Source organism: Thalassophryne amazonica, chromosome 19 (assembly GCF_902500255.1).
Source record: "Thalassophryne amazonica chromosome 19, fThaAma1.1, whole genome shotgun sequence".
Classification (NCBI taxonomy): Eukaryota; Metazoa; Chordata; class Actinopteri; order Batrachoidiformes; family Batrachoididae; genus Thalassophryne; species Thalassophryne amazonica.
In genome coordinates this window covers 57,729,100-58,279,394 of record NC_047121.1, presented here as the reverse complement: position 1 = coordinate 58,279,394, position 550,295 = coordinate 57,729,100, and the positions used below count along the sequence as shown (strand labels likewise).

The 550,295-nt window shown below is 42.3% G+C and overlaps 18 protein-coding genes and 3 long non-coding RNA genes across 35 annotated transcripts; 9 read left to right on the top strand and 12 right to left on the bottom strand.

Annotated features, from left to right (window-relative positions):
* Nucleotides 1–5,066: 5,066 nt before the first annotated feature.
* On the bottom strand, nt 5,067–12,364 carry gemin2 (gem (nuclear organelle) associated protein 2). The gene is made up of 10 exons (XM_034195053.1): nt 12,139–12,364; nt 11,066–11,150; nt 10,788–10,877; nt 10,561–10,620; nt 9,436–9,546; nt 8,594–8,638; nt 8,448–8,516; nt 8,261–8,371; nt 8,117–8,175; nt 5,067–5,249 (listed from the first exon to the last, which is right to left on the bottom strand). Exons 1-10 carry the CDS (start codon nt 12,258–12,260, stop codon nt 5,186–5,188), a joined length of 816 nt encoding a protein of 271 aa, XP_034050944.1. The 5' UTR covers nt 12,261–12,364; the 3' UTR covers nt 5,067–5,185.
* ctage5 (CTAGE family, member 5) lies at nt 12,335–49,806 on the top strand. The gene is made up of 29 exons (XM_034195052.1): nt 12,335–12,372; nt 13,450–13,616; nt 14,867–15,000; nt 17,594–17,680; nt 19,482–19,719; nt 23,523–23,663; nt 24,422–24,486; nt 27,243–27,374; nt 27,723–27,744; nt 28,749–28,837; nt 29,081–29,152; nt 29,363–29,473; nt 29,581–29,652; nt 31,358–31,462; nt 31,651–31,773; nt 32,284–32,442; nt 33,352–33,442; nt 34,184–34,251; nt 34,331–34,401; nt 34,479–34,580; nt 35,116–35,212; nt 35,295–35,362; nt 35,659–35,744; nt 35,826–35,936; nt 44,735–44,929; nt 46,145–46,297; nt 47,179–47,240; nt 47,380–47,557; nt 48,953–49,806. The coding sequence occupies exons 2-29, from the start codon at nt 13,508–13,510 to the stop codon at nt 49,123–49,125; spliced, it is 3,114 nt and encodes a 1,037-aa protein (XP_034050943.1). The 5' UTR covers nt 12,335–12,372; nt 13,450–13,507; the 3' UTR covers nt 49,126–49,806.
* A 258-nt stretch (nt 49,807–50,064) lies between these two features.
* brms1la (BRMS1 like transcriptional repressor a) lies at nt 50,065–58,848 on the bottom strand. Of its 3 annotated transcripts, none has more exons than XM_034195056.1 (9): nt 58,691–58,848; nt 57,084–57,224; nt 55,934–56,024; nt 55,662–55,789; nt 54,547–54,626; nt 54,371–54,467; nt 53,445–53,534; nt 53,084–53,148; nt 50,065–51,791 (listed from the first exon to the last, which is right to left on the bottom strand). In XM_034195056.1, exons 2-9 carry the CDS (start codon nt 57,211–57,213, stop codon nt 51,693–51,695), a joined length of 780 nt encoding a protein of 259 aa, XP_034050947.1. In that variant the 5' UTR covers nt 57,214–57,224; nt 58,691–58,848; the 3' UTR covers nt 50,065–51,692. The 3 variants fall into 3 exon arrangements, with proteins under 3 accessions (XP_034050947.1, XP_034050946.1, XP_034050945.1); XM_034195055.1 differs by having other exon boundaries at nt 57,084–57,231; nt 58,692–58,848; XM_034195054.1 differs by having other exon boundaries at nt 57,084–57,237; nt 58,689–58,847.
* Nucleotides 58,849–63,804: 4,956 nt separating this feature from the next.
* Nucleotides 63,805–183,293, top strand: ralgapa1 (Ral GTPase activating protein catalytic subunit alpha 1). The gene is given in 46 exon segments (XM_034195050.1): nt 63,805–64,226; nt 72,618–72,728; nt 72,818–72,867; nt 73,381–73,438; nt 73,807–73,850; nt 74,044–74,221; nt 74,669–74,784; nt 75,672–75,810; nt 77,371–77,579; nt 78,435–78,758; nt 79,250–79,402; nt 79,481–79,552; nt 83,485–83,633; nt 83,841–83,964; nt 84,221–84,367; nt 84,454–84,544; nt 85,138–85,302; nt 92,838–94,646; nt 99,569–99,693; nt 100,363–100,591; nt 103,004–103,201; nt 103,277–103,441; nt 105,017–105,210; nt 105,285–105,383; nt 105,672–105,827; nt 106,240–106,368; nt 106,698–106,823; nt 107,475–107,533; nt 108,061–108,169; nt 110,020–110,107; nt 110,110–110,129; nt 110,250–110,318; nt 110,446–110,583; nt 119,653–119,836; nt 126,376–126,494; nt 127,560–127,679; nt 130,626–131,193; nt 132,171–132,286; nt 133,942–134,066; nt 138,225–138,296; nt 138,979–139,102; nt 139,560–139,715; nt 143,454–143,612; nt 145,836–145,963; nt 176,505–176,629; nt 183,079–183,293. Coding segments are annotated over 46 exon segments (8,091 nt in total). The 5' UTR covers nt 63,805–64,120; the 3' UTR covers nt 183,225–183,293.
* A 9,869-nt stretch (nt 183,294–193,162) lies between these two features.
* Nucleotides 193,163–194,893, bottom strand: LOC117531932 (insulinoma-associated protein 2). The gene is made up of 2 exons (XM_034195122.1): nt 193,907–194,893; nt 193,163–193,867 (listed from the first exon to the last, which is right to left on the bottom strand). The coding sequence occupies exons 1-2, from the start codon at nt 194,813–194,815 to the stop codon at nt 193,220–193,222; spliced, it is 1,557 nt and encodes a 518-aa protein (XP_034051013.1). The 5' UTR covers nt 194,816–194,893; the 3' UTR covers nt 193,163–193,219.
* Nucleotides 194,894–200,695: 5,802 nt separating this feature from the next.
* nfkbiab (nuclear factor of kappa light polypeptide gene enhancer in B-cells inhibitor, alpha b) lies at nt 200,696–210,894 on the top strand. Its single transcript, XM_034195328.1, has 6 exons — nt 200,696–201,108; nt 204,231–204,336; nt 204,711–204,921; nt 208,068–208,156; nt 208,301–208,561; nt 210,651–210,894. The coding sequence occupies exons 1-6, from the start codon at nt 200,885–200,887 to the stop codon at nt 210,684–210,686; spliced, it is 927 nt and encodes a 308-aa protein (XP_034051219.1). The 5' UTR covers nt 200,696–200,884; the 3' UTR covers nt 210,687–210,894.
* prorp (protein only RNase P catalytic subunit) lies at nt 208,830–226,806 on the bottom strand. Of its 3 annotated transcripts, XR_004566781.1 has the most exons (13): nt 226,754–226,806; nt 225,892–226,305; nt 222,928–223,066; nt 222,553–222,787; nt 221,846–222,138; nt 221,062–221,109; nt 218,702–218,834; nt 218,037–218,153; nt 217,223–217,371; nt 211,389–211,584; nt 211,053–211,184; nt 210,898–210,975; nt 208,830–209,020 (listed from the first exon to the last, which is right to left on the bottom strand). XR_004566781.1 is itself a non-coding variant. In XM_034195326.1 (12 exons), the coding sequence occupies exons 2-11, from the start codon at nt 226,214–226,216 to the stop codon at nt 211,059–211,061; spliced, it is 1,761 nt and encodes a 586-aa protein (XP_034051217.1). In that variant the 5' UTR covers nt 226,217–226,305; nt 226,754–226,806; the 3' UTR covers nt 208,830–209,025; nt 211,053–211,058. The 3 variants fall into 3 exon arrangements, 2 of the variants coding, with proteins under 2 accessions (XP_034051217.1, XP_034051216.1); XM_034195326.1 differs by lacking the exon at nt 210,898–210,975 and having other exon boundaries at nt 208,830–209,025; XM_034195325.1 differs by lacking the exon at nt 210,898–210,975.
* Nucleotides 226,807–227,353: 547 nt separating this feature from the next.
* ppp2r3c (protein phosphatase 2, regulatory subunit B'', gamma) lies at nt 227,354–243,991 on the top strand. Of its 2 annotated transcripts, none has more exons than XM_034194854.1 (13): nt 227,354–227,527; nt 227,931–228,055; nt 228,177–228,281; nt 230,290–230,402; nt 230,664–230,761; nt 232,504–232,574; nt 232,647–232,779; nt 234,230–234,285; nt 234,395–234,470; nt 234,871–235,007; nt 236,359–236,496; nt 242,491–242,550; nt 243,080–243,991. In XM_034194854.1, exons 1-13 carry the CDS (start codon nt 227,458–227,460, stop codon nt 243,272–243,274), a joined length of 1,377 nt encoding a protein of 458 aa, XP_034050745.1. In that variant the 5' UTR covers nt 227,354–227,457; the 3' UTR covers nt 243,275–243,991. The 2 variants fall into 2 exon arrangements, with proteins under 2 accessions (XP_034050745.1, XP_034050746.1); XM_034194855.1 differs by having other exon boundaries at nt 227,462–227,555; nt 227,925–228,055.
* Nucleotides 243,501–249,973, bottom strand: fam177a1 (family with sequence similarity 177 member A1). Of its 2 annotated transcripts, none has more exons than XM_034194857.1 (5): nt 249,886–249,973; nt 248,727–248,912; nt 248,129–248,195; nt 245,504–245,601; nt 243,501–244,567 (listed from the first exon to the last, which is right to left on the bottom strand). In XM_034194857.1, exons 1-5 carry the CDS (start codon nt 249,886–249,888, stop codon nt 244,340–244,342), a joined length of 582 nt encoding a protein of 193 aa, XP_034050748.1. In that variant the 5' UTR covers nt 249,889–249,973; the 3' UTR covers nt 243,501–244,339. The 2 variants fall into 2 exon arrangements, with proteins under 2 accessions (XP_034050748.1, XP_034050747.1); XM_034194856.1 differs by having other exon boundaries at nt 249,809–249,954.
* Nucleotides 249,974–250,114: 141 nt separating this feature from the next.
* ttc7b (tetratricopeptide repeat domain 7B) lies at nt 250,115–278,009 on the top strand. Its single transcript, XM_034194853.1, has 22 exons — nt 250,115–250,209; nt 253,494–253,629; nt 254,992–255,146; nt 255,273–255,348; nt 255,435–255,527; nt 255,921–256,084; nt 258,414–258,535; nt 259,711–259,789; nt 260,244–260,419; nt 260,506–260,569; nt 260,959–261,096; nt 261,833–262,021; nt 263,026–263,143; nt 263,574–263,631; nt 264,945–265,017; nt 265,650–265,810; nt 266,208–266,324; nt 267,140–267,237; nt 272,802–272,942; nt 275,252–275,454; nt 276,196–276,269; nt 276,348–278,009. The coding sequence occupies exons 2-22, from the start codon at nt 253,509–253,511 to the stop codon at nt 276,493–276,495; spliced, it is 2,568 nt and encodes an 855-aa protein (XP_034050744.1). The 5' UTR covers nt 250,115–250,209; nt 253,494–253,508; the 3' UTR covers nt 276,496–278,009.
* Nucleotides 278,010–278,479: 470 nt separating this feature from the next.
* Nucleotides 278,480–293,106, bottom strand: LOC117500591 (calmodulin-alpha-like). The gene is made up of 6 exons (XM_034159320.1): nt 293,040–293,106; nt 285,260–285,290; nt 283,418–283,561; nt 283,221–283,327; nt 281,707–281,842; nt 278,480–279,335 (listed from the first exon to the last, which is right to left on the bottom strand). The coding sequence occupies exons 1-6, from the start codon at nt 293,040–293,042 to the stop codon at nt 279,307–279,309; spliced, it is 450 nt and encodes a 149-aa protein (XP_034015211.1). The 5' UTR covers nt 293,043–293,106; the 3' UTR covers nt 278,480–279,306.
* Nucleotides 293,107–299,863: 6,757 nt separating this feature from the next.
* Nucleotides 299,864–322,577, bottom strand: LOC117532149. The gene is made up of 3 exons (XR_004566797.1): nt 322,567–322,577; nt 322,443–322,447; nt 299,864–301,515 (listed from the first exon to the last, which is right to left on the bottom strand). It is a non-coding gene; the product is annotated as an uncharacterized LOC117532149 (long non-coding RNA).
* nrde2 (NRDE-2, necessary for RNA interference, domain containing) lies at nt 301,542–320,236 on the bottom strand. Its single transcript, XM_034195440.1, has 19 exons — nt 320,125–320,236; nt 318,566–318,668; nt 318,244–318,411; nt 316,429–316,569; nt 315,850–316,112; nt 314,650–314,855; nt 312,273–312,497; nt 311,681–311,870; nt 311,158–311,291; nt 309,695–309,815; nt 308,960–309,138; nt 308,331–308,502; nt 306,868–307,088; nt 306,132–306,594; nt 304,464–304,849; nt 304,018–304,157; nt 302,775–302,916; nt 302,358–302,429; nt 301,542–301,838 (listed from the first exon to the last, which is right to left on the bottom strand). The coding sequence occupies exons 1-19, from the start codon at nt 320,219–320,221 to the stop codon at nt 301,713–301,715; spliced, it is 3,549 nt and encodes a 1,182-aa protein (XP_034051331.1). The 5' UTR covers nt 320,222–320,236; the 3' UTR covers nt 301,542–301,712.
* A 6,319-nt stretch (nt 322,578–328,896) lies between the features above and the next one.
* On the bottom strand, nt 328,897–329,488 carry LOC117500969. The gene is made up of 2 exons (XR_004557901.1): nt 329,317–329,488; nt 328,897–329,286 (listed from the first exon to the last, which is right to left on the bottom strand). It is a non-coding gene; the product is annotated as an uncharacterized LOC117500969 (long non-coding RNA).
* A 3,136-nt stretch (nt 329,489–332,624) lies between these two features.
* On the bottom strand, nt 332,625–412,078 carry mgaa (MAX dimerization protein MGA a). Its single transcript, XM_034159572.1, has 28 exons — nt 411,939–412,078; nt 393,355–394,517; nt 377,192–379,076; nt 375,476–375,587; nt 375,004–375,114; nt 373,596–373,724; nt 372,840–372,962; nt 370,509–371,407; nt 368,034–368,307; nt 367,722–367,849; nt 366,831–366,914; nt 366,003–366,077; nt 362,058–362,133; nt 358,760–359,700; nt 357,748–358,083; nt 355,530–355,842; nt 351,759–351,971; nt 349,723–349,902; nt 343,286–344,139; nt 341,790–341,939; nt 340,254–340,371; nt 340,003–340,160; nt 338,713–338,801; nt 338,465–338,535; nt 337,786–338,181; nt 336,992–337,117; nt 336,819–336,899; nt 332,625–335,496 (listed from the first exon to the last, which is right to left on the bottom strand). Exons 2-28 carry the CDS (start codon nt 394,440–394,442, stop codon nt 334,694–334,696), a joined length of 9,813 nt encoding a protein of 3,270 aa, XP_034015463.1. The 5' UTR covers nt 394,443–394,517; nt 411,939–412,078; the 3' UTR covers nt 332,625–334,693.
* Nucleotides 412,079–412,136: 58 nt separating this feature from the next.
* On the top strand, nt 412,137–424,481 carry LOC117500789 (calcium-responsive transcription factor-like). Of its 7 annotated transcripts, XM_034159566.1 has the most exons (3): nt 414,870–414,941; nt 417,837–417,840; nt 423,095–424,481. In XM_034159566.1, the coding sequence occupies exons 1-3, from the start codon at nt 414,929–414,931 to the stop codon at nt 424,173–424,175; spliced, it is 1,098 nt and encodes a 365-aa protein (XP_034015457.1). In that variant the 5' UTR covers nt 414,870–414,928; the 3' UTR covers nt 424,176–424,481. The 7 variants fall into 7 exon arrangements, with proteins under 7 accessions (XP_034015462.1, XP_034015461.1, XP_034015459.1 ...); XM_034159571.1 differs by lacking the exons at nt 414,870–414,941; nt 417,837–417,840 and adding an exon at nt 412,137–412,263; XM_034159570.1 differs by lacking the exons at nt 414,870–414,941; nt 417,837–417,840 and adding an exon at nt 412,146–412,302.
* Nucleotides 424,482–431,947: 7,466 nt separating this feature from the next.
* Nucleotides 431,948–440,446, top strand: LOC117500610. Its single transcript, XR_004557804.1, has 3 exons — nt 431,948–432,967; nt 433,033–433,202; nt 440,433–440,446. It is a non-coding gene; the product is annotated as an uncharacterized LOC117500610 (long non-coding RNA).
* On the bottom strand, nt 434,635–456,803 carry tyro3 (TYRO3 protein tyrosine kinase). Its single transcript, XM_034159343.1, has 20 exons — nt 456,508–456,803; nt 455,019–455,202; nt 453,783–453,883; nt 451,925–452,095; nt 444,812–444,898; nt 444,464–444,579; nt 444,207–444,387; nt 443,375–443,517; nt 442,137–442,275; nt 441,387–441,510; nt 441,225–441,319; nt 440,844–440,939; nt 439,506–439,586; nt 438,778–438,870; nt 437,279–437,400; nt 436,278–436,387; nt 436,037–436,196; nt 435,455–435,591; nt 435,074–435,252; nt 434,635–435,037 (listed from the first exon to the last, which is right to left on the bottom strand). Exons 1-20 carry the CDS (start codon nt 456,569–456,571, stop codon nt 434,796–434,798), a joined length of 2,625 nt encoding a protein of 874 aa, XP_034015234.1. The 5' UTR covers nt 456,572–456,803; the 3' UTR covers nt 434,635–434,795.
* A 967-nt stretch (nt 456,804–457,770) lies between these two features.
* lrrc57 (leucine rich repeat containing 57) lies at nt 457,771–465,578 on the bottom strand. Of its 2 annotated transcripts, none has more exons than XM_034159647.1 (6): nt 465,433–465,578; nt 462,484–462,610; nt 461,188–461,323; nt 460,576–460,844; nt 460,009–460,194; nt 457,771–459,879 (listed from the first exon to the last, which is right to left on the bottom strand). In XM_034159647.1, the coding sequence occupies exons 2-6, from the start codon at nt 462,565–462,567 to the stop codon at nt 459,838–459,840; spliced, it is 717 nt and encodes a 238-aa protein (XP_034015538.1). In that variant the 5' UTR covers nt 462,568–462,610; nt 465,433–465,578; the 3' UTR covers nt 457,771–459,837. The 2 variants fall into 2 exon arrangements, with proteins under 2 accessions (XP_034015538.1, XP_034015537.1); XM_034159646.1 differs by having other exon boundaries at nt 459,380–459,879; nt 462,484–462,632.
* Nucleotides 465,579–470,347: 4,769 nt separating this feature from the next.
* haus2 (HAUS augmin like complex subunit 2) lies at nt 470,348–475,224 on the top strand. 2 transcript variants are annotated; one of them, XM_034195535.1, is made up of 7 exons: nt 470,348–470,377; nt 471,335–471,441; nt 473,125–473,223; nt 473,411–473,480; nt 473,624–473,756; nt 474,213–474,321; nt 474,397–475,224. In XM_034195535.1, the coding sequence occupies exons 2-7, from the start codon at nt 471,355–471,357 to the stop codon at nt 474,508–474,510; spliced, it is 612 nt and encodes a 203-aa protein (XP_034051426.1). In that variant the 5' UTR covers nt 470,348–470,377; nt 471,335–471,354; the 3' UTR covers nt 474,511–475,224. The 2 variants fall into 2 exon arrangements, with proteins under 2 accessions (XP_034051426.1, XP_034051427.1); XM_034195536.1 differs by lacking the exon at nt 470,348–470,377 and adding an exon at nt 470,387–470,408.
* A 172-nt stretch (nt 475,225–475,396) lies between these two features.
* On the top strand, nt 475,397–548,700 carry scfd1 (sec1 family domain containing 1). Its single transcript, XM_034159796.1, is given in 26 exon segments — nt 475,397–475,495; nt 479,591–479,661; nt 479,854–479,942; nt 481,420–481,510; nt 482,635–482,757; nt 483,544–483,631; nt 484,180–484,269; nt 485,012–485,067; nt 487,565–487,650; nt 487,804–487,903; nt 493,530–493,669; nt 493,818–493,908; nt 495,551–495,624; nt 496,767–496,848; nt 499,247–499,343; nt 500,279–500,349; nt 509,183–509,262; nt 509,983–510,045; nt 528,318–528,393; nt 534,476–534,529; nt 540,768–540,821; nt 542,767–542,817; nt 544,989–545,042; nt 545,044–545,055; nt 545,577–545,645; nt 548,555–548,700. Coding segments are annotated over 26 exon segments (1,917 nt in total). The 5' UTR covers nt 475,397–475,464; the 3' UTR covers nt 548,579–548,700.
* Nucleotides 548,701–550,295: the final 1,595 nt, after the last annotated feature.

Sequence of the window (550,295 nt, the reverse complement as noted above, 5' to 3'; positions counted from 1 at the left end):
GATAGTGAGTGCCAGTCTGCACCTCACTTTCCAATACGAGAGAGAGACTGGGACACATTTGATAAAGATAAAATGTAAAATATACAACCACAATTCCAATGAAGTTTGCACCTTGTGTAAAATGTAAATAAAAACAATACAATGAACTGAAAATCCTCTTCAACCTATATTCAATTGAATACACCACAAAGACAAGATATTTAATGTTCAAACTGTTACTTTGTTTTTGTGCAAATATTTGCTCATTTTGAAATGGATACCTGCAACACGTCAAATAAGTTGGGACAGGGCAACAAAAGACTGGGAAAGTTGAATGCTCAAAGAACACCTGTTTGGAAACAGGTGAGTGTCATGATTGGGTATAAAAGGAGCATCACCAAAAGGTTCAGCCATTCGCAAGCAAAGATGAGCCAAGGATCAACACTTTGTGAACAACTGCGTGAAAAAAATAATCCAACAGTTTAAGAACAATGTTTCTCAATGTTCAATTGCAAGGAATTTATGGATTCCATCATCTACAGTCCATAATATAATCAGAAGATTTAGAGAATCTGGAGAACTTTCTACACGTAAGCGGCAAGCCCAGAAACCAACATTGAATGCCCGTGCCCTTCCATCCCTCAGGCGGCACTGCATTAAAAACCGACATTGTGTAAAGGATCTTACTGTGTGGGCTCAGGAACACTTCAGAAAACCATTGTCAGTTAACACATTTCGTTAACTGACTCGTTAAAACTCTACGATGCAAAGTGAAAGCCATACATCAACAACATCCAGAAACACCCGAGCTCATTTGAAATGGACAGACGCAAAGTGGAAAAGTGTGCTGTGGTCTGATGAGTCCACATTTCAAATTGTTTTTGGAAATCATGGATGTCGTGTCCTCCGGACAAAAGAGGAAAAAGTCCATCTAGATTGTTACCAGTGCAAAGTTCAAAAGCCAGCATCTGTGATGGTATGGGGGTGTGTAAGTTGCCCATGGCATGGGCAACTTACTGATGGCACCATCAGTGCTGAAAGGTACATCCAGGTTTTGGAGCAACACATGCTGCCATCCAAGCAACGTCTTTTTCAGGGACGTCCCTGCTTATTTCACCAAGACAATCCCAAGCCACATTTTGCACGTGTTACAACAGCGTGGCTTCGTAGTAAAAGAGTGCGGGTACTAGACTGGCCTGCTTGTAGTCCAGACCTGTCGCCCATTGAAAATGTGTGGCGCATTATGAAGCACAAAATGCGACAACAGAGACTCCAGACTGTTGAACAACTGAAGTCGTACGTCAAGCGAGAATGGGAAAGAATTCCACCGACAAAGCTTCAACAGTTAGTGTCCTCAGTTCCCAAACACTTATTGAGTGTTGTTAGAAGGAAAGGTGATGTAACACAGTGGTAAACATACCACTGTACCAGCTTTTTTGAAATGTGTTGCAGGCATACATTTCAAAATGAGCAAATATTTAAACCAATAAAATTTAACAGTTTGAACATTAAATATTTTGTCTTTGTGGTATATTCAATTGAATATAGGTTGAAGAGGATTTGCAAATCATTGTATTCTGTTTTTATTTACATTTTACACAACATGCCAACTTCATTGGAATTGTACATTAAATGGGGTTTTCAATGTTAAATGGCCACAAAACTCTAATCTGGATCAGAGCCGGATCAAACCTTCAGTCGATAAAGGATACCATCCTACATAACACTCTCAAATATGAAAGAAATTTGAGCTTTTTTGACAGCAATGAATTTTTGAAAATTTCTTCAATGTTAAAGATAAGGATTTTTTTTTCTCTGACCTTGAAAATTGAAGATATGAATCTTCAGTAAAAAAAAAATAAATAAAATAAAATTCAAAACGATATATGAAAACTTGTGGGCTCTAGGCTGTTCACAGTCAAACAGGCAAAAACATAATCACCGCCAACTTGTTGGTGGACTTAAAAATGAAGGCAGTCTGTCTGCATGGAAGTGATACAATTTGAAATTGTAATTTCACCAAACTGCCAGAAGGTGGTTTAGGAGGAGGGATTGTCTGTTGGATTGAAATACGGTGGGGATCTTTTGCCCTGTGACTGCTATAACCATGAAGGCCCAACGGGAACCCTGAACACGAGACGGGCTAACAGGGCTTTGGTGAAAGAAGTCCTCAACAGTGGATCAGGCAGAGGAAGTGATGGGTTCTTGAGGACCGTGGGTTTGTCGGCATGCAATGACATTCGTACGTTAAACCCACGTACAGGTATCTCTGGATCAAGCCTAGATGTAGATATTCTCTGTGCCCACCATCCTGTCCAGAAATCGTTCAAGAGACAATCATCCTCGCCACAGAAGGATTGCCATGACAACCAGCTGTACTGTTTCGAAGCAAGACATTCTTGAAAGTGTCCAACATGGGAGACTCTAGTTCCCCACACATCCTGGAAAACAGTCAATGATCCAGTCAGACAAAGAAACCAGGAAACATTTGCTCCTGTTTCAGCTGTTTTTTTTATTTTAAATTGCTTCAGACATTTAACCAAACTGGAAAAATAAAGTATTTGTTGCTAAATGACTACAACCCCTGACAAAAATTATGGAATCACCGGCCTCGGAGGATGTTCATTCAGTTGTTTAATTTTGTAGAAAAAAAAAACAGATCACAGACATGACACAAAACTAAAGTCATTTCAAATGGCAACTTTCTGGCTTTAAGAAACACTATAAGAAATCAAGAAAAAAGATTGTGGCAGTCAGTAACGGTTACTTTTTTAGACCAAGCAGAGGAAAAAAAATATGGAATCACTCAATTCTGAGGAAAAAATTATGGAATCATCCTGTAAATTTTCATCCCCAAAACTAACACCTGCATCATATCAGATCTGATCGTTAGTCTGCATCTAAAAAGGAGTGAACACACCTTGGAGAGCTGTTGCACCAAGTGGACTGACATGAATCATGGCTCCAACACGAGAGATGTCAATTGAAACAAAGGAGAGGATTATCAAACTCTTAAAAGAGAGTAAATCATCACGCAATGTTGCAAAAGATGTTGGTTGTTCACAGTCAGCTGTGTCTAAACTCTGGACCAAATACAAACAACATGGGAAGGTTGTTAAAGGCAAACATATTGGTAGACCAAGGAAGACATCAAAGCGTCAAGACAGAAAACTTAAAGCAATATGTCTCAAAAATCGAAAATGTAAAACAAAACAAATGAGGAACGAATGGGAGGAAACTGGAGTCAACGTCTGTGACCGAACTGTAAGAAACCGCCTAAAGGAAATGGGATTTACATACAGAAAAGCTAAACGAAAGGCATCATTAACACCTAAACAGAAAAAAACAAGGTTACAATGGGCTAAGGAAAAGCAATTGTGGACTGTGGATGACTGGATGAAAGTCATATTCAGTGATGAATCTCGAATCTGCATTGGGCAAGGTGATGATGCTGGAACTTTTGTTTGGTGCCTTTCCAATGAGATTTATAAAGATGACTGCCTGAAGAGAACATGTAAATTTCCACAGTCATTGATGATATGGGGCTGCATGTCAGGTAAAGGCACTGGGGAGATGGCTGTCATTACATCATCAATAAATGCACAAGTTTATGTTGATATTTTGGACAATTGAAAGGATGTTTGGGGATGATGAAATCATTTTTCAAGATGATAATGCATCTTGCCATAGAGCAAAAACTGCAAAAACATTCCTTGCAAAAAGACACATAGGGTCAATGTCATGGCATAGGGTCAATGTCAATGAGCAGATCTGATTTGATGCAGGTGTTAATTTGGGGGATGAAAATTTACAGGGTGAGTCCATAATTTTTTCCTCAGAATTGAGTGATTCCATATTTTTTTTCCTCTGCTTGGTCTAAAAAAGTAACCGTTACAGACTGCCACAATCTTTTTTCTTGATTTCTTACAGTGTTTCTTAAAGCCAGAAAGTTGCCATTTGAAATGACTTTAGTTTTGTGTCATGTCTGTGATCTGCTTTTTTTCTACAAAATTAAACAACTGAATGAACATCCTCTGAGGCCAGTGATTCCATAATTTTTGCCAGGGGTTGTACATCTGGGGAAGGATGCTGATAACTGGGTCCAGTTGAATTAACTCCACCCACAGCTAACAACTGCTGGTCCAGTTGATCAGTTAAATAGAATCATTTCAGAAGCCAAAGCCATTTCAATAACTTGTCCTTGTGTCCAAAAACCAGCCGATTCGGACAGATGGTTCATGGCGACTGACCACACGTATCGTCAACATGTTGTTAGTGGGCGGGGCTTTCAGCTGTAGAGTTCATTAAAATAACCATTTTACAGTCTTAGACAAAATATGATCAAAGGAATAAACAACTCTACAAACAGTTCATTAATATCCTGATAGGTTTCATTGGGTTTATACTAACAAGCTCCGCCCCTCACTGAAATCACCTGAGATGATAAACACATGATCGTGTTTGGTATCACACTGACCTCAAAGTGGTGATCAGAAGAATAATTTTAAACAGAAATTACAAGTAGCCTTCCAGCTCTCTGAGCCGGTGTTGCCAACCGAACGGTCCCCCCTAAAAATCGGTCCACCCTGCTGTCATTGCTCATGCGTCATTAGCCGCAATTCACGGATTATCACCTAGTTTCTGCTTAAAACTGCACTCCAGCCATCATCTATCTCAGAGACAGATATCTGAAGCTTTTGTACAACAATCATTTCCACATAAATTCAGCATTATTTCATCACAAAAGACAGATGAAGCGATCAGAGTGCCGCGGCTACACGAGCTGCTAGCTGATGCATTCACTGCGCGTCGGTCATTTCAAAGCGTCACAGAGTTTTGCCTCGTTTCTGCTTAAAACTGATTTTAGAATGATTAAGAGGTTTTACCTTGTTTTGATGGTTAATAATCACATTATTCCCTTTGATCGCTTTGGGTGAAGAGAGTCTGAAATGACACGTGCAGTGAAGGCAAGCGGACTGATTTTTATTTTTTTGGGGGGGCGGGGGAGGGGGGGTGCTACCGTTCAGTCTGCAACACCGGCGTTGAACAAACATTTCTTCCGGACAAAGCAACAGGATTGCTGAAAGTGCTCCCCCTGCTGACTGGTTCCAATCTGTATGTCCTTCAGGTAAATGAATTTCAAAATTTGAAGGTTGTGTTCTTGATCCAGTTCCTTGCTCCTGAACAGAACCACAATGGCCTGGTTCTACACGGGGAGCCGGTTTGGTGTTGGCTCTTGCTGGTCGGCCAAATCATTCTGCTCAAAGTACCTGAAGACAAACAAACGAGTTCATGAGGCTTCAGACTGCAGCAGCACTCATTAGAACACAGAATTTAATCAATCAATCAATCAATTTTTTTATATAGCGCCAAATCACAACAAACAGTTGCCCCAAGGCGCTTTATATTGTAAGGCAAGGCCATACAATAATTATGTAAAACCCCAACGGTCAAAACGACCCCCTGTGAGCAAGCACTTGGCTACAGTGGGAAGGAAAAACTCCCTTTTAACAGGAAGAAACCTCCAGCAGAACCAGGCTCAGGGAGGGGCAGTCTTCTGCTGGGACTGGTTGGGGCTGAGGGAGAGAACCAGGAAAAAGACATGCTGTGGAGGGGAGCAGAGATCGATCACTAATGATTAAATGCAGAGTGGTGCATACAGAGCAAAAAGAGAAAGAAACAGTGCATCATGGGAACCCCCCCAGCAGTCTACGTCTATAGCAGCATAACTAAGAGATGGTTCAAGGTCACCTGATCCAGCCCTAACTATAAGCTTTAGCAAAAAGGAAAGTTTTAAGCCTAATCTTAAAAGTAGAGAGGGTGTCTGTCTCCCTGATCTGAACTGGGAGCTGGTTCCACAGGAGAGGAGCCTGAAAGCTGAAGGCTCTGCCTCCCATTCTACTCTTACAAACCCTAGGAACTACAAGTAAGCCTGCAGTCTGAGAGCGAAGCGCTCTATTGGGGTGATATGGTACTACGAGGTCCCTAAGATAAGATGGGACCTGATTATTCAAAACCTTATAAGTAAGAAGAAGAATTTTAAATTCTATTCTAGAATTAACAGGAAGCCAATGAAGAGAGGCCAATATGGGTGAGATATGCTCTCTCCTTCTAGTCCCCGTCAGTACTCTAGCTGCAGCATTTTGAATTAACTGAAGGCTTTTTAGGGAACTTTTAGGACAACCTGATAATAATGAATTACAATAGTCCAGCCTAGAGGAAATAAATGCATTAATTAGTTTTTCAGCATCACTCTGAGACAAGACCTTTCTGATTTTAGAGATATTGCGTAAATGCAAAAAAGCAGTCCTACATATTTGTTTAATATGCGCTTTGAATGACATATCCTGATCAAAAATGACTCCAAGATTTCTCACAGTATTACTAGAGGTCAGGGTAATGCCATCCAGAGTAAGGATCTGGTTAGACACCATGTTTCTAAGATTTGTGGGGCCAAGTACAATAACTTCAGTTTTATCTGAGTTTAAAAGCAGGAAATTAGAGGTCATCCATGTCTTTATGTCTGTAAGACAATCCTGCAGTTTAGCTAATTGGTGTGTGTCCTCTGGCTTCATGGATAGATAAAGCTGGGTATCATCTGCGTAACAATGAAAATTTAAGCAATACCGTCTAATAATACTGCCTAAGGGAAGCATGTATAAAGTGAATAAAATTGGTCCTAGCACAGAACCTTGTGGAACTCCATAATTAACTTTAGTCTGTGAAGAAGATTCCCCATTTACATGAACAAATTGTAATCTATTAGACAAATATGATTCAAACCACCGCAGCGCAGTGCCTTTAATACCTATGGCATGCTCTAATCTCTGTAATAAAATTTTATGGTCAACAGTATCAAAAGCAGCACTGAGGTCTAACAGAACAAGCACAGAGATGAGTCCACTGTCCGAGGCCATAAGAAGATCATTTGTAACCTTCACTAATGCTGTTTCTGTACTATGATGAATTCTAAAACCTGACTGAAACTCTTCAAATAGACCATTCCTCTGCAGATGATCAGTTAGCTGTTTTACAACTACCCTTTCAAGAATTTTTGAGAGAAAAGGAAGGTTGGAGATTGGCCTATAATTAGCTAAGATAGCTGGGTCAAGTGATGGCTTTTTAAGTAATGGTTTAATTACTGCCACCTTAAAAGCCTGTGGTACATAGCCAACTAACAAAGATAGATTGATCATATTTAAGATCGAAGCATTAAATAATGGTAGGGCTTCCTTGAGCAGCCTGGTAGGAATGGGGTCTAATAAACATGTTGATGGTTTGGATGAAGTAACTATGAAAATAACTCAGACAGAACAATCAGAGAGAAAGAGTCTAACCAAATACCGGCATCACTGAAAGCAGCCAAAGATAACGATATGTCTTTGGGATGGTTATGAGTAATTTTTTCTCTAATAGTTAAAATTTTGTTAAAACTGTAATCTGGTTCTGCTTAAGTTCTTTGACCCATTCAGTGTTTCAAGAAAAACATCCATTAAACTTGTTCCAGCATTCTGAACTCAAAACCATCTCCGATAATGTGGATTAACAGACAAGTAATTTTAAATGACTGAAAACACTTTCAAATTGGTTTTAAAGCAACAATGAAAATGTCAATTTCAGATAATCTTATCATAACACAGTAAAGGATCAAGTGGTCTGAAGTATATAAATAACTTTTAACAAGGTTTAACCACTTTAACCACTGTCTAAATTATTTCAATCTGAATGAAAACATTTTAAAACTCATCCAAACCACTTTAAACCATTTTTAAATCACTACATAAAGGGGTATTAACCACTTTAAATTGTTCTTTAACTGCTTTAAATGGGTCTAAACCACATTAAACAGGTTTAAAACCCATTTAAATGGGTTTGTTTAAACCACACTGCTGATTTTAAAACCAAAACCTACATCTGATTAACTGCTTTTGTTTAATAGAGTCAGCATGAGAAAAGGCGGTAGGTGTGTCTTTGGAGTTTTCTAAGTTAAAACATGGAATTAATCCTGATTAGTTTTGGTCTTTTTAATGAGCTGATCAAGGTCTGGGGATTTATGTGAATAAATGTCCATCAACTAAACTACTAATGATCAAAATAAAGTTGACTGAAGATTCGGATGACTGTGGTCAGTGGTTACCTGGCAACCAGACAAATGAGGAGGTTGAGGGCAGGCAGCCTGGCGTCGTCCTCACGATCCTGTGAGCCCCACCACGGGAAGAACATCACACGTTACAGCTGAAGGCAATAATATCATTGGTCATGTGGACAGACTGACTCTTACCAGCGTGCTGCGGAGCAAGGCACACCTTCTGGCCAGCTGTCTGATGAGTGAATGAGCTTCAGGCAGCAGCGGCTTCTCCAAACACGCCAACAAGGCAAAAAGCCAGCGGCCCTTCACCACAAGGACACACACGCACTCCGCTGTGTCCAAATACTTAAAAATGAGGAAGAAGAAAACCCAAACTCACCAGCTGTGGGAGAAAGTCTCTGTCCTCAAACCAGTTGATGAGGGTTTCCATCACAGACAGAACTGTGGACTGAATACAGCAGATAATCCAGATCAAAGACATGAAGCGGATAAGATTTAGAGCGTCCAGAGGAGGATCTGGTTTACCTGGTTCAGTCTGCTGACGATGCTCAGGAGGGGAGGGAAGCCCATCTGGACACACCATCAAAACCAGAACCAAACATCAGAAACTGCACACTGACAACCACCGATCAACTCTAAAGAGAACTAATCAATATTATTGAACAAATGTGATTTATGTTTAAGTGTCAGTCTAAGATCAAAGTAAACTGGGAACTCCTAAAATAAACAACATCATGATGGTTTTAGAGATACGTTATAAATGTCCGATCTGTCAGTGTTAACCGGTTTGGTTAACGCCCATACACTTCAGGTGCAGGTGCTGATGCCAGCACCACGCTCAAATTGAGCAAGATGACATTAGCGCCACATGCCGCCAAGACAAGCTGACGCCAGCGCCACATGCCGATGGGAGAAACTGATGTGAGCTTCATGTGCCAACGGGATGAGCTGATGCTCACGCCAAGTGCCGATGGGACAGAGCTAACGTTAGCGCCATGTGCCAACAGGCCAAGCTGACATTAGCGCCACGTGCCGACACAAGTGCCACGTGCCGGAGGGACCAGCTGATGCTAGCTACACGTGTTGCCGAGAAGAGCTGACTAGCGGTGCATGCCGAAGGACAAGCTGATGCTAGCACAACATGGCGACAGGAAGAGCTGACTCTGCCGCCACATGCTGATAGGATAACAGCAACCACTGCTGATCATTTTGCAGGATGTGGTTTGCAGCGTCTTCATGTTCGAGTCCCAACTTTGTTGACATTTGCTGTACATCTCTACATCGTTCTTTTCCCATTTCCCAAAAACATGGTACTTTTTCTCAAACAATCTTTGTGTGAGCAGGAAAACCTCCAGCAGTCACCTCACCTTGTTGTAGTCCACTGCTGGATCTGGTTCTGTTCTAAGGGATACAGAGTCCAGACACACGTTCTCTCCCAAACAAAACCTCTTCCAGCCGCCCTCATCCATCGTCTTTGGCTGTCAATCAAACATCAAAGAAGCAATAAATGATTTAATTTCTCTCTTACAAAGGTTTTTTCAGCTTGTAGGGGCTACAACCCAAAATGTGCTGGGACAACCAGAACTCACCAGTACAAATACCTTCAAACGGACTCAAACATCAACAATCATCCAAATCAAAGCTACACCTCCTATGCAGACACACCGTGATCCTAAAGAAGGAGGTGACAGGGGTTTTGGTCCTTTTGACCCACAATTACTGACCCAACACACACGGTCCTGGTCACACTGCCTCAACCATCAGGTCTGCTGCTGCATCCATCAAGCCACCAAGGACCTTTCAGGACCATCACCACAGAACCACCCTGAGCCCAGACCAGGTTCATACTGCAGAAGTTTCTGAATGAATAACTGGAATAATTCAGGGTTAACTGGAAACAGTAATTTATTGTTCAAGAGCAGGAAAAATAATAAAAAAATAAATACATAAAAATAATGACACCATGGCTGCTAGAGCAAAATTTTTAATCTCCACAAATCTGGTTTCTCCTTAGAAACCATCTTAAAAAGGTTCATGGCACCACAAGAACTGCTACAACCCATGACAGAAACATCTTAGAAGCTTTGGAACCAAACAGACTTCAAGTCACTGAGAAAGGATGTCCAAATTAACAACCATGAATTAATGAAGATTTCTTCAAAAGGTCCAACAGAACTTCAGGGAACTGATGGACGAGTAGGAGGCATCAGATAAAAATGTGACATCATCCACCTTTAAGAGAGGGCCCTATCACCGCAACCTCAAAGACTCCCGACCAATCAGGAGACACTGATCCAAAACTGACAAATGCAAAAGACGCTGACCGAAAACCGACTAATCAGGAGACACTGGTCCAAAACTGACCAATCAGGAGACACTGAACCATACCAGATACACTGTGACTGCAGCACTATGGAGCTGCTTTTGGGAGCATGAATCTTTGGAGATGGTTCCTGAGGAGAACTTGTGTTGTGCTACAGATGTGTTCTCACCATCAGGACATTTGAGTCCAGAGTCTGTTGGCTCCAGTGCTTTCTCTTCCTGTTGATACTCTGAAAACAAAATACAGAATAAACATGAGACCCTCAGGTCTGCTCAGGTGAACCATCTGATCTGGATCACATCACACTTTTGTGGCATTTTATTGGATTTTATTTCAGCATTATCGGACTGTCAAACATTATTTTGAAAAGTCGTGGCAGAAAACACTTCCTGTTACCTGTCTGATATGTGAGAAGTTGCACACTTGCTGCTGTTGCCATCTGAGACTCGGGGAGAAACCCGGTGGAGCTGCACAGCAACCAGCAACCTGGAACCATTTTCACAAAGTGAGCATCCATCAGGTCCACGTGTGGCAGATTTACAAAAAACAAAAAGACACATCAAAATTTATTCTAGTGAGGAACTCACATTTTTACAGGATCTTCCCATTTGTTCCTAGAAGCTTCTCAAAATTCAAGGGAAAAAAAAATACATAAACAAAGGGAGTTTACTCACTGATGCGTTGACAGTCTGCTTCTTTTTCAGTTTCTTGGGGTCGATGTGAGCCACCACCACCTCCGGACACGACGCCGCCTCTAACCTGCCACAAAACACCACGATGTTTGGGAGGACAAACTGGCCCACATCAAGTCAGGTCTGGGAGCATGCACTGCTGTCACCACATCCACCACAGAACTACCCCGGCCCTGGATGGCAACCATCCAGGCAGACAACCGGTCCATCCCCACCTCTTCAAAGTAACCATCTATCTGCTGCAGTCAGGTGACACGTGGGTGTGTCCATGGGCAGGTGAAAATTTGGTTGTGTTCCTGACCTTCTCCAACACTGAGACACCTGCGTGCTGGATCATGTCCAGAGAAGCACACCACATGGACAAAATGTGGTAGCTGATGTTCCCTCACAATGTCAGTGATCCTCCTCATCTGAGTCTCACTAAGTAACTGTTCATTTGAGATCTTCCCAGGTGTCTCTGGGTCTCAAAGTCTGAGGACCCAGACACACGAACATCACTGCTGAGATCAGTGAATGTCTCTCCAAGTTCACCACAGGCAGACACAAGTCTGAAGGATGAGTCCAGGAAGTCACTGAAAGCCTGGATCTTACTGGGTCCAGGACCATCACAAACCCACACTCATCAACTCCTGGAATCAGAGAATCCACTGATTCCACAAAAATCACAACACACAACCAGGTTCCAGTCTTACTGAACTTATTTCAAGTACTCTGTAAGGGTTTTTATTAGTCAGAACCCGGTTTTGGTCTTACTGGGCTCATCTCTGGAACCCTGCAAGGGATTTTATTTGTCAGAACCAGGTTCTGGTCTTACTGTACTCATCCTTGGAATCCTGTATGGGTTTATATTAGTCAGAACCCAGTTCCAGTCTTAGCACTCATCTCTGGTACCCTGTAAGGGTTTTTATTAGTCAGACCCGGTTCTGGTCTTACTGGACTCATCTCTGGAACCCTGCAAAGGCTTGTATTCGTCAGAACCAGGTTCCGGTCTTAGCGGACTCGTCTCTGGTACTCTGTAAGGATTTTTATTAGTCGGACACAGGTTCCGGTCTTACTGGACTCGTCTCAGGTACTCCTGCGGTGTTCTGGGAGCTCCGTTCGGCAGCAGTTCGTCCGGACACACTGGGTCACCGACCGGAAGCAGCCTCGGCATGAGTTCGTCCACTTCGCACTTCATTCTGAGTTCTGGTTGAGGACGGTACCGGAAAATAATCAAAATTACAAAACCCGACTGAAAACCCGTAGTGGACGCGGAATGATGATGTCATACACGCGCGCCGGTTTCCGTGGTGATTTTCTGTTTTGTTCTTTTTTAAAAATGTCACTTTTTGTACGGAAGCCTGTGGCTGACTAAAAATGATATCAATTGGTAAAAGTTCAATGTGTTGTTTTTTTTTATGAATTATTATTTTGAGACACGTGATTGTGAGCAGAGTGACGTCATTCCCCAGAACAGGAACCGACCGGAGCAAAAAGCATGAATTATACAAGAAAAATAAAAAAAATTCCTTATGGAGAAAGTGTCAGCATTTTGTTCGTTTGTTTGTTATTGTATTTGTTGAAATAAAGTTTTGGATGGAAAAAAAAGCATTAATTAAAATAACGATGCTGAAATTAAAAAAAAAAATTATAAAGCTGGGCTCTTATTCGGTCGTCGCCGCGGGAGAATCGTGTCCTCTGTGTCATCGAGGAAATGCTGCATCTTTCGGAATTTTGTGGATTGTCCAGTCAGTGTGTATCGGATTTTTTTAGGATATAAATTGTTAAAATCTCTTTTATCCAGCGAGTGTGAGAAGGCTACAAAATTACCAAAACTCTGAGATCTGCTGATGGTCTTGGGATGGGTCTCTGAGGGACGCCCAACAAAACAAGCATAGAATGACCATAAGTCCCAACTGTAGAGATGTCACAAGGCCAGAACATGTGGACCTCATTATCATGCGTCTGATGACGCACTTCACAGGATGGATCAATATCAGTATACATTTAAAAAGTCTGACATTGGTCGTCTCTCCCCCCGCCCCCCCAGAGGCCTTCACATTTGCCTTCACTTCTTCAAAGTCAGTGAGTTAAAGTTTGACTAAACCCACTCAATCAGCTGAGGGTGAATTTAAGTAAAACGGAGTTTGACTCCGGCACCTGCTGGGACCAGGTCCAAGCTCACTTTAAGTCTATCATTGAGTGAACTTTGGGGCCCCAGCAGCTGGATTGGGCCCTGGGACTGACAGGTTGCCATACTCAGAACAAAGTCCACCAAAGTCCACTTTTATATATCGCTGTAATGCAGATGTGAGTTGAGTTGACTCCTTTTAGTCAGCAGCTTGTTAATGATTATTCGGATATCTTATCTTCACTCTGTCATTCAGCAGCCAGACGCCATCCCACGCTGCAGCCGCCGCAGTTCTTCTCATCAGAGTGTTGGAAATGTGGCTTCATTTGCTGTCTGCTGCAGCCACACTCTTTGTGTCTCTGGCCAACGTCGATCTCAGCCTTTTGTCAAACTATAAGATTTGTGGCCATGCTGGATGTGAGAGTAAGTTTTTCTATTGCTTTTTAACTTCATCTGTGCATCGGGTTTCAGCAGGAGAACTTCACACTGATTTTCATACAACTTCAATGATCAGCAAAAGGTTCCTTTAAATGTAAGGCCACCTAAAGGGGTGGAGCCAGGACATTTTTAATTTTTATTTTACAGGAATAGGTCATGGTGAGAAACAGTGTCATATGTTTCTCATTACAGTCAAAGTGGAGTGTGTGTGAGTAAAATATGATTCATAATGAGATACTCATTTGATTGACACAATATTATGAGAAGAGTCATCAGGCAGTGACCTCCAGTGTGCAGTGCACTGAGCAGGTTTGAGGCAGAGTGTGAAGTGAATGGGATGATGATCAGCATCGCCACATCAGAGTTCATGGTCCTCTGTTGGAAAATGGTGGATTGTTCCCTCTTGGTCAGAGGAGAGTTACTGCCCCAAGTGGAGGAGTTTAAGTATATCAGGGTCACAAGTGGTGGTAAGTTGGAGCATGAGATCGATAGATGGACTGCGGCAGTGTCTGATGTTTTATAGATGCTGTACCAGACCATCGTGAAGAAAGAGTTGAGCCTGAATGTGAGTCTTTCAACTTACAAGTAAATTTACGCTCCTATCCTCATCTATGGTCATGAACTTTGGGTAAGGCCCAAAAGAATAAGGTCATGAATACAAGCGGCGGAAATCCATCAGGTATCTGGGCCTACACTCCTTGACAGGGTGAGAAACTGGACTATCCGGGAGGGACTCTGAGTAGAGCTCCTGTTTCGTCACATCGAAAGGAGCCAGCTGAGGTGGTTTGGACATCGGGTGAGGATGTTGCCTGGTTGTCTCCTTGAGAAGGTTTTTCAGGCATGTCCAGGTGAGAGGAGACCCCAGGTAAGACCCAAGACACATTGGAGGGATTATATTTCCTAGCTGCCTTGGGAACTCTTCAGGATCCCCTGGTAGAGGACTTGGCTGTGGATAGGGAAGTCTGGGATGAGCTGGTTAGTCTGCTCCCATTGTGACCTGGACAAGTGTCAGAAAATGATGATGATAAAATCTGGAACTTGCTTTTATGAACCTTGGTCTGAATGTAGGTTAGGGCATTTATATCAGAGTGAAAGGAGGAGCCTTAGAAAGGAGACAATCTGATGGGAGCCATATGGGAGATGTTGATGAAGATGAATGATGAAGATCAAGTGCTCACTGTGGTGTTTACTTCCTGGTTCTTACATCCCAACCCTGTGTTGGGTCTTGTGTGCAGGTCCGATGAGCAGGGTCCAGGCCATCAGGGACCACCGTGGGCTCGACTGCCACTTCCTGACCTTCAGACGTGGAGAGAATATCTTTGTTTACCACAAACTGACCGGGCAGAGGTCTGACCTCTGGGCAGGAAGCGTACGTACAAACATACAGGAATCTCTGAAACCTTCAGGTGCTCAGGAATCAGCCGAGAAGATTTATTCAAACTAAATGAGACTTAAAGCACAAAAAAACCCAGATGCTTCTGACAAAACTCACACAGATTGAATCTGCACTTTTCGTTTTTTATGTTTTTTATGAATGCTTTGAAATTTTAAATGTGTGTGTGTGAGAGCCAAAACAGGGGCTTAATAATTACACATTTTAAAAAGTAATACGATAATAATCGTATATTAAACCTTTTGTTCACGTATCACCAACTTAATGGAATTTGTACCTTTTCAACTCACTTTTAAAAGTTTTAAACCAAATTTTAGACACAACCCCAGCTTTAAGTATTTGTTTGTCAGTTCTTGAAACAGTAAAAGTTTTTTTTTAAACCACAGACAATGAACTGTGAAAACAATATTAATTGACAATTCAAATTTTGAGCACTTGCATTCTTCTTCTTTCAGCTGCTTCCATTAGGGGGCCCCAGCCGCCCCACACCAGATCAGTCATAGGTATTAAAGGCACTGCGCTGCGGTGGTTTGAATCATATTTGTCTAATAGATTACAATTTGTTCATGTAAATGGGGAATCTTCTTCACAGACTAAAGTTAATTATGGAGTTCCACAAGGTTCTGTGCTAGGACCAATTTTATTCACTTTATACATGCTTCCCTTAGGCAGTATTATTAGACGGTATTGCTTAAATTTTCATTGTTACGCAGATGATACCCAGCTTTATCTATCCATGAAGCCAGAGGACACACACCAATTAGCTAAACTGCAGGATTGTCTTACAGACATAAAGACATGGATGACCTCTAATTTCCTGCTTTTAAACTCAGATAAAACTGAAGTTATTGTACTTGGCCCCACAAATCTTAGAAACATGGTGTCTAACCAGATCCTTACTCTGGATGGCATTACCCTGACCTCTAGTAATACTGTGAGAAATCTTGGAGTCATTTTTGATCAGGATATGTCATTCAAAGCGCATATTAAACAAATATGTAGGACTGCTTTTTTGCATTTACGCAATATCTCTAAAATCAGAAAGGTCTTGTCTCAGAGTGATGCTGAAAAACTAATTCATGCATTTATTTCCTCTAGGCTGGACTATTGTAATTCATTATTATCAGGTTGTCCTAAAAGTTCCCTAAAAAGCCTTCAGTTAATTCAAAATGCTGCAGCTAGAGTACTGACGGGGACTAGAAGGAGAGAGCATATCTCACCCATATTGGCCTCTCTTCATTGGCTTCCTGTTAATTCTAGAATAGAATTTAAAATTCTTCTTCTTACTTATAAGGTTTTGAATAATCAGGTCCCATCTTATCTTAGGGACCTCGTAGTACCATATCACCCCAATAGAGCGCTTCGCTCTCAGACTGCAGGCTTACTTGTAGTTCCTAGGGTTTGTAAGAGTAGAATGGGAGGCAGAGCCTTCAGCTTTCAGGCTCCTCTCCTGTGGAACCAGCTCCCAGTTCAGATCAGGGAGACAGACACCCTCTCTACTTTTAAGATTAGGCTTAAAACTTTCCTTTTTGCTAAAGCTTATAGTTAGGGCTGGATCAGGTGACCTTGAACCATCTCTTAGTTATGCTGCTATAGACGTAGACTGCTGGGGGGGTTCCCATGATGCACTGTTTCTTTCTCTTTTTGCTCTGTATGCACCACTCTGCATTTAATCATTAGTGATCGATCTCTGCTCCCCTCCACAGCATGTCTTTTTCCTGGTTCTCTCCCTCAGCCCCAACCAGTCCCAGCAGAAGACTGCCCCTCCCTGAGCCTGGTTCTGCTGGAGGTTTCTTCCTGTTAAAAGGGAGTTTTTCCTTCCCACTGTAGCCAAGTGCTTGCTCACAGGGGGTCGTTTTGACCGTTGGGGTTTTACATAATTATTGTATGGCCTTGCCTTACAATATAAAGCGCCTTGGGGCAACTGTTTGTTGTGATTTGGCGTTATATAAAATTGATTGATTGATTGATTGATTGATTGATTGATTGATTGATTGATTGATTGATTGATTGATTCATGTCCTCCCTGTCCTCTGCATCTTCCTCTAACTCACCAGCCACCTGTATGTCCTCCCTCAGCACATCTAGAAACCTCCTCTTTGGCCTCCCTCTTCTCCTCCTGCCTGGTGGCTCCATCCTCAGCATCCTTCTCCCTATATACTCTGGGTCCCTCCTCTGCAGATGTCCAAACCATCTCATTCTCACTTCTCTGACTTTGTCTCCAAACTATCCTACCTGAGCTGTCTGTCTAATATGTTCATTCCTAATCCTGCCCATTCTTGTCTCTCCCAAAGAAAATCTCAGCACCTTCAGCTCCGCCTCCACGCACGCACGCACGAACGCATGCACTCACACACACACACACACACACACACACCATTAAAGTATCCAGAAGGTTGTTGATATATTCCAAATATCCAAAACTAAAAGATACAAATTAAATACCTACAATGTAAAAGTGAGAAGCTCCAACCAATGAAAGTCTATTGGGTTTGAATCAATGACTTGATCAACTGTCAATCAGCAGATAATTCCAGCTCTGGCGTGGTTCCTGTCTTCTTTATTTCAGATTGACAAACAGTTTGGATATTTCCCAAAGGATTCAGTGAAAGTCGAGGAGGTCTATGCAGTGATGGAGAAAACTGTGCAAACGCAGGTAAACTCTTCTGACATCACATATCTGTAAAGTCTTCACGCACCTGCTCAAGGTGCACACACAGTGCAGCCGTGTGTTCAGCCTCAGAGGAATACAACAGGTTTTGCTTGTAACTGATTTATTGGCTAAACGAGCTCACATGTGCATGTCACAGCAGTGTTACACCACGTTAGTTTGGAGTGGTGAGCTAACATTGAGAGAATTGGCCCCGTGGCTGGAAGGCCGTGGACCTTCTGAACAGACGTGATCAGTGGTTCCTACTGGGCAGTGGGGAGGAAACGTTGACTGATCATGACTTCACAGATGATGCTGTGATCTTTGTGGATCAGCCCTGATTACAGCAGAGTGAGGAATCTGATAGTCTGGGATTATCCTGGTCCTGGATTAAGGTGCCCTTTGTGCGCTGCAGTAACATTACATCAGTGCACGTGTGATTGAGTATTGTTGTAAAGCGTGTTAAAGATCTGCTCCGACTGTGTGTAAACGTGATATCAGAAGGACAGGCACTGTGCATTACCATTACAAATCTGTCCTGAGTCTGGATTGGTAGGCCAGTGGTCCCTGTGTGCTCAAAGTGCAACCATCACACATGCACTCTAATGTCATGCACGTGAGCAGGACAGAGTTCTGTTTAAGGAAAAAGAAACTCCTGAACAACAACTTACAGGAAAAGACAACATGTGAACCAGGCCGGAGATGCATGTTTAAGTGGGTCAAAGGTCAAAGCTGAATTATTCTTATTTATTTATTTATTTATTTATTTATTTAACCTCTATTGAAACAGGTTAGTGCTATTGGGATCGAGATTTCTTTTACAAGGGAGGTCTGGACAAATTTAAAGTTTCCAATTCATCTAACCCTAACCCCATTCACCCCCATTCAAAACAGTACGAAAGATTCCTGAAGAATCCAGAAGAGTGTGGTTCTGTAGCGAATTTCCATGTAATGACCAGGAGTATTTTAAAGGATGAAGGACTTTCCTGATGTGCACCATGGTCACTGCAGCTGTCTGATGGAGGGATAGAACCTGTGATCTTTCTGTCACACTGCTACTGAATGACTAACTCAGGGTTAATAGGGGAACCTTTGGTTGTTTTAAGGGTCTCCCTATAGAACCCATGCCGGCAGGGGGGAATCTAAAGAATTAAGACTTCCAGAGTGGAGTTTTGGATTTGCACAGGTCTGTTTCCTCCTGGAACAGTCTTGAAAAGGCTCCTGGTACCACAAGCAGCTGTGGAGCCACAACTAATGAACTGATGGAGGAGCTGCAGGCATCACATGGAAATGTGACATCATCCACCTGTAAAACACCATCACATGACCTAAAAGACTGTCCTCATTAATCCAAAGTAAGCCCCCCCCCCCACCCTTTTTTTTTAAAGACGTTGATCTTTGTCACATTAATGAAACTCGTAGATGAACTCAGTAACATGTTTATTGATATGTTCGACAGCGGGTGCACAGATTATGTGTTCGTAGCAAAGGCACAGCTAACAACAACCAAACATGCTGCTTTATGATGTCATTCCAGTGACTACAGTGCTAACACACACACACACTCACGCGTCTCTCCACAGTCCTGACGATCTGCTGTAAACTTTTGTCGAGCTTCATTTTCAGACGAGTTGCTGCACTCCATAAGCAGGAAGCTGGTAAATTAGTGGTGCATATATTCTACAGATTGAACGATGATGTCACACCAACATGAAATTACTATATAGTTCTTGCACGTTCACACCGATGTGTTCACCGTGTTCTCCTAAACCGTGTTTGTTTGTTTTTTTTTCCTCTTGTTATTCAGAAATCGGATTTCTTTTGTACAGATGAGGCAGGCTATCCCACTGACTCCCCTCATTTGGACACTGATGATGTTCAGGAAATCCAGGAGTCACAAACCACCAGAACCAGCTCAGTCTCTGATGACAAAAACGCTGGAAGACGTTCAGCTCCTGCACAATCTCCAGTTTCACGACAGGAAGCCGATGGTCCTGCTGTCAGGCCTCCTGATGAAGAACAACCTGCAGCTGTCAAAGAACAAGGTGGGTCGCCCTCCTCATCCTGGTTCAGTTCTTCTGTGACAGGACTGTTCGGAGAAACAAAAAGCGAGGAAGTTGGAACACAGACGGAAGCCTCTTTGATGTCCTCAGTGACAGGATGGCTGGGTTTGGGAGGAAAAACCAAACCAGACCAGTCCACAGAAAGTGAACCAAGTGACAACAAGAGAACAGAAGAAGAAAACGAAGCTGCTGGAATAGCCATGAGTCGATGGTTCAGTTTTGGAGAAGAAAAAATAAGCCCCACAGATAAAGAAGAATATGGAGAAAAGGATGAAGAAAATGAAGATGGAGAAAGATTCAGGAGCAGAAGGATTGCTGCAGACTCTGACAGTTTCCTAGATGAGAAGAAAGAGACGGGGACTTTGGATTGGCTGGGAAATGGATTGTCACACAGGCTGGGGTTCAGCTTGACCCAGCAGGAATCCAGGGACAAGGTGTTGGGAACACCTCAGGAAGAGGAACACCAAACGTCCAGTTCCTGGTTTGATCTGGGGCTTGGGAGGATGTTGGGCTTCGGGAAAGACACAAGTGGAGACGAAAATGAATTTACTGATGAATTCAAAGAGACAGAGGAGTACAAATCTGAAGAACAAACCATAGAATTAGAGAATGTTGTCCAGAGTTCACCTGGAGGTGCAGACAGCAAAGAGATAATGAAGGCAGAAGAGGCTGCAGGTCCAACAGAGAGAGAAGTCAAAGTGTTCGAGAACAGCATGAGCTCCAGTCCTGACAAAGACACAAACACACCAGATGTGGGACAAAGTCAACAAGATCAAAACCTCAATCTTGAATCTACAGGACCGGTATCTCAAGCCTCAGATGGAGACCAAGAGAATACACCCAAGGTTAAAGAAAACACTGATTCTCCTCATATGAACCTTGACAAAATGTCCCGGGCTGCAGTGGGAAGACTACACATGGGGGACAACGTTTTCCAAATTGGTATCACTCAAACAAAAATACATACCCAAATGGACAGTGAAGTCCAGACGTCCATGCCCAATGTGGGAAATGAAGTTGATTATATCACAGAAGGATTTAGAACCATTGATCAGAATTTAGCAGGATTTGGCAGCATGGGTGGGTCTGGTCTCAGGTCTGTGGACTCTGTGTCAGATATCACAGGACATTCAGCAGGAGGCATGAAGGATGATAATGATTTGTTCCAAAGTGAGAAAACAGAGTGTGTAGAAGAACAAAGCTTAGAAGTGATGAGTCAGACTGATGACATACACAGATCCACCAATCAGCATGAAGCAAGTAACGCCATCATTGATGCATCTCACAAGAAAACCCAAGTACCGAGTACCACAGGTGACGGTGCATTTTCCACATCTCAATGTGAAGAGTCAGGACATGAGGTCAACAGTGGCAAAGAAATAGAAAGAAGCCATGAAATCAGTTTGACTTTATCCGGCACATACGAGAAAAGGAGACAACCAAATCACAGCAAGGCCGAAAGTGTCAAAGACTCTGACCGGGACACAGAAACAGAGGAGGCATCTAGTTTAAGACCAAAGACAGGGAGTAACCTTCCTGAACCTGACACAGATGGAACTAATCCTGAAATCCCATGTGAAAGTGCATCCAGTCCAGATACCAACACAAAGCAAAGAGACCAGGCCTCTGAGAAACAGCAAACAGACCTGGAATCTGAAACCGGAAACAGAAACCACAGCAAACCAGCTGAAAGTTCAGAGACAGACATTTGGACTGAAAGTGGCCTAAAGTCAGAGGAATCAGAAACTGAGACCAGTCAACAAAGATGGGTGGTTCCTTATGTGGAGACGGAGAACCCTGTGATCGACACTGAGGGGCAAAAATCAGATAGCAAGAAGGAACTGATGACTGTGGAGGAATCAGCTTTCACAGAGAAAGCTGCAAAGACTGAAAGACTCTCAGAGGAGGTGAGTGAGGAGTCAGAGTCACATCACACAAAAGAGAGAGAAGAAGTGAAGGAGGAAAAACAGAAAGTGAAGGATCAGAAGCATGAGAGGAGGGGTGAGGACCGGGAGGGGGTGGGTGATGATTGGACCTTTTCCAGCAGTCACAGTAAAAGCCAGGCTGGACCTGGGACAGGGACAGGGACTGAGACTGATACAGGGACTGAGACTGGGACATGGACTGATACAGGGACAGGGACTGAGACTGATACATGGACTGAAACTGGGACATGGACTGATACAGGGACTGAGACTGAGACTGGGACAGGGACTGAGACTGTAACAGGGACAGGGACAGGGACTGAGAATGATACACGGACTGAGACTGAGACTGAGACTGGGACATGGACTGATACAGGGACTGAGACTGAGACGGAGACTGGGGCGGGAACTGGAACTGGAACTGGGACAGACACTGTGGCTGGGACAGGGATTGGGACTGAAGCAGGGACTGAGACTGAGACAGGGACTGGGATTGGGACTGAGACAGGGACAGGGATTGGGACTGAGGCAGGGACTGAGTTTGGGACAGGGACTAGAACAGGTACTGAGACAGGGTCTGAGACTGGGACAGGAACTGAGATAAGGTCAGGGACTGGGACTTGGGGAGGGATTGGGACTAGGACAGGGACTGGGGCCAATCTGGTGGAAGAGGAAACAATGGAGGAGGAAGAGAAAAAGCAGACAGCAAATGATGTTGAGCAGGAGAGGAGAGGTGAGGAAGAGGAGTACAACGGTGATCAAGACTTTCCTGATAAAAGCAAAAGAAGAACTGAAGAAAAGAAAAATGAGCAGGTGGAAGACAGAGAGGAAGCTGAGAAGCTGGAGGAACTAGAAGAGACAATAAAGCAGAAAGAGAAGAAAGAGGAAGGGCATGATGAGGAGGTGAAGCGTCGTTCAAAAATAACTTCACATTTTGACAGGAAGCAAGAGAAGACAAACAAACAAGGTGACAAAGGCACGTCTACAGATAGGACTCTAAGGAATGATGGTGGTCAATCCAGCACCACGGAGGAACGAGAACATTCAGCCCCACATGGGGGCACTGTGCTGTCCGAACAAATGGGTCTGAATACATCTGGAGAACCTTCTGGTTCTTTGGCTCCCTCTGATGATCAGAGCAGTGAAAGTGAAGGAGCATTCAGTGATTTGAAAAACACTATCAGCTTTCTGGTCACACCATTTGCCCCCAGTGAGGACTCCAGTCCAGGTGAGACATCACCGTGTACCTCTCTAGACTCACCTTCCAGTGCTTCCAAACATCAGCATTTTAGCCAAACTGACATGTCATCGCCACCTCCCACCCCATCTGTACTGACAAACCCAGAACCCAACGTCAAAGCAAAACCAACATTTACCAGACATTACAGGAACCTCCTGAACCATATGAGTGTGGACGAGACCATCATCCTGATAGAGCTCTTTGGCGCACACAAACTGCAGTTTCTGGATTACACTTTGGACAGTCCACAGACTGAGCACTCTCACACTGACCAGTCAATAGTGATGGACATAGAACACCTTCTGCATCACCACAGGGAGGCATTGTTCGCTCCCCGTGTGAGGCTGACCAATGGCCTGCAGGAGGACCTAGAGAAGACCAGGATGGTCATCGCTCTGCAAAAACTAGATATGCTCTTAGCAAGAGTCAGAGAGATGTTCAGCACATGGCAGTCCACATGTCAAGGTATTCAAACATCAGGCTTACAATGACCTTGTACATGGATATGAGTTTTGTTGAAATGTGGTGAAATAATGGATTGGAATTTGGTGGCCTGCTACTGTTCTTCATTTCGGCTTCACTTTTTTTTTTAAATCTGTATTTCTTCCTCTTGAATACAGAACTTGGAGACAATCAGAGGAAGACCTCTGAAGAACCTTCTGAAGGTCTGGATATTGAAGGGATGAACAACGACAAGGACGGTCAATGGGATGGAGACACAAGGACTGAAAGTGAGAAAGGAGGAGCTGGATCCAGACAAGGTAGGAATGACTCCAAAACTAGGATCCACCAAAGATATTCACTCACAACTAAAGCAGATATCCATTTCATTCCATGGCACTAAAATATGCAATCCATTTTATTTATACAGCACCAACACACAAAACAAGTCATCCCAAAGTGTTTGATCCTTCCCCAGCCCATGAGCAAGCACATCAGCAATAACACAGACAAAGTTGTTTTTCCACTAATGTGAGTTATGCTTAGCTTTCATCACCTTCTAGTCCTTCTTTTCTTCCACTTTGACCTTCCTGTTGAGTATTTGATCCCATATTCACTCACAGACTTGACACCGTGTTCCTCCATCGGTTACCTGTGGGAGGCATGGTGTCCCACATTTGGCAGACACCACAATGAGATGTGATGTTTGATTAATGTGGTGCCTCAAAGTTAACTCACCTCCAATGACTTCATCCTCATTATCTGTCCTTTTGATGCTGTGACTTGCAGGATAGTAATTCACAGCAGATCCGAGGTAGATCTGCATGTTGATTTGGCACAAGTTTTACACCAGATGCCCTTCCTGATGCAACTCCACATTACGTGGAGAAATGTGGCAGGGGTGGGGTTTCAACCACTTGGCCACCACCTCTTCATTAATGCTGCAACTTATAGGATGATGGCCTTTAATGTTTTTGAGTTATTGCTCGATTTTTGCTGTACGCTGATACCATCTAAAATAATGTTTGGAAAACCGTAGGAGAGACTTTAAAGTCCACCTCATTTTGATTTGAAACAGATATGATGAAGCAGGCTGGCGGTGAGGTCGGTAAACATTCAGCTGCAGTGATGGAACTCCTCCAGGTAAGATCTCAGTAACTTCACTCTGGTCTCATCGCCCATGAACCACAAACCAGTCTGAAACAAGTACAGCATCAGTCCAAACCCTATTATTATTACCAAAACTCTTCAATACATCATGAAAAAACCAAACATTAAATGACCATTTTGGCACACTTTGATGTATTTACAGTAAATTACTTTTACAGGCAGTTCACTGGATGAATACGTCATTGACTATCTTTAATTTCATTTCCATCAGTCATTAATAAATACAAACAGTATGGCAGAGGTAAGTCCTGTCCAGGCACCGGTGCTTACACCAGGGTACCGCAGTGTGAACTGGATGACAGTCTGTGTTGCGCTTCCTTCAGAGGTTGTTGCTCTTTGTGCCTCTGTAGTCGTAACACCGCAAGAAGGAAAAACACACTAAAAACACAGAACACATTCCAAGTCTGAACGGGTTCTCCAGAAAAGAGGTGATTGATACTCCGAGCCACATGGTGGCGGGCGCGTGCAAAGACCATTGTTTGTTAGCCTTCATCCGTAGATTAGTGGACGTGGTGCTATGACGTCACAGACGTCAAGCCCAGGTTAGGTTCCAGCTACAGCTGTTAATGTCGGTAAAGTCTTCAGCGAACCAACATTTAAATACCGTTTAAATGAAGTAAAGCCGGCGGACATGACGGAGCCTTCAGTGATGGAGGACGCGGTGAATCGAGCGGCTAATTTTCAGTCGACGGCAGAAACTTATTACAGCGTTGCTGTGGAGAAAGTGAAGGATGTACGTATAGCTCCTTTAGCTTAGCATCAAGTAGCCTCAGAAATATGAACTCTGTTTCAAATGTATTATATACAGATTAATTTTTGTCTGTGTAGACATGTGACACATTTCAAAGCGTTTTATTGTTGGAAATCAGTTTTTAACAGTTTAAATTCTTTCAACTAACTGGACACTGAAGCTGAACACCTGAAAGGTTCGTTGAGTTTTCGAGTGATGTGGATCAGGTTGTTCCAGGGTGATAGAAAACCCTTTGATCTGGACTGTGTACAGACTGTGGATCCTGTCTCTGGTCTTGTTCCTGGTTTGTTGGCAGACTTCTGTATAATTTATCTTTTTTGACTGTCTAAAGCAACATACTTGTTAACAAGTGATCCTTACTGTCAGCAGAACTGGACTTTAAAGTGGAGAATCATTTGTTGGTGATATTACGTCTCAGTGCATCATCAGGCCATTGAGAGATGCTGTTTGGGAAACATTTGAACTGTCCATGGTGGATGTGTGAGGTACCTCAGGGTTCTGTTGTAGGTCTGCTGTTGTGTATATGTCACACTGTATCTCTTCTATGGATTATTAGTTGTGAATTTAACTTTGACTGTTGTGCTAAAGATACATAGTTTGACGTGCCTCTTTGTGTTACCCACCTGGCTGGAGAAGATAACATCACATGACCACCAACAGTAAGCAGAAGGTCCCACTGGATTTGTGTAAACATGGCTATCAGTGTCCTGTTCAGCAGTTAGCTGATGGCTAAAAAAAAACCCTTCTGCCTCTGGATAAGCACTTACTGCAGTTTAAGTTTATTTCAGGAGGTACTGGAGTAGCTTACTAGGTGCTAATGTGAGAAGTGCTGCATGCCTGTATCAAATAGTTCATTTAGCGTGAATGGCTGAATTTTCAATTTAAAAACCTGAAGCTGATTTTGAACCTGTAAGCCTGGTTTCATTTGTGTTCTCGCACTCTCTCACTGGTACAGGTTCAAAATGTATTTTTGTAACATTCATCTGATGATATCTTATGATACACCAGTAAACAATTAAAGAACACTCAAAGTGTAAGAAACATTTAACCTCAGGAAGGCCATTTATGTATGTAGCTGACACTTGTTAGCCATCGCTTTGATGTGCCGGATCAGACTCTGGCAGCGTGTTTACATGTCAGCGGGAGCTGTAAGTGAACTTTGGTGGTCATTTGACTGAAATGAGTCTTTCTGGCAGGTGATGTCTCTTATGTTAGATATTTGTGTGCTGCAGGAAATCTTTATCTTGTTTTTGGAGGTCTGAGGCCAAGATGAGACATCACTTATGTCTGAGGGACTGTGATTCATCCCAGTGAAAAGGTGAAAACCTTTTAAAATGTCATCTTTGGCCCTGTGTATTAAAGAATTAGCTTTTTTCAGAATTGAAATATTATTGCAGTAACTTGACCTGTCATTGTGGATCCCGAGAAACTGACTTCATACTTCTTTGTCTTCCAAAACCGATGAGTTGTTGTCCATTCGGTTGCTTCTGTTTTTGCTCGGGGTTGCCACAGCGGATACAGCCAGAACTGCATTGCTATTTGGCACAAGATTTACACCACATGCCTTTCCTGACGCAACTTCAGTATAACCTGGAGAAACACACACAGCCGATGGTGTTCCAAAGAGGTCTCCCATCCAAGTACTAACCAGGTCCCGCACTGCTTAGCTTCTGAGATCTGATGGGATTAGGCTGACACAGAGCACATTGGCTGCTCCAGAACCGATGAGTGTCATGTTTTATTTTGTCTGCCAGAGTTTTAAGCAGAAACTGGGAATATGACTACTCATATCATTTCAAGGTTTTTGTTGTTAGTAAGTTGTTGTTTTTCAGTCAGGTGAACTCGCTGGTTTTGTGAGTCAGCAACAACAACTCTGAGGACTTTTTGTGTGGCACTTCGGACAGACAGATGTTGATCTTGATTTGTTCAGACTTTGACAGAGGATGTCTGTTTCCTCTGTCTCTGTGTTGTCCTGTAGGTTGTGTCGTCCCTGCCTGAAGACATTAGACCTGGACCTGACCTGTACGGGTTGCCATGGGAACCAGTTATCTTCTCCAGTGTGGTGGGACTGGTAACCGTGCTCCTGTTCAGCTGTAGATGTTACCGCTCTGTGAGTGTTCACACACAGTACATCTGATGCATTAACAGGAATGTTTTTTATAAGGTCTTACAGCAGAGGCATCCAACTTCTGATCCAAGAGACTGCCCACCCTTCATCTATTCATGTCTTCATGCTCTCCTCACAGCTGAATATTTAACTCTGGTGTTTCCCAGCTTTTGATTGGATGAGCACACCTAACTGTGTTAATTAGCTGTGGGTGGAGCTTGGGGAGTTGGAACATGCAGGGCAGGTGATGACCAGGAGCACGATTAGACACAACCTGTCTTACAGTGACAGTTTGTTGGCTGTTTGTCACTATGATGACTAATTTTTCTTTGTTCTCTTGTTTGTCCACAGGTCAAAAGCAGGCTTTACCGACGTAAGTCACATGTTATCATTCCTTAAGATCCCCTTTAATTTAAAGTAACAGTCACAAAATCCTGAGGTTTCTCTCCTTTGAAGGAGAAATGATTGTTCTCTGAGCTCATCACTATCCTCTCTGTGCTGCGTTCTTGATGTTGCTGCAGCTCAGGTTAAGGTCCTTCATCTTCTTCTCCATGGTTCTTTACCTGGTCACTCTAGGTTGACCACGCCCTCTCATGCCTTCAGGGTTCCACTGGACTTCTGTTTTGAGGGTACATCAGATAGTTTGGGGATTGTCTACAAACTAAGTCCCAGTTGTTAGTTTGTTAATGAGCTGTTCTGAGGATAATATTCCAGTCTTGTTTGAGTGAGTCTCTGATTCTTCTCAGCTGTTTGTTCTGGAATATCCCCAGACTGTGTGCAGGTGTTGTTTTCCAGCATTCAGACCCTGATGATGTTGCAAGCTTGATTCTAACATATCAGTTAAGTCTTTACATCTTGAAGGTCTTTGTCGTTGATGGCAGTGGTCCTGTCTGCTTTTGCTGTTCATCCTCCATCTTTTGCTTTTGCTGATGTTAAGCTGATCTCCTTCAAGGTGTTTGCCAGTTTTGGAGATTTCACTTTTACCAATTGGTGTTTTCTGGAAAATAATGAAGGTCATTAGTCCTGGTTGGTATTCTGTACTGACTTTGTAATATTTTAAAGTAATTCTCTGTATATGCTGACAAAAGTGTACTCATTGTCTACACTACTCCTCCATTTCACACCTGTCTCAGAATGAAGATCCCTTAGCTTGTAGACCAGGTCTGACCTTTTCACCACAATACACCAACAATCGATTTATGGAGGTTTTACCCATTAACAATATCTGAGGTGCTATTCAGGTTTGTTGTACTCTATGATCGTTACATAAGAAAATCAGGTTGAAGTAGGACAGCTGTCAGCAACGGTTCAGTGCTGTAGGAGCTAGATTTGGGTTCAGGATGCCGTTGTTTAATTTTTGTGTTTCCTGATGTTCAGGTAAAGAGCATCAGATGGCTGAACAGGTTTCTCAGCTGCTAGAAGAGAAATGTGAAGTCCTGCAAACTCTGAGCCAAATTCAACAAGAGGTTAGTACTGACTGAATGGGAAGAATGTTTTCATTCATTGAGAGTTGCAATGTACCTTTCAACAATGCTTGTTGAAGGGTAGGTTCCACCTTTCAGTGAATGAAAATACTTTTACCATTGCATGAATGGGGAAAAAATGTTCATTATTTGTTTTATATGACACCTAAACAGATCTGCATCATTTGACATTTTGCTTAAAATTAGGTAGACAGACACTGATGTGTTTATTTCTGTCACCTGCAGTTTGAAGACCTGGAGTGCTCGCTGAAAAATAAAGGCATCTTGGCCCAGATGGAGAAGACTGAACATCTGGAAGTAAGTGATGGAGAGAAAGAACACTGTCTGGTTTGTGTTTGTGATGTGGAGTCTGCACAGCCAGGTGCCCCCTTTAACATAAACTAAAATGATGGAAGTTTTTTAAAAAAGCCAAGTGTGGAAAAAAGACGTTAAAGAACACATGGCAGTTTGACATGCTTTTTAATGCAGAGATCATACACTAGTGCTGCTGATGTCTGACTCCTGCAGGCCAAAGCCAGACAGATAGAATGTTCCAATAGAGAGCTGGAGCGGGATAGTGACAGTCTGAAGGACCAGCTAGACCAGCACAGAGAGCACCAGACAGAACAAGAAAAACGGGTAAGGTACACCCACGATAACGGCTAACAAACATCAACTGTACTGTCTTAAAAATAACTCCTCATTCCAGCATCAGCCAAAGGAGACTTTTTTTTTAATCCCTGCAGACAGCAGATCTTGAGGAAATGATAAAAACATTAGAAGAAGAAACCAATGACTTCCAGTCACAGTATGAGCAGGTGCAGTATCACTGTTAATACGTTTGCTTGTCTTAGAGGTGTGGAAAGTACTCAACTCTAGGATGCATCGCAAAGCAGAAGCTAAGGTGCCTTGTCACGTGCAGACATTTGACCCCTGCACTGCAGCGCAATTCGCTGTGCCAGTGCTACCCACCGTGTCCCACTGGATGCTGCACTTTGTGTCGCTGGATGGTGCGTTATCTACAATAATTATTTCGTAGCGGATTAATCATTTGTTGTCAGAGTTTGGCTGCTGAAAACACCTCTAACCGCTTCCAGAATCACAGAGGAATTTTCTACAGCTGCAGCTTTTTTCTCTTTCTCTCATGCGCTTCATGAGGTGGAGAATGCATTTGGAATGATCTAAAAGGTATTTATTTATATTGTAATCTTCTTGGTAAAACAGTTGCATTTTCATTCCTTCTTATGAGTATCTGTAAAATTATGTTTATGATAGATTTAATATCTTATCATAATCCTTCAGATGTGGTGCAGTGCACTGACGCAATGACTCGCATGACAGTGTTTAATTGTTTGCACAGTGTTCATGTGAAGTTCACATAATTAATTTAATGCATGCCAAAGATTTTGAACATTTCAAAATTTTCAGAGTGCACTTGCATGAAGCCATGCACAGTTTACAGTCTTTAACAATGAGTTTGCGAGTTTAATCTCTGGCACAGCAGATTGCATACCAATGTGTGGATCAAATTCGTGCAAGTGTTAAGGCACCTTAACACTTCTGCTTCCATGCAGCGTCAGACATTCTATAACATACCATATTAGCTTGAATGTAAGACCTGATTGCCCTGATTATAAGACAAACATTTTTACACATATTTAGAAAAATATTCAATCTCGTTTGTTGTGGCAACCACAAAGGGGAAAAAAGAAGGCAGAAGAGCTTGCATTTTACTAAGTCTTGTTTTTGAAAAAGAAAATGTTTATTTTGAAATTGATGCTAATAACAGCACTCTGAGAGAGGAAAAAACACTGGCTAGTGCAGTAAAGAGTGCAAAGTGGCCAACATTAGCTCCCTGGATCAATATGTCTCTCAGTTCTATGGACTGCATTTCTATGTAGCAAGCACTTCACAGTGACACCTCACGTCTACTTCACCAGACAAGGCCAGTAGCCATTGTTACAGCTGGGTTTACTGAGACAATGCAGATTAAGTGTCCTGTCCAAGGACACAGACGTAACATGAGTGGGATTTGAACCCAGATCTAAGTTACCTGCTCTGAAGCTCTCTAGAAGTAACACATTCTCCTCCATTGGTGGGTGCTTGGACCCCATTGAGTGCATGGGTTGCTGGGAGATGTGTAAATGATGATTTGTTCAGGGATTGTGGCAAATGCACTGAAGCAGCCTCCAGCACCGTGAGCATAACGTCAACCTCACAGCCTGACCTTTGCCTGTTTTCAGCAGCTGTGACCATTAATAAAAGTGGTGTGAGAGGAAGACATTCTTTAGGGGTTTTGGCCGCTACCCACTCCTCTGTATACATGATTATAAGAACCACCAGAATTTTTTTGATTTATCTTCGGGTTGGGGGGTTGTCTTATATTGGAGTCAGTATGTAATTAGGCTGGAGGGAAAAATCAACCTGATGTGAACATACGGTGTAGTTATTGATCGGTTATTAGTGTGTTTGTGTGTGTGTGCGCTTGCACACATCTCTTAGTCTCACACTTTGTGTGTTCAGGCTCAAACCAGTTTGAAGGTGTACAGTATGAACAGCGAGAGACTGCAGAACAACCTGGAAATGGCTGTAGAGGAAAACAATGTTCTGCAGCAGAGCAACACACAGGTATGATGACGCACAAAGGAACTGCAGCTTTCCCAGGTGATCATGTGACCTTCCCCATACAACACAGGTTTAATCCCACCTTTGCCATAATGCTGTTGCCAAGCTAATGGGTTCCTTTGGTAACCCTTTGACCTCGGTGTCATTGGCTTGTTTGTGCAGCCTTGTTTCATCTCTTCTTCTCTGTGCAGTTGCATCAGCAGGTGGAGGGCTGGGCAGAGCGAGTGAGCGAGTTGGAGGAGGAGATGAGGAGGTGTGAAGTCAACCATAGTAGGATGCTGCAGGATGCGGCTAACAAGGACGAGCATATCGTGGTACGGACAGTTCTGAGCCTAAAATGCATTGTATGTGTCTCTGGTGCTGCGTGGCATCATTTTGATGGCAATATTAACAGATTGCAGCATGTGTGTATTTAAATATTTCTGTGTTTAAGTCACAAAAGAGTCAGACAGTGACAGAAAGCCATTATCAAAGACAAATGATGTGCAACGACTGAGCGGTAACACAAACGCACCCTGGTACACATGCATACACACACACACACATGCATGGAACCCGTGCGGTGTGCTTCAGGACTTTGGCTTTACTGTGTCATCTGGATCCTGATTACGAAATCTAACACCGTTAAACTACGTTGAGTGAGTGCTCATACTTCAGCCTTCAGGCCACTCATAGTCTAATGCTGTGTGAACGCACTTTGATTTCTGCATCTAAAATGTTGGTGACTTTATAAACACAACAGGATCAGCAGTTCAAAGTTGTGTCCTTTTGGGATAAGTTGATATGGTAATCACTGTGACACATGTCGTCGTTTCTGCTTCCAGTCTTTGACAGACCGACTGCTGAGGATGAAAGCCTGGGTGTCAGACATTGAAGATAAGGAGTTTGAGGAAGGAGCAGCGGAGGAGGCTCCCAGTGGGAGGGGAAGAGCAGGAACGGGGACTCACCAGCCAAGAGTCCAGAAACTGATCTATGCTGCTAAAGTACGTCACCATGATAACCGTGTGTGCGTGCAGCTTCATATGAATGTGTTCTGCTCCCCAAAGAGTTTGTGAAATATTTAAATTCACTGACACCGACTCGGGGTATTTACGTTGAAACATGAGATCGGATTGGGGTGGCGTTTGAAGTTTTATGGACACTCTACTGGACTGTCATGGATGTGTTCAAGTCCAGAGGCTCCAGCAGAAGCTGAACCAGAATATTTACACTAATGTTCTCGCCTATGGTCATGAAGTCTGCCTAATTTCTGAGAGAATAAGGCTGTGGATACAAGCGGCAGAAATGAGATTTCTGTTTTGGGTGTCTGGGCTTAGAACCTGGACAGGGTGAGAAGCTCAACTATCCAGGAGGGACTGCCCCATCATATTGAGAGGAGCCAGCTGAGGGGGTTGGGGCATCTGGTGAGAGAGGTCTTCCAGGTGCGTCCAAGTGGTAGGAGGTCCAGACAAAGACCCAGGACATGCTGTAGGGATTATATTCCCCAGATGGTTTAGGAATGCCTCAGGATCCCCCAGGAAAATTTAGAGGACATGGCTGAGGATAGGGAAGTGTGGGTTGAGCTGTGTCATCTGCTGCCACAGCAACCTGGACCCAGATAAACAGAAAATAAATGAAAGATTTAGGGTTTTTAATTCCTGATTATTATATAATAAAATACAAATATAAAAATGACTTTTCCTCATGTGGGAGAAAATGTGAATCAATGTGGTTAAAGTTTGAAAACAGTAGATTTTACACAAAATTGTCATTTTACCTGACAAAAACAAATCTGTTCCTCTTTGTGACCTCAACATACCAAAAAGGTTGGGTGGTGTCTGTGTAACTTTGGAATTTGCCGTTATTGGGATCTGACCATTATCGGGTTCAAGATGTTCTGTGTTTGTGTGTAGCTGAATGCAGATCTGAAGTCAGTGGACGAGGACAAAGACAGAGTGTTTGCCCGACTGAACGATGAAGTCAGAGCTGCCGAAGATCTACAAGGTAAGTCAGGTTCAGGCTGCATCTGTAGCTTCTCCAGGTTCGAATCGCACCCTAACCAATGTCTCTAATACAGGCTAAAAAATGCCCCCAAATAATATATACTTTAAAAAAAAACTGGCATTTACTGACACATTTTAGTGTTTTTAATTATATTTTTAATAATTGTTGAATCTGAGACCACCTGCTTTGATGCTTCTGATTTAAAAGGTTTTCTGTCAGGCGTTTTTATCCTTTGTGCTGGTCTGAACGCTGTCGTTTGGACTTTGTGCCACAAAGTCAGGTGGTTTTAGCTCCTGCGTTCTGTGTCCACGTATTCAAAAGATCCTGTTCACCATTACAGAGTTAGCTGTAGAAGTCTTACCTCACTTTACAATTAAATGAAGTCTGTCAAATTCAAGCTCCGCCCCTTAAACTCAATCTCCACCAAAATTGAATCCGTTCTTCTGGCCCAGGCACAGCGTTCACATCAGATGTCTTTTTGAGGTACCTGCTGACAAATGGCGGTGAAACTGTCACCTCGTGGACAGAGATACTTATCAAGACAATAAACTGGTTTAGTGCTCGTCTGGATTTTCTTAATCTGCAGAAGAACACCTCAAATAAATTACACTTTAAAGTGGTCATTGCACATTTTACAAACATATTTTAAAAAATTCCTCTTTAGCATCTTTTCATGAACATGCATGTATATGTAACTTAATTGGGTGTTTTTTCTCTTTTTTTTTTTTTTTTTTTCTGCAGAGAGCACCGAGCAGCTGAGGAATGAGCAGATCATTCTTCAGACGGACACCGAACGTTACTCTGATCAGGTGTCAGTCCTCAGTTTTGTTGAACGTTTGCTCAGTGTCACTTTATGTCTTTACTCATGGTACATGTGGATGTGTTCAGGTCCAGAGGCTCCAGCAGAAGCTGCAGATAATGACGGAGATGTACCAGGAGAACGAGCTGAAGCTTCACAGGTATGAAAATAAATGAGTTCCTCCAGAAGCTGCAGTTTGTTGTTAAGATGATAATGCATGAATAATAATGTGTCTAGGCTGCTGACTGTGGAGGAGAAAGAACGCCTGCAGAAGGAGGAGAAGTTGAGCAAAGCGGACAGAAATATTACGCTGGCCATGGAGGAACTCAACAATTACAGGTATGACAAGCACACACTAGGAGGCAGTGTCCTTTTAAACAGGTCTGCAGGGGGAATGCTTTAAATTTCTGCACTTCTGTGTCATTTGTGTCTGAGGCAAAGAAAAGAATTGTGGGTAATGAAATGACGGGGAGATTTTTTGACACCAGATACCAACATGCTGTCTGTGATGGGCTTAAAACGCAAAAAAAAGAATGGAGGAAACTCATGACTCAAATGTTTCTACTAAACATCAAGAAACACAAATTAATTTTAGGGAACAGGAAACCCAGAATGCACATTTGGTTTAGTTCATGACGTCTCCCAGGAGATGCGGTTCTGGTCTTTGCTAACAGCGGTTATGTGGAACTACACTACATACATGCAACGCTAATTTGATTTGAATTGCGTTTCACTTGCGTTTATGGCATTTGTTGATCTATAAATAAGCAACATAATGTTCCATATATTTGCTTGATAAATGATAGTTTTTGTATTACTTTGGAACGCTTGTTTTGAGTGTGTTCTGATGGAGTGGCTGATTGTGTTCTTTCAGGCAGCGTGCGGAGGAAATGGAGGAGGAACTGGAGAAAACCAAACAGTCGTATCAAACACAGATCTCTGCTCACGAGAGGAAGGCTCACAATAACTGGGTCTGTAAATGACTCCGTGTCCACATGTTCTCATCACGTTTGTGGTTCTGATGTGTGTGTGTTGTTTTCCCTGTTTCTGCAGCTGGCAGCTCGAGCTGCAGACAGAGAGCTCACAGACATCAGGAGGGAGCACGCCCTTCTCAGGCAGAAGTGAGTATTTCAGCCCCAAACATAAACTGCATGGATTCTTAAATGTTCATGTTTTTATCTATGTGATATTGCGGACAGACTGTTTCTGAAGTTTAAATGGCAGAAATGTTTCTTTTTAGTCATGAATGCAGCAGGTTACTCATAAATATATATTTCAAAAGTGTGTGTGTATTTTTTTTTTAACTTAAATACAAAGAATACATTTTCTGAAAATGTTAAGTTTGATGTGACGTGTGTATATTTGGAGGTTTTTGTGGTCCAGGGTTTGTGTTAATGTGGTGTGTGTTTGTGCGTAGGCTGACGGACACACAGTTTAAACTGGACGCCCTCGACAAAGATCCGTACGCCCTGAACAGCCTCGCCCGACCGCTGCCTTTCCGAGGTTCACACTCACAGGTTTTAAGATGAGGTACTCAAGTATAAACGTCCACAACTTGTAGCTCAGACTTTCTTTCCCTGGTAGGTGAAAGGTCGCCATTTGGCCCCTCTCCTCTGGGCCGACCCTCCTCTGAAACCAGACAGTTTCCGTCTCCTCCCACTCTGATGGACGGACCACCTTCTCAACTCCCAAGAGGTATTTATATGTCCAGCTGCACTGATCCACATCCACGGAACCGTGGCTCACATTTACAACAGTCCTCGATAAATATGGAGCTTTTCACATGCATCTAGGCAGGATACTGCAAATACTGTTTATTTGTACAGCCCCACATCAGGAGCTGCCTTAGAGTGCCCGACGCGGGTCAGGTCAGACCTCACCGGCACATAAGGAATTGCATCCTGGATGGCAACCACCCAGATAGACATGTAAACAGCTACCTGCTGTAGCCAGGTGAAATGTGGGCATGTCCTTGATCTTCTCTAGCCATTGAGGATGACAAGTAGTTGGTGTTTGTCACTTGATGGGTGTGGCCAGCTTGTGGTTACTTGGCGTTAACCCTTTACCTACTGAGGCTATAAATGGACGATTGGTTATAATTTTTATTATAGCAATAAAATTAAGAAATAATGTTCTATGTTTGTGTGCTTTGGTACCCTTTTCCAAGAGTACCTGAATTTCAATTATATTACACCTGATTAACTATTTATACACATTATTTGTAAGTTTTAGCATTTAAAATGAGAAAAAACACAAAAACGAACTTGATTTTTTTTCAGTTTTTTAGTGAAAAATGATTATGTAAAGGAAGTTTGGATTTCACATTTTTAACAGGAAGCTGTAAGTGTTTACAATCAAAATAATTAATTTTGTGTGTCTAGAACTCAGAAACATTGCAGAAACAGTGCAAAAGTAAACATTTTACAAGGCGAAAATATGCAAAAATTAACCAATTTTAAAGTGCAGAACCAAACAATATGAATAACAACAAACAAAGTGCAAAACTATATATAAATATATCAATTATTATCTGTATTATTAAAATGTGCAATAAATATTAATAAAATGTGCACGCATTTGATCACTCATTTTGTGCAAAATTATACAATATGAATAAAACAATAAAGTGTCAAACTATATACAAATATATAACCAAGAATCAAAATTAGATCTAAACTACATCAGTCAGTGCGGTACTGTTTGTAACAGTTTCTGTCTGGCTGAAGACAGAGGCCAATTTTTACAAAGTTTGCACATCCAGCAGGTTGACCTCTTGCAAACCTTGCAAGAACGCCGCCCCTTTGTGGATCGCTGGCAAGTTGGGTTTCCACTGCTTGTTGGCACCGGGCAGTGGCTTGTGGCTGATGGAGCCATCACACGCACACACACCTTCACAGATGACACTAACACCCTGCCTTTTCCTCAGAAATTACTACATTTATGTTTGCTGTCTGTCTCTGTACTTTTCTGTCACTTTTGCGCTCTTTTTCATACTTTCCCTCGTTTCAAAAGTCACCGAACATACTTTACCGTAATATATGCAACATACAACCCCTGGCAAAAATTATGGAATCACCGGCCTCAGAGGATGTTCATTCAGTTGTTTAATTTTGTAGAAAAAAAGCAGATCACAGACATGACACAAAAATAAAGTCATTTCAAATGGCAACTTTCTGGCTTTAAGAAACACTATAAGAAATCAAGAAAAAAGATTGTGGCAGTCAGTAACGGTTACTTTTAGACCAAGCAGAGGAAAAAAATATGGAATCACTCAATTCTGAGGAAAAAATTATGGAATCACCCTGTAAATTTTCATCCCCCAAATTAACACCTGCATCAAATCAGATCTGCTCATTGACATTGACCCTATGCCATGACATTGACCCTATGTGTCTTTTTGCAAGGAATGTTTTTGCAGTTTTTGCTCTATGGCAAGATGCATTATCATCTTGAAAAATGATTTCATCATCCCTAAACATCCTTTCAATTGTCCAAAATATCAACATAAACTTGTGCATTTATTGATGATGTAATGACAGCCATCTCCCCAGTGCCTTTACCTGACATGCAGCCCCATATCATCAATGACTGTGGAAATTTACATGTTCTCTTCAGGCAGTCATCTTTATAAATCTCATTAGAAAGGCACCAAACAAAAGTTCCAGCATCATCACCTTGCCCAATGCAGATTCGAGATTCATCACTGAATATGACTTTCATCCAGTCATCCACAGTCCACAATTGCTTTTCCTTAGCCCATTGTAACCTTGTTTTTTTCTGTTTAGGTGTTAATGATGCCTTTCGTTTAGCTTTTCTGTATGTAAATCCCATTTCCTTTAGGCGGTTTCTTACAGTTCGGTCACAGACGTTGACTCCAGTTTCCTCCCATTCGTTCCTCATTTGTTTTGTTGTACATTTTTCGATTTTTGAGACATATTGCTTTAAGTTTTCTGTCTTGACGCTTTGATGTCTTCCTTGGTCTACCAGTATGTTTGCCTTTAACAACCTTCCCATGTTGTTTGTATTTAGTCCAGAGTTTAGACACAACCAACATCTTTTGCAACATTGCGTGATGATTTACTCTCTTTTAAGAGTTTGATAATCCTCTCCTTTGTTTCAATTGACATCTCTCGTGTTGGAGCCATGATTCATGTCAGTCCACTTGGTACAACAGCTCTCCAAGGTGTGTTCACTCCTTTTTAGATGCAGACTAACGAGCAGATCTGATATGATGCAGGTGTTAGTTTTGGGGATGAAAATTTACAGGGTGATTCCATAATTTTTTTCCTCAGAATTGAGTGATTCCATATTTTTTTCTCTGCTTGGTCTAAAAAAGTAACCGTTACTGACTGCCACAATCTTTTTTTCTTGATTTCTTATAGTGTTTCTTAAAGCCAGAAAGTTGCCATTTGAAATGACTTTAGTTTTGTGTCATGTCTGTGATCTGCTTTTTTTCTACAAAATTAAACAACTGAATGAACATCCTCAGAGGCTGGTGATTCCATAATTTTTGCCAGGGCTTGTATAGCATACTGTTGGAAAGCACGGGTTCTTGGCTTGCTGTCAGTGTTGAAATTTTTTAGATTGAGGGCTTACTTGAGAAAAGGTAATGAGAATCAGCGGCGCACTAGTGTGAAACGTCCGTGTTTTTCCTCTGCGTTTTGACGTCACAGGCTTACATTTACCGTAATACACCATATATCATTGGAAAGCCCTTGGTGTTAGCTTAACAATGCACTTTGAATCATTCGGATTGGACAAACTATGGCGGAGTTACGGTAAAAAAAAAACGCATATGGAAAATATGGCGTGGGCGCCATCGCCGTAGATAAATCAATTCAAATCAAATCAATTTTATTTATATAGCGCCAAATCACAACAAACAGTTGCCCCAAGGCGCTTTATATTGTAAGGCAAAGCCATACAATAATTACGGAAAAACCCCAACGGTCAAAACGACCCCCTGTGAGCAAGCACTTGGCAACAGTGGGAAGGAAAAACTCCCTTTTAACAGGAAGAAACCTCCAGCAGAACCAGGCTCAGGGAGGGGCAGTCTTCTGCTGGGACTGGTTGGGGCTGAGGGTGAGAAGCGGGAAAAAGACATGCTGTGGAGGGGAGCAGAGATCAATCACTAATGATTAAATGCAGAGTGGTGCATACAGAGCAAAAAGAGAAAGAAACAGTGCATCATGGGAACCCCCCAGCAGTCTAAGTCTATAGCAGCATAACTAAGGGATGGTTCAGGGTCACCCGATCCAGCCCTAACTATAAGCTTTAGCAAAAAGGAAAGTTTTAAGCCTAATCTTAAAAGTAGAGAGGGTGTCTGTCTCCCTGATCCGAATTGGGAGCTGGTTCCACAGGACAGGAGCCTGAAAGCTGAAGGCTCTGCCTCCCATTCTACGCTTACAAACCCTAGGAACTACAAGTAAGCCTGCAGTCTGAGAGCGAAGCGCTCTATTGGGGTGATATGGTACTATGAGGTCCCTAAGATAAGACCTGACTATTCAAAACCTTATAAGTAAGAAGAAGAATTTTAAATTCTATTCTAGAATTAACAGGAAGCCAATGAAGAGAGGCCAATATGGATGAGATATGCTCTCTCCTTCTAGTCCCTGTCAGTACTCTAGCTGCAACATTTTGAATTAACTGAAGGCTTTTCAGGGAACTTTTAGGACAACCTGATAATAATGAATTACAATAATCCAGCCTAGAGGAAATAAATGCATGAATTAGTTTTTCAGCATCACTCTGAGACAAGACCTTTCTAATTTTAGAGATATTGCGTAAATGCAAAAAAGCAGTCTTACATATTTGTTTAATATGCGCTTTGAATGACATATCCTGATCAAAAATTACTCCAAGATTTCTCACAGTATTACTAGAGGTCAGGGTAATGCCATCCAGAGTAAGGATCTGGTTAGACACCATGTTTCTAAGATTTGTGGGGCCAAGTACAATAACTTCAGTTTTATCTGAGTTTAAAAGCAGGAAATTAGAGGTCATCCATGTCCTTATGTCTGTAAGACAATCCTTCAGTTTAGCTAATTGGTGTGTGTCCTCTGGCTTCATGGATAGATAAAGCTGGGTATCATCTGCGTAACAATGAAAATTTAAGCAATGCTGTCTAATAATACTGCCTAAGGGAAGCATGTATAAAGTGAATAAAATTGGTCCTAGCACAGAACCTTGTGGAACTCCATAATTAACCTTAGTCTGTGAAGACGATTCCCCATTTACATGAACAAATTGTAATCTATTAGACAAATATGATTCAAACCACCGCAGCGCAGTGCCTTTAATACCTATGGCATGCTCTAATCTCTGTAATAAAATTTTATGGTCAACAGTATCAAAAGCAGCACTGAGGTCTAACAGAACAAGCACAGAGATGAGTCCACTGTCTGAGGCCATAAGAAGATCATTTGTAACCTTCACTAATGCTGTTTCTGTACTATGATGAATTCTAAAACCTGACTGAAACTCTTCAAATAGACCATTCCTCTGCAGATGATCAGTTAGCTGTTTAACAACTACCCTTTCAAGAATTTTTGAGAGAAAAGGAAGGTTGGAGATTGGCCTATAATTAGCTAAGATAGCTGGGTCAAGTGATGGCTTTTTAAGTAATGGTTTAATTACTGCCACCTTAAAAGCCTGTGGTACATAGCCAACTAATAAAGATAGATTGATCATATTTAAGATTGAAGCATTAAATAATGGTAGGGCTTCCTTGAGCAGCCTGGTAGGAATGGGGTCTAATAGACATGTTGATGGTTTGAATGAAGTAACTAATGAAAATAACTCAGACAGAACAATCTGAGAGAAAGAGTCTAACCAAATACTGGCATCACTGAAAGCAGTCAAAGATAACGATACGTCTTTGGGATGGTTATGAGTAATTTTTTCTCTAATAGTTAAAATTTTATTAGCAAAGAAAGTCATGAAGTCATTACTAGTTAAAGTTAAAGGAATACTCGGCTCAATAGAGCTCTGACTCTTTGTCAGCCTGGCTACAGTGCTGAAAAGAAACCTGGGGTTGTTCTTATTTTCTTCAATTAGTGATGAGTAGTAAGATGTCCTAGCTTTACGGAGGGCTTTTTTACAGAGCAACAGACTCTTTTTCCAGGCTAAGTGAAGATCTTCTAAATTAGTGAGACGCCATTTCCTCTCCAACTTACGGGTTATCTGCTTTAAGCTGCGAGTTTCTGAGTTATACCACGGAGTCAAGCACTTCTGATTTAAAGCTCTCTTTTTCAGAGGAGCTACAGCATCCAAAGTTGTCTTCAATGAGGATGTAAAACTATTGACGAGATACTCTATCTCCCTTACAGAGTTTAGGTAGCTACTCTGCACTGTGTTGGTATATGGCATTAGGGAACATAATCATATCCTTAAACCTAGTTACAGTGCTTTCTGAAAGACTTCTAGTGTAATGAAACTTATTCCCCACTGCTGGGTAGTCCATCAGAGTAAATGTAAATGTTATTAAGAAATGATCAGACAGAAGGGAGTTTTCAGGGAATACTGTTAAGTCTTCAATTTCCATACCATAAGTCAGAACAAGATCTAAGATATGATTAAAGTGGTGGGTGGACTCATTTACATTTTGAGCAAAGCCAATTGAGTCTAATAATAGATTAAATGCAGTGTTGAGGCTGTCATTCTCAGCATCTGTGTGGATGTTAAAATCGCCCACTATAATTATCTTATCTGAGCTAAGCACGAAGTCCGACAAAAGTTCTGAAAATTCACAGAGAAACTCACAGTAACGACCAGGAGGACGATAGATAACAAATAAAACTGGTTTTTGGGACTTCCAATTTGGATGGACAAGACTAAGAGTCAAGCTTTCAAATGAATTAAAGCTCTGTCTGGGTTTTTGATTAATTAATAAGCTGGAATGGAAGATTGCTGCTAATCCTCCGCCTCGGCCCGTGCTACGAGCATACTGGCAGTTAGTGTGACTCGGGGGTGTTGACTCATTTAAACTAACATAATCATCCTGCTGTAACCAGGTTTCTGTAAGACAGAATAAATCAATATGTTGATCAATTATTATATCATTTACTAACAGGGACTTAGAAGAGAGAGACATAATGTTTAATAGACCACATTTAACTGTTTTAGTCTGTGGTGCAGTTGAAGGTGCTATATTATTTTTTCTTTTTGAATTTTTATGCTTAAATAGATTTTTGCTGGTTATTGGTAGTCTGGGAGCAGGCACCGTCTCTACGGGGATAGGGTAATGAGGGGATGGCAGGGGGAGAGAAGCTGCAGAGAGGTGTGTAAGACTACAACTCTGCTTCCTGGTCCCAACCCTGGATAGTCACGGTTTGGAGGATTTAAGAAAATTGGCCAGATTTCTAGAAATGAGAGCTGCTCCATCCAAAGTGGGATGGATGCCGTCTCTCCTAACAAGACCAGGTTTTCCCCAGAAGCTTTGCCAATTATCTATGAAGCCCACCTCATTTTTGGACACCACTCAGACAGCCAGCAATTCAAGGAGAACATGCGGCTAAACATGTCACTCCCGGTCCGATTGGGGAGGGGCCCAGAGAAAACTACAGAGTCCGACATTGTTTTTGCAAAGTTACACACCGATTCAATGTTAATTTTAGTGACCTCCGATTGGCGTAACCGGGTGTCATTACTGCCGATGTGAATTACAATCTTACCAAATTTACGCTTAGCCTTAGCCAGCAGTTTCAAATTTCCTTCAATGTCGCCTGCTCTGGCCCCCGGAAGACAATTGACTATGGTTGCTGGTGTCGCTAACTTCACATTTCTCAAAACAGTCGCCAATAACCAGAGTTTGATCCTCGGCGGGTGTGTCACCGAGTGGGGGAAAACGGTTAGAAATGTGAACGGGTTGGTGGTGTACACGGGGCTTCTGTTTAGGGCTACGCTTCCTCCTCACAGTCACCCAGTCGGCCTGCTTTCCCGGCTGCTCGGGATCTGCCAGAGGGAAACTAACGGCGGCTAAGCTACCTTGGTCCGCACCGACTACAGGGGCCTGGCTAGCTGTAGAATTTTCCACGGTGCGGAGCCGAGTCTCCAATTTGCCCAGCCTGGCCTCCAAAGCTACGAATAAGCTACACTTATTACAAGTACCATTACTGCTAAAGGAGGCCGAGGAATAACTAAACATTTCACACCCAGAGCAGAAAAGTGCGGGAGAGACAGGAGAAGCCGCCATGCTAAACCGGCTAAGAGCTAGTAGCTGCGCTAAGCTAGCGGATTCCTAAAAACACGCAAAGTTAATAACGTGTAAATAATTTAGAGGTGATTCAGCAGAGGGAGTGCTTTAGTTAAGGCACGTGAAGATAACACTGTGAAACAAATCGTTATCTAGGTAACTAGATCAATCTAACTGCGCAGATTAAACAGCTAACAGATACAGAAAAACACTGCTGTGCTCCGGAACAGGAAGTGATACAATACCGCAGTGAGAGTCAACCACCAGTAGAGGCAAGCAAGAGCCAAGAAGGGTTAATGTGCACATTGTTTAAGAACAGACTATAAAGGATGGAAACTGGTCACCCTGAGTTTTTCCTCTGGGCTTGACCATTTAACATAACCACATTTAGCTTGATTTGTTTCCGACTTTCACAGTGACGTTCCTGTATCAATAATTAGCATGCTAGCATCTCCATAAGATGTATTGTAAATCACTTCAGAGGTTTTGTCTGGTTACCTGGAGTTTTTAGATTTAAGTATTTGTTTCTCGCTAATTTTTACAAAATATATGAGGGGGAAAATGTCAAACAGATTCCAACAGAAATAAACTGTTTGGGAGCATTTTCCGAGGAGCCGGCTGACGTCACGCTGCCTTTGAACTCTGATGGGCAGTCTCCGTGTTGCATCACTCAGCATTTGCATGAAATAGATTTCTCATCTGTTTTGGCACCGCCTAGCTGGTGACGTAGCGACTGTTGTCTCTCATTGCAGCAAAACGCCCGCTCTGACTGACAATCAACAGCAGCTCGTCACTTTGCTTCTGCCGCTTGTTGCTAATGTGACCATCTGGTGCCGGATCATGTCCACAGAAACACACCACATGGACAAAATGTGGTAGTTGATGTTCCCCTCACAGTGTCAGTGATCCTCCTCATCTGAGTCTCACCAAGTAACTGTTCATTTGACACAAAGTCATTGCAGTGGGACTCAAAGATCCTCCACAGGGACCTGGTACCAAAGACATCCAGACATCACCTCATGCCTGTGGCTTTGAGTATTTGTGTGTGCTGGTTTGTGCCTCGCTGACTGATTGGAGCAGGATCTGAAAAGATCTCCATCCTGCCAGCTCCCAGTTTGGCATCAGAGGCTTTTTTATTTTATTTTATTTTATTTTTTTACTGTGTAATTGATATGAAGATGACTTGTTTGGAACAACAACAAAACAAAAATGGCAGCGCATTTTAAAGATAAGCTGTGAGTTTATTACTTTATGGCCCTTCTGTGGACTCATCCACTCAACCTCTGCCTCCTCTCCTCAGTGCTGCGTGGTGGTCCAGTGGAGCCCCGTGAAGGCCAAGGTGAGATGGAGCGTAGTGGCGGTGCTCACTCAGACAGTGGCTCCAACTCTCCTACGTGGGACAGAGATCGAAGGGGTCCCCCACCGGGATCCTTTGGACCCCCACCGGGATCCTTTGGACCCCCTCCGGGACCTGTAGGACCTCCTGGGCCTCCAGGTGTGTGTTTGTGTGTTGGAGATAAAGGGGGAGGAGTGAAATCCCTCCCCCTTTATCCAGCAGGCATGGTTTCAACACACGTCTGCTGAAAAGCCTGTTTTTGAACCTCTTCAGATCGGTGTGTTGAAGACACTGAACATGGGTCAGTTTACTCCATGAGTACATCATAAAGTTAGAATACTGTGGGAAAAGTTTTATATATTTTGGCCAGATAAAAGGTTTCAACCATTTTTTTATTGTATTTATTTATTTAGGAGCTGCAGGCCATAAGTATAAGAAATGGAACATTTTAGTTTATATGTAATGAGTCTAGAATGCCGTATATAAAATTTCCACTTTCTGAAATAGCTGACAAAAACACTGAACCTTTTTCCCATGATTTTCAAATTTTTTGAGTTGTGCTTTTAGATCACTGCAAAACTCACATTTCATGTGTCCAGCACCTCAAGACTTACGTCCAGAAACCAGTTATAACACACAGAGTGCGCGTGAGAGGGGGGGCTGGTGGAATAGTGTAGTTACATGGACCAGAGGTGGTTCAGGTCAACTATCCAAAGTAATGGAGAGTGTGGTAGAGAGGTGAAGAAGAGAGTGCAGCAGGGTGGAGAAAGGTGGCAGGAGTGATTTGTAATGGAAGCATATCTGCAAGAGTGAAGGGGGAAAGTCTACAAGACAGTAGAGAGATCAGCTATGTTGTATGGCTTAGAGATGGTGAGGCTGACAAAAAGACGGGAGGCAGAGCTGAAGATTCTGTGATTGTCTTTAGGAGTGACAAGGATGGACAGGATTAGGAATGAACATATCGGAGGGACAGCGCGAGTGGAACAGTTTGGAGACCAGAATGTGACAGATGGTGTGGACATTGTGTAGAGGAAGGACCCAGGGTATATAGGGAGAAGGATGCTGAGGATGGAGCCACCAGGAAGGAGGAGAAGGAGGCCAAAGAGGAGGTTTATGGACATACAGGTGGTTGGTATCCAATGGTTTATTAATATTGCGGTTAGCAACAGGGTCTGTGGTTTGGTTCCAGCACCACCCACTTTCTTTCTGTGTGGCATTAATTTGTTCTCTGCAGGTCCTCCTGGGATTTCCTCCCACCATCAAAAAAAAAAAAAAAAAAAACTGTGTCCACATCGTGCAAATGCATGGGCATGAGTCAGTTGTCTCCAGACTGACACCATCATAACTTAATAAATTTTTCTGTCTCTACTTCAGGCTACATGTTTCCAGAAGCAGGAGGTCCCATTTACAGACGACCAGCTCCTCCTCCAGGACCAATGGGTCCTCTGCCTCCCCTCGTCCCACTCCATACCTTTGTTCTCCCACCAGTCAGGGCCATGGGACCTCTGCACCCTGCAGACTTAGCAGGCAAGTCCTTTTTATTTGTCCCAAGTATAATCATCTTCAAAAGTCAAACATTTTCAAAGCTACTCAGACTTTCATCATCACAGTGTAGTTAGCATGTGCTAGCAGGAACCTGCACACTTCTACTGCAACACTGTCTGGACCCGCTGTAACTGCATTCTGACCGTCTGAGTCAGATATGTTTCAGTCAGTCGGTGGGTTTGTAAGATTTCTATCAGTAACTATAATTCTAAACATTCAGCTCTGAAACCTTGGGTTCTGGTGGATGTGGGTTCGGACCAGTCAACCTCTTGTTTTGGGCCATGTTTCCATTTTTAACCTGCAAAATAAAGACTAGGTGATTAATTTGTGACCAATGGAGGACAGTGTTGCCTCTAAAAAAAAAAAAAAATTGCATCAACTGCTTATGAACAAATGTGTGATCAAAACCTTATCAAACAGTCTCCTGATTGGATGCCTGTAAAGATGTCTTAATTTTGTGTCTTTTATGACAAATGAAACAAAACAGATTTTGTGAAGAAAAGTTCTTAAAGGTAAAGTAAATGACTTGTGCCACCAGATGTCACACTGGTTCCAGCATCTCAGACTAAAACACCAGCTGGCCTTCAGCCATTCTTCTCTTTTATAGATCTCTGGATATCTAAATGTCTGTCTGGATGGTTGCCACCCAGACCCCAAGGCGGTTCCGTGCTGTCATGGATGTTCCCAGAGTGGACGTGATATCTGCTACATGGTTGCGTTTCGTGAATAGGAACGCTAAAATGTTGCAGTGGAAGTGGTTTCTGAGCCGTTGGAGGATCAGAAGGATGCAAACAGACAAAGCACAGATCACTTTGACTGTCCGTCTTCATGTTTAATGTGTTTAATTCAAACTTTGGTATTAGTCTCTGCAGATGGTCCCTTCCGAGAGAACAGCCTCAGACCTGCTGATCTGGATCACAGAGAGGTGAGACATGTCCAGACTGTCTTGCTGATTTTCCAAATGGTGGTTTCTCCTCGAAACTGCTTCTGATTCCACTAGTAAAAACCACAGCACCATCTTATGGTTAGTTAGATTAAACTTATTTATTTATTTTTTTCTTCAGCCTAGTCTGACTGATCGGCAGACCCCTCCTGAACCCGATCAACGGCCCTTGGCAAGACCTCCGTTTGGATCCATGATGGGCCCTGTAGAAGGTCCCTTCCCTCGTAGAGCCCCATATGAACCTCTGCCTCCTGATTTTTACCCTTCAAGAGGACCTGGGGGACCTCCCATGATGCCTGGTAAGTAATCTGCTTTTTCTGTTTGAAGGTCCGAGTCTTTAGGGTCGTAGTTAGGGGTGTCACGGTACACAGAAGTCACCGTTCAGTACTAGTTTGGTTTTTACATGCAGTATCTTCAATCTGTGAGCAGCAGAGAGGTGCCCTCAGATGTTTTGGTGCTGTGAGACAAAGTGTAAATGTAAACTATTTTCATTAAACATTTATTAATTGATTGCATCTCTCGCCATTCGCGTTGGGATGAATTTCCTGTGGAGCGTGTTGTTTTGCCTTTACGTTGCGCGATGAGTGGAGACGCGCTGCCTTCAAGATTTTGTCATTTTAACCTTTTTTCTTTTGCACAAATTACTACATATCCTAAAACGTCACTCATACAGATTTGCAATCATTGTATGCAGTGTCGCTGTTCAGCATACATCTCATCCATGAAATTTTACAGGACTTCATACAAAATGTTAACTTTCATCAAACGTTGGTGGTGTTTTTTGTTTGACCGCATATTGGTTCTTACTGTCTGGTTGTCACACTTTGATTCTAACCAGTGATTTAAGGTGACAACTGGATGTGTTTGGTACCAGGTCTCTGTGGAGGATCTTTGGGTTCCGCCGGATGAATAGTTTCATCTTAGTGATCCTCAGGTGAGGAGGATCACTGACACATTGAAGGAACAGCAGCTGCCACATTTTGTCCATGTAGTGTGTTTCTCTGGACATGATCCAGCACACAGGTGTCTGTGTTGACGACCCCAGAGACAGGAGGTCAAGGACACGCCCACGTTCCACCTGGCTGCAGATGAATGGTTGGAGAGGTTTTGATGGAGTTGTTGTATGCCTGCACGGTTGCCATCCAGTACCCAAGTCGGGTCCAGGGTGTGGTCGATGTGGTCAAGTGTGGCACCAGCACCTGATCCTAGGCTCGTTTTTCTTATAACGTGCACCGTGTTCATAAAAATGGCTCCTTTAATCATCGATTTCATGTTAATCTTTTTCCCATCAGAAAGAGTCTAACCTTGTTACATGAGCAGGTCTGTGGGTGGGGTGGACTCTCTGACTCTGGTGAGCGTTGCTCATCTGATTGGTCGATTGCCACATCAGCCCTGATTCTGTGAATGGTCAGTTATACGTACACTTTGACACCTGACATTATTATGCTGTCACACATAGAAAACGCATGTGCACACGAGGCTGGTAGAACGTGGGCGTGTTGAGTCTTCAGTCAGCAGCACTCCTGACAGCAGTTTTGTCTTTGCTATAGATTTCTGCTCAGTTTTTTTTTTATTATTATTATTATTTGGAACAGTGAAAGAAAACCATCTGGTTCTAAACAAGAAGTTCAAATATTCCCATGAGCAGTTGCTTTCTACTCTTTGTAAAAATGGTCACTTTTGTCCTCCTCCAGGGTTGATGTTTCCTCGTTATCCTGCCTTTGGGCCGCCTCCTCCCTCCTACGGGCCCCCGATACAACTCGACGGCTTCTTGCCCCCTCCTGGGGCTCCTCTCTCTCTTGTAACACCCCCCAACTCCCTAAACGAGGACAAGCCATCGCCCCAGGATGCACCTCGGTGCTTGTAGTCGACTTGAGAGAGCGGGTAACTTTAATGAGGCTGCAGGTGCATTATGGGAAAGCTGCTGCGTTCCTCAGTATTTTCTGCCACTTGTATTTATTACAAGGAGAAAATGTCCATGTGACATTCTTCTGTTCATTCTCTACATCACCCCTTAAAGGTCACAGTAGGAACTATCTTTCAGAGATTTTTGTTTAAGATTACTGCAAAATAAATGGTCATTTTTAGCAAACTTATTGGTTTACAGACAGAAAAGGTTGAAGCCAAGACTTCTTTACTCTAGCACGTTGGAATATTTTGGAGCCGCTCCACTTTTCAGTTTATCAGCAGAGTTTGATAATCAACAAAACATCAATCATTTAGTATCTCCTTTAACCATTCCTTAAGGCCCCATGTTCATATCCCCCCCATACTTTTTTTTATTTTATTTTGAGACATTTTGCAGATTAATCTAAATGAATCCTCTGTAGTTTCAGCTTTAAAGCTGAAAATCTTTTGGACTTAAACACAAGCTGTAAAAACGTAATTCACTTTTTTGTTTATCTTTTTTAGCTCTTTGATAATCAATCGATGGAAGTGATTAATATGTGGAATTATTTTCTTTCAGCGATGTACAAACCGTGTTGAACTCTTCATGGCTGCTGTGAATTCTTGTAAATTCAGTGATTAATAAAGTTGTTGTTCGGTCCTCTGGCTTGTTGATCACATGTAAAAAAATGTCATCAAATGTTCACACACATGATGGAAATATCACACCATCTTAACATCATGTCATCTTTATAAAAAAAAAGAGGCTGATTTATTGAACAGAAAGTTAACTTTTTTTCTTTTTAGGCCTGCCAGGGGGAAAAAAAATAATCCTGAAAATGCAAAACAAAAATATTAAACTCCAAAATGTAAACAAACATGAAAGTTTTATCCCAAAAATGGGACACAATGGGAAAGCTGTGGGGTCAGAGGTCACACTTGATTGAAAACACCTTTTTGAGGATCAATGGCATCTTATTCCTAAAATGTAGGATCGTGAATTAAAAAAAAACTAAACTGTCAGAACGGTCAAGTTTGTGTCTGCAGGGTCAACTGACACTGCTGATGGGATTTAAACCCATAACCCTAGGGTGGTCCCGAAAAACAAACCATCTTTTTCAAGGTGCTTCTTCATTTTTTTTTTTTTTTTTTGGTTCCTTTACAGGTTAAAAAAGAAAAAAAAGGGTGAAATTTCATGAGATTTTAAAAATATTAACCACTGCACCCAGCCTGTGTCTTTTTTTTTTTTTTTTTGTGACATGCGAATGACATTTTGAGTTCTGGACTGGATACATTAGTTTATAGTTAGATTTTGTTACACCTGCCTCACATCTCATTTTTGAGGCATTCAAGGTCAACATGGACTTCCTCATCAAGGACCCTCAGAGTGGGAGGTAGACCCGTCAATCCATTTGTCACAGCAGGTGCTGGATAACATCCCTGCTGTCAATGATTTTGCTGATTGAGGAGTTGCACTTATCCAGGATTACAATCGCATCCGAACGAAGGATGAACAGCAGCACCAACACCTGCTTCAAGTTGTTGAGTGGCACCGATGTCAGTTCCCGGAGGCGAAGAAAATCAGAGCCATACGTCACTCCCCATGACTGTTTGTTTTCACCAAATAGGTTAACAGTGATGTGTAATACTTTCTTTAATCTCTCCTTTATGGACAGTTAAAGGAGAAAGGATTGTTTCAATTTGTATTTCATTTATGAACACGTACATTACTATTGCTGGTTTGTGCTAATATGCTCAACCATTGCAATTTCCACCGCGCGAGGCAGTGGCTAGAATAGTCGTATTGAAATCAAATTTTGCACAAAAAATTTTCTCATCAAGATGACCAATTTTATAATCAGGAAGCACCTTAAAAAAAAGTCACTTGTTTTTGGCATACTGTAGAGGACCACCCTACCATAACCCACTGTCACTACTGGAGCACGAGTACATTGGAGTGTGGAAAGAGCTGTGAAATGATTATGTTCAGGAGCAGTGGAATGGACGGCCATTGCAAGGAGATGCCATCTACAACTGAAATCAAAAATGCCAAGTCAGTCTTTGAGGAACGATTTGCTGCTTTACATGGAAAAGATGAGGTGTCTCACTGAGTTAGCACTATTACAGATGCCACACAAAAAAGCCTTTACAGGCACAGATGCTGTTGGTGGCCACTCCACAGAGAATTCTGGAACTGGATCCAATGTCTCTATAGCAGTGAGCTACCCGCTGCAGTAATCAACTTGCAGCCTGTTGTCGTGCTTTTCAATGTCCAAATGTGTGGCTGACGTTTAAATGGTCACATGCAGTTAATGTATTCACGCTGCACAAACGCGCTCAGCAGGAAGACAAAAGAACATTTATACAAATCTCATCAACCCATGTTCATTTTCCTAGATTAGTGCCCCCTTGTGGCTACGAGGACTACCTGTCACAGAGGAGGCGGAATTCAACTATAGCTCACGTTCCTGCAGACACCTGCTGGTTTCACATGAAATTATTCTGTTATTGTTTGTGGGGTTTTGGGTCCATGCATCCTGGTGTGGCTCAGCAGTTGAGGACGGGTCTGGCTCTGTCCAGTCTGAATGGAAACGCGGCGCTGTCGGAGCTGGACTTCAGTTTGTGAGGACCAAGTGTCGCCCTGGCCTGAAATGCCACAAACACGTGGGTTAGGATATTTCTCACTGTAAACTCATCAAGAATAACGACAATAATGATAGAAGCCAAAAGAAAACTTTTAATATTAGTGCTGTGCTCTTCGTGGACCAGTAGGTGTCAGTATGACAATGAGCTGCTGTGGCACACAAAACGAAGTAGACATAACGATCTTTCCATATAATTAAGCTATTAACACCATTTAATCTCATTATATCCAACGACACTGCAGCATTTTCACTTGCTCAGCTTTTACCAACAATTACACCATGTCACCTAGCAGCAAGATGCCCCAAATCAGCACCAACGAAGTGATACTCCCTGACAGTCGGACATGGAGTTGACTGCTGCATGCTTCAAACACACGGCTATACAGATTTTGGACTTGTAGCCCGTTTTTGCAGCAGTAGCAATTTTTTTGGCTTTACTTTCTCTCTACACATACTTAAAACGACAGATGCAGAAAAACTAGTCACATCTACTTGATACCAAAGTTTCAGTTCTTGTAACGGCCGATGCTTCACTTCTAACTGTTGGTTCTAATAATTTAAACTTGGACTTCCCTGAATCTGTTCTGTCCAGCAGCTGGTCTTTGCTGGTTTGGGACGCCAGTTGTGTGTCCCTGTACGTAAACACTACTGATCCCGTACGTTCGATCCTGCTCACCTGTCTCTTCCCTCCTTTAGTTTTCACAGAGCACACACCACTTCATCCTGCATCCTTCATTTTCTTTGGCTCAGTTCTTTTCTGTTCGGTTGTTCCTTTTCACGCACAAAATGACTGAATCGCTGTGTGACAGTGTGCCAACTACTGCCTCATCTGCTGCATTTATTAGTGGTTGGGAGCAGTGTCGCCACCAACTACTGGGGCTGATGTGCATGAGTCATGAGAGGCATCAAAAATTGGTTCAACAGGTGAAACACGGGACCAAATGATACCCCCTCGTCAAATGTTAGAGACTCTGATAGGCCTCAGTCACCGTTCATGGTCCTGCGCTTCCCTCTTCACCAGGGATGAAGATTTAAACAGTCGCCTTTTGAGGTAAGATAGTGGTATAATGAAGAGATGTATTCTGGTAGTTAATGGTGGCTGCAGTACCGGTCCTACCACCAACCCCCCAAAAGGAACAGTCTGCGGTCCCTGAGGCCATTTAATGCTGCGCTCAGAGAATATAAACCTCTTGCCCCTTTCTGGAATGTCTTTGAACACCACTGATATAAATGATCCTAAAATTAGTTATCTAACAGGAAGACAGAAGCAACATGTGGACACCAGAAACACACCTTCCTGATGGTTGTCCAGTCCTCCAGGATGTCCAAGTCTGGAAGCATGTAGACTATATATGGGCGTGGGTGGGGTTAAGGATTGTGAAGTTCCTGTCAAATGTTTGCTCATAAACACCAGTTCTCTAAGGTGTGGTACCAGTAATTGTGGTAATTTGAGTACTAGAAATACTATTAATCAAAATTAAACAAAGCATGTTTTTTTTTTCTTCCTAATAATTATGTGCCCATGTCAAACATCACACAAAGCACTGCAGGCTACGTTTATTGCAGAACAGCGTGACATGTGTTGCTCTCTGGCGCCCCCTCTTGATCATGCTCAGACCACAGGTGCATGATAACTGGTTGTATTGAAGGATATCGGACACCAGCGAGGGTCGTCTCTTCTTCCTGTCGGGGCTGAGGGCAACTGTGATGTTCTTCTTGGCCGACAGCTCGTCGTTCCACAGATCTGAGATGCAGAACACAAACATCAGACAGTTGCTGGATCAAAGATCTGAAAATGTTCCACAAATAAGCTTAATGCTGTATGCTGGAAAAAATTAATTCTCATCATTAAAAAAAAAAACAAAAAACTTTCAGACTAACTCAAGAGTTACAGAAAAACACGTGCTTCCTAAAAAAACAAAACAGACTTTGTTTAGAAGGGTAAAAGGCGCAGTAAACAATTTGGTGCCACTAGATGTTGCACTAGTTCCACCATCTTAAACCAGCAACTCTTCAGCCATTCCCCCTCTTTCATGGATATGAGGACATCTGATTGTCTGAGTGGTTGCCATCCGGGAACCAAGGTGGTACCATGGATGTGGAGAATCATATCGCAAGCTCACACTCTGAGACTCAACCGGCCTTTAACCAAATGAAGCAAAAATGAGCTGATTTAGGAGAAAAAAGTAATCCCTGTAAACCTTAAAGGTTTAAAAACAAACGCTGTAGAATAGTTTTATTTAAAATGGTATGAAGTTTATAATGTTACAGGAAACTAAAACATAAGTTTAAAAAAAATCTAATGGTAGATGCTTGTTCAATAATGAAAGTTTCATATGAATAAAGGTTTTTTTTTAATGGTCTAGTCATTGTTTTTAATTTCCTGTTCCTCAATCTAAACACTTCCTGTCTTATCTTTTCTTTGTTTCTTGCACCAAAGTCACCCTGTTTTTTTTGTTTGTTTTTTTTCTTGACCCAATGACACAAATTTACATTTTTATACAAAGTGGCACACGTTAGGGAAAACAGAATTCTATCTTTGTGAAGAGCATTGTGCACATGAGAGTTGCACTGCGTCACCTGAGGTGAAGTCGGTGCTGTGTCGGTCCTCCTCCAGCCGCCGGATTTTCTCCTCCAGTTCACTCTGAACGGCATCAAACAGTAGCTGCTTCTCGCTCTGTTCAGCAACACAAACGGTCACAGTTCAGACACAAAGATGACATCATCAGAGCATGGCGATGAAAGCGCGATCTGACCTCCCAGTGCTGTCGCGCGGCCTGGACCTCACACTCGTACTTGTTGTGGACAGACACCAGACACAGATCTCTGTAGATTCCTAAGGACACAAAGACATTTACAGACAGAACTTTCCAAATCCAAGATTCTCACCAAATGTTTTATTAAAGGCAGAGCTGATGAAGAGGTGGAGCCAGAACACTTAAAAGTGTTTAACAAAAGACAAGCAGTTTCAATAATTAACATGCCGACTCAAAATGTGACTCTTTCACCAACTGGAAACACTCAGAATCACAATATCAGGACTTCCAAATATCAGCTGCAGTACACAGTTCTGACATTAGGCTGTATTCAATCTACAAAACACTTTTCATTGAGTGAAACAGTTTAAAATTAGGGGTCGACCGATTATCTGCACTTAGCTCATTTTCACACAAAAGGTTAAAAGGGTTCATTGGAACCGCTTACACAAACAATCACAAGATCATTTGCGTAAACAGTGGACTTTAGCGATAAATGCTCATTAAAGCAGTGTAGCAATGTAATGAGCATCTTTAGCTCATAGCCTCACTTAAGACCCTTTCAGCCAGGGTTGCTTCGAGTTGCGTCATGCGTTGTCAAGACGACGCCACGTGGAAACAACTCAGTGCAGAGACGATGCAGCTCAATGCCACAACAGCGTGAGGGACGCAAAGGACGAAGCAAATCGAAGGACAAAGCAAATCAAAGGCCAAAAATTAAACATGTTTAATTTTTTCAACGCAGAAATTAAGTGGTTTCGGCGCAAGTCAGAGCAACGTGACGGTACTCAACGTGACTAGAAGCCACACACTCACAAAACAATGTTACCCGATGCCTCTAAACATGACACCTGGCATTCACACCAAAAAGTTCAATATGTGTCTCATCAGACCAGAGAATTTTGTTTCTCATGGTCTGAGAGTCCTTCAGGTGCCTTTTGGCAAACTCCAGGTGGGCTGCCATGTGCCTTTTACTAAGGAGTGGCTTCCATCTGGGCACTCTACCATACAGGTCTGATTGGTGAATTGCTGCAGAGATGGTTGTCCTGGAGATCAGGTGTAGTAGTTGACACTTGGATCACTTCCTCTTGGTGTCTTTTGTCAGTGTGTCCTACCTGCCACCTTGGTGCAGACCTGCATGTTCTCCAGCAAGACTGCCAGAGGGTCCAGGTACTCTGGAGCCCGGCCGGACTCCACTTCTGCCAGTTTACTGTTCACCTGAGTGAGACGCTCCCGATATAACCTGCACTCGTGCGTGCGCGCGCACGCACACACACACACACACACACACACACACACACACACACACACACACACACACACACAGTTACATTTTATTTTTAGTTGTATTTTCTGTTTCTGACTTCTGCTAATCTGTCGGTCTTACTGGTCTTTGAGGTCGGTGAACTGTTTCTCCAGGTTGGACATTTCATGAAGACACTCCGTCCTCCTCCGTTCACAGTCCTCCTCATTCATTTCTGGCAAACAGACAGCAGCAGAAAAACCACCAAAACATTCTGAGGATCTGAGGAGGTCTGGAATCACTGCTGAAAACCCATCTGAGTTTGAACAGGGAAACCTTAGACACACAGGTACTGAAACTATGGGGGAGGTCATGGTCAAGTGGTTAAAGAGGTGGGCTTCTGACCAGAGGGTCCTTGGTTCAAATCCCGGTCATTATGGGCCTCTGGGCAAAGTTCTTAATCCCCACATACCCTGATATCAATGTGTGTGTTGGTGTGAGTGAGTGAGTGAATGAATGGCTGTGCAGGCTGGATACGGTCTGACTCTCCAGTGAACTGTGGGGCTCTGTGGTCAAGTCCTTCTGACCCTTTCTTCATTGTTTGCATAGACTGCATGCACCATAAAGGACATAGAATCCAGGCTGCATTTACCATTGAGGATAAGATGATTAAGCTTCAGAGATGATCCTGAAATGTCCTGGTTGCGCCATTCCAGAAGTTCAGGGAAACATTAAGCCCTTCAGTGACTTCTTGCACTCAGGCATCAGTGGTGAATCATGAACCTCAAAAAGACTTCAGAGTTTCCTCTCATACAATGCTGTAAAATATAAGCAGTGACCACGCCTGGAGGTCTTATGTTGTCTCCAGAGGATCTGTGGCTACTGCTGGATTGACTTTCTGTGAAATGAGTGGACAAATATGCTTCCAGATATGACATAACCCACTGGTTTCTATGTAATTCAGAGTGTGAGAGAACAGTTTTGCCAACTTCATCCTCAAAGTGTGAAGAAAGGGAACTGGCACCACCCCGTCTGCTGCTGGAGCATTAAAAACATGGAACCAGTCACAGATGAATTGATTCCTCCCTGGTGGCTCCTGGTCTAGTCATTTCAAATGGCTCTAAAATGGGCAGAAATGAGTCTACACTGGCCCCGTTATGGTTAGGTTAGTGTGACACTAATTAGAAAACATTTAAAGGTGGTCCAAAGCTGGTTTTAAAAGCTTGAGAGTACAGGGTTAGTGTTTGGGACAAGAATTCACTCTCATGAGTGCTGCCCTGATTAACTCTCTTACCAGAGCTGTCTCCTTCCTCAGAGACAGAAGAGATGTCTGAGTCCGAGTCCTCTGTGCTGAACGCCTCCTGCTCCTCCACCTCCATGTCTTCCGCCATGCTGTCCTTCTCCCGGTCACGGTGCACCGGCATCACACCACCAAAGTGAAACTGTTATACCCACATCAAAGACACAAAACAACAACAAAAAAAATTAAGTCTGACAAACCAGTGTAAACACATAAAACACACAGACGTTAGACCCTTTATTTTAATGACTGAGATAACGAAAGACAAAGACAGCTAATGACCAAGATAACTAATGACCAGCATACCTGAAAACAGACACTTGCCTAGTCAGTAAGTGGGCAAGCTAATTAAAAATCTTGGCGGCTCAGCGTTTTCATATGTTTATATTTAAGAAAATGAGAAGGTGATTTATTGGGAACCGTGACAGCTAATCCTTACAACACTTCCTGTGAAGAAGTCGGTGTGTTTCTGGATGGTGTTAGGACAGTTCCAGCATAACACACTGACTGCATGTTTCAGATCAACCATAAATTCAGGTTGCTTTCATGACGACATGAATGATGTTCAGTCATGTTTCCATTCCAACATTAGCAGGACAATATGAAGTGAGTCAACTTTTAATCACTTTGAGTTTGCAAATACAAAATGTGTAGGTGTCACCGCTCATTCAGGAATCTTATTACGGCATCAGTACAATCATAATCTAGTGCTCAGGCCTTGCATGCCTTGCTCCACCCTGGGTTCGCGCAGGTTGCTGGACTTGCAGACTAAGGATAAACCACATGGACGAATATCAGTGTGGTACTAAAATATCTAGACTGAAACAGTTCCATTCAACAACTGCTGGTTTACAAATATGTCATTTTCTTTCAACAAGTTATTTATGTTGTGGCTAATAAAAAAAAAAAATAATAATAATTTATATATATATATATATATATATATATATATATATATATATATACATACATATATACATATATACATACACACACACACACACAACACACACTATTTTAGTGTGAAAGTGGAGATATTATTGTAATACATGTTTAAAATTGAATTAGGAATTTTTTTTATATTGCCAACAATATTTATATTTCTTGATAATTTTTATATTTCTGGACAATTTTTAAATTTCTATTTACGCATGATGTGTGCTTTTTATGTACTATTGTACACTTTTTAAAATCACACTAATGAATTATCTGATAACCCTAAAGTTCTCTGCTCTTTCGCTTATTTTAACTTTTCTATGATCTTGGGAAATATGTTTCAACTGTGTCAATAAAACACACATTACGGGTTAAAATTTCTCTGTAAATCGTTTAACCCAGGTCAATGATTATGATAATTTGCTGATTAATCTGTTTTAAAGTTGTTTAAATGTCATATTTGAAAAGCACAACTATAAAAAGAGAAAACTAACTTTTCATATTTTAAAAACCACAATGTGAATATTTTAAAATGAAAAACGTCTTCAATATGAACATTTTCTTAAAATCCATAAAACATTTACAAAGCTAGCGAGTTAGCCATCCAGCTTCCGCTGTCTGCTAAAGAAAGTTAGTAAATAAAAGTCCACATGTCTAACAACTCACAAAGCTGGAACGTGCCGGCTGTTTATTTTCACATGTAAAATAAAAACTTTCAGATTTATTCAACTTATTCTCTTTGGTTCCACTCGTCTGCTCAAGAAAAGCTAAAAACAAATCTCAGACGGACGACTTTATTATTTGTTCTTCGGGAAATGTAGTTTTTGTGCATCTTATATACTCTAGTAAAGGCAAATGGGAACTACGTTACCCAGAATTCAATACTAGCCTACGCTCATGAAGCGCAGACGTCGATTGAAAACACCCGCTGTCAGCTGTGATTAAATTGTGTCAATTTCGCGCGATTGCCTGTGCACGCGCGTACGCGAGAGAATCAAAATCCAACCCCTGTCCACATCGCAACACATGGGTATAACGGTAGAACTGGGCGATACCTTGAATTTTGGTATTGATCCGATAAATACAGGCCTAGTATCGCCAATATCGATACCGATACTTTTTCATATTTAAGCTTGATAGATCCAAAGGATCAAAAAGACTGAGGATAGAATTTTGCCAAACATTGTATGTGACAACAAAATACTTTATTATCACAATCAACATTTTTGTTTAAAAAAAATCACTCAACACAACTTAAAACAAAATCTCCTGAGGTAGAGGGCTGACAAAAAAACAAGGGTGCGCTGCTCCGTGTTGTGTGACACAGCGCAGCGCTGCTCTTACAGACAGAGAATAGACTTTAACGACTTCTGCATGCGCAGCAGTCAGTGCATGCGGGAGAGAAAAAAGCTTGAGTATCTTTTTACACAAGGATCGTTCAATATCAATACCAGCGTTGGTACTGATAGTATCGATATTAGGATTGATCCGCCCACCTCTAGGTAACAGATCAAGTCGGCGATTACCTGTTAAGGTGAAATAAGTTGGGGACCTTTTGTACCCCATGGCTGCTACGGTGGCCTAACAGGAACATTCACCACAAGAGGAATAACAAGGCACTGGTGAAACAAGAAGTTCTTAATGGTGATCGAGTGGAGGAGGTGATGGTTTGTATGTAACCCAGCACCTTTGGACACAAGATGAAAGCTTCAGTATGTCCTCAGACCCTGATCGTCTGGGATTTCCCAGGCATCAGAAGGATCTGTCAAGGGCCATGTGTATGTCGGCGTGCAACGACATTCCTGTGTAAAACAATCCCATCACAGCTGTATCTGTAGATTGACCCTGGATGTAGATTTTCTACACTGTGCTGCACACCCATGTCTTTTTGTGATGGGAAAAAAGAGACAGGATCAGGATTGTGAATCTTGAAGCCCTTAGCTCGGACCTGGCACAGAAGAGGCAGATGGGTGATTCAGTTGTCTAAGAAGCAGGAGGGTCATTCAGTAGCTCCATCTGCACCTGAACAGCCCTATTTAGGATTCACTCTGCTCACCCTGAACAGGGAGGGGGATGGAATAGGGATGGAATAGGTGCTTCACCCAAACCTGTCTGGATTATCACGTTCAGTGGGTCACCAGCTCTGCAGCAGAAATATAAAAACAAGTAATGAAATTTGGTACATTTAACATACAAACCCAAATGGACAACAAAATTTCTGGCCAACCAGAAAGGTGAACAGCTCTCCTCTCATGTGAACTCCATCTTTGCCTTGAGTGAAATAAGGAGAGCAGGAGAAGGACAGCTACGAGAGGATCAAGGGGGCTACACTTTCTTCTGGAAAACACTTCCTGGGGAGAAACAGTGAATCCACAGCATCTGTTTTGCCATAAAAAAAACCTCTCTCTTTCCTAAGTCCTAGTGGGTGCCATTGAACAGTTGATGACACTCCATCTCCTCTTATGAATAAACACCATACCATCATGGAAATCTTCTGTGATAAGCTGGACATCATCCTATCTGCTATCCCAGCATCTGACAAGGTCATCCTCCTCTGTAACTTCAATGCCTGTATTGGAAAGGACTACTGGCTCTGGAACAGAACCAATGGGAAGAAACAGAGTGGACAGGTGCAGTGTCAATGGCACCCTGTTTCTCACGAAGTGCACTGAATATGATCTCGTCATCATCAACACCATTTTCAGGCAAAAGCAAAAGTTCAGCCTCCTGGAAACATTCTCGCCTGAACCATTGATACCTGCTCAACTACACCATTGTACAGAGGCATGACCAGAGATATGTCTTGTCTACCAAGGCAATGACTGGTGCAGATGACTGTTGAACAGATCATCGTCTGATCTGCTCCAGGATCTAGCTAAACATCCACCCCAAGAGGAGGCCTGGACACTACAAAACTGTCAACAAGTTCAGTATCTCCAAGCTCGAAGACTCTGAAACAAATGCAGTTTCAACAGCGCCTGATGAAAGAACTCCCAACAAAGTACTCTGTCCTGGCTCTTAAACATTGGGACAAGCTCAAGACAGTCATAACAACAACCTGCCACTTGGACACCAGAAGAGGAAGCACCAGGAATGGTTTGATAAGAATGACCAGGTCCTCCGAAGCTTTCACCAACATGACATCAGTGCTCGATGGAAAGAACACTTTGAAGACCTCTTGAACACCAACTCAATCACTGAGAAGAAGGAGGAAGTGCTCAGCCATTTACCAACGCAAAACATTGTTGAAGAACTCAGCCGAACCCCAATTCTCAAAGAGACTCTTGTTGCCCTTAAAGGCAAGAAAAACAATGAAGCACCCAAGGAAGACAACATTCTCATTGAAGTCTTTAAAGACAGAGGTCCCTTTCTGTAACACCAACTGTACCAACTAATGATCAAAAGCTGAACTCAAGAAAAAAGCAGACCTGAAAGACTCAATGATTGTCACCATCTACAAGCAGAAAGAAGATAAGTCTGACTATGGAAACCATTGCTGAATCTCCTTACTGTCTATTGCAGAAAACATTCTTGCACAGATTGCCAACAACCCTCTTAGACTGCAAGCAGAAAACATCTTTCCTGAAACCCAGAATGACTTCCAACCATCAATACGGACAACACCATAATCCTCACTGGCCATCAATTTCAAGAAAAGTGTCAACAGCAACACCAACCATTGTACGTTGCCTTCACTGACTTGACAAAGGCATTCAACAGTGTGTCACAAATATTCTGTGAAAGATCCTGAGCAAAATGGGCTGTCCGGAGAAATTCATCAAGATCCAGAGGCTTCTCCATGATGACATGTCCGCCACAGTTTTGGTAAATGGCCCCAAAACTGAAACCTTCAATATTCAATCAGGAGTAAAGCAGGGCTATCATCACTCCTCCGGTCTTCATTATCTTCATGGCAGTAATACTCCACCTGATCAAGGACAAGGTGCCACCATTGATTGACATGTACAGAATGGATGGAAAGCTCTTCAGCCTGAGCCGAGAGCCAAGAACAAAATCACTGCCACTTCACTCCTGGACTTACAGTATGCCAACTACAGCAGCATGTCATCCTTTATGGAAGAAGGTCTTCATAAAATCCTTGAAACCTTCAACAAAGCCTACACCAAGCTTGGTCTTCACATCAACCTGAAGAAGACACAGGTCCTTTATCAGCCTCCACCCAACATGGTCAATGCAAAACTTCCTGCTGTGCAACTGCACAGACAGGTTCTGGGAAAACATAATACACTTTCCATATCTGGGCAGCCATGTGTCATCAAACACCACTATCAATGATGAGATCCAACACCGACTCAAGCTTCACACCCATGTTTTCAACAAGAGAGACCTTCGACACGATCTGAAAATCCTTGTTTACAAACCTATTGTCATACAAATCCTGTGTGCGAATCTGAGACCTGGACTACCTATCGCCACTACCTGAGGACCCTTGAGCGATTCCACCAATGCTGCCTGAGGAGTATTTTCCACATCTGTTGGGAAGATTTTGGTATCAACATTAGTATCCTGGCTGAAGCCAAACTCCAGAGTAAAGAGTGTGTCATCATCAAGAACCAGCTACGGTGGGTGGGTCATGTCATTAGGATGGAGGACAACCGACTTCCAAAACAGATCTTCTACTCCCAGCTGAGAGAAGGAAAACAGTCTTGAGGAGAGCAGAAGAAACATTACAAGGACCTCATGAAGTACAACCTGAAGACCTGCCCCACTGACTAGAAGACCTGGGAAGAACATGTAACGGGACGAAACAGCTGGTGACCCATCATCCACACGGGAGTGGAAGTCTTCAAAAAAATGAACAACATAGAGGAGAAAGAGGATGGAAAGAAACCAAGATCCTGGCTGTGGAGGAAAAATGGATATTTTCCTCATTTTTTTGAGACAGAAAATACTGGGCCAGGGTCATCCCCTGCTTGCATTCGGCCGTGTTGATATAACACATTGTGTTTCCCCAGTTTCATGACTAAACGTGATCATGGCCAGGACTAGCTAAAGGCCATGTTTGTATTATGATTTTGTTTTCATTATGGCAGAGGTCCTTAACATGGCTCTCTGTGAGTGGAAATCAGAAGGCTCAGTGGGTATGTTGTATGCGGTACTTTTGAACTTCTCCAGGTGCATCTGTTTTCTGCTTCAACCAAAAATAAATCTCTCTATGTCTGATTCCTGAATGCTCCTTTGCCGCCTGTCTCATTTTATGCTGACATCATCACAGAAATTCCACAACACTAACTGACAGAAGCTTCCCACAGCAACCACATGCAGGATCTGTCAGTCACAGTGCATGTCAAGCTGACCTGTTCAGTCATCTCCAAGTCCACCATCCCATTCGGGAATCGATCAAGAAACAACTTCCTCATCATTGACGGGTTTGAAACAATGTGTGCATTTTTATGTTATGAGACTATTGCGAAAATAATTTGTGTTGCATTTTATTTGTGTGAAAATTGCTGTACACATAAATTTTGATTGATTGTCTATTTTTTTTTTTTTTTTGGACACGTGAAGAGTTTTATTTTAGGATTTTGGTGGAGGGGGAGTGATTACATTTGTAGATGTGGATTTGGACCAGGCTTCCAGAAGTGTGCAAACACTTTTAGGGCCAAAGCTGCTTTTCTTGTAAAGTCTTCCAATACAGACTGAAGAAACGTTTGAAGGAGGAAGAAAAATTTATTAAAATTGTCATCGGACGCTGATCCGGAGTCTCTGGGGGGGGGGGGGGGGGGGGAACGCTCTGGTTGGCTCGCCCCACATCTGCCCCTCTAGCCTCGCCTTTGGCTGTGGCGCTAACGCTAGCTTAGCATTCAGCTAGGTGTTAGCCTTCAGGTTGCTGTGATTGATTGATACTCTCTAACCAGTTCCTTTTTACCAGGTCTAAATTTAACATGCGTGCTCTGCGGAACATTGTTTTCTTTGCAAACACACAGTTGTAGCCGTCGTGGGCTGTGCGTGCTGATGATATGCAGAAAACAGCGTTTTTCCGTCAACACTTGAAGATTAGCGTTAGCTGATGCTACATTCTTAGCTAGCTGCTGTCGCTGTTTTTTTTTTTCTTTTTGTCTCCTGCTTCAGGAATGTTCTCCAAAAAGCCTCATGGCGACGTTAAAAAGTCAACACAAAAAATACTGGACCCCAAGAAAGACGTATTAACGAGGCTAAAGCATCTCAGGATAGTCATCGGTAAGTTAAAGAGTTAAACAGCTAACACGTTAGCTTCTGCCTTCTGTTGTGTGCACGCCAGACTCCGTTTAAAGATATGACAGTTTAAAGCTGTCACACGTTAATCAAGATACTCGGTTTTGTTAAAAGGCTACAGTGCTTTTTTTGTTTTATTTTTATTGTCATCCATTGTAGAATGAGATTTTCTCTCATTACATTTTATGGTATTTATCTACATTTAATAAATCTTTAAATTTAACCTTTTCCAGACTAGGTTCAGTAATCTTTAAATTCAAAGTTGTCAAATATATAGTGAGTTGAAGCTGATTTTTAAGAGCATATGTCATTTTAACGCCCCTCATTACAGACGGAGTGACGTCACAGACATGTAAACAAACATTTCAGCTTCAAACAAAAGCCAGTTTGCATTTTTCAGACGCCACTCCTCATCACAGATGTTGTTTTTGCTTCTTTTTTAAAATTACTGGTTTTGATTAAAAATGTATTTTACAGGATTGTGAAAGACCGGGGTGGTGGTCAAGTGGTTAGTGCATTTGGTTTCAGTGCAGAAGGTTCCCGGTTCAAACCCCACCTCTACCACTTGCACATGCAGATCCGCCACGGATTTGCTGTGGCGACCCTGAGTGCAAACAAGGGAGCAGACAAAGGGACATACTTACTTACGGGACCGTGAAAAACCATTTCAGGTTCTGTAATAATCCAAGAGCCAAATCTTAGACTGTTTTATTCTCAAGTACCGTAACTGAGTGTCAGTCTGTGTGGACATTTTCTCCTGTCCACTGCCCATAGAACAGCGCACCAGACCTTTTATATTCTCCTTGCAAGTGGTGCGATTACACAGAGGTGACATCATGTTGTGTTTTCGTGTTGAGCTCCACGGTTGTAGACCCAGCCACTTGGTGCTGTAGTCCTAGCTCCTGGAGGAAGCACGCCTGTGGATCCCCAGGAAGAGTTAGAGGACTTGACTAAGGATAGGGAAGTTTGGGATGAGCTGCTTGGTCTGCTGCCACTGTGACCTGGACTTGCGTAAGTGGCAGAAAATGAATGAATGTACAGTTTCAGTAACAAACTGAAGTTTGCAAACTAATGTTCAGAGATGTAAGCTCTTTTGCCTATGGAACTGAAGCATGTCTCAGGCCAGTTCCACTCTGTTGTGCTGCACCACATTGCATTACTGGTAATGACAAAATTGAAAATGACTCAAAATGCATTGTAACAACTGTATTTTACAATCTATTAGCTTGTATTCAGGCCAGTCACAGCCTTATCACAAAGTAGTGATGTGAAAAATTTCAGAAAGGAGGCATTTTGCAAAGTTAAAAAGATTGATGAAGAATTAACTGAATCTACCATTTTCCACAGAAAGCTCCTCATTGCTCAGTTGAAACTGTTGGGTCAGCGGCTTGATTACCAGCTGCTCCTCTCTGTGTCCTTACAAGTATTTAGTCATTGTCTTGGCTTTTACCCTCAAGCCAGCACAGTTATACTCATTTAAGATGCTGTGTGGAAGACATGTGACCTCCTCTACATTAAGCAAGCAGATGAAACAAACTGACTTGGGAACACAAACACTGTCTGGAACCCAGGAATCATCAACACTGTCTTAATCAAGGGTAGCAGAAAGAGCATGAAACTCACGATGGAGTGAGGAAAACCATGCAAAACCTCTCACACTACGTACACACACCCTTTACCTGTGTTTTACCAATTCTGTGCAGTGCCGTTTTGGATCCAAAAGAGGATTTGAGCACAAATGAGCCAGTATTTAAAACTAGTATTTTTAAAGTGGTTTACAGATTACAATGGTTTTCTTTAATTTAGAAAACTATGTTTTCATTTTGCTCTTCAGTTTTCTTTCCTGATGATGCAGTGGCTGGCATGCACGTTGTACTGCAGTGCAGATATATTCTCTCTGTTTTCTATTGTGTGTGTGTGTGTGTGTGTGTGTGTGTGTGTGTGTGTGTGTGTGTGTGTTGAACCTGATTCATGTTTAGTGACCTCAGAGGGAAATAAATGGTTGCAAATGCTTCTCCTCTCTGTCCACAACATAAGCTCAAATTCCTATTTGTGTTCTGGTGTGTGTGTGTGTGTGTGTGTGTGTGTGTGTGTGTGTGTGTGTGTGTGTGTGTGTGTGTGTGTGTGTGTGTGTGTGTGTGTGTGTGTGTGTGTGTGTGTGTGTGTGAGAGAGAGAGAAGTGGGGTGTGTCCCTCTGTTATCTTTGAGGAATAACAGTCTTGGAGGCAGTGATTTAATGTTAGTCTCTGCTGACTGTTTGCATTCTGACTTGAAACTCAACCTTTTCCAGTTGGTTGGATGTTATTGCTGCAGTACAGATATATTCTCTCTGTTTCTATAAAGTGTGTGTGTGTGTGTGTGTTTTCGTTCCCCAGGCTGAAGAGAACCTGATTACTGTTTACAGTGACCTCAAAGGGAAATGATTTCAAATGCTTCCGTTCTCTGTCCACGACAGAAACTTAAATTCCTGTTTGTGTTCTGGCTGTTGCTGCTGCTGGTTTGTGTGTCAGAAAAATGGACTGTACCCCTTTGTTGTCTATGGGGAATGTACGCTAACAGTCTTGGAGGCAGTGATTTTATGTTCTTATTTGCTGATGGGATTTTTGTTTGTTTGTTTTCCTGAAAAGTCCTGAAACATTATTTTCAGTCTGCCTGTTGGGTTTGTGATCATTGTTTGTCTGTCAACAGAATTATTCAAGAAGCTTTCAGACAATTGCCACAAAATGTTTTAAGATGAGAAAACCTTTGGTTTGGATGTAGTTTCTGGGTTATTTTATAATGTGTTTTTATACCTTGAGCTTGAGGTGTTGCAGTTATCAGTTTTTCAAAGTGTTCTGCTTATGCTGAAGAAGTCTGGTTCCTGTCTGTGAATTGTCAAACACCAGATGTTGCTGATGCCCCCAGACGCTGCTAATAAAGTCCCTGATTTTATTATTGGGTTCCCAGAACTACGATACTTTCATGCTCACCCCAAGCTTAGCTCAGAGGCCCCTCCGTTGTCTAAGACATGATCTTTGAGTCCCTAACTGTGTCTGTTTAGCTCCCCCCCTTCTGATCCAAAAACATGATCTGATCTGTGAGTTTTGGGATCTGTTGCACCCCTAGTGCAAACACCTCTGATCTTTTTAAACCATTGCAGTCTGCATGTAGGGTCTGGCAGTGTCCAGTCTGTTCTTCCAAAATGTATCTTTCAGCCCCCCCACCCCCAACCCACCCCCCAATATTTCATCTTTATTCTCAAATGGGCTTTTTCACAATCAGGTGAAGAAGCAATGATAATCCCATCTTTAACATTTTCTATTGATAGTTACATTTGTTCATTATATAAATGACACTTGTTTTAATCTGAATCGTGATAGGGGTGGTGGCCAAGTGGTTAATGCACTTGGTTTCAGTGCGGAAGGTTCCCGGTTCGAATCCCACCCCTACCAGATTTCTCCATGTAATGTGGAGTTTCGTCAGGAAGGGCATCCGGTATAAAATTTGTGCCAATTCAACATGCAGATCCACCTTGGATTTGCTGTGGCAACCCCGAGTACAAACCAAGGGGGCAGCCGAAGGGACTTACTTTACTTACTTACTTGTTTTAATCTGAATACATTTCTAACCATAGTAGCACCAACAGAAATGTCCATTGTTCAGTGTTCAGTGTTCATTATTGGCTTTGCTCAAAAAGTAAATGAGTCCACCCACCACTTTAATCATATCTTAGATCTTGTTCTGACTTATGGTATGGAAATAGAAGACTTAACAGTATTCCCTGAAAACTCCCTTCTGTCTGATCATTTCTTAATAACATTTACATTTACTCTGATGGACTACCCAGCAGTGGGGAATAAGTTTCATTACACTAGAAGTCTTTCAGAAAGCACTGTAACTAGGTTTAAGGATATGATTCCTTCTTTATGTTCTCTAATGCCATATACCAACACAGTGCAGAGTAGCTACCTAACTCTGTAAGTGAGATAGAGTATCTCGTCAATAGTTTTACATCCTCATTGAAGACAACTTTGGATGCTGTAGCTCCTCTAAAAAAGAGAGCTTTAAATCAGAAGTGCCTGACTCCGTGGTATAACTCACAAACTCGTAGCTTAAAGCAGATAACCCGTAAGTTGGAGAGGAAATGGCGTCTCACTAATTTAGAAGATCTTCACTTAGCCTGGAAAAAGAGTCTGTTGCTCTATAAAAAAAAAAAGCCCTCCGTAAAGCTAGGACATCTTTCTACTCATCACTAATTGAAAAAAATAAGAACAACCCCAGGTTTCTTTTCAGCACTGTAGCCAGGCTGACAAAGAGTCAGAGCTCTATTGAGCTGAGTATTCCATTAACTTTAACTAGTAATGACTTCATGACTTTCTTTGCTAACAAAATTTTAACTATTAGAGAATAAATTACTCATAACCATCCCAAAGACGTATCGTTATCTTTGGCTGCTTTCAGTGATGCCGGTATTTGGTTAGACTCTTTCTCTCCGATTGTTCTGTCTGAGTTATTTTCATTAGTTACTTCATCCAAACCATCAACATGTTTATTAGACCCCATTCCTACCAGGCTACTCAAGGAAGCCCTACCATTATTTAATGCTTCGATCTTAAATATGATCTATCTTTGTTAGTTGGCTATGTACCACAGGCTTTTAAGGTGGCAGTAATTAAACCATTACTTAAAAAGCCATCACTTGACCCAGCTATCTTAGCTAATTATAGGCCAATCTCCAACCTTCCTTTTCTCTCAAAAATTCTTGAAAGGGTAGTTGTAAAACAGCTAACTGATCATCTGCAGAGGAATGGTCTATTTGAAGAGTTTCAGTCAGGTTTTAGAATTCATCATAGTACAGAAACAGCATTAGTGAAGGTTACAAATGATCTTCTTATGGCCTCGGACAGTGGACTCATCTCTGTGCTTGTTCTGTTAGACCTCAGTGCTGCTTTTGATACTGTTGACCATAAAATTTTATTACAGAGATTAGAGCATGCCATAGGTATTAAAGGCACTGCGCTGCGGTGGTTTGAATCATATTTGTCTAATAGATTACAATTTGTTCATGTAAATGGGGAATCTTCTTCACAGACTAAAGTTAATTATGGAGTTCCACAAGGTTCTGTGCTAGGACCAATTTTATTCACTTTATACATGCTTCCCTTAGGCAGTATTATTAGACGGTATTGTTTAAATTTTCATTGTTACGCAGATGATACCCAGCTTTATCTATCCATGAAGCCAGAGGACACACACCAATTAGCTAAACTGCAGGATTGTCTTACAGACATAAAGACATGGATGACCTCTAATTTCCTGCTTTTAAACTCAGATAAAACTGAAGTTATTGTACTTGGCCCCACAAATCTTAGAAACATGGTGTCTAACCAGATCCTTACTCTGGATGGCATTACCCTGACCTCTAGTAATACTGTGAGAAATCTTGGAGTCATTTTTGATCAGGATATGTCATTCAAAGCGCATATTAAACAAATATGTAGGACTGCTTTTTTGCATTTACACGATATCTCTAAAATCAGAAAGGTCTTGTCTCAGAGTGATGCTGAAAAACTAATTCATGCATTTATTTCCTCTAGGCTGGACTATTGTAATTCATTATTATCAGGTTGTCCTAAAAGTTCCCTAAAAAGCCTTCAGTTAATTCAAAATGCTGCAGCTAGAGTACTGACGGGGACTAGAAGGAGAGAGCATATCTCACCCATATTGGCCTCTCTTCATTGGCTTCCTGTTAATTCTAGAATAGAATTTAAAATTCTTCTTCTTACTTATAAGGTTTTGAATAATCAGGTCCCATCTTATCTTAGGGACCTCGTAGTACCATATCACCCCAATAGAGCGCTTCGCTCTCAGACTGCAGGCTTACTTGTAGTTCCTAGGGTTTGTAAGAGTAGAATGGGAGGCAGAGCCTTCAGCTTTCAGGCTCCTCTCCTGTGGAACCAGCTCCCAATTCAGATCAGGGAGACAGACACCCTCTCTACTTTTAAGATTAGGCTTAAAACTATCCTTTTTGCTAAAGCTTATAGTTAGGGCTGGATCAGGTGACCCTGAACCATCCCTTAGTTATGCTGCTATAGACGTAGACTGCTGGGGGGTTCCCATGATGCACTGTTTCTTTCTCTTTTTGCTCTGTATGCACCACTCTGCATTTAATCATTAGTGATCGATCTCTGCTCCCCTCCACAGCATGTCTTTTTCCTGGTTCTCTCCCTCAGCCCCAACCAGTCCCAGCAGAAGACTGCCCCTCCCTGAGCCTGGTTCTGCTGGAGGTTTCTTCCTGTTAAAAGGGAGTTTTTCCTTCCCACTGTAGCCAAGTGCTTGCTCACAGGGGATCGTTTTGACCGTTGGGGTTTTACATAATTATTGTATGGCCTTGCCTTACAATATAAAGCGCCTTGGGGCAACTGTTTGTTGTGATTTGGCGCTATATAAAAAAATTGATTGATTGATTGATTGTTGTTAGTTATTATCCGTAGTTTCTCCAAAAATATTAGTCCTATCAACGGTCCGTTTTGCCAATGTTCATCCTTGACTCAAATTACATAAGCATACCAAACGGCAAATGTCAGCTCTTCACAGTTTGTCCGTGATTGAAGTTATATGCACACACAGTTTTGTCTTTTCTGTATTCTGCTGCAAGCAGGTGCTTTTAATTTTACACACCCACAAACAGAGGTGGAAGACATCAAACACAATACAGTTTTCAGTCCTGGAAACGGCAGCGTGACACAACTAAACTGACTAAACCAATTAACTAAAAAAACAAAAAAAACAAACAAAAAATAAATAACACTCACAACACTGTAAAACTAACATGAACCACAGTAACAACATTTAAAACCCCCAAAACCCCGGACTCCCATGTTGCATGGCACCACAATGTCCATTGTTCACTATTGTTAGTTAATATCTAATTTCTCTAAAAATATTAGTCCTATCATCTTTCTGTTTTCGCAGTGGTCATCCTTGACCCAAAATACATAAGCATACCAAACAGCAAATGTCAGCTCTTCCCAGTTTGTCTGTGATCAAAGCCATACATGCCTACACTCACACAGAGGCCACTTGGCTATTATAACATAGAATATTTGCTAAATCCGCAGTACGGATCAGATCTGGATCAAACTTAGTCTATTCATTGAGAGTGCCAGTTTGGACCTCATTGTCACAAATGAGACTGGTTGAGGTGCTTTTGATTGAGATATAATGCAAAATGTACACCAAATGGGCTTTTCAATATTAAATTCAAATGTCCACAAAATCCACAATCCGGATCAAACTTGGTCAGGTGATGGGAGTGCTATTCTGCACCTCACTTTCACATATGAGAGTGATTGGGGCATGTTTGATGAAGATATACTGTAAAATACAAATTAAATGGAATTTTCAGTGTTAAATTTAAATGGCCTCAAAATCTGTAATCTGGATCAGATCCGGATCAAACTTTGTCAGTCAATAGAATAGAATAGAAATTTTATTCTCATTGCACTTATATACATACAATGAAACTTGTCCTCTGCATTTAACCCATCCTAATTACAGTTGGACACAGTCTAACCACTAGGAGCAGTGGGCAGCCACAGTCCAGTGCCTGGGGATCAACTCCAGATGTAGAGACGCTGCCTTGGTCAGGGGCAGAGAAAGGATCAGACCCTAAATAGGCATGTTTTTGATTGTGGGAAGAAACCGGAGTGCCCGGAGAAAACCCACGCAGACATGAGGAGAACATGCAAACTCCACACAGAAAGGCTGGGAATCGATCCCACAACCTTCTTGCTGCGAGGCACCGGTGCTAACCACTAACCCACCGTGCTGCCCTACCATAACACTACACTACATAACACTGGTATCAGTGTTATGACAGTGTTACGTAGGATGGTATACATAAGATATCGTCTTTCATAATGCTGTCAAATATGAAAGACATTTGATCTCTTTTGAAAGTCATGAATATTTGAAAATTTGTTCTGTGTTAAAGATGGGGATTTTTCCTGACTTTGCCCTTTGACCTATGACCTTGAAAATTGAATCAGTTCTTGCCTATCAGGATATTAATGTTCAGTAAAAATTTCAGAACAGCATAAAATTGTGGGCTCCAGGCTGTTCACAAACAGACAGACAAACAAACGGGCAATAACATTACCTCCGCCAACGAGGAGGTAACTTCAAAATTTTCAAAATGCTGCGGGATGTTGGGGTACTTTGGGGAGGAGTACCAAGTCCTCCCAAAAGTACCCCAACATCCAGCAGCAAATTTCAGATGTTCTCCTGTAGACGGCAAACATCAGACAGATGTTTATGATGAGATAAATACACCTTTTAACACCTCACCATAGAATCAGTTGTGTTCAGTCTCTCTCGTGTTTGTGTTTGTTGCAGAAAATGCAGAATCCTCAGAACTGAAGCAGTTTTTTGATGCAAACTGCTCCCATATCTACTATGTATTCTTTGAAAACTTTGTCAGCATTGAGGTCAGCCTCAAGCAAAAAGGTGAGTTTGCATGAGTCCAGTGTCCAAGGTCAAACTGCCGAGATGAGCAGTGATTGGTCAGATTTCTCAGGGCCATTTATGTGTTTCAGGTCACAAGTCTCAGAGGGAGGAGCTGGACTCCATCCTCTTCATTTTTGAGGTAAAGTTGAAGCTCCGCTTCTATCTGCACGTCTCAGTGGTGCAGTGTATTCTCATTACGTGTATAATTGTAATATTTTCTTTTTTTGACACTGCTTTCACACACACACACAGCCTTTATTTTAATACTGTCAACAACACAACAGAGTTCCCCCAGAGTGGACTGAAGTGCACAGTAGTTCAGTGAGCACAAATATACTTCTGTGGTTCACTGTATTAATATATAAGATGCGTAGTTTGGACATTTTTGTGGCATCAGAGAAAGCTGATGTCGGCCTATGTTTAATCCTTGTACTCGTCACTTGAAGTCTGCCCCTCAGTGTACAAAGATGAACTTATTTGCGAACACGGTCTCATGTGTGTTACTGTGTGGTTAAAAACCAGATTTCTCACATTAAATGCTGCAGATCCAGACGTAAGATGTTCTGGCCTCAAATATCTTGACAGGTCTAGGTCTTGTTGTGTTAAAAATTCAAATGAAATCTAAGGTTTGACTTTTTTTTTTTTTCTTCAGAAAATCCTTCAGCTGCTTCCAGAAAGGATCCAGAGTCGATGGCAGTTCCACAGCATCGGTAATGTGCACAAAAACACTGAAAGTCCACCAGGGTCAGTTTATCAGCCTGAATCACAGGTGGTGCTGTCACACAGCATTGTATCTATTGGTGTTCTGTTTGACCTTTTAACATTTAGGGGTGGCAAGCAATTAAAAAAGCCATCTAATGACAGGCAGGGTGATTAATTCATCTCATATTGTATTTTCGGGAATACAAGTCGTGGTTTTATTTATTTTATTTTTTTTTGTGAGCTCCTGTGACTTATACTCCAAAGCAACTTAAATACAGAAAAAGTACATTTTCATTATTATTATTCCTATTATTAATAATAATAATAGTCACCAGTATTTATACAAGGTTTTTTTTTAATGTTTATTCTCTTTCAGGGCTGATTCTGAAGAAGCTGTTGCACACTGGGAATTCTCTGAAGGTACTCTCTGATTCAATGAGAACTCTTGTCACTCACAGCCTCCAGTCTTAGTAATCAGTCAGTTTACTCACATTGATTTCACTTGACTTCGTCTTGATCAATTTAAAACAAATCGTCTGACGTCATCTGATTTGTGGTGTGCTATTAAAAAAAAAAAAAAAAAAAAAAAGTCAAACCTTGGTATGTATCACAGATCCGGCGTGAAGGCATGCGGCTCTTCCTGCTGTGGATGCAGGCATTGCAGAGTAACGTGCAGCACGAGCAGCTCTGCATGTTCGCCTGTCTGATTCCTGGTTTTCCAGCTCCACTCCTCCATGGCACGCCACGGACCCTGGACACGCTGATCAACCCTCCGCTGAGCCTTACAGACAGTTAGTACAACCATGCCGCCATCACACACATCTGACACGACAGATACTGGAATCGACTGGTCTGTCCAACAGCCAGCGTTTTTATCCCCTGCTGGCCGAAGGCCCGAAGGGGGATTATGTTGTGGTGGTTTCCCTCTGTCTGTCTCTGTCCCTCCCTCCCTCCCAAAAAGGGTATAAGCATCTTGAAATCAACTCCTTACATTTTTAAGAGGAATTTCGTGAAACTTGGTACAAGTCCTTGTTATAGGTCGGTAATACACATATATTTGTGGTCTGAACCCAGCCCTGTGGGGTGGTTTCTGAAAGCTTCTCTGTTCCCATATTTACTAATATTATTATAATGTTTTGTCTTATCAAGAATTTAGGTTGCTTTTAGTTTTGTTTCCTGGAAACTCATTGACTGAACTCACAGCAGTTTTATTAATGTTTTAATGTCGTGGCCTACAGCTCAGGTGACCCCGGAAGAGATCACCCCGTTTGTTCCTCCACAATCAGGTGACAAGAACCAGGAAGACCTCACGGCCTATTTCTTAGAAGCTCTACTGAAATACATGGTAAACCAGGTATTATCTCTTGTCCCTTACTAACATCAATGTTCTGACATGTAACTAATCTCACTGCTGATAACACAAAATAAAATCTTTCATGTCTGCAGCACCAAATAATGATTTTCAATTAGAACTTCACTTTATAATTAATTGTTTTTTCACTTTACATATTTTGATTTTGTGTTCTTTGATATATTTTAAATAGTCAGTTTGTCTTTTGGAACACATTTACATTATCTTCAGATCTTTTTTTTTTTTTTATTAAAATCATATGCCAGCAGAAAAATTTTTGCTGTTAGAGCCATTTAATGAAAAATGTTAATTCATTTAAGCCCAGAATTAGATCAACCGTGTCAGAAAGATCTCAAGCTTGAGACCCCAATGGATATTTTTTCGATTTTACCATACCTTAAGAAATTCCCTTATTAATGTACTTTCTTTTTATATAATGCCCATGTGTTGCATACTGTAATGTTCAGAACAGTCTCACCTTTCTGAATATGAGATACATATTTGTCTCTAACATTGTGTAAAGATATGATTAATAGATACATGATGAAAAGCTGACCAGGACGCAGGAGAGCGTCATTGGGGCTCTGACGGTTAATCTCATCTCTCTTTGAAGTAAACACTTAAAATTAACAGGAAAAAAATTCACATTTGAAAAACTGCAGTGTTTAATAAGTGACTTTTTATTTTTATTTTATTTTTTCCCCCTGTCAGTCAGTTAACTCTTCAGATTGAATTCTGTTTATTGCTGAGTTTCTAATATAGAAAAACTTTTCATCCCTCCTTTTTCCACAATGTGTAACTTTACTTGCACATTTAGTGATATAGCTTCATGTGTTCATCCACACACAGTCACACATTTTTTTAAAGTAAACTTTGTCTGTTGCTACTAGGCCAAGTCTCTTGAGTGGCGCTGCAAAGAGAACCATGAACGTGGCTTCAACTTCCTCTTTGCTCACTTCAGGAAGTTTTACCTTCCTCATATCTTTCCTAACTTTTCCATGGAAACCAGCCTCTACAACCCCATTCTGGGTCAGTACATTCATGTCTTCACCACCAACACCAGAGAGCTTCTGTTTTTCACACATCTGTTTTTTTTTTTTTTTTTTTTAAGACTGATGGTTTTTTTTTTTTTTTTTTTTACATTTTTTTAATGGGCATATTGCTGTGTGCCCCCCCCCCCCCCCCCCAAAAAAAATCATCCGTGATCAGGGCTAATCTTTGATAACATGTCTCATTCTAGACTGCTGTATTTTAGATTTAATCTAATGGTGGTGGGGTTAGTTTCAGATCTGATTCATTTTGCTTTGAAGATCTGTCATTCAGTCTTAATCTCACGACACACATTTAACGTAGTTTTAAATCAATCTGTTGATTTATTGATAATTGTCTGATGTGATGGTTGTGCAGAGCAGATGAACACGATGTGAACATACAACTTTAGAAACTAAATCCAAAGCGTGTGACAAAAACTCAAATCTTTGTCGTTACTGGGTAGATGATTTTTATGATGATGTTTAGGAAAGTTAATTAACACCACAAGAAAACTCTTCCTTTTATCAAGGCCCAAAATATCCCATTTCAAAACACAATAGTTTTAACTTTTATCTGAATCCACCTCAATTTCAATTTATTTAATTTTATATAGCTCCAAATGCCAACAAAGCTGCCTGAAGGAGCTTCACACAAGCAAGGGCTAACCTTACCAACCCCTAGAGCAAGCACACAGGTGACAATGGTAAGGAAAAACTCCCTCAGATAATATTGAGGAAGAAACCTCAGATCAGACTCAGATGGGTGACCCCCTGCTTAGGCCATTCTAACATAAGGTTTTTACAAAGCTTTACAAAGGTGAAGAAACAGAAAACAGCAAATCAAAACAACATGACATAGTAACAAAATAATATGTATTTGAGTCCACGCTGGTGGTTATGCCACAGGCAAGGGTTATCCAGCATTCCTCATGCCATCAGTGGGCCTGTTCCCATGGCAGTATCCATTCCAAACACAGACTGCAGTGTGCCGCATCAGCTTCAGGTGTGGCATCTCACTGTCAGTCCAGCACCCTGTGTTCAGTAGCCGTTTTGCTATTTGTACCTCAGACAGAGAGCAAAAGAGCAGAATTCGTCAGCTAAGGTATAATTCATCAGTGGTAAATCGACAGGAAAATAGAGAAAATACTAAGGTGATCGCCGGCCACTAGCCCTAAGCTTCACTAACACACCTGGAATTTAGATAAAGTTGAGGCTGAGACATGTTCCATTACTAATGAAATGAATTCAACAGGATAGAAAGAATAGTTCCATACCATGCCAGTATGCTAGCCATACAAAAGCGAGAATAAATGTGTCTTAAGTCTGGACTTTAAAGCAAACTCAAAGTGTCTATATTTATTTTTCACCCCAGTCTAAACTGGGATAATTGAGAAAATCAGTCTGATTAATATTTGGATGATATTAGCCCCCCCCCTCCCCCCCCCCCCCCCCAAAAAAAAACCAAAACAAAAAAAAACCAAACAGAACTTTGTGTGTGAGGTAAAAGGCCTTATCAAAGCTCTGCATTACATAATTATTTTTTTCTTTTGACATGTAGAGGTTCCTCCAATGCGACCAAAACCGTATTACAGCATGCTGAAGAGGGAGCAGGACTGTGGTGAAGCACAGTATTGCACCAAGGAGAGCTTCCTTCAGGCTCGAGTCATCTTTATCCGTTGGCTTGTTTCCTTTTGGCTGGAGCCACGACAGAATGCACCCACACATATTCCAGGAACCGAGGGAGAGAACATCCCTAAAAACATCCAGGTAACTGACCCGTGTGTGTCCCGGGAACGGAGGGTGAGAACATCCCCAAAAATATCCAGGTAACTGACCCGTGTGTGTCCCGGGAACGGAGGGTGAGAACATCCCCAAAAATATCCAGGTAACTGACCCGTGTTTGTCCCGGGAACCAAGGTCGAGAACATCCCCAAAAATATCCAAGTAACTGAGCTGCGTGTGTCTCGGAAATCAAGAGCGAGAACGCCCCCCAAAAATATCCAGGAAACTGACCCGTTTGTGTCCCGGGAAACGAGGGAGAGAACACCCCCCAAAAATATCCAGGTAACTGACCCGTGTGTGTCCCTTGGAGCCGAGGGTGAGAACTTCCCCAAAAATATACAAGTAACAGCCGCGTGTGTCCCGGGAACAGAGGGCAAGAACACCCCCAAACATATCCAGGTAACTGACCCGCGTGTGTCCTGGGAACCAAGGGCAAGAACCTCCCCAAAAATATCCAAGCAACTGACCCATGTGTGTCCCGTGGGCCGAGGGCAAGAACACCCCCAAACATATCCAGGTAACTGACTTGCGTGTGTCCCGGGAACCCAGGGTGAGACTTTCCCCAAAAATATCCAAGTAACTGACCTGCGTGTGTCCCGGGAACCGTGGGCGAGAACGCCCCCAAAAATATCCTGCTAACTGACCCGCGTGTGTCCTGGGAACTGGGAGTGAGAGCGCCCCCAAAAATATCCAGGTAATTGACCGCATGTATCTTGGGAGCCCTGGGGGTTCAGAACATTCCTAACATAAAATTGTTTAATGTCTTTAACGACATGGATGTTTGATTTATTCTCCTGGTAAATGTAGTTTAGTTATTTTTTTGTATCTGCTCACCTCCAGCGTGCAGCGGCCGGACTTGCTGCTCGCTCTGCAGGCAGCTCAGATGACAGCACTGGAGGTGGGATTCGGTCTGACAACCACACAGAGGTTTGTGGTAGTTCTACGGGACCAGGCGGGTCCAGTGCAGGTTTACCTGGAGGTCCAGGGAATGTGGGCGAGCCTGAGCAGAGCCATTCAAACACATCCACACTGACAGAGAGGGAGCCAAGCTCGTCCTCACTCTGTTCGATTGACGAGGAGCAGCTGACGGACATGGAGGTGGTGAGGAGAGTCCTGACCAACGGCAGAGCTAACGTCAACTTCATCATTGAGATCTTCAGACAGGTGAAGCAGAAATACCGTTTTATTGTTCACTATCAAACAGAAATTCAGGTTGGGGGAATAATACAGGAATCACCCTGTCCTTCTCTCCATGGATCTCGCTCTGCCCTTCTGTCTGTGCATCTTGTCTTCCCAGCGGCCTGCATTCATTAATATGTGCACAGAAATGTTTCCACTCTTGTCATAAAATAAATGCATGCACAGAATTGCCACCGGACTCATGACATGTGTGTACCAGTCAATTTTGTTCACTGAAGTGCAGGTTGGGGATGCTGTTCTACAAAATCACAAACAACATGGGAAACAATGTGAGATGTTTTAAACAAATAATCCTGTCATTGAATTTGCCTGGAAATCTGATTAAACCGTCTGTGATCACTCGTGTATCTGTGTGTTTTTGCAATAAACACCTTGCGTGCTGATGCACAGACATAGTTTTTAATCAGGAAGTGAGATGAAATAATCAGGTCTAATTAACGTGGTTCCTGTCGCAGGCTTTTCTTCTCCCGATATGCGAGTCGGCTGCAATGCGCAAAGTGGTTCGGGTTTACCAGGAGTGGATCTCCATGGAAGACAAACCCGTGTTCATGAAGGAGCCAGAAGAGGTTCCGGATCCACACACTCAGCTCGGAGACAAGGACGCCGAGGTGAAGACTTGTGGGGGGTCACATGATGTGATTGATTGAATTAAGAAGTGATGTCAGACTAACTGTGGATATCATCAGGGCGTGACTAGGGTCAGTGACGATGATCTGCTGGAGTATCGTGTTCATGCTGGAGTCCAGACCACGCTGCAGGTATGTGACCTGGTCATTCTCCACAACTTCATCTGCCACAAACCTGCAAAGTTCTAACACCTTTGACCTTTGATTCGTGGTATAAATGTGACAGCACGGTCACTTTGTGTCCATCTGCTTGCTTTGTTGATTATGGAGGTCATGTTGAACGTTGGACCCATATAACTGAAAGCTGTGGTGATAGTGCAACTGGCAGACTAATTGAAGGCTTTCTTTGTGTATCCACGCCTCCCTGTGCCCAGTCCACTGCATGTGTTGTTTCCTCTAGCTTGTCTAGTTTTGCCCTCTCAAAGTTTGTAAAAGGTGATTTAACATAGTCTCTAATCTGAAGATATCTGGAAAACTGGTTCTTGGGCAAACTTGTTGTAGTTCTGCAACACTTGTTGAAAAGAAGCAAATTCCCTTCAATGTGCAGGTTGTCAATATTACGGACCCCGTTTGTCTCCAGATATTGAAGGTCCCATCCATAGTGGAGGGAGTGAAAGTGGGGTTTGCTGCTATAGGTAGTAAACGACACTGTATTGAGCTTGAAATGTTTTTTTCAGTTATCTCTGTATCCTTATTGTGTCGTAGATGACAGGGTTGTGTTCTGTTGACTGGCACAGGTGATAAAACAGCTGCACTAACAGAGTACGATAGGCAATCCTCACGTTCCAGTTCAGCCCATCATAGGGTGCAGTAGAATGTATTCCAGTAGCCCAGTAATATAGCCTAAAGTCAGGCAGTGCTAGTCCCCCATTGGTTTTATGCTTGCAAAGATGATCCTTTTTTATTCTGTGGTCTTCATAATTCCATACATTGGGAAGAATGATAGTCTAGTTTTTTAAAGATTTGGTAAGGTATAGTGGTAAGTTTTGGAACAGGTAAAGTATTGGGGTGGGGGTATCTTAATAGCACTGACTCTACCCAGCAAAGAAATTTGGAGTGACTTTCAAAATTGGATATTGTGTTCATGTTTGCTTAGTAGATTAGGAAAGTTAGCTTTATGAACAGCACTGTACGTCTTAGTGTTGTCTAATGTTATGCAGAGGGGAAGCTGTTTGAGCCATTCCTGATCTTCAACTCGTAGCAGTAGTAACATACTTTTACTCCAATTATTCTTGTACCTGGCCAATGATTGAAACAACTCCAGTATTTATGAGACATTTATCTGAGGTTGAGTGACATGTAACAAAATGTCATCCACATACAAACAAATCTTATTCCTAGTATACTCTTGTGTTGTAGCCGTAAATCTTGGGATGTGATTAAATAGTTTTTACAAGCGGCTCTATGGCTAGAGCAAGCAATAGTGGCTTAAGTGGTCATCCCTGCCTTGTACACCTGCCAAGCTGAAATAGAATAGAAAGACTCTGATTAGTAAGTATTGTAGCACAGGAGTTATTGTATAATAACTTGGTCCAGGACACAAACCCATTACCACAGTCTTTTAATTTGAAAATCTCAGAGGATGTCAGAGTGAGTGACGTTAGACATAACTGTAGCACATTTGCAGGTAACCAACACATGGAGCATCTTCACAAAGGCAAGAACTTTGTTTTTGGACTCAGATGCTACATTCTGCTGAGTGAGGGTTAGTACATCAGTGCAAATGAGACAGCGAACGCGGCGCAGAGAGGGAGGATTTTAGCCTGATAATGGAGTAACATGTTAAGAAAAAACAAAACTGTGGAGCCACCTTATTTCTCACTCCACTTTCAGTACTGTTCAGTACCATCAGATTAAAAGAGCTTTTCAATGTTAATATCAAATATCTGCTAAATCTGCAATATGGATCAGCTGCAGATCAAACTTAGTCTATTCATTGAAAGTGCCAGTCTGCACCTCACTTTCAAATATCAGAGTGATTGGGGCACATTAAATGGGATTTTCAATGTTAAATTTAAATGGCCACAAAATCTATTATCTGAATCAGATTGGGATCAAACTTTGTCAGTCAATAACCTTTAACCTTTTTTGACAGTTATGAATTCCTGAAAACATGTTCAGTGTTAAAGATAGGGATTTTTCCTGATTTTGACCTGTGACCTTGAAAATTGAATCACTTATTGCCTATCGGGATATTAATCTTCAGAAAAAAATTCATAACAATATATGAAAAATCATGGGCTCCAGGCTGTTCACAGACAGACAGACAAACAATCAAACGGGCGAAAACATAAGGTAAAAAAGAAAGAAGAGGGAGATAATTGTTTAAAAGGAGATATTTTAGCATAGAGATAAACAAAAAGGGGGGATAATGTTAAATATCAATATATCAACTATTCACATTGTTACCATTTATGTCAAACTGAAATTGTTCCTTTAAGTGTGTTTAAGATATAGGTTTCACTCTGTGTTCACATCCATGTTATTGAACATAGTTGACAGTTCACAATGTTTCCCATCTGAGTGTTGTTCAATGCTCTCGTTTGAGAGCACTGAGAGAGTGAGTCTTGAAGTGTGTCTCAGTTGTTTCCTCTAACCAAAAAGGTGTTCTGCATACAGACGGTCCTCTTCTGTATCTGTGAATGTGATCTCGTTCCCGTTGTGTGTCACTCTCAGCTTGGCCAGATATAATAGTCTGAATTTAACTCTGGGTTTGTCTCATAAGTTCCTGGCTGGAATAAAATCAGCTTGGTGTTTAACTACAGCCGGTGGAAAGGCCTTGGTATATGAGGTTTTTGGTCTTTATAACCCTCTGCAGGATCTCCTCCAGGGCATGGCAGTAGTGCAGCCTGAGAAACCGATGTGGTGGTGGTTTGTTATCTTTGGGTCATTCTCACAGGGCCTTGTGTACTTGGTCAGTCACGCTCATCAAGCTTTAGCACTTCTGTTACCAGCTGCACCTTGAATTCCCTGGGTTTCTGTCGATTTTCCTCCCCCTCTTAAACTCCAGCAATTCTCAAATTCTGCCATTTACGCTGCCCTTCCAGGTCCAAACGCTTTTCTCAAAGTTGTTCAACACGGCTGTACAGTAGTTTCACTTTAGCTTTGAAATCCACAACAGTATCTGAGGTAGCACTAGTCAACTCTCCGTTTCAATGTATCATTCTGGGAATTACAACAGTAAATACATTGTCGCTTTCTGTTTCTTTCTGTTTTCAGAGCAGCTATTCCTCCTCTCAAAGTTGTACTCATGTCTGCAAATCTTTCATCAGTTTTGTTGCAGATGTCTGACAGTTCACCTTGTAGCGATGCTGTGGCGGCTAACACAGAGTGGTTGTTTGTATTCAGAACACTCATGTCCAGGTTCTGTTTTCCAATCTGGCTTGTTGTTATGGTTGGGCCCCCATCGTCATTCGACTTGGTCTTGGAGCTCACCTTTGTTTTCACCATATGTGCTAAACTACAGGTACTAGGAGAATCATGAATACACAGTCCCCTAAACGAATGGGTCAAAGTTGCATAGGATTAGTTTTAAATGTAATTTTAAAGTTTAAATTTACAGGAGCTACAGCCAGGCGCCTCTTATCTCCTCATTGCTCAGCAGCCCCCTACCCCCCAAGGTTGTTATAAATTTTAACAGTATTCATAATGTTCCCATGTACATAATTCAGATGTCCTTGCGTAGCTGTCCTGGTATGTAGGGGTTGGGTTTTGATAGCTGTGATTGGTCCACTCACAGTGGTCACTAACATTCATACACAGAAACTTTCATATTATTTTCCCAATGAAAAGCCCTTATACAAACACTGCGCAACAGCAAGTAAAATAAAAATAGCAGGGTTTGTCATTTTCATGTATAGATACATTGTACAGGTACAAAATTATATACAAAGTGTGGCCTCTGTGTGTTTCCTCATACTGCAGAGGCAAAGCTCTTGTTGTTCACAGTTCATGTCAGTAAGATGAGAGCTGAGCTGTTGAATGAATCTGGAGGCGTCTTCTCGTGGATGACTGAGACTGATTTTGGACCTGTTTGGCAATCCTGCTCTTTGTCTCCTCTGTAGGTTTTCATAACTCACTCCTCCAATGTTTTCCTCCTGGAACCAGCCAATGACATCAGGATTCTTCTGGAGGAGCACGTCGACATGTGCAAGCGAGTCCTCAACATCTACCGAAGCCTCGTCATGCACGAGACCATGGACCAGAAAACATGGTAACACAAAAATACTTTGCAGCCTATATGCTGAGTATGTCCCCACCCAGCGGGACTTTTGAAACTGGTTTTAGACGTCTCTTCTCTGAAGGAGAATTTTAAAACCATTGATGAAGCAGTGCAGACTGATGAATGTATGACAGCGACTGGGTTCTGGTCACATCTTAATCAATTGTGGATTATTGGTGGGTGGGTGTGTGTGTGCAGGGAGCAGATCTTACTGGTTCTGCTGAGGGTGACTGAATCTGTAATGAAGCGACCTCCCTCCATCATGCCTCAGGGCAAGAAGAACAGCACATTGTCAGGGAGACTGGCTGGACCCATCTTTCAGGTACCGTCCCCAACTGCTAAATTCAAGGAACACTGAACAATTTGTTCTCTTTGAGTCCGTGCCAGTTTCCTCAGAATATGCACCAGCTGATTTTACTGCTGTAGTGTCTGTAGACCTGCAGCTGTTCCTCAGGAGCCAGCTGATTGTTAGCTTGCATCTGTTTATCATGATAACTGATGTAAGTAACAGGGTGTCGCTCCCAGTGAACGCTCAGAAAGTGGATTTATTTTTCACCAAGATGTGTCTTTCTGCACAGACGCTGATTGTAGCCTGGATTAAGGGGAACCTGAACGTCTACATCAGCAGAGAGCTGTGGGATGATCTCCTATCCGTGCTCACCTCCCTGACCTGCTGGGAGGAGCTGGTTACAGAGTGGTCGCTAACAATGGAGACCCTCACCAAGGTGCCACTCATTCTGTTTCTAATGTGGATGACTGAAGCTGTCTGCTGATTTTGGGTCTATGATGTGTCGTTCTGGTTGTGCGTCAGGTGTTGGCCAGGAACCTGTACAGTGTTGATCTGAATGAGCTGCCTCTGGACAAACTCAGTGAGCAGAAACAGAAGAAGCACAAAGGAAAAGGTTGGTTCTTTGAAACTATAAACATTGATCTGAATCCCAGAACCAGGATGGACTCTTAATATTAAAGTTTGTTTGTGATCCTTGTCAGAGCTGGTGCAGTTTGAGCTAACACATGCATCCTGATAAAAGGATAACCACCATTTGTGTTCTTAAAGGACTGAGTGTTAGTGCTCATGTATGTAGATGGATGGTGCTATCTTGTGGCCACATTTTGATATATTTTTGTCGTATAAGTTGCAGGACCTGTCAAACAACTACAAAAAAAAAATAAAAAAATAAAAATCCATGACTTATAGTGTGGAAAATCCAGGCTGGTTATAAGCAGTTTTTTTAAGTGTTTTAGACTGGTTCAAACCAGTCTTGTTTTATTAAAAGCATTAAAACCACAAACTGTCATGACAGATGTGATCATAGTCTTTTGTGAATTTGCATTTGGATTATTGATGTAATATTGTGATATTTCCAAAGAGTCTTACTGTGTTTTAATAAATAATCCTGATAACAGGTGTACATGAACAGAAACCTCATCTTTAATGAATGTACATCAAACTTTACCCCCCCCCCCAAAAAAAACAAAAAAACATCCACCCCAGGTATTGGTTCTGAGGGTCAGCGGCAGGTTGTGGATCGGTCCTTCTCTAAAGGGTGGAGCCGAGACCAGCCAGGCCAGGCGGCTGCCATGAGGCAGCGTAGCGCCACCACAGCCGGGTCACCGGGTATTGAAAAGGCCCGGAGCATCGTCCGACAGAAGACTGTGGGTCAGTACCTTTAACTCTCCCCTCCTCCTCAGTTCAGTCACATCATTAATAGCTAATAATAATTCATGTTTTCTCTCTCTCACACACACACTTATCCTTAATTACTGCTAGGTTTTAATTTTTGTTAAATGTGAATGAGTGTGTATTTTCACTGAACCGCAGTCACATTTAATTTAATTTTTATTCTGCTGTTTTTGCTACGGGTTGCTGCAGCGCATCTGATCAGGATCCTTATGTGGATTTGGCACAAGTTTTACACCAGATGGCCTCCTTCCAGATGTAGGAGGAGGTCAGGCCAAAGGTGGCGTGTTGAGAGACCGGTGTGCTTGACACTATATGGCCTAATCAGCCAAAAAGAATAATCACTTTCATCTACATTTAAAAGAAAAAAAAAAAAGCTTAGATCCGGACTTCAGGTGAGAGTTCCTGTCACAGGTGAGATCATTGTGTTCGGACTAAAATAGGTCAAAACTATATTAATCTGTGTAAGATGTCTGTAGTCCCGCCCACATCTTAATTAATCTGTCACTTTACTTATTAATGCTTGCCATCCTCCAGGCGTTTATTAAGTAATCATCTATATTATAATAGCCAAGTGGCCTCTGAGTGCATGTGTGTGCGTGCATGTGTGTGTATGGCTTCGATCACACAAAAACCAGGGAGAGCTGACATTTGCCGTTTTGAATCAAGAATGAACACTGCAAAAATGGAAAGTTGATAGGACAAATATTTTGGGAGAAATTAGCAATTTTAGCTAACCAGTAAACAATGGATATTGTGCTGCAGTGCACCATGGGAGTTTGGGGATTTTAGGTTTTAAATGTTATTGTGGTTCATGTTAGTTTTACAGATTTTTTAGTGATACTGATTTATTGTTTTTGTAGTTCAGTTGGTTTAGTCAGTTTAGTTAAGTGTTATGTTGCTCTTACCATGAGTGAGTTAAGTCTTATGTTGGTACCATGAGTGAAAGTATAGTGGTTTCTTCAGCCACCGTCTTTTTTTGTCAAATTAAAAACACCTGTTTAGAGCAGCTGTGCGTGCAACTTCGACCACAGAGAAACTGTGGACAGTTGACATTTGCCATTTGGTGCTTATTTTGAGTCAAGGATGAACACGGCAAAAACGGAATGTTGATAAGACTAATATTTATGGAGAAACTGCAGATATTAGCTAACAACACTGAACAATAGATGTTTCTAACTACTTCCTGGAGTCACACACCATTCCAACAGAGGGCAATAAGTCATCTTTATATTAAAAGTGTGAGTGCGGTGAGTGATATTTTTTATTTTTTAATTTAGCAAGTTCAGTGTAAGTACGTAATGTAATTGTAAATACGTTAAAATACACGGATGACTTACTTCCATTGTGGTCCATTTAAAAATCAAATGACAAAATAGAAGTTAAAATAATAATAATAATAGTGTGCATATGCTAACAAGAACCTAAACAATTTATAAATCCATTAAGACAGTAAATGAACATAAAAATGACATAATTAACAGGAAATAAAAGGGTTGAGTTCCTCTTCTAAAAATGGTTGAGGTCTAAGGTTATAAAAACATTCTGGACCTACATGCCATTCCAACTCATTATACAAGCTTTGCTTAATTTATTACCACCCTTGAAAAATGTCAGCTACCTATTTTATAAACACTACCCAATCTAGAGCCCGTGGATCCCCACGGGAAACACACTAGTTGATATTTATTTGTACAGGTGAGCCCTGTTAACTCGCGATTCGCCTTTACACACGGTCAAGTTGTGGACCCTGAAAATTTAGGCTACAGTATAAAAGTCAGTTTTGGTCTGACTTTTTAAGAGGGATTGTCAGTGCAGAGTATTCTGGACGATGATTTCTTCTTCCTCCTCCAGCTGCTGCAGATCAGCAGTGAGGGCTGAGGATTCTGTGTGGACAAAAGTTTTTTGATGTGACTGTTTAGATCCTTGCAAAAAAAAATCAGGCTCATTCAGATTGGGCTGGAATTTATACACGCTGCACAGAGTCCTCCGCCCTCATCGCTGACCTGCAGCAGCCGGACAACAAAGCACAACAAAGAAACGTCAAACATGCCCAGACAGAAGATGTCTTTGGTTCCAGCTGGTTTCCAGAGCTGATAGATTTTTGTTTCTTTTCTGTCTAAATGAGCGTTTTGGTGTCATTGAGGTCTGAGCCAGACCCTGGTGGGCTGGACCTGTACCCCAGGTTGCCACACGCACCCTGTGAGGGTCACAGTCTTCCGTCTGCTGAATGTGGTGACGTGCACGCACAGCACACGTGTACACACGGAAACAAAATGTCAATAACACGTCCTTCACCTCTTGCTCCCTCCTCTTCCTCTTTGCTTGCTCTTTCTCTTCAGCTCTACGTAGCTGTTCCACAGGCGACTCTCTGCTGTCCTCAGCCTTTATCCGCAGTGCCAAGAGCGCTCCTGCTCTGGCTCCGCCTCTTCCTGTCCTCCACCACCACCACCCTTTACTACCCCCCCTCGCTGATCAGCTGGCAGGTACTCACCATTTCCACTGCCTGCTGCCTGGAAACCTTTCCTCACCTCCTCACTTTGCTTCTGTCCCACCTCCTGCATGTACTCCCATGGGAACTGTAGAGACCCTCCTCCTTTTGACCCGTGACTGGTCCGCTGCTGACTTGAAATTTTAAAGGGGGCAGGGTTTAGCCGTCTATGACGACACCTCAGAAACTAAAACATGCTGTTATATGATCCATAAAGGCCTGTTGGAATCTTGAGTTTCAGAAAGTGTAAAGTTTACAGATTTATTTCTGTCCTAATTGACCTCGGCTGCTGAACTCAAACTTACCACGTGTGGCAGCCTGATGATGTCACAGATGGTCTGCCGCGTGTGCTGGCTGTTCTTGGTTCGTTCCGCAGTGACACAAACATGTATTGATCAGCAGGGGCGTGCTGGGAACTTTTTTCAGCCCGGGAGTTTCATATCCAACCGGCCCACAAACCGCCAGCGCACAGAGATAATAAGAGTTCTGCTGTGGCATTTAAACAGAGGTGTCAAGTAACGAAGTACAAATACTTCGTTACTGTACTTAAGTACACTTTTAAGGTATCTATACTTTACTCCTTTACTTATTTTTCTGCCTACTTCAGACTTCTACTCATTACATTTTCACACAAGTATCTGTACTTTCTATACCTTACATTTTTAAAACAAACAGCCTCGTTACTCTTGGCTTCAGTTTAATGTTTATATATATATATATATATATATATATATATATATATATATATATATATATATATATATATAATTTCACGTCATGTGCGCCTGTAATCAACTTTTCTGCAGCGCGGCTTTGCTTTGAACCGTGAACCAATCCAAGCAGTGGTTCGCAGATTGAAGCAATGCTTCGACCTATTGCTTCGTTTATTCTTTCTTTCGCTTAATTTTCCCCTGCTAAAACCTTAAAGAGCATACTTCTGTGAGTATTATTTACCTTTTCTATGTTAAACCGATCTGTTATGGTCTTCTGAAACAGTTGATAGATGTATTTTATAACTTAAAAACGGGAGCGACGCTAACGCGTTAGCATGTCTATGGCGTTTTCAATGTTAAAAGTTAGCATTAAGCAGCTCTCGTCACGTTCGGGTGCATTTGTTTTCAGATTGTAATATTTCTTAAATTTATTTTTGTTTATATATTAATAATCTAATGATTATTATATACAATTTTAGAGAAAGAGGCAAAAAGAACCTGAATAGAAACACAACAGAAAATATAAAAGCAACTAACAATGAACATACATATATAAATACATACATAAATAAATAAATGTTTCCTGTGAACACCTAGTGACTCTTACACCTCCACTTCATCCCTGTCTTATTTAATGACAGTTTGTTTCGGTCAAACCATATTTTCAGTTTGTTAATTTCTTCAGTGATTTCCTCCAGAACTATCTGACAAACTAGAAAACTGCTGCATCCTAGTAAGAACAGAATACTACTGGAATGAATTTGAATAAGGAAAGCTGTTTTGTTTTTTTTTCTCACTAAATGGATGCTGCATTCACTGCAGTTTATTGTCTGGAATAGTCCCAGATTGCATTTCAGAGCTTCTAGAATTGAAACATTTTCGTGCAGGTGGTGTTGGGGGGTAATTTTGGGTTTTGGGTCTTGGGCCACATGTAGAACGAATCAGTTTTTAAATTAAGCTTTCAATTCATATAGTGGCATCTACTTTTTTTTTTTTTTTTTTTTTTTTAAAGGTTACTTTATACTTTTATACTTTAAGTAGGTTTTGGAGCACATACTTTTTCACTTTTACTTGAGTAAAGAGGTCAAGTTGATACTTCAACTTTTACCAGTGTTTTTAAACTGCAGTATCTATACTTCTACTTAAGTAACAAATGTGTGTACTTTTGACACCACTGCATTTAAATCCAGCATTTATGTGCTGACTGACTGTGAAAATTGTGTGGCTTATAATAGAAAGAAAAAGTTAGTTAGTTAAAACAAGAACGGTATTGTTAACTCACCAGTGCACCACCTGGGCTTACACTGTGCGATTTTTGGCCCTTTTTCAGACGATTTTTCACTTGTGCGAGAATTTTCGTCCTGCGTCGTGCAGTCTACATGGAGTAATGAGCTGCGTTTAACATCTCACAACCACCTCCCGATGGGGAAATCATATGGTCGGATGAAAATCAAACCTGTTCGTTATTTTGGTCGGCCGTCGTGACTCGTGAGGGTTCCGCGCTGTTGAAGCAGCGCTACAAGCGTCTATTCGCTGATTACGTCGCGCACTGTGCATGTACAAACACCAGAGAGAGGAAACAGTGATCTCATGTAAAGTCTTGTTTTTTTGGGGGTTTTTTTTGCGTTCCCTCGCAATAACCTAATGCAATATTAAAGTTCATGCCTATCAGCGTGCACAGTGAGTGGAATCAGGTGGGGGGAGACTGAACGTATATGCGCGCGCGCACACACACACACACACACACACACACAATACACACAACAGGATTTACGACAGATGAGGGAATAAGTTGCTACACCTTGCGCAGCTGTAAGACTCCGTATGAAATATAGTTTATTTATACAACAGTGTAAGTACCAACACCTGTTATGAATGTTTGTTTTCTTTTTTTACCGTCCTCTCATGAATCATGTTGCTGTCTGCTGTGTGTGCGGGCGCGCATATACGTTCAGTCTCCCCCCCGATTTCACTCACTGTGCGCGCTGATAGGCATGAAATAAATTGTTTTTAAAAAAGAAACGCGTCCCCGACGTGTGGTTTGTGAACGTACAATGTGAACAGTCAGATCGCATCAGAGCATCGGGCTGTACAGTGTGAGACCATGAATCGTGCGCTCTGAACTTTTAAACCCTGCGGTTTTGTTGCACAGTTTGAGCTGGAGCCAAGTACAACGATTGAAAATATCGTACAGTGTATGCCCAGCCAAGTCCGTGAAGTCTGTAAGTAGCTGGAAGAGGTGGCACTGTACTACAAATGTTGATACGGCTGGCATCAACAGGCATGTAGCCTGTTATGCCCAGCCCTATTTACCATTTCCCTCTTCGCTCTGTCTTCTTGAAAAAATATCTGTGAGCTTTGCACACTTGGCAGCATCTTCCTCCAAAGCTTTTCTTTTTCTTAATCTAGCTTTTTCAGCTCCACCTGGCTTTTTTCTGTCCATCTTTCCACTCACGGGCCACTCCTCCTATATTTGCTACAACGGCCCCAGGTTGGACCAGCCCACCGGGAAAACTCCCGACTCTCCCGATTACCCAGCACGCGGTAGTTGATCAGTGACTGGTCAAATGAGGAGGAAGTAGGTGTGGAAAATCAAATCCTAGCACTGGTATTTCTGGGTAAGTTTGGATGCACATTACCTTGCAACAGGAAGTTGAAGCACAGGCTTCCTGTTGAGGAAGAATTCTAGATTTAAATGCACCTTTGTGATGTGACCAGCATGCTGCAGCCTGACCCTGACCTTTGACCCTCTGGTGCATTCCTCTGTGCTGTTGCGGTGTTGATGTTTGGGTGATAATTCATTACTGCTGTGATGATATTTTTATAAAAACACACGAGTCATAAATGGTTTGAAGTACCTGGTTGAAGATTGTATCACCTCTCAATAACTACATTATAACTAAGTTAACTTGTACAGTCTCAGTGTCGTCTTTGTCAGCTGTTTTGCACATAACAGATCTATCGAGGTGATGCAGTTTCCAGTCATTTGACACGAGTCATGTTGCACATCGACATTCTCACTTCAACACTGTAACTGTTGCTTTAAACAAAAAGCAGCGTCTGCTTGACACACCCCCTTCTGTAAAATCTGCATTAACGGTGCGTTCCATTTTTACTTGGAGGTCAGGATTTCCCAGTTATGCCCAACAGGACATCCCCTGACGTCGTATTTCCAACTTGCCAACTCGTACGAACCCTACATACTTGGACTACACAGTTTAATAGTGCTGCTCCCAGCTGCAGCAGTAATGACAGCTGTAGGGTTTTTTTAGCACTTCTTTAGTCTTTTTTGTGTTCAGTTTAATAAACCGTGCACACAGTACTGCTGTATTACTGTTTGTGGACATGGTGCTGTGGTTAAACCCTTAGTTGTTGCTAACAGTGACTGTCCACGGTGTGACAAACCGGCAGTAAATTAAAACATTGACGTAAGTTTTGCTCCATCTGTTTCCTTCCTTAAGGCCTCTCAAATGGAACAGTTTTTTTTTAAGTTCTCTATTCTCCAAAATCTTGAAGGCCTCTGGCTTATTTTATGACTTGAGCGCCTGTGTGGAAAATAGAATGAACGCATTTAAGTTTGTGTGACGTCATTCACAGTTCTGACTTCTGAGATAAATGGAACGCAGCGCAAGTCATCGTGTGTGTGTATATATATATATATATATATATATATATATATACACATACATACAATGACATTTGTCCTCTGCAATCAACCCATCCTAGTTATAGTTAGACACAATCCAACCACTCAGAGTAGTGTGCAGCCACTGTCCGGTACCTGGGGTCAAGATGTGAGGTTCCCTCATTTGATTGACACTTCAGCAGGTGAAAAGTCAAGAGGTGATTTCTCTTGTTCAGTTGGATCAGTTAGACTCAGTTTCAGCAGAACATCTTCAAAGATTGATTGCACATGGGACAGAAATGAGTGGAGCCACCAAGAAACTTCTGACTGCTCTGAAGCAGTTATGAGCCTCAGTGTTTGTGACTGAAGGGACTTCTGTCTGTTACTTCTCCAGTCACAGCCTCATGTTGGAGTGAAGAACTTTAACAAATAGAAAACAGGCTAAATGTTTGTCAGATAGCACGTGGGAGGCTCCAGTATCAACATCATATCTGGTTTGTGTGGTAACTGTCAAAATAACAGAATGTTTGTTTGATATTTACAGAACAAATTAATTAAGCTGTTTGACAGATTTTCTATCTTCTGTTCAGAAAACTTCTGCTGGACAATCACACCTGAGAATGTCATACATGTGTGTGCGTTAATTGGTGTGCACTTAACTAACCACACCCCCTTTCCCTTACAGACCTGGATGACCCACCAATCGTACTGATGTCCCGCCCATCTCGACTGCGTCACTCCTCTCAGAGTGATGAGACTCCTCCCACCTCCTCTTCTGAGGTGTTCCAGGGTGGGACTTGTGACCTAGATGTTCCACCCCCTTTGTCCCTAGCAAGGAGCAGCAGTGCCTCTGACATCATGGAGCCTTTCATCACTGAGCGGGTCAAAGGTGAAGACCCCTGGAGGGATACCCATTCAGTCCAAAACCCCCCTCACCACCACTCCACCACTGTTTCCTCACTTGCGGCCGCTAGCGCTCCGCCACTCACCCCCCTCCCCTTCTCTCCCTCCCCCACCCCTCTCACTTTTCCTGGTGGTGCTGCTTCCTCATCCACAAAGGGACAGGACAATGGTAGTGTAGATGATCCACCAGAACACCAGACTGGCTCTCGGGGCAAAGGGTATAGTTCCGATTGGGTAAACAGCTGGGACTCTGCCTTCAGTTTTTCCTCTGAAAAGGACAGTGAGATCGAGGAGGGTGAGTTGGGGGCGGGGCTAGAAGATGATCTGTTTTCATCTATTCGGGACTACCTGACTCAAAGAGACAGTGATAGGAAGGGGAAGGCAGGAGAGAGCGATGGTGCTGGTCCTTCGTTAGAAAGCCTGATGGGTGCTGTGCAGACAGGCGTGGCCAGAACACAACTAGACCATCCTGCACAGGTAGGACAAGTGAGACAGGTGATGAGAGACAGACAGGTAAGTAATGCAGTCAGACACAGCAGTGTAGATTTAGCAGAGGAACATGAGGGGGAACAGCCCAACATCTACGAGTGCCTCGAGCTGCAGTGTCGCTGGCCCATAGCCAACACTAGGAGGAGCTGTAGTTCAGAGAGGCAGAGTGAACAGAAGGAGGAAAGAGAACTATCAACAGAAAAATGTGATGAATGGAGGGAAAAGGGGGAGGAATGGAAGGGAGTCACAGCAACAGATGAAGAATTCAAGTTGATCAAAGACTCGTACACACTAGAAGTAAACACAGAACCCAGTCAAGTCCCCCAAAACATAGAGCCATTAAAGGCAAAGCTCTCCCGAGGGTGCCCCAAGAGACACCATTCTGGGGGGGTGCATGTCAGCTTTCAGCCCTCCACCGAGTCCGTCCAGTTCCACAACCCTCTGGAGAGTAAAGAGGCGCACTGGAAAGCCAGGCTGCGGCGCCTTAGTCACTTCCACACACACAGCCACTCAGCCGGGGACAGGCCTGGATCTGGGGCGGGGTCGGGAGGGAGGCCGGGAGCAGTGGGTGCAGGTAAGTTTGGTCCCGGTGTCGGGGTCAGTCATAAGGTAGGAGCACATGACAAGTCAGGGACATCTACGTCTGCTGATAACGTATCAGGGGGCTTGGCAGGTGGTAGAGGATTAGAACACAGGCCCAGGGGGGGTACCGAGGACAAGGAGCAGCAAATCTTCTCCAGTGTTGGATGCAGTGTTTGTCTGGAGGCTCATGCAGAGACACAGGCGAGCAGTTCAGGTTCCTGTGGTGTGTCATCGGGGGTACGTGGCCGTTTGGGACGTTCTGCTTTGAGATCTAGAGCGTCCCGCTCACGTTCTCAGGAGCCAGGCAGCACTGCCTCTCGGCACCACCAGGTGGCGCTGCTCGGTGGTGTCTACAAGACTGTGGTTCATGCTCTCTCCTCCAAGCCCCGGCCTCGAGGTCAGGGGTCATCCCAAGGCTCGTCGCCGCAGCGACAGGGCCGAGCTGCCATGGGCGACGCCTCACTCAGAGAACTCTACTCCCACGTCCTGGGCTACTTTGGACGAAAGGCGCCCACGCCAGGTGAGGATTGCACCGAATGGAGCGCTCACTATGGACACAACACCAGATACAACAACAAGCTGAAGAAAAGTTACAAAAACACAAGCACCTCCTTTCTTTTTTGGCTGTTTTTAACCAGTTTGTCATGATGGAATGATAGCTTTTTTTTTTTTTTTTTTGGGCTGAAACTCATCATCCTGCTACTGGACTGAAACTCAAACTCCTGTTTGTTTTTGTTTTTCCTGAACGTAGTCCCTCTTCCAGCCTGACCATCACATACTTTCCTTCCGTCCTCCTGTCCTCTTCCTTCTCAGGGCTTTGGGAATTTTAACTCTCTCCCTTCTCCTCCTGGATGCTGCATGCGGCCTCCTCGTGTCTCCTTTGCCTCGTCCCAGGACCCCGGCCCTTCTCAGCCACACAGAGGGAAGCCACAAACACACAACACGTAGAAATCGAAAGTCTCACCGCAGCTTTCCAGGCCAAAAATCAAGCCTCAATACTTTTAAATATTTGACTGTGTCGCTGTTATTTTTGTTTGTTGGCAGGTGAGTTAGTTTATGTTTGAATTAAATCACTGATGTGAGTTCATTTATAAAATCCAGCACCAGCCACAGTCAGCTGTCCTTGATTCCTAAACCAGCAGGCATATAGGTAGTATAGGTCCTGAGCATTCATCATGAAAATCTGCACGTTGTTGATTATTGATTATTTCACACTTTATATTCCAGCCTGACTCCTGCGCTCCAACCTGTGGCTGCAACTGATGATTTTCATTATTATTAATTTGGTCAATAAAATACAGAACAAATGAAAACTGCAGATCAGTTTCTCATTTACACAGTAAAAAAAAAAAGTTTTATCTGATTTAATCTACTTGATTTCAAATCTGTTTTAACAAAACAGTCTCTCCTTTAATGAGAACAATCCAAAATGTCTGTGCTTCTAAAACAGCAGGCACCAGTCCGCCATCATAGTTTGAATCTGAGTGGATATGCAGTCTGAACATGGAGTGTCATATGTTCCTCCTGTGCTCATATCTGCGACAAATCCCTTTGGGCATCTGTGTGTGTTAATGTTCAAATCTTCAGAATTAGTGTGTTATTTGAAAATTAATTTCAGTTTAATTAGATTATAATGCACCAAATTGCAACAAAAGCCATCTCAAGGCATGTCACACGGAACAATTCAACATACAATTTAAATTAAAAATTAAAAATGAATAAAAAATTGCAGATACATAATTAAAAACAGAAGCAAAAGAATAAATCAGATAAAAAAAACTATTCATAAGAAAGAGAATAAAAATGGGTTTTCAGTCTTGACTTAGTCTTCCTGCCTCACGGTTGCAGGAAGACTGTTCCACAGGGTGGGTGCACGATGAGAAAAGGCTCTTTGACCTGCTGACTTCTTCTTCACCCTGGGAACACAGAGAAGTCCCGCATCCTGCAACCGCAAAGCCCGGGCCGGCACGTAAAGTTCCACCAGATCAGCAAATTAACAGATGTGTGGTATATTTTCACTTTGTATATTTTAAGAGTTAACATTAATGTAGTTATTCTGTCTGGATTAATTTGATTTATAAATCAAAACCATAAGTCAAACCTGCTTTCCTTTTCAAGACATCTGCCTCACGGCTGGGCCGCTGTATGCTGTCAAGTGTAATGATTTTTGTCTTTTTTTTTTTTTTTTTTTCTCTGGCAGCCTGGGGGCCAGGTCCCTTCTGCTGGGGTAGAATTGAGCTCAGCTCCTCTCAGCTGCCTCACTGCTGCAAAATGCATAGCAGACAGGAGCCAACAGGGTTTATAAATGTTTTTCAACATTAGCGGTCTACAAGTTATCGGAACCAAATTTATCGGAAGCTAATAGGTCAGTTAGCTGAAAAGCTAATCCGCTAACAAAAAAGTTAGCTTTGATAATTAGCAGATTAGCAGAACTGTGCCAACCACTGTTTAAAAAAAATAAAATAAAATAAAAAAATCACGTGTACATAAGTATTCACACCCTTTGCTCAGTACTTTGTTGATACACTTTTGACAGCAATTACAGCCTCAAGTCTTCTTGAATATAATGCCACAAGCTTGATGCACCTATCTTTGGGAAGTTTTGCCCATTCCTCTTTGCAGCACCTCTCAAGCTCCAACAGGTCGGATGGGGAGTGTCGGTCCACAGCCATTTTCAGATCTCTCCAGAGATGTTCAGTCGGATTCAGGTCTGGGCTCTGGCTGGTCCACTCAGGGACATTCACAGAGTTGTCCTGAAGCCACTCCTTTGATATCTTGGCTGTGTGCTTAGGGTCATTATCCTGCTGAAAGATGAACCGTGCCCCTGTCTTAGGTCAAGAGTGCTCTGCAGCAGGTTTTTATCCAGGATGTCTCTGTACATTGTTGCATTCATCTTTCCCACAATCCTCACTAGTCGCCCAGTTCCTGCTGCTGAAAAACATTCTAACAGCATGATGCTACCACCACCATGTGGGGATGGTGGCTGGTTTCCTCCAAACATGATGCCTGGCGTTCACGCTAAAGAGCTCAATCTTTCTCATCAGACCAGAGAATTTTGTTTCTCATGGTTTGAGAGTCCATCAGGTGTCTTTAGGCAAACCCCAGGCTGGCTGCCATGTGCCTTTTACTAAGGAATGGCTTCTGTCTGGCAACTCTACCATACAGACCTGATTGGTGGATTGCTGCAAAGATGGTTGTCCTTCTTGATGGTTTTCCTCTCTCCACAGAGGAATGCTGGAGCTCTGACAGAGTGACCATTGGGTCCTTGGTCACCTCCCTGACTAAGGCCCTTCTCCCCCATCACTCAGTTTAGATGGGCGGCCAGCTCCAGGAAGACTCCTGGTGGATCTAAGCATCTTCCATTTATGAATGATGGAGGCCACTGTACTCATTGGGACCTTCAAAACAGCAGAAATGTTTCTATACTCTTCCCGAGATTTGTGCCTCTAGACGATCCTGTCTCGGACTTTGACTTCATGCTTGGTTTGTGCTCTGACATGCACTGTCAGCTGTGGAATCTTACATGTAGACAGGTGTGTGCCTTTCCAAATCATGTCCATCAACTGAATTTATCCAAGGTGGACTCCAGTTAAGCTATAGAAGCATCTCAAGGATGATAAGTGGAAACACGTCACTATATGCTGCTTGCAGCTGCTCCATCTGATGTTAAATTGCTTTATTGTGAAGTCAGTCCAGGAAGCTATGAGTTAACAGCAGTAATTTTATCACTTGATGCAGAAAACAAAACCTTCCACTTATTTTTATGGTCGTGGGCGTAAAGATCGAAGTCTCAGGGTAGAGGTTTTGTTCATGAGATGTTTACTGTAACCTGAAGGGGTCAGTAGCAGTCTGGGACAAAATCACAACGTGCCAGTCGCAGCACAGGACAAATTTGCAACAGGCCAGGACAGGCCCGGGGTTCTGGTTGAGTCTTGGTTGATTTTATTTATTTATTTATTTTTAATAAACGATAAGGAAACAGGGCTGTTGGAGTTTTAGGTGTTGCATCAGTTCAGTGAACATGTTATCTGAGTAGATGTCCTCAGGTATCCTCAGTCAGGGACAAGCTGCTGGGTTCAGTTTTCTGTTATGAATGTGGGGGACAGAATCAGGATTCTGGACTGACTGACTGGCTAGTGGCTGCCATCATTGCTGCTAACAGAGTTGTGGACTAACGTTGGCGATGCTTCCTGTTTCTGTCTGCATGGTGCGAGTTCTGCTTTGCTTCTCTGGTGGGTTTGTATGTATCTGCCACATTTTGTTGTTGTTTTTGTTTTGTTTTTTTGTTTTTTTCTTATGAGTGTGCAGCACATCAACACAAAGACTCCAGTCTGTGTTCAGATCCCCTTCTTCATGTGTTTGGATTCCATGTCTTTTTGACAAAAATGGTTTTGATGACACGTCTGTTACTGTGACCAGAAATTGATCTGTTCTCTTTGGAACCCCGATGGTCAAGACCACCAGAGAGTTTTAATCTATCCAACACAGTGTCTGAAAAACAACAGAAGTCATGAAACCAAAAGCACGAGCTGGATCCAAAATTAGCAGAGCCGGTTTAGGATCAGGTTCAGTTCAGCCGGTGAATCCTGAAACTGAGTGTGAAAGTGCTGTTGAGCAGGAAATGAAACCCCTGAACCCTGGCACCACAGTGACCCACAAAAACATTCAGCAGGAGGAGCTGTTTGTTAAAAAACAAACCCGCTGCACAGTTCAGCAAAAATGGAAGGAAACGGATGAAAAATACAAATGTTCAGATACTATGACATCATCAAGACTCATTTCATCAGCATACAAAAAAGATGAGAAAGAAAAGAGGAAGTGTTATGTGCTGTCAAAGACTGTTAGTTTGATCTGGTTTAAAATCACATTTGAGACGTGATGTCATACAGTCCTGTCATTTCCATAGTAACACTCTGTCCTTTAGCTCACATAGATAAGATTTAGGAAATTTGACCTTCATTTCTTTCACAGTCATCTTAATAAATATTTGAACTGTGCAACAACAACAGTAGTAATAATAATAAGAATAATAACTAGCGCGTTGCCTGTGGGGATCCCTGGGCTCTAGAATGGTAGTGTTTAAAAAGGGTAAGGGCTGCTGACATTTTCCAAGGTTGGTAATAAATTGTGCAAAGTTTCTAGTGAGCATTGACCAAACTGATAAATGATGTGGTTCAAACGAAGCTTTGGGTTCACATGAGCAGAAAACCTCATTTCTTTGGGTTTGTTTATGTTGACTTGAGTCAGATCTGTTTCTGGTCCCTGTAAATGCTGCACGTCTGTTTGCTGTGATGTAAGAAACAAAATGACAGTGAATCCTGAAGAGTTTTCCAGAAGCTCAGAGTTGGTGTGATGTTGCTTTGAGATGGTGTATGTGTGTGTGAGACAGTCTGTGTGTTTGGTTTTTGATAATTGCTGCCTCGTCTTCCTGTGTTTTTGTAGCCACTAAAGAGGAGCTGGTTCCAAAGGCGCGGCCGGCGTCCAGTGACGTCGGCAGCAGCAACCCAAACTTCTCAGACCTCATGGATGAGTTCATTCAGGAAAGACTGCGAGCCCGAGGAACAGAGGTCAGCACGGCACACGTCCACACACGTGCTCTCCTATGTGTGATCAGTAGATGCAGGTCTGATCGATTGGAGTGATTGATGATAGTCGTAATACTGTATCTGACCTAAAGGTCACCAAAGATCTTTATGCTCTGAGTGTGTGACTTCGAGAAACTCATGGATCTTTAATTACGTCCACCAAGGACGTAATGAAATCATCTGCGTTTATTTGTCTGTTAGCAGGATTATGTCTGAACTACTGCATGGATTTTGATGAAATTTTCACCACAGATACATATTAGGCCATGGAAGACTCCATTAAATTTTGAATGTGATCCGGATCCCAATTCTGGATCACATTCAAAATTATGACAAAACTACTTCACAGATTCTCACCAAATTTTCTCCAAAGGTATATGTTAGGCCATGGAAGACTCCGTTAAATTTTGGAGGCGATCTGGATCTGGATTTTGGATCAAAATTTCACTTTATATAGGCCTTGAAGGATTATTTCAAAACTACTTCACAGATTCTCACTATTGAAGACTCTGAATTTTAGAGGTGATCTGTATTCGGATTGGCGGACGTCAGAAATCTCTGATTGCTCTTCTTTGTCATATTTTGCTTCAGAAACAACTCATAATATTTGCTTCCTGATCAAATCTTTTGTTCCAACCTCTTTTTAACCAGGGTCGCCGTGGCAGCAGCCCAGGAAGTCTGGAAGTTCCCAGGGACCTACCGGAACTCCTGGAGAGTAGTTCTGGTTCACGACGTTCAGATGACTTCCGACCTGTCGATGATCCCGGTGTTCCTTCTGAGTGGACGTCACCGGCGAGTGCGAGTGGCTCTGACGTGGTCAGCTCAGACAGCCAGTCTGACTCCTTCAATGCCTTTCAGTACTCCGATTGCAAGTTTGACAGTAAGAACAAACACACAGCTGACACCGGACTGTGGGCGCTGTGTGGCCAGCAGGAAAGCAGATAATCACAAAAATCAGCTCTCAAATCACCCCAGTTAACAAAAATCAAAGTAAAACACAATGTGCTGCTTGATGTGAACACTGTAACAGAATCATCTATAATTAATGTTGTCAGAAAGTCATGAATAATTCAAAGTTTTAACAAAACGATCAGCTGAAGACTAATGATGACATCCAGAAATATATTTGTCAGGAGGTCCCACAGAGCAGCTCCATCAAAACAAACAAACAATTAAAAGCTTTACGCTGGAGTTCAATGTAGCAGGTACATGGAACCAAATCCTGCAGAAACTGATCCTGGAAAGAACTTTTCCTGGCACAGAGAGGGTCCAGATTCTACACCATGTTTAACAGTCAGAGGAAAACCTGGTCCATCCCTCGTCCAACCGTATCAAGATCCTCTGTAAGTCCATGAGAAGGAACCCTGTTGGTAAGCTGTAGAAGATGAAGTCCATCTTCTCACAGAGGGAGTGATTCCAGCTCAAAGATGGCTGAACTGCAGAGTCATGGCCGTGGCTGAGTCAGGATTTAAAGGGGAACAGAAACGCCCACGGATTATTGTTTAGTCGTGGTCTGAGAGGCTTTAACATCGACCAGCTGCTGCCTTTTATGCAGGTCGGACAGGTGACATCACTGGTTGGGGGGAAGATGAGCCTTGTTCTGAGATTCCCTGCCAGAGGCACCAGCAAAGAGGTTATATATGACTACTAGAGTCCGCACTCCCAATGCTGCCCACTAAACGCGAACGTCCCTTCATGGACAGCGATATGACGTCTCCGAACCGGGCAAAATATTGACGAAGTTCCCAGATGTTAATGCATTTCCAATGGGGATTTGCGACTGAACACACTCAGAAAAACACTCGCAAAATATGTGTTAAAATGCCATTCTTGTCTGGATATCGAGCCAGTAAAATTAATTAACATTAAATCATGTCAGGAAAGTATTAAACTTACTCTGACACCCACACATTCCGAAATATTAGTGTTGAAAGTTAGACGGATCTGCCCTGTTAAGCTGGGCTGAACCGAGCTGCTGCTGCTGTTTTCAGCACAGCGTGGCTCCTAAAACTGAAATATTTATATATGTATTATATTTTTACACAGTTACCTTTATTGACCCAGTTTCATTCATGAAGTCAGTGGTGTGTATACACATCTCTGTGTGTGAGTGGTGTGTGTAAGTGTCCTTGGATGACACAGGCATGGGCAGAAAACATACACCTGTTTATCAAACAAATGTCATGGACAAAGTAACAAGAATAACCCAAACCACTTACTTATGGAAGGAAATATTTTCTCCCTTGTTCCTCCGTTTGTGGCTTTGCCAACATGCGCAGCTTTCTGGCATATTCCACCTGTTTCTTGACAAGAGTAATAGAACTTCAATGAGCGAGCTCAGTAAACTGCACTCGTCCCCAGCAGAGGATACCCCAACCAGTGACGTCAACCGGAAGTGCCCTCCACTAACTTCAGCCAGTGGCCATTTACATGCCAAGTTAGCAGCAAATTTGATTCAAATAATTTTATCTACACTGCGCTCAAACATTCTGCAAGTGTATGAATAACAATTTTTACCAAGGAATGCACAAATAAATTCTCAAAAAGCATTTCTGTTCCCCTTTAAGCTCTGAGTAACGACCTGAGGTTTAGAACTATGTTCACCTGCAGGCTTCCTCTCTGGGATTCAGAACTTCCTGTTAAATTCCTGCTGGTTGTCTTTATTCCTTAGCTCCTCTTCATGCACATCTGAGAGCGTGAAGCGCAACGCTCAGTCAGTGCCCCAGTGTCATTTAGTCTGTTAAGTCCCACATGCAGCAGAGTCCAGAGTTGGTGCACACGGACCTTCTCAGCACCGAAATCACAACAACCACGTCCAAGAAAAAAGTATTTAACAACAAGACTAAAGGTTACAGGTTAATTTTAATGGTGTCAAGGAGCTGAAGATCAGACACATTCCAGGATTCATAAAAATCATAAACCAACACCAGGCCCAGTCCTCTTTAAACAGCTGAGTAGTTTGACAGCGTAACTTCTGGTCCGGTAAAATCACTAACAGTCACATTTGAACATGAACCAGATGAGGAGCCCTGATGAATCTGACCACGAACAGTCTTCGCTTTCCCCATCTTCTAAAACGTTTCTCACGCGTGAGGTCGACGTTAAAACATGAAGGGAAGTGTGGAGTCTGAGCTCAGGTCACGCATGGGCAAAAACTCCACAGAAGCTCTGATGTCATAAAGAGCTCAAACGCAACAAAGTCAGGTGGCACTGCTTCAGCTGCCACCTGACACAACTGCTGAGAGTCCTGCTGCCGGATGGAACTACAAGGGTTTTCTGCATTCCTTTTCAGATTTCACCTTCAGCTCAGAGGCATCAGAGGCATGTGGGGGAGGAGCTGGATCTGCCGGTGCAGAGGCTCGAGTCGGCTCACTGGACCAGGACAGCCTGGGAGGGGGTGTGTCCTACGAGGAGCACGAAGTTGCCAGTTTGACCACGCTCCATCTCGACTCTGAGAGCAGCAGCCTGAGTCACACTGTCACTGTGACTGGTACGTTTGGACCAGATGAAGGTTTCTGTCTTGGGAGCAGCTGTGACGTCTCTCCTTCTGTCTTCTGTCCTCCAGGTTCAGAGAGCGCCTCGCCCATGCATTCACTTGGGGGCTCCCGCTCACAGACGCCGTCGCCTGCCACGCTGACAGCCGAGCACTCTGACCACATGCATTCACACACACACCTGCAGCTGGACCAGAAGCTCCACAACTCTGTGCTGCAGACTCCCGATGACCTGGGTACAAGCAGATGATAGCGGCACACAAATAAATGAAAAAAGAATATTTACTAAAAGTTATTTCATATAGCGAAATAAAAAAAAAACTGACAGAAAATGTCTGTGAGGTTGGTGATCAGTCTGTAAATGACAAACTGTCATCACTTTTACAGCCATTTTTCTTTAAAGAAGTAAGGAGGATTTTCTTCAAAAGAGAAAACACATTTTCTTTCAGATTTCTTCTTTTTATTTCACTAAAGGTGGAGCAGGTGGACTGGGGATTACCTGTCTGTGTCCTCAAACAAAAACCTTCAATCTCTCTGATTCCAGTCCACCCAGCTGAATTGTTATGGACTTGTGTTGCCACCAGAGGGAGTAATAGACCTCACATGGTTTGCAGGGTCAAATGCACCAGCCACAATGTTCAGCAACTTTAAGCATTTCATAAAATATTGAAGTTGACCAGCATTTATTCAGATATTTATAAACGTGTTTTCAAAAATCTGGTTTTATAGTAACGTTGAACAGGACTGTATCACAGTGAATCCAATCAGATGCATGTTTTGTTTTGTTTTTTTTTTTACTAAAATTGATCTTAATAGCAGATTTCTCTGTAATTAGTCACATTCAACACTTTAAAGCTTGTAATTATGAAAGTATTTACAGGCTGAATCATCAAATTGTTCAAGTTACATATTGAAATTCAAATTTTGTGGCTGGCTGTGTGTATAAAGATACTTAAGGCCTGGTTCACACAGCAGGATCTTAAAATTATCTTTAGGTTTCCAAAACCTGAGAGACCACACACGTGAAGATAAAAAAATCATAGCTCTAACAGGTTTAGTACAGTGTGTGGTGTTCAGCCACACGGTAAGGACAACACCACCCACGAACAGATTTTACACACGAACATTCCCAGCTTAGATAGGAAATCTTGTAAAACCTCTCGAGATTAAATGTGACTTCAGAGTAAACAAACGGAGGTACTTTGTGGACTATTTAAAACAGGAGAAAAAACGATACAAAAAGAAAAGGTGTTCTTTAAAGGAGTGGAGACAACGCGACCACCGGACTTTCTGGTAAGTCAGAACAGCTGTTATTTTCCGCTTTGTACGTCCGTCACCTCGCTTTCTGATTGGCTACATGTCACAATCAGCAGGCTGCGTGCTTGTTTGTGTGATATCGGGCCAAAACCAACATGTTGAATATCCCAGATTTGCGATCGGAGCGCTCCTGACGTCCTTCCGAGCAGATCAGAGCGCTTTTACACACCACACACGGCAGGAATATTTGATAAGATTATCTTTAGCGTCATCACGATTGTCAGGGCGTCCTTAAGATTGTCGGAAGGGGAAGATCGGGTCCGATATCGGCCTAATTATCCTGCCGTGTGAACCAGGCCTTAGTTGCAGATGCACTGATGGTGGGGAAACTTCTTGTCAGTTTTTGGCTGAAGTGCTGAAGGCGGGGAAACTAGCCCGTTGTTCTATCCTGTCTGATTTTGGCCAAAGTAGAGATGGTGGGGAAATGGGCCCATCGTTACTTCCTGTCTGATTTTGGGTGTAATTGAATGTTAAACTTTGCTCTTTAATTTCAGAAACCAATGAGTTTCCCAGCGAGGACTGCAGCGTGATGGCGGGCGGCTCCTTAACGGGGTGGCATGCTGATGTTGCCACGGTCATGTGGAGGAGGATGCTGGGTATCCTGGGAGATGTTAATGGGATTAAAGACCCAGAGATTCACGCCCAGGTCTTTGACTACCTGTGTGAACTCTGGCAGAACCTGGCTAAGGTTTGCACCGGCTCAGACTCACAGGTCACAAACTGTGACTCAGAACTGTGTGTAAATGTCACGTTTCTGTTCAGATCCGAGATAATTTGGGCATCTCTCTGGACAACCAGTCGTCTCCCCCGCCCCCTGTGCTGATCCCGCCCCTGAGAATCCTGACGCCGTGGCTGTTCAAGGTGAGTGTGACAGCAAAGTGAATCCGTGTACAACCTGCTGGTCAGGCGGTGTGTCTGCATCAACTGCTGCTAATTTTGAACATTAGTGTTCGTATTTTAATGTCAGAATGCCGCCGTCATACTTTGGTTATTTTTGATCTTTGAAAATACAAACAGGAAACATTCTTATGTTTTACTTAGAGCTTGTCTGCTGGTGTCCTTCTTTGGTCTCCAGAAACATATTTCTAACTTTTTTTGTCAGTGTGATGGACAGAGTGAGCTAATAGTACGTCTCTTTTTCCCCTTCAGGCCACCATACTAACCGAACGTTACAAGCAGGGGAAACTTCACGCTTACAAACTGATCTGCAGAATCATGCAGCGACGGCAGGATGTTTCTCCCAACGCAGACTTTCTTACACATTTCTACAACATCATGCACCAAGGACTGCTGCATCAGGACCAGGTAGTCCCTCATCTTCAGAGGTCAGACCGCCTTTCACACATTAGACCCTCACAGGGAAACCTTCTTGGTGTTGCCGATGACTGGATATGGACCTCCTGTTTGTTTATTAGTGCTGGGATCAAAACGAGGAGGTTTTCACTTCTCCTGATAGGCTGTAGTGCTCCCTAATGGTTTTTAAATTGATGGCTTTTAGTTTTGGAGTCAATTCTTTTATATGACAGCAGCTTTTCCTAACTTTTGCAGCTGAAACCTTTAAGCAGTTTGAATTGAGATGAAATATTTCCAGATCAATGAAGAATAATATGTCATTTAAATTCCATGGCTTTATTACCTCTGATTATGCATAAATAAGCTTTGTGTTGGCTGATTTAGGTTTGTATTTCATTTCTTTAAAAAAAAAAAAAAATGACAGGATATCGTGAACACAATCATCAAGCACTGCAGTCCCCGGTTCTTCAGTGTCGGTCTGCCTGGAGCCACCATGCTGATTGTGGACTTCATCCTCGCAGCTTCCCGTGTGACGGCCTGCTCCTCACTCAACGTACGACAACACACACACGTGCAGCTGTGCAGTTGCCGCTACCTTCTGACTCCTCAGAGCCATGCAATATTTAATAAAATGGATGAATGGAAGCCTTTTAAAGAAGCTGTTTTAACTCTTTAATTTATATATTTTTAAGTATTTCTGGTAGTTTTAGAAAGAAGAAAAACAAAAATGAGTCTTTCTTCAGTTTCATTTTTTAGTGTGAATACTTGTTCAGTATTCACACTGTTCTTCAGTTGTAACTTTGAAGAATTTTTGTTTTCTTAGTCAGATTGTTGGTTACGCTATTATAATGAATGAGGTTTGTTATCCTTTCTGCTTTTTAGACTCCCAGGGTGGAGGCCCAGATCCTGCTGGGATCTCTGGTGTGTTTTCCAAACCTGTATGGGGAGCTTCCAGCCCTCCATCCCACCACAGCAGACACAGTCCTCACCAAATTCACTGACATCAAGGTACACCACGCCCAATCCACTCAGGCTCCATGACAACATCAGTATTTAAATTTGAACACATTTTTCTCCAAACAAATCATTTTTACCAGTTTGAAGTTTTGAAGCTGCGCTGGCTGAAACATGGTGTGTTCGGTCAAACCTGACCGGAGTTCACAGTCAAAGTGAAACTGTGTTAGCAGTGATGTTCCAGATGTTGTGTCTTATTTCAAATTGAAACTAAAATCTTTTTAGTGCGTGAGATCAGAGAAACAAAATCAAATGAGAGCAGGAAGTTGTAACGAGCAGAGAACTAAAGGAGTTGTAATCAAACTGTGCGTCACTTTTCAGAAAGTAATGGTGAGCAAACTGCAAGTCAGCAGAGTATAAATGAGCAGAAAATGTTTCCAATCAATACTTCATTTTTGCACATCTTTAAAATAATTTATCAATTGCAATATCCAACTCAACTCTGGGGGGCAGCAGTGCAGAAGGGATCCGTTGCTGAAATTGAAAAGCTTTTTATGATGAACTCATGATGAACACCTTGCAGACATATATTATGAATAAAGAAATGTATTACTCACTGTTAAATTGAAACATTGCCACATGAATGTCTTAACACCCTGAATGAGTTTATGAATTTATTTAAAAACTGTTTCTTCCTGTTTTAAGGAGCACATTATCAAAAGCATCCTGACCTCTGCCAAGGATGAGCCGTCTGCTCCTGCCAGGTAAACTCACACCAGAACACCAGAAGATCACATCCACAGTGTTTTCCGTCTGAAGATTAAAGCTTAAAGTTTGCACCGTGATACACAGTTCTGTGTGATTCAGTTTATTTATAGAGTGCCAAATCACAACATAAGTCAAAGCAAGGGTGAGGTCGAACCTCACCAACCCCTCATAAGCAAGAACGCAGACAACAGTGGTCAGGAAAAACTCCCTCAAGACAACAGAGATCAAACAAAAACAGTACTACTCTGATCAAAGAAGACAAACATATAACACAGTGCTACTCTGATCAAAGAAAATGAGCATTACTTACAACAGTACTACTCTGATCAAAGAAGACATATAACACAGTGCTACTGTGATCATCGAAGATGAGCATGACTTATAACAGTACTACTCTGATCAAAGAAGATAAACATGACTTTTAACAGTACTACTCTGATCAAAGGGGATAAACATTACTTATAAGACAGTTGTACTGTATTCTGATACAAATACTCTGTGCTGAGTGTGTATTTGTGTGTAGGTGTGTTGCGCTGTGCAGTCTGGGTATTTGGCTGTGTGAAGAGCTCGCTCATGGGACAAACCATCCACAGATTAAAGACGCTCTTAACGTCCTCTGTGTCACGCTGAAGGTCAGTCACACCTCCACTACTGCATCTTTCAGTTGCTCAAAGAGCTGGTAAACAGTCGCCCCTTGAAACGGGAATCAGAAACTTCGTAACATCTCCAAAGGATCGCATTCTCCGAGACGCATTTTTAGCCAGCTTCTAATTGGGATTTTTGGACTTATTTCTGGAAAATTGCAGCTGTTTGACATCTGTAAAATAATCCAGTTGCTGTGCTGTGGGTGCTACTGTCTCTTTACAAATGTGAAAGGAGCTAAGGTTTGACAGGGCAGGACTCGCATGCTTTAAACATGCACGTGTGGCCGCACCAGGACAGAAAAGCTGAGTGCGCAGAGGGAGTCCCGCTTCACTCTCTGCACAGGATGACATTAAAACAATAAATCTTTACTGAGAAAATAACATTTAAATGGCTTTTAAAGCTTCTTGAAAGCACTTTATCAAAATTTCTTTCTTTCTTTGTTTTTTCAAAGTTGTCTTTGCGATGGCAGGCAGCACTGTGGCGCAGCGGCTTCCAAACAGAAGGCTTTTTGTTTAAGACCGCTCGTACCACATCTGGAGTTCCATCAGAAAAAGCAGCCATGTAAAACTTGGGCCAGATTGCCGCACTGTTACATATTGGAAGTGCTGTGGCGAAAAGGGACAAGCCAGAAGAAATGACTTTAACTTTGCCAATGAGTGGCTGCTTTACCTCTCACGCCATTAACGAGCCGCAGCGTGATGGAAACTGTGCTGGAGGTGATGTTTGCTGAAATGTCCTCACTTGGTTTCCAGCACGCTATGGGGATCTGAAAAACCTGGTCCAACATTCAGCGAGTCATCTGCAGCCAGCTCACACACACACGCACCCACTCGCTCACACACATTAATACATGCCACACACGAACAGACACATGCACACAGGCAGCCACGTATATATATACACACACACACACACACACAGTCATGGATGCATTCACAGATATGCACATGTACACATTCATGCATGCACCCACATTCACGCATTGATACACACACAGGTGCCGTACTGCTTCTACCTTTGATTCTGAGTGTGTGTATCGGCAGCCAATAAATAGCCAGCTCGTGTTGCAGACACATGCTGGGAGTCCAGGAATCAAATCCTGGGCCATCAATATGTTTGGTTCTGGTTCGGACAGAAGACTGAACCAGAGGGAATTCTGCGTCTTGCTGCAGACTAAGAACTGGTTTCATGTCCCGCCACTGTTAACACATGGGACGTGGCTGCAGCCGGCAGTCTGTCGCCTCTTGACTTTAGTCCTGATTGGAATTTGTCCTCTGACTGATTTGAATTGAGTTTATAAGTGTTTATGAATTTGAGGTCATGTTGAGATTAAATCTGGACACAACAGTTTTAGCACTTTCCATCTTATTAGTTGGCTAAATATTCCATAAATATCAGGTCTCGGCTCTCTGTCCTGCAGTGTCTGTCTTTGATCCGGATCTGGGTCCAGAAATGTTCATTGTGTTTTCTCTCTGACTCCTTATTGGTCACAAGTGTTGTGTTTCTGTTGCTAAGGTTTTTGTCGTGTCTGCGTCAGGCTGTCAGTAAGCTGGACTGGTTCAGTCCTGGTGAAGAGCTGAAACGTTTTAAGCAGTCTGTAGTACAGTGGAATGGGGGGTGAGGGGAGTGGCTCAGTGGACGAGGTTCACAGAGTGATCAGTGGTTCAGATGTGCACTCACTGGTTCCTGCCTAAACCTTCTTGTAACAGGTAGTTTGTATCTGATCAGACATGAACTGTGTTTAACAGTGAAGCAGTCTGAGGGCAGTATGATGTTTGAGCAGTCTTTGTTGTTCTGTTTGGTCTGTTAATACTTTGACATGTGTTTGATGACTCAGTACCCCAATAAGAGTGTGGCACTGGTCGCGTCGGACATCCTTCACCTCCTGATCAGTTATGTGGATCATCTGCAGAAGTTCCCTCCTGAAACCCCAAGAAGATTGTTGAGGTGAGACTCGAAGGAACTGGATCTTTTTCCTCCTCACACTGAAATTGTAAAAAGCCAAATGATTGTTGTCATGGAGATGGCTGAAATCATTTTGTTTAACCACGTCACTGTGTCTGTTAGATTCTCATCGCCACCATCACGTATCTACTGCCGTCCACAGAGATGTCTCCTCATGAGCCAGATAAGAGGGTAACGCGGATGCAGCCTTAGTCTGGTGGTGTATGTGTTGTGGGTTTCTTCTAAGTGTGTGTGTGTGTGTGTGTGTGTGTGTGTGTGTGTGTGTGTGTGTGTGTGTGTGTTTGTTTGTTTGTTGCAGCTGGTGGTGTCCCTCCTCCTGTGTCTTCTGGACTGGGCCATGGCTCTACCTCCAAAAACTCTGCTTCAGTCTGTTCACACACAAAGTCCACCAGACAGAGACCAGCCCCCCAAGACCTTGCTCAGCTGCATCTATAAGGTACACATCTTCAGACTGTCTTTTCGTGTCACACTTTAAGTAGAAAAATCAACATCAAAACACAACAAAAGAAAATTCTGCACCCCTAAAAACAGTTAAAATGATCATATTTTCCAGTTGCAAGTTGCAGGGTTTTCTTTCTTTTTTTTTTTAAGTAGTTTGGCTGGTCCTGCAACTTATGTTCCACAGCGAGTTATATATGAAAAACTGCATTAGCAACAATGGTGACAAGATGACATTGTCTACATGTGACAAGGTGGTCCTGTACACTGATCTGAGGGATGTCCTATGAGTCTCACTGTAGACCAGAAGGTGGCAGTAATGCACCATTAAGCTGGTTGTCAACCTCTGTAAAACAAGATCTGTGTTGTGTGGGCCGCTGAAGAGGAGGTACTGCTGGCCCACCACCACCAGAGGGCGCCCTGCCTGGAGTGCGGGCTCCAGGCACCAGAGGGCGCCGCCGCCCCACAGGAGCAGCCTTGGTAACAGCTGTCACCCATCACCTGAGACAGCTGACGGCAATTATCACTGGGGTATATCAGCAGGACGGCATCTCCACCTCATCGCCGAGATATCGTTTCTACCGGAGAGGTAACATATCGAAGCATACAGAGTACATATTTTTTGACTGAGCTAGTTTATTGGATTACTGTTCCAACGAGAGGTGGAGGTACCTTTCCTGCCGTTCGGAGTTCTGGGTGCAAACGCGCCCCCATCTAACTGTTCTTTTTCCCTCGCCAGCAGTACCAGGTCCGACACGCGGAGGCAGTGGCCACCTGGGAGTTCGGGACTTGGCGGCTCCAGTATTCCCGGGGTCCTGTGGCGGAGGAAGCCGTGTGGTTCCGGTCTTACCTTGGAGAGGCGTCTCCTATCTTCGAGCCTGCCCACACGACACTTTTGTGTATTGACTGTTGTCCATTTCTGTAATTGGTTGTATTCGTTGTGCACATTCACAACAGTAAAGCGTTGTTATTTTGACTTACTCCATTGTCCGTTCATTTGCGCCCCCTGTTGTGGGTCCGTGCTCCTACACTTTCCCAACAATCTGAATAAGAAGGATGTGCTGGGTCTTATATGAAATTAATAAATCATGTTCTCAAACTGAAAGGTAATGATCTTGAGAAAACAGGGACATAACCATCACAATACTTAGAACTCCGCTTGTTTGTACTGTGGGACAACAAGAATAACAGTAAGCGGGACAGCTAGGCTAATGTAAAGCTACTATGTTTTTAAAATGTACTGTTTAAAAATATTACATTTAGCAAGGGAAAAGCAAGGGTGGTTTGTTCATAAGGGCGATTTGGGCGGCGCACTGCCAAATGGAAAAAGGAGGGTTTTTTCCCGTCTGAGTCTACCGCTGGTACAGTGGTTATCAGTGTTCAGACAGTTTGAGCTGCCTCTGAATGTAATTGTCTAGCAAGTCCCGCCCATTCTGGCGCAATTTCAGTCAGGTTAAAAATTGCTCCACACATCTCTTCCAGGCTCTCATGTAAAATCAATATTTTTCACAAAACGAGAGTTACGAATGTAACTGCGGTTCTATGAATTCCAGATGACCGCCAGAGGTCAGTGCTTTAGCACCTGGATAACTACATGTGCGCAGCACAGAGGTCGAGAATATATACCAACAAAGTCACGCCATTGAATGTGACCTGGATGACGTCACTGGTTGTCTTTATATACCAGACGCACCTAGCGCTCGCTTCTTTTTGGAATGAATTTGCAAGACTCTGAGTGACAAGCAACTCTGGCGGTCATCCGGAATTTATAGAACCGTAGTTACATTCGTAACTCTCGTTCTGTTTCATTCCTCCTGACCGCCAGAGGGCGGTGCTTTAGCACCTGGATGACTTAATGCCAACAAGGTCACGAAGAGTCACACTCACCTCGCATCAGCAGTGGGGAGTGGAGGCAGACAACACTGCCGAAGTCACCACAGGAGGAGCAGCCACATTCAGTCTGTAATAGCGGGCGAAGGTACAGGACGAAGCCCACGTAGCAGCAGCACAAATATCACTCAAAGGGACACCTCTCAGTGCAGCCCAGGAGGTGGACACCCCTCTGGTGGAATGGCACGTAACCTTAGGAGGCTGAAGACCTCTGGACCTGTATACTTGTAAAATGGCATCCACGACCCAATGCGAGAGTCGCTGCTTTGAGACAGCACAGCCTCTTTTGTGATCACCGTAACACACAAACGGCATCCGTTTTCTGGATCCCGGCAGTCGCACTAATGTACTGCTTCAACATTCGGACAGGACACAGGGAACCTGAAACAGATCATTCTGGATCAGAATGCGGGACATACACAGCCAAGGAAACTGGCTGGTTAACATGAAAAGTTGAAATTCTCTTGGGTAAAAAAATGACACACTAAGAGGTGTGAACCCACTGACCGGCCATCAACGTAGACATGCCGGGCAGAGATTGCAGCAACATAAACCTTCAAGGTAGCGACAGAAAGTCCTTTCTCCAGCAGTTGTAAATATTTGAGGAGAATAGGCACAGGGCAACGCTCCGGGTCTAACTTTTGTTTCTCACACCACCGCGCAAACAGCTTCCATCTGTTGTCATACAAAGCCCTAGTAGAAGCAGCACGTGAATTAAGGATAGTCTGAACAACGGCCTGGTCACAAGAACTTAACAAGGAGTCTGGCCCCTCAACGGCCACACATACAGTTGAAGGCGTTCTGGGTGAGGGTGCCAAATCCTCCCCTGTAGCTGTGACAACAAATCCTTCCTCTGGGAGAGCCCAAGGTTCCCCCTCGAGGAGTTTGTAAATCATGGGAAACCAAATCCTCCCAGGCCAGAATGGAGCAACCAACAGCACCCTGTGGCTGCTCTGATCTATCCTGTGCAGTCAACATCAGCAGCGGGAGAGGAGGGAAGGCATAAAGGAGGAATCCGGCCACGGGTGAGCCAGTGCATCCTGCCCCAGCGGGCTGTCTGCTTCCAAGAGGGAGTACCACCGTGGGCAATGTGTCGAGGTGCTTGAAGCGAAAAGGTCCACTTCCGCTGCACCATATTTCTGCCAGATCATTTGGACCACAATCGGGTTCAGTCTCCACTCTCCCGGTGGTGGTTTCTGTCTGGAGAGTAAATCCGCTGCGCTGTTCTGTACGCCAGGCAGATGAACTGCTCTGACACTTTGAAGGCGAGGCAACGCCCATAAGAGAAGCTTCCGAGTTTCTGCCAATGAGTGATTGGACCTGGTGCCTCCCTGATGGTTTATGTGATAGACTGTTGACGTGTTGTCCGACCGGACAAGAACATGTCTTCCTCTCAGGGCCGGGAGGAAATGCTTGAGAGCCAGTCGCACAGCGCGAAGCTCCAGCACGTTTATGTGTTGGAGTCTCTCCTGAGGACTCCAGACTCCCTCACCATCCTGTGATTCCACACGGCCCCCCAACCTTTGAGTGATGCATCTGTAATAACCACCTCTCGGTGAGAAGGAACGGAGCCTAGAGGGACACCCTTGCAGATGAAGTCCACGTTCCCCCAGGGTTTGAGGTGCAGAAGGCACTGGTTGGAGAGTTGTACAAGCCTGTGCTGATGCAACTTTGAGTTGAGGCCTAGGTTGTTGATCCAAATCTGTAGGGGACGTAAGAACAGAAGTCCCAAAGGTACCACTAGTGACATTGCAGTCAATTTCCCCATCAACTGGAGCAGCAAACCAAAAGGCAGCGTCACAGCCCGTTGAATGTGTGAGACGAGACGAATTACATCGTCCACTCTCTGCGGGGATGGCGATGCAGTCATAGTCAGGGAGTTGATGGCAATGCCGATGAAGGTCGTTTGTTGACTGGGAACGAGAACTCTTTGCAAAGTTCACTGTGAGTCCTAAATGAGAGACATGGTTCAGTAGAAGAGCTGTGTCGTTGTGCACCTGCTCCTGAGTTGGAACGCAGACAAACCAATTGTCTAAGTAGGGTAGGATTCTTAATCCAAGAGCTTGCAGTGGGGCTAGTGCTGCAGCCATACATCTGGTAAATGTACGAGGGGCGAGAGAGAGGCCGAAAGGAAGCACCCTGAACTGGTATGCCAGACCTTCGAAAGCAAAGCGGAGAAACTGCCTGTGATGAGGCGCCACTGGCACATGGAAATAGGCGTCTTATAAGTCGACACTTGTGAACCAGTCTCCTGGTGTGATAGTTTGAAGGACGTCTACTGTGCGGAGCATGTGAAACTGCAGCACTTTGATATAACGATTCAGACGTCGGAGATCGAGGATAGGACGAAAGCCGCCATCCTTCTTTGGAACAAGGAAGTAAATTGAATAGAACCCCCTGAGCTGGTCTGAACTGTGAACTGGCTCTATGGTCCCCTTCTCCACGAGTTCCAAAATCTCCCGTTGTAGGGCGGCAGACTGCACCGAGTCAGAAACAGTCATCCTCACCCCATTGAACTTTGGAGGATGACATCTGAACTGAATTCTGTAACCTTCGAACAAGGTTGAAATGACCCATGGGTCTTGAACTTGATTTGAAGTTGATTTCGTGAAAAACGGCTGGGGGCCAAACATTGGCAGTCAGACCTGACCACCTCTGCCTCGCATCCCTGAGGACCTCTGGGCGTGATTACTGGAAGCTCTGTGAAACTGTTCAGTTCTCAGGCGTCTGCCCGTAGGCTCCCGAAAGGCAGGCCGCTGGGGGAACTGGCCCTCAACTGCAAAAGCACGTGCAGCTCTGGGAGTCGGCGGAAGCCTGGATGTAGAGTGAAAAGCTGTAGCACATCTGACTGGCTGAGGTCTGGAAGACCGGTGTAGGTCAACAAACTGTTGCCGAGATTTACTAGCCTCAACAGCACGCTCCAAAGTTTGTTGGACCGCAGGTCCAAATACTTGGCCTGGAAGAACCGGCAGCAAACGGAGTGTGCCTCTGCAGGATTCGGACAGGGGGGACTGCGCAAGCCACACCTGACGTCTAGTGATGGTAAGGGTTGACATCAGTCTGTCAAGCTCTCTGGACATATAAGCAAAGGTTTGGAGTAAGGCATCACTAAGACTTTGCGTAGCATCGTCAACCTCTGCCTCCCTCAAAGACTTTGAGAGGACAAGGGCTAAATGGGACACGGAGTTGCCTAGGCGACCGATGCGAGCAGCTATGTCATAGCTTTTGGTGAGGAGGTCATCAGTGACCCTACACTGAGGACGTGGGCAGCGGGCATCCGGCCGAGCAGCATCAGCTGGAGCCACAACCAGGTTTGTAATAATGCTGTCAACGGCGGGCATACAGTTCAGACCATACTGCACCGAATCACACATAGAGCTAAGGGCTCTGCAGTCCTGTGATAGATGGGTCAGTGATTTGGGGTCCACCCAACATCGGTGGAGCTCCTCGATATATGGTTGTGAAACTGGAACGTTGAACTCAGGCTTCTGAGTGACTTTGAAAAAGGCACTTGAAGCGGTGGTTTCCGCAGGGGGATTGTCGACCCCAAGCCTGGATAAAGCCAACTGAACAGCTTGCTTGACAAAGGATAGTCCAGGTCCGGTTTGCGGCAGGAACTCTGCCTCAGAGGTGTGAGAGCCCACTAATGAATGGCTTGGAGAAAGACCCCTCTCATCCTCATCCTCCACACAGTTTATATCACTTGTCATGTACAAGGAATCAGTCGCAGCAATAGACACGACATCTTCCTCCTGCTGAGTAACTGGTCTGATCAGCCTCATTAGGGACAACAGGAACTGTCACTGCATCCCTAGGCTGTAGATTCAGAAGCAAGGACTTAATCTGAGCAAACTCAGAAGTCAACGTTTCGACCTTTTCAGCCAAAGCATGGTCATGAGTAACCTTCTTAGCAGAAGGGGCTCCTGCAAGGGCATTTACGCCACTTTGGTTCCTTCCTGGGGCTGGAGGGCAAAGTCGCACTAGATATTCCACTTTCCAATGCCGCAAGTCTAGCAGATCTCTCTGCCAGTGGCATACTGGCACAATTAAGGCAGGCATCTCCAGTCAGGGCTTCCCTCAGGTGTCCGATCCCAAGACACAAGGGGCAAAACATATGTCCATCATCTGGGCTCAAGGGAGCCAAACAGGTACTACAGCCATACAACAAAGGCCCTGTCAACATTGTGGACTGCGTGCAGATGGCTAACGCAAGCCCTGTTGGTTACAAATGGAAAGACAAAGCCTGAATCACACGCAGTGTAAATAGTAACACGAGGCACGGAGCGTGAAGCACTCACAGCCGTCGACTTGACACGAGGCACGGAGCGTGAAGCACTCACAGCCGTCGACTTGACACGAAGGACGGAGCGTGAAGCACTCACAGCCCAAGTGCTAAGTCACTTAGAGCAACGACGACAACACTAACTGCTAGCGGAGCTGTTAAACTTAGCAAATGGCGGCAGTGCAGACGAAGTACTTCAAGGAGTGGAAAACACTCACGGCAAGCCCAACACAGTACACTATACTGGTTCTGATACACACACTACCACGTAGTTAACGGGGTTAGTGACACAACTAAACAAATAGCCAGCTTTCATCGAAACAACACAGCTAATGTGCACAGAGGAAAATATCCAGCAGGGCAGCGGCAAAGGCGCGCACCTGGCGTTTAGGAAGGTGTACTCACGACAGGCGGCAGTCACGAATACAAATAAACGGTGAAGCCGTGTCTCGCAGCCTCTGGAGGTCGTGTGCAGTGCACGTAGCTCCAACCGAAGGTGGGTTGCGAGGCTACAAGCGAGAGCGGCAATCGCAGCTAAATGCGTTCTCAACCTCTTAAGAATGCGAGAATGTAGAAAAAGAAGCGAGCGCTGGGTGCGTCTGGTATATAAAGACAACCAGTGACGTCACCCAGGTCACATTCAGTGGCGTGACTGTTGGTATATATTCTCGACCTCTGTGCTGCGCACATGTAGTTATCCAGGTGCTAAAGCACCGCCCTCTGGCGGTCAGGAGGAATGAAATAGAACAGAGCTTTCAATGCAATCTCTCTGGGTTCCGGGCGTGCGCAGCACATTACGTGTTTACATCAAATGCAGCTGTGAAAAGCACAGGCTGTGGCGTTCATCAATGCTGCATTCAAAACCCCTGAGAAGCTTGGACTCCGAGCTTAGTAAGTGGATTTACCGAAGTGACGGACGGGGTTTTTTTTGTCACTTTGCTGGACGTTTCTGTTTAAATTTTCTAAAATGATCTTCCTTAAACTCAAACTGAAATCATATCTCTACAACATGATATAAATTAATTAAAAATATAAAAGCCAAGATGATGGGTTGCATAAGTAATGGAACACTTTGGTATAATACCTGTAAATAATCAGTTTTATTGCCAGTTTTCTTCAGACAAGGCAGGGGCTGGATACGTGAACATTTCCAAAGTCACTGAATATGTCTTGGACTTTATTTACATCAATTATGAGGAAATACAAACAGTTTGGCACCCTATGGTATATCTGTAGATACCTGTATGGAGTAGATAAGATAGTGTGCCTCGCAGTATCCACAACACCACTGCAACCACCCATGCAGACAACCGGTCCATCCCTACATCTCTAAAGTAATCATCTATCTGCCACAGCCAGGTAAAACGTGGGCATGTCCTTGACCTTCTCCAGCTAATGGAGTCCTCAGCACTCAGGTACCTACATGTACAGAGAAACACACCACATGAACAAAATGTTGAAGCTGACGCTCCATCATAATGCACGTGATCCTTCTCACTGAGTCTCTCTAAGGAACCACTCGTTTGATACAAATTCATTCCAGCGGGACCCAGATAATCCTCCACAGAGACCTGGTACCAAAGACATCCATTCGTCACCTTTGGTCACTGGTTAGAGTCAAAATCTGATAACCAGACAGGAAGCACCAGGACCCTAAACACTTGGACCTTCATTCTCCTGCAGATATATCAATGTCATTAACCAGGATACTTCATGAAGTTGCGAACTGGTTAACAGTCTAATTCTACCCACAAAAAACGTATTACCAGAATAAATTATTTGTGTCCAAATGAACGTATTGTGTTCTCATTCAGACCTGGCATGGTGATCAATCAGGCAGCCTGGTGTTTACAGTTATAAATTTCAGGAAATTCTCAATATTTTGAAATTCAGCTTATGAGTTTTTTTCCAGATATTAAAAATATGGCTGTCAAAATAACATTTTAATTTAGATTAATTAATTGTAACCCTTCAATTTAACAAAAAAGACCCCAAGTTTTTTTTTTTTTTTTTTTTAAATAGCGGCAAGCAAAAATAACACTATCAGCATGTCTATGGTGCACAGATCCGTTTTATGTTGTTTTCTGATGTGAAAGTAGCCTTGTTAATGTTTCCTACTGCTCAGTGACACATGTATGTGAAATACTTTTCATACCAAACTAACTTGCTTTAATAACTGTCATTGTTTTATTTCAAATCTGGAGTTTTGTGCATTTACAGACGTTCATGCTGAAAATGCTGATTAGGGTTTAATCATCTTTAATTAATAGCCACACGGAGCTCTTACATGGTGAAAACAGTCTAACAATGTTTAATTCATGATCTTTTTCATCCAGATTTTAATGTTCATTGGGCATAGACTTGGATCCAATGGGATAATTATGAAAGGGGTTATACTGTATAAAATCATCTTTTACATTTTAATGTGTTTGATATTTAATGTTCATGAAGCAATGGAGACACGCACATCCAAAACACGTACAAAGGCTCGCAGGACCAAAAAAATATACCAAAGATAGACACCAGATGATCTGCACAGCCACAGTGCTCCAATACAAAAAGGACTTTAACAAGACATGAAAGTGTAATGTTTCAGGCGACCAGCCCTTCGTCAGACAGGGTGATATTTAATGTTCAACATCTCCAACATCCCAAAATTCCACAAGTGTTTTTACAGATGTTCTCCTGATTTAAGCAGAATTCATGCCTGACACAGCTTGTTTAACACCTCTGACATATGTAACAGAAATAAGCCCACCCCCTCAGATCCTCTAATTTTACCCCAGATTATTATTATTATTATTTTTTTTTTCTGTGACATTACTTCGTTTCTCAGCTATTCATCCTTGAACATTTGCCCGACAGCTGAGTTTGTCTCTTTGCTGGTGTGTTTAGGTGTTGCATGGCTGTGTCTATGGAGCCCAGTGTTTCAACAGTCCCAAGTATTACCCACTGCAGCTGTCCGACCTCTTGAGTCCGGACTATGATCCATTCCTGCCATTAGAGAGTCTCAGAGAACCAGAGCCACTGCACAGCCCAGACTCTGAGCGCTCCAGCAAACTCCAGCCTGTGACTGAAGGTACGTAATCAGATGGCTACAGTTCCGGTCACACTGTCCTACAGCCTTAAAAAAATCTTCTCCTCATGCCTCGTGCACAACAGAGAGGATGAGGAAATTAAGCAAGTTTACCCATCAAAATGGTTGGTGAGATTTCTCCAAATTATAAGATCTTTATCATTTTTGCATTACATACATCAATTAGTGCCAGAAATCCAGGAATGTCTGATCTGCTGCACATGTAATCCACATGAGACCAGGGTGACTGTTCCCAGGGTCTGAGTGATTTTATAAAAAGGATTTTGTTTACACTGGAAAAGAAGATTGATTGTTTCTGCATTCAGTGGGATTAGCTCTGCTGCTCCCTTCCACTGGAGAGCGATATGCCTGCTGACGAGCCTGCCAAAGAGCGCCAACGGTCTTTTGCCTTTAGAGGGTTGGGACTGGTGTGGTGCCCACTGCCCAGGTCCAAACCTGAGGCTGTTCAGGCGGGTCAGCACCTGGAACATCGTTCATTCCCTGAGTTAGGATGACAGTGTACTGCTGTCGAGAGTTTGGACTGCTCTGTCGGAGGATTGCAGACCAGGAAGTGGTCAGGTCTCTACAGGTAGCCTATGTTTGGTGTAGTGAATCCAGTAGTCGGTGTTGAGGGTGTGACAGATTACCTCCTTGGAGTGATGCCACAGTGAGTGTTGTGAAGCTCATACTTGAACATTCTTTGGGCGTCTCCTCTGTGGTGTGGGAGAGGAATACATTTTACTTGGTGGTAATGGAGCAGGTGGAACCTACCTTGGATGCTCTTGGTTATACTTCCACTCATAAGTTTTTCTCTCTCATGTCTTCTTTCCTGTCCTTGTTTCTTCTTCTCTTCTTCTTAGTCGTGGCTGTTTGTTGGTTGTGGCTGTTTGGCCATCGTGGCTGTTTGTTGGTCAATAATTTTTTGCAGATTCGTGTCTTCTGTGCACATTGGTTTGGAACTTTAGGCTGTGCTGGCGGCTCGTTGCATATCTGCAGTCTGCACGCTGGCCTGTCGATAACAAGCTGTTGTAGTGGTGTATTGACACTGATTAGTCCTGATGTGCTGCAGCTCGCTGTGTGATGGCATTGGCTTCTTCACAGCATGAAACAAGCTATGTAGAAACTCTGAGTGAAGCGCAACAGAACTTTATTTCTACGCCTCTGAAGGAAACATGCCGCACTGTGCAAAAGGTTTAGCGTCATTCACATCTTCATCACTTAATCTAAAAGTTCAACAGCTGCAAATAATGTTTTCATGAATTCAGTTATTTTGATGAGCACGCTGACAAACGCTTGATTTAAATAAACACAATTCAGTGTCAGGAAAGAGAACACAGCCTCAGGTTTAGGACAGAGCTGTTTTACCACAGTGAAGGCAGGGGGTGTCACTGTGGGGAGGGGGTTCGTCCATCAGTGTGTCAGTCACTCACTCATTCATGCAGCATTTCACTTCTGAGTGAGATTTCTTCAGTTGTGCTGGTCCAATTCTCACCAAACTTATACAAGTCTATTCAGTCAATCAATCAGTCAACACTTATTTGTTTCACCCTTTACAGCATCCAGACGGTGTCCAAAGTGCTTTCCAGTAAACTCAACGATCAAGCATTCACAAAAATAAAAACCAAACATACGATAGAGTTAAAAAAGGCAGATGAACACAAAACATGTCACAGCATCACTAGGTATTAAAAACCAGTTTAAATAAATAAGTCTTGAATTTTGCTAGGTCAGAAATAATGCATAAATTAGGAGGTAACTTGCTCCATAGTCTGGGGTCAGCTATCGCAAAAGCACAATCACCCCAGATTTTTTAATTTGATCTCAGAACATCTAAGTAAAGCTCACCAGACGCCCGTAATGTCCTGCTGTCAGTGGAGAGAGTTAAAATTTCAGACAAGTAGGAAGGTGCAAGGCCTTTAATAGATAAGATAAGATGCCTTTTATTGTCATTGAATAAAATTCAACAAAATTTAAATTGCAGCTTCACCTTGTTTAACATAAAACCTCATACAACAATTTAAGACAAAGGACAAAAATACACATTCAACTATATACACAGAGAATACAGTAGGCAAATGCAGCAGGGAATATCAAAAAGTGCTGTATGCATAGCAGCTCTATAGATACAAGTGCTGTGTGCATGACAGTTCTATAAACAAAGTGCAATGTGCCAGGAGTTGCAGACCCTGTAAATAAATAAATAAATAAAACAGGCCAGAAATACTGAATGCATGATTACAGTCCCTAAAAAGGTGTGTGTGTGTGTTTGTGTCGATAACTACAGAATGATGGAGTGTATATGAAAAAACTACAAGGGAGGGGGGCAAGGGCTAATAGCTCTGACAGCCCTATGAAAAAAACTGTCTCTCAGTCTATTTGTAGTAAGCCTTATATTTCTGTACCACTTGCTTGATGGAAGCGGTACAAACAGTCTCTGGCCCGGGTGACTGGGGTCTGCAGCGATAGATTTGGCCCTTTTCTTGACACGACCCTCATAAATGGAGTCCAAGTCTGGGAGGGGGCAGCCAACAATGCCCTGTGCTGTCCTCACCACCCGCGCCAGACTCTTCTTCTCCTGGGCCGTGCAGCTGCCGTACCACACAGTCACACTAAGGCAGAGGATGTTCTCTTTTGTGACCCTGTAAAAGTTTGCCAGCAGTCGGGAGGATAGTCCAGTGCGTTTCAGTTTCCTGAGGAAGAAGAGCCTTTGTTGCGCCTTCTTCACCAGATGGGAGGTGTTCATAGACCAAGACAGATCAGATGTAATATGGAGGCCCAGAAATTTGATGTTATCCACACGCTCCACCACTTCTCCGCCTATGAGGAGGGGGACGTGGTCCATTTTCTTGGCCCTCCTAAAATCCACAATGACCTCCTTGGTCTTCCCTGTGTTCAGTGTCAGGTGGTTAACTGACCACCACTCAATAAGCCGCTGGACCTCCTCTCTGTAGTGGGTCTCATTATTATCTGAAATAAGACCCACTGCTGTGGTGTCATCTGCAAACTTCACAACTGTGTTTGTGGGGTGGATGGCAATACAATTGTGTGTGTGAAGAGGGCTGGGCTAAGCACACAGCCTTGCGGAGTGCCTGTGTCAGGTCTCATCTTATCTTAGGGACCTCATACTACCATATCACCCCAATAGAGCGCTTCGCTCTCAGACTGCAGGCTTACTTGTAGTTCCTAGGGTTTGTAAGAGTAGAATGGGAGGCAGAGCCTTCAGCTTTCAGGCTCCTCTCCTGTGGAACCAGCTCCCAATTCAGATCAGGGAGACAGACACCCTCTCTACTTTTAAGATTAGGCTTAAAACTTTCCTTTTTGCTAAAGCTTATAGTTAGCGCTGGATCAGGTGACCCTGAACCATCCCTTAGTTATGCTGCTATAGACTTAGACTGCTGGGGGGTTCCCACGATGCACTGTTTCTTTCTGTTTTTGCTCTGTATGCACCACTCTGCATTTAATCATTAGTGATTGATCTCTGCTTCCCTCCACAGCATGTCTTTTTCCTGGTTCTCTCCCTCAGCCCCAACCAGTCCCAGCAGAAGACTGCCCCTCCCTGAGCCTGGTTCTGCTGGAGGTTTCTTCCTGTTAAAAGGAGTTTTTCCTTCCCACTGTCGCCAAGTGCTTGCTCACAGGGGGTCGTTTTGACCGTTGGGGTTTTTACGTAATTATTGTATGGCCTTGCCTTACAATATAAAGCGCCTTGGGGCAACTGTTTGTTGTGATTTGGCGCTATATAAATAAAACTGGTTGATTGATTGACTGTGTTAAGGACCAGAGAAGACGATGTAAGGTCACCTATTCTCACCACCTGAGACCTATTGGTAAGAAAGTCTCTGATCCAAGAGCACAGCAGCACAAGCAAACCCAACTGGTGTAGCTTCAGTGTCAGCTTGTCTGGGATGACTGTGTTAAAAGCTGAGATGAAGTCTACAAATAGCATCCTAACATATGTGTTAGGGTGCTGCAGATGAGTCAGGGCTGTGTGCAGAGTGATGGAAACAGCATCCTCTGTTGAACGGTTCCCTCTATAAGTGAACTGAAGGCTGTCCAGGTCCGCAGGAATGAAGTCTCTGATATACCTTAGAAGAATCCGCTTAAAGCATTTCATGATTACCAGGGTCAGAGCAACAGGCCGGTAATCATTCAGGCAGGTGATGGATGTCTTCTTTGGTATCGGTATTATGATGGAGGACTTGAGGCACCCAGGAACCTTGGCCAGACGCAAAGACAGATTGAAAATATCTGAAAACACTCCTGCTAGTTGATTAGCACATGTTCTCAGAGTCCGACCCGACACCCCATCCGGTCCTGCAGCCTTCCGGACGCTAATCCTCTGCAATGTAGACATCACCTGATGGTGCTGCAGGACAAGGGGCTGATGCTGCTCCCCATGTTGGGGTAAATGTAAATGTACAGCCTCCCTGCTGTTTGAAGTGTCAAAACAGGCAAAGAAGTTGTTCAAGGTGTCAGGCAGGGTGGGGTCATGGCTGGCCAGTTGGTTCTTGCGCTTATAATCTGTCATGGTCCTGATGCCTCACCACATATTCTGCGGGTCCTTATTATTGAAATGCTGCTCTATGCGCTGTTTATACCGGGATTTTGCCTGCTTAATTCCACTCCTCAGTTCAGATCGAGCCCTGCAGTAAGCCTGCCTGTCTCCAGCCCAGTACACAGCATCTCGGGCCTTCAGCAGGGACCGTACTGTGCTATCCAACCATGGTTTCTGATTGGGAAACTCCTTAATGACCTTTACAGGGAGGATAGCATCAGTACAGAACTGGATGTAACCCAGGACAGATGGTGTATATTCTTCCAGGTCTGCCCCATCCCTAAACCCACTCCAGTCCATATCCTCAAAGCAGTCCTGTAGTGCGGAGGAGGCCTCATCAGACCATACTTAAACTGTCCTGATGGTTGGCTTTGATCTACATGCCAGAGGCTTATAAGCAGGAATCAGCTCCACTGAACTGTGGTCGGACATGCCCAGATGTGGTGCTGCTACAGCCTTGTAAGCACCAGGAATATTACAATATACCTGATCCAAAATATTATTGTCTCTGGTAGGGAAGTTTATGTACTTATGAAATTTAGGAAACACTGCCTTTAATTCAACATGATTAAAATCTCCAGCCACAATCATAGCCGCCTCTGGTTTGGCATTTATCTGCTCATTAATCAGGCCGTACAGCGCCTCTAACACTACTTTAGCATTCGCCCGTGGTGGTATGTAGACAGTTCCGATCACAATAGACGAGAGCTCTCTCACCAGCTTAAAAGGTCTGCATTTCACCGTCAAGTATTCCAAATCATCCATCCATCCATCCATTTTCTTCCGCTTTATCCAGAGTCGGGTCGCGGGGGCAGCAGCTCAAGCAAAGCCGCCCAGACCTCCCGATCCACACACATCTCCCCCAGCTCCTCCGGGGGAACCCCAAGGCGTTCCCAAGCCAGCCGAGTCCTTCCAGCATGTCCTGGGTCTTCCCCGGAGCCTCCTCCCAATGGGACGTGCCCGGAACACCTCTCCAGCGAGGCGTCCAGCGAGGCATCCAGGGGGCATCCGGAAAAGATGCCCGAGCCACCTCAACTAACTCCTTTCGATGTGGAGGAGCAGTGGCTCCAAATCAGGAGAGCAAAATGTTGCAACAATATATGTGGCTGTGCACCAAAGATTGTTTACATACAGCGCCAGGCCCCCACCTCTGCTCTTACCCGAAGCACAGTCCTGTCCGCCCGGAAGAGAGAGCGTCCCTGTCCGTAAGTGGACAGTGGCACTTTTTGTAATATTGTCACTTTGCACCACCGCAGTGGAGGTGAAATGAAACAATCCAGATGTTACCTTTAGTTCAAAAATATGAGATTAACCTTTTAGGAATGGCAAACAATTTTTATACACAGTTCCTCCATTTTCAGAGGTTATAAGTAATTTTTAATGCAAATTATCACTTTTGCAGCCACGTTCAGTAGATGAATACATGAAAACTTTCTGGACTTCATTTCCATCAGTTAGGAAGAAATACAGACAGTACAGGACTGTAGGGTAACTCTCTGGAGGAAACAGTTCTCAAAACCTGAGTTACCATGTAAGAAGGAAACTAATGAGGGAAGCCACCAAGACACCCAGACAACCCTGAAGGAGGTTATAGGCCTCTGTGGCTATGAAGAAAGAACCATTTCTGTTGCATCACCAGTTATACAGCTTTGTGGTGGAACACAAGCTTTCCAAAAGTAAAATAAAATGAATGAATAATAATAAAATGAAATTACAGCTATAGTTTGCCAGGAGGTACATGGGAGACTGGAGCTTAGACTTGATTCTTTTTCCCATATGAAAATTCTTCTGTGTCGTTACAATCAGTAACGACACAGAACAGCAGCAATGGTGTCGTTACAATGAAAAGAATCACTTATCGTTCAGACATGCACATGTCTCCAAACCAGACATTGTCAGGTATGTGGAGAGACAGCTGGTGGTGTTAAATGGTCTGTGTCAGTCTCAACATGTCTGGAACACATTAGTGAATTTGCATTTGTGTCTGCAGTTCGGACCCGGATTCAAAAAGGTCTGGTTTCAATCGCGGCCAGAACAGTGATCACTCACCTGGTCAACCATCTTGGACATTACCCCATGTCTGGAGGACCTGCGACTCTGTCCACTCAGGTAATAAAATGAGGAAAAACTCCACCCTGGATGTCTCACAGTTACCAGAACCCTGGAACCAAAATGCTCCCAGTCTTATAGTCACGATAACTGGACAAATTAACGGTTTAGGGTGAGTTGGTTTAAAAAAAAAAAAAAGAAATAACAGTGTTTTGTCATTGATCGCATTCAATTACACTTAAAAATGTCATAAAATTTAAAACAGGTGAATAAAATAGCCTGTGATCTAAAGATGAAGTTGCACCTTATTCACAACAACAAAAAAAGTCTAAATATTGTTTTTAAAAGACTAGATCAGGGGTGGGCAACTTGTTCCAGAAAGAGCCAAGACGGTGGAGTGACTGATTAACTGATTTCATCTGCTCAAAGTGATATTAATCAGTGAAATCACCTGCTGGAGTCAATGGCTGCAAAGAAAACCTGCACCTTCTTGGCCCTTTCTGGAACAAGTTGCCCACCCCTGGTCTAGATTAACAGACAATAGAAGAAAAAGAAGAGATTGGGTCTGTGTCACATGCAATCTGCTGGTGGTCATATGAGTGAGGCAGTCATGCAAAAAACTGTACTGCCCTTGGAGCGAGACTCCACGAAGCAAACACACAAGTAGAAGGTCAAGGACCACCATGACTGTGGAGGGTGAACTAACAGGTCTGACAAACCTCAGAAATATCATCTAGCTTGTCTTGACTCTGCAGTAACCTGAAGATGGATCGAAGGGCTCTTCACTCCATCTTGAGCTTTCAAAGAAAACACACGGCAGGATTTCCTCTGCCATTGTATGAGCCTGGCAGGTCACCATGCCAAAGCTGGACCCAATGGGCTCCACATGCTCTGCACACTATTCAGTAATCTGAATGAGAGCAGTTCTAAAGTAACTGAATTACTCTTATTGTCGAATTACTCATGAGTGAGTGAATCCACAATAACTCCCAAATTAACATCTCCATCATCTTTTTTACTGTGTCACGAGTTTCTTATGCCAGGCGTGATGTGATTAAATTTTGATCAATATATGGTAGGTATTGGGTAACATGCAAATATTGATTTTACATTTGTGTGTTTCAGGTGTGTGAGAACCAGGACAACCCCTACTGTGAGAGCACAGACCTGGGACCAGAACTTTTCCATTCACCAAACCTGCAGTTCCTGGTTCTGAACGGATCCACTCTGCTCTCAGTGCTGCAGGTGAAACTGAGACTGCACGAGTCCCAACACTGTCCGCTGACTTACACAATGATTTCATGGATGAAAGCTTGTTCAGATATTTTCATTCACTTCATTTTGACAAATAATTACACCGTTATTTCTTGCAGAAACTTTGTTTCTTCCAGTCATGTGATGATATTCAGCAGAGCTCGGTCCATTACAGGAACAAAATGATGACAGAATCAGAGCATGGATGATGGCTCCTGATTGGTTAAAAAAATTCAAACAGCAAATTTTGAGTGATTCACGTGAGAAGGAATGAAAGAGCTCCAGGATTTCAAAACTGTGGTTACTAAGATTGAGTTCAACTAACAAACATCACACAAGACTGTGCAAATATTTTAGGCACATGCATCTGTTTGTCAACATCAAAACTCAGGCTGTTAAACTCCACACCAAGACAAATAAATACAAATCAGAACATGTGTGAATAACCACAGATAGCACAATAAACACCAGTTAACTCACGCAGTCACCCTGTCTGTTTAAATGATGCTTCAACATACAGTTTAAAGACTCAGGTTGTATTTAATCATTTTTTTACAGGTCAGGTCTGATCTAAGGTCATACACTGCAGCCACCACACTACAAAACCAACCTTGGGTCCTGGATGGTGACTATGCAGACAGATTGCCAGTCCATTTCCCTGCGTATTGTCAGGAAAATGGACTGCGTATTTCCATCATATGGTTAGTGATGCTTTCTCACAATGCACGTGATACAACTTATCTGGGTCTCCTTAACTAAGCATTCATTTGCCACAAATCCTTCCAGCTGGACCCAAGGAGCCTCCACAGAGACTTAGTAACAAAGACATCCAGTCTTCACCTTAGGTCACTGGTTGGAGTCCAAGTCTGACAACCAGACAGTAATACAGGAAGCACCAGGACCCTAAAGACTTGGACCTTTATTCTTCTGTAACAATATCAGCATCACCAAACAAACTGCTGAGATCAGTGAATGTCTCTACAAGTTCAGCACTTTCATCACATACTGATACACTTCTGATTGATGAGTCCAGGAAGTCACTGAAAGCCTCTCGACATGATCCAGCACACAGGTGGCTGAGTGTTAGGAGCACAGCTACTGACGAAGGCTGAGGACACGCCCAAGCTTCACCTAGCTGCAGCAGATAGATGGCTACTTTGGACAGCTGAGGAAGGACCGGTTTATTTATTTATTTATTTATTTATTTGAAGAGGGACAATGCACATTAATGAACATCAGTATAAAAACAAATGTAAATATGCCGGATTATAGCTACAAAACTAGTTTTCATCTGTAGTCCCTAGGCAGGCAAATACATAAGAAAGAAAATATAATATACAAAATAAGCAACATAAGGGAATGTTAAAAGTCTAGTGGTCACATGACTGGTTTGTTTTCAGCCATAGTTTGAGTTGAGCTCTAAACCTGATCAATGTAGGGCTCTCCCGTATGTGCAGAGGAAGACTGTTCCAGATGTTAGTGGCCCTCACAGAGAAAGTGTTCTGTCCAAAAGTTGTTCTCCTGTGGGGGACCTCACAGTCTCCTCTGGAGGAGGCCCTGGTTCTCAGGCCACTTGAAATCTTAGGTTTAAACAAGGTAGACACTGGAGGTGGGGCTAGTCCATGTAACGCTTTATAAATGTAGCATACATACTTAAAATTTATAAAAATTTTCAAAATTGAAAAGATTGTACTTGTTTAAAATATTACATACATGAAAAGAATTAGGTTTTCGGTCAAAAACTTTAAGAGATTTTTTTGTACAGTGATTCAATTAATTTCAAATTGGTAACTGTGGTGAGAGACCAACTTGTGATGCAATATTCAATATGAGATAAAATCATTGAATGGAGAAAAGACCTGATTTAAAATTTTTAAGGTTAAATTTGACAGTATTGGCAAGTTTTTAATATGATTTTTGAAGGACAAAGTGGAATCAAGTATCACGCTGAGGTACTTGAATTCTGTGACAAGTTGTAATTCTTCTCCTCTCAAGAATACTCCGGAACTTTTTATTTCTTTTGATTGCTTTGAGAACATCAAACAGACCGTTTTTTTGGAATTGAGAAGCAAACATGATTTAAAAAGCCAGTCATTTACTTGCTCCATGGCTGAGGTCAGAATAGAAGCTGCCTCTTTAACGCTCCTTGCATGAGTATAAATTACAGCATCATCTGCATACATTTTGGAAATTCACATTATTACATATTTTTTTGTGAAAAAAATTTTTGTGTGGTTGTCTACCTGCACTGCAAAAACTGTCCCTCTCAAAATAAATCTCATAATCTGAAATCGAGCCAAATTGTCTTGTATTAAGCAAAAAAAATCTACCAGTGGGGTAAGAAAAATTTACTTGGTTAGAATTCTCAAAACTAACAAAATGTCTAGGCACTGAATAATCAAAATGTGCCATAAAACTAGACAGAATTCTTATTTTAAGATTAGCCTCTCTCAAAATAAGGAAAACAATGTTGTTCCTTTGCTTGAAGGATTTGGAATCCGTTGCCTTTCCTTCTTACTGGTTAAATACAGCTTGATATTAGCTGGAAAAACTTAAGAAAAAGTGAGATACATTTTCCGAAAATAAGACTTTTTTTCTTATGTAAAAAAATGCTTGAAAAGATTATTTTTCTATTTAGACAAAAATTAAGTCAAATTTTCTTTAAACAAGTCTTTTTTTTTTTTTAGTTTCTTAGATATCAGTTTTTGCAGTGTGGGTGGTTGTTCTGTTCAGTTCTGTAGTATGGTAGATGTGGCAATGCACATCACCAGTGCGCACTCTCAGATGTCATCATCACAAACAGACTTTGTGTTGTTATGCATGGGGAAACACGATGTTGAACTAAATGGTAAAAGATGAGGTTTGGTCTTAGTTTTTACAATCCCCCCCCCCCCCCCCCCAATCCTTTTTTTATTTTTTATTTTTATTTTTATGCAGATCCAGTCTGAGTCTGGTGTACCAGGAGGAGGAATGACAGCCGGTTTGTCTTCTGCTTCCACCTGTGTTCGTGTCATCATCCGAGACGTGGCTGGGAAACACTCGTGGGACTCTGCTGTCCTGTACGGACCCCCACTGAGCTCGCCACGCAGCCCATCACACATCCAATCAGCTCAATGTGCCAGCCTTCATTTACGCACCCCACCGGGAGGTCCACCAAAAAAAACAGGAGTGGAGACAGAGGAAAACGGGATGCAGGAGAAGAACGAGGCAGGAGAGGGAGGGGGGATGGAGATTAAAGGCCAAGAGCTGGAGGAGGAAGGGGAGGAGAGGAAAGTGTGTGAGGAGCTAGGATTGAACAAAGGAGATGACCTCGAAGAGGAGGAGAGTGTGAATGCAGAGGGGGGGCAAGAAATGGAAGAGGAGCCAATCACGGCTCCGCCATTGGCTAAACGTGTGTGTCGGGAGGCGCTGCCAGTGTGGGATTCACTGAAGGACGGTGATGATGCGCTGGATGAAACGTTGCAGTATCTCGGATACTCGAGTCCAGAGTGTCTGCAGAGACCTGGTACGCTCACACAGACACTGTGCACGTTTTAGGCTTATCAGGGGCACAGACCCATACACCGACCGGCCAAACCTGAGACAGGATTAAGCCAGGATTGATCAGTTATCCTGTCTTAGTTTACCTATGACTTGCTTTCATCAAAGCAGTGTCACATACGTTACCATGGAAACACATTCTGTGGTCTGGAACACAGCTGGACTTGATGAATCCTGGGTTGTTGCTCTTTGGTCATCAGTCACTCAGTAACCAATTCCCACTGAAGAGAAATCAGATAAGATGATTTTTTTTGTTTCTAAAATACGCTCACGTTGTACATTTAAAAAATGACACATAAACAGGAAAAGGTTCAGAACACAAAAACAAAAAAAATGAGCAACATGAGTAACATCCGCAGTGCGGAATGTGAATTTTTGCATGTGTGTGTGAATGACAGCGTGAATGTGTAAATGACGGCGTACATAAAACTTTCCTCCAAAAGTGAAGGAGACATTTAGTCAGCATAGTTTCCATTCCAGATTTGCAGAAAAGTGTCAGGATATGTTAAGAATATCAACAAAAAGACAGCGAGTAAGTGGAACTGCTGGCTTTTGCCTTCTCAAGTTAACTGTCATTCCAGCAAACCTCTGAACTGTAATTCCAAAAGTCATGGCAGCGGATTGGTTAGTCCTTGTGAATAGTGGTCATGGTGAACCTGAGCAGGATCCTTTATCCCAAACTGGTCCATAGTGTAGTAGATGCAAAATCTTTGATTGTTTGCACTCAGAGTAAGTGTTTAGAATACAAACTGCCACCAAGACATGTTAAAAATAAATAAAACAAATCTGACCCCCCCCCAGACCCAAGAGGATTCATGAAAATCATTCATTAGTTTTTGACTTTGACGTGTGAATACGAAAAAATAAGAGATTGCTTTAAATTTATTGAAGTTTTCTGATGAATGCATTAATAACGCAGTGACATTTGATTGGTCCCTGCAGGCATACCACTCAACATCCCAGCCCCACCTCCATCATGTGTTTCAGAGAAGCAGGAGAATGACGTCATCAATGCCATCCTGAAGCAGAGCGCCGCTGAGTGGGAGTTTGTCCTTCACGTGCGTGCAGTCCATGTTCATGTCGATGAGCCCTTTCTGTTCTTCCTGGAGAAATAGTGACTTTAATGTTTACGTGTGTCCTGGTGAAGTGGTGACTTTAATGTTTCCTTGTGTTGCCATAAAATGGTAACTTTATTGTTTACGTTCGTCACGGTGAAATAGTGACTTTGATGTTTACGTGCATCCCTGTGAAATGGTGACTTTAATGTTTACGTGCGTTCTGGTGAAATGGTGGCTTTGATGTTTACGTACATCCCGGTTAAATGGTGGCTGTGATGTTTGCGCGCGTCCCCGTGAAATAGTGACTTTGTTTACGCGCGTCCCGGTGAAATACGAGGTCTGTTAGAAAAGTATCGGACCTTTTTATTTTTTGCAAAAACCTGATGGATTTGAATCATGTGTGCTTGCATGAGCAAACCTTGAACCTTTGTGCGCATGCGTGAACTTTTTCACGCCTGTCGATTGCATCATTTTCTGGTAAGCAGCCTTTGTGTGAGGACATGTGTTGTGTGCTCGGCGGATTTTCATTGCAAGGAAAATGGCGGAACAACTGGAGCAGCGCTACTCATCAGATTTTGCCAGAAACTGGGCGACAGCCCGGTGGAAACCATTCGGAAGATTCAGACTGCTTTTGGTGACGATCCTATGGGCATCACACAGATTAAGGAGCGGTACAACCGGTTTGAAGACATCCGCACAACGGTGGAGAGCGAGCCACGCTCCGGTCGGCCATCAACATGCTGAAATGACCAGATCATTTCAAAGTAAACGCTGTGGTGATGCGGGACCGTCATGTGACTATCCAAGAAATTGCGGAAGAGGTGGACATCAACACTTTTTCGGCACATTCTACTGTGACAGAAGATTTGGCCATGAAAAGAGTGGCTGTGAAATTCATGCGGCTGCTGACGGTGAAGCAAAAGCGCCTCCGTGTTGAAGTCTCACAGGACATTCTGTGACATGCCCACCTCTTCCACAATTTCTCGGATAGTCACATAACTGAAAAGTCACCGAAAGCCGTCTGAATCATCCGAATGGTTTCCACCTGGCTGTCGCCATTTTCTGGCAAAATTTGATGCGGCGCTGCTCCAGTCGTTCCGTCTTTTTCCTTGCAATGAAAATCCGCCGAGCGCACAACACGTCCTCACACAAAGGCTGCTTACCAGAAAATGATGCAATTGACAGGCGTGAAAAAGTTCACGCATGCACACAAAGGTTAGCTCATGCAAGCACACGTGATTCAAATCCATCAGGTTTTTGCAAAAAATATAAAGGTCCGATACTTTTCTAACAGACCTTGTAGTGACTTTGATGTTTACGTGCGTCCCAGTGAAATGGTGGCTTTGACGTTTACGTGCGTCCCCGTGAAATGGTGGCTTTAATGCAGTGGTGTCCAAACTATCCCAGAAAGGGCTGAGACGGTGCAGGTTTTCTTTGCAGCCACTGAGTCCAGCAGGTGATTTCACTGATGAACTCATCCCACCTGCTCAAAGGCATGTTAATTAGTGAAAGTGGCTGCAAGGAAAACCTGCACCCTCTTGGCCCTTTCTGGAATAGTTTGGACACCACTGCTTTAATATTTACATGCATCCCTGTGAAATGGTTGCTTTGATGTTTATGTGCGTCCCAGTGAAGTGGTGGCTTTGATGTTGCAGAGAGGTGAGGAGTTGAACATGAGGGCCATGCAGCAGTCTGAACCGGAGACTGAGACCTCACAGTCGGCCTTCTACTACTGCAGACTGCTCATCAACATACTTGGACTCAACTCCTGGGAGAAAAGGTGGGTCAGCTGACACATTCAGGTTCAGGCTGCCCCTGGGCCTCACGGCCATATTTATTCTCTGTGGCTTATCTCAGATCCACATGTGAATGTTCTGGACTTACTCAGAAAAGGTAAAAATCATCTCCTGGTCCGTGTGTGTTCTGTGATGTGACAATGTTCACTTGAAGTCACAAATAGACTGATTTTCGACAATCATCAAACAAACCTAAAAGTGACTCCATCTGCTAAAGTCCTTTAAGAAAACATCAACAAATTAAGACATTCGCGTCCCACTATCCCACGGTGCACGGCAACTGTCAAATCAGACCAGCTGGAACTGCAGATTCTGTTTAATGTTTTGTTTCAGTTTTTAAAATGCTTGTTTCTTTATCATAAGTAAGCTGACTTACAGTTTCAGTGTCAGTCAGATCTGAATGAGAACCTCACTGCCAGCTCCCATCAGACAAGACTTAGGTTTGATGACTGAATCATACATGATGTGTGGTCGGACTGACTTCCTTGTGACTTGGTATTTCTGAGTACTGGATTTTATAAATGTGGTGTTTATATTTGTTTTTGGACAGTGGTGCAGAGGTTGGACACCTTCTGATTGTGCATCAGTGCAGGAAACTCCAAATGAAATTATGCATGCTTTACTCATGAATAATTTTTATTTAATCAGATTAGCCCAAATTTAAAGATCTCAGTGAATTGACTCCACCCACACATTTTTACTCTCTGCATTCTTACTCCTTCATATGTGGTACATGAACAAGATATAATCCTTCTCAGTCGTACTGTAGATGTACAAAAAATTAAATGCTTTGAACTGAATCAGTTTATTGGAAGCTGAATTTGGCGTCGCTGCAGCACTGCACTTCATTACAGTCTACATGTGTGCCTATTTTTCTGGTCACTGAGAGTGATGAAAACTTTATTTTTTCCCCCTCTTTGGTAGAACACACCAGAATCCTTTTGAATGTAAATTATACAAAATTTTCACATTGATGGAAATATCATTAATTACAATTTTTCTTTTCACATGATGGCACCAAGATTGAGTCTTTGAGGGAGTGTGAAATGACATAATGTGAAGGTATTGCTTTAAATGTGCACGTGTAGCTAATGGACACTCATCAGTCTTTATGCTTCATCCAGAGAATTACAGCGTCTGCATTCAGCGCACACAATAGGCTCCTTAACACAGTGCCAGCGAGCACCATAATGAGCGCACAGCTCTATTGATCAAACCCGGCCCATTTGGAGATGGAATAAAAGGCAGACGATGGGAGATGTGTGGAATCAGAAGACAGGATGAATAAAGGTGTGAAAAATGGATGGTACACTTTTAAGGCCACTGATGGTTTAAAAAAAATGAAAAGAAAGGGGACTTTTCTTTCAAAATATCTGTTTGTGTATTTATGGCTGACCGTAGCTGAGTCTGTGGAGCAGGTGTCCATTACCTGAAGATGAAAGGTTCAAATCTCAAGTGCTACTGAGTACCGCAGTGTCCTTGAACAAGATACTGATTCCCCAACCTGGTGAACCTTGGTAATAAATCAGCCCCCAGCAGTGTCCTGAAAGTTAGAGGACAAACCATCGTTGTTAATTCAACAACATTTAAATCCAAATTTACACACACACACCCACAATTTTGTCATTACTCTAAAATAATGAATTAAAATAAATCTTTTCCTATCAGTCCTAACCACCAGGGTGCTGTTCTCTGTGGACCCAGGTCTAAAGGGGCAGAGCCTGCAGCTGTGATTGGTTCACAGCCATGTTAGTGGGTGTGGTGTCACCATTCACTTTATTGTTGCAAATGCTGGTCAACTGTGATCCACTCAGGACTTATGTTTCTGGGATCAGTGAAACCTCAACTGCAGCTGGCTTCACATCTTGTGTGTTCTTACTGAAACATGTTTTATTTGAGAACATTCTGCTTTACTCGCACTAGGCCCGTTTGCCACAGAATAACTGTCACCCCTCCCTCACTCCCCTGCTGGCCCCTCACAGTTCACGCCACGTTCAAGCCCAAGCATGCCCACGTCAACACAGTGTCACTTTTTTATACTAGTTTGACAGTCCCTGTGACTTACAGTCCGGTGTAACTTATACAGAAAAAAATCACAATTCACAACCACCAATTTTCTTTACATTTGAAATGTCAAAACACCATTAAACTGCCTTTTTATTTTTCAAAAGGAGAGAGGTGGAAGCTTCCCAATGATTAGTTTCAGCATGTCTTTAAAACCATGTTGGGTCACACTTAAAGTGTTCTTTATGTGAGCGTTCGTCATGGTGTTACTATTTTGAGCTTTCCCTCATGTCGGCTCCAGTTATAATACAACTGGCAGTCATGCTCACTTCAAGCAAATATATATTATATGAATAAATGTCTTTATCAAACAGCAAAGTGTGTCTAATAATGCAAAGAACTGCGCTGTAAAAACGCATATGAACAGACGTTTATGTCTGTGTGCATGTGTGCGCACGTGTTGTTGACGGTGCAAATTAAAAGATGTTAATTTCCACAGCAACATGAACAGTAAATGGATAAATGCTGCTGTGAGCTGATTTAAAACTGAATTTACCCTGAGTTCACGTTGGACCACTCTGTCACTTTGGCAAATGTTCCATGTAGAACGTAATCCACAAGAGGTCAGTTCTGTGCTCAAAAAATCCATTTGATGATCCACAGTTAAGCGAGGAAGAGGAAAAGTCCCAAACAGCTGACTGAGCGCTGGAACGAGACTCAAACAAAGCAATCTGTCTTATGATCGCGAAACATAGTCCTGGCGGGTCAGTAGCTCAGATGATTCATGAAAGGAGCCCATCCAGAGGGAGAAGCCACTCGTGAGATGGGCCCGCTGGTCCGTGCTTTCTTCCGGTTGGGGAGGAGGATGTGACGGGGTGACTGCTTTGCTCCACTTCTCACCCAAAGTTACGGTGTGGTGTAAATCTGTCTCAAGATACCTTGATTCTGGAAGGTGACCTCCGAACCACCAGAATAAGATCACAAAAGAAAGAAAGAAAACTTAAAATACTGTTCTTTGTTTTGAAGAAATACCGTAACACGTTTTTTACTGGAAGCCTAAAATACTGATTGTCTTTGTACTATTCCACAATATGAATGCAGTCTTTGAGAGCCCAGAATGACACGATTACAAACTGACTTTAATAAAGCACAAATTGCTCCGCTTCATCTGCACTTTTTCTTTCTCCAACCTTGAGCAGAATCATGTTATTATCAGTGGTTGCTTCAATTCTGTGCCGAGACTGCAGACACTGGTGAAAGGTTGCACCTGCTGCAGTCAGTAGACCTGTGGATAAAGTGCTTCAACTCAATGAGTCCACTTATAGCATACCAATCATCAAAACACTTTGAATGTTACACTGCCCCTTTATGCACACCTGACCCCAAATATCTGGAGGAAAAACTGTTTGTCCTAAGACAGTTTGTCCTAAGCCATTAAAAACTCTTCATTCCAGATGAGACATGTTTTTACAAAGTTTTGTAAAAACAGCTTTGATTTAATACACCTTATGCCTCTTTTTTTTTTTCTTTTTTTTTTTACTTGTTTATCCATTCTTGCAATCCCTAAAACAAACAAAATATTTCATACTTTTCCTGCTTCCACCACAAAGTTTAACAGTATTTGCTTCAGGGCAACTTCAGTCAAACATGTTCTGCCACAATATTAAATACTTCCAGAACAAGTTCATTTTGTCCACTTTACATGAAATCCTTTTTCTTGTCCTGAGAGTTAACCACCAAACATTCCTCAAAATAACCAAAGTTAGAGTTTAAATGAAAAATTCAACCTGAAACATAAGTCAAACACCAAAATACAGTCAACCCAAACAGAACCAACAAAAAATGGACCTTTGTGACACACTGCAGTTTCAAACACAAAGCTAACATGTTGTGCAGAAGAACTCTAATTACAATTTTTTTTTTTACAGAGTTCAGAAACATTTTCTTCTTGCACTATTAAACGCACAGTGTTTCTTTCCATTAAACAGATTCTGCTTCATGAGAAAGTTTCATTAAAGTCAATTAATTGGTTTGTGAGTTGTTCTGCTAATAAACCAGCAAATCCCTGAGGATGATCATGGAGCAGGCAGCGAAGAAGGTTGTGATTAAAATTCATAATTTGTACCTGTGTGTTTCAGGAGTAATTTCCATCTGCTGAGGAAGAATGAGAAGTTACTGAGAGAGCTGAAGAACCTGGACTCCCGACAGTGGTGAGAAGCCATGACAGACTTCCAGTCATCTGCCTCCTTTGTGCCTGCATCAAAAAATAGTGTGGGAGTCTGACTGTGAAAACGTTCATGATATTGCCCTGTAAACATCACTGGCCTTCTTTTACCTCTAATGATGGATGTCATTTTGAAGCTCCATGATTGATTTTGATGACTTGAAAGAAACATGACTCTCGGCAGCCTGACGTTGGTGGCTTCCAGTCGTGCCCTCTTGTCAGCCTTTTTATGGTTCTACTACTCCATAACTCCTTGGCCACACAATCATTTTGATGGAGTCCTGAACATTTTGAAGTTCTCTGTTAGGGTTGGTGGGTGTGCCAAAGCAGTTCACTGCCAGAACAGTAGGGGTGCAACGTTTTGTGAAATCTGGTCTACTGTCCCATGAAAGTCATTGATTGTGAAACTGGAAAAATGTGATTCTGGAAATGATGTAGTTAGTAGGCCAATCACAGCCTGTGGTCTCCATGCGACCTCTGTTATCTTGACTTGTATTTAGAATTTTTGGGAGGTGCTCGGAGGGCATTTTCAAGGACACAGAAAGCTCTGCATGGCCATGGAGTAACAGTCGCCCTCTCTTTGGCCTTCAGTTGATGGCCTCCAGTCACTCCCTCTTTGGCCTCAGTTGGCCCATTGATTGTCACTGTCCTCCTTCATTCTCTTGCAGCCGCGAGACTCACAAGATTGCCGTGTTTTATGTGGCTGAAGGACAAGAGGACAAACACTCCATATTGACCAATACGGCAGGAAGCCAGGCCTATGAAGACTTTGTCTGTGGCCTTGGCTGGGAGGTAAGGAACTGTTTGGGTTCCAGATGTTCTCAATGCTGGAACTGTTGACATACTTACATAATTTTGGACCTAAAAAGAGAGGGTTATTTAATTTCTGATCTCTTTGTGTTTGAGTTGGAGTAAATCTTTCTGCAGCCATAATGCATGATGTGTCCTCCTGTAAATGTTCTGCCATATCTCAGGAGCTGCTCAGCATACTTTTATTATTATTATTATTGTTGTTGTTGTTGTTTGAAAGATAAAAGTTTGTGTAGATTCTAATTCAATTGTTGCTTTAATAACAGCCCAGTACAGTTTAATTCACCAGCTGCTCAGATCTCTGTAACCTTGCTTGGTCATTGGTGTGTGTTTGACCCATGTACATCTTGTCATCTAGTTAGCCTTTATAAATCACATTAGATGTGTTTAAATTATGTGCACATGGTGTATGCGTGTGTGTGTTTGTGGGTCTTTATAGGTGGATCTGACCACTCACTGTGGCTTCATGGGGGGCCTCCAGAGGAATCGCAGTACGGGTCAGACCACGCCTTACTACGCTACCTCCACCACCGAGGTCATCTTCCACGTGTCCACCCGCATGCCCCATGACCAAGACGTCAACCTCACCAAGAAGGTAACTGGAGCGCAGCCACTGCACAGCCTAAAGTTTTTAAACCACGTCCAGCAGCAGCTGGTTTGTGCTTCACTGTTTCAGAGGAGGGGAAAAAAGGGGAATCCAGTTTCAATCAGACTTGGAACGTTTAACACATTTCTCCAAATTTCTGAGTATTAGTTTTTGATTTCTCAAGATTTTTTGGTTCAGTCACAGCAGGAGTGGGACTGGATCCATCTGACTGTCAATCCATTGCAAAATCTCTTTAATGCAGCTCCTCCCATGTGGTCACATGGTTCCAACCAACCGCTAACATTTCAGTAAAATTAGTTTAATTAATGCTGCAGATATCACAGTAATAGTCACGTGCGTGTGTGTGTGTGAGTGAGCGTCTGTGTGTGTCTCTGTGAGTGTGTGTCTGTGCATGTGTGCACACCTGTCTTCCCTCAGGCACTCAGCGCTCTGCACACAGTCATAATGTCCCTTTAATCAGATCACACTTCCTGCTTCTTGGCCTATCACATTGCTGCAGGCTTCTGATTGGATTATCAGCACCTGGTCTGACACCATCAGTCTCACTGATCAGCTGATGGCCCATCAAACACAGAGACGCTGTAACCCGCTAACACAAACAAACGCTGAGAGCTGGGCTGGCTGCCCACTAAATCTGTTGAAACAGACACACGTCTGTTCACACTGACACACGCTGGACCTGCTCTCACGTCTCTACCAGCATCAGCTTCTCTCATGTCCTCTATGAGACCTGTTCACATGAACGCACAGCTGGACCCGCTCTCACATCTCTACCAGGATCAGCTTGAACTGCATCCTGTCTGAGACTTGTTTGTCTCAGATGGAACAGCCCTGCTAACACGCATATCTTCTCACATTGACATCAATGTGATGTCACCTGAATAGACACGCCCCTCATACTCCTACCTCCAGCTCTGTGCAGGTGTGGACATGTGGTCAGAAAGGAAACCAGGATTGAAGAGCTACTTTTTATTCAGTCTCAGGCCCTCGCATATGTCCCGCCTACTTTAGCCTCAGAAAGGTCTGGATTTTTAACCTGCTTTCAAAACTCAAAGAAGCACTTTGTGTGGAAATTTTTGTTAACATTCTGTCTCTTCATTGTGGTTTCTCATGTTTAAAAAAATTAAATAAAATACACCAGACTTTGCTCACAAAGTTGCCTTTTTCCTTTTTTAAAGCAAACTAAGCATCACACAGCTGAAGCAGCTCAGATGAAGTTGGATGTTACTCTGCTTCTTTTCCAATGATTTTTGTTTCCATTAATAAATCAGATGAACAGGTACTTACTGATCCTCAGATGAGGAGGATCATTGACACTGTGAGGGAACATCAGTTACCACATTTTGTTCATGTGATGTGTTTCTCTGGACATGATTCAGTGTTGAGGACCCCAGAGATTGGAGAAGGTCATGGACATGCCCATATTTCACTTGGTCAGAAACATGCCTACATCACATGGCTGCAGGAGATGGATATTAAGGTGCCTTGACACTTGCATGAATTAGATCCCCACATCAGCACGCAATCTAGTCTGCCAATGAGTAAACCTGTCGAAAACCTGTGTGCGGCGAAATGTTCTTTGAAATGTTGAAAACTTCTGGCACACATTAATTTCGTGAACTATTCGTGAACATTGTGCAATCTGTTTAAAAACACTGTGTCAATGTGTGTCATTGCGCGCAGGCTATCTGAATAATTATGATGAGATGTTACATCTATAATAAACATAATTTTACAGATACATTATCTAACGTATAAGGAGGAATGAAAATGCAGCTGTTTTACCAATCCATTACAATATATATTCTAAATAATTACCTTTTGAGAGAAGATTCCAAATGTGTTCTCACCACACGATGAGCACGAGAAGACTGTAGCTGTAGATAATTTCTCTCTGATCCAGGGAGTGATGAGAGATGGTTTCATCAGCCAAGTTCTTAGAGCAAATGCATCATCGGCTATGACTTTATTATTTTATATAGCAAGGCGTCCAGCAGGACATAGCAGGTCGCATTGGCACAATGAATTGTGCGGCAGTGCGGGGATCAAATTTGTTCAAGTGTCAAGGTGCCTTTACTCTGGAGAGGTGAAGTTGGACCAGTTGTCTGCCTTGGTGGTGCCTTGGTTGCCAGGCAGCCCCATGGAGCGGTTGATGTAGTGCTTCTAGAGTTGACTAAATCTGAAGTTGTTTCCTCGTTAGAGAAGAAACATGAAGCATAATGTAGTTCATCAGACACTGAAGACCACGTGTTTGTTTCAGGGCCATCTGACACTGTGTGACATCACAGACAGACGATGAGATCAACAACACATCTGTTGCTGTATTGCACACACACACACACACACGCGCACACTCTGTTAGACATCCATGTCATCCGTCTTCCAGACTGTACTGTCTGAGCAGAGCTTCACTCCATCTTCTTGTCTTCACACATGTACTCCATCACAGCCACCATAACACACACACACACACACACACACACATGCTCAGAGCAGTATGATGGATACAACCCATCAAATGCCACATGAGGTCACACTTTTGCCCGCTGTTAACGGGGTTGCTCAGAAACAAATCCATCATTTTCTCAGAACCTGTGAGGAGACTATGGACTGAAATAGAAAGAATGATGTGTTTGTGTACATCTGGATGAAGAAGCAGATATTTTGAAGTTGTGACTCTGACAGAGCCCATGTCATATGGATCATAGCGAGTCCCTTAAATCAGCTTTTGGTCTGGATGTGGAACTTCTGAACTTTTCAGTCATTCAGAAAGTTGAGTTTCTTTCAGAATGCAAACTACTGCTCAGTGTAATCAAAAGTTTAGAATTAACACCTGCTGTGTTGTAACACCCTCTATCAGAGATCACAATGCAGTCTTTGGACTTTACGAAAACCAGGAGGGCCTCAGGTGGGGTTAAAACACAGAACCTCCTTAGTGTGACGTGACAAACGGCTGATCTCATTTATTTATTTCTCACACATGCTTACAAGAGTCCAACTTCACACCAGTGAAATCCAGTTAAACTGAACACCAGAACCTCGACATCTCCGGCTGAAGTGTCTTAACATCGGAAACAGATAAATCTGCTGTTTATTTTGTTGATTTTGTTCCAAGTAAAATAAATAATCCATTTTTCTCTGACCTGAACAAATGTGTCAGCTGACTATAAAAAAAAAAAACTAAAAAACTAGAGAACTAATCTTTACAAAAGGTGAACAGATTCAGTGTGTTTGAAAAGTCTTACTTTAAAAATGGTTGTGACTACAGTGACGGTGATGTTTTGGGTTTACTGGAACCCTGCTGGAACGCTGCCATCATCTTCAAAGCTGGTTGTAAGTTTCTGTTTTTGAACCAGGATATACATAAATTTAAAACAAATCATATTATGGTGATTTGGGAGTGTTAATCAAACAAATTGTCGGTGGCTCAGGAGCAACAGCGGTTTGGTCAGCCGGCCTGCAGTGTTGGTATGTAGCAGCACTGCTACTAGTTAGTTATTTGACTCTCCTCGGTCAGTAGAGTTCACCAGCAGCCAGAGTTATAACTCTGGTTCCATCATGTCTGTTTTGTGGAAACACCGAACCCAAACATAGCACAAAACCAACCAACACAGTTGTCCGGCTTTATGATGTCATAAAGAATGTTGGTATGTCCTTTGATCTCATCTCTGTCTTATAATGGAAGGTTGAAGTTTGGCTAAACTAAATCGAGTCTTCCATCTGTAGCTCAGACACCTGGGTAACGATGAGGTCCACATCATTTGGTCGGAACATTACAGAGACTACCGTCGAGGGATCATCCCCACAGAGTTTGGTGACGTCCTCATCATTATCTACCCCATGAAGAACCACATGTACTCCATCCAGATCCTCAAGAAGCCTGAGGTAAGACTGTCAGCGCTTCTGCTCCTCAAGAAAAGTCAAAACGTTTGTCCCATTTTCATTTAGCTTCTGAGGTTGTAGTGACTCCCTCAGCTGTCAGTGTGTTCGTGTCTGACTCGGTGGTTTATGTTTCTGACAACTTCTTCAGCTTTCATCAGGTGAAGGTGACATTAGTGAACCTGGAATTTGGTTCAAGTGTATGTGGATCCACTATCCTCTTAAAGTCATCTTTTTATGATATTTCTCATTGATTTTTATTCTGTGGGTATTTTGGTGAAATAGCGCCCCCACCTGCATTTCAGCTGGCTGAAGAACAAATGAACAGAGCACTGGTGAAGGTACGCGTCCTGAGTACGTGCTCCTTAATCTTCGTCTGTGCTTTGCTCACAGCTGATCGTATCTGTGGCTGTTTTTCCCAAAAGGAAACAAATTTAACTGCAAAAATATGGATGTTCTTTACATTAAAATGCCAAATGTAGTGTGTTTCTATTGCAGTTTTCAGCTGAGGCAAACCTTCAAAGAGCTTTGCAATGATGACGCACACACAGCAGGAGCGACTTGACGATTCCTGTCTGTGGTGTGACATTGGGATTTCTTCAGGACGGCTGCGAGTTAAAACGCTCGGCCAAACTGAATTCTACCTTCCATGGTTTCTGTGCAGTGGCACCTCGCTGAGTTCGAGTATGGGCTTTGCATGTTTATTTCCAGTCACGTGACAGTGACGCACCTGATACAAGTATGGTGACTGTGTTGCTGCTCACACTTGTCGTTGTCTTGTACAGTCATGTTGTTGCTGTGCCCAATCACATGACTGTAACCCAGGTATGTGGTTTGTTTAATACAGCCAGGGGGTTTCAAACTTACAGAGGGCGGGGTTTCTTATGGTAGTAATGTATCGAAGCTGTACACTTGGACTTCCTTCAGGTATGAACAGCTTCAGGCTTAAACACTGGATCCTGGTCCTTCCTGTTAGGGTGCGAGCTTAATCAGCTCATGACCATCTCATGATGTTAATAAAGGTCATGATGTCATAGACCACATGATCAGATTCTGCAAGCTGCTGGACTTCAGATGCTTCTCTTCCACCATCTGGATGTACGAGTATGCATTAAACAGGACAGAATGAGAAAAAAGTTCTGAGGTGGTCTGCTGTAAACAATAATCTATAATGTCCCTGCTGCTGGAGGGCAGCATGGTGGCCAAGTGGTTAGTTCCCGATTCAAGAAACACTCGTACCCATCCTCCATTTAATGTGGAGTTACATCAGGAAGGCCATCCGGAGTGAAACTTGTGCCAAGTCAACATACAGATCCATATCTGATCTGTTGTGGCGACCTCAAGTTTAAAGGGAGAAACTGAAGGAACCTGATTCAGAACCTTCAACATTTAGAGAACAAAAACAGTCCAGGTTTTTGTTTGTCTCACACACACACAATGGCGTCACATGACTTTTACATGTGTAGAAAGTCCAAGTTTGCTAGAATAAAGTAGCAGCTGATAGAGACGTGGTTCTGGTTCATGTTTGGATCTAAAACACTGACGTTAATGCCTGTGCACTGAGAGCAGAAGTCCATTTCAAACCAAAGCTAACACAATCAGATTGTCTGTGTCCGAGATACCACAGCACTAATAACATAACCTTATTGTCCTCAGTCATTCTCCAAGCAAGCAGATTGAATTATCACAAACCCAAAAACCGCTTAGAAAAAAGATTTTCGGCCAAATGTAGCCTGGATCACAGACCTGGTCTCTAAATAATGGAATCACAAATCCAACATTATCCTCTTTGGTGGATTCCACAAGCAGCGTATTGAATTAAGTCACAAAGTCATAAACTCAGTCAAACCTTAGGCAGCATTTTTATATTTTTTTAATAAAGTACATCTGTGATTAGATGCTGATTCAAGACAACCAAGTTTGTTGTTCTTCATGGAAGATGTTCCATCTGATTGGTCTGTCAAAGTGAGTAAGTTGTTGGGAATCATTAAAATAAATTGATCAGATAACAGCTGAAAATTTGCTGCGCAAAAAACACTGTCCAAGTTCCACTTGGTAGAAAGACACGCTGCTGGTGGTTGTTGAGATTTGATGTCCTGCTTCTGGCTGAGTTCTTTGCACATGTTCCAGAGTCCAGACTTCACAGTGATGGGGACAGAACATGTCCAAACGCTGGCAGGTTCTGTCACTGTGTTTGAATAAATGTGATGATGGTTTGTTTGTGTTTAGGTGCCGTTTTTTGGGCCACTGTTTGATGGTGCCATCGTGGACATGAAGGTTTTATCCACCATGGTCAGAGCCACGGCCATCAACGCCAGTCGAGCTCTCAAATCCCTCATTCCTCTCTACCAGAGTTTGTATCCTTAAAAACCTCAGTGTCCAAAGGTAGGTCACAAGGACCAGGTCTCTCTGTCTCACTGTAATTCTGTCTCTGCTCCTGCGGTATTGAAACTGAAGTGGTTTTTGCTTGTTGGTGTGACTGCGGCGCCGCTGTTGGTGTCTGAGGTGACACGTGTGTGTTGGTCTGTCAGGCTGATACAAATTGATTGCCGTTTGGTTGGAATGAGTGATCAATACTTATTGATTCTGCTTTCTGGTGGCGCTCTGGTTGTGATCAACACCTGAATGATGACACACAAATGTAACGACTGCGTGTCACCATTCAGCTTCACAAAGATTTAACCTGTTAGGCCTATTGGTCTCAGTGAGTCCTCAAACTGCGGTGAGTCCTCCGACCTTGGCGAATCCTCCAGTCTCAGCAAGTCCTCTGTCTGCAGCGAGTCCTCCGATCACTATTTCTGCTCCAGTCTTTTTATCTATCTGAACCTGTTTGTGCCCTGTGATGGAGTGAGACCTGAACCATGTTTGATCAGATTTTTGCTCCGCCCACTTTGGTCTTTCCTGAACTGTGTGTATTTGTACCTCCTTCAGCTTTTCGTTCCTGTCTCACTCTCTCGCTGTCTATTCTTCCCTCTCGTCTTTTCATGGAGATAATGTGAGTGGGGGATGAAGAAGTCATTTTGCTGGACGGCGTCCAGCTTTGACAAAGGGACATGTTGTTTGGCTCAGTGTGGCGCCTGTGTGTTGGTGTGTGTGCGTGTCCTGGTGCATATTGATTGGTGCAGCAGCAGGTCGATGTCTCTGACGGGCTGAATTACAGTAATCAGTCATTATTGACTCCCGTCTCTCTGCTCCACACCGCTGTCTCTCTGTCTCGTCTTTTTTAACCCGAGACAAGCCCTGAGCAGATTCTCTGTCCATCGCCATCAAAACAAAAATCAGCTCGTTTTTCAGCATCTTTGGAGAAAGATGCAGCAGCTGGACTTTAAGACCTTTGATCAGTTTTTGTCCAGTGAACCAAGACATGAAGAAATGGACAAGTGGACAAATGTCAGTGTATAAACACTGTGCTGTAAACATGTAAATATCAAAGTTCTTCCAAGGTCAAAGGTCACACAGAATGGTGTGATTCTAATTGAGTCTGGACCTGGAACAGATGAACCAAAGTGGGGCTTTGCAGACAAAGTGCAGGATGGCACCGTGTTTTTATTACAAATAGGACAAATGTCGTGTCAATGTTGCTGATGTGTTTTAAGTTATGTGATGGACCCTTGAGGGAGGGAGGGAGGGAGGGAGGGGGAGAGCGAGCGAGCGAGCGCTCCAGTGACTGTTGGCAGGGCAAAGAACATCAACTGGCATTTGTGTGTCTTTGTGTTGTGGCCCTCAGGGTTGTCCATCTGCCTTCTCTCTGATCTTTGATTCACCATGACTGTGGAACAGCACCACAGTGCCAGGCTGCTGTGTGCGAGCGCCACTGCAGCGCGCGTATCAGCCTGCTGCAGCCACAACACCCAATCTTTATACACACACACTAAAACAAACATCGAACACACACAAGCACATTACACTCAAACGCTACACACACATCACAACCAACATCCAATGCAGGCATTATATATATATACACACACACACACACACACACACACACACACACACACACACATACTGCACGATACAACACACACGTCGCAACAACATCCAACACAGGCATTATACACACACACATACTGCACGATACAACACACACGTCGCAACAACATCCAACACAGGCATTATACACACACACACATACTGCACGATACAACACACACGTCGCAACAACATCCAACACAGGCATTATACACACACACACATACTGCACGATACAACACACACGTCGCAACAACATCCAACACAGGCATTATACACACACACATACTGCACGATACAACACGCACGTCACAACCAACATCCAACACAGGCATTATACACACACACACATACTGCACGATACAACACGCACGTCACAACCAACATCCAACGCAGGCATTAAATACACACACACATACTGCACGATACAACACGCACGTCACAACCAACATCCAACGCAGGCATTAAATACACACACACATACTGCACGATACAACACGCACGTCACAACCAACATCCAACGCAGGCATTAAATACACACACACACACACTGCACGATACAACACGCACGTCACAACCAACAACCAACGCAGGCATTAAATACACACACACACACACTGCACGATACAACACGCACGTCACAACCAACATCCAACGCAGGCATTAAATACACATACCACACACACTGCACGATACAACACGCACGTCACAACCAACATCCAACGCAGGCATTAAATACACATACCACACACACTGCACGATACAACACGCACGTCACAACCAACATCCAACGCAGGCATTAAATACACACACACATACCACACACACTGCACGATACAACACGCACGTCACAACCAACATCCAACGCAGGCATTAAATACACACACACACACACATACTGCACGATACAACACGCACGTCACAACCAACATCCAACGCAGGCATTAAATACACACACACACATACTGCACGATACAACACGCACGTCACAACCAACATCCAACGCAGGCATTAAATACACACACACACACACATACTGCACGATACAACACGCACGTCACAACCAACATCCAACGCAGGCATTAAATACACACACCACACACATACTGCACGATACAACACGCACGTCACAACCAACATCCAACGCAGGCATTAAATACACACACACACACATACTGCACGATACAACACGCACGTCACAACCAACATCCAACGCAGGCATTAAATACACACACACATACTGCACGATACAACACGCACGTCACAACAACATCCAACACAGGCATTATACACACACACATACTGCACGATACAACACACACGTCGCAACAACATCCAACACAGGCATTATACACACACACATACTGCACGATACAACACACACGTCGCAACAACATCCAACACAGGCATTATACACACACACACATACTGCACGATACAACACGCACGTCACAACCAACATCCAACGCAGGCATTAAATACACACACACACACACACATACTGCACGATACAACACGCACGTCACAACCAACATCCAACGCAGGCATTAAATACACACACACACACATACTGCACGATACAACACGCACGTCCCAACCAACATCCAACGCAGGCATTAAATACACACACCACACACGCTGCACGATACAACACGCACGTCACAACCAACATCCAACGCAGGCATTAAATACACACACACATACGCTGCACGATACAACACGCACGTCACAACCAACAACCAACGCAGGCATTAAATACACACACACACACAGCTGCACGATACAACACGCACGTCACAACCAACATCCAACGCAGGCATTAAATACACATACCACACACGCTGCACGATACAACACGCACGTCACAACCAACATCCAACGCAGGCATTAAATACACACACCACACACACGCTGCACGATACAACACGCACGTCACAACCAACATCCAACGCAGGCATTAAATACACACACACACACACACATACTGCACGATACAACACGCACGTCACAACCAACATCCAACGCAGGCATTAAATACACACACACACATACTGCACGATACAACACGCACGTCCCAACCAACATCCAACGCAGGCATTAAATACACACACACGCTGCACGATACAACACGCACGTCACAACCAACCATCCAACGCAGGCATTAATACACACACCACCACACTACTGCACGATACAACACGCACGTCCCAACCAACATCCAACGCAGGCATTAAATACACACACCACACACATACTGCACGATACAACACGCACGTCCCAACCAACATCCAACGCAGGCATTAAATACACACACCACACACGCTGCACGATACAACACGCACGTCCCAACCAACATCCAACGCAGGCATTAAATACACACACCACACACAGCTGCACGATACAACACGCACGTCCCAACCAACATCCAACGCAGGCATTAAATACACACACCACACACGCTGCACGATACAACACGCACGTCCCAACCAACATCCAACGCAGGCATTAAATACACACACCACACACGCTGCACGATACAACACGCACGTCCCAACCAACATCCAACGCAGGCATTAATACACACACCACACACGCTGCACGATACAACACGCACGTCCCAACCAACATCCAACGCAGGCATTAAATACACACACCACACACGCTGCACGATACAACACGCACGTCCCAACCAACATCCAACGCAGGCATTAAATACACACACCACACACGCTGCACGATACAACACGCACGTCCCAACCAACATCCAACGCAGGCATTAAATACACACACCACACACGCTGCACGATACAACACGCACGTCCCAACCAACATCCAACGCAGGCATTAAATACACACACCACACACGCTGCACGATACAACACGCACGTCACAACCAACATCCAACGCAGGCATTAAATACACACACCACACACGCTGCACGATACAACACGCACGTCCCAACCAACATCCAACGCAGGCATTAAATACACACACCACACACGCTGCACGATACAACACGCACGTCCCAACCAACATCCAACGCAGGCATTAAATACACACACCACACACGCTGCACGATACAACACGCACGTCCCAACCAACATCCAACGCAGGCATTAAATACACACACCACACACGCTGCACGATACAACACGCACGTCCCAACCAACATCCAACGCAGGCATTAAATACACACACCACACACGCTGCACGATACAACACGCACGTCCCAACCAACATCCAACGCAGGCATTAAATACACACACCACACACGCTGCACGATACAACACGCACGTCCCAACCAACATCCAACGCAGGCATTAAATACACACACCACACACGCTGCACGATACAACACGCACGTCCCAACCAACATCCAACGCAGGCATTAAATACACACACCACACACGCTGCACGATACAACACGCACGTCCCAACCAACATCCAACGCAGGCATTAAATACACACACCACACACGCTGCACGATACAACACGCACGTCCCAACCAACATCCAACGCAGGCATTAAATACACACACCACACACGCTGCACGATACAACACGCACGTCCCAACCAACATCCAACGCAGGCATTAAATACACACACCACACACGCTGCACGATACAACACGCACGTCCCAACCAACATCCAACGCAGGCATTAAATACACACACCACACACGCTGCACGATACAACACGCACGTCCCAACCAACATCCAACGCAGGCATTAAATACACACACCACACACGCTGCACGATACAACACGCACGTCCCAACCAACATCCAACGCAGGCATTAAATACACACACCACACACGCTGCACGATACAACACGCACGTCCCAACCAACATCCAACGCAGGCATTAAATACACACACCACACACGCTGCACGATACAACACGCACGTCCCAACCAACATCCAACGCAGGCATTAAATACACACACCACACACGCTGCACGATACAACACGCACGTCCCAACCAACATCCAACGCAGGCATTAAATACACACACCACACACGCTGCACGATACAACACGCACGTCCCAACCAACATCCAACGCAGGCATTAAATACACACACCACACACGCTGCACGATACAACACGCACGTCCCAACCAACATCCAACGCAGGCATTAAATACACACACCACACACGCTGCACGATACAACACGCACGTCCCAACCAACATCCAACGCAGGCATTAAATACACACACCACACACGCTGCACGATACAACACGCACGTCCCAACCAACATCCAACGCAGGCATTAAATACACACACCACACACGCTGCACGATACAACACGCACGTCCCAACCAACATCCAACGCAGGCATTAAATACACACACCACACACGCTGCACGATACAACACGCACGTCCCAACCAACATCCAACGCAGGCATTAAATACACACACCACACACGCTGCACGATACAACACGCACGTCCCAACCAACATCCAACGCAGGCATTAAATACACACACCACACACGCTGCACGATACAACACGCACGTCCCAACCAACATCCAACGCAGGCATTAAATACACACACCACACACGCTGCACGATACAACACGCACGTCCCAACCAACATCCAACGCAGGCATTAAATACACACACCACACACGCTGCACGATACAACACGCACGTCCCAACCAACATCCAACGCAGGCAATTAAATACACACACCACACCGCTGCACGATACAACACGCACGTCCCAACCAACATCCAACGCAGGCATTAAATACACACACCACACACGCTGCACGATACAACACGCACGTCCCAACCAACATCCAACGCAGGCATTAAATACACACACCACACACGCTGCACGATACAAACACGCACGTCCAACCAACATCCAACGCAGGCATTAAATACACACACACACGCTGCACGATACAACACGCACGTCCCAACCAACATCCACTCAGGCATAAATACACACACACCACACACCTGCACGATACAACACGCACGTCCCAACCAACATCCAACGCAGGCATTAAATACACACCACACACGCTGCACGATACAACACGCACGTCCCAACCAACATCCAACGCAGGCATTAAATACACACACACGCTGCACGATACAACACGCACGTCCCAACCACATCCAACGCAGGCATTAAATACCACACACCACACACGCTGCACGATACAACACGCACGTCCCAACCAACATCCAACGCAGGCATTAAATACACACACACCACACGCTGCACGATACACAACCAGCACGTCCCAACCAACACTCCAACGCAGGCATTAATCACACACCCACACACGCTGCACGATACAACACGCACGTCCCAACCAACATCCAACGCAGGCATTAAATACACACACACACACCCGCTGCACGATACAACACGCACGTCCCAACCAACATCCAACGCAGGCATTAAATACCACACACCACACACGCTGCACGATTACAACACGCACGTCCCAACCAACATCCAACGCAGGCATTAATACACACACCACACACGCTGCACGATACAACACGCACTCCAACCAACATCCAACCAGCACTAAATACACACACACCACACACTGCACGATACAACACGCACGTCCCAACCAACATCCAACGCAGGCATTAAATACACCACACCACAACACGCTGCACGATACAACCCGCACGTCCCAACCAACATCCAACGCAGGCATTAAATACACACACCACACACGCTGCACGATACAACACGCACGTCCCAACCAACATCCAACGCAGGCATTAATACACACACACCACACACGCTGCACGATACAACACGCACGTCCCAACCAACATCCAACGCAGGCATTAAATACACACCACCACACACGCTGCACGATACAACACGCACGTCCCAACCAACATCCAACGCAGGCATTAAATACACACACCACACACGCTGCACGATACAACACGCACGTCCCAACCAACATCCAACGCAGGCATTAAATACACACACACACACACGCTGCACGATACAACACGCACGTCCCAACCAACATCCAACGCAGGCATTAAATACACACACACGCTGCACGATACAACACGCACGTCCCAACCAACATCCAACGCAGGCATTAAATACACACACCACACACGCTGCACGATACAACACGCACGTCCCAACCAACATCCAACGCAGGCATTAAATACACACACACCACACACGCTGCACGATACAACACGCACGTCCCAACCAACATCCAACGCAGGCATTAAATACACACACCACACACGCTGCACGATACAACACGCACGTCCCAACCAACATCCAACGCAGGCATTAAATACACACACCACACACGCTGCACGATACAACACGCACGTCCCAACCAACATCCAACGCAGGCATTAAATACACACACCACACACGCTGCACGATACAACACGCACGTCCCAACCAACATCCAACGCAGGCATTAAATACACACACCACACACGCTGCACGATACAACACGCACGTCCCAACCAACATCCAACGCAGGCATTAAATACACACACCACACACGCTGCACGATACAACACGCACGTCCCAACCAACATCCAACGCAGGCATTAAATACACACACACCACACACGCTGCACGATACAACACGCACGTCCCAACCAACATCCAACGCAGGCATTAAATACACACACCACACACGCTGCACGATACAACACGCACGTCCCAACCAACATCCAACGCAGGCATTAAATACACACACACACACACGCTGCACGATACAACACGCACGTCCCAACCAACATCCAACGCAGGCATTAAATACACACACACCACACACGCTGCACGATACAACACGCACGTCCCAACCAACATCCAACGCAGGCATTAAATACACACACACCACACACACTGCACGATACAACACGCACGTCCCAACCAACATCCAACGCAGGCATTAAATACACACACACCACACACGCTGCACGATACAACACGCACGTCCCAACCAACATCCAACGCAGGCATTAAATACACACACACCACACACGCTGCACGATACAACACGCACGTCCCAACCAACATCCAACGCAGGCATTAAATACACACACACCACACACGCTGCACGATACAACACGCACGTCCCAACCAACATCCAACGCAGGCATTAAATACACACCACACACACACGCTGCACGATACAACACGCACGTCCCAACCAACATCCAACGCAGGCATTAAATACACACACACCACACACGCTGCACGATACAACACGCACGTCCCAACCAACATCCAACGCAGGCATTAAATACACACACACGCTGCACGATACAACACGCACGTCCCAACCAACATCCAACGCAGGCATTAAATACACACACACCACACACGCTGCACGATACAACACGCACGTCCCAACCAACATCCAACGCAGGCATTAAATACACACACCACACACGCTGCACGATACAACACGCACGTCCCAACCAACATCCAACGCAGGCATTAAATACACACACACCACACACGCTGCACGATACAACACGCACGTCCCAACCAACATCCAACGCAGGCATTAAATACACACACACCACACACGCTGCACGATACAACACGCACGTCACACAGTCTGTTTCTCAGTTTATTTCTATCGCCTCAGTTCCCTGGAAGGACTACCCACATGTAAGATCTAGACCAGGGGTGGCCAAGTTCGGTCCTCGAGAGCCACATTGCTGACACTCTTAGTTGTCTCCCTGTTCCAACACACCTGAATCCAATGAAAGGCTCATTAAAAGTTTGCTAACGAGTCTTTCATTGGATTCAGGTGTGTTGGAGCAGGGAGACAACTAAGAGTGTCAGGAATGTACAAGGAATGCTTGTACACCAGTAATCTGAGTCAGTGAGTGAATCCACATTCTGTCAGACACAATAACTCCAAAACTAAGAACACAGCATCTTGTTATTCACCATGTCAGATGTTGGTAGGAAAGATGTGACATGATCAACTTTTGATTAATGTAGGTATTCGGTAACATGTTCAAATATTGACTGACTGATACACTCAACAAAAATATAAACGCAACACTTTTGGTTTTGCTCCCATTTTGTATGAGATGAACTCAAAGATCTAAAACTTTTTCCACATACACAATATCACCATTTCCCTCAAATATTGTTCACAAACCAGTCTAAATCTGTGATAGTGAGCATTCTCCTTTGCCGAGATAATCCATCCCACCTCACAGGTGTGCCATATCAAGATGCTGATTAGACACCATGATTAGTGCACAGGTGTGCCTTAGATTGTCCACAATAAAAGGCCACTCTGAAAGGTGCAGTTTTATCACACAGCACAATGCCACAGATGTCGCAAGATTTGAGGGAGCGTGCAGTTGGCATGCTGACAGCAGGAATGTCAACCAGAGCTGTTGCTCATGTATTGAATGTTCATTTCTCTACCATAAGCCGTCTCCAAAGGCGTTTCAGAGAATTTGACAGTACATCCAACCAGCCTCACAACCGCAGACCACGTGTAACCACACCAGCCCAGGACCTCCACATCCAGCATGTTCACCTCCAAGATCGTCTGAGACCAGCCACTCGGTCAGCTGCTGAAACAATCGGTTTGCATAACCAAAGAATTTCTGCACAAACTGTCAGAAACCGTCTCAGGGAAGCTCATCTACATGCTCATCATCCTCATCGGGGTCTCGACCTGACTCCAGTTCATCGTCGTAACTGACTTGAGTGGGAAAATGCTCACATTCGCTGGCGTTTGGCACGTTGGAGAGGTGTTCTCTTCACGGATGAATCCCGGGTCACACTGTCCAGGGCAGATGGCAGACAGCGTGTGTGGCGTCGTGTGGGTGAGCGGTTTTCTGATGTCAATGTTGTGGATCGAGTGGCCCATGGTGGCGGTGGGGTTATGGTATGGGCAGGCGTCTGTTATGGACGAAGAACACAGGTGCATTTTATTGATGGCATTTTGAATGCACAGAGATGATGATACCGTGATGAGATCCTGAGGCCCATTGTTGTGCCATACATCCAAGAACATCACCTCATGTTGCAGCAGGATAATGCACGGCCCCATGTTGCAAGGATCTGTACACAATTCTTGGAAGCTGAAAATGTCCCAGTTCTTGCATGGCCGGCATACTCACCGGACATGTCACCCATTGAGCATGTTTGGGATGCTCTGGACCGGCGTATACGACAGCGTGTACCAGTTCCTGCCAATATCCAGCAACTTCGCACAGCCACTGAAGAGGAGTGGACCAACATTCCACAGGCCACAATTGACAACCTGATCAACTCTATGCGAAGGAGATGTGTTGCACTGCCTGAGGCAAATGGTGGTCACACCAGATACTGACTGGTATCCCCCCCCCAATAAAACAAAACTGCACCTTTCAGAGTGGCCTTTTATTGTGGGCAGTCTAAGGCACACCTGTGCACTAATCATGGTGTCTAATCAGCATCTTGATATGGCACACCTGTGAGGTGCGATGGATTATCTCAGCAAAGGAGAAGTGCTCACTATCACAGATTTAGACTGGTTTGTGAACAATATTTGAGGGAAATGGTGATATTGTGTATGTGGAAAAAGTTTTAGATCTTTGAGTTCATCTCATACAAAATGGGAGCAAAACCAAAAGTGTTGCGTTTATATTTTTGTTGAGTGTATTAACAGCACCTGTTATAAATGTTGCTGGTTATGGTACACAAAGGGGTACAAGCGAACAGATAAATAATTCAAACATATAAGGCTTTGGCAGCACCAAGTGCTTTAACTTCACATCATCTGTTGGTGTTGTTTAAACTCCTCAATAAATCATGTGCACACCAGACAACTGCGCTGCTAAATCAAAAGTATCCTATTTAAAAAAAAAGTTGAAAACTTTGCGATTTGTAGTATGATTTGCAGCACTTTGTTGAGTCTATCCAGCGGCAGAGACAAAAATTTACACGGGGTTACCCCACTGTAAATGGCGGCTCCAGATATTTGTTTTTTTCTGCGGGTGCTATGAGGGAGCTTGGCATTTTTATGAGGGTGCAATGAAATAAGGGCCGTGTGTCATGACAGCTCTCTGCGACACCTGTGCCACGTTAACGGGCGTACGCACACATTGCCATTCTCATCTGTGACATTCACTGATGACATACAGAATGAATAAAATCACACACAAACTTGGACTGCTGTTCAATACAAATATCCACAGAGCTACACGTGTAGCCTATAGCCTAAAGGAAAAAATGACTGCGGCAGGCAGAGGAAAAAAATCTTTCACTTACCGTTAATGTCTTCACAACAGCACAATGCATCTGTTGTGGTTAAGAGCAAAAACATCAATGATTTGGTCGCTGATTTGGGCAGCAAAAACTGATGCATTTCAGCAACTTGAAACGGACTACACTCACTACACTACAACACCGTCATAGTGACATCGTTGAACGTGATGTTGAATGTCACTTTCAAGTGTGTGGAAAAAGTATGTCAACATGTCAAATATGATTACACTCATTTTGTGTAAAACAATCAGTTCTGTTTAGGAATGTTTATTTTCTTTTATGATTGAAGTATATTTATCTAATCGCATAAATCTGAAAATGCCAGATTTGCATCTTACTGCGGAGAACTATTCTGAAAGGATGATGTCATAGCCCTGGTGGGACAAAGTGCTGGCGTCCTCCAGCTCAGGCTAAGAAATGCACCCAGAGCAGACAAACACTGAGGGACTTCTTTAAAAACCCTTAATTTATTCACAAGTAATAATAATAATAGTGACTTTATTCCAGACTTAAAAGTACATGGATACATGATTTGTACATCGCTCCATATGTGGCAGTTACAGACTTATACAGTGAAGTTTGTATGTCACATCCGTAACCAGTGGGTCCTGATCCTGGACCTATATTTTAAGCTGGTGTCAAGAATACCACATATAATGGGATTCACAGACTTGTCTAGACACTGAATGAACCAATATACCAAAATCCTGATCACAGCCATACAGCACTGTATGTCAAAGACTGTGCAGAGTGTGCTTGTACCTTCATATGTGGAAAATCAAATCAGTAATTTCAAAATGTTATGAGAGGATGTTTGTAGGATTTCTTGTAGTTCCACCAAAGTTGAGCTGTGTACATATGTGAGCAGTATGAACGAAACAAGGCTTAATTTAGCATCAAGATTACGCATATGAAATCTGCGTAGGATCATATGCCCTTGAACATATAGTTGCCTGCATTGTCTGGTTATATCAAGGTCATCACTTAGGTCATTACTGATTATGTGTCCGAGGTATCTACAAGAGTCAGCTTCTTTTAGTATTTCAAAGTTTAGCTTAAACACTGGCAAATCTTCTACCCTTTTCAAATATCTGGCCCTAAAGGACATTACAGCACTCTTCTTGGGGTTGTACAGTACACAGTGGTTATCAACAAACAGCTCACTAACAGTTTGTAATTTCCATGATAAGAAATTAACGCATATCCAGATGCCATCTTCCAAAAATGCATTAACGCATATCCAGATGTCATCTTCAAAAACAAGAGTGTCATGTGGATAACAGGTTTGAGAAGCTAAAACTGGAGCAGTATTTTTTAAATAAATGATCAATTAAATCTCAGATGGTTTCTGTGACTGTTAGAAACAGAATAGTTTTTTCCAACATGTATTTGAAGGCTCTGGTAATCATCTCAGAATTACTTTATCTTTATTTTTTTATTTTTTTTTCAGTTCTCTGAATGGTAGCAGGGATGTGATACAAACACTTTATTTTCTAAATGTAGAAGAAGCAGAGACGGGAGGTTAGGTTCGAGTCTGGTAAAATGCAGGGTTTGGATGTGGCCGCGGACAGGAGGCTTTAATACCTTCCGTGGGGCTGGAGTCAAAAACTGGTTATCTTTGTGGGATATGCCATCAGGGTTCCTGGCACAGGTCTGAGTGCCCATCGAGTGCTGGTGTGTGTGTGTGTGTGTGGGGGGGGGGGGGGGGGGGGGGGGGGTGTTTGGCGGCACGGAGGCTGGGGTTAGCATATGGCTGGATGTGATAGCAGTGTTGTTTGTGTGTTGCCGTGTCTCCTTTACACTGTGTTCTCAGTGAAATGATGGCAGCTGTGCTCAGCGGCGTTATCCCCTATATTCACCTGTTGGCGGGGTGGCCTGCCCGCCGCCACTGTGCCAGATCCCACAGTAGATCCTATTGTCGCGGTGAGACCACAGCCCGCTGCTCCTCACAGAAAGGTGACCATCTGAAGATGTTTGACACTCTGACAGGGGGTCATGTTGCCCATAAGACCTCTGGATGCCAAAAACTGTTGAGTTTGGTTTCGAACACCAAAACAAGATGGAAAACGGCGCCGATTGTTCTGAATTTAACTGCTCCTCTGAGGCTTCCTTCTTCAGCTCTGTCTCTCCTACAAACAAACATGTATTTTGTAATGACTCTGATCTCCTGCTTTGGACCAGGAACAGTTTTGGCTTTGGGCTGACAGACAGAAGTCGTCAATGGTCGAACCCCTGACTCGTCACTCATAAAATAATCCACCAAGTCCTTATTAGCACATGACAGCATTTTACTTATAAAGGCTTTGTGTGTGTGTGTGTATGTGTGTCATGTTACTTTACTCTGAAGTCTTTGTTTTCTTCTATATCTCAAGATCTATTGATCCACCTCAGAACCATTGAGAACTTCGGGTCTGATCCTGACCACAAATCATTACATTGTTAGTGGAGCTACAAAAGAAGGTGGAGCCACAGACTCCTGTCCAAAGGTCTGATGTTAAAATTGTTAGATTGGGAAAGTTAATAAAACCGATTCTGTTACTTTTTTGAACTTTGGCTGAAATAATGGCAGACACAAGAAAAATTTGTTATACTTTTATCAGTATTGAAAAATGACTTGGTCATCTTCATTCACACATTAGTGGGTTTGATTACTGCCTCAGTGTCCTTGAGCAAGATACTAAGGCACATCAAGCTCACACAGAAGTAAAGAAAAATTGCAGAGAAAGAACATACATGAGCTGATCAATCTTAAATATGGTCACAGACAAAAAAAATGTTTTGTCTTTCGGCTGCCCCCAGAGCCATTACAGAACTACAGTGGGATTTGGCACAAGTTTTACACCAGATGCCTTTCCTGACGCAACTCCAGTCTTACCTGGAGAAACGTGCACAGACCCTGGTCTCCGTAAAAGGTCTCACATTTCAAGAACTAACCAGGACCCACCCTGCTTAAGGCCCAGTCACACGCATACGGCGATAGCTGAATCAATCAATCAATTCAATCAATCAATTTTTTTATATAGCGCCAAATCACAACAAACAGTTGCCCCAAGGCGCTTTATATTGTAAGGCAAGGCCATACAATAATTATGTAAAACCCCAACGGTCAAAACGACCCCCTGTGAGCAAGCACTTGGCTACAGTGGGAAGGAAAAACTCCCTTTTAACAGGAAGAAACCTCCAGCAGAACCAGGCTCAGGGAGGGGCAGTCTTCTGCTGGGACTGGTTGGGGCTGAGGGAGAGAACCAGGAAAAAGACATGCTGTGGAGGGGAGCAGAGATCGATCACTAATGATTAAATGCAGAGTGGTGCATACAGAGCAAAAAGAGAAAGAAACAATGCATCATGGGAACCCCCCAGCAGTCTACGTCTATAGCAGCATAACTAAGGGATGGTTTAGGGTCACCTGATCCAGCCCTAACTATAAGCTTTAGCAAAAAGGAAAGTTTTAAGCCTAATCTTAAAAGTAGAGAGGGTGTCTGTCTCCCTGATCTGAATTGGGAGCTGGTTCCGCAGGAGAGGAGCCTGAAAGCTGAAGGCTCTGCCTCCCATTCTACTCTTACAAACCCTAGGAACTACAAGTAAGCCTACATTCTTGCCAGTATTGTTTCTGTATGACAACATTGCTTTTCATGCCACACATGGATGAGTCACATCCAGCTTGTCGGATCTTTAGTTATTGATCCGTTCAGACATCATCAATGTTCGTGCAAGATGTCGGACTTGGGAGGTTGAACGAAGTTGGATGACAATCAAATGGATGCTGACGGTACAGGAACTACGCAAACGATGAGGAATCGTCAAGACAGAAAGCAAAACAGTTTACGGACGAATTGAAGTTGTCGGGATTCGTTCACATTTTTCAACAGTTTGAAAATTCTGACGAAGCAGCAGCTACAAGAACAAAGCTGGACGACGGTTAAACGATGTCTCCGAAAGTCAGCGCAAGTCCAGATTTCTTGTTTCGTTTTGCCTTCGGTGTCCTTTGTTAGTGCCGTGTGACCGGGGCTTTAGCTTCTGAGATCTGACAGGATCAGGTGCACACAGAGCAGCTGCAGTCGCAGACAGACTTAATAATTAAAAATAAATACATTTGGACACAACACTTGAGTTAAAGTTAAGCATTGACCAGTATGTGGTATAATCATTTATAGCTTTGTCCTCATGCTTTGTATTGTAATTGGTTCTGGATCGATGAGGTTTTGGACTGGTTCCTGTCTGAGGGTTTGTTTTTAGTCTGTTGAGGTTTGAGAAATCTCACTGAAGGATAACTGAGGCATCAAAACCCACAATGACACAAAAGTCTCTTTGCTAATTCTAGCTCCACTGAAAGCAGAGAGCCTGTTTTTTAAAGTTGCACTGTTTATGGTCCTCAGCGGGTCGTCTGACTCGGCGGTGTGCAGGCGGTGATGCCGCCAGCACTTCTGAGCCCGACCTGATCATTGCCTCATTTAGAAAAATGACAAAAGCACAAATTGCTGCCTGGTGAAGGATTAGTTTTGATATGACTCATGTCCCTTCATGTTCTGGAGCAATTTGAAGAGCATACGGTCCATATAATGGATGCATGTTTGTGTGCGTGCACAAATGTAGCTCTGCGGTCAGGTCTGTGCAGACACATGAGCCAGCTCCATCAGCGCACTGATGACAGCAGACCCCCCTCTGGCTGGTAAACCGTTTAATGTGTGAATGTGGCAAGCTGTTTAAGATTCAGACGGACACACATATATCTGTCTCAGGAGCTGCACAGACGCGACCCCATGTGGCGTCACCTGACATGCACATAAGAAAACGTTACTTTAACAGTTACTTTTATGAGCTGCTTTAACACCTGAGTAACGTACAACTCTTTGATGTTCTAATACTTGTAATTGTGAAAATAATCTTTTAGGTTGGCTCTGAGATCAGACTATTAGCAGGAGTAAAGAGGTTGTGGAGGAACTGTAGCTCAGAAGGTGGAGTGAGTTGTTGTTTTGAGTCCTGGTTACTACATCGTATTGAAGCGAATATGAGGCGTTTCTGTGCAACACTTCCAAACTGGATTATAGAATGGCAGAGTCCACTTCCACAGTGTGTTCAGGCAGCAGTATGCATGATGTTACAAGTTCTGTTTTCTTTGTGTGCATCCTTCAAAATTGTGACATGGCCAGTTCCAGCAGGGGGCAGTACAACAGAGAGCAGTGAAAGGAAGTATAATGAAGAAGCAAAACCAAAATAATTGAAAGTTCTGATGGGGAAAATGTGAATGTTTTGGATTAGATCAGAAAGCCGGTACTGGGGCTTGCTCTCTTGCTCTCTTTCCATCCTCTTTCTCCTCTTCTCCTTGGTGTTTATTTTTTCGAAGACTTCATTTCCGTTTGGATCATGGCTTGCCAGCTGGCTCAGTCCCTCATATTTTTCCCAGTCTTATGATCAATGGGGCAGCTCTTAAGGTTGTGCTTCAGGAGGTCCTTGTCGTGTTTCTTCCGCTCTCCTCTTGACTGTTTCCTTCCCTCAGCTGGGAGCAGAAGATCTGTTTGCGAAGTCAGATGTCATCCATCCTAACAACATGACACACATGGTGAAGCTGGTTCTTGTTGATGACATGCTCAGTGTTCTGGAGCTTGGCTTCAGCCTGGACACTGATGCTGGTATGGTAGTCTTGAATGAATGAATGAATGAATTTATTTGGTACACATGGATTTTTCAATTCAATTTATTTTCCTTTATATAGCGCCAAATCACAACAGAGTTGCCTCAAGGCGCTTCACACAGGTAAAACAAAGAGTGTGTAACTATCAGGATTGCGATCCAAAAAAAAAAAATCAACAAAACATACAAAGAAAAAAATAAAATAATCCCAACAGTGCACCCATGCGGTCTTCCCACTGGATGCAGAGGATACTCAAGCCCCTTTCACATCAGGCCAACGTAGAGTTGCGTAATGCAGCGTACCGACTACGCTAAGCTTATGCTTAAGCTTTTTTGTTTTTTTTTACCGGTACATACCGGCATTGCTCAATTTTATTCATCCCGCTGGACTCTGCTGAACTTTGCTGGCAATGAAGCTTCAAAATGACAGAAGAAGAAGAGGTGGGCCAAAATCACAGAAGAACAACAGGCGGGCCAAAGCTTCCCTCCGCGCGCAACATACGCAACCATTCCTGCGTAATAGATACACAGCACAATGCAACTCTACGCAGGCCTGGTGTGAAAGGGGCTTCAGGCTTCATTGACGGAATGGCTCAAGGGTCTTTAGATGGGTCTTAGATCCATACAGCAGGATTGGTTTGATGACAACTTTGTACACAAAGATTTTTGCCTCATGTCAAAGGTCTCTGTTGTTGGAAGCATGAGGGTGAAGCCGACCAAAGGCAGTTTCTGCATACTTGAGTCAATATTGGATCTTGTTGTCTGGTGACATGTTCTGCAGAACCTGTCAATGTAGTTTCACAGCTGGACACTTTGGATTGACCGTGTTGAGTAGAGGCTGGTACAGGACTCGTGTCTTCAGGTTGATGTGAAGACGAAGCTTGGTGTCAGTTTCATCGAAGGTTTCAAGGATTTTCTGAAGACCTTCTTCCATATAGGATGACACGCTGTCGTCGTCAGCATACTGGAAGTCCAGGAATGAGGTGGTGATTGTCTTCTTGGCTCTCATTCAGCTCAGGTTGAAGAGCTTTCCATTTGTTCTCTACCCAGTGTCATTTAATGATGGCACCTTGTGCTTTATCAGGTAGAGGATTGTTGCCACAAAGATGATGAACATTGAAGGCTTTAGTTTTTGTGCCATTTACCAGAACTGTGGCGAACATGTCATCATGGAGAAGCCTCTTGATCTTGATTAATTTTTCTGGACAGTCTGTTTTGGTCAGGCTCTTCCACAGAAGTGGGCATAACACACTGTTGAACACCTTTGTCAAGTCAGTGAAGGCAAGGTCCAGTGGTTGGTGTTGCTTTTGACACTTTTCTTGCAATTGGTTGACAGTGAATGTCATGTCTTATTGTCCTTCTTGATGGTTCGAAGCCATTCTGGGTTTGAGGAACGATGTTTTCCACTAGTGGTCTCAGACAGTTGTTGACAATCAGTGCAAGAACCGTTCCTGCAGTAGATAGCAAGGTGATTTTGTGATGGTTTCCGCAGCCTGCTTGTAGATGGTGACAACCAGCAAGACTTTCTGGTCTGTGGGCATTTTTTCGTAAGTCGATTTTGATGATGCGTTGGTGCAGTTGGTGTTGGAGAGACAGATCTCCTTCTTTAAAAACCTCAATGGGAATGTTTTCTTCCCTGGGTGCTTTCTTGTTTTTCATGCCTTTAAGGGAAATGAGAGTCTCTTCAAGAGTTAGGTTTTGGCTGAATTCTTCAATGTCTTGTGTTGGTAAATAGCTGAGCACTTCCTCCTCCTTAGCAATTGGGTTGGTGTTCAAGAGGTCTTCAAAGTGTTCTTTCCATCGAGCACTGATGTTATCTTTGGTCTTTAGCAGGTTCAGGCCATCCTTGCCTTGAAGAGGTGCTTGTCTTTTGGTGGAGGAGCCATAGATTACTTTGGTGGCATTAAAAAAAGTCATTTCTGCCAGCAATGACTTGGATTTCAGCACACCTGTTGATCCACCATTAATTTTTCATTTTGTAGAGCTTCTTTACTTTTTTGGAGACGAGACATTTTCTCTCGTGAGGTTGAGGAAAACTTAACTTTGTTGGTGGACCTGGTCATTCTTATCAAACCAGTGCTGGTGCTTCCTTTTCTGGTGTCTGCATGTTTCTTGGCAGGCTGTTGTTATGGCTGTCTTGAGCTTCTCCCAATGTTTAGGAGCCTGGACTGAGTACTTTGTGGGGTATTCTCTCATCATTTCCACAATTATTTTATATAGGTCTTTTTATGTCTTTACGAGAATCCTTTAAACATGCAAACAGCAAATTGGAAAATGCAATAAATTTATTTGCTTGTGACCCGACAATGTGTCGGTGAGTGTTGAACAGTTAAACTGTGATTAAGTTTGAATTTGGACTCGGAGGCAGCAGGAGTGGCTGTTCGTCTGTCACCTCGGATATTGTGAGGATTCATATCTGTGCTCGCAGGGCGAGTATCTGCTTTTACAGCCTGCAGATAAGAACCAAATCCATCTCGCTTTAATCGCACAATTATGATTATGTGCACCAACACCCACACAGTGCACGCTGCTCCTCACTCTGTGTAATTGCACTGGCAGCTTTAGGGCCCCCCGGTAGTGATGGGTGTGTGTGTGTGTGTGTGTGTGTGTGTGTGTGTGTGTGTGTGTGTGTGTGTGTGTGTGTGTGTGTGTGTGTGTGTGTGTGTGTGTGTGTGTGTGTGTGTGTGTGTGTGTGAGAGAGAGAGGGGCCAATTAGTGTATCTCATCTGTTTTTTATCCTTCTTTGTGCTCCAGGTTAAAGAGCAGATGAATCGACCTGAACGTGATTGTGAGCATGTGCGCTTTCTGTGCACTGCCCCCCCCCCCCCCCCCCCCCAACAATAAGCCGTGCATTAGATCTGCCGGTCTGAGTCCTCGTCTTTGGCGTATGTGGACACACATAATGAAATCACACAGCCTCCATATCAGCGCCATCACACGGAGATATAAGGCCATTAGCGTGTTCCTTTGGGCCTGAACACACGCAGGTTTATCATTACACACTATAAAGCTTTTCCAATCCTATTATCCCTCTGATGTCCTCCTCTCTGTTGTGTCTGCCAGAGCCCGAGGTGGAGACGCCCGGGAGCTCGCCTGTCAGAGACACAAAACCCGCTGCTATCCGCTGACCTCAAACAGCCCGCTATATGCTTTTGTTTGTTTCTTACTTTTGGTTTTAGTGCAGAACTTTAGGACAGATCCACCGCACAGACGAGGATTTTATAAACGTGGTAAAAATGTCCAAGCCATCACGGAACACATGAAGTGTGATACTATGAAGGTAAATAAATGAATAAAACGGTTTTCCCGCTGTTGGATGCTGTGTGTCATGCGTGTGAACGTGTCTGCGAGGTTTCTGTGAATGTTAAAAGGTGAAAGGTTACAGCTCTGTTTCTCTCCTGCTGCACACAAACCATTCGCTGTTGTACATCACCGTAAAGTCACTGTCACATGGTGCGATGATGTCAGATGTGATTCGCGACATTTCCATCGAAACATAACTTTAACCCTCTGTGGTCCGAGGGCATTTTTTAGACAATTCACTCACCTGGCATAAATGTTTTATTATTGTTGTTAACAGCTCTCCCACAATCAAGTTTTATGTCTCTTTTTTTCAGGACAACCTGTGCTTTCAAAATATATATGTTTTTGTTGTGTTTTATAAGTGAAATAAAGGTTTAGAATCAAAAATAGGCAAGGAAAAAATAAAGCGAAAAATAATTTTCCACACACATTTATTCAAAACACACAGCAGACTATAATAAACAACTGTTTTGACACTTTATAACGGTAATTTGAGGTCTTGTGTGAAAGACTGTACAACAAAAAGGTTCAAACAGTAAACACAAATGCACATTTTGAACAATATATACAAAATGGTCTATGCGTTTTGTTGTCCATTGATATGGTAAACAGTGCTTATGCAGAGAAAGCACCAGAGCTATCCAGTAACATTCACATGCAAACTAGTGGAGCAATCCTGATAGTTACACACTCTTTGTTTGAGCATGTGAAATTGTCATCAGAGGCTCTCTGTGTGCTCCTGCTTTCACTGATTGCTGTGTGTAATGGCACAGGGCACACTGAGTATGTACTAATAGTATGTACTCATTGAAGCACCCAGGGGGGTATTCAAACGGGCCAACTAGTAACATATCACTCCTGAAAACGATCTTTGGCTTTTCACGTGAGGTAAATTTGCCCTACGATTGGATTTTGGAAAACCATGTGACGGTGAACCAATTCCGATTGGACACTCACATTGCGCACGTAATCACACAGTTTCTATGAGGAGTACAGATATGGCCGATGGCTGGCTTGAAAGTCAGCAAAAAAAAAAGTAAGTTTCTATCTCGTATCATTAAAAAGTTATTTATAATTTAGTAAGGCTTGGTCTTAGCTGTCGTATACAACGGCATCGGCCCCAGAGGGTATCTGGTTCAGTACTTTAGCGTGACGCCTCACATTCACACATGGATGTTAGCGTGCTGTCCCACACGCCACTCAGCTGCACACTGGGGATTACTTGCTCGATAGCACATGAGTGATTTTCCTGTCTGATTGGGAATTGAACCTATGACATAATGGTCACAAGCATGCTTCTCTCAGCTTTAGGCCTCATTGATCACAGCAGGACCAGAACCTGATGGGATTTAGACCCTCACACGTATATTTAGACTGGGTTCACACGATGTGTCCACACACATGCGGCAGTGGCGGATAGCTCCGCCTCCTGAGGTGCTAACAAGCCTTTCTCCTCCTCCGCCTGTCAGCCTGAAGTGATCGCAGGAGTCTGTTTGCACAAAGAGGCACTGCAGGACAGAAGAGAGGAGAAAAGGAGAGGGAGTGTAGTGAGTGAGAGAGAGGAGCCGGCACAAACACTTCACTCTTTTCAGCTACACCAAGAAAATGAGTTTCTGACTCTACACAAAAGAGGCTTTTTATTCTCCGTCCTCTTTCTTTCTCCCGTCTGCTTTCTGCTTTTTCTCCCTCTTTCAGCCCTGTAATTTTCCCTTTTTCTTTCTCTCAGAAAGGACGTATTTTTCTGCTAATGACTTAATAAGAGCAGCCGGTTTCAATAGATGTTAGTGATGACTGCCATTTGGACGCAGGATGAGACCTCTAAATGCATGTTGACTCAAAAAGTTAGGAAACGGTCCCGTGTCTCTGTGGGAAGGGCCACTGTCACGTCTCAGAAATTAAAAAAGATGATTTTTTTTTTTTTAAAGCTGTCATTTCTCAGTCCTTGCCAGTGTCAGCGGGATCAGAGTCCAGACTTAGATTCTAGACATTTTTCCAACATTCTGTGATAGAATCATTTTCTACATTATAATCTCCCTTCAAGTGTCTGTCTCACTCTATCTCTGTCTCTTTTTGTCTCTCCCTCCATCTATCCCTATTTTTGTCTTTCTTTCTCTTTTTGTCTCTATCTGTCCGTCTCCTGAATCATCTCTCTCCCACTGTCCTTGTCTTGCAGTCTCTTTTTGTCTCCATTTGTCCCCGTCTCTGTCTCTTTCTCTCCCTCCCTTGGTCCCTGTCTCTTTGTCTCTCCCTCCATCCCTCTGTACTCCTTTCTGCCTCTGTTTCACTCTCTGTGTCTATGAAGGATGGTGCAGTCTGTTTGGATCCCGGTGCATAGACGAGTGTATGACCCTCAAAGATCTTCCAGCTGACTCAATCAATCAATCAATCAATTTTTTTATATAGCGCCAAATCACAACAAACAGTTGCCCCAAGGCGCTTTATATTGTAAGGCAAGGCCATACAATAATTATGTAAAACCCCAACGGTCAAAACGACCCCCTGTGAGCAAGCACTTGGCTACAGTGGGAAGGAAAAACTCCCTTTTAACAGGAAGAAACCTCCAGCAGAACCAGGCTCAGGGAGGGGCAGTCTTCTGCTGGGACTGGTTGGGGCTGAGGGAGAGAACCAGGAAAAAGACATGCTGTGGAGGGGAGCAGAGATCGATCACTAATGATTAAATGCAGAGTGGTGCATACAGAGCAAAAAGAGAAAGAAACAGTGCATCATGGGAACCCCCCAGCAGTCTACGTCTATAGCAGCATAACTAAGGGATGGTTTAGGGTCACCTGATCCAGCCCTAACTATAAGCTTTAGCAAAAAGGAAAGTTTTAAGCCTAATCTTAAAAGTAGAGAGGGTGTCTGTCTCCCTGATCTGAATTGGGAGCTGGTTCCGCAGGAGAGGAGCCTGAAAGCTGAAGGCTCTGCCTCCCATTCTACTCTTACAAACCCTAGGAACTACAAGTAAGCCTGCAGTCTGAGAGCGAAGCGCTCTATTGGGGTGATATGGTACTACGAGGTCCCTAAGATAAGATGGGACCTGATTATTCAAAACCTTATAAGTAAGAAGAAGAATTTTAAATTCTATTCTAGAATTAACAGGAAGCCAATGAAGAGAGGCCAATATGGGTGAGATATGCTCTCTCCTTCTAGTCCCCGTCAGTACTCTAGCTGCAGCATTTTGAATTAACTGAAGGCTTTTTAGGGAACTTTTAGGACAACCTGATAATAATGAATTACAATAGTCCAGCCTAGAGGAAATAAATGCATGAATTAGTTTTTCAGCATCACTCTGAGACAAGACCTTTCTGATTTTAGAGATATTGCGTAAATGCAAAAAAGCAGTCCTACATATTTGTTTAATATGCGCTTTGAATGACATATCCTGATCAAAAATGACTCCAAGATTTCTCACAGTATTACTAGAGGTCAGGGTAATGCCATCCAGAGTAAGGATCTGGTTAGACACCATGTTTCTAAGATTTGTGGGGCCAAGTACAATAACTTCAGATTTATCTGAGTTTAAAAGCAGGAAATTAGAGGTCATCCATGTCTTTATGTCTGTAAGACAATCCTGCAGTTAGCTAATTGGTGTGTGTCCTCTGGCTTCATGGATAGATAAAGCTGGGTATCATCTGCGTAACAATGAAAAGTTAAGCAATACCGTCTAATAATACTGCCTAAGGGAAGCATGTATAAAGTGAATAAAATTGGTCCTAGCACAGAACCTTGTGGAACTCCATAATTAACTTTAGTCTGTGAAGAGGATTCCCCATTTACATGAACAAATTGTAATCTATTAGACAAATATGATTCAAACCACCGCAGCGCAGTGCCTTTAATACCTATGGCATGCTCTAATCTCTGTAATAAAATTTTATGGTCAACAGTATCAAAAGCAGCACTGAGGTCTAACAGAACAAGCACAGAGATGAGTCCACTGTCCGAGGCCATAAGAAGATCATTTGTAACCTTCACTAATGCTGTTTCTGTACTATGATGAATTCTAAAACCTGACTGAAACTCTTCAAATAGACCATTCCTCTGCAGATGATCAGTTAGCTGTTTTACAACTACCCTTTCAAGAATTTTTGAGAGAAAAGGAAGGTTGGAGATTGGCCTATAATTAGCTAAGATAGCTGGGTCAAGTGATGGCTTTTTAAGTAATGGTTTAATTACTGCCACCTTAAAAGCCTGTGGTACATAGCCAACTAACAAAGATAGATTGATCATATTTAAGATCGAAGCATTAAATAATGGTAGGGCTTCCTTGAGCAGCCTGGTAGGAATGGGGTCTAATAAACATGTTGATGGTTTGGATGAAGTAACTAATGAAAATAACTCAGACAGAACAATCGGAGAACCTGCAATGTCTCGGCCCTTTATGGCCGAGACATTGCAGGTTTTCCTTGCTACCAATCACCTTCACAGGTGATTTCATTAATGTTCAGGTTTCTCAGCAGGTGATTTCATTGATGACCAGGTGTTTATGTGCAGGAGAGAAGCTCATCAGCAACCCACCTGGTGAGGGGATTGGTTGCAAGGAAAACCTGCAGTGTCTCGATCCTCGTTGCCCACCCCTGGTCTAGGGTCTTGATAAGCAACCACCCAGTCAGACAGACAGTCCATCCCCACTTCTCCAAAGTAATCTATCTGCTGCAGTCAGGTGAAATATGGGTGTGTCCTTGGCCAGGTCGAGATGTGGGCATGTCCTTGGCCCGGTGGAAACATGGGAGTGTCTGTGACTTTCTCCAGCTGCTCGGGTCCTCAGCACTGAGACACCTGCGTGCTGGGTCATGTCCAGAGAAACACACCACATTGACAGAATGTGGTAGCTGATGTTCCCTAACATTGTCAGTGATTCTCCTCATCTGAGTCATCTGAGTAAGTAACCGTTCATTTGACACTAAGTCATTCCAGCAAGAATTGGGGCCTCATGTACAAAGACTTGTGTGGATTTCCTACAGAAACATGGCATATGCTAAAACCCAAAAACTGGCGTAAGCACAAAAATATCCAGATGTATCAAAGGGTGCATAGGCATGGATCCAAACATGTTCTGTTTGTACAGCCCACTGAATTTGGAATTGAGCACTCATGCACACGCACCAAACTCTGCCCTGGTCACGCCCCATTTAAATATGCAAATTCATATAAATAGGCCCTAGAGCTGGGATTCGCCACACCGTCACATCAGACAACATGAATACAGAAAAGAATGTATACCGAGTGTGTGCACTAGATGACTGGAAATTATATGGAGACACGCAGGAATAGTTTATTTGGTACCCTGTTAAATGGAATAATCATGAAACTACAAAAATGTTCGCATGTGTAAGGCCATAACGCTGTCTGCTCAGAACAGCTCACACACACTGAACTTAAAAAACGCGAGGTGTGCCGCCACTGACCGTGTGTGACATTCACAACTTTACACATGCATTTATTGACAAATACTGAACACAGGAAGGCAATCAATTAAGCTCTGCAGTTCTAGTCTCACCATCAAGAAAAAGAAAACGCATTGATAATAACAAACAACATATCTGAATGCAGACATGCTCAAATGTGCCCATGCTGGTTTTCGTTCGGAACAATTACATAAATACACTATTTACACAGAAAGAAGCACCGTGCCAGCCTTCAAAAACATGCTTATTTAGGGTCTGCCCCTTTCTCTGCCCCTGACCAAGGCAGCATCTGTACATCTGGAGTTGGTCCCTGGGTGCCGGGCTGTGGCTGCACACTGCTCCTAGTGTTTGGATTGTGTCTAATTGTAATTAGGATGGGTTAAATGCAGAGGACAATTTCATTGTATGTATGTGTATGTACAATGACAATAAAGACTATTCTTTTCAGTCTGCATTTGCAAATCACATATGATGTGAACATTGATGGAATGAAATTGTTTCCTATTTAAAAAAAAAAAAACAAATTCATCAAGTGATGGCACCTTTATATGTTCAGTTAATAGCTCCAAATTGCGCTTTAATGTTGGAATGTGATGTACCTGGATGACATTCAGATGATTGCGTTCCTCACAGCTGGCATGGCCCAGCTCAAGGTTGACTGGCACACTCCTGACTGATCAGCCAGCTCACGCTGGAATGCTCCTGTAGTCAGAAGGCCCATTGTGGTCAACACATTTGTGGGCACAGACAACCCCTGGCTCCTCACCGTATTGCGCTCTGGGCCGAGCGCAGTTGTGTGCGCAACTCTAGTAATGCTGGCCTTGGTAAACGAAATTAGTTTATGAGCCAATTATTGTCATTTGCAATTAAATCCTCGCATTTCCTGAATACACGCTGACCTCAGATTGCACCATTTGCAAGGTCCTCTAACAATGCTAATGCAGCATATAATTGCAAACACATGGGTGTGTTAATTGTTCATAAGTGTGTTCTTGATGTGCACATCACTCTGATGACTTCATGTTTTCACACTATTAACAGTGTCCCAGCATCACCTCCATGTGTCAGCAGTGGAAACGTGCATACGCCAGCCTGATGTTTTGCGTGATGCACCGCACGTTTCCATGGTCATTTCACTTTTGACATATCTGAACGTTAGCATGAAGATGTACGCCACATTTTTGTGCATACTCAACCTTTGTACATGAGGCCCCTGGAACCAAAAACATCCAGTCCTCACCTTAGCCTCGCTTCATGCTTTCGCAGCCATAAGATTTGAACCTTCATTGTGCTGCAAAGACATCAATTTATAAACCAATTGGTCAGTTAATAAGGAAGTGAAACATCAAAATATGGGAACAAAGGAGGGAAGAAAAATGGTAGAGTGGCAGCTGGAAAGAAGTGACTGAGAGAGATGTGTGTTTTCTTCAGCTTTTATTCACCCCAGAATCTCCACTACTTCCCGCACTGCAACTCCTCTCAGATGGAGCACCTCCTCCTGTGGATGACTTCTTATGTTCCATGGGGGTCATTCATTGTATCTGTGCCTGGAAGGCCACCTGCAAATTCCTGCTAAGCCATCTGATCGTGAAAACGAGCCGGATGTAAGCAGATGGCAGTCTGCTGAACGGTACAGGAAACGGCAACACGTCTGTGGTCAGAGTTTGGCAGACGTCTCCAAAAGGTGCCCGTCCACACGAGCCACCTCGGGGTTGGACCTGGATGCTGCTGTGCAGTGTACAATCCCTCAGTCCCCCCACCGGTTACCATGCTCCAAACACAAGGCCCTTGGTGCTCTGCTGTGGTTTTCTTTTTCCCAAGGTGAGAATCCAGATTGCTTTCCCACATCGCTGTCATGGAGCACCAAGATCTGAAGGTTTAATCACATGACTCCAGCAGCGGGTTTCACAGTGAATACCAGGTTTTCACATTCTGTCGGTCAACAGCAGAAAACTGTGAAACGGGAAAAGACAAACGCTGAGATCACGTCAACGCTCTGCACGGGTTGCTCACACACATCACAGCATTGTGCTGTTCATTCAGTTTCCTCCTCTCTCACTTCCTGTCACTCGCTGCAGGATCCTCACTGGTTCCTACATCGTTTCAAAAGTCTCACCTTCTATTCCTCCCTCAGCATTTCACATTAATTACACCTCCCCTCCCTTCTCATGTAAGTTAATCTGGCACATTGTTCCCAAAATAATCACGAGTTCAAATCTATAAATTGTGGAACATGATGAAAACTCATGTGGGTGAAAATTTTAAACGTTTTCTGTCTGTTGTGACAAAATTAATGAACTTTTAATTACATGTTCAGGAGTATTAAAACATTACCTTTGGATTTGTCATTTAATTGGACCCTTTTCAAAAATACCCAGAAATCATAAAGCTTAAAGTGTGGGGCTGCGTCCAGGTTTTGAGTCTATGTGGTTCTGGTGCTATGCTCCAGTCATTCACCTGGAGCACAGCACCAGATCTGTTTTCTTCTGAGCTTTCACTCTGCATATAAATTCATGTAACTCACACGAAACACATAATATAAATGTGTTCACTGACACCAGCATCATCACCTCCGTGCTCTGTCTTTATCCTGTGTGTGTGTGTGTGTGTTTGTCCTGTCTGTCTGTCTGTCTTTGTTTGTCCTGTCTGTCTGTCCCCTCTGTGCATCTGCTTGCCTGTCTCTGCTCGTCCTGTCTGTTTGTCTGTATGTCCTCTGTATTTTTGTCCTGTGAGTCTCTGTCCTGTCTGTATGTCCTCTGTATTTTTGTCCTGTGAGTCTCTGTCCTGTCTGTATTTTTGTCCTGTGAGTCTCTGTTTGTCCTGTCTGTATGTCCTCTGTATTTTTGTCCTGTGAGTCTCTGTCCTGTCTGTATGTTCTCTGTATTTTTGTCCTGTGAGTCTCTGTTTGTCCTGTCTGTATGTCCTCTGTATTTTTGTCCTGTGAGTCTGTCCTGTGTATTTTTGTCTGTCTGTCTGTCGATTTGTCCTGTTGGTTTCAGTTCTGGCTGTATTTGTCCTGTCTTTCTGTCTGTGTCCTGTCCGTCTGTGTGTCTGTGTTTGTCCTGTTTATAAGTCCTATATGGGTCCAGAAACACACAGACACATTGATGTGGACTCCTGGATTTCATAGTGGTTTTGTATGTCAGTGTTTTAATTTATGGGAAAATAAACTAGCGTAGCAAATCTCTGCTGCATATTAAGATTTGTAAATATTCTTGATGGTCTGAGTCTGTGACTTGTACTACAGTGACACTCATAGACTGAGACTCTAATGAAGCTCCTACACCATGTGTTAGACCACGTCATTGGCTGAGGCGTGACCTCTATCAGTGAACGTTTGTATGTACCTCTGCATGTGGTGGCTTTGGTCTGTGGCCCCGAAACAAACATGGAAGCAGTTTGCGATGTTTCTGGGTTCCTCAGGTGACTCCGATCAAACTGTAGTTCAGTTTGGGGTTTATGAATTGCAGTTCCTGTCTGTGGTTCCAGTGGAACTGGTGCGGTGCCTGACTGCTGTACTCACAGTTCCCACTTAAGGTTGTATGAGCAAAGGTTTTGTTTTTTTCTGGAAGCATTCTGAAGAGGGAAGGAGCAGCTTGGTCTGGTTCTGCAGTTTGTCATTGTGTCTTTGGTGCGTCCTGTTGTCCTCGGTGCCGCCGCGGTCTGTCGCGCCGCGTTAAAGCAGCCATATTGTTGTTGTTATGGTCGTCTCTAACCGGATCAGCGGCCATTAGACCTGAATCTGCTGCTCCGGAGGCCCATAGAGCACCTCCCTAACCCAATAGAAGACCCACGGGCGCTGTTCCAGCCGGCCCCGCCACTCGTAGGGAGCGCAGAGATTCATTGGTCTAATCCCATCACGTGCACGTGGGAGACGTGCGCTCTGCCTGTTGAAGGCTGCGTTTGGCTTTGATTATATTTTCAGGATTAAAGAGGGAGAAATGTCGCATCAACAAGGTTAGCTTGAATAAATGGACATTTGACGTCCTGGTCTCCATTTCAGCGTCTCTCAAAGGCCTTTCTTTGCTTTTTTCTTCATCTGAACATGTTATCTTCTGTGCATGTTGTTTTCATGATTGATTGTTCTGATGCATTAATTGGTTTTAATATCTTTCTCATTCACTCAGAATGTGGCTGTTATTAGGTTTTGGAATTTGTTCCCTCAGTCTGCTTTTTTAAATGATCCTTTTCATGTAACAGAACTAAAACTTTCCAGAACCTGATGATCTGGACCTTGAACACAAACACAGCAAAGCTTCTGCAAAAAATGCTTTGTTTTGTTATGTTTTGTTTTTTGGTGTTTGACCTTGATCTTTGACCTCAGCTACGAAGAACGGGCCCGGTATTTGGAAACCATCGTGCAGCATCACCAGGAGCCAACGACATTTGAGGATTATGCAGCTCGAGTGTATAGCCCCGCCCCCTGCACACACCTGCTCGCTGACACAGGTAAGAGCGTGCTCCTCTGTCTGAAACGTCCAGTAACCACACCCACAGCGATAGCTGTCAATCCCAGCTCCAGTCTGAGAAGATGTAAAGTTAAAACTGATGCTTCTGAACCCAGTTCTCAGGAACCACGTGGCCTGCACATAGTCAGTCTCTCTTTGTTCCACCCACACCTGACTGACTAGGTCTTGATTGGCAGAACACACCTGACTGGAATAGCTGGAGCTCTGGGTGGAACAAAGAACCAGGATTAAGGAACTGTGGTTTAAAGGTCCATTAGTACAGAGTCACTGATAAGTAACTAGTTTGGCAGAGCGAGTCGTCTCTCGTTAATAATCGGATGTTGTTTTTCCTCGCAGATGCTGAACTGATGAGGTTTCAGTCTGATTCTCATCATGATACAGGATCTGTTGTTTTTTTTGTTTTGTTTTTTTTTTTGTCCAGACAGCTCTGAGGACTTTGCTGACCCCTGATCAGCGTTGCAGTCTAATATATGATCCTCATACATGTTAATTACATTCAGCCAAACGATCTCTGTGATGTTCCACCTTTCCTGCTGTTGTAAACGAGCTTTTACTCACACTTAACGAGGTTACTTATAAATCACTCTAACATTTATAGCCACTCAGCCCTGTTTCCTCCATCAGAAGGTTACACTGTCCTCTGTTCCTGCTCCGGTAGGCAAAGGTTAGAGCAGACCTTTAACATGGCTTAGGGTTATACCAGACCTTTAACACATCTTAGAGTTGGGCTAAAGCTTTAGCACAGCTTAGGGTTAGACCACACCTTTAACACGGCTTAGGGTTAGGCCACACCTTTACCACGGCTTAGGGTTAGGCCACACCTTTACCACGGCTTAGGGTTAGGTCACACCTTTACCACGGCTTAGGGTTAGGTCACACCTTTACCACATCTTAGGGTTAGGTCACACCTTTAACACGGCTTAGGGTTAGGTCACACCTTTAACACGGCTTAGGGTTAGGCCACACCTTTACCACGTCTTAGGGTTAGGCCACACCTTTACCACGTCTTAGGGTTAGGCCACACCTTTACCACGGCTTAGGGTTAGGCCACACCTTTAACACGGCTTAGGGTTAGGCCACACCTTAACACGCTTAGGGTTAGGCCAAATCATGTTTCAGTGGGGTTTTTTTTTCTCATTCATTTATTGTGTGATAAAATGTTACAAACCTTTAATGATTCGACTCTTCCCTTGAGACAACTAAGCGACTCAGAGTCCCAGTAAATTATCCGGTTAGTCCACTGGAATATATTAAGCTAATCGTTTTGGTATTTGTCTCCTGTGATTTCATGGGAATACATCCTTTGATAAATGTTTATTCACAGGAAGATAACGTCCGAGTGTTGCTCATTTCAGCCGTGATCATACGACATTATGAGGAAGTGACATAAAGGTTCTTCATGAGTCTTTTTTAATAAAGTTAAAGATCATGTTTGGGAACGTGTTCTTTCCTTTTATACCTTTGTTTTTGTCAACTCGCTGCCTCATGATTTTAGCACCAGTTAATGTTTCTTTATTTTTAAAAAGAACATCAACAACAAATCCATTGTTATTTCCAGTTGTGAAAAAAAACATGGACATGTTCAGTGAATAAGTCCGAATATCTACTGCTGTTCACATGAAGGAATAAAACATGTTGTTGGTATTTATTAGTTAATTGATCATAAAACTTTATTTTATTCGGAATGTGCCATTTTCTGTTTGTGTCTTCTGCAGGTGGCGCTCTTCTGCTTTCTCTCATTAATATCGAATGATCTTTGTGTGGTGACAAACTAATGGTATTGCAAATCTTTTAAATTATGAATTGATTTCTCATGAAATAATCAGATGAATGGAAGATATAAAGAGTTTTTATTGTTCTTTTGTTCGTGTGACTGTTTTTCTGCCTAAAATTGTTCCTCATTAAAGCAGTAAATCTAATCAACACATTGTCCCGAGATGATTAGGACGCTGGGGACAGACTGCTTTTACTGGTTTTCATCCCACAAAAAGTTGTTCCAGAACACAGAACCAGAACCTGTTGCATTCTGTTTGTAGCAACGGTTCCATAAATTCTCCACGAAAACCTGACAACACAAAACCAAGCAAAAAAAAAAAAAAAAGTTGTCAAATACTCTAAAAGTCATATTACTGGAGTTTTTATGTGAAATATGTTTTGCTGTGATCTTGTGTTCTGGAATAAACATTGCTCCGCCCCCCTCCTCACATTAACTCACAGGTTCCTTTAACAAACAGCACAGTCAACAATCATTCTTCCTGTTTTTTACTTTAATATTACAGGTTCTGTTCATTTGACTTTTTTCCCCATCTTTTTTTCCGGCTGTTTTCTCCTTTGCCCCACCCCCTTTCTTTAGATCGTAATGTGTCACTTGCCTATTGCTAAAAGGTAAGCCTGGTCACATGATTGCTACGACCTCTTCTGGCTGGTTTCCTCTAACGGTGTTCTAACCTCACGGGTTCCTCATCCTCAGTGTGTTTTTCGTCTTTCCACCCTCTGTTTAACACATTAATCAGCAGGTCTGCATGCCTTCTTTTCTTCACACAAACAGACATCACTTTCAACGCGTCTGCGAGTGCAGTTTGGTCGTAGGCCTTCGTTTCAGCACCACTTAAAGTTCTACTTGAATCTGGCTGCCCTGAACACAGGTACTCTGAGCGTGGTGCGAATGGAGATGGAGTCTCTGATGTCTTTTGGCTCCTACACTGTCCTTGGATGGACTGGATGTTGGTTCTGGTTGTGGAAACCAAAGACTTTGGTGTCTTTGTTGGTGAGGAAAGGTTTACTGAGCTTGACGTTGTGGACGATGCTGTGAGCTTTGTGAAATCAATAGAGACTCTGACTGCAGCTCTTCAGAAGCTGAGTGAGGAATGAGAGTCTCTGGTCTCACAGTGACATTCATTTCTCTGGGTCCTCAGCTTTTGAGATCCAGAGACACCAGGGAACATTTTATGGAGTCAAGATATCAAAGGTCAGAGATGTTTGGTGATGCTGATATCTTTGCAACAGTAGAAAGGTCCAAGTCTTTAGGGTCCTGGTGCTTCCTGTCTGTATGGTTGTCAGACTTGGACTCTAACCAGTGATCTAAGGCAGTGACTGGATGTCTTTGGTCTCAGGTCTCTGGATGATCCTTGGGTTCCGCTGGAATAATTTGTGTCAAATGAGTGGTTACTTATGGTTATGATAAACAGCTGAGTTTTATATGGTTGGTTAGCTACAACAGTTCTGTTGTTGCACATTCCCTTTTTTTTTTCTTAGTTTGACCAAAGCTGATGGTCACCTCATTGAATCTGTTCTGCTTGAGGTTTCTTCATGGAAAACCAAAACAATGCCATAGGAAGGTTTTCCTTCCAACTGTTGTCAGTGTGCTGGCACACGGTCTGGGTAAGCATCACATTTTGAGGGGACTTATGATTTGGCAATCTATAATGAATTCAATCAGGTAGACTTTGATTGAGGAGTACCACTTGGATCATAAGGAGACATCAGCTACCACATTTTATCCATGTGGTGTGTTTCTCTGTGCATTATCCAGCACAGAGGTGTCTGTGTTGAAGACCCCCAGCAGCTGGACAAGGTTGAGCACATGCCCCACATATTCACCTGACTACAGCATTTAAATAGTGACATCCTAAAAGGAGACAGGGTTGGATTGGTGGTCTGTCTTGGTGATTGCCATTGGACCCAGGGTGGTTCCATGGGGCCAGGGGTGTTGGCTCCAAGACCTGACCTGCCACGAAATCTCAGTTCTTGGTCGTCTTCAGGCCATTAACATTAAATGAAGTTAATGTTAGTGGCCGTTGGATATTGGTCTCTGCGGGTCGGCACCAGGACGCCTGTGATTGTCAACTCCAGTTCTCCAACAGTTCATGTAGATTTGACCAAGTATATCACCACCTGGGCCATCCAGATGATGCAGTGCTTTCCTTAAAAAATAATTCAAACTCACATTCAAGTCTTCACAATAATAGTAATTCTTGATATTGTCACTTAGTCAACTTCCCTTGAACTTGTGCTCCAGTAAAAACAGTTATTGAAGGTTTTCTTGTCAGATTTTAAGGGGCAGAGCACATGGTTGCAGGTAGGGTTGAGGTGTTGCCCAGTTTCCAGCCTGCAGGTCCCTGTGTTCCACTTCAGTCTGGGACGAATCCTGCTGCTTGTCACTTCCTGTTTAATAAAAGGCTTTTGAAGCAGCGCACCTTCATACTGAATAAATCTCTTTACCCACGATGAGAAAGCTGAACTTTATTTTAATGAGGGCTGTGTTCATCTGAACGGCACTCGGCAGCGCAATGAAGGTGAGCTTTTGTTTTCTCCTGTCTCCCCTTAACCTGCAATGTGGGGCTGACCTGGTGACACTTTGATCTTTTGTTTGTTCCTCTCCCGTGCCGCGCACACACAATGACACATTTCAAAACATTTGGACTAACACACTTTGTTTTCAGACTCACTGATAAATTCTTCTCGCAGCCTTGTTTTTGTTGTTTGTCTGTATGTGTTGTTGTTTACTTTGTCATCTGTTTGCCATCTTCTGTTTTTTATTCAGTTTCTTTGCTTTTTTCTGATCTTTGTCATCTCTCCTGACTCCTTCACATCCTTTTACTTCTTCTTGTCATTATTTCCTTTTCCTGTGACCTTGAACCTTCCTTCCTCACCTCCTTTGTTTCTGCTCTATTGTTCCTCCTCCTGGTTCCCTCACTGGCCTCCTTTGCTTATTATTATTTATTTTATTTTTTTTTTTTTTTTTTTTTACTTTTTGGTTTTCTCTTCTTCCTGCTCTGTCCTTGTTTCCTTGTTTGGTCTTGTGCTTTCTTCGGTTCGCAGAGAACAGCGGGGTTTTGTGTTTGGTGGTTCCTGGTAAACCAGTGGACACTTTGAACAGTTCCGGGTGAAGGGAAGGCTCTGAAGCAGAAGGTTCTTCACGCTAGCTGTGAATGGTACATTTGGTACAAAGTCGTGACTTTAGTCTCGTCATTTTTCTTTCAAGTTTTCTTCAGTTCATCTGACAGTTGGGCACTTGAACCGTGGCTGAGGTCACTTTCATCACTTCGGAGAGAATCTTTAATGGTCAGAAAAACAAGTCCATGTGTGAAATACTGACTTGCAGTGCACAGAACAATGCTGACTCTTCTGATGTCTGTTAGCAAAGGAACATCACTGCGGGATGCCCAGTGTCCCCCCAAAGACGGGTTCCAGTTTTACTTTTATTTGTTTTTGACCTTTTGAGCGTGCTGACTGGTGATATGTTTGGAGGTTGGTGGTACCATCGCGCTCTACGTAGAATGGTTCAACTCTCAGTGGAATTGGTGCTTTGTACAAAGTGGATGGATTCATTGAGAACCATCACTGACCCTAAGCGCACCTCAAAGCTGGGGCGGCCTGAAGTCCTGACCTCGGCCTCTCAAAAATATCTGAACTGTGCTTAAAAGTCAAGCTGGTTCCAGGAAACCAACAGATCGATAGAATTGAACTCCATTCTGCCAAGAAGCTTGTTAATGGCGTCTACATTTGTGTGGTCAGTGTTAGCTGTGCTGTATTACATTTTGATCCTGTGCCGATTTCAGGAAAGTCAAAATAAATTAAAAGTTGTTCACCAGGTTATTTTTTATTTTTCTCTTGGAGATGGATTTTTTTTTTTTTTTTTTTTTTTTTTTTCTTTTCATGTCATTTTGACTGAAACATTCAAGTAAATCAGTGAAAGGTCAATGTTGCTGATATTCATGTTCACGGTGAGCGTAGGTGAACTTCTGGTCACACCTGTACTAGATCTTAGCAGTCCATGAACTACCGAGGCCCAGCTCTGACCACTGATTTTTGTTAAATACAGAAAGGGACGCTCGTATTCTGCAGCAGCATCATTATTTTTTAGGAGCATCTCTGCCAGTAGTTTATACAGATCGGTATCCTTCCCACCTGACTGGACCGTGCTCTGGATCGGGTCCTTCCCACCTGACTGGACTATACTCTGGATCGGAGTCTTTCCTGCCTGATTTCACCGTACTTGGGATTGGGGTCCTTCCTGTCTGATTGGACCGTACTCTGTATTGGGGTCCTTCCCACCTTATCGGACCGTACTCTGTATTGGGGTCCTTCCCACCTTATCGGACCGTACTCTGTAGCGGGGTCCTTCCCACCTTATCGGACCGTACTCTGTAGCGGGGTCCTTCCCACCTGATCGGACATTACTTTGGTTGGGGTCCTTCCCGCCTGATTGGATGGTACAGGATGTAGTTTTTGTGGTGGAAATGTGCCTGTGTCATATGTCTTTGCGATCCTGTACGATCTGGGTCGGGATGACAGCACGGGGCTCGGTGGTAACTTCCTTGTTCTCTTTTCATTCTTTTGTCCTCTCACTCACTTCCTCCCCTCCTCTCCTACATCCCTTCCTCCCCTCCTCTCCTCCCATCAACCTCGTATCTTCCTCCTCCTCAGGCTCCTGCCTCGAGATGCTTCGGGGAGGAAGTCCGGCTCTTGGGGAGGCCGGGAGCGACTCGGCGTCCCCCATGTCTCCTCGGACTAGCAAGAGCCGCATGTCCATGAAGCTGCGTCGTTCCTCTGGATCAGCCAATAAGACCTGAGCATTCCCCATGACCTGGACCACACGAGACTGTGGCTTTATATCACATCACAGAGCAAAATCAACCCCCTCCAGCCAGGTCCTGACTTCCTGATTGACATGAAACAGATGAGATCTGCTTCTAGTCCAGTCAGGAGCAGAGCTCTGAAAGTCGAACCTAAGCGAGTGACGCAGAGTTACTTTTAAAGCCGTTGAAGTTTCCCGGTGGGTTTGTGTATTTATGGGGATATTTTAATTTATGCTTGTTAAAAAGAAAATTCAAATGAGCTATTTAATCATTATGTAAACAGGGGCTTGGGCCAAGGTGGATCCACATCTAATGGAGAAACCACAACTCTTTTAAACCATCGACATTTTAGGGCCATTTTTTTTCTTCAGTTTCCCAATATGTAACATTTGGACCGTAATTTAGAAGAAATGCTTCAGGGAGTTGGTGATGTGGCAGTTAGGTGGAGCCATGCACTCACCTGAGTCCCTCTGTGCTTAATGATTTGTTGTTTGTTTTTTGTATGTTTGTTTGGGCCTGGGCTTATCAACCATCATTAGACACAGTTCTGTGTTTTGTCATCACTTTGTTTAAGATCATTATTTTTCATTTCTCTGTTTTAATGTGAAAATTGAAGAAAAAAAAAAAAAAAGAAAAAAGACTATCCACAGACCCAGGTAAAGGTTCAGGGAGGGGGGGGAGCTTATCATTTGGAATGCAGGCGTGGAGTTTTATTGTACGTCTGTTTGTTAATTTAACCATCAGGGCTTTAACTTTTGGACATCCAATGGGATTAGACTTTGCTCCTTCTGCATGCTGCATTCTGATTGGACCTTTTTTTTTTGTAAAAATCCTGTATTATATCATGTGCTTTCACATTATTGTTTTGTCTGTAAAAGCACTTTTTGTGACTTTTGCGTCACTGGATGTTTGTAAAATAGTGTATGTGTGTATTTTGTTGTCAGCACAGCACCAACACAACTATAAAATCTTTTTTCTTCACACTTCACAGGAAATGTAAATAATGTGCCGCTTGATCAAGAAAAAAGCAAGAAAAATCATCATATTTGAGGAAAAAGTTTGTTTAGGATAGAAACAGTAGTTGCTGTGTTACAAAAATAACGTTGTAATGTAACAACAAAAAAATCCCTTATTACGTGAATTCAATAAAGCTGTATTTTTATGAAAAGGCTGTTATGAATATCTTACAAAAGTTTCACAATTATATTTCAAAGATATACTTGTTCTAATTTAATTTCCTGTATGTTTGTATTGTCCACTGTCTGTAGCATGGCCCAAGCAGAGGGTCACCCCTTTGAGTCTGGTCTGCTTGAGGTTTCTTCCTCATTCATCAGAGGGAGTTTTTCCTTACCACTCTGGCCTGTGTGCTAGCATGAAAACAATGATTTCCTGTCAGTGGTCAAATACATCAGATGGGTTGTTAAGGTTAGACCTTACTTGTGTGAAATGCCTTGAGTCACCTTTGTTGTGATTTGGAGCTATATAAATGAAATAAATAAAATCAGTTAAATTGACTGTGATTTTTTTTTTTTTTTTTTTATTAGTTTCTAAAATGTAACTTTAAAAAAGTATTAAAGCTTTAACAATTTTCCAGAGACCTAGAAATTACTTTCAGACCATCCATCCTTCATAAAGTTGATCAGAATCAATGATCAGGGCCAAAGCCTGGCAGTTAGTGCCAAATATAGACATTCAAGATCAATGATCAATGATTAGAGCCATAGAGCAGCGATCAGGATCAAAGGTCATTGTTCAGGATCGGGGCCAAAGGCTGGCATTTAGTGCAAAAAAAATAGGCCATTAGGATCAAAGATCAGAGCCACACAGCTGCAATAAGGCTCAAAGATCAATTATCAGGGTGAAAGATCGGGATCAGGGCCAAAGACTGGCAATTAGTGCCAAATTTCGATGATCAGGCTCAGTGATTATAGGCAAAGAGCAGCAATCAGGATCAGGGCCAAAGACTGAATCGAATCGAATTTATCAATCAAATTTAATGTCAAGTTCTCACATATAAGGAATTTGATCTGGTGTGATTGGTGCATAAACAACAATAATAAAAAAGACTAGTGATTAATGCCAAATGTAGATGATCAGTGATGAGCACCAAAGAGCAGGAATCAGGTTGAAAGAGCAGGGTCAAAGACTAGAGATTAGTGCCAAATATAGAAGATCATGTTCAATGATCAGGATCAAAGATCGGGATCAGAGCCAAAGACTAGTGATTAGTGCCAAATATAGATGATCAGGAGCTGTGACCGGGATCGGAGTTTAGTGCTCAAAATCAATGACAAGTGATCAGGGTCATAGATTGAGGGTCAAAGATCAGCGATGTTCTGTAATGTTCTTCTTTGTTCCTGTCCCGGAGAAATGATGAGGTCACAGACAGGCTGACATCCTTAAACAGGTGGCTGGTAAAGTTTTGTAGTAAGCAGGGATTTAATTTTGTGGCTGACTGGCCCTCTTTCTGCGGCTGCAGTAGCTTCATGATGCTGGATGGTCTCGTCCCTACTGGGGAAGGCCCCACTGCCATACTATCTGTGACCATAGGTTCTTAAAAGAGAGGGTAACATTAGGAAACCGCAGTAGACCACAGGACATTAGATGACATTAGCAACCTGCAGGTTAGTGTAGTCATGAAATGTTTTAGAGGTTCTCGTTAGAAAAACGTTCCCAGTAACACTGTGGATAGTAACCTACAGTAGTGTTCAGAATAATAGTAGTGCTATGTGACTAAAAAGATTAATCCAGGTTTTGAGTATATTTCTTATTGTTACATGGGAAACAAGGTACCAGTAGATTCAGTAGATTCTCACAAATCCAACAAGACCAAGCATTCATGATATGCACACTCTTAAGGCTATGAAATTAGGCTACTAGTAAAAAAAAAAAGTAGAAAAGGGGGTGTTCACAATAATAGTAGCATCTGCTGTTGATGCTACAAACTCGAAACGTATGTTCAAACTGCTTTTTTAGCAATCCTGTGAATCACTAAACTAGTATTTAGTTGTATAACCACAGTTTTTCATGATTTCTACACATCTGCGAGGCATTAATTTTGTTGGTTTGGAACCAAGATTTTGCTCATTTACTAGTGTGCTTGGGGTCATTGTCTTGTTGAAACACCCATTTCAAGGGCATGTCCTCTTCAGCATAAGGCAATATGACCTCTTCAAGTATTTTGACATATCCAAACTGATCCATGATACCTGGTATGCGATATATAGACCCAACACTATAGTAGGAGAAACATGCCCATATCATGATGCTTGCACCACCATGCTTCACTGTCTTCACTGTGAACTGTGGCTTGAATTCAGAGTTTGGGGTTTGTCTCACAAACTGTCTGCGGCCCTTGGACCCAAAAAGAACAATTTTACTCTCATCAGTCCACAAAATATTCCTCCATTTCTCTTTAGGCCAGTTGATGTGTTCTTTGGCACATTGTAACCTCTTCTGCACGTCTTTTATTTAACAGAGGGACTTTGCGGGGGATTCTTGCAAATAAATTGGCTTCACACAGGCGTCTTCTAACTGTCACAGCACTTACAGGTAACTCCAGACTGTCTTTGATCATCCTGGAGCTGATCAATGGGTGAGCCTTTGCCATTCTGGTTATTCTTCTATCCATTCTATCCATTTTCTCTTCCATGCATCTCTGGTTTGTTTTGTCCATTTTAAAGCATTGGAGATCATTCTAGATGAACAGCCTATAACTTTTTGCACCTGCGTATAAGTTTTCCCCTCTCCAATCAACTTTTTAATCAAACTACACTGTTCTTCTGAACAATGTCTTGCACATCCCATTTTCCTCTGGCTTTCAAAGAGAAAAGCATGTTTAACAGGTGCTGGCTTAATCCTTAAATAGGGGACACCTGATTCACACCTGTTTGTTCCACAAAATTGACAAACTCACTGACTGAATGCCACACTACTATTATTGTGAACACCCCCTTTTCTACTTTTCTTTACTAATAGTCCAATTTCATAGCCTTAAGAGTGTGCATATCATGAATGCTTGGTCTTGTTGGATTTGTGAGAATCTACTGAATCTACTGGTACCTTGTTTCTCATGTAACAATAAGAAATATACTCAAAACCTGGATTAATCTTTTTAGTCACATAGCACTACTATTATTCTGAACACTACTGTAAGTGCTCAACTTGCACTTAGCTTACGATCCACATAAACCACAGTACCTCTAAGTACATCCGGATTGGTTCTTAGACTTCTGTAAACCTAAAATGAGACACCTGATTCACATTAAGATAAAATCAATTCCCTGTACAAATGTGACAGCTACCAAATCCACTAAATGTCTTTTTCTAGTTTTCATAAATATAAGGTCACTGTCCTCTAAATTGCTGCTGATTGATATAATTTTGGGCCATCTTTTAGATATAATCAGCTTCTTTGAAACATGGTTGAAACCAAATGTACACCTACCTTTAAAGCAGTATCAGCGGTTCTCAATTACAGTCCTCAGGGACCACCTAATCTATACATCGCCATCTCACCCTGCTCTGCCAAAGCATGATTAGCTCATTCAGGTGTCTTAGACTTTGTTTCGGCTGAGCACACCTGAATGAGTTATTCAGCAGGTAGAGACGGAAAATGTGCTCTTTCTGAACACAGTCACTCAGTGGACACCCTCACAGTCTGAACACAGCACTCACTAATCTATTGGACTCTACTGCTCCACTTCCTGTCAAATTTTGTCACCACGTGTTGCAAGCACTTTGGTTTAAGGAACATCTACGATGTCTCAAGAGTAAGTGTGGGAGTTAGTGCAGTAGATAACAGAATATTAACAGAGGAATCCTTCAAATGGTGATACAAGCACCAAACCTGGCATAAATACTCCTTAAACATTAGTCTTTTGAAAAAAACTGAGTATCCACTAGAATTTTCAATAGGCTGCCAGGTTTGGTCAATTGAAGAATTACACAGGGGTCAAAATCTAAAAATGTTCCAATCAAATTGAAAGCTATACCACATTATTTGTCTGAACATAAATATTCCAAAAAGGTATAGTTTGGGCTATTTATGACTGAATGTTATGGAGTTATGGGGTAAAAACAGCAAGAATGGTAACAAAGGTCAGCTTTAGTTTGTGCAGAGGTCAGAAGATAAAGTTGCTCCAAATATTGTAAAACATGATGCAAATTGTGGGTTGAGTTAATACGGTTTTAAAAAGGAATAATTTGCACCATGTGTCATGCTTAGTTATCACGTTACAAGGTAGCGTATGCCAATAATTTGTACCACTTTTTTACCAAAGTTGGAGCAAATTTAACTTCTGATCCCTGTACAAACTGAAATTGACCTTTATCACCACTTGTAATGTTTTTACCCCATAACTATAACATTCAATAATAGATAGTCCAAACTATACCCTTCTGGAAACTTTGTGATCAGACACACAATGTGCTGTAGCTTTCAATATGATTGGAACATTTTTAAATTTTGACCCCTGTGCAATTCTTCAATTGACCCCTACTTGGCCGCTTATTGAAAATTTAAGTGGATACTCAGTATTTTCAAAAGACTAATGTCTAAGCATTATGTGTGCCAATTTTGGTGCTTGTTTCCAGAAATGAACAATTGTTACAGTTATCCGCTCCACTAAGTCTGGAACATAAATGCAGCAGCTCTAAATTAGATGTTTTTCATCTTGTCCAGCATGACAGTTTATTGAAGTAAAAATGTGTTGCTGCCTGCAAAAAGGGCTCATTATTCTGATTTAATTAGCAAAAACAAGCAAAATCCACCATTCCTGTTTGACAATGTGAACAAACTTATTCAAGGGCAATTGCCATTTACAGCTCGAAGATTTCTCAGACTACTTTTGGAGGGATAATAGAGGATATTAGGATAAACATATTCCAGAAAACTTTAGTGGGACTGGGAGATCCTATAACTAATGTGAACAGATTTTGACATGCTCTTGCTTTGTATCTGTATGATGTCATAAATTGTGGATAATGCTAACAATCCCTCTTGCCTCTTTGTTCTGTTACCAGCTAACCCGTTTGAGGACTTGTGCAGTCTCTACTTGGACCCACTATGCTGAAAATTGTTAACCTGTTGCAAAGTCAGTTCTGTTCCTGCAGTGATTTAGGTGCAATCCCAAAACTCTCTAAACCCTATCCCTTCATTTTGCACATTTACATGTATATTGGTATTAGTCAACATATTTATCGTGTTTAATGTGTGATGATTATGTGAGGGTGCGCTAACATGTTAAAGGTGTTTTTATCTCCAGGAAATGATTTGAAAACTATGAGACCCGTCACAACATTTATGTTTTAAACATTAACTATTGTTTTAGTTCATCCTCTAATGTGAACATATTTTCACATTTAGGTAAATATGTCAAAAATTTGTCATTTTTATCTTGTCACTGATCAGGCAGTTAATTGAAAGGAAAATTAAACAAGTCTTTTAAATTAATCATCAGTCTAATTTTGGGGGGGAATTCATTTTTTTAATGAAGATTATCTTTTTGCTGTGAGCTTTGATAAAACAGCAGCAAATCTGTCAGCATTTCTAATTATTGATGACTTGTTTGATTCTTTTGCTATTAACTTTGAACAAACAAAAAAATAATAACAGGATAAATTCCCACTAATTTGAAACAACCAGAGAACATTTGAAATTTTTATTTCATAAGAAACAAACAAACAAAAAAAACTGGTTCTTAAATTAGTTGTTTTTGAAGTTAATTGTAAATGGACTGCATTTATATAGCGCTTTTCCATCTGTATCAGACGCTCAAAGCGCTTTACAATAATGCCTCGCATTCACCCCAATGTCAGGGTGGTGCCATACAAGGCGCTCACTAAACACCGGGAGCAATAGGGGATTAAAGGCCTTGCCCAAGAGCCCTTAGTGATTTTCCAGTCAGGCGGGGATTTGAACCTATGATCTTCTGGACTCAAGCCCAACACCTTAACCACTAGACTATCACCCCCCCAATTGTATCACAGCTTAATTGATTCTTAATTCAAAAGTTAAACATTTTAAGAAATGTACATCATACTTTAAAGACGTCATTGTGATGCTTTTGTCCAACTAACTGTCTATAACCTAAAATGATTCTGTTCACAGGCAAATGAAACACAAGAAAATGACTGATACATTAAAAATTGAATTTAATTAAATGATTAATTAATCTGCAATGTGTTTGTTTTTTCTGTCAGTCAACCAGTAAATAATTTCAGCTTTATAAATCACATGAATATCTCACCAATTTAGATTGTCCATTCCATTTATTGATGAGTTTAAATAGATTTGACATTCAGATGTAATCAATATCAAAATAGATCTGCTTCATTGAAACACAATAACAGTTTGAATACCATAAAGACATTTTAACAATTTAATAATAAAGACAAAAGACTGAATTGAACCAGCAGTATTCACATTAAATTATCCATTTCTCTGAAAATATTAAAAAAGAAAACATTTTCCTGGGCAACATGAAATTTAAATCAAGCCATCGATTGTCTTCAGTACTCAGCTTTAGAAGTTTTCTTTCTAAATGAAGTTGCAGGTTAGAATCCGGATCACAGAATCCAGGGTCTGTCACAGCCTCCAGTAAGGTCCAAACATTTTTTCATGTTTAAATTCTTTAAGGTCTTTTTTTCTGCCTTGTGAATCCACATCAAAATTCCAGGTTCACACTTTATACCAAGATTTGTGAAAATGTAGAATTCCTCCCTTGTTGGTCAGAACATGCAGTCAGGCTGCAGACACTCAGCCCTCAGCAGCTCCACACTAAAACATCAGCTCATCTCTGTGGAACAAATCCAGGTCCGGCATCAGATCTGGATCATTTCAGCTACTGAGTAAATATTACTGTGAGGATTTCTCCTCATTTTTAACATTAAATACATGATATTTAAATTCAGTCATACTATGAATATGTCCTAAAATAGAGGCCAAAGTCTAGACTGCAGATCTGAACCTAGATCCAGCTGGTCTTTGTGACAACTTAGAAAAGAGTTGTGTGAGTGAATGATGATGCATGTTCAGGTCTCTGAACAGTTTCTGTCCATAAGATAAAGATCAGGGTTTTTGAGGGGGTTTTCGGTTAATTTTCACAGTACTGACATAAATGATGCAACAGTTTCTCTGCGCATATACAAATAAATATATCAACAAGCAAGACAGTCTGTCACACAAATTCAGCTCAGAGACAAAATATAGTTAGATGTCCATTCAAGAAATTCAAGACAAAATTATTTATGAATCAACAGCTTCATATTAACATTTACTGTAATAACATGTTTATTAAATTCAATGTGCAACACTTTAATATGTCACTGAATAGGAAAAAAATCCCTTTCCAAAAGCAAAGATGTTTTGGGGTTTTTTGGACTACTGGAGGTATTACAGTCAGCAGCACTCCTGGAACATGTGCATACTTCTCTCAGCATGTCACAAGCAAATCAAATTATCAGTTCATCAAATTATCCACGATTTCACAGAATTCAGTTTTTTCATCAAATGTTTTATTTTGCCTAAAACCTGAAAGTACTCAGTTGACAGTGAAATAAAAGTGCGCTAAGTAGATATTTGGCATTTCTTAAATATAAACAAATCATCCATTAATTTCCTATGATCGAATATCAGCTAAATGAGTACCTTCATTGTTTCACTTGTTTTATCTACAGAAATCAAATCTGCATTTATTTTCACAAATGTTCGACCATATTGATGATCATTTATGATGGAAATGCAAATATTGGCTGCAGAACCAGCTGAATTTCTCATTTTAGGTTCACATTAAATTTAATATTTTGAAGGTTTTAAGAAAATTTTGATGGATTTCCTGACATTTTGCAACAATAAAAATTTGTCATAAAATAATAATTGATCAGTTCATTGATGCTGGCAATCATTTCAGGTTTTTGTATTGTGACTCCAGATGAGATCGCTGCTCACATCTCTGTTCTAATTCACATTTGCATCTGACCAGCTGCACTTGCAGAAAATCAGCAAGATTTAGAACTAGTTATCTCTTAATACTCCAGCTGGACATAATACTAATAATGTGTACTACAACAGTAATACATAGTATTGCAATAGTAATACATAATATAAAAGTAATATATAGTATAGTAATGTAATAATAGGTTAAGGGTAGAGCTGAGAGGATTTCAGCACCACGGACAGTTCCTCACACGATCATTGTTTTGGTCGCTTCATTTTAACTGAATCTCTTTAAAACTGATGAGAAGATTAGTATGAAATGTTCAATTCTGGTGTTGATGTGACAGAGGGATGAAATTATCACATTCTGATTCTGATCGTTTCTTTTTTTCTATTAAAACACACATTTGTTTAAACATTGACAGACGCAGATCCTATGTTTCAAGTCTGCATTTCGTCATTTTCAAAAGCTGATATTAAAACATTGACAACATTTCATTCTTGTTATATAAACTAAAAGCAGACTGAATCTTCAGCGGATGAATCATCGGGTTTTAATGAGTCCTGCTCGAGTTGGTTGATCAGGATTCTTAAAAAAAAAAAAAAAAGAATTTTTTTTATATATAAAATTGTCATTAGATGAAGAAATCTTTTAAATATTTGTGATTCTGCTGAGAAACGTGTTGGATAGAGTGAAACTTCAGAATTCAAAACAGAACCACAGAGTCCAAAAGAAACCAGTACAAGTCGGACCTGTTCCTCACGGGACCTGGTTTGTGGGTTAGAATACGCTTCGGGTTCAGGTCGCGTTTGGGTTTGAGATACTTTTTATGACTGTGACTGTAAAATGTGTCTTTTTGATGATCACTGATAAAGATCTTCTGAATGACTTCAAACATCAAACCCAATCACCTCGCGTCATGCTTTTAGGTTTGGAATATTTCATGTTAAATTATTAAACCTTCTCGAGACCTCACGTGGACATCAGTTGACCTCGCTTGGGGTCGTGACTTCTAACTTTCGGGAACCGTCACAGAGCGTGTGTGCGTGTCTAGGGTCGCGCGGGCACGTGCAGCAGCATCACCTGTCGGTTCTGGGCGGGATGAGACTTGCTGATGTGTCTCGAGAGGCCCGGCGAGCTGAAGAACGTGGACGGACAGTGTTTGCACGTGAAGTTCTGCTGCTCGCGTTCCGCGGTACCTGACAGCAATTCCGGTCTGAACCCGCCTCCCAGAGTTCCCGCCAGCAACTCGTCCCTCATCGCGTGCCACAGACGGTGTTTGTCCCTGATCTCAACCGACGGGAAGCGCGCGCCGCACAGGTGGCACAGGAACACGTGCGCGCCGCTAGTGTCGCGCGCCTGACCGTAGGACGCAGGTGGAGGAGAGGCTCGTGCGCCGAGCTCGTGCACAGCCAGGTGTTTCCTCAGGTACGCCTGTCGGCGGAACTTCTTGCCACAGAGGCGGCATTCGTGCACGTCCTCGTCTGCAGAAGGTTGCTGCTCGTGCTCGTTGAGCAGCAGCAGGCTCGCGGGCGGGCTGTCGGCTGCGCGCGCGTGCTGCTGCAGGTCCGCGGGGCTCCGGTAGCGAGGCGGCGCGAGGACTTCCGGACTGTGGAGCCGGACGCCGGAATTGTCCGGGACTCCGTGGTGCTGGTTGGCGTGCACGCGCAGCAGCTCGTTCTCTTTGCCCTCCTCGTGCTGGATGAGCACGCGCGCCTCTTTGAGCGGCTGGCTCACGGCGCTCACCGCGCGCGGTTTGTGCCACCGGCGGTGCGACGCCAGGTTGGCCGGGCAGCTGAACACCTTGTCGCACTCGGGACAGCGGTACTCCACGCGCACGATCCGCGAGCACCTATGCTGCGCGAGCGAGAACGGGTCCGGGTACTCCTCCTTACACAGCTGGCAGATGAACTCTCCCAGCGGCTGGTTCCCGCTGGGAACGGACGGGTTGTCCCGGTGCCGCCGCCTCAGCTCGGGACTCTCTTTCTTGATCCGCAGACCTAAAACTGGCGAGGTCGTGACGTCATCTTCGAAGTGAAGTTTGCGGTTGGCTTTTAGTTTCTTTCCCACCGCCGGTTTGCTGCTCAGGCGTTGATCCGGATCAAAGAAGGAGCGTTTTATGTCCACGTGTTCCGAGCTCATCAGCGTCAGCGGCGGGATCCCGTGCACGTCGTACTTGTCACTGTGGCCGGGAGCCGGCGCGTGCTGGTGGCTGCTGGTCGCAAGGATCCTGTCCATGGACGCGTGACATGAAGTTCTCAGGAACGACTGCTCCGGTACCTCCGGCACCGTGGATGACGTCAGCCACTGTTTGTCCGCTTCCTCGTGCAGCTCCAGAAGTCTGGTACCAACCGGTGTGACGGGACTGCAGGACTCCGCTAAATGAGGAGGGCAGAAGCAGGAGGAGAACTCATCATCCGGAGTCCAAACGTCCACCTGCTCCTCCGTGTCCGGTAACTGTGCGCGCCGCTCCGCCTCCGCCTCCAGCGCGGACTCCACGTGGGAGCTCCACGGGTCTGTCACACAGGAAGACTCTGGTACGGCACCCGGGTCAGACGGGATCACCGTCACGTCGCTCGTCTGAGTCCGTGAACGATACGATACCGAACAGCGGCGGGTTCTCTTCACAAGAAATCCACGAGGCATGACGGTCCACGCGTGACACCACCGAGCAACAACGGACCCGGTCTGAACATAACCGACAAGTACCGGTCTTTAGAGGGGGGTGGGAGGCGGGAGGAGGTGGGGGGTACTGATCCTGCGTCAGATCCAAAAACCTTCCTCCATATCAGACACCTACAGATAAAAGTCTGATTGATTGATTGTTCATTCATTGACGTCCAACTTTAAATAAATACATTAAATACATATCTGTTCCTTTTTGGAACCTAATCTTCAGACGGAGGAACTGTCCGTGGTGCTGAAACCTGCTGTTAAAGTTCAACCCTTTGGTTATCATATGATTTTGTTTCAGTTATTTTTAATTAAAAATAGCATTTTTTCCTGATGATGAATCCAACAATTATGACAGAGAACGTAAACATTATATACAAAAACAGTGATATGAATACTGACTGACAGACGTTTTGCTCTCAGCTGTTTTATATCACGTCTATCTGACATAATTTGAGGTGCAAATATTTATGAACGTTTCTCATCTAAAAGCAATTCGAGTCTGCCAAAATAAAGAATAAGTTCCTATTAATGTTACTGTTATAACAGTCGAACTTATTTACTGTCTCAAATAAATCATTCATTCTCTAAAGCGATCCCACGACCTTGTGGCAGCAGTGAAACCATTGAACCACCGTGCCGCCCTCAAATAAACCAGTAGCTTATTAACTGATTAATCTGTATAACGTCGGAAAATAGTGAATTGTTTCTATTTATTAAACCAAATACATATAAATCTAAATTTCTATCAATAAATGTAAATATAATCGTCACACTGCTGAACAGCTGAAATCTTGAACTGCAATAAAACATTATTTGGTTGTCGTTGAACATTGTTTCAGCTTTAATGTAGGTTTTTTTTTAGAAACCTTGACATGATCTTCACACCAATAGGACAGCGAGAATTGCCGAGTAGCGCGCGCGCGCGCGCACACACACACACACACACACTGCATTTTCGATAATAGTAAAAATAAAATTCTAATATGAAGAGCATCAATGTGATTATGAAATATTGCACATGATGTCCCTTTGAGGTCACTGCACATTAAAGATGCACAGGTGGAGGTCTGGTCCTGACAAGTTGATGGTGAAGATGCTGCGGGAGGTCTGATGTTTCACTGAACTCTTCCTCTGATGAAGGTCCGACTTCCAGGACGCTGTTGTCTCTGCAGACGCAGCGTCTTCAAGTCTTCTGGAGTTTTTCTTCTTTCTGCTCCGTGCACTTTGCACGCACGCTGCGAAATCACACGTGGTTTCTCTCAAAATGTAATTTTTTTTTTCTCTGATCAGATTTATCTGTGCAGTGTTTCATTTGGATCAGGATCGGGACGCAGATCATCTTTAGTGCTCGGCGGTCCGTTCGTGTGAACGTACGCGGACGTCAACACAGCGGGCGGGCATTGCGTGTGCGCCGTGCACATGCGGAGCCCACATCCTCCAGATTTCACTGGAAACCAATCAAGATGTGCAATCTTCATCTTGAGGGCCATGTTGTGAGACAGAACCAGAACCGAACCACAAGTCCAAACTGTAAGCATGAGTCTACCGTCAGGTGCTGGGGCAGGGTACAACTTTTTGAGATATTTGAAAGAAACCAAAGGTACTTAGACTGCATTTTTATGGCGCTTTTCCATCTGCAACAGAAGCTCAAAGCGCTTTACAATTATGCCTCACATTCACCATTCACACATACACACACACGCTGATATCAGGGTGCTGCCATGCAAGGCGCTCACTACACACCAGGAGCAACTAAGCAATTAAGGACCTTGCCCAAGGGGCCTTTGTGATTTTCCGGTCTGGCTGGGTTTTGAACCGAGGATCCTCTGGTCTGAAGCCCAACACTTAACCACTAGATCATCACCTCCCCAAACACAAAGCAAAACCAACAGAAAACAGGAGTAACTCCATAACTCCCTGAAGTGAAGCATTTGAGTGCCTTTTTTTCCCCACACCTCTTCCGCCGACCCCCTGATGCCTTCCATAATCCCACCAGGTGCAGATATGCCCCCACCTCCACCCCTTCCCATCCTCACCACACCTGAACACTGTGGCCAGTCCTGTCGGCCAACCCAGGGAGGCTGACCCGCTAACAGTTTGATATTTCCATCTACAGTCAGTCATTCGCCCTCCATTTGACTAAATGATGACCTGTTATTTTAATAGTACTCGTATGTGAAGATGTACATCTGGTGACACAAGTGGATGACCAAACTGGTGGAAATACACAGCATAAAAGTATTATGAGGGAGGATGTTACAATTCGTCACTGCTCCTTGATGGTATTCTTCCAGTGGCACACATTAACAGAGCCACAGGACTACACTTGTGATTGGATACTGTACTCCCGCAGTGCCCTTGCAGGCAGACAAAACTACCCACTACTTTTTTACATAACCTCTCTTCACACAAATAGACTGGAAGGATCATACCCTCTTCTCTGTCAGTCATTATTACCTCCCATCAGTCAGAGGAGGCAATACATTAAAAAAGTAAAATAAAACAAAGTAAAATAGTAAAATTAGTAAAAACTTGTGTTCATTAGAGTGCAGACCTCTGCCAGACTCAAGAGTTCCTTCAGTGTCTGTACCGTTTGGATTATTTTATAACGACTGATTTAAAAAAGTTGTTAAAATTGTGGTAATTGTGCTGGAGACCCTCCTGTCCTGTGCACCAACAGCTTTTCCTGTATATTTGTTTTGTGAATTGTTCTGTAATTTGTGTCTGTAGCATGGCCCAAGCAGAGGGTCACCCCTTTGAGTCTGGTCTGCTTGAGGTTTCTTCCTCAGAGGGAGGTTTCCTTACCACTGTTGCTCTGGGGGTTAGTAAGGTTAGATCTTACTTGTGTGAAGCGCCTTGAGGCAGCTCTGTTGTGATTTGGCGCTATATAAATGAAAATAAATTGAAATTGAATTTAAATTAATATTCTTCAAAAAATATTAGAACTGGAGGAGACACAGAGAACGCATTTCAGTTCTTCTGGTCCGGATATACATCTGTGGGCAGGAGCCTAATAAAGTCCAGTCTTTTTACAGCGCCCCTACCTGGATGGATGTGGCCTAGCAGTTGTGTGCGTGGTTTGCGCGAAGGTTTCAGTGGGTTTGAACCCTACAGAAACACTTGTGGCATCTTCTTGGCTCCATTGAGATGTTACTGCTCAGTTGTTTTGAATTCTGCTCAGAATTAACACGATACAGTATTGAGGAACCACGATTGGTGAGCTGGCGCCATCTAGTGGTTGAAAGTAACGTCTAAATGAAATTAATCTTACGGCCGATTAGAACAGAGGCGCCCAATTTATGTCCTTTGAAGGGCCACAAACAAGGTTGGGTATTATTACTTTGAAAGAATACATGTGGATTACATGTATGCATGTACATACATTTGGATTACTTGTAACCTGATTACTTTTGGATTACATTTCAAAGTAATCCTACCCAACCTTGGCCACAAATTCATCTGAATTGAGGCCCGCACTGGAATGACTTTGTGTTACGGTTACTTGCTTAGTGAGACTCAGGTTATTGGTTTTGTTTTGTTTTTTTTGCACCTTCTATTTTATATTAATATTTAAAAAAGACGTTCCTATGTAAAACAAGGGATTTGCAATGCAATAAAAAGTACAAGGTGAAAAATCTATGCATTAACATGTGTCTGATTACTATGGAAACCATTCTAAATTGATTTGGCATCTCTAGGTCCCATTATATGAACCCTATTCAGGAAAAAAGACTTTTCTTTAAAAAATAATAGAAAATAGAAGTAATTTGAGGTGTGTCTGATTGGGCCCACATAGCAGAACCATTCTGCATTGAGTTGGGGTCTCTGTGTCATCTGACATACAAGCTGTTGAAAAATATGGTTTAATTCAGACTAATTTGTTGACGGCCCCTAGATGAAACTGAAGTATACTTGGGAATAAAACCTGATTTAGGGGCTGTGAGCTATTTGATTGCTGTCTGCAGGCAACACTGAGTGCAAGTGATGAATATCTGCCAAATATCCAACCAGCTCACGTCACTGCAGTGGTCAAATATATATTAAATGCTTTTCATACCAAAGTAACTTATTATAATGACTGTCACAGTTTTATCTGAATACGTTTCACCCACAACAGCCAGCTAAACAGCCAAATGGAGCTCAGACAGATTTAAAACAGTCTAAAAATCTTTGATTCACTATGTTTTTCATCTAGATTTTAATGTTCAATGGACATATTTGAAAATGAAATGGTCTTGGATCCAATACTATCATTATTAAAGGGCTCATATTTTGCCACTTTTTTAGTTTGATATTTAATGTTCAACATCTCCAAAAGTCTCACAATATCTGTTTTCACGCATATTCTCCTGATTTAATGTTGCATCTTGTGCAGCAGGAGAGATGTGTGGCAACTCAAGGGTGAGATAGGTCGGACAAATGACCATCAATAAACCACCAAAAACAAAAGCTCAACAGTGCAACCTAGAGAATTTCACCCTAGGAATTATTGGGGTTTCTGTATCCTCAGAAAAGGCACTCAAGTCTGTTTTACAACCAGAGACTAGAACGTGGTTCCAGGTAAACAAAGAAATATGTTTTTATTCATACATCTTTTAAAAACTAAATCATAAAAATGACATACTGTTAAAATAGAACAATAAAAGGTTACAGTGCTAAGGCTTACTATAGAAGGTACGAGGATCCCAACAGAAAACAACAGAGCAATTAACCAGTTCATTTCCCCTCCAGTCCAGATGTTTGGAGACAGGTTGGCTTCTTATTGGGATCATTCTACTGCATGGTGGAGAAACTGTTTACTGCCAGGATCAACTCAGCTTATATGTGTTTTCATGATTTCCTGTCTTGCAGCTTGTGGAATGAACACAATTGCAGCATCACTGAGACTTTCTGTCTCAGAGACTGTAATAATAATCACAATTGTTCCAGTAATCTTACTCAGAACAGGAAATCCACTCCCTGAAGCAGGACCTGGGAGGATCAATGAGGTCCACAGGTTCAGTTCAGACAATCAAGAGGAGCTGTGACCATGTGCAGATTCCAGGCTGCAGGACCTGCTTCTGGGTTGGAGGAGTTTGATGTGGAACCACCTTGACGTCAGGAGCCACAGGCTGGAGGCCCTGATCCCTGAAAAGATCAGACATCTGAAAGAAGATTTCAAATCACATGATGGTAAAAAAAAATAATGTAAATGGACTGCATTTATAGCGCTTTTCCATCTGCATCAGACACTCAAAGCATTTTACAATAATGCCTCACATTCACCCCGATGTCAGGGTGGTGCCACACAAGGTGCTCACTACACACCGGGAGCAACTAGGGGATTAAGGACCTTGCCCAAGGGCCCTTAGTGATTTTTCGTTCAGGCTGGGATTTGAACCAAGGATCCTCTGTTATCAAGCCCAACAGCTTAACCACTAGACCATCACCTCCCCTAGTATGTCAAAATAATGCAGTGAAACAGGGTACCCTGTGAAACAGCGCCCCCAGTGGACAGTCAGGCAGTTACAGTTCTGGCTGGAGGTGAGATAAAACCGATAAAACAACCTTTCTGATTTGTGTCACCTGAATGAAGGCAGAGATTTTTCTGCTCTGCTTAAAATTGATTTCTAACATCTATGTTTTCCTGAACAATATGATGCGGATGGAAGGATTTTTTTTTACTTTAAAGTATAAAACTGTTCATGTGATCATACTGAGGACGAGAAACCACTGTGATCGTTCCCCTCCTCTGTTTTTGTCATTTATTTGTGAATTTCTTGGCTACTGTTTGTGGATTTGAACACATTCAAATTGCAAATTAAGAAGATACAAGCGTTTTGTTATTACTTTTCATTTGTACACATTTCTAACATTATTTTCTGTATCCTGGAGGTAGAGAAAAGTAACGTTTGTGTGGAATGTAATCGGATACATTGAGTAATCGGATTACTGAGTAGAAGTCTTGGGAAATTCCCCGCCCCCGTTGGTTAGCTCCGCCCCGCTGAAGACGACATTTGCAGCTCCGTTCCACCAAGCGCACCTTCGGGAAAGTCCACCATGGACCTGCAGCGGGGTGTCGTGTTCGACGACGGGGACCTTAAGGCCGATGAGTCGGTCCCGGTTCCGGAGGAGCGGCTGGACAGCGGCCTAGACTCACTGAAGGAGGAGGAGTACCGGGAGGTGGCGGCGGAGCTCCGGGAGCTCCAGCTGGGAGAAGAAAATCCGCAACGACCTGGAGAACCGCCCGATTGGCAGAACCAGGTCACCGAGGACGGAGACACGTGAGTCCTGAAGACAAAGAGCTATATTTGTGCGTTTTAGAGGAAAGTCGGATTGTTTAAGGCGAAGGCCGAGATCTGGTCGTGGAGGTAATCCGACCAGGATCAGGCCTAGTCTGGATCGTGGGATCAGGTGCTGACTGTGATGAGAACTTGGGTCCGATCAGATACTGTACAAAAGGGGATTATTCTGGTTTTGGAAAAAAAAAAAGAAAACGCTTTTATTCTGCTGTGGCCGCGGTGCATGCTGGGAAAGTCCCGCGCGCGCTGCCGCAGAGTCCTAACGGTGCGCGTGCCCGTGAAAACAAACAAAAAGTTTGTCAATAAAAATGCTCATTTAGCCAATTTAGCAACAGTTTTTTTTTTCTTTAGTCTTTACAAACAAACCAAAAACCAACAAGTGCTAAAGTTTTTGGGCCAGAAAGTGTTTGTGTTGAATCTCGGACACTAAAGGGTTTTTTTTTCCCCAGTGGCCCAAATGTAAACAGGTCAAAAGAATGTCGAAAAGAACAAAAGTCAAGTCAACAAGAAAGAAAACGTTAATTCAATTAATTTTTAAACATATTACATGTGCAGTACTGTGTTGTGTATGTAATATGTGTGTTTATGGGTTTGATTCCCCGTCAGTAGACCCTTTCTTGTTCCGGACCGGGCTGTACCCGATTATAACATTAACACCTACCTTGCAGTAAATTATAACCTTGAAATAATACATTTTTCTTTTAAACTGAATTTAAATTATAGTATATAAAAAAATTCCCCTCTGTTCTGAATTTGAAGATAATTGATGATATACTTTTTTGACACAGTGTGTTAATCTGAACTGTCTGAGGACGTTGAGCCGTCAAACATCCGTTGGGTCCAGTGATTTATGTAGAGTCTGTAACAGTGTCATAGTGAGGACATAATCCGGGTTCATTTCAGTATTACAAATAACATGTTCTTGTATTCTGAGTGTGTTTCTGCAGAGAATAAGATTCATATCGACACCTTAAGTTAATAAAATAATGAAAAAATAACAGTAAACAGTCATCATAATCAGCTTGTAGAGTCAGTAACTGATCATATGAATGTCCAGATATTCTCTCAGGTCATGGTACCGTGCTATGTCATAGGTTATCTTAAATTATAATAATGTAAACCTGTTTTCTTAAAAATTTGAATGGTCAGTTGTTTCTGATCTGTAAAGTCCATAAGAACGAAAAATGCAAACATGGTTATTTTAATAATAACTAACTTTTTTCCCCCACTGGCTGAAGGCCTGAAGGAGGATTATACCGTGGCAATTTCCGTCCATCTGTCTCTGTCCCTCCCTCCCAAAAAGGGTATAAGCATTCTGAAATCAACTCCTCACATTTTTTACGTGAAATTTTGTGAAACTTGGTACAAGTCCTTGTTATAGGTTGGTAATATACATATTATATTGTTCGAGTTGGGCCCATTTTACCAGAGTTAGAGCCCTTGATTAACAAATCTAGACTCCTTCAGTTTCACGGGTGGGTGCCTGCATTCTGAAATCCACTTCTCTCGTTTTTAGGAGGAATTTTGTGAAACTTGGTACAAGTCCTTGTTATAGGTTGGTAATACACATAGTGTAATGTAATACAAGATTAATACATTTTGGCAGAGTTATGGCCCTTCATTAATAAACCTAGATACTGCCAGTTTCATAAGTTGGAGTCTGCATTCTGAAATCAACTATCACATATCTTGAAATGTTATTTATCATGTTATTTACTGGTACCAAAACCATTTCCCAGTGGAGGATATTGTGCTCTCAGAGCACTCTTGTTAATTAAATTAGCAAAGAGAAATGTCACTGTAAGTGGATTTTGGTGGTTCAGTATAAAGGGAGGAGATCTGACCTTACAAATCTGCTGCTGCAGGGACGGATCCAGTGACTGGCTCGATGCCCCCCCCCCCCCAGATGGTGGACTGGGCACCTGCATGGACTCTCATCAATTGTTGTTGTGTTATGTTCTGTATTGTAAACCTTTTTGGTAGAATGGCCTAAGCAGTGGGTCACCCCTTTGAGTCTGGTCTGCTTGAGGTTTCTTCCTCAATCTCATCAGAGGGAGGTTTTGCTTACCACTGTCACCTGTGTGCTTGCTCTTGGGGTTGGTAAGGTTAGAGCTTACTTATGTGAAGCACCTTAAGGTAGCTTTGTTGTGATTTGGCGTCATATAAACTAAATAAATTGAAATCTTATTTGACCTCAGTCACTCACTGCATCATCTGGTCCAAACATGATCATACGTTGAGTTCGTAACGCTTATACCCTTTTTGGGACAACATCCATCCCAAAAAGGATATAAGTGTTGTGAAATCAATTCCTCTCACACTTTTAGTAGCAATTTCATGTAACTTGGTACAAATCCTTGTTATAGGTTGGTAATATGCATATTTTCATATTGTTCCAGTTGGGCTTATTTTACCAGAGTTATGAGCCTTGATTAACAAATCTAGACTCTGACAATTTCATGAGTTGGTGCATTTATTCTGAAATAAACTCTCACATTTTCAGTTGGACTTTCATGTACCTTAGTACAAATCTTTGTTATATGTTGATAATATGCATACTGTAATATTGTACAAGATTGACACATTTTGGCATAGTTATGGCCCTTGATTAACAAACCAGATGCTGCCAAGCACTTGTACCAAAGCAGCATTTGCCAGCGGGGTTTATTGTACACTCAGAGCACTCTTGTTATCTGGCGACACTTCATGACATTTTGAACCCATGTCCCTTATTTTACATTAGACATAAGTTGATCAATATGTGATGAACCTGAAAAATTGCCATCTTTGCAAAATTTGTGACCATTTGATCATGGCTAACCCGTAATTTTTATTTATTTATTTATTTTTGCTTCTAGTCTCAGTCATGTCATAAAGCCCATTACACGGATACAGCCATTTTCTGACAGGCTCATTTGGTTGCGGCCATATGAGAGTGAGAGCTGTCAACAAGCTGTATCTCAAGTGACTTTTTTTTTGTACTGTAAATATCATGTCTCAAGAGACGGTAAGCCATCCTGTTGGTTTGTTGTTGTCTGGAGTGTTGGATCTGTTGTTGTCAGTTTGATTGTGTTTGGGGATTAATTGGTTTTCTGTTTCTTCAGTTGGCTCCATCTGGCCATCATCCATGAGGCCAAAGACTGCATCAGAACCACCATAACCCAGTCCAGGAACACACAGTTCCTCAACAGACAGAACCACCAGAGACAGGTATGCTGTCTGTCCACATTAGTGTCTCACATTAAAAACAAAACAACAACAACAAAAAACAATTTGACACAGAACCTTCAAACTTCAGAACCCTGCTGGTTCCCATTATTTAAAGCCAAACTTGAAAACTGACATGGTTACTGGTTTGTTGATTAGCTGTTAGTAACTTTGCATTTCAGAATTATTTATTCTTTGTAGTTTTTCCATTTATAGTTCTACCTGATTTCTGTTTTTTTTTTTTTTTTTTTGTGGGCCTGTGTTTAACCTTTTTTCGCCATGTTGCTATGTGGCACGAAAGCCGTTGATGCAAGTCAAACTTGATTTCATGAAGTCTTTTGACTAAAACGTTCTCTCTGCTTGTGTGTCTGTCCCAGAGTCCTTTGCACCTGGCTGTGGTGACGAACCAGCCTGACGTGTGCCAGCAGCTACTGGCGGCAGGATGTGACCCCACACTGGTGGACTACAACGGAGACACTCCCCTTCACATTGCCTGTTACTATGGTAACCTGTTGTGTTTCTGCGTCCTCACACAAAACAGTCAGTCGGCCGATCTTAAAGCGGCGATGGCGGCCTACAACTACCGCGGTAAGACTGAGCTGTATTTTCACTGTCACCAAAGTCTTTACTTCGTGCTTCACTTTGTCCAGGTGCTGTTGTCTGCAGAAAAAGAATTCAGGCCTTAAAACCAATTAAGTCTTAATTTTAGCATTAACTCATCAGTTAGCCTGACTCAGCATCAGCCTTTCACATTAAAACTGTTTCCTGTGAGCTGATGTTAAAATACGTTCAGAACATTAGCGTAGCTGCAGAGCCATCCTGAAAAAACAGTGAAACAGAAACTAAGCATGTGCGAGTGTCTTCTTTACACTCGTCTGTTACTCGTTTGCTTCAGTATTTCTGTTGAAATTTAGTATTATTGAAATGTTGCACCATGTTAGCACTAATTAGCAGGTAGCCTGGTTTCATTAGCGCTACTGTTGGTGCAACATAATGCCAGTCACACATTTTAATACTCGCATCAACTACCACACAAAATGCAAAAATATTATTCAAACACCTGAACCTAAAGTTAGCCTGTTAGCTTTAGCATTGCTTGTTCAGTCGCTGTGTGATGGGGGTGTGTTTGAGTTTAATTCACCACTCTCTCTTGTCCAAAGAACACCCCACCTGTTTGGCCATTTATGGGTTAGTTAGGGTTTTGCACTGCCAAGATGGCAGCATTAGGATCTGCCTTATTTTGTCCAGTATGCAGCCAGTCCCCCCCCGCCCCGGTCTGGATTTGACGCAAGCTGCGATTGCTCCTTTTGTGAGTTTAAGCTCACTCATGGTACACTGAGCCCCAAACAGGAAATGCCAAATTTTGAGTCCACAGTGAAACAGGAAATGTCAAATGTCAAAACACTTCCTGGATTGACAGACAAGATCTCATGGAATCTTACGGGTATACAGTGGCAAGTTCACACTGAAGCAGGAAGTGCCACATTTTGAGTCCACAGTGGAAATGTCAAATGTTGAACACTTGCTGGCATGGGTGTAGCTGGGTTGCGGTGGACTTCCCTGAAATCTGATTGGACACCCCAGGTGCCACCCGGATGATTGACATGTCACAGCACCACACATCTGGTTGAAAAGAGCCATTTTGAAATCGGTGACACATATTGACTGCCAGGTCCATCCTGTACAGTAGTTGGTGCTGTGTTCCACAAAAAGCTTCTAATCCACCTTAGTAGAAGAAATATGTTTGAGCCAGTTTTGGATTTGAACACCGTCTGAACCACAGACCCCTAGTATTGGTGAGTAAAGAGCCATTTTCTAATGTCTAAAATGATCTTCCTTAAACTCAAACTGATAGCATATCTCTACAACGGTATAAATTTAATAAAAAAAAATAAAAATAAAATGTAGCATCCTGCTGGAGTGGTGTAGAGGAAGCTTTTCTTACAAAGAAGACCTGAAAGTTCAGCTAATTTGGCCATACTGAGCAGCCTTACTATGAAGTAGCTGAAAAGTTAGAATCTGAATTTTCATCAGCATATAAAAAATGCTTAATGTGGCAGGGGGTTGGGGTGTAGTTGAGGGGGGGTGTTAAGGTTAGAGTTTTAGCCATGCATATGCTTCCCAGAAGGATTTACTGAAAAAAAAATTTGAAGGACCTAAAATACATAGTGAGGACTCTTCTAGACATGTAAGATGCAAATAAAGGAAATGCTTAAAATGGCAGCAATTAAGAGGGCAGTAGTTGGGGGCTCTGGGAAGCAGAACATCTTTGCCATGATTATGCTCCCAGCATATTTACTGAAAATAAAGTGTGACGGACCTAAATGAGATGGTAAGGACTCTTTTTCCAGGCATGTGAGAATGCAAATAAAGAAAATGCTTAAAGTGGCAGGGGGTTAAGAGGACTGTAGTTGGGGTGTCTGGGGGGGCTTGGGCTCCCCAAAAGGTGAAGATCTTTAGCCATGCTAATGCTCTCCAGAAGCATTAAAAAAAAAAAGTCTGCAGGACCTGAATGACATGGTGAGATGCTGAAGAGCTGCGCTTGTTCATGTCCGCAACCAGTGTTGCCACAGTTACTTTGAAAAAGTAATCCAATTACTGATTACTCCTTGAAAAAGTAACTAAGTTAGATTACTAGTTACTTTTTTAGTTACTTTCCCCAGCTGCCGACAACAACCCATGTCAACATGACAATGATACCTGTTTTGCCAAAACTCACTTTATAGTCACCCTTTCTTGACTTCAATGAAAACAAATACTTGTTTTATAAAAAGTAAAATAAAGACCTCTTTCTTGACCTCATATTTAACTGTTGACAGCACTGTAACAGTAAAACTTGCAATTTCAAACCTACATTGTTTATAAATGTAACTATTAAATTCTAACATTTTTCTAACATTTAAATTCTCTAAACATTTTACTTGTCGAAATTATTATTTTAAACAGTATTAGTAGTTGTAGTACAAAACGGCTTCAAAACTGGACCTTTAATCTAGGGGTGTTGTGGGGGCACATCCTTCCCCCACGCCCCCATTCCATCTAGATTCGCCCCTGCTTTGGCGTTTGAGCACAAAGAATGGATAACATTTATTTATGCAGAAAACAGGACCAGATTTACAGGTAAGAAAGTTTTATTGAGTTTTCACATCATGTGGTCCTCAGAAAGAGAGTTTAGGTGCATTTGAGTGGAAAACAGTGTTAGTTGTTGACGCGTCGCGGAGGATCAGCTGTTTTTAACGAGACGATACGGAGCAGCTCAGCTCTAAATAAAGGAGGAAAAAAAGTATAAAAATGTCTTTGTAAAGCTCAGTGCAGGTATGCTGATCACCGCGCTTTAAGAGGTGAGGACGAGTCGAGCAGCTGCAAAAAAACGCGGATGAAAAGCTCACAGCCCGCTTAAAGTGGGACGTTCAGTCGAACCCCGACCTCCTGCCCATAGACCAAGTTTAATGCTACTGTCGACCCACAATGAAAAATAATAGTAACGCACAGTGACATGGAGAAGTAACTTTAATCTGATTACTGATTTGGAAAGATTAACGCGTTAGATTACTCGTTACTAAAAAAAGTGGTCAGATTAGAGTAACGTGTTACTAAGTAACGCGTTACCGGCATCACTGTCCGCAACACATATGTATTAGCAAATAACGTTACAAACAGTTGCACGCACACAGACCTCTTTACATCCAGTTTGTCACTTTTACTGAAACGTTGTTCCTGTTACTTGGCTGCAGGTCTGAACTGTCTCCATCTGGCCTCTGTCCACGGCTTCCTTTCACTGGTGGAGAATTTGGTGGTTCTCGGAGCCGACGTCAACGCACAGGTACACGCCGCACACCGTTCAGGAAGGTAGTGTGTTTTTTTTGTGGATTCAGGTGTGTTGGTCAGAGACCAATAGAGGGTGAGTTGGAAATCAAACTTGCAACCCTCTGATGCTGTGGTCATGTGTTGTCCTCCCGTCCTGTAGGAGCAGTGTAACGGTCGCAGTGCGTTGCACCTGGCTGTGGACCAGCAGAATCTCTCATTGGTTCAGCTCCTGCTGAAAAATGGAGCTGACCCAAACCATGTGACCTACGGAGGTCACTCTGCTTTCCATTTGACTTACGGCCGCCAGAATGTTGAAATCCAGAAAGAACTGTACCCGCTCACCAGGGCGGAGCTGAGGGAGCTGCCTGATAGCGAATCAGATGACACAGAGGAAGAAGAGGAGGCGGAGTCTGAAGAGGAGGTAACATTTAACGTAGAGCGGCGTTCAATCTCAAAATGTGTCACTGAAGTTTGAGGTTTGTTTTCTGGTTTGGTGGGCATGTCAGAGGCGATACCCAATCAGCACGCAAGTGTATGTAAACCCCGCCCCAATAAAAGATGGTCTGCAAACCCTGCAATCATTAAAAAGACCCAGTTTAAACAAACAAACAAAAAGGTGCATAAAGCTCATTTTTCTTTTGACGTAAACCGTTTCTACAGATGTCGCTGATTTAATCGTTGAGGTCAAATTTTACACATAAGATTTGAAAATACTTTCCTGAAAATGAAGCTTTTTTTTTTTTCCCCCTCTTTTTCTTTTTGGTTGTCTGTCAACAGCAGAGCAGGTCGTTCAGAGACTCAGGAGCCGGCCTGCAGACTTGGGTCCTGGCCTTGGCTGGGGGTGTAGATGTGAGGCATCAGTGTAGAACGCTTTGAGCATCTGCTCTGTGGAAAAACACAACAGAAACAACAAAGCTGAAGTTGTATTTCCTGTACGGCGGCTCTGCTGCAGCGTGAACTTGTCCAAAAACAGAAAAACCTAAAACTGCACCACTAATATCAAGCTAACCAGCTAATTGCCATGTATTAATAACACAGCTAATTAACGTGTAGCTAGCATGAAAACAATGATTTCCTATCAGTGTTCAAAGACATCAGAGGGGTTATGCCGCGTTCACACCGCATGACATGTGACACCACAAATTCACATCTCTTGCCTGGTGATGGACGCGCCACCATCGCCGGTGTGTTGCTCTGCTTTCGCTGCGAAAATTTGCCGCAATGCGCCATCAAATAGGAGGAGCTTCCATTCTGCCTGCCATCAAGTCAACATGCTGGACCTTGATCACACGGAGCGAGTTGCTGTGCTGTGTCAGTTGTTGTGGAAAGCTGACAAACGTCACCAGCGGCACCGTCCCTGGGTTCACAACATCTTCATGAGACGTTCCCAATTTGGGGAGTTAAATTATTTGCTGCAGGAGCTGCGTCTGGATGACGGCCACTTTCAGCGGTACTTCCACCTCTCCAGGACCCAGTTTGAGGACCTCCTGTCCCGTTCGCGCGCACATGTGAACAATTAAAAAATAAATAAATAAAAAATACTGCTGCTCGCTGTCTCCTCAAACTTTGTCATAATTGTGTTACATACCAGTCACCATTTGTTTTATTATACATGTGTGTAGTTAATAAAATTATCTTCACGGACGATTTGTTTGCGCTCACACGTGGGGGGTAAAAAAAAAAAAAAACTGGCTGCTGCCGCTGCTCCCTCTCCCCTCAAACTCTGTCATAATTGTGAAATAAAGGACAAAAGGGACATAAGTCCTGCTCACAGGCAGGCTGTCAGAGACAGGACATGTCCACATTAAGTATAAACTCCAGACATCTCCATGTCACTACATATCCAGACCTTGATTGGTCATCACGACGTGACAAGACGAAAAAGTTCAGATTTTTCAACTTGGGAAGGAGGGCAACGCGACGCGATATTACGCCACAAATGCGCCAATCACTCAAAATCGCTTAATTCGCGTCCATCACGTCGCATTGCATGGCTTGGACTTTTGTGGCGCCACAACACGTCCTTCCATAGGGATTACATGGCAACCTGTTGCCGCCGTCGCTTGCGTGTTGTCCGGTGTGAACGCGGCATTAGACTTTACTTGTGTGAAGCACCTTGCAGCAACTTTGTTGCAATTTGGCGCTATATAAATGAAGATAAATTGAAATCAGAGCTGATTTTGTGAGTGTGTAAATATATAAAACACCACTGCCACGTGTTTAGTGTGTAAACACAGTGATCAGAGGCATCAGAACACATTCACAAAGAGAGAATCCAAAATAAATGGTCCAGTTATTCCAACAAAAACCAACAGGTTGTTTCTGTTTATCTTAGAAGAAATCAAGACACAAACCAGAAAAAATATCTTTGCATATGTACGTTAACATGCACAAATTAAATGAGCTGATTTTGTTAAACTGAAATAAGGTGTCTTCAGTCACATTAAAATCCAGATTTGTGTTTATTAACGTGGTGACAGCAGGCTGACTGAAACTGTGTGTGTGTGTAGGTGTGTTATGATGACATCCAGTGGAACCGTCACTAGCCCACAAGGACGTCAGAGGCTGTGAGCTGATGGCGGCGTGGACGATGTGGCAGAGATTGAACAAGCCCCTGAGCCCCCTGCAGGTGGTGCCAGACGTGCTGTGGACTGTGTCCTGGCGTGTTGTATGATATGTAAATGCTGTGTATACTGAGATGTATTTTTTAATGGAAGCTGAATAGGCCAATTAAATTAAAGTGTGTCAAACGCTCACAGCATTCAGTTCATCTCCACAAAATCAACAACACGATGACGTATGATCCATTTGTCGAGCAGCTCGTCTTCCTGAAACCTGCCAAACACCAGCGTGGAATAATGAGGCGTGGAATAATGAGACGGCGAATCAGGAATAACAATCAGTAATCTGACCTGAGGTCAGTGTTTGGTGAGGCAGAGCCACTTCTCAGGCACTTCGTAGGTGCTCCGCCCATTCATGTTGTCATAGGGAATGTGCCACGAGCACCCAGATGTCTGCACAACGGTGTCATAGCTCGGGATCATCTGAAATACACAGCGTTCATCAGGTCCTTTTAGAGAATTCATTCAACATGCATTTCTACATTATTTCTAATTTTTCAAAAGACGTCTGGGGGACTTGAGCCTAGAGTCCATGTGCTTCTGTGCTCCACAGAAGCTGTTTACGTTCAACTGAACAGATAAAATCAAAACACAGTATGTGGGTCCCGGTCTGTCTGAGTTCAGTACCTGGAAGCGGATCATATCCTTGGACCTGTATTCGTCAAGGACCAGCTGGTGACCTCTCTGCCATTTGAAGAAGAGCTGCCTGCTGGTGGAGTCCGGAAGGCAGGCCTTGTGGTCCCTCATCAGGTCCCGACTCACAAACAGGCAGTGGTTCCCAGAATGCAGTGTGGCATAGAGCAGGAACGGGTCATCCTTTGAACTGACAGTTTAAGAAAAGGTGTGTTGGATTATTGTTTGTCCTGGCCCCACCCCTTTTATGTGTAGCTCGCCCAAACTGTGAGCAGGTTTGGTTAAAATGGTTCCACCCAGTCTCCATCAAAAGATCCAGATTTGAGGCCATGCCCAAAATTTTCAGCTCTGAATGTTCCACTCAGGACACACCCACATGATACCTGGTGAAGGACACACCCCCACTTAGAACAGCAGCCCAGAGCAATTTGGTCAAACGAACGAGGTACCAATATCCAAGGTCAGGATCTTGTACTATGTATTATACGACATGCAGAAATGAATGTCTGCTGGGGACCCCCTGCTGCGACTGACCCATATGACCCCAAATATGGGGTCAAAAAACTGAGCTGGATCAAACGAAGGAGGTACCACAAAATACCTGTAGTCTGAACCAGCATAGTACACAGTTATTGAAACGGCCCTTGCCAGACATTTTGTCCTCTGCAAGGGGGGTGCCAGACACCCATAAAGGGGGTCCCAAAATTTGGGCTCAGTTAAATATTCAAGGTACCCCATGAAACCACGTTTGTATGAATCTTCATTATGTACTAAATGTATAATGAGCAACACCAGACAAAATTTCTGCTGCATTGGCCCTGCCAGACACCCCCAAAAATGAACCCTTTTTCTGGTAATGGTAAAACTGGGCTAGATTAAACTTCAAAAGTACCACAAAAAAGCTGCACCAAACGAATATGTGTACCATAGAGTATTTACATTTACCTTTGCCAGACATTTTGTCCTCTGCATTGGGGGTGCCAGACCCCCCTAAAAGAGTCCCAAAATAAAGGCTTGGTTAAACATTGAAGGTATCGCATGAAACCAACTTCTGTTGCAAGGTTCTGTGTTGCATTGGCCACTCCAGACACCCCCAAAATTGAACCATTTTTTTTTCTGGTAATTGCTACCAACAGATGATACCACAACCCTTTGATACCTAATGGATGAAGTCCTTAGAATAGGTAATAGGTGGCAGCCTTTTTCTATAAAAAAGGTCACCATCTTGTTTCAAAACAATTAAACACCATCTTGTTTCAAAACAATGAACAAGTGATTGAAATTTCATTCCATTTCCCTTGTTATTCTCTTATGGCTTGAGGTAAGTAAAGCACATATGTATGTATGTAACTATAAATGATGATGATGAATACTTTATTGAGCAAGTTAAAAACATTTATACATTGCGCACATTCATCTTTGAAAATCCGTACATTACTCAAAGGGAGTAGAATGAAGTAAAACATATTTTCTACCCCCTTTCACGTTTTATTTTCGACTACGCAGACAAGAACAAAAAATAAAAAAAAATTTTGAGATCATATATACCTATATAAACACACACCTTGCATTATACATAACATGTATTTACATAAATACACTACCTCTATACACAAATACCCTTGCATACATCAATACACACACTAGATTCAATGAGATTTGACAATATAACACTTTTAACCCACATACATGTACCCATGGGCACCCAAGCCCATGCATGCATGCACGCACGCACATTTACCTATATTCGATTAAACTTGATGATATAATAATTCCCCCCCCCCCCCCCACACACACATGTATCATGGGTAACTCGTGTGCATTCATATTTCCCATACATTCGTCATGACCAAATAATATAACAGTTTAGATCCACAAACATGCACACCTGTATGTATATTAAGAATTATGTTATTCAGTTTCATATTTTTTAATATTTTGAATTGATGTACTGTAGTACATACTTTGATGTCCTCAGTTAGGTTATTCCATAAATCCACCCCATGTCTCGTTCGGCACATTTGTTTCATTGTTGTACGAGCACACTGTTTTTTTTTAAATTATATTTCCTTCTTAGATTGTAATCTCCCTCTCTTTCACTAAACAATTTTTGGAGGTTATCTGATAGTAAGTTTTGTTTCACTTTAAAAATAATTTGTAAAGTTTTAAATTCTGCAAGATCTCTAAATTTTAGTATTTTGGATTGTAAAAACAGTGTACTCGTATGATCTCTGAAGCCTACATTATGGATGATTCTTATTGCCCTTTTCTGTAACTTAAAAAGTGTGTCTACATTACTTTTATATGTATTACCCCATACCTCAATGCCATAGCTAATATATGTTAATATTAATGTACAATAAATAATATATAAGGCCTCCTGATCTAAGAAATGTTTGGCTTTCCCCATTATGGAAATACTTCTGGCCATTTTGGATTGTATGCAAGCAATGTGGGGTTTCCAGCACATCCTGTGATCGATTATTATTCCTAAAAATCTATGTTGGTTAACCCTTTCAATAGGAACCATGTCAATTTTAAGATTTACTTTTGTTTTCATTTCTCGGTTTCCAAAGAGCATTAATTTTGTCTTTGAAATATTAAGTGACAATTTATTACTATCAAACCAATTTTTTAATTTAATAATTTCTATTTGCATTTCGATCACAAGTTGTTCCAGGTTTTCCCCAGAACATACTATCGTTGTGTCATCAGCAAAGAGGATAAATTTCAGTTTTTCAGAGATGAATTGCAAGTCATTAATATAAATTAATGATGATCTCCACAAGGAACTCCATTAAAGAGTGATAAAATCCTGTACTGAAATGAAAGGAAATGTAGGTCAGTTAGCACTGTTTAATCCAATGGTGTAAGCATGTGGACAGGTAGGCTATCAGCACACATTTGCTTCGAGTCCAGTTCCAGGAGGAATGCACTGAAGACCAGGACAGGTTCATGAAGCCATTCAAAAGAAGGAAGGTCTTGAACTTTGCTCAGGAGAATGCAACTAAGAGGTGCCCGTCATCCAAAGTAAAACCAGCAGCTGACAGTCTTCGCGATGCCCTCACTGGATCAGACTTCACTACCTCATTCTACAGGAAAGGGAAGATCAAACCTCTACAAGTGGTGGAAAAGGACACAGGAGGTCACCTTATCCAGTTTTTCATTAGTCTGTCTCGTAGAGATGCCTCAGACCAAAGCCAAGCTGAGAAGTTTGTCTGTTCCTTGTACGGTATGAAGGATGCAGTGAAGAACGTCAATGAAGCTAGATATGTGAAGCTGTGCCAGATGACTGGGAAAGTAGACAAGGTAACCTTAATGGCTTATGACCATAGATATTTTTTTGGTATGCTAAAAGTACATATAAAAGATACTTTCAATATTTTTGCCACACATTCTTAATACCAGTATGTATTAATGAAAAAAACAGAGACGTTCTATTAGATATATCCACCATCCAACATAAGAATATGTTAAAACCTGAGTTCATCTTGAAGTGAATATTTTTCCATGGGGGAAAAAATTAAGTGTCTTTTACATTCCGTTTCAGGAAAATCCAAAGTCCAAGGTGAACAGAGTCAACTGTGCACTTCTACCTCCATGTGCAAAGACTGTCTACAAGAAACTACAACGAGCACACTATATAAGTATTCTCAGGGGAAATGTGGACACTGCAAATCCCGGTGATAGTTTGGACCCTCTGAAGTATGGCTGGAAAGAAGAACAAGGATGCTACACCCCTGATTGGTACACCAGCCCTACTATGCCAGATGATCTTTTAAAGGTGATTGAACAAGAAGATGACGATGTGTGTGAGGTTGAAATTGAGCTGGAAGTTGCTTGGCCAGAGGAGGAGTGAGATGATTCCAATACAGAAAATGGTTGGAGCGATGATTCTGGCAATGAGACTGATATGTAACTTTCTGCGTACTTTTTCTGCAGACAAAGCAGTGGACTGTTCATAATTTCATAATACCATTCCAAGTATTTTGTTTGAAGATGACATTTCATTTGATACAATATATGTACTTGCTTACTTTTTTTGGCTAAGGGCTCAATTTAACAATTAATAGCAAGGAGAAAGAGTCTAATTGTTTTGGTGTCTCAATGAGGGCTTGTGCAATGAAAAAAATTGTCATTTGCTTTGCATATTTTATAAATTGTGACTGTTGTTTCAAACTAGGCTCCAGGTCGTGTGTTTTAAGTCTGGCATAGCTCTTATTTCAGAACCCTTTTCAGGGGTTTAGTAATGGTTAATGTCACAGGAGCCAATCAGTGTGACGTATGTGTGTAGGATGTATAACCATTTGATAACCTTCAATGATTAATCTAACCATCAAATAGAAGCTGTGGGCTTATTTTAGTAGTGTCTGACAGGTCCAATGCAGAATTGTGTAGGGTATCCTATGTCTTAAAAAAATTCTGGCAAAGGTAAAATCTAAATATTGTATGATACAAATATTCATTTGGTGCAGCTTCTTTGTGGTACTTTTAAAGTTTAACCTAGCACAATTTTACAATTGCCAGCAGAAATTTTGTCTGGCATTGCTCATTATTCATACAAACTTGGTTTCATGTGGTACCTTGAATGTTTAACCGAGCCCAAATTTTGGGACCCTTTAAGGGATGTCTGGCACCCCCCTTGCAGAGGACAAAATGTCTGGCAAAGGTAAATTTAAATACTCTATGAGACACGTATTCATTTGGTGCAGCTTTTTGTGGTACTTGTGAAGTTTAATCTAGCCCTATTTTACCATTACCAGAAAAAGGGTTCATTTTGGGGGTGTCTGGCAGGGCCAATGCAGCAGAAATTTTGTCTGGCATTACTCATTATACATTTAGTACATAATGAAAATTCATGCAAACTTCATGTGGTACCTTGAATGTTTAACCGAGCCCAAATTTTGGGACCCTTTTAGGGGTGTCTGGCACCCCCCTTGCAGAGGACAAAATGTCTGGCAAGGGCTGTTTCAATAACTGTGTACTATGCTGGTTGAGAGTACATTGATATTTTGTGGTACCTCCTTCGTTTGATCCAGCGCATTTTTTGACCCTCTATTTGGGGTCCTAGGGGTCAGACGCAGCGGGGGGTCCCCGGCAGACATTCATTTCTGCATGTCATATAACACAAAGTACAAGATCCTGACCTCAGATATTGGTACCTTGTTCGTTTGACCAAAATGCTCTGGGCTGCCGGTCTAACTTCACCTGACTGCAGCAGGTAGATGAGCAGTTCTGTATTGTCTGCGAGAAGTTCCTCTCTACTTTTAAGATTAGGCTTAAAACTTTCCTTTTCGCTAAGGCTTATAGTTAGGGCTGGATCGGGTGACCCTGGACCATCCCTTGGTTATGTTGCTTTAGACGTAGACTGTGTTTCATAATTATTGTATGGCCTTGCCTTGCAATGTGGAGCGCCTTGGGGCAACTGTTTGTTGTGATTTGGCGCTATACAAGAAAAAAGTTGATTGATTGATTGTGGATGTGCTGACACGTGGTCCCGGCGTGGCTTCCTGGCCTGACATGTGCAAGTGTTCTGGTTCTACCACATCTTTCACCCTCATATGTAAATCTGTCCTACATTTGATTGTGTTACCATATTTATGGTGTCTGTTGTTCAAAAGGTTCTTGATTAGTTTTCGAGTTCTCTTCCTAATGATTCAACAGCCAGGCAACAGATGAAAATTACTTTCCGAGCACGTACCCAAGGCAACAGATCTGATGTGGACTGTCTGCTATCACTGAGTGTGATTGCAGTTTGCCACCAGCAGGGCAGCTTTCCCACAGCGTAAGTGCAGCATTAAAGACAGAGACCCGTAATGTGGACTCACATGTTGTCAGTGAAGAAGCAGTGGGCTTTTTGCTGGATCAGGTTCATGTTGCGCTTCTTCCAGTTTGAGGACGAACTCAACATGTGCTTCCGGCCGAGTACCAGGACATTCAAACCTTGGCTCTCCAGCTTCGACACCACCGCCAGCAACTGGACCAAAAACATGTGGTAGAATTATGACATCATCACAGCATCACCCAATCACAATAGATCTCAAAGTGCTGCTGTGCCTGTTAGTGTTTGTCAATGAGTGACATTCCTTTACACACAGCTTACAGAACCATCGGCCTGCTGCAACCAGGTGACGTGGGCATGTCCTTGGCTGGGTGACATGGGCGTGTCCTTGACCTTCAGCTGCTACAATCCTCAACACTGAGGCACCTGTGTGCTGGATCATGGCCAGAGAAACACACCACATGGACAAAATGTGGTGGCTGATGTTCCCTCACAGTGTCAGTGATCCTCCTCATCTGAGTCTCACTAAGTAACCATTCATTTGACACACTCATTCGCGCAGGACCCAAAGAGCCTCCACAGATACCTGGCACCAAAGACATCCAGTCCTCACCTTAGGTCAATTGGTAGAGTCTGATAATCAGACTCTGATCTTATGGCTCTTAAGTTTTTGACTTTCACCACATACAGACACTTCTGATATGTGAGTCCAGGAAGTCACTGAAAGCCTGGATCTTATTCTGGATCTAGGACTGACAAACCCAGACACTGATTCCTCACTCAGAATCTCTAGCATTTCAGATTCCACAAAACTCACAGCAACGTCCACGAAGTGAAGCTCCATGAACATGGATTCTTACCACGTCTGAAAAGGCGCGTTGGCTTACGACGCCGGCGGTGTTTCCAACGTTCAGTCCATCTATGACCACGTCAAACGTGGGCTTTGACTTCATAAACGCAGTGAAGTGGTTTAACTCCTGAAGAGACAGAAAGTGATTAAAGGATCATTAATCTTACAAACACTGCTGGACAAACTGGGGGTACTCTGATTTATTCTGAGCTGTCTTCATGAGACGACAGAGACAACTTCATCAGAAGAGCACACGGACCCCAAACAGGCTGTAAAATGACACACAGCTCTGATATGGACTTCCTCTGAACCCGTGTTTAGACCAGGACTGTGGATTTATTTATTTTTTCTGGATTTTGTTTGTTGTTTAATAGAAGAATGCTGGAAAAGACAAAGACCAGTTGCTGTCCGAAAATCAAATTAACATTTAATAAACAGAGGTCAACTTGGAACAGTCCCGAGTCAGTTCTGACTCAGAACCATTCCATGGATATGAAGAGGATCAGGCGGATCCTGTGTGAGCACGTATTCCAGTGGACACGCTAGCGCCTCTGAGCACATGCGGAGGATGAAAGTGACAAAATGTGAGCAGACAGAGACAGATGACAGAGGGATGAGGACAGACCTCCGCAGTTCTGACTGGATCCGTGACGTTGGACCCGTCGTGACCTTTACCTGTGGCGTGGTCTTGGTGAACACATCCTGCCCCTTGATGATGTCAGTCATGACTCGGTCTTTGAGCTTTTCATACTCGTCTGGTGTCAGCTGGATGGAGTCCAACGATGAGCCGCAGCACGTGCACAGTCCACTAAGCACGCAGACACACACACGCGCGCACATGAAAGCACATTGGGACACTAAGGTAAAAAAAAAAAAAATCACACGTGCACTGCGACATGCTGAAAGAGGAATTGGATGAATCGCGGGATTCAGCTGAGGGCTGTGGGCAGGAAAAATGCTTCAGAACTCAGAATCAGAGCTGCAGTGGATCACCATCAGCTGATGTTGGCAACACGTGCACAACAAAAGTGAACACGAACACACAGTAACATCTCATCAGAGTTCTGCCTAAAAAGTAAAGCTCAGCAATTCATTTTTTTATTTACATTTTTTAATTTAAAAAGCTCTAATCTTCCTTCATTTGCACCTGATTTTCTGGAGTTAAAGTTGCACCTTTTTCTGTTTTATCAGTTCTTTCATTTGAGATTTTGGTGCATTGTTGGGGTGGATTTTTATTATTTGAATTTATTTTGTTTAGTGCTTTAATTCCTGGGAAAGTCTGACATATAAATACAACCCCAATTCCAATGAAGTTGGGACATTGTGTAAATTGTAAATAAAAACAGAAAACAATGATTTGAAAATCTTCTTCAACCTATATTCAATTGAATACACCACAAAGACAAGATATTTAATGTTCAAACTGATAAACTTTGTTTTTGTGCAAATATTTGCTCATTTTGAAATTAATGCCTGCAACACATTTCAAAAAAGTTGGGACGGGGCAACAAAAAACTGCTGATGGATGCTCAAAGAACACCTAATTGGAAACAGGCGAGTGTCATGATTGGGTATAAAAGGAGCATCCCCAGAAGGCTCAGCTGTTCACAAGCAAAGATGGGGCGAGGATCACCACTTTGTGAACAACTGCATGAAAAAATAGTCCAACAGTTTAAGAACAATGTTTCTCAATGTTTAATTGCAAGGAATTTAGGGATTCCATCATCTACAGTCCACAATATAATCAGAAGATTCAGAGAATCTGGAGAACTTTCTACACATAAGCAGCAAGGCCGAAAACCAACATTGAATGCCTGTGGCCTTTGATCCATCAGGCGGCACTGCATTAAAAACCAACATCTTTGTGTAAAGAATCTTACCGCGTGGGCTCAGGAACACTTCAGAAAATCATTGTCAGTTAACACAGTTTGTCGCTACATATACAAGTGCAAGTTAAAACTCTACCATGCAAAGCAAAAGCCATACATCAACAACATCCAGAAACGCCGCCGCCTTCTCTGGGCCCGAGCTCATTTGAAATGGACAGACGCAAAGCAGAAAAGTGTGCTGTGGTCTGATGAGTCCACATTTCAAATTGTTTTTGGAAATCATGGACGTCGTGTCCTCTGGACAAAAGAGGAAAAAGACCATCCAGATTGTTACCAGCGCAAAGTTCAAAAGCCAGCATCTGTGATGGTATGGGGGTGTGTTAGTGCCCATGGCATGGACAACTTACACATCTGTGATGGCACCATCAATGCTGAAAGGTACATCCAGGTTTTGGAGCAACACATCGTGCCATCCAAGCAACGTCTTTTTCAGGGACGTCCCTGCTTATTTCAGCAAGACAATGCCAAGCCACATTCTGCACATGTTACAGCAGCGTGGCTTTGTAGTAAAAGAGTGCGGGTACTAGAATGGCCTGCCTGTAGTCCAGACCAGTCGCCCATTGAAAATGTGTGGCGCATTATGAAGTGCAAAATACGACAACGGAGACCCCGGACTGCTGAACAACTGAAGTCGTACATCAAGCAACAATGGGAAAGAATTCCACCTACAAAGCTTCAACAATTAGTGTCCTCAGTTCCCAAATGCTTATTGAGTGTTGTCAGAAGGAAAGGTGATCTAACACAGTGGCAAACATACCACTGTCCCAGCTTTTTTGAAATGTGTTGTAGGTATCCATTTCAAAATTAGCAAATATTTACACAAAAATAATAAAGTTTATCAGTTTGAACATTAAATATCTTGTCTTTGTAGTTATTACAATAATTATTGTTGTTATTAATTCATTTTTCAGTATACAAGTTGCAGAACCTCCCAAACTAGTTAAAATAAATACAACCCCAGTTCCCATGAAGTTGGGACGTTGTGTGAAATGATTTTCCAGCATGTTTATAGGAGGATAAGAACAGTAAAAATACTCACTTTATCTGGACAAAAACAAAATCATCAATAAAATAGAATAACCAATAAGATTAAGACTGCAAAGGGGATTTTTTTTTTTTAGGCAATAAAAGAAGTAGTGTGATTACTTTGGGGTGGCGGTGGTCCAACGTCCGGTCCATTTCTGCCCCGAGAGACTAAAACAGGGAAACGAAAAAGAGACAGAGAAAACAAGTTCAACTTTGAAACGGCTTTTCTGAAAGGAAAAATAACAGGAAACTCTCAAAGTACTTTAACGTACATATGTGTGTGTATGTGTGTGTGTGAGTGTGTGTGTGTGTTTGTACTGCTATCTTTGTGAGGATCATGGCGAGTGGAGGACCTGTTTAGTGGGGACCATTTTGGAAAGTGAGGACATTTAGACGGGTCCTCACAAGATTTTTTAACAAAAACACTTTCAGAGGCTGTAAAAATGCTCCTCTCAATGTGATTCTTGAAAATCTGAGGTGACAACTTGACTTAGAGAGACATCTACAGTTTAAATGCAGTATCAGTTTATTTCTAAGTATAGCAGAGGGTGGTCCTCACTTCCAATGGGCATTTTCCTGTACCTCACTTTGGTGCAGGAAGGGGTGTGTGTGTGTGTGTGTGTGTGTGTGTGGTGTTGCACAGAACGAGTTAATAATCCAAACTTCAAATGTGGTCAAACAAACTCTTTTTTACTTGACTAAAAATCTAACTTTGAACTGACACAGAAACCTGAAGCTCTCAGTGGATCTCAGATGGTTCAGCTGACATCTGGGTTTGTTCTGAAACCTGAAGGTGGACAGGTTTGGATCTCTAATGAGTCCCTCAGAGGTAAGAGGATCACAGGAGAATGTGTACGACCCGCTGGACATGACACCTCACATCTGATGTGGATTTGGCAAATACCTCTCAAACCAGGTCTTGATGGCCCAGGCCAGGCTGTGCTCAGGGTAGATGTAGTTCTCTCTCATGTAGAACAGAACCTTCAAGAGCCGGTCCTGTTGCTCCTCGTCACTCATGGCCTCCTCCCCTTGCGGAGTCTTCCCCGTGCCAGTAAAAAGGCTCTTCCATGTGTCCTGGACCGGGATCAGGTCCTTTTTCAGGAGTTCCTCATACAGAGTCCAGGCTGTGGTCACAGCACCGTGCAGCATCGCTGCTCTGATGATGTCATCATAGCTGTACGCTGATGAACAGAGCACCTGATGGATAACAGGAAGTCAGCTGATGAGATGTAAAGATAAACACAGGCTTCAGTCAAACATTACAAACGAGGGTCTCTGTGTTCTGATAACGTCTCAGTTTCTTCACATCAAGTACATGATTTTTTTTTTTTTTTTTAGGTGATCTTCAACTTATTTTATAAAGAAATATGTGACAAGGTTTCACAGTAATTTTCTTTGTGTTGCTTGGCAACAAAGCTGAAGGATTTTCTGAGGATCAAACGAGTCCTCAGGATGTCCCAAAGAGCAGCGGGTCCGGGTCCTGGACCAGGTTTGACTGACAATAAAGGGTCTCATTTTTAGAATTTTTAACACAGAGAAACTTGAGTTCTTTTAAAAATGTGTGTGTGTCTACTTCCTATCTAAGCAGCGACACACAGGATGTTTACACACTTTGTTTGTCTCATGGAGGATGCTGATGGCCTCCCGCCACCTCGCCGTGTAGCTGAATGACTTGATGAAGAATCTGGCGGCGGTTGTGTCCAGAGATGCGAAATTTGACCGCATGATGTCGTAGAGCTCCAACACCTCATTGTGGTGGCCACCGTTGGCGCACACTATCAGGTAACGTAGCAACAGCTCATAGGACAGCATGCCCGCTTCCATGGCAGCAAAACTAAGCAGGGACCTAAAAACAAACAAACAAACCCCACTCACCCTTCTGTAGAAAACGTTTTAGTTCTCACCGCATCCAGACTACGGATTTAAAGTGTGTGTATGTGTGTGTGGCATCTGATAAATTCAAACATGCGCTCGGCGTTCCCTCACTTGGCGATATCGAGATGTGCTCCTGAGATCATGAGAGTGATCATCATCTGGACTTCAAATCGCTCTGGATTGCTCAGTGATGCCTTCAGCTCACTCCACTCGGCGGTGGACAGCGCCCGCTCGGGAGGCTGCATCTTCTCTGTCAATCATCCACACAACAACCAATTAACACCTCGTTAACTACCCTGGCTTTCTATATCATGTCTTTTTTTCTTTTTATACACGTTTTGAAATTGAGCATCGATATTCAACATAAAAACATTGAACACATTAAAATATAAAAGCTAAGATGTTAAAACACAATTTTACACACTATAGTAAGTCCCTTCTGCTTCTCCCTTTTTTTTTCTTTTTTTCTTACTCAGGGTCACCGCAGCAGATCCGAGGTGGATCTGTATATTGATTTGGCACAAATTGTACACCGGATGCCCTTCCTGACGCAACTCTACGTTACATGTAGAATGGGCAGGAGTGGGTTTGAACAGGAAACGAACTTGTCGGTGCCCCATGATCCATTAATGTTTGTCAAATTTTATTCTGACAATTTTCATGGTCAAGGTCATGATGACAGTGGTCTTATGACATCTAGTGGTATCTAGTCTACGTAATAGCCTGCAAAAGCACACCGGGTCAAAGGTCACCTTTACACAAGCAATCTGTGTTCTTGCTCCAGACTGCATCTTTATTGTCAGTTGGAGCCACTGAACTTTGTGACGATAACAATGGATTCAATCTACACCAACAATCTAACAACTCCAAGCTGACCACACGAAGAAACATTTTACCTGCGACGGGTGAAAACATGTTTTGCATTAAACCACCTTCACCATTATGAAATTTGTCTTTAAATCAGCTTTTTGAGGGGCGGGATCATAGACCTTCAAGTCACATGTACATTTGGACTGTATAGAAAACACAAACTAAATAAAAACCCTGCAGTGATTCTAACATTTCCTTTGACTTCTGTTGTATTGCAGACAGCATGAACCCAAAAAGATATTTCATATTTTTTCCTGGTCAACTTCATTTCATTTTCATCCTGCAACACATTCCACAAATGTTTAGACACACTAAGGCATTTGTTGTTCCTTCTCACAACTTAAAAAGACATTTAGATATTAATGGCACCAAGTGATGAAGTGTGTCAGGTGTTATTTTGTCCCATTCTTCTTACAAACACATCTTAAGGTGTCCAACAGTATGGGGTCATCATTGTTGCATTTGTCATTTCAAAATTCTCCACACATTCTCTGTTGGGCACAGGTCAGGACTGCAGACAGGTCAGTCCAGTACCCGCCCCCTCTTCTTCTGCAGTCATGACTTTGTAATGTGTGCAGTATGTGGTTTTGCTTTGTCTTGCTGAAAAATACACGAACACCCCTGGAAAAGAAAATCAGTGTACTTTTCTGCATTAATGCTGCCATCACAGAAATGACCTTTGCCAAGGACACCGACACAAACCCAGACCATGACAGACCCTGGCTTTTGGACTTGTTGCTAATAATAGTCTGGATGGTCCTTTTCACCTATGGTCCAGAGCACATGGCATCCAATTCTTCCAAAAAACATCTGGAATACTGATTTTTCTGACCACAGTACATGGTTCCACTGTGTGATGGTCCAAACCAGATGCCTCTGAGTCGAGAGCAGGCAACGCTGCTTCTGGACAAGGTTAACATGAGATTTCTTTTTTGCAAAGTAAAATTTTAAGTGGACTTTGTAATTCTGTATTGTAGTGTTTGACAAAGGTTTCCTAAAGTAATCCCTTGCCCATGTGGTCAACTACTGATGAATGATGGTACTTGATGCAGTGCCGTCTGAAGGACCACAGATCATGGGTGTTCAGCTTCGGCTTGTAAACGTTTCCACACTGAAACTCCTGCAGATTCCTTGAATCACAATGATATTCTTCCAGTCTTTCTTTGAGGAACATTGTTTCTAAATATTTCAACCATTTTCTTACATTTGTTGACAAACTGGAGATCCTCTGCCCATCTTTGCTCCTCAAAGTCTCAGCCTTCTGTGGGTCCTGCTTTTCTACTCAATCATGATTATAATCAACTGTTTGAAATAACATTATTTAATTTTACTTGTTACTGATCCTAATTTTCCTCATCCCAACTTTTTTGGAATGTATTTAAGGCCTGAAATATCTTTTTGTGTTCATACTGTCTGCAGTGAAACAGAAGTAAAAGAATATAAATCGATGCTAAAATACCTTTGGCTGTATGAGAATAAAAATAGGAAACAGAATGTGAAGTTCTGATGTCTTAAAATAGGTCAAGATTAGCCATCTTTGAACCTGTCCAAGGTTTGTGTCACAAGAATGTTCCCTTTGAATTTGAAGACCTTGGTAGACTGGACGTATGCTGAGCACAGACAGATGGACATAAGGCCTTCACAATACCCAATGGCCATATTTTGGCCGCAGATAAAAATATAAGAATCACTGCAGATTTTTTTTTTAATTTGTATTTTCCATACAATCAAACTTTTTCTGATTCTGGGCTGGAGAGTGGATGAGTAAATTTCCATGATCCCTCCAGGATTCACTAAATCCTGAACAGGCCTTGAGGTCCATCAGGCTGCTGTTCAGCCTCAGATTCCACTACAGATGAGTCTACAACACCCCCGGACGGGACTCTAGTGCATCACAGGTGTCTGGTTCCCTGAGTAGAGTGAGCCGATGCAGATCAAGGGTCTTGTTGGTAGTCCAACTCCTGTCCCTCAGAGCCACCTGGTCTACCTGCAAGACTAATAAGGACAATTTCTCAGCTGGGATCAGTAACCTAACACTCCTATAACTGGAACTCTCCTTCGGTTTTCTAAAAATGGAATCAGTAAAGCTGATGCCGGTCCAGAGACCACATTCCTGATCTCTATGTGGGTCAGGGTGGATCTCTCACCCACTTCACAAAGCAGAGACATAAAAACATGTGTCTTTGAGGAAGATGGATGTCCCACCTGCTGTTCTGAGGCTAGATTTTGGGACTTGCTGGTCCTCGTCCTCCAGAGAGAGTCTCTTCACCTTGGCTGCCTTCCTCTTGGCTGTCCCAGCACTGAACACTGATCTGGTGGTAAATGCTTGCTGGAGACTTGACACGACACTTCTGTACTGGGTACCGTCTTGCGCTTCCTTGGCTTCGTGTGTGACGGGGCCGTGTTTGGTGCCACTGTGTCGTAGCATGTGAGACCGCGGCCATGAAGTCCACTGGGACCTGCTGAGGAACCCTGAGGGCCTCAGAGTCCTCAGACACACCCCGACTTTAAAAATCACTGTGCAGGACATGGTTTGCGCCGCAGGCTCCAGACGACATCACACTGACATCATCAGTCGGCGACACAAACTGACAACCTGCTGGAACCACCGGCTTTGACCTGAGGACCAAATAAAGACGAAAATACAGTCACAGGAAGTGCAAATAAAATTCATAAAATAAAAATCATAACACTCATCACTACGCATGGCTTTATGACATCACAAGTGTTTATAAACACACTTTGTTATAAAAGACACAAGACTTATACTTAGACTAAATTTATATTAATAAATGACCATTTAAATTTTTATAAAACTTAACATCTTAAAAACGACTGTGTGTCCGATTTAGTCCAAAACCAAACATTAAGTTGTCAAAGTTTTGTTCTTTTTGTTTAATTTAAATCAATTAATCGATTATTGACTATCATCAGCTGATCAAAGAATTAAAGCTGGAGATCAGCAGTGTTTATTTCTGTCATTGCAGCTCGATAACAGTCTTACATCTTAGTTAATTAAAACAATAACAACATTAATAATTATCACCACCTTTAATCATAAACTTACTACAGACACGAGAATAGAGTCGCAGAGCGTGAGGTCATCAAAGGGAGACAAACGCTTCTGTTTTTGTTCATGCACATTACCGCCACCTGTTGGAGGGTAGACTACAATTTCCTGTTCCCTGAAAAACTCCGATTTGAAAAAGTACTACTTAAAATCTAAAGAGTACCTTTTTTAATGTTGTCTGGGCCTGTTTTAAATTTTGGCAGGTCTCCAGTTAACATCTAAATTAATGATTTGTCTTTTTAAGAGTGTCCTGTTTATTTATACTTATTGATTTTATTTATTTTTACATAAACCGGTTTAACAGTTGGTTAAGAACGGCCAAAATGTAAATTTGCAAACAGCTGATGAAAAATGACATATAACCACATGAAAAGTAAGTAATTAAATAAATAATAATAAAAATATTTCAATCAACAAGATGTTTATCAAAGTCAGACGTGGTCACAGTTTTGTTATTGTCGTGGACATTCTAACTATTGCACTTTATTAAACAAATGCTCTTAAAAGGGACATTTCTGTATTGTTTTACTTTTCTGAATCAGTAGGTTTTCCCCCTACCCAACCAGTCGTTTTTATTTTGAAAAATGGGTCCAGATCGGCTACTTCCGCTAACTTGACAGTCATTTTCGAGACGCTGCGAGTTTATATGGTTTCGTACTTTTAGTTTAAATGTTAATAGCTTTTCTGAAATACTGCTGGAGATGCAGAGAGAAGAATATCAGCTTCGTTGGTTAGAAGTTTTGAAAAGGAGGTTACAAAATTCCAAGAAAGGTGATAATAGTTGTAAAATTACACTTCCGTTAGCTAGCTGCTTTTAGCTTCTGAGATTTAAATTCTGAACGTTTAGAGAGAGAAAAAAACCCATTTACTCTTTTAAAATTAAAGTGTGAATATTTAGAGAAAAACAGCTACTCATATGTCACTTTGTTAAAGTCTCAAACTGTTTCAGAATCTGAATCCAAATAAATACTTCTCTAAAATAATTATAAAATTAGACTTTAGTTTTAGTAATAAGAAATTAATACTTGTAACATGATTTTTAAATATTGTGAATTTATTCTTTGAGCTGAGAATATTTTAACACTTACTTTCCTTTGAATAAAAGTAAACTTGAACCTTTCTGATGATTATTGTAACTTTTCTCTAAATTCTGTTTGTTTTTGTTTGTGTTTAGATGAGAGATGCAAAGAGGGAAAAAAAGCTGAGGAAGCTGAAATGTTCAGCAAATATTTCACAGAATGGACAAGAAGCTGCAACAAAGACGAGTCATTCAAGAAAATTCCTCGTTTCTATTTCAGGGTAAATATGGACAAATGATAATTGCGTGTATCAGCAAAAGGGTAACTTTGAGGTGCTGTGAGCACGGGGTTATGTGTTTCCACAACAGGAAGATGATGATGATGTTTTTGTTGTCATGTAGTTACCAGCAGAACATGAAGTTCTACTGCAGAAGCTCAGAGAAGAATCCAGAGCTGTGTTCCTGCAGAGAAAGAGCAGAGAGCTTCTGGACAATGAGGAGCTGCAGGTAAAACTCCTCACTGCAGGAGATGACAGCACTGTTACAGGCTCTAAAGCAGGAGATGAACGCATGAACTCATCATCAATCATTCACAAACACCAACAGTGCGGGAAGTCTGTCCGCAGGAGGTAGACGGACAAAAACTGAGTGACTGGTGAGGGAAGCCACCAGGAAATCTTACATTAAAGACTTACAGCTTATCTCAGGCTGAGGTTTTTATGTTACCATTAGGATCAACTTTTTCTCAGTATGATGATACATTTCAGAAGCCTCGTCTGTACAGTGCATCTGGAAAGTATTCTCAGTGCTTCACTTTTTCTACATTTTGTTATGTTACAACCTTATTCCAAAATGGAGTAAATTAATATTTCCCCTCAAAATTCTACTCACAACACCCCATAATGACAAGATGAAAAAAAAGTTTTTTTTTTGTTTTGTTTTGTTTTTTGCAAATTTGTAAAAAAAAAACAGTAACAAAACAAAACAAAAACTAAGAAATCACATGTACATATGTTTTCACACCTTTTGCTCAATACGTTGTTGACGCACCTTTGGCAGCAATTACAGCCTCAAGTCTTCTTGAATATGATGCTACAAGCTTGGTGCACCTATCGTTGGGTAGTTTTGTCCATTCCTCTTTGCAGCACCTCTCAAGCTCCATCAGGTTGGATGGGGAGCGTCGGTGCACAGCCATTTTCAGATCTCTCCAGAGATGTTCAATCAGATTCAGGTCTGGGCTCTGGCTGGGCCACTCAAGGACATTCACAGAGTTGTCCTGAAGCCACTGCTTTGATATCTTGGCTGTGTGCTTAGGATCATTGTCCTACTGAAAGATGAACCGTCGCCCCAGTCTGAGGTCAAGAGCGCTCTGGAGCAGGTTTTCATCCAGGATGTCTCTGTACATTGCTGCATTCATCTTTCCCTCATCCTGACTAGTCTCCCAGTTCCTGCTGCTGAAAAAAATCCTCACAGCATAATGCTACCACCACCATGGTAGGGATGGTGCCTGGTTTCCTCCAAACATGACGCCTGGCATTCACACCGAAGAGTTCAATCTTTGTCTCATCAGACTAGAGAATTTTGTTTTCATGGTCTGAGAGTCCTTCAGGTGTCTTTTGGCAAACTCCAGGCTGGCTGCCATGTGCCTTTTTTCTAAGGACTGGCTTCCGTCTGTCCACTCTACCATACAGGCCTTATTTGTGGATTGCTGAAGAGATGGTTGTCCTTCTGGAAGGTTCTCCTCTCTCCACAAAAGAATGCTGGAGCTCTGACAGAGTGACCATTGGGTTCTTGGTCACCTCCCTGACTAAGGCTCTTCTCTCTTGATCACCCAGTTTAGATGGACGGCCAGCTCTAGGAAGTGTCCTGGTGGATCTGAACCTCTTCCATTTATGGATGATGGAGGCCACTGTGATCATTGGGACCTTCAAAGCAGCAGAAATGTTTCTGTACCCTTCCCCATATCTGTGCATGAGACAATCCTGTCTCGGAGGTCTACAGATGATTCCTTTGACTTCATGCTTGGTTTGTCCTCTGACGTGCACTGTCAACTGTGGGACCTTATATGTAGACAGGTGTGTGCCTTTATATATCATATCCGCTCAACTGAGTGGATCAGTGGAAACAGGGGGCACTTGAGCTCAATTTTGAGCTTCATGGCAAAGGCTGTGAATACTTATGTACATGTGATTTCTTAGGTTATATTCATTTTATTTCTAAGAAATTTGCAACAATCTCAAAAAAACTGAAAACACATTGCCATTATGGGGTATTATGTGTAGAGTTTTGAGGGAAAAAATATTTGAATCCATTTTAGAATAAGGCTGTAATATAACAAAAAGGGAAAAAGGGAAGCACTGTGAATACTTTCTGGATGCACTGTACATTACTGTCCGTGCAATCATAAAAAACATTTTTTCAGTAAGTTCATTACGTCTATTTTGTTGTTTTGTTTGTTTGTTTTTAATGCAGATACTAAGTGTTTTTCAGTGTTATGTATTTGATGTGTTTGTAGAATCTGTGGTTTCTGCTTGATAAGCACCAGGTTCCTCCTCTGAGCGGAGACGAGGCGATGATCAGCTACGAAGCCTTCCTGCAGGTCAGCGAGAAGGCCGGACCAAAGTGCGAGTAAGTAAATGTGCATCTCATTCAGCTTATGTGACCACATTTATAAAAACATTCCACTGAAGTAGAAAATTAAATTGCAAAACAGTTTTTGTAATTTCAGTTGAAATTTAGCATAACTTATTTGAATGTGATTTTGGTGTCTTTGTAGAATCTGTAGTATTTTAATCTGGACAGTCTGTAACCAGAAGGAACTTGATAAAGTGGACATGTCTCTAAAACAGAATCATGACATTTTCAGTCTCCTTCTTTTATCTCTTTGAGAAAATTCTTCACAGCTCGAGTCTACGCCAAGCTGCTCCACAACGATCCATACGGCCGGATCGCAATCATGCAATTCTTTAATTACGTCATGAGGAAAGGTCTGGACCTTCATTTTCCCTCTGCTTGTTTGTTTCATGTTGTTTGAGTGTCTCTGTTTTGTCTTACTTGTATGTCTCACTCTGCTTTGTCTTGTTTGTGTCTGTTTCATCTTGTTTGTGTGTCTTTGTTTTGGAAATCATGATTTGGCACAGTTTTGTGGTCTGCTGTGTGAAAATTCACAGGAACTCCCCATAGTCACTGGACATCATAGTCCAGTGATTGTGGTTTAACTCTTCCTCCCGAGAATATGACAAGACCATTAATTTGTTTTTTCAGCACTGAGGACAAGCGTTAGCCGATAAAGTGGAATTTGAACTCACTCAACAATAATCATCATCTAAAGATGGAAGGATGAGTTTTGTACTTATTCTCCCAAGCAGTCTATATATTAAAAGCCAAATTGCCTCTGTGTATGTGTGCCTGTGTATAACTTTGATTATGGAGAAACTGGTGAGAGCTGACATTTGCCATTTAGTATGTTTATGTATTTTGGGTCAAGGATGAACGTCATGAAAACAGAAAGCTAATAGGACTAATATTTTTGGAGAAATTATGGATATTGGGTAACAACAATGATCAGTGGATGTTGATATCAGCATTACTCGGTCCCTGGTAACCACACAAGCTCTAAACAAAGGAAATATCTTAACCTTGCCAGTTGTAAAACATGACAACTAAATGTGCCAAATAATAAATACAATTAATTCAATTCAATTCAATTTTATTTATATAGCGCCAAATCACAACAAACAGTTGCCCCAAGGCGCTTTATATTGTAAGGCAAGGCCATACAATAATTACGTAAAAACCCCAAAGGTCAAAACGACCCCCTGTGAGCAAGCACTTGGCGACAGTGGGAAGGAAAAACTCCCTTTTAACAGGAAGAAACCTCCAGCAGAACCAGGCTCAGGGAGGGGCAGTCTTCTGCTGGGACTGGTTGGGGCTGAGGGAGAGAACCAGGAAAAAGACATGCTGTGGAGGGGAGCAGAGATCAATCACTAATGATTAAATGCAGAGTGGTGCATACAGAGCAAAAAGAGAAAGAAACACTCAGTGCATTATGGGAACCCCCCAGCAGTCTAAGTCTATAGCAGCATAACTGAGGGATGGTTCAGGGTCACCTGATCCAGCCCTAACTATAAGCTTTAGCAAAAAGGAAAGTTTTAAGCCTAATCTTAAAAGTAGAGAGGGTGTCTGTCTCCCTGATCTGAATTGGGAGCTGGTTCCACAGGAGAGGAGCCTGAAAGCTGAAGGCTCTGCCTCCCATTCTACTCTTACAAACCCTAGTAACTACAAGTAAGCCTGCAGTCTGAGAGTGAAGCGCTCTATTGGGGTGATATGGTACTATGAGGTCCCTAAGATAAGAAGGGACCTGATTATTCAAAACCTTATAAGTAAGAAGAAGAATTTTAAATTCTATTCTAGAATTAACAGGAAGCCAATGAAGAGAGGCCAATATGGGTGAGATATGTTCACAAAACATTCTCATTTTAATTTCCTGCACTTTCAGTTTAAATCATTATTGAAACTTTGCACAATTTATTATCATCCTTGAAAAATGTCAGCTACCTATTTTATAAACTCTATCCTATCTAGAACCTGTGGATCCCCACGGGCAATGCGCTAGTGGAAGTAGAAGCCTAAAGCAGTGTAGGCCGGAGCACAAGCTCCTAGCACATGAGGCTAACCTGCTTTGAAACATAGCCATGAGTCTTGTTGTGAAATGTGTCTTTGTGTTCAGTGTGGCTCCACCAGACCCGGATTGGGCTGAGTCTGTACGATGTAGCAGGCCAAGGTTACCTCAGAGAATCGGTAAGTGTTTCAGCTTTTCCTTCACAGTAAGTGGTACGATACGCGGCACTTACAAAAGTATTACCTCTGCAGGATTTGGAGAACTACATCCTGGAGCTCATCCCAACTCTGCCTCAGCTGGATGGCCTGGAGAAGTCTTTCTACTCCTTCTATGTCTGCACTGCTGTTCGCAAGTTTTTCTTCTTCCTCGACCCCCTGAGAACGGGTAAAACTCAGACTCACCAGGGGCCGTTCTCCATGACGTCACATCAGACAACATGAACACAGAAAAGAAATTATATTATAGATGACTGGAAATTATGTAGAGACACACAGGGACAATTTATTCAGTGCGCTGTTAAACGGATTAATCATGAAACTGGAAAAATGTTTGTGGGAGCTATGGAGCATGTGTGTGTGTGAGGCCGACACGCGACAAAATAGCGCGCGCACACCGACATTAAAAAGGTGTTTGGTGGCTCTGCTGACAGTTCACAATTTACACACGGGTTTATTGACAAATACGGAACACAAGAAGCCTGTTAAGAAGCTCTGCAGCTCTCACCATCGAGCAAAAATAAAAAAACATAATAATAATAAACATTTGAATGCACACATGCCCAAATGAGGCCGTGCTGGTTACGTTTGGATAAATTACACAAATACACTATTTACACACAGGCAGCTACTTAATTGCCCCTTGAGAGATTAATAAAGTTGTCTGATAGATTGAGCAGCTGCCATCGTGCACTGTGCCAAACACCAGCCTGATGCGCATTTGCGCATCACATACGATGTGAACACGTGCAGTCAATAGCTCCAATTACATGGAAACCAGCTCTCGCTGCAAATGGCACTTGAATATTGGAATAGGATGTATCTGGATGACTTTTGCATGATTGCATTCCACACAGCTGGCATGGCTCACCTCAAGGTTGACTGACACACTCCTGACTGATCGGCCAGCTCACACTGAAATGCCACTGTTTCCAGGAAGCGCAGCATGGTCAGCACCTGTGTGGGCACAGGCAATCTCCTGGCTCGCTGCCGTATTGCGCTCTGGGCTGACCGCAGTTCTGTGCTCAACTCCAGTATCAGTGGCCTTGATAATCAAAATTGGTTTATGAGCGAATTATTGTTATTTGCAAGTAAATCCTGGCATTCCCTGAATACATGCTCACATCAGATTCCACCAATTGCAAGGTCCTCTCGTGCTAATGAAGCCATTGTTAGGGCCATTATACGCATCACTTTGCACATGGTTTTATATCCATCTGTATAATTGCAAACACGTGAGTGTGTTAGTTGCTCATCACTGTGTCTCTGATGTGCACATCAGTCTGATGATGTCTTGTTTTCACACTATTAACGGTTCCCAGGATCACCTCTGTTGGCAGTGGAACAGTAGCTGTACAAACGTGTACGCCAGCCAGGATTTTTGTGTGACACATGCACATTTCCACGGTCATTTCACTTTTGATACATCTGAACTATGGCGTGGAGACAGACGTACGCCACGTTTTTGTGCGTAAGCATGCTTTGCATGAGGCCCCGGGAAACAGCTGATAAATACTCATCAGTGAGAAAGTCTTCACTGAGAACTTTTTACATTTAATGTGTGCTTCTGATATGCAACAGTCCCCTGAGATTGTTTTATTCCTGATTTTCTGTTTCAGGAAAGATAAAAATCCAGGATATTTTGGCTTGCAGTTTTCTGGATGACTTGCTGGAGGTACATTGTATATTTATTGATGGTGTGAGTAGCTAGAGGTCTTAATATGGCTCAGAATATGGTGTGTTCTAGCATGTACCTTAAAAACCAGCCAACTGTCTGTTTATAGCTGAGAGATGAGGAGCTGTCGAAGGAGAGTCAGGAATCCAACTGGTTTTCAGCGCCTTCGGCTCTCCGAGTGTACGGTGAGAGGAAATATGTTGACATGTGACTCAAGTTCAAGACAGACTTTAGAGCATAGGTGTCAAACTGATTCCAGAAAGGGCCAAGAAGGTGCAGGTTTTCTTTGTAACCACCAACTCCACCAGGTGATTTCACTGATGAACTCTTCCCATCTGCTCAAAGTGATGTTCATCAGTGAAATCACCTGGTGGAGTTGGTGGTTACAAAGAAAACCTGCACCCTCTTGGCCCTTTTTGGAATCAGTTTGACACCTATGCTTTAGAGAGTGACTTCTATAACATCATTGTCCACGCCCCCAGTGTGGGATGAGTCATTAAAAAAAAGTGGAGCTTTTACCAAACAAATGGATGTAAACGCGCAGCCTCAGGACACTGTGCATCATTTGCTTTTTTCTCTCTACAGGTCAGTATCTAAACCTGGACAAGGATCACAATGGAATGTTAAGCAAAGATGAACTTTCCCGCTATGGCACGGCAACTCTGACCTCAGTGTTCCTGGACCGGGTGTTTCAGGAATGTCTGACTTATGAGGGAGAGATGGTAATGAACAGAACTACTTCAGAATCATAATGAGTTTTGCAGTAATGCCTAGTTTCTAAAATGGCTTATTTGTTGCAGACATTTTTCATCCTTCAAGCATTTGATGTTATTGGGTTCACGATGGCGATATGAAGTGATTACTGTCGGATTATAGAAGCGTCACCATCACACAAAATAAAAACGAACACGTCTCACTTAAGGAGGAATGGTGGATAACAGCAAACATTATTATATACATTATTTAATGAGCACAGAATAAACTGTTTGCTCAGATATGTACATGAACAGAGTGCAACAGACCGAGTTATTCCCGGTCTTGGATGTATGCGCCGGTACAATTACTTATCAACATGTGGAGAGGACTCTTAACATTTTGAGAGCTGTAGAGTGTGTTCTTCCCACTCTGTGGGTGTGTCCTGGACATCTGTGCACTTTGGAAGGACTTGGAGATGTTTTCCCCCTTTCTTTCAGCTGCTCCCATTCAGTGTTTCAACATTGGGAATGGGGCAGCCCAGTCTCGTTTGAACCCCTGCGTGATATGGTGTACTGTTTTGTTTTCGGTTATAATCACCAAAGCAGTCGCAAAAAGTGCAGGTTTTTTTGGTTCCTAGTGGAGAAAGGAAGACAAGACAAATGGGAGAGGTTGTGTCGGTAGGTTTTAGCAAGATTTAATGTGAATAAAGATAATGAGGCTCTCCCCAGAAGTACAGTTTTTGCAATAAATGCTCTTTCATTTAACTTCTTTATTGCCCACCCTCAAACAAGACTACGATGCCCAATATCGTCTCCTCTTTATGGAAGTGCAGTGCATACACACATTTGTGCACCTTTTTTTGCCTGTAATAACATGCATAGAAAACAATGTAATATGTATCATGTTGTATTAATATATGCATGTCATTACAGGTGTGCACTCGCACATTTCTGCATGCACACCTGTAATAACATGTATATAATACAATATGCATCATGTTTCATTACAGGAAATACAGCAGCAGTTGCAACCCTGGATTTTTAAACATACTTGAATTGTTACCCAAGTGTCATGACTGTGACAGAGAGATGGCTACCTTGGAGAGGTGGGGATGGACCAATTGTCTGCCTGGTTAGTTGCCATCCATGACCCAAAGCGGTTCCGTGAACTTGTGGATGCGGCGATGTGCAACACCAGTGCATTTTCCGAGATGTGTTGCTTGCAGGTCTCGCCTGATGAACCACTCAATCCTAACACAGTTACTCCATCCATACTGCAGTATGGCCAGTGTTTCTCTGAGGTCATACCCTATTGCATCATTGTCGTGCCTTTAATTTGCAGGTTGGATATTTGATCAGGTTTGTCTGTGTGCCACAGGACTATAAGACGTATCTGGACTTTGTGTTGGCGCTGGAAAACAGGAAGGAACCGGCAGCACTGCAGTATATTTTTAAACTGTTGGACATTGAGAATCGAGGACACTTGAATGTCTTCTCATTGAACTACTTCTTCAGGGTAACACACACACGATTTAATTTAATTTTGAAATGTTTATTAATGATTGATGAATAAAGATGTAATTTATATATTGATCTCTTTGGTTGTTATGTCAGTGATGTTTGTTATGTTTAATATTTTCTAGTTACCATTGGGGGTCGACCAATTTTCAGCCTGGCCGATGATCTGCACCAATATTCAGCAGTTTTGTGGATATCTGTATTGGCCATTTATACCTAATGATATGTTTATTTTTGCAGTCCTGGATGCAGTGGTGGGCACAGTTCCGATAATCCGATAACAGATAATTATCAAAGATAATGTTTTCATTATCGGATTATCTTTTTAGATAACTTTAAAAAGCATTATCGGACTAATTATCTTCCGATAAATTTTTGACTGATAACTTTTAGACCGATAACGTAGTAAACAAAGCTGAACAGCAGCAAACATTTTTAAAATTTAAAATCAGTTGAGCACCTACCTGTTAAAAGTTTCATAACAGATGTATAGTTCCACCCTCTGCAAACAGAAGAGAGCTGCTTGTATGAAAAACTACTCTATCCTCTGCAGGCAAAGAAGAACTGGTCATAAAAATAAAAAATCATTTCCTTTAATACCATACTGATACGCTGGCAATATCACCCAAGTCATCCAGAGGCATACATTTTTAACTTATGGTTCAAATTTTAACCAAACTAATTTTGGACAAGTTATTTAAAATTACTGTCATGTCTGAAGTTTTATAAAGTGAAAATATCAGATATATGTTTTAGTTTTAAAGTAATGTGCTAATTTTTAAGGTTTTAGTGAGCACATGCTGTGCCCAGCAATGCATTATGGGTAGGATAGAGTAATCTCAGTACATTCACGACAGGACAAATGCATTTCACTCTGTTCAGGCTCCACGGACAACAGCATTAAACTCTAGTGCCTAAAACCCTCGTGAATATATTCTCTGGGTTTATAGACGTTATTGTATTTGCGTTTGTTAAATTCCACGCATCTTAAATGTAGCAGACACGGATTATCTGGAATTTTGTTTTGGCAACGTTTCAGTCTCTACTGCCATCTACTGGCCAGTAGTGTTCATGGCAGTATTCGTCCTGAAGATGAGCAGACACTGTATGATATTTCTAATCACAAGTTACGTTTTTTCAAACTTAATTTACAAAAACTCTCGATGGGAGACAAAGTTTAAAAACAAAGCAAATCAACAAAAAAACATTACAAGACAGGTCTGCAGTGTTTGCACATGCACAGTGCGAGCGGTTGGACGCTTGTAGCTCTTCAGCAGCAGGATACCCTCATGACAGCCGACAAGAATAATATCAAACAGGTTTGATTTTCATTCGACCATACAAGCGGCGATCAGAGGTGGTTGTGAGATATTAAACGCAGCTTGTTACTCCATGTACACTACACGATGCAGGACGCAAGATTAACCTGAAACTCGGTCCAAAAAATTCTTGCACGAATGAAAAATCAGCTGAAAAAGGGCCAAAACTCGCACAGTGTACAGCCAACATTTATGTGTCAAGACAATATTGAGTGCACGTTTTACAACATCATCAAACGTGCGCATGGCACTAATAAAATGAGCGCACATTCTCTGCACATGCAAAATGTTTTGCGATGACACTTCCAGGGCTCCGTTAAAAATGCCTGTTTTTACAAATAAAAAATGGAATATTTTACAAAAGCACATTTATCTGTAAACACCAACACACGTCACATTAAGGTGTTGGTTTACATAATGAATGACTGAACCATTCATTGTTTAGCAGAGGCACTTTTACCCAGAATCCTTTGCAATCTGTCTGCATTTGTTACAAAACCTCAGAATTAGTGCATTATTCAACATTAAAAGATATGTTATATTTTAACTTTGTACAAATGGCAGAATTGACATTAATGGAGTTATTCTATCAGTATTCATACCAAACCATAAGTCAGTATGACTTTATTTTCCAAGACCTCCACCTAACCGGAGCATTGTGATTGGGCAAAGAGCTGGCATTGTGGCTGCTCTCATCTTGCGTCTGTGCTGTAAGCTGTGTAGCTTCCAGCAGGGGGCAAGATGTTCAAACATAGAATTGTTTGGATCTTTTGTCGCTTTTGATGCTTCCAAAAGTGATTGTGGTGTTAAAACTCAAATTCAGCTTATTAGTAGTTGCAAATGTACCAGAGACAATACTAGAATTTATCAGTTATCTGTAACTTCCAATACATTTTTGGGTGGTTTATTGGTTTATCTTTATCAAAGATAACTTACCAGTTATCTGATTATCTGTTCGTGAAGTTAATTTTTTGGTTAACTGTGCCCACCACTGCCTGGATGCAGCATCAAGTTCCACCTTCACATGTACATTTTTAAAAAAAGAGATCACCAGTCAGTGACTTGAGTGTTCCGAGCGCTGTGTCTGGCAGCTGAGACAGCTTCCCCTCACTGCTGCACACAGGTGAAAGCAGCGTTTCTTTCCTGCTGCAGGTCTCTGTCAAGTTTCAGTTCAGAGTCTCAGAAAGAAAACAAACTTCATCCTTCATTAAATAATCCAGAATTCCTCCTGTATCCATAGCTGCTGTTACATTCAGAAATTAATGGTTTATTTTACAGATTAAAGGCTTCATGTTTCCAAAAAAGATCCAAATGAATTAAAAGGAGAGCCTGTGATCCTCTCTAAACAAGGAGAGGTGGGAGGGGGAGAGCAGGAGAGGAGGAAGGAGGGGATGACAGCAGGAGAGGAGGAGGCTTCACTCATTTTCATATGAAAACAAGTTATTAGTTTAGGAAAGATAAAATAATGCTAGTAGACTTTAGTGCTAAATGCTCATTGAAACAGCTAACAATCATAAACGATCATCTTTACCACACAGCTTCATGTTTATGAAACATGAAACTACAGTAGTGTTCACAATAATAGTAGTGCTATGTGACTAAAAAGATTAATCCAGGTTTTGAGTATATTTCTTATTGTTACATGGGAAACAAGGTACCAGTAGATTCAGTCGATTCTCACATATCCAACAAGACCAAGCATTCATGATATGCACATTCTTAAGGATATGAAATTGGGCTATTAGTAAAAAAAAAAAAAAAAAGTAGAAAAGGGGGTGTTCACAATAATAGTAGTGTGGCATTCAGTCAGTGAGTTCGTGAATTTTGTGGAACAAACAGGTGTGAATTAGATGTCCCCTATTTAAGGATGAAGCCTGAATGAATGCTTTTCTCTTTGAAAGCCAGAGGAAAATGGGACGTTCAGGACATTGTTCAGAAGAACAGCGTAGTTTGATTAAAAAGTTGATTGGAGAGGGGAAAACTTATATGCAGGTGCAAAAAATGATAGGCTGTTCATCTACGATGATCTCCAATGCTTTAAAATGGACAAAAAAAAACAGAGACACGTGGAAGAAAATGGAAAACAACCATCAAAATGGATAGAAGAATAACCAGAATGGCAAAGGCTCACCCATTGATCAGCTCCAGGATAATCAAAGACAGTCTGGAGTTACCTGTAAGTGCTGTGACAGTTAGAAGACGCCTGTGTGAAGCTAATTTATTTGCAAGAATCCCCCGCAAAGTCCCTCTGTTAAATAAAAGACGTGCAGAAGAGGTTACAATTTGCCAAAGAACACATCAACTGGCCTAAAGAGAAATGGAGGAATATTTTGTGGACTGATGAGAGTAAAATTGTTCTTTTTGGGTCCAAGGGCTGCTGACAGTTTGTGAGATGACCCCCAAACTCTGAATTCAAGCCACAGTTCACAGTGAAGACAGTGAAGCATGGTGGTGCAAGCATCATGATAAGGGCATGTTTCTCCTACTGTGGTGTTGGGCCTATATATCGCATACCAGGTATCATGGATCAGTTTGGATATGTCTTATTATTTGCCTTATGCTGAAGAGGACATGCCCTTGAAATGGGTGTTTCAACAAGACAATGACCCCAAGCACACTAGTAAACGAGAAAAATCTTGGTTCCAAACCAACAAAATTAATGCCTCGCAGATGTGAAGAAATCATGAAAAACTTTGGTTATACAACTAAATACTAGTTTAGTGATTCACAGGATGGCTAAAAAAGCAGTTTGAACATAATAGTTTTGAGTTTGTAGCGTCAACAGCAGATGCTACTATTATTGTGAACATGCCCTTTTCCTTTTTTTTTTTTTTACTAATAGCCCTATTTCATAGCCTTAAGAGTGTGCATATCATGAATGCTTGGTCTTGTTGGATTTATGAGAATCTACTGGTACCTTGTTTCCCCATGTAACAATAAGAAATATACTCAAAACCTGGATTAATCTTTTTAGTCACATAGCACTACTATTATTCTGAACACTACTGTAGTTTTGAAGAACAAATGCAATGTGCATCCAATATTGTGTCTAAACACTATTTATGACCTGCTGGGCATAACATAAAATATAACAGAAACATGAACCTTGAACCAGAAACATTAACCTACGATCTCTGGTTCTCAAGACCAGGCATCTAAGTGGCTGGCTCTATCCCTTCTTCTTCTTTTTTCCTCTTTTTTTTTTTAATATTTAGGAGTACCTTAGTATACACTAGTAGAGTTCCACCTTAGATTTGGAATGTATAATAGAAGATATACCTTACTGAATTATCATGAAATACAGTTGTGCTCAAACGTTTGCATACCCTGGCAGAATTTTAGTGTTTTTTTTTTTGTTTTGTTTTTTGGCCATATATTGGAGAATATGAATGATAACACAAAAACTTTTTTTCACTCATGGTTAGTAGTTGTGTGAATCCATTTGTCAAACAGCTGTGTTTACTCTTTTTAAATCATAATTACATTACAGTGTGTTGCCCTCTTTAAATGGACTGCATTTATATAGCGCTTTTCCATCTGCATCAGATGCTCATAGTGCTTTACACATCAATGCCTCACATTCACCCCGATGTCAGGCTGCTGCCATGCAAGGTGCCCACTACACACTGGGAGCAACTAAGGGATTAAGGACATTAGTGATTTTCTGGTCAGGCTGGGATTTGAACCGAGGATCCTCTGGTCTTAACCACTAGACCATCACCTCCCCTAAACATCAGTGACAGCTTGGGGTCGTTTGTGGACGAGGCTCTCTAATGGTGAAGCTGCCACTGAATATGTCTTGGACTTTATTTACATCAATTACAAAGAAATACAAACAGTATGGCACTCTATGATAAATCTGCATGGAGTAGACAGTTCTCAAAAACTGAGTGACTGTGCAAGAAGAAGAGTGAGGAAAGACACCCAGACAACTTTGAAGAAGATATAGGGTTTTGTGGCTGTGATTGAAGAAATTGTGCATATTCTCTGATATATGGCTAAAAAAAAAAAAGTTCTGCCAGGGTATGTAAACATTTGAGCACAACTGTATGCACCATATTCAAGTTAATGCCTGAAGTTGTGGCTCTTATAGTTGATTAGAAACATTAAAAATCTTAAATTATTTTAATTTATCTCACTTCACAAAGGCCCATCTTGTGGAGTGAATGTCCCCCAACTTCAAGTGCTGAGGAGCCATTAGCCCAAACCACTCTTAAAATATGAATCCATGCTTTCTGATTTGTAACAAAGTCCCACCCACAGCACTGTTTGATTTGTTGGACATAACCACTTCAGCCTGTCAGTGGTGAAGCCTGCTGTCTCACAGACTGGCATAGAAGATAACAGTGTGCAGGTTGGAACTGTCAGCTGTATTTATTTATTTGTTCACCTTCATAATGTTATTTATAGATTCTTACACTTTTTGTGTGAAGGTCATGTTGAAAGGTTCTGTGAATTAAACATGCTACAAAACATTTAAAGAGATTTGTTTATACTAAATTTTGACACCTTTTTCATACGTTTTACTGTGGGCAAACATCTGCCCAAAATATCAGTCAGACTCCAATCCTGGTCAGTAATTGGTATTGGCCCTTAAAAATCCATATCGGTTGACCCCTAGTTGTAATAAAACATCAACCAGTGTTTGATGATGATCTGTGGTTCATCATCAGGCCATTCAGGAACAGATGAAGATCCACGGTCAGGAACCCGTGTCCTTCCAGGATGTCAAGGTAAAGATCTTCTGTTCAGACATTAAAGCTCAGCTCATTTATTCTGCTCTCCTCTTTTTAAAATTCCATACAATCAGTGGTACAAGATTATTGCACTTGGTTTTAGCAATTTATTTTTTGACATAAGACTAATTTTTGTAAATATTACTCTTATGATCAGTATGACTTGTTTTATAATTGATCTGTTTTTATGTTTTTCCTTTATGTCCTTACTGTTTTGTATATGCCTCTTATGCTGTCTTGACCAGGTCATCATTGTCAATGAGATCCAGCTCTCAATAGACCTACCTGTTTAAATAAAAATAGTTTGTAGCTGATCAATGCGATGGTGATGGGTGATCAATAAATGTGGTTTTAGTGCATGAATTGACTTAAAGCACAAACAGCATCATATTTCACTTCCTGTTTTAGATTTTTAAAAAACAAAAGTACAGCTGTGTCCAAATATTTATGGTCCACACTGCGGTCAAACTAGCAGGCAGCCTTTTGGGTGCTAACGTCCATCTCTAACACCAGTCTCTGTCCTCAGGACGAGATCTTTGACATGGTGAAGCCTAAAGACTCCTGTAAGATCACGCTGCAGGACCTAGTCAACAGTTGCCAGGGCGACACAGTCGCTAGCATCCTCATCGACCTCAATGGCTTCTGGACCTACGAGAACAGAGAAGTTCTATTCAGCACCGACAACGACAGCATCAGTACCATCAACCCCGTCGACCTCTGATACCTGAAGGGGTCGCAACATGTCAGATTGTAAAGGTCATATCTGGCTGAAGGATTAGACTGTAGAAGGTAGTCTGGTGCTGCTGTGGTTTTGTTTAAAAACTAAATAAATAAGTTCTTTGCATTAAGAAAAAAAGTGATCACTGAAAATAAGTTTTCTGTAAACTGATTTTCTTATATAAGTCACATCTTAAAAATGTTTATTTTTTCAAAGTTTCACTCAGAAATCAGTCAAATCAAAGTTGTTTATTTTTGATTAATCACAATATAAAAGTATTAAATGTTCTTAATTACATTCATTCCACAGAAGCATCTTAAATCGTTAAAAAGAAGCACAAACAATTTGCGCAAATTGAGTTTCAATTTTTTTTTTTTTGTATTTCGCAAAAATCAGTGTAAAATACAAAAATAATCATTAAAAAAAACCTCACAAATACATCATGTTTTTTTGTACTGCAGACTCATTATGGAAACATTTACCCGTTTGTGTTAACACAATTATTAAATATTAGGTACCTTTAGTCATGTGCACAGACATCTGTTTACTTCTTCACAATACCTTTTTAATTAATTCACATCAACTAAAGCAGCTCTTGTTAACGCTCCACCAGAAGGATCGAAATCCAAAGAAAGACCCCATCCAAATAAATAATCTTCTAACCCAAATCCAACTCACATCAACCATCCACCATGAATCCACGACATGTTAATATTGAAATTACTGACAAAAATGGGAAATATAATTTACGCAACTGAGCAAGTTCTCTCTGGATCACTCAAAAACTGATAAGGTGACTTCTGAAACATAGTGTTAGGAGGTTTTCTGGGTTTGGTTCTGGGACTTGCATCGTGGGTTTAAGGTATGTTGGTCCTCTGTTTGCAGTCCAAGTGCTGGATTCACATGATCAATATTTAATCCAAACAATCAGTAACTGATCAATCAGCTGATTGACTGTTTGGAAAAAAAAATACAAACCCAAATGTTTCGGAGTGTCATGAATCCTGGTTTGTGAGTTTTTGAGCAATGTTAACCAAACCTGCCTGTTTTGAACCTGCTGGTTGGGTCTCAGGAGGACAGAGGAGGAGGGACCCTGCTGGAGTCTGTGGCCTGACTGGGAGCTTCAAGTTCCATCTCAAAGCTGACGTTAACAAATGAAGCACCAGAGGGTGCCGGCTGCTCCACGGCAAGAGCACAAGCAGGTACAGACTCTCCCTCATAGTCACTCCTCTGCTGCTCCTCAAAGTGCTGCTGCGCAGCCTCTCCCAGGCGGTTCTCCTCCTCCTCCTCCTCCTCCTGCAGAAGCAGATAAATGCTGTCAACACATTTAGAACTTCAGACCGTTACGTCACAATTCATCTCCTGATTTTTGTAAACATCAGATAAAAACCAGTTAAACTCAGTCTAAACCAGTTTACTCTGTTTTATAACCAGAAAATACAAGTTTCAAAAATCCTGTAAAACATGGAAATCCAGATTGTAAAATATTTAATATGGTTTAGAACAAGTTTGTATTAAGTTTTCCTGGTGCAACCTTTTGCAGATGACACTTTGTTGTGCAGAAGAGAAGCTGGAAGAAGAAGAGACTTTAGAAGACAGGATTAAAGTTTAACCAGATGCAGGGAAAATGTTTGAGCATTAATGACATCAGGATTTGGATGTTACCAGTGAAAGGTTTAAATATGTAGGATCACTGGGAGATGAAGGAATATAAAACATTGACCAGTCTGCATGGAACCACTGGAAGATGGGATCAGGAGTGTTGTGTTCTAAGAATTAAGGCAAAGGTTAAAGTTCAGGTTTACAAGACCAGTACTCCAGAATGTGGCTGAGATGCGGGCAGTGAAGGGATGCAGGAGAAGATCTGCAGAGCTTCAAAACTGGACAGAAGAAATGAGAATCAGAGGAAGAAGTAAGTCAGGGAAACGTAAAAACGTCCAGACTAGGATGGGCAGACTAAAGGAAGACAAAAGAAAAGCAGGATCAGGATCAGATACTGGAGGACCTTCAGAACCGCTGATCCACATAGATGTGGTTTTCCACTGACTTAAGAGTTGTGGGTTGGATCCACAAGTGCACCACCTACATTTCAAAGCAGTTCATCTTCAAATAGATCAAACTGTCCAATTTGAGATTCTGGTGACAACACCACCACTGATTAAAAAAAAAAAAAAAAAAAAAATCCATGAATTAGGTTTCAGCTGCATGAAAAGGCATGCGCACATGTCCTACCTCCTTCTTTACGCGGTAGTACTCGTCAATTGCGTACTGATATTTCGGAGTTGTGATGCCAAACAGAGATGCTAGTTTTTCGCCCATGTAGTCGCACACTGTAGGGGGGGAAAAAAAAGAAAACAGAACACGGTAAATATGACATCACACAGGTGCCTACATACTCAAAACATCACAGAGAGTTTAACTCAACTTATAAAGTACCTTAAAATTGAATATTCACAGAAAAATAAAGAACAAAAATTTATAAATCAACAACTTTAACATAATCACAATAAGAACCAGAAGAACTCTTAAAATATTTCATAAAAGGTGCTCTGCTCAAAATGTAATATTAAACATTAAAAAAGCAGCCAATAATTTTCTATGTGCAGACTTTGTGGCGTAACAGAAAGTTAAAACATCATAAACCATCCAGGGGTTTTAAAAATGTTTGGCATACTTAACAAATACAACCCCTGGCAAAAATTATGGAATCACCAGCCTCGGAGGACGTTCATTCAGTTGTTTAATTTTGTAGAAAAAAAGCAGATCACAAACATGACACAAAACTAAAGTCATTTCAAATGGCAACTTTCTGGCTTTAAGAAACACTAGAAGAAATCAGGAAAAAAAAAATTATGGCAGTCAGTAACGGTTACTTTTTTAGACCAAGCAGAGGGAAAAAAAATATGGAATCACTCAATTCTGAGGAAAAATTATGGAATCATGAAAAACAAAAGAACGCTCCAACACATTACTAGTATTTTGTTGCACCACCTCTGGCTTTTATAACAGCTTGCAGTCTCTGAGGCATGGACTTAATGAGTGACAAACAGTACTCTTCATCAATCTGGCTCCAACTTTCTCTGATTGCTGTTGCCAGATCAGCTTTGCAGGTTGGAGCCTTGTCATGGACCATTTTCTTCAACTTCCACCAAAGATTTTCAATTGGATTAAGATCCGGACTATTTGCAGGCCATGACATTGACCCTATGTGTCTTTTTGCAAGGAATGTTTTCACAGTTTTTGCTCTATGGCAAGATGCATTATCATCTTGAAAAATGATTTCATCATCCCCAAACATCCTTTCAATTGATGGGATAAGAAAAGTGTCCAAAATATCAATGTAAACGTGTGCATTTATTGATGATGTAATGACAGCCATCTCCCCAGTGCCTTTACCTGACATGCAGCCCCCATATCATCAATGACTGGAAATGTACATGTTCTCTTCAGGCAGTCATCTTTATAAATCTCATTGGAACGGCACCAAACAAAAGTTCCAGCATCATCACCTTGCCCAATGCAGATTCGAGATTCATCACTGAATATGACTTTCATCCAGTCATCCACAGTCCACGATTGCTTTTCCTTAGCCCATTGTAACCTTGTTTTTTTTCTGTTTAGGTGTTAATGATGGCTTTCGTTTAGCTTTTCTGTATGTAAATCCCATTTCCTTTAGGCGGTTTCTTACAGTTCGGTCCCAGACGTTGACTCCAGTTTCCTCCCATTTGTTCCTCATTTGTTTTGTTGTGCATTTTCGATTTTTGAGACATATTGCTTTAAGTTTTCTGTCTTGACGCTTTGATGTCTTCCTTGGTCTACCAGTATGTTTGCCTTTAACAACCTTCCCATGTTGTTTGTATTTGGTCCAGAGTTTAGACACAGCTGACTGTGAACAACCAACATCTTTTGCAACATTGCGTGATGATTTACCCTCTTTTAAGAGTTTGATAATCCTCTCCTTTGTTTCAATTGACATCTCTCGTGTTGGAGCCATGATTCATGTCAGTCCATTTGGTGCAACAGCTCTCCAAGGTGTGATCACTCCTTTTTAGATGCAGACTAATGAGCAGATCTGATTTGATGCAGGTGTTAGTTTTGGGGATGAAAATTTACAGGGTGATTCCATAATTTTTTCCTCAGAATTGAGTGATTCCATATTTTTTCCCTCTGCTTGGTCTAAAAAAGTAACCATTACTGACTGCCACAATTTTTTTCTTGATTTCTTATAGTGTTTCTTAAAGCCAGAAAGTTGCCATTTGAAATGACTTTAGTTTTGTGTCATGTCTGTGATCTGCTTTTTTTCTACAAAATTAAACAACTGAATGAACATCCTCCGAGGCCGGTGATTCCATAATTTTTGCCAGGGGTTGTATGTGGCCATGTCAATGATGTGTTAACAAGCGTGCATGCAGAATCACATTTTAGGCCACATGTATTATTTTATTGATTTACATTTGTTTATAATCACACGGACTGATGTCACCATTAGAGCTGTGATGTGAAAAATCGTACAGCCCTCAACAACCAATCAGCCCTGAGCAAGAAATCTGCAGTAGTTCTGGTGCCTGAGGTGACTTGGTATCCTTAAGCAGCAGCACTGTGTAATATTTCAATAAAAATGTTGTACAGGCTGGAAATCTAAAGAATAATTGTGTGTTAACCCTTAACTGGAATAAGCAAGTTCATAAAGTGAATGAATTAATAACAGTGTGTTATAGTTCTTAGGCCTGTGGACAGTCTACTGAGAGTCCAATATTCCGCCACAGGGCGAAAAACCCTCCCCCCAGCTGAAAAATAGAATTAAAACAACCAGTCAGTCCTAATGACCCTGATTCCAGGTGTCAGGGGCCCCTGTACCTGAGATAGTTGAGGTAGCTGCTCTCCACAGGTGGAACCAGAAATATGGACCCCAGGTCAATTTGGACTGAAACATGAGGGAGAATGAGGTTAAAAAGTGCTGACGCATCAGATTAATTTGCATTCTTCTCTACAGCCCGCCACCCAAGCATCAAATCTCTGGAAAATCACTTCATATTAAAAAGACTTTACAGTAGCATAAATACATGGAAATGAAGCAGCTTTACACATTTAGCTTTTGCTATGCACAGCAGCAAAGAATTCAAAAACAGAGCTATGGTCCTCCATCTGTTAACAGAAGGAAACTGTTGATTTTCTTTTCCCTTTCAAAATTCTTTTTTTTTTTTTTTGCTCCCATTATTTTTTTTGCTTCATGTGGCCCAAATAATGACTGCCAAGGCCATGAATCCTTATCACTGGAGCTAAGTGGCACCTGCTGGTGACATCACATCATATGCGCAGAACAAACACAGTTTTTAGCCACAGACAGTATTGTAAAATAATTTTTCGAAGCAGTTTATGTGGCTTTATATGGTTGTTCTTCTACATAAGCAGTATTCTAACACAAATCTAACTGCCTGAGCATTTGTGAATTTACCGGATCTACAGTCACAACATCTTTCTTCGTCATGGCTTGCTCCTGCTCATCTTCGTCTGTGCTGTATTCCTCCATCGTCTCTCCACTGGCAAAGTAGATGGTCCTCCGAGGCACCTTCACTCTCACTGACCTCCTTCCTGAGTCTTCCATTTCCACACTGTCAAAATCCACCCCACCTCCTGGACTCTAGGAGCAGGTAAAACCTCCAAAAGTCACATTGCATGTAGACGATCACAAACACAAATCACAACAACATGAACTGGATTTAAACACTAAGCCCTTAAACCACTCTGCATGGTGCACAAATGTGAAACACTCCTGAACTGGACCAAGACCATATCAGAAATGTGCTACTGCACAAGACTACCAGTAGTGTCCAAAGCCGTGATCTGGAGGCAGGAAAATGCTACAAAAGATTTATGTATTTTACAAAAGTTGGACCCTTACTCTAACACTAAAGCATTTAAGTTTTACAAAGATGTTAAGCAGCAGAGATGGGTTTCAAGACTTGTCACTAATCTGGAAGAGCTTCCAGAAATGACAGTCAAATTTGGGGATTAAAAATAAATGAAATAAAATTCCCATTATGTCACGGTTCACTAAACATAAAAATGTAAAATATTTCCAAATTAGAAATGTGCAAAACCTGGTCCAGAAGTATAAGTATTGTTCAAATGTACAAACATTTATACTTTTTAGAAAAATTAAGTCCTAAGAAGCAGCGACCTCGGGTTTAAAACCCTTCCAGAAAGGTCTGTCCTGATTCTCACACTGCGCAGAACAAACACGGTTTTTAGACTATGATTTTATTTTAGTTTTCAATGTCTAGTTTGTAATTTTGCTTTATTTCAAGCTTTAATTTTGTCTTTTTGTTGTCTGTTTTCTGTATTTTGAGGGATTATCCTCTGAAATTACATATATACATGCGAATTGTAAGTTAAACTACAAAAACACTAAATTGTTTAAATCAGGTCTGTTTACGTCGCTGTTAGCTTCTCGGCTACAGCAGTAATTTGTTTTTAAATCCTAGAAAACATTTTTTTAAACCGTCAATGATAAAATAGAGAAGAATGAGGACGAACCTTTTCAGTGTCCACAGTTTGTCCTAAAGAAACATTCGAATTGGTTAAATAAAGTGATAAATCTGCCATCATTTTACCATCAGGAGTGAAGAACTGACTACTACTTCTTCTTCGCCTTCAAATTGCTGGCGGCTGTCACACTCACTCACTGCCACCTCCTGAGCTGGAGTGCGAGTGGGCGGAGACGACTCTACTATCAGTCTCTGTACAAACTGTGCCATCGAAGCTGTCTGGTCCACATTGAAAATGTTGTTAAAACGTTTAATTATATTTTTATGTAGCGAAAAGTACTCTGACTGCGAATGTCCTCTCTCGCGTTTATTCACAAGAAGGCATGCTGGGAGTTGTAGTCCCTGAGTTTGAGGCGCTAGCTTGGTTTTCCGTGGTCTGATGATTCAGTCCAGTCGAGAAATGTTCCCCCTGTACGTTTTACCTTGTATGGGCAGCCACTCAGACAAGTTGAGGTAGTGAGCTTTTTAGGGGTTTGGATGGATAGTAAACTGACTTTTAGAGATCATATCCAGAGAGTTGTTGTTAGATAGATAGATATATACTTTTAATGTCCCCATGGGGAAATTTGTCTTGGACTTCTCAAAAATCATGACCCATACAAAGATACAGAACAAGACATAAACAGTTCATAACAATAAATACATAAATAAAGAATAAAAATAAATAAATAAAAAACATACAAATAATAAAACCTCCTAATGTGCCTGATTGTTAGCGGTGTTTATTATGATATTTGTTAAGGGCTATGATTGATATAGGAACAAAAGAGTTCCTGTATCTATTCAGTCTGCAATGGGGGACTCTGAAACGCCGGCCCGATGGTAGCAACTCGAATGCGTGTGCAGAACATGGGAGGAGTCAGAAAGAATTCTGTCCGCTTGCTTCATCACGCACTGATCAAAAATTGACTGAGGATTGTTATACTGTTTCAAACCAATGATTTTCATTGCTGTGAGAACAAGGTAGTTTAATTTTGATCTTAGGGACACAGGAAGGTTCCCAAACCAAGTGGTTATGCCATATCTTAGAATGCTTTCAAGAACTGCCTGATAAAACAGTAACATAATTTTTTGGTCGACTCCATGAAAACGCAAACGCCGTAGAAAATAGAGTCGTTGATTCAAGCGGGAACATAACCAGTCAACATGAGTGTTCCATGTAAGGGAACTGTCTATACAGACACCAAGATATTTGTATGATTGTTAAGTGTAAAAAGGCAGTGAATCTACTTAGATGTTTAGTGGGGAGTGATTGGGGTGCCACTATGATGTCACTAAAACGTGTATACGAGGTCTGTCAATAAAGTATAGGTCCTTTTTATTTTTTTTTCAAAAACTATATGGATTTCATTCATATGTTTTTACATCAGACATCGGACATTTTACATCGCAGCATCGGCTCGCAGCTGCTGCGACGCTCCGCCACAGGAAAAACACCTCCGTTGGAAGCCTTAAGGACAAGTTGGAACATGTCCAGCTGTTAAACAATTTCTCATATACTCACTCCACTGAAAGCCATCAAAAGCCGCCTGGATTTTACAAATGGTTATCAACACAGAGGTGTTTTTCCTGTGCCGCCGCACCGCGCCGGCTGCGTCCCGACACGCGGACCCGTTCGCACGTCTTTCATTAAAAAAATCTCCTTTAACAATCCGGATAAAATGCTGAAACTGACTTCTTCTGAAACTTCTCTGTTCTCTCACGGCATCCTGGATCAATAGAGCCTGAAATGTGGAGGCTTTCAGCTTGAAATAGGCTCTCGACGGTGCCTGAGAGCGCTGCGCGACGTCTCGCACCGTGGGAAGTCCTTAAAGCGACAGTATCACCTCAAAATCTCTCATCAGCTGTTAAAATTTTCACTGAAAACCAGCTTAATTTTTCGAACCGTGTCCACTTCGATGTGCCTCACAGGTTTAGAAAAAATTTTGATCAAACAAAGCGCCAGTCTCTCAGCAACTTCTCAGACAAAGGAATTCCGACGAGGGGCTGGACGACTCCTCCCACAAGGAGTGCTCACAGGCGAATGACGTCACCGACAGGCGTGGAAAAACTCACGCATGCGCACGAGGGTTCAAGCATGTCTGACGTAAAAACATATGAATGAAATCCATATAGTTTTTGAAAAAAATAAAAAGGACCTATACTTTATTGACAGCCCTCTTATATTGCACTCATCAGATCTGTGTTAGATTATGCGTGTGTTGCGTATGGATCAGCGGCAAAGACACATTTGCTGAAACTCTATGTAATTCAAGCACAGGCATTACGTGTGTGCAGTGGGGCATTTAGGACCTCATCAGTTCCAGCTCTTCTGGTAGAAGCAGGTGAATTGCCCTTGTCTTTAAGACGTCAGCAGCTGGCCATGGTGTACTGGACGAACTTACAAGGTCATAAAGACACTCATCCTACTAAGCACATTTTAAATCAGTGTTGGGAACATGGTAAAGCAAATTTTGATAGTTTTGGGTGGGTTGGGAATTGTCAGGCTGAGAAACTTGGCCTAACCAAGTTGGCTCATAGTTGTGTGGTACCGCTGCCAGTTGTTCCACCCTGGTTTTTTGTTATGCCTACAGTGGATCTTGATTTGGTTACAATACGCAATGCTGCTGAGGAGACAAGGGCTGTGAAATATTTGATTAATGAGCATATGCGTACCAAATATTCTGAAGGGGTTCAGATTTTTACGGCTGGCTCTAAAGACCCTGACACAGGAAAGACTGCAGCTGCAGTGTTTATTCCAAAATATGAGAAAGAAATTAAAAGACGACTGTCTGACCACCTTGCAGTTTATTCGGTGGAGCTATTTGCAATCTGCCTTGCCTTAGAATGGATAGAGGTGGTAAAGACCAGATGTAATGTTATTTGCTCTGATTCTTTGTCGGCATTGACTAGTATCCTATGTGGCAAGTCAGCGTGTAGACCTGACTTACTATATGATGTTCTTCAAAGTCTTTTCAGGCTGCATCAGCAAGATATTTTGGTTACTTTCTTATGGGTTCCTTCTCATTCAGGTATTGAAGGGAATGAGGTTGTGAACCGGCTTGCTAAGGATGCTTTGAATTCTGCGGTTCAGTTGAACATTCCACTCAGTAAAGCAGAAGTTAAGCACATAATAGTTAAATGCTAGGCTTATGGCAGGGGCAGTGGGACAGGGAGAGTAAGGGCGGCTTCCTTCGCACTGTTCAAAAACGGGTTCCCACTAGAAGACTGTAGTTGGAATCGGAAAGAAGAGCAGGTAATAACAAGGCTTAGGATAGGCTGAACCATAATCTCCACATTATTGGCAAGCATGCTACGGGTCAGTGTGTTAACTGCGGGGACTTGGAGACTGTTCATCATGTTCTGTTAGCCTGCCGAGCGTACAGCATAGAAAGACGTATTCTGCTAGAGGAGGTCAGAGAACTGGGGGTGACCAGGCTCTCTCTTGAGGGACTACTTTCCTTCTCTGTGCCGTCAGCTTGGAGATTTGTGTTTAAGTTCCTTAAGAACACATGGCTTTTTGATAGGATTTAGTTAACCTTTTTTTTTATTATTATTATTAATTAATTTATTTGTTTTGTCACTCCGTCGTCGATGCTCCACATCTGTAGTTTCACAATAGTACAGTTGGTGGCGGTAATGCAACATTCTGGATGCCAACCGCCAATAAATTGCAAGAAGAAGAAGATTCAGTTCAGTCTCGGCTCGAAATGACAGCGAGAAAGTCTGGTTCACGAATTGAGACCGAGATCGAGCGGTGCCGCTCAGAGGGACACTGGGATAAAATACCGGAGTTAGTGCGACAGCTGCCGGCCAAACTCATTTCAAACGGTAAGAAAGGAGGCAAGTGACTGTGAATGAGGCCTGAAGCCTCGATGTTTCCTGACCGCAGTATCCGGGGCTGAGACGCTCTTGTGGCCCATTCTGACTTCATCTCCAGCGGTATCTTTTTTTTTTTTAAAGATACTTGTTTTTCTGGACGGGGAAAATTTCTTACATTTGTCACATCGACAAAACACAATATAGCACAAGCACCAGGTGTACACAGAGTGGCATAGCTGCTCTATCGCACGTACAGTAAGCTTCATTTGACCCTCATATGATCTTACACAGATTTCTGGTATATTATGATTTGTGTGTTGTATTAACAGGTGGCTTATAAGAGTTTTCTCACATACTTCCACACCATGGTAAAGGCTTGTTTTTCTTGTATCATTATAATTGGTTACTGCTCACGACTATAAAAAAGCTGTGTGAGGATTCAGAGTACCTGGGTTTTGGATTGTCCTGCTTCCGGAGTCAGATCCAGACTTTCTGTGACTTCCTAGACTCCAACATCAATCATATTTTGACATCTTTCTTTTATGAATGACTTAACTGGTGACCTCCGATGTGCACTGAGCAGGTTTGAGTGTGAAGCTGCTGGGATGAGAATCAGCACCTCCAAATCTGAGACCACAGTTCCCTCTAGGTCAGGGGAGAGTTACTTCTCCAAGTGGAGGAGTTTAAGTATCTCCCAGTCTTGTTCATGAATGGGGATAAATTACAGCAAGAGATCGATAGATGGACTGGTGCGGTGTCTGAAATTTTATGGTCGTTGTACCTGGCCGTCATGGTAAAGAAGGAGTTGAGCCGGAAGGCAAGGCTCTCAATTTACCAGTTGATTTATGCTCCTCCTATCCTTACCTATGATTATGAGCTTTGGGTAATGACTGAAAGATAAGATCATGGATACAAGTGGCAGAAATGAGATTCTGCTGTCGGGTATCTGGGCTTACGCTTCTAGACTGGGGGAGAAGCTCAATGATCCGGGAGGTACTTGAAATAGAGCTGCTACGTCTTCGCATCAAAAGGAGCCAGTTGAGGTGGTGCAGACATCTGGTGAGAATGCTCCCTGGTCATCTCCCTAGAGAGGTCTTCCAGGTATGTCTAACTGAGGATAGACCCGGGGAAGACCCAGGACACCCTGGAGAGATTCTATTTCCTAGCTGGATTGGGAACGCCTCGGGATCCCCCGGGAAGAGTTACAGGAATTGGTGGAGGATAGGAAAGTGTGGGATGAGCTGCTTGCTCTTTTGCCACCGTGACCCGGACCTGGATAAGCAGCTGAAAATAAAATTAATTGGTGATGAAAACAGCTAGTTATTGTTATTGTTGTTGCTGTGAGTGCTAACTAACACTATTTAAACAAAGATGACCTGGGGGAGCTGCTGCTGGGGGAGTGTAAGCTTCAAACATACCTGAAGGAGAATCCCATCAAACAGGGAGCCAGTCCCCGAGGTCTCAAACCCAAACTGGTGGAGGTCAGGAAACACCTCACTGCTGCTCTGGACAGAGGAAACCTCAAGGTAAGCTGGGACTGTGTGATGTTGGTACTTTCTCTCCAGTCAGTCAGTTTTTGAGTGTGCGTGCTAATGGACAGAGCGTGCTATAACAGACAGAGTTGCTTACAGTAAAAAGTTTTGTGTGTTCAGGCTGATTACCTGCAGGAAGCCAGTCTGCTGATGGCCAAACTCTGCTATGTGGAGGGAGAATACAGAGACGCTTTAGGTAATGTCGCTGCACATAACCCGCTGCTTGCACTTATTGAAGATGTGTGTTGGGGATTATTGACTGCTGGTTGGTTTTATTGGCAGGTCACTACAGCAGGGTGAACCTGGAGGATGTGCAGCTGATGGGCACGCCAGTCTACAGATTGTCTCTGGTGGCAGAGGCCTATGCCACGAAAGGTGCATACACAGTCCCACATCCTGCTTCCTTAGTGACAGGAAGCAGGAAATCAGCTGGTCCACATGCTTCGTAAGTCAGACACAGAGGGACCATGTCCTCCAAAAGTATTAGAACACCAAGTCCAATTTTTTTTAATCAACTGAAGATGTTTGGTTGAAATTAAAAGATGAAGAGAAGAGTGTTTAGAATGTCGCTGTTTCGTGGGGTGAATTTGGGTTTTGGAATGTTTATATAAAGGATCTGGTTTCACAGTTACCACTGGGTGTGGCTTGGCAGTAGGCTTGGCGTTGTGAGGTGTCACTTCCTGTTCGGTGATGGGGCAAGGTGCCGCACTGAGCTGTGTCTTCTGAAGGTGGAAGGCAGGTATCAGCTGTGTGTGTCTGTGCTCTCAGGTCTGTGCCTGGAGAAGGTCCCAGTGGCATCGCCCTCACTGTCCAATCAGAACAACGACTCTCCGTCAGCCAATAAGAACTCGGTAGAGAGGGAGCTGGAGATCATCACCTGCTACGAAAAGTCTGGAGACATCGCTCTGCTCTACTTGCAGGAGGCCGAGAAGGTCTGTGAGGGAATCCTTTTCTTTGTTGACAGTCAGGAGCTGATTCGGACACTGTAGGATTCTGGATCCCTCAAAAAACAAACCAAAAAAAAAACAAAAACATATCCTTCTTCACATTTGGCTCATGATGAAATTTTAATGAGGTCTTGATGTTCCAACAACATTCTCATGAAGATGAGTAAAAACACTTCATAACTTTTATGTATGCTAGCAGACAAACACACCTGATGTGTGGGGGTAGTGGTCATCCGGACTTGGGGTGGTTCTGTAGTTATGCTCTCAGACCTGAGCTGACCTGAATGGTTCCAGCAGCAGAGCCCATCCTGACATGGTTTTAGTTTGTGTTCCAAGCTGTCGCGAACGTGCTGCTGTAGCTTCAGACCGGATTGCTTGTCGGCAGTTTGGTGACTACGGTTGAAATCAGGTTATAGTCTTAACGTTGATCAAAGTTCTACTTTAGGTTCAGTTTGTCAGTAAGTCAAATCTTTTCAGGAAACTACAAAGTCTGAACCACTTCTACAACCCCTGGCAAAAATTATGGAATCACCAGCCTCGGAGGATGTTCATTCAGTTGTTTAATTTTGTAGAAAAAAAGCAGATCACAAACATGACACAAAACTAAAGTCATTTCAAATGGCAACTTTCTGGCTTTAAGAAACACTAGAAGAAATCAGGAAAAAAAAAATTGTGGCAGTCAGTAACGGTTACTTTTTTAGACCAAGCAGAGGGAAAAAATATGGAATCACTCAATTCTATGGAAAAAATTATGGAATCATGAAAAACAAAAGAACGCTCCAACACATCACTAGTATTTTGTTGCACCACCTCTGGCTTTTATAACAGCTTGCAGTCTCTGAGGCATGGACTTAATGAGTGACAAACAGTACTCTTCATCAATCTGGCTCCAACTTTCTCTGATTGCTGTTGCCAGATCAGCTTTGCAGGTTGGAGCCTTGTCATGGACCATTTTCTTCAACTTCCACCAAAGATTTTCAATTGGATTAAGATCCGGACTATTTACAGGCCATGACATTGACCCTATGTGTCTTTTTGCAAGGAATGTTTTCACAGTTTTTGCTCTATGGCAAGATGCATTATCATCTTGAAAAATGATTTCATCATCCCCAAACATCCTTTCAATTGATGGGATAAGAAAAGTGTCCAAAATATTAACGTAAACTTGTGCATTTATTTATGATGTAATGACAGCCATCTCCCCAGTGCCTTTACCTGACATGCAGCCCCATATCATCAATGACTGTGGAAATTTACATGTTCTCTTCAGGCAGTCATCTTTATAAATCTCATTGGAACGGCACCAAACAAAAGTTCCAGCATCATCACCTTGCCCAATGCAGATTCGAGATTCATCACTGAATATGACTTTCATCCAGTCATCCACAGTCCATGATTGCTTTTCCTTAGCCCATTGTAACCTTGTTTTTTTCTGTTTAGGTGTTAATGATGGCTTTCGTTTAGCTTTTCTGTATGTAAATCCCATTTCCTTTAGGCGGTTTCCTACAGTTCGGTCACAGACGTTGACTCCAGTTTCCTCCCATTCGTTCCTCATTTGTTTTGTTGTGCATTTTTGATTTTTGAGACATATTGCTTTAAGTTTTCTGTCTTGACGCTTTGATGTCTTCCTTGGTCTACCAGTATGTTTGCCTTTAACAACCTTCCCATGTTGTTTGTATTTGGTCCAGAGTTTAGACACACCTGACTGTGAACAACCAGCATCTTTTGCAACATTGCTTGATGATTTACCCTCTTTTAAGAGTTTGATAATCCTCTCCTTTGTTTCAATTGACATCTCTCATGTTGGAGCCATGATTCATGTCAGTCCACTTGGTGCAATAGCTCTCCAAGGTATGATCACCCCTTTTTAGATGCAGACTAACGAGCAGATCTGATTTGATGCAGGTGTTAGTTTTGGGGATGAAAATTTACAGGGTGATTCCATAATTTATTCCTGAGAATTGAGTGAGTCCATATTTTTTTCCCTCTGCTTGGGCTAAAAAAGTAACCATTACTGACTGCCACAATTTTTTTTTCTTGATTTCTTATAGTGTTTCTTAAAGCCAGAAAGTTGCCATTTGAAATGACTTAAGTTTTGTGTCATGTCTGTGATCTGCTTTTTTTTCTACAAGATTAAACAACTGAATGGACATCTTCCGAGGCCGGTGATTCCATAATTTTTGCCAGGGGTTGTAAATGTGGATTCAGACGCTGATTGATGTGCTGCGGCTTCCCCGCCGGATTCTTACAAAGTAACAAAAACTGCAGTAAATTCACTCTTTTTTTTTTTTTCTTTCTCCCTGAATGTCCTCAGGCTTTGTCTGCTGGGATTCAGAACCGCAGCCCAAAGCCCAGCCCAGCGGCTCAGGACCAGGAGCTGGGCTACTTCCTGGAGACAGGCCTGCAGAGAGCACATGTCATTCACTTCAAAAACGGGTGAGAGTTCCCTTTTTCACCATGTCAGTCAGTGTTTGAGTTCTTTGGGCAGGATTTCAGTCTATATGGATCCCCTTCATTCTGATGACATGAAACCCACAGTGAGGCCAGAACTGGATCAGGCTAGAAACTGTTCTCATCTTGTTGTGCTGCTGCTGTTCTCAGATCTCTGTGCTGCCAGAGAGAACATGAACTAAAACACAAGTTAAGAGGGAAGTACTGCAGCTGCAAGAAGGACTGTTGATAGCACAGTCCAGGACCCTGAACAGAGAAACATGCTGGTGGTAAAAGTTCCATGGGTTTATTTTCAGCAGCTAAAACTGGAATCCAGAGCTACGAGGAGGAGCAGTCTGTGCAACAGTTGTCTCAGTTTGGAAACAAGCAGGAGGTTGGGCTTTATCATGAAGTCAGTCCATGAGACAACAGTGTTTGTAAGGGAATCAACAAACAGACTAAACAGGAATACAGGTGGAGGATCAGGACACAGAGAGCAAGCCCACTAAATGGGAAGTCCCATAAGCAGCAGGCAAAACTTGAAGAACATAAGGAGGCGGTGTTGGTCCATAACCAAAGATCAAACACAGGAGAGAAATATGAGAGAGGAGGCGTGGAAGCAAGACAATCTGGCACTGGACTGAAGGGCTGTGGATGGTTATATAGTCCATAAAACAGTCAGTGAGGAAAACTACAGTGCACAGGAACCGGGAAGCCCAAGTGACAGGAAATAAAGCCACTGAAAACACACCGGCCAGATGTCAAAATAAGGGCATGAGTGGAAAGCTGTCTAAGTAAGATTACGTGGGGGGGGAAAAAAACTAACATGGAGGAGGATTCATAAAGAGAGCATGATGAATATGGTTGGAATGGTTATACAGTTACCAGAAACACAAACCATGACATAATCAAGGGCAGGATGACATCATGAGGACTCAGAATAGATGGTGACAGTGTGTTCAGTCTTCATCAGCAGGTATGGACACTGTTGGCTCTTACTCTGTAATATTTGCTGTGGTTGAGGTAATTAGGAGTTTTGACTTTTTCAAACTCATGGACCCACAAAAAATTTGAATTCAACTTTCAAAGACATTGAAGATTGTGAGTGAGAGAGATGTACAAATGTACTACAGAATCTGGAGTGTTTTATTTTTCTGTACCCTCCGCTGTCTTTGTCTCAGTAACCTGACACAAGGCGTGGGACGATTTCGGGAGATTCTGCGGGCTGTGGAGACCAGAACCACTCAGAACCTGCGCATGGTGAGAGACTGGTGCTTTCTGTGTGTTGATTAGTAGAGCATTGTAAATTAAGGCTGTAGGCCTTCAGACTTGGATTAATACTGCACGAGGTGGAGTCGCACCGGCTCAGACATTCACCCGGGTTATGGACGAGAACCAGCAACATGATGACAGATGGATGACAGGAGCAAGACCTTCATGGACTGAGGAGATGAAAACATTCCAGTATAATTTATTCCAGTTAATTGAATAATTATATATTTAAGAATGAAATTCCCCTATAGAGGAGCAGGAAGTTGTGCATTAGAGAAGCTACAGAGATGCTGTGATTGTTGAGTTTCCTTAAGAAGTCACATGATTAATCTGTCTTCCCTATTACTGTCGGCTGTGGGTTCTTGAGTTCTCGTTGTGTGTTTGATCCTGTTTTGCGTCTTCAGATAATCGGCTTTGTTTGTGTTACTGGTTGTGCTTGTAGACGATTGCCAGACAGCTTGCAGAGATTCTGCTCAGAGGGATGTGTGAACAGAGTTACTGGTCGCCCCTCGAGGATCCGCCCACTGCATCACCACTGGACGATCCCACGAGGCACGGACACACCCGTTCTAAGAACTACAGCCTTAGCCGGTGTCCACGGCTTTACTCCGGAGAGAAGTACGTTTGTCCAGAAGTGATGCTTCGTCCTGCTTTTTCTCTCTTTCCTCTCTGTCACTGTTCTTTGAGTTCCTTTTCTGTCTCAGTCTGTTTTGTCCTCAGGAGAACACAGAAGAAGCTTTGCTGCTGCTGCTCATCAGCGAGTCCATGGTAAGAGTCAAAATACTTTAGTCTGGGCAGGGTCACACGCTGTGAGCGCTGTTCTGATGCAGTGGGTGGAGTCGTGTGCTCTTCTGTTGCAGTGGGCGGGGCTCATATCAAGTTTATTTGTTTGTCACTGGATGTGTTAAATGTATTTTTGAGCTTCTTGTTTCACCTTCATTCACTCATGGATTATGTCCGCTAGAAAACATTATTTCACGATTTCTGTGCCTTTAGCTGCCGTGATGTCGTATCTTCTGATGAAATCGTAACATGTTTGTTTGTAAACGCCATTTGTTGGTGCAGGACGGCCTGTCAGTTTGGCCATTCTAATCATGTCTGAAGACTTTGGCTCGTTTGTGTTGGGTAGAAATGCGGTTGTGGTTTTTGCATCGCAGGCTAACCGTGACGCCGTCCTCAGCAGGATTCCTGAGCACAACAATGATCGTATTATCAGCCTGCAGTCGGCGTCCGTGGTGTACGACCTGCTAACCATCGCTCTGGGTCGACGAGGCCAGTACGAGATGCTGTCAGAGGTGAGTGCCGTGTCCCTGATGGGCTGGTACCAGTACCAGAAGAGTTCTAGTGTTATCAGGGTGTGGACACAGGCTGAGTTCTTATTTTGGACCCGTGAGGTTTTGAGTGACTTCCTGTGGTGCAGAACAATCAGAACAATTGAAAGTTTTCTTTAAAAAGTTTTTGGGCTCATCCAAAGTGCCAGCGTGTGACCACACCTAAAACCACGCTGCGTTTCCCACTGGGTCGGAACCATCTCGTTGGCCTTATTTTATTCATGTTCTTAAGTTGGTGTGTGTTTGAATCGTATGTTTTAAGTTTATCATCATGGCAGTACTTTTTTTTTTTTTTTTTTTTACAGCTCATCTGTAAAGAAGCACCGTGATGATCTCAATAGTTAAAGCAGAGTGTGTGTGTGGGGGGGGGGTTGGTTATGATGACAGATGTTCATCAATAATTAAAATTACAGACTGACTTAAAAGCAAATCAATACATTTTTAGAAACCTCGACCAAAGGACCAATTTGGTTTGGAGTCCAGATGGTGATTTGGACAAAATGCAGTAAAAGTTTTCTCCTTTTACTTGTTGCAGTTTTGTTTTGTTTTTTTATGTTTTTTGTTGTTGTTGTTGTTTCTCCCCCCCCCCAGATTTGTCAGAGTGTCCATTCACAGAGTTTGTGAATATTTCAGCTTTGAAAATGTTTGTGAGGTTTGTTGTGCACACTGACGACTCGCGTTCTCTGTCGTGTGTCTTTAGTGTTTGGAGCGAGCCATGAAGTTCGCCTTTGAGGAGTTCCACCTGTGGTACCAGCTCGCCCTCTCACTAATGGCTGCTGGGAAATCTGCTCGAGCCGTAAAGGTTCTGAAGGAGTGCATTCGCCTGAAGCCTGATGAGCCAACCATCCCGCTGCTAGCTGTCAAACTGTGCATCGGGCCCCTGCACTGGGTACAAATACCGCTTCAGCAGATGCTGGTCAAACCCGTTTCCCCGCTGTCGCTTTGACGTCGTCTGATTTTAAACATGTTTGAAGTGAGCATTAAAGTGAGCACGCAGTGAGCTGGAATTTAATGGGTTATGGTGTGACAGTTCCAGCGTTCGATTCCCAGGCGGGCTCATGCTCACTGTGTGGCACTCTGAACCTCTTCGTCCTCATTTCCTGTTGCCCTTGAACTCTGTGCGTCAAATCTAAGACTTAAAAAAACTTCTACATAGCAACACAAAGAAATCATGTAATCATAAACTCTTCAGTGTACAAACTAAAACACAAACAGAGGTTTTAGTCTGAATTTAAAATATTTATTTCCCTCATCAAGAATATTAAATTTGAACACTTCAAACATTCTTATAACAAACAAACATCCAGTGAGATTTTTTTTCTGCTTCCTTAAATAAATGACCAATTTCTAAATTTAATTGAAAAATTAAAAAACAAATTGACTTTGATTTTTCTTTCAGTGTAGTAACAAGGGCAGTTGATTTATTTATTAAATTAAAAACCGGAATAAATACAAGCTGCTTAAAAATGTAGTTTTACATTCTGAAAATAAAAATGGTCACAATTTGCTGATTGATATTTAGATATTTAAATTTTACTCACATCGAGAAAAATGTTATCGCTATGGTAACAGGCAGATTGTTTTACATTTTATTTTGAAATTATTATTTGTGCATGTGTCAGACAGCGATGTGGTTTGTTCCACTGGAACACTTTCTACAGCAGTGGAACGTTAACATGCGCCTCGTCAGTAATTACATTTTTACAAACGATGAGGTAAAAACCTGAGACATTTTAACTTGATGTTAAATGCCCATGTTAATGTGTAGCGAGTGAATTCCACACAGAACATGAAGATGTGAGCGTGTTGGTGAGTGTTTGACCCACGTGTCTGTGTCAGTCTGAAGTTTTTGCCAACATGCTCGAATTCCTGTTTTATGTTCCCATCATGCAGCTGGATGAGGGAGAGTGCTTTGCGAAAATGGTGATTGACATGGGGGAGAAAGCAGCAGAGTTCCGAGCCAAAGGCTACCTGGCCATCGGGCTTGTTTACAGCCTCAAGGCCACCGAGGGTGAGTCGTGCCCACATCCTAAGTTTGTATTAAATGTGACTGATTGTGGCTGTAATCGTTGCTGTGGTTGCTGGTCTGTTTCTGTTGGTCAGACACACCAGGCTGATTTTCCTCATTTATAAATGAGGAATAAATGCTGTTCAGCCTGAAATAAATCTGTTCACAGCTTTAAAACAGTCATACTTACCAAAGGACTGAAGGTCAAAGTTGAGCCTGAGTCCGGGATAAAAGTAAAAAAAAAAAAAGCCTAGTTTTTATTTTCCAGTTATATTTGTATTTTGAACATAGTTACATGGCTGCAGCCTTCAAACATGAAGCTAAAACAGGAACATCTGTAAAATAACACTGACATTTTGATGTGGTGCACTGGTGTGTGTGTTGGGGGGGGGGGGTTCCGCAGCCTCTGGATGATGTCATTGTTTGTGTTTAGCATCCCTGAGGAGCACGCAGGAGGACTACCAGAGGAAAGCACTGGGAGCCTTCCAGAGGTTAGACAGATCCATTTTCTATACTCACACTGCAGTAAGAAGTTAGAAGGCTTTTAGCCTTATGTTTTACAGTATTCTTTTACGCCAGATTGAGCAATACTGAATCTGTTGTTGTTATTGGTGTAAACTAGGGATGTGAGTCTTACAACAACTCACGATTCAATTCAGATTCTTAGGGTGACGATTCGATTCAGAATCGATTTTCGATAGAAAGAGCTTTGAGAAATAGTTATATTACTTAAAAAATGTTTATGTTTAAGAAATGCAGCTTTACAAGGTTAATCAAGTGATGATAAAGATGTAAATTTATTTATGTGCTTTGCTCGTTCAGAGTTGGCTGGCAGTTTAGTGAAGTGATGGGGTGTGCGCTGGTCAGTAGTCGGCAGAGACCGCTGCTCCCCTCTTTTAGCTCCGGGTGATGGTGTAGCATGTGGTCTTGCGGATTTGAAGTGTTTCCGAAGTACTTGACTTTCATTTTGCAGATTTTGCACACTGCATAAGTCATGTCAAGCTCCTTCTTATGCAGCAAATAATAAAATCCAAAATGCACCCAAACATTTGCCTTCAGCAAAGACGGTCGTGGCTGAATTAGCTCTTCATCCGCCATGCTAAGCTGCAGCTCACGAATGTTTGAAGCACGCCGGACCCTCGCCTCGCAAGGACGCTGTAGTATGGAGGCCGTTGCCTGACAAACAGTACACGCAGAGAGTAAGCAAGAAAATGTTGCCTTTTTAAAAATCGATTCTTGGACATTTTGGATTGATTCAGAATCTTAATGAATAAGAATCGCGATTTGGACGTGAATCGTTTTTTTTTTTTTTTTTCCGGCACCCCTAGTGCAAACTCTTAAGGGCTGGAAGGTTTAAAATTAGAAATATTAACTGTTTTCTGTCAGTATTACTGAAAGTACTCAGTGTGTTTATGTTATAAAGTATTCTTAAACTGCTCTTTGTATAAGAAAGAAAATAAGAAATGAGAAAATGTTTGCAACATTCATGGTGTTTTAATTAAATACATTTCAGATGAACTGAAGTTAATGAAAATGTTTTATCTCGAGCACAGCAAGTCCAAAAAAAATCTGATCTTTCTGATAAGTGTGAAAGAACAACTAACTTTGTTTCTGATTAACATTCAGTATGTTTGGGAAAAGTAAAGTCAGACCTGAGCACCACATAAAGGCTCCGTCCATCATGTGGTTTTGAAACACTGAGACAATAAATTCATCCTGTGATCTTGCAGCTGCCTTTGAATTTTTATCTATATACTTATTTATTTATTTGACCTTTTAACCCGTGTATTTGGTGTGATTGTAGAGCTCAGAGTTTGTCTCCGACGGACCACCTGGCAGCATTCTACTTGGCTCTGCAGCTCGCTGTTTCCCGACAGGTAACAGATGCTAGCAACTGTTTGGATTAATAATTATTTACTCAAATGGTTCCTTGGCATCTGGACCTCCAAATCATCACATGGGGAAAAAAAATAGTCTTGTAAATTTGTGCTTCTTCTGTGTTGCTGGTGCGGTGGAATGATGTCAGTCAGCTGTTCACACGAGTGAGTTTCTACCCATCTGCTTTGGAAAATACAATATGACAGTAATCACAAGTAATTTACAGGATCAGTCTAATTGCTGCAGTGGTACGCAAGTAAATATGGCCAGTCTTAGGCACCTCATAATGGAATAAAAATCACATCAAGATTTTAACTCTTGATGAATTGCACGGTTAACTGATCATGAAGTCATCTCTAACAGGACCAGTAATGATCATCTCAGTTCAAATTAGAAGACACTCCCCTCAGACAAAAAGCGAGAATAACCGTAGATCTAAAACAGAAGCCTGAGGTACCCCATACCTGAGTGTGGAAATTTCATGTGTAGTGTTGTGTTTAAAAAAAAAAAAAAAAAAAAAAAAAAAAAAAATTGTAATTTAGGGAATGTCTTACAATTTCATGTGTTCCTCTTGACTTGGTTTCTAGTTTTTTATTTATTTGTGTGTGTGTGTGTGTGTGTGTGTACATAGATCCCAGAGGCACTGGGCTACGTCCGACAAGCACTGCAGCTCCAAGGTGATGACGTTCACTCGCTTCATCTTTTGGCACTGCTACTGTCAGCACAGAAACACTACCATGATGCTCTGAACATCATCGAGATGGCACTGTCCGAGTACCCCGAGAACTTCAAGTGAGTCTCACTGCAGCAACACGATTATTCAGACGAGAAAAACATCGAAAGAAACACAACTGATGTTAGTCACCCACACATCAAACTGTAAAATAAGACGCTCATCAATCTGATCAGACTTACTGTCTGTTTGTTCAGCAGGAATTTGGTGGGATGTTCAGTGTATTATAAAAGTTTGTCACTCTGTTCATACTTCTGTGTTGACCTCATTTTCATTTTAGTCGAAATTTTTCACTCGACTTGCCGTCTTCAGGTTTCTGCTTCTTTTTTCCCGCTGGATGTTTGTTTCACTGTGAGCATGTCAAGACAAATTCTGAGTCACTGTAACGTTGCTATTGTGTTAATGCAATGTAGGTCTGTCTCACGTACATGGTGTTTGTTTGTACTTGTACTGCAGTTTGCTGTACACAAAGGTGAAGCTCGAGACGCTGAGCAGAGGACCAGAAGAAGCTCTGCTCACCTGTAAACACATGCTGCAGATCTGGAAGAGCTTCTACAATCTCACAAACCCCAGGTACACACACATATGCGCATATGCGCATGTCCAAATATACACGTGCAAATATGGGCATGCACACATACAAATATGCAAATACACACACCTATGCACAAATACGAATACGCCCATGCAAATATGCACATGCACACATACGAATATGCGCATGTACACATATGAATACGCCCATACGAGTAAGTGCATGCAAATATGCACATGCACACATACGAATATGCACACTCTCCAACATGCTCTGCACAAATAGCCTGTTTTTCTCTGTCACGGTATCGCATGATCATTTGTGCAGCTGCCATGTTGTCGGTAAAATGTGACGTTAACTGTGAACTTGTGTACACAGTTTAGACTTATTACCAACAAGGACCAAAAAACGTTCAACGACAAGAACAAAGCTGTAAAATTTTCCTGCTTTTATGTAGAATATATTTTGTTTGGTTATAAGGTGCACTTCTGAAAGGTGTAGCGTGTTTGTGCTGAAGAACTCGACCAGAATGTAGTTCCAACGTTAAAGGTTTTGCTGATCTATGTTGAACAATCCAGAAAAAAAGAAAGAAAGAAAGAAAAGTTCATAAATACGAGCATGTGACCAATTTAAATATCAGCTCATGGCTTCTGTTGGCCAAATTTCCAGTTCTGTTGCTTAGCATGCCAACATTAGCGTGTGAACACGCTAACAGTGGAGCACTATCACATACGAGTTTGTTATTAAGGTAATGTTGTTTCAGCCCTACATATGAGGGATTAGCCTCATGAGGGATGCAGCACTGTGCACGTGAGCGTGCAAACGCTGTGTTTTGTGTGCGTGTGTTTGTCAGTGATTCGGGCCGTGGCAGCAGCCTGTTAGACCGAGCCATCGCAGACAGACGACAGCTCAACGCCATGACTCTGCCGGACTTCAGCGACCCAGACACGGGTACGTGCGCTCGCCCTGTGCACACTCAGTCCTCACCTGAACATTTCGGTTCACTCCTTTCTCTTCTTTGTCTTTGCTGTAGTCTCGGCTTCTTCTTCTTCTCGCTCTGGTTCTGAACCGGTCTCCCCTGCCTCCCCGTACACCCTCTCCTCCCCCACTTCTCCCATCTTCATTCTTCAGGCCCCTCCTCTCCCTCCTCTCACCAAGATCAGGACTCGCTCCTTTTGCCAGCACGTGGCTGTGCGCCAGCTTTCGTCGGGTCTGTGTAGCTTGGTGTGTGCAGCCTCTTTAGAACTAATCTGACCGATCCGGATTCTCTGCATGTTTGCTGTGGATCACTGAATTTTGCTTGGAGGCTTTTAGCAGCACTGCTAACATCGGGACATGCAGCGATTGTTTCTACAGTGTCACTTATCGTCTTTTGGCGTTTCCCTTTTTTACTTATTTATTTGGTTGTTGTTGCCACTGTGGATCTGGTTTGGATTTGCATGCTGATTTGGTACTAGTTTTACACTTGATGCCCTTCCTGCCGCAACTTCATATTGCATAGAGGACATATGGGAGGGCCTTGAACCGGGAACCTTCTGTTTTCTGACCATCATTTGTCCACCACGCCACCCTGTGGAATAACTGTTTTCATTTTGCTCAAAGAGGCACAAAGTTCTGCGGCTGGAGGAGTGAACAAGTGTAACAATGATCTGCAGACTTCAGAATCATTTTTCTTTATGTTTAAAAAACTTTCCTGTGATGCCACAGCAGAAACGAGGAAGTAAGATCAAACCGAGCAGGATTAGAATGAAGGGCAGACCCACGTCTTAGCCCGAAAACTGGCCCTGAAGTGGCCCCAATACTGGCCTCTCTCTCCTAGCCTGTGATTGGTTGGCGGCCGAGACACTGACATTAGCCTCACTTCTGATGTGGCGCGAGCGCTACTCTCCTATTGGTCGTTTTAGGAGTGGGAATTCCAGTGCTGCTCTCCTGTTGGTCGTTTTAAGAATTCCCACTCCAAAATGGAGGCCAGTATCCGGCCCAATTCATAGCTGGGCTGGTTGTCAGGCTAACCCACATCTGTGACTCAACAGTGACACCCTGTGGTCAAAAACTTAACAACACTGCGGATATGCTGTATTATCCAGATTTTCGCATCTTTCCAAAATGCATCACGAAGAGAGAAGAAAACATATTTAAGACAAACTGGTCTATGTCACATTTATTTTTGAAAAATGGTGCTTGTGGAAGCAAAAAGAATTAATCTGGATATAATTTGTTTATAACACATAAATTATTAACAGGCTAATTGATGTTATCTGTTCAGTGGCTTTGTTCAATATAATTTAACATTTGAAAATCTCAAACATTTGTAAAATAAAATAGCCTTAGCTTAGTCGAGTTGACCTGCCATTTTTCTTGTCCCCATACAGTCCAAAATAGAGTATGCAAGTTATATTCCCTGTTTTTATTTAGGAGTTTGGTCTTTCAGTTTGAGAGCATGATTTATTTGGGATACTCTGTCTCAGAGAACATGTCATTCAGAGCTGCTGCTTCTTTTTGTTTTATGGCAGTTGGCATCCAGCTTAATGGTGTGTTATCACAACCTTCTGCTCAGGAGTGTGAATGATACCAGCTCATTCAGTACACTGGAGCAACTTCTCTCATGTGCAGATAGTGCCATCCTGTAACCATAGAGGATAATGCAGTATTTATTTATTTTTTCATATATGAATCATTTTGCAATATAACCTACAGGACCTGCCAACTTGTGAAAAAAAACTCATCTGACTTATAGTCTAGAAAATCCAGTAAGTAGAAGGAAAAGCAGTTGTTTGGCTGAATATTTATTTAAATTTAAGAAGCTAATGCTCGATCTTCTCAGAAGAATCGTGAATAAAGGCCACAGAATGGGGGGAATATAACAGATGATCAGCTCGTGCACAGCACACAATAAAATCAACAAAAATAATAAGCAGGCGGATTAAAACTTTATTTCCTCGTCTTCAATAACTACAAGCATTTGACTTGTTCTGTTTTGTTTGTATTCTGTGATATAGTTTTTTTCCCCTTTAGCCAGATTGATTTCCGCGTGCATTGCGGTTGTGCGTTTGGTTGTAATAGTGACACAGCAACTTGCAGCCAATCAGCGCCCGATGTTCAGATTGACAGACTCGAGGCTTCCTCGTCATCGATAAATGTTTTCAATCCAGATCCTTGCTCGTCAGAGGGTGGAGCTGGAAGATCTGAGATTGGCGTTGGTGTGAAAACGTGCACATTGACACTTCTTCACTGCCATTGATGTTAGACTATGGCTGCACACTGCCCCCAGTGGTGAAGTGGTGTGTGCCTACATAATGTATAATATCAAATAACATGAATCCGGGAATGAAAAAATGCGCTTTTTACACCTAAATACGGTTTAAATATTTAAAATGATTTGACTTGGATTCAGTCTGTTTCAACTTTCATCCTGCAGGAATCAGCATGCTTTTCTGTCTTAATCTCTACTCTTCATTAATAGTCGTCTTTCTGTTTTTCAAGGCGGCCTTCAGGACGCTAACACTCTTGGTTTTTCCTCCATGTTTTCTGTTTGTAAGTAGTCATCTAACCTTCATCCCTTTTTCCATCCATCATTCTGTCCATCCTTTGTTTCCCAGTTGTTTGTCCTTGATGTCAAAACTGCAGTTCAACATTTTTCGAAATATTCTGTCTCAGAGTACATTGATGTGGTTTGATTGACGTGAAAGGACGGGGAAACATGGAATAATTATTGCATCATCTTAGGAGGAAACAACAGCTTCACTAATTGTACGGCCACTCAGAACCCATCAGTTTGTGCAAAGCCTTTTCCCCTATGATAGTGATAATGATAAAGGGCAGGGAAGACTCCACAGAATTTTGAAGGTGATTCAGATTGGTGGACATCAGAAATCTCAGATTGCTCTTGTTTTTCCCTGCACTTTTAACATTGCTGAATTTCAGATGGCAAAAATGATACATGACTGAATTCATACCGGGGCCCACTTTGAAATCTAAAAATCCACCCAAACCTTAAATCAGTTTTTGTTGACATACCAGACTAAGATAAAATATTTTTCCATATATGTCTTGATAAAGTAGGTGAGATAATGAAGAATAACACATTTAAATCATATAAATGTTTTATTCTTTCTGATTATATTTCTAAAAATAAAATATTTTCTGTGATTTTAAACATTATTACAAATAAGAATTTAACAAAATTTAAAAAAAATATATATTTTTGATGAACTCTCATGGCCGACCTGCAGTACCTTCACATCCCAGCAGGACGCCACAGTCCACATTTCGGGAGCCACTGGTGTCAACAACAACTCAAACAATAAATATTGTTATCTTGGAGCTCGTTTTAAAAGAGCAGATCATGAGGATGAAGTTAATAGATTGTGGTTAATTAGACTCCACAAAGTATGAGGTCTGTGATGAAAAAAGCGGTCCTTTTTATTTTTTTCAAAAAGTAAATGGATTTGATTCATATGTTTTTACGTCAGACAAGCTTGAACCCTCGTGCGCATGCATGAGTTTTTTCACGTGTCGGTGACGTCATTCGCCTGTGGGCAGGCCTTGAGTGAGGAGTGCTCCAGCCCGCCCGTCGGAATCTCTTTGTCTGAATAGCCGCTGCGGATCAACATTTTTTCTGGACCTGTGAGGAATATCCGAGTGGACACTATTCAAGAAATTAAGCTGGTTTTCGGTGAAAAGTTTGACGGCTGATGAGAGATTATGGGGTGTTTCTGTCGCTGTAAGGACTTCCCACGGAGCGGGACGTCGCGCAGCGCTTCCAGGCGCCGTCGTCGGCCTGTTTCGACCTGAAAACATTCTAATTTAAGGCTTAATTCACCCAGGACGTCGTGAGAGAACAGAGAAGATTCAGAAGAGGCCGGCATGAGGACTTTATGTGGACATTCCACTGTTTAAGGACATTTTGTAATGAAAGACATGCGCGCAAATTCGCCGAGTCGTTTCCGTGACGAATCGGCAAATCTGTGTGCGCCGCGACAAGAAAAACACCTCCGTGTTGAAAACCATTTGTAAAATTCAGGCAGCTTTTGATGGCTTTCAACAAGTGAGTAACTGAGAAATTGTTTAACAGCTTGGGCATGTTCCAACTTGCCCGTTAAGGTTTCCAACGGAGGTGTTTTTCCTGTCGCGACCCCCCACGGTCGGGTCTGGCATGACATGCGACTCTGCCCGCACGTTCTTTCATTACAAAATGTCCGTTAACAATGGAATGTACGAATAAACTCCTCATGCCGACTTCTGAAAGTTCTCTGACGACTTACTGGGTCAACAGAGCCTGAAATGTGGAAGTTTTCAACTTGAAACGGCGAGACGCTGCCGCCTCGAAGCGCAGATCACCGTCAGGCGCCGTGGGCCGTCCTTAAAGCGACACTACCAGACCAAAATCTCTCATCAGCCGTTAAAATTTTTACCGAAAACCAGCTGAATTTATCGAATGGTGTCCACTCAGTTGTGCCTTACAGTTTTGAAAAAAATTTTATCAAACAAAGCAGCAGTCTCTGAGCCATTCCTAAACAATGAAAAAAACGACGAGAGGGTGGGCGACTACTCACTCAAAGACTGCCCACAGGCGAATGACGTAACCGACAGGCGTGAAAAAACTCTCGCATGCCCACGAGGGTTCAAGCATGTCTGATGTAATCACACGTGATTCAAATCCATATGGTTTTTGAAAAAAATAATAAGGTCCGTTACTTTTATCACAGACCTCGTAACTTTGTTTTGCTCATGTAATCTCCCATAGAGGTGTCTGCCCCCTGCTGGAAGGATAATGGAAAATGACTGTGTTTGAAGCGCCATTGGCTGAAAGTTGCATGTCGTGTGCTTGTCTCTGACCTCCGCCCACCAACACCCGTCTTATGGTAGCATCAGTTAACAACTTATACTAAAAACTGCAGGCAGTGACATCATGAAACTATACAATGAAACCAGAACTAAAGAATGAATCGTACATGTGATGCTACCACAACCTTTCAGCTGTACTGTAAATTCATGATGGCAAATCTGAAACTATTTGAAACCAGCTTCAAAACATTGGTCCAGAGTCTATCAAAAAATTGACATGCTGAACGCTGACACCTGCTGGATTTTTTCAGAAATGTGCACTCATGTGAAAGTGACTGTCATATTAAAAGTTACAGTCCGTGGAGTTTTTGTGCACATTGAAACGTATGTGTTACTCATGCTTAAAAAAACTAGCACATTTGGTTTTTGTCACAAAAGATGGACACGGTAACATCAGTGGACTTATGTAGAACAGCTTCCTGGCTAAGCGCCGCCTCTTCACCCAGATGAACATTTTTTGTTTCTTCTGACTGCAGAACTTTTCCATTTTAGAACCAACCCCCCCTCCCAGTTTACTGCCCCCTAATGGAAGCTGTCATAATCCCCCCTCCTTGTCCCCCTTTATTTCAAATTTCACTTTCTGATGCGATAATTGATGAAAAGTACATTTGCAGGGAGAATTCGCCCGCAGATGGTGCTGTGTGTGACAGTTTGATTTGTGCTTCCAGGTTCGGTGCATGCAACGTCAATAGCAGCTAGCCGTGTGGAGCAGGCGCTGTCTGAGGTGGCTTCATCGCTGCAGAGCAGTGCGCCCAAACACGGGCCGATGCACCCCTGGATGACACTGGCTCAGATCTGGCTGCATGCAGGTACAAGTGACCACGAGACACACAGTTTGATATGACCTGATCGATGATACCAAGATTGCTGCTTGCTGTCCAGGTGTATTTTATTTACTGTCAGTGACGGGTTAGCAGATAAAAGTTACAGAGCTGATTAAAAATGTTATGGCTTTGTTGAATGTTTGGTCTCCAAAGTAAAGGTCAAACAGTGTCTACGTCCATTGGATTCTAGTGATATGTTACCCTGTAACGTGATAACTAAGCATGAAACATGGTGCAAACTATTCCTTTTTAAAGTGCTATTTACCAAAATTAGAATAACTTTTTTTGACCCCTGCACAAACTGAAATTGACCTTTGTCACCATTCTTGCTGTTTTTAAGCCATAGCTCCATAACATTTGATCACAGATAATCCAAACTATACCTTTTTGGAATCTTTCTGATCAGACAAATAATGTGGTGTACTTTTCACTATGATTGGAGCATCTTTTAATTTTAACCCCTGTGTAATTCTTCAGTTGACCCCTACCTGGCTGCCTACTGAACATTCAAATGGCCAGTCTTTTTTTTGTGCATAAGAGTAATGTCTAAGGAGTATGTAATCCGTTACTTCCCGAATTTTTACCTGATTTTCCCACGGTTTGGTTTGTCAGAAACAGCGGAGATTCCGTTACAATATAGGATGCTGTCACACATTAAAAATACATATTTTTATGCTGAAAGACTTTGTCTTATGCTCTTTAACAAAGACAGACTTGTGTGAAGTGCCTTGAGGCAACTTTGTTGTGATTTGGCGCTACAAAAATGAAAATAAATTGAATTTAAAAACATCTTTGGGGATCCATAACTACATCTGTACATCTCCACAGCTGGACTGGCAATGACTGACAAGTATGTCAATTTCTGCCACATTTATATAGTACTTCGGGTTTGCTTGAAGTGTTTATGCATTCGCAAATTGTCCACAAATCAGATGCAAAGCAGACGTAATACAAACGCTTTATTTGTGGCCACTCTGTATGCATTCGCTACAACTTATTTTAGTTTGTGATGTGGACATGATAGGCACGCTATATATCCGTTTTACACACTGTCCCAGTCCGCTGCCAAGCCGTAGTACCCTGTCAGCTGCGGATATCAGCGGATACCGGTGGATATACAGCGTATAGATTATGTAAGGCGGATGTCATCCGCAACCAAAATTTTGTGCAGCTCAAAAATTTTGGCAATGGGAAAACGTGCCTCTGCAGATAATTGCGGATGTCAGCCAAGCATGTTTCACAGATATTGCGGCTGTTTAGTGAATATAAACCAAGTTTGTGCGCAATTCATGTGCAAATCTTCCTAAACACCAGTGGGACCGGGCCTTAAATTATAAGATTAATTCATTCATACATTTATCTATATGCCATAGCATATGTCAATTTTTTTCAATTCATTTTCATTTATATAGCGCCAAATCACAACAAAGTTGCCTGAATCAGTTGCCATCAGATGTTCAAAGCTGTGAAAATCTGAACCGTTTTAAGAGAATAGTCAAGTCTTGTCTGCTCAATAGCATTCTTGAATGTCAGGATAGTCAATTTGTGTAAATATGTATTTTATTTGCTGCAAAAATATTTTACTTTTTTTTAATTGTTTTTATTATTTATTTAGTTATCTTATTTAACATGTGTTTTTAGAGAAGGACCACAATGGAAATAAGTTGACTTTTTTGTGTTATCCTTGAAATTCCAAAGAATTTATTCTGGTTATTGTTTTATCATGTCTTTGTTTTTTTTTTTTTATTTGTATGGAATTTCTGAATAAATCAAATTAAATCAAAGGCGGTTTACACAAGTCTGTCTTTGTTAAAGAGTATAAGACAGTCGTTCAGCCTAAAAGTACGTATTTTAAATGTGTGACAGCATCCTGTGTCGTAACTGAATCTCTGCTGTTTCTAACAAACCAAACCGTGGGAAAATAGGGTAAAAATTTGGCAGTTACGGATCATTGTAATTGGGGACACACCTTCCTCAGTACAAATAAATGCACTGGAGGAGCAATACGGACCCAGCCAAGATGGCGGCTGCACTGATACGTCAGGCTCCAGTCCATGAGGCGTCTACGTATATAATGTCTATGGGTAGTACTACAAAGCCCTGTCTTCTTCTGCTGTGTGTTGCCATTAGCTCTGCCTCTATAGTCTGTGAACCACTGGAATATACCACATCTGGAAAATGAACCAAATCAGTACCCTGCACTTTGGAAGTATTGTAACTTTCACAGATGAGTAGTTTGTACCCAACCACAGGCGGTGTTCTGTTAGTTTGTCCTTTTATGTTGTCTGTCACAGCTGAAGTTTACATCGGCATGGCGAAACCCGCCGAAGCGACAGCGTGCACGCAGGAGGCTGCAAACCTTTTCCCCACGTCCCACAATGTCCTGTACGTGAGAGGGCAGATCGCCGAGCTGAGAGGAAACGTGGATGAGGCCAAACGCTGGTACGAAGAGGCGCTGTCAATCAACCCGACACATGTCAAGACAATGCAGAGACTGGTACGGCACGCAAATGCTTCCGCCCACACCGTTGATCACCCTCATCCATCAAAAACCACTACACAGTTTCAGGAACAACAATGCGTATTTGACCTTTGTTGCTTTTAAATAAAAATAGATAAATTTGCATTTGAAAATTGCTCAGCCTTTAATTGTGCCGAAGTACTCAAACAACCACAAGTGTGACCCCCTTTGTTGTGACCTCCTTTCTGTGAGGTCAAGGGTCATGTACTGATTCACACCGAACATTAAACAGAAGCCCACCAACGCCATATGGCTGCATCTGATTGGTTCTTCATGTGTATTTGTGATGGTTTGATGTTTTTATGTTTCAGGCATTAACAATTGATCAATAATTGACAGTGTACTCTGAGGTCAAAGTTCAAACACATGAGAAGCTGATGGAGTTTCTTCTGTCTGTTTCCTGTTTTAGTTTATACACAGTGATTTCCTGCTTTTGGACCTCATTAACAGCACAGATTTAGATTTTGCATTTTATAATAAAATGCACTATTTTTACTTCTTCCAAAATTTGATCTTTACCGTAATACCTCCTTTCATCATAAAATGCGCACATTTTTTTGTTGTTGCAAGATTTAGTTCTTTCATCATCAAACAGTTGTTTCACATATCTTCCGCACTGTTAACACTGGAGCAGAAGTGAGAACAAATGGACTTTTAGAGATGAGGGGGTGTTCATACTGGCCGCCTGTGATGGCAGCGGTCTGTTTTGTGTTCCAGGGTTTGATTCTGCAGCAGCTGCAGCGCTTCAGTTTGTCAGAGAAGGTTCTGAGAGACGCCGTTCAGATCAACAGGTAGGTCGTGTGTTTTGGCCGACTTGTAACCCGCTGGTGTTTTGTGGTGAAGCTGATGCCTTGTTTGCCACTCGTCAGCACGGCCCACGACGTGTGGAACAGCCTGGGCGAGGTTCTGCAGGCTCAGGGTAACTCGGCTGCAGCCACGGAGTGTTTCCTAACAGCATTGGAGTTGGAGGCCAGCAGCCCTGTCCTGCCGTTTACCATCATCCCACGAGCGCTGTGAATGCGCACACGTCTGTATGACCGCTGACACCTTTAGGGTTTTTGTTTGTTTTTTTAACAGCGAGGTCACAGGAATTTAACTTGATCTTGTCTGACCCCTGACCTTTGTGTGTTTGCATGCACACACATCTTTGTGCTAATGTGAGCATTTATGTAAAAATGTAAATTAGAATGCCATGCTGAAAGTTGTTTTATAGCACCCCCATGTCACATAGATGTCAGCTGTAGATCATTTTTATACACATTAGCAGCCTGAGACGTTTGAGCCAAATACATTTGAACAATGACTTTGTTTTTTTTTTAACAACTGTTGTGGTGGCTAAAATAAAATAGCAAGAGCAGGTAGCTGAGTGGATCAGGAGCTGGCCTGTCTGTGTCCTTGTACAAGAGTCTACATTGTCTCAGTCCATGCAGCTGTACACAGGGTAGTAAGCTGTGTTAGACTGGCGTACTGTTCAGGGGCAGTCAGTCTACTTCACACCAACACCACCAGGCCTTGAGGCCTGTATAGCACAGCATGTTAGAACTGAAAGCTAACGCTAATGTGGACAGTCAACATTAACTAAATTCATCCCAGACTGCAGTTTATTTTGCAAATAAGAAGCTGAGAGATTTCAATATTTCCATGTTTGTAGGAACTCTGTGAATTAAGATGTTAAGAGTCTGACACCAAACTGTGAACGTCTCTAGCAGACTGTCCTCAAAACCAGAGGGTGTGTATGAAAGGCGTGGATGAAAGTGTGGGAAGCCACCAAGACAACACTGAAAGAATTAAATACCTTTTTTGCTGCTGTTGCTTCAGTCAGTTTTGTAGTGGATCAGAACAGTTTATTTAAAAAAAAAAAAAGTGCCCTCTGGCATTAAATCAGTTTTTGTGTGTGTGTGTTTTAGCCACATCCTCATAAAACCGGCCAGTCGAGAAGTGTCCAGTTACTTTTGGTCCTTTAACATTTGAGCAGTGCTATGATTCCAGAGACTTACAATTCCTTCAAGGTCATCATTTACTTTTAACTCTTAAGTTATTTTAGTGGTATGTATCCAACCTTAGTGGAATATTTATGCACAAAAAAAAAGTTAAATGTTGCGACGTGCACTAGCCTAATCCGTATTTGTCACTGATGTGTAGCTGCAGACGTTCTCATGTTGTCAGTTATAGTCCTCTTTAAATGACAGTTTGGTAAAATAGCTTTATTTTTACAATAATTTTTAATTTGTAAAATGTCATGTGGTGGCACAGACTGAGCAGAGGGGATTATGGGTAAAGAAACCCCATTTGTCTTCATACAGTGTGACAGTGATTAAATGATCAGCTATAGCAGATATTTGTGGATAAAAGCCTCATCCATATTACAATGTTTTTTTCTTAATGTAAATTAAGACTTGGTGTACATTTGCCAACAGTGTATTATGAGGAAAAAATAAATTCTATTTTCTGGACAAAGGTTACTGATGGACATTTTGAATTTCAAGAATGTAATGACTGAAATTCAGATTTGAAGGACAAATAAAAGTGACAAATACTGTGGTTATGATTTGAGCTATTAATGAATCAGCTTAATTGTTAAACAGGTTGATTAAAAAAAAAAAAAAACTGGATGTTCTGCTGTACTTTGTTTTACATTCTGTGGTCCAAAATAGTGAAACAGGATCAGATTTTTGTATTTCTCCTAATCAACCAGTTTATAAACAACCCTGCCTCAGTTAAACTACTAGTGATGATCTGGGCTGGGATCATGACCTTTCACAACAATGAAAGACACCAGAGAATCTGGCAGGAGTCCTGATATGAGGACAAAAGCTGTCAGCGCATTAATCCGCTTAACGTTTGCTGGTGTTGGTTTTCACGCTAAACCTGAATGCTGGGGGTTCGTTTCCCCCACATCTTGGACCGACTTCAGACCAACATGGTCCCAAGTGCTCTCAGCTCCAGAGTTTTCCTCAACACACAAGTCGACTAAAATATGAAAATAAACTCAAGGACATGGTGAGTTTCCCCATCTTTTATTGGAAAAACAAAACAAAGGCGTGTACAACTTGGAATGTAGATGAACTGAACAGAGCGGTTGGAGCTCGCAGCACCCAAAACAATAAAGAAACCCTGCACAGCTCTGCCCACTAGAGTGCACCCAGCCCCACACCTATGAAACACGAATGACAAGCAACATGCAGAGAACCACACCTGAACCAGCTGGAAATGGGTTCTGTCCTTAGCTGGGGAAGTCTACGTGAGGCACTTTAAGTGTCTGCTGGATGGCTGAGTGCCACAGCAATGCCCCTCCTCCAAATACACAACATCAGTTCTGTTACGTGTACTCGTAAAACCCTCGTTACCTCCTCGAATCCTCACTGAAATGTATGCGCTACCCCAAGATGGTAAACAGGAAAGCGAGCAGCCCAGCATGTCGGAAAAACTCCACCAAGCAGTTTTAACTTTCAGAAAATGAAAAGAAAAAAAAAAAAAAAAAATTTTAAACAACAAAGATTCTGCTGGTTCCACCCCATGAAGTTTACGAGCCACCTGGACTCTTCACCGACGTAAAGACAAGCGTGAAAAAGGAAAACAGAATCTCAAACACCATGCAGGACCAACCCAGAAGCAGAAGAGCAGCAGCAGCTACCGAGCTGTGATCTGATTGGTCGGCCCACAGCACAATGCAAGTTCATTTAGAGCCCCTTTTGTTGTTTTTTGGCTTGTAGAAAAGGACAGTCTTTGTAGGGAAACAGTCAGTTGAAGTCATCAACACTGGACAGCAGAACAAATGGAGAATTTTACGTTAACATTTGAATCTTCGTCGCTGAATCCAAACATGGCTCATTTTTGGACCATCATGCTGACAAACTCTGAAGAAGAAAAATCACGCACATTACTTTATTATTAATATTCTGTTTTAATCATGAAATTCTAACATTTTAATATACTGTAAAATTAAGATATTTTTGATAATATATTCATAATAACAGTTGTCAGTCACGGACGCGCACCTCTCTGCTGTTTTTCAGGCTGTCTGATCACACACGTTTTTTTTCCCCACAATTTTACTGATAAAAACACTTGCACAAAGCCAAGCATCGAGGAGAAACTGTTTTTAAACAGGCTGCATTTATGACGAATGGCCGTGCACACGCACTGTCTTCTCACACAGTGGAGAGCGGCTGCTGCTTTTACAGTTACTATATCAAAACAATTATCACTTAAAAACGAGTCATAACACTTATGTAAACTTTGGAATTAATCTGCATGCAGTAAGTATTCATAGTGCTGCACTTTTCCACATTTTTTGTTACAGCCTAATTCCAAAATAGATTATTTTTCATCAAAGTTCTACACACCAATACCCCATAATGACACCGTGAAAAGTTTTTTTTTTTTTTTTTTTGTGATTTTGCAAATTTATTAAAAGGAAAAAAAAATAGAAATCAGGTGTACACAAGTATTCACAGCCTTTGCCATGAAGCTCAAAATTGAGCTCAGGTGCCTCCTGCTTCCACTGATCATCCTTGAGATGTTTCTACAGCTTAATTGGAGTCCACCTGGGGTAAATTCAGTTGATTGACATGATTTGGAAAGACACACACCTGTCTACATATAAGGTCCCACAGTTGACAGTCAGAGCACAAACCAAGCATGAAGTCAAAGGAATTGTCTGTGGACCTCAGAGACATGATTGTCTCAAGGCACAATTCCGGGGAAGGGTACAGAAACATTTCTGCTGCTTTGAAGGTCCCAATGAGCACAGTGGACTCCATCATCTGTAAATGGAAGAAGTCTGGATCCACCAGGACTCTTCCTAGAGCTGGCCGCCGTGTAAAGTGAGTGATTAGGGAGAAGGATCTTAGTCAGGGAGGTGACCAAGAACCCAATGGTCACTCTGTCAAAGCTCCAGCATTCCTCTGTGGAGAGAGGAGAACCTTCCCACAACCATCTCTACAGCAATCCACCAATCAGGCCTGTATGGTAGATTGGCCAGACAGAAGCCACTCCTGGGTAAAAAGCACATGGCAGCCTACCTGGAGTTTGCTAAAAGGCACCTGAAGGACTCTCAGGCCATGAGAAACAAAATTCTCTGGTCTGATGAGACAAAGACTGAACTCTTTGGCATCATGTTTGGTGGAAACCAGGCACCATCCCTACAGTGAAGCATGGTGATGGCAGCATCATGCTGTGGGGATGTTTTTCAGCAGCAGGAACTGGGAGACTAGTCATGATTGAGGGAAAGATGAATGCAGCAATGTACAGAGACATCCTGGATGAAAACCTGCTCCAGAGCGCTCTTAACCTCAGACTGGAGCAGTGGTTCATCTTTCAGCAGGTACAATGACCCTAAACACATAGCCAAGATATCAAAGGAGTGGCTTCAGGACAACTCTGTGAATGTCCTTGAGTGGCCCAACTGGAGCCCAGACCTGAATCTAATTGAACATGTCTGGAGAGATCTGAAAATGGCTGTGCACCGACACTCCCCATCCAACCTGATGGAGGTTGAGAGGTGCTGCAAAGAGGAATGGACAAAACTGCCCAAAGATAGGTGCACCAAGATTGTGGCATCATATTCAAGAAGACTTGAGGCTGTAATTGCTGCCAAAGGTGCATCAACAAAGTATTGAGCAAAGGGTGGGAATACTTAGGTCACTTTTTACATATTGTCATTATGGGGTGTTGTGAGTTGAATTATGAGAGGGAAAAATGAATTTACTCCATTTTGGAATAAGGCTGTAACATAAAATGTGGAAAAAAATGAAGTACTGTGAATAACATCTGGATGCACTGTATGCCGATTTTGTAGGATAAAATGGCGAGCACATCGTGTTGTTTATATTGTGGAAGGTCAGTCAGTCCCTCAAGCAACTTGCTACTGATCACTTCAGCCCTCTAGTTTTTATTCATCTCTATGGTCTTGATCCAGGAGCATCATAAATCCAGACTCACTGACATTTAACTGAATGCTAAAGAGTGTTAAATCACTGCTGGTGCATCAGATTTCATCAGCTTGTTTCCCGTCTTTTGATCTGAAAGTGCGTTCCATTCTGACTGTGCTTTGCTCTTTAAGTGAGCAGCTGCAGGACCTTATTTGCAAACTCGGTTCCTGTGAGCAGACAATCGGCTCACAGAACTTTGGTTTTCATTTTGACACTCCAAAAACTGGGCAGTAAGATGGTGCTACGGTTTGGATATTCAAGAACTGAGTGCATGTACTGATGCACTTTCACTTACCTTCATAGTTGACTTGTCCATCACCATCTGTGTCAGCTTCATGGATCATCTCTTCGACTTCCTCATCTGTCAGTTTCTCACCCAGGTTGGTCATCACGTGACGCAGTTCTGCCGCGCTGATGTAACCATTACCGTCCTGTCACACAGTCAAATATCATGATGCAGTGGTTTTTCTGAGCTGTGTAACAGAGATGCTGCCATTAAAATGTACATTTTGCATTAGATGCTGTAAGTATTTCTGGGAGTGTCACTGCATCTACCACACGATGAGTTCTGATTGGCCCAGGTGCATGCCCCATTTTTGTTGGTGTTAAACTGCTGATAAACATTACTGTGGAATAACTGACCATTTTCTGACAAAAAAGGTTTTGCCGTTAAGAGAGCCAAGATACGGCGTGTGGACAGAAGAAGAGTGTGAAGATGGAAACTGAAGGAGTAAAAATGAATGTCATCAGTACATAAGCCTCACAAGTAAGTTGTAAGATTTCTGGAGTGCATTAGATGAAGTGGCAGAAAGTGTACCCAAAGAAGAAAGAGTCATGACTGGAGCAGACTTCAATGGGCATGTTGGTGAAGGAAACAGAACTGATGAGGAAGTAATGGGTAAATATGGTATCAACGGGAGGAATGTGGAAGGTCAGACAGTAGTAGATTCTGCAAAACCGATGTAAATGGCTGTCAAGTCTTGCAGTATGCGATGGTGCCACGTTTCGCTACCTCCACAACACCAGGGAACTGCAATGGGTCCTCAATGGCAACCACAAAAGCAAGACCTGGTCTTATGTGTGAATGAGAGAGAGCCCACTGGAATAGTGCAGTTACAATGAGAACAGGTAGTGAAGGTAGATGAGTACTTGGGGTTAACTATCCAAAGTAATAGAGAGTAAAGGTAGGGTGGAGAAAGGTGACAGGAGTGACAAAAGGATACCAGCAAGAGTGAAGGAGAAAGTTTACAGACAGTAGTGACAACAGCTTTTTTTTTTTTTGTCCTTTACTACTGTACGACTCTTGTTGCTGCAACAACTGATTTTCCTCGCTGTGGGATCAAAGTTCATCTTAGCTGTGTTGTATGAATTAGAGATGGTGGCTCTAACAAAAATATAGGAGGCAGAGCTGAAGATGCAGTGATTTTCTTTGGGAGTGACGAGGACGGACAAGATTAGGAATAAACATATCAGAGGCACAGAACAAGTAGAACAGTCTGGAGACAAAGTCAGAGAGGTGAGACTGAGATGGTTTGGACACGTGCAGAGGAGGGATCCACAGTATATAGGGAGAAATATGCTGAGGATGGAGCCACCAGGCAGGAGGAGAAGAAGGAAGCCAAAGAGGAGGTTTATGGATGTGCTGAGGGAGGACATACAAGCGGTTCGTGTGACAGAGGAAGATGCCCAAAGAAGAAGAGAACTAAGATGCCATGAAATGAAGTAGCCCTTATTTCCACCAATTTTACCGAGACTGGTTTGATCCTCACTAGCAAAGACTTGAATCACTGGTCATTAAAAAAATCCTACCTTATCAAAAACCCTGAATGCCTCCCTAATCTCCTCTTCACTGTCTGTGTCCTTCATCTTCCTTGCCATCATAGTCAGAAACTCAGGGAAGTCAATGGTCCCGCTGCCTAGGAGACAGAAACCATAACTGAAAATTCTTCACAAGCTTCTGCTTTTGTTTGTTTCCATAGCTTTAAACGTGTGTATTCATCACATACCATCTGCATCTACCTCATTGATCATGTCCTGAAGTTCTGCTTCAGTTGGGTTTTGACCTAGTGACCTCATGACTGTACCCAGCTCTTTGGTGGTGATTGTGCCATCACCATCCTTATCAAAGAGGGAGAAAGCCTCCTTGAACTCTGGCAAGACAGAAGAAACAAAATAAAAAAACTAAATAGAAACTAGAGTGAGAAGTATGGGACAAAATGCAAGAACATGACATCAGTCTTATAATGGAACAAATGTCAGTCAAATTACAAGAAACTAGTTAGTCTGTTGTTTTTATAGGAAGAAACCTCAAGCAGACAAGAGTCAGTCATGTTACTATTTCCTACAGTCATTTTAACACACCAAAGGAACAACTCAAGACTTACAAAGCATGCAACAGCAAACGATTCAGCTAAACAATCATGAGCAAACCAGGGTCATTCCACAGTAATTGGGACAAACTTAAAAATTAGAATTCAGTCAAGAACAAAACTTTATTTCCAACTGCATAGATGACAATTTTCATGAAATGGTAATTAAATGTTGATAAGGGCATTTTTTGATGTTGTAAACTGTAATAAATTAGCCAAAAATCAAAATCCACTGTCCCGGAGGGGACAACTGTTAAATGGCTGGAGTATTCTTTGTCTTGTTGAAGTCTGCCATTCATCAAGAGATACTGTTGTACCTTAATGTACCAACAACACAGCATATTATTTTATTTATAGTTTAATGTAAGAAAATAACATCTTCATATAAAATGTCCCCTCTGTGATAAAATACGGTGAAAAAATGTTTCCGTTCTATCAGTGACTTAAGTAAAATTTATATCCTTTTATGAGCTTTTTACTTGAGGGTCATATTATCAATAAATGATGCTTAAATTGTCATGGAGGGGACAGTAAATTATAATGCAGACAAAATCAATTTTACAAGTGTGAAGACTTCACTAATTATGAAAGATATATATCTGAAATCATGGTTCTAAATTCTAGTGTGTATCATTTGAGCAACTGCAGGAAATAACCTACATGACTGCATCTCATAAGTGATTTTATTGGCCCCCTCCGTGATATACCACTAAAACATGAACATATTTTTAATAGACTGTCCTGAAAGTCCTTGAACATATAGTTGGAGAGCCCGTTGTTCTTTATAGTTACTCACAGAATATACACCATTATTACTGCAAATAATACCGCTATTACATTCTTCAAATTGTCTCCTCCGTGACATGCAAAATACTGTGGAATGCCTTTTCAGTGTTCACACTGACAAGTTCATTAAAAAGACTCCAAGGTGTTGATTAGCACCCCAGTGAAACAGGCTGCATTAGTAAGTCAGTGATCCTATTGATGCCAATCAGTCATCAAGGCAGCAGATTCCCCACAGTTCACCTCAAACCAAGTGTACCTCCACCGTCTCTCCAAGATGGCCCACCATCCAGCAAAGTGAGTTCCTGAGCTCAAAATAAACTGTAGTGCACCCATGAGATAAGGGTTGAATCTAATCTGCCAAAAATCTTGAAGGCACTGCCACAAAATATCTTTTGCATTCAAGCTGAACCTACAATTATCACATTTCCACAGAATACATCATGAGCAGATAACATTGAAGAGCATTTAGCATGTTCATTTTACCAGCTGTAACAAGCTTTTAAAGCACCCATACATACATACATACTACATACATACATTACAGCAGTGGCTTTTCATAATTTTGCAGCTTTTAACTAAATGAGAAAATTATTTTCTTCATACTGAAGAAATTAAACTGTAAGACCCCAGTGGACATGGACTAATATTAAACTCAAGTTTTGCACAAACCGTGGTTTCATAATGTCACCTTACCAGCAATTTGTTCTTCTGTTAGTTGATCTGCCTAAGAGAGTAAGGCAGAATAAAGCAATCAATTAATTGATGGCCTCAACAGTGAAAAGTTGTAATGTACATTATAATATAAAGTAAAACAAAAAAGAAAAAAAGTCCACTTCCTGTACTGGTTACACTCGTGGCATGGGCTCACCCCACCACCACACACACACACACACACACACACACACACACACATTTGTAATGAGCTGGAACCAATTAAGACACCCAGAAATGAAATGACACTTGTGACTGCGCACACAGAAGAAGCATCTTTCCAAACAGACCTGATGGTTCTTTTCACTACCATCCTTAAAGAGTAGAAAACGGTGATCTGGTCAGTTAAAAACATTTTAAACAAACATTGCACAGGGTCTGATATGCAGACTGGAACATCAACTATGCCTGCAACATTTTTTATTTATCAATCTATCAATTTGTCTAATTCATATTTTTCCAGACATTTTTTTGTATTCTTTCCCCAAGCTATGAAACTGATTCTGGCAACCAATCATAAGCATTTTCTCTCTTTAGACCAGGGGTCACCAACCCTGTTCCTGGAGAGCACCTGCCCTGCATGTTTTCCACATCTACCTACTCAAGTCACACCTGATTTTTTAAAAGTGGTGTTTTCCAGGTCTTGATTGGCTGAGCACACCTGATAGAGTTAATTGCCTGGGAGTGGAACAGTAAGTTAGAAAACATGCAGGGCAGATGCCCTCCAGGAACAGGGTTGGCGACCCCTGCTTTAGACCGCTAGAAACACTTTATGATACATGTGTTCTTTCAAACCCAGTCGGGGTGGGGCTATTTAAAATATTTAAGAAATTAAAGATTTCCAGTTATTCAAATGAAAAAAATAAATACAAGAAACTATGTATCATTAAAAGTTGAAAGTGGAATATGCAGTGTACGGTTAAACTGAAATGTTTCCAAGGCTTCTAGCTTCCACCATGTGAGGTATTTCCAACTAAAACAAAATTTCAATGTTATTTCTTGTAAAGACAGATCAAGCCATTTGAAAACTGGGCAGTGGAAAAATAGAGATGGTTACCAAACCACTTTAAAATCTAAAGAATGTTAGCTCCATCTGTGGTGTTGGGACAAATTCAAATCTCGATTTGATCAACTTGCATTTAAACACTTAGTATTTGCTTTCTTTAACTTTTACAACTGATGAACACACACACACACACACAGGTGATGTCACATGATGGAGTGAGCTGATCAAGTCACATGTGATTGTATGAATATATAAGTCCAGTGGTGTGCCAAAATATTTTAGACATTTTAAAAAAAATTTGGCAAGTGTCAGCTTTAACAACTGGAAAAGTAACAGAATACTTAAAAGGCATGAGATAGTGAAACATTATTTTCCATTTGAAACTTTATATGAAATAAATGAAAAGAATTTTTTTTTCTCAGTTCCACTAAAATGAAAGGAACCATGTCAGGAACTGGACTGCAGCAGTCGGTTCTTTTTGGTTAATGGTAAGGCCTGCAGTTATTCTGAAAGGTAAAACCATTTCACCTTGAATTCCACAAAGCAGATATCTGTCAGGTCTGCCACCAGCTTTGCAGCTTTTGGTTCTGGTTTCACCTCCCTACCACAGCGGTGCTTCAGATCCATACCTCGCCCCCCTGCAGGCAATCCAGATTTGAGAGTGAGGCCATCCAATGCCCCCCGCACCATCACCAAGCCTTCAGCAAGGCTCTCAACCTGCTTGCAGTTTTGGATGCCCTGTTTTTTCACCTCAAGCAGCTCAGCCTTGGTGGCGTGCAGGCAGTTCCTCAGATCCTGCAGCTCTCGGACGAGGCCATCCACACGGCTGCACGTGGAGTCTACCAACATCTGAAGGAAGACTCTGTAGTTTCTCTCCTGCTGCTGAATGAGCTCCTTGTAGAAGTGCTGCTGTTCATCAAGCAGGTCATAGACGGTGGACAGACTCACCAGCTCGTCTTCTGCTGGATACACAGCCACTTTCTTATGCAGCATGGCAACAGCACAGTGATGAGAAACCAATGTTCTGACAGGAGTCCAACACTGATTAGTCCCTCTTGATTTGTTAAACACATTGATGAATGGACATTTTTTTATAATCAGTCTGAAAAGACAGATGTAAAGTTGAAGAGTCACGAGTAGAAGCAAAGAACTCTTGCAGTCACCCAAGATTTTGAAGCACCAGACTGAATGCATAAATGGCTGACAGACAACTGCAGGATATGACAACAGTAAAAGATTTCAAAATCCTTCTAGGTGGACAAAGTTTCCTTATCTTCTGGAGCCTTACATGGACAATGCCTTCATCTTCAGAGGATCTGGAAGACAATAGTTTGTCCTTGTGTTGAAGTCTGTCCAGTGTCAAATCTAGCAATTTGTAGAAATCGCTCTCTTTCTTTCTTTCTATCCTCCTCTATTGCAGTACTGAACGTACCAGGCTGTCCGTCCTCGTCTGCGTCCAAACCATCTTACTGAAAGGCTCAGCTATCTGTGCAGTAAAGGCAGACAGATGAAGTGTCCACCTCCTGCAGGAGTCCAACAGTCTGTGTGAGGTCAGACTAGGTCACACCAAGGTGTCAGACAAACCCATTTAAACTCTCACAGTGTTCATCTGAACTCTGTCATCTCACTGGTCCAGTTTCAGCTCCAGGGGAGGATCAGCTCGCCGGTCAGGTGACCTCCTACACACCAACACTTCAGAATAACGCTGAAATGACCTAATCCAATGAAAACTAACAGCAAATAGGTAAAAAAAAAAAAAAAAAGTAGAGGTGTTGATAACATGGCACCTTGGTTCAACCAGTACAGAACAAAAACAGTTCAAGTACAATAATGTTTTTGGTGGAAATGAGAAAGGGACACTGGCCAGCAACCTTCTGATATCGCACACATCTCTGCATGTTGCCGTTGGACTGACTAAAAGCTCCCCCCCAAATATATATATATATATAAAATTTTTCAGGCTGTAATTTTTTTCCCCAAAATAGAGTTTCCTTATGTTTGAGAGGTCACTCTCACATTTCTGAGGTGCAAATATGTAGAAACGACTCAAGAAAATGTTTTATATTTAGTTGTAACTTTGTGGAACAGCCTCCCTCATCATGTGTTAAATGCTCCCAAGTGTTATTACTTCAAAGGAATACTATGATTATTTTTAGTGTTTGATTTTGACGCCTCGCTGGAGAGGTGTTCCGGGCACGTCCCACTGGGAGGAGGCCCCGGGGAAGACCCAGGACACGCTGGAGGGACTACATCTCTCGGCTGGCTTGGGAACGCCTTGGGGTTCCCCCGGAGGAGCTGGAGGAGGTTTGTGTGGATCGGGAGGTCTGGGCGGCTTTGCTTGAGCTGCTGCCCCTGCGACCCGAAAATGGATGGATGATTTTTACCTCCGCCAAGGAGGTTATGTTTTCAGTCGCATTTGTTTGTTTGTCTGTCTGTCAGCAGGATAACTCAAAGTTGTGAACGGATTTTGATGAATTTTTGTGGAGTGGTTGGAAATGACAAGAGGAACAAGTGATTAAATTTTAGTGGTGATCCGGATCACGATCCGGATCCCGATGCTAACGCGTTAGCATGTCTATGGCATTTTCAATGTTAAAAGTTAGCATTAAGCAGTTGCAGCTGTCATCACATTCGGGTGCATTTGTTTTCAAATTGTAATATTTCTTAAATTTATTTTTGTTTATATATTAATAATCTAATGATTATTATATACAATTTTAGATTAAGAGACAAAAAGAAATAGATCACTGTGCCAAGGAGGGAATCTCTTTAGGGTCAGTGACCCTATGGCCTTGTTTAGAGAAATGTTTCATAAATGTTAAAAAAAATTCATATATTTGCAGTTAAGTTGAATAATAAATTGAATTTTGTCTCTTATTTGTTTTTGTCTATAAGCACATGCAATATCAATATCAGTGCTCAGATGACAGTAGCTTCTGGGAAAGGTGCAAGTTGCAATAAACTGTGATGCCAAGCGCTAAGGATACATGCTATCCAGTCACAGCAGATGAAGTTTTTTTTAATACTGAACAAACCTCATTGTTAGACTTTTTTAGGTTCAATGATTCCACGGTGTGTAGATGTTATGGCGTCAGTGACCCCATGGCCTTGGCGGAAGTTTGCACTCTGAGTGCTTCTAGTTATTGATTGACAATGTTGTTATGGTGTTTGATGACTTTTACTGTGCTATAAATGAGTTTTATACAGTTATATTTATGAGTTTTACTCGAATGCTTTTTTTAAATGATGAATGATGTGTGCTTTTATTGTATTTTTACACACATTTTATGAATAATTAATGATTATTGACAGTGATTTTCCACCACAGCTGCTGACAGTCTGCATGCTCTTATCAATAATATTAAGTTTTGTCCTGAATACGATTTAAAATCAACAAGAACTTCATTTAAGCTACACTTTGAACATACTTCAAGAGGATAACTTGCTGAAGCCACGGCAGAAAATGCAAGAAAACACGCAGAAACTGTCCTTTACAAGCACATCTGGTGTTACTGCTGGCAGACAAATTACCACAACTCTCGTGGCTGAGATCTCTGGGTCGCAAGCTCACAAACAGAATTCAATGGAACAAGATCTTGAGTTGGCATTCCAGTCGTTCTACTTCTATGCTGAAAGCCAAGAGCTCATGCCTTCTGACACCACATGTGGCATCATGATAACTTTTTTTTAGCACATAACTGTCAGAAAAACAAAACAAATAAATATGCCAGCATTGATACGAGGACTTGGTGATATAGGTATAAGAAGATAAGATGTGATAAAGTGAATGAATGTGAGAAGTTGCAACAATGGCACACTGCCCCTAAGCTGTAGGCGGAACCCCATCCATGCCCAAACATGAATCCCACAGCCACAGCACTGCAGCCATCATAGGAGATGTGCAGTCCATCAGTCCAAACAAAAAGACCAGAACAGTCCTAAGAGCACAACATTATCAGATACAGACCCCAGCCCTGACTAGACATGGGCCCCAAACCCCACAAAGGCAGCAGAGACCGCATAGCTGAAGCACCAGAGCCAATGGGAGCGCATCCCACAGCCACTTCCATCAGGCACACACCTACGGCATCAAAAACACCAGCCATCCAGAGGGCAGCCAATCCCATATAATCCTCACACCCACCCCTCAGAACTGTGGTTAACAGCAAAACCACCAGACAACAGAGCCTCTGCCCACATGGGTAGTCATACTTTCCCACTATTCATACTTTTTATTGTTTCTGGTGCAGGTCTTTGGTGCTTGAGTGTCCAGGTGATCAAATTATTCATTTCAGTAACAGGTGACCAACAAAATGTCAACATTCGGCGCATGTTGAACCACATAATAAACCTTTGGTGGGGAATCGGCTGATTCACATAAGTGCCGTTGCAGTGGTTTACAGACGGCCTTGACGCTCCAATTCCTCAATCAGCTTCTCAAGCAAAATCAGTGTATTTATTGATTCCACAAAGATTACAGCATCCGCTGTGATGTCACAGACAGTAAACGTTTTATCAACAACAAAAGCACCTAACTCACTGGTTTTCACAACCCCACCCAACACTCAATCCATGTAAACATTGAACAGTGGAGGAGCCAAAACATATCCATGACTCGCCAACTGTGACCAGGATTATTGTGTGTTATGCATATCAGTGAACACAATTACTTCCTCACATGTCAAGGCCAGTGTTTTGAAACAACATGCATAATGCATCAACTTGTATGAAACAGGCTGTAGTAGCACTGGTTTAATCATTCAAGCCACTTTGATATCAACTTTTTAAAAAATTGACAAATGACTCCATGAAAATAATCCATACCTGTGACACTATTTAGATTCATCTATAGGTCAGACATTAAGGATACTTTGAAGTCTGGTAGAGTCTGTGTCAGAAGTGACACTGATTTAGTATTATTTGTTGAGCTACGTAAACCACAGCTGGTACACAAAGTCCAACTTTCTGCACGGTATCAGAATTCTACTCCAATATAACAGGTCATAACACCAGGAGTAGCTCCCATTCATACATTGTTCCCATCGTACAAATCCTGGCTTGAATTCTTTAACATACTCTGCTATCAGATGGTGTAATTATCTGCCTGACAACATATGTAATAGTGTCTTAAACCACACCCATTATTTAAAAAAAAGTTTTAACTTTTTTTTTGTTTGTTTTTACTTATTCCCATTTTTGCTTGGGATGCCACAGTGGATCTGGGATTGACTGCGTGTTTTGGCACAATTTAAGATAGGTGCCCCTCCAGTATGAGCCATAGGGAGCACACGCCTTTAATTTCAATAAACAGCCAAACAGAGTGTATATTATGGATTTTTTTTAACATCAAGTTATTGTGTTGCATGTCATTTTGTGCTTGTTTGTAAGCAACAGTGTGTTTTTAGTAGCATTTTTGCTGACTGTGAATCTTTGCAATTTACATTTTTTAATTTGTTGCTGTAAGAACCAGTGTACATTGTGGTCCTTAAACTTACTTTTATTAAAAAAAAAAAAAAAAAGAAGAAAAAAGAAACTTACACTTATTTTAATTTATAATAAATATGATTGCAACACTACGTGCACTCTGATTGGCTGATTTCCAGTCTGATATTTTCCCATATCAAATCAAATCAATTTTATTTATATAGCGCCAAATCACAACGGTTGCCCCAAGGCGCTTTATACTAGAAGGCAAAAGCCATGCAATAATCACAGAAAAACCCCAACGGTCAAAAGATATCATATCAGACCAGTTACCATGAAAATCGGTCTCTACGGGAATATCAGATTAGATTATGCTGAAGAGAACTTTGTTGATCCCTTGGGAAGACTCCCTCAGAGTAATTGAGGTTACAGTAGCACTGTATAGCAGCACACAGGGTAAGAAGCACACAGAGTGCCAAAAGTGAAAATAAAAAATAAAAACACACCTCTGTGTTTTTTGGACGGACCTCGCTAACGCTCTGTCCGTACTACCAACAACTCAGTCTGATATTTACCCTGAACAGACCTCATGCTCATTTAATAATCCTTTACTATTAAGAGAATTATATTTGTGCTAAAATAAGGATAATACTTCATTGTGTTATCTTCAGCGAGATTATTATGTACATGTGGTTTTAGTGCGGAAGGTTCCCAGTTCAAACCCCACCCCTGCCACATTTCTCCATGTAATGGTGTGGAGTTGCGTCAGGAAGGGCATCCGGTGTAAAACTTGTGCCAAATCAACATCCAGATTCACCTTGTATTTGCTGTGGCAACCCAGAGTGAAAAACAAGGGAGCAGCCAAAGGAACTTATATTGTTTCAGTTTTATTTCCTTAAAATAAATAAATTGCAAAGTTGGGCCAGATCAGAAGTACTGTCAATCTTCCAAACATTTATCAGAGATTTCTGTACATTTCAGAGAAAATCTACGCATTTAGAGTGCTTCTACTTAAGTGGCGGACATATTCAGAAGTGCAAAAACTTGATTTGGTCCACTTCCCAATAATGTGTGGAACATAAAAACGCAAATGATACTTAAATTTAAACATACCATCTAGTTTTGGTGTTTTTGTTGGCGGTATGTGGCTAATAACAGGTGAAAAACTAAACTAACTTAAGTTTGTCTGGCGCTAACTATCTGTTTGCTTATTACTATTTTTTTTTTTTTTTAAAGTCTGCGGCGGTTCGCCAAAACAAACTATACAACGTGTCGTTGATTTAGCTGAACAGAACTTAAACTAGAACAGAACTTTTAAAACAGAAGTCTCACCATAGTTTCTGCTGCCGCTCCAGGAAGAAGAGACACGAACGGAGCCCGCCGCGCGCGCGCTGACAGGAAACAGCCGCACAACGCTGCTCTGTATCCCTACGCTTCACCGGATTCTAATCATCAGTAAATAATCAGTTATCAGAAAAAAAGTTTAATCGCGTCTTTGATAATCATGGCGTGTTTATATTGGTAATAAATATCGATTTGTTACATAAATACATGCTAATTACATTTTATTTGGTACTTTACTTAGATATTGTGACAAATTTAGCATACTTATCGTTTACAGACATTGACGTAACAAGCATGCGCATTGACGTGGTTTGCAAAAACGTGTTAAATTGATACCACAAGACAGAAAGAGATCAGGAAGCGATTCTGCGGTCTCTGAATACGTTCGAAACCTAGATTGTACCGCAAAAGCAAGGTATTTTTCAACCCTAACCTCAGTGGCGGCACCTGGGGGGGGGGGGCTTGGGGGGCTTAAGCCCACCAAATAATGAGCCAATCTCCCCCTCAGCCCCCCCCCCCCCCCAATAATTCTGCCAATAATGTGAATAGCGACTGACATATTTGTGAATCTCAACTGCAGTTTTGCGCTGAGAATGTCTCAATATTGCATAACTGAGCAAAGTGATGAATGTGTGTTCGGTGATCCACCAATGCTGAATCACCCTTCATAAACAGAATTTTCAGTTTTGCAAATAAACATTTATTTGTAAAAACCCACACACAAGTTACAAATCAGAAATTTGTGTTTATGGATCACAAAGCACGTGTACAAATCAGAGGATATTTGTAAATCACCCTCTGTGCATGAGACAAATTTAACTCCATACTCCAAAAATTTAGGTTTCCTAAATATTTATTATGGCCATTCTTGAAACTTCACTTATCTTTATTTATACCTATGTGCAAGTTTACTGAACATGCAATCATTCTAAGTGACGTGTGTGTGTGTGTGTGTGTGTGAGTGTGTGTGTGTGCATTGATACCACATTTTAGAGGAGCACGGGTGACTAAAACATATACCTTGGTATTTATAAAGCAATTTACTATATATTGTTCATTTTGACAACATTTTGTGGAGTCCCCCCCCCCCCCCAACAATAATTTCCTGGTCCCGCCACTGCCTAACCTGATCTGTCAACAAACCCACGTGACCACATTCATGACATCACGAAAAGTATTGCTGCTTTGCAGGAGGACGGAAGTGTTTAGTGACAGCAAACTGATCTTTGCAGGCGAAACAATGGTCCTAAAGGTGATGACTCTTTCGTACCAGGTCCCTTTTGGACAATTCTTGGATGCACTGGAATTACTTTTTAAATCATATTTTTCATAGGTATAAATATAATACATATGTATCCACAACAGTCTGGGAGCATGGACTGCATCTACCACACCATGGAACCACCTTGGATCCTGGATGGCAACCATCCAGGTAGACAACCGGTCCATCCCCACATCTCTAACCATTGGTAGGCTGCAGCCAGGTGAAATGTGGGCATGCTCTTGGCCTTTTTAGCTACTTGCATCCTCAACACTCAAGTATCTGCCTGCTGCATCATGCACAAACATCATATGGACAAAATGTCAAAGGTGACCCTCCCTCACAATGCAAGTGATTCTTGTCATCCCAGTCTCCCCAAGTAACCACTTATTTGACACAAAGGTTTGTGCAAACCAGCAGCTTAGATGCTTTTGTTGGGGAGGTTCACCAGCTATGACTTTTTGGACGATGCTGTGATCTTTGTAGAATCAGTGGATACTCTGATTGCAGGACTTGAGAAGCTGCGTGAGGAATCAGAGTGTCTGCATTTGTGATGGTCCTGAATTCAGACTAAGATCCAGGTTTTCAGTGACTTGTTGGACCCATCAGAAGTACATCTCTGTATGGTGAAAGTGTAGAACTTGGAGAGACATTCACTGATCTCAGCAGTAATATTGATGTCTCTGTGTCCTCAACCTCTGAGATGCCTGGGAAGATCTTATGGAGTCATGGGGTCAAAGATCAGGGGTGCCAATATTCACAGCAGCAACAAGAAATACATTTTAAATGAAAACAAAATCCTTTGTAAAAAAAAAAAGAAAAAAAGATGTACTTGTAATTTAGCCAGACTCCTTACATTTGGCTGAAATGAATTTATATGAGGCCGTTGAAGTCATGAGATTCAGTCACTCTCCATAACAATGTAGATTTCTTCTTTTCCTGTGTACTGCATTTCTGAAGACTTGAAAATCTAAACTTGGCTTCAGAAGATTTTCTTGTAAGACCAGCCTATTCTGACATACAAAATAGAACACATCTTGCCAAGCACTGGTGTATATGTCAAGATCCTCAGTCCAGATTGGCAACCACCCAGGCAGACAACCCGTCCAGCCTCATCTCCTGAGCATAGGTAATGTATGGGCGTGTTCTTGACCTTTTCCAGTTGATGGGTCCCCAACACTGAGGCACCAGCAGACTACATCATGCACAGAGATACATGCTCTCTGGACATAGAGTTGTAGTTGACATTCCCTATGCAACTGATGTGTCTTATCTAAGGTTCTCTAAGTTAGCTTTTGTTTGACACATTCATTCAACAGGAACCAAGTATCCATTTTCCAACTATGTCACAAACTGGGCACGTTTTTAGACCCTGCAATTCTGCAGGAATCTCTTCCCCTTAGAACATTATTAATCTCCATAACTACAACACTACAGTAGTATTAGACTAGCATGCCCAGCGATGAGGTAGCGCAGTGGCTCTGTGGTTAACACTGTTACCTCATGGTGAGAAGGTTTCAGGTTCTCTTCCCACATGATCTTTTCTGTGTGGAGTTTGCATGTTCTCCTCATGTTCACGTGGGTTCTCTCCAGGTTTGAGCACCTGGAGAGAACATACAGGTTAGGTGAACTGGTGACTCAAAGTTGACTGTAGGTGAGACAGTAATTGTGTTTGTCTGTCCATATGTGACCCTGCAACAGACTGGCGTCCTGTCCAGGGTGAACCCTGCCTCTCTCCCAGTGACCATGTGGATAGGTTCTAGCTCTCCCGTGACCCTTATCTGGAATAAGCAGGTATAGAAAATTAATGAATGAATGTCCAGTAATGCTGCTGTGGATGCTGAAACCAACCCACCAAAAGGTTATTTAGTATCTGAAGGCTGGAGGTCCACCTAAGTACGAGATGCAGTTCTGGTTTCTACAGTCCTCAAATGTGCTTATGACTTCCGTCCAGAAAGGTGAAACCTGGGAACAATCTCCATTTCTTTATGACTGATGTAAATGAAATCCAGGACATATTCAGTGACTTGGAAATGTTCATGTAGACATCTATTGACTTGTTTAAAGACATGTAGTTGAAAAAGTGTAATTATTCCCATCCCAGTAATTCTTATATGTCATTTTGCTCCCAGCATGCACCTGGGCCATGAAGCATAGTTTTAAAGTGCTTTAAGTCAATCAATCAATCAATCAATTTTTTTTTTATATAGCGCCAAATCACAACAAACAGTTGCCCCAAGGCGCTTTATATTGTAAGGCAAGGCCATACAATAATGATGTAAAACCCCAACGGTCAAAACGACCCCCTGTGAGCAAGCACTTGGCTACAGTGGGAAGGAAAAACTCCCTTTTAACAGGAAGAAACCTCCAGCAGAACCAGGCTCAGGGAGGGGCAGTCTTCTGCTGGGACTGGTTGGGGCTGAGGGAGAGAACCAGGAAAAAGACATGCTGTGGAGGGGAGCAGAGATCGATCACTAATGATTAAATGCAGAGTGGTGCATACAGAGCAAAAAGAGAAAGAAACAGTGCATCATGGGAACCCCCCAGCAGTCTACATCTATAGCAGCATAACTAAGGGATGGTTCAGGGTCACCTGATCCAGCCCTAACTATAAGCTTTAGCAAAAAGGAAAGTTTTAAGCCTAATCTTAAAAGTAGAGAGGGTGTCTGTCTCCCTGATCTGAATTGGGAGCTGGTTCCACAGGAGAGGAGCCTGAAAGCTGAAGGCTCTGCCTCCCATTCTACTCTTACAAACCCTAGGAACTACAAGTAAGCCTGCAGTCTGAGAGCGAAGCGCTCTATTGGGGTGATATGGTACTACGAGGTCCCTAAGATAAGATGGGACCTGATTATTCAAAACCTTATAAGTAAGAAGAAGAATTTAAATTCTATTCTAGAATTAACAGGAAGCCAATGAAGAGAGGCCAATATGGGTGAGATATGCTCTCTCCTTCTAGTCCCCGTCAGCACTCTAGCTGCAGCATTTTGAATTAACTGAAGGCTTTTTAGGGAACTTTTAGGACAACCTGATAATAATGAATTACAATAGTCCAGCCTAGAGGAAATAAATGCATGAATTAGTTTTTCAGCATCACTCTGAGACAAGACCTTAAGTCTCTGCATTTAATAAGAATATACATAAAATGTAATTTTGAAAGCAAATTACCAAACATTAATGCTTCCTCAACCGCGTTCCCATAACACACACACACACACACACACACACACACACACACACACACACACACACACACACACACACACACACACACACACACACACACACACACACACACACACACACACACACACACACACACACACACACACACACACACACACACAAGTTTTTAGAATTTTAGTGTTTAAAATAAGGTCGGTCAACAGTGATGGACTATTTTCTTTCCTATAGGCGGAAGGAGATATTACAAATATTACACCTGAAGGTGCAGGAGAGCAGCACACTGTATGGAGAGCAGGGAGAGGCTCCGCAGGAGATCGCCTTTTCTGAAGTAATCGCTGATTGGACGGATCAACCCGCAAAATCGGATAAAGTCGCTGATTGGGCTGCCGCAATCTGCAATGCGTCAAATCCATCAAATCCCAAACATGGCGCGAGAATGAATGCGGGGGAAAGGGGGCGTTCCTACTTCCGCCCACAGTAACACTTAGTCATAGGTGTGAACTGTCACCACTTACAGACTTTCTGACGTTTTGAGCCCAGTCATGACGGTCGGCAACGGGAAACACAGAGCCGATTGAAAACTGCGCCACCTACAGGTCACTTGGCCAAGAACGCTTCAGACTCTGGTCAAAGTTTTAAAGTGTGTCGTCATATTTGTGTTTAGTTTGAAAAATCATATATTTTGTCATTCATGCAGATGTATGCAAAGCAGTTTTGAACTTGTCAAGGGAGCTGAAACTCATCTAAAGTGCAACAATGATTTATGGAAAAAAAAAAGAACGAGAAGTACAATTAGTGGAAGAGTATTGGTGAAAATGTTTAAATCTGTGGCCTCAAGTTACTGCGTATGATGGCAATTTGAAAAGATCAAGAGGCTCTATTCCTGACTGATTGTGAAAAATTTTCCAACATTTAATTAGATCTGCGGCTGAGCCATCTTTTGACAGAATATAATTGTAAGTTATGTCAATCACTGGGAGTAGGACAAAGAGCCCAGACCGAGACCTGCTTGGTCCCTCTCTGTGAGAGGGTTTCAAGTAATTAAGACCTTCTATGTACTGTACTGGTTAAACCATACAGATGAGGAAAATTCTAAAAGAGGACTAATATATGAGGAGCCAGAACACATCCCAAAGGAACTCCAGTATTAGAAGTATTAAGTGTAAGGCCCCCTGACTGGGCAGTTAAGACATGTTTATGTCCTGTGGTGCGGAGTGTAAATCAAAAAGAGTGTGAGGTGAAAAAGGAGATGTACGTATTGATTTTAAGAGTCACCAACTATCATAAGTCATTTCGATTGTATATTACTAGCAGGTGTGCTGGCCAAGTGGTTAGTGCACTTGGTTTTAGTGCAGAAGGTTCCCAGTTCAAACTCCACTGCTACCACATTTCTCCATGTAATGTTGAGTTGCATCAGGAATGGCTTCCGGCATAAAACTTGTGCCAAATCAACTAAACATGCAGCTCTGGTGGGGTGATTCCCTCGTGAAAAAACGAAGCAGCTGAAGGGATAGTTTTTCAAAAAAGCAGTATTATTAAAATAATAATGACTTTATTCCAGACTCAAGAGTACAGATACATGATATGTACATAGGTCCATATCTGGGGAGTTGCAGACTTATACAGACAAGTTTATATGTAACATCTGTAACCAGTGGGTCCTAATCCTGTAACATCCTGGTGTCAAGAACTGCGCATATGATGGGATTCACAGACTTGTCTAAATGCTGCATGAACCGATACACCAAATTCCTGATCACAGTCTGACAGCACCTATGTCAAAGACTGTGCAGTGTGTACTTGTACTCTCATATTTGGAAAATGCAATGAATAATTCAAAAGTTAAAAATTTTAAAGTTTTCATATTTTAACATTGAAAATTTACAAGATGGTCACTTTTGAAAAGTTTTCTGTAATTTGTTCAAAGTAGAAAAATTGAAAACTGCGCCTGTAGTCTTAATCAGTGTATTATTTCATTGAGAGCCGATACCTACAAGCAACAGTGCCCTCTTGTGGCCTGATGGACACCCTGTGGTTAGCAACAACGGGCCTGTTTTATTTTGAATTTTAAAAAGGCACCAACACCGCCTAAAATAGGAGGTTCACTGATCCCCAGCTGTATCGATCAGAAGCCAGAATTTCAAAGTAGTGCAGCAGTTTTTGTGATATTATTGACAGAAGTTTGGCAGACCCATCGATTAACTGCACCATCTTCTGTTTTGAGCCAAGTCACAAGGAAAAACAGAGCACTGCTACATGGATGTGGAAACAAATATTTTTCCAACATTTTTTTTTTTTTACAAAAACTTTGGGTTATGTTCACATATTGCTAAAATATTCTTTAGCGGGGGGGGGGGGGGGGGGGGGGAATAGTTCAACACTTGCGGTGAAAGTTCAATACTTTCACCGCATAGATACACTTCTGATGGGCAAGTCCAGGAAGTCGCTAAAAGTCTGAATCTTAGTCTTGATCCACGGAAATCTCAAATCCAGATACTCTGGTTCTGCTGCAGTGAACAGTGTAGGAGCCATAACACATCCCTGAGGAACTCCAGTTTTCACTGGCAAAATTCAGTCTCAGTCTCCACTTTGCACAGCACTCACAGTATGTGTGTGTCAGCTGACTGATGTCCAGTAGCTTCTTGGGATCCCACAAATTCTCAGGATGTCCCAGAGAGCAGTCCGATCAACTGAATCAAACACTTTGCCAAAATCAACACAGGCTACAAAGAAGCACTGCTGATATTCAAGCTGGCATTTGATGAGTGCCCACAAGTCTAGAATGTAGTCAATGGTTGACTTCTTGGGCATGAAGCTGGACGGCTCACTAAGCAGGAGAACTCAACAAGAGTGATCCAAGAACACAATGTCCTCGCTGGCAAATTCTGCTTTGATACAAGTTCTTGCTACATTCTAATAACATTTCAAGGTATGTGATAGTTGATTTCAGAATGCAGACACCAATTCATGAAAAGTGTCTAGGTTTGTTAATCAAGGGCCATAACTCTGCCAAAATGTGTCAGTCTTATACAATATTAGAATATGTGTATAACAAGGAATTGTACCACAAGTAAGGTTAGACCTCACTTGTGTGACGCGCCTTGAGGCAACCTTTTTGTGATTTGGTGCTATATAAATGAAAATAAATTGAAATTACCAAGTTTCCCAAAATTTCTAATAAAAAGGTGACAATTGATTTCAGTATGCAGGCACGTCTCATGAAACAGTCTGGATTTGTTAATCAAGGGCCATAACTCTGGCAAAAATGGGCCCAACTTGAATAATAATATGCATATTACCAATCTGTAACAAGAACTTGTACCAAGTTTCACAAAATTCCTCCTAAAAATGTGAGATGATTTAACAACGCTTATACCCTTCTTTGGACAGACAGACAGATGGATGGATATTGTCATGACATAATCTCCCTTTGGACCTTTGGCCAGTGGGGGATAAAATCTAATTAACCAGATTTGATCAAATTTATAGAAACAAACAGTCATTCTGGTCAGGTAAAAATGCCTCAGCTATTTGAGGTGCGCACCAGTAAAATGTTTCCAATTTATTTAACATTTCAATTTATTACATTTTGTAATATGAGCCAGAATTGTATGTCATCTAATGACTTCTCAACACTATAAAACTGACCTGTTTGGACTTAACAGTTGTCATTTGGACTAAATAAGACAAAGGTGAGTAAAGTGGTTCAGTGTTGGAGCCGTTGATCCACCAAGTTGGTTTGAAGCCTCTTCAACAGTCACATGAGTTGCTCAGTTTTTTTTAATACCTTAAGTTTTGTAAAGTGGTCATAACCTAATTAATAATTTACAAATCCTTCATCAGGATAGTCTCATTCTCAAGTGGCACCTTTGCAGCTGGTCTTTCTAGTACTTTTGCTGTGCACAAAATCAGTTATAGAACCCAGCCAAAACCAGAACACAACTGTCCAGGACACTGTGATGATCATTGTTCACTATTTTCCATCAGTCTACTGACCATAATTTTCACCAATTCATATAACTGGTTATATGATCAAGAACACATTCCATTAAAACAAACCATCCTGATAGTCACTCCAAGTTTAATTGCTTTCTGTTCCAGTTTGACAAAAGGTTTCAGCACACTTGGTGAAAACTGGCTGATTTGGGTTCTGAGTAAAGCTGCTAACAAACAATGTGCACAAACGCAGAACGTGAATGAGACGTGTGCACGTGCATTCAGTCCTCCAGCAGAATATCGAGCTCCTCTAATGGCAACCGGAGCCGGACTTCTTTCTCCGTCATCAGATCGACAAACTCCTGCAGCCGCTCAGGAAACAGCTGCACGGCGTCCATGTACAAACCCTGATCACACACACACACACACACACACACACACACGTTTCACTCTTTTTAATACTCTTTAATCTTACGTATTTTTAATCTTCACTTAGTGATTTTTTTTTCAAAAGTATAAAAACTAATAAGAAGTAAACAAACTCCCCAAAAGCAGCTGAGACAAATAATTAATTTCTGGTGTGAAAGTGTCCAACAAACGAGGTGAGTTTACATTCACTTTGATGCCCACTTTCAAAATGACCAATGAAATTAGAGCCAGTAAAAAGCTGCTTCCATGACATATTGTGTGAGAGACTGAGAATATTGTTCTATTACTTTATCTGCATCAACAGAGGCTTTTTTTTTTTTTAAGAGTTTTCTGACAGAAATACAGACTAAGGGCCGACCGATTGTATGTACTGATAATCGATCGACCCGTAGAACACATACTTCATTCTGAACACAAAGTCTGTGCAAGTCAAAAAAAAAAAAAAAAAAAAAAAAAAAAAAAAAAAATGAAGCACATCATCTCGTTGGAAAGCTCACCTTAGTCCAAGGAACATTCTGCAAAGCTTTGTAGAAAATCCCTCTGGCTTCATTCCCCAGCCCCTCTGACACCTAAAGACACACACACACACACAACTATGATCCAGGTTTGCTGATGATGGGACAAATTATAGTGAAGATATGGTGGATCTGCACTTGGTGACCTTCAGGTCAACATGAGGGGGAAAAAAAAAATCCACTTTTTAACTGTTATTTAACCAGTTAAAAAAGTATCAAGTTTTAACTGGTTTAAAACATGTCTGAAGCATCTGAACCAGCCCTGGTGTTGAGCAGGTTAAAACCAGTTTCTGTCAAAACATCAAAGGCTCTTCACATTTTAACACACGTGAACTGATGGATCATCAGTCAATAACAAACAGTCCAACTAATCATGATCTAATTCACTGATCGTCTCACCAGGAAGTGCAGGTACATCCTCCACAGTAAGGGACAGTGAGCTCCCGTCTCTGTTGTTATGGCGCTCTCAAACAGTCCACGGATGCGGTTGCTGAGGCCGTTCTCTGGCAGGATGGGCAAGGCAGCGTCATGGCAACAGGACCTGCAGAGACCACATATTATGTGACAGAGATTAGAACTGGATCTGGACCAAAGGTCTGGAACATTGTTTCACTCAGGAGATGCACTTGGATGAAAATGGTTCCTATGCCAGACTTATTTGTTGAGTTTTCCTCTGCTTTTAACACAATTCAACCTCATATTTTAACAACGAGGCTGCTAAAACAGTTTGACTGCAGCAATAACTTGGTAGGCTGGATCCTTAACTTTCTGACAAACAGGACACAAAGAGTCACTTCCTCTGACAAAATCGCTCATCAACTTGCTCCCCACAAGGATATGTGATCTCACCTCTTCTTTGCATCCCATACACAAATATGTGTCAGAGCAGGTGGGACAACAGGACCATCATTAAATATGCTGATGACTTAGTTATTGTTAGCCAGCTCCAAGACAGTGAGACTAGTCATATACCTTACTGAATTTTCATGGTCCCGTCATCAGAGACAAAATGACATGCTCACTGATTTTAGGACAAATAAAAAAAAAAAAAATCCATACACAAGAAACCACATCAATCGAAAGGTCAAACTGGTGAATGTGTCCAATCTAATGAATATTTTATGAATATCTGTTTGTTTAAGGAAGCTCAGCCGTTTCCACATTGACAAACCCGTTATGGCCCGGTTTTATTGTGCTTTTATTGAATCTGTTTCATTATTTGCACTAGCAGCCTGGATTGAGAAATTGTCTTTGAAGAACAAAAGCTCATGGTTGGGAGGAAAAAAGCCAGCATTGATGCTGACTTTTTTTTCTCCCAACTGTCCACAGCCAAAGACAAAAAAAAAATTGATCAAGTTCCCTGATTTGATGCGAGTAAAACCTCACTGAGTGAGAGTCCTGACACAGGGACAAAACATTGGGGAAAATGCCAGCCAGTTTTATTGTCCTGGGGCCTGCTCCATAAAACAGGATTACTAAATAAACCAGGTTTATTTCCTTAGTCTGGATTACACCTGGTTTCTGTGAGGACATACTTTGAGAAAATGTCCAGGCTAAAACATACGAACATACGTAGTCTACAGAGAAAGAGGTTTGGCAGCTGAGGTACGAGAGTTCCTGTTTGGACTGTTTGACCTCTTACCTCTGGGCAGCATCCACCAGCTGCTTCCTCTGCTGTTCAGAAACAATGGCAAAGAAGCGTGGCAACACGCTGCTGTTAACTCTGATTATGGAGTGAAAGAAGCGCCGTGCCCGCCCAGCACTGTGGTAACGATTCTCCACCTGAAAGACAGGTTTCGCATTGTTCATGATTACAGACTCCGTATGGAGCAGGTGTACAGTCAAGTTACTGTTAAATAGCCAGTTATCGTGGACAAGCGTCAAACATGACCGCTGGCAAGTTGTGAAATAGAAAGATTATAGCTGTGCCTGCAGTCACACTGAGACTTGGTGACTCACAGCTGATTGGATGACCAGCTGTGAGCTGTATTCATGGCAGCAGAATTACTCAGAGAAACTACAGGAGAAAGAGGGGAGGGAAAAAAAAAACAGCTCGGCTCATCAGAGTTAATGCACAGACCAACACACCTGTATGTAGATCTTCCAGAGGGGGGTGCTGTTGGGCCATGCACAGAGAGCAGAGGTCAGCGCCTCTCTCAGAGTTGCCAGCGGAAACACACCAATACTGCAGTGATGCCTCAGCAATGCCGCCTGCTGTACTGCTAATGCCTGACACTCTGAAGTGAGCCAGTTAAGATGGCGGTTGTTGGTACGTCTGCAGCCAGCCGAGGCGGCACCAGGCTGGATGCTCATTTCGTCACTATGGTGTTCTTCAGATGTTAGCGCGTGGTGTGTTGCTTCCATCCTCTCCCTGGCCTGGCTGTAGATGGAGTTAGCAGCCTGGACGCTCACAGTCAGGTACTGGAACAGAGCGTAACAGCCGACCACACCTTTCAGTCTCAGTTCTTCTGGTCCTGGATTAGATCAAAACCATTAAGTCATCATTAAACAATATACTGGCCAAGCTCTTATCATGTAATCGTGCATTAATTTTTACTGTTTGTGGCTACAGATCTCATTCAAGTATTTGATCCTGTGTCTCACTGCGGGGAACAAGTCTCCCTAGGCAGGGTTTGCAGCATAGCGGCAAAGCAACTAGGGGGGTCTGGGGGCATGCCCCCAACAAAATTTTGATATAAAAGGATGCAAATTGTGCATTCTGGTGATATCTGGGGCAGATTTGGGGTGAAATTATGGAAGAACAAAAAAGAAAGAGATCCGCACAGCCAGTTAGCTCCCAAACAAGCCTTTAATAACACACCAAAGGTGACGTTTCGGGCCTCGCCCTTCATCAGACAGGATGAAATTATGTAAGGGAATTTTTGTGTCTTTGGAGTAATATTTTCTGAAATTTTGAAATTTTCTAACCTTGTCAGAAGATGAGATGACCCCATGCCAATATGCACAGGCAGATTGGCATGGGGTCATCTCAGCTGCCGATGTTTTATTAAACATCCAGTCCATTAACAATCATGGCTGCCATGAGTGCTGATTACACTTGTTGTGATTACAGAAAATCTATTAGCAGTCATCATGGTCATCTGCCATTCTCTGCAGCACTTCAAGGTGTTCTTCCTCAGAATCAGAATTAAGCTCAGAATCTGAGGCAGCTCTTCCCTCAAAAACTCTATCATACAATTAAACCAGTCACCATTTGCTTTTATTATACATCTGTGTAGTTAATAAATAAAATAATCTTCACGGATGATTTGCTCACGCACGCACGTAGAGAAATATAAAAAACTCTCCGCTGGCTGCTGTTCGCTCTTCCCTCAAAAACGCTCCATTTGATCTGTGTATAATAAAACGCGGCATTACAAACAGAGGAGAAGAACATTTTTTGATGACGTTTTGTGTATGTGTCGGTCTCAGAAAGTCAAATTCTGCACAAATTTTGTCCAAATTTGATAGATTTCTGTACAGTTATGAAATAAAAAAGGTGGATTCCAGTCGGGAATGCAAGTCTAAAGAGTTGTGTGCCCGCCCCCAAAGTAGGATGCCACAGGTTCCCGGGTAATCGCTAAAATCGAACCCTGTCCCTAGGCCAAAAGGGAATCCACCCTAGACGGGCAAAAAAACTGATCAAAAACTTGATGGGATTGACCTGCTGACCCCTAGTTAGGATTTTCGGAGGCAGAGTTGTGAAAACCTCATTTTCAACATGTGTTCAACTTGGATGTTGATGGGAAAACGGACCTCTGGTGTCACAATGGTGTTGGTCCAGAGAAGACAAGCTGTCCATCAAAGCCTGATCATATGACCTTCTGGCTTTCAGGATGGAAACTGGAGAAGGGGGTGAGGATGAAGAGGAAGCTCCTTCTGCTAGACGGGTCAACACACATACAGCAAGGGAAGCGGTTAAGTCAGCGAGCACGTCTCCACCGCCATTCTGACTGTCCTCCACTTCCAGCTGGGCCCATAACAGAGTCAGTTCGCAGAGGGCGGGGCTACTCAGCCCCTTAGTTCCTGCCATCGCCGTGGCCGTGGAGAACACTTTGCGTGCCTCATCAATGTTGCCCAAGATCCACTCCAGGTGGGCGTACTCCTGCCACAGAACCAACGAGGAACGGTTCTCGGGTTCTTTGAGCAGCCGCTTGGCGACCCGCTTGCTGCTTTTTCCCTGAAAGCGAAGACTCTTTTTGTTGCTACAGCGCAGAACCTAACACAAAGACACACAATGACAAATCTGTTAGACAAACCCATGCCACAAACAGTTCAATTTATTATTTAATTCACTTAAATTTATTGATATAGTGTCAAATCATAATTCAACTCAAAACATTAAGCGTGAGTACGGTGGAGACGTTACCAACCCATGACTAGAACTAATCACATTAGAAGAAATTCAGATCTAAGGTTGGGGTCCACCCACAGTGGGTGGGCTAGTAGGGCAGGTTCCAAATAAACCCAACACCCTGGGTTTTAATGTTACCTTGAGTTTCTCGTAGCGTAACCAGGTGAGCGACAGGATGGCCCGATGAGCGGCCGGGAGAGCCGGAAGGACCATTTTGAAAACATGGGTGACAAACCTCTCCCCCTGTTTTCCAAGCCCCACCCAGCTCTGACGTCCCTGGAGAGTGGTCATGTGACCTACAGAGTTGACCCCAGTATCTGGCAGGTTGTGGGAGGTCAGAGGATGTTGTAGGTCATGACCTTCAAGGGGACACACAAGTCAAATATTCCAATAAATGATTCAAATTTAGATATTCAGCCATCCATCCATTTTCTACACCTCAATCATTCACTCATCTTCAACCGCTTACTCCAATGAAGGGTCACGGGGGGGCTGGAGCCTATCCCAGCAGTCATAGTGGTTGAGGCAAGGTACACCTGGGACAAGACGCCAGTCTCTCACAGTCTGCCACACACATTCACACCTGCATGCACACATATGGCCAATTTAAAGTTTCCAATTCACCCAACCTGCATGTCTTTGGGTGTGGGAGGAAGCAGGAGCATGTGGAGAGAACATGCAAGCTCCACACAGAAAGGCTCCAGGTGGGAATCGAACCAACAACCTTCTTGCTGTGAGGCAACAATGCTAACCACTAAGTCACCATGCTGCCCATTGATCAGACAAACAAAATGATTTATTCTAACTATCAATTAATAATTTATGTTTTGTTGTGCCAAATCCTAATGCGGATCGGTACTGGATCTGCTGTGGCAACCCTGAACAAAACGGGAGCAGCTGTAAGACAAAACAAAGAAGAATGTCTTTGTTCAGACATAGTTCTGTTTTTTAGGTTTCACTGAATTATTACAGGCATCGCAGATCTGGAGCTGCTTCTGGCAAACAACAGCAAATTACAGTTTGGAGGAACTTGTTGATTTGTGTTGCAAATGTATTAAAAACTAGCAGATCGACCACTGCCACTTTATGATGGAAAATTTCACCTTGAACATGTTTTCATGAAAGAAAAAAGTTTATTTTTAAAGTGATACTGTATTTAAATGTGATATTCTAGTGGTTAAAGCAGTGGAGTTCAGACCAAACAATCCTCAGTCCTCAGACTAGAAAAATCAGTGAGATGAAATTCTCATCTGTAATGTTCTTTCAGAACCAATCAGCTGTCAGGATGCAAACTTTGGGGGCTGTGTGATGCGATCAGGTGAACACAGCTGTAGGAACACATGATTATAGAGAGTCTCTGAGGTTTACATTAGCAGCGTGGTGGCCAAGCCATTAGTGCACTTGTTTCCAGAGCAGGTGGTCACCAGTTCAAGGCCATAGCTGCCCGTTCTCCATGTTATGTGTATCTGGTGTAAAATGTGCCAACTCAGCATATAGATCCATATCAGATCTGCTGTGGTGACCCCGAGTGCAAAAGAACTGACTTACTATTCAAAGAAATTAAACAAAAACATGGAAACTAAGGAGCAGAAATGTTTTACTCTGATTGAAGAGAGAGATGTTCTCCAGCAGCAGACTTGGCTGACAGGGGGCAGAAGAGAGCACAGGGTCCACAGGCAGGCCCAGGAAAGACAAGAAATGCAGGAGCAGATGGAAGCGGAGCTCTGGAGTGGACAGACAAATGAGGGAAGGACCGATGTCATCAAACAGAACCTGACGACAGCAAGAGACAGAAACAAAAAATTAAAACGGTCTCGACATTCTTCTTACTGCAGCCAAGTCATTTTTATATTCAGTAATTTAAGTGCTACGTCTGCAATTGTAGAACTTCATCCTGGACCAGAGCATCAAAATATGTAGAGCCACAGAGTTAAACAAACAAACAACAGGTCATGTTGAGTCTGTGCAGCGAAATCTTCCACAACACATCAAAAACTGATCCAGCTGATTGATCTTCAGGTTGGATAAACTTTGATCCAGGAATCAATCAGCTGTATCAAAGTTTATCCAACCTGATCTTTAGGTCAAAGTCATGCAAAGTGTTTTTTGGCTGACAGACAAGCTGTTTGATAATAAAATGAAATTTCTACCAAAAACTTGGACTTTGGGAACCCGACTGGCCCGAGGCTTGTGACTAGAGACAGAAGCCTGGTTCCAGAATCATCAGTACCTGTCTGTCTGGATCCTCACAGTCCTCTTCCGATTGGCCTTTGTCTTTGTCCGGTCTCCAGGGCAACCAGTGAGCTGCTTCACGAGACGACTCCACATCCAGCCAGACCGTCCATCGGGGCCGGCTCCGGTCCTTCACCTCCTCATCCTCCTCCTCATCCTCCTCCTCATCCTCCTCCACTGAAGAAACAAAGGAAGACTCATCACATCACTCAATCGCTCGCTCTTTAGTTCTTACCACAAGAAAACACATCAGCCCGCCACCACAGGCGCAGGAAGACTGTAAAGTGGGTGTGGCTAAGGATGTATGGCATCTCTGGTGTTTCAGGGACGATTTGGACCGGCAGCTCTCAGTCTTTGCACAGACGGAAGGACTGGCAGGTTTCAGTCGAGAACAGAATTTATATCAAAAGGGACAAAACCCTGTTATGTGAAATAAAAAGGAGTTTGTAAGATGATGGTTTAAACCTGCGACATCACTACTCTTGATAAAGACACTTGTAGATTTATGTGTTTCTTTACAGGCAATCATGAATCATATTTGATTAAATTCATCTACAGAACATCATGAGTTATCAACAAGATCAGGGAGAAAATTAAATAAAGATTCTGTAGTATTATTAATATGTCTCCTGGAATTTTCTTTTTTTTTCTTCAGGGCACAGAAATTTACCCACAAACCTGTATGTGAAGCCAAGTTTATAGTTAGACACAAAGATGTGAGTGTGTGTTTTACCTGAACTCTGCTGTAACCAGCCTCCTCGCTCCTGTTGAAGCATCCAGGCTTTCCAACCTCTGGCACCCGGCTCCCCGACCCGCGCCTCACCGCTGTCCCAGAACGGCTCAAAGAACTCCACCTGACCACAAAAACATACAGGGTCACTGCTGTTTGTGACATGAAATCATCTTCTCAACAACCCGACATTTTCATCATCAAATCATTGAGAAAATCCACAGATTAATCAATTAGTTGCTTGTAGAACTCTACCACCATGGATTTTTTTTGGAGGGCCAATATTCATTTTAGGGAGTAAAAAAAAAAAAAAAATTACAGAACCAATATATCTGCCAATACAACCACAAAAAATGCCAACAATTCTGAACATTTCTATATCAAGCCCATAACCTGTGTCGCATCACTCAGCAGTTGCATAAAATAGACTATTTTGGCTCTGCCTAGCTGGCAGCAGAGTGACCACTTGTCTTTTGTCACTGTAAAACACCCACTCTGACTAAAAATGAACGGCAGCTGGTTAATTTGACCAAAGAGTGACTGAGTCCCAGCTACGCTAGATTGTAATGTCAACAATGCCGTCAGAGAGCCCCCTGCTGGACAAACTACATAATGACAACTTCCAACAGCAAAAGTGTTTTTCTGCATCATTTATGTTTGTGACAGGCTCACATCAACTGATATTACCAGCCAAATGTGGCTCTGGCTGTTTAATCCATAAAAGGGTAAAATACATCAAATACATTTTCCAGAATCAAAGATGAGCTTTCAAATGCTTGTTTTGTCCACAACCCAAAGATATTCAGCTTACTGCCATGGGGGAATATATAAACTACGATGTTGTTGATTAATTTAATAATAATAATTTAATTTAATAATGTACCTGTTTGCAATTAAATGCACAAGACATTTGAAGAAAAACCAGAACATGAGCATTTTATAATGATGCAGTTTACATTGAAATTCTGTTTTATTAAGAAATATTAATCAAGACAACTTAGCACTAGCTGTCACCAATCCAAAACAGGGCATCAGCGCATACGCAGACTGAATCTGGCACCTGGCACACCTCTGGGACTGACATACAATTTTAAAATGTGGTTCTTTCAATTTAATCCAGTTTATTTATATGATGCCAAATCAAAACATGTCACTCCACAATAAGGGTATACCAACCTCAGAGTAAGCCCATTGGCAACAGTGGTCAGTAAAAACTACCTCACAGGAAGAAACCACGAGCTGACCCGACTCGGGGGGGGGGGGGGACACTCCGCTTTGACCAAAGTACCAAAAACAAAATAAACAAAGCCCCGCAAAGAACTGTCAAACATGCAGAGACAGAAAAGATACAGCTGAGCATCCAGCTACTCATGAAATCCAGTGGTCATGCAACAGCATAACAAAGACAGTTAGCACTAAACACATCTACACCTCCCCATATATGCTGGAGGGTGTAGTGCAGCTACCTGCTGCTTGGTGGTCAGTTCTCTCACGCTGTCAGGCTTGTAAAAAGTGAAGTCGAGTAAGGCCTGGAACAGAGACATCGCCTTCTCAGAGTGGCCACACTGACGCAGGAAGTGACACTGCTGTATGAAGATACCTGACACCAAAAACAAAAAGGCGTGTCCAGAGGAGATGATTATTTATTATGTACAGGAGTATTTTGTCTATGAAGTTTCAAAGCACATTTCACTCAACTTCATCATACATCGCTTGGATTCAGGTGAAATAATCCATGTTGAATAATACTGAATAATCCATGTTGAATTTAATTTTAGTGAATTTTTGCTACCCAAATATAAGAATTGTTGATACAACCAAAGGAAGGAAAGTTTCATCGCAGTGAAAAACCTAAATACATTTGCTAGAAAGCACATGGGAGATTCTAGACGTTAAACACATACTCAGTTTACACATGTGGATTCAATGTCATACTGCATGACCCTAAAGTGTAACTGGACTGACAATGAGTATAAGGACATCTATTACCCAACATTTGCTCTTCCGTCCCGGGTAGAGGTGGATGGGAGACCATGCTGCCGTCCTGCACCGCGCTGAGCGTGCTGAGACACTTCCCATAGGCTGCGTTCACCTTCGACACTGTGAAGTTGCTGAAGTAGCTCTGAGTAAATAGCAGGTACTCCCTCCACAAGGTGGCACTGTTTGGCTGAAGGAACACCTAAAACATACCAGAAACAACCTGTTTGAAATACTGGTTCATAAAATGAGCTTTAGCCAAATCACAGCTTTGTTAAACATGAACTCATGCTAGAAAAAGTCAAACCCAGAAATATGCAAACAGTATTTATGAGACTCTAAACATACAATATAACCACTTGTCAAGCTGTGAGTAATAGAGAAAATATATAGGGCAGTGTAATCCAAGAACCAATAATGAACGTCTGAGTGGTTCCGGGATCAAACACATTGGCCTTCAACCAAGTCCAATTCCTCCCAGGTCCACTGTGCGCTGTGGTGTAAATATTCAATATTGAACAATAAATGAATATATTTGAGGGGGAAAACAGCATTATTTTGTAGACTAAGTGAGGTCTATTTACAAACACAGCTGAGCACTGACCAGTTTCTTCCATTCTTTCGAGAGGGCCGCGGGTTCCCACAGCTCCTGGCAGATCCTGAGCCTCTCTAGCTGCAGAGCAACACTCGTCGGGTTGGTGGCCAGAGCACGCTCGGCAATGCTCAGTTTTTTCTGCAGCAATGCTCGATAGGAGGACTTGCGACTCTCAGCTATATTGCTTCCCTTAAGTTCGTAGTCACCACCAAATGCAACTTTGCTCATCTCATCCTGCAGAACCAAACACAATATAAATTAGTGCTGCTGCACCTAATCCACATAGACCAGGAACATCAGAGATGAGTTCCAACTGTTGTACCATGAGTTGGGTGGGAGAAGAGAAGGAGCTATGGTAATGTGGTGATGGAAGAGCATATTAAGACTGTGAAGGGATGATGAATGTCATCAGCACATATGGTCTGCAAAAGAGGCAGAGGTGAATCTAAGATGGAGATGCAACTAAATTCTTGAATGTGATAAAAGAGGGGGTAGAGAATGTACCCAAGGAAGAAAGATTGGTGACAGCAGCAGACTTCAATGGGCATGATGGTGAAGCAGGGAACAGAGGTGATGAGGATGTCATGGGTAGACACAGTACCAAGGAGAGGAACATAGAAGGGCATTTTTGCAAAAAGGATAGAAACAGCTTTTGAGTATGTATTTTAAGGAGAAGGAAAAGCACAGGGTGAAGCATAACAGTGGAGGAAAGTGCACACACAGCTGGATTTTGTTCTATGCAGGAACTGCAAGCTGAAAGAAACTGAAGATGATAAGGTGAAGGCAGGGTTGAGCAAAGCCAGACATCATCAAATAGAGGTTTGTAGGCCGACTTTGAATTTCAAAATATGTTTTCTGCACCATCTGACGTTTTGTTTCATGTCCAGAAAGGAAATGAGACAGCTGCTGGGCGGTGGTGAAGAGATGCTGGACAACTGCTCAACTACTGAACAGAGGAAGCTTATGACAGGGTGTCAACAGAAGAGTTGCTGTATTGCATGGGGAAGTTGGAGTGGCAAAAATAGTATATGAGGGTAGTGCAGGATATGTACAAAGACAGTGTGACAGCAGTGAGATGCATGGTAGGAATGACAGATGCATTCAAGGTGGAGGTGGGATTGGCTCTGTCTGAGCCCTTTCTTATTTGCAGTGATGATGGACAGGTTGACAGATGAAATCAGACAGGAGTCTCCATGGACTACGATGTTTGCAAATGACATTGTGATTTGTAGTGAGAACAGGTTAAGATGAGCCTGGAGAGGTGGAGATACACTCTGAAGAGAAGGGGAATGAAAGACAATTGGAGCAAGACCGAGCACGTTTGTGAATGAAAGAGTGGAATAGTGTGGTTACAAGGAAAAGAGGTGGTGAGAAGAGTAAGGCCAAAGAGGAGGTTTATCTGCAAGAGTGAAGGGCAAAGATTACAGACAGTAGTGACACCAGCTCTACTGTCTTCAGCACCTGTGTGATGGACCATGTTTATGGCCAAAATGTTGCAGCTGTTGATCCCTCACTCATTTACCACAAATACCTCATACCAAAGACATTCAATCATTGCATTAGGTCACTGGATAGAGTCCAAGTTTCACAACCAGACTGGAAGCACCAGGACTCTAAAGACTTGGACCTTCAATATCCTGCAAAGATATCAGGAACACCAAACACCTCTGACCTCATAATTCCATAGAACAGTCCTTCCGATTTCTCCCTCGTTTTCACTTGGGGTCACCACAGCCGATCTAAGGTGGATCTGCATGTTGATTTGACACAAATTGTCAGATGCCCTTCCTGACAGACCTCCACAATGCACAGAGCATGGGCAGGGGTGGCCTTGAACCAGGAACCTTCCGCACTGGAAACAAGCACGCTTAACCGCTTAGCCACCTTCTCTGCTGACATCATAGCTTCATAAAATCTTCAAAAACATAAGCCTGGATCTTCATCTTGATCCAGAACAATCACAAACCCAAATACCTGACTCCTCACTTAGCTTCTTAAGTGCTGTAGTCAGGTTAGGTCAGGTTGTTCAGGCTGCAGTCAGGTCATCCATTGATTACACAAAGATCAGCTCTAAACTCTCACACACTCATCTTAAACCGCCTAGTCCAATTAAGGATTGCGGGAAGCTGGAGCCTATTCCAGCAGTCATAGAGCGCAAGGCGGGGTTCACTCTGGACAGGATGTCAGTCTGTCGCAGGGCCAAATATAGAAAAACAAACACACTCACACCCACATGCACACCTATAGACAATTTAAAGTTTCCAATCCATCTAACCTGCATGTCTTAGCTCCAAACTCAACTGACAATTTATAAGCTAAATGATAAAACAATCATTCAATCAAAAAACAGTGAATCTACAGTGAAAACATTTGTTCAAGTCTGTACCTGGTACCGGATGAATTTTATCCACAGTTCTGTGTCCGTCGGCATTTCTCTCAGCTGCCTATTAAACTCTTCAGTTCTCCGACTCAAATCAGTGTGCAAGTCCGGTTTCTGGTGTTTCGTCTGGGTTTGGGTTCCCTTCCCCTGCAGCCAGAGGGCAGTAGAAGAGTCGTACACACCAAGTGGATTCACTTCTGACCCTCTGGTACCTGATGGAGGTGTGATGGTTTAGACCAAAATACATCCAGCACACAAATCACTCACTCACTCATCTTCAACCGCTTACCTGGGATCGGGTCACAGGGCACACAAATCAGTTTATTTTTTATTAAGAAAAAAAAAAAAAAAAAAAAAAAATGAAACATGTATTTACAATTTTAAGATAGAAGAGCTGAATTAATTTTTTAAATTTCAAAATTTGACTTTTTACAGCTTCTGAAATTTGAATTTGTTCATTTCCTGTTTGGTGCAAACTAGATTTGACTTAAACCCCCTGTCCACATGCGTCCTGTTAGGTTGTAGTTGGTTTCCTGATAGAAAAAAAAAAAAAAGCAAAACGGCAAACTCACAGGATAATCACAACCCTGCCGCAATCCATCTGCAAGCATACATGGTCATCCTGGAGTGTGTCGCCCACCATCTGGAGTGCCAGGATCATTGGGACAATTTGGAACAAAATTTTGGATGGTTCAAAATTTCGACACAGATAGAAATCAACACGAACCCAACCGTGCCACCGGCAAGATTGCGGTAGCTTAACTGGCCATCTGCACCGTCCCGGGAATCCTGCTGGAAGCTGACGGCATTAGATTTGTACTGAACACTGATGCAGATGTGCATCTGATCTGTTATCCTAAAGCTCACCATGGAAGCGCAGCAAGCAGGCGGCAAAATATTACATCTCGTGAATAGGTGTCGTCACCAGTGGCATGGTCACTGCCAGCTTCAGTTCAGCTTGTTTTGCAGCTTCAGATGCTGTTTGCTTCTCGATTCCTATCTGGAGCCCACCTGGAAACTAACGGGAACATGTGGACACTAGGCTTTCATCTTAATTACTGTAGACAACTTACAAACATTCATGTTTCATGAAATAAAAAAAAATAAAAAAATAGTAACTAAACTTTAAAGATTCAAGAGTCTGACTCTGATATCACTCTGATCTTCATTAGTTCTCTTCAGTGCCCTGCTGTGGTTCAAACTCACCCAAATCTCTGCTGCCTTCCTGTTCATCGCCACCCAGAGGCAGATAAGACTCAGACCTGATGACATCACTGGAATCAGGGATGGGTAATGTAGGAAGGCGAGGTTCTGACCTCAGCAGCTGGCGACTGAGCACAGAGAAGTATCTGTGCTCCAAACTCTTCCTGCGCATGTCTTTCCGTCTCTTACCAGAGTCGGACTTGTCCCAGCTGACGGCCTGAGTCCGAAGGTCCAGACCCAACAAGGAGCTACCCTTCCGCCTGTACCTGCAACACACATACTTTAATGACCTCAAGAACCATGGCAACATCAGTGTAACATGGACAGTGCTGACATCTGACCAGGAGGTTTTACCGTCACTGAGGCTAATCTGTGAGTTTGTTAGTTTTATCTCAATGTCATGACGCTCCAGCACCACCTGCTAATTTTGGCTGTTGTGTTGTCATCTGTCAGATAGCCAGAGGTGGCACTGTGACATCAAGGTGGTTGGGATCACTTGGACCCAGCGTTCCAACCTAAAAATCCCAGCCTCATTCTCAGCGAACCGAGATTCCAGCATGTGTGCTTGTGTGTGTGTGTTACCTGGCAACATCTCCTCTGTACAGAGACTTGTAGGTCCAGTTGGCCTGATCTGGTTTTGAGTCCATACAGAAAGGGTGCTGTGCTGCAGACTGCACATCATCCAACCAGGAGAAGGAACCTGATGACAGAGTCTCCTGAGGCCTAAAAATATGATGTGACATCGACCGTAAGTCCAGAGCAAGTGTCACCTCAAACATACAAACAAACCCGCCATCGGTTTGAGGTCAGGTCAAGAATTCAAAAATGGTGAAGTTCTCATTTTACCATGTTTGTGGTTTTGTGTTTGACATTTGGATGCTGGAACCGCAGACTGTAAAAACATGGGACAAACTCTCTGTGATGCTGGCCGCGGGTTTTCTGAACAGCGCTGCTGAAGCTCTGGGTGCCACCATGTTGGCAGAGCTTACTCCGCAGACATCCTGGCCAGCCCATAAATGAGTAAAGAAGTGGAGCCTGAGTGGGATGACTGAAGCCCAAATACAATTCCACTTCAGAGGTGATGAACATGCTAAAGCTAGCAGGCTAACCCAGCAGGTTTGCGTGTTTTATTAAAGTGTATTTTGGGGACTGGATGCTGGTATTAATAATTATGACCAGATTATTACCTCAGTCACCATGGAGCTACTGATACATGCTAACGTAACATTTAAATAACGCATAGATTTCACTTGACAAAAATATAGAGGCAAAGATGCCTGAGATGATCCACGAGGACAATTAACTGCACAGAAAGCCAAATGATGAGATATCTGTAATAAAATGCTTGGAAAGGACAGTCAGCTCACACCAGCTAACGACCATGGCTAGCAGTCTCTGCTAGCAAGGCGCTGGGCTAAGCTCATCATGCACAATACATGTCACTCAAAGTGACCACACCCCTAATTATACAGAACTTAATGGCTTAAAATATGTTAAAGTGACCAGCTGTAAAAAGTCAAAGAAAATTCACCCTGGTACAGTTTGAACAGGGAAACTAGATACAGAAAACAAAACTAGTTTTGGTTATTTTTTTTGTACCAGGCTGTAATCAGGCTTTAAAATTGGACATTTTAACATGAGGGTCCTCTCTCTGAGTCCAGCCAACTCAAGGCATATTCATATAATCAATAAATGCCAGCATGAGGTTTTTTTATGACTGTTGCTCACTTGGTGGTAGTGGTAGTAGTGGTGGGTCTTACTATGTGATTTGGTGCCAGATATAAAGTGAATTTGGTCTGCCAGGAGTGAGTCTTTTTTTTTTGGAGGTACCCTTAAGCAGCCATTCAAAGAACTGCAAGATTTTTCATTACTGCGTCCGATTCATTTAAGCAGGTCAGTGGTCAAAAGGTCAATGGTTAGCCTGGAGGTGTACAAATAATTATTCTCCTCTGCCCTGTCCACAAAACACAGGTATTTTGGAAAATTAAGCTTTTGCAAAACTTGTTCTAAGGTGAAGATTTTAAGAAACTCTGTTTAATGTTTTATGCATGGATGCGTCTTCTTTTTTTCTCCAGCTTCTGATTGATATGGTTAGCGTACATCGCACCTGTAGCTTTGAAGTGTTCTTGACAGCACTTTACAATGTGGTTGGAGTTTTTATGTGGACGGAGAATTTTTCAAAACAGTACTTGTGTGGACGGGATTTTAAAAAATGTAGGCGGAAACAGGCGTGGCATTCACCAAACTGAAGCCTGAAATAATTTGTTTAGTGACAGAAGAACAGATAACAGTAGGCTTAAGGTCCAATGGACAGAAGACAAACCTGTCAAAAAACTATACAGATACTTGTACTAGTGTGAAGTCACACATTAAATATGATGTCATCCTGCATCATACCGGTCCGTCTCCTGATCTCGGAGGTCACTTGGGTAGATGGTTTCAGAATCTGACCCACTGCTGGAATCCCTCCCACTTCTCTTTTTGTGTTTCTTTTTTTTCTTCTTCTTCTTTTTCTTTGCCTGTGGTGCACCATTTTCTTCTTCAGACCTCGCCACTGCATCCACACTAGGCACCAAAAACAGATTAAGACAACAAAAATCTGTCAAACAGAAGCATCAGCTGTAAAGCGTCAGCTAAAAAAAATGCACTGTCAATTATTTTTACAGTTACTGTTAAAAACATTTTTTTCATGTTAGCGTGCAGCGCACAGAACCGGTACCTGGTTTCCTGGTCATCTTGGGTCTCACTGACCTCCAAACATCGATTATGAAGGTAGACAGCGTCCTGAGAACGAAAACTACGATTGGTCAGCCAGTCCAATTCTGAAATCATAGAATTAGGAAACACACTTAAATCATGCTTACAAGCGACAAACCACTAGTGGGTGCAATAAAAAAAAGTGTCAATAGACCCTGAAGTCCTTTGGACAAAAGAGCGATTTTGACCAAATATAGGGAAAGTAGCATGAAGTCATTTTTATGTATTCACCTGAAATTGTTTACCCTTCTTAGGGGCCCCGGGTGCATGGGGCATCAGTTGATGGCGTCAGTCCTTTATTCAAAGGACTGAACGTGTGTACAATCAGTCTATTACATTCCATACCATTCTGTCAAAATGTTCTTCACAAGATTGTTTGGTGCATTTTGATATTTTGGACAGGAAATTGCTCATCAGGGATCATGCACTGCTGTCACCGCATTTACCACAATGCACAACTGAATCATATCCTGGAGGCAAGCACCCAGGCAGAAAACCAGAATGTTACCATCCATCTGCTGCAGCCAGATGAGAAACGCACTACATAGACAAAATGTGATAACTGATGTTTCTTCAGCATCAGTGATTCTCCTCATCTGAGTCACATCAAAGTAACTGTTCATCTGACAGAAAGTCATTCTAGCGGGATCCAAGGATCCTCCAAGGAGACCTAGTACCAAAGACATCCAGTCTCCACCTTAAGTCACTGGTTAGAGTCCAAGTTTGACAACCAGACAGTAAAACTACAGAATAAATAGGTGGCTGGAAAAGTCCTCCAGAGGACAGGGATTTGGCTTTGGTGATAAGTTATTTGACAGCCTTCACCCTCCTGGAGAATCATATCTGGAAACAGACGAGTTTTAAAGAGTTGGAAAACAGAGGTGGATAACACCGACTTCAGAGTAAAAGTCCTCCCACATATTTGTTCCATCTACCCACTAAACCTGCAGATTTTAATTAGTTCAGCTCTTCAGGCAAGTAGACGAGCAAAATAATTTCCTTCAGGATAAATAAAGTTGATCTTAACCTTTAATCAGTGAAATCCCCTTTATTTGGTGTCCAAGTAAAAGCAATACAGATGGCTGCCCAGTTCCGGAGCCATAATGCCATAATGTATATGGCAGGACTTTTATTCACAGAAACCGGGATTAACGACATCTAAAGTTAATCACAAATGAACGTTAATTAATCAGAAATAAAGTTAAATGTTCGTTAAAATTAAATGTTTGTTTACGTTTTGTTGGGTCAGAAGTGGTGATTTCTGTTAAAGATTTCTGTTTAAAAGCCTTTCAAAAAACTGTACGCCATCGTCCTATAGCGGTGTAAACAACCGTGTTTCCTGTAACTGTAACATTTGTTCACTTTGAGACTTTAACAAATAAATAAATTGCGGTTCAGTGACGCATCCGTTTAAACACCGACGACCTGAAGCCGCGTTTCTTCGTTCAGGAGCAACAAATGACTAAATAAATAAAAAAAAAGTCTGAGCGCGGACACACGTCTAATGAACCGTTAACTCACCTTGAGCTGAATCTCCTTTTTTGACTGTATTTACTTCTGAAAACGCTGGAAACAGCGCCATGACGACAGTCAACTGGTCGCACCATAATAACGTCATTATTTGTGATCACGTGACACCGAAGACGAAGGAGTCTGCGACGGATTAGCATGCAAAATCCATGTTCGCCGGTGCGCGGGCAAGATGGCGGATAGGACACAAGCAAATTTTTGAGCTCCGTAAGTCTGGGTCCCAACGTTAGACTAGAACTGTCCTCTTTTGACAAAAAAAAAATCGCTGTGAACTCTGCGGAATCACTGTCTACCAGTGAAGAAAGGTACGTGAATAAAATGATGTGTGCAAATAAAGACAAAACAAACGTAAAGGCGGGAGATTCGCTAGCCTTTCATAGCTACGCGCTGCCGCCGCATCTCCGGAGAAGGCCACCCCGATGGACGCCATCAACCAGGGCAGAACCAGACGACAATTAAGCACTCCCACCAAACAACCACCTGCTAAGAAGTTGGCACAAAACACCGAGAAGACGACATTAAACACAGAGTTGGAAATAAACAGTATGGAATTCACGTTTGCTGACATGGTGAAAATCCTGAGGAAAGTTGAAAGCAAAGTAGATGACTTGACGGAGCAAGTGAAAGAACAGTCAAACATGTTTGCCGAGCTACTCCAGCATGTCGAGGTAAATAGGAAAGCTGCTCGAGAGTCGAAACTCTGGAATGCGAATGCAAAGAGCTGAAAAAAGAAAACACTGCTCTGAAAGAAAAGGTTCTAGAAGTGGAACGTTACAAACGACGCTGGAATCTTCGACTATCCGGTCTCAAAGAACAAGATGGCGAAAACATCAGGGAGAAAATCGAGGAGCTTCTGCTGAAAATCTTCCCACAGTGGGCTGACAACATCGGAGACGTGATCGACTCCGTGCACCGCGTCGGAAGAAGGGAGAATGGACGCAGCCGCCAGGTCATCATCCAGTTTGTAAGAAGAATTCATCGAGATGCAGTTTGGAAATCAACCAAGGATTCACCAGTCTGCAAGGATCGAGGAGTCCGCTTTGTCCAGGATTTCATCAAGGAAGATCTGCTATCTCGAGAGAAACTTTGGCCAATAATAAAACTGGCCAATTCACAGAATAAGGTGGCTTTTTACAAAGGCCACACTGCAGTCATTGACGGCCGCATAGTTACAGCCTAAAAACGAAAATATAAGCACCTTAGACTTGAAAACATTCAAATTATTCAAATCATTTCAATCCAGTTTGTTCTAATGAAATTTCTAACACGTTCAATTGATATTCACAATGTTACTTTTAGATGGACAAATTTCCACGTTTGTTAGGGACCTGCCTAAAGTTTCTCCTTAGTTAAAGTAAAACTTTACCGACCTTCTACAACTTTTTGCTTTTATATATGTATGTGTATGTATGTGTGTGAGCAACAATGCTACTAAAATGCAACTTAAAATTACTGACAATTAATACTCGAGGTCTAAGGGATAGTGTCAAAAGAAAGGCTCTGTTTTTATACTGCAAAAGTAGACAAGCACAATGCATTCTACTACAGGAAACTCATTTAAATGAAATGGATGAAAAAATTTGGACGTCTCAATGGGGGGACAAAATGTTTTTTTCACATGGGACTTTAAGATCAGCTGGTGTAGCAGTTTTATTCAACAACTGCCAAGGGAAAATAGTTAGTACAAAATTTGATGATAATGGCCACTGGATTAAAACAGTAATTCAACTTGAAGCTATTTTAATACTAGGGAATGTTTATGGTCACTGCAGCATTATGCTAAATAGAAAACTGCTCTCTGCAATACAGGAAGTGCTATTTCAACTCAGAATTAAATATGCATCAGAAAACATTGTTTTAGGAGGAGATTGGAATATGGTTAAAGATGACTGGCTTGACAGACATCCCAGTAAATATAACACTCCTCACCTTAATCTCATGTTAACGGACTACTGCGTTTCCTTAAATCTTACAGATCCATGGAGACAAAGTCATCCTGATAAAAGACAATACTCTTGGTTTAAATCAAACGGTTCAGCAAAATCCAGGCTTGAGTACTGGCTAGTAAGTGATGACATAGCCAATCAAACCTCAAAATGTAAAATACTACCAGCACCTCTCACTGATCACTGCTGTGTGGAGTTATTTGTAACACCTCTCCCACAGTCCGTCAGGAAAAATGGGTACTGGAAATTTAACTCCAGGTTACTATTTCACGATGACTTCTGTCACAAATCATTTTAAAAGATGAATCCCTAGTATCATTTACTCAAAAATGGGAATTCTTAAAATATAAAATCCGTCAATACTCAATCTCTTATAGTAAGCAACTCAAAAAGAGGAATAACATGGAAGAAGATTGCACTGTAAAATACATACTTGCCATTACCCTGTGTTCCATAATATCAGAGAATGATAAGATAAGACTTCTACAACTACAAGAAAAATTAGATAAAATATATGAAAGGAAAGTTCCAAGGAGCCTACATAAGATCACGAGCCAAGTGGATGGAGGAGGGTGAAAAGAACACTGCCTATTTTTGCAGATTAGAAAAAAAGAGACAAGAACGTAAAACAATAAAATCTTTAGTGATTAATGGTGAGGAATGCTTTAATGAAACATCTATTGCAAATGAAATTACTAAGTTCTATCAAAATCTGTACACCACCTCCTATTCGGCTCCAAAGGCTGAAAGCTTTCTGAAACAAATTAAACAACATATCCCACAAATTGATGATGAGTTTAAAGAAAACTGTGAGCAAGACATAAACCTTACTGAACTTGACAAGGCAATTATGTGCCTAAAACTTGATCATTCTCCAGGTCCTGATGGGCTAACTGGTAACTTCTATAGACATTTTTGGAAATCACTCAGAAACCTACTCTTTCAAATGTTTAATGAGGCCATAGATAATTTAGCTCTACCAACAAGCATGAAACAAGGTATCACTTTAATTCCCAAACCAGATAAAGATACAAAAATACTAGAAAACTATCGCCCAATCTCACTTCTTAATAATGATTATAAACTACTTATACTAATAGACTTAAAAAGAAAATAGACACTATTATTAATGAAACACAATCAGGCTTTGTGAATAAAAGATCTATACATAATAATGAGGTGGGCTTCATAGATAATTGGCAAAGCTTCTGGGGAAAACCTGGTCTTGTTAGGAGAGATGGCATCCATCCCACTTTGGATGGAGCAGCTCTCATTTCTAGAAATCTGGCCAATTTTCTTAAATCCTCCAAACCGTGACTATCCAGGGTTGGGACCAGGAAGCAGAGTTGTAGTCTTACACACCTCTCTGCAGCTTCTCTCCCCCTGCCATCCCCTCATTACCCCATCCCCGTAGAGACGGTGCCTGCTCCCAGACTACCAATAACCAGCAAAAATCTATTTAAGCATAAAAATTCAAAAAGAAAAAACAATATAGCACCTTCAACTGCACCACAGACTAAAACAGTTAAATGTGGTCTATTAAACATTAGGTCTCTCTCTTCTAAGTCCCTGTTGGTAAATGATATAATAATTGATCAACATATTGATTTATTCTGCCTTACAGAAACCTGGTTACAGCAGGATGAATATGTTAGTTTAAATGAGTCAACACCCCCGAGTCACACTAAGTGTCAGAATGCTCGTAGCACGGGCCGGGGTGGAGGATTAGCAGCAATCTTCCATTCCAGCTTATTAATTAATCAAAAACCCAGACAGAGCTTTAATTCATTTGAAAGCTTGTCTCTTAGTCTTGTCCATCCAAATTGGAAGTCCCAAAAACCAGTTTTATTTGTTATTATCTATCGTCCACCTGGTCGTTACTGTGAGTTTCTCTGTGAATTTTCAGACCTTTTGTCTGACTTAGTGCTTAGCTCAGATAAGATAATTATAGTGGGCGATTTTAACATCCACACAGATGCTGAGAATGACAGCCTCAACACTGCATTTAATCTATTATTAGACTCTATTGGCTTTGCTCAAAAAGTAAATGAGTCCACCCACCACTTTAATCATATCTTAGATCTTGTTCTGACTTATGGTATGGAAATAGAAGACTTAACAGTATTCCCTGAAAACTCCCTTCTGTCTGATCATTTCTTAATAACATTTACTCTGATGGACTACCCAGCAGTGGGGAATAAGTTTCATTACACTAGAAGTCTTTCAGAAAGCGCTGTAACTAGGTTTAAGGATATGATTCCTTCTTTATGTTCTCTAATGCCATATACCAACACAGTGCAGAGTAGCTACCTAAACTCTGTAAGGGAGATAGAGTATCTCATCAATAGTTTTACATCCTCATTGAAGACAACTTTGATGCTGTAGCTCCTCTGAAAAAGAGAGCTTTAAATCAGAAGTGTCTGACTCCGTGGTATAACTCACAAAACTCGTAGCTTAAAGCAGATAACCCGTAAGTTGGAGAGGAAATGGCGTCTCACTAATTTAGAAGATCTTCACTTAGCCTGGAAAAAAGAGTCTGTTGCTCTATAAAAAAGCCCTCCGTAAAGCTAGGACATCTTTCTACTCATCACTAATTGAAGAAATAAGAACAACCCCAGGTTTCTTTTCAGCACTGTAGCCAGGCTGACAGAGTCAGAGCTCTATTGAGCTGAGTATTCATTAACTTTAACTAGTAATGACTTCATGACTTTCTTTGCTAACAAAATTTTAACTATTAGAGAAAAAATTACTCATAACCATCCCAAAGACGTATCGTTATCTTTGGCTGCTTTCAGTGATGCCGGTATTTGGTTAGACTCTTTCTCTCCGATTGTTCTGTCTGAGTTATTTTCATTAGTTACTTCATCCAAACCATCAACATGTTTATTAGACCCCATTCCTACCAGGCTGCTCAAGGAAGCCCTACCATTATTTAATGCTTCGATCTTAAATATGATCAATCTATCTTTGTTAGTTGGCTATGTACCACAGGCTTTTAAGGTGGCAGTAATTAAACCATTACTTAAAAAGTCATCACTTGACCCAGCTATCTTAGCTAATTATAGGCCAATCTCCAACCTTCCTTTTCTCTCAAAAATTCTTGAAAGGGTAGTTGTAAAACAGCTAACTGATCATCTGCAGAGGAGATGGTCTATTTGAAGAGTTTCAGTCAGGTTTTAGAATTCATCATAGTACAGAAGCAGCATTAGTGAAGGTTACAAATGATCTTCTTATGGCCTCGGACAGTGGACTCATCTCTGTGTGCTTGTTCTGTTAGCACCTCAGTGCTGCTTTTGATACTGTTGACCATAAAATTTTATTACAGAGATTAGAGCATGCCATAGGTATTAAAGGCACTGCGCTGCGGTGGTTTGAATCATATGTGTCTAATAGATTACAATTTTTTGGTCATGTAAATGGGGAAATTTCTTCACAGACTACAGTTAATTATGGAGTTCCACAAGGTTCTGTGCTAGGACCAATTTTATTCCTTTATACATGCTTCCCTTAGGCAGTATATTAGACGGTATTGCTTAAATTTTCATTGTTACGCAGATGATACCCAGCTTTATCTATCCATTGAAGCCAGAGGACACACACCAATTAGCTAACTGCAGGATTGTCTTACAGACATAAAGACATTGATGACCTCTAATTCCTGCTTTTAAACTCAGATAAACTGGAAGTTATTGTACTTGGCCCCACAACTCTTAGAAACATGGTGTCTAACCAGATTCCTTACTCTGGATGGCATTACCCTGACCTCTAGTAATACAGTGTGAGAAATCTTGGAGGCTTTTTTGATCAGGATATGTCATTCAAAGCGCATATTAAACAAATATGTAGGACTGCTTTTTTGCATTTGCGCAATATCTCTAAAATCAGAAAGGTCTTGTCTCAGAGTGATGCTGAAAAACTAATTCATCGATTTATTTCCTCTAGGCTGGACTATTGTAATTCATTATTATCAGGTTGTCCTAAAAGTTCCCTAAAAAGCCTTCAGTTAATTCAAAATGCTGCAGCTAGAGTACTGACGGGGACTAGAAGGAGAGAGCATATCTCACCCCTATGGGCCTCTCTTCATTGGCTTCCTGTTAATTCTACAATAGAATTTAAAATTATTCTTCTTACTTATAAGGTTTTGAATAATCAGGTCCCATCTTATCTTAGGGACCTCGTAGTACCATATCACCCCAATAGAGCGCTTCGCTCTCAGACTGCAGGCTTACTTGTAGTTCCTAGGGTTTGTAAGAGTAGAATGGGAGGCAGAGCCTTCAGCTTTCAGGCTCCTCTCCTGTGGAACCAGCTCCAATTCAAGATCAGGGGAGACAGACACCCTCTCTACTTTTAAGATTAGGCTTAAAACTTTCCTTTTTGCTAAAGCTTATAGTTAGGGCTGAGATCAGGTGACCCTGAACCATCCCTTAGTTTGCGCTATAGACGTAGACTGCTGGGGGGTTCCCATGATGCACTGTTTCTTTCTCTTTTTGCTCTGTATGCACCACTCTGCATTAATCATTAGTGATCGATCTCATGCTCCCTCCACAGCATGTCTTTTGTCCTGGTTCTCATCCCTCAGCCCCAACCAGTCCCAGCAGAAGACGGCCCTCCCTGAGCCTGGTTCTGCTGGAGGTTTCTTCCTGTTAAAAGGGGAGTTTTTCTTCCCACTGTAGCCAAGTGCTTGCTCACAGGGGGGTCGTTTTGACCGTTGGGGTTTTACATAATTATTGTATGGCCTTGCCTTACAATATAATCGTCTTGGGGCAACTGTTTGTTGTGATTTGGCGCTATATAAAAAATTGATTGATTGATTGATACTATTAGACTGGTAAAAGACCTATTAGATTATAGTGACTTAATTGAAGACAAAGGATTCATTCTATTCCTTGACTTTATAAGGCCTTTGATCAACTAGAGCATCAATTTCTTTTCAAGTACTGCGGGCATATGGCTTTGGACCTAAATTTTGTAAGGTAATTGAAACATTCTATAGAGATACTACTAGTACAGTGACACTTCCAACTGGTACCACACCAACGCTCTCTTAAATAGAGGAGTAAACAAGGATGCAATATTCACCATTCCTGTTCATAATGGCAGTTGAAATGCTGGCCATTATGCTTAAAAATTCACAGTATAGAAAAATTGACATTTTAGTAAACAGCTTATAATTAGTCAACTTGCTGACAACACAACTATCTTCCTCAAAAATTTAGAACAAATTCCTGTAGTATTAAACTTAATTGACCTCTTCTCTGAAGCATCTGGTTTGACACTTAATCGTAATAAATGTGAACTTATGGCCATACACGATTGTAACCTTATAGAAGCATATAATATTCCAATAAAATCTTGTGTAAAATATCTGGGCATTAGTCTAACTAAAGATACTGATGCAAGTGACTCATTAAATATACACCCAAAAATTAATCAGTGTAAATCTAAGTTGAATTCTTGGCTACAACGAGACCTAACAGTTTTTGGAAGAACATACCTAACTAAAATGGAATCTCTAGCAAGATGTATTTATCCAGCCTACTCCATGGCGATCCCAGACAAATCAATAAAAGCCATAAACAAGCTCAACTTTAACTTTGTCTGGAAAAACAAAGTTCACTATATTAAAAAATCTGAAACCATAAAAGAATACGAGGAAGGTGGACTTCAAGTAATTGACTTTGAATGTTTAAATACTGTACTAAAAATAAAATGGTTAAAATCTTTCCTAACTGAAAAAAAATAGCACCTGGTTCTGCCTCTCCTAAGACCTATTTGATAAAATGGGAGGTATTGAATTCATCCTTAGATGTGATTTTAATGTTGATAAATTACCAGTTAAACTATTATCCTTTCATAAACAAGTCCTGTTAAGCTGGAAACTTATGTACAACCACAATTTTACTCCACATCAAACCCCAATATGGAACAACAGATATGTACTTTGCAATAGAAAATCTATTTTCTTGCAGAACTGGATGGATAAAGGAGTGTGGTCAATACGCCATCTAATGGATGACCAAGGGAACTGGTTATCATTTGAAAACTTCTGCACCCTACACAGTATTACATGTCGAAGGGCAGAATTAAAAAAAATCTCCAAAGCAATCCCTCAAACTCTCAAACGCCTAATAGAGAGCATGGAAATGAACAATCTGCCTGCTCCTAACCTCCCAAACCTGCAAATCTATGAACAAAATTTCTTAAAAAAAATATACCCAACAAAACTCAGAAAATGTCTAAATAATCAATTATTCCCCATAAAACCAAATAGAAACTCAATCATCCAAAAATTTTCTAAAGTTGAAATTAAAAAAATTAGAACTGAATATCTAAAATTTCCCATTAGTCCCAAAAAAGAAACACACTTTAAAATTTTAAATGAAATTTATCCATCCAGGGAACTGCTTTAGAAAAAGATTTAATATTGAACAAAACAACTGTATATTCTGTGATAACGACATTGAAACAACCGAGCATTTATTTTACCAGTGCATATATTCCAGGACATTTTGGGACGACTTATGGAACTGGCTATCTTCAAGAATCCAGCTACAAAGTGATCTGAAATGGGATGATATTGTTTTTGGTATTTTCTCAAGAGGACACTGAAACAAGAAATGTGCTGAACAAGTACCTTATTGTTAGCAAAATATTTTATACATACAGGTAAATGTAAGAAAGTAAAGCCCATTTCACTGTCTTTAAAAAAACAAATGCAGTAAACTATGTAAAATCCCTTAAACAGATGACATGTAAAAATGCACTATCTCTGATGGAAGCCATAGAAGATCTACAACTTTTTGCTGACCTCTAATGTTGTGTGTGTTTGTGTGTGTGTGTGTATATATCTATCTTCTTTTCTTATTTTGTTAAGTTACCAGTGCCTTGTAAACTGCACCAGAATGTTTCAAATTGTTAATTGCCAAGATGGTTTGTACATTTAATCCTGTTGGAAGGAGAGGGAGAGAGAGGAGAAGGAAGAAGAAGAAGAAAAAAAAATATTTCTCATAATACTGAGAACGTTATTGTGGCCTTCCCTTTTTTTTCGTTACTGTATGTTGCATTTATTGAAATAAAGTTTTGGGGAAAAAAAATTCATGTTCGCCATCTTTGTACTCCTTTCTTGCGTCTTCTTCTTCTTCTTTGTATTTCCGGCAGACTAGGCACGGCTAGTGCATTGCTGCCCCCCACTTGTCAGAATGTGCACCTAGAAAACAATGCCTTATCTTCCCTACACTTTATTGTAACACCCTGTGCTCCTCAGAAAGTTTATGACTGCCATTGTCCTCTCTTTAGGGGAAGCTCCTTGACCTAGAATGGTCCTTAGGGAAAAGGTGTTAATTCCCAATGATGTAAGCACACAGAACATATCTTTGCCCTGCATAAGCAGAACAATGCAAAATAAAATGAGTCACTGTTTCAGGGACATCACAAAATTCACAAAGGCCATCTTTGTGTTTTCCAATGAGGAACAACCCACTAGCACTCCTTTCTTGCCAGCTGCCAGCAGCGTAATGATTTAGGGAATGACGTCACTCATCACTGAGTTAACCATCTGCAGTCAGTTTATGGTTAACATCCAAATGTTACTGGATTTACAGTCTGAAGCCACATTTACTAAACATACAGCATAATTATCCTTTATTTTTAATTTTGGTTCCACAAAAAAAAAAAAAAATCACTATGTTTGTTTAATGTGTCATAAAGATGTGTGTTTTCCAAAGGTTATCATGAAGGTCACACAACAGACACCAGATGTCTGGCCCGTGGGAGACTTTGGACCAACGTGTCCTACAGTGAGGGAACACAGTTCCATCCCAGAAACTATTCTGTTCCAACATCTTATTAAAACACCAATGACCTGTCACCCTTCGGAACAGCAACCAGAACAGAACAACAGCAAGAAACACAGGGTCAGTCAGTCGGTGTGTGTCAAACCAGACCGTCATTATGTGTGAACTCACTTTTTTGCTTAATTGAAGTGGCTCGATCAGTTTTTCTTAATTGGTTTGGGGATGTGTTCTGGACGCTGGATTGAGGCACCACATAACCCACACTGACTGTGTCTCAGAGATCATGATTCATGAGTCTGAATGAAAAGGTCAAAAGGTCAGATTAATTAGTTTGCATGTAGTGACAGAGCAGGTTGAGATGAGCCTGGAGGTGATGTGCTTTGAGAGCAGGGGAATGAAAATCAGTAGGAGCAAGACTGAGTACATGTGTGTGATTGAGAGGGAGCCTGGTGGAATAATGCAGTAACAAGGAGTAGAGTTGGTGAAAGTAGATAAGTTTAAATACTGTTTTAAAACTGTTCAAAGTAATTAGAGAGTGTGGTAGAGAGATGAAGAAGAGAGTGCAGGCAGGGTGGAGAAAGGTGGTAGGAGTGATTTGTGATCGAAGAATATATCTGCAAGAGTGAAGGGGAAAGTTCACAAGACAGTAGCGAGACCAGCTATGACATAGCTGCTATGTCATACAGCTTAGAAATGGTGGCATGAACAAAAAGATGGGAGGCAGAACTGGAGATGCTGCTATTTTCTTTGGGAGTGACGAGGATAGACAGGATTAAGAATGAACATACAACCCCTGGCAAAAATTATGGAATCACCGGCCTCGGAGGATGTTCATTCAGTTGTTTAATTTTGTAGAAAAAAAAAGATCACAGACATGACACAAAACTAAATTAATTTCAAATGGCAACTTTCTGGCTTTAAGAAACACTATTAGAAATTAGAAAAAGAAATTGTGGCAGTCAGTAACGTTTACTTTTTAGACCAAGCAGAGGGAAAAAAAAATATGGAATCACTCAATTCTGAGGAAAAAATTATGGAATCATGAAAAACGACCGCTCCAACACATCACTAGTATTTTGTTGCACCGCCTCTGGCTTTTATAACAGCTCGCAGTCTCTGAGGCATGGACTTAATGAGTGACAAACAGTACTCTTCATCAATCTGGCTCCAACTTTCTCTGATTGCTGTTGCCAGATCAGCTTTGCAGGTTGGAGCCTTGTCATGGACCATTTTCTTCAACTTCCACCAAAGATTTTCAATTGGATTAAGATCCGGACTATTTGCAGGCCATGACATTGACCCTATGTGTCTTTTTGCAAGGACTGTTTTCACAGTTTTTGCTCTATGGCAAGATGCATTATCATCTTGAAAAATGATTTCATCATCCTCAAACATCCTTTCAATTGATGGGATAAGAAAAGTGTCCAAAATATCAACGTAAACTTGTGCATTTATTGATGATGTAATGACAGCCATCTCCGCAGTGCCTTTACCTGACATGCAGCCCCATATCATCAATGACTGTGGAAATTTACATGTTCTCTTCAGGCAGTCATCTTTATAAATCTCATTGGAACAGCACCAAACAAAAGTTCCAGCATCATCACCTTGCCCAATGCAGATTCGAGATTCATCACTGAATATGACTTTCATCCAGTCATCCACAGTCCACAATTGCTTTTCCTTAGCCCATTGTAACCTTGCTTTTTCTGTTTAGGTGTTAATGATGGCTTTCGTTTAGCTTTTCTGTATGTAAATCCCATTTCCTTTAGGCGGTTTCTTACAGTTCAATCACAGACGTTGATTCCAGTTTCCTCCCATTCGTTCCTCATTTGTTGTGCATTTTCGATTTTTGAGACATATTAAGTTTTCTGTCTTGACGCTTTGATGTCTTCCTTGGTCTACCAGTATGTTTGCCTTTAACCACCTTCCCATGTTGTTTGTATTTGGTCCAGAGTTTAGACAGCTGACTGAACAACCAACATCTTTTGCAACATTGCGTGATGATTTACCCTCTTTTAAGAGTTTGATAATCCTCTCCTTTGTTTCAATTGACATCTCTCGTGTTGGAGCCATGATTCATGTCAGTCCACTTGGTGCAACAGCTCTCCAAGGTGTGATCACTCCTTTTTAGATGCAGACTAATGAGCAGATCTGATTTGATGCAGGTGTTAGTTTTGGGGATGAAAATTTACAGGGTGATTCCATAATTTTATTCCTCAGAATTGAGTGAGTCCATATTTTTTTTCCCTCTGCTCAGTCTAAAAAAGTAACCGTTACTGACTGCCACAATTTTTTTTTTCCTGATTTCTTCTAGTGTTTCTTAAAGCCAGAAAGTTGCCATTTGAAATGACTTTAGTTTTGTGTTATGTCTGTGATCTGCTTTTTTTCTACAAAATTAAACAACTGAATGAACATCCTCCGAGGCCGGTGATTCCATAATTTTTGCCAGGGGTTGTATCAGAAGGACAGCACAGGTGGGACAGTTTGGAGACCAAGTCAGAGAGGCGACACTGAAATGGTTTGGACATGTGCAGAAGAGGGATCCAGGGTATATAGGGAGAAGGATGCTGAGGATGGAGCCACCAGGCAGAAGGAGAAGAGGGAGGACAAAGAGATTTATAGATGGGCTGACACGCAGGTGGTTGCTGAGACAGAGGAAGATACAGAGGACAGATTGAGATGGAGACACGTGATCTGCTGTGGTGCCCCCTAGAGGGAGCAGCTGAAAGTTCATTCACCAAACTAGAAATCAGAAATCTTTGTTTAAACTTTATTATATCAGAACATTGTATTGCGAGGCTTCCGCCAACATATATTCACATTCACATGTACAAAAATACAAATATGTACATTTCGAAAATACAAAATAGTTAAAAGAAAACCCACAAACCAAAGGTGGAACTGTACAAAATGTTTCAACTTTTGAGCAGCTTCATCATTTAACACAGAAGTCCTTAAACACATCACGTGCACTGGGAAATCTGTTATGTATAATGGCGTCATTTTCTACGTTTAACCATCTTCAGTTGTTCTGTCTGAAAATGGAGCCCCGAGCCCCAATTCAACCTTGACAGAATTCAACATGGAACACACAACCTCATCTGGTTTGTACTTCAACTTTGTTTCCTATTTGTGATGACGAATCAACATTCTGGATTCATCACCTGTTGAAATTGTGTGCATGGCCCAGAACTGGACCTGAACCAGGATCCTGGAAATGCCTTAAAAAAACAAAAACAAACCAGAAACAAAAAAAATTAAGAACCTCAGAAAGGTTCCTGGATCCTCCTAGTGTTTCTTTAGGACCACTTTAGAAAAGGTTTTAATCTACGAGCCGCAGAGGAATTGAGAACCTAAAAGCCTCTTTGTAGTAGCTTCAATTTTCCCGTAGTGGCCTCAGTGTCTGCTGAGGTCAAAGGTCGCAAGCTGCCAAAAATAAAAGGATGGTAGTGTTTGTTTCCACTGCAGAGATTTTAGGATTTTTATTTACACTCAATGACTTGCAGTGGTTTTATCAAATATAAATGTCTCAAAGTTTGTAAAATGAGCTCCACAGTTTTCAGCTTTTCTGAATGTTTTTAAAGAATGTCATGGAAAAACCATGAGAGTTCTTAATATGTTCAGACTGAAGTTTTAGCTTCCTCAGAAGTATAAATAATCTGTTAATTAACTGTAACAATATACCTACAAATTAAAGTACATGTTAATTGGAGCGCTACCCAAATGTAAACTAGAAGAGCACCCAAAGGCCTCCCTCGCCCAAAGTATTTGCCATCTAACAGGTTGAACATTTTCTTTAGAGTTTATCCATAACAAAAGGACTGAAGCAAAAACAGTCAAGTAAAAAACTAAAGTCAAAGTGTAACAAAGGTCGACTTTAGAGCCTGTGCAGAAAAACAACAGTAAACTAAATCCAGACAAAATAAAGTCCAGTTTACGTTCTTTGAAATGTCTGACAAAGTTCTTTGGATATAAAAGCAGAATGAAGACAGTCAACAGATCCTGATCCACACTGGCCAATTTTCACAGCAACAGGGAGCAACATGAATCTTGAGGTCAAGTATCTTCTGGCAACAAAGTTTCTACCAGATTAAAGGCGTCGCAGCAAATGTCACGTTAAGTGAGAAAAATTCACGATTGTGTTGAGAAAAAAAACAGACTCACAAATAAAAATGTTAAAAACACAGAGTGAGATTTCTACAAAACATCATCCAGATGGACTCAAAAATTACATTATGACGGTGGTAAAGATAAAAAATCAGAGTTTAAATTTAAGGCAAAAGGGGGAATTAAAATAGAAAATGACTAAATGAATTATAAAAATTGACAAATTCTTGCCGTAACAAAGGACGAAGCATCAAGAAGAACATAAAAACAAAGTTTTAATTTTAACAGAAAAAGAAGTCCTAGAAACTGTTGTACCTTTAATGGGAAAAAAAAAAAACGTTTACGGAGAAAATATCAAAAGAGTAAAAATGTAATTTTACAAGAAAAAGCCAAAATAATCAGAACACTAATCAAAATTTTCAATGTAACATTACAAATATTAAAAATTTTTCCCCTTAAATATTACTTTTTCCTCAATTATGAATCTATTGGACTTTTTTCCTCACAAAACTGACTTGGTTTTACTGTGATTTTTATTTCTATTTATTTTGACGGTGAAGACATCATAAACTCTGCTGCGGACATCTGACATCTGACTGGCTTTTAGAGAAAAAATAAAGTGTAAAATTACGTCCTACGAGAGTGATGTTATTTGATCTGATGACTACGATGGTGGTCTGGAGTCGCATGTTTTTTTTTTTTTTTTTTGTGTTAACTTGGCGGGTTTCCCCTCAGGCCCAGAGGAACCAGTCTTGGCATTGGACGCCATGCTGCGCTGCTCTCCCTCCCCATTTCTTCTGCTGATCCATCTCTGCTGGACGATTCTGCCATTGTCGATCTGCCCACTTTCATCTGCAGCAGAGGGGGTGGGGCCAGGTCAGTCCATGTTCTGTTTAAGGATTCAGGCGATGGTCTGTGCTGCCTAGTCTCTGTGTGGCTCTTAAGCCCCACCTCCTCCATCTCTGTGGCGTTGACCTCATCAGAGTCAGAGTCTTCATCCAGCTCCAGGAGCCACGGGCTGTGGACATGCTCCTGCTCCTCAGCACCGCCCGCTGAGGATCCAGCACCTGGAGGAGAGTCAATGAATAAGTCCTGGAGACCAGCGGGAGGCGTCCTGGCGGTCTGTGCTTCCTCCTGTCTGGGCAAAAAGGAGGCCTGCGTGGGCGCCTCTACTGTGGTACTGCTGTGCTGGTTGAGGAAATCAATCTCATTTAGGAGGGAAGTGAAACTTTCAGTGTCATCACCAGCCTGCTCAAGCTCCACCCCCTGAGGCACAACTACAGCACCATTTTCACTGTTCTGTTGTGGACAAAGCGAGGTCACCGCGCCTGGTACAGCAGCTGGAGACACAGCGGAGCATTCAGGTCTGAGGCCTTCAGTCTGAACCAGAACCTGGTCTTGGTCTTTAACACGGTCAACAATTTGATCCAATCCAGTAGAGACCAGTGGGCGAGCAGCTTTCCGTTTTGGTGAGGGGGGCAGAGCCAGACTCGCCAGGTTGGAGGCAGAGTCTCCTGTAGAACAGAAAACACTGACAGTTTGCAGAAATCTGTTCAAGTGTACTTTAACTCCAGACAACACCACAAACAAAACCAGCTCAGATCCAGAACGGAGCCACACAGGAACATCGGCTCGATGCATGCGCATCCGCAGCTCTCTGAAGAGCACCTTCACCTGGTAACTTTTGGGAGCTGGTCAGAATTTGTCACAGCATCTTCCCAACTGTTCAAAGCCCTACAGAGTGATAGAAATCAACACCATCCTTAAGATGGCGCTATACTTCAGCCCACAGCCTGATTGGACTGTCGAAAAGTTCAAAATAGTCGTTTCATCTTTTCGCTATATTTGAATCTATTTTATCTTTAAGTTTATGGAGCCGGAGAAGAAACAGAAACCTCACGAGATCCCTAAAACAGGGTGGGGAGGGTGGACAAGCCCACTACTGTTTTTTTGTTTTTTTTTCTTTTATACTCGGCAGTCCGTTGATTCAGACAATCAGTTACTTAGCAGTTTGGTTAGCTGTGATTTATAAAGTTAGCCTTCCTGATGAGTGACCCGGCTTACCCTGCACACACCTAGAAGAAAATCTGGAACACCACACGGTGCATTGTGGATTAAAGGCTGAACGTACTAAAATTTTAGCTGACCTCCCGCGACTGTCGCTGAGTTGTATCTAGCAGACTTTACCTTGACACACACACACGTGCTGTACTCAATTGCTACATAGGAAAATTCAGCACCAATGTTGGCCAGATATGACCATCGATTTCTATTTAATCCACTAGATGGCGAATGCATCCTGTGAGCTGTTGCCAGAGCACCTCCATCTTGCTTAACGTTATGCGTCACCAGGCATTAGATTAAATAGAAATGGATTATTTGCTGACTTAAACTTGGGTTAAAGTGATCTGAAAATGTCGTTTTGTGCAGCGTTCAGGTGCTGCGACAAGCTGACAAACTGATGGAATAATTTTCTATCTGGACTGGGAGACGAACAGTCCCAGTCTATTAAGACTATAAACATCGGACCCTCTTCTGTATTTGTTTTGACAAATAGTGGCTGTACAAATGTGAGACTGAGTTTGAATAAATGTAACAGCTGAGTAATGGCACAGAAAAGGCAGATTCATGGTGAAACTCTCTTAAAAACATTGATCATGTCCACATTGATTTCTATTTATGTTTGGGTGTCTGACGCTAACCAAGATGGTGGTGCTCTGGCAACAGTCAGGGAATGAGCGGATTGCCGTGGTCCTCCATCTAGTGGATCAAATAGAAATCAATGGATATGACAGCTGCCTTAAAGTGGGTGGGGCTGAGCCACTGTCAATCTTACCAGTTGGTGGCTGGAGCTGCGGTGTAAGTTGGATCTGCTGATTGGACAGACTGGGGATGTCGAGCATGACTGTGGCCACACCTACGGCATGCAAACAGAATGGACACACATAGGTTATATTTCAAAGTAAAACCCTGGTGCCCATCAGAGTGAGATTCAGGGTCCATTCATACCTGCAGCCGTCTGTAGCACCGGCTGTCCCGGCAACACCTGGCTCATGGTCAGGACTGGTTGTCCCGGCAACACAGCTCCAACCAGTGACAAGACCTCAGCTGGAACCAGAGCCTTAATGGGGGACACTTTTTTTTGGTGGGGGAGAGGGGTGCAAATCAACAATAAAATTTAGTCTCAAATTAAAAGCTGAAATAATAACATTCTGTAACTTCTCAAATGAAACTCAAAGTCAAAAAAAGACAAAGTTGTCATGTGGCAAGTACGACTGAATAAAAGCCTCATACAAAAAATTTAATTCCTTTAGTCCATCATCAGAAATGATCCCTTCATTCTGTGTCAGTGAAACACATCACTACCTCTTCATGTTTCAAATTAAAAGCCCTGAAACAAGAAGCTTTGTAGCTGCAGCAAGGCTTTTACTGTGAAATCTGAAATGTGTCAAAATAAGTCTACAAACACATCATTCAGTGAAACCAGGATTTGTTTTTAACCAGACGGCTTTATAATAATGACCGAGTTTAATTAAACACACACTGGAGGAAGTGCGTTTGAGTAACAGCGAATTAAAACAGGCAGAGGAAGAAGGGGGAAAAAACAAGGAGAAAAACCTGAGCATAAAGTGCATCTTGTCACCACTGAGCAGGTCAAAATGTCATCAGAGAGGATCCCAACACAGGCAAATAAAACACACTTCAAAAAATGATCCGGTTTGAAGGGCAGCACTCAAAAAAAAAAAAAAAAAAAAAAAAAGTCTCAAACTGTTCAGTTTCTCTGCAATTCTCTTCAATCTTACCTTCAGTGTTTGTAGGTAGGGAGGAGAGTGGAGCTGCCATCCTCTGCTTGCTGCGAGACAGGATGTTGGGAACGGTCTTGTGTCTATCCCTCGTGCCTGGTGCATTATGAGAAGTACCAGTTGAGGTTGTCTGTAGGTTAGTGTGATGATGCTGGGAAGACGTAGAGGCAGGGTAATAAGTGAATTCGGAGGTGGGCGGGGCTTCAGGCGGAGCAGTTAATTTCTGGTTGGGAGTGGAAGGAACATGATCAGCATTGGTTCTGGTTTCTGGTCCTACAAGATCCTCTGCACCACTGCTGGGTGTTGGTGGTTCTGTGACAGCACCCGCGTCTTTCAGCCTGTCCCGCTCCTGCTCTGGGTGCCGCTGATCGGAGGAACCCTGCTCAGGCTCATTTCCTGTAGTCACACACACATACAAGTTACAGCGCTACCTATATGCAACTGTGAAAGGTCAGAGAAGCAGGACTAGGGTTATAATTCAGTTCCTGCTGTTTGTCTTTTCCAAACTGGGAAGCTTTGTTTGCAGTCTGAAATGCAGTGATAGTGTGACACCTAGCAGCAGAAAAATCATTCGTAGCAGCTTCAATGTAAAAAGGCTGTAAGAGGGACTTCTTGCTATTACCACGCTACTATTTAAAACACAGTATTTCAAATAACTCATGTTTCCATAAAGTATCACCTGAGTGGTGGGGGGTCTGGACACAGGACTCCGTCTGCTCACTGAGACACGTCTTCACATCTGAAATGTGTCTGTTGGATTTTTAAAAAGTATTAGACATTTGGAAAAAAGTAAAAACCACATAAAGATATAATCAGTCAAAGTGTCAATCAACAAATCTATACAAGAAAAAAAAAAAAGATATTTAGTGGATCCATAATGGATCCACAGAACATCTGAACCTAGAGGTCTGGTCTGACAGCACTTACATGGAGTCTGGGTTCCTCATCCTCCTCACTAACTGCTTGTTCTCCTCCGCAGTTTCTACAGTAACCATCTGCACATCATCATCATCTTCCTGAAGCAAACAAGACACAGAGGGACGTCATGTTCAGTCAAAAGTCAAAATAATCTGTCAGTTATTATTAAATGGGGGATCTGAAAGGTGCAGTCCCGTGTTTTTTTTTTTTTAAGTCATAAAGAAAGATTTCAGCACCACTATGTTCACCTGGTCTATGGGTTCATTTTTTCCATTCAAAATTCTATTCACAAAACCCCATAATGACAGCAAGTTTTTTTTTTTTTTTTTTTTTAATTCTTGCAAATTTACTAAAAATAAAAACAAAGAAGTCACATGTATATGCAGCGCCATCCAAAAGTACTGGAATACTTGGTATTTCACACATTTTAATTTGTTTATTTAGAGGAGGATTTTCTTTCACCAAAACATCAAATCTAGGCTTGCATCTCAGATGTACCTTCTGGCAATTTGTAGCTGAACTTTCAGGACTTCTTTTTATGAAAATCGTCTCTATACCACCTCATCATGAAGCTGTTTAAATGGGATACAAAATGCAAAACATGCACTATGCAAAAATTCTCCAATCACAGCCAGAGAAGCCTATATATTCTTCTGGGTTGCCTGGGTGGCTTTTCTCAATCTTCTTCTTGCACAGTCACTCAGTTTTTGAGAACTATGCCATATAGATTTACCATAGAGTTCCATACTGTTCATATTTCTTCATAATTGATGGAAATAAAGTCCAAGACATATTCAGTGACTTGGAAATGTTCATGTATCCATCCCGACTTGTCTGAAGAAAGCTGGCAATAAAACTGATTTACAGCATAATTAGCCAGATAGCACGTGTGCTTGAATGTAGTATTAAAGCTTTTCATCAGTACCACTAATAAGTGACGGCAAAGTCAACACGCTTTCGAAACCTGTTTCAAACATCATTGCTGATCAGTGTGAAATGAAGCCTCAACTGATTTAAAACAAGTACTTCAAAATGTTCCTGTTGATTTTCTCGCTCTGGGGTGAAACACCAGAACTTGGACAGCACCGTTTTTGAATTTCATATGAAAACGCTGCATGTGCGTGAACACGTATGCTGCTTGTTTAGCAAAGCTGACAGAATTATTTCGGGTGACAGCAGTCAAACTAATCTGAGCACCCCCACTCTGTTTTTTTTTAAAACACAAGCTGAGCTGCTAGAGTGCTGTACTCCAGGAGGCGCTGCCTCTCGCCATACTTCTTCCTCTTCAGTGATTCTTACACTGGTGATGACGTTGATGTTGTTTACGATAGCACAGTCCTCGTCAGACGAGTGATCCGTCTGCTCATCGGTCTCCTCCAACAGATCCACCACTTCAATCACATCTGCCTCATCTTGTCTTTTCTTTTTGGTGCTGCCCTGCTGGAAGGAGTTCTGACCTGAAACACGACACACAATAAAGGCTTCATGCTCTATGTTGGACATTTTAATTTGTACATTAACAAGCACTAATCCAACTGTTTGTGTCAAACCTGTGCCTGTTTTGGGAGCAATGACATCAAGACAGGAGTCTCTGTACTGCGTCAGCCTCCTCTTCTGCTTCACCAAGCGTTTCTCAGTTGCCTTCAACCTCTCGATCTCCTGCGTGGCCTGCAGGAAACACAACACCACCAACTACATCAAACAAAGACCATACTACAGCAGTTATTAAAGTCCACAAGAGCATTGTGATGCTGGCATTTCTGCACAAGTCTCTGCTGCTGGATTCTTCTGGATTTGGTTAAGAAGGTGAGAAAACTGCAGAGGTAAGTGCTGAATATATTTCATGTTGTGTTTGTTACCATTGACTTGGGCAATCAGATTAGGTCTGAAATTATCCACAGGGATTGCATGCTGCCCAACCCACCACACAACAGAACTGCCACGGGTCCTGGATGGCAACTACCCTGGGAGACAGCAGGCCCATCCAATGAAACAATGATTGTCATGTGATCAAAGATTGCTTGTGGAGAGGTGAGTGCTCACTTGCTGTTCTGCTAAAAAGACAAAAGAACTGAATGCGAAGCATGCCCAACCAAAGTGAGGCATGGCAGTAGTTCCCTTCAAACGATCTTTGAACAGAAATGTTAATGTTATTTAAAAGGCGTCTGTGAGGGAGACGTGAGGACTCTGAAGTTCAGAGAGAAGTGTTTGATGATGCCTGGATGTCTGAGGGAGGAATCTATGGAACAGAACACTGAGTTGCTCTATGTGTTGTGACGGCTCAATTCTTTGTTGTTTAGTTTGGTCAGAGCAGATGGTCACCCCACAGAGTCTGTTCTGCTGGAGGTTTCTTCCTGTAATTAAAATGCCAGGGGGAGTTTTTTGCTGACCACAGGCTTGCTCATGGGGTGGGTTAGGTCAGACCGCATGCTTGTGAAGTACTTTGAGGCGACTTATGTTGTGATTCAATGCCGTTTTATCAAATATTTAAATTGAAGGCATATATTTTATGGTGAGACTTACAGCTTTTATTGGTTAAACACGCAATGTCAATGTAAAATTTTTTTCATCAAATAATGATAGAACCTCCAAGCACTAAAATCAGGAGTATAAAAATATGGTACTGTGGCAGTGAAAAGGGTTTGCATGATGTAAGTTGTTGCACAAAACTCACAGGCTTGATGCAGGAGATTAGAGTTAATAGGAGTTGAAATGGTGATTTTCATTAAGTATAATTTCCTGCATTGAGGCTGTTTTGTGTAATGACTTTGGTTTGTATTTATATATATATATATATATATATATATATATATATATATATATATATATATATTGTATTCAGCACCTCATCGATGATCCTGTGCACTTCTTTTTCATTATTTGGTACCTTTTGCATGATGTACATTACTGTTCTTGCAGGGAACTGATGACACTCAGTTTATATGTCATCTTATATGTCAGTGCAGAGATTTTAGGGTTCGGTCACAGACTGAAATGCATCCAAAATGCTCTTAAATCTTTCTGACAAAATTGCAGTAGCTAATATGCTTGTGTTTGCTAGAATACAATCTCCTGCTGTGTCTGACCTTTGTCAACACACTGATCTTTGAAGACTTTTTGGAGAGTGCCAGCTCCTTTTTCAGACTGCTAAACAGATGCAAAAGCTCCTGTCGCCGGTTTTTCTCCAAGGCTGACTTCACTGCATTCCTTTCCGTGTTGTTCATCTCAGTGGACGCCTGTGAGGGGGAAGAAAGTACATGAACCCAGATGTAGGGCAATATACAAACAATTCTAGATGTGACTTTGCAGCAATTTTAGCGGTCGATGGATTTCCAGGAAGTGGACAGCAACGTACAGTTGACGCTGTGTTATTGTCCATTTATCTTGTTCAGAGATGGACACAATTTGCAGAAGGCTGGTTTGTGATCACAGTTCTATAGACAATGATGGCGGTAAAAGACTGCAGGTTCACCAGGAACTGGCAATGTGAATTTTATGTGACGTCTCACAGAATAAGCATGACTGGAAGACTGGGAGCGTAGGATCCTGATGAGCTGTAATTACTTTGGTATCCTCATACATGCAATCATGGCAAAGCACAAACACACACCCACCAAAATCATCAATGACTCTGCCAATCTGAGGGTCAGCCTCACCTGCATTCTGGCCATAAATGATCAAAACCAGAGTCTATTCCAGTAACATTACTGTGATTTGTTCAAATTTGTAGATTTACCCAAGAAGGCAAAATGTTTACTTGACTGCACTCAGTTTTGATGAACTGTGACCTCCATTCTGGACACAGCCTACAGCTCTAACCTCAAAGTTCAACAGCACAAAGACACCCTGATAGTGGACAGTGAAAATTTATATGTCAAATTTCAACCGTCAACTAATGTTGAACACGCAGAAATCTCTCAACAGATTCCATGAGTGGACTGCTCTAAAGAGACAACTTCATTTGCATCTCACTGTCAATAAGTGGCCCTGGAATCTTAGTCGCTTTCTTAAAGGTTCCGATATGTTAATCATTGCTTATCATTTACTTGTTGATATATTATTACTCATGAGGTTTAGTCTCTACACATAAACATGGAGGGAAAAAAAAAAATAAAAAATCACACCTTCACCTCCTTTGTCAGTCAGAAAGAAGATGGTGAAGTCCGATATAGGCCCTGAGGTGGTGGTGCTCATTTCTGCATTCTGTGATGTGAAGCGGATGAGAGTCTACAACTTCCCCTGAACTGGACACCAGTCCAACGGCAGGATAATCCCCAGCCCAGACTGGTACCCATTTACAGCTGGGTGGACTGAGACGCCGTTGATTAAGTGCCTTGCCCAACGACACAGACAGGTAGCATGAGTGGGATTCGAACCCAGTCATATATATATTGGCAGGTCGGCTGCTTAACTCCATAGCTACCTGCTCTGCACAATTTTACATATATAGCTAATGTCCCAGATGGACACAACCAGAAACCTTAGCTACCTGTTTGTTTATTTATTTATTCTACAATGGTTTAATTTAAAAATCAGATGATTCTTTGATGAAATGAAAAACAAAGTTATTTCTCACACTGACCTTTGGTGGAAAATCCTTTTCACTGTCACTGTCCGAATCATCCTCAAAGCTTGACAAATCTTCTGTCGAACTGCTCGAATCAACCAGGTCTACTACCTCCATGTCTTTCATCTGCATTTTGCCCTGTGACAGTTCTGCAGCACCTGCACAGGCCCCACCCCCTGTTCGAGTACAGAGTCCTGTTTCATCATCAACACAGATGATGTCCAGGTCCACTAGGTCACATGCGAGCTCAGGAATGGCAACAGCGGGTCTTTCATGAGAAGGATGTGGTTGAGGCAAGACACCGGTAACAGGGTTGGCCTCTGAATCCAGATGGGACGCTGCAGTGGTAGGACCACTACTGCCATGCTTTGCAAAGTTGTCATTGATGGTGCCGGTTGGGGGAATGGTTTGGACGACATGCTGAAGACGTTCCTGAGGAATGGTCTTGGCTGTATCTGTCCCTGTGCAAGAAGGATCCTGAATAGCTTTGATGGCCACTCTGTTGATGCCTGGCTCAATCTCCTGGCTTGCAGAGGATTTCACTGGGGATGGCTTGCGCACTGGAGTCATAGTGACAGAACCTGGTGCTGGCACCACGTTTGTGGTGGTGGCCTGGGTAGGAACGCTGGGACAAGTTATGATTAAACGATCACTGGTGTTGCCTGAAGGGAGGATTTTGAAGGTACATGCTCCCTGCTGGTGCAGCATGCCAGCCCTGGGTTGGGCTGGAGTGTTGATGTGAGACACAGTGAAGGACTGGAACCCGGAGAGGGAAGTGACGAGTGGGGGGGTCAAGAGTGGTGTTGTTTGGTTGATAACTGAGATGGCTGGATGTTGCAGTGATGTAACAGAATGTACTGGGGCAGGGCCTGAAGGGCAAGGAGACAGTGAAAAGATATGTACACAGTCCGTGAGTATTATCAAAGTAACAGTTCAGCAACATTTACAGTAATTTTACTATTAAAACAAGAGCTATATATATATATATATATATATATATATATATATATATATATATATACGAGGTCTGTCCAAAAAGTATCAGACCTTTTTATGTTTTTCAAAAACCATATGGATTTGAATCATGTGTGCTTGCATGAGCCAACTTTGAACCTTCATGCGCATGCGTGATTTTTTTCACGCCCGTCGGTTGCATCATTCGCCTGTGAGCAGGCTTTGTGTGAGCACTGGTCCTCCCCTCTCGTTGGATTTTCATTACGAGGTGGAACGATTTGGAGCTTTGCTGCATCACATTTTCCAGAAACTGTGAGAGACAGCCAGGTGGAAACCATTCGGAAGATTCAGACGGCTTTCGGTGACGATCCTATGGGCATCACACAGATTAAGGAGTGTTACAACCGGTTTAAAGACGGCGCACAATGGCGGAGGATGCGCCACGCTCCGAGCGGCCATCGACAGGCTGAAATGACCAGATCATTTCCAAAGTGAACGCTGTGTTGATCCGGGACGTCATCTGACTACCAGAGAAATTGCAGAAGAGGTGTACATCAGCACTTTTTCGGCGCATTCCACTGTTACAGGAGATTTTGTAATGAAAGACGTGCGGAAATTGGAAGTCTCACAGGACATGTTGTAACATGTCCAGCTCTTACACAATTCCTCGGATACTCACTCGACTGAAAAGCCACCAAAACCCGTTTGAATCTTCCGAATGGTTTCCACCTGGCTGTCTCTCACAGTTTCTGGAAAAATTAGATTCAGCGCTGCTCCAATCGTTCAGACATTTTCCTCAAAATGAAAATCCAACGAGGGGGGAGGACCAGTGCTCACTCAAAGCCTACTCACAGGGGAATGACGCAACCGACAGGCGTGAAAAAACTCACGCATGCACACGAAGGTTCAAGGTTGGCTCATGCAAGCACACATGATTCAAATCCATAAGGTTTTTGAAAAAAATAAAAAGGTCTGATACTTTTTGGACAGACCTCGTATATATATATATATACACACACTCAACAAAAATATAAACGCAACACTTTTGGTTTTGCTCCCATTTTGTATGAGATGAACTCAAAGATCTAAAACTTTTTCCACATACACAATATCACCATTTCCCTCAAATATTGCTCACAAACCAGTCTAAATCTGTGAAAGTGAGCACTTCTCCTTTGCTGAGATAATCCATCCCACCTCACAGGTGTGCCATATCAAGATGCTGGTTAGACACCATGATTAGTGCACAGGTGTGCCTTAGACTGTCCACAATAAAAGGCCACTCTGAAAGGTGCAGTTTTGTTTTATTGGGGGGGGGGATACCAGTCAGTATCTGGTGTGACCACCATTTGCCTCATGCAGTGCAACACATCTCCTTCGCATAGAGTTGATCAGGTTGTCAATTGTGACCTGTGGAATGTTGGTCCACTCCTCTTCAATGGCTGTGCGAAGTTGCTGGATATTGGCAGGAACTGGTACATGCTGTCGTATACGCCGGTCCAGAGCATCCCAAACATGCTCAATGGGTGACATGTCCGGTGAGTATCCCAGCCATGCAAGAACTGGGACATTTTCAGCTTCCAAGAATTGTGTACAGATCCTTGCAACATGGGGCCGTGCATTATCCTGCTGCAACATGAGGTGATGTTCTTGGATGTATGGCACAACAATGGGCCTCAGGATCTCGTCACGGTATCTCTGTGCATTCAAAATGCCATCAATAAAATGCACCTGTGTTCTTCGTCCATAACAGACGTCCATACCATAACCCCACCGCCACCATGGGCCACTCGATCCACAACATTGACATCAGAAAACCGCTCACCCACACGACGCCACACACGCTGTCTGCCATCTGCCCTGGACAGTGTGAACCGGGATTCATCCGTGAAGAGAACACCTCTCTAACGTGCCAAACGCCAGCGAATGTGAGCATTTGCCCACTCAAGTCGGTTACGACGACGAACTGGAGTCAGGTCGCGACCCCGATGAGGACGACGAGCATGCAGATGAGCTTCCCTGAGACGGTTTCTGACAGTTTGTGCAGAAATTCTTTGGTTATGCAAACCGATTGGTTCAGCAGCTGTCCGAGTGGCTGGTCTCAGACGATCTTGGAGGTGAACATGATGGATGTGGAGGTCCCGGGCCGGTGTGGTTACGCGTGGTCTGCGGTTGTGAGGCTGGTTGGATGTACTGCCAAATTCTCTGAAATGCCTTTGGAGACGGCTTATGGTAGAGAAATGAACATTCAATACACGAGCAACAGCTCTGGTTGACATTCCTGCTGTCAGCATGCCAATTGCACGCTCCCTCAAATCTTGCGACATCTGTGGCATTGTGCTGTGTGATAAAACTGCACCTTTCAGAGTGGCCTTTTATTGTGGACAGTCTAAGGCACACCTGTGCACTAATCATGGTGTCTAATCAGCATCTTGATATGGCACACCTGTGAGGTGGGATGGATTATCTCAGCAAAGGAGAAGTGCTCACTATCACAGATTTAGACTGGTTTGTGAGCAATATTTGAGGGAAATGGTGATACTGTGTATGTGGAAAAAGTTTTAGATCTTTGAGTTCATCTCATACAAAATGGGAGTAAAACCAAAAGTGTTGTGTTTATATTTTTGTTGAGTGTATATACGAGGTCTATTAGAAAAGTTTCCGACCTTATTATTTTTTTCAAAAACCATATGGATTTGAATCACGTGATTGCGTCAGACAAGCTTGAACCCTCATGCGCATGCGTGAGTTTTTCCACGCCTGTCGGTTGTGTCATTCGCCTGTGAGCAGGCTTTGAGTGAGGAGTGGTCCAGACAGCTGTCTGAACGCCATCTCAAAGCCGTCCTGTGAGACCAAAACGGAGGTGTTCCTTTGTCTCGCTCCATCAGCAAATCGGTCGTGACGCGCGAAGCCTCCGCTCGGCTTTCCATGACAAAATCTCTTGTTAAAAGTGAAATCTGCTGGAAAATGGTTGATGTCCAGCTCTTGTGATAACTAGAGAAAGTGCACACGACGGTCCGGCTCCACAGAGCCATCCGTTTAGAAATGATCCGGTGGTTTGTGGCTGTCGATGGCGGCACAGAGCGCGGAGCGCCCTTAAAGCCGTCCTTAAAGCGACAGTAACACTCCCTATTCTCTACCAAGCCCGTAACATTTTCACCGAAAGCCAGATAAATTTTTCTAATGGTTTCCAGCTGCCAGTCTCTAACAGTTTCTGAAAAAATTCTGATGGAAAAAAAGCTCAAATCATTCCACCATTTCCTGACAATGAAAATCCGCCGAGGGGGCTGGACCACTCCTCACTCAAAGCCTGCTCACAGGCGAATGACACAACTGACAGGCGTGGAAAAACTCACGCATGCGCACGAGGGTTCAAGCTTGTCTGACGCAATCACACGTGATTCAAATCCATATGGTTTTTGAAAAAAATAATAAGGTCGGATACTTTTCTAATAGACCTCGTGTGTGTGTGTGTATATATATATATATATATATATATATATATATATATATATATATATAAATAAGTATCACCATGTGTTTTTTCCACAATACCTTATCAATTTTCCTACCCATCATATCAAAATATTACTAAGAGAGAAGGTTGAATGATATGAAGAGAGTAAATCATTATGTGTTAGTGATTAGTAAGGATGAAATTGAAAGAAACTTGAGGTTTCTTCCTCAGAGGGAGTTTTTCCTTACCACTGTTGCTCTGGGGGTTGGTAAGGTTAGACCTTACCTGTGTGAAGCGCTTTGAGGCAACTCTGTTGTGATTTGGCGCTATATAAATGAAAATAAATTGAAATTGAAAATGAAGTGAGGGCAGTTATGAAGAGGATGAAGAGTGGAAAGACAGCTGGTCCATATGATTTCCAGCGGAGGCATGGAAATGTTTAGGAGATTGCAGTTGAGTTTCTAACCAGACTATTTAACCCTCTGGGGTCCAGGGTATAATTGGTCATTTTTGACTACTTTTGGCTTTACCTTCATAATTTACCTTAAAAAACTTTTTAATGTGGTTCAATTCAAATTCAATTTAAACAACTTCACTGATCCCTAAAAGGGCAATTTATCTGCAGTTCACCAGCACAGTCATACAACCACACACAGCGTGTGTCAGAAACAGCACTCCAGATTAAAACAACAAACAGTCAGTAACCTTTGTTTACTTTGCTTGTTTTGGTGTCATTTGTTTCAGCTCAACCTGTGACTTTACAGTTTTTATTTCATTCTGACATCTTCTAATAACACAATGAACCTAATTTCAAACAAAAACATAAAATCTGAATAGAAAAAAGTTTTTTGTTTTTTTTTTACTGTGAAAACTACAAAAATGTTACACCATTTATATAACGTAGAATGCAAATGTGTCAAGGTGCCTTTAAAAGCACATGGAAGACCACCTGGAGTTTGCCAAAAGGCACCTCAAAGGCTCTCAGACCATGAGAAACAAAATAATAAAAATAAGAAAAAATAAGACAAAGTTTGAACTCTTTGGTGTGAATGCCAGGTGTCATGTTTGGAGGAAACCAGGCACCATCCCTACAGTGAAGCATGGTGATGACAGTATCATGCTGTGGGGATGTTTTTCAGCAGCAGGAACTGGGAGACTAGTCATGATTGGGAAAGATGAATGCAGCAATGTACAGAGACATCCTGGATGAAAACCTGCTCCAGAGTGCTCATGACCTCAGACTGGGATGAAGGTTCATCTTTCAGTAGGACAATGACCCTAAGAACATAGCCAAGATATCAAAGGAGTGTCTTCAGGACAACTCTGTGAATGTCCTTGAGTGGCCCAGCCAGAGCCCAGACCTGAATCTGATTGAACATCTCTGGAGAAATCTGAAAATGACTGTGTACTGACACTCCCCATCCAACCTGATGGAGATTGAGAGGTGCTGCAAAGAGGAATGGGCAAAACTGCCCAAAGATAGGTGCACTAAGTTGTGGCATTATATTCAAGAAGACTTGAGGCTGTAATTGCTGCCAAAGGTGCATCAACAAAGTATTGAGCAAAGGGTGTGAATACTTATATGATTTCTGTTTTTTTATTTGTAATAAATTTGTAAATTATTTAGAAAAAAACAAAACAAAAAACTTTCATGTTGTCATTATGGGGTGTTGTGAGTAGAATTTCGAGGGAAAAATGAATTTACTTCAGTTTGGAATAAGGCTATAACATAAAATGTGGAAAAAGTGAAGCACTGTGAATACTTTCTGGATGTACTGTAGATGAGTTTAATACTTGGGGTCAACTATCCAAAGTAATGAAGAGTGTGGTAAGGAGGTGAAGAAAGTGCAGACAGGGTGGAGTAGGTGGAGAAAGGTGGCAGGGGTGATTTGGAATCGAAGGATATCAGCAAGGGAGAAGTCTACAAGACAGTCGTGAGACCAGCTATGTTTCAGTCATAAAACATTAGGTTGATAAAGTGATGTGCCGGTGTCTTTTTGCTCCTTACTGGTCACGATGTAATACTGAGTGTTAAACTCACGTGTCTTGGCAGGTGTGACTGGCTGCACAGGCATCAGCTGGTTGACAGAAATAATCTGCACCAGTTTACCATCCGGTCTGCGAAACAGTTGGACTCCTGGCGCTGCCCGCAGAACCATCTTCTGGCCAACTGCGGACAAATTGTGAAGTTGGACGGGTACTGGTATCAGATTATGTGTACCTGGAGGTAGAAACATTTGAAAGCTGATAAGAGTATCTGTAAACTGAGAACATTAAATTTAAATGTTGTAGGACATTTTCATTTACTCTGTGTCTGCAGGTGTCGAAGAAGCAAACCTGTTTCTGACAGGTGTTGCAGTGTTCCAGCTACTGTAGACAATAGTACTTTAATTTTTTAAGGATTTAAGAATGCTATATTTTTGCATAATTTTACTGCGTTCCATTATCTCTGAAGTCGTAAATCACAACTGGGGATATATAGCTGATGCAGAGGCTTTGATTCATGCCTTTGCTCCTTCTAAACTGGTTTAAAATGTTGGTGCCAGAGTTCTGACTAGGAGAAGAAAGTTTGATATTACACCAATTTTGGCCTCCTTTCCATGTGAAGTCAGATTTTAAGGGTTTGTTATTAATACATAAAATCATTCATGGACTAGCACCTCCCCGTCTGGCTGATCTAATTAAATCTTATGTACCGACCCCTGCTCTTCATTCATAGGAGGCAGGATTATTGTGATCCAAAGCTTAAAAAGAAGTTATAACCTATAAAATTATTCATTGACTGGCACCTCCCTACTTAGCTGCTGTAATTAAACCCTATGTACTAACCTGGGCTCTGCGTTCTTGGCACAGGACTACTGTGTCCCTAGGGTAAATAAAAAGTCTGCAGGCCACAGAGCTTTCTCTTATCATGCCTGTTTTGTGAAATGATCACCCTTCAGATATAAAACAGATTCTGTAGAGACTTTCAAGTCCAGACTTAAGACGCATTTGTTCTCCTTTTCGTATGGCTAGCATAATGGAAATATTCTTCCAATCCTTTTAAATTCATTGTATTAGTAACGGAATAGGTCTCAGCCTCAACTTTATCTAAATTCTGGGTCTGTTAGTGAAGCTTAGGGCTAGCGATCAGTGATTACCATAGCATTTTCTCTGCTTTCCTGTCGATTTACTGTTGATGAATTGTACCTCAGGTGTTGTTTTTCCAGCCGACTGATTCTGCTCTTGTTCTCTCTGTCTGAGATGTGGAGGGCATTGTACGGCATTGGCGTCTGCGGACAATGTGATGCTTCACTGACCGTGAGATGCCATGCCTGAAGCTGATACAGCAGACGTTGTTTTGATTTCCTGTTTTCTGTTTCTTCAGCGTTGTAAAAACCTTGTAACTGTTAGAATGGCCTCAGCAGTGGGTCACCCCTCTGAGTCTGGTCTGCTTGAGGTTTCTTCCTCAATTTCATCATAGGGAATTTTTCCTTACCACTGTTGCCTGTGTGCATGCTCTAGGGCAGGGGTTCTCAATCCAGTCCTCAAGGACCCCTGAACCTGCACATTTTACATCTCTCCCAGTTCTGCCACAAGCTGATTTGCAAATTCAGGTGCACAGCCAATCAACTCCTAACAGATATCTGAATTAGAAAATCCGGTCCTTGAGGACCGGATTAAGAATCTCTGCTCTTGGGTTGGAAAGGTTAGACCTTACTTGTGTGAAGAGCCTTGAAGCAACTTTGCTGTGATTTGGCGCTATATAAAATTAAATCAACTGAAATTGAAATTAGCAGGTCACACAGCTTTCTCTTACTGTGCAGCTCTTCTGTGGAACAATCTGCCTGCTGAGATCATATAGTCTGATTGTTTGAAGTCCTTCAAATCCAGAGGAAAGACTAATCTGTTCTCCCCATTTCATAACTAATACAGATAGCTGTATTGACCAGAGTGTGTAGGCCAATTACAGGGGCTCAAAGCGCTTTACAGTAATGCCTTGCATTCACACCAATGTCACCGATGCTGCCATGAGCAAGGAAACTTTTTCAGGGTCCAAATAAAACCACAGTGGGACAAGCAGCCTTTCATCATTACCTGATGTGGGGCCAGAGCTTGAAGAAGCACCTGAAACAGCCCTGATCTGACTAGTCCCTGCTGTGGCTGTTCGAATGACCTTCAGTGTCACTACACGAGCCCCAGCCTCCTTCTGCACTGCTGCTGCTTTGCCTGCAAGCTGGACTGGATCCACAGGAACAGTCGAAGGAACAGATTGTGACTGGTCAGTGTTCACAACCAATGGCTGAACTCCTGTGAAACAGAGTAGCTTGTAAGATAAAAAAAAAAAAAAAAAAATCTATTGTTTTCATTTATTTATTTATTTTTAAGATCAGGGTTTGCTGCATTGTCAATGCCAAAGTCGAAGGGTCCAGGATCACACCCCATAAAACAAACAATAAAGCAATAATAAAGAAAAAAATGTGTTTCAGTGACAGCAGCTAAAATAATTATTTAACACGTCACCATTTTTCCTCAGTAAATACGTATATTTCTTAAGGTGCTATTGACCTGAATTTTCACCAGATGTGACACCAAGTAATCCACACATATAAAGAAAACAAAACAAATAACTACAGAAATTAAGTTGTATGAGTACAATAATATGAAATGACACAGGAAAAAAAAAATAACAGATGAAGAAAGGGAAGTGCAAAAAGACATGGAGAACCAACCAGCTGAAATATATCAGTAATTAGAAAGCAATCCTACCCCTTGTCAGTGCAAATTAATATCAGTTGGTTCAGTCCCAACTGATGGCCTATAAACAGGTGTCTCACAAGAAACAGCTCATGATGGGTAAAAGCAAAGAGGTCTCTCAAGATCTTTGGACCTTTACTGTTGCAAAACATACTGATGGAATTGGTTTTAGAAGGATTTCTAAACTTCTGAATGTTCCAGTGAGCACTGTGGGGCTGTAATCCAGAAGTGGAAAGAACATTTCACTATAAACTGGCCATGACCAGGTGCTGTTTCAAAAGTGTCTGACAGAGGAGTGAAAAGAATTATCAGAAGAGTTGTCCATGAGCCATGGACCACTTGTGGAGAGCAACTGAATAATTGTTTCAAATAAAACTAGAGCACTGCCTTCGTAGAGTGCAAATCTCCGCTAACACTAGTTTTACCTTGGAAAAAATTTTCAAGGTCATCGTCCTGTTAGAAGTGGCTTTTCATAAGATAAAATATAATACTAAATATAGTTCAAAAGGGCTTTTCAATCTTTAAATCAAATATCCACTAAATCCACAATATGAATCAGATGCGGATCAAACTTAAGTCTATTCATTGTCAGTTTGCACCTCATTGTCACAAATGAGAGTGACTGAGACACTTCTGATTGAGATATAATGCAAAATGTACACCAAATGGGTTTTTCAATATTAAATTCAAATGTCCACAAAATCCACAATCTGGATCGGATCTGGATCAAACTTCATCAGGTGATAGATTGCATTACTGAAGAAAAAGCAAGCTGAAGCTTGTTTAAAGTTTTATCCTCAACATTTAGACAAGTCTGTGAAATCCTGGGAGAATGTAGTCTGGTCAGATGAGACTAAAACTGCACTCTTTGGATGTCATCAACTAGAGGTGTTTGTCTTCTTTTCATTTCAATAACACACACACACACAGTGAGGCAAATAAGTATTTGATCAACTGTTGATTTTGCAAGTTTCCCACCTACAAAGAATGGAGAGGTCTGTAATTTTTATCATAGGCACACTTCAACCGTGAAATATAGAAATACTCAACAAAAATATAAACGCAACACTTTTGGTTTTGCTCCCATTTTGTATGAGATGAACTCAAAGATCTAAAACTTTTTCCACATACACAATATCACCATTTCCCTCAAATATTGTTCACAAACCAGTCTAAATCTGTGATAGTGAGCACTTCTCCTTTGCTGAGATAATCCATCCCACCTCACAGGTGTGCCATATCAAGATGCTGATTAGACACCATGATTAGTGCACAGGTGTGCCTTAGACTGCCCACAATAAAAGGCCACTCTGAAAGGTGCAGTTTTGTTTTATTGAGGGGGGATACCAGTCAGTATCTGGTGTGACCACCATTTGCCTCATGCACTGCAACACATCTCCTTCACATAGAGTTGAAGAGAACACCTCTCCAACGTGCCAAACGCCAGCGAATGTGAGCATTTGCCCACTCAAGTCGGTTACGACGACGAACTGGAGTCAGGTCGAGACCCCGATGAGGATGACGAGCATGCAGATGAGCTTCCCTGAGACGGTTTCTGACAGTTTGTGCAGAAATTCTTTGGTTATGCAAACCAATTGTTTCAGCAGCTGTCCGAGTGGCTGGTCTCAGACGATCTTGGAGGTGAACATGCTGGATGTGAAAGTCCTGGGCTGGTGTGGTTACACGTGGTCTGCGGTTGTGAGGCTGGTTGGATGTACTGCCAAATTCTCTGAAACGCCTTTGAAGATGGCTTATGGTAGAGAAATGAACATTCAATACACGAGCAACAGCTCTGGTTGACATTCCTGCTGTCAGCATGCCAATTGCACGCTCCCTCAAATCTTGCGACATCTGTGGCATTGTGCTGTGTGATAAAACTGCACCTTTCAGAGTGGCCTTTTATTGTGGACAGTCTAAAGCACACCTGTGCACTAATCATGGTGTCTAATCAGCATCTTGATATGGCACACCTGTGAGGTGGGATGGATTATCTCAGCAAAGGAGAAGTGCTCACTATCACAGATTTAGACTGGTTTGTGAAGAATATTTGAGGGAAATGGTGATATTGTGTATGTGGAAAAAGTTTTAGATCTTTGAGTTCATCTCATACAAAATGGGAGCAAAACCAAAAGTGTTGCGTTTATATTTTTGTTGAGTATATATTTACTGAGAAAAATGGTGATGTGTTCAATACTTATTTTCCATCCATCCATCCATCCATTTTCTTCCGCTTTATCCAGAGTCGGGTCGCGGGGGCAGCAGCTCAAGCAAAGCCGCCCAGACCCCCCGATCCACACACACCTCCCCCAGCTCCTCCGGGGGAACCCCAAGGCGTTCCCAAGCCAGCCGAGAGATGTAGTCCCTCCAGCATGTCCTGGGTCTTCCCCGGGGCCTCCTCCCAATGGGACGTGCCCGGAACACCTCTCCAGCGAGGCGTCCAGGGGGCATCCGGAAAAGATGCCCGAGCCACCTCAACTGACTCCTTTCGACGTGGAGGAGCAGCGGCTCGACTTTTAATTAATAATAAAGTTTGAAAAAGCAAACCAAGATCAATCGAGAACAGTTAATTTAACTACTAGTTGTTCTTTCCACCTATCTTTTTTTTCAGTATGAATATTCTAATCCTTGCTGTTACATGTCAACTGAAACTGTGCAATGTGGCCTCCAGCTTGTAGGGTCACCACAAGTGTGCAGCAAATTATTTTCACCAATAGATGCCAATATGCACTAATGAGGCATCAAGTAATTAAGCTTTTTGAAGCAGAAGGTTTCATGTCATCATAACCGATACCAGTAATCGGATGTTGCCGACAGTTGGTTGTCCCCGACTGGACTGCGGGTGATTATGAGGAGCTACTAGTGCTAGCTCATGATAAACTCAGGCTCAACAAATACAAGATTTAAACTCTACAGACTTTCAGATCAATGCCATCCTGCCTGAACACATTTGATGTGCTACATTTTAAAATGCAGAGATTTTCTGATATTTCTGCTTTCTCTGATCACCTACAGATTTGTGTCAATCTGAAGTTATACTGGAAAAACCTGTTGCAAAATGATGCATAATGTGGTGAGACTGCAGCACACCCTGAACAAGAATTTTATTTTTACCCATTGGTTGTGCAGGGAGGCTCAACACGGTTGCTGGTAGCACACTGCTGGATGGTATAGTGGGACAGGCAGCAGCCACATCAGACGATAATGAAGCAGCTGAAGACGTTGGTTGCAAAGGCTTTTCATGAATCAGATGGGTTTTGGAATGGGAGGACTTCAAACATGAAGAAGAAGAAGCCATTGTTGAATTCTGTTTTTTAGTGGTGGATCCCACCCGGCCCATCAGATAAGCTGCTAGTCTGTTTGCTGGGTGGAGTGCACCCATCATTCCCAACTGGACCCTGGCAAGAGGATAGTCCTTTCCATTCACCTGGAGAAAGATTAAGGAGAAATTTGGTTCAAGCCCAGAATACACACACACACACACACACACACACACACACACACACACACACACACACACACACACACACACACACATTCTTTTTTAAAGACAAATTTTACATTCTACCATTTTTTACCTGTAAAATGTCAGAAAATATGAGACACACTGAAAATGCAATTAATGAAATAGTGTTTTACTATGGCCAAAATGTCAAAACTAGTAATATGTAAATATAACCGGGACAGAAAAAAAAATACACATTGAATACTTTTTTCAATTACAGTGCAGGTTAGCTGCACATCCACTACAGTGGACCACCCTCAGTCCTAGATGGCAACCACCTGTGCATTCCCACTTCTTAAACATAACCATCTATCTGCCACAGCCAAGCGATAGGCATCCCCTGGGCTTTTTTCCAGTTGGCAGGGTTCTCAGTATTGAGGGTACCCGGAATGCTGGATCATGGACACACAAATCAAGGAGCATCAAGCAGTGTCCAAGTCTCTCTCAATAACTGTTCAGTTAGCACAAAGACATGCCAGTAGTCTCAAAGGCATCCAGTCTTTACCTTAGATTACTGGTTACAATCATACAGCAAGAATGGATACACCAAGATAAGTTCTTTCCAGGCATCTCTTAATGTCAAAGGCTGATGACCCAGAAAGATGAACGTCACTGTTCAGATAAATTAATCTCTTCAAACACAAATGAAAACACTACTGACGGCAACTTCAAACCCAGATACTTCAACTCCTCTGGTGCCATAATCAGCGAAGCCATTGACTCTCCAAAGATCCTAGGATTGTCCTCAGTCTAAAGTAGCGGGACTCCATAACCCAGTTCAATACCCAGTCTATGGACGCTCTGAACAGAGTAGGAGCCAGAACGCAGCCCTGGCCAACACCAATATTCACCAGGAAGACGTTAGACTGTGTCCTTAGTTCACACAACATTCACAGTGCCTGCAAGTTCTCAGGATGTCCCATACAAAATTTGAATTCAACAAATCAAAATTCTGAAAAAATATCAACAGATTACCCACATACATATGTGTTCAGTGAGTACTCACAGAGCTAATATCCGTAGTTTCTCCAAAAATATTAGCCCTATCAATATTCAATTTTCACAGCATTCATCCTTGACCAAAAATACATCAGCATACCAAACAGCAAATGTCAGCTCTCCCCAGTTTGTCCGTGATCAAAGTTATATACACACAACACACACACACACACACACGCGCATGCAGAGCTTGTCGTCTTTTCCACATTCTGCCACAAGCATGTGACATGCACAAACAGAGATGGCGGCGGAAGACATCAAACACAACACATTTCTCATTCATGGTAAAGGCAACATGACATTTAACTAAACTGACTAAAACCAACTGAATACAAAAACACAATAAATCAATAACACTAACTATACTGTTAAACTACCATGAACCATAATAATATTCAAAACTCCAAAACCCCAACCTCCCATGGTGCATTGCAGCGCAACGTCCATTGTTTACTGGCTAATATCTCCAAAAATATATCCAAATAAATATATCCAAAATACATAATATACCATACCAAATGACAAATGTCAGTTCTCCCCGGTTTCTCCGTGATCAAAATCAAACACGCACATGCACACAGAGGCCACTTAGCTATTATAATATAGAGAACAGTGACCTCTGCAAATGCAATATTTTTTGTTAAAACTCTGACAGTTGATGCTGCAAGAACATCTTATGTAATTTCAGCCCCACTGTGAAGGAGTGGAGAGGTAAAATGTTTACTGTCCAGTTACTCATGGACCCAACTGTAAACACAGAGTTTTTTATATCCCAAGATCTCAGTGATGATTCATTGTTGTGCTTTTGAGCAGCTAGAAAGTACTTACCCGGACTACGTGATCTGAGCTTCCAGACTGTTTCTTATTGGCTGAGAGGATGCCAGCAGAGGACACACCTGCCAGGAAAGGCACAGCCATGCTGATCATCCTCTGCTTCTTCTCTTTCCTCGTCATCACCTCTGTGTTCCTCTCATCCCATTCATTCTTCTGCGAAACTGGTGGCGCCACCATCTCATCCTTGACATCAGTAACTGCCTCACCCCAGTTCCAGCTCTCCACAGACTGGTCCTCCTCCACCTCCCGCTGCCAGTCCTCCAGAAGATCCTCTTCCTCCATTACTTCCTGCTGCCAGTATTCTGGGGACTTCTCTTTGATCACTTGTTGCTGTTCACAACACCAAAAGACAAATGAACAAAATGTTTCAACATACTGTGTCATATCTTCATATACAGCCATCTTCTTGATAGTACATAAGCCCTCTCACAAAATAACAACAACAATAGTAATGAAGATAATAACAAGTGAGTGTTTGAACTGAGAACTCTTGGGCTCAGTCAAGTTCACACAGAATTTTCATTTGAAATTGTTAAAGTGGCGTCCTGTCCGGGATGTACCTCACCTCAAGCCATCTGACTGCTCGGATGGGTTCCAGCTCCCATGACCCTTAATTGAAGTTAGCAGTTGAAGATGAGTGTGTGAGTAATATGACGGCTTTCCATCCAGCTAGTTTAAAATGTAGCTCTTTCAAAAAGTTTGTGCTTCTATTAAACAGAGCAGCTGTGTCATTGGAGCTTTGTGTATAATCATTAGCTACACAGTAGGAATACAAGAGCCGCTGCTTCAAATTTCCAATCTTAACTATTTTTTTAAGGCAACAAAATCAACATCTGCCTCATCAATTCCAACAGGATTAATCCTGCAAACCAAACAACATTCAGAATGCTGTACCGATAACAGTTTTGGATACGATATCGCAAAGCAGATGTTCGTGATAAATGTAGGAAGCATCAAGGAGTGATGTGTTTTGTTGAAATTCAACATAAAACTCAGACTCTTCTACCTGCTGCTGTTGGGCTTGTTGCAGGTCCTCTTGTAGTTGTTGGACATTCCTCTGGTTGCAGCGCTGGTGCTGTTGTTGGCCCTCACAGAGGCTGCACTCCTGTCGTTGGTGGTCTCTCTTGTTACCCCGTTGCTGTTGATTAAATCTCTCTTTCTGTTGGTCAGGCAGTTGTTTTACTGTTTTGTGGAACCTTTTTGGTTGTTTTTTGGGTGTGTGTCCGTGTTGGTTCAGCAGCTTGTTTGTCTTTCTCTTGTAATCTTCTTGCTGGATTTTGGTCTTTTTGATGTGAACTTTGTGTTGCTGCCGCTCCTTCTGGTTTCCCTGCTGACACGCCTTCTGGTTTCCCTGCTTCTTCTCCTTGTGGCTGCCCTGCTTCTTCTCCTTGTGGCTGCCCTGCTGCCGCTCCTTGTGGCTGCCCTGCTGCCGCTCCTTCTTGTTTCCCTGCTGCTTCTCCTTGTGGCTGCCCTGCTGCCGCTCCTTCTGGTTGCCCTGCCGCCGCACCTTCTGGTTGCCTTGTTGGTTTGTCTCTGGCTCAACGCTCTGCTGTAACTGCTGCATTTCTCTCTGGAGACCTTGCTCTTGTAATTGTTGCATCTCTGTCTGGCCTTCCGATGCATGTGGCTTTATCTGTGCTGCTGGTTTTGATGGGTTCACACAGGGTTGAGAGATGTGGATTTTGTAGTGGATGCAGTGACCCTCAGCGCTTTCCTCCACAGACTGGTTCAGAGGCGTGATGAGGTAATGTTTAACCCAGAAGGGCAGGTCAAGTCGTTCCTGGGCCATGGCCTCACAAACTACTTTTAAGACGTGATTTCGGTCGGTATCACTCTGCCACCGACCCTCTGCCATGATAACGAGTCGTTTTGATGGCTTTGGATGCAACTGTGGAAGACTTTCGGGCTCATCGGACTTTGGCAACTCAAGGAGTTGGTCAACAGGATCTTAAAAAAAGTACAAAAAATGGAATCACTTTCATTTTACACTACACTTGTTACATCAGCAAAAAAACAAACATACATACCACATTTGCGTGCCTGAGTGCACTGGGCGTTCTGCGTGAAATACTGCTTGAAGTGGGGTGGGCATTTGCCCAAAACTCTGTCAAATATTGTGTTTGTCGGATCACTCATTTCAACAAAATGTCTGATTTCCTCACAAATAAAGAATAAATCACCTGTTTTTTTTCCTATCCTTTTATCATTTATTAAATGTGTTCCTTGCCAGCTTATGTCTGGCACAGCAAAAATAAAAAAACAACGCGATGTGCACAGTCAGTTTTCAATATTATCCACACAGACAAAAATTTATTTCACTGAAACATTTTGCACAGCGTTTACATTAAAACAGAAAACTCTGGCACTCAGAAGATGAAAAAAAACTACCTGTTTAAATCCAGGCAACTCTACAGTTAATCTGTTTGTTGCTGTAAGTGATTCCTGTTTGGTAAGATAAAAAAAAAAATCCTTAATTTTCCCAGCAGCCTCTCATTGAAAACAGTGGAGCATCCAGTCTGTTGCTGACTGTCAACACGTGAAGCTGGTTTTCTCTGTGTTCTGTCCAGAAATCCCACGTGTCCACTCTTTGTCCCACTCTCACACACTTAAAATGACAAACAAACATCTAGACAGCAGGAAAGATCTGTCTCAACGCGCCTAAAAGTTCTTAACATGCACAACGCTTTCTGATGAACTTTGTGGACATCAGCTGACAAGGAACTCATTTTGCTAGATGGAAAAAAGACATCTGACAAGAATGAACACAAACTTGTAGTAGGTCCTTCAGCATGACTGGAGCTTGTACAAAGCTAGCCACATTGTCACAGAACACTTCCTGTTTCTTGCACACGAGTCTTTCACAATAAGAGCACAGGGCACACATATGTCATCACAAGTCTGATACGGAAGAGGAGAAAAACGGGAGAGGTGATGGTCTAGTGGTTAAGCGGTGGCCTTCAGACGAGAGGATCCTTGGTTCAAAACCCAACCAGACCATAAAAATCGCTAAGGGTCCTTGGGCAAGGTCCTTAATCCCCTAAATGCTCCCAGTGTGTAGTGATTTCCTTGCATTCGGTATTTCGTCGTTTCCCATAATGCCCCTGGTGGCTACCTACACTTCCCAGAATGCATCGTGGTGCCAGCAGAGTTCCGCTGTCTCACAACGCATATAAACACTGGCAAAGTGAAGATGTGGATGCGAGTTCACAAGCGATTATGATGATGACGACACGTTCTCTCAAGTTGAGAGGGTTATCTAGGGGAGGTGTAGCACCTATGATAAACTTCTGCAGTGCGCTGATGTTGTCCACGCTTCACGAGGTGTGTTTCCATTGTGCCCTAAACCAGAACTCTACTGAAACTATCTCTCGCGTGACTCACGTACACGCCCGCACAAAATTTCACAACTGCGAAACACCAAATGGCAGAACCCTGACATCGGTGTGCAAGTGTGAATGGGTAAGTGTGAGGTATAATTGTAAAGCGCTTTGAGGGTCTGATGCAGACGGAAAAGCACTATATAAATGCAGTCCATTTACCATTTATTCCATTGTAAGTAAGTAAGTAAGTAAACTTTATTTATATAGCGCTTTTCGCAGACAGGGGTCACAAAGCGCTTTACAAGGTAAAACAATAAAAATATACAGTAAAAATACACACTCAGTACTAAAAAAATTATTGGCCATGAAAAGCCTGTTTAAAAAGTAGAGTCTTCAGTTGCTTTTTGAACATCTCAACAGAGTCCAGGGATCGCAGAGACAGAGGGAGTTCGTTCCAGAGACGAGGCGCTATGGCTTTAAAAGATCGGTCTCCTCGAGTTTTAAAGCAGGTTCGAGGAACCATCAACAGGTTCTGACCTGAAGATCTGAGGCCGCAGGCTGAGGTGTAGGGCTGACTCAAATCAGCAATGTAATCAGGAGCCTGACCATATAGTGCTCTGAAAGTGAAGACCAAGATTTTAAAATTAATTCTGGATGCAAGAGGGGAGCCAGTGGAGGGATTCCAAGATAGGCGTGATGTGGGCTCTCCTGTTGGTGCGGGTCAAAAGCCTCGCAGCAGAGTTCTGGACATACTGCAACCGATTTAGCTCCTTCGGGTTGTTATACTGTTGTTATATTGATTGTTTTAGTTAAGCAGGAATTCTCTGTAATTGCTAACATTACACTTTTACTTTACACTCATTATTAGGAACAAATCACCATAATGAAATTATAACAGTTTGTGTTCAGTCACCTTGGACAGAATAAATTCATTAGTTGACAACACTGGTGAAAAGGCAGAAACCAACATCTCATTACACCCACCTGGTTTGAGACATAAAGCACCTTTCACCTTGTTAGGCTTTGAACGATCATCTAGAGCCTGAATTTTACAAACGCCCTGCAAGAAACACAGTAAAATTTTAAACTGAGGTGCGCCCCATCCCCAACAAAAAATACAGCCTCTGTGTACATAATAAATACCTACTTTTTGTCATTTGGTTAGACTCTTTCTCTCCGATTGTTCTGTCTGAGTTATTTTCATTAGTTACTTCATCCAAACCATCAACATGTTTATTAGACCCCATTCCTACCAGGCTGCTCAAGGAAGCCCTACCATTATTTAATGCTTCGATCTTAAATATGATCAATCTATCTTTGTTAGTTGGCTATGTACCACAGGCTTTTAAGGTGGCAGTAATTAAACCATTACTTAAAAAGCCATCACTTGACCCAGCTATCTTAGCTAATTATAGGCCAATCTCCAACCTTCCTTTTCTCTCAAAAATTCTTGAAAGGGTAGTTGTAAAACAGCTAACTGATCATCTGCAGAGGAATGGTCTATTTGAAGAGTTTCAGTCAGGTTTTAGAATTCATCATAGTACAGAAACAGCATTAGTGAAGGTTACAAATGATCTTCTTATGGCCTCGGACAGTGGACTCATCTCTGTGCTTGTTCTGTTAGACCTCAGTGCTGCTTTTGATACTGCTGACCATAAAATTTTATTACAGAGATTAGAGCATGCCATAGGTATTAAAGGCACTGCGCTGCGGTGGTTTGAATCATATTTGTCTAATAGATTACAATTTGTTCATGTAAATGGGGAATCTTCTTCACAGACTAAAGTTAATTATGGAGTTCCACAAGGTTCTGTGCTAGGACCAATTTTATTCACTTTATACATGCTTCCCTTAGGCAGTATTATTAGACGGTATTGTTTAAATTTTCATTGTTACGCAGATGATACCCAGCTTTATCTATCCATGAAGCCAGAGGACACACACCAATTAGCTAAACTGCAGGATTGTCTTACAGACATAAAGACATGGATGACCTCTAATTTCCTGCTTTTAAACTCAGATAAAACTGAAGTTATTGTACCCACAAATCTTAGAAACATGGTGTCTAATCAGATCCTTACTCTGGATGGCATTACCCTGACCTCTAGTAATACTGTGAGAAATCTTGGAGTCATTTTTGATCAGGATATGTCATTCAAAGCGCATATTAAACAAATATGTAGGACTGCTTTTTTGCATTTACGCAATATCTCTAAAATTAGAAAGGTCTTGTCTCAGAGTGATGCTGAAAAACTAATTCATGCATTTATTTCCTCTAGGCTGGACTATTGTAATTCATTATTATCAGGTTGTCCTAAAAGTTCCCTAAAAAGCCTTCAGTTAATTCAAAATGCTGCAGCTAGAGTACTAACGGGGACTAGAAGGAGAGAGCATATCTCACCCATATTGGCCTCTCTTCATTGGCTTCCTGTTAACTCTAGAATAGAATTTAAAAATTCTTCTTCTTACTTATAAGGTTTTGAATAATCAGGTCCCATCTTATCTTAGGGACCTCGTAGTACCATATCACCCCAATAGAGCGCTTCGCTCTCAGACTGCAGGCTTACTTGTAGTTCCTAGGGTTTGTAAGAGTAGAATGGGAGGCAGAGCCTTCAGCTTTCAGGCTCCTCTCCTGTGGAACCAGCTCCCAATTCAGATCAGGGAGACAGACACCCTCTCTACTTTTAAGATTAGGCTTAAAACTTTCCTTTTTGCTAAAGCTTATAGTTAGGGCTGGATCAGGTGACCCTGAACCATCCCTTAGTTATGCTGCTATAGACGTAGACTGCTGGGGGGTTCCCACGATGCACTGTTTTTTTCTCTTTTGCTCTGTATGCACCACTCTGCATTTAATCATTAGTGATCGATCTCTGCTCCCCTCCACAGCATGTCTTTTTCCTGGTTCTCTCCCTCAGCCCCAACCAGTCCCAGCAGAAGACTGCCCCTCCCTGAGCCTGGTTCTGCTGGAAGTTTCTTCCTGTTAAAAGGGAGTTTTTCCTTCCCACTGTAGCCAAGTGCTTGCTCACAGGGGGTCGTTTTGACCGTTGGGGTTTTACATAATTATTGTATGGCCTTGCCTTACAATATAAGGCGCCTTTGGGCAACTGTTTGTTGTGATTTGGCGCTATATAAAAAAAAATTGATTGAATTGATTGATTGATTTCATTATTTATTTCAAAGTATGAAACTACTGTTCCAGGATGGTGGTGCATGCTGGGAAAATGGTTAAAAACAAACATTATTTCTATTTCCCACAATGCCTGGCCCAACAGCAGAGAAGGGGATCGTTTTAATCCACCAAAACAGGATCATATCAGCTCAGAATCACTGCTTTTTGTGCTTAACAAGACCCACCCACTTTCAACGTGTCCAATCAAGTCAGTGATGATAGGTAATTACAACCCCAATTCCAATGAAGTTGGCATGTTGTGTAAAATGTAAATAAAAACAGAATACAATGATTTGCAAATCCTATTCACCCTATATTCAATTGAATACACCCCAAAGAAAAGATATTTAATGTTCAAACTGATAAACTTTATTGTTTTTGTGCAAATAACTCAATATGCGTTTAGGATCTGAGAACACTAACTGTTGAAGCTTTGTAGGTGGAAATCTTTCCCATTCTTGCGTGAAGTACGACTTTAGTTGTTCAACAGTCCGGGGTCTCCGTTGTCGTATTTTGCGATTCATAATGCGCCACACATTTTCAATGGGCAACAGGTCTGGACTGCAGGGGGGCCAGTCTAGTACCCGCACTCTTTTACTACGAAGCCACACTGTTGTAACATGTGCAGAATGTGGCTTGGCATTGTCTTGTTGAAATAAGCAGGGACATCCCTGAAAAGTCGTTGCTTGGATGGCAGCATGTGTTGCTCCAAAATCTGGATGTACCTTTCAGCATTGATGGTGCCATCGCAGATATGTAAGTTGCCCATGCCATGGGTACTAACACACACCCACACCATCACAGATGCTGGCTTCTGAACTTAGCACTGGTAACAATCTGGATGGTCTTTTTCCTCTTTTGTCCAGAGGACACGACGTCCATGGTTTCCAAAAACAATTTGAAACGTGGACTCATCAGACCACAGCACACTTTTCGACTTTGCGTCTGTCCATTTCAAATGAGCTCGGGCCCAGAGAAGGCGGTGGCGTTTCTGGATGTTGTTGATGTATGGCTTTCACTTTGCATGGTAGAGTTTTAACTTGCACTTGTAGATGTAGATCTGAAGTATTCCTGAGCCCACGATCCTTTACACAATGATGTCGGTTTTTAATGCAGTGCCACCTGAGGGATTGGCGGTCACGGACATTCAATGTTGGTTTTTGGCCTTGCCGCTTACGTGTAGAAAGTTCTCCAGATTCTCTGAATCTTCTGATTATATTATGGACTGTAGATGATGGAATCCCTAAATTCCTTGCAATTGAACATTGAGAAACATTGTTCTTAAACTGTTGAACTATTCTTTCATGCAACTGTTCACAAAGTGGTGATCCTCGCCCCATTGTTGCTTGTGAATGGCTTAGCCTTTTGGGGATGCTCCTTTTATACCCAATCATGAAACAGGTGTTCTTTGAGCATTCATCAACTTTCCCAGTCTTTTGTTGCCACTGTCCCAACTTTTTTGAAACGTGTTGCAGGCATCCATTTGAAAATGAGCAAATATTTGCACAAAAACAATTAAGTTTATCAGTTTGAACATTAAATATGTTGTCTTTGTGGTGTATTCAAATGAATATAGGTTGAAGAGGTTTGGCAAATCATTGTATTCTGTTTTTATTTACATTTTACAGAACATCCCAACTTAATTGGAATTGGGGTTGTAAAAAAAAAGAGGCTTGTTATCACTGGAAATATATGACAGATGCTGGAGTTGTTCAAAACATTGTTTCAGTACAAATGAAAATATCAAATTCAACCTTTACCTTTCGCTTGGGTCTCTTAAACATTTTGTCTTTGTAACCTCTGACCCTGGCACAGCTGTCAAAATCAGACTTCTTCTGCAAACATAACAACATCAAATCTTCACCCAACATATTCAAATTTCTATATTAGCAAACAAGGTTTAACTACAGACATGTGATCAGGCTAACAAAATGCACCCCCCCCCCCCCCCCCCCCCAACCCGGCACTGCTTGTACAGTAGTGTTCAGAATTATAGTAGTGCTATGTGACTAAAAAGATGAATCCACTACTATTATTGTGAACACTACTGTATGCATTATGAGTAAACGGACCAACCAGAAACTGGAACTGACAAACATAATGCATTTAAAACAACAACAACAACATGCCAATTATCATCTGTGGAAAATACTGGACCAGATTTTTTTTCCTTTATGCAGATCTCCACATGGTGTGCTACCACTCTGTGAAGTATCACTCAAATCAAACTGTTTAGGACAAGTTGTGCTTAAATGCTTAAATTGGAGAGTTAAGTGGTCTGTTTTGTTTTTGGTTAAGCGGTCCTTGGTGTGAAAAGGTTTGAGAAACACTGCTCTAGACTTATGTGTCACATATTCTGAAAGTTGAGATTGTTCTGAATATTTTGATGTACAAAAAATAGACATTATAGTAAAAGAAAGAACCTTAAAACAGCAATTACTGAAGTCGATATAGTAATTATCGCAACAGGCCTAATTTCTTCTTGGCAGTAGTTGACTCTGAAAGCCTAGCCAAAATAAACCAAGTTAACACAGAAAAACGTTCCACAGTAGATCATGTTTCAGTACTGAAGCTGAATAAAATCTTACCTTTCCAGTAACTGTTCTGTGCTTGGAACCTTTGACTGATCCGTCTTCACAGGTGGATCCACGGGGTGGAACTCTGGGTTTACTCTGGTAAAGATTGAAGTGTTGTTGGATTAGCAAACACTAAACTAAATTTTTATATACTCTCAAAATACTGTCATTATGGCTGAGCCTGATCAAACATCATACGAGGTATACTACAAATCATTTTTATTTTTATCTAATTCACACACACACAAAACATTTTTAAAAACATGAAACTATGTTGGAATCATTTATCAAATTTTTATGAAATCCACAAAAGTCCCTAAAGGCATAAAAAAAACCTCATTATAAATTTTGTACATATTGATTAAATGTTTTTGATTCATACCCGGTAGCTTTTGATTGTTTCTATGACATTAACCAAAAATACCTCAAATGTTCAAATCTAAGTGGCCAGATCACTGCTCACATGTGGTACTTACTTTTCAACACAATGTTCATTACAAAATGTATTTAGTGAAAAATAATTTTAACAGAGTTAGGTTTTATTTATGAGAAGTTGCTGTGTATTTATTTCTATCCATATTATTAAGGCGTTAATACATTATCTGACATTCAAATTAGCCTGATCAATAAAATGGCTCATTATTTAATGTAGTCAACATTCACATTGTAATTTTATTATGAGTTCAGAGCCCATTTTAAAAGTATTAGTTTCACTTTGGTATCATAAAAAAACAAAATAATAACCGGCCCCAAGTAAAAAGCAGGGTAATAAATATGACAAGTGTCGAAAAATGTCAGTTTGTTAGAAAAAGTCATTAAAGATGAATAAAAAAAATAATCTCTGTCAATAAGCAATTTTTACCTCACAAATGTGACAGAATAAAGTTTAATAAGAGTACATACAGTGCCGCAGGATGGGACAAATGCTTGAGGCACTTCAATCGGGTCAGGATCAGAATCTGCACTCTTTTTCTTCCACAGGATCCGGACCCGCTCAGCTGGCTGGGAAACTGTGTCTGCATCCTTCAGAACTACAGAGATCAACATGGTGGGTGTCATTTTTGAAGAATACACACACCTGTGACAACACAACCAGATCTGAAGCGGCCCAGTCTGGCTGCTAGTCTGCCATGAACTGGCTCAGGCCTTTTGAAGCTCTGACTAGACTGCAGCTGTGACCTGTTCTTCATTGATTAGTGATCAGCAGGTACCTACCATACGCCATCTTCATCCTCTTTTTCCTCCTCTTTTTGCTGGAGTTGTGGTAGGAAGGGCTGGAGTCAGAACCCTCAAGGTTCTTTAGCAGCACCACCTTCTGTTTGAGGCAGCTGCAGCCAAACATGCACTGTGCCCGGCCACAGTGTGTGATCCTGGTGGTATGGGACAGACTGGAGCATATGCAACCCAGCCGGCAGAAGTCGTTCAGACAAGGAGGAGGTCGCCGCCTGATCAGCTGGATGGGAGCTGTGGGATTCTCGCTTACAAAACCCTGCAGATGGACACACCAGACACAATGTTCAGGAACAACCAACAACAAGTCATGCGGGTAGTGCACTTGTTTCCAGAGTGGAAGGTTCCAAGTTCAAGGCCATCCTGCCAATTTTCCATGTATAGTAGAGAAGCTTGAATCTTCGACTGGACTGGGTTGCTTGACGCGAGGACGTTTCGCTTCAAATCGCAGAAGCTTCCTCAGCTAAAATTCTTGCTCTGGAAGTCTGACTTCTGTCTGACTCTTGTAGAGAAGAATAAAACAGAAGCCAACAAAAGCTGGACTTTTAAACCTAACCAGACCCCTCCTACTGAGAGGCAGACTGCTATAGGCTAGTGACTAAACAATAGCTCTAATTAGCAACTATTGTGCTCTAGTTAGCACACCTAATGACAGGACAGCTGTCCCTCTAATGATGGGATGGATGCCTTTCTGATGGCTCCCTTGATGACGTGAATGACTCATTACCATGAACAAAAGACTGAAACTCCTTTGACCTGTGTACCCCATTGTAAACAGGGGATAAAGTGTGTCTCAGACCCCCTCCCTGGTAAAGGCTGGGTTTCAGACATTTCACAAAGAATGCCTCCTTGACCCCTCTCTCAAACCATTTCTTCTCTCTGGCTAATATTTTAACTTCCTTGTCCTCAAACGTGTGGTTAGTGTCTTTAAGGTGGAGATGAACCGCAGCCTGAGGTCCACTGGCGCCCTCTCTGCGGTGCTGGTATAGCCTTTTGTGTAAAGGTTGCTTCGTTTCACCTATGTAGTGTTCGTTACAGTTTTCCTGACATCTGATAGAATACACTACATTGCTCTGTTTGTAACTAGGGATCATGTCCTTAAGGTGAACTAATTTCTGTCTCAAGGTGTTAACCGGTTTATTTTCCATGTAATTTTTCCATGTAATATAAAGTTGCCTCAGGAAGGACTAAATCAACATGCCGACCCACCTCGAATCTGCTGTGGTGACCCCGAGGAAAACAAGGGAGAAGCCTAAGAGACTGACTGATATTCATAGCACACAGTATCAATATCTTAATATGACTGAGTGAAAACACAGGAAGATTTTCCCTGAAGGTGAATTTACCAGCTCCTGTACTTACATTTTCAAAACGCTGTCATCACTATGCTTAAACGGGTACAGATCAGCACTTTTAAGGTCATACACTGCTCACCAACAACCTTACCAACAAAGCATCCACCCTTTTCAGGTTTCAAATCCCGCAAAACTTCGGAGAGGTCGCTGTGCTGCAAGATTTCAGTAACACTGAGACACTCTGATCACGCTGCACTTTAACCGCTGCACACGGACAACAGCATTAACATCGCAACATAAAACAATTTTTATATTGTGCCTAAAACTGTCATGAATATATTCTTTGGGTTTATAGACATTGTTGTTGCGTTTGTTTTATGTAAACATGCGAGAATCACAGGCTGTCTCTCCGTTATTTTCAATGGGAGCTGCTGTGAGCTACGCTCGCTTCCTGATCATGTCGTTCTGGGTGAAAGTGAAGTTTGCTTTTAAACGTCTTGATTATTGTTCTTTACAACACTGTTCGTCGTCTTTGTTCCGGACTAATATATATGTCTGAAATTCGGTTTGCGTTTATTAAATTCCACGCAGATTAAACATAGCAGACACGGATTATTCATTATAATTGTTTTAGCAAGTTTCCAAGTTATCATGCATGCAGTCTCTTATTAACGTGATAAAAAGCATAAAAAAAATACATTTTTGTAGTTTAATATTCATTTACAATTGTCATTGTGGATTCTCTATGTTGTTTTGACTGCAGCGACTCTCTGGTGTGCAAGGGATTATGGGATACATGAAAACCCTGGATGTTGTTAAGGTTTACGTGTTAAAATAGAACAACTCTCCAATGCCAACCCTCCCAATATTTCTGTTTTCGGTTTAAACTACTCAGAACTGAGTGCTGATTTGACAGATGTAATGTGGCTGCAGGACCTCAGGAAGCATGGTAGAAGTGAACAGGTAGAAGCATCAGCTTTACACACATTTTTTTAGTGAAGCTCATTGGAGCTGTTAACATTGTGTGCACATCACGTTATCGAGTGTGTTCAGATTAGTCGCATCTGGACGATATGGACCACACAAAATGACATCAGTACCAGCACCAATACAATGCAATTACAGGTCAGGATCAGCATCTTGGTAGCGTCACAGTAAAGCTTACCATTAATGTGAAGAGTGATGTCAGAGCAACGGCAGCTCTGTCCTCAGTGATGGCGGTCCTCAAACGTCCCTCCCAGGACACACTGTTCTCCAGGTCTTTCAGTTTCAGCAGTGACCGGGTCATCAAGGGTTTGCCATCATTTCTGGGGGGTTTAGGGCTTTTAGGGCTTTGGTCAACGGTGTGACTGAGCTCAGAGTCAGACTCTAGTGGAGCCAAGTCCTTAGAAGGGCTGAGGGTTTGGGACAAAGCTGCTGGTTTCATTTTTTTCCTCTTGAAAACACGATTGTTTTTGTCATGTTTTTTGGGACTTATGTTTGTAGAAACAAATTCAGATGCCGGTATACTCATTTTCAAATGGTCTTTCCTTGACTCCAGCCCAGGCTCCAGTGGTGAGTTACAAAGGGGTGTCTTGTCCTCTGAAGGAGGTCGGGCCCCTAGGGCCTGAATGTTTTGAGCAGAAGATGGGGACTGGTCTGTGAAATGTTCAGGGACTAAGGATGATTCAATATTATAAGTCAACACATGCGCTGAAACAGGATCAGCTGCACTTTCAGGTCTGGACTTGTGTTTAATACCTGCTGCTTTCAGCTTCCTGTTCACATTTGTTGCCATTTTTGTTTTCTTGAAGGTCAATTTAGGTCGCTTAGAAGGCGGCACAAAGCCAGATATGAGCTCTGAGGTGGGAACGCTCAAGGTCTGCTTTGTTTTGAGGATACTATCCAGAGTTTTGACGTAGCTACTGCTCTTGATAGGAAGTTCATATACCACTGGCTCCACTGTTGACTGTCCGAAGCTAGCAGCGCGCTCATCGATAAACTTGCCCTCGTGCTCCAGATACTCGTCCAGCATGTCACTACAGAAAGCAGACAGGTTCTTGGGCACATCTGTAGTGGATGCAGCTAGACAACACAAACCATGAAAAGATTACTTTGTGATCAAGAGTTTCTGAACCACACACAAGACAGGTTAGCCAATGAAGTTAACCACATGTCTTTGTCCAATAAAGGCAATAATTACTAAGAAACATCAAGAAGATGAAGACACAATGTGTACACTGGTCTTGCTGATCTGTGTGAGTCACACCTCCCTCAGCTGAGGGCTGAACAGCCCACTGAGCTCTGGGGGAAAAAAGCAATGTTTGCTGATTTTTGCCAAATGGTATTTATCCTGAAAGAGTTATATTATTATTACCTTCTCAGAAGACAGTATAGATACCATCATCCATACCTTTTCTATACCCACTTACAGCAATTAAGAGTCACGGGGGGCTGGAACCTATCTCAGCAGTCACAGGGTGTGAGGTGGGGTACACCCTGTACAGGACATCAGTCTGTTGCGGGGCCACATATAGACAAACAAACACATTCACACCCACACCTACAGTCAATTTAAAGTTTTTAATTCTCCTAACAGGCATGTCTTTGGATGTGGGAGGAACCCGGAGCACCTGGAGGAAACTCACGCCAAACATGGGTGGAACATTCATATTCCACACAGAAAGGTCCCAGGTGGGAAGTGAACCCACAACCTTCTTGCTGTGAGACAACAGTGCTAACCACTAAGACACTGTGCTGCCCATGCTGAGTTTAAACTCAGATCTGTTTTCTTTTTTATTTTTATGACATTGACAAAGGCTATTTTTATTCACTAGTGTAGTTCATATTGAAATTTAATACGACAAATTGTATTTTTAAATATTATTTAAAGGTGGGACACCTTGCTTTCATTTCTTTTTCATTTTTTTTTTTTTATAAAAATGGAGAGCAAAGTTATATATGTCTCCACCATTTCTTCCTTTTTTTCTGACCCAATCCAAACCCTGGCTTTTGTGATCTGTGATAGCTCTGCAGGGTACCACACTTTTCCATACTTTAGTATACATTTGGAACAAAATCTTGAAGGCTGATCTCAAATAAACAGGAAGCTAGTGAAGTGACATTCTGAGTGGGGAATGTTGAGATGATTCAACTGTCAAATACATTTAAAATGTTATCACACTTAAGCATGGTGGCTTAGTGGATAGCACTGTTGCCTCACAGCAAGAAGGTCATGGGATTGATTCATCCCCTCTGGCCTTTTTGTGTGGAGTTTGCATGTTTGCGTGGGTTCCCTCCAGGTGCTTCAGTTTCCACCCACATTTAAAGACGTGCGGGTTAGGTAATTTGGAAACTTTATAATTGCCCAGTTCTCCCTTGTAAAAGAGGTCTCGATCTCAATGGGACTAATCTGGTTAAATAAAGGTTAAATTAAACTGAGTCCCCGTGACCCTTAACTGGACTAAGCGGTTGAAGATGAGTGTGTGAGTGTGTGTAAAATATGAACAGTAATTACCTTCAGGTTTGGAAGGAGGAGGAGTTGATGAAATCTCTGATGGAGCAAATTTATCCCTCCAACCTTTGATCTGAGTGACGTCTGTTGTTTTTCCGGTTCTGGAAACAAATGGTGCATAAACACCTGGGGGGGGGGGTTGTAAGGTCAGCGATCGTGGACATGAATACTTACGCTGCTTCACTTAGCAAATATTACACTTTTTCCTTCAGATGCTTCAAACTGAATTCACTGTCTTGCTGAGACTTCTTAGCACCTGGCCTGAATAATTTTTGCTGATTTATTCAGGACTGTGTGTCAGCACTGTTAACTGCTCACACCTGGTTTTGGTTGCAAGTAACTCAACCAACAAACAGTGCTACATTTTATTTATTTTACAAAGAGTGTAATGAAACATGCAGTACTGTCCAAAATTTGACGGAGAACCAACAATACCAATTACAGTACTAATAGAAAACCGCTTTCATTCATATTTGTTAGCACTGGAGTTTATTTTTGACTAAAAATGGTCTTCTTTGGGGCATCATGACTGACAGACTTTGGAAATAATATAATCTATTTTTAACACGACCGTGTATTTTGTTTTACACTATGCCTTAATATCTTAGTATATCCTTGCTATACCCTGGGTAGACTGTCATTTACTTCATCATAAGGTACCACAGTATTATGATTTAGAGCCATGCAAAATTACTTATTTAATATTTAAGAAGAAAATCTCAGGCGTTAGCTTAATGTGAGGCATTTTAAAGTGCTGACTCTGTGATGACGTCAGTGGTTCAGGCAGCGGTTCCACACCGACTCCAGGAGGAGGGACTGGTAGACGGACTCCAAGGTACTGTAGGTCAATGGCCAGGGTCGGATCCAACAGGCTGAGCTTCAGTCCAACTGATTTTAAAGACAACACAAAGGACAGCAAGAGGTCATCAACACTTGTATTATGCCAGTGGGCTTTACTTTAACAAACACAGCCCCCCGTCGTCCAAGAAACTGGCAGTTAAATACACAGGAAAGAGGAGAGCAGAAGGACATCTAGCATGCACGGTCTGTGAATGCATAAACTCTCCATGCTACAATACCTGACGCTTGTCTATGTATGTCATTTACAAAGGGAGAGATAAATATGTGGACATATACACTGAAGAAAGCAGCACTTTCTCACCATTTCTACTGCACTCCTGCTCATCACTGACAGCTTTTGACACATCTTATCCCACCGTGCCAAGCTCTTTCTATACAGTAGCACTGTAACTGAGGGGCCACCACCCACAGTTCAGAACATGTGAACCACGGATTACTTGCAGCGTTTACATAAGTGTGATTTCGTGCCATGGTAAATTGTTTTTAAAGTGATTATGTGCATTAATTTTGAGTTGAGTGGAAGAAATGTAGTTGTTCCCCTCTTACACAACCTATAAAAAAAAAAAAAAAAAAAAAAAGTACAGCCTTATGGAGAGTGTGGTCGTGTCCCAATTCAGCAGCTATACGCGCTGAAAGCTGTAACTGTCAGCCGTTTATGTCATAAGTGGCGTGACAAAGCCGCCAGCATTCGCTCCCCCCCCTCCACAAACGAAGGACATATCTGGTGTATCTTTCGCAATCCAAACAATCACATGTCACTGCACAATATTTTTCCAAGACAAAACAGCTGGTATATTAAAAAAAAATAAAAGGACACTGTTTTAGGTCCATATGTACAACTGTAAGTAAGTAATATTTCTAAGTAAAGCATGCTGAAAAATGATGACTAAACAACAAGTTACGCCCACTTAGCTAGCTTGGCATGTACAGCCATCAATGTTGCCAGAAGACAGGAGGTAGAGGCGGGGAAAGGTAATGGTGCAACAGGAAAATGCTCCATGAGCTAGACCAGGGGTATTCAACTCGATCCAGAAATGGCCAAGAGGGTGCAGGTTTTCTTTGCACCCACTCACTCCACGAATTCCCGACTGTTTCTGAGCATGAACGTGGTGTGTCTTGAGCTTTCCAATGAGAACTGGAACAACTGTGGTCAACTCGACCAAGAACTCAAAGCCACATTTGGTGGTTGCTCACTTTGTTCTGTAAATTCTGTTAAATGTGACATTTAAACATTACTTTTTTTATGTTTATATACATTGTCTACATGAAATAATCATTTCCCTGCTTCCAGTGTGCACACACATACCTTCCTGCAGCACCTGATGGATGACCTGTCTGTGTTTCATCATCTTCAAATCCCGGAGAAGAATTTTCTCAAAGGAAGCAATTCTGTCCTCGAGACTCTCTGTTGTTTCAACTGAAAAAAACAATTTCAAACTAAACATCACTTTCCCAGATTGATAAATGTTTGTAAGCAGACTTGTTGCATTTTTTTATTATACAGGTGGAAATTTTAGAATGTAGTTACTATATATTTAACAATACACAACATGTAAAATAAGAGCCTTAACTTGATGGAGTGACAAAGTTGAGCATTGCCAACGCAGACCTGCCAACATTACAAAAACTATTTTTTGGGGATTAAACGGTCTTGTAATAGTTTGTCCTGTGCAATGTAATGGCTGAATCCTCAGTGTGATCAGTTCTGTAACAGCCACATATTTAATCAAACCAATGATCGCCACAGACGGGTGTTTTTTTTTTGTTTGTTTTTTTACCATTCTCGGTTGCCTCCTCAGATTGTTGCTGCTGTACTTCACAAGATGTCTGAGCTTGTGCAACTGGTCCAGGATCTTCAGTGTTGTTCCCAATGTGAAGTCTGAGTGCCTCCTGAAACATGAGCTTTGCTGTTATTCTGTAATTGCATGTTACTCTAAGTTACATCACCATTATCAGGACTAGAAGCTGATGCACCAATGCACAGACAGCTTTTAACCAAGGCGCACGCAAGGAAACCAGCAGACCAGTTCAGCCTTGTTCTCATCATTGTGACTTGGTCACCATGTTTGCATCAGAGAATAACAGGAATTAAAGAAAAAAGTCAGTTGTTTTTTTTTTCTAACAAAGCCATAATCTGTTCATCTACCTTTCCATAGCAGCACCATGTTATGGTGTCTTATAGGTTGGGTTCAGTTTAAGCATTTCCACCCAGAGGCCAGTCAACGTAAGCTTTGTGACCAAGTGTGTCAATAGAGGAAGACTTAAAAATAAGGTCGACTTTTCAGGTGTATTTTATGCTACTATCCAAAACCAAAGTAGATTTTATACAATGGTGGAATTTACTGATCTTACAAAGCTCAGGATGTTTGTTTACATTATGGGTGTCAGTTAAAATCTCTCCAATCCTTAATACTATCAATGTACTACTGATTTATATATGTAATCCATATACTTGGTGAATTTATTTTTAATCACTAAGAAGTCTGTTCACTGTGTCCATTCTGTGATGGTACTGATAAAATTCTGGCGGATCTCTCAGTTCCATGGTCGCAGCAAAACGCAGTACCAGCACATGCTCACAGTCTTGACACTTTCCTGATCCATTCACAAGGAGCCTTTAGGGATTTACCTATCTTAAAAAATCTTGCATGAACAGAGAGCATGCACAGAAACTCACTGATTGGCATGATGAACTGAGGTGCAAAGACAGGCTACCTTGCACTGTCTATTGCACCAGAGTTTGTTGTACTCAGTGTGCTTTTACTAACATTTTCTCATATAAAAGCATTTTCTTAAAAGGTCTATATAAAGTATTTTTCCAAAACAATGTAATCTTGTAATCAGGGCAGTTTTATACTTGGGTCAATACAAAATATAAAATGCAACTGACATCTGACTTTGACTTAAACTCACTAACAGGACGTAGGTGCAGTAAAAGCTTCTGCTAGAAAGCTGTGTAGCAACATCAACACAATCAATTAGAGCAGGTAGCTCAATGGGTTACAGAGTTGTGCTACAAATGAAGACCCAGGTTCAATTCCCAGTAATGCTGCCTGTCTGTGTCCTTGGACTTCATCTGTATTGTCCCAGTCCACTCAGCTGTTAATGGGTACCGACAGACTAGTGAAGTAAACCGTGTTGGACGAGTGGACCATCCAACAGAAGTTGTAGATGCATCCACTTCACTTTACAAAATCTGGACAGAACATCAGGACCTATGGCCCTCAGGGGCTATGATCCTTAACACATTGTTTCAAGGAAACCACTTACAATGACAAACTCCTGTCTGAGAGCAGGTGTTTGTGTTTACAATAACAGCTGGTTTGACACATTTTAGATTTGAGTTGGTTGTGCATATAATTGTATTATCAACAATCTAGAATTTAAGTATATAATATAAATATAAAAATACAGAGCATGCAAATTTCTAAAATGACATCTATGGACAAAATTAATACACTACATGAAAATGTACTAGTTTTATGTAAAGTTACCTTTGATGTGAATGAGACAAACAACTGCTCCTCAACTTCTTCCAGGTTAGGCTGTCTGCTAGTATACATTGAGTCATCTGTCTCAGGAGCCAAGTGGGTCACAGCAAGCCTTCGACGCCGTGACGTCTTGTACTTGCGTGGTTTCTTAGTGGGAAACAGTTGTGCATCTTGACAAAAATCTGAAGCATTTGTTACTGCTGTATTAGGAAGTGAGCAGGAAACACCCACTGTCTCTGTGCTGGGAAACTCCACCTCCATTCCAAGGTCATCATTGGTGGAGAAAAAATGTACAAGATCTGAAAGTGAAGGTGTAGGTGACAATCCATCTCCATCTAATGAAGAAAATGTTGGAGACAGGGGCAACTGAAGTGCAAGAGGAGATAGCTCCTCTGGAAATGGCAATGACTGCTCATTGCCTTGAAATGAAGGATTTGAGTTCGGGGCAGGGGTAGATGTGTTTGATTCTATAGTATGGGTGGCGGGGTGGGAACTGGTCTCAGAAGACAACAAAGGTGATGTAACAGAAGTTAAGGGAAGTGATTGTGATGCATTCCGAAATGTTGCAAATGAAGTTCCTATGTAAGGATCAGGTGGCGGTAACACTGTATGCCATTTAAACACAGATGTGGCAGCATCTTCACTATGAGGCAACTCTTCAGACAGTGCACTTTTTGAAGTTGACAGAGAAGAAGTGGAGTCAAGTTCTAAAGCTAAAGAGGCAGGGAAGGGAGGTAATGGGTCTGGTGATGCTGCAGGTGACAAAGGCTCAAAACCAAAAGGTGAACACTCAGAGTCTGGGAAAAAGGGACTGGATTTCATGTTAAGTGAATGCGACAGTACTGAGGAAGACTTTGTCAGAGTAGATGTCTGAGATTCATTGGGGGCAGTTAACACTGTGTCAAGGGGCTGAGACAAACGGGGAGATGTCGAAGAGGTAGAAAAAGTCAACATTGAGGTGGATAGTGGTGTTGCAAGGGTACAACATGGCTCGTCTGAACTGGCTAACACTGATGAACAATCCGGTACTAACAGTTCAGGGACTGGATTTTCAGAAAGCATACCTGAGGCCAAGCAATCATCAGTTCTTAGACTCTCAGGATCTGCATCCAGATGGAGTGGACTAGAAGATGCGAGAGTTGTTTCACCTGCATGTCCACTTGCTATCAAAACCTTCTGATGTGGGTGACTATCAACACCACTATGGGCAGTGGTGTTCTTGTTTTGATTAGATATTTCATGTTGGATATCCTTTGAAGGAGATGTATCACTGGAGATTTTAGAAATTTGATAAGTAGAAGCTACAGGAGGACTTTGAGTTCCTGATGAAGATTGAGGCAGGTGCACAGGAAGTGTGGTCTCTGTGTCTGTCTTGAACTTGATGGATTTTCGTGAATGTTGCTTCAAAAAACGAGCAAGAGCTGGCAGAGGCAAAGGTGCTGGCCGTTTATGCTGCTTTGCATTTACCTGTGGCTGAGCGTCATCTTGATGTTTTTGATCACAGACAGCAGGGCAGTTCAAAGTCACAGTTTGAGCAGCAACAACATCCGTCAGTGATTTATCATTGCCCACAGTCTCAACTGTCTTAATTTTATCTTTGCAGTTCAAGGACTTCAAAACATGCTTGTCCTCTTCAACATTCTTCTTGGTCACATTTTCATTCATCTTTGTGGGTGTTTTTTTGCTGTATGTCTTTATAAATGCCCTGTCCTTCTTCACACCAGCTTGTTCACTTCCTCTTGATGTTGGGATGTTACTGTTAGCTTTCTCTGTTTGGACAGAAGCACTGTTATTGAGGGACTGCTGCTCCAAACTGCATCTGTTCAGTGAAACATGAGCCTCTCGAATAAGTTCAGAAATTAACTTCGTTGGAGGGTGTGAATTATTGCTGAGGGAAAACATACAAAATAATCATATTAGCAGCATCAGTATCACAAACCTCTGCTGTTCATTTCATGGCATATTGGAATTCACTCATACCACAAATCCTCAATAAAACAATACAAAGAAATAAAGACACATGACAACTGTAACTTGTTACAAAACAAGTTTCATAAATTTACATAATGTCTGTTGTCACAACTATTAAGTGTATATTTACAATCAGCATTAGTCAAATGGTGAGTATTACCACAGAATGCAGCTCATTGAAAAATGTCAAAATATTAATGAAAGACCATTCAAATGAAGTGCAATGAGCTCTAATTCAGTGTCATGATGTTCACAGGGAACAGGTTTTATAAAAGTCTATTTACAGACTAATTTAGGAAGCACACCAGACACAGTCGTAACGGGCGATCCAAGAAAAAAAAAAACAAAAAACAAAGTCTAGTGCTGGGGTGGGCAACGAGGATCAAGACAGTGCAGGTTTTCCTTGCAACCAATCACCTCAGCAGGTGGGTTTGCTGATGAGCTTCTCCCCTTAACAGCAATGAAATCACCTTCTGAGGTGATTGGTAGAAAGGGAAACCTGTAGTGTCTTGGCCGTTCATGGCACATGATTGCCCACCCCTGCTCTAGTGCATTGCCCGTGGGGATCCACAGGCTCTAGATTGGGTAGTGTTTATAAAATGGGTAGCTGTCACATCTCTCTATGTAATGCGGAGTTGCGTCAGGAAGAGCATCCGGTTTAAAATTTGTGACAATTCGACATGCAGATCCACCTCAGATTCGCTGAGGGGACCCCCGAGTGCAAACAAGGGAGCAGCTGAAGAGATTTCTGTTGCGTCAGGTAAGATAAGATTCTTACAGGAACTGCGCCACTCAAAAAATTGTTTACTAGCACGCTTCACGCACTAACATCACATTAAAGACATAGTAGTACTCACAAATAATAATGTTTGTCCAGCACACTAAAATGTAATTCAACACGTCACGGGCGGCACATTCTGTTGATTACTTTCATGTATTCATCAAATTTATATTTATTTCAAAGAAAATTTCACTGAAATAAAGACAGGAAAATACAGACTGGGATGCAGAGACCCTCCAATACAGTAGAGCTAGGACAGTTCATTGAGCCATTTACAGAAATGTTTTTTCAGCTCTACAGACTAAAATCGTAGTTGCAATACCAGTGAGTACTGCTTCTTGTGAATGGTATTTTTCTAAGTTAAAACTTGTGAAACATGCCTCAGATCCACCATGAATGATGAGAAATTAAGCAGTCTAGGTGTACTGAGCATCGTGTTTAGGAGGGCAAAGGCATCAAGCCTGGACTCATTTGTTGACCAGTTTGCCGGAAATCACCAAAACTGCAGAAAACAGTTGCTGTAATAGTAGGGCAGCCAATGTATTTATATAATTTTGGACTGAGAAACTGAACCAACACTGCACCTAATAGTTATTTTCAATATCAATTCATCTGCTGATTATTTTCTCAAGTCAGTAGTTTGTAAAATGTTTATTATATACAGTAGTGTTCAGAATAATAGTAGTGCTATGTGACTAAAAAGATTAATTCAGGTTTTGAGTATATTTCTTATTGTTACATGGGAAACAAGGTACCAGTAGATTCTCACAAATCCAACAAGACCAAGCATTCATGATATGTACACTCTTAAGGCTATGAAATTGGGCGATTAGTAAAAAAAGTAGAAAAGGGGGTGTTCACAATAATAGTAGTGTGGCATTCAGTCAGTGAGTTTGTCAATTTTGTGGAACAAATAGGTGTGAATCAGGTGTCCCCTATGTAAGGATGAAACCAGCACCTGTTGAACATGCTTTTCTCTTTGAAAGCCTGAGGAAAATGGGACGTTCAAGACATTGTTCAAAAGAATAGCGTAGTTTGATTAAAAAGTTGATTGGAGACGGGAAAACGTATACGCAGGTGCAAAAAATTATAGGCTGTCCATCTACAATGATCTCCAATGCTTTAAAATGGACAAAAAACCAGAGACGCATAGAAGAAAATGGAAAACAACCATCAAAATGGATAGAAGAATAACCAGAATGGCAAAGGCTCACCCACTGATCAGCTCCAGGATGATCAAAGACAGTCTGGAGTTACCTGTAAGTGCTGTGACAGAAGAGGCCTGTGTGAAGCTAATTTATTTGCAAGAATCCCCCGCAAAGTCCCTCTGTTAAATAAAAGACGTGCAGAAGAGGTTACAATTTGCCAAAGAACACATCAACTGGCCTAAAGAGAAATGGAGGAATATTTTGTGGACTGATGAGAGTAAAATTGTTCTTTTTGGGTCCAAGGGCCGCAGACAGTTTGTGAGATGACCCCCAAACTCTGAATTCAAGCCACAGTTCACAGTGAAGACAGTGAAGCATGGTGGTGCAAGCATCATGATATGGGCATGTTTCTCCTACTATGGTGTTGGGCCTATATATCGCATACCAGGTATCATGGATCGGTCTGGATATGTCAAAATACTTGAAGAGGTCATGTTGCCTTATGCTGAAGAGGACATGCCCTTGAAATGGGTGTTTCAACAAGACAATGACCCCAAGCACACTAGTAAATGAGCAAAATCTTGGTTCCAAACCAACAAAATTAATGTTTTGGAGTGGCCTGCCCAGTCCCCGGACCTAAAACCAATTGAGAATTTGTGGAGTGACATCAAAAAAGCTGTTTCTGAAGCAAAACTAAGAAATGTGAATGAACTGTGGAATGTTGTCAAAGAATCTTGGAGTGGAATAACAGCTGAAAGGTGCCACAAGTTGGTTGACTCCATGCCGTGTCCATAAAAATCAGAGAGGGATATGCTTTGCAAACTTAATACCCATTACTATATTGGATGATGTTGAAATTGAGGATGGCCCAGTGGTTGTTCTTGCAATAGCAAAGATTTCGTGTCTGCTACCTACAACGCGCGTGGAATGTCTCAAACCTAAACCTACTTCTAGGCATCTTATATATGTTATTCTGGAACCACCCCTAAACCCAAATAGTTCAACTGTCAACCCCACTGAGGTCCTTAGACTGGGTCTCATTAACATAAGATCACTGTCCTCAAAATCATTGTTGATCAATGATCTAATTATTGATCATCGCTTAGATATGATTGGGCTATGTGAAACCTGGCTTAAACCTACAGCTGTCCTCCCCTTAAATGAGGCCTGCCCACCAGCATATACATTTAGCCACATCCCACGTGATGCAAAGCAAGGTGGGGGTGTTGCTCTTATTTATAAATCTAGGTTTAGCTTAATAGCTGTTGGGGGTTACAAATATAACTCATTTGAGCATCTGATTCTCCACTCTGCTCAGGAAATTACACATTGCCAAGGTCAGAAGAATAAAAATCAGTCGTATTACTTTGTCACTGTATATACGAGTAGACCTCCTGGCCCATATTCTGAATTCTTAGATGAATTTGGTGCGTTCATCTCTAACTTGTCAACTTGTGTAGATAACATTCTGATCATTGGTGACTTTAACATTCATATAAATAAGCCTTCTGATCCCCTCTGCAAATCATTTATGGAAATTGTGGATGCATTAGGATTTCGGCAATGCATTAGGGATTCGACGCACATCAACTCCTCAACTAAGACTGAACTTGAAGCTAGACTGTCTGATGTCTTAGCTTCACATATGACAAATACCCAGTCAGTAGACAGACTTGTGGATAGTTTAAACTCAGTGCTCAAAACTACACTCGACATGATTGCACCACCTGTATTAAAACCGCGCTCCCCCAAATCACAGTCACCTTGGTTCAGTGATTATCTGCGTGACCTCAACCATAAAGCAAGAGGTCTAGAACGGAAATGGCGTCATTCAAAATTAGAAGTATTTCACCTTACGTGGGGTGATGCTATGTTAGACTACAACCCCTGGCAAAAATTATGGAATCACCGGCCTCGGAGAATGTTCATTCAGTTGTTTAATTTTGTAGAAAAAAAAGCAAATCACAGACATGACACAAAACTAAAGTCATTTCAAATGGCAACTTTCTGGCTTTAAGAAACACTATAAAAAATCAGGAAAAAAATTGTGGCAGTCAGTAACGGTTACTTTTTAGACCAAGCAGAGGGAAAAAAAAATATGGAATCACTCAATTCTGAGGAAAAAATTATGGAATCATGAAAAACAAAAGAACGCTCCAAGACATCGCTAGTATTTTGTTGCACCACCTCTGGCTTTTATAACAGCTTGCAGTCTCTGAGGCATGGACTTAATGAGTGACAAACAGTACTCTTCATCAATCTGGCTCCAACTTTCTCTGACTGCTGTCGCCAGATCAGCTTTGCAGGTTGGAGCCTTGTCATGGACCATTTTCTTCAACTTCCACCAAAGATTTTCAATTGGATTAAGATCCGGACTATTTGCAGGCCATGACATTGACCCTATGTGTCTTTTTGCAAGGAATGTTTTCACAGTTTTTGCTCTATGGCAAGATGTATTATCATCTTGAAAAATGATTTCATTATCCCCAAACATCCTTTCAATTGATGGGATAAGAAAAGTGTCCAAAATATCAACGTAAACTTGTGCATTTATTGATGATGTAATGACAGCCATCTCCCAAGTGCCTTTACCTGACATGCAGCCCCATATCATCAATGACTGTGGAAATTTACATGTTCTCTTCAGGCAGTCATCTTTATAAATCTCAATGGAACGGCACCAAACAAACGTTCCAGCATCATCACCTTGCCCAATGCAGATTCGAGATTCATCACTGAATATGACTTTCATCCAGTCATCCACAGTCCACGATTGCTTTTCCTTAGCCCATTGTAACCTTGTTTTTTTTCTGTTTAGGTGTTAATGATGGCTTTCGTTTAGCTTTACTGTATGTAAATCCCATTTCCTTTAGGCGGTTTCCTACAGTTCGGTCACAGACGACTCCAGTTTCCTCCCATTCGTTCCTCATTTGTTTTGTTGTGCATTTTCGATTTTTGAGACATATTGCTTTAAGTTTTCTGTCTTGATGCTTTGATGTCTTCCTTGGTCTACCAGTATGTTTGCCTTTAACAACCTTCCCATGTTGTTTGTATTTGGTCCAGAGTTTAGACACAGCTGACTGTGAACAACCAACATCTTTTGCAACATTGCGTGATGATTTACCCTCTTTTAGGAATTTGATAATCCTCTGCTTTGTTTCAATTGACATCTCTCGTGTTGGAGCCATGATTCATGTCAGTCCACTTGGTGCAACAGCTCTCCAAGGTGTGATCACTCCTTTTTAGATGCAGACTAACGAGCAGATCTGATTTGATGCAGGTGTTAGTTTTGGGGATGAAAACTTACAGGGTGATCCCATAATTTATTCCTCAGAATTGAGTGAGTCCATATTTTTTTCCCTCTGCTTGGTCTAAAAAAGTAACCGTTACTGACTGCCACAATTATTTTTCCTGATTTCTTATAGTGTTTCTTAAAGCCAGAAAGTTGCCATTTGAAATTACTTTAGTTTTGTGACATCTCTGTGATCTGCTTTTTTCTACAAAATTAAACAACTGAATGAACATCCTCCGAGGCCGGTGATTCCATAATTATTGCCAGGGGTTGTATAAGCATGCATTATTGGCTACAAAGCGGACCTACTACTCTGATTTGATCAACAAAAACAAGCATAACTCAAAGTTCTTGCTCGACATGGTGGCAACACTTATGCATGGACAACCACCTGTAATTCGCTCTCCTTTTACAGCACAAGATTTTGTGGATTACTTTGAGAAGAAAATAGAAGATATCAGGTTAAACATATCTCGGCATGCCTTAACCCAGCCACTACACCCTGCTATTGAGGTGGGCATCACTATATCAAATTAAATCAATTTTATTTATATAGCGCCAAATCACAACAAACACTCGCCCCAAGGCGCTTTATATTGTAAGGCAAAAGCCATACAATAATTACAGAAAACTACTGAGGTGTTACTTAGATTTACAGAATTTGATAGTATCTCACTAAGCATGCTGACAAAACTCGTAATGTCAACAAAAAGAACAACTTGTTTATTTGATCCTATACCAACAAAACTGCTTAAGGACCTGTGGCCCACTCTTGGGCCGACTGTGCTGGAAATTATGAATCATTCTTTAACTTCTGGATCTGTTCCTAAATGTTTCAAATCTGCAGTGATTAAACCATTACTTAAGAAATCTAATCTTGACCCTAGTGTATTGAAAAACTATCGGCCGATATCAAATCTATCATTTTTCTCTAAAATTCTGGAAAAAGTGGTGTCACGGCAGCTCGTAGACTATCTTACTGAGAATAATCTCTTTGAGCCACTGCAGTCTGCTTTTAGAAAATATCATTCCACAGAGACGGCTCACTAAAGTGGTGAATGATCTGCTTACAATGGACACCACTACGGTTCTGTGATCTAAGTGCTGCATTTGATACAGTGGATCATTATATTCTATTTGATTGGCTGGAAAATCATTTTGGGATTACTGGGAGTGCCCTTGCATGGCTGACGTCATACTTGACCAGTCGTTCTCACTTTGTTTTGTACAGTAACACTACCTCTAACCTTAGTGACATGAAATTTGGGGTTCCACAGGGGTCTGTCTTAGGCCCCCTGCTTTTCTCCCTTTATATAACAGCCCTTGGGCACATATTGCAGCGTTCTGGGATTACCTTTCACTGCTACGCAGATGATACTCAGTTATACATGCCGATAACTGCTGGTAATCTCGTTCACATAAAATCCTTAGATGATTGCCTTGCAGCAGTGAGAAGTTGGATGTCTAGAAACTTCCTACTTTTAAACTCTGATAAGACTGAAATGATGGTTCTTGGTCCAGTGAGACATCGGCATAAATTTGACCAGTTAACACTCAGGCTCGGCTCGTGTGTCATACATCACACTGACAAAGTGAGGAACCTTGGGGTAATTTTTGATCCTTCGTTGTCCTTTGGCCTCCACATTAGAAATATTACTAGGACTGCTTTCTTCCACCTGCAAAATATAGCGAAGATTCGTCCCATCCTGTCTATGGCTGATGCTGAGACCCTGATCCATGCATTTATCTCTTCTGGATTGGACTACTACAAAGTTCTATTTTCTTGTTTACCGCAGTCTAGCATTAGGGGTCTCCAATTGGTTCAAAATGCTGCAGCCAGACTTTTGACACGAAGCAGAAAGTACAACCACATTACACCCATTTTGGCATCCCTTCACTGGCTTCCTGTCCCAGTGAGATCAGATTTTAAGGTTCTGCTACTAACCTAATTTGTGTCCCTAAGGTGAATAAGAAGTCTGCGGGTGACAGAGCTTTCTCTTATTGTGCCCCTGTTCTGTGGAATGATCTCCCTGCGTCAATAAAACAGTCAGATTCTGTGGAGATTCTCAAGTCCAGACTTAAGACGCACTTATTTCCCCTTTCATATGGCTAGCATACTGGTACAGTTTTGTTTTACGCTTTTTACTCTTTTCATTTATTAGTAATTGGAGCGGGCTGCGGCCTCAACTTTACCTAAATTCTGGGTCTTTTAGTGAAGTTTAGGGCTAGTGGCCGACAATCACCTTAGTATTTCTCTGTTTTTATTGTTGTTTAATGCTGGCAAATTATACAGTATTTTTTGTCTTTCTGATGCCTGATTGTTTTTCTCTGTTTAAGGTGCAGCTCCATCCAGAGATGGGAGTTGTATTCGTGTTGGCGATCCTCCTGTCCTGTGCGCCAATAGCATTTCTTGTATAGTCGTCCATGAATTGTTCTGTAATTTATGTTTGTAGCATGGCCCAAGCAGAGGGTCACCCCTTTGAGTCTGGTCTGCTTGAGGTTTCTTCCTCAGAGGGAGTTTTTCCTTACCACTGTTGCTCTGGGGGTTGGTAAGGTTAGACCTTACCTGTGTGAAGCGCTTTGAGGCAACTCTGTTGTGATTTGGCGCTATATAAATGAAAATAAATTGAAAATACCTCGCAGATGTGAAGAAGTCATGAAAACTGTGGTTATACAACTAAAATACTAGTTTAGTGATTCACAGGACTGCTAAAAAAGCAGTTTGAACATAATAGTTTTGAGTTTGTAGCGTCAACAGCAGATGCTACTATTATTGTGAACACCCCCTTTTGTACTTTTTTTTTTTTTTTACTAATAGCCCAATTTCATAGCCTTAAGAGTGTGCATATCATGAATGCTTGGTCATGTTGGATTTGTGAGAATCTACTGATACCTTGTTTCACATGTAACAATAAAAAATATACTCAAAACCTGGATTAATCTTTTTAGTCACATAGCACTACTATTATTCTGAACACTACTGTGTGTGTGTGTATATATATATATATATGTATGTATGTGTGTGTGTGTGTCTCAAATATATTTTGAACTATTCACTTTGGTTACAACGGTTAATGCCTAGTTTCATGAAAATAAAAATAAATCAAATAAGATTTCAAATCTTTGTCTTTTTTGGCCCGGGTTGAATGTGCCCCTCTGACAAAACCCCTGTCCCCAGCCAGGCCCCCTCAGTAAAATTGGTCTACAACCGCCACTGGGAAAAATTTGCTTGAAAACTTAAAGGGCTCGCGTACCAGCAGCGGCTTTGCCATAATTCCGTCAGGTCTCCCGCTGAGTCTGCCAAACACGATCAGAAGATCAGTGGCTTCACAAAGCTTTTTTTTTGCCTTCCTCCCGCTGATGTATTCTGCACAGGATGCATGTTTGTGTGCAAGTGCTAATTCAACAGTACCATTTTTGCACTCCGAAACGCACCTCTGGTTTCGTGAATCAAACTTCCAGCTCTTTAAAAATGAAAAGTAACCAGAGACAGATACAAAGCAGCCTACCTTTTTTTTGGTTGTTGTTGCTGGAACTTCCTCTTTCTTTCCTCTCCAATTACAAACAAGCTGCGCTTCTGCACACGCGAACACATACACGTACATAGATGCCACTTCGCTTTTAATATATTGTGTACATTTTTAAACAACAGTCCAGGGCTCTCCCTAACCAATGTCACAAAGTCGCTGCGCCATCACATATATGGTCAAACTTAAGTGTATCCCTTACTGTTTTCCTGGGTAATTATTTATGTTTTCATGTCTTTACAAATTTTGGATCTTTCCCGGTGTCAGGAGCTCATTCTGGCACTCCCCTGACACCGGACCATAAGCGCAAGCAGTCAGTCAGGCTACACGTGAACGTGAGCACAGCCTGTGAAAAACTGGGCTCTAGAGTGCAGCTTTTCCACAGAAGTCACACTGATGAATCCGGCCTACACCCTGTTGATGAAAACTTGACTTAAAGTGCACGTAGAGGGCCAAGTCCATTTGCCCGGGGGTTGGGAACTCAAAACCGTGTCAAAATGTCTATTCGTCCGATCGTCGGCTGAATAAAGCACCAATAGTCTACAGCCCCAATTCCAATGAACTTGGGACGTTGTGTGAAATGTAAATAAAAACAGAATACAATGATTTTCAAATCCTCTTCAACCTATATTCAATTTAATACACCACAAAGACAACATATTTAATGTTCAAACTGATAAACTTTATTGTTTTTGTGCAAATATTTGCTCATTTTGAAATGGATACCTGCAACACTTTCAAAAAAGCTGGGACAGTGGTATGTTTACCACTGTGTTACATCAACAACACTCAATAAGCGTTTGGGAACTGAGGACACTAACTGTTGAAGCTTTGTCGGTGGAATTCTTTCCCATTCTTGCTTGATGTATGACTTCAGTTGTTCAACAGTCCGAGGTCTCCGTTGTCGTATTTTGGGCTTCATAATGCGCCACACATTTTCAATGGGCAACAGGTGTGGACTGCAGGCAGGCCAGTCTAGTACCCGCACTCTTTTACTACGAAGCCACGCTGTTGTAACATGTGCAGAATGTGGCTTGACATTGTCTTGCTGAAATAAGCAGGGACGTCCCTGAAAAAGACGTTGCTTGGATGGCAGCATGTGTTGCTCCAAAACCTGGATGTACCTTTCAGCATTGATGGTGCCATCACAGATGTGTAAGTTGCCCATGCCATGGGCACTAACACACCCCCATACCATCACAGATGCTGGCTTTTGAACTTTGCACTGGTAACAATCTGGATGGTCTGTTCCCTCTTTTGTTCGGAGGACATTATGTCCATGATTTCCAAAAACAATCTGAAACGTGGACTCATCAGACCACAGCACACTTTTCCACTTTGCATCTGTCCATTTCAAATGAGCTCGGGCCCAGAGAAGGCGGCGGCGTTTCTGGATGTTGTTGATGTATGGCTTTCGCTTTGCATGGTAGAGTTTTAACTTGCACTTGCAGATGTAGTGACAAACTGTGTTAACTGACAATGGTTTTCTGAAGAGTTCCTGAGCCCACGTGGTAAGATCCTTTATAAGAAAGAAAATTCTCCAGATTCTCTGAATCTTCTGATTGCAGGTGCTGGTCATATAATTAGAATATCATGAAAAGTTGATTTCAGTAATTCCATTCAAAAAGTGAAAGCTGTATAATGTATACATTCATTCCACACAGACTGATATATTTCAAGTGTTTATTTCTTTTAATTTTAATGATTATAAATGACAACTAAATTCAGTATCTCAGAAAATTATGGATATTGTGAAAAGGTTCAATATTGAAGACACCTGGTGACACACACTAATCAACTAATTAACTCAAAGCACCTGCAAAGGCCTTTAACTGGTCTCTCAGTCTAGTTCCGTCGGCTACATAATCATGGCACAGACTGCTGACTTGACGACTTGCCTGGGCTAAACACAAAAAGGACTGGACTGCTGCTGAATGGTCCAAAGTTATGTTCTCTGATGAAAGTAAATTTTCCAGAGTTTGGAGGAAGAGAGGAGAGGCGCAGAATCCACGTTGCTTGAGGTCCAGTGTAAAGTTTCCACAGTCAGTGATGGTTTGGGGTGCCATGCTGGTGTTGGTCCATTGTTTTCTGAGGTCCAAGGTCAACGCAGCCATCTACCAGGAAGTTGTAGAGCACTTCATGCTTCCTGCTGCTGACCAACTTTATTGAGATGCAGATTTCATTTTCCAACAGGATTTGGCACCTGCACACAGTGCCAAAGATACCAGTACCTGGTTTAAGGACCATGGTATCCCTGTTCTTAATTGGCGAGCAAACTTGCCTGACCTTAATCCCATAGAAAATCTATGGGTATTGTGAAGAGGAAGATGAGACACGCCAGACCCAACAATGCAGAAGAGCTGAAGGCCACTATCAGAGCAACCTGGGCTTTCATACCACCTGAGCAGTGCCACAGATGGATTGACTTCATGCCAAGCCGCACTGCTGCAGTAATTCAGGCAAAAGGAGCCCCAACTACATATTGAGTGCTGTACATGCTCATACTTTTCAGCTGGCCAACATTTCCAAAAATCCTTTTTTTTTTTGTTTGTTTTGGTATTAAGTAATATTCTACTTTTTGGAGATACTGAATTTGCGATTTTCATTAGTTGTCGGTTATAATCATCAAAATTAAATTAAATTTAAAACTCCAGCTGACAGAAGTCAGACCACCAGAGCAAGAATTTTAGCTGAGGAAGCTTCTGCGATTTGAAGCGAAACGTCCTCGCGTCAAGCAACCCAGTCCAGTCGAAGATTCAAGCTTCTCTACTATGGAAACCACCTGGACAACTGAGAGCCTACACAGAAACATCAAAAGTAAAAGAAAAACATTTGAAATATATCAGACTGTGTGCAATGAATGAATAAACAAATTTCACGTTTTGAATGGAATTACTGAAATAAATCAACTTTTTCATGATATTCTAATTATATGACCAGCACCTGTATATTATGGACTGTAGATGATGGAATCCCTAAATTCCTTGCAATTGAACGTTGACTGAAATCTTATGTTTACTAATTCAGATAACTAAATTATGACTAAAACTGACATTCTTGTCAAAATTAGTAATGAATGAATAATTGTTCTTAAACGGTTGGACTATTTTTTTCACGTAGTTATTCACAAAGTGGTGATCCTCGCCCCATCTTTGCTCGTGAACGGCTGAGCCTTTTTGGATGCTCCTTTTATACTCAATCATGACACTCACCTGTTTGAAATGAACCTGTTCACCTGTGGAATGTTCCAAACAGGTGTTCCTTGAGCATTCATCAACTTTCCCAGTCTTTTGTTGCCCCTGTCCCAGCTTTTTTGAAATGTGTTGCAGGCATCCATTTCAAAACGAGCAGATATTTGCACAAAAACAAAAAAAGCCTATCAGTTTGAACATTAAATATCTTGTCTTTGTGGTGTATTCAAATGAATATAGGTTGAAGAGTATTTGCAAATCAATGTATTGTTTTATTTACATTTCACACAACGTCCCAACTTCATTGGAATGGGGGTTGTATTTGCCTGACCATGGTCGGTCCAAAGTCTTGACATTTTGCTGGAATGGCGATGGGATGTGGCTGTTTTTTTGTTTTCCCCCCAACTTGTAAAATTTAACAATTTTTAAGTTTTTTTGTGTTTTTTTTTTTTAAGTTGGTGGACTAGGACCCTGCGTGAATATTTTTTTATCCCTCTTTGTCTGTGATTCAGCAGATGCATTTCAGCTGGCAGATGCATTTCAGCTGGAGGTTGAACATGCAAGCCTCGCAGTCACTGTTTACTTATTTAAGTTACAGGGTTTGTGAAGCGTTGTGTGTTGCAAAAAAAAAAAAAAAAAAATTAAGAAGCGAAACACTCAGTGTGAGTCTAAGCAAAACACAGAAGAAAGAGTGGACTTCTGCCGAGAGGATCTTCTTTCAGAGGCTGTTTGTCAACATGACCGGGGACGGAGCTGTGACTCGCCAGGTGTGAGAGGAGTCCTGAGCCCCTCACACCGGGCAGAGAGAGACAGCACCCGGCTGCCGGGCGAATAGCAAACTTCGACTGTGGGTACCCGGCCGCTAGGTCAATAGTCACTCCCCACACAGAGCAAAGAGCAGCCAGCTGATGAAGCAATGTGTTTTTAAAAATACATAAACACACTGCTTCACTTTAAATGCACAGTAAGTCTATTTTAGAAGATTAGCATGGACCGTCTTTCTCTTAAATGGCTTTACTTTACTCTGCGTGTCTCATTGGAAAGCTGTAGCTTTTGGTGCTACATTGATTAACTCTTACATGGCTTATGCGCATGCTCTTCTTCTGTTTTTTTTTTCTGGGGACGTTACAGTGCCACATACAGGCCTGGCATATGTAATACAATGTTAAACGGAGGTTCGAGGCACAGAATTTTCCTCAAACATTTTTGTATTAGATTTATTTGAGTTAATTAATTGTTTCAGCCCTAGTAATGGCAACATGATACTTAACTAAACTGACTAAACCAACTGAACTACAAATCACAATAAATCAATAACACTAACAACACTGTTAAACTAACATGAACCACAACAACATTTAAAACCCCCAAATCCCAAACTCCCATGGTGTATTGCAGCACAACATCCATCGTTCACTGTTGTTAGCTAATATCTCTAATTTTTCCAAAAATATTTGTCCCATCAACTTTAAATTTTCGCAGCGTTCATCCAAAATACATAAGGATACCAAAAGGCAAATGTCACCTCTCCCCAGTTTCTCCGTAACCATATATATATTAGTTTTTTTTAAAAGCCAAATGCCCTCTCCTTTAAACATGTTGGGCTGGAATTATTTCCATTCATGCACAAATTGAGATGTGTGGTACCACTGTATGAAGATGAACTGAAATTGACTAAAGTGATGAGGTGAAGTTGTACTTATTAGGTTCACTGAGACAGGTGGGCAGTGTTAAATTTGACAGCATATTTAGTCATAGTCATATTTAGTCATGCCAGGGTGCTGCCATGTCCTGACATCGGTGTGTTTGTGTGAATGTGAGGCATAATTGTAAAGCAATTTGAACATCTGATGCAGATGGAAAAGCGCTATATAAATACAATCCATTTTGTCCCTTTAGTCTTGGCTAAAATGTTAGTTTTAATCAGAATTAACTTATGTAGATTTGGTTCACTGAAATCTTATGTTTAGTAATTCAGATAACTAAATTATGACTAAAACTGACATTCTTCTCAAAATTAGTAATGAATGGATAGTGATTCCTACATACTTCCCTAGGTTTTTGTTTGTAGGGGTGTAATACCAACACACCACCAAGTTATAGCCACAAAACAACAGACTGTGTGAAAACAAAAAAGTTAAATTCTCTAAACTACTCCAATTGTCAATCTGAAAATACCTTTCTTCAATTTTTGGAAAACCATGTCATACAAATATCTGACATAATGTTTCTCCACTCAGTAAGGAGAAGTCTTACCATGAACTTTCCCCAGTGGCCTTGACAGTTGGCTGTTCTTGTTTTGTCAAGGAATTTTGCAGAAGGCCATCTGGTGTCAGATATTTCTGATCTTCTGTTTTTGAACTCCGAGGCTTGTAATTTGAGAGCAAAGACTTTAAGCTCTTCTTCACAGGGTGTTGCTCCTTTGTTGTGGCTTCAACCGTGCAAACACTTTTGTTGCTCAATTTTAGCTTCATGGCCCATGAACTAGAAGAGTCTTCCATGAGTCCCTTTGCAAAGGGATTATAGTCGACTTTCAACTGAGCAAACCGTGAGTTCTGATAAGCAGTAACTGCCATAAATTCAGTCTGAGGGAAAGTGAATGTTACAACACCAGGACCATTTAACTTTAAATCTGTTGCAGTTTCTTCAGTTTGGATCACATGTAGCCGTGGCAAATAACGCTGCATGGGATGTAACATAGTGTTCCCCTCTTGATCTGACATGTTATTAGTGAGCTTCAGCTTGTAAAAAGAAATTGGATTGCTCATCCAGTTGTGACCCAGCGAAGGAGACGCTGGATGAAAAAACGGTGGACTCTTCACATGGCCTTTTGCCTTTCCAGCAACTTGCCAACCATGCCCAGTCCACTTGTAATGACTATTGTCTACAGGCTGAACATCCATAATCAAAAAATACTTCTTAGATGGCTCAAAGCCGGAAATGCGAAAACGGCAGTAGGGGAACATCCTACTGCCTTGTTTAGTAAGGATCATCTCAGTTTTGCACCTGAAGAACTCATTCCACATACTGTTGTTGTCCAGTGTCACTTTGATGCCATTGGAGAAGCTCTCAGGTGACAAGCTGAATGATGGAACAGAATGTTTTGCAGCAGGAAGTCCAGACAACTTGTTAACTTCGTTTGATAGACACATGTTGGATTTACTGAACATATCTGCATCGACAGAGGTCACAGTGGATCCTTGTTCCATCCCACCTACACATGCCTTCCCTGGGTTTTGGGAAGAAAAGCATGCAAGTCTATGACCAACTGCAGGTGCTGCTTTAGGGGTATGCACCCCTTCCTCATGAAACACCATGCCTTTCTGCTTCTTTTTAGAAGCCATGAACAGGTCACAGAACTCAAAAGAACAGGATGGTCCCACGTTTTAGACATGTGTACGATGGTTCAAGTCAACATCCTGAAAAACAAAATAATTCACTTTCATGAACATATGGCCATTGCATATCACTCCAGATACATCAAAACAAGGTTAATATATCACACTCTTATTTAACGTCTGAAAATTTGAGTGATGAATAACCACAACTGAATTCTGATACAATTTGACAACAGGATTTTATTACATGCAAGGTGTGTGCTTGTGCATGTACAGACCATGTGCTGACTGCAGCCACTGCACATGAAAAATCAAAAACAGTGCAATCCTAGTTCATTCACTTCAGTTTTAACAATTCAACACTAAATGAACAACAAAACAAACAATTCAACACTAAATGAAGGGAATATTCGCAGCATTTGTTTTGAATCAGTTGTTGACATATTCAGTACACATTTAGCACAACTTATGACATCTTCTATCCAATTCACACTCCAAAATAAATTTTAAAAAGTTCCAAAGTAGCATTTTGAGTAAGTATCACAAACTTACAGAACCGATGAAAGGTTTTGGTGCCATTCCCAGCCACATGTTCTAGCTATTGTTTAATTGTGTTCTTATTTTTACATTCACCTTGTCTAATATTTGCCTACACAGTCATATCTTTTTAATACAGACTATGGAACAATGAAACAGTTTTTGAAAAATTCCAGAGCAATTAATGCCTTTAGAATCTCCCGAAAGCCAACAATTAAATTTAACAACTGCTACTAGTAATATCATCATTACTACTTGGACAACACAGTATTCAATTCATTGAGCAACATTCATTCGTTTTCTATACCCACTTGCTCCAATCAAGGGTCATGGGGGGGTGCTATCCCAGCAGACATAGGGCAAGAGGTGAGGTACACCCTAGACAGGATGCCAGTCTATCACAGGACCACATATAGACAAATACATCATTCAGCAACATTTGGGTTAAAAACTAGAGCCTGACTGACATGGATTTCTTGTGTGTGTGTGTGTGTGTGTGTGTGTGTGTGTGTGTGTGTGTGTGTGTGTGCTAATACTGACATTAGGGAGTAAAAAAAAAAAAAAAAAAAAATTACAATACCGATATATAAATACAAATTAGTCATGATGCCTACCATTTCATGATTAAACCCTTCTGACAAAGAAATGCTCCTGAGGCTTTATGTTTTACAGTTTAAACATAAACTTTACTATAAATAGCTAATTATATAACACCTGAATAGATTCTTGTCATTTCATTGGTGTTTGTATGTCACGTGACATAGATTATTCGTACCATTGTGTTCCACTTACCGTGCAATAGTGCTATTTAGCGTGCAATTTTGGTGCTATACAATTCATGCTATTGCATACTGTGACAACTGTGCATGCTCAGACTGGCAGTGACAGCACTTAGCTTAAATACAAACATGGTGGGAGCTGCTCATTCTTCTAACACAACAAATCCAGTACACGTAAGCCATCTGGAGGCGTTCATAGTATTCGCTGGTAGGTCTATAGGTGAAGAGGAACCACTGTTGGATGAAGAGCTCAAAACATTTGTTGCGATTTTTTGCTGGCCTGAGAAAAGCAGATGACAGTCTGTACACAACGCACGGCATCAGCTACGGACTACACCGTCAGGATTGTTTTTGAACTATTGGACTGTTTTTGCAAGCTGAAAGAGAACAATTCTGGATTGGACTCAGAATTAAAATTTGTGTTGGACTGTTTGGAACCTGTTGACATCAAAGGACCAGTGACACACACCAAAATGTAAGTTCCTTTCTCTCGTTTATAAATTAATAACATATCAAATGACAAAGATCTATTTTAGGCATTATACAAAACAAATAATTGTTTTTTCATTCTTTCAATGGAAAGAATATTTTGACACCACTTCCAACAGCCCAAGTGTTTTCTACACTGTTTAAACCCTCATTACACAGGGACGGAGTCTGTACAGCGGTCCTTGTGCGGTCATGAAATCACATCAAATGTCACATGACACCAAAGAGGCACTCAGCTGCCACAACGACCTTGGTATCCTATCACAAATCGCTATGAAAGCAATGGTCGCCGTGAAATATGAAGCTGCACCCGATTTCCAAAGGAGAGTCGCCATACCCGGAAGATCCACAAAAACCACAACAGGCCATGAAAAAACACCTCACAGAGCACCCCATGACCGCCCGACGGGCGCACAAAGACTATGGCATTTTTTGCAGCACCAACAGCAGATCATCCACTGTAACATGATCGGAGTGACGGGAGCTTGGGATATGAACTCAGGAAAAAAAAAAAAAAACAGCAATATCACAGCCAATGTCTGCACAATGATCAGGGTTGTGTGTAGGGCTGCAGCTATCGATTATTTTAGTAATTGAGTATTTTGTTGATTACGCTGGTGATTAACTGAGTACTTCTGCGTTTTTAAACAACATCATCAGTCCAGGGCTCTCCCTAAGCAATGGCACAATGTCGCTGGGCCATCAGACAGATTGTCAAACTTTGTATCCCTTTCTGTTTTCCTGGATAATTATTTATTTTTTCACATCTTTAAGGTTTTGGATCTTTCCCAGTGTCAGGAGCTCAGCTCGGCACTCCCCTGACACTGGACCATAAGTGCAGGCAGTCAGTGTAATCCTCAGTCAGTCAGGCTGCACATGAACACAGGAGCACAGCTGTTGTGAAAGTGTCGTGACACGGACCCACAACAGGGGGCGTTAATGAACGGACAATGGATAAGCCAAAAAGTAACAATTTAATGTTGTGAATCACACAACGATGTACAGACAATAACAATACAGTGACTGTCAATCATACACCAGGTGACGTGTGGGCAGGCTCGACAATAGAAGACGCCTGGCGAGAGATAAGCCAGGCGTCTTCTATCGCAGGCAGGCGTCTTCTATCGGATCCACACAGCTTCCACCGCCAACGGAGCTGAAGAACACCGGAGCCGCCAAGCCCTGCGCCCCAGGTGGCCGCTGTCTTCAGCAGTCAGACCCGGTACTGCTGGCAGAGAACAGAGACAGTCCAGATGAGTGTGAGGTCGCACACTCAGTAATCCCACAGTCTGTATTCAGTAAAGGAGGGAGAACCTCCACCTCCAATCACACACTCATGCAGCTCCTGAGATAACCACTTATCTGGGTGGGGTGTGAGGCGAAGCCGTCGCAGTCCACACCAAACGCCAACTCCACAGACAGGGTATCTGTCCCAGGAAAACGGCTGCAAAAAGAGATCAGACTAATACTCGAATTTTAAGTCAGCAGAGAAAATTACCTGATTGGTAGTTGATTTCTCGGCGGGGAGGTGGAGTTGCAGTCCGGCCTTTATGGTGGTGGTAGTGGATGAGTGACAGCTGGTACGGATGATGAGTGACAGCTGTCACTCCTGGTCGCTCCGACGCCCTCTCGTGCTTGAAGCCCGCACTTCAAGCAGGGCGCCATCTTGTGGTGGTGGGCCAGCAGTACCTCCTCTTGTCCGGGTGACGGGTGTAGAAGTCGGCCAGGAGGGCCGGGTCCAGGATGAAGCTCCTCTTCACCCAGGAGCGCTCTTCGGAGCCATAACCCTCCCAGTCCACCAGATACTGGAACCCCCGGCCCTTTCGACGGACGTCCAGGAGCCGGCGTACCGTCCACGCGGGCTCCCCGTCAATGATCCGGGCAGGAGGCGGCGCTGGTCCCGGGGCACACAGTGGTGAGGTATGGCAGGGCTTGAGTCTTGACACATGAAACACGGGGTGTATCCGCAGTGAAGCTGGCAGCTTCAGCTTCACTGCGGCCGGACTGAGGACTTTGAGTATGGGAAATGGTCCGATGTACCTGTCCTTTAGTTTGTGGGATTCCACCTGCAGGGGGATGTCCTTAGTGGATAGCCAGACCTCCTGCCCGGGCTGGTATGCAGGGGCTGGGGAACGCCGGCGGTCTGCATGGGCCTTAGCCCTCGTCCGGGCTCTGAGCAGGGCAGAGCGGGCGGTACGCCACACCCGACGGCACTTCCTCAGATGGGCCTGGACCGAGGGCACCCCGACCTCTCCCTCCACCAGTGGAAACAATGGGGGCTGGTACCCCAAACACACCTCAAACGGGGGGAGGCCGGTGGCAGATGAGACTTGGCTATTATGAGCGTACTCGATCCAGGCCAGATGGTCACTCCAGGCCGTCGGGTGCGTGGAGGTCACGCAGCGGAGGGCCTGCTCCAGTTCCTGGTTAGTCCGCTCTGCCTGCCCGTTCGTCTGGGGGTGGTACCCAGACGAGAGACTGACGGTGGCCCCCAGTTCCCTGCAGAAACTCCTCCAGACCTGGGAGGAGAACTGAGGACCACGATCCAAGACAATGTCTGATGGAATCCCATGCAGACGCACGACGTGGTGGACCAGGAGGTCTGCAGTCTCCTGGGCCGTCGGGAGCTTCGGGAGGGCCACGAAGTGGGCCGCCTTGGAGAACTGGTCCACTATCGTTAAGATGGTGGTGTTGCCTTGGGACGGCGGGAGGCCCGTGACAAAGTCCAGGCCGATATGAGACCAGGGGCGACGAGGCACAGGCAGAGGCTGGAGGAGGCCTTGGGCCTTGTGATGGCCGGCTTTGCCCCTGGCACAGGTGGTGCAGGCCTGGACATACTCCCGGACGTCGGCTTCCATAGACGCCCACCAGAAGCGCTGCCGGACGACTGCCACGGTCCTTCGCACCCCTGGGTGACAGGAGAGCTTGGAACCGTGACAGAAGTCAAGGACCGCAGCCCTGGCCTCTGGTGGGACATACAGTTTGTCCTTCGGACCTGTCCCCGGGTCCGGGCTCCGTGTCAGGGCCCCCCGGACGGTCTTCTCCACGTCCCAGGTAAGGGCGGCCACGACAGTGGACTCGGGGATGATGGTTTCAGGGGGGTCTGACAGCTTGGTCTTGACCTCCTCTTCGTGCACCCGGGACAGGGCTTCAGATCGTTGGTTCTTTGTCCCGGGGCGGTAGGTGATCCGGAAGTCAAAACGCCCGAAGAACAGCGACCAGCGGGCTTGCCTGGGGTTCAGACGCTTCGCGGTCCGGATGTACTCCAGGTTCCGATGGTCCGTGAAAACCGTAAATGGTACCGATGCTCCCTCCAACAGGTGTCTCCACTCCTCAAGAGCCTCCTTCACCGCAAGAAGTTCCCGATTGCCGACGTCATAGTTCCGTTCAGCTGGGGTCAACCTGCGGGAAAAGTAGGCACATGGATGGAGAACCTTGTCGGACTCCCCGCTCTGGGACAGCACGACTCCTATCCCTGAGTCAGAGGCATCCACTTCAACAACAAACTGGCGCTTGGGATCGGGCTGCACCAGAACCGGTGCAGTCGAGAACCGGCGTTTCAACTCCCTAAACGCGGCTTCGCACCGATCCGACCAGGTGAAGGGGACTTTTGTGGAGGTCAGGGCTGTCAGGGGGCTAACTACCTGACTGTAGCCCTTGATGAACCTCCGGTAGAAATTTGCAAAACCGAGGAACTGTTGTAGTTTCCTACGGTTCGTTGGTTGGGGCCAATCTCTCACCGCCGCAACCTTGGCCGGATCAGGGGCGACGGAGTTGGAGGAGATGATGAACCCCAAGAAGGACAAAGAAGTGCGGTGGAACTCACACTTCTCGCCCTTCACAAACAGCCGGTTCTCCAACAACCGCTGTAGGACCTGACGTACATGCTTGACATGGGTCTCAGGATCCGGAGAAAAGATGAGTATATTGTCTAGATATACGAAGACAAACCGATGCAGGAAGTCCCGCAAGACGTCATTAACCAATGCTTGGAACGTCGCGGGCGCATTGGTGAGGCCGAACGGCATAACCAGGTACTCAAAGTGACCTAACGGGGTGTTAAATGCCGTCTTCCACTCGTCTCCCTCCCGGATCCAAACCAGGTGATAAGCATTCCTAAGATCCAATTTCGTGAAAATTTGGGCTCCATGCAGGGGCGTGAACACTGAATCCAACAGAGGTAACGGGTATCGGTTGCGAACCGTGATCTCGTTCAGCCCTCTGTAATCAATGCATGGACGGAGTCCGCTGTCCTTCTTGCCCACAAAAAAGAAACCAGCACCCATCGGGGAGGTGGAGTTCCGGATCATCCCGGCAGCTAACGAGTCCCGGATGTAGGTCTCCATTGATTCGCGTTCCGGACGTGAGAGGTTGTACAGCCTGCTGGACGGGTACTCAGCGCCCGGTATCAAATCAATGGCACAATCGTACGGATGGTGCGGGGGCGGCGTGAGTGCCAGATCCTTGCTGAAGACGTCAGCAAGGTCGTGGTACTCGGCAGGCACCGCCATCAGATTGGGGAGGACTGAAACCTCCTCCTTAGCAGTCACACCGGGTGGAACCGAGGATCCTAAACACTCCCGGTGGCAGGTTTCGCTCCACTGAACCACAACCCCAGACGGCCAATCAATCCGGGGATTGTGTTTTAACACCCATGGAAAACCCAAAATCACTCAGGAGGTAGAAGGTGTAGCATAAAACACAATCTCCTCCTTGTGATTCCCAGACACTACCAATGTCACTGGCTGTGTCTGGTGTGTGATTAGTGGAAGAAGGGTGCCATCTAGCGCCCGCACAGACAATGGTGACGGTAAGGCCACTAAAGGGAGCCCAACCTCCTTTGCCCATCTGCTATCCAGCAGATTCCCCTCCGACCCCGTGTCCACCAGTGCTGGGGCGTGAAGGGTTAGATCCCCACTCAGGATCGTGACTGGGATTCGTGCAGATCGTCGGGGTTTCCCCACGTGGGTGTTGTGACCCACCCTTAGCCCAGTCTCTAAGGACGAGTGCTGTTGTTTTGACCGTTTGGGGCATTCTCTCTGTATGTGCTCGGTAGAGCTGCAGAGAAAACACTCTCCACGGATCAGCCTCCTTTGTCTCTGATCTGATCGTTTTTTGGCCCTGCTTGTTTCCATAGCAACGTCAGCAGGGGGAGCTGTTGTCACGTGGGGAGCCCTGGCAGCGGAGCGTGGGGAAGTCGGCTTCCTTTCGGACCCGGGAGGAAGAGGGATGGCTTGTGCCTGGCCACGCCCCTCGTCTCGTTCCTGTCGGTGTTCCGTTAATCGGTTGTCTAACCGTATAACCAGATCGATAAGCCCATCTAAATCCCGCGGCTCGTCCTTCGCCACCAGGTGCTCCTTAAGGACCAGAGACAGTCCGTTTACAAAGGCGGTGCGGAGCGCAACAGCATTCCAGCCGGCTCGCGCTGCTGCGATGCGGAAGTCGACTGCATACTTCGCTGCGTTCCGACGCCCCTGCCGTATCGACAGCAGCACACTTGAAGCGGTCTCGCCTCTATGAGGGTGGTCGAACACCTGTCGGAACTCCCTCACAAACTCAGTATAAACCGTTAGGAGCCGTGAATTCTGCTCCCAAAGCGCCGTAGCCCAGGCGCGTGCCTCTCCTCGAAGCAAATTGATCACATAAACCACCCGGCTGGCGTCTGCTGCGTACATGACGGAACGCTGTGAAAAGACGAGCAAGCACTGCATCAAGAAGTCCACGCACGTCTCCACACAGCCTCCGTACAGCTCCGGAGGACTTATGTATGCTTCAGGGGAAGGTGGGGGGGTTCGTTGAACGACCAGCGGAATGTCTGTTTATGGCACACGGTCAGCAGGAGGAGGTGCTACAGCAGCGCCCTGAGCACGCGCTTCCACCTGGGCGGTGAGAGCCTCCATCCTACGATTGAGAACACTGCTCTGCTCGGTAATTAAGTCCAACCGAGCGGTAAAGGCGGTTATGATGTGCTGTAGCTCACCCAACACGCCTCCTGCTGGCGCCTGTGCACCTCGCTCTTCCATTGGCTGTTCAAGCGATGGTTGACGCCCCTCGGGATCCATGACGCTGGCCGAGAAATCCTGTTGTGAAAGTGTCGTGACACGGACCCACAACAGGGGGCGTTAATGAACGGACAATGGATAAGCCAAAAAGTAACAATTTAATGTTGTAAATCACACAACGATGTACAGACAATAACAATACAGTGACTGTCAATCATACACCAGGTGACGTGTGGGCAGGCTCGACGATAGAAGACGCCTGGCGAGAGATAAGCCAGATCCACACAGCTTCCACCGCCAACGGAGCTGAAGAACACCGGAGCCGCCAAGCCCTGCGCCCTAGGTGGCCGCTGTCTTCAGCAGTCAGACCCGGTACTGCTGGCAGAGAACAGAAACAGTCCAGATGAGTGTGAGGTCGCACACTCAGTAATCCCACAGTCTGTATTCAGTAAAGGAGGGAGAACCTCCACCTCCAATCACACACTCGTGCAGCTCCTGAGATAACCACTTATCTGGGTGGGGTGTGAGGCGAAGCCGTGGCAATCCACACCAAACGCCAACTCCACAGACAGGGTATCCGTCCCAGGAAAACGGCTGCAAAAAGAGATCAGACTAATACTCGAATTTTAAGTCAGCAGAGAAAATGACCTGATTGGTAGTTGATTTCTCGGCGGGGAGGTGGAGTTGCAGTCCGGCCTTTATGATGGTGGTGATGAGTAGTGGATGAGTGACAGCTGGTATGGATGATGAGTGACAGCTGTCACTCCTGGTCGCTCCGACGCCCTCTCGTGCTTGAAGCCCGCACTTCAAGCAGGGCGCCATCTTGTGGTGGTGGGCCAGCAGTACCTCCTCTTCAGCGGCCCACACAACACAGCCTGTGAAAAACTGTGCTCTAGAGTGCAGCTTTTCCATAAAAGCCACACTGATAAATCCACTCTGCACAATGTCGATGAACACTCAACTTAAAGTGCACATACAGGGTGGAGTCTATTCGCGTGGCGGCCGGGGACACAAAGCTGTGTCAAAATGTGTATTCACCCGTTCGTTGGCTGAATAAGGCACAAATAGACTATTCACCCGACCATGGTCGGGCCAAAGTCTTGACATTTTGCTGAAACAGTGACGGGATAAGGCTTTCTGTTTTTTTGGTTTTTTTTAACTTGTAAAATTTAGGCATGGGCCGGTATGAGATTTGGAGGGTATGATAACCGTGGGCAAAAATACTGCAGTTTCATTCATGTCTGTAAAAACAACATTACGGCTATTTGCATATGAAGCACGCGTGATTCAGGCACACTAATTGATGCCATGTCTACCGCTACAAGCACTATACCACTGATAACTTCAGAGAAAATGCCAAAATAATAGTCACTCTTTTAAACATGTAGCATCTGCCCCGTGGGAAACATGACTTACTTGCTTAGAGAGAAACGTGGCTGGAATAAGGTCCGGAACTCCAGATGCTCAATAATTGGCCCAGCTTCACCAACAAAGTGCTTGGAATAGATGTATTTGTCCTTCTTGACAAGTTTGTGGGAGAAATTTGGTCAACCACAAGCACGACTTGAGTCCACCGCTTGTACTTCTCAGTGGTTTCAAAGATGGGATAAAGTTTACTCCTTCCATGCAATCCTTTGTGGGTACCTTGAATCGCTCTGCGTCCTACACAGGCCATAGCTATGGTGCTTTGTTGCCACTGTTTTTGGCTTGAAGGGCTATTCCGCAAAAAATAAAACAAAAAAGCCGACTTGGTCCTTTTAAACAGAAGGAAAAGTTCAGTGCAGGCTTCGCCTACTTCATCTATGATGCAGAGCTAGGTAATGTTAGCTGCCTGATTGTAAACACAGACAGAGGTGCGCACCAGGGGGAAGGGCGGCAGTGTGTTGCTCAAAAAAGCGAAAATTAAAAAGTGAAACACTCGGTGCGAGTCTGAGCAAAACACAGAAGAAAGGGTGGACTTCTGCTGAGAGGATCTTCTTTCAGAGACTGTTTGTCAGTGTGGCCGGGAATGGAGCTGTGACTTGCCCGGTGTGAGGGGAGTGCAGAGCCCCTCACACCAGGCAGAGACAGACAGCAGTCGGGCAAATAGTCACTCCCCACGTAAATGGTGTATTTTTTTAAAAACTGACAAACAAGGTCACAAGCAGGAAGCCCACATTGCTGCAGCACAGACTTCGGTCAGTGGAACATCTGTCAGGGCAGCCCAGGAAGTGGATATGCCCTGGGGTGAATGACATCCTATTGGAGGAGGATGATGGTTGCCATTGCTGTAAGCTTGCAACGCAGTATCGACAATCCAGTATGACAGTCTTTGCTTGGACAAGGCACAGCCCTTCCTTTGCCCCCATGGCAGACAAACAGAGCATCAGTTCTGTGGAACTCAGCAGTCAATTCAGCGTAATGTCTAAGTGTAGGAACAGGGCACAAAAAGAATAGGATTAGTCTCTGCAGTAGATTGTGGGGCAAACAAATTAGTGTCTGCACCAAATTGTGGGGCAAACACAGCTAAGGTGATAGTGAGGCAATAGTGTGTTGTGGCATTCGAGGCAAGCATATCGACTTTGGCCTTGCCATACCATTCCCAGATTATTAGAACCACATCCTCAGTTGCCACTCGGCCAGTGATGGTTTCTGTTGCGAAAGCAAATCGGCGGCATAGTTCTGCATGCCCAGCAGATGCACAGCTCTAGGACTCTTCAAGTGAGGCAATGCCCACTGGAGAAGCTTCTGGGCTTCTCTCAGGGAACTAGCAGACCTGGTGCCCCCTTGATGGTGCATATCAGGGGTGTGCAACTTGTTCCAGAAAGGGCCAAGAGGGTGCAGGTTTTCTTTGCAGTCAGTTACTCCACCAGGTGATTTCACTGATTAACTGATTCAATGTGCTCAAAGTGATATTAATCAGTGAAATCACCTGGTGGAGTCAGTGGCTGCAAAGAAGACCTGCACCCTCTTGGCCCTTTCTGGAACAAGTTGCCCACCCCTGGTGTATATGGTAGATTGTTGATCCATTGTCTGACCACACAAGCACGTTTCCTCTCTGTGGAAAAATACCTCAGAGGTAGGCGGACAGCCCGCAGGTTTAGCACATCCATGTGCTGAGCCTTCTCCCAAGGGCTCAAGACTCCCCTGACCATTCTGCGGTTGCACACTGCGGCCCAGCCTGAAAACGAGGCATCTGTTACAATGATCTCCTGGCGGGAAGGCAGAGAGGCCAGAGGAACACCACGTGTTAAGAAGTCCCTGTCTCCCCAGGGGCGAAGGTGTTGAAGGGACTGGGCTGGAAGATGCACAGTCCTGTTGTGATACAACGTGGTGTCGAGGCCCAGGCTGTTGAGCCAAATTTGTAGGGGTGCAAAGACAGGAGTTCCAGAGGTACAACTGCTGACACTGCAGTCAGTTTCCCCAATCAGCTGGAGGAGTAGACCGTAAGTCAGTCATGCATTACTGCGAATACGGCAGACCAGAGTGAGAATATCGTCCATCCTTTGTAGGGGGGTGGGTGAGCTGTCATCACCAGTGAGTCGACCTCAATGGTTAAAAAAACAAAACAAAAAAAAAAAACACCTGTTGGTGTGGGGTCAAGGAGCTCTTTGCAAAAATCACAGTGAGCCCTAGCTGCTACATGTGATGCAGTAGGATCTGAGTGTTGTCAAGTGCTTGCTGCCAGCTCAAAGCAGCTCAAAGCACACATAAGCCAGTCGTATAGGTACAGAAGAATCCATATCCCATAAGGTTGCAAAGGAGAGGGTGCTGCTGCCTTGCAACTGATGAACATACGGGGAGTGAGTGAGAGCCCAAAGGGGAGGACTCTGAACTGATATGTCTGTCCGTTGAAGGCAAACCACAGGAACTGCCTGTGGTGAACTGACACCGGGATGTGGAAATAAGCATCCTGGCCAAATTGGCTGGAGAACATCCATTGTGCAGAACACGCGAAACACATGGATTTAATTTTCTGGGGTCAAGGATAGGACAAAAGCCACCATCCTTTTTTGGAACTACAAAATAAACTGAATAGAACCCTTGTGGGTGATCTGAACTGTGGACTCACTCTATGGCTCCTTTCTTCAGGAGCTCGAGACTTTCCGGCTGGACAGCAAGAGACCTCTGGGTCTGTAACTGCTTTTACACCAATGAACTTGGGGGGGACAACGACTGAACGGAATATTGTAGCCCCTGACCAATGCAGAAAGCATCCAGCGATCTGAGACAAACTCCCACCACTGGGGAAGCTGTGTCTGGGAAAAATGACCGATGACCTCATACCGGGTGTCAGACCCAACTACTGCGACCCTGAGATGATTTTGAGGGGGCGAGCGTGACGGCCTGTCTGTCCTACTGGTCATTTCTGGGAGGTCCACCAGTGGTGGCCAAAAGGTGGACTGCTGGGAGGGCTGACGTAGTAGACTCCAATCCCAGGGAGCACATCCGTTAGCAGGGTGGAAGGCACCTGCATGCTTAGGTTGACACCTGGGAGTGCGTTGTAATTCAGGTAATTCCTGGCGAGACCAGTTAGCCTGAACAGCACGCTCAAGGGTCTGTTGGGCCGCAGGACTGAAATCCTGGCCTAAGACAACAGGCAGGGTACGTAGTGATCCCCTGCATGCCTCAGACAAGGGAAATTGAACTAACCACACCTGGCGCTGGGCCATGGTCAGGGTGGATATCAACTTGACAAGCTCTCTTGAGATGTAAGTAAAAGTCCGGAACGAAGCATCACTCAGGCTCTGTGTGTCAGCGTCCACACCAGCATCCTGGAGACTATGAAAGTGCAAGGGCAAGGTGAGAGAGGGAGTTCCCCAAATGACCAGTCTGAGCTCTTGGTGAGGAACTCATGAGTGACCCTACACTGAGGTTGTGGCAACGGGCCTCTGGTCAGCCAGCATTAACTGGCACCACAACCAGGCTACTAACAACCTTGTCAACTGATGGCATGTGGTCTAAGCCATACTGCAGTGTGTCCACCATTGCACACAATGCCCTGCAATCCTGTGGGCAATGGGTGAAGAATTGAACCAGCACTGATGCAGCTCAGAGAATCAGACACCTTAGGAGAGTGACTGTCTGGAGCATGAAAGCCCATGATGGAAGAATGGGGGCAGGGAGAGGAACATTCCCCCTGTTCTTGGGCTCCCATCTGACCTGGCTGGCGCACACAAATACAAGCGGTGGAAATGAGATTCCTCCATTGGGTATCTGGCATTACACTACTGGACAGGGTAAGAAGCTCAACTATATCTAGGAGGAACTCTGAGTAGAGCTGCTGCTTCTTTGAAAAGAACCAGGTAAGGTGATTTGGGTATCTGATGAGGATATGCAGTGGTCGTCTCCCTAGGGAGGCTTTCCAGGGACCAACTGGGAAGAGGCCCCTGGGAAGACCCCGGACACACTGGAGGGATCATACATATTTCCTGGTGTATGTGCACGCTGGCAAGCTTGGGAATGCCTCAGGATGCACCAAGATGAGTTAGAGGACTTGACCGAGAATAGGGAAGTCTGCAAGGAGCTGCTTGGCCTACTACCACCACGACCTGGCCCTGGATAAGTGGCAGAAAATGAATTAATAAATGAATTTTCTGAAGTGGAATTCTGAATCCTGTCACTCTGATATGTTCATTACTAACCCTGTCCATCCTCATCACTCCCAAAGAAAAATCACAGCATTTTTAGTTCTACCACCTCCAGCTCTGCCTCCTGTATTTTTGTTAGCAGCAGTGACTCTAAGCCATACAACATAACTCATCTCACTACTGTCTTGTAAACTTTCCCTTTCACTCTTTCAGATACCATTCTGTCACAAATCACTCCTGCCTTTCCCCACACTGCCTGCAGTCTCTTCTTTGCCTCTCTACCCCACTGTCCATTACTTTTGATGGCTGACCTTCACCACCTCTACTCTCATTCATATGTGTAGTCTGTATATCTCCACCTTTCCAGGCTAGTCTCAACCTGCTCTCTACTCTCACTACAGATCACAATGTCATCTGAAAACAAAATAGTCCATGGAGACTCTTGTCTGATTTTGTCTATCAACCTGTCCATCACCATTCCAAACAAGAAAGGGCACAGAGCTTATCCTTGATGGAATCCCACCTCTACCTTAAAAGAATGTGATTCCTACTGCACATCTCACTGCTGTTACACTGTCCTTGTACATATCCTACACCACCCTCACATACTTCTGACACTGCAGACTTCCTCACACAGTACCACAACACTTGCCTTGGTACCAATCCAAATCCACAAACACAGAATGTAACTCCTTCTGCATACTTGTACATCAACACTCTCAGTGCAAACATTGCATCTGTAGTGCTCTTTCTCAGCATGAAACCATATAGCTGCCCACAGATCTCTTTTCTAAAACTAGTTTCCACTACTCTCTCATAACTTCACACTATGGCTGATCAACCTTATGACTCTGCAGTAGCTACTCAACATCACCCTTATTCTTAAAAATCTATACCATTAAACTTCTTCTCCACTCCTCAGTCCTCTCACTTTCCTATATTTTATGAAACAACCTAGATAACAAGAGTGCTCTGAGAGCACAATGTCCCCTGCTGGCAAATACTGCATTGGTGCAAGTGCTTGTTACATTTTGATAACAAGGTATGTGATAGTTGATTTCAGAATGCAGACACCAATTCATGAAACTGGCAGTGTCTAGGTTTGTTCATCAAGGGCCGTAACTCTGCCAAAATGTGTCAATCTTGTACAATATTATACAATGCGTATTACCAACCTATAACAAGAAATTTTACTAAGTTTCCTAAAATTCTTCCTAAAAATGTGAGAGGAGTGGATTTCAGAATGCAGGCACCCACTCATGAAACGGGCAGAGTCTAGAGTTGTTGTTCAAGGGCCACAATGCTGTCAAAATGGGCTCAACTCAAACAATATGATAATATGCGTATTACCAATCTATAACAAGGAGTTGTACCAAGTTTCATGAAATTCTTCCTAAAAATGTGAGAGGAGTTGATTTCAGAACACTTACACCCTTTTGGGATGGACAGACAGACAGACATCACTACGACAACTCCACTGCCATCTCCCCTAAACATTTCCATATCTCCACTTGTATGTCATCTGCACCATCTGCTTTTCCACTCTTCATCCTCTTCACAACTATCCTCACTTTATGCTCACTAATCGGCTGCATTTCCTGATTTACTTGCGTCATATCATCCAGCCTTCTCTACCTCTTTTTCTTCATTCATCATATCCTCAAAATACTCTTTCCACCTTCACAACACACTGTTAATTTCCAACTGCAGCCTTTATCAACCTAACCTGCTGCACAACCTTTCCAGCTTGGTCCCTCTATCTGGCCAACTGGTACAAGTCCCTTTCGTCTTCCTTAGTGTTCAACTTCATGTACAGTCACTATATCCCTCTTGCTTAGCCTTGGTCACATTTCTTTTCACCTTCCCGGCATCTCCTTGTCGCTTTGAATTCCTCCCACATTCAATTATTGTATGGCTTTTGCCTTACAATATAAAGTGCCTTGGGGCAACTGTTTGTTGTGATTTGGCGCTATATAAATGAAATTGATTTGATTCAAAGACATGCAACTTTGATAAACTGGCAACTTTAAATTGACTGTAGCTGTGTGTGTGGGTGTGAATGTGTTTGTCTGTCTGTATGTGGCCTTGCAATAGACTGCCATCCTGTCCAGGGTGCCTCACGCCCCATGACTTCTGGAATAGGCTCCAGCCCCCACCGTGACCCTTGATTGGAATAAGCAGGTATAAAAACGGATGGATCCTGTCCAGGGTGCCTCACGCCCCATGACTTCTGGAATAGGCTCCAGCCCCCACCGTGACCCTTGATTGGAATAAGCAGGTATAAAAACGGATGGATGCACCCATTGTTTCTTAGGTCATTGCTGTAAGATGGTATTACTATGCGAACTGTTCATTCTGGCTGACTGATATCCACTTTGCTCTCTATCTGAGGTCAAGCTGCTAATGAAGATGCTGACCATTGGTGAAAGGCATCTGGGATTTCCTGTGTTGTACACTGTAACCGCACGCTGGAGCTTCACAGATCTTTCTGTCCATCAATCTGGTCATCTAAGATCCTTCCAGGACCAGGACATGTGAGATCTACAGGGGAAGTGCTGAAATCTACAGCATACTGAGGATTTATGGAAGCATCATATGGACAAAATCATATGGAATGTTCCTTCAATGACCGATCTGGCATTGATCACCTACTTGCCCATTGTATTCCATTTACCAAGACTGTGCTCTTCACCATTTGGCCATCTTTTGAGCCATTGGTTGCTGAGACCACTCAAATCTGTATGTGTATGGTTGGTTAGATGTAGTATTTCTGTCTTTGTATGTGTGACAGTTCTCTATTGTACTTTGTTTTATTCCTTTGATATTATCATGGCCAAATCAGATGGTCACCCCACCGAGTCTGGTCTGTTTGAGGTTTCTTCCAATAATCATAATACCTGAGGGTGTTTTTAATTATCACTATTGCCAATGTGCTGGCTCAGCATGTGGATAAGGTAACCTTATTCATGTGAAGCACCTTAGGGAAACCGACTAGGTGATTTGGTGCTATATAAATAAACTGAATTGAATGGCAAGTGGCAACAAGCTGAATCAGTTTTACTTTATCACTCTGCAGCATGTATAACAACAAAAGTTGTTGGCCATTATGTCAAATAATGTGAATCCTAAACACCAACTACCAAACATGTTCAGTACATTTGTCAACCTTTCCACAGGCTAGAACAAGTGTATTGTCTCAAACAAAGTAAGTCTTAGTGAATAAATAGTTTCAGTGAATGAAAACAATTATTTCCGCCATATTCCATTTGCTTGGCTTTTATTAGTGTTTTATTGAGCTAGCTTTGTGATTAATATTCACTCATTCCCACCTTCACCGTCACCTTCTATCAGCACCTGACTTCCTGTTTCAATGCAGAACAAGTAGCTAGGCTACACACAACTGAAAAATCCTTTCTTATTCACCTGTGAACAAGTCAAAAACAACCTCACCAACAAGATCAGACTCCGCTATGCTCTTTTCTTCATTCGTTCACCAGCCCTTGTTCGTTTGTGCTAAATACATGCTCCAGCAGTGTTGAGTCAGACATTATCATCTGCATCATCAACTATGTCCAATAAGAGTGAGACATGCCAAATGCAAGGCTAAAGAAAAAAATGGTGCGTAGTTGGACTAAGATTCAGTTACTCTGGGCCTCATTCGTGACTATGTGGCTAGCTAGCAATCATCCAACGTGACCTTGTTCACTACAGAACAATGGAAAACTGACACAGGGCCATCAGAAGCTGTATATAATTCTAAATCTCTGTCTAGTGACTTGGTGTCCACTTTCAATGTGTGAAAATAAACAGTAAGTTCCCTACAACGATTTATTATCAGTAATATCTGCCTTATCGTCAGGCTGAATGTTATTTGCCAGTGTTGTGCAAGTGTCACCGGGTCAAAACACTAACTATATATAACACACAACACAAAAACTCAATCATAAAATCGAATTTGTTGTACTCTAGGATGTCTGACTATGCTGTGATACATTAATTATGAACAGTGCAGCTAGCTCGCATGAGTAGGCCCGAGGCTTATCACAGTAATGGCGTCCTAAACCTGAAGGTGGCTCTTTAATCGACGATCTTTGATCCTGTGCTTTGGTAAAGGGAGCGGGTTACCTTCTGCGTGCTCCAACAGATCGAGTGTGTCGACGCTACATTAATCCGAACGTTATGGCCTCTTTTCCCGACGTGAAATCTCGACGACATCGTGTGTTTTTTGTTTTGTTTTTTTTAACCCGACACGCGGTCTCTCCTCGCGTCGTGACGTCACCGCCCGTCGTCGTCGCCTCTGCGCAGCCTCGGTCGCCATCTTCCTGCCGCCCGCCACCTGGTTCGAAAGCTCCTGAATGATTTTTCTGAAGATTAAAAGCCTCCTGACTACACTGTGGGCTGCTTTAAAAACCTCCTAACGGCACTGTCGGCGTTTACCGGATATAACACGGTGTTTAATCCGCCTGGACTCACGGAAAACCTGGATCTGGTCAGCTGGTTGTGGGTGTGACTTTCGGTTGTTTTATATCTGGAATGTAAGCAAATAAATTCTGCCGTGAGGCCGGTGTCACCGGTAGGTACGGGTCCGGTGTTCTGACGATCACGTGACGTGGGTTCTGATTGAAGTCTGCCGTGAGTCGTTTTAAAATGATTGTAACATGAAATCGACATTTGAAACATTATTTCGCCTCACAGGCTTTCTTCTCCTTCTGATACGTGGTTGGTGTCTGTACACGCTGTCTGGTTTATTTTACTCGAGCTGTGGTCGGTGCGTTGGAAGTTTCCAGAAAGCAGCGTCTGTGTGATTTGAAGTGTTTTGGGCGGCCGCCATGTTGTCACCCAGCAGCTCCCTCATCGGTGCAAAACGGCGTTTTAACGGCGCGTCGATGAGATTGGCGTTACGGCCATGACAAAGGCTTTTTTCCCCCATAAACTGTTGTTGAGATTTTACATCTTTACAAACGAGCCTAGTTTTTAAAGCATTTCAAACGAACCGCGAACGTTCGGTTTTTTGTTTTTGTTTTTCGGGCGTCACAAATACCTCGGTAAAACTCCGTAGACGCATCTTACAAGTTCATATATTTTACTGTAGATTGTAGTTACCGAAATCACAACGTCGGTTTAAAATTTAACGCGTTTTATGACGCATGCGCTCTGAAGACACACAGGTTATTTTTTTCTTTATACGTCATTAATTGTTGCTACGAACGCATCACACTCTTCAATCTGTAACCACAGACACCAGAATACCAATGGTAAATGCATCACAACTAAAACATAAAAGCTGCACAGATAAGTCAGCAGAATCTTTTAACATACTGAGGTTTTTGTTTTGTAACTGGTAGCCGTGAAACCATTAAAATATATATTTATATATACTACTATATTATATGGCTACGACAGTACACACTGTCTGATTGGCTGATATTTTCCCATATTGGCTTGTTGCCACGACAGTCCAGCTTTCCTATCAGATTTGTGACTTTGTTTACAATTTTCACAGCGCAAAATAAAACAAAAAGCGAACAAAGAAATTATGAGCGATTTTATTACCAAGCGCATTTTATTACACTGACTAGTTTGAATTGGAGTAATTAACAGCAAACAAGCTCAAAGTGGACATGCAAAATGAAGACCAAGATGAAAACACAGCTCGGAACAGCCATAAAATAAATTATTAACTTTACTTGCTCGCTCTGTATGGGAAAATATGACCTCTGTCTTTTTTTGTACAGACAGAGCGCTACACACGGTCTGTACTGTCAGGACCTTGGTCTGATATTGTCCCGTGCAGACTTTGGGCTTGGTTCATAACCCTTTAATATATATAATACAATATACATCTCACAGTAAAAGCCACCGCTCTGAGATCTTTGAGGATTTGAAACCTCGATAGGGTGACTTAATTGCCGGCTATGGGAGGTTGCACTCTCAGTAGCCATTTAATGGCTACAGAGTCTCACTTTTTTTTTTTTTTTTTTTTTTAGTAGTAGTAGAATTATTGCAAGAAATTTATAATTCTAAATTATGCTCCTATGTTCGAAGAAAAGAAATGAAGTAATAACAAAGAAGTTTGTATGTAATATAAACAGACATATGTATTTTAAAGAACATTAAATTGGATACCAACCGGCTGTAAAATTGGTTTCCAGTCTCAGCGAAGAGGCTAAAACAAAACTCAAGAAAAGAGGAAAAGTGAAGTCAGTAATAATGGATATTTACTTTATATCCCATAGTAAGAAATATGAGGGGATATAGCAGTCATGTCTATCTGGCTGTCCATTTTCAGCTGTTAATGTGATATCTTAAGACCCAGTTGACCAATTTCATTCATATTTAGCATAAACTTGTACTTGGGTGATCCTCTGATACCAGTCGATTATGCTGACCTTGGGGTCAATTTAATGGTCACAATGAGCTATTCATGATATTGTCATTGCCACTCTTGTTTGCATGATATCTCAAGAACCAGTTGACCTATTTCATTCATATTTGGCATAAGGTTGTGCTTGGTTGATTCCCTGACACTGTGTTACTGATTTGTGGGGACCGGGGAAATATGTCTCGCCTGATGACTCTTGTTTAAACTTTGCTGCTCAAAAGTTTCCATCAGGTATGTTAGTAGTATAACACATCTCCTACAACAAAGTTTCTGAATGTACAAACTAAGCTCAGCACATTTGCACAAAATTCAGACTTTGAATATGGCGCATGTCTCATTAATCTTAGACTGTTGCAATACACTGCATACAATGGAGATGTGCACTTAATGTTTTGTCTTGTTTTTTGTTTTGTTTTATAGATTAGTTTCCACATGCACAGAAACAGAATTATAGAATTCTGAGGATGTTTAACATGAAATCCCGAACACGCTTAATGTAAAAAGCAGACTAACGGATTTAACTCAATGTATCTTCCTTTAAATAGTCATAACACTTGTAATATTGAGACACTGAAAAATGATTTTTACGTCTTTTGGCCGAAAGGCAGAGATGATCTTATATGATCTTGAGGTGTCCTGTCTGTCATCGCTTTTTGTCAGCATTTTACCCCCCAAAAAAATGCTTTTTCTTCAACGTATGACTGCCACACGTGGCTTCTGGTGATTGGCTTGGATGAAGCACTGGGGTGTGTGTGTGTGTGTTTCTTGTATGTCTTTTTATATATATATAACGTCTAGGGAGCAACAAGGTAATGATCGATACAGTTGATCTTCTTTTATTTTTATTTTTTTTCCCTAACACATAGTTGTGCCCCCCTCCCCATTATTTTTATTTATTTATTGCTCAAACACATCTCGGTTGTCTGAATGATTGGACAAAATTATGTCCTGGTTAAAATTTTCCTCCATTTAAAAAGATAAAACAAAAATGCCAGTGGTGTCTGTAATTGTTATGTGTAAATTAATACATTCACCACAGCAAGTCAGGGCAGTGTGGTGCCCAAGCAATTAGTGCGTTTTCAAAGCACAAGGTGACTGGTTCAAAAACACTCCTGCCTATTATCCATGTAAGGGGGAGTTGAAACATGAAACTTCTCCCAGATCAACATGCAGATCCATAATGGATATGTCATGACGATGTCAAATGAAGTAGGAGGAAGCTGAAACAACTTACTCATGCATTCACCACAGCTGATATAAGACTTTCAGGTTTAAACACTTGCTGATTTATTCCACATAAATAATATAGTGGAAATCTACATAACTTTCACTGCTCTCTCAAAGTCCCCCGCTAGATTGTCACTCAAGCCGTGGTCACAACCCGCCGTACTTGCACGTGCGTGCAGTCTACTTGCAAAAACGTGGGCAAAACCTGGAGATCTGTACGTTGTAAGTACTGCCTCCTTACGGTTTTGGGAGCACGCAGTCACGCCGCAGAGGTTTTAGTGCATGCAGAATTTTCGCTGCGGATTCACCAGGAGTACGGGGGTCGTGCGTTGACGTACTCCCTCCTTGCTCTTGCTACTGCCTTCCCACGTTTTCACAAAAACGTGGGAGGCAGTAGCACGGTGGGTTGTGACCAGAGCTTCATGGAGCACAACAGATGTTTATCCACAAACTCAACAAGTCATCTCTGAATCTTGTTGCTTTTTAGCATCAGTTGTGCATCACCACTTGTATAAAGCAGATGTACTAATACATGTGCACCGAACAGAAATACACTCAACAAAAATATAAATGCAACACTTTTGGTTTTGCTCCCATTTTGTATGAGATGAACTCAAAGATCTAAAACTTTTTCCACATACACAATATCACCATTTCCCTCAAATATTGTTCACAAACCAGTCTAAATCTGTGATAGTGAGCACTTCTCCTTTGCTGAGATAATCCATCCCACCTCACAGGTGTGCCATATCAAGATGCTGATTAGACACCATGATTAGTGCACAGGTGTGCCTTAGACTGCCCACAATAAAAGGCCACTCTGAAAGGTGCAGTTTTGTTTTATTGGGGGGGGATACCAGTCAGTATCTGGTGTGACCACCATTTGCCTCATGCAGTGCAACACATCTCCTTCGCATAGAGTTGATCAGGTTGTCAATTGTGGCCTGTGGAATGTTGGTCCACTCCTCTTCAATGGCTGTGCGAAGTTGCTGGATATTGGCAGGAACTGGTACACGCTGTCGTATATGCTGGTCCAGAGCATCCCAAACATGCTCAATGGGTGACATGTCCGGTGAGTATGCCGGCCATGCAAGAACTAGGACATTTTCAGCTTCCAAGAATTGTGTACAGATCCTTGCAACATGGGGCCGTGCATTATCCTGCTGCAACATGAGGTGATGTTCTTGGATGTATGGCACAACAATGGGCCTCAGGATCTCGTCACGGTATGTCTGTGCATTCAAAATGCCATCAATAAAATGCACCTGTGTTCTTGGTCCATAACAGACGCCTGCCCATACCATAACCCCACCGCCACCATGGGCCACTTGATCCACAACATTGACATCAGAAAACCGCTCACCCACATGACGCCACACACGCTGTCTGCCATCTGCCCTGAACAGTGTGAACCGGGAGAACACCTCTCCAACGTGCCAAACGCCAGCGAATGTGAGCATTTGCCCACTCAAATCGGTTACGACGACGAACTGGAGTCAGGTCGACACCCCGATGAGGACGACGAGCATGCAGATGAGCTTCCCTGAGACGGTTTCTGACAATTTGTGCAGAAATTCTTTGGTTATGCAAACCAATTGTTTCAGCAGCTGTCTGAGTGGCTGGTCTCAGACAATCTTGGAGGTGAACATGCTGGATGTGGAGGTCCTGGGCTGGTGTGGTTACACGTGGTCTGCGGGTGTGAGGCTGGTTGGATGTACTGCCAAATTCTCTGAAACGCCTTTGGAGACGGCTTATGGTAGAGAAATGAACATTCAATACACGAGCAACAGCTCTGGGTGACATTCCTGCTGTCAGCATGCCAATTGCCCCGCTCCCTCAAATCTTGCGACATCTGTGCATTGTGCTGTGTGATAAAACTGCACCTTTCAGAGTGGCCTTTTATTGTGGGCAGTCTAAGGCACACCTGTGCACTAATCATGGTGTCTAATCAGCATCTTGATATGGCACACCTGTGAGGTGGGATGGATTATCTTAGCAAAGGAGAAGTGCTCACTATCACAGATTTAGACTGGTTTGTGAACAATATTTGAGGGAAATGGTGATATTGTGTATGTGGAAAAAGTTTTAGATCTTTGAGTTCATCTCATACAAAATGGGAGCAAAACCAAAAGTGTTGCATTTATATTTTTGTTGAGTTAATCAATCAATTTTTTTATATAGCGCCAAATCACAACAAACAGTTGCCCCAAGGCGCTTTATATTGTAAGGCAAGGCCATACAATAATTATGTAAAACCCCAACGGTCAAAACGACCCCCTGTGAGCAAGCACTTGGCTACAGTGGGAAGGAAAAACTCCCTTTTAACAGGAAGAAACCTCCAGCAGAACCAGGCTCAGGGAGGGGCAGTCTTCTGCTGGGACTGGTTGGGGCTGAGGGAGAGAACCAGGAAAAAGACATGCTGTGGAGGGGAGCAGAGATCGATCACTGATTAAATGCAGAGTGGTGCATACAGAGCAAAAAGAGAAAGAAACAGTGCATCATGGGAACCCCCCCAGCAGTCTACGTCTATAGCAGCATAACTAAGGGATGGTTCAGGGTCACCTGATCCAGCCCTAACTATAAGCTTTAGCAAAAAGGAAAGTTTTAAGCCTAATCTTAAAAGTAGAGAGGGTGTCTGTCTCCCTGATCTGAATTGGGAGCTGGTTCCACAGGAGAGGAGCCTGAAAGCTGAAGGCTCTGCCTCCCATTCTACTCTTACAAACCCTAGGAACTACAAGTAAGCCTGCAGTCTGAGAGCGAAGCGCTCTATTGGGTGATATGGTACTACGAGGTCCCTAAGATAAGATGGGACCTGATTATTCAAAACCTTATAAGTAAGAAGAAGAATTTTTAATTCTATTCTAGAATTAACAGGAAGCCAATGAAGAGAGGCCAATATGGGTGAGATATGCTCTCTCCTTCTAGTCCCCGTCAGTACTCTAGCTGCAGCATTTTGAATTAACTGAAGGCTTTTTAGGGAACTTTTAGGACAACCTGATAATAATGAATTACAATAGTCCAGCCTAGAGGAAATAAATGCATGAATTAGTTTTTCAGCATCACTCTGAGACAAGACCTTTCTGATTTTAGAGATATTGCGTAAATGCAAAAAAGCAGTCCTACATATTTGTTTAATATGCGCTTTGAATGACATATCCTGATCAAAAATGACTCCCAAGATTTCTCACAGTATTACTAGAGGTCAGGGTAATGCCATCCACAGTAAGGATCTGGTTAGACACCATGTTTCTAAGATTTGTGGGGCCAAGTACAATAACTTCAGTTTTATCTGAGTTTAAAAGCAGGAAATTAGAGGTCATCCATGTCTTTATGTCTGTAAGACAATCCTGCAGTTTAGCTAATTGGTGTGTGTCCTCTGGCTTCATGGATAGATAAAGCTGGGTATCATCTGCGTAACAATGAAAATTTAAGCAATACCGTCTAATAATACTGCCTAAGGGAAGCATGTATAAAGTGAATAAAATTGGTCCTAGCACAGAACCTTGTGGAACTCCATAATTAACTTTAGTCTGTGAAGAAGATTCCCCATTACATGAACAAATTGTAATCTATTAGACAAATATGATTCAAACCACCGCAGCGCAGTGCCTTTAATACCTATGGCATGCTCTAATCTCTGTAATAAAATTTTATGGTCAACAGTATCAAAAGCAGCACTGAGGTCTAACAGAACAAGCACAGAGATGAGTCCACTGTCCGAGGCCATAAGAAGATCATTTGTAACCTTCACTAATGCTGTTTTCTGTACTATGATGAATTCTAAAACCTGACTGAAACTCTTCAAATAGACCATTCCTCTGCAGATGATCAGTTAGCTGTTTTACAACTACCCTTTCAAGAATTTTTGAGAGAAAAGGAAGGTTGGAGATTGGCCTATAATTAGCTAAGATAGCTGGGTCAAGTGATGGCTTTTTAAGTAATGGTTTAATTACTGCCACCTTAAAAGCCTGTGGTACATAGCCAACTAACAAAGATAGATTGATCATATTTAAGATCGAAGCATTAAATAATGGTAGGGCTTCCTTGAGCAGCCTGGTAGGAATGGGGTCTAATAAACATGTTGATGGTTTGGATGAAGTAACTAATGAAAATAACTCAGAACAATCGGAGAGAAAGAGTCTAACCAAATACAGGCATCACTGAAAGCAGCCAAAGATAACGATACGTCTTTGGGATGGTTATGAGTAATTTTTTCTCTAATAGTTAAAATTTTGTTAGCAAAGAAAGTCATGAAGTCATTACTAGTTAAAGTTAATGGAATACTCAGCTCAATAGAGCTCTGACTCTTTGTCAGCCTGGCTACAGTGCTGAAAAGAAACCTGGGGTTGTTCTTATTTTCTTCAATTAGTGATGAGTAGAAAGATGTCCTAGCTTTACGGAGGGCTTTTTTATAGAGCAACAGACTCTTTTTCCAGGCTAAGTGAAGATCTTCTAAATTAGTGAGACGCCATTTCCTCTCCAACTTACGGGTTATCTGCTTTAAGCTACGAGTTTGTGAGTTATACCACGGAGTCAGGCACTTCTGATTTAAAGCTCTCTTTTTTAGAGGAGCTACAGCATCCAAAGTTGTCTTCAATGAGGATGTAAAACTATTGACGAGATACTCTATCTCACTTACAGAGTTTAGGTAGCTACTCTGCACTGTGTTGGTATATGGCATTAGAGAACATAAAGAAGGAATCATATCCTTAAACCTAGTTACAGCGCTTTCTGAAAGACTTCTAGTGTAATGAAACTTATTCCCCACTGCTGGGTAGTCCATCAGAGTAAATGTAAATGTTATTAAGAAATGATCAGACAGAAGGGAGTTTTCAGGGAATACTGTTAAGTCTTCTATTTCCATACCATAAGTCAGAACAAGATCTAAGATATGATTAAAGTGGTGGGTGGACTCATTTACTTTTTGAGCAAAGCCAATAGAGTCTAATAATAGATTAAATGCAGTGTTGAGGCTGTCATTCTCAGCATTTGTGTGGATGTTAAAATCGCCCACTATAATTATCTTATCTGAGCTAAGCACTAAGTCAGACAAAAGGTCTGAAAATTCACAGAGAAACTCACAGTAACGACCAGGTGGACGATAGATAATAACAAATAAAACTGGTTTTTGGGACTTCCAATTTTGATGGACAAGACTAAGAGTCAAGCTTTCAAATGAATTAAAGCTCTGTCTGGGTTTTTGATTAATTAATAAGCTGGAATGGAAGATTGCTGCTAATCCTCCGCCCCGGCCCGTGCTACGAGCATTCTGACAGTTAGTGTGACTCGGGGGTGTTGACTCATTTAAACTAACATATTCATCCTGCTGTAACCAGGTTTCTGTAAGGCAGAATAAATCAATATGTTGATCAATTATTATATCATTTACCAACAGGGACTTAGAAGAGAGAGACCTAATGTTTAATAGACCACATTTAACTGTTTTAGTCTGTGGTGCAGTTGAAGGTGCTATATTATTTTTTCTTTTTGAATTTTTATGCTTAAATAGATTTTTGCTGGTTATTGGTAGTCTTGAGTGTGTGTGTGTGTGTGTGTGTGTGTGTATGTATATGTATATATATATATATATATATGTGTATATGTATATATATGTGTATATGTATATATATGTGTATATGTATATATATGTGTGTGTGTTTGTGATACACCTGTACAGTAATACACACATTAAGCAAAATAAACCAAATTATTTTGTTGAGTGTATAAATGCAACAGTTTTTTGTTTTTGCTCCCATTTTTCATGAGCTGAACTTAATGATCTAAAACATTTTCTATATACACAAAAGACCTAGTAAGTCCCTTCAGCTGCAACCTTGTTTGCACTCGGGGTCGTCGCAGCATATCCAAGGTGGAGCTGCATGTTGAATTGGCACAGGTTTTACGCCGGATGCCCTTCCTGACGCAACTCCACATTACATGGAGAAATGTGGCAGGGGTGGGATTTGAACCTGGAGCCTTCTGAACTGAAACCAAGCGCATTAACCACTTGGCCACCACCCCCTCTATATACACAAAAGACCTATTTCTCTCAAATGTTGACAAATCTGTCTAAATCTGTTAGTGAGCACTTCTCCTTTGAGATAATCCATTCCACTTCACAGGAGTGCCACATCAAGATGCTGATTAGACAGCATGATTATTGCACAGGTGTGCCTTAGGCTGGCCACAATAAAAGACCACTCTGAAACATGCAGTTTTGCTTTATTTGGGGGGGTGGAAAACCAGTCAGTTTCTGGTATGACCACCATTTGCCTCATATCTTCATATAGGAGTTGGATCAGCAGCCAGATGCCATTGAATGTGAACATTTGTCCACTCAAGTCGGTTACGACAATGAACTGTAGTCAGGTCGAGACCCCGATGAGGACGAGGAGCATACAGATGATCTTCCTTGGGACCATTTGTGAAGGTTTTTGCAGAAATTCTTTGGTTCTGCAAACCAATTATTGCAGCAGCTGTCCGAGTGGCTGGTCTGAGACGATCTTGGAGATGAACATGCTGGGCGTGGAGGTCCTGGGCTGTTGTGGTTACATGTAGTCTGTGGTTGCGACGCCAGTTGGATGTACTGCACAATTCTCTGAAATGCCTTTGGGGACTGCTTATGGTAGAGAAATGAACATTCAATTCATGGGCAACAACTCTGGTGGACATTCTAGCAGTCAGCATGCCAATTGCACGCTCCCTCAAAACTTGAGACATTTGTGGCTTTGTGCTGTGTGATAAAACTGAACATTTTAGAGTGGCCTTTTATTGTGACCAGCCTAAGGCACACCTGTGCAATAATGGCTTCTAATCAACATCTTGATAAGCCACACCTGTGAGGTGGGATGGATTATCTCACCAAAGGAGAAGTGCTTACTAGCACAGATTTGTGAACAGTATTTGAGAGAAATAAGTCTTTCGTATATATAGAAAATGATTTAGATCTTTGAGTTCAGCTCGTAAAAAATGGGAGCAAAAACAAAACTGAGTTTATATTTTTGTTCAGTGAATACAACGTGATGTTCCTGTAACATTGGTACTCAGAAATGTAGAGCAACACCTTTTGGGTGGGGGGGTGGGTAATGCAGGTCTGAAGGTAGGGATGAGAGAAAACTTATTTGCCTAAACTCTGATCAACATTTGTATGTAGTTTTGGCAAGCTTAACATGCTCTGTAAAAGACCTTTTCCTGCAAAAGAGCTATAACATACGTAGATTTGTTAAACACAAATTTAAGACTGTGACATATGTCACAAAAAACAACTGTAATACATTTAGACTTATTATGTAGTAGCCCTCTAATCTCAAAGCACAACAGATGTACAACATGATCATACATGTGTCCATGAATAAAAGTTCTTTTGTCTTGATAGTTACCTCTTTACTGAGTCAGCATGAGTAGGACCAGACAGACATATTTGGGGTGGGGGTGGGGGTCAATTTATACTACAGTCAGTAGAGCCTTTAATCACAGCTGATCTCAATATATAACTTAAAACAATATATACTTAATGAGTGTCAGTACTTATGGATGATGTCTTAGATTTATTTTGGAAGTGTTGATTTGTTCTCCTTTTGAGGTTAAATGTACAATCACTTAAAATGTTTCACATACATTTTAATACAACAGGAATGCACACATTAACAAGTGTATTTAATTGTCTTCGTAGAATGGATGAGCCAGATGACAGTGGTTTCACTTCCATTGAATGGCAAGAACTGCTGAAAGACTACCATATCAACAAAAACTACATTTGTGGCTACGTCACCAACAAGGAGGATGTGTCCAGTATTCTTGAGCTACACAGGCGCGTCACTGCTACAACATTCTCCATTCGCCATTCAACCTCCCTTCAGTTCAACCCAAATCAGATTGACAGAGAAAAGACCAAGTTCACCTTCCGGTCTATCTTCTTCTCCAAGTCTAGCCCACGTATTACCAGTGATGGTGTCCCTTTCATCTTTGGTGGGCTAAAGCATCTTGAATGTCAGTTTGGGCCGAGAAGAGAGCACGCTAAAAAGCAAGACGGCATTCTAATACAACAGAGAGATGCACCGACATTCACATCCACTGGTGAGAAGATGAACCAAACCCAAACAAGGAAGAAGGGATGTGAGGCAAGGATCAGTGTCAAACAGATCTGCAGGTTCCCTGATTATGAGTTGATCTCTAAAAAGAACCTGCAGCGTGAGCAAGTCAAGCTTAAGGAAAGACTGCTGCAAGACTTGGCACAAGGAAAACAGCTGGCTGTGGAACATAGATTTTATCTCGAGCTTCCACTTAATGCAGCACACACAAAACATGCACTAGATAGCCTCTCGAGCATGGTGCAACCCATCCATCCACAGATCTCACAGTGGATAGATGAACTGGTAAGTGAAGGAGTAACGAGTGCTGTTGAAGTGCAAGCATCACTCAAGCACTATGTAAAGATGAGGATGGTGGACACCGTGGCCCCCAGTGAACTTGACAGGGGCTACTATCCACGGCTGGGTGTAATAAGAAACCATATCTACAAGGCTAAAGTCAGACAGAGGATGTCCAAGCTATGCAGGAAAAATGGAGTTACAACAATCATGAAAGACAGTGACAGAAAGGTGGATCAGCACACTGACATGATTGACACCAATGAAGACTGTCCCACTTCTGGTGATGAAGCCCACTCTCACGTGGCTGTACAGCTGCTAAATGAAGCAAACATCTGTGAAGATGATGGAGCAGAAGGAGACTTCATCGTAGTCGTGATTTAAATTAAATTGTTTTGTCCCCCCCCCCCCCCCCCCCCTCTCCAAATGTTTCGGTATTTCATACAGAATATGTTTAAGCAGTTACGTGAAGGAAAGTTGAAAACCATATGCTGTAGTTGTTTGGCTCGTTTACGTGGGTTCAAGCTGGATGGAGGTTTTCATTGGATAGTGTTAATCCCTTGAGGTTGGCGCAGTGATTCAGGTAACCACATCTGGCAGTTAATAAAGGTTTTGTTATTTTGGCCCTCAAACACAAAATATTGGCATTAAACGCAAACATGCATGAGCTTTCAGTTGAGGCTCTCAACTTTGAGGGTAATTACATTTATTATCACCTGAATGGTGTCAGAATTAATTGAACTTATTGAATGTTGTCCCACATTTAAGGGTCTAAAGGTAATTGGGCAGTTAAGTCTGGCCACTATGGCTATAGTACAGTGTATCTAGAAAGTATTCCCAGCGCTTCACTTCCTCCACATTTTGTTATATTACAGCCTTATTCCAAAATGGATGAAATTCATTTTTTTTCTCAAAATTCTACACACACTACCCCATAATGACAATGTGGAAAAAAGTATTTTTGAGATTTTTACAAGTTTAGTAAACAAAAAAACAACAACTAAGGAATCATGTACACAAGTATTCACACCCTTTGCTCAATACTTTGTTGATACACCTTTGGCAGCAATTACAGCCTCAAGTCTTCTTAAATATGATGCCACAAGCTTGGTGCACCTATCTTTGAGCAGTTGGGGAGTGTTGGTGCACAGCCACTTTCAGATCTCTCCAGAGATGTTCAATCAGATTCTGGTCTGGGCTCTGGCTGGGCCACTCAAGGACATTCACAGAGTTGTCCTGAAGCCACTCCTTTGATATCTTGGCTGTGTGCTTAGGGTCATTGTCCTGCTGAAAGTTGAACCATCACCCCAGTCTGAGAGCACTCTGGAGTAGGTTTTCATCTAGGATGTGTCTGTACATTGCTGCATTCGTCTCCCTCAATCGTGACTAGGCTCCCAGTTCCTGCCATCCCCACAGCATGATGCTGCCACCACCATGCTTCACTGTAGGGATGGTGCCTAGTTTATAACAAACGTGACGTTTAATCTTTTGTTTCATCAGACCATAGAGATTGCTGCAGAGATGGCTGTCCTTCTAGAGGGTTCTCCTCTAAACACAGAGGAATGTGGGAGCTCTGACAGATTGATCATCAGGTCCTTGGTCACCTCACTGACTAAGGCTCTTCTTCCCCAATTGTTTAGTTTAGGCGGGTGGTGAGCTCTAGGAAGAGTCCTGGTGGATCTGTACTACTTCCATTTAGGGATGATGGAGTTCACTGTGCTCATTGGGACCTTCAAAGCAGCATAAATGTTTCTATACCCTTCCCCAGATTTGTGCCTTATAAGACAATCCTGTCTTAGAGGTCTACAGACAATTCCTTTTGACTTCATGCTTGGTTTGTGGTCTGACATGCACTGTCAGCTGTGGGACCTTATATCATACCAGTCAACTGAATTTGGACAGGTGGACTCCAATTAAGCTGTAGAAATAGCTCATGGATGATCAATGGATGCACCTGAGCTCAATTTTGAGCTTCATGGCAAAGGCTGTGGATACTTACGTAGCTGGGACTTCTTAGTTTTTTTTTTGTTTGTTTGTTTTTTTGTTTTTTCATTTTTAATAAATTTTCAAAAATCTTTTCAAAAATCATTGTCATTATGGGGTATTGTGTGTAGAATTTTGAGAGGGAAAAAAAATGAATTTCATCCATTTTGGAATAAGAACGCAACATAAAATGTGGAAAGAGTGAAGTGCTGTGAATACTTTGCAGATACACTGTATATGGGACATCATGCGTTCCCACATACTACGCAAATATCAACTACACTTATTTTTCAATGTTTTCTGGGCCTTTTGATGTTCCTGGGGTCTAAAGTCTATTCTTTGTAGCAGTGGACAGGATAGTCATTTTGACCGAGTTCTGGAATAGAGATTGCTATTCATTAAAGCAGTAATTAACATGGCTGTCTTACAGCAAACGTGCAACCATTTCCAGCTGGCTGGACTGGGTCAATGTAGATCAGGCCTCTCCAATGCTGCTCCAGGACCTAGAGGGCACATTTTTGCAACTCTGTCAGGTGTGCTCAGCCAATCGAGCTGGGAAAAGCCAGTGTTAATTGACCAGGTGTGACTAGTCCAGGTAGACATGAAAAATATGCAGGACAGGGGCCCTCCAGGAGCAGGGTTAGAGAGGCCTACTGTAGATGAAGCGTCTTAATTGTCACAGCCTCACGTCATGACTGGAAGTTGAACCCAGGCAGAGGTGGGAGTGTGGAATGCCAGCTTCAGTGAGCAAAAGTCCTACCATGCATCTGTTAAACCAGTTGAATGTAATTAAACTCTTCCGGCAAATGATTGAAATCACCTGTTTTAGGTGCACAGGTAGAAGAAAAACACTGTAGGACTTTTAACTCAGTATTTAACGTATTCACCTCTGAACCCAGGTCTATGTATTCATAGCCTAACTGATTATTCCACTGAGCTACTTTCTCTCATTGAATGCATCCATGAGTATAGGCAGTGCTTCTGATTCAGTTGACCAACTGACCTCTTGGACAGCCTGAAAATTTGTCAAAATGGCAACAGTATGCTGGAAACTATAGGTAGCTTATACACAAATACTGTCAGTGCTGTGCACAGCAGGAGTAGAGTGACTTCTGAGTGAATAGTGCCTTTTGTCAGACGTGTTTTACGTCCTACAATGTTCAACAAGAGCAATCAGATTTCTGACGTCCACCAATTCAAGTTTCAAATTTATTAATTTATATAGCGCCAATTCACAATGAAATCGTCTCGAGGTGCTTCACACAACATTTAAAAAAATGAATTAATTTTAAACACAATAAAAAGACAACCATAAAAGAATACAAGAGTAAATCCGGATCACCTCCAAGATTCATTGGAGTCTTCCATGCCCTAATATCCAGCTGTGGTGCAAATTTGGTGAAAATCTGTGAAGTAATCGCTCGAAGCCTACATAAAGGGAAATGTTGATCCAGAATCTGGATCACTTCCAAAATTCATTGGAGTCCTTCATGCTTTAATATCTGTCTGTGGTGAAAATTTGGTGAGAATCCATGAAGTAGTTTTGACATCCTTAAAAGCATATATAAAGTGAAATCTTGATTGCGGATCACATCCAAAATTCAGTGGAATCTTTCATGGCTTAATATCTATCTGTGGTGAAAATTTGGTGAGAATCCATGAAGTAGTTTTGACGTAATCCTTCAGAGCATATATAAAGTGAAATCTTGATTCTGGATCACATCCAAAATTCAGTCTTTCATGCGCTAACATCTATCTGTGGTGAAAATTTCATCAAAATCCGTGCAGTACTTGGGATGTAATCCTGCTAACAGACAAATGTCTGATTTCATTACTTCCTTTTTGGACGTAATGATTGTACCAGCTGGATATTCCTTGTGGCTTAGGTGCCTTTGTTGGTTGTGAATAGTTTACTGACCTTGACTTTGTGGATGATGCTGTGATCTTTGAAATCCCTGAATGCAGTACTTGAAAAGCAGACTGAGGACTCATGTCTCCTAAGATCCATGCTTCAACATCAAAGTGTATCTGGAGAGCAAGTGTCAAACTTGTAAAACGTTCACTTCTTTTGGCAGTGACGTTACTGGGTCCTCTGCCTTTGAGATCAAGAGACTCCTGGGAAGACCTTATGGAGTCATGAGGTCACTGGACAGAGGTGCTTGGTGATGCTAATACCTCTGCAGAAGAATGACGGTCCAAGTTCTGGGCGTCATACTGCAATTGCTCCCTGCTCCACCCACAGCTGATTAACTCTGACAGGTGGGCATAGCCTATGTGGAGCTGGGATACACCACAGTTTAAATAATCAGGTGTGATTCGACCAGGTGGACGTGAACACATGCTGGGAATATACCCTCCAGGGCAGTCTTGCTTTAGAGGAGTCTTGGGTGACACTGGAATGACTGTCAAATGAATGATGACATAGGGAGACACATGATACGTGGATTATCACTTGCGTTGTCGGCTACTATTTTGTTTGTGTGACCTATTCTCAGCATAATACAACACACAGGCACATCACAGTTGAGGTCCCATCAACTGCAAGAAGTAGGGATGAACCAGTTGTCTGCCTGGATGGTTGTTATCCATTACTCAAGGCAGTTGCGTAATAACGTGGATGCAGTGATACACAGCACCAGCACATGCTTCCAAACTTGACGTGCACTGAACCAACTCTGTTCCTTAAAACCACACTGTTGTGCCCATCTTGCTTCTCCTGACTTTCGTTCCCCTTTTCTCCAGAGCTTACTTGCAACTCTCCAAGCTCGACTCAACTTGCTCTGTTGTCTGAGTATAGATTACAGTGTCATCTTTGGACAACATAGTCCATCACCTCTGTACATTAATAATCACCCCTGTATGTCGAGCTTAATACTTATCACTTGTTCAGACAATCACTTTATCTTAAATGCAACCTTAAAATGCATTTTTCTTATCCACACTTTAGCAGAATGGTTTGAACCCATCTCTGATACTCATGGCTTTACTCCTTCCATTTGAGTCTCTTGTATATATACACACACACATCTGCTTTGTCCTCACCATTGTCACCAGATAGCAATCTTCTGTTACGCATCATATTGCCAACGTTCAAAGCTCTGATCCTTACGTCCAGACCACTAACCTTATCGCACTACGTCCAGATTCACGTTTCCCCTCATCACGTTGTGTAGTATAGTTTCTACTGGTATCCGTCTGGGTGACTGTCTGCGTTCACCCCAGCCTGGAGTGATCCTGAATAGGAGTCTGATTTATGTGCTGCATATTGTATTTGGCACAGGTTGTATGCCAGGTGCCCTACCTAACACAGTTCTCCCAATTTTTCTGAGATGATCTTAAATCTGGATAAATGTGGGTGGATGCCATCCAAAACCCACAGTGGTTCTGTAGTGTCCTGCATGCAACAACACACTAGCATTGTAGTTTCACACCTGGCCTGGAGCAGCTCTAAGACTAGTGGTTTGTGCAACTCCACCAGATTAAATAATACCAAGACAACTGACTAGAAGGAGCTTTTATCTTTTGACCCATAAATTGGGCAAATGTGCAAAATTGCCATAGTTTCTCCACCGTTTAGATGATGTAAACCTTCTCAAATCTGCTAACAAGAGGACATTGAATGGTCGTCAAGATTGTATGCCTTAAGGCTAAAAACGTCAAATTAAAACATACCTGGACGTTAATTGACAACAAAAGCAGTAGGAATACATTTGAAATCACCAGGGACCTTCTCACCTAAAAATCTCAAAGCAGTGTCCACACGCAGACAGGAGTAACAATCACCCTCCTCGTAACAGACAAGGGCAAGCATAGGTTTGATTATTTGGTGTATAACTAGACTGCTGACATTCCTTATAGGGCTCCGCCTCCTCTGAGACAATGTGGAAGATCAGGGAGGTGCTTCATCAAGAGTTAGATGCCATTAAGACCATGTTCTGCTGTGTTGATGATGCCATGCTGAGTGAAGCCAGGGCGTGCCTCCAGCATGTGGATGTGTTTAGAAAGTATCTGGATGGATTTTACAGACTTACTTTGTTGCCCTCTCCTGAGGTCACCACATATGTCAAAAAGAAAACACCCACACTTTGATGCTCCCCACCTCACACAAAGTCTGCAACCAGAGGAGCATTCTCAGCAACAAAGCAAGAATGGTTCATGTCCCACTCTCTTCCCCTTGAATTCTAATCCCCCGTCATGCCTGTGTGCAGACACAGGCACCAAAATCTTAAAAAAAAAAAAAAAATGTACCAAAATGCATTTACTACAAAAAAAAAAAAATCAGAATGTGTAAATTTGCATAGTGTGTGGTCTATCCCATTACAGAGCTCTGCTGGATCATGTCTACATGAAGTAGTGAGTGGAGAACACTTCAAGGTATTGATTCTCAATGTCACCACCAACAACCAACCTCCAGCTACTCATATACTCAACAAAAATATAAATGCAACACTTTTGGTTTTGCTCCCATTTTGTATGAGATGAACTCAAAGATCTAAAACTTTTTCCACATACACAATATCACCATTTCCCTCAAATATTGTTCACAAACTAGTCTAAATCTGTGATAGTGAGCACTTCTCCTTTGCTGAGATAATCCATCCCACCTCACAGGTGTGCCATATCAAGATGCTGATTAGACCATGATTAGTGCGCAGGTGTGCCTTAGACTGCCCACAATAAAAGGCCACTCTGAAAGGTGCAGTTTTATCACACAGCACAATGCCACAGATGTCGCAAGATTTGAGGGAGCATGCAATTGGCATGCTGACAGCAGGAATGTCAACCAGAGCTGTTGCTTGTGTATTGAATGTTCATGTCTCTGCCATAAGCCGTCTCCAAAGTCGTTTCAGAGAATTTGGCAGTACATCCAACCAGCCTTACAACCGCAGACCACATGTAACCACACCAGCCCAGGACCTCCACATCCAGCATGTTCACCTCCAAGATCGTCTGAGACCAGCCACTCGGACAGCTGCTGGAACAATCGGTTTGCATAACCAAAGAATTTCTGCACAAACTGTCAGAAACAGTCTCTGGGAAGCTCATCTGCATGCTCGTCGTCCTCATCGGGGTCTTGACCTGACTCCAGTTCGTCGTCGTAACCGACTTGAGTGGGCAAATGCTCACATTCGCTGGCATTTGGCACGTTGGAGAGGTGTTCTCTTCACGGATGATGCGAAGGAGATGTGTTGCACTGCATGAGGCAAATGGTGGTCACACCAGATACTGACTGCACCTTTCAGAGTGGCCTTTTATTGTGGGCAGTCTAAGGCACACCTGTGCACTAATCATGGTGTCTAATCAGCATCTTGGTATGGCACACCTGTGAGGTGGGATGGATTATCTCAGCAAAGGAGAAGTGCTCACTCTCAGATTTAGACTGGTTTGTGAACAATATTTGAGGGAAATGGTGATATTGTGTATGTGGAAAAAGTTTTAGATCTTTGAGTTCATCTCATACAAAATAGGAGCAAAACCACAAGTGTTGCGTTTATATTTTTGTTGAGTATAGTTCATAGGTCAGTCACATCATTCCTGTAACACTAACAAGAAAGTTGGATAAATCTTTTAACCCATTTCTTGGTTTAGAAACTCATTATCACTGTTAAATATGAAATATCTACGCAGAAAACATCTTTAATCCTGAATGGGGAATAAATGTTATTCTGGAGCAAAGTGTAACTTGGGTCATCCTGCAGCTACAGTGCATCCAGAATGCCTCACTTTTTCCACATTTGTTCTCTTACAGTCTCATTCCAAAATGGAGTTAGTTCATTTTTTCCCCCTCAAAATTCTACTCCCAACACCCCATAATGACAAAAAAATGTTTTGGCAAATTGAAAATAAGAAATCACATGTACGTAAGTATTCACACCCTTTGCTCAATACTTTGTTGATGGACCTTTGGCAGTAATTACAGCCTCGGGTCTTCTTGAATATGATGCCACAATCTTGGTGCATCTATCTTTGGGCAGTTTGGTCCATTCCTCTTTGCAGCAGTTCTCAAGCTCTGTCAGGTTGGATGGGGAGCGTCGGTGCTCAGCCATTTTCAGATCTCTCCAGAGATGTTCAGTTGGATTCAGGTCTGGGCTCTGGCTGGACCACTCAAGGACATTCACAGAGTTGTCCTAAAGACACTCCTTTGATATTTTGGTTGTGTGCTTGGGGTCATTGTCCTGCAGAAAGATGAACAGTCACCCCAGTTTGAGGTGAAATTGCAGAGCTCTCGCTCAAAATGTGTTGACCAACATTTCTCCAAAATTTACGAGGGAAGTACGTTGCTTTAAGATTTGTGGCATTAAGTCGTTTGAGTCACAGTTCAAGTGCAGATTACTAAACTAACAACGAATATAAAAGATTTCTTTTACTATTGCAAGAAAAAATATTTCACATACAAAACAAGCGGGTTTGTCGGACAAAGTGCACAGAAACCTTTTCACGTGATCAGTAGTCCATCTTTGTTGTCACCTACATTTTACATTGATGACAGATCTCCATTTTGTGCCCAATCTAAAACTAATGAATAAAATGTGGAATATCCCATAGTACCACTAGTGGGCATAATTGAGTCTTCAGACTAGGAAAGTTTCGGTTTCCAGCCATAAAATGTTTCAAATTTGTGGTGTTGTGATATGGACCTTTACTACCTCCTACTGGCTGTAAGAAGTCTGTTTCGTGAGCTGTTGGATAATAATAATGCTCATGCTCCTGGTGAGTCAGAACATTTACAGCTACGTTTCATTACAGAGAGAAATATTAATTGATTTTATTCAGCTTTCAGATATTTCTGTATATGTGTACACATATTTCTGTCCCTTCACATCCCAACATGAGGTGCTTGTCCACTGCAAGGACTCGTGTTTGGGTCCTAGATCTAAAACCACAAATGATTCATAATTAGGGCCCACTGGTGACCAAATCCTACATCAGAACAGCTGCATTTAATTAGTTCATCATTACAGTTGTGCATATTAACATTCAAAATTAAGGATTTTTCAGCAATTAGACACAAAACTGATTTATGATGTCACAAAGCAACAGATTAGAAGTCCTCCACAGTACTTCAGTGTTTTCAGCAGTTTAGATGCTCGGTGCTTGCAGGTCACTGTTGCAAACTAATGGTGGCACCACAGCAGCTCTGACTGATCTTTAGGCCCCTCCCCTTTAGACCCAGGTGCAGAAAATAGATCAGGGTCTAAAACAGTTTCAGTCTGTGATGGAAAAGGAGCTACACGAGACAAAGTTGAGCACCGAGTAGATGACATCAGCTTAAAAATGCCACTCCAGTGTTGGACCAGAAGCTTCACAAATCTTCATCGTTAAGTGTGGCTCAAATACACGTTAAAAATAAAACTCAAATCTAGTGCAGTAAATTGGTCCTGTGGAATGCTTATTCAAGTTAAAATGTTTTACATTTCAGATTTTTATGTCAACGTGAAGCTGCAAAGTTCAATTAAACAGCGACATCATTACGCAACATCGTCACAATCTAAACTCGTATTTCGTGACAAAGTTAAAAAAAAAATGAGCAGGATTAAAACTTTAACATTAAACTTGTAATTTAAAAATCTGAAATTTGACTGACGTTCAGTGAAAATCATAGGAAGAACCTCAAACGTGGTCATTTTCAGAACCATGCTAAGAAACACTAACTGATGACATCACAGCCCACAGAGCCTGGCCAGTAGGAGGCGGTACTGAGTTTACCTGCAATCAAGCAGCCGATACAAGGTCTGTTAGAAAAGTATCGGACCTTTTTTTTTTTCTTTTTTCAAAAACCTGATGGATTTGAATCACGTGTGCTTGCATGAGCCAACCTTGAACCTTCGTGCACATGCGTGAACTTTTTCACACCTGTCGATTGCGGCATTTCCTGGTAAGCAGCCTTTGTGTGGGACGTGTGCTGTGCGCTCGGCGGATTTTCATTTCAAGGAAAAAGACGGAACAACTGGAGCAGCGCCGCATCAAATTTTGCCAGAAACTGGGCGACAGCCAGGTGGAAACCATTCGGAAGATTCAGACGGCTTTCGGTGACGATCCTATGGGCATCACACAGATTAAGGAGCGGTACAACCGGTTTAAAGATGTCCGCACAACAGTGGAGAGCAAGCCGCGCTCCGGTCGGCCATCAACATGCTGAAATGACCAGATCATTTCCAAAGTGAACGCTGTGGTGACGTGGGACCGTCGTGTGACTGTCCGAGAAATTGCGGAAGAGGTGGACATCAGCACTTTTTTTGGTACATTCCACTGTGACAGAAGATTTGGCCATGAAAAGAGTGGCTGTGAAATTCATGCTGCTGCTGACTGCGGAGCAAAAGCGCCTTCGTGTTGAAGTCTCACAGGACATGCTGTGACATGCCCACCTCTTCCACAATTTCTCAGATAGTCACACGACTGAAAAGCCACCGAAAGCCGTCTTAATCATCCCAATGGTTTCCACCTGGCTGTCGCCCAGTTTCTGGCAAAATTTGATGCGGCGCTGCTCCAGTCGTTCCATCTTTTTCCTTGAAATGAAAATCTGCCGAGCGCACTGCACACATCCCACACAAAGGCTGCTTACCAGAAAATTATGCAATCGACAGGCGTGAAAAAGTTCACACACGCACACGAAGGTTCAAGGTTTGCTCATGCAAGCACACGTGATTCAAATCCATCAGGTTTTTGAAAAAATAAAAAGGTCCGATACTTTTCTAACAGATCTCGTACTTGAATGCACACAAAGCAGCCTGGAGTGAAAGTTGAAGCTGGAGTAACGCTGCCATGTCATAGGACAGCAGGGGGCGCTGTAACCAAGGTATTTACTAGTTAACTTTTTTGTTTAATAAAGTTGGTTTTGTTTTGTGGTTGGATTATGTTACAGATGTTCCTTTGTGGTTTTACCTGTGTGAGTACAATCAGTCACCGCCCACCAGCTGACGTTAGTGCCACAAGGTGGGAGTGTCTGTGGTCAGGTGACCAACAAATATCAAGTCAGGTTAGACCGAGTTGTAATAGGCCAGGCTGCGCTCCAATCATACTTCAGACGTTTACGATGACATCATCATCCTCTCTGACGTCTTCCTGTAAAGCGTCCATCAGCTCACTCCTCCTCCCTGTGACCCTCACCTCTTCCTCCTCTGGGGTACCACAGGGGCCGATGATGTAACGGTAATCGCCGCCGATAGCAGAGGCGGCGCCGGATCCCAGCATCAGCCAGTCTCTCTCTTCACCCTCAACCCTGAGCTGCCATGGAAGACTCCAGCTCGCCATCGCCGACGGTTCTAGCGGCAACTTCCCCAGCCCTCCCACTCCACCACCGGCTGCTCCTTCACCCGACTCCCCCTCATCCTCCTCCAGGTTGACGTACAGTAAAGGTTCGTTCTTTGAGAGACCGGGGGAGAGCGTCCGCAACAGCGCCTCCAGCTGGCCTATGAGATGCGGGAAACTAGGGCGACATTTTGGCACAGGGCTCCAGCAGCTGTGCATGATCTCATAACTGACAGACACACATACAGAAAGTCCAGTCAGCTGGAGCCACACCCACCCACATCCTATCGAGAAGTAGTGTGAGAGGAGCTTCCTCTTCCAAAAATTAATATATGCCAAAATTATCAAATGGACACAAACTAAGACTTACAGTGAAACATGTTTTAAACTGGGAATCTGTAACCATAAAATCAATATTCTGATAAACTCACATGTCGTCTCTGCAGTCAGGAGGCTTCTTCAGCCGCTCCCCTTTGATCAGGTACTCATAGATCTCAGAGTTCTCCACCCCAGGGTACGGAGTCTGACCCCGAGTCACGATCTCCCACATGGTGACACCAAATGCCCACTGACATACGCACACACACACACGATGCGCAGTGTCATGTCAGATGACTCTTGCATACTGGTCATGTGACCTCATACTGTATTCATTATGAAGGGGGGGGGTGTTCCATGCCGCTCTGTATGTGTGTGTTGGGGGGAAGAGACCATGTTGCTGTGTGTGTGTGTGTGTGTGTGTGTGTGTGTGTGTGTGTGTGTGTGTTGGGGGGAAGAGACCATGTTGCTGTGTGTGTGTGTGTGTGTGTGTGTGTGTGTGTGTGTGTGTGTGTGTGTGTGTGTGTGTGTGTGTGTGTGTGTGTGTGTGTGTGTGTGTTGGGGAGAGAGACCATGTTGCTCTGTGTGTGTGTACACACGTGGCACCGTGTTGCTCTGTGTGTGTGTGTGTGTGCGCGCGCAATAATCAGGCTGCTGTCAGTTTTCGTATGTGTATGTATGTGTGCATGTGGTACCACGTCACTCTGTGTGGTGTACACGTTGTCAGCCAGACTCTCCAGTGCGATCCACTTCACAGGCAACTTGGAGATGGATCCCTGTCTGTAATAATCTCCACTGTAGATCTTCTTGGACAGACCGAAGTCGGCGACACAAACAGTCATGTTCTCACTGAGCCTGAAACACACAAACCTGACAGTAAAAACTCTTAAAGGCGCAGCGTCAGAAGGCGCTGTGCCTCTGTGTGGTTTGACTGACATGCAGTTTCGGGCGGCGAGGTCTCTGTGGATGATGTTCCTGCTGCTCAGGTAGTCCATCCCCTGAGCCACATCCAGCATGAACTGGACCAGAGTCTGCAGAGACAAGTCCTGACGGAGGAGACAAAATGAGAAGAGCAGAGGGCGCAAGAAGAGAGACATAAATGAAAGGAAACATGAGAGGAAAGAGGAGATGAGGAAAATAATAGAACAGAATCAACAAAAGGAGAAAAGAAATGAGAGGAACCAAGGGGAGGACAGAAGAGAGGATAAGAGAGAAGAAAAGAAGACATGAGATCCACTAAACTCGGTCACATCCAAACAGACCAGTGAGGTCCAAGTCTCTGGTCTGTTTGTCATATTTGTTATCAGAGAACAAAAATGTTTTTGAGGAGCAATAATTAAAAAAAAAAAAAACTTTCATCAAGCTTTTTAACCAACAATTCATTTTTTGGTCAGATTTTGTCATGGTGTCCGATGGAAGCAACACTCCCCCTGTGGGTGTTATTACCTAGATTTTTTGTTTTTTGTTTTTTTTTTTCATAGCTGGGCTGCACATACATGTAAGTCCTCCCTGTGAAATCATTGCCTCTCTCCACATTTATGAAGAGACATTAGTGACCTCCCACTTTTCACTGTGCATCCAAGATGGTGGAGAAGAGCATCTTTCCAAAAAGTCCTCCCTACAAGAAACCACCTTCAGGGAACATTGCTGAATTAGAATCAAAGCTCTGGCTTTTTCTCATGTGGAGAACCCTAAAAGCTTCTTAAAGGCACTGACTGTGGCATTCCTTCTCCCTGAGGCAGAGGGGCGTGGCCAAACAGAAGGTTGCGGTGATAATTTATAGTGCCTTAAAAAAAAAAAAAAAAATCAGGCTGCTCTCAGTTTTTGGATTTGAAATGACACCGTTTGGGTCAGATTTATTTTCTTTGAACATGTCGGGTTCAGACTTATTGGATTTGGAGCTATGAGGCCCTCTAGTGTCCCTGTGTGGTTCTTACAAATGGCTGCTCTCCCAGTCTGGACAGCAGCAGGAACGTGTGCAGGTCTCCGTGTTTCATAAACGGCAGAATCACCATCGGGATCGGCAGCCGTTGGCCGGGTCGCTGGTGCAGGCTCACTCCTATTGGACACAACACACTGTCAAACTATGTCAGTCACTGTCAGTGGAGATTCTCTGTCATCCAGGTTGTGGTATCCAAGTAGGTAGAGTCAGGTAAGCTGGACTTATTTAGCTCCTTGAAGACGTTTTGGTCTTCATGCAAAAAAGCTCCATCACTCTAATTTGAGTCGTGAGACTCAGTTTGATGTGTGTGTGGTCACTGATGTCTCAACAGTTGTTAAGAACCGCTGGTCACCTGAGTTTAGGTTTAAGCTCCCATTGTTCTCATCTTAACAGGAGAAGAGGTGAGGACAATCTTTGAAGAATAACAGATACTGGACCATGTTCACATGAATGAGAACAGAAGCTGCACACTGAGGTCCACATGAAGTCCACATGCAAACCAGGACCTTCTTTCTTAATTCCCACCACCCACTTTTAACAAGCTGGGAATTAGCAGAACCCTGCAATCCAAAACTGAAAACATCCCAACAAGTGCCCAGAACTAAGAACAGGAACACCAGCACCTGAAGGAAGCTCAGAAAGTTTGTGAACATCCTAACTGGACCTTTGTGGAAAGAGCTTCAAGAATCAGAAGGAAACCACTGTGGGTGATGATGGAAAGAAGAACACAAGCAATAATGTAATTCCATATGTGGCTGGAATTTCTGGGAAACACTGGAGAATTTTCAGCAAGCACAACATTCCTGTTTTCAAACCCAGTAACACCAGAAATTGGTTCAACACAAAGACCAGACACCACAAAATCAATATGGTGTCTATGGTTCAGCACAAAGAGCTCAGCATCAGAGAAACCAAACAGCTGTTCAACAAACAAATCCTCTGGTCAGGACTCAGCTGTCCACTCATATCTGAAGGAAAAAGGACACACCTATAAAAACATCCTTCATATTTTAGACAGGAAAGACTCTCTGAAAGAGGCATCAACGAAGCCATCTTCGTTAAAGTGATGAAGCCTTCTCTAAACGGGTGGGGACTGAGACGCCACCTCTCTCCAACTATAATTCTGTCCTTTCATCAACACCACAGGGACTCAGATTGTCTTCACTACTCCTTGAAGAAAAACAACTCACACCTGAACTTGTGATGTCCAGTGACCTACGACCCTTAAGGCCTTTCATCACATCACTGTGACATCAGAGACCTCACAGAGGCCAAATATCTAAGCCTCACTACTGTAACTGAGAACTGATGGTTTTCTGAAAGTAGAGCAAAACATCTTCAAGGAGCTAAATAAGTCCTGTTGACTTCACGCAACCTACCTGAATGCCAATCACAGTAGAGGCACATGCAACCTTTGACCTTTTAGGCTCATGAAAGGGTCAGAATGTGTGCAAAGAGTCCATGTTTTCATTTAAATCCAGATGGGTGCGTTACCGATGAGCTGGATGACGTTGGGATGGTGGAAGTCCTTCATGTAGGCAGCTTCCTTCAGACACTGCTCGATGTCCTCCGACGACGTGATGTCCGCTGCCCCAATAGTCATTTTTGGTTTAGAGAGAAGAAAAAAAAAAAAAAAAAAAAAAAAATCAAATATCAAAAATGTTTCTGAATTGTAAAAAAAACAAAAAAAAAACCTGTTACAGATATCATGCTGATAAACAAAATCAATCTCCTCAGCCGAAATAAAAATAAAAATCAGATGTACCGATTTTGTTTTATTTTTACAATTATATATCAACTAATTCAAATGCTATTTTGGACACAAATCCAGGGGTTTTTCATTTTTCTTTAACAGATTTTGTTATGTCTAATAAAAAAAGGTTTTGAATAACATGAGAAAATTTTAGTCTTATGTCACATCAAAATCTAATATTTATCAATCACAGATCAAACAACTGATTTTTAATGTGCTTGTTGTTTTTCAGTGGAAATTAAGCTGTAGTAATTGCCGACTTGAGAAAATGTAAACTGTAAAACTCAGTGTTACTGTTAAATTAACTGCTGATTTCAAAAAAAAAAAAAAAAAATCTAAGAATAAAAGTGAGCTTTTATTTATTTAATGGTTTAACCTATGGTGACCTCCACCTGCAGGCCGTGACCTCTGGGTCAGTTAAATTACATTTTTTGTGGCATTAAAAATGCATAAAAACTTTGCGACTCACATTTGAGGACTTTCACAGCAACTTTCTGCACAGATGAGTCTTCCGTCTTCAGGAAGGCCTCGCGCACGGAGCCAAACTCACCTGCACAGGTGGAAACACCACAGTGTGAACTTCACTGTCCAAGAAGGAAACAACACGGACTTACTGCACTCGTGCACAGCACCACGTGCACTGTTTTCAGTTGTGTGTGAATAAGAGTTTTGATCTGATCTGGAGCAAACTTAGCAGAATGATGGAGGGTCAGACAAGGACAAAGTGAAACAGAGGAGGATTTTCTGAACATGATGTGATGTTTCAGCTACAGTTTGCCAGAAGTCACATGGGAGACTCAAGCGCAGATTTCATCCGCACTGCGAAAATTATCAGGGTGATTCAACTTAACTGAATTTCAATTACTGCCTTTAAAACATAAGTAAACTCAACTCACACTGTCAAGTTATGTTGACATATTTAAATGTGCATTTCACTGAACTAGTTTACAACCTTGAGTTGCAATGCCAATAACTCATGAAGTTAAGGTGAAATTGGATCTCATGTTAAATGGAAGTATATTGTAGAAAAAAGTTATAGTGACTAGGGCAGCACGGTGGCTTAGTGGTTGGCACTGTTGCCTCACAGCGAGAAGGTCATGGGTTCAATTCCTGCCTGTGGCCTTTCTGTGTGGAGTTTGCATGTTCTCCCAGTGTTTGCATGGGTTTCCTCCAGGTGCTCCGGTTTCCTCCCACATCCAAAGACATGTGGGTTAGGTGGATTGGATTCTTTAAATTGTCCATAGGTGTGGGAGTGGGTGTGTGTTTGTTTGTCTATATGTGGCCCTGCGACAGACTGGCGTCCTGTCCTGGGTGTACCCCACCTTACACTCTATGACTGCTGGGATAGGCTCCAGCCCCCTGCGACCCTTGACTGGACTAAGCGGTTGAAGATGAGTGTGTGTGTGTGTGTTATAGTGACTAACTGAGCTCATCACTTTTTACAGTGTGTTCCTTCAGTTCCACTCTACCATCAAGCTGCGAGCGGTGATAAAAGCTCCTCCAGTCACAGAAACCTGTAACTTCTTCAGAGGAGTCTTGGTGGCTTTCCTCACCAGCCTCCTTCTCTCACGGTCACTCTGTTTTTAAGAACAGCCTAAATGGACTGAATCTCTGTCGCTGGCATCCACGTTTTAGACGTTCAGATGTTCCTTCCTTCTCATTCACACACTAATGTTGGAGTGCCTCCAACTGGACACAGTGAGCAACTTGAGGATGTTGCTCAAGGGCACGTCGGTCAGTTTCCCATTTGGCTCCACAGTTCAGCGCACAGTACCATACTTTTATTTTCCAGGTGGCGTTCGCTTACCTTTACCCAGCATGTGTCCGAGTGTCAGCAGCCTTTCTGGAATCAGAACGTCCTGAAGTTTGTTTTTCAACTCATTGTTTATGCAGAGACTGTCCACTAGAGGGAGACACAAACGTGCTGTTTGTATGGCTTCTTACAGAATTTACACTATAGGTTCCTGACTACCAGGACATATGTAAATATCCTGGTAGTAAGGAGACTATGAGACTCAGACCGGTGGACATACAAGCAGAGAGAGACAGAATGATGGGCAGACAGTCTATTAACGTGTCTGTGTCTCTGACACTTTTATTTAATTTGCCACAACTTTGCGGTGAAAATGGCCGACATCGACTTGGGACGAAGGAAGATGGTGGTTCTGGTTTGAACCTTCAGACTCACGTGACGACTCAAACAGCTCGGTACAGTTCCTGTTGAAGGATCGAGCTGCCGTGAAGGAGACAACACTCTCAGCTCCCGGAGTCTTGAAGGCCGACCTGCGCGCAGAGACGGCGTCAGAAAGATGAAGCTTCACTCAGTTTGCATTTGTGTTTCACTTCATACCCAAACTGTGTCTCTTTGCTGCGGTGGCGAGCGAGAGCAGCGAGGACGAGGCCCAGCACGGTGGCTCCCAGCAGTCCCAGCAGGAGGCCGACCCAGGTGTGGCTCCGCTCAGCCCGGGCCTGGACTGAGGGATCAGATCTGATCAATCGCTAATCAATAAGCCCTTGAAAAATCAATACATTAACCAGCAGGTGGTTTGTTATGAACTCACCCCCAAGTGCACCATGATTTAAGAAAAATATTTTACAAAAATTATACAAAGAAAGAAGACAAAATCGGACAGTTCCTGATTTTCATTACTGATTTATCTTATGTTTAAATATTTAGTCTGTAAAATGTAAACAAAAAAATTTAAAAAGTAAGTCAAGGAAAAATTTAAGCTTCCCTTTTTTGTCCAAAATAAAAACAATCAAATGTTTTCTGTCAGAAGATCAAAATGAGTTGATCTTCATATTAAAACAGAACGTTGTTAATTCACTTAACGTGCACTTGAAACTGGTTTAAGTCACACTTAAAACACTTTAAAATATTCTGTGCATGATTTAGAAACCTTCCCACCAGTTCAAAATAAACTATTCAGTGATTTTAAACCTGTTTTCACAAATAAAACATTTGAGGAAGTCAGAATTTCTTTTTGTCTTCAGTAACACTAAAATTATTCAGTTCTCATCTTTATTTGTATTCATTTTAGTGCAGACATCAACTTGAGGTGCATTAATCAAGTTTTCCCAAACCAAACCACTGTTCTACCTGAAGCGGGCAGGACCAGGACTGGGCGGCTCCAAGGTCCACAGCCCACGGCGGTGCAGGCCGCCACCTGGACGGAGGCGTTGAAGAAGCGTCCTGAACCCATCAGCCGAGCCCTGTTGTCTTTGAACAGCAGCGGCTCCTAGAGGACAAACAAGGGCAATACATGAGAACAGACTGTGCAGACGGGCATGGTGGGAAACCAATATCCTTTCCAAATGTAATCTGATTACATTATCGTTCCCAAAGTGGTTTTTGTTACTGAAGCTTATGGGAGGATAACAGTGGAACAGAACACACGGGTTTGAAGTCCACTGGGTCAGACTGTTCAGGGTTCCTGTCCGACTCCCAGTGAAACGGACACAAGCTCTTCATGGGACCAGGAAGGACAACATGGCACCCTCACCCTCATACTCAGGTCTTCAGGGTTAACAATCTTCTGCTGAACCCGGCTCAGACTGAGTGTCCATTACGGTTGCCCCACCCCCAGGAAGAACCTGAAACATCACAACATCCGGGACCGTGAGCAGCATGTTAAAGTCACTCAGCAAACAAGAACTGCTCTGTTCTTAGTTCTGGACTACGTCCTCTGTTACAAAGGACTTGAAGATGATTTGTTCTTCACACGTCTCCGTCCTGTACATAGGCACGCACGTCCTGCCTCATCCAGGAACAAGAAGCTGTGACATCCTGTGGTCATGGTGATGGAGAGAGTGTGGCACTCTGCAGCGTTTATGCTCAGTTCCACATTTATATGCATTTGTTTCAAGAATTATTGAAATAATGTAATAACTGTTATATTATTTTGTTACATTGCATTATTTCCTGGATTTTAATTTTCAAAACATCAGCTGTGATGCAGAAATGAGAGACTGTGGAACCAGAACAGAGCTAATGGTCTAACGGTGCTGAAGGACAGAGTGGACGACTTGAAACCAGAAAATTGTTAGTTTGATCCCCCACCAGACAGGCAACTCATCAATGTGTTACTGAGCAAGATCCTTAATCTTCAGGATGCTCTCAGGGTGTGTGTGTGTGTGTGTGTGTGTGTGTGTGTGTGTGTGTGTGTGTGTGTGTGTGTGTGTGTGTGTGTGTGTGTGTGTGTGTGTGTGTGTGTGTGTGTGAGAGTGAGAGAGCCGTGGGAATGACCAGTAAATAAAGTGGGGATCTAACGGGTTCAGCCTGTGTTCAGTGTGCATGTGGAGCAGTGGGTCCTGACAGCAGGGTCAATAGTGCCTCACCTGTGGCTCTCCTCCCAGAGTCCACTGCACCTTGTAGGCCAGCAGTTTGCCCTGAAGCTCCTCCTCTCGAAGCTCCGCCCAGCTCAAAGCTAGCTCCTCCTCTGACAGGTCAAAGGTCAGGTTCCTGGGTGCTCCTGAGGGCACTGTGTGCAGAATCACGTATAATAAAGTATTCTCAGATATTGGCTCCACTCTGATTGGCTGTCAGTGCCGTCAATCACATCTCTCTAGATCTCATCAGTGAACTTTAGTCTCGAAATGTCTTACAGGAAAAGAAAAGAAGAGTAATCACATGAGAAATTAAGCTGTTGTTTTTTTTTTTCTGCAAGAACTTCAAGAATTCACAAATCTCATGGGAAGCAGTCTGACTGCGTCTGGACTGCAGGTGGCGCAGCTGAGCCTGTGGGCTGCAGCTCTCCATTCATACAGATTAAACCACAGACAAAGAGCATTTGTACGGAGACAACTGGAACCGACTGGAGTCCGTCCAACCGGGTTCACACACACATGTGCACACACACAAAAAAAAAAACAACTCACAAACACAGAATGGACACCGTCTAGCCTGGCGCGCGCGCACACACACACACGCACGCACGCACGCACGCACGAGCTTCAGCAGGCAATGCCGACACAGAAACGCAGCATCCACAAGCTCGTCTGGGTGAAGATCAACATTTATTAAACGTAACTAAAAACACGCCACGTGCAGCACTGTGCTCAGACTGCGCACTGCACAATGGAACTGGACACGCCCCCGAGTGATATGGACTGCCCAGGCGTCCTTCATATTTGTGACATGTTTAAAAAAATAAAGAGGAGGCGTGGTTACCTGACTCAGGCGTCTGGAAGTGAAGCCAGGGAGAAAAGGGTGACGCCCCCACCTCATTGACACAGGAAACCCGGACACTGTAGTTGGAGTAACTCCTCAAACCGGACAGAACCTGAAGATGAGGAGGAACCAGAACCTTCTGCTGAGGAAGGTCCGCCCTCTGACCCAAACGCCTCGACAGCTGGCCACAACACAGGAAGTACAAGTGAGCATTCTGTGGGGACATTTCCTGTTAGCGCTGCGTGTGTGTTTGTTACCTGGATGATGCACGACGACAGCTCAGAGTATCCTGTGAAACTGGGTTTCCATGACAATGTGGCATTGTTGTCCACCATTTTCAGAACCTCCAGCCCAACTGGGGCCAATGGCAAAACTGAGAGAGAAAGAATCATCGATAGCGGTGTGCGTCCACGGGAAATGACGGGCACACTCCCTGACCTCACGTGACCTTTGCTCGCTCACTAATATCAGGGACGTTGCCATGGGTAACAGAATTAAACTGTAAACATGTCAGCGTAGCACAACATTAACAACATTAGTGGTTTACTGAAGTCATGAGGAGGTGCTCAAATCTCAAAAAGATCAAAGGGTTCAGTGAAGTTTACCTTTAATGTGGACAGTGCCGGTTCTGGACACGGAGATCCCTCTGGCATTCTTAGCTTCACAGTAAAACTTCACACTGCTGTTCACACCTACAGACAGCAAAAGACACACAGGGACAGTTACAGACACATGGAGACAGCTACAGACACAGAGGGACAACCTATAGAACCTGTGCTTAATTCCAGGTACTTCAGACTACCCGTCTGTGCTTATAATCCGCACTGTCCTAGTCCACCAGCTGTAACCAGTAATGGCTTTGGCTGGAGGTGTGACCGGTGATGGACTCTCTACTTTTAAGATTAGGCTTAAAACTTTCCTTTTCGCTAAGGCTTATAGTTAGGGCTGGATCGGGTGACCCTGGACCATCCCTTGGTTATGTTGCTTTAGACGTAGACTGTGTTTCATAATTATTGTATGGCCTTGCCTTGCAATGTGGAGCGCCTTGGGGCAACTGTTTGTTGTGATTTGGCGCTATACAAGAAAAAAGTTGATTGATTGATTGATTGACTGGCGTCCCACCCAGGGAGGTGACTTGCTAGTAAGTCCTTTCAGCTTCTCCCTTATCTCTCTCGGGGTTACCACAGCAGATCCGAGATTTTGATTTGGTACAAGTTTTACACTGGATGCCGTTCCTGACGCAACTCCATGTCACATGGAGAATGGGCAGGGGTGGCCTGAACCGGGAACTTCCTGCTCTGGAAACAAGAGCACAAACTGCTTGTCCACCATCCCGCCCGCAGAACTTACTATAATAATCTTTGACACTTATGTAACTCATAAACCAGTAAAGAACAAGCAGGACGCTTCAATGATCTCAGATGAAACTCCACCCAGAAGAAAACAGGTGCTCCAAAAGGAGGCTCTAAAATAGAGCACATACATATCTATATGATTTAGTGTTAAAATGTCTGACTTTAGTGCAGAACATGTTCACAGCCTGGTACAAAAAACAACAACAACAAAAAATGGTTTTGGTCTCTATAGCTAGTTTCCTCCTCCATGACAACTGTATGGGCGGGGGGGGGGGGGGGGGGGGGGGGGGGGGGGGGGGGGGGGGGGGGGAATTTATTTTGTAACTTCTTAGTTTAAGATGTTTGAAGCCATAAGGTTCTGTATAATTGGGGCGTGGTCACTTTGAGTGAAGGCAGTGACTCCTCTTGTAGCATCTTTAACTCAGTGTATGCTCGCTGCGTCTGCTAGCTGTTGTGTTTTGTGTCTGTCTGGAGTATTTTGTCACAAACACCTGGGCCCATATGCAGGAAGCATCTCAAAGTCCTCTCAAAGAGCTCCTAACTTAGCCTAAAATTTCCTGGCAAGGAATCTTAGCCTAAGAGTGAGCCAGGAGGTGTCTGAGAGCAAGTCTGAACAAGGAGGAGACTGAAACTCCTATCTTAGTGAGGAGGCGGGGCTGACCGCCGTTGCCACACAGCAAGATCACCAGTACATATGGTCCTACTCTGACTAAGACCATATGTACACTGTCAGTGTTAGTTTTACACTGGTGATTTTACTGTGTAGGTATGACGTGGTCCTGCAAGAGCTGTGATTGGTTGTCACAGAAAGGGAAGGGGGCGATAAAAAAATAAATGCACTCTACGCTCCTACATATAAAACAGTAAACAGTAAAACAGAACAGTAAAATCAAGCGATCATATAACTGCATTAAGAAATGCGTAATCATCAAAATAATTTAATTTCATGATGATGACACTCAGCAAAATTAAATTGGAGAGATCACTGGGCCAGTCGCTAAACCTGTAAATTCTTGTGCTGCAATGCATTATGGGAGTTCTGGGTTTGGGGTTTTTAAATGTTGTTATTGTGGTTCATGTTAGTTTAAAAATGGTGTTAGTGTTGTTGAGTTATTGTGTTTTTGTAGTTCAATTGGTTTAGTGAGTTAAGTGTCACCATAAGTAAAAAGTGTATTGTGTTTGATGCTGTCCCTGTGTTGTTTTTAAAAATAAGAGTGCCTCCTAGTGGCAGAGTGGCAAAAAGACAAAAGCTCTCGCCTCTTTCATTCCATGCAGTTCACAATAAAATGAATTGTTACACAGTTTGAAGATGTTTGAACATATCTCATTCACATGCCGATTATCTACATATTAAAAGTGTGCGTGATTTTATAAATAAGTTCAATATAAGTACATAATATAATTTTAAATATGTTAAAATTGCATGTATTACACAAGAAAGTGAAAACACTTATTTTCATTGTGGTCCATTTAAAAATCAAATGACAAAATGGAAGTAATAATAAAATATCAATAATACTGATAATAATAATGATAATATTAATGTGTATATTCACATAAGAAGCCGAGTCAATCTCTCATCTTATTTAATGTTGTACGCTAACAGTGTAGCACTTTTAGCAACTGTCAGTAGCGTCACTTAATGTACGATTAATGAGAAAATAAACGGTTCATAAGTTTTAATGTCCACACCAAAGTAAGCAGTTATGAGAACCGTCACACAGTCCCCAAAAATATTATTTAATTAACACCTGAACCCAGGTTAACCTGTTAGCTTAGCTAGCTCAGACTCGAAGAGAGGGGCGTGTTCAGGCTTCTTTCATCACACACTGAACCACCCACGCTCCGCCCCTTTCTGAATGAAAAAGAGGTTTCAATCTCAATGGAATTCTACCTGGATAAATAAAGGTCATTATTATTATTATTAATGAATTTGTTGTGACGTAGGCGGGGTCAATGCTGCCAACATGGCGACGCCCAGATACGGGTGTTCTGAGTCTCTGTAGAAAATCTACAGGTGATATCACGCAGACTTTGTCCAGGACAGATACAGTCTGTGTAAAGAAACACAGACGCAAGAGATATTAAAGTAGATTTAAGGGCCTTTAGCAAAGGCATTAAATCTAATCTCTTTGGCAGACAGCTGGTTTATTCCTGAAAGACTTGACTGACAGGAAAGATCATCTGTGAGGACATTTGTTAAGATATGAACCAGGATCAGGACCGGCTCCAGGTCAAGGTGTTAAATCAGGAGTCCTCACAAGAATAGAAGTTCAAATGCTTGTGTGTGTTTCCATTTCACACTTAAATTAATTAATCCATTAACAGGGTGGGGGGGAGATCGGTCAGAGTAAACAGCACAAACATCTGTGTGCGTGCATGTTTCCATGGTTATGTGTGTTCCTTATACTCAGCCTGGATCATACCAGCACATTAACATGACAAGAACATCCATACATCAACATCATCATCATGATCATTGTGTGTGAGCCACAAACAGTTAGCACAGCAGGATGACATCATCCCAGCCACTGCTGCTGATTGGATGATTGGATTCCATGCACAGCACCATTACTCAGATGCTGGAAACACTTCCAGGAAGAACCCTTTACAGATCACGACTGATAGACGTGCTGAGCCAAGAGGAGATGTCGTCCTACAGGCAGGAAGTGACAACACAGGAAGCTGAAGGACATAACTGAACAATAAAAGCTTTTAGAGATTTAGTTACCAAACATAAGTTCTGCATCGACCCGTAAATGAGGATCAGCTTCACAAACTCAGATTCAGGTTCAAGTCTTTAATTCAGCAGTCTTATGCCGCGTTCACATCGGGCGCGACGCGAGCGACAGGTTGCCATGTAATCCCTATGGAAGGAGGCATTTTAGAAGCGACGCGAATGAAGCGATTTTGAGCGATTGGCGCATTTGTGGCGCGATATTGCATCGCGTCACGTCACATTGCCCTCCTCCCCAAGTTGAAAAATCTGAACTTTTCATCTTGTCGCGCCACGATGACCAATCAGGGACTGGATATGTAGTGACGTGGAGATGTCTGGAGATTGACTGAGGATGTGAACATGTCCTGTATCTGGTAGCCAGCCTGTGAGCAGGACTTATGTCCCTTTTGTCCTTTATTTCACAATTATGACAGAGTTTTTGGAGTGTGCTGCAGCCCCACAGCAGCGGGAGCGGAGGTTTTTTTCTTTTTTTACATGCACGTGAGTGAATCGTCCCTGAAGATTATTTTATTAATTAACTACACAGATGTATAATAAAGCAAATGGTGACTGGTTTCTAAACACATTATGACAGAGTTTTTGGGGGAAGAGCGAGCAGCAACCCTGCAGGAGGGGGAGCGGAGTTTCTTTCTTTCTTTTTTTTTACGTGCGCGCGAGGGAATCGTCCCTGAAGATTATTTTATTTATACTCAACAAAAATATAAACGCAACACTTTTGGTTTTGCTCCCATTTTGTATGAGATGAACTCAAAGATCTAAAACTTTTTCCACATACACAATATCACCATTTCCCTCAAATATTGTTCACAAACCAGTCTAAATCTGTGATAGTGAGCACTTCTCCTTTGCTGAGATAATCTATCCCACCTCACAGGTGTGCCATATCAAGATGCTGATTAGACACCATGATTAGTGCACAGGTGTGCCTTAGACTGCCCACAATAAAAGGCCACTCTGAAAGGTGCAGTTTTGTTTTATTGGGGGGGGATACCAGTCAGTATCTGGTGTGACCACCATTTGCCTCATGCAGTGCAACACATCTCCTTCGCATCATCCGTGAAGAGAACACCTCTCCAACGTGCCAAACACCAGCGAATGTGAGCATTTGCCCACTCAAGTCGGTTACGACGACGAACTGGAGTCAGGTCGAGACCCCGATGAGGACGACGAGCATGCAGATGAGCTTCCCTGAGATCGTTTCTGACAGTTTGTGCAGAAATTCTTTGGTTATGCAAACCGATTGTTCCAGCAGCTGTCCGAGTGGCTGGTCTCAGACGATCTTGGAGGTGAACATGCTGGATGTGGAGGTCCTGGGCTGGTGTGCTTACACGTGGTCTGCGGTTGTGAGGCTGGTTGGATGTACTGCCAAATTCTCTGAAACGCCTTTGGAGATGGCTTATGGTAGAGACATGAACATTCAATACACGAGCAACAGCTCTGGTTGACATTCCTGCTGTCAGCATGCCAATTGCACGCTCCCTCAAATCTTGCGACATCTGTGGCATTGTGCTGTGTGATAAAACTGCACCTTTCAGAGTGGCCTTTTATTGTGGGCAGTCTAAGGCACACCTGTGCACTAATCATGGTGTCTAATCAGCATCTTGATATGGCACACCTGTGAGGTGGGATGGATTATCTCAGCAAAGGAGAAGTGCTCACTATCACAGATTTAGACTGGATTGTGAACAATATTTGAGAGAAATGGTGATATTGTGTATGTGGAAAAAGTTTTAGATCTTTGAGTCCATCTCATATAAAATGGGAGCAAAACCAAAAGTGTTGCGTTTATATTTTTGCTGAGTGTATTAACTACACAGATGTATAATAAAACAAATGGTGACTGGTTTCTAAACACAATTATGACAGTTTTTTGGGGAAGATCGAACAGCAGCCCCACAGCAAGCAGCAGAGTTTTTTTTTATTGTTTACATGTGCGCGCATGAACGGGACAGGAGGTCCTCAAACTGGGTCCTGCAGAGGTGGAAGGACCGCTGAAAGCGGCCGTCATCCAGACGCAGCTCCTGCAGCAAATAATGATACTCCCTGTATTGGGAGCTTTCCACAACAACTCGCTCCGTGTGATCAAGGTCCGTCATGTTAACTTGACGGACAACCGGAGCCGGTGAGGGGAATGGAAGCTCCTCCTATTTGATGACGCACTGGGGCAAATTTTCGCAGCGAAAGCTGAGCGACACACTGGGCGATGGTGGCACGTGTGTCGCCACGCGACCGAAGCAAATTTGTGGCATCTGGTCGCGACCGGTGTGAACGCGACATTAAACTGCTCGTTTCATCTTGCTCTGCAGCGCCATCGTTTGGTCCAAGAGAAGATTTAATCAGAGAAAGTGAACAGAATCAGTTCAGCAGCTTTGACAGTTAAGTTATACGGGTGTTTGTTAATCTTGTTTGTTCTTTGAGCTGTTGTTGATGTGCACATTTCTGACGTGCAGCCAGAGAGCGCACACACACACACACACACACACACACACACACATTTCCTGTGATGAGTCTCAGCAGGTGAAAAACAACAATTATCTCAACTAAAGACGATAGACAGTTAGCGGAGAGAAAACTCTGAAATTGTTCATTATTATTTGGATGAAGGAAAATCAAACAAAACTACATTTGTAAATGAGTCCAAGCATCTTAAGACGCTTCAAAAACAGGCCCAGGCCTGCTCATAACGAGCACATGAATCTCCATGTGAATTTCCGCCCACTGCGAGTGACCTTTGAACCAATGAGGTTTACAGGTGTTCAGTCTGCATGAACAAATGCTAACATATGACTCATTCTGGAAACCAGATGATTCACATCTGACTAATTTTTTGTCGTTTTAGTCCTTCATGGAGTCTGAGGCACTAAAGTGAGGCCGGCTTTATTATTGTACGTTATTCTAATATATGTTGTGATTGTGGATTTCAGGTTGAAAAAAAAAAACAAAAACGGCTTTGAATTCAGTCTGTCAGTGGGGACTGTGTGGAGAGGGTCCGTGATTTCAGGTTCCTGGGTGTGCACCTCTTGTGGAAGACACTGCTGCGTCTTTACTTCCTGAGGATCCTCAGGGAGAAGCAGCTGGCTGAGAAAGTGCTGCTGTCCTTCTCATACTGCTGCGTCAAGACCGTGCTGATCGCCTGCGTTTCCATGAGGTTCCTCAACAGACAGGAAAAGACTTCAGAGGGTTGGGATCAGCTGCTCTCACTGCCTCAGGAGAGCACAGGGACTTCTGGCAGACCCATCCCACCCCGGACATGACCAGTTTGAAGGGCAGCGTTACAGGACATTCTGTCAGGACCTAAAAGACCAACAACAACATCTGTGTCCTCTGTCCACCGGACCCACCTCATTTACTGTTTATAGCCTGTAGCTTCTTTAGTCACAATACATGGCTGAAGCAGATGGTTGCCCTTCTGAGTCTGGTCTGCTTGAGGTTTCTTCCTCAAAAAAACACCAGAGGGAGTTATTCCTGACCAGTGTCGCCTTGCTGTGGGGGGTTTGGTGCTGTTACCCCTGTGAAGTGCTTTGGGGCGACTTAGGTTGTGATTTAGCGTTATGTATGTATGTAAATAAACCGAAGTGACCTCCAAGCTTGTCAATCACCACGTCACAAAGCCATTTTCCTACCTTGCACTTGAAGGATGGAGGGGGACGACCTGGGGCTGCCCCTCTGAGCTCCGCCGACCCACCACAGCACCTCCACGGGCTCAGGTGGGCCGACCGCCAAACAGGTGAGGTTAAAGGGAACACCTGGGAATGTGGCCACGTCCTGAGGCTCCTGGATGAAATGAGGGACTCCTGGAATAAATGAAAGATAAAAAGCAATGACATAAGGTGAAAATTAAATAAAAAAAAAAAAAGAAAAAAGTGTAAAATGATCATGTGAGATGAGCTGGTGGAGGAGGCTGAATGATGTGTTCAGGTTCAGAGCAGATTAGAGGAAAAAAGACTCATTCAAGAAGACTCCCGATGTTCTGAAAATCTGCTAAAACAGCCAGAGGGTTGATGTTCTCATTATTCTTCAGTCGATTGCCACCAAAGTAAGGCGCGGAGAGACCTCCCCCCCAAATGTGGGAAAACAAAACAAACAAAAAAATCTGTGGAGATTTTTCTCCTCAGATCCAAACCTTTATACAAGGTCTGTTAGAAAAGTATCGGTCCTTTTTATTTTTTTCAAAAACCTGATGGATTTGAATCATGTGTGCTTGCATGAGCAAACCTTGAACCTTTGTGCGCATGCGTGAACTTTTTCACGCCTGTCGATTGCGTCATTTCCTGGCAAGCAGCCTTTGTGTGGGACGTGCTGTGCACTCGGCGGATTTTCATTTCATGGAAAAAGACGGAATGACTGGAGCAGCGCTGCATCAAATTTTGCCAGAAACTGGGCGACAGCCAGGTGGAAACCATTCGGATGATTCAGACGGCTTTCGGTGACGATGCTTTGGGCATTACACAGAATAAGGAGCAGTACAACTGGTTTAAAGACGGCCGCACACCGGTGGAGAGCGAGCCACGCTCCGGTCGGCCATCAACATGCTGAAATGACCAGATCATTTCCAAAGTGAAGGCTGTGGTGATGCGGGACCGTCGTGTGACTGTCCGAGAAATTGCAGAAGAGGTGGACATCAGCACTTTTTCAGCACATTCCACTGTGACAAGATTTAGCCATGAAAAAAGCGGTGGCGAAATTCGTGCTTCGGCACGAAGCTGATAACGGCGGAGCAAAAGCACCTTCGTGTTGAAGCCTCACAGGACATGCTGGACTCCAAAATATGATGCCCACCTCTTCCAAAATTTCTTGGATAGTCAGACGACTGAAAAGCCACCGAAAGCCGTCTGAATCATCCGAATGGTTTCCACCTGGCTGTCGCCCAGGTTCTGGCAAACTTTGATGCAGCGCTGCTCCAGTCGTTCTGTCTTTTTCCTTGAAATGAAAATCCGCCGAGCACACAGCACACGTCCGACACAAAGGCTGCTTACCAGAAACTGACGCAATCGACAGGCGTGAAAAAGTTCACGCATGCGCACGAAGGTTCAAGGTTGGCTCATGCAAGCACACGTGATTCAAATCCATCAGGTTTTTAAAAAAAATAAAAAGGTCCGATAATTTTCTAACAGACCTCGTACATACATAACATTTTGAACAAGACAGAAAACCAGTTTAAAGAGCAGCTCATTTCTGAATTAAAAGTACAAAAATCATTGTGCGGCGGCTGCAATAATGAATGATTTTACCGCCAACTTTCTGTTTTACTTTCACTCAAGAAAATGCTTTTGACAAATATAACTTTATTTCTTCTTAGAAACGCTGTGAGAGGAAATTTGTTTCTTTAGTCACACTGCCTGATAGGAGTGGACGTGCTGACAACAGATAAAACATTCGTCCCATTTCAGCGGTCAGATCACTGCTAACAACAGAATGAACGCTCGTGGGATGTTCACTGACTCCATTTATATTAAACTATGCAAGAGTCAGGGTCTTTACCTTCCACTGTGATCCACGCTCGCTCGGAGGACAACGTCTGACCATTGAGCTCCACCTCACACCAGTACTGACCCGCATCCTGCTGCTGCACCGACTTCACACTGAAACCATAAACACAACACAAAGCAAGTGTGTGAACAACAGAGTGCGCACAAACACAACACAAAGCAAGTGTAGTAACAACGGAGTGTACTCAAAGGAAACAGAGCATGCATGTAAAGAATGAAGAGTGTACAAAGGAAAAATAGAGCACTTCCATGCCTCCTTCTACCATCAGTGGAGGCGTGTCTCTCTTCCTGCAGCTTTGTGGGCGTGTCACACTGAATGCAGAGAGGTTCAGTGGGTGTGTCTCAGAGAGAACAGGAAGTCAGATTTGGACTTTGGACACATGATGTTGCTGTTGATGAGCTTTAAGATGAGACGTTTCGGGACAAGATTTTGTTGACAGTAGAAGACTGACACATGCACGGAGAGGATTGGTGGATTTTGAAGATGTGAAGAATGGAACCAGCACTTTAACCCTCAAAGTCATTTCTGCACATTCTGACCGTTTTCAGGAAACAATAATAAACCAGCACAAGGCAAGGAGCTGGAATTCCTCAGAAAGCCTTCAGAATCTGATTAATGCGCCACGAGCCCACCGCACGTAACACGGCTGACATCATCTCCTCACAGTGGAATCAAGCTGCTCAAAAACTTAATTATGACCATAAACCTGCTGCCAAATCCACTTTTTTTTTTTTTTACCTCAGACATTAAATGACTTCTGATCACATTATTTAGATTTATTGGGCATAACAGAGCTGCAGAGGATTGTGGGATTGTGTTCACCTGTGTGACATCGCAGAAACATGTTTCACATGCCAACGGGTGAGTTCAAGGAGTATTCCCAACACAGAAATGTCAACTAGCGCGGCACTCGGAGTGAACACGTCCACAGAGGAATGAACGAGATCAGCGGTAACTAATGAGCTACTCATTTTTTCGTTTTGAGAAAAAATAAAATAAAATGAAATATCAACAACAGCAGCAGCTAATCTTAAAGAAAACTCATCCTTTTGCTTCATGGATTCATTAAAATATTATTTTACACAGAAGTGACAACATGAACAAGCTGAGAATTTATAACGTGTGAGTTCAAAGCTGAATGTTAAAGTTCAGTTTTTAAACAACATGAAAAATTGAATAAACAAAGACCAACTCAAAGACTCATTCATTCACTCATTCATAGAGGACCTGTGGTAGGTCTCCCAGTGCTGCTCTCCCAGCGTGATGAACATCTGGTCGGTGCTGTAGACTTTCTCGCCGTCCTTCATCCACATGATGTCGGGTTCACTCATGCCCTGAACCGCACAGCCCAGCCGCGCCGACTTTCCCTGAGACACCGTCTGATTGGACGGATGCTTTGTGAACCGCACACCTGCAAGAAGACAGTGAGAGGATGAAACGTAAACAAGACGCACGAATGTCACGCCAACATTTACAACTTGTCTACCATCACACCTCAATTCTCCAAATGTTTTAGGCACCGTAAGATAACGCTGTATGTTAAAAATGATGTTTATTTCCCTTCATCCTCATTAATATGCAAATTTATGCCCAGAATTCTACCACAGTCTAATCAGCTCATTTCCTGCCAGAGACACACCTGTGTGTTAAATAAGAACCGTCTCCTACGGTGGGTTACTGGGTCCACTCACACAAACAGACCTGGATCCCAGTCACAATGTTTTATATCTTTAATGGTGTTATGATGTCAGAAAGAACAATGACCTCATCTTTAAACAACTCCTCTGTCATAATTCTTATTCTGCCCTTTAAACCAGTTCAGTGAGGTCTTTTTTTTATTTATTTATTTTCACTGATTGTTTTCAAATTTTAAAATGGTAATCCATATTTTGTACTAAAAAAGTGAAAAAAGTGATGGCATTTTTTTTAAATCAAATATCCTACAAATATTTTTTTTAATTTAGATTTATATTCAATTTGCCTTATTTTCCCTTAATGATATATTTCTTATCAAACTGATTGTTGCTTATTACATAAGCTGATACATATGACGTATTGGAATTAAAAGGTGAAAAAGCAGAAAAGTATAGTGATTTGAGATTAGAAATGTTCACTTTTTTATTCGAGTAATATAATTCGTACAATTAGTAGGAAATAGTCACAGAAATCTTACAAAGGTTACAATAACATGACAAAAGGTATCACTCAAACACAAAACCCTCAACATGACGTCACCGATGACTCAAAAAACACCAAATCCCTTTAAAAAAGTGTCAGTTTAAGAGCCACTTGTTTTTTTTTATTAAACTCTCGTCAGGTGGAGAGATTTGATTTGAACACTTTTGATTTCTGACGAGTCTCTTTATTAATTCGTCACTAATAAAAACAGACATAACAGGTTTTCTACGATGAATTTTCGTGCTTTAACGTGAAGCGCGATTCAAACTGCGTGAAAACTAAAACCGATTTATATAAAATACCGTTTTACCCGTTAAACCGCTGCCGAAAATACAACGGACAGTTTCGGGTGACTTTAAAATAATTCTATTAATGCACATATTTGTCGGAAAGGAAAGTTACTATAAATTACTCCTTTTCCAGCGGAGTTCTGTAATGTGGTTATTTTCTCAAGCTGCTGTTTGAAGATCGATATGATTCTTAAACATCGATTTATTTTGGACTTTTTCTTCCAATCGTGGTGTAATGAGCTACTTACCATTTGCACAGATCTCCTGATAACCATGTAGAATAATTAGCAGGTTCCACAATATTAACCCCATTTTTTCATAATCTGCCGTTCGGTTCGGTCTCCGTCACTTATTCACCCTCATTTCCAGCCGGATAAACAGGATTTCCACCGCAGTGATTCAGCGCAACAAACCCTAAACTCACAGGACCACATTTAACAGGACCACCTGGAAATAATCTGTCAAAGTGATGAATGTTAAGTTTTTCTGTTTCGTCACAAAGTACAAACAAACAAAAAAAACACTTTAATTACACTTTTCTCACACTCGCTGTCCCTGTTCACAGCAGCATCAAGTCACACACATTAAAATACAACCAAACCGGAATCTTTCAAAATAAACCTTCTTTCCAAGTGAGATATGATCAAGCGATGGTGTAAAATCAATGATACATCACAAAATGTCCAACACATGACCACATTCACCCACCACTGTCATGTGAGCAGGACTTTTCAGAATTATGTCATATTGACCTGTAAAGGTGAAAATGGTATCGCATAATTTATCCATTTGAGATAAGACTCACTCACTTTCAACCACTTATCTGGGATTGGGTCACGGGACCAACAGCTCTAGCAGGTGACCCCACACTTTCTTCTCCCGGGCCACACTCTGACTGGGAAACCCTGAGGCGTTCCCAGGCCAGTGTGGAGATATAATCTCTCCACGTAGTCCCCCGGGGTCTCCTCCCAGATGACTGAAAGGTCAGGGTCAGATCTGGGAGCACACTGGTACTGTGTGTCTATGCAGACGCCACACTATGGAACCACTCAAGGGTCCTGGATGGCAACCCCTCAGACAGACAACCAGTCCATCTCCACCTCCTCAAAGTAACCACGTATGTATTGCAGCCAGGTGGAAAGGCAGACGTGTCCTTGGCCTTCAGAGTCCAAAACAAAGATTTTTTGCATGCAGGACCATGTCCAGAGAAATCTATCAGTTCTCCCTCGCCTCATGCCCTAGGACTCCTGGGTCAGGTTCTAGCGCCCTCACAACCCTTGATTGGAGTAAGCGAACAGGGTATAGAAAATGGATGGACTTGAGTTCTTCAATTTTTCTTCAAGATTTAAAACAGAGTCTCTGCAACACCGGAAGTGTCGCTTTCATGGTGTCTACCTTGACAGAAGCTGAAGCGTATTGTGGAATGCAGAGGGGTGCGTGTGCGGTGCACGCGCGCCCTCTGGTGTTGGTGTAAAACAAAGCACGAAACAATAAGGCGGAGTCTCCTAAAAGAGGAGGAGCCAGAACGTTTGTTTATTTATTCCCCTAAATGACTGAATGTTGGCGCCAGAACTGCACCCGAATGTTCCACGAAGACTTTCACTGATCATAAAACACAAAATAATTAAAAGGTGTTAATTCTGACATTCCAGATGAAACAAGTAAAACATTACACATAAAACACAGAATAGTCCTTTTTTTGTCCATTTCACATAAAATAAAACAGCCTAATGTCATAAATACTTCTGGACTGTCCAGTGAAGCGTTCCCCTTAAAAACACAAATCTTCACCTGTGATTACCAAAGACATTAAATACGATTTTTCTGCATGATTTAAAGTGTGATGGTGACAACAAACAGCTTCCTGAAGGACAAAACTGCTGCTTTTTAAGCTGTTTTACTTCAAATCAGAGTTTTTCACAGGACCATCTGAGTCCAGGTCCAGTTCTTTTCTGCATGTGTCAATCAAAAAACAGTGCAGCACGGAAGGTGTTTTCATCCTCTCTGGGCATCAAGAATCAGTCTCAGTGCTTTGTGGAGCTGTAAATCTTGCTATTCTAGGTCTGTTGATCAGGCTTCCTTGCAAACAGTAAAATACAATGATTAGAATTGGCAAATTAAAATACCATCTGAAGCTATAATGTTGAAAATCTCATAGATCTTCCCAGGGGGTTATAAGTGACCCCGCACAAGTTTGGATTATACTTGCCACACAAATTGCCCAATCCTTGCAAAATTCTGTGAACAAATAGATTGACAAATTCACAGTAGGAAACTTTTTTGTGATTAAAATTAGAAAAACTCTGCACAAAAAAAAAAATATATGCCTGGGGTCATAAATGACCCCACTCAGTCCCTTGAGGGTTAAATCAGGAGATTAAAGGGCACCATTTTAGAAATTATATTATAGAGAAGCCTGAATTATTATTAATCATTTAAATGTGTAGTGTTAACTTTTTCATACTCATGGAACTCGGTAAACCAGAACTTTTTTTAAACCAGTAAAATCAGATCTACAGTGAAAAAGTCATCACAGGTTTTTCTTCAGGAAACAAGTTTGTCACTAACTAGGGGCCGGTCACACTGACGAGTACAAACACCAGCTGCTGTTGTTCCCAAAACATCAAAGTGAAGATTAAATCCAAAGTCTCAGGATGAACCTTTGCTTCAGCGTAAAGAGAAGAAACTCTAACTGGACAGAAGTCCAACATCACAGATGAACAAAGACAGACTGATCTGTTTTTCCAGCTGTGTGGGGAAGGAGTCAGATTTAGCATCTACTCAGAGCTCATTGTGACAAAACATCTTATTTCAGCACAAAGAAATACAAAAAAAAAAAAAAAAATCTTCTTGTAAATGTTCTGAAGCGTTTCTCCTTTTAGTCAGGAACAGAAGGTGGTTTGTTTCACAGGCTCACCTGAAATTCAAAATACTGGCAAAAGTTTTTGTTAATCTACACACAGCCTAGACTGAAATTAAGCGATTGTAGTCCAGTAGTTAGACCGGCCCCTGTACGTATTCTATGCTTTAATTTATTCCATTTTACAGTTTTTAAAATGAACAAGATGTCATCCAACATTCCCAGTGAATGTTTCCCATTAATGAAACACAGCAGTCATATAATAATTAAAAACTTTAAGCAATAAAACGTGTTGGGACAAACAGTTAAATATTTATATAATAAAGTGTGCAGAACCCGATCATGGATAAGCGGGTGAAGAGGAGATGAGTGTGCAGAAATATTTCAATGACATCAGAGTCTGAGCCGGTCAGGCAAAAACGACACCAACCTCCTTCCATCCGCTCCCGACGTACTGATCACACTTTTCTACCGCTTCCCTTTATTTTGACAAAAGAAGCTGCGACAGGTGTTTTGTTAGAAAGCGCTACAAATAAAATTAATCAGCTCTAAAGCCCTCATCTGTGTTCAGCAGCCAGGGGGCGCTGTCAGGTGTTTCTTAGTGTCAGCAGCAGTCTGTGGCAGCAGCAGAAGCAGCAGCTGGTCTCCAGATATGGGCGGAGCTTCATCCAAATGGCCCGCCCCCCTGATGTTCAGATGTGTGGTGGTCGTAGAGTCTTCAAGCAAACTTCTTCCTGGTGGCAGTGAAACGCTCCATGTACTGAGGAGACACCAGAAGCTCATCACACACCAAAAACACAAGACATACAGATTCTGGCCCCTGACTGGCTGTTCCAAAAAGGACCACAAAGTGACTTGTGGATGAATAAATGAGCAGATGCCTCCTGACCTTTTCGTATCCATTCAGATCTCTGAGCTTCTTCACTTCAAACAGGTTTCCTTCCACAGAAAAGAGCGAGACCTGGGAGTCGCTCAGGATGGACAGAGGGATGGAGGAGAGCTCTAAACAGTTCTCTTCAAGACGGAGCACCTTCAGACGAGGACACAGAGAGATCTCTGCTGATAGGACTGAGATCTACAGTAGGAAACAAGGAAATAACCAAAGTCAATCAAAACCTCAAGTCACATGACCAACTTTCAACTCAGCTCATCTGCAGTACCAGACTCTGACAGCAGGCTGTGCACCAACTCTAGAACTCTGCCTCCTAGAGAGAGAAGATGAAGTCAAAGAACTCATGAAGCATCACAGTCTTCAGGTTTTTGAGCTTAGGAACCTGACTGAGCTCTAAAACGTTGTTAGCATACCCATATTACATCTGGGGATCATCTCAAATTTACCTGGGTTTGTCCAAGTGGCACCTGCTTTAGGTGTGGTACCATGATGTGGTTCAGTTTATCAAGAACCTGGTTGTGTTTAAGGTTCCTGCAAGATGGGGATTGCTTGGTTCTACAGTACCTGGTTCTGATTGAGGTTGATCTCGATGGCCTGCAGCTCTGAGACCTCAGCGGGGACATTCTGGATCTTGTTGTGGGACAGGTCCAGCAGGTCCAGTTGCCTCAGGGTTCCCAGACCAGAAGGGAACTCGGAGATGAAGTTCCCAGCCAGGCTGAGGGTTCGCAGTGCTTTGAGCTGGCTTAAAGCCGGAGGTAAATGTAGGATCCGATTTCCATTCAGACTCAGAGTCTCCAGTTTCTTCAGCTTCCCAATTTCACTGGGAATGTTGGCTAATCAAAAGAGAACAAAGAATAAAATCATTGATGGTTTTTCGTGTGACCAGATTTCAGAGGCTTGAAAGAAAAAAATAACAGAAGCTCGGCCGCCTGATGCTGCCACACGGCTGATCGAGCAATACTCAAACCGATCGGGGGCACATCGTCAGGTGGACATTGGCCCAGCAGAACAGGTGAAGGAGGTCTGGAATCCTTCACAGGTGGAATCCACCTCCGAATGACTTCGGTCTGGAACTCCATGCTCGTTAAGCCCCACCCACTGCAGTAACTGTTGACATGCCTGTCCAAGCTTCACTGTTAATCACGTCACGCTTTCACTGTGACGTTAAAAACTTACTGAATCGGTTGGAGTTGAGCACCAAACTCCTCAGCTGCAGGAAGTTTCCGATCTGCGCAGGAAGAACCTCAATCTTGTTACTGGACAGATCCACCGTCCGCAGGTTACTGGTCAACCTCTGCAGCTCCTCTGGAAACTATGACAACACAGAAAAATCTCTCAACCTGACCTTTGTCATCCAACAGAGACATCATGTCCACATGTTACCGAGATTTGCGTTCATCATCAGCAACATGATTTCTCTTCAAAATCAATTAACTTCAAATCAGGCAAACAGAGCACTCTGCATGTGTGTGTCAGAATCTGACATGTACACCACAGATTTTGACTCCTATCGGCATAACAATAGCTGGACATTACCCTCTGCCTCCTCAAAAATATGTATTATGATACAGATGTCTCATGAAATTCACTCTCACCATTCTCATTCATCTGTTGGTGTTAAAACTCTTTCTCAATAACTCCTGTTTCTCAGCAGACAGCTGCACTGCTGAAGGCAAACTGTCATTACAAAACAATCAAACTTTATGATTCTTAATGTGATCATTTGTCTAACAGCTACTCCTTAAGTCAGCCCCTGTGCAGGTCATGAATTGGTGCTGCTAATGTGCGCCCCGCAGGCCATGTTTGGCCCAGCCTCCTTTAGTATGAACATGCTTCACCAGAGTGTTAGCGTCAGTGTTGACCGGGAGGATTCTAACAAAAAACATGCACATTATACATGCTCACATTCACCTTCTCAGAGATAATCCATGTGTTACCAGATGCTTCTAATGGCATTCTGTACTGTTCAGTGGTTACAAGAAATGCTTTTCTGAGTGTTTTTGGGTTTCCCCCATCTAATTAATGCCATTAACTCAGCCACATGGGGTGTGCAGCCAGTACATTCTGAGTGCCGGTCCCAAGCCCGGATAAATGAGGAGGGTTGCGTCAGGAAGGGCATCCAGCATAAAACAAGCCAACCCAACTATGCAGACTAAGAATCTAATTTCCATACCGGATCGGTCGTGGCCCGGGTTAACAATGTCCGCCACCGGTGCTGTTGCCCAACAGGGTGCCCATGGAAACTGGGCTACTGCTGGGCGAAGACAAATTAATTAATTAGCTGTTAAGCTCATGGCTGTGGTTGAGTTCTAAATCAGTACTACAGAGACTAGATTCATTTTTGTCCTGAGTGAAAAGACAACCCTACTTATACAAGACAACCCTACTTATATAAACTTATAAAAGAATAAAACCTAGGTTGAAAAAATGTCAAACATCCCCTTGAGTAAGTGAGTAAGTTTGTCTTTGTACCTCTTGCAGTCCCTTCCCTGTTAGTTGGAAAACTCCGGTCTTCTGGGAAGTTTCCAGATGAGACTTGAGTGCACTGTTCCCCATCTGGACTCTGCAGATAGGAACCCGTCTGTCCAATTAATCCTCCCTGGAAGATCAGTAGCTTTTACCTGATGTCATGGACAGCAAAAACACTCATGTATTCTTCCTCCCTATCGATCTGTAGTCAGTATAACCGGAAACCTAATCAAAGAGCCTCGGCTCTCAGGTTTTTACAACGCTTCTTCACATAGGACAATGTCAGACAAACATCCTAGAAGGTGTTGTCTTCCTACAGCTTAATTATTTAATAACATTAACTCAATAACCAAAGTAAGAGCATTACACAATGTGACCAAACACTTGGTGTAAAACAATCCATTCAACAGCACCAAATCCAATTCAATGAGACTTTAACAGGCAGAAAATCTAGCTACTTAAATGACCAGATTTCAGAAACTGTTCCCAACTGACATCAATTTCAATTTATTAATTTATATAGCGCCATCTCACGACAGAGTTGCCCCAAGGTGGTTCACACAATTCATAACACAAAGTAATTTAAAATCAAAATTAAAATCAAGAAGGGCACAATAAAAAGATAAAACACAGTAGAATAAAAAGAAATTACAAGGCAAACATAAAAACAAATTAGATTAAAAGACAGTTTAAAAAGTGGGTCTTCAGTCTTGATTTAAAAGTCTCCACCGTGTCAGACTGCCTAATAACTGCAGGTAGATTGTTCCAAAGAGTCGGACCACGGTAGGAGAAGGCTCCATACCCCACAGACTTTTTGTTCACCCTCGGAACACACAGAAGCCCTGCGCCCTGCGAACACAAGGGCCGCGCAGGTACGTAGGGCTTAACCAAGTCTGCCAGGTAGGAAGGTGCCAGTCCGTGAACAATTTTATAAAACAACAACAAGACTTAGGGGGGTTAGTGATGTCGACAACTATGACGTTCCATCAGTTGTAACTTTTCATTTATTTAAGCGAAATGCATGAAATTCTCAGGAATTGTTCTTAGGTACAAGATGCCTTTATCTACTGCAAATGAAAGCCCATATATATATACACTCAACAAAAATATAAACGCAACACTTTTGGTTTTGCTCCCATTTTGTATGAGATGAACTCAAAGATCTAAAACTTTTCGACATACACAATATCACCATTTCCCTCAAATACTGTTCACAAACCAGTCTAAATCTGTGATAGTGAGCACTTCTTTGCTGAGATAATCCATCCCACCTCACAGGTGTGCCATATCAAGATGCTGATTAGACACCATGATTAGTGCACAGGTGTGCCTTAGACTGTCCACAATAAAAGGCCACTCTGAAAGGTGCAGTTTTGTTTTATTGGGGGGGGGGGGGGGGGGGGATACCAGTCAGTATCTGGTGTGACCACCATTTGCCTCATGCAGTGCAACACATCTCCTTCGCATAGAGTTGATCAGGTTATCAATTGTGGCCTGTGGAATGTTGGTCCACTCCTCTTCAATGGCTGTGCGAAGTTGCTGGATACTGGCAGGAACTGGTACACGCTGTCGTATACGCCGGTCCAGAGCATCCCAAACATGCTCAATGGGTGACATGTCCGGTGAGTATGCCGGCCATGCAAGAACTGGGACATTTTCAGCTTCCAAGAATTGTGTACAGATCCTTGCAACATGGGGCCGTGCATTATCCTGCTGCAACATGAGGTGATGTTCTTGGATGTATGGCACAACAATGGGCCTCAGGATCTCGTCACGGTATCTCTGTGCATTCAAAATGCCATCAATAAAATGCACCTGTGTTCTTGGTCCATAACAGACGCCTGCCCATACCATAACCCCACCGCCACCATGGGCCACTCGATCCACAACACTGACATCAGAAAACTGCTCACCCACACGACGCCACACACGCTGTCTGCCATCTGCCCTGAACAGTGTGAACTGGGATTCATCCATGAAGAGAACACCTCTCCAACGTGCCAAACGCCAGCGAATGTGAGCATTTGCCCACTCAAGTCGGTTACGATGAACTGGAGTCAGGTCGAGACCCCGATGAGGACAATGAGCATGCAGATGAGCTTCCCTGAGACGGTTTCTGACAGTTTGTGCAGAAATTCTTTGGTTATGCAAACCGATTGTTTCAGCAGCTGTCCGAGTGGCTGGTCTCAGACGATCTTGGAGGTGAACATGCTGGATGTGGAGGTCCTGGGCTGGTGTGGTTACACGTCGTCTGCGGTTGTGAGGCTGGTTGGATGTACTGCCAAATTCTCTGAAATGCCTTTGGAGACGGCTTATGGTAGAGAATGAACATTCAATACACGAGCAACAGCTCTGGTTGACAATCCTGCTGTCAGCATGCCAATTGCACGCTCCCTCAAATCTTGCGACATCTGTGGCATTGTGCTGTGTGATAAAACTGCACCTTTCAGAGTGGCCTTTTATTGTGGGCAGTCTAAGGCACACCTGTGCACTAATCATAGTGTCTAATCAGCATCTTGATATGGCACACCTGTGAGGTGGGATGGATTATCTCAGCAAAGGAGAAGTGCTCACTATCACAGATTTAGACTGGTTTATGAACAATATGTGAGGGAAATGGTGATATTGTGTATGTGGAAAAAGTTTTAGATCTTTGAGTTCATCTCATACAAAATGGGAGCAAAACCAAAAGTGTTGCGTTTATATTTTTGTTGAGTGTGTGTATATATATATGTGTGTGTGTGTGTGTGTTTGTGATACACCTGTACAGTAATACACACATTAAGCAAAATAAACCAAATTAACTCAAAAGTTAAACCTAAAGCGGATTTGAATCTCATCATTTGTTTATCATTAAATAATCCGACAGACGGCTAGAATAAAGCTAAGATTATTAGCCTGCAAGTCGACACCGAAAGGACAACGAATGTCAGACACGACAGTTTCACTTACGCAAGCGTGATCATAAAAGTAATGTTTCTCTCCCAAACCGCTGAAGATTTGATTTCTAAAACCAAAAGTTTGATTGTAGTGAAGAAAATTCAAACATGGGCTGTTCCGGTAAACACACAATCTTCTTCGTGGGCGACTACAAATCAGGTTGGAGGAATAGTTACTGCCACCTCGCGGACTGCAGAGTGAATCTATCCTGTGTTCATGCAGTAAAACTCAAAAACAGTTTTTGATCAAACCTTGTGAAATACTTGAATATCACACCAGGGACGAAGTGATATAATTTTCAGGGTTAAAAAGGTCAAACTTCAAAGTCACGGAGCATTATTTTTCTGTATAATGCTAATATGTATATAATTTTAAGAAATAGCAGATGGAATGTTTTTCTATAAGTGTTTCTCATCCCTGGTTCTCAAGTACCTTCTCTTTCTTCTTTCAGCTGCTCCCGTTAGGAGGCATCATCCTGTCCTCTGCATCTCCCTCTGTTTCATTCTTATTGTACAACCCCTGGCAAAAATTATGGAATCACTGGCCTCAGAGGATGTTCATTCAGTTGTTTAATTTTGTAGAAAAAAAGCAGATCACAGACATGACACAAAACTAAAGTCATTTCAAATGGCAACTTTCTGGCTTTAAGAAACACTATAAGAAATCAGGAAAAAAAAAAAACTGTGGCAGTCAGTAACGGTTACTTTTTTAGACCAAGCAGAGGGAAAAAAAATATGGAATCACTCAATTCTGAGGAAAAAAATTATGGAATCATGAAAAACAAAAGAATGCTCCAACACATCACTAGTATTTTGTTGCACCACCTCTGGCTTTTATAACAGCTTGCAGTCTCTGAGGCATGGACTTAATGAGTGACAAACGGTACTCTTCATCAATCTGGCTCCAACTTTCTCTGATTGCTGTTGCCAGATCAGCTTTGCAGGTTGGAGCCTTGTCATGGACCATTTTCTTCAACTTCCACCAAAGATTTTCAATTGGATTAAGATCCTGACTATTTACAGGCCATGACATTGACCCTATGTGTCTTTTTGCAAGGAATGTTTTCACAGTTTTTGCTCTATGGCAAGATGCATTATCATCTTGAAAAATGATTTCATCATCCACAAACATCCTTTCAATTGATGGGATAAGAAAAGTGTCCAAAATATCAACGTAAACTTGTGCATTTATTGATGATGTAATTGCAGCCATCTCCCCAGTGCCTTTACCTGACATGCAGCCCCATATCATCAATGACTGTGGAAATTTACATGTTCTCTTCAGGCAGTCATCTTTATAAATCTCATTGGAACAGCACCAAACAAAAGTTCCAGCATCATCACCTTGCCCAATGCAGATTCAAGATTCATCACTGACTTTCATCCAGTCATCCACAGTCCACGATTGCTTTTCCTTAGCCCATTGTAACCTTGTTTTTTTCTGTTTAGGTGTTAATGATGCTGGCTCGCATATCAGAACATGGTGAAAGATGAAAAGATTAAATATCTTTCTGAGGTGGTCTCCAATAATGTTAATAATCCACGTGTTCTTTTTAAAACTATTGAGACAGTGCTTAGAATCAACACCTGACACTTGTAATGCATTTTTGCACTTTTTTACTGAGAAAGTGGAAAGAATTGGAGCCAATATTCAGACTTCTTCAGGTAGCCCTTTTCCAGACATGCCACGCTCATCTGTCATTTGTCATTTTGAGCCAGTGTCTCTTGCATGTCTGTCTAAAGTTGTCTATGAACTTAAGCCTGTTTCGAGTCCACTTGACCCTGTTCCTCCTCGACTGTTCAAAGAATTCTGGACAACTATTGGCCCTAATTGTTGGGAAAGTGTAGGTACAACACTAATGTCCTTGACATTATAAATAGCAGTCTGCTGTCTGGTGATGTTCCTCAGTTTTGTAAGGAAAAACCAAGCCTTGATTCTGCAAATGTCTGCAATTTTAGGCCAATTTCTAAACTGCCTTTTTTTTGGCTAAAATTTTAGAGAAATGTGTTCTTATGCAGCTGCAGTTTTTCAGTTTGATATTTTTCAGTCAGGATATAAAGCCCTTCATAGTACAGAGTCGGCACATTTAAAGGTTTTTAACGATTTGTTTTTAGTGATTGATTCTGGTGATTCTGCCATTTTAGTCCTTTTGGACTTGTCAGCTGCGTTTGACACAGTTGACCACACAACTCTTTTAAATCGCTTAGAAAACTGTGTGGGGGTTAGGGGGACTGCCCTGGAGTGGTTCAGGTCTTATCTCAGTGGGAGGAGCTGCTCTGTCAAATTGGGGGATTTCACCTCTTCCTCTGCGTCTCTAAATTATGGAGTACCGCAGGGGTCAATTCTAGCGCCTGTTCTTTTTGCCCTCTACCTCCTCCCACTGAGTCAAATCTTTAAAAATCATGGCTTACAATATCATTTTTACACAGATGACTGCCAGATTTACCTGCCACTCAAAAAACTTGCTTCTGCCCCTTTGGCGCCTCTTTTGAATTGTTTGAGTGACGTCAAGGCTTGGTTGGCCAACAACTTTTTAAGTCTAAATGAGGATAAAACAGAGGTCATTTTATTTGGAAAGATTGACCCCCTCTTGGAACCTGGGCCCTCTTAAACAGTACATGAAACAGTCTGCCACCAACCTCGGCGTCATTATTGACAAAGATTTTAAATTTGACAAGCAGGTAAACGCCGTTGTCAAATCTGGATTTTATCATTTGCGTCTTTTATCCAAAGGTAAACCTTTTTTATCTTTCAATGCCTTTGAACAAGTGGTGCATGTTTTTGTCTCCTCTCGTTTAGACTACTGTAATGCACTTTTTATTGGCATCAGCCAAAATGCACTTTCTCGCTTACAGTTGGTCCAGAATTCTGCTGCGCGTCTCTTAACTGGGAGCAGAAAGCGAGAGCACATTACTCCAGTTCTGGCGTCTCTGTACTGGCTTCCAGTTCGTTTTAGAGTTGATTTTAAGATTTTATTGTTTGTTTTTAAAGCTTTGAATGGACTGGCCCCAACATACATTTCGGACCTCATCCGAATTTATCAGTCTCCCTGTGTTTTGCGGTCTCAGGGCCAGTTCCAGCTTGTGGTGCCTGTGACGAGACTTAAAACCAGGGGAGACAGGGCTTTTTCTGTGGTGGGCCCTCAGCTGTGGAATGATTTTCCTCTTAATAGCAGAACAGCCCCCACTGTAGAGTGTTTTAAGTCTCATCTAAAGACCCATTTTTATGCTTTTGCTTTTAGCACCGCGTGAGTGTGTGGTCCTCTGTGTTTTTTTTGTGTGTGTGTGTGTGTGTGTGTACAGCACTTTGGAAACTGTGTTTGTGAAATGTGCTATATAAATAAAGGGTATGGTATGGTATGGTATGATGGCTTTCATTTAGCTTTTCTGTATGTAAATCCCATTTCCTTTAGGCGGTTTCTTACAGTTCGGTCACAGACGTTAACTCCAGTTTCCTCCCATTTGTTCCTCATTTGTTTTGTTGTGCATTTTCGATTTTTGAGACATATTGCTTTTTTTGTCTTGATGCTTTGATGTCTTCCTTGGTCTACCAGTATGTTTGCCTTTAATAACCTTCCCATGTTGTTTGTATTTGGTCCAGAGTTTAGACACAGCTGACTGTGAACAACCAACATCTTTTGCAACATTGCATGATAATTTACCCTCTTTTAAGAGTTTGATAATCCTCTCCTTTGTTTCAATTGACATCTCTCGTGTTGGAGCCATGATTCATGTCAGTCCACTTGGTGCAACAGCTCTCCAAGGTGTGATCACTCCTTTTTAGATGCAGACTAACGAGCAGATCTGATTTGATGCAGGTGTTAGTTTTGGGGATGAAAATTTACAGGGTGATTCCATAATTTTTTCCTCAGAATTGAGTGAGTCCATATTTTTTTTCCCTCTGCTTGGTCTAAAAAAGTAACCGTTACTGACTGCCACAATTTTTTTTTCCTGATTTCTTATAGTGTTTCTTAAAGCCAGAAAGTTGCCATTTGAAATGACTTTAGTTTTGCGTCATGTCTGTGATCTGCTTTTTTTTTCTACAAAATTAAACAACTGAATGAACATCCTCCGAGGCTGGTGATTCCATAATTTTTGCCAGGGGTTGTCCTGAATATCTTTATTCCACCACCAAGTTTCCCTCTTTTTCCTTCCACTTTCAGATGTAATACCCAACACCTTTCTGGATGTCTCCCTCATGACATCTGCAGTAGTCCACAGTAGTGCAATAGGGACATCCAGTGTCCAAAATTGCTTCTCCTCCATCCTCTGCGTGTCTAACCTCCTCCCAGAATATCGCATGACAGAATGGCAGAAGAGCGCGTATATTTAAACTATAACTTCTGCTGGAGAGATAAAAACCAATCTAGGGCGGACCCAGAAATGCCCACCCATGTCCCTAATCTCTCAATTAAAACACCATAATCAACAGTGTCAAAGACAGATCCAATACGGAATATTCTGTAACAGGCTGTAATTGCTGCAAAACATGTGATTTCTTAGTTTTTTTTTATTATTAAAATTAAATTAAATTATTTTTTAATAAATCTGACACACACACACAAAAAAACTTTTTTCATGTTGTCATGGGGTGTTGATTTTTTTGGAAAAGGCTTTGAATACTTTCCGGCTGCACCGTATCGCTCCCACTGGAGGCATACCACAATGAAAATTTTCACGTTTTCACTAGCTCGTGGTAGCAATATCTCTATCACCCAAACCCACGTCCCCTTCCTTCTGAAGCAATGCATTTTTAGAAATATATTTAAAAGAAAAGAAAAGAAAGAAGAAAAGAAAAGAAAAGGCTTGAGTCTGTGTGTAATTGGTTTTCTCTGCTGATGGGGCGCTAATGAGCCGAGAAGCCGTTGGATTATTTTAGAAGAAGAACACAAACATCCGGCGGGCTGAGCTGTTGGTTTTTTTTTTTTTTTGGGGGATTTATTCGGATTTATTTAAAGGTGATATTTGTGTCGTAAGAATTAGAGAGCGGTATGTGAAGTACTGGTGTGTTATAATGTTTCATAAAGAAGATGGGAAAATTCGTCGTTTCTGCTGAATCCAAGAGTCTGGTAGCGAGCGACGTGTAAAAAAGCGACAATTTAACGTTTTATTGTATTGATATTGATATTGTATTGTATTGATACAGTAGTTTACCAAATAACATTGTATTCACTTCTGGAGGTTGTAGAACCCTGCCTTAAATTCGGCATAGATACGATATAATGGATTCATTTTTAAACTGTGTGTGTGTGTGTGTGTGTGTGTGTGTGTGTGTGTGTGTGTGTGTGTGTGTGTGTGTGTGTGTGTGTGTGTGTGTGTGTGTGTGTGTGTGTGTGTGTGTGTGTGTGTGTGTGTGTGTGTGTGTGTGTGTGTGTGTGTGTGTGTGTGGTGTGTGTGTGTGTGTGTGTGTGTGTGTGCGCGCGCGGGGCGTTACTAACAAACCCAAACTTTGGCAAATCCTTGTGTTACTTCTTTTTCTCCTGTATACTGGCTCATTTTAGTGCTTCAACTTATTCATCACTTTGGAGGTTCTTAATAAGTTTTTTTAGTTTTTTTTTGTTTTTTTTTTTACTGTGTTTTTCCTCCAACTATCTGGATTTGTTCATCTTCAACAGGTTGCACTCTGTGATTCAGGTGCTTCACAGTCTTTGTCACAATCTACAGGTCCTCCTCCAACATGATTGACAGTCACTATGTTTCAGGTTCTCCTCCAACATGATTGATGGTCACTATGTTTCAGGTCCTCCTTCAACATGATTGATGGAGGTCCTTCTCCAACATGATTGTCACTTTTGTTTCAGGTCCTTCTCAAACCTGATTGATGATCATTGTGTTTCAGGTCCTTTTCTAACATGATTGATGGACACTTTGTTTCAGGTCCTTCTCACACCTGATTGATGGTCACTGTGTTTCAGGTGCTTCTGTGTTTGCTCTGATGTATCAGTGGGATTTGTGTCCATTCTCTGTGACTCCGGCTGCCAGTCTTCTGGCCCGATGCGTCTCCAGAGGAGTTCTGTCACAGGTGTGAGCCACACTTCAGGTCACTAGATTGCCTACATGGTGGCTTTAGGATTTTTAGTTGATCAGCATTTGATAGGTTGGCTTTACTGTACTATAGAAACGTGTACATTTTTTTTCTAAATGATCAAAACATTGAGAAGTTTGACTCTATACAGAAGTACAGTAGTGTTCAGAATAATAGTAGTGCTATGTGACTAAAAAGATTAATCCAGGTTTTGAGTATATTTATTATTGTTACATGGGAAACAAGGTACCAGTAGATTCTCACAAATCCAACAAGACCAAGCATTCATGATATGCACACTCTTAAGGCTATGAAATTGGGCTATTAGTAAAAAAAAAAAAAAGTAGAAAAGGGGGTGTTCACAATAATAGTAGCATCTGCTGTTGATGCTACAAACTCAAAACTATTATGTTCAAACTGCTTTTTTAGCAATCCTGTGAATCACTAAACTAGTATTTAGTTGTATAACCACAGTTTTTCATGATTTCTTCACATCTATGAGGCATTAATTTTGTTGCTTTGGAACCAAGATTTTGCTCATTTACTAGTGTGCTTGGGGTCATTGTCTTGTTGAAACACCCATTTCAAGGGCATGTTGTCTTCAGCATAAGGCAACATGACCTCTTCAAGTATTTTGACATATCCAAACTGATCTATGATACCTGGTATGCGATATATAGGCCCAACACCATAGTAGGAGAAACATGCCCCTATCATGATGCTTGCACCACCATGCTTCACTGTGAACTGTGGCTTGAATTCAGAGTTTGGGGTTCGTCTCACAAACTGTCTGCGGACCTTGGACCCAAAAAGAACAATTTTACTCTCATCAGTCCACAAAATATTCCCCATTTCTCTTTAGGCCAGTTGATGTGTTCTTTGGCAAATTGTAACCTCTTCTGCACATGTCTTTTATTTAACAGAGGGACTTTGCGGGGGATTCTTGCAAATAAATTAGCTTCACACAGGCGTCTTCTAACTGTTACAGCTCTCACAGGTAACCAGACTGTCTTTGATCATCCTGGAGCTGATCAATGGGTGAGCCTTTGCCATTGTGGTTATTCTTCTATCCATTTTGATGGTGGTTGTCTGTTTTCTTCCACGTGTCTCTGGATTTTTTGTCCATTTTAAAGCATTGGAGATCATTGTAGATGAACAGCCTATAATTTTTTTCACCTGCGTATAAGTTTTCCCCTCTCCAATCAACTTTTTAATCAAACTACGCTGTTCTTCTGAACAATGTCTTGAACATCCCATTTTCCTCAGGGTTTCAAAGAGAAAAGCATGTTCAACAGGTGCTGGCTTCATCCTTACATAGGGGACACCTGATTCACACCTGTTTGTTCCACAAAATTGATGAACTCACTGACTGAATGCCACACTACTATTATTGTGAACACCCCCTTTTCTACTTTTTTTTTTTTACTAATAGCCCAATTTCATAGCCTCAAGAGTGTGCATATCATGAATGCTTGGTCTTGTTGGCTTTGTGAGAATCGACTGAATCTACTGGTACCTTGTTTCCCATGTAACAATAAGAAATATACTCAAAACCTGGATTAATCTTTTTAGTCACATAGCACTAGTATTATTCTGAACACTACTGTACCTGCCCCCAAAAAAGTTTGAGACTATACTGGGGTTTGATTTGACGTGTTTGATAGTCCTTTGTGTATTTAGGAGGAAATAGACTCCGCCTCCTTCAGACAGAACAGTGTTCTCTCATCGCACCTCCATGAGGCTGAAGAAGAAATCAGATTAAAGAGACGACTACAGGAGGTACGGCCCAGTGTCTGTGGTCTTCAGGATGTTATTTTGAATATTATTGTGAGAATAAAAGGTTTTTCCTGTTATGTGAAGGAGTTCATTGAGTTTAAAGAACATGGAATTATTTAACTGGCTTTGTGTTGTCTAACCATTTAAAAAGTAAATCTTGCATATTCATGTCTTGCTTTGTTTGCTGTAGTTGCAACTGGAGTTGGAGCTGCTGGAGGAGGAGAAGAAGAGCGCCGACATCACTCACAACGTCTACCTCAGTTAGTGACTATGTAGACATCAAATGGACTTAAAAACACAGTCTTTCTCTTTCATAATACAAGTATCTAATTTCTGTTGTGTCTTTTTGTCTAACTTGTCCTTTCTTTGTGTCTACTTGTCCAATGTCTTGTTTCTCTTTAAGGTCGCAGATTCCAGGTATTGCAGTCATTCTGCTCTCACCTTCAGGATCTCCTGAAGGATCACAGCACTCTCAGGCAGAGACTAATGAGGCCTCTGGGTCGTTCCAACCTGCCTGTTCAAGCTCACCTGCACAGGTAACATCTGCTCCCAGGAGCCAATCACAGACCAGATTAGCCCAGTTAAGTGGTCACGTGTCTGAGTCTGGTCTGCTTGAGGTTACTTTCTCTAGTAAAAAAAAAAATGCCTGGGACAGTTTTCTTGACCACTAAGGTTAGTCCTTACTCATGTGAAGCACTTAGGGGCGACGTGTTGCATAAATAAACTGAATTAGAGTGGTTCAGTATCTCATCTAGTTCCTGAGATACTGTCATTAATGTCAGTGATGACCTCTGATCTTGACATGACCTGTGTGGCACGAGGGCTATCCACTGACTTCATTCACCCAGACAGACAGAAAACAATGAATTGGTTAAGTGTTGATTAATCGTTAATGAGAGGAGTCATTAGTTGCACGTGGCGGCGGCGGCACTAGCACTGCTGTTCTCGCACGCTTGTTGCTAGTTTCAGAGCATCGACTGGTTTTGTTTCAGGTTTGTGGTGGATGTCATGAAGATGCTGTTGGACTTCGTGGAGACTCTGGAGGAGAAGCTGAACGCCATTCGCAGTGGCCCCAGCGCCAGTCATCACTTTGACCATCTGGTGAGTGGTTTCACATGACGTTGATCCTTTTAGACCTGAGCAGACTTCGGTAACACCACCTCCTCTCTCCATCAGAATACTGCTCTTGCCCAGTTCCTGACTCAGGTGGCAGAAGTGCAGAGTTTGTCCAGTCAGATTCTCCAGTGGAAGGAAGTCCACAGCAGTGTGCTGAGTGACAGCTCCACATGATGACCTCTGAGCCTACTGGACTAGCCTCTTTTCCACCTACCCTGCAATGTGGAGCGTGACAAGAACATTGTCATTTTATATTTGGAACAAGGGCCTTGTTTTGGCAGTGTCTGATATAGTTGTGAAATATGTGATATGACCTTTGTTTTTTCAGTCGACCAGCTGATCGGTGGCTGAGGTCATGTGATTATTGCTGCCTGTGAGGCACCATATCTCAAAAAGTTGTACATGCACAGAGACCAGAAATAAGATCCAGATTTCTTTCAGAATTATCAGTTTGTTACTTTGTGTAATTTGACGTTGCGTATCTCATCGCAATGCACCTTTTTATGTCGAACATTTTTACTTAGCTTGTAGATATGGTACCGCAGGCAAACTGCGAGTTGCTGTTAACATGGTGCCCATTTTGATTTAAACTATACCCAGCCTCACAGTTTGCTTAGCCCTCAGCTTGAAATTCCGTAACTGCATCCTGTACAACTTTGATGCTGTGATGTCCCCCTTTATCTCAAGATGTTCAGAGGTTTCTTATTGGGGGAAAAAGGAATATGGGATGTCGAAGAGGGGAAAAAGCAGACATTATGACAAAAAATTGTGGATACTTTTTTCATAATGTTGTGGAGTCGAGGACCTGGGGTCAGACAAGATGAGGTCGTGGTCAACATCTCCTTTTAAAACTTTGCCTTTTATTTCTTGGTTTAATAAAAATGTACTTTATAATAAAGTAAAGATGGTTTCTTATTTCCTTGCCACACAGTTCTGTTCACCATGTTTCCAGTTAGTCTGCAGCTAATTAACTTGAGGGGAACAACAAATGTTTGTTTATACATATAAACATAAAACTGGACACTGCGGCCGAGTGAGTCCTCTGTCTCTTCTCCTGCTGTCTGACGCACACGTACGTCAGTCTGGTGATGCCACGTCATTAGACGCTTCGTCACCACAACATTAAGCATGGCGGCGTCCGTCCGGGAGAAGCAGACAGGTTTGTTAAAATTATTATTTTAAAATCGGCTATCGGTGTTTTGAGAGATGGATAATGGAGTTAGCGGGTTAACAGACACTACTAGGGTCATAACAGGCCGTCAACAGCTAACTAAAGGCTCCTTATAGGCTAACAAATACAACACTTAATTTCATGAACGTCTTTTTTTTTTCTTCGATAGCGGGTTCTCATTTATTGTAATTAATAAATGAAACAAACACAAAGGAACCGAAGGGAAAATAAAACCCTGTTTCTAGAAGCTAGCTGAAGCTACATGCTAACCATAGACAAAAAAAACCCCAAAAACAAATTCATTAGCAGGCCATAAATGTCAGTTCACGTTAAAATATCAATTATTTTTATACCGCAGATATTTTGTAATGTTTTAAACTGTTTTAAAGCAACATTCAAATATCTTAAAGTAGGAGTAAAATGGATTTAACTCTGGGAGTTAATGCACAGAGAAATCCATTTCGGGCTAGTTTCTATAATTATTTTTAGTTTTGTATTTTGTTTGGTGTATTGTGTTCTCGTTTTAAATAAATGTTGCTTTAATATTGTTTTGTACTTTTAATAGATGTTTCTTATGATGTTTATTTTTTCAGATTTATTTAAGCATAGACATCTGTGAGTCCTCTGGAAATAAGGCACAATTTTGTGACTTTCTCCTCCTAAGACATGGTTTTAAATTAGGTTGTAGCATTTGACCAAATGGTAGATAAATAGTGAATACAGAGACAAGATTTTTTCGTTATTTACAGGTAAGAGATTTTGTTCGGAGAAAAACGTCACTGTTTTCGGATCAGTCTCTGACTTTGAAAAGCTGGTATTCCAGTCAAAACTTAAAATCTCTATAAAATTATCTTATAATTTACTAAAGGAAACAAACACTAATATCGCTCATCTAAGGAGGCTATGGGAGAAGGAATTAGGGATGGAAATTAATGATGAAGATTGGGATAATGCATGGAAAAATGCTAACTCTTTAAGTTTGTGTAATAGGGTAAAAGCTTACAATTTAAAATTCTACATCATGCCCACATTTCGCCCTCACAACTCCATAAATTTAATTCAGACCTTTCTCCGGTATGTCCCAAGTGTAAAACTGATATAGGCACTCTTGCTCATTGCTGCTGGTTCTGCAGGAAATTACAATATTTTTGGAATGTCTTTTTCCTGGTTCTCTCCCTCAGCCCCAACCAGTCCCAGCAGAAGACTGCCTCTCCCTGAGCCTGGTTCTGCTGGAGGTTTCTTCCTGTTAAAAGGGAGTTTTTCCTTCCCACTGTAGCCAAGTGCTTGCTCACAGGGGGTCGTTTTGACCGTTGGGGTTTTACATAATTATTGTATGGCCTTGCCTTACAATATAAAGCGCCTTGGGGCAACTGTTTGTTGTGATTTGGCGCTATATAAAAAATTGATTGATTGATTGATTGATTGATTGAATGTGGTTAAATGTGAAATAGATAAAATATTTTCTGTTACTACCGATACAGTATGTAATCCATTGAACCTGTTTCTTGGAATAACAAACATCAACATTTCTGTAAAGTACCAAAGACAACTTTACATGATACTTGCATTCTGTGCTCGGAATGTGTCCTTTTGAATTGGATCTATGATAAAGCACCATCCAAGAACCAATGGCATTGAACTGTACTGGAGTATGTGTCCTTGGATTATTTAGCATGTAAGTTGTACAAGCGGGATGATGTGTTCCACAAAATCTGGGACCCCTTTATGTTGTATGCTGGATTGGACATTTCCTCTATTTTTTATAGAGGCCTATTCTGAACTCAAGCTTGTCTCACTGAGCTGTCTGTTTTATATATTAAGCCAGATTGTTCTGTTTTCCTTATTGTGTTTATTTTCCTTTTTTTCCTTCCTTCTTATATGTAAAATCTAATAAACATAATTTGGAAAAAAAAATTAGGTTGTAGCTATTCATATGTAGCCGTATTAATAACATTCCTACGTAGTGCAGCTTTGAAAGGGTTAGGCTGCAACTTCAGGGACACTGACCTGGTGTCCTTTTAATGAGAGTCTTGGGTCTCGCCAGAAACATGAACTGCTTTATGGCAATACAACACAAACACACCCTGCTATCATAACACTGGGAGCTAGCAGCTATGGGACTGTTTAGCTCTGACGTAACGCATCATGTGATAAATCTGTTTCCGGGTCCAAACAAAATACTTATGGTTATGTAAATTGACGAGATTCATTTCATAAATGGTCAGTACAGCCGCTACAGCATCAGCAATCAAAACAAAAAGGCCAGGGTAGGGGGCCTTCCTGATCTGTTGTAGCCACTTCTGTTCTGTTTGTCATTGGCTGGGAATCTATAAAACGACAGCTCCGATGATGTTTCCGACCTATTGACTCAGTCGCACATCCGGGAACTCTGCCTGTGAGGTCTTAGCTTCGAAAGAAGCTCAGCTGATGCAGATGACCAACGACCACACATAGCCGACAAAGCGCATATATTTTTTTGTTTGGACCTGGAAGTTGAAAATCATGTGATGCTTTACGTCACACTTAACCAAATAAGAACAAGCCAACGAAGGCTTTTATTTCTTACATGAAAATTCAATAAGGTATGTCTATAATACATTCCAATTCTAAGGTTGAACTACTAGTGTATACTAAGGTATATGTAAATATATATATAAAAAAAGAAGAGTAGAGTAGAGCCACTTAGATGCCTGGTCTTGAGAACCAGGGATGGTAGGTTTTTCTATAATCATGTCCATAATCATGGCAAAGGTGGTGAAAAGCAAAAAATAAATATATATATATCACTGTTGGAGGAAGAGATAAAGAGCGTGTGACCGAGTGAGGGGTTACACATGGGTCAACCTCGGTTTAGCTTTATTGGAATAGTGACAGCTGAAAGGGAAAAAAAAGCCTACAAAATGGATGCAGACCTGGTGTTCTTATTGTTGCACTTGCCAGTATATTGTGATAAACGTTGTTTCTTGTATTTCTGTGTATTGTCGCTTTCTTGAAACTTCCATGGATTGTGTTCGCCAGCTCTGTTGAAAACAAATGCATATGGAGTGCTGGCAGCCAGGTTTAATGACAGTTTTGTGACATATGTACTCCCGAGCTGTAGAGGGAGCTCCGTAGACAAGAATGAGACCAAAAAACAGACAAACCAGCACAAAACTGACCAGCATTGCATAGTTCCTCTTTGAAAGAAGTTGAAAAAAGGTTGAATCTAGCTAGACTTCCACATCACCTGTAGGCATAAGCATTCAGTCAGACCCTTTCCCATCACATGACCCTCAGTGCCAACACTCCCATGTTAGTTGGCAGCACCAGCAATGCCAAATGTATGAAAATAAACAAAAAGGTCTCTGTTTCGAAGTTGTTTGTGACAGTTGAGACCTGGGTTCAATTTCCTGATCGCAGCCAAGTTCTTAACTGGCACTTTTTGAAATGAGTGTCATTCTGTGTCCAGCATTGTGAACTTTTCACAACTTTTTTGTGATTAGAGGTTGTAAATAAGAGGATACAAAAGTGGTGTCACATGGGATCTTGGCATTTTTAAATACAAATTACTTAACTGTTCACTATCATCTAGTTGTCAGTTAAATCACATAAGTTGGTCTTGATTAAGGATTTAATCCCATCACAAATATCTTTGTTTTTATTTCAGTTCTCAGACAGAATTTGACATTTATAGACACCGGTTGGACAGCACAGTGGCTTAGTGGTATTTTCATTTTCACTGTTGCCTCACAGCGAGAAAGTCATGGGTTCAATTCCCGCCTGTGGCTTTTCTGTGTATAGTTTGCATGTTCTCCCCGTGTTTGTGTGGGTTTCCTCCAGGTGCTCTGGTTTCCTCCCACATCCAAAGACATGCGGGTTAAGTGGATTGGAATCTTTAAATTGTCCGTAGGCTCCAGCCCCCCGCAACCCTTAATTGGACTGAGCAGTTGAGGATGAGTGTGTGTAGACACTGGTTTGGCCTTTACTTTAATTTTTTTTTTTTTAAAGACAAAAAGATTGTCATTAATAGCATTAATGTGTCTTTGTGTCATGAAGACAATGAATGCACACAGTGTGTCCGTGTGAATGTGTGTTTATCTGCAGTGGCTCTGCAACGGATGTTGAACTTTAACACTCCATCACTGAAGAACGCAGGAGCCGAGCCTGTGTGGAAGGTACGACTGCATAAACGTGCACACCGTGGTGATGGTGATGATAATGCATTTCTTAATTTTATCCGTCCTACCTACTTGCCTGATCCAAACCTTAACCGTCACTGTGCAGCACTGAGAGCTCGTTGAAAGTGTTGTCCTGAGTTCTTCCGGCCTATGACCTCTGACCTTACCGTGTGCCGTCTGTGTCTGTAGGTGCTGATATATGACCGGTTTGGCCAGGACATCATCTCTCCGCTGCTGTCAGTGAAAGAGCTGAGGGACATGGGCGTGACCCTCCATCTGTGAGAGCAGCATGCCTCTAAACTACACCTCAGACATATTTATTTATTTATTTATTTTATAAGCTCCTTCCTTCTAGTCAATTGTGACTTTATTTGCAAGCAGTTGTTTGTTTCATATTTAACTTTTTTTAATCAAGTAGAGCAGGTAGCTCAGTGGATAAGGAGCTGCTATTATGTAGACCTGGGTTCAATTCCTGCTTGTGTTACCCGTCTGTGTTCTCAGATGTTCTCTCAGTCCATCCAGCTGTAAATGGGTACCAACCTTCGCTGGGAAAGTAACCTGCGTTGGACTGGTGTCCCATCTAAGGGGGAGTTGTAGACTCTAATCTACTTCACACTACACTACGTATTTGAAGATAAGCACCACAGCCTACAGGCCTCAGGGCCTTATATATCAGCTGACTGACCGTCAGCCAAATTATGTCTCAGTATGGTGGTAAAATGTTAGTCTGGGTCAGGTTCAAACGGTGTCACAGGGCTGCACTGTATAAGACCTGTGCTCAGGTCTGAACAAAGCAAAGGTAAACTGGCCCCCAAGAAACCACAACTGCCTGCAAATCTAAAAGCCTCCATTGTCACAGTACACAGAGCTGGTGTTTATATATTTGACCGGGTTTAGGAATGTGTACTGGTTCTGTGCTTCATTGCATCCACCTCTCTACAGAACCACCCCAGGTCCTGATTGGCAACCACCCAGACAGAGAACTCGTCCATCTCCACCTCTCAAAAGTATCCATCTGTCTGTTGCAGCCAAGGGCTACATCAGCGTGAACTTGGGCTTTTTAATTTTTTGTAGTCCTCATCACTGAGGCACCTGTGTGCTGGATCCTGTCGAGAGACACACACCACAAAATGTGGTAGCTGATGTTCCCCCACAATGACAGATCCACCTCATCTGAGTCTCACTAAGTAACTGTTCTTTTGTCACAGTCATTCCACCGGGAGCCAAGGATCATCCACAGAGACCTGGTACCAAAGACATCCAGTCGCCACCTTAAGTCACTGGTTAGAGTCCAAGTCAGACAACCAGACAGGAAGCACCAGGACCTTAAAGACTTGAACCATAGTTCTCCTGTAAAGATAGCAACATCATCAAACACCTTTGACCTCATGGCGCAATCTCCTCTACCCAGGCATCTCTGGATCTCAAAGGCCGAGGACTTGGAGACATGAACGTCACAGTGGCCATAAATGAATATTGAGTTCAACACTTTCACCACAAATATAAACTGCTAATGACCAAGTCCACGAAATCATTGACAGCTTGAATCTTTGTCTGGATCCAGGACTATCCCAAACACAAACACTCTACTTCCACAGGGTATCTGTTAATTCTGCAAAGGTCACAGATCATTCACGAGGAACAAATAACCTGTTTTCAAAAGAAAGGCTACCGGTAGCATAAAGTGACAAAACTGTTTAGGCCACCTGGTAAAAAGATGAGTGACTGACCTGGTTTAAATCCCTGTGTGTGCAGGCTGCTTCACACAGACAGAGATCCTATTCCAGACGTACCTGCCATCTACTTTGTTATGCCCACAGAGGAAAACATCGACAGGATTTGTCAGGTAATCTCACACATATTCAGCAGATGGCATGCACATCAACCTGCGAATATTCACGGAATGAGCTGAAACTATCTTTGCTTATGGATGGAATCCACAGTAAATTTTAATTTGCTTTTAAGGATGTCAAATCATTTCAAATCAAAATGTAAAATCCAGGTGAAGTCATGCCTGATAAACTGTTTTTATTTGATATAATATTATAAAGTAGCTGATGCGAGGGCAATAACCTCTGCTTTTATTGTTTTAATGGTATTGATTGTCAGTAAAAATAGTCTTAGCTCATTCTGTAGCGAAAATAGATATGAAATATACATGCATCCATTTTCTATACACACTTGCTCCAGTTAAGGGTCACGGGGGGTTGCTGGAGCCTATCTCAGTGGTCATAGGGCGTGAGGCAGTGTACACCCTGGACAGGATACCAGCCTGTCGCAGGCCCACATATAGACAAACAAACACATTCACACCCACATGCACACCTACGGACAATTTTTAAAGCTTCCAACTCACCTGACCTGCATGTCTGTGGATGTGGGAGGAACACGGGGGGAACCATATGAACACGGGGAGAACATGCAGACTCCACACAGAAAGGCCAAAGGTGGGAATCAAACCCATGACCTTCTTGCTGTGAGGCAACAGTGCTAACCACCAAGCACCATGCCGCCCTAGATATCAAATATTGTTTATAATAATCAGTACGTGATTCCCCCCCCCAGCTTTTCCTTCTTTTTTTGTATTTTTTATATATGGGTACCGGCTCCTGTCACCTGAATGGTCCTGTGTATTGTTTTCATAACTGTGTAGTTCAGTGTGGACAAGCTGATAAACGCCACAACAGCTTTGGTTTTGTCATTAGTACTGGTGCTGCTGCCCCCTTTAGGAGACCTGGTGTAGAGCCAAGCAGTGAGAAACAAGACGTGCGAGTGCATAATGAAAATAAAACAGAAGAACTGGATCCACCAGAGTGGATCTTTAACGACTGCAACACACTGTGGTTGAATTTTAAAGTAATTCTGTTCTCACGATCAATAGGCTCTGCAAAAAACAAAACACACACACACACACACACACAAAAGTTCTTGTTAATCCTCCTTTTATAATCTTTATTTTTCTGTTTGTAGGATCTGAGAAACCAGCTGTATGAGTCGTACTTCCTGAACTTCATATCGGCGATCAGCAGGAGTAAACTTGAGGACATCGCTAGTGCGGCACTGGCTGCGAATGCTGTCAGCCAAGTTACCAAGGTTACCGTAGTTACTGCAGTTTTAGAGCCTGGTTACTGTGAGGTCATGTGTGAGTGGACAACTAACACAGGTCACTTTTCTCAAAACAGATCTTTATGACACGGCAAAACTGATGGACAAAACTAATTAGGCCTTTGACCATGACCTTTGACCTTTTAAAAATTTGCCCGTTCATCTAGATTTCTTAATTTTAAAAAAAGGGAAAACCTATATATATATATATAAAGTATATTGAAGCTGGAGTCCATGGTATATATTTGGTCTCTGACTTTTATTGCCAGGTTAATTGCAAGAAATGTCAAAATTTGGTTTTTATTTTTAATTGTTTTAACACACTCTAAGCTCCAGAGTTTTAGATTGCCTTAATGATAACTCCAACATCTTCTCAACACTTTTGTTGACCTACTAATCTAATCTACTGTCTCTGAGTTCCAGGTCATATTTGAGTGAAGTCATTCCAGCTTCTGGAAGTTTTCCAGGAACAACTTGGCTCCACTAAATGAATTCCAGATTTTTGAAAAGCTTTTCTCCAGTTTTCAGGCTGCTTCCTGTCTGGGTGGTTTATTATTATTAACTTTGTTTTCTGTCGTGACTTCTGAGGAACCCAAGGTGGTGTTCCACAGAAATTAATCCATGTAAGAAGCGGCTATGCAGCAGCATCTTCTCACCACAATATACTTTACTTCCTTTGCAGCAGGATTGTAGTGTTTTTGTTGGATTATTTGTCATTTTATCCATCCAGAAAATCAGCAGCATGTTGAATAACCAGGTGTGTGTGTGTTTCAGGTTTATGATCAGTATCTGAACTTCATCACTCTGGAAGATGACATGTTCATCCTCTGTAACCAAAACAAGGAACTTATCTCTTACCATGGTAAGACACAAAAGTGCATTTAAACACACGAGGAAGTAAATCTCATTTGTTGTGTTCCAGCAGATGTTTTATTTGATTAAAACTGGATTTAATGAACCTCCAGCAATGTAACTGTGGACAAAGGTCACCTGTTTGGTTTAGAGAAGAGCAGACCAGCAGTCCAACCCTCTGTCTGCTTCAGACGGGTGATATGTGGGCGTGACTTTAGCACTGAGGTACCTGCGTGGTGGATCAGGAAGAACAGCATCACATGGTGTGATAGCTGATGTTTTCCTGCTGTGCTCAGTTGACTGTTCAGCTTTCTGGAACATGCAGAAGGACAGAGTGGCTATGGATTTGTTGACTGTTTGGAATAAAGACCAGCTGATGGTGCGGCTTTTTGCAGATGACTTTATGTTGTGCGGCAACAGAAGGCAGGAAACTAGAAGGATGTAGGACTTTGTAAAACAGAGAGGAATAAAGTTTGGCATGAAAGGTGGCAGGATCCTGACACTGGTACAAAGTAAAACGTGTGATGTAATTGTGTCTGACTTTTGTTTTTCCTGCAGCCATTAACAGAGCAGACATCCAGGACACAGACATGGAGACCATCATGGACACCATTGTGGACAGTCTCTTCTGTTTCTTTGTCACTCTGGGTGAGCTGCTAAAACCTCCTATCCTCTGATCCCTAAAACCTTCTGTAAAGGACTGTTTCTCCCTCATCTCTTACAAACCGGGACATAATCTCAACAGTCTTCAGGGAATGTTTGTAATGTTTAACCTGATGATGGTGCAACCAGATTTTAATGTGTCAAATTAATTTGTTTGTGGTGGGGGGGGGTGGGGGTGGGGGTGGGGGGAGTATTTTGTCTGTAGTGCTGTTTAAATCCACTAGATGGCAGTAGTGACTCTAGATGATTGTGTTAGGTTCACTTTGTGACTTAGGCGCTTACGATATTTTTACCTAAATAATGCAGCCATAAATAATAATAGTACAAGGGTTCTTTTCAGTTTTTAAGAGTTGTAGGTGACTGAAGTTACTTGTTACTTACTTCTACCAGGGGAGGTGATGGTCTAGCGGTTAAGCACTGGGCTTGAGACCAGAGGATCCTTGGCTCAAATCCCAACCTGACCAAGAAAATCACTAAGGGCCCTTGGGCAAGGTCCTTAATCCCCTAGTTGCTCCTGGTGTGTAGTGAGCGCCTTGTGTGGTAGCACCCTGACATTGGGATGAATGTGAGGCTTTATTGTAAAGCGCTTTGAGCATCTGATGCAGATGGGAAGGCGCTATATAAATGCAGTCCATTTACCATTTGTTGTCTTTGTGATTTGTAAATAATGTGTTTAAAAAAGTTGATCTGTTTTTTTTTGTTTTTTTTTTTATTTTGTGTTGTTCAGGTGCTGTACCAATCATCCGCTGTCCCCGTGGAAACGCAGCAGAGATGGTTGCTGTGGTGAGTTCACACTGGTGATGTTTACATTTTTACATTAAAATTACATGTTTTAAAAACAGTCAGGCTGAGCAGCCATGTTTGTAGTTTTTAAAAAGTAAAACAAACTCTACAAACAAAAATTTGTTTCTCTCACAAACTGCACTTAATAACCATCAAATGAGTATGTCAAGAAATGAAGAGATGGAAGCAGATCTGTGCCCTGCTCATGCTTCATTACCCCACCAGCAGATGGCGGTAGTGTCTGTGTAAAATAAAACGGAATCTAAAAAAAAAAAAAAAAAAAATCACACTAATTTTTGTACCTGATTGATTTGATTTTCCTCTCTGAAGGATCCTTCTTTTCTTCCTGATTTTATGAAGTAAATTAATTTAATTTATGGTAAGTGAAGGAAATATAGAAATTAAGTTGTGTGTGTCTGTGTGTGCGCGCACGCACGCACATGTGTGTGTTTGGAGGCTTTTGCTGCGTGACTGCACAACACTAAATCGTTACAGACCCGAGCTGGTTGGAATATAAATTAGAGCCCAACCAATACAGGTTTTTTTGTGTGTGTGTGTGTGTGTGTCAATACAATTCCAATATTAGAGAGTAAAAAATTTACGGAACCGATACTTCTGCCAATATATACAGTAGTGTTCAGAATAATAGTAGTGCTATGTGACTAAAAACATTAATCCAGGTTTTGAGTATATTTCTTATTGTTACATGGGAAACAAGGTACCAGTAGATTCAACAGATTCTCACAAATCCAACAAGACCAAGCATTCATGATATGCACACTCTTAAGGCTATGAAATTGGGCTATTAGTAAAAAACGTAGAAAAGGGGGTGTTCACAATAATAGTAGCATCTGCTGTTGATGCTACAAACTCAAAACTGTTATGTTCAAACTGCTTTTTTAGCAATCCTGTGAATCACTAAACTAGTATTTAGTTGTATAACCACAGTTTTTCATGATTTCTTCACATCTGCGAGGCATTAATTTTGTTGGTTTGGAACCAAGATTTTGCTCGTTTACTAGTGTGCTTGGGGTTATTGTCTTGTTGAAACACCCATTTCAAGGGCATGTCCTCTTCAGCATAAGGCAACATGACCTCTTCAAGTATTTTTGACATATCCAAACTGATCCATGATACCTGGTATGTGATATATAGGCCCAACACCATAGTAGGAGAAACATGCCCATATCATGATGCTTGCACCACCATGCTTCACTGTTTTCACTGTGAACTGTGGCTTGAATTCAGAGTTTGGGGTTTGTCTCACAAACTGTCTACGGCCCTTGGACCCAAAAAGAACAATTTTACTCTCATCAGTCCACAAAATATTCCTCCATTTCTCTTTAGGCCAATTGATGTGTTCTTTGGCAAATTGTAACCTCTTCTGCATATGTCTTTAATTTAACAGAGGGACTTTGCGGGGGATTCTTGCAAATAAATTAGCTTCACACAGGCGTCTTCTAACTGTCACAGCACTTACAGGTAACTCCAGACTGTCTTTGATCATCCTGGAGCTGATCAATGGGTGAGCCTTTGCCATTGTGGTTATTCTTCTATCCATTTTGATGGTTGTTTTCCATTTTCTTCCACGCATCACTAATTTTTTTTGTCGATTTTACAGCATTGGAGATCATTGTAGATGAACAGCCTATAATTTTTTGCACCTGCGTATAAGTTTTCCCCTCTCCAATCAACTTTTTAATCAAACTACACTGTTCTTCTGAACAATGTCTTGAATGTCCCATTTTCCTCAGGCTTTCAAAGAGAAAAGCATGTTCAACAGGTGCTGGCTTCATCCTTATATAGATACCTTACTTTATATAGATACCTTACCTAGATACCTTATATACAGAGGGGACACCTGATTCACACCTGTTTGTTCCACAAAATTGACGAACTCACTGACTGAATGCCACACTACTATTATTGTGAACACCCCCTTTTCTACTTTTTTTTACTAATAGCCCAATTTCATAGCCTTAAGAGTGTGCATATCATGAATGCTTGGTCTTGTTGGATTTGTGAGAATCGACTGAATCTACTGGTACCTTGTTTCCCATGTAACAATAAGAAATATACTCAAAACCTGGATTAATCTTTTTAGTCACATAGCACTACTATTATTCTGAACACTACTGTACATAAAAATGTCAATGATTCCAAACATTTAATTAGCAAACCTTTATAACAAAGAAATGCAACTGAGGTTTGATGTGTTAGAGTTTAAACATGAACTTTACTGTAAATAACTAGAAATGTAACCAACCAACACTGACGTCACTCAGACTGGCAGTCGCCATGCTGCATCAATTGGCAATAGTCTGTCTAGCGGCATAGTGACCGTTGTCTTTTGTGGCTGTAAAACTCCCACTCTGAATATAAATGGCAGCTGGTCACGTTGCCTCTATTTCTTGTAGCTAATGTGGTTGTCAGTGAAGGTTTTGTTGAAAAGGGTGCTGTAGGTCATGTGACATGCTGTTTTTTGTGTGTGTTATAGAAACTGGATAAAAAGCTTCGTGAAAACCTGCGGGACGCCAGGAACAGCCTCTTCACCGGTGACAACATGGCGGCCGGACAGTTCAGGTAAACAAGAAGCTGTTATCCATTTAGAAGTTCAGAGAGAGACTGTATTCTCAGGATTCACTAGAGTCTTATGTGGGCATGTTTCATCTTAATTTGCAAACTCTCTTTTCTCTCCTACTTCTGTCTCTTGGACTCCTTTCATTTTCTCTGCAGTTTCCAGCGTCCCCTCTTTGTCCTGGCAGATCGGAACATGGACATGGCCACGCCCCTTCACCACACATGGACCTATCAGGCACTGATCCATGATGTTTTGGTGAGAAAATGAGAATCATTTCTGAAGTTCTTCATTTACATACTTTTAAAAATTTGGGTTTAAACTCAGTTTGTTTGTTCACAAGATATCTCAAAAAGATCCAGCTCCAGTAATTAAAATTCAGAATGAATAATTTGCCTGTAGCTGATTGATTTACAGTATTTTTACTTTAGTAAAACATCACCTTTGCTACTATTTAAGCACAGTTAAGATGAGATAGCCAGAACAGAATAGTAATCAGATTACCACCTCATAGACCAGGGTTTGATTCCAGGTCTGTGTCCTTGAACAAAACTCTCCTGCCTGGCTGCGTTTGTCACTAGTCCTTCCACACGGGCACACCACTTGGCAAATGTTGGGAAAAGCCTTTTCTTTTTTCTGAAGTTCAGTGGATTCCCAGCCACCTTACCCATGCTCAGCACGGGAAAGGTCTGGTGCACATACAGTCTTCAAGTACTGATATGTTCAAGTGGTTCTTTCTGTGCTCTTTGTGAGAATTGGATGCCAACATGCAGTCAACCAAGCACGTGTCTGACTGAGTTCCACAGAATTTTTAACATGTTGTGCTGATCTGTTCGCCGGCCTCCTCATAGGAGGCACCCGAGCTGCTGCTCAGGAAAACATCATGGTGGAAGAGTTGTGTTGGACTGGCGTCTCATCTGGTGGCGGTCGTAGACGCTCATCCATTTCACGCTGCAGCACCACTGAGCCTCAGAACCTGGACAGGATCTGAAATGAGTTCTGTGCAATCCTCGATTTTTGAAATGGTTTTATTGGTTCATTTTGGGTATTCTTACGTTCTCCTCTGTAAAATGTTGATGGTTTCTGTTGAGCCTATCAGTGGTGTTAATGAGGGAGCGTCTGTCTGTCAGTCTGCGTGAAATGATCTGGATCTGAGGATTCTTGTGGCTGGGTATTTTTCCACAGAGGTGTCAGACTATGAGGAATGGATCAGGACCATTTGCAGGCTCTGGTTGGTTCCGTTAGCGACAGATGAGGTAGCTTTGAGCTTTAGTTTGTGTTATGTGTGTCACTGAAACGTACTGAGTTCAGACAGATGTTGAAATAAATCAATGTTACATAATGCGTCTGCACATGAAGTGGAAAAAAGACAAATCAGCCACTACTTTAAGTCACATTTCTTCAAAAAGCATTTTCCAAAAAAAGAAGAGTGTATGTCACGTTTTGACTTATTTCGACTCTTTTCAGTCGAGTTAGTTTTCAGAATGTCTTCAGATCTTAAAAACAGTGAGACCATTGATTTGATTTATTTTATTTATTTCAATCAACAAACTCATGCAGTAAATAATAACATAAATGAATGAATAGATAAAATCAAAAAGGGAAAATACATAAAATCATCCAAAATAGTTTGCGAAATAATTTAAGACCACTTTTATTTTTTTAACCCTTTGGCTCAAGCGTCTGTGACGGACAAACATTTCTGCTCTGTGGCATTTATCGTTATGTTTATCAGCCTCAACGTCACATCTTTGTGACGCTTTCCAGATTACCCCCACTTAGGATATTAAATCTCAAACACACGGCTCGACCCAGAACATCGAGGCGCTTTTGTCCAGAGAACCCACTCGCTGAGTGATCTCTGTGGAGGTGGTTGTCAGTGAAAATCCCAGTAGATCACTAGTTTGTTCCTTAGGTCACATTTGAACTTCAGCAGATCCTCTTCACCATCACAACATGTTTAAAGGATCTGAGCTTTTGCCATGTGACTGGCTATTTTGATATTTGCTTTAATCAGTAGCTGAACAACTCTGTGTGTGTGTGTGTGTGTGTGTGTGTGTCAGCAAGAAATCCATCCAGACACATCAGTCAGTCCAGTTTTTATTGCCCTCAAACAATCTGAAAAACCTGACTGTTATTCTTTGTTGTCACTGATTCCTGGTATTAGGAAGGCTTCAGTTATCAGTAAATTGATTTTTGATTATGTACCAGAGTGAATGAAACCCAGTGAAGGTCAGAACTGTTGCTTTCAGCACCGATTAATAATGATGGTCTTTTCACAGGCTCTTAGCCAGACTAAATCAACTTCAGCATGTGTTGTAATATAATTGTCATCTTTTGCCTTAATAATTGAGGCATTTCCTCTCATTTTGAGTAAAAGACAGAAGTAGGTCTATACAGGCCTTGAGGCCCGTGTTTTATCCCTGGATTCTGTCGCTTTAAGTGGATGAGAGTCTGCGACTCCCCCAGGACAGGACGCCAATCCTCCAATACTTCTCCAGCCAAAGCTGCAATCCATTTACAGCTGGGAGTACTGAGACGATGCAAATGAAGTAAGACAGGTAGTGTGACTGGGAATTGGGCCCAGGTCTACGTATTGGTAGCCCAACTCCTCATCCCACTGAGCTACCCGCTGTCCTTTCCAGAGCCAGCAAAAATACTGTGGTGCTGTCCAGAGTCAGCTTAAGGTCCTGTTGCCAAAAAGCATCTTTAATTTAGGATCATCATAAACTGTGATCTTAGAGTGGGTCCAATGGTGTTTTATGAAACAAAGGGCAGGTTTAACTGATCCAGATGGCATCATTACAGCTCTCAGGTGGCTGGCCTGGATATTTCCCATGAACATGTTTGCGGAGTCAACCGCCCAGCTGGAGATGAGAGCCTTCCACTAAATTTCTCCTCTCAGACTCTGCTGTTGCCATGACAGAACCATTATTATGATCTGTTGTTGGATATTGTGAGTCAGGGATGTGGTTCTGTTTGACTTCAGTATTTGCTGTGGTCCTGTTAGTAATGATGTGCTCAAAAGGGTTCGGGCATGAGTTAATCCAGGTACAGCATCCAGAAACGGCATATGCTGGTGTTAGAGTAGGATTTTTATTCGTCACATCTCTTACAATTACTCTGAGATTTTTGGACACTTGGATGATGACATATAGTGTTTTTGTTCGTGGTTAACGTTTTAAAAAATTCAAGAGGCTTAAAAGCTGGTTTACTTCATCTGCAGCAGAAAAACATTTTTATTTATTTATTTTTAGTGAGGGGTAATGTGTAATCCCTGCAAGTCAAGATGCTCTTTTCATTTGCAGAGAGCTAACTGTAAACCGGCTTAATGTTGTCATCAGACAGTTAAGCTTCAAATATTTGAGTGTGCTTAAAATTGTTTTAACATGCAGTTTGTGCCTCATTTAAACATCCTGACCCCAATTATCAGAGATGGTTTCATTTGAAACTGCTTTGATCCTCTCACACGCACAAAAAATGCCCCAAAAACAAAACAAAAAAACCTGCATTTGTTTGTCGTAAACCTACCGTAAATAGCCCCAACTTGCATGTCAATGGTAACTGTTCACCTCACAAGGGTTATTACTGAGGTTTTGAAATGTATTGAAAAACCATAAACCAGCTGCTAGACTGTTTCCAGCTGCCACAGACTGTCAGTGCCAGTTGGCATTAAAGGCAGACATGAAACAAAAAAAAAAGAAAAAAAAAGCAAAAGTATGACATCGCACACCATCTCAAGAACTCCAAACTGCCACGTCGCTGTGATTACAACTTCCTCAAATTTATTTATTTATTTATTTATTTATTTTTTACGTTCACTTTGTGTGCATCTTACCCTGTGTGCTGCGATACAATGCTGCTGGAACCTCAATTTCCCTGAGGGAGTGTTCCCAAGGGATTAATAAAGTTCTTTCTAATCTAATATGATGAATTTTACAATTACTGTATTTTCCAGAGTATAATTTGCACCTGTTAAAAATGTCTCTGAAAGAGGAAACCCCTATATGTGTCTCACCTTTTTTTTCTGTATTATCAGCTCTTTAATTTGTGATTTCTGTGCATTGTTGCAGCTTCCCTTTTATTATTGGCATTTATTATTTTATTATTAGAGTTTATTTTGTTTATCGCTTTGAATCCTGGGAAAGTCTGACATAAACAGTAATTATAACTCTTATTATTAATAACAAATGTCTAATTTTTAGGTATATGTTGCATCGGAGTATAAGTTACAAGACCTCCAAAACTTTAAAAAAAAAAAAAAAAAGACTTGTACTCTGGAAAATATGGCACATGCATTTACACAAACAACTGTCACAAAATGTTTGTTGCACATATAAGAGAAGCGTTATATCAAAGGTAGACCAGTCTAAGTTTGAAATAGATGTCATTTATATAACACACACACACACACACTGGAGGATGTTACTCACTTATACACTGGGATTAAGTTAGGAATCAAGAACCTTGCTCAAGGCCATATTAGTGATTTTACTTTCCAGTCAGAGAAATTGAATCATTGACTCCTGTCTACAGGGGACCTTACAATGTCAGTTTTGATTTCTTTTCTATTAAATATGTAATATTGATATTTAACGAGTAATATCGTTACTGCTAATCACTTTATAACATAGTGGGGCATGGATGGTGGCCAAGGGGATAGTGCACTTGGTTTCATTGCAGAAGGTTCCTGGTTCAAACCCCACCCCTGCAACACTTCTCCATATAACATGGAGTTGTGCCAGGAAGGGCATCTGGTGTAAAGCCTGTGCCAATTCAACATGCAGATCCACCTCGGATTTGCTGTGGCGACCCCAAGTGAAAACAAGGCAGCAGCTGGAGGGTCTTACTTACTTGATAACATAGTGATTGGTGCTCATGATTGTTAATGTTTGGCCTGTAAAACACTGTATTGTGTAACTTCATGGCAAAATAATTGAGATATTGAGATAAAATTAAATGTTCAGCCCAAAATCAAACGTGTTCAGCTGCCAACATCAGTGAGAAGCCAACTGAAACACATTTTTCCCAAATGTAGTGTCATTCTCACCAAAGAACGATCACAGTGGTCACAAGAGTTTATGTAACCATAACATACGTACATACAAACTAGAACTTGTACTTGGAGAAACCATACCGCTATTACAGTAAAAACTCTGTCCCAGGACAGAAGTCAGAATTTGATATTTTCTTCAGATCTTTGTGATACCATAAATTGTGAAAGACAAAGACATCAAAACAGAATTTACTTTGCAAAGTAAAATAATTTGAAGACAGCGATAAAAGGAGGCATTTTGTGGTTTATTGGGATTGTTTCTACTGTATGGACTTGCTGAAAGACACTCTCCACGTGTGTTTTGGTGGGATGTTTTTGAGCTATCAGGTTGTTGCAGCTGCTGGACTTTATAAGTGTATGGATGCTGAGCTGCAACATTTCTGTCTCTGCATGCTTGACATTTCCTTGTTGTTATTTTGTTGTTGGTAGTATGTCCAAAGCAGATAGTCACCCCTCTGAGTCTGGGCTGTTTAAAGTTTACAGAAAACCACCTGAGAGAGTTTTTCATGGCTGTTGTTGCCAGTGTGCTTGCTCAGGGTACTGGGTAAGGTTAGACCTTACTCTTATGAAGGATCTTGGGCCAACTGCAAATTGAATTGAGACCCAAGAACCCTTATTAGTTTTAGTATCCACAGATTACATAATGACCTTTGCCCTGTGAGATAACTCTGCTCCAGTTTATGGTTATAATTAATTACAAATTGACACCAGACCCAGTAATGATAATGTAGAATGTTATGGGGTAACAATTTTCAAACACTATTCTATACATAATGCAACAAATCATTTGCCTACAGACTGAATTTTTTTTTGTTGTTTTTGTAACAGGACTTCCATTTGAACAGAGTGCTATTGGAGGAAGGGGCAGGGGCGGAGCCATCACCTGCCGGTGCCAGACCAAAGAAGAAGAGCAGGAAGACCTACGACCTCACTGCTGCAGACAGGTTCTGGCAGAGGCACAAAGGCAGGTGGGTTGATTTAATCTACAGCAGGTTTTAGGTATCAGGCTCTTACTAGTATTTTGTGCAGCTAAATGGTATTTTATGCCATCTTGACACGCTTTAATCACTCTTTGGCTAGATGTTGGGCAGCATAGTGATTGGCTCTGTGTTGCAGTCCATTCCCAGAAGTGGCAGAGTCAGTCCAGGAGGAGCTGGATGCTTACAGAACCCAAGAGGATGAGGTCAAAAGGCTGAAGAGCATCATGGTGAGATACACGCTGCAGAACACAACAGTTGGTGTCATGCTACGTCCCAGTCTCCGATATAATGTCAGACGCTCCGAAGTCTCTTCTGACTCATCAAGTCTGATAGGACATCAGAATCCTGAGGGTGATGTCTGCATTTTTAATTTGTTTACAGAACAACAATCATGTTAAAGTTTCACACATCAAATAAGTCATTAGTCATGTTTCAGTCAAAAGTCCCATCCAGAGTCCCAAATTGCCCAAATATGTCCAGATCCCTCAAGTATTGTTTGAGTCCTGAAGTGACAAAGGTCATGTCTGGGGAACCGGCATCTGGCCAAAGAACCATGATCATATGCAAGTTCCCAAAGTTACGTGTCTTCGATGTCTTCAAGGCAATGCCCAAATGTTTAACATCTGACTCTCTAATTGCTGTATGAAGACAAAAAGTCGTCCAAAACTCTCTTCGGTCTTGACTGTCTCCCGACTCACAAACGTCATAGTCAGGTTCCACCTGTCGTGCCACCATTATCTGGCATTATTAATATTTAAGTCTTGAAAGGCACTTACATGAGTCACCAAATCTGAAAGACCATGCTGGGGTTCCAGTGGTGTTACCCACATTACCAAAGTTTTGACGGTTTTCAATCTTCAAAACCGTATCCAAATCTGTCATTCCCAAGTCACCAAGTCTTGTACAAGGTAATAAATCATGTTGAAGTCAAACCCTAAAGTAATTTTGAGTTCTTGGGCTTACATTTGAAAAGGTCAGCCTGAGCTTCCAGAACCATCTTTCATGTCAAATTCACAAGGTAGTATCCAAGTACCAAGGTCATGTCCACTCTCCCAAAGTCTTAATTTCTATTCCCTGAAGTCTGATTATCCCGTGTCGTATTCAGATTCAATTCCTCAAAGTCTCATCCAAATTTCTTACATCTTTCCTATTCCAAATTTATGGGATGATTTTTATTAATATTTTTTAAAGATATTGAAAGGTCCAAGTATTTTCAGCATCATTGGAATTGTGTCAGAGGTGGGGATGGTGGCCAAGCAGTTAAATACACTCGTTTCCAGTGTGGAAGATTCCCATTTCAAGGCCACCCCTGCCCATTCTCCATCTAATGTGGAGTTGCGCCAGGAAGGGCATCTAGCGAAAAAACGTCTGCCAAATCACCACAACAGATCCGAGGTGGATCTGTTGTGGTGATTCAGAGTGAAACAAGGGGGAAACAGAAGAAAATTACTGATTGGAATCTTGTCAGATTTGATAGTAGGGTTAGAATGGAGAGATTGGGATTATGCTGTATGTAGAGACTGTGTCCCACAGTGAGAGAGACCCGTTTTTGAATTGGGACCGTGTTGGACTTAAGTACTGCAGGACTGCAGTATGGCTTAATGCCTTTGAGTTTTGATGTTGAGGAAAATAGAGTTGATCCTTCCTGCTTTCACCGGTTTATCCGGGGGCAGGGGGTAGTATCTGTCCATTTGTCTGTTCCACCACATTATCTCTACAGTATTATCACTTCATATGGTAAGGGGACATCCTCTACATCAGTTTCTTGGATAAGTTTGACTTTGACCTGGTTGTGACCTTTGTAACCTAGGCTGAGGGAGGTCTCGCATTCACCAAACTGTGTTTCCTTGTTGTTGTGTGCATCTGCAGGGTCTTGAAGGTGAGGATGAAGGCGCTATCAGCATGCTGTCGGATAACACAGCCAAACTCACTTCAGCTGTCAGGTACTCAGCCAACAGCGGCCACTTTTAATTTTACAAAACTTCCTAAATGTTGCTATTTCCGGCAGCTTTGGTAAATCCCCTTTGTGCTGCCTGACCAGCATGAAACTCTTTCACACCTTTAGTTTGCTTGGTTCCACACCAGGGACTGATGTGCTAGTGTTGGACTTTTCTCTTTGGTTTAGTTTGCTTCCACACAGCAGCAGACTAAAACACACAAATGAAATTCACATGCGAGCACACTGTGTCCTCATTGGTCAGAAGTGCTGAAGTGCTGCGGTTAAGTACTGGGGTGCTTCAGGATCACAGCTGTCACTAGGCTCCACTGTTTAGTCCCAACCAGCTTCTTTTTTTCTTCTCCTTTGTTGTGACTTTTTACTGCAGATGGTGAAAACTCTTCTCTCTGATTAGATCACTGAATTGTGCTGTTGTGGGTTTTCACCAGCTGTGCAGACATGTGATCATGTGATTGGTATCACTGCGCCACGTCGCATCTCCTGACAGCAGCACAAACCGTGCTGCTCTTTACTCAGTGTCTGGAATTCACATGTGGGGTGAATGTTTGGCGAGTTGTTTGGGTGTTATTCTCACTGTAAGTCACCTGCACCAAGTCCAGGCTTTGTTTGAGCTACACCGAAGTCCACCGTGCTCCCGCACTCCCCCAAACGACCCACACTTTTACAATAAACATACCACAGTCCTAGTGACACAGATTTGTGAAAGATGCCAAGTTTCTTTCCAAAATCATGAGAGGCTGGAGTTTTTCTGGAAAACCAGCGCCAGTTCATGTCCATGATGTCGGCTGGATGTGGAATTGAGCAACTGTTCCAGATCAACATTCAAACGTGATGACACTCAGTATCAGTGATGTCTGTCAGCTCAGTGTGGCCATATTCTGCCCTCAAGTGGACAAAAACCAGTTCATGCATTTTTAGGGTTGGGGTTAACTATACTTTTAAATTAGACAGCCAATGTATTAATATAGTTTCTTTAGTGGTTTTGTTATATTGTGCATTAAGTACTTTTGTCTCATGTTCTCGGTGTTGGGGTTATTTTGGCCACAGTGCGAGAGTTGTTTTTCTCCTGTTAGTCAGGTGCATGCTCTTTAACATGTTTCTGGTTTTCTCATTGTTTGTGGTCTGTAGTTCTTTGCCTGAGCTGCTGGAGAAGAAAAGGCTCATTGACCTTCACACCAACTTGGCCACGGCTGTACTCGACCACATCAAGGTACGTGTCCCTCAGTGTCCACGTCTGTGGTTCTGCCAGCTGTCGGTGTGTTGGGACACAGTTTAATTTAATTTTCAACAAAATGTCTTAAACATAATATAGCTCATGTTATAAAATTAGCATGTGCTGTGATTACGCATCTGTACTGTCTGACCGAATATTAAAAAAAAAAAAAAAAAAAAAAAAAAAAAAAAAAACTCACCAGTGACATCCATGTGGGATATTAAAGCCACATGTGTCCATCTGTTAAGGCCTAACTCTCACAAACTGCTCATAACATAAACACCTAGAAAGCGGCCACACTGACACTTTATGTACAAATGCCATTTTGAATATTGTCATGTGCCCCCTAGTGTTTGTATGAAGGAATGAAGGTTACTCCTCAGTTTTTAAGATAAATGCTGCTTTTCCATCCTGTGGCTTTGGTTGGAATAGGCTGGTATCGTTCCATATAGCGCCATCATCTGGTTGTTTGGCAGGATTGCACCTGAAACGTCAGTTGCAGCTTTAGTGAGCATCTGGTACTTAGTTTATATGATTTATGGTCATATTTGTGTGCTGTAAAAGTGTCAGCTAAATCTTTTAGCATGAAAATTCTTGAAAGGGTGGTTGTAAAACAGCTAACTGATCATCTGCAGAGGAATGGTCTATTTGAAGCATGCCATAGGTATTAAAGGCACTGCGCTGCAGTGGTTTGAATCATATTTATCTAGTAGATTACAATTTGCTCATGTAAATGGGGAATCTTCTTCACAGACTAAGGTTAATTATGGAGTTCCACAAGGTTCTGTGCTAGGACCAATTTTATTCACTTTATACATGCTTCCCTTAGGCAGTATTAGACAGCATTGCTTAAATTTTCATTGATACGCAGATGATACCCAGCTTTATCTATCCATGAAGCCAGAGGGGACACACCAATTAGCTAAACTGCAGGATTGTCTTACAGACATAAAGACATGGATGACCTCTAATTTCCTGCTTTTAAACTCAGATAAAACTGAAGTTATTGTACTTGGCCCCACAAATCTTAGAAACATGGTGTCTAACCAGATCCTTATTCTGGATGGCATTACCCTGACCTCTAGTAATACTGTGAGAAATCTTGGAGTCATTTTTGATCAGGATATGTCATTCAATGCGCATATTAAACAAATATGTAGGACTGCTTTTTTGCATTTGCGCAATATCTCTAAAATTAGAAAGGTCTTGTCTCAGAGTGATGCTGAAAAACTAACTCATGCATTTATTTCCTCTAGGCTGGACTATTGTAATTCATTATTATCAGGTTGTCCTAAAGGTTCCCTGAAAAGCCTTCAGTTAATTCAAAATGGAGCAGCTAGAGTACTGACAGGGACTAGAAGGAGAGAGCATATTTCACCCATATTGGCTTCTCTTCATTGGGTTCCTGTTAATTCTAGAATAGAATTTAAAATTCTTCTTCTTACTTATAAGGTTTTGAATAATCAGGTCCCATCTTATCTTAGGGACCTCATAGTACCATATCACCCCAATAGAGCGCTTCGCTCTCAGACTGCAGGCTTACTTGTAGTTCCTAGGGTTTTTAAGAGTAGAATGGGAGGCAGAGCCTTCAGCTTTCAGGCTCCTCTCCTGTGGAACCAGCTCCCAATTCAGATCAGGGAGACAGACACCCTCTCTACTTTTAAGATTAGGCTTAAAACTTTCCTTTTTGCTAAAGCTTATAGTTAGGACTGGATCAGGTGACCCTGAACCATCCCTTAGTTATGCTGCTATAGACTTAGACTGCTGGGGGGTTCCCATGATGCACTAAGTGTTTCTTTCTCTTTTTGCTCTGTATGCACCACTCTGCATTTAATCATTAGTAATTGATCTCTGCTCCCCTCCACAGCATGTCTTTTTTCTGATTCTCTCCCTCAGCCCCAACCAGTCCCAGCAGAAGACTGCCCCTCCCTGAGCCTGGTTCTTCTGGGGGTTTCTTCCTGTTAAAAGGGAGTTTTTCCTTCCCACTGTCGCCAAGTGCTTGCTCACAGGGGGTCGTTTTGACCGTTGGGGTTTTTCCGTAATTATTGTATGGCTTTGCCTTACAATATAAAGCGCCTTGGGGCAACTGTTTGTTGTGATTTGGTGCTATATAAATAAAATTGATTTGATTTGAAAATAACCATATTGTATTATTACTGGAACAAGGGTGCTCTGAGAGTTTACACCTCAGTGTCATGTGACCTGACACACAATTGAATGATCGCAGTCGATTTCACACAGCAACATTTAATGTACTCATTATAGTTTTTGTCTGGATGATTTGAAAATGGTTGATCGGCACAGGCGTGTACTCAGTGAGGCTCACTGTAACTTTAAACGTTCATGTTATTGTAGCGTGTGGTTTGAGCTAATTTCACACCATCTGTCTCCTCAGAGTCGTAAACTGGATGTTTATTTTGAATATGAAGAGAAACTGATGAGCAAGTTGACTTTGGACAAATCTGTGCTGGACATCATCACTGACCCTGATGGTAAGAAAAACATCCACGTTGTCTTAATTGGAAGAAATTTTCCACACAGCAATAATGGCAAAGACATTAAAATCATGAAATAACAGGAAGATGAGCCTCCTGGGAGATTCCTCTGTCAAATCAGCAGTTATTTATGGCATTATGAGCGGATGACGAGTACCAAGTCTCCCCTGGCCCTGGCGGGTAGATGTCTACTTTGAGGAAGTGAGGATGAAATAGTATCAGGACCCAAAGATATTCCGAAACCTGATCATGCTATGTGGGAAGTGGCAATAAGTCACTTCAGGCTCTTCGAAGTTATTGTCTGAGACCTTTGTAATTGTCAAAAAGTTTTTTTTTCTTTTGATGTTAGTGGATATAGATCAGAAATAGTATCAGGACCCAAAGATATTCCAAAACTTGAGCATGCTATGTGGGAAGTGGCAATAAGTCACTTCAGGCTCTTCGAAGTTATTGTCTGAGACTTTTGTAATTGTCAAAAAGTTTTTTTTCTTTTGATGTTAGTGGATATAGATCACCAGGTTCACTATATATATTAGCAAACACATTTTAGTCCTTTAATGAATAATTCATTACTCGAAGTTGTCAAAGCAGGTTGACAGAGCACTTTACCAGAAACGTTACTGGCAAAAACCAAAGTTAACTATGTTATGATGTTGTCTTTTGGGATTCTTAAGCATTTCATGCACATGCCTTGAGTAAGCAGGAGAACTATAAATTAAATGTCCATAAAATGGCACTGTAGCTCCACTCGTCACCATCGTCCCTGTGGCGAGGGCGGGGGTGTGACTCCTGTGGCTCCTCCTAGACTGGGGTCAGAGGGAACAGGAGAATCTGAGAGGGTTTCTGCTTCATGTTTGACATACAGAGATCTGACATGTTGGATTTAATCAGGTGATACGCTAACCTATGTGTAATCATTTTGTGTTTGTTAGCGGGGACGCCAGAGGACAAAATGAGGCTTTTCCTCATCTATTACATCACTGCACAGCAGCCTCCTTCAGAGGTAAGACTAACCACAGAAAACTAAACCATGTACAACAACCGCAACAAAACACAAATGGAGCGGGTCAGTTTGATTCTAAGGCATCTCTGTCCCCGAGACTGATTCCCAAAGTGTAGGCTGCAGGTTAGAGGCTGTAATTTTTATGACCAAAGACAATGAAGAAAAGCCCACATGTTGCTGAGGAACTGAGAAAGTTTTTACACACCTGAGGTCTAATCAGGTCTTTGTCATACAGCTGCTTTGTTGGCTGAACGCACAGGCTGCTCGACATCAGGAGCCCACTGCCCTTGCTGTCACTCTCACCATTGGGAAGCCATTTCCCTCGCTGTTACCCTCGCTGTTGCTGTCATGAAGCTGTTGTTCTTGCACATGAGGAGGCTGTTGTCGCTGTTGGGAGGTTAATCTGTCTTCATTGTGTAAAAATCAATGCAACCCTGAATACGATCCTCTCAGCTGCCTCTAATTATGTTGCTATTGTCCATTTTTCGTGATGCTCCATCAGAATTTGTGATTTTCTCATCAGTGGTTGTCGAGATCTGGTTGAGTTTCAGCCCAGCATGAAATCATTTTACACTTTGTGTCACAGGATACATTCAGCCAAACGTCTGACTCCAACTCAAGTTTTCTCAACATCACATCACAGAGGATCTGTTCTGTTTTACCCATCATCCCAAGCAGGCGTCTCCATTGATGCTGAAACCAAAATAGCACAGGGGACTATGACATCACCAAATGAGGGACTGGGAAGCAGCAGAGTGGGTTAAGACTGATGGTTTTGGATCATGTCCTCAAATCAACATTAACTGATCAGTTGGCCCGTTCTGCACCGGCTTCATGCCAATTTACAGTGTCCTAGCCAAACTGTCAATTCCTCACGGAAAACTGAAGCCCGTTTGGACTCGCTGTCAAAGGACCACAGCTGGATCAGGTTTAGCTTGGCAGTCCACCTCACATCACTTATCAGATGACAGGGACTGTGATTGTTATTACGTCTTCACTGTCCTGTCTCATCTTATTAATAATTTATTTAGCAGCCCCCCCAACCCCAGAGTCCATAGTTTTCAAAAGGTGCCAAACAGTTAGAGAGACCACAGAATTTCTGTCTTTGATGAAACAAACTGAGGAATTGTGGGATAATTAGAGCTGTCAGTGCCAGGTCAGAGCTTCCAGCACAGGTCCGCTTCCACACCTGCAGAAATCATTTCGAATATTTATCTTCATCATTTTTTCAGTCTGTGGTAAGTTAAAGTGAAACACAGTTTATGCTGAACTTTGGGAGCCAGGCACTTCAGCTTCTGGTCCTACAACGGGCGATTTCTTGGTATTAATCAGGAACTGTGTTAAAAAATATCTGACAGAAACCTTGACTGGTGTCATCTATTGCCAGTCACATCAGTACAGACAAATAAAGTCTTTAAAGACTAAGTTTGAGGATCTACTAACTGAAGTCTGTTTTTACAAGTTTTCATACCTTTTGATGACACAAAATGTCTGTATTACGTTGCAACACAGGTAGAGAACACCAGCAAACCTTTGGAAGGTCCTGGCCTACACATGAACCCATGTTAGGGACTGCAGGTGGTTCTCCAGCCTGAAGTCCTCTTGAATGTTGGTGGCAGGATCAGTATTCCAGCCACAGGAAGAACATGTGCCTATCTTCAAACCACATGAATTTATCTCTCTACACTCCGTGGCAGTATGTGTGGTATTGTGTTCATCAGAAGACAATGTGCGGTTTAGAACCCCTTCCGCCAGAGAGCAGCACAGGTCATATCTGATGGCCGGAGAAGGTTGAGGTCACACCCACATGTCACCTGGTTACTTTGGAGACATGGGAATGAACCAGTTATCTGGCTGGTGGAAGCTGTTTAGGACCCAAAGCAGTTCCGTGGTGTGGTTGCCGTGATGTGCGACAGACTTGACTTTTGCTGAAGTAACTGATGAAGTATTGAGATCCACGACACAACCTGAGGTGAAGCATGTAGGTGAGATTCATGTAGTGTCAATTCTTTCAGTAAGGATGACCAAATTCTTCTGCCATTAAGAGAGCATTGAAGGATCCACACACTCTGATGCTAAAGTCAGCCTGATCTCACGTGGCCCATCTTCATTTGGTCCCTTTGCTCCAGTAGGGAGTGTGGACTAACAGTTGATGTTTCCTACAGGTGTATTGTAATGTTGCTATTACCCCACCAATGGACATATTTTGGGCCCAGATTTATGCATTCCATAGGTCTTTTGTTTTGGTTTGTGTTCTGAGTTTCATGGTGAAGGAAGAATTCTCATGTCCCACATCCAGAACAGCCCCACTGAGGTGATAGTCCACTGGTAATGACAGGCTGGTTACAAGGACTGTATTGTCCTCCATGGATACGGTGACTGTGGCTAGTCACGTCTTGACCTTGTGAAGTGTCGTAGACTCACAGCTGCTGGATCCTGGTTCCAGCTTCATAATCTGCACTGATGTGTGCTGGTGGTGCATCTGAGGAGATCATTTAATCCGGCTGGACTTCAAGACCTTTTTAAATTTTAAATTTGGGATTGATCCAAATTAATTTTTGTCTGTTTGTTTATTTATTTATTCTGAATTTGAGGAATCTGAATTTTTTGTTTTCAGTGGACGCAGATTTGAGTTTTTGGATCTGAATTCATGCCTTTAAATGTTGCGTTAATTTAAGGTGCTTTTAACTGTTTTTTGTTCATGTCGCTATCTGTCCGTGATTCTGCTGTGGTTCCTGGTCGATGTGAAGGATTTCTGGTCTACTGAATCAGTCATGTGGCTCGGCGGTTGTGTGATCCCTCTGTGGGTTGTACATGACTCTGTCCCGAACTTATTAAAACTGTGTGTAGACAATACGTCACTTTCACTAAGCAGTAGGTAGGAAACTGGGGGTTAATGTTTGAATGTTTTCATTCAAAGGAGTACATGTGTGATTTGTCAGGGCATTTTCCTTGGCAGGCCCAACAAGTGTCTGAAATAATAAATCACTCTCTCTATAAGTCTTCAGATTGCCATGTTTATCTTTCAGTTATTTAAAACGCTGACATTACCTTCATAAAACCCTCTGGGTCATTTCAGTTGATTAAATGGCATATTTGTGTTTGAAGAACTCTTTAAATTCCAGAAACTATATGTTGAAATAATGTTGAAATCCATGCCTATATGAAAGTTAATCTCCCTGCCGGAATTAAAGGTTTGGTTTCTCTTCGGCAGAAACCACTGTCCCTCCAGCACCATCCCAAAAGTACTTATATAGTTTACTGTTGTTTTATGTAGATTTTTAATAAGTTACATCATATTGTTGAGGTTTGTTTTCACTTTGGGCCATAAAGCATCATTTTCTAATCATTATATAAAAAAATGTGACTTTTTTGTCTTCTGTCTTTAATTTGAGGTCATGAAATGATTAAATATGTTAGTCATAGACTTTAATGGGGCTACTTTTTTGTAATAGTAGAAAACCTGCGTAGAAATCCTACAAGTTCAAGTGTACACTTTGTACAAGTGGAGGATTATGAAACTACTGTCCAGGCTGTTTCTGTGCAGCCTAAAACAAAGATCCTGGTAAAATTGGTCTGTGGAGATTGGATCCAGCTTATGTTACTATCAAGCTGTGGATCAGAGAACTGAATCCGCTCCGACATCCTGAAAGTCAACCTCCATCCAGCCGGACAGAAAGTGCAACTTTACAGAAAATTACAGACAAAGTAGCCAAAGGTTGTTGGAACATGAATTTCTGATGAAACAGAACTGGTCTGTCAAACGTATGGTCTAAAGACATCATCATTTGGACATATCCAAGGTCTGTGCAAGATGAATGTCAAACTTTCTCAGCAGACAAAATAAAAAAGGCGTGGTTGATGGTCAAGTTCATTTAGAGTTCATACACCAGTAATTACTGGTCACCTGAAGATTCCTGGTTATACAGATGTGTTCAAAATATAATAGCAGTGTGTTTAAAAAATTAGTAAAGTTCAAAATCCTTATAATAGCTTTTATTTCCATACCTACAAATGCATTGGGAACACTGCACATTCTGTTTCAAATCAAAACATGAAAGAAAACTTATCAAAGTTGCTATTATTTACAGAAAGTGAAGAAAAAAAGTAATAGTTTGCAGTGTTTCTGTGAATGCTCTCAGTTGTCCAGGTTGTTTCCATAGTAGAGAAGCTTGAATCTTCGACTGGACTGGGTTGCTTGACGTGAGGACGTTTCACTTCTAATTGCAGAAGCTTCCTCAGCTAAAATTCTTGCTCTTAGTCTGACTTCTGTCTTGACTCTTGTAGAGAAGAATAACAGAAGCCAGCAAAAGCTGGAGTTTAAACCTAATCAGACCCCTCCTACTGAGAGGCAGACTGCTAAGGGCTAGTGACTAACAATTGCTCTAATTAGCACCTATTGTGCTCTAGCACCCTCCTAATGACAGGGCAGCTGTTCCTCCTAATGATGGGACTGACGCCTCTCCTGATGACTCTTGTCCTCAAACGTGTGGTTAGTGTCTTTAAGGTGGAGATAAACTGCAGACTGAGGTCCACCGGCACTCTCTCTGCGGTGCTGGTATAGCCTTTTGTGCAACGGCTGCTTAGTCTCACCTATGTAGTGTTCATTACGGTTTTCCTGACATCTGATAGAATACACTACATTGCGCTGTTTGTAACTAGGGATCCTGTCCTTAGGGTGAACTAATTTCTATCTTATGGTGTTAATAGGCTTAAAGTAAACTGGGATTTTGTGCTGTCTGAAGATCCTCTGTAGTTTTTTTCCCCAACTCATGCTAAATAAGGGAGAAACACTCTTCTTCTTGGCTCCGTCTCCTGTCTATCTGGTCTCTTTGTTCTTTGGGACTTCTGCACTTTATCCAGGGACCATCGTGGGTACCCACATACTGTGAGGGCTTTCCGTACAAGTTGTTGCTCTTTAGCCCTTCCCTCTGCAGTTGTGGGCACCTGTAGGGCTCTGTGTTGAAGAGTCCTGATCACCCCGAGCTTGTGTTCAAGGGGGTGGTTTGAGCCAAAGAGCAGATATTGGTCAGTGTGAGTGGGTTTTCTGTAAACCCCTGTCTGGAGCTGCCTGTTCTCTCCAATCGTAACATCACAGTCCAAGAAGGCTAAATGGTTGTTTCTGGCATCCTCACATGTGAACTTGATATTGGAGTCCACCGAGTTGATGTGCTCTGTAAAAGCCTCCACTTCCTGTTGCTTGATTTTAACCCATGTCATCGACATATCTGAACCAGTTACTGGGAGAGATGCCCGTGAACGACGCCAAGGCTCTCTTCTCCACTAGCTCCATGTACAGATTGACCACAATGAGGGAAACCGGAGACCCCATCGCACAACCATGGATCTGCCTGTAGTAATTCCCCCTAAAAAGGAAATACGTGGTGTTAAGACAGATCTCCAAGAGTTGGTAGATGTGGTCTGGTGTAAGTTTGGTCCTTTCAAGAAGAGACGTGTCCTCCAGCAGCCTCTGCCTCACAGCTGCGACTGCCTCAGCAGTGGGGATTCAGGTGAACAATGATGTCACATTGGAACTCACATTAGTTTGAAATGTATTTAAACTCTATATAAGTCCTGTTTGAATGTTTTTACCTGGTTTAAAAGAGAAAAACAAACATGTATTAATGTCTCATTAATTTAGAGAGTTTCATTTATAAACTGATGAACAAAAAGAGATGAAAAACCAGATATGTGGTTAACAGGCATAATCTTGTTTGGAACCGGTTCTGACAGAAAGGGACATTGTTTTGAAAATGTTTTATAAACTACTTCAATCAGGTTTTGGTTGGCGTTAATGATCGATAATCCAGTTTTACATCGTCTAGTTTACATGTTGACAATACAGATCAATTTGAGGTAATTTACTGGTTTTGAATAAAAAGAAATTTTCTTCAGATTTTGATTTGTTGGTAGAAAAATGTGAAAAGTCTGTTTGTGTTAAGAAGTCATAAATAGGTTTATTTATGTTTAATAAAAACAGAATGGGCTGTGATGGGCTTCAGAACCCATTACAGCACCGAAACAGCTCTCCTTAAAGTAACAAATGACCTCTTACTATCTTCTGACTCTGGAAGCCTCACCATCCTCCTCCTCCTCCACCTCAGCGCTGCCTTTGATTCAGTCAACCACTCCATTCTCCTCAACCGTCTGAAATCCATTGGCATCACCGATACCGCCCTCTCCTGGTTCAACTCATACCTCTCTGACAGATCCCACTACATCGGTGAACAATGATGTCACATCGAATGACACCATAGTTTCATCTGCCTCCAGCTGAAGGTCCTTGATCTTGTTCACAAAATCTTGTGTGTTCTCCACATGGTGGTCTGAGTTACCCACTAGAGGAGCCAAAATCCACTTGAGGTGCCTGGCCAAATTGTAAGTGATGGAATCTGTGCTACATACAATAGGCCTGAGTGGCACGTCCTGTTTGTGGATTTTTCTGCCCAAAATCCGCTTGAAGTGCTGGGCCCAATTGTAAGTGATGGAATCTGTGCTACATACAATAGGCCTGAGTGGCATGTCCTGTTTGTGAATTTTTCTGCCCAAAATCCACAAACAGGACGTGTAATGAGTCATTCACGTTGTCAGGACAGTCGTCAGGAGAGGCGTCAGTCCCATCATTAGGAGGGACAGCTGCCCTGTCATTAGGAGGGCACTAGAGCACAATAGGTGCTAATTAGAGCAATTGTTAGTCACTAGACCCAAAAAGAACAATCCTGCTTTAATCAGTCCATAAAATGTTGTGCCATTTCTCTTTAGACTAGTCAATATGTTGTTTGGCGAATTATAACCTCTTCAGCACATGTGGTTTGTTCAGCAGTGGGACTTTGTGGGGGCTTGTTGCCCATATCTTGGCTTTACATATGCATCTTCTAATTGTTCCAGTACTCACAGGTAACTTTAGACCTTCTTTGGTCACCCTGGAGCTGATCATTGGTTGAGTTCTTGTCAGTGTGTGCAAGCGGTATATGCAAAGACAAAAGACTGAAATATGAAGAAATGGACTTCTAGCAACTCCTAACCTTCTGGTTGGAGGCGCACACGGTATGGACATTTGAGTGACATAGTCTTGTATTGTATGTGTGTAAATTATGTTTTTTTTTTGAGAGAGAGCATTGATATTTTATGTAATAAGTGTCAGTTAAGCAATTCATAGATAGGACCATGACGGTTTCACTGATGTGTATTTGTCACCGTGTATTTATTTCAGTGTTCACGGTGGTCTTGGGCGTTTGTGAGACAGAAAATTCCTGTAATAAACCGTTTGAACCATCAGTCGGAGCGTGGCACTTTCATCAACCAGTTAAGAAAAGTTGGGAGCAGCTATAGTGGCTATTCTTTGATCCATGTGAATGGCAGTTTACTGTTTTCTTCCATATCTTTCTGGGCTGCATCTGAGGTCCTGTGGAGGCTGTACTGGACCATCATGGTAAAGAAAGAGCTGAGCCAGAAGGCGAGACTCTCGGTGTACCAGTCAGGTCACGCTCAAATCCTCACCTATGGTCATGAACTTTTGGTAATTTCAGAAAGAACAAGGTCGTGGATACAAGTGGCACAAATTACTCTGTTGAATATCTGGGTTGACACTCCGGAACAGGGTGAGAAGGTCAAATATCTGTGAGGGACTCTGAGAAGAACCTATGTTTTATTGCATTTAAATGAACCAGCTGAGGTGGTTTGGATATCTGGTGAGAATGGTCCCTGGGCCCGGGGAAGACCTTGGACACACTGGAGGGATTATATCTTCCAACTGTCTTGGGAACACTTAGGAATTCCCTAGAGGGCTTATCACGTACAAGGGAATGTGTGATGTGCTGCTTGGCCTACTGCCACCATGACCCAGACCCATGTAAGTGGCAGAAAATTAATGAATGTGTAGTGAACCTTATTTTGACCTGCTATGGCAGAGGTTCTCAACCTCTAGTCTATGCCCTTGGGTGGGGGGAACCATAATGAATGGTACCTCATTTTTTAAATACTTTTTTGATTTATGTAGTAACATCTTAATATGACAAATACAAAAAACTCTAGTGTTAAGAATTGATGTGGTTTTATGCAGTATCCTGATATCTGACTGCTAACATAAGGAAACGATGTTGACTTTTTGACAACATTAACATGTGGAGATGTCAATGGGAACAGCCAGCGGGTAGTAAAGGTGCATTTATATGGCAATAACTGATCAGTCTGGATCAATATGGTTGCTGTTTGACCTGGTTCTTCAAAGACTGTTTCTGCTGTATACCGCAACAAGTTCTGCATCCGGGATCTTAAGGAGTTGCAGGTGCACATTGTGGCGAGCAGACGATTTTTAATAGCGAGCCCTCCCCCCCAGTAAAAAGACAAATGGATGTTGTTGATTTTGGACTCGAAGGCTCTGGTTGATGTGGAATTCCTGACATTACTGGTCACAAAGTTCCATTTTCACTGTGGTTTGTTGGGAGGAAGGAGTATTTGTATCCATCCATACTTGATGCAGGGTGATGAAGTGAAACTGAAGACAACTTGCGTGCAGAAATTTTCCTTTTTTGATTCGGTCTGAAGATGATCTCAGATCTGTGGTGGATAGACTTGTAGTGTAGGCAGTCTGGAAGCTACACTTCTCTCCTCCAGTCAGTTCCAACCTTACAGACTGAGTCCTCCAGTTTTTAGACTTGGTGGATCTGCCTGCATCAATCTCGCCCCGATCCTGATGAGCCTTTAAGTGACCGTGATTACATCATTATGTCTGTCATTTTTCCCAGAGTTTCACCTTCCCTCCTTATATTTATATTTACATCTGTTCCCCGTTTTCCTGCCTTGTGCCTGACTCTGTTTCACGCTGTTGCAGATGGACATGGAACAATATAAAAAGGCCCTGCTGGATGTCGGCTGTGACCTTTCTCCTCTCATCTACATCAAACAGTGGAAGTAAGTGTTCTTTGAAAGTTGTGACTCAAAGTTGAAGATCTTTACAAAATCAAAAACTGCAACGCAACGTGTCAAATGCACTAAAATAAAACTGAAAACTGACAAAACCCGGTGTGTTTTCTGTCACAGTGACTTCTGACATGAAATCAAAGTGCTGCAGTTTAACTAACAGAATAAAAGTAGAACCGTGTTTTATTTTTATGCTGTTATTGCAGTGAAACCAAAGCCCTGTCATACCAGTTTAGGATTTAGTTTAGAGAAAAATAAAAGCAGTCACAGCATCTGAGTTGGATTATTAGAAAAAAAAGACTTATGCTAAATTTTTTGAAAAGTGTTTCTGTGAACCAAGTCCAGATGAATCATTCAGTCGGATTCCTTTCATGAGTATCTGACGTATACTAGTTAGAGGATGTCTGCTCTTTTTCAGAATATCGTAGTAGTTATGAGACAATACAATAACAATTTTTCTGTGCGGACACGGCTGTACGGGAGGTTCTGCAGGTCAGCGGATGATCCGTTCTGATCCATAAATGCTAAAGAGTCCATCAAAATTCTACGGTTCAGACCAGGATGGTCTGCTAAAGGATGCTTCAAAGTGTAGAGATGTGAACACTCTACGGTGCTGTTACAGTCACTCACCTGCTGTCTCTGTTTCAGAGCACCAGTGATGGAACAGAAAACCTACAATGAATCATTTTTGGTTCCTGTTGTCTGTTCCAGGGCCTTCACCAAGATGGCTGCCACGCCGGCCAATTATGGCAACAGTGGAGTCAAGCCCATGGGGTAAGTTAATAACCAGAGTCAATATTTGGAAATGTGCGTCTGTCGGAAAACAAAGTGCTTTAAGCAGTTAAGCAGATAAAAGTCAGACATTAGCTTTCAGCTTAGCTGAACTCAAGTCAAGCAGCTGGTGAAGGAAGAGGTTAAAATTATAGAGCCTGCTGTGCTTACGCCAAAAATAATGGAGAAGGCTAAATGAACAAGAGGTGGAAAGATGTACTGAGGTATCAAGTCTTCTTCATATGTGATGATTTGCTCTTTCTCTTTAACATTTAACAACACACACAGAAACAGAAAAGACAATCATTTTTCAATGACTGTAGGTTTGAATGTGTTTGTCTGTCTACATGTGGGTCCGTGGTAGACTAATTAACCCCGCCTCTCACCCAGTGACCGCTGGGTTTAGCTCCAGACTCCTGTGACCCTGAACTGGAATAAGTGGGTTCAGAACATAGATGGATGGAACTGCTGGTTATCATAATGACCCCAAAACCTTTTTAATCTAATAAAATAGTCTGTGTCATGCGTATTTCTTTGCCATCTGGTGTAGAATTAAAAAAAAAAAAAGTAAAAGGTAAGTCCCTTCGGCTGCTCCGTTGTTTGCACTTGGGGTCGCCACAGCAAATCCAAAGTGGATCTGCATGTTGAATTGACACAGGTTTTACGCCGGATGCCCTTCCTGACGCAACTCCACATTACATGGAGAAATGTGGCAGGGGTGGGATTTGAACCCGGAGCCTTCTGAACTGAAACCAAGTGCATTAACTACTTGGCCACCACCCCTGCCTAGAATTTAAAAAGTATTTTGCTAAAACAAAGCACCTGGGTGTTTTCTGGGTCAGGGTACAGAATCTGCTGGATTAATGTCCACAGGTCCTCCTTGAACCTCTCTGTGCTCCTGGTCCACACCAGCCATCATCTCCTCGGTGGATCTGAACACTTTTTTCTTCACAGCCCTGGAGGTCTGAAGCTTTCCAGCTTGTGAATTATCTTTTGCCTCTTTGGTTGTAGTGTAAAGATGTGATGTTGTCACAGATGATCAGTAATTCTTTGGACCATGAATAAATCTGATTGTCAGGGTCCTCTTTGTCTTTAGATGACTCTGGCACTAACTTTGTGTGTGTCCAAGTGTTTTTGAAGGAACCATGTGTTGGGTCTTTGCTTGTTGTCTGCTTTCCAACAACATTTGGCCACTTTGTCTGTAATTTCCTGGAATGCCATGGTGCCAGTCCTGCTGGATGGACATCAGCTCTCGACTCTCTTTCAGTTCAGTTTTGTCAGCGACGTGTTCTCTCTGGCCTTCTTTTCCAGCAGGGAAGTGCTTTGTGTGAGGTCGATTGTCTAACGGTGGTTTTTCACTTAGAACTCAGCTTCTGATGGACTCTCAACCTCTTAAGACAAAAAAACAAACAAACTGCTTAGCAGCATGAGAATTAGAGCCACATTCAAAATGTTTTCCATTCCATCCTAACAGAACTCTGGTGGTCATTTCAAGTTGCAAATTAAGATAATAGAACTTATATATAATATGAGGATAATAATAAAAGCATTAAATGTGAACTGGATGATCATCTGTATAAACTTTAAGCTATTAAATATGAATAAAATACAGAGTTTTGAGGGAGAAAAAACCCTTTAAAAAGTATTGATTGTAATACCAGAGAAAAGGTGAAATGCAAATGAATTTTTGGTGTGTGTGTGTGTCTTTAGATTAAGACACGAGGGAGATAATTTATGATCTCTTACACACCAGGTCTTACACACCTCTCTGCAGCTTCTCTCCCCCTGCCATCCCCTCATTACCCCATCCCCGTAGAGACGGTGCCTGCTCCCAGACCACCAATAACCAGCAAATATCTATTTAAGCATAAAAATTCAAAAAGAAAAAATAATATAGCACCTTCAACTGCACCACAGACTAAAACAGTTAAATGTGGTCTATTAAACATTAGGTCTCTCTCTTCTAAGTCCCTGTTGGTAAATTATATAATAATTGATCAACATATTGATTTATTCTGCCTTACAGAAACCTGGTTACAGCAGGATGAATATGTTAGTTTAAATGAGTCAACACCCCCGAGTCACACTAACTGTCAGAATGCTCGTAGCACGGGCCGGGGCGGAGGATTAGCAGCAATCTTCCATTCCAGCTTATTAATTAATCAAAAACCCAGACAGAGCTTTAATTCATTTGAAAGCTTGACTCTTAGTCTTGTCCATCCAAATTGGAAGTCCCAAAAACCAGTTTTATTTGTTATTATCTATCGTCCACCTGGTCGTTACTGTGAGTTTCTCTGTGAATTTTCAGACCTTTTGTCTGACTTAGTGCTTAGCTCAGATAAGATAATTATAGTGGGCGATTTTAACATCCACACAGATGCTGAGAATGACAGCCTCAACACTGCATTTAATCTATTATTAGACTCTATTGGCTTTGCTCAAAAAGTAAATGAGTTCACCCACCACTTTAATCATATCTTAGATCTTGTTCTGACTTATGGTATGGAAATAGAAGACTTAACAGTATTCCCTGAAAACTCCCTTCTGTCTGATCATTTCTTAATAACATTTACATTTACTCTGATGGACTACCCAGCAGTGGGGAATAAGTTTCATTACACTAGAAGTCTTTCAGAAAGCGCTGTAACTAGGTTTAAGGATATGATTCCTTCTTTATGTTCTCTAATGCCATATACCAACACAGTGCAGAGTAGCTACCTAAACTCTGTAAGTGAGATAGAGTATCTCGTCAATAGTTTTACATCCTCATTGAAGACAACTTTGGATGCTGTAGCTCCTCTAAAAAAGAGAGCTTTAAATCAGAAGTGCCTGACTCCGTGGTATAACTCACAAACTCATAGCTTAAAGCAGATAACCCGTAAGTTGGAGAGGAAATGGCGTCTCACTAACTTAGAAGATCTTCACTTAGCCTGGAAAAAGAGTCTGTTGCTCTATAAAAAAAGCCCTCCGTAAAGCTAGGACATCTTTCTACTCATCACTAATTGAAGAAAATAAGAACAACCCCAGGTTTCTTTTCAGCACTGTAGCCAGGCTGACAAAGAGTCAGAGCTCTATTGAGCTGAGTATTCCATTAACTTTAACTAGTAATGACTTCATGACTTTCTTTGCTAACAAAATTTTAACTATTAGAGAAAAAATTACTCATAACCATCTTTCCTTAAGCTTGACTTGCTCACGCTGCAGGTTCTTTTTAGAGATCAACTCATAATCAGGGAACCTGCAGATCTGTTTGACACTGATCCTTGCCTCACATCCCTTCTTCCTTGTTTGGGTTTGGTTCATCTTCTCACCAGTGGATGTGAATGTCGGTACATCTCTCTGTTGTATTAGAATGCCGTCTTGCTTTTTAGCGTGCTCTCTTCTCGGCCCAAACTGACATTCAAGATGCTTTAGCCCACCAAAGATGAAAGGGACACCATCACTGGTAATACGTGGGCTAGACTTGGAGAAGAAGATAGACCGGAAGGTGAACTTGGTCTTTTCTCTGTCAATCTGATTTGGGTTGAACTGAAGGGAGGTTGAATGGCGAATGGAGAATGTTGTAGCAGTGACGCGCCTGTGTAGCTCAAGAATACTGGACACATCCTCCTTGTTGGTGACGTAGCCACAAATGTAGTTTTTGTTGATATGGTAGTCTTTCAGCAGTTCTTGCCATTCAATGGAAGTGAAACCACTGTCATCTGGCTCATCCATTCTACGAAGACAATTAAATACACTTGTTAATGTGTGCATTCCTGTTGTTGTATTAAAATGTATGTGAAACATTTTAAGTGATTGTACATTTAACCTCAAAAGGAGAACAAATCAACACTTCCAAAATAAATGTAAGACATCATCCATAAGTACTGACACTCATTAAGTATATATTGTTTTAAGTTATATATTGAGATCAGCTGTGATTAAAGGCTCTACTGACTGTAGTATAAATTGACCCCCACCCCCACCCCAAATATGTCTGTCTGGTCCTACTCATGCTGACTCAGTAAAGAGGTAACTATCAAGACAAAAGAACTTTTATTCATGGACACATGTATGATCATGTTGTACATCTGTTGTGCTTTGAGATTAGAGGGCTACTACATAATAAGTCTAAATGTATTACAGTTGTTTTTTGTGACATATGTCACAGTCTTAAATTTGTGTTTAACAAATCTACGTATGTTATAGCTCTTTTGCAGGAAAAGGTCTTTTACAGAGCATGTTAAGCTTGCCAAAACTACATACAAATGTTGATCAGAGTTTAGGCAAATAAGTTTTCTCTCATCCCTACCTTCAGACCTGCATTACCCACCCCCCCACCCAAAAGGTGTTGCTCTACATTTCTGAGTACCAATGTTACAGGAACATCACGTTGTATTCACTGAACAAAAATATAAACTCAGTTTTGTTTTTGCTCCCATTTTTTACGAGCTGAACTCAAAGATCTAAATCATTTTCTCTATATACGAAAGACTTATTTCTCTCAAATACTGTTCACAAATCTGTGCTAGTAAGCACTTCTCCTTTGGTGAGATAATCCATCCCACCTCACAGGTGTGGCTTATCAAGATGTTGATTAGAAGCCATTATTGCACAGGTGTGCCTTAGGCTGGTCACAATAAAAGGCCACTCTAAAATGTTCAGTTTTATCACACAGCACAAAGCCACAAATGTCTCAAGTTTTGAGGGAGCGTGCAATTGGCATGCTGACTGCTAGAATGTCCACCAGAGTTGTTGCCCATGAATTGAATGTTCATTTCTCTACCATAAGCAGTCCCCAAAGGCATTTCAGAGAATTGTGCAGTACATCCAACTGGCGTCGCAACCACAGACTACATGTAACCACAACAGCCCAGGACCTCCACGCCCAGCATGTTCATCTCCAAGATCGTCTCAGACCAGCCACTCGGACAGCTGCTGCAATAATTGGTTTGCAGAACCAAAGAATTTCTGCAAAAACCTTCACAAATGGTCCCAGGGAAGATCATCTGTATGCTCCTTGTCCTCATCGGGGTCTCGACCTGACTACAGTTCATTGTCGTAACCGACTTGAGTGGACAAATGTTCACATTCAATGGCATCTGGCTGCTGATCCAACTCCTATATGAAGATATGAGGCAAATGGTGGTCATACCAGAAACTGACTGGTTTTCCACCCCCCCAAATAAAGCAAAACTGCATGTTTCAGAGTGGTCTTTTATTGTGGCCAGCCTAAGGCACACCTGTGCAATAATCATGCTGTCTAATCAGCATCTTGATGTGGCACTCCTGTGAAGTGGAATGGATTATCTCAAAGGAGAAGTGCTCACTAACAGATTTAGACAGATTTGTCAACATTTGAGAGAAATAGGTCTTTTGTGTATATAGAGGGGGTGGTGGCCAAGTGGTTAATGTGCTTGGTTTCAGTTCAGAAGGCTCCAGGTTCAAATCCCACCCCTGCCACATTTCTCCATGTAATGTGGAGTTGCGTCAGGAAGGGCATCCGGCGTAAAACCTGTGCCAATTCAACATGCAGCTCCACCTTGGATATGCTGCGACGACCCCGAGTGCAAACAAGGTTGCAGCTGAAGGGACTTACTAGGTCTTTTGTGTATATAGAAAATGTTTTAGATCATTAAGTTCAGCTCATGAAAAATGGGAGCAAAAACAAAAAACTGTTGCATTTATACACTCAACAAAATAATTTGGTTTATTTTGCTTAATGTGTGTATTACTGTACAGGTGTATCACAAACACACACACACATATATATATATATATATATACATATACATACACACACACACACACACACACACACACACACTCAAGACTACCAATAACCAGCAAAAATCTATTTAAGCATAAAAATTCAAAAAGAAAAAATAATATAGCACCTTCAACTGCACCACAGACTAAAACAGTTAAATGTGGTCTATTAAACATTAGGTCTCTCTCTTCTAAGTCCCTGTTGGTAAATGATATAATAATTGATCAACATATTGATTTATTCTGCCTTACAGAAACCTGGTTACAGCAGGATGAATATGTTAGTTTAAATGAGTCAACACCCCCGAGTCACACTAACTGTCAGAATGCTCGTAGCACGGGCCGGGGCGGAGGATTAGCAGCAATCTTCCATTCCAGCTTATTAATTAATCAAAAACCCAGACAGAGCTTTAATTCATTTGAAAGCTTGACTCTTAGTCTTGTCCATCAAAATTGGAAGTCCCAAAAACCAGTTTTATTTGTTATTATCTATCGTCCACCTGGTCGTTACTGTGAGTTTCTCTGTGAATTTTCAGACCTTTTGTCTGACTTAGTGCTTAGCTCAGATAAGATAATTATAGTGGGCGATTTTAACATCCACACAGATGCTGAGAATGACAGCCTCAACACTGCATTTAATCTATTATTAGACTCTATTGGCTTTGCTCAAAAAGTAAATGAGTCCACCCACCACTTTAATCATATCTTAGATCTTGTTCTGACTTATGGTATGGAAATAGAAGACTTAACAGTATTCCCTGAAAACTCCCTTCTGTCTGATCATTTCTTAATAACATTTACATTTACTCTGATGGACTACCCAGCAGTGGGGAATAAGTTTCATTACACTAGAAGTCTTTCAGAAAGCGCTGTAACTAGGTTTAAGGATATGATTCCTTCTTTATGTTCTCTAATGCCATATACCAACACAGTGCAGAGTAGCTACCTAAACTCTGTAAGTGAGATAGAGTATCTCGTCAATAGTTTTACATCCTCATTGAAGACAACTTTGGATGCTGTAGCTCCTCTAAAAAAGAGAGCTTTAAATCAGAAGTGCCTGACTCCGTGGTATAACTCACAAACTCGTAGCTTAAAGCAGATAACCCGTAAGTTGGAGAGGAAATGGCGTCTCACTAATTTAGAAGATCTTCACTTAGCCTGGAAAAAGAGTCTGTTGCTCTATAAAAAAGCCCTCCGTAAAGCTAGGACATCTTTCTACTCATCACTAATTGAAGAAAATAAGAACAACCCCAGGTTTCTTTTCAGCACTGTAGCCAGGCTGACAAAGAGTCAGAGCTCTATTGAGCTGAGTATTCCATTAACTTTAACTAGTAATGACTTCATGACTTTCTTTGCTAACAAAATTTTAACTATTAGAGAAAAAATTACTCATAACCATCCCAAAGACGTATCGTTATCTTTGGCTGCTTTCAGTGATGCCGGTATTTGGTTAGACTCTTTCTCTCCGATTGTTCTGTCTGAGTTATTTTCATTAGTTACTTCATCCAAACCATCAACATGTTTATTAGACCCCATTCCTACCAGGCTGCTCAAGGAAGCCCTACCATTATTTAATGCTTCGATCTTAAATATGATCAATCTATCTTTGTTAGTTGGCTATGTACCACAGGCTTTTAAGGTGGCAGTAATTAAACCATTACTTAAAAAGCCATCACTTGACCCAGCTATCTTAGCTAATTATAGGCCAATCTCCAACCTTCCTTTTCTCTCAAAAATTCTTGAAAGGGTAGTTGTAAAACAGCTAACTGATCATCTGCAGAGGAATGGTCTATTTGAAGAGTTTCAGTCAGGTTTTAGAATTCATCATAGTACAGAAACAGCATTAGTGAAGGTTACAAATGATCTTCTTATGGCCTTGGACAGTGGACTCATCTCTGTGCTTGTTCTGTTAGACCTCAGTGCTGCTTTTGATACTGTTGACCATAAAATTTTATTACAGAGATTAGAGCATGCCATAGGTATTAAAGGCACTGCGCTGCGGTGGTTTGAATCATATTTGTCTAATAGATTACAATTTGTTCATGTAAATGGGGAATCTTCTTCACAGACTAAAGTTAATTATGGAGTTCCACAAGGTTCTGTGCTAGGACCAATTTTATTCACTTTATACATGCTTCCCTTAGGCAGTATTATTAGACGGTATTGCTTAAATTTTCATTGTTACGCAGATGATACCCAGCTTTATCTATCCATGAAGCCAGAGGACACACACCAATTAGCTAAACTGCAGGATTGTCTTACAGACATAAAGACATGGATGACCTCTAATTTCCTGCTTTTAAACTCAGATAAAACTGAAGTTATTGTACTTGGCCCCACAAATCTTAGAAACATGGTGTCTAACCAGATCCTTACTGTGGATGGCATTACCCTGACCTCTAGTAATACTGTGAGAAATCTTGGAGTCATTTTTGATCAGGATATGTCATTCAAAGCGCATATTAAACAAATATGTAGGACTGCGTTTTTGCATTTACGCAATATCTTTAAAATCAGAAAGGTCTTGTCTCAGAGTGATGCTGAAAAACTAATTCATGCATTTATTTCCTCTAGGCTGGACTATTGTAATTCATTATTATCAGGTTGTCCTAAAAGTTCCCTAAAAAGCCTTCAGTTAATTCAAAATGCTGCAGCTAGAGTACTGACGGGGACTAGAAGGAGAGAGCATATCTCACCCATATTGGCCTCTCTTCATTGGCTTCCTGTTAATTATAGAATAGAATTTAAAATTCTTCTTCTTACTTATAAGGTTTTGAATAATCAGGTCCCATCTTATCTTAGGGACCTCGTAGTACCATATCACCCCAATAGAGCGCTTCGCTCTCAGACTGCAGGCTTACTTGTAGTTCCTAGGGTTTGTAAGAGTAGAATGGGAGGCAGAGCCTTCAGCTTTCAGGCTCCTCTCCTGTGGAACCAGCTCCCAATTCAGATCAGGGAGACAGACACCCTCTCTACTTTTAAGATTAGGCTTAAAACTTTCCTTTTTGCTAAAGCTTATAGTTAGGGCTGGATCAGGTGACCCTGAACCATCCCTTAGTTATGCTGCTATAGACGTAGACTGCTGGGGGGTTCCCATGATGCACTGTTTCTTTCTCTTTTTGCTCTGTATGCACCACTCTGCATTTAATCATTAGTGATCGATCTCTGCTCCCCTCCACAGCATGTCTTTTTCCTGGTTCTCTCCCTCAGCCCCAACCAGTCCCAGCAGAAGACTGCCCCTCCCTGAGCCTGGTTCTGCTGGAGGTTTCTTCCTGTTAAAAGGGAGTTTTTCCTTCCCACTGTAGCCAAGTGCTTGCTCACAGGGGGTCGTTTTTGACCGTTGGGGTTTTACATAATTATTGTATGGCCTTGCCTTACAATATAAAGCGCCTTGGGGCAACTGTTTGTTGTGATTTGGCGCTATATAAAAAAATTGATTGATTGATCTCAACTTTTTCCAGAAAATCATTTGATTTGGTGTCACATTATATTTTTTCCTCTTCAACACAGCTCATCAGTATTGTTTTATTAGTATTTTTTTTTCTTTCAGTGTGGTTTTATTTTGATGGTACTTTGGATTTGTTCCTTATTTCCCTTCCCTTTGTATGTTTTGGGCTAATTTCCTGAATGTTTCTCTAACTTTATTTACACTTTGTGATCCAATTCCAAACATAGTCAGTTTGACACTGAAGTGGTCGCTTGAATTTGTTCATAAAACATCTTGAGAACCAAAAAGAAGTCCATTTATTTTAAACTTTTACGTCTTCATTCGGTTCCATTAAACAGTCCAAAACATTTTACCATCACATAGTTTAGGGGAAACTGGGGCACGCTGAATCACAGGGCACAGTGAATCAGTAGCTATATCTGCAATACTACATATATATGTGTAGCAGTTATGCCATAATTTTTGCATAAATACACCCCCCTTATAAATTAGTGTGTTGTTTTTGGATATATTAAGGGTAATACTAAGTAGCAAGCGAAGTTAGTTTTTCCTATCAAAAGTAAATTTTGTGGCTGTCAGTGTCTTTGTATTTATTTCTCACAACAGAGGAAAGGTGGCCCCAAAAATTATGTTAGAAGACTACCCCATCCAACTGATGAGCATGTGTTATGTCTTCTCCAGACTATCAGCTATTAGATAATATGACTCACGTGTGTCACATGCACCCGGGGCACAGTGAATCATTCTAGAAAGTGATTTACTAAGCCCCAGTATCAAGTGGATGACAAATATTACTTGTTGACATTTATACATTTATTTTTCCATGAATTATTTCTATAATTTGTGTATATAAACAACTGTTTTCACACTGGAACAGAAATTATGACAGTTGTATTTATAATCGATTCTAAAGGACTTAGATCACTACATAAGACACTCACACATTACATATCTGGTTTCCTGGATTATAGTTTGTATATGCATCAGCATATATTTAATAATTTTGAAGAAATCTTTATGATCATGTGTTTTTTCATTATATTCTAAGTTGATTCACTGTGCCCTGTGAATTAGTGTCCGCGGCACAGAGAATTAAAAATTTTAAAATCGATTTTAACACCTGTAAATTACACTGGGGGAGACATAAATAACACAACCTTATAAACAATAACTTGCTGTATTAAATCCACAATAGAATGACCTAAACCTATGCATAATGTGTTTATGCTGCCACAAAACAATATTTCTGATCCACTGTGCCCTGGCTTCCCCTAACTGTTTTAAAACCATTTCAAGTTATATCAGGTTTTAAAAGTGCTTTTAGTGAGTTGAGTAATGTTGGTTTATGGTCTGTCCTTGTGGAGAAAAAGTCAAAAGTGGCATTTTTTCTTAATTAACATTAACTAGATAATGACTAAACACTTGATTTTTTTCGTTTTTTTTCTGTGTAGCTGTGTTCATATGTTTACATACGTTCGTCATGGATGTCGCGGCCGTATTTAGCGTTTAGTGATTCCTTTGAACTGTTCTTTTTCTGTGGCAGAATGATCGTTCAATATACATCTTGAACAGATGAAGCAAGAGCTTGTTGCACAATTATTAATTTATTTTGAGTTCTCTGAAATCAACATTGGATTAAAAACATGCATCCAGCACAGCTAATATTGACCAGACGTTTGTGGTCAACATCAAGAAGCTCTTGGCAGAATCAAGAAGCTCTTGGCAGAATCCTGGTTGAATATTTCATGACTTTTCTTGGCAGAATTGGTAGAATTCAGTTAAATTGGTTTTCTGGAACAGACTCAAGTTTTAAGTAGAGTGCAGATATTTTTGACAGGATTGAGGTCAGGACTTGGGAAGCCCATTCAGAAAGCTTATTCTGTGCATTTTGGATCTGGAGTGTCTTTCTTGGATGGCAGCCTGTCAGACTGTGCTGACGTTAAACGCTGACGTGGTTTTTGTAGACTGTGGCACCACTGTTCCAGAAGCTTCAGGTTCATGACAGGCCTGTTACTTGGTAGTTCCTGACTATCTAATCCAGTTTCCTCTCAATTGAGAGAGACAGTTGGGGTCTTATTCCAGGTCTTGACAGTGCTTCCACTTGTACTTGTCCAGTTGTTTTAACCCCTTAAGCCCTAGAGCCTATTTCATCAAAATCACATACCCATACATTATGATTTATTTCTCAGCTTGTACAAGGTCAAAAATGCAAAAGTTTGGATCAGCTAAAAGACAGGTCCTAGGGGATGTTGTGGATGCAAAAAAAAGAAAGTAAATAATACTTGGTAGGAGTAAATAAGTTGTTTGTTTTTTTTTTACCAAAAACTGTATCCTGATTTATGTCTTTGTTTTCTTGGCGTTTCAACTGTGGTTAGTTGATATGTTATTGAAGTGGATACTTTTGTAGAGGAGACTTCGCTTGACATTTTGATGTATAATAAGTGTATGTTGGTGTCAGCATTGGTTAGTTATGAGTGTTCAAATGTTCCAAAACAGGGCAAGTCCCCAAATTTGGGGACTCTAGGGTTAAGAGGTTAAGTAATGATTTTGGACTCTAGAGTTGGCTCCGATGGACATTCCTGACTTGTGTAGCTCTACATTCCTGCTCTTCCGATCAGAACGGAGTTCCTTGGACTTTCTCATTGTGTGCTGGTCAGTTAATAGTCATGAGTCAGTTCGGGTCTAGCAGCATCTGCTGGTGTCACATCCATGAATGACTGCTGTCAATTAAAACCCTTTTTTTTAAATCTTGGCATTGAAAAGTTTCCAGCTGTCAATCATCTTCACAAATAGAAATTTAAAAGCTATTTAGGAAGTTTGAACACCACTGAGGTCATAATTTAAGTGACTGTATGTAGAAGTTTGACCCCCAGTGGATTTCAATAAATTTAAATTAAATTAAAACCTGTTAAGCAGAATTTGTGTGTGTGTGTGTGTGTATATATATATATATATGTGTATATATATGTATATATATATATATATATATACACACACACACACACACAGTAGGGGAAATAAGTATTTGACCCCCCTGTCAATTTTTGCAGGTTTTCCCACCTACAAAGAATGTAGAGGTCTGTAATTTTTATCGTAGGTACACTTCAACTGTGAGAGACAGAATCTAAAAAAAAAAAAACTCCAGAAAATCACTGTATGATTTTTAAATATACATGCATGAAGTACGTATTTGATCCTCTACCAACCAGCACGAATTCTGGCTCACACAGACCTGTAAGTTCTTCTTCTTCTTCTTCTTCTTCTTTAAGAAGCCCTCCTATTTTGCACTCTTTACCTGTATTAATTGCAGCTGTTTGAACTCGTTAGCTGTATAAAAGACACCTGTGCACACACTCAATCAATCACACTCCAACCTATCCACCATGGCCAAGACCAGAGAGCTGTCTAAGGACACCAGGGACAAAACTGTAGACCTGCACAAGGCTGGGATGGACTACAGGACAATAGGCAAGCAGCTTGGTGAGAAGACAATAACTGTTATGATTATTTATTAGAAAGTGGAAGAAACACAAGATGATTGTCAATCTCCCTCAGTCTGGGATTTATGCAAGATTTCACTTTGTGGGGTAAGGATGATTCTGAAAAAGCTCAGAACTACACAGGAGGACCTGGTCAATGACCCGAAGAGAGCTGGGACCACAGTCACAAAGATAACATTAGTAACACACAATGCCATCATGGTTTAAAATCCTGCAGGGCAGCAAGGTCCCCCTGCTCAAGCCAGCACATGTCCAGGCCCATGTGAAGTTCACCAGTGACCATCTGGATGATCCAGAGGAGGCATGGGAGAAGGTCATGTGGTCAGATGAGACCAGAATAGAGCTTTTTGGAATCAACTCCACTTGCCATGTTTAGATTATGAGAACAACCCCAAGAAAACCATCCCAACCATGAAGCATGGGGTATGGAAACATCATACTCTGGGGGTGCTCTTCTGCAAAGGGGACAGGACAACTGCACCGTATTGAAGGGAGGATGGATGGGGTCATGTATTGCGAGATTTTGGCAAACAACCTCCTTCCCTCAGTAAGAGCATTGAAGATGGGTCATGGCTGGGTCGAACAAAGTCCAGAGGGCGACCAAGCGGCCGACCCAAGGCAAAACGAACACCACAGGGATGGAGAGGAGGCCTATCCCAAACCATGCTGGAGTCTGGAGAGCGGCCAGTAGGCCCTCCCAAATGCAAAAGCAAATCAGGAGCCCTGCAATACTACCGGTTGGGAACAGTGGGAGTACCGGGATCCGGAATTGGACATAAAGTGCTAGAAAAACAAACTCTCCCCTGGGCACTAGACCTGCTGTGATGGGCACAATAGAAGAAAATGAGGAACCTAAGTAAAGAATCGAGGTGGGGACGGATCTGCTTAGCAACAGTGTGCAAAAATCGGGGAACCCTATGAGACAAAGGAATAGTCTCCAACCCCAGACAAACCAATAAAACGATGGAGGGGAAGACAAACTGATGAAGGATGCTGACAACAAAGGCCGAATAATACTAGAAACACACATGCTAGATAACCAAGACAATAAACTCTGAGGGTAACCAAAAGGAAATAAACCAGTAAAAGAATGATATAAGGAACAAAACAAAACGGGGGGCCACCGAAATAACATCCCATGAGGGTCAGGGGAAATAACGGAACCGTGAAGGGATCCACCTGGGGAAAAAACGCTGTCTGACAAAAACATGCACACAATAAAGCAACCACAAAAGGAAAACACTGCGGGGTCCATTGGAAAAATGTGTACAAAAGGCTGATCCAAAAGGTAAAAAGTAAATCAAACAATATAACATACACAGAAGGCAGTCGACAACGGAACACTCAATAATAGGCCGGGAAGCGCCATTATTCAAAGAAGGATGTGAAAGGTGATGGAGCTCGAGAAACAAAATCAACCAGAAACTCCATGTAAAGGATATGAGTGTTCCTAACGTAGCAACACATGCATGCAGAAACCCAAGTTGACCGTAAGGCGGAACCAAGAGCATTTTATCTACCCGACCCAACCAGAAAAGCATAACTTGGTGAAAGGAGGAACATAGAAAATGAAGAAACCAACCAAATGAAACCTCCTGAAAAACAGATGAAGTTGCAAAAGAATCACATGGGGGTGGGAAACAAAAACCAATAAATCTTTAAGGAACCCGGGAGGAAACTGAATGGAGTACTGCTGCGGGAAAACAAGCAATTTCCAACAAAAATACAAGCAGTGATCAGGCCAAAAATGTAAGAAATCGTTGAAACAAATGACTAAGGACAGGATAGTCATTAGTGTAGCACTGTAAACATGTAGCTGCGTGTACAAGAAAGTAAATAATGGGAAAAACTCACTGTTCCGCTGGTTTTTGATGCCACAGTTCTTATTGGCGATGACTCAGGAGGGTGGACGAGATGTGGGGTCTCAAAAGATGTTTCTTGTGGCGGACATGCAGGAGATGCTTTAGCTGGTTGTGCTGTAGTCTGTGGTGACATGTTCCACGCCATTGTAGTCTCTGCTGACTTAGTAGTGGACTGTGGAGATGTGCGCACCAAGGCCAATATAGCTGGCTTGATTGCAGACGGAGGTGAAGTGTGCGTCACAGCTGGATCCGCTGACTCAGCAGATAGGTGCAGCGATGAGCACGCCGCGACTGAATCTGTTGGTCCAGCTGGCACTAGCGGTGATGCGCACGCTATAGTTGCTTTGGCCAAAGCCGCCGAAGACGGAGAGGGTTTCCACGCCGGGACAGTATCGTCAGGCACTGTAGATGTCCATGGAGGCGTGCACGCAGCAACAAACTTCACCGGTTTAGCGGCTGATCGTGCAGATGTGTGCGCCATAGCTTGATCCGCTGACTGTGCTGAAGGTTGAGCTGAGGCTGATTGAGGAGTCATGACTGTGATAGCTACAGAAAAACCTGATGATTTAGATGGCTCTGCTGGAGGACCCAGATATGAGGAAGGCTTCACTCGCTCCTGTGGCATACGCACCATGGGCTTTATAGCTTGATACACTGAGCCCCGTGATGATATGGTCTTTCCAGATGAGCCTGTGGGTCCCTGAGGAACCGGCACAAGGGAGTCGGGCAACAAAGGAGCTTCTCCGTCGGTGCGTAAAACATCCGCGGAGACTGTGGCCTGCGGCTGAGGCACACGAAGCTTCCATGTTGCGGCCACAGGAACTGGACGTGGCGCGGCCGGTGAAGAAGCAGCAGTTCAGGCTGCCATATCCAGACCGGAAGGCTCCCAGCTGTGAATAAATTGTCCAAATCTTCCAACTCAGGGAAGAGGTCATATAGCCAACAGTTAGCTTCCAGTAAATCCCAAGCTCTATCTAAAAAGTCAAACTTCTGCTTTGGGGTGTAGCAAGTGTGGGGGGGGGGGAAAAAAAAAAAAAAAAGATTTTAGAAAAGATGTCACTGATTAAGGCAAGGTTTGCGTGCTTGCTGGCTGGAGTTGAGCCCGCTGAGTCCATTGTGGCCAGTTCATTCTGTCAGGATGCAGGTGCAATGTGGCTGGAGACAAATGCAGGACTCCAAAACACACATGTTGGAATAATAAAAGGCTTTATCTTAAGACGTAGCAGGGATTCGGTACACAGTATGGCAGGCAGAGGTACAAACAATCGAGAGGCTGAGGTGTGGTCTAGGTGAGCAGAGATCAAACCACAGCGTGACAGAGTACAAGGGCTAAGACAAAGACAACAGCCAAAAATACAAAGTGAGGTCAAAAAATGCAGAGCGGCAATAGGACAAGAAACAAAGGCTGTAACGTGGATAACAAGATCACAACGAACTGGCACTGGAGTGAGGAAAGTGAGGGGCTTAAATAACAGGTGATGTAATCAGTGTAACAAGAGGCAAGTGTTAGTGAAGGTTCTGGAAGGAGGTGTGGTCTGGTGAAGCAAAGAAGAGTGAAGAGAGTCAAGAGGATAAAACCATGATAATAAAATAGTAAATCAAACTAAAGGTTGAACAGGAAATAAATGTTAACCAGTAAACCATTAATGCAATAAATAACAAAAGATAAACCCTAACAGAAAACAGGACCAAATAATACCAAAACATAATGAAAAGAAATTACCAGAACCAAGCTAAGATTTAAATGACTAAAGTACTATCGTGTTGAAAAATAAAATATAAAAATCATCAGAGAAGACCTGGACAAAGGAAAAACCCAGACATAAACCCTGGTCCAGGGCGGAATCTGACAGAAACTCCAAACCTGAAAGATCTGGAGAAGATCTGCATGGAGGAGTGGACCAAAATCCCTATTGCAGTGTGTGAAAACGTAGTCAAGAACTACAGGAAACGTTTGACCTCTGTAAGCATAGGAGTGGAAACATCATACTCTGGTGGTGCTCTTCTGCAAAGGGGACAGGACGACTGCACCGTATTGAAGGGAGGATGGATGGGGTCATGTATTACAAGATTTTGGCAGACAGCCGCCTTCTCTCAGTAAGAGCATTGAACATGGGTCATGGCTGGGTCTTCCACCATGACAATGACCCCAAACACACAGCCAGGGCAACTAAGGAGGGGCTCCGTAAGAAGCATTTCAAGGTCCTGGAGTGGCCGAGCCAGTCTTCAGACCTAAACTCAATAGAAAATATTTTGAGGGAGCCGAAAATACAAACCTGAAAGATCTGGAAAAGATCTGTATGGAGGAGTGGACCAAAATCCCTCTTGTAGTGTGTGAAAACTTAGTCAAGAATTACAATAAAACATCTGACCTCTGTAATACCAGTTGTTAAGGTCTGTTTTTCTAGGGGGTAAAATATTTATTTCATGCAATAAAATGCAAATTAATTATTTAAAAATCATACAATATGATTTTCTGGATTTTTTTTTTTTTTTTTTTTTACGTTCTGTCTCTCACAATTGAAGTGTGCCTACAGTTAAAAAATACAAACCTCTACGTTCTTTGTAGGTGGAAAAACCTGCACAATTGACAGTAGATCAATACTTATTTCCCTCACTGTGTGTGTGTGTGTGTGTGTGTGTGTGTGTGTGTGTGTGTGTGTGTGTGTGTGTGTGTGTGTGTGTGTGTGTGTGTGTGTGTGTGTGTGTGTGTGTGTGTGTGTGTGTGTGTGTAGCTTCTTTTCCTGATGTGTGGAATTCAGTCATTGTGCTCCAGAAAAGGAGCAGGTGACAGAAATCACTAAAAGCCATGCTGATATTCAGCTCTATGGTGTGTATGTAAACCTCTGACCACAAATGCAGTTTGAGTGACAGTTTTAGCTGGAATTTTGGCAGTGCTGATATGATCAATCATCAGACAATCAGTCACTAATAATTTGAAGTAAAACTTTAATTCGTCCTTTCTGGTGAGGAGTTTTTCTTTTCCCTTTCATGTTTCTGTCAAATATAGATCTTTATTTTTCTGATTGTTGTTCAAATTGCAGTGGAACCTTTTTACTGTTGTGACTGATTGTCTCTGCGGATGATGTGCAGCTCTAACGTGTACCGTGACTGTTGCAGATTTCCACAGTATGATTTGTTTTGGAATAAAGTGTGGGAAATCCACCCTGTGCATTTAATCCATCCCAAAGCAAAGCATCGTTTCTCTGTGTGAGCAAACTGATTGTTCTGATTATATGGTGATAGCTGAAGGCTGGCACTCAGTGTAAGTACCTTTAATGCCGTGCGTTTGCATGCACGTCGTCGTTTATCTCATTGAGTCCATTTAGCTTTGTGGATTATGTTCTGGAACGTGATGAGGGGATTGACATTTCCTTGTGGTGGGGTGGATTTCATTTGCTCGGCAGCTATGGTTTGTTGTTAATTGTAGATTTTAAAGCAGTTTTTGTAAATAGTTTTGTGCTGGAATCTGTTGACTGTGCTGTTTGACCCTAAATAGTACAAATAGTAGTGGTCGTAGTACTACTACTACTACTATTATTATTATTATTATTATTAGTAGTAGTAGTAGTAGTAGTAGTAGTAGTGTTTGAGTGTTTATATTCACCTAAGGTGAAACCAGTGTCTGTGTTTAGACTACCAGCCTAACCCTGTCCTCCTCATCTCTTCCTTACTGTTTTCTCCCACTTCCTCCCTGCTGGTTTTTCCCCTCTGCAGGCTGTTTTCAAGAGTGATGAACACAGGTTCACAGTTCGTCATGGAGGGGGTGAAGAATCTGGTGCTCAAACAGCATGTGAGTACCGCTGCATCCTGCATCCATTAACCAATCAATGGGGGGACAGAAAACAAAAAAGAAGTACCCAAACTGAAGTCAACAGGTTGTCAGACGTTTGCAAAGAGGGTCCGCCTCGTAAAATTCATGTTTGCCCAACGTCACTAGCGAGCTACTCACAGAAGATGTGGAGTTTTTCTGACATTTTTAAGATGAACTGTAATTAATCTTATTGATGAGAGTACGAGTGAGCTCTGCTCAGCAGGAGGTTAAGCCACACCCCCTGAATGGTTGTTAGCTTGTGTGCAGAAGTGATGATGGTGAGGATTATGAAGCTGGTGTGATGGAGTCATTTATAACCATTAAACGGCGAGCTGGTGGTTTGCGGTACAGCCATAGAGTGTGTGAAGTCAGACCAGCTGATCGGCCGCCAGAACATTACACACTCTGTTTGACTGCATCGTCTGTTCACACTGTTTTAAGAAAATAATTACACTCCATTTAAAAAAAAAAAAAAAAAAACTGGATTGTGGAGTGGTTTTCATTTTCATTAGTGACTGTCCAAATATCAAACATAGAGAGTAATTAAACTAGATGTGTGTTCAGAGAGTTCAGTCTTCTGCTGGGAGAGTGACAGCTAACCATCATTACCTCCATCAACTGACCGTTTTCAGACTTTAACCAGACCACTTACAGTGATGACTGGATGTCTTTGGTACCAGATCTCTGTGGAGGATCCTTTGGTCCCACTGGAATGACTTTGTGTCAAATGAACGGTTGCTTAATGAGACTCCAATGAGGAGGATCACTGACACTGTGAGGGAACATCAGCTACCCCATTTTGTCCATGTGGTGTGTTTCTCTGAACTTGATCCAGTAAGCAGGTGCTCAGTGTTGAGGACCCCAATGACAGCAGCTTGAAATGGTTAAGGACACACCCATGTGTCACCCTGGTGTCACCTGGCTGCAGCAGATAGATGGTTACTTTGGAGAGGTGGGGATGGACAGGTGGGTAATTCTATGGTAACGGAATTACAATCAGAGCAAATCTTTAATGGCAAACTAAAATATAGCAAGATTTTGGTGTCATTGTAAATCCACTATCATAGAATTATCCCAGTTGTCTGCATGGGTGGATGCGGTGATGCATGCTTCCTGGCCTGACTTTTTTCCTGTCTGAAGGTTTGTTTAAAAACTGAAGTAATTTTTGTAACAACTGGTCAAAAAAGGTTTGTTTGATTGATGGTTAACTGCTGTTAACACAGCAGATATTCGAACTCTTTGAGTGCACATCTTGTTTTATGACTGTATGAAGTTATGGGAAAGAGTAGTAGAAGCTGGGCTTAGAAAACAGGTGAATATCTGTGAGCAGCAATGTGGTTTTATGCTTAGAAAGGGCACTACAGATGGAATGTTTGCTCTGAGAATACTGATGGAGAAGTATAGAGAAGGCCAGAAGCAGTTACATTGTGTGTTTGTGGATTTAGAGAAAGCTTATGACAGGGTGCCAAGAGAAGAGTAGTGGTATTATATGAGGATGTCTGGAGTGGCAGAGACAAATGTGAGGGTAGTACAGGACACATACAAGGATAGTGTAACAGCAGTGAGATGTGCAGTAGGAAGGACAGACTCATTCAAGGTGGAGGTGGGATTACACCAAGGATAAGATCTGAGTCCTTTCTTGTTTGCAATGGTGATGGACAGGTTGATGGATGAGATAAGACAGAAGTCTCCATGGACTATGATGTTTGCAGATGACATTGTGATCTGTAGTGAGAGTAGAGAGCAGGTTGAGTCTAGCCTTGAGAGGTGGAGATGTGCTGTGGAGAGAAGGGGAATGAAAGTCATTTGGAGCAAGACTGAGTACAAGACAGACTGTGTGAATTAGAGGGAGCCTGGTGGAATAGTGCAGTTACAAGGAGTAGAAATGATGAAAGTAGATCAGTTTAAATACTTGGGGTCAACTGTCCAAAGTAATGGCGAGTGTGGCAGAGAGGTAAAAGAAGAGAGTGCAGGCAGGGTGGAGTGGGTGGAGAGAGCTGGCAGGAGTGATTTATGACCAAAGAATAGCTGAAGGGGAAAGTTTACAAGACAATAATGAGACCAGCTATATTGCACGACTTAGAGATGGTGGCACTAACAAAAAGACAGGTGGCAGAGCAGAAGATGTTGCGATTCTCTTTGGGAGTGATGAGAATGACAGGATTAGGAATGAACATTTACAGCACAAGATTTCCTGGATTACTTTGAGAAGAAAATGGAAGACATTAGGTTAAACATATCCCAGCATGCCTTAACCCAGCCACTACACCCTGCTATTGAGGTGGGCACCATTACTGAGGTATTACTTAGATTTACATTATTTGATAGTATCTCACTAGGCATGCTGACAAAACTCGTAACGTCAACAAAAAGCACAACCTGTTCATTTGATCCTATACCAACAAAACTGTTTAAGGACCTGTGGCCCACTCTTGGGCCATCTGTGCTGGAAATTATGAATCATTTTTTAACTTCTGGATCTGTTCCTAAATGTTTCAAATCTGTAGTGATTAAACCATTACTTAAGAAACCTAATTTTGACCCTATTGTATTGAAAAACTATCGGCCAATATCAAATCTATCATTTTTCTCTAAAATTCTGGAAAAACTGGTGTCATGGCAGCTCGTAGACTATCTTACTGAGAATTATCTCTTTGAGCCACTGCAGTCTGCTTTTAGAAAATATCATTCCACAGAGACGGCTCTCACTAAAGTGGTGAATGATCTTCTGCTTACAATGGATTCGGACACCACTACGGTTCTGTTGCTGTTAGATCTCAGTGCAGCATTTGATACCATGGTTCATCATATTCTACTTGATAGGCTGGAAAATCATTTTGGGATTACTGGGAGTGCCCTTGCATGGCTGACGTCATACTTGACCAGTCGTTCTCGCTGTGTTTTGTACAGTAGCACTGCCGCTAACCTTAGTGACATGAAATTTGGGGTTCCACAGGGGTCCATCTTAGGCCCCCTGCTTTTCTCCCTTTATATAGCACCCCTTGGGCACATATTGCAGCGTTTTGGGATTACCTATACTGCTGTGCTGATGATACTCAGTTATACGTGCCGAAAACTGCTGGTAATCTCATTCATATAAAATCCTTTTCCAAGATTGCCTTGCATCATTGAGAAGCTTTAAACTCTGATAAAACTGAAATGAGGGTTCTTGGTCCAGTGAGACATCAGCGTCAATTTGACCAGTTAATGCTCAGCCTAGGCTCGTGTGTCATACATCACACTGACAAAGTGAGGAACCTTGGGGTAATTTTTGATCATACGTTGTCTTTTGACCTCCACATTAGAAATATTATGAGGACTGCTTTCTTCCACCTGCGAAATATAGCGAAGCTTCATCTCATCCTGTCTATGGCTGATGCTGAGACCCTGAGCCATGCTTTTATCTCTTCTACATTGGACTACTGCAATGTTCTATTTTATGGTTTACCACAGTCTAGCATTAGGGCTCTCCAATTGGTTCAAAATGCTGCAGAAAGTTTGACCACATTACACCCATTTTGGCATCCCTTCACTGGCTTCCTGTCCCAGTGAGATCAGATTTTAAGGTTCTGCTACTAGTCTATAAAATTGTTCATGGACTGGCACCTCCCTACCTAGCTGACCTAATTAAACCTTACGTACCCGCCCAGCTTTACGTTCTTAGGTTGCAGGACTACTTTGTGTCCCTAAGGTGAATAAGAAGTCTGCAGGTCATAGAGCTTTCTCTTATCATGCCCCTGTTCTGTGGAATGATCTTCCTGTGTCAATAAAACAGATTCTGTGGAGACTATCAAGTCCAGACTTAAGGCGCACTTATTTTCCTTTATGTATGGCTAGCATACTGGTATAGTTTTGCTTTACGCTTTTTACTCTTTTAATTCATTTTATTAGGAAACGGAGCATGCCGCGGCCTCAACTTTACCTAAATTCTGGGTCTTTTAGTGAAGCTTAGGGCTAGTGGCCAGCGATCACCTTAGTATTTCTTCTGTTTGTTTTTTTCTTGTTGATTAATGCTGGCAAATTATACAGTACGAGGTCTATTAGAAAAGAAACTGACCGTTTTATTTTTTAAAAAACTATATGGATTTGATTCATATGTTTTTACGTCAGCCAAGCTTGAACCTTCGTGCGCATGCGTGAGTTTTTCCACGCCTGTTGGTGACGTCATTCGCCTGTGAGAACGCCTTGTGGGAGGAGTGGTCCAGCCCCCTCGTCGGAATTCCTTTGTCTGAGAAGTTGCTGAGAGACTGGCGCTGTGCTTCATCAGAATTTTTTCCAAAACTGTGAGGCACATCCGAGTGGACACCATTCGACAAATTAAGCTGGTTTTCTGTGAAAATTTTAACGGCTGATGAGAGATTTTGGATTGTTTCTATCGCTGTAAGGACTTCCCACGGAGCGGGACGTCGCACAGCGCTCCGAGGCGACGTTGTCATCCTGTTTCAAGCTGAAAACCTCCAAATTTAAGCCTCTGTTGACCCAGGACATCGTGAGAGAGCAGAGAACTTTCAGAAGAGGTCAGAATCAGCAGTTTATCCGGACATTCCACTGTTAAAGGAGATTTTTTTTAATGAAAGACGTGCGGACGGATTGGCGGCGCGCCCGCCACAGGAAAAACACCTCCGTGTTGATAACCATTTGTAAAATCCAGGCGGCTTTTGGTGGCTTTCAGTTGAGTGAGTATCTGAGAAACTGTTTAACAGCAGGGCATGTTCCAACTTGTCCTAAAGGCTTCCAATGGAGGTGTTTTTCCTGTGGCGGGCACGCCAATCCGTCCGCACGTCTTTCATTAAAAAAATCTCCTTTAACAGTGGAATGTCCGGATAAACTGCTGATTCCGACCTCTTCTGAAAGTTCTCTGTTCTCTCACGACGTCCTGGGTCAACAGAGGCTTAAATTTGGAGGTTTTCAGCTTGAAACAGGATGACGACGTCGCCTCGGAGCGCTGCGCAACGTCCCACTCCGTGGGAAGTCCTTACAGCGATAGAAACAATCCAAAATCTCTCATCAGCCGTTAAAATTTTCACCGAAAACCAGCTTAATTTGTCGAATGGTGTCCTCTCGGATGTGCCTCACAGTTTTGGAAAAAATTTTGATGAAGCACAGCGCCAGTCTCTCAGCAACTTCTCAGACAAAGGAATTCCGACAAGGGGGCTGGACCACTCCTCCCACAAGGTGTGCTCACAGGCGAATGACGTCACCGACAGGCGTGAAAAAACTCTCGCATTCCCACGAGGGTTCAAGCTTGGCTGATGTAATCACACGTGATTCAAATCCATATGGTTTTTTAAAAAATAATAAGGTCAGATACTTTTCTAATAGACCTCGTATTTCTTGTCTTTCTGGTGCCTGATTCTATTTTTTTCTCTCTGTTTCAAGTGCAGCTTCATCCAGAGATGGGAGTTGTATTTGTTTTGGCGATCCTCCTGTCGTGTGCACCAACAGCATTTCCTGTATATTCATTTTGTGAATTGTTTTGTAATTTATGTCTGTAGCATGGCCCAAGCAGAGGGTCACCCCTTTGAGTCTGATCTGCTTGAGGTTTCTTCCTCAGAGGGAATTTTTCTTTACCACAGTTGCTCTGTGGTTTAGTAAGGTTAGACCTTAGTTGTGTGAAGCGCCTTGAGGCAACTCTGGTGTGATTTGGCGCTATAAATAAAAATAAATTGAAACATATCAGAGGGACAGCTCAGATGGGACGGTTTGGAGACAAAGTCAGAGAAGCGAGATTGAGATGGCTTGGACATGCGCAGAGGAGGGGCGTAGGGTATATAGGGAGAAGGATGCTGAGGATGGAGCCACCAGGCAGGAGGCGAAGAGGGAGGTCAAAGTGGAGGTTTATGGATGTGCTGAGGAAGGACATGCAGTTGGTTGGTGTGACAGAGGAAGTTACAGAGGACAGGGTAAGATGGAAGCGATTGATCTTCTGGTGTGACCCCTAACGGGAGCAGCTGACAATAGAAGATGTTCTTTGATATTTTATGTTATGTCAACAGTCACATACAGGGATAAGATTTTCATGTTCGTAATACAAAGTGGATTTGTTTCTTCTGTCTTCCAGAACCTTCCAGTCACTCGGATTGTGGACAACCTGATGGAGATGAAGTCGCACCCTGTACGTCTTTAAAAAGATGGTTTAAAATAGTTCAGCCTTTTGCCAGTGTGATCTCTGTGAGGCATGCAGGTGCTGTTCATCAGAAACACTTTGTTCCATAGGATATCTGAGCTCCTCTTCTGCTCTAAAGCCTGTTCACTTGCACGCAGTTGCACCAGTCACCGTGACAACAGTCACTCCCGCTTGATTGATAATCTATGAGGCAACTTTTGAAACAATAAGTGTCACCAGAGCGATGCTACATGCTTGCACTTGACAGATGATCATAGGAGGAGAACAAAGTGACTGAAAGTTCACAAACACATCTTTGTTTTTGTGCAGATTTGATAGTGGAAAGAAAACTGACACGGATTCATGCTAATTAGTTCTTTGTGATTCAGTGATACCATAATATGTGGTTCTGTGTGTTGATCAGTTCTGTCAAAAGTTAAATCACTTTGTTCTTGAGTAATACAAAACCCTTCAACCTGCTTTAATCCATTCAGATTCCAAACTGGTTGAGTTTAACAGATATGACCTTGAGTTTTACCTTTCATGGTCATCCAAAGTCATTTTGTCTGCACACAGCATGATATGTGATTTTTTTTTTTTTTTTTCCTGGTCAACTTCATTACACTTATTATTCATGAAATTGTGCATTTCAGGCCTGAAACACATTCCAAAAAAAAGGTGGGATGCAAAAACATTTCTCTCTTTGTAGTGTGACCATTTCTTAAAAGACATTTTGGCATTGAGGACACCAAGCAATGATGTGTATCAAGTGTTATTTTGTCCCATTCTTCCTGCAAACATTTCTCATGGTGTGCAACAGTATGGGGTTGATATTGTTGCATTTTTCCTGAGCACACAGTGTCTATTTCTTCAAAGAAAAAGCTCTGGAATATGGATTTGTCTTATCACAGTGCATGTTTCCACTGAGTGATGGTCCAATCTAGATGCCTCTGAGCTCAGAGAAATGGATGCTGCTTCTGGACATGGTTAACATAAGGCTTCCTCTTCTCTTTTTTGCACACAGTAAAGTTTTAAGAGGCATTTGTGAATGCAACTTCATCTTGTTGAGGATTCCCATGGTTATTCCTTGCCCATGTGGTTATATCAGCTATTGATGAATGATTGTTCTTGATGCAGTGCCACCTGAGGAATTAGAAATCTTCATCTATACTGCTTTTATACCAAATCAGGATTTGAAAAATCTTGAGGGAGTCGTGGTCATCAAGTGGTCAGTACATGTGGATCTAAAACAGAAGGATCCTGGTTTAAGACCACCTCTGCCCATCCTCCATGTAATGTGGTGTTGAATCAGGAAGGGCATTTGGTGTAAAATGTCTGCTAAATCACCATGCAGATCCATATCAAATTTGTTGTGGTGACTCTGAGCAAAAAAGGAGCGAAGCCCAAAGAACCAACTTCACTTCAAGACTTGACTTGACTGTTCGTGCCGCCTTTAGCTTTGGGAGCACCAAAGCTAAAGGCGGCACGAGCAGTTCTGACTGGATTTTATTTCAGTGAAGTGTAATTCAGTTCATGTTGTTGCGGATGTAGTGACACGCAGCACCAGCATATCCTTCTTGACTTGGCCTGCATGTAATGGACCACAGACCCCCTTGGGAATATGATGTATTTGTGTGAGTAATCCACACGCTGGGTGAGGCTGACATTTGAAACGACAAAATAGCTGAATAGTCTGAAACAGAACCGGCTATCACACTGGATAACAATTTTATGAATTTCTGCCCTGCTGGAACAGAAACATTTCAAAACTAAATAGATGAAGTTTGCAGACAGCTGTAATACAAGTTGTTTGGTTAAATCGGTGTCTCCCAATCCTGGGTTCTGAAAACCAAGATTGGGAATACAGGTTTAAACTACAGGCTCACAGGCCTCATCCAGCCCCGAATCTGCCTGTGTGAGACCACAGCCAGAGAGTGACCTTCGCATTGAGGGCTGGTCACACACTGGTATTCAGAGTGAGTTTCAGGTTACATCAAACATGCAGATGCACAGTTTAACACAAACTTATGGATCACGACAGTGATGATGATGAGGAGGAGGAAGATGACGGGTGACATTTTGGATTTGGCTCCTCGGCTCGTATGACCCCACATCACCCTCCGCGCACACAAACACTCTGTTTCTCAGCGTCTGCAGTTACACGCGACTAACAAAGGTCCTGTTGTTGTGAACCTGCGAGGGGGGAGGAGGGGGTGTGGTGAGTGAAGAACAGGACTGGATGAAGATGAAAGAAATGGAAGAACACATTCTGGTATCAGATTGTCCTCGGTATCTGCACCCATCTGCAGTCATACCCACAGGTCCTCAACAATCCCAAAACTTTGGACTCTGTCCGAAGTCTGAAGTCTGTGATCTGATTTATGTCAAAAGTATTCAGCAAAATATTTCCCAGCTTTTGAAATGAATCAAAGGGGGGGGGGGACTGAACAAAACTCGGGTTTACTTTGAGAGCATAATCCAAATAACAGCCAAATATTGTTCCCTGAAATTGTGATCTGTACATCTTTGTAATGTCATAAAGCCCATTCTTGGAATAATAATGAAAAAAAAAAAGAAGATTTGAATAAGATTTGATTTATCTTAAATCTGAATTGGCTGTTTATTTGTAATTCTGAATAATTTCATCAAAAACCTTTCTGGATACTTTCTGAGATATTGTGAACAAAACCAAAGTAAGCATTGATCACATGAAAATTCAGTAGGTATAGCTTATATATTATATTCCAATTCTAAGGTGGAACTATGCTAGTATACTAAGGTATATCTAAAAGGGAAGAGTAAAATAGAAGAGTAGAAAAGAGTAGAGTAGAGCCACTTAGGTGCCTGGTCTTGAGAACCAGGGATGGTAGGTTGAAAAGCTTTTTTATCCCATGGGAACTCTCCCTACCCACCCAAGCGGCTCAAGACAAAAAAGGATATATATATATATATATATATATATATATATATACACTCAACAAAAATATAAACGCAACACTTTTGGTTTTGCTCCCATTTTGTATGAGATGAACTCAAAGATCTAAAACTTTTTCCACATACACAATATCACCATTTCCCTCAAATATTGTTCACAAACCAGTCTAAATCTGTGACAGTGAGCACTTCTCCTTTGCTGAGATAATCCATCCCACCTCACAGGTGTGCCATATCAAGATGCTGATTAGACACCATGATTGGTGCACAGGTGTGCCTTAGACTGCCCACAATAAAAGGCCACTCTGAAAGGTGCAGTTTTATCACACAGCACAATGCCACAGATGTCGCAAGATTTGAGGGAGCATGCAATTGGCATGCTGACAGCAGGAATGTCAACCAGAGCTGTTGCTCGTGTATTGAATGTTCATTTTTCTACCATAAGCATCTCCAAAGGCGTTTCAGAGAATTTGGCAGTACATCCAACCAGCCTCACAACCGCAGACCACGTGTAACCACACCAGCCGAGGGCCTCCACATCCAGCATGTTCACCTCCAAGATCGTCTGAGACCAGCCACTCGGACAGCTGCTGAAACAATCGGTTTGCATAACCAAAGAATTTCTGCACAAACTGTCAGAAACGGTCTCAGGGAAGCTCATCTGCATGCTCATTGTCCTCATCGGGGTCTCGACCTGACTCCAGTTCGTCATCGTAACCGACTTGAGTGGGCAAATGCTCACATTCGCTGGCGTTTGGCACGTTGGAGAGGTGTTCTCTTCACGGATGAATCCCGGTTCACACTGTCCAGGGCAGATGGCAGACAGCGTGTGTGGCGTCGTGTGGGTGAGCGGTTTTCTGATGTCAGTGTTGTGGATCGAGTGGCCCATGGTGGCGGTGGGGTTATGGTATGGGCAGGCGTCTGTTATGGACGAAGAACACAGGTGCATTTTATTGATGGCATTTTGAATGCATAGAGATACCGTGACGAGATCCTGAGGCCCATTGTTGTGCCATACATCCAAGAACATCACCTCATGTTGCAGCAGGATAATGCATGGCCCCATGTTGCAAGGATCTGTACACAATTCTTGGAAGCTGAAAATGTCCCAGTTCTTTCATGGCCGGCATACTCACCGGACATGTCACCCATTGAGCATGTTTGGGATGCTCTGGACCGGCGTATACGACAGCGTGTACCAGTTCCTGCCAATATCCAGCAACTTCGCACAGCCATTGAAGAGGAGTGGACCCAACATTCCACAGGCCACAATTGACAACCTGATCAACTCTATGTGAAGGAGATGTGTTGCACTGCATGAGGCAAATGGTAGTCACACCAGATACTGACTGGTATCCCCCCCCAATAAAACGAAACTGCACCTTTCAGAGTGGCCTTTTATTGTGGACAGTCTAAGGCACACCTGTGCACTAATCATGGTGTCTAATCAGCATCTTGGTATGGCCACCTGTGAGGTGGGATGGATTATCTCAGCAAAGGAGAAGTGCTCACTATCACAGATTTAGACTGCTTTGTGAACAATATTTGAGGAATGGTGATATGTGTATGTGGAAAAAGTTTTAGATCTTTGAGTTCATCTCATACAAAATGGGGGCAAAACCAAAGTGTTGCGTTTATATTTTTGTTGAGTGTGTGTGTGTGTGTGTATATATATATATATATATATATATATATATATATATATATATATATATAATAAGACATAAGAAAGATAAGACATCATGTATACAACTATATTTAAATAATATGGGTAACAAACAACATATACAATAAATATGGTACTATAAAATATACAAGAGTAAGTTTTAAAACCTAAATATTAATACAGGAGAAGATTTTAGTATAGGTATTTTAATATGTAGACTAGTAGTAAAATTAAATTATAGTGGGCTATGACATGACCTTCCAACCTCCAGAGATTTAATGTTCAGTCTCAACGCTGACTGCAAACTACAACAGTTTGATCTGGGAACAGTTTATTGTCTGTAAAGCAGGACTTCATGTTACCCAAAGGATCATGAGTCACCTTTAGTTGAATGAATTTATTAATTTTCTATACCCACTTAGTCCAATCAAAGTTCACTGGAATGCTGGCACTTACACTAGTAGTCTTGGGGCATTGGGCAGGGTACACTCTGGACAGGACATCAGTCTGTCACAGGGCCACATGCAGACAGGCAAACACAATCACACCTACAGTCAATTCACCTAACCTGCATGTCTTTGGAGTGTGAGGAAACACAGCATAGGGAACGCATGCAAACACGTGGAGAACATGCAAACCTCCCACAGAAAGGACCAGATGGGAAGCGATCCCATGGCCTTGCTGTGAGGCAACAGTGCTAACCACTAAAACACCGTTGCCGCCCCACCTTTGGCTTCAGTTCTGTACAATTTGATGTGATTCATGTATTCACCCTCACTTCTCCACAAAATTAATCCACACAAATTGTTGCGAATTTGTCTAAAAACACCTAAAATGATGTTTAAGACAAATAGTTACGCTGCAACTGTTGGCCTTTGAACCCACAGAAGTAAACATCATGAGCTAGCCATGCTAAGTGATCTCATTTCATTAAATTCTACACTAATAAAATATAACCTGTCTGAAAACAGGAGAATTTAGTTTGCATTCAGTCTGCGACAAGATTGGATATTACAAACATCTACCATTAACATTAATTCTGATTAGCAGCTCCACACGCTTGCCTTGGCCAGTAGCTCCCAATGCTAGCTCGGCTAACTAGCATATGGCTGGAATAAGGGTGAACCTGTTAAGGGGTTCCTCTGGGCTTAAGACCAGAGGATCCTCGGTTCAAATCCCAGCCTGACTGGAAAATCACTAAGGGCCCTTGGGCAAGGTCCTTAATCCTCTAGGTGCTCCCAGTGTGTAGTGGGCGCATTGCATGGCAGCAGCCTGACATCAGGTTGAATGTGAGGCATTGATGTGTAAAGCACTTTGAGCGTCTGATGTAGACGAAAATGCGCTATATAAATGCAGTCCAATTTACCATTTATTTACCATTTGTTGAGGTTGTTTACAGTGTACAGTATTACAGTATTTTGCAAATTTGTTTGTTTTGTTCATCAGAAAACACTCAGTGAATTTATTAAATTTTTAATGCGATATTTGTTTTCTGAAGTTTACCCTACGTTAGCATGAAATAGCTATGACTGGTCCAGTTTGCTACATCACCAAACATCAAGTACACTTGCTCATCATAAAGTTATGAATAATTACTACATCAAATATTGAAAATACTGAAAAAAAAGTTTCTTTCTGACGTTACAGGAAACCGACGATTATAGATACTTTGACCCAAAGATGCTACGAGGGCAGCGACAGGTATGTCAAATGGCGTGAGAGTAGCCAATAAAAAATGCACAATTTGCACAGTTCTGCCTCAAAATATGAAATTTAAAACTCAGAAACCCTCACAAATGATCAGTAAAATTTCTTCTTGATTAGTCCTTATCTCCTACGTTGTTTCCTTTAGTCTTTCCTCCTTTTTCTAACCGTTTGTCACTTTCAGCATCTTTTTTCACTTGTACAGTGAGGAAAATAAGTATTTGAACACCCTGTGATTTTGCAAGTTCTCCCACTTAGAATCATGGAGGGTCTGAAATTTTCATCTTAGGTGCATGTCCACTGTGAGAGACATAATCTAAAAAAAAATAAATAAAAAAATCCGGAAATCACAGTGTATGATTTTTTTAAAAATAATTTATTTGTATGTTACTGCTGCAAATTCGTATTTGATCCCCTACCAACCAGCAAGAATTCTGGCTCTCACAGACCTGTTAATTTCTCTTTAAGAAGCCCTCTTATTCTGCACTCTGACCTGTATTAATTGCACCTGTTTGAACTGTTACCTGTATAAAAAAAAAACCTGTTCAACCACTCATCAATCACACTCCAACTCTGTCCACCATAGCCAAGACCAAAGAGCTGTCTAAGGACACCAGGGACAAAACTGTAGACCTGCACAAGGCTGGGATGGACTACAGGACAACAGGCAAGCAGCTTGGTAGAAGACAACAACTGTTATGATTATTTATTAGAAAGTGGAAGAAACACAAAATGCTGTCAGGTTTCCCTCGGTCTGGTATTCCATGCAAGATCTCACTTTGTGGGGTAAGGATGATTCTGAGCAAGCTCAGAACTACACAGGAGGACCTGGTCAATGACCTGAAGAGAGCTGGGACCACAGTCACAAAGATTACATTAGTAACACATGATACTGTCATGGTTTAAAATCCTGCAGGGGCAGCCTGCTCAAGCCAGCACATGTCCAGGCCCGTTTGAAGTTCACCAGTGACCATCTGGATGATCCAATGGACGCATGTGGTCAGTTGAGACGAGAATTGAGCCTTTTTGGAATCAACTCACATTACCATGTTTAGAGGATGAGAACAACCCCAAGAAAAACCATCCCCAACCGTGATGGGGGTGGAACACTCATACTCTGGGGGTGCTCTTCTGCAAAGGGGACAGGTACGACTACACCTGAACTCAATAGAAAATCTTTGGAGGGAGCTGAAAACTCCAAACCTGAAAGATCTGGAGAAGATCCTGTATGGAGGAGTGGACCAAAATCCCTCCTGCAGTTGTGTGCAAACCTGGTGAAAAACTACAGGAAACGTTTGACCTCTGTAATTGCAAACAAAGGCTACTGTACCAAATATTAACATTGATTTCACAGGCTGTTCAAATACTTATTTGCAGCAGTAACATACAAATAAATTATTTTAAAAGTCATACATTGTGATTTCCGGATTTTTTTTTTTTTAGATTGTTTCTCACAGTGGACATGCACCTAAGATGAAATTTCAGACCCCTCCATGATTTCTAAGTGGGAGAACTTGGTAAAATCGCAGGGTGTTCAGATACTTATTTTCTTCACTGTAGGGCTTTTTTAGGGTTTGCTCCTTGTTGGTTTTTCCTCCCCATCATTTCAGGACAACATCAGCTTTCTAAGCCAGCGTACACATTTTGTCTCCTGAGTTTTTCTGCTTGCCACTCTTGTTCACTGCATTCATTTGTGTAATTTTTGCAAATATAAATGCTACAGTGATTGTTTAGTGAAAATGATAACATTTAAAAAGGTTTATTTTAGCTGGCTTCTGTAAATCTGCTTTTTAGACATCAGCGCTTCTTTATGATGTTTTGAGCCGTTTGCACAGTGGCGTTCAACAGGGGTCGTTGACTTTTCTTATACTTTGTGATTCAAACCAATAATCGTAACAGATCATTTCCTAATTTAGGCTGGAAAGTGTCAGAAAACTAATAGTCTTTCTTCTTCTGCAGCTCTGTTCCCAGAAACAAGAACCCGTTCCAGGAGGTGAGGAGGTTTTTTTTTCCTTTGTCTTCTTCATTTAACACATTGTAGATTTGATTTAAGTCACTGTTATTTTCAGGATAAAATTAAAGTTTTGTTAGAGGAGTGCTGCTAAGGCCAACTCCTAACACTGTAAACAGCTCCATGTGCACTAAAGTACTTGTGCACACGTGTCCATCTACCTGGAACGTTCTAAAAGACCTGGTGACAACATGATTTGTGATTAGGTAAAACTCAGTCACATGACTTACATTCATATCCATGTAAACAAGGTCACACAATTGTGCTTATATTTTATTGTTATTTTATTTTTATTTATTTTATCTTTGTATTTAATCTTTGCTACTACTGACTGGTTGTCACCAGCGAAGTTTCATTGTTTATTACAGTTACAATAAATAGATAGATTATTATCATATTGTACATGACACCAGAAAAAAATACTGTGCATGACAATGAAATTAAAAACAATCTCTTAAAAGCATAATTAAAATAAATAAATGAATAAATAAATAACCATAAAAAAGAGATTTTAAGAGATTGTTTTTAATTTCAATTGTCATGCACAGTATTTTTTTCTGGTATCAGTACAATGATGATAATAAATTCTGTTCTATTCATTTAAGTCTCTGTTATGTCTTATCTCTTATGATTAGAAGCTGTTTGTCATTTAAAGTTGAATTATCTCTTACAGTTTCTCAGGATAATTTTAATCAATTTAAGTACTTTAATAATGTTCCTGGTGTTTTTTCTAGTATTGGTGGATTTAGAGTGTTTACTTTGTGGCAAAGATGAGATTTGTGTGCAGGATGTTTTTGTCTTTCTGCATTTTTTGGAGGGGGGGGGCTTAATGTAGTTGTCCCACAAATGACATTGTGATCTGTAGTGAGAGCAGATTGAGACGAGCTTGGAGAGGTGGAGATGCTCTGGAGAGAAGAGGAATGAAAGTCCGTAGGAGCAAGACTGAGTATACCGTGTGACAATAAGAGGAGGCCCGCTGGAATAGTGCAGTTACAGTGCGTCTGGAAGCACTTCACCTTTTCTACATTTTGCTACGTTACAGCCGCATTCCAAAATGGAATGAATTCCCTTTTCCCCCTCAAAATTATACACACAGAACCCCATAATTTTTTTTTTTTTTTTTTTTTTGCAAATTAAAAATAAACTAAGATATCACGTGTGCATAGGTATTCACACCCTTTGCTCAATACTTTGTTGATGCACCTTTGACAGCAATTACAGCCTCGGGTCTTCTTGAATATGATGCCACAAGCTTGGTGCATCTGTCTTAGGGCAGTTTTGCTCATTGGTCTTTGCAGCACCTCTCCATCAGGTTGGATGGGGCGCATCCGTGCACAGCCATTGCAGAGAGGTGAAGAAGAGAGTGCAGGCAGGGTGGAGTGGGTGAATAAAGGTAGCAGGAGTGATTTGTGACAGAAGGATTGACAAGAGTGGGAAAGTTTAAAGACAGTAGTGACACTAACTATGTTGTACGGCTTAGAGACGGTGGTGCTAACAAAAGAGAGGAGGCAGAGCTAAGAGTGACAAGGATAGACAGGATTAGGAATGAACATATCAGAGGGACAGCACAGGTGGGACGGTTTGGAGACAAAGTCAGAGAGGCGAGATTGCGATGGTTTGGATGTGCAGTGGGGGGACCCAGAGTATATAGGGAGAAGGATGCTGAGGATGGAGCCACCAGGGAGGAGGAGGAGAAGAAGGAGGCCAAAGAAGAGGTTTATGGATGTGCTGAGGGAAGACATACAGGTGGTTGGTGTGACAGAGGAAGATACAGAGGACGGGGTGAGATGGAGGATGATTATCTGCTGTGATCTGATGTGTGCTTCTAATTATAACCATCTCTAAGATGTGGTTCTTATGTTTTTACATTTTATGTCAATTGTTTATATGTTTTGACATGTACATTGTACTGATGTGTGCTTTTATTATACATATGTATACATGTTTCACACTAATAAATGAATTATGAATTATGTGGTGCCTCCTAATGGGAGCATGAAGAAGTTGTACATCCTCTGAAATGCATGTTCACATTGTTGATATGTCTTATGAAAAAATGTTGAAATGGATGTTCATACAGAAGCTCTGATTCTTTCTGTTGTTCTTCACAAGCGCTTGTTGATATTTACATTGATTGATTGATTGATTTTCAGGCTATTGTGTTTGTGGTTGGAGGAGGAAACTACATTGAGTACCAGAATCTGGTGGGACTATGCCAAGGTGCTGCCATCCTGCCATAATACTAACAGTACTATAGTCACTACTGCATATATCATATGGAATGAACTGCAGCAACAATTGTTACATTTGTTATACTGACACTATGAGTATTTTGTTACGTGCTAATACTGCTACTGGTACCACTGCTGTACTGTTAAGTACTGCTACTACTCATTCTGTTAGTATAACATCTGTAAAACATACCACTAGTACTGCAGTGATAGTTGTACTGTTGACTGTAGTAGTAATTTTACTGCTGTTGACAGTGGCACTGCTCATAGCACTATTACTAAGATATTACAAATACTGCATTGCTAGGACTACTTGAAATGGTACTGGAAACATTCCAGTTAATACTACTAATGCTTCTGTTGCCACTGTAGTACTACTTCTGATAGTATTGCTAATATTCCTGCTGCTGGTACACTTGGTGTAGGTGCTACTTGTAGTTCTCTTGCCAGTAATGGTGCAGGTGGTGGTACTTGTAGTTCCGGTGGTAACATGGTCATGTTTGTGTTCAGTCCAAACAGGGGAAGAAGGTCATGTACGGCTGCAGCGAACTCTTCAACGCTGCTCAGTTCATCAAACAGGTGATGACACACTTCCATCATTTGCCCACAAAACCAGTGACTGTGTCTGCTAGTTAGCTCACTTATCTCAGCCGCAATAATTGTCTTGTTAGCTTAGCCAGTTGAAATGTAGCTGAATTGAAAACTAGCCTGTTAAGCTAGTTCTTCACCAAATTTTGTAAATATATACGTTGAGGTTATGCTTGGGTTTTTTGTTGTTGTTTTGGGGGGGAGTTGTTGCTTTTTCTTTTCCCCCTTCACCACATTCACAGTACCATGGAACAGTCTTGGAACCTGGATGGAAACCACCCAGGCAGAAAAATCTGTCCATCCCCACCTCTCCAAAGTAAATATCTATCTGTTACAGCCAGGTGAAACGTGGGCATGTCCATTACCCTCTCCAGCCGTTGGGGTCCTCAACACTGAGGCACCAGCTGGATCATGTCCAGAGAAACACCACATGGACCAAATGTCTTCCACATTTGGTCTTAGGTGGACATGGAGACATTCTGAGACTCCACAAATAAAGCTGCGTTTTCACTCCTTCTCCCATCATATTTTAAAAGTTATTGCAGTGCGCCCACCGATTACATTTCAATCATGGATCAAATACGTTTGGCAGAAAAACTTCACAACACGGAGTCGGAAGAAGACACTCAAATGACCCGCAATTCATAGAGGAAAACTGTACGTACCGTACTGTTGGTTTGGAGGTGTATAAAGAAATGGAGCTCGTTGAGGGACAAATTAATCCAGAAAAGGTCACTGTTCTTGCTGTAAATTGCATCAAGACACAATGGAGAACTTAAAAGGGTCACGCAAACATCAATGTCATTGCACGGCCACGGAGTTATAGAGCTGGAGAAGCATAAATCAGGCTTTAGGATTTTAAGGTACCACTCCGCAGCTGACTTAGAAAAAGAGTGACTTGACCAAATATAATCTTTTTAATGCACATAATGTCTGGCGCTTATTTAGGGTAGGAGTTAGTTTTTCCAGTCGAAGTTTTGACCCGGTCATTAAATAAGGCAGGTCCCTATTCAAGGTCAGGCTTTTAATCAAGGAAATATGTCAGCCTAATTGGTGCTGGCGTCATAGGTTGTTCGGCTCCTCCTGGCTGAAACTAATTGTTTACATACATATAACGGATTTTGATTAGAAACGACAAAATTCGCTGGTCCACGTGAATCCATTTTTTTCAAGTTTAACTGTACATACGTCAATATGTGTTGGAGATAAGTTTGATATATGTAACACATAGGTTCAAAGCAAGTTACTCATAGGTTAGAAATAGGTTTTGGGCACGCTAGACATTATCTCGATGTATTTCGGCTCATGAGTAACTTACAAGTAACGTGTGTCAACAATTGCGTAACTTTTCTACACCCTACGGCCTGCGGATGCAGGACGTATGAGCCATAAGCTGGCATGCATCAAAAATATTGTGCATGCACAAAATTTTCCAATGAACTTGATGTACTACTACTTATACTGTCATGCTTCAACATGCTCTTAACTTAATAATAATAATAATAAATTTTATTTGTAATGCACTTTCATTTGACACCAAATCCCAAAGTGCTACAGTATAAAACAGAAGAACACAGAAGACTATAAATCAATGTAAAAGCAATAAAACAGTAACATAAAATCAAATAAGAATGATAAAACAGCAGCAGTTATTTAGCTAAAGGCCAGAGTAAAAAGGTAGGTTTTGAGTCCTTTTTTAAAAGCATCCACGGTCTGTGGAGCCCTGAGGTGGTCTGGGAGGGCGTTCCATAGACTGGGAGCAGCCACTGAGAAGGCCCTGTCACCCATGGTCTTGAGCCGTGTCCTGTTGGCCTGACCGTGTCCTAGTGGAAGTGTGTGGTGTGAGCAGTTCAGTGAGGTAAGTGGGGGCCACACCGTGGAGACAGTGATGAGTGTGCAGGAGGACTTTGTATTGAATACGGCAGTGAATGGGGAGCCAGTGGAGGGAGTGAAGAATGGGGGTGATGTGCACGTGCCTGCACACCCTCATCAGGACCCTGGCAGCGCTGTTTTGGACATACTGGAGCTTTTGAATGCTCCTGCCAGAGATCCCGATGAGGATCGCATTACAGTAGTCCAGCCTGGAGGAGACAAAGGCATGGACGAGCTTCTCTGCAGCAGGGAGGGAAAGAGAAGCGCGAAGTTTTGAGATATTACGGAGGTGAAAGAAGGCAATTTTACAGATGGAGGTGACATGATTGTCAAAGCAGAGGTGGCGGTCAAATTTGACCCCCAGGTTTATCACAGAGGGAGAGAGGGGAATGTTGTGTCCAAAAAATGAAACAGAGGTGATTGGGTAGGAGCGGAGTTTGGATGGCTTCTGTTTTGGAACCATTTAGCTGCAGGACGTTTTGACTCATACTCAACTCAACTTATACAAAACTTACCCAGAACTTATACATACACCAGTGTATTCAGCATATTTTTAATACTTAGGGATACGCAGGTTAAATTGGCAAGGTGTGACAGGGCTAATACCCACACCTCGAACTGTTAATTAGGTGATTTCACTGATGAACTCATGCCATCTGCTCAAAGTGATGTTAATCAGTGAAATCACCTGCTGAAGTCGGTGCAAAGAAAACCTGCAGACTCTTGGCCCTTTCTGGAATGTCTTTGGACACCACTGGCGTACAGAAGAGACATGTGGTTTGTGTTTGGTCCAGTGTGGAGTCTGAATATTCAGCTCACATCTGCACATTTCCTCCATCAAAACACAAACTTTAGGCTCGGCACTGCTGTCACTGTAAAGACTTTCACCTGGTCCAAACCACATTAGGGTGGAGACTGGTGTGGCTGCTGAGGTGTCACTCCTCAGTCTCTGTCCTGAACGAGTCAAATGTTTACTTGCATTTAAATGCCATCAGTGTGACATTTTGACCCCTTGTTCTTTTCCACAGCTCTCCCAGCTCGGACAAAAGTGAGCAGAAAAGCACGGACATGTCGGACCACAGGTCGTTATTCCAGTTCTTTTATACAAACTGTACATGGACTAAAGTGTTTGTGTTTAGGATTATTTCTAATAAAGTCAAACAGTCTGAACCAACTGCGGCTCGCTTTGATTTGCACCCATATGAGTTTGACCTTTGTCACTGAAAGTCCAGCGCAGCGTGATCCTCAAAAACAGGATTCAGATCCCACTAAAACTTCACTGGAACCTCTCAGACAGACAAAAAGGTTCCCTCAGCTCCTGATAATTGACTCTGTTAATTAGCATCATGGTCTCATAGTTTTAAAAAGTGTAAGTAATGTGGTTCCACCTGTTATTGCAGATCATCCCAGAATTTCATGGAATCTATTCCAGATCACGATTTGGGTAATCCTGTTAACAAATATGCATGAATAAATTCCGTTCTTTGCAGAGGCAACAAAATGGTGCAGAATGTTTCAGTTAAAGGGATTGTTGTGGAAAATCTGACAGCATGAAGGGTTTTCTGTAACATCGCAGCAAAACATCTTTAAAAAAAAACACCTTTGGAAATTTGAAAAGTTGCCTTTTACTGACAGGAAGAAATATTAAAAACACATTTATAAAGAAGTACTGAGTGCTTAAAAGTTTTGCACAGTTGCACACGTTCAAATGCACGCACGTCATTCCGACGTTTCCAAGTTTCCTCTTGGCTGTCGGCAGCCTGTTGATCCGTTTCTACATACTGATCATCCTGTTGTCATGTCATCATGTTTGCACGACACGCCCACCCTGCAGCTCAGACAGGATAGCTGTGGGTTCAGTCCCTGGTTGTGGCTGAGTATCGAAGTGCCCCTGAGCATGGCACTGGAATTTTACATCAGCACATGTCATCAGGCTGTCACCTTAGCATGTGTGTGTGGGCATGTCCTGTTCCAGGCCGTGGAGCTGGAGGTGATGTGGTGTCTGATGGTCGATACAAAGGCCTACTTGTGTGAGGACTCGCTGACACGGATCAGGTGACTTTGCTGGAAACGTGTTCTCAGGTGATGAGGAGCAGCCGACCTGTTCCTCCTTCAGTCTGGAGAAAGTTATTTGGAACGTGCAATAATCCAGGTGATGAACATTTCCTAAATCCTCCTGTTGGGTTTGATGTGCAGCCACTAACATGTGAGGGTTTGAAGCTCACATTTAATCTTCTGAGAAGATTTGATTCCTTTAATACAGCTGCTTCACGGATTCAGATCCCCGAGCAGCACTTGTCTCAATGCTGTCACTAAGGTGCCGTTGAGCAAGGTGAGCTTCAGATGGAATAGCAGTCCAGTTTGAACTGGTCTGAAGGCCCTTAAACTAGATCCAGACGATGTGGATTTCAACACCAGACTTAAAATTTGGTGTCGTCTGGATGGTTCTCACTCTGGAAACAAAGCTGGAGTCCAAGTGTATGTGAGGTGACAGATCCACATAGGTCCGTCTGATCATGATCGGAGTCCAGGACCCGTCCCGTGTCTGCTTTAGTGCCGTCGTGGAGTTACAGCTTAATGTAAGAATAAGTCTTTGTGTTGATGTTCTAAAGCACTTTGAGATGAAAAAAGTTATACAAACCAGATTTTTACTAACTGACACTGAGAGTCAAAGTCCAAGTCACAGGTCAAAGATCTCTGTCCACTTTGAGGCCCCTCAAGCCCAGAACCCCAAATCTGATCCCAACAGCTCAGACTGCTTCCTGCTCA

Excerpts from the sequence above, each read along its gene's own strand:
- gemin2 (XM_034195053.1), bottom strand. The coding sequence starts at position 12,260 with ATGAAGTGCGAAGTGGACGAACTCATGCCGAGGCTGCTTCCGGTCGGT. Across the intron at positions 9,547-10,560 it reads TGGACTCAAATGTCCTGATG|CCAAAGACGATGGATGAGGG; the intron begins GTGAGAACACAT and ends TTTGATTGACAG. Across the intron at positions 8,517-8,593 it reads TCGTCAGCAGACTGAACCAG|TCCACAGTTCTGTCTGTGAT; the intron begins GTAAACCAGATC and ends TGCTGTATTCAG.
- ctage5 (XM_034195052.1), top strand. The coding sequence starts at position 13,508 with ATGTGGCTTCATTTGCTGTCTGCTGCAGCCACACTCTTTGTGTCTCTG. Across the intron at positions 35,213-35,294 it reads GGAAGGCTCACAATAACTGG|CTGGCAGCTCGAGCTGCAGA; the intron begins GTCTGTAAATGA and ends CTGTTTCTGCAG. Across the intron at positions 47,558-48,952 it reads GGGACCTCCCATGATGCCTG|GGTTGATGTTTCCTCGTTAT; the intron begins GTAAGTAATCTG and ends GTCCTCCTCCAG.
- brms1la (XM_034195056.1), bottom strand. The coding sequence starts at position 57,213 with ATGCCGGTGCACCGTGACCGGGAGAAGGACAGCATGGCGGAAGACATG. Across the intron at positions 56,025-57,083 it reads TGAGGAAGGAGACAGCTCTG|AAATGAATGAGGAGGACTGT; the intron begins GTAAGAGAGTTA and ends TCTGTTTGCCAG. Across the intron at positions 53,535-54,370 it reads CAGCACCGACTTCACCTCAG|ATCTGTGGAACGACGAGCTG; the intron begins GTGACGCAGTGC and ends TCTGCATCTCAG.
- LOC117531932 (XM_034195122.1), bottom strand. The coding sequence starts at position 194,815 with ATGCCTCGTGGATTTCTTGTGAAGAGAACCCGCCGCTGTTCGGTATCG. Across the intron at positions 193,868-193,906 it reads AACCGCGCGCGGTGAGCGCC|CACGAGGAGGGCAAAGAGAA; the intron begins GTGAGCCAGCCG and ends GTGCTCATCCAG.
- nfkbiab (XM_034195328.1), top strand. The coding sequence starts at position 200,885 with ATGGACCTGCAGCGGGGTGTCGTGTTCGACGACGGGGACCTTAAGGCC. Across the intron at positions 201,109-204,230 it reads GTCACCGAGGACGGAGACAC|TTGGCTCCATCTGGCCATCA; the intron begins GTGAGTCCTGAA and ends CTGTTTCTTCAG. Across the intron at positions 204,922-208,067 it reads GGCGGCCTACAACTACCGCG|GTCTGAACTGTCTCCATCTG; the intron begins GTAAGACTGAGC and ends ACTTGGCTGCAG.
- prorp (XM_034195326.1), bottom strand. The coding sequence starts at position 226,216 with ATGTCCTGCACAGTGATTTTTAAAGTCGGGGTGTGTCTGAGGACTCTG. Across the intron at positions 217,372-218,036 it reads AACGCGCCTTTTCAGACGTG|TTGCTGGCGGTGGTGTCGAA; the intron begins GTAAGAATCCAT and ends TTTTTGGTCCAG. Across the intron at positions 211,585-217,222 it reads TGCTTCTTCACTGACAACAT|TTCAAAGGATGACCCGTTCC; the intron begins GTGAGTCCACAT and ends TTAAACTGTCAG.
- ppp2r3c (XM_034194854.1), top strand. The coding sequence starts at position 227,458 with ATGCAGAGAGAAGAATATCAGCTTCGTTGGTTAGAAGTTTTGAAAAGG. Across the intron at positions 234,286-234,394 it reads TTCTGGATGACTTGCTGGAG|CTGAGAGATGAGGAGCTGTC; the intron begins GTACATTGTATA and ends GTCTGTTTATAG. Across the intron at positions 242,551-243,079 it reads TGTCCTTCCAGGATGTCAAG|GACGAGATCTTTGACATGGT; the intron begins GTAAAGATCTTC and ends CTCTGTCCTCAG.
- fam177a1 (XM_034194856.1), bottom strand. The coding sequence starts at position 249,880 with ATGATGGCAGATTTATCACTTTATTTAACCAATTCGAATGTTTCTTTA. Across the intron at positions 248,913-249,808 it reads AAACTGTGGACACTGAAAAG|AGTCCAGGAGGTGGGGTGGA; the intron begins GTTCGTCCTCAT and ends ACCTGCTCCTAG. Across the intron at positions 244,568-245,503 it reads ACTACCGCGTAAAGAAGGAG|GAGGAGGAGGAGGAGGAGGA; the intron begins GTAGGACATGTG and ends CTGCTTCTGCAG.
- ttc7b (XM_034194853.1), top strand. The coding sequence starts at position 253,509 with ATGACAGCGAGAAAGTCTGGTTCACGAATTGAGACCGAGATCGAGCGG. Across the intron at positions 255,528-255,920 it reads AGAGGCCTATGCCACGAAAG|GTCTGTGCCTGGAGAAGGTC; the intron begins GTGCATACACAG and ends CTGTGCTCTCAG. Across the intron at positions 265,018-265,649 it reads AGCTCGCTGTTTCCCGACAG|ATCCCAGAGGCACTGGGCTA; the intron begins GTAACAGATGCT and ends GTGTGTACATAG.
- LOC117500591 (XM_034159320.1), bottom strand. Across the intron at positions 281,843-283,220 it reads CATTCAGGGTTTTTGATAAG|GACGGTAATGGTTACATCAG; the intron begins GTAGGATTTTTT and ends ACTGTGTGACAG. Across the intron at positions 279,336-281,706 it reads TGGACAAGTCAACTATGAAG|AGTTTGTCAGCATGATGGTC; the intron begins GTAAGTGAAAGT and ends TTTCTTCTTCAG.
- nrde2 (XM_034195440.1), bottom strand. The coding sequence starts at position 320,221 with ATGACGTTATTATGGTGCGACCAGTTGACTGTCGTCATGGCGCTGTTT. Across the intron at positions 304,850-306,131 it reads ACACCATTGTGACACCAGAG|GACCAGAAGAACTGAGACTG; the intron begins GTCCGTTTTCCC and ends GATCTAATCCAG. Across the intron at positions 302,430-302,774 it reads GGATGTACCTGCACTTCCTG|GTGTCAGAGGGGCTGGGGAA; the intron begins GTGAGACGATCA and ends GTGTGTCTTTAG.
- mgaa (XM_034159572.1), bottom strand. The coding sequence starts at position 394,442 with ATGGCTTCTAAAAAGAAGCAGAAAGGCATGGTGTTTCATGAGGAAGGG. Across the intron at positions 366,078-366,830 it reads ACAGAACAGTTACTGGAAAG|AAGAAGTCTGATTTTGACAG; the intron begins GTAAGATTTTAT and ends TTATGTTTGCAG. Across the intron at positions 340,372-341,789 it reads AGATCAGTGTGTTGACAAAG|GCCACGCAGGAGATCGAGAG; the intron begins GTCAGACACAGC and ends TGTTTCCTGCAG.
- LOC117500789 (XM_034159565.1), top strand. The coding sequence starts at position 412,472 with ATGAAATCGACATTTGAAACATTATTTCGCCTCACAGGCTTTCTTCTC. Across the intron at positions 412,582-423,094 it reads TTTTACTCGAGCTGTGGTCG|AATGGATGAGCCAGATGACA; the intron begins GTGCGTTGGAAG and ends TTGTCTTCGTAG.
- tyro3 (XM_034159343.1), bottom strand. The coding sequence starts at position 456,571 with ATGGGGTTAATATTGTGGAACCTGCTAATTATTCTACATGGTTATCAG. Across the intron at positions 441,320-441,386 it reads AGCAAAGAGACACAGTTTGG|GTCGGCCTTCAAGACTCCGG; the intron begins GTATGAAGTGAA and ends CTCTGCGCGCAG. Across the intron at positions 440,940-441,224 it reads CGAGCTGTTTGAGTCGTCAC|TGGACAGTCTCTGCATAAAC; the intron begins GTGAGTCTGAAG and ends GTCTCCCTCTAG.
- lrrc57 (XM_034159647.1), bottom strand. The coding sequence starts at position 462,567 with ATGGGGAACAGTGCACTCAAGTCTCATCTGGAAACTTCCCAGAAGACC. Across the intron at positions 460,845-461,187 it reads GCTCAACTCCAACCGATTCA|CCAACATTCCCAGTGAAATT; the intron begins GTAAGTTTTTAA and ends TCTTTTGATTAG. Across the intron at positions 460,195-460,575 it reads TCAACCTCAATCAGAACCAG|ATCTCAGTCCTATCAGCAGA; the intron begins GTACTGTAGAAC and ends TTCCTACTGTAG.
- haus2 (XM_034195535.1), top strand. The coding sequence starts at position 471,355 with ATGTATCAGTGGGATTTGTGTCCATTCTCTGTGACTCCGGCTGCCAGT. Across the intron at positions 473,224-473,410 it reads TAAAGAGACGACTACAGGAG|TTGCAACTGGAGTTGGAGCT; the intron begins GTACGGCCCAGT and ends TGTTTGCTGTAG. Across the intron at positions 474,322-474,396 it reads GTCATCACTTTGACCATCTG|AATACTGCTCTTGCCCAGTT; the intron begins GTGAGTGGTTTC and ends TCTCTCCATCAG.